Source organism: Phalacrocorax aristotelis, chromosome W (genome assembly GCF_949628215.1).
Source record: "Phalacrocorax aristotelis chromosome W, bGulAri2.1, whole genome shotgun sequence".
NCBI classification, from domain to species: Eukaryota; Metazoa; Chordata; class Aves; order Suliformes; family Phalacrocoracidae; genus Phalacrocorax; species Phalacrocorax aristotelis.
This window is the reverse complement of record NC_134310.1, coordinates 8,347,992-8,915,888: the sequence shown is the minus strand read 5'-3', so window position 1 is coordinate 8,915,888 and position 567,897 is coordinate 8,347,992. Positions and strand designations below refer to the sequence as shown.

The following is a 567,897-nucleotide window of genomic DNA, read 5'->3' as shown; positions in this document are numbered from 1 at the left end:
TGAGTCAGTCATTGACGGACAGACTACGGGACGGAGTCAGTCAGTCAGTCAGTAATGGACTGACTGCGGGACAGAGTCAGTCAGTCTGTCACTCAGTGACGGACTGACGGCGGGACGAAGTGAGTCAGTCCGTCAGTGACGGACTGACTACGGAACGGAGTCAGTCAGTCAGTCAGTGATGGACTGAATGCGGGAGGGAGTGAGTCAGTCATTCAGTGACGGACTGACTACGGGACGGAGTCAGTCAGTCAGTCAGTGACGAACTGACTGCAGGACGGAGTGAGTCAGTCAGTCTGTCAGTGATGGACTGACTGCGGGAGGGAGTGAGTAAGTCAGTCCGTCAGTGACGGACTGACTGCGGGACGGAGTCGGTCAGTCAGTCAGTCAGTGACGGACTGACTGCGGGACGGAGTCGGTCAGTCCGTCAGTCAGTGACGGACTGTCTGCGGGACGGAGTCAGTCAGTCAGTCAGTCTTTCAGTGAAGGACTGACTGCGGGATGGAGTCAGTCAGTCTGTCAGTCTGTCAGTGACGGACTGACTGCGGGATGGCGTGAGTCAGTCAGTGACGGACTCTCTGCGGGACGGAGTGAGTCAATCAGTCAGTGACGGACTGGCTGCGGGACGGAATGAGTCAGTCAGTGACGGACTGGCTGCGGGACCGCGTGAGTCAGTCAGCCTGTCAGTGATGGACTGACTACGGGACGGAGTCAATCAGTCAGTCAGTCAGTCATTGACGGACTGACTGCGGGACGGAGTCGGTCAGTCCGTCAGTCAGTGACGGACTGTCTGCGGGACGGAGTCAGTCAATCAGTCAGTCAGTCTGACGGACTGACTGCGGGACGGAGTCAGTGAATCAGTCAGTCAGTCTGACGGACTGACTGCGGGACGGAGTCAGTCAGTCAGTCAGTCAGTGAAGGACTGACTACGGGATGGAGTCAATCAGTCTGTCAGTCCGTCAGTGACGGACTGACTGCGGGACGGAGTGAGTCAGTCAGTCAGTGACGGACTCTCTGCGGGACGGAGTGAGTCAATCAGTCAGTGACGGACTGGCTGCGGGACGGAATGAGTCAGTCAGTGAGGGACTGGCTGCGGGACCGCGTGAGTCAGTCAGCCTGTCAGTGATGGACTGACTGCGGGACGGAGTCATTCAGTCAGTCAGTCAGTCAGTGACGGACTGACTACGAGATGGAGTCGGTCACTCATTCAGTCAGGGACGGACTGACTGCGGGACGGAGTCAGTCAATCAGTCAGTCAGTCAGTGATGGACTGACTGCGGGACGGAGTCGGTCAGTCAGTCAGCCAGTGACGGACTGACTGCGGGACGGAGTCGGTCAGTAAGTCAGCCAGGTACGGACTGACTGCGGGACGGAGTCGGTCAGTCCGTCAGTTAGTGACGGACTGGCTGCGGGACCGAGTCAGTCAATCAGTCATTGACGGACTGGCTGCGGGACCGAGTCAGTCAGTCAGTCAGTGATGGACTGACTGCGGGAAGGAGTAGGTCAGTCAGTCAGTCTGTCAATGACGGACTGACTGCGGGACGGAGTGGGTCAGTCAGTCAGCCAGTGACGGACTGACTGCGGGAAGGAGTCAGTCAGTCAGTGAGTCTGCCTGTGACGGACTGACTACGGGACGGAGTCAGTCAGTCAGTCATTCAGTCAGTGATGGACTGACTGCGGGACGGAGTCAGTCAGTCAGTCATTGACGGACTGACGGCGGGACCAAGTGAGTAGGTCAGTCAGTGACGGACTGACTGCGGGACAGACTCAGTCAGTCAGTCAGTGATGGGCTGACGGCGGGACGAAGCGAGTCAGTCAGTCAGTAATGGACTGACTGCGGGACGGAGTGAGTCAGTAAGTCAGTCAGTCATGGACTGACTGCGGGATGGAGTGAGTAAGTCAGTCAGTCAGTGACGGACTGACTGCAGGACAGAGTCAGTCAGTCAATCAGTCAGTCAGTGATGGACTGACTGCGGGAGGGAGTGAGTCAGTCAGTCTGTGTAGTGATGGACTGACTGAGGGATATAGTCGGTCAGTCAGTCCGTCACTGACGGAATGATTGCGGGAGGGAGTCAGTCAGTAAGTCCATCAATGACGGACTGAGTGCGGGACGTAGTCAGTCAGTCATTGACGGACTGGCTGCGGGACGGAGTCAGTCAGTCAGTCTGACAGTGACGGACTGACTGCGGGAGGGAGTCAGTCAGTCAGTCATTGACCGACTGACTGCGGGACAGAGTGAGTCAGTCCGTCAGTCAGTGACGGACTGACTGCGGGACGGAGTCAGTCAGTCAGTCATTGACGGAATGACTGCGGGACGGAGTCAGTCAGTCAGTCATTGACGGAATGACTGCGGGACGGCGTGAGTCAGTCAGTCAGTCAATGACGGACTGACTACGGGACGGAGTGAGTCAGTCAGTGACGGACAGACTACGGGACAGAGTCAGTCAGTCAGTCAGTGACGGACTGAATGCGGGAGGGAGTGAGTCAGTCATTCAGTGTCGGACTGTCTACGGGAGGGAGTGAGTCAGTCATTCAGTGACGGACTGACTGCGGGACGGAGTGAGTCAGTCAATCAGTCAGTCAGTGACGGACTGACTGCGGGACGGAGTCAGTCAGTCAGTCTGTCAGTGATGGACTGACTGCGGGAGGGAGTGAGTAAGTCAGTCAGTCAGTGACGGACTGACTGCGGGACGGAGCCAGTCAATCAGTCAGTTAGTCAGTGACGGACTGACTGCGGGAGGGATTGAGTCAGTCAGTCACTGACGGACTGACAACGGGACGGTGTCGGTCAGTCAGTCAGTCAGTGACGAACTGACAACAGGACGGAGTCAGTCAGTCAGTCATTCAGTCAGTGATGGACTGAATGCGGGACGGAGTCAGTCAGTCAGTCAATCAGTGATGGACTGACTGCGGGAGGGAGTGAGTCAGTCAGTCTGTCAGTGATGGACTGACTGCGGGATACAGTCAGTCAGTCAGCCCGTCAGTGACGGAATGTTTGCGGGAGGGAGTCAGTCAGTAAGTCCATCAATGACGGACTGAGTGCAGGACGTAGTCAGTCAGACATTGACGGACTGGCTGCGGGACGGAGTCAGTCAGTCAGTCAGTCAGTCAGTGACGGACTGACTGCAGGAAGGAGTCCGTCAGTCAGTCTGTCATTGACCGACTGACTGCGGGACGGAGTGAGTCAGTCAGTGACGGACAGACTACGGGAAGGAGTCAGTCAGTCCGTCAGTGACGGACTGACTGCGGGACAGAGTCACTCAGTCTGTCTATCAGTGAAGGACTGACGGCGGGACGAAGTGAGTCAGTCTGTCAGTAACGGACTGACTACGGAACGGAGTCAGTCAGTGAATCAGTTACGGACTGACTGCGGGACGGAGTCGGTCAGTCCGTCAGTCAGTGACGGACTGTCTGCGGGACGGAGTCAGTCAATCAGTCAGTTTGTCAGTGACGGACTGACTGCGGCATGGAGTACGTCAGTCAGTCAGTCAGTGAAGGACTGACTGCGGGATGGAGTCAGTCAGTCTGTCAGTCTGTCAGTGACGGACTGACTGCGCCACGGAGTCAGTCAGTCAGTCAGTCAGTCAGTGACGGACTGACTACGGGACGGAGTCGGTCAGTCAGCCAGCCAGTGACGGACTGACTGCGGGACAGAGTCGGTCAGTCCGTCAGTCAGTGACGGACTGTCTGCGGGACGGAGTCAGTCAGTCAGTCAGTCAGTCAGTGATGGACTGGCTGCGGGACGGAATGAGTCAGTCAGTCAGTGACGGACTCTCTGCGGGACGGAGTCAGTCAATCAGTCAGTCAGTCAGTGACGGACTGGCTGCGGGACGGAAAGAGTCAGTCAGTCAGTGACGGACTGGCTGCGGGACCGAGTCAGTCAGTCAGTCTGTCAGTGACGGACTGACTGCGCCACGGAGTCAGTCAGTCCATCAGTCAGTCAGTGACGGACTGACTACGGGACGGAGTCGGTCAGTCAGCCAGCCAGTGACGGACTGACTGCGGGACAGAGTCGGTCAGTCCGTCAGTCAGTGACGGACTGTCTGCGGGACGGAGTCAGTCAATCAGTCAGTCAGCCAGTGACGGACTGACTGCGGGACAGAGTCGGTCAGTCAGTCAGCCAGTGACGGACTGACTGCGGGACGGAGTCGGTCAGTCAGTCAGCCAGTGACGGACTGACTGCGGGACGGACTCGGTCAGTCAGTCAGCCAGTGACGGACTGACTGCGGGACGGAGTCGGTCAGTCAGTAAGCCAGTGACGGACTGACTGCGGGACGGGTGTCGGTCACTCATTCAGTCAGGGTCGGACTGACTGCGGGACATAGTCAGTCAATCAGTCAGTCAGTCAGTGATGGACTGACTGCGGGATGGAGTCAGTCAGTCAGTCAGTCAGTGACGGACTGACTGCCGGATGGAGTGAGTCAGTCAGTCAGTGACGGACTGACTGCCGGATGGAGTGAGTCAGTCAGTCCGTCAGTGACGGACTGACTGCGGGAAGGAGTCAGTCACTCAGTCTGTCAGTGACGGACTGACTGCGGGACGGACTCAGTCAGTTAGTCAGTCAGTAATGGACTGATTGCGGAATGGAGTGAGTAAGTCAGTCAGTCAGTGAAGGACTGACTGTGGGACGGAGTGAGTCAATCAGTCAGTTAGTCAGTGACGGACTGACTGCAGGAGGGAGTCAGTCCGTCAGTCATTCAATGACGGACTGACTACGGGACGGAGTGAGTCAGTCAGTCAGTGATGGACTGGCTGCGGGACAGAGTCAGTCAGTCAGTCAGTCATTGACGGACTAACTGCGGGAGGGAGTCAGTCATTCAGTGAAGGACAAACTACGGGACGGAGTCAGTCTGTCCGTCAGTGACGGACTGACTGCGGGACAGAGTCAGTCAGTCAGTCAGTCAGTGACGGACTGACTGCGGGATGGAGTGAGTATGTCTGTCAGCCAGTGACGGACTGACTGCGGGACGGAGTCAGGCAGCCAGTCAGCCAATGACGAACTGACTGCGGGACGGAGTGAATCAGTCAGTATGTCAGTGACGGACTTACTGCAAGACGGAGTCAGTCAGTCAGTCTTTCAGTGACGTACTGACTGCGGGAGGGAGTGAGTCCGTCAGTCAGTCAATGACGGACTGACTGCGGGACGGAGTCGGTCAGTCAGTGAATCAGTGACGGACTGACTGCGGGACAGACTGAGTAAGTCAGTCAGTCAGTGACGGACAACTGCGGGACGGAATGAGTCAGTCAATCAGTGACGGACTGGCTGCGGGACCGAGTGAGTCAGTCAGTCTGTCAGTCAGTGACGGACTGACTGCGGGATGGAGTCGGTCAGTCAGTCAGCCAGTGACGGACTGACTGTGGGACGGAGTCGTTCACTCAGTCCGTCAGTGACGGACTGACTGCAGGACGGAGTCAGTCAATCAGTCAGTCAGTCAGTGACGGACTGACAGCGGGACGGAGTCAGTCAATCAGTCAGTCAGTCAGTGATGGAATGACTACGGGACGGAGTCAGTCTGTCAGTCAGTGAGTGATGGACTGACTGCGGGACAGAATGAGTCAGTCAGCCAGTGACGGACTGACTGCAAGACGGAATCAGTCACTCAGTCTGTCAGTGACGGACTGACTGCAGGAAGGAGTCAGTCAATTAGTCAGTCAGTGACGGACTGACTGCGCGATGGAGTCAATCAGTCAGTCAGTCACTGATGGACTGATTGCGGGACGGAGTGAGTAAGTCAGTCAGTCAGTGACTGACTGACTGGGGGTCGGAGTCAGTCAGTGACTGACTGACTGCGGGTCGGAGTCAGTCAGTGACTGACTGACTGCGGGTCGGAGTCAGTCAGTCAGTGAGTCTGTCAGTGACGGACTGACTGCGGGACCGAGTGAGTCAATCAATCAGTCAGTCAGTGACAGACTGACTGCGGGACGCAGTCGGTCAGTCAGTGAGTCAGTGATGGAGTGACTGCGGGACAGGTTCGGTCAGTCAGTGAGTCAGTGACTGACTGACTGCGGGACAGAGTCAGTGAGTCAATGACGGACTGACTGCGGGACGGAGTGAGTAAGTCAGTCAGTCAGTGACGGACTGACTGCGTGACGGAGTTGGTCACTCAGTCAGTCAGTGACGGACTGACTGCGGGATGGAGTCGGTCAGTCTGTCAGTCAGTGATGGACTGACTGCGGGATGGAGTCAGTCAGTTAGTCGGTCAGTCAGTGACGGACTGCCTGCGGGACCGAGTGCGTCCATCAGTCCGTCATTGACGGACTTCCTGCAGGACGGAGTGAGTCAGTCCGTCGGTGACGGACTGAGGGCGGGACGGAGTGAGTCACTTAGTCAGTGACGGACTGACTGCGGCACGGAGCCGTTCAGTCAGTCAGCCAGTGACGGACTGACTGCGGGACGGAGTCGGTCACTCAGTCAGTCAGTGACGGACTGACTGCGGGACGGAGTCGGTCAGTCCGTCACTTTAGTGACAGACTGACTATGGGACGGAGTCAGTCAGTCCGTCAGTAGGTCAGTGAAGGTCTGACTGCGGGATGGAGTCAGTCAGTCTGTCAGTCAGTCAGTGACGGACTTGCTGCGGGACGGAGTGAGTCAGTCAGTCAGTGACAGACTGACTGCGGGATGGAGTCAGTCAGTCAGTCAGTCAGTCAGTGATGGACTGACTGCGGGACGGAGTCACTCAGTCAGTCAGTCAGTGACGGACTGACTGCGGGACGGAGTCACTCAGTCAGTCAGTCAGTGACGGACTGACTGCGGGACGAAGTCAGTCAGTCAGTCAGTGACGGACTGAATGTGGGACGGAGTGAGTCAGTCAGTAAGTCAGTGACGGACTGGCTGCGGGACGGAGTGAGTCAGTCCGTCAGAAAGTGACGGACTGACTGCGGGACGGACTGAGTGTGTCATTCAGTCAGTGACGGATTGACTGCGGGATAGAGTCAGTCAGTCTGTCTGTCAGTGACGGACTGACTGTGGGACGGAGTCAGTCAGTCAGTGACGGAATGACTACGGGACGTAGTCAGTCTGTCAGTCAGTCAGTGACGGACTGACTGGGGGACGGAGTGAGTAAATCAGTCAGTCAGTGACGGACTGACTGCGGGATGGAGTCAGTCACTCCGTCAGTCAGTGACGGACTGACTGCGGGACGGAGTCGGTCGCTCCGTCAGTCAGTGATGGACTGACTGCGGGATGGATTGAGTCAGTGAGTCAGTCAGTGACGGACTGACTGTGGGACGCATTCAGTCAGTCCGGCAGTCAGTGATGGACTGACTACGGGATGGAGTCGGTCAGTCAGTCAGTCAGTGATGGACTGAGTGCGGGAGGGAGTGAGTCAGTCAGTTCGTCAGTGATGGACTGAGTGCGGGACATAGTCAGTCAGTCAGTGACGGACTGGCTGCGGGACGGAGTGAGTCAGAAAGTCAGTGACGGACTGAATGTGGGACGGAGTCGGTCAGTCTGTCAGTCAGTGACGGACTGACTGCGGGATGGAGTCAGTCAGTCCGTCAGTCGGTCAGTGACGGACTGCCTGCGGGACCGAGTGAGTCAATCAGTCCGTCATTGACGGACTTCTTGCAGGACGGAGTGACTCAGTCAGACGGTGACGGATTGAGGGCGGGACGGAGTGAGTCACTTAGTCAGTGATGGACTGAGTGCGGGACGGAGTCGGTCACTCAGTCAGTCAGTGACGGACTGACTGCGGGACGGAGTCGGTCAGTCCGTCAGTCAGTGACGCACTGACTATGGGACGGAGTCAGTCAATCAGTCAGTCAGTGAAGGACTGACTGCGGGATGGAGTCCGTCAGTCTGTCAGTCAGTCAGTGACGGACTGACTGCGGGATGGAGTGAGTCACTCAGTGACGGACTCTCTGCAGGATGGAGTGAGTCAGTCCGTCATTCAGTGACGGACTGGCCGCAAGATGGAATGCGTCAATCAGTCAGTGACGGAATGACTGCGGGACGGAGTCAGTCAGTCAGTCAGTGACGGAATGACTGCAGGACGGAGTCAGTCAGTCAGTCAGTGACGGACTGACTATGGGACGGAGTGAGTCAGTCAGGCAGTGACGGACTGAATGCGGGACGGAGTCAGTCCGTCAGTCACTCAGTGACGGACTGACTGCGGGATACAGTCGGTCAGTCAGTAACGGACTGCCTGCGGGAGGGAGTGAGTCAGTCAGTCAGTCAGTGATGGACTGGCTACGGGACGGAGTGAGTCAGTCAGTCAGTCAGTGACGGACTGACTGCGGGACGGAGTCGGTCACTCAGTCAGTCAGTGACGGACTGACTGCGGGACGGAGTCGGTCAGTCCGTCAGTTTAGTGACAGACTGACTATGGGACGGAGTCAGTCAATCAGTCAGTCAGTCAGTGACGGACTGACTGCGGGACGGAGTCAGTCAGTCCGTCAGTAGGTCAGTGAAGGACTGACTGCGGGATGGAGTCAGTTAGTTTGTCAGTCAGTCAGTGACGGACTGACTGCGGGATGGAGTGAGTCAGTCAGTCAGTTAGTGATGGAATGACTGCGGGACGGAGTCTGTCAGTCCATCAGTCAGTCAGTGATGGACTGACTGCGGGAGGGAGTGGGTGAGTCAGTCAGTGACGGACTGACTAAGGGACGGATTCAGTCAGTCAGTCAGTGACGGACTTACTGCGGGACGGAGTGAGTCAGTCAGTCAGTGACGGACTGCCTGTGGGACGGAGTCAGTCAGTCAGTCAGTCAGTGACGGACTGATGGCGGGACGAAGTCAGTCAGTCCGTCAGTGACGGACTGACTGCGGGACGGAGTGAGTCAGTCAGTCAGTAACGGACTGCCTGCGGGACGGAGTGAGTCAGTCAGTCAGTCAGTGACGGACTGGCTGCGGGACGGAGTGAGTCAGTCAGTCAGCAAGAGACGGACTGACTGTGGGACGGGGTCTGTCAGTCTGTCAGTCAGTGACGGACTGACTGCGGGACGGAGTCAGTCAGTCAGTGATGGAATGACTACGGGACGGAGTCAGTCTGTCAGTCAGTCAGTGACGGACCGACTGGGGGACGGAGTGATTAAATCAGTCAGTCAGTGACGGACCGACTGGGGGACGGAGTGATTAAATCAGTCAGTCAGTGACGGACTGCCTGCGGGACGGAGTCAGTCACTCCATCAGTCAGTGACGGACTGAGTGCGGGACAGAGTCGGTCAGTCCGTCAGTCAGTAACGGACTGACTGCGGGACGGAGTCAGTCAATCAGTCAGTCAGTCAGTGATGGACTGACTGCGGGACGGAGTCTGTCCGTCAATCAGTTAGTCAATGATGGACTGACTGCGGGACGGATTGAGTCAGTGAGTCAGTCAGTGACGGACTGACTGTGGGACGCATTCATCATTCCGGCAGTCAGTGACGGACTGACTGCGGGTTAGAGTCATTCGGTCAGGCAGTCAATCAGTGACGGACTGACTGCGGGAGGGAGCGAGTCAGTCAGTCAGTCAGTGACGGACTGACTGTGGGAGGGAGTCCGTCAGTCGGTCAGTCAGTGACGGAGTGACTGCGGGACGGAGTCAGTCAGTCAGTGATGGAATGACTACGGGATGGAGTCAGTCTTTCAGTCAATCAGCCAGTGATGGACTGACTGCGGGATGAAATCAGTCAGTCAGTCAGTCATTGATGGACTGACTGCGGGAGGGAGTGAGTCACTCAGTCAGTGACGGACTGACTACGGGACGGAGTGAGTCCGTCAGTGATGGACTGACTGCAGGACGGAGTCAGTCAGTCAGTGATGGAATGACTGCGGGACGGAGTCAGTCAGTCAGTCACATAGAGAGGGAGTCAGTCACTCAGTCACAGAGAGAGGGAGTCAATCAGTCAGTCACAGAGAGGGGGAGTCAATCAGTCAGTCACAGAGAGGGGGAGTCAGTCAGTCAGTCACAGAGAGGGGGAGTCAGTCAGTCAGTCAGTCACAGAGAGAGGGAGTCAGTCAGTCACAGAGAGAGGGAGTCAGTCAGTCACAGAGAGAGGGAGTCACTCAGTCAGACACAGAGAGCGGGAGTCTCTCATTCATAGAGAGCGGGAGTCAGTCAGCCACAGACAGAGGGAGTCAGTCAGTCACAGAGTGAGGGAGTCAGTCAGTCACAGAGTGAGGGAGTCAGTCAGTCAGTGAGTCACAGAGAGCGGGAGTCAGTCACAGAGGGATGGAGTTAGTCAGTCAGTACGTCAGTCATAGAGAGCAGGAGTCAGTCACAGAGAGCGGGAGTCAGTCAGTCAGTCAGTCAGTCACAGAGAGAAGGAGTCAGTCAGGCAGTGAGACACAGAGAATGGGAGTCAGTTAGTCAGACACAGAGAGGGGGAGTCAGTCAGTCAGTCACAGAGATGGGGAGTCAGTCAGTCAGTCACAGAAGGAGGGAGTCAGTCACAGAGAGGGAGTCATTCAGTCAGTCACAGAGAGAGGGGGTCACTCAGTCATACACAGAGAGCGGGAGTCTCTCATTCAGAGAGAGCGGGAGTCAGTCAGCCACAGACAGAGTCAGTCAGTCACAGAGAGGGAGTCAGTCACTCATAGAGAGCGGGAGTCAGTCAGTCATAGAGAGAGGGAGTCCGTCAGTCAGTATGTCAATCACAGTGAGCGGGAGTCAGTCAGTCACAGAGAGAGGGAGTCAGTCAATCAGTCAGTCAGTCACAGAGAGCGGGAGTCAGTCAGTCAGTCAGTCACAGAGAGAGGGAGTCAGTCGGTCAGTCAGTCACAGAGAGAGGGAGTCAGTCAGTCAGTCACAGAGAGCGGGAGTCAGTGAGTCAGTCAGTCACAGAGAGAGGGAATCACTGTCAGAGAGAGAGGGAGTCAGTCAGTCAGTCACAGAGAGCGGGAGTCTCTCAGTCACAGAGAGAGGGAGTCAGTCAGTCAGTCACAGAGAGTGGGAATCAGTAAGTCAGTCATTCACAGAGAGTGGGAGTCAGTCAAACAGTCAGTCAGTCACAGAGAGCAGGATTCAGTCATTCACAGAGAGCGGGAGTCAGTCAGTCAGTCAGTGACAGAGAGAGGGAGTCAGTCAGTCAGTGACACAGAGAGGTAGTCAGTCAGTCAGTCACAGAGGGAGTAAGTCACAGAGAGGGAGTCAGTCAGTCAGTCACAGAGAGAGGGCGTCCGTCAGTCACAGAGAGGTGGAGTCAGTCAGTCACAGAGAGGGGGAGTCAGTCAGTCAGTCACAGAGAGCGGGAGTCACTCATTCAGAGAGAGCGGGAGTCAGTCAGTCACAGAGAGAGGGAGTCAGTCAGTCACAGAGAGGGAGTCAGTAACTCATAGAGAGCGTGAGTCAGTCATAGAGAGAGGGAGTCCGTCAGTCAGTATGTCAGTCACAGTGAGCGGGAGTCAGTCAGTCAGTCACAGAGAGAGGGAGTCAGTCAATCAATCACTCAGTCACAGAGAGTGGGAGTCAGTCGGTCAGTCAGTCACAGAGAGAGGGAGTCAGTCAGTCAGTCAGTCACGGAGAGTGGGAGTCAGTCAGTCAGTCAGTCACAGAGAGAGGTAGTGAGTCATTCAGTCACAGGGAGAGGGAATCACTCAGTCACAGAGAGAAGGAGTCAGTCAGTCAGTCACACAGAGCGGGAGTCAGTCAGTCACAGAGAGAGGGAGTCAGTCAGTCAGTCACAGAGAGAGGGAGTCAGTCAGTCAGTCACAGAGAGAAGGAGTCAGACAGTCAGTCACAGAGAGCGGGAGTCAGTCACAGAGAGAGGGAGTCAGTCAGTCAATCACAGAGAGAGGGAGTCGGTCAGTCAATCACAGAGAGAGGGAGTCAGTCAGTCAGTCACAGAGAGAAGGAGTCAGACAGTCAGTCACAGAGAGCGGGAGTCAGTCACAGAGAGAGGGAGTCACTCAGTCAATCACAGAGAGAGGGAGTCAGTCAGTCACAGAGAGAGGGAGTCGGTCAGTCACAGAGAGCGGGTGTCAGTCAGTCAGTGAGTCAGTCACAGAGACAGGGATTCAATCAGTCAGTCACAGAGAGGGGGAGTCAGTCAGTCACTCACAGAGAGGGGGATTCAGTCAGTCAGTGACAGAGAGAGGGAGTCAGTCAGTCACTCAGAGAGAGGGGGATTCAGTCAGTCAGTCACAGAGAGAGGGAGTCAGTCAGTCAGTCACTCACAGAGAGGGGGAGTCACTCAGTCAGTCAGTCACAGAGAGAGGGAGTCAGTCAGTCAGTCACAGAGAGCGGGAGCCAGTCAGTCAGTCACAGAGAGCGGGAGCCAGTCAGTCAGACACAGAGAGGGGGAGTCAGTCAGTCAGTCACAGAGAGCGGGAGTCAGTCACTCAGTCAGTCACAGAGAGGGGGAGTCACTCAGTCAGTCACAGAGAGGGAGTCAGTCAGTCACAGAGAGAGGGAGTCACTCAGTCAGACACAGAGAGGGAGTCAGCTAGTCAGTCACAGAGAGAGGGAGACAGTCAGTCAGTCACAGAGAGCAGGAGTCACTCATCCAGAGAGAGCGGGAGTCAGTCAGTCACAGAGAGAGGAAGTCACTCACTCAGTCACAGAGAGGGAGTCAGTCAGTCAGTCATAGAGAGCGGGTGTCAGTCAGTCAGTGAGTGTAGTCACAGAGACAGGGATTCAATCAGTCAGTCACAGAGAGAGAGAGTCAGTCAGTCACAGAGAGCTTCAGTCAGTCAGTCATTCACAGAGAGTGGGAGTCAGTCAAACAGTCAGTCAGTCACAGAGAGCAGGATTCAGTCATTCACAGAGAGCGGGAGTCAGTCAGTCAGTCAGTGACAGAGAGAGGGAGTCAGTCAGTCAGTCAGTCACAGAGGGAGTAAGTCACAGAGAGGGAGTCAGTCAGTCAGTCACAGAGAGGGGGAGTCAGTCAGTCAGTCACAGAGAGAGGGAGTCAGTCAGTCACAGAGAGGGGGAGTCAGTCAGTCAGTCACAGAGAGAGGGAGTCAGTCAGTCAATCACAGAGAGAGGGAGTCAGTCAGTCACAGAGAGAGGGAGTCGGTCAGTCACAGAGAGCGGGTGTCAGTCAGTCAGTGAGTCAGTCACAGAGACAGGGATTCAATCAGTCAGTCACAGAGAGGGGGAGTCAGTCAGTCAGTGACAGAGAGAGGGAGTCAGTCAGTCACTCACAGAGAGGGGGATTCAGTCAGTCATTCACAGAGAGAGGGAGTCAGTCAGTCAGTCACAGAGAGCGGGAGCCAGTCAGTCAGACACAGAGAGGGGGAGTCAGTCAGTCAGTCACAGAGAGTGGGAGTCAGTCAGTCAGTCACTCACAGAGAGGGGGAGTCACTCAGTCAGTCACAGAGAGGGAGTCAGTCAGTCAGTCACAGAGAGCAGGAGTCAGTCAGTCAGTCAGTCACAGAGAGAGGGAGACAGTCAGTCAGTCACAGAGAGCGGGAGTCACTCATTCAGAGAGAGCGGGAGTCAGTCAGTCACAGAGAGAGGAAGTCACTCAGTCACAGAGAGGGAGTCAGTCAGTCAGTCACAGAGAGCGGGAGTCAGTCAGTCACAGAGAGCGGGAGTCAGTCAGTCATAGAGAGCGGGTGTCAGTCAGTCAGTGAGTCAGTCACAGAGACAGGGATTCAATCAGTCAGTCACAGAGAGAGAGAGTCAGTCAGTCACAGAGAGCTTGAGTCAGTCAGTCATTCACAGAGAGTGGGAGTCAGTCAAACAGTCAGTCAGTCACAGAGAGCAGGAGTCAGTCATTCACAGAGAGTGGGAGTCAGTCAGTCAGTCAGTCAGTGACAGAGAGAGGGAGTCAGTCAGTCAGTCAGTCAAAGAGAGAGGGAGTCAGTCAGTCAGTCACAGAGAGGGGGAGTCAGTCAGTCAGTCAGTCACAGAGAGAGGGAGTGAGTCAGTCAGTCACGGAGAGTGGGAGTCAGTCAGTCAGTCACTCACAGAGAGAGGGAGTGAGTCAGTCAGTCAGTCACAGAGAGGGCGTCAGTCAGTCAGTCACAGACAGAGGGAGTCAGTCAGTCAGTCAGTCACAGTGAGAGAGTGGGAGTCAGCCAGTCACTCACTCACTCACAGATAGAGGGAGTCAGTCACTCACAGAGAGGGGGAGTCAGTGAGTCAGTCAGTCACAGAGAGGGGGAGTTAGTCATTCAGTCACAGAGGGTAGGAGTCTGAGAGTCTGGGAGGGAGTCCGGGACTCTGGGAGGGAGGGAGTCCTGGAGGGAGAGAGTCCCGGAGAGAGGGGGTCCAGGAGGGAGAGAGTCCCGGAGAGAGGGAGTCATTGAGTCCCAGAGAGAGTGAGTCAGTGAGTCAGTCAGTCACAGAGAGAGTGAGAGTGAGTCAGTCAGTCACAGACTCAATCAATCTGAGGAGTCTGGGAGGGAGTTTGATGTCGTCTGAGTCTGGGGTCTGGGAGGGAGTTTGAGGTCGTCTGAGTCTGGGAGGGAGTTTGAGGTCATCTGAGTCTGGGAGGGAGTTTGAGGTCGTCGGGGTCTGGGAGAGGGAGGGAGTGAGTTTGAGGTCTTCTGGGGTCTGGGAGAGGGAGGGAGGGAGTTTGAGGTCATCTGGGGTCTGGGAGAGGGAGGGAGGGAGGGAGTTTGAGGTCGTCTGGGAGAGGGAGTCTGAGTCTGGGGTCTGGGAGAGGGCAGGAGGGAGTCTGGGTCTGGGGTCTGGGTCAGGTAGTCAGTGAGGGAGGCACTCTAAGGGAGGGAGTCTGGGTCTGGGGTCTGGGTCAGGTAGTCAGTGAGGGAGGCACTCTAAGGGAGGGAGTCACTGAGAGAGTGAGTCAGTCAGTCACACAAAGAGTGAGTCAGTCAGAGTGAGAGTGTCACAGAGAGATTGAGAGAGTCAGTCTGAGGGAGGGACTCTGGGAGGGAGTCTCAGTGAGAGTCAGTGAGTGACGGAGTCTGAGCGGGAGGGAGGGAGGGAATCGGAGGGGGGCAGGGACGGAGTCGGACTAGGGCAGTGTAAAATGTGTTCATCTGATTCGTGTCAATATGGAACTGTTTGCGCTTGTGTAACCGAGGGCCGTTCAATTGACTTGTTAACTGTCTTAATGGTTGGAATGTTGATTGGCGATTTGTTGCTAACAGTGGAAGCATCCGGATACAAAGGAGAGTGCCAAGATGGGGGGGGCCACAGGTCGGCCAGTGGTGATGGCAGGGCACTTCTTGGCTCAGAAGGCGCTAAAGCATAAAAACTGGGGGAAAGGTAATTCCGGCAGGGGGAGATTGCGACCACTGACCCAATTCAGGACCAAAAAGACTTGCCCCCCACACGCCTGTAAAGAGCATGCGTGCTAATCTACATGGCAAGCGTGGCTAATTTAAATACGGCTGACCAACGGCAAGTGGGATGCTTATCACTGACCAATGAGTGTAAACTTAGGCGTGTTTTTACTAATTGTTATTAATTAAGTAACTGAATATAAACCCTGTAGTATTGTATGACGGTATGCACGTTAGGTGGAAGGATCCCCTGTGCATCCAGCACTGCTTGCTTGTCTCTATTCAATAAATTGTAAACTTTAATTGAAAATCCGTTTAAGGCTAAATTAATTATAACAATTGGGGGCTCGTCCGGGATGGTCTTGGTTCCTGAATTCTGACTTGATCTAGGAGTGGCGCCCCACCATTTGGTGGCTCCTGGTCAGGTTGGGTCAGGGCTAACGCCATCCTGAACCTGAACAGGGACAAGCAAGGAATTTAATTTTTATAAGCTCCCTTGCCGGCTGCAGCAGTTTGTTTTGCCCGTAATTCTGCGCGCAAAGATCCAAATGAAGACGACGGAGTCATAAGTATTTAGGCTGTATACCGTTTGGTTGGGTGGGATTCGGTTGCCTGTGTGTGTAAGAGTGTGACTGAGACAGAACCTAGTTCTGAAGTGATTGTGGAGGTCTTCTAACCGCGGTTCCAATCTCCCGCGAGGGACTTGGCCGGTGAAGGACCGAAGTGATTCCTATAGGATTCGTGGGTGGGTGATAGGTCCTAAACCCCCTGCAAGACACTCTTACCGGTAACCAAGGGCTGTAGGAATTGCCACAGTAAAATTCCTAGATGGGTCAGACAAATTCGAGGACCCAGGACCAGAACAAAGGGAGCAAATTACCAGACATACCATCAGAAAGTCCATTAGGAATAATGATTAGAAATTGGAATGAAAGGGGCCCCAGAAAAGGAAAAAGTAAATTAAAATTGGTTCAATATTGTATGGTTGAATGGCCGAAGAAACCTTTAAGACCACTTGTCTTTTGGCCTGTTTTTGGATCTTTTGAAGACTGGATTTGCCAGGTCTTGAATATATATGTTAATTCAAAGGAACCTTTTAGTCAGGAGGAAAGTGATTATGCAGAATTGTGGCTCAGGACTTCACGTCCTTTTCCAGCCTCAATACTTACATTAAAGAAAAGAGATGAAAACTTTGAGGAAGAAGAAGGAGATGAAGATGAAAAAGAAAGGGAAAAAGATGATAAATGGGAACCACTGGATAACCTGCCGCCCCCATATCTTATTAATCCACCTCCGGTAGCGGCTTCCCCTCCAGTGGCTGTAGTACCTCCACCAGTCCCATCGATATCCCTGCGTCCCCCACCAACAGCACCGGAATTAGATCAACCGCCGGCTGCATGTACGAGAAGTAGGACTGCTATATCTGAGAGGGCTTCTCTATATCCTTTACGAGAAGTACCCCTCGGAGGCAATCAGGGAGGCATCGGGTTTGTGGCAGTCCCATTAAATACCACAGATGTAAGGAACTTTAAGAAAGAAATGGGGACCCTATTGGATGATCCCCTCGGAGTAGCTGAAAAACTAGATCAATTCCTAGGCCCCAATACTTATACCTGGGAAGAAATACAGTCCATTTTAGGAATCTTATTTACTGCTGAAGAAAGGGGAATGATTAGACAAGCTGGAATAAGGATTTGGGAAAGACAGAATCAGGTAGGACCCCCGGGAGATCAGAAATGGCCAAATGTGGATCCCCACTGGGATCATCAACAACTCCACGGAAGACAGAATATGAGGGATTTGAGAACATTAATCATACAGGGAATAAGGGAAGCGGTTCCCCGAGGGCAAAACATTAATAAAGCATTTAATGAACAACAAGGGAAAGATGAATCTCCAACAGAATGGTTGGAGAGGTTGAGGAAAAGCTTACAAATGTATTCTGGAATTGATCCAAATACAGTGGCTGGGACCGCACTCCTTAGAACACAATTCGTAGCCAAATCTTGGGGGGATATAAGAAGGAAATTAGAAAAACTGGAAGACTGGCAAGAAAGAGGATTAGAGGAGTTACTTAGGGAAGCCCAGAAAGTCTATGTTAGGAGGGATGAAGAAAAGCAGAAAGCAAAAGCAAAAATTTTTGTAACAGCATTAAGAGAAAGTCAGAAAAATAAGACTCCATCTGGAGAGAAAGGAGAAAAAAGAATAGAGCAGACACCCCGGGGACAACCTTACCGAGAGAGATTCACAACTCCCGTCTGTTACTACTGTAACAAGAGGGGACATGTTCAGAAGAACTGCCGTAAACGGGAACAAGATGAGAGAATGTTTAAAGAAGAATAGGGGTGTCAGGGGCTATATCTTCTGGGGACTTCAACATCAACAGAGCCCTTGATAAAATTATTAATTGGTCCCCATAAAGAGGAAGTTTTATTTTTAGTAGATACAGGAGCTGAGAAATCAACCATTCAAAAACTTCCAAAAGGAATAGAAAAAGGGAAGAGCTATATGTCTGTAGTTGGGGCAAAAGGAGAACCTTTTAAAGTACCTATTTTGAAAGATGTAGAAGTAGAGACAGAAAAGAAAATTTGCCTTAATGATTTACTTTTGCTCCCTGATGCAGAGTACAATTTATTAGGAAGGGATTTGATTTTGAAGTTAAATTTGAACATTCAGAGTAAAGAAGATAAATTGCAGATTAAATTATACACTTTAACACAAAAAGACGAAGAAGCTATTAACCCCTCAGTGTGGTATAAAGAAGGGGAAATTGGAAAAATAGAAATGGACCCCATAAGTGTTCAAATGATAGACCCTTATCGCCCAATTAGAATCAAGCAATATCCTATACCCAGGGAGGGCCGAAAAGGATTAAAACCTGTAGTTGACAGACTTTTGGAAAAAGGAACTTTGGAACCATGTATGTTTACCCCATAATACACCCATCCTCCCTGTAAAGAAACCGAATGGGTCTTACAGGATGGTACAGGATTTAAGAGCTGTAAATCAGCGAACGATCACCAAGTTCCCTGTGGTGGCAAATCCTTACACTTTACTGAGTCATATTTCTCCTAGATATGCTTGGTATAGTGTAATAGATTTGAAGGATGCTTTTTGGGCCTGTCCTCTGGATGAGGAATCCAGAGATTATTTTGCCTTTGAGTGGGAGGACCCTGAAACAGGACGAAAACAACAATTAAGATGGACTGTACTACCACAGGGGTTTACAGAGTCACCAAATCTATTTGGACAAGCTTTAGAGAAAATCTTACAAGATTTTACATTACCCAAGGAGGTAAAATTATTACAATATGTGGATGATTTATTAATAGCAGGAGAAACTGAAGAGGGGACCCGAGAGGCCACCATTAAATTGTTAAATTTTCTGGGGGAGAAGGGATTGAAGGTGTCCCGATCAAAGCTACAGTTTGTAGAACAGGAAGTAAAATACTTAGGACATTGGCTGAGTAAAGGAAGGAAGAAGCTAGATCCTGATAGGATATCTGGGATTCTATCCTTGAGACCGCCACAAACCAAAAAGGAAATTCGACAAATATTGGGATTATTAGGATACTGTAGACCGTGGCTTGAAAATTATAGTGAAAAGGTAAAATTCCTATATGAGAAATTAACTAATAACCAACTCAAGTGGTTTATAGAAGATGACCAGAGATTCGAGGAAATAAAAAGGGCATTAATACAAGCACCTGTATTGAGCCTCCCAGATTTAGAAAAACCTTTCTATCTTTTTGTAAATACATCAAACCAGACAGCACATGGAGTTCTTACTCAAGAATGGGCAGGAATAAAAAAACCTGTAGGGTATTGCTCTAAGTTACTTGATCCAGTAAGCAGAGGATGGCCTGCGTGCCTCCAAGCTCTGGTTGCTACAGCCTTATTAATAGAGGAAGTTTGAAAAATCACTTTTAGTGCTCCTTTAAAGGTGTATACCCCACACAATGTCAGAAATGTTTTACAGCAGAAGGCAGAAAAATGGTTAACACACAGCCGGATCCTAAAGTATGAAGCAATACTAATAGACTCCCCTGACTTAGAATTGAGGGTGACTTCTGCCCAGAATCCAGCGCAATTTTTGTTTGGAGAGCCATCAGAGGAGGAATTACATCATAATTGTTTAGAGGTAATTGAAGCCCAGACTAAAGTGAGGCCAGATTTAAGGGATACTGAGTTGGAAGATGGGGAGGTGCTGTTTATAGATGGTTCCTCCCGAGTGGTGGAAGGGAAAAGAAAATCAGGATATGCAATAATTAATGAGGACCTAGAACTTGTAGAGTCAGGCCCTCTGAGTCCATCATGGTCAGCTCAAGCTTGTGAGCTGTAGGCCCTCTGTAGGGCCCTGGAATTATTAAAAGGCAAAAGTGGGACCATATTTACAGATTCTAAATATGCATATGGGGTGGTCCATACTTTTGGGAAAATTTGGGAAGAAAGAGGTTTAATTAATACTCAAGGGAGAAATCTAATACATCAAGAATTAATAGTAAAAATTTTAAAAGCATTAAGAGAACCAAAGGAAATAGCAGTGGTACATGTGAGAGGACACCAAAAGGGATTAGATTACCGAACTCGAGGGAATAATTTAGCAGATAAAGAGGCCCAGGAAGCAGCCCTGAGGACTCAAGTCGCTAAAATTAATGTAGTACAAACGCAGGAGGACATCAGCAAAAAAAACACAGGAGGAGAAAGAGAAGAAGTTTACCACTGAAGAAAAGATAAAATTAGAAAAAATAGGGGCTAAGTTAGAACAAGGAAAATGGACATTGCCCGACCAGCGAGAAATGCTGCCGAAAGCCTATGCCAGACAAATATTGGAGCGTTTGCATGCGCAAACTCATTGGGGTACAAAGGCGTTAAGTGATCATTTCCTTAAACAATTTGGCTGTATTGGGATTTTTGAAATAGCAAAGCAGATTACACAAGGATGCTTAACTTGTCAAAAGGTAAATAAGAAAGTGTTTCGACAAGTGGCAATAGGAGGGAGAAAAACAGTTTACAGACCTTTCGAGAAAGTACAAATAGATTTTACTGAACTGCCTAAAGTAGGGAGAATAAAATATTTATTAGTAGTAGTAGATCATTTAACACAATGGGTAGAAGCTTACCCTGTAGCACGGGCTACAGCACAGATGGTGGTAAAAATTTTATTGGAACATTTAATACCTAGATATGGGATAATCCAGTACATTGATTCTGACCAGGGCACACACTTTACTTCCAAAATACTAAAACTATTATGTCAATCATTGGGCATTCAGTGGGAATACCACACTCCATGGCACCCACAAAGTTCGGGGAAGGTAGAAAGAATGAATCAATAAAACAACAATTGGCTAAACTGATGATTGAGACACAAATGCCTTGGACAAAATGCTTACCATTGGCACTGTTAAATATGAGAACTAAACCATACAGTGAGACTGGATTATCACCATATGAGATGTTATATGGCATGCCCTACTTTCAAGGGATGCCTTTGGGGAATAGTGTAATTGAAGACCATAGTATCCAAAAATATATAATTACCATTGGAAAAAGATTAAAAGAGTTAAGGGAGATTGGGATGGTGGCCCAGACACCACCTTTAGGATTTGCAATTCATCAGTTAGAACCAGGAGATAAGGTTCTAATAAAAACATGGAAAGAAAGAAACCTATCTCCCCTTTGGGAAGGACCTTTCCTTGTTTTATTAACTACAGAAACAGCTGTGAGAACTGCTGAAAAAGGGTGGACACATGTGTCGCGAGTGAAAGGTCCAGTGAAGGCGTGGAGAGTCACATCTGAACCCGGAGAAACTAAGCTAACCATCAGACGAACCTGAAGAGGCCATCATCAAAGAACATAAGCTAAGTTGCTGTGGGAATTTTGATGTGATTACTCCTGTAGAATTTGTAAACGGAGAAGCTCCTAAATGAATACCTATTCGGGGAGACAATTAAATAGCAATAGGCTATCCATGGTATACACTGGATTTTTTTGAGACATAGCATATGAATTGGAAAAAGCCACTCCTTAAATACATTTAAATACTCAGGAAAGGACACTCCTTAAGATTAAGGAAGAGGGCAAGACCGGATAGGGAACCGGTGCTATGGTTTGAAAAGGTCTGCCAAGGGCTGCAACCCCTTTGGGCCGCGACCGCCAATCACTATGGCCCTTACCGGACCTCTTCTAGTCCTACTTGGGGTGAGTTCCTTAACCCTGGCTATGACAAACAACTGCAGTCAATGTGTAATATGACTGTAAAGGCCAGAAAATAGGAAGCTGCATTATGCTTTATGCAGAGAAGGTAACAGGACCGTATGCTATGATCCAAAAGAACTCACAAATTCGGAAGTAGGAAGACTAATTGGCAGCATAGACTGTTCATGAAATATAAACAGGAGTAGAATATGAAATTCCCACAGTTGCTAAATCGATTTGTAACCAATTGTTATGTTTGTGCATTGAATGTAACCAATTGTTATGTTTGTGGTAGAACAAACCAAGGTGAAAAGCAAACTTGGAATGGAATCAATCTAGGAACTGGCTTACTAAAATTGGAATAGCTGTACTGGGGATATGTGGAGGACTGTTAATAATTCCATGTTTAATACCCTGTTTTACTAGACTCATACACTCGGTTATACAAGGAATGCAGATAACTGCAATACCTGTTGATCCAGAAACAAGGGAAAAGAAAACTCATTCCTTGATGATAATAAAGACAAAAGAAGACCCAAAATTGATACCAATTCAGCAAGTATTGACTAGATTGGAAACAAAAACACGAATCAATGTCATAAAAAGAAAAGATGAGGGATTGTAAAATGTGTTCATCTGATTCGTGTCAATATGGAACAATGCTGGAGTCACACGGTGAAGTGTGACCCTCTAGCATTTGACCGTTCTGTTTGTGCTTGTGTAACCGAGGGCCGTTCAATTGACTTGTTAACTGTCTTAATGGGTTTGTGCTTGTGTAACCGAGGGCCGTTCAATTGACTTGTTAACTGTCTTAATGGTTGGAATGTTAATTGGCAATTTAAGTTAATTGTTAAGAAAGAATTTTAGTTAGGAGTAGAAACTAACACCTGAGAATTTTAACAAGATAATAAATAATGCTTAGGCCAGTCAAGAGGGCGTTAGCAATGAATGCTGCATTGACAAGAAGCCTCCTAAAAAGATACAATTCAGTAGAACTTCAAGGACTAACAGTGGAAACACCCTGCTACAAAGGAGAGTGACCAAAAAGACTTGCCCCCCCACACCCGTAAAGAGCATGCAGGCTAATCTACATGGCAAGCGTGGCTAATTTAACTACGGCTGACCAAGGGCAAGTGGGATGCTTATCACTGACCAATGAGTGTAAACTTAGGCGTGTGTTTACTAATTGTTATTAATTAAGTAACTGAATATAAACCCTGTAATTTTGTATGACGGTATGCACGTTAGGTGGAAGGATCCCCCGTGCATCCAGCACTGCTTGCTTGTCTCTATTCAATAAATTATAAACTTTGATTGAAATTCCGTTGAAGGCTAAATTAATTATAACAACTGGAAGACTGGCAAGAAAGAGGATTAGAGGAGTTACTTAGGGAAGCCCAGAAAGTCTATGTTAGGAGGGATGAAGAAAAGCAGAAAGCAAAAGCAAAAAATTTTGTAGCAGCAGTAAGAGAAAGTCAGAAAAATAAGACTCCATCTGGAGAGAAAAGGGAAAAAAGAATAGAGCAGACACCCTGGGGACAACCTTACCGAGAGAGATTCACAACTCCCGTCTGTTACTACTGTAACAAGAGAGGACGTGTTCAGAAGAACTGCCGTAAACGGGAACAAGATGAGAGAATGTTTAAAGAAGAATAGGGGTGTCAGGGGCTATATCTTCTGGGGACTTCAACATCAACAGAGCCCTTGATAAAATTATTAATTGGTCCCCATAAAGAGGAAGTTTTATTTTTAGTAGATACAGGAGCCGAGAAATCAACCATTCAAAAACTTCCAAAAGGAATAGAAAAAGGGAAGAGCTATATGTCTGTAGTTGGGGCAAAAGGAGAACCTTTTAAAGTACCTATTTTGAAAGATGTAGAAATAGAGACAGAAAAGAAAATTTGCCTTAATGATTTGCTTTTGCTCCCTGAAGCGGAGTACAATTTATTAGGAAGGGATTTGATTTTGAAGTTAAATTTGGGCATTCAGAGTAAAGGGGATAAATTGCAGACGAAAACAACAATTAAGATGGACTGTACTACCACAGGGGTTTACAGAGTCACCAAATCTATTTGGACAAACTTTAGAGAAAATGTTACACTTCGACACTAAAAGATGAAGAAGCTATTAACCCCTCAGTGTGGTATAAAGAAGGGGAAATTGGAAAAATAGAAATGGACCCCATAAGTGTTTATCGCCCAATTAGAATCAAGCAATATCCTATACCCAGGGAGGGCCGAAAAGGATTAAAACCTGTAGTTGACAGACTTTTGGAAAAAGGAACTTTGGAACCATGTATGTCACCCCATAATACACCCATCCTCCCTGTAAAGAAACCGGATGGGTCTTACAGGATGGTATAGGATTTAAGAGCTGTAAATCAGCGAACGATCACCAAGTTCCCTGTGGTGGCAAATCCTTACACTTTACCGAGTCATATTTCTCCTAGATATGCTTGGTATAGTGTAATAGATTTGAAGGATGCTTTTTGGGCCTGTCCTCTGGATGAGGAATCCAGAGATTATTTTGCCTTTGAGTGGGAGGACCCCGAAACAGGATTAGTAGCAGGAGAAACTGAAGAGGGGACCCGAGAGGCCACCATTAAATTGTTAAATTTTCTGGGGGAGAAGGGATTGAAGGTGTCCCGATCAAAGCTACAGTTTGTAGAACAGGAAGTAAAATACTTAGGACATTGGCTGAGTAAAGGAAGGAAGAAGCTAGATCCTGATAAGATATCTGGGATTCTATCCTTGAGACCCCCACAAACTAAAAAGGAAATTCAACAAATATTGGGATTATTAGGATACTGTAGACCGTGGCTTGAAAATTATAGTGAAAAGGTAAAATTCCTATATGAGAAATTAACTAATAACCAACTCAAGTGGTTCATAGAAGATGACCAGAGATTCGAGGAAATAAAAAAGGCATTAATACAAGCACCTGTATTGAGCCTCCCAGATTTAGAAAAACCTTTCTATCTTTTTGTAAATACATCAAACCAGACAGCATATGGAGTTCTTACTCAAGACTGGGCAGGAATAAAAAAACCTGTAGGGTATTGCTCTAAGTTACTTGATCCAGTAAGCAGAGGATGGCCTGCGTGCCTCCAAGCTCTGGTTGCTACAGCCTTATTAATAGAGGAAGTTTGAAAAATTACTTTTAGTGCTCCTTTAAAGGTGTATACCCCACACAATGTCAGAAATGTTTTACAGCAGAAGGCAGAAAAATGGTTAACACACAGCCGGATCCTAAAGTATGAAGACTCCCCTGACTTAGAATTGAGGGTGACTTCTGCCCAGAATCCAGCACAATTTTTGTTTGGAGAGCCATCAGAGGAGGAATTACAACATAATTGTTTAGAGGTAATTGAGGCCCAGACTAAGGTGAGGCCAGATTTAAGGGATACTGAGTTGGAAGATGGGAAGGTGCTGTTTGTAGATGGTTCCTCCTGAGTGGTGGAAGGGAAAAGAAAATCAGGATATGCAATAATTAATGAGGACCTAGAACTTGTGGAGTCAGGCCCTCTGAGTCCATCATGGTCAGCTCAAGCTTGTGAGCTGTAGGCCCTCTGTAGGGCCCTGGAATTATTAAAAGGCAAAAGTGGGACCATATTTACGGATTCTAAATACGCATATGGGGTGGTCCATACTTTTGGGAAAATTTGGGAAGAAAGAGGTTTAATTAATACTCAAGGGAGAAATCTAATACATCAAGAATTAATAGTAAAAATTTTAAAAGCATTAAGAGAACCAAAGGAAATAGCAGTGGTACATGTGAGAGGACACCAAAAGGGATTAGATTACTGAACTCGAGGGAATAATTTAGCAGATAAAGAGGCCCAGGAAGCAGCCCTGAGGACTCAGGTCGCTAAAATTAATGTAGTACAAACACAGGAGGACATCAGCAAAAAAACACAGGAGGAGAAAGAGAAGAAGTTTGCCCCTGAAGAAAAGATAAAATTGGAAAAAATAGGGGCTAAGTTAGAACAAGGAAAATGGACATTGCCCGACCAGCGAGAAATGCTGCCGAAAGCCTATGCCAGACAAATATTGGAGCGTTTGCATGCACAAACACATTGGGGTACAAAGGCGTTAAGTGATCATTTCCTTAAACAATTTGGCTGTATTGGGATTTTTGAAATAGCAAAGCAGATTACACAAGGATGCTTAACTTGTCAAAAGGTAAATAAGAAAGTGTTTCGACAAGTGGCAATAGGAGGGAGAAAAACAGCTTACAGACCTTTCGAGAAAGTACAAATAGATTTTACTGAACTGCCTAAAGTAGGGAGAATAAAATATTTATTGGTAATAGTAGATCATTTGACACAATGGGTAGAGGCTTACCCTGTAGCACGGGCTACAGCACAGATGGTGGTAAAAATTTTATTGGAACATTTGATACCTAGATACGGGATAATCCAGTACATTGATTCTGACCAGGGCACACACTTTACTTCCAAAATACTAAAACTATTATGTCAATCATTAGGCATTCAGTGGGAATACTACACTCCATGGCACCCACAAAGTTCGGGGAAAGTAGAAAGAATGAATCAATAAAACAACAATTGGCTAAATTAATGATTGAGACACAAATGCCTTGGACGAAATGCTTACCATTGGCACTGTTAAATATGAGAACTAAACCATACAGTGAGACTGGATTATCACCATATGAGATGTTATATGGCATGCCCTACTTTCAAGGGATGCCTTTGGGGAATAGTGTAATTGAAGACCATAGTATCCAAAAATATATAATTACCATTGGAAAAAGATTAAAAGAGTTAAGGGAGATTGGGATGGTGGCCCAGACACCACCTTTAGGATTTGCAATTCATCAGTTAGAACCAGGAGATAAGGTTCTAATAAAAACATGGAAAGAAAGAAACCTATCTCCCCTTTGGGAAGGACCTTTCCTTGTTTTATTAACTACAGAAACAGCTGTGAGAACTGCTGAAAAAGGGTGGACACATGTGTCGCGAGTGAAAGGTCCAGTGAAGGAGTGGAGAGTCACATCTGAACCCGGAGAAACTAAGCTAACCATCAGACGAACCTGAAGAGGCCATCATCAAAGAACATAAGCTAAGTTGCTGTGGGAATTTTATTGTGACTACTCCTGTAGAATTTGTAAACGGAGAAGCTCCTAAATGAATACCCATTAGGGAAGACAATTTGTCAATAACAAGGAAATATTGGTTCCTGGGAATAGCAATAGGCTATCCATGGTATACACTGGATTTTTTTTGAGACATAGCATATGAATTGGAAAAAGCCAATCCTTAAATACTCAGGAAAGGACACCCCTTAAGATTAAGGAAGAGGGCAAGACCGGATAGGGAACCGGTGCTATGGTTTGAAAAGGTCTGCCAAGGGCTGCAACCCCTTTGGGCCGCGACCGCCAATCACTATGGCCCTTACCGGACCTCTTCTAGTCCTACTTGGGGTGAGTTCCTTAACCCTGGCTATGACAAACAACTGCAGTCGATGTGTAATATGACTGTAAAGGCCAGAAAATAGGAAGCTGCATTATGCTTTATGCAGAGACGGTAACAGGACCGTATGCTATGATCCAAAAGAACTCACAAATTCGGAAGTAGGAAGACTAATTGGCAGCATAGACTGTTCATGAAATATTAACAGGAGTAAAATATGAAATTCCCACAGTTGCCAAAAATCTATTTGTAACCAATTGTTATGTTTGTGCATTGAATGTAACCAATTGTTATGTTTGTGGTGGAACAAACCAAGGTGAAAAGAAATTAAGAAAATAGCATACGTCCCAGTTCAAACTTGGAATGGAATCAATCTAGGAGAATTAAGGGGGAACTTTATGGATGGTCTGTATTGGGGATATGTGGAGGACTGTTAATAATGCCATGTTTAATACCCTGTTTTACTAGACTAATACACTCGGTTATACAAGGAATGCAGAAAACTGCAACAAAAGAAGCCAATTCCACAAGTATTGACTCGATTGGAAACAAAAACACGAATCAATGCCATAAAAAAAAAAGAAGATGAGGGATTGTAAAATGTGTTCATCTGATTCGTGTCAATATGGAACTGTTTGTGCTTGTGTAACTGAGGGCCATTCAATTGACTTGCTAACTTTCTTAATGATTGGAATGTTGATTGGCGATTTGTTGCTAACAGTGGAAGCATCCTGATACAAAGGAGAGTGCCAAGATGGGGGGGGGGGCACAGATCGGCCAGTGGTGATGGCAGGGCACTTCTTGGCTCAGAAGGCGCTAAAGCATAAAAACTGGGGGAAAGGTAATTCTGGCAGGGGGAGATTGCGACCACCGACCCAATTCAGGACCAAAAAGACTTGCCCCACACACACCTGTAAAGAGCATGCGTGCTAATCTACATGGCAAGCGTGGCTAATTTAACTACGGCTGACCAAGGGCAAGTGGGATGCTTATCACTGACCAATGAGTGTAAACTTAGGCGTGTTTTTACTAATTGTTATTAATTAAGTAACTGACTATAAACCCTGTAGTATTGTATGACGGTATGCACGTTAGGTGGAAGGATCCCCCGTGCATCCAGCGCTGCTTGCTTGTCTCTATTCAATAAATTGTAAACTTTAATTGAAATTCCGTTTAAGGCTAAATTAATTATAACAGGCAGGGACGGAGTCGGACGGAGTCCGAGGGGGGCAGGGACGGAGTCGGAGGGAGTCGGACGGGGGGGCAGGGACGGAGTCGGACGGAGTTGGAGGGGGGGCAGGGACGGACAGGGAGTGAGTCTGTCGTGGTTTAGCCGGCCGCTCAGCCCCACACAGTCACTCACTCCCCCACCAGTAGATGGGGGAGAGAATCAGAAGGGTAACGCTCGTGGGTTGGGATAAGAACAGTTTAATAATGAAAATTAAAAGAAACAACAACAGAAATGCAATGTAAAGGAGAACAACGAGAGGCGCAAAGCCCCGGGGGAGGGGGGAAGGGAGGGGAGAGGGGGAACGAACCGCTGAAACAAACCGCACAAGACGCAGCCGCCCGACGCCACGCCGCGCCACTCCCGAGCCACAACCGCCCCCCCTCAATATACTGGTCATGGTGTCACATGGTATGGCATGAACATGCCATTGGCCAGTCGGGGTCAGCCGCCCCCACCATGGCCCTACTCTCCCAGGCCCCTCCCCCCCCCAGCCACGAGGCAGAGCGTGGGAAGCTGGAAAGGTAGCCGACCCCCACAGTGAGGAGAATTAACCCCTTCTCAGCCAAAACCAGCACAGTGAGTCGGAGGGAGGGAGGGAGTCTGAGTGAGAGAGAGTCTGTGAGTGAGTCTGAGGGAGAGTGAGTCTGTGAGGGAGGGAGGGAGGGAGGGAAGGAGTCTGGAAGGGAGGGAGGGAGTGTGAGTGAGTGAGTCTGTGAGTAAGTGAGTCTGAGGGAGGGAGGGAGGGAGTCTGAGTGAGTCTGGGAGTGTGTGAGTCTGAGAGGGAGGGAGTGAGTCTGAGGGAGTGAGTGAGTTTGTGAGTCAGTCTGAGGGAGGGAGGGAGTCTCAGTGACTGAGTCTGAGAGAGTGAGGGATTGAGGTAGGGAGGGAGTCTGGAAGGGAGGGAGGGAGGGAGTGTCAGTGAGTGAGCGAGTCTGAGTGAAGGAGGGATTAAAGTAGGGAGGGAGTGAGTCTGAGTGAGGGAGGGATTGAAGTAGGGAGTGAGTGAGTCTGCAAGTGAGTGAGGGAGTGGGCCTGAGTGAGTAGGTCTGTGAGTCTGGGAGTGGGCCTGAGCGAGTAGGTCTGTGAGTCTGGGAGTGGGCCTGAGCGAGTAGGTCTGTGAGTCTGGGAGTGGGCCTGAGTGAGTAGGTCAGTGAGTCTGGGAGTGAGTCTGAGTCTGGGAGGGAGTCTGAGTGAGTGAGTGATTCTAAGTCTGTGAGGGAGGGGGTCTGTGTCTGAGGGAGTGCCTCAGGCAGACTGCTGTGAAGCCATCTGTGAGCCTGTCTGGCCTCTCCCTCAGGTCCTATCCAACCTCCCTGCTTCTAAGAGTCTGTCCAGCTCCTGGGGTTTTGCAGTGAGACCTGCGTTACTCTTTGTTCATTGCCAGATCCTCTGCTTTGTTCCTGTCACCTTCCTTGGTGTTGCTTCGGGCATCTTTTCTGTAGGAAAGACAGACAATTTAAATGAGCTGCAAAACCTATATCATGGTATATATTAGAGGGGACTAGGCCTGTCTTCGTTCAGAACACCGGTGTGTTAACCTGACAGCTAAAATAAAAATAACAGGTGTGATCATGTCCTTAAAGCTGGTGTTGCAATTGTCCCTGCATTGGGAGGTTGATTTAAACTGCTAGAGGTTGACTTTGTTATGGTTTCACCAAACTTTTGAATGCTTTTCTTTTTTTGTCACCCTAATAATGTTCTTGTAATATGACCTTCTGAAAATAATTACTATTTATTCTACATATAGTTATTCTGCATACTTTCCTGTGCAGTTTATTACTTCTGAAGCTCCAAAAGTCAACACACATTTATCCAGTGAGCATATTGACTAGTCTCATTTTGCAATCATCTACAAACTTGATGGGAGTATGCTCCATCATTTCCTCCAGAAATTTTTTTTTCTCATAATTCAGCTTCAACAGAGGGGTAGTTCAAGGTAAGCTGAAGGCATAACACCCACACTGATAGGGTTTTTTTTCTGGCCACAGATCCCCAAAGCCTTCACAAACCTACTCAGGGGCTATCAAGATGACATCTGCTTATGTTAGCAAGGCAGGCCAAGGAACTGGCATCTCTGATGACAAGGTTTCTTCCAATGCTACCTATACAAACTCTGGCATGCATCAGAAGCCTGTGGAATGCACCCAAATCTCCAAAGTGCAAATACACAGGGTGCTATCTACCAGGCTCACCTGACTGCTCCTTCCTTACTCCACTTTGGATGTACCAACAGGCTCATATTCTCCCAAACCACATACTGAGGAACTGTTAGGCAGTAATGAGAAAGGACCGTGGATGGCTCCTGTGTCACTAGGACACAGCTGTGAACTACAGGTGAGCTGCTGCTCTGAGCTCTGTGAGCAAAGGTATCCACATGACTCCCAACATGCAACTTAAGAAGCTGTTGGGCTGTTTGTAGGGCAGTCCCATTTCTCCCACCCCTACCCTGCAGGCACCCAGGAATCACCCCAGATCTCAGGGTCTCTCATGAGTAGTGGTGGCACAGAGGAGACAAAGATTTTTCATACTGCACCACAGAGGAGGATACCGAAGCTCATCTGGATGATTAGATGGGACCAGAAAATGTGTAACAACTGCAGGATCACCAGGAAAGTGTTTATCAGGCAGGTTATGAGGAACAACCGAAATTTTGTCACAAAGTAACAGTATGTGCTGTGGGAAGGAGAGAGGGAGAGACAAATCAGAAGACACCAGCCTAAAGCAGACCAAGTACCTTCACACTTACAAGGGTCAAATGTCTTTTTGGGCAACTACTTCACTCACGTGTCCCCAGGGCAGAGCTGAGCTGTGCCAGGACTGCACCATCAGGCATCATGCTCTGCCCAGCTCTTGCAAAGCAGGTCCCAGAGGACCTGTAGAAATTCTGTATTTAAATCACCACCAATGCGATAGTCTATGCAGAGAGGTTGGTTATTGGAAACCTGCAGTGCTTCCCAGAAGAAGCAAGAACTGGCAGCATTTCTCCTAAAATAAGTCTGGAGAAGTGCAATGGACAAAAATTAAACCATAAGGGGACCTGGCCACTGGCACTTAAATAAAGAGATTATACTATTTTTTGTTGTTGTTAATTGAAGTTAGGGGAGGATTGAGGGTACAGCTGAGCAGTTGGGGAAGGCATTATTTTTGGCAGAGGTCACGGAAACTCTGTATCATCAGTGACAGGGACAGAGAGGAGGAAAGCGCTGGTGTGGAAATGGAGAGCAGACAGAACAGAGCAGCTCAGTGCAGGAGGGAAATAAACGCTAGTATGTGTCTTCCTCTGCAAGTTGGCAAAGACATGAAATCTAAGACATACTGGAAGCTGAGAAACATTGTTGGATATATTGTGTATTTGCTCTGCTCTTTCCTCCCTAGACATTGGCTTCTTGCTGCTGATGGAGCCAGGTACTGATCTAGATGGACCCTTGGTCTGACAGGGGATATCTGTTACCATCTTTGTCCTTATGCTGTGGTACAGCAGGCTGAGCTATTGGGGCTTGACTTTTTGCAGTGGAGACAACTGGAGTCATCATTATTTTCCTTTCTTTCTCAGGAAAGTTGCCTCAAGCTTTTATTGCTTTTCTCTCTGATGGAGCCATTTCAGCACCAGAATCTGGGTCTTGTTATGCAAAGTCAGCCTCGCAGGCATCCGAACTAAATGGCAGCATGTAGCTGTACGCTTCTACGGGAGAACTTATCTTGGGCCGCATATCTCCGGGACACAGGGCTCTACCCACCCTGGGGACAGTGATGCACAGACATCAATATGATGGATACAAAATGTCCGTTTATTTAGCTGCGTCACACGCTTATATAGCTCTTGAGCTTCCTGTTCCTGCCACTCCTATGGGGAGGAGTCTATCTTTCCGTCACATCCCGTGATCTTCCGGTCGCCGATCCCTGTCTATTCCCCTACAGCAGCAGGACTGAAATACAAACATCTTCAGTACTGGTATGGAGCCAGGGCAGGACCAGAGGACAGCAATGCAGACTTGTCCCTGTGTGTGCATAACGTGTCCCATTTTAAAAATTCTGGGTGTAATAAATGAAATGTTTGGTTTTGAAAGAAAACAGAAACCTTACACTATAATGCAAGTGTTGTGGAATGGTTTTCTGGGAGGTTAACTGGGATCAGCTTTTCCAGGCAACTTGGCAGTGGGAAAGAAAGGGGAACAATTTCAGCATAGTTAAAGGCTGGGAGCATGGTCAGTTGTGTGTAGGCAAAAGCCATTCTCCAAGACTGGTGCCTGTGTGTGGCTTCTGGAGGTATCATTGCTGATACCCTTCCAACACGTCGAGTATCCTACCTCCTGAACCCTTGGCTCGTACTCATGAGTTTCTTGTTTTATTTCAAATAGATGGTGGCTCACCTTAAATTTCTACACCATTGTTTCTATATTAATTTTATCTTAATAGAGCTTTAGCAGACTAAGAAAGGCCTGCTTAAGAAATTCTTAGGAAGTTCTAACCAGTACAGTTTGTACCTTCTTTCTCTTGTAGGAACCAGTGTTTACAACAGAGGAAGCCACTTCCTACACAGTGTAAGAGTCACACCAGGTCTTGAGCAGGAGTAGAGGAGAAGGATTACCTGCAGACTGTGGTGGGGATGGCTTTAGGAGGATGGAGAAAGAGTCCCAAAACATTCCCAGTGCCACAACAGCTCATGAGAAGTCAGCTGCTGTGGCTGCACATAAGCATCTCATGGCAGCATGAGAAACAGCCCCAGGTGAGAGACAGTCCCTGCCTAGGGGCAACAGTGAGAGTGCGGGAATGGAAGGGCAGAGGCTGTGGCTCTAGACTAAGTACTATAGTTAATTAATATAGTGAAAACCTTGGGTTTTTTTCTTGGATTCCTCAGTTCCAGTTGGATTAGTCTTTGAGCTTACCTGTAGCATCCTGTTCCCTGCCTTTCCTCCCCTCCCATGGAGGATCATCTCTCCAAAAGATCCAATAGTGCCTAACACCCATGTTCAGAGAACATTAAAACATAACTCACATTAATGGGAAAATGAGAAGCCGGGAGACGATGAAAACCACAGTGAAAACAATAAAGACTGCTTTGCAGACCCGCTTCCATTTCATGTAATGGAGCATATTGGCAAGCTGTAGAAAGCCCAATTGCCATGTGTACTGTGTGCCTGTGTTCTCCTTCTAGGGGGCCGAGGGATTTATCATGTCCTGTAAGGGTTACCAGGCTTCTGATCCATAGACTCTACCCAAAGGGGGTGACGGCTGCCTCCTAACCAGAGCCAGCAGCTCTCACACTACTGCTGTATTTGATATGTAGCAGGTCAGGGGTGCCAGGATTGCAGCTATTGAACACATTAGAAGGTGCTGAAATATCTGCTTATGTATCTTCTTCCCTGGGAGGGTGGTTAGCAGTAACTGCCTTGCCTGTGAGGCTGGTTTGGTTGTGCTGGCGTATCTGAACAGAGAGGTGTTGCTTGCCTGGGCTCTCAGGACACTGGCACACAGGGGACACTCACCTCCTTTGGGGTTCTGCCCAGCAGAACATAGAAGCCTTCCAGTGTGGCATTGGGCTGAACTTTGGGCCTCCGCTTGTCACTCACACCCAACCTCCTGCCCAAGGGCAGAGCTACAGCTCTGCAAGAGGAAAGGGGGTTCAGCCAGGAGAGGGTGTGGGCGCCCACACTGTGAGCCAGTGTCAGCCAACAGCAAGATCCTGCCAGCACCATACCCTGTGCATGGATGCACTGCACCAGGGGTCCAGCACTGCCCTGGGTGCTCACACACCTAGCCCAAGGAATCCAGCACTACCCCAGCAATGCAAGCACAGCCCAAGGGACCCAGTACTGCTCCAGGAGCACACACAAAGTCCAGTGCCTCTGCCAGGTCAATGCTCTTTCTTGAGAGAGGTGCAATGGCACCAAAGCAAAGGTGAGGAATGCTGGATGTGCAGCAGAGACAGCAATAACAAAGTAAGCAATAATTAATTCTGCTGAGGACCTGAGATGCCTTGCATTTCTCTGTGTTGGAGTGCATGCTGGTCCCCTTTCAATGGTCCCAAGCAGTCCAGACCATGCGATGAAACCAGTCTGCAAGTGTCCAAGTGTCCCACGTGCTCTGTGCCCAAAGTACCTGACCACTGGCTGCAGCAAGAGCCAAGGACAGAGCGCATGGGGACATGCTGGAAACATGAGATTTGCAGCAAACCCCAGCAAGGCTCTAGTGGGAGGCACTGGTTTCTAAAATCTTGTTTCTGGGAAGCCATGCAACTGCAACATCTTTGAGGGAAGACCTGATGCCCCTGGAATGAATTCTGGCTTTTCCTATGGCCCCTGTCTGCCACAGCTTCTCATACGGCTGTGCACAGCAGGCAGGAGCCAGCACTCCCCCAGCTCCTCTGGGCCACAGGAGAAAGCCCATGTCCCAGCTGAGGGCAGGTTTGCTGAGCACAGCCTTGCTGCTTCATGCCCCCGGCCTAAAGTCCTGCTCTGCCTGGCAGGGAAGCATCTTAGTAGGTCTGCCCACACCAGCACACTGCCCTGCTTTAACTGATCAGCTCCCCGATTTCCTGTGCGTGAGGGTTGGTCTGTCTCTGTGTTCCTGGAGAAGGGGCCCAAAGCCCAGTCTGAATCCCTCTCCTGTACTGAGCCATGTGGACCTGCCTCATTTCCACACGTGAGTCCTGGGGAGATGCTGGTCGATCCTCAGGCTCCCCTGGGGAGTATCACTTCCCTCAGCCAAGTGAACGCCCACATTTAGGGCACTGGAGTACATTATCCCAGATTGAACTGGGGATCTCTGGTGCCGGGAAGAGAGAACAGGGCAGAGCTGAGCCAGGAGGAGTGGTATGAGCAAAGCAGTCCTGCAACAAGCTCCAGGAGCCACAGTCATCCTCTCCTTCTGGTCCTGAGCTGAGAGTGGGGGCTCACATAGCACCTTTGGGAGCATCCTCTAGGATCAGGCTGAACCCTGGCTCAGCTGGGGGCTCCCAACACTGATGTATCCAGCAATACCCTTATCTGCATTGCAAACTCCCACCTGGACTCTCTCCAGAGGGACCCCCACCCCCCAGTTGAGGAGTGCCTGAGTGGCTAACTTGTCTTTTTATGCCTGCTGGTACAGAAGAAAAAGAGGGCAAGGCAAAGAGCTGCCACACAAATATCACATGCCACAAAAAGCAGAACAATTCAGTGTTCTTGGGGACAATCCTGTCCACTTTGTAGTGATCAGGAAGCAGGTGAGGATTAGTCTGGAGCAACTGTACAAAACACTGGTAGCAACCAGCACAGGAGGAACCAGACTTGCTGCACTCACCTTTCAAAGATGCATCAGACAACGACCAAGAGCAGGGCACTGGCGGTGCAGAGCAGAGGTCCTGAGGCTGTAGGTAGTGTATGTCTGCAGACTCCTTCATGTCTTCCCAGGTAGCTCCAGGTGGCAGCCAGTATTCACGGTGCCAGAATCCCTCTGACAGTCCCATCCTGGTCAAGATGGTGGGCACAGAAAGCAGAAGCTCCAGGACTCAGCAAGCCAGTAGTAGCAAGGCATAAAACTCACTCCTGAATCAGGATTCCCAGCTTAACACCTTGTCATTCACACTCCCCACCTCTCAGTCAATCCCATAAGCATGACTTCAGACTAGTTGAAATAGCATCACTTGTTCTGACCTGCCCGTGAGCTTGGAGGTGGGGGTAGGATGTCCTAGTACAAGAAAGTAATTTAGTGGGTATCAAGGAGGTGGAAAATTTCAATGACACTCTACTGTACAGATGACCAAAGTCCCTGCCTGGTAACAATAACAAGGAGGGCTTCTCTCTTGCCCCATCTTTCTACCAGCCTTTTCCTTCCCAGGCTACAAAGCCCTCACCTAATAATTAACTCTGACACCTGGCAGAGGGTGTGGATGGAGGACCCAGGTGAGACTGGCCACAGCTATTAAGACCTTCTGGCACCCTTAGGGCCCCAACAGTCTCAGTTTTGGTTCCTCCCTCTTGCCTAGCAGCATTTCATATCCTATTTGCATTTTGAACCATCATATACTGAGCACTAAGTTGATAATACCACTCCCCAAAACTATTCTGAAGTGCCAACACTCAGCCCAGCACTTCAGGAGACTTTCTCCTGTGCACCACATTGCTCTCCTCCACATTCACTTTCCCTTGTGTTTTATCACTCAGTCCCTCAGTACTGTAAACCCTTCTGCAACTGCTTGCATCAGTCTGCATCCTCATCACCATGAGCATCTTTCATTATCAGCCAATTTTGCCACCTGCCTTTCCCTCCCCCTTTTTGGGGCACCTGCAACAATACATAGCTGCAAAAAAAAACCCTGTTGGGCTCTCATGGTCACCTTGGGTGGATTTCTTTAAGTCCGTGACAAGGGACCTTTCTGATTGCTTTTGCAAAGCTGAGTGGGTAGCAGGTTCTCTCCTCTGCATGTGCTCACTGACTCTTTGGGTTACCTCCAGCAGAGTGAGACAGAATTCCCTCATACACAGCCCATGGGGACTCTTTCCGATAATATTATGTTCATGTGTTTCCACAAATTCCATCATTTATTATACTTTCTACTGGTCTGACCGGTCTGGATGTCTGATGGCTGTAGCTCCTCACATTCCCACTTGGAACCTTCTTAAATTTTTCTGATAATGAGATGATTTGAAACGAAAACCGGCATTCCACAGCTGGTAGTGTAACTTCTAGTATGAGTTTCCTCTTAAAACTTGAGTGAACGCTACCCAGGTTTGAAGGTTTGCTATTATTCAGTCTGTTTGCTATGTAACATAGAATCATAGAATCATTAAGGTTGGAAAAGACCCTTAAGATCATCAAGTCCAACCACTAACCTATCACTGCCAAGTCCACCACTAAACCATATCCTCAAGCACCACATCTACCCTTCTTTTAAATACCTCCAGGGATGGAGACTCCACCACCTCCCTGGGCAGCCTGTTCCAATGCCTGACAACCCTTTCGGTGAAGAAGTTTTTCCTAATATCCAACCTAAACTTCCCCTGGCACAGCTTGAGGCCATTTCCTCTCGTCCTATCGCTTGTTACCAGGGAGAAGAGACTGACCCCCGCCTCGCTACAACCTCCTTTCAGGTAGTTGTAGAGAGCGATAAGGTCTCCCCTCAGCCTCCTCTTCTCCAGACTAAACAATCCCAGCTCCCTCAGCCGCTCCTCATAAGACTTGTTCTCTAGACCCTTCACCAATTTCATTGCCCTTCTTTGGACACGCTCCAGCACCTCGCTGTCCTTCTTGTAGTGAGGGGCCCAAAACTGCACACAGTACTTGAGGTGCGGCCTCACCAGGGGCACTATCACCTCCCTGGTCCTGCTGGCCACACTATTCCTGATACAAGCCAGGATGCCTTTGGCCTTCTTGGCTGCCTGAGCACACTGCCGGCTCATGTTCAGGGGGCTGTCAACCAACACCCCCAGGTCCTTTTCCTCCAGGCAGCTCTCCAGCCACTCCTCCCCAAGCCTGTAGCATTGCATGGGGTTGTTGTGACCCAAGCACAGGACCCGGCACTTAGCCTTGTTGAAGCTCAACATCTCCTCACCCATCACCTTGAGATGGATCCTCTTGGGATGTAGCCTCAGCAAGATGTCAGGTATCAGACCCTCTCTGAGCTTCTGAGCAGGTAAGTCATATGCAGACAGCTCACTGAATTTTTTGGCTCTAGCCTGGTCTTGTCTCAGTGCTCTTGCTGTATGCCTCATTATCTGTGACTCCTGCAATCTTTCCAATGTTTCAGAGATTGGTATTGCCTTTCAGGTTGTTTCTCAAGATACTTCTTGGCCTACTTTATTGAATATTCACATTAATCTGCCAAAGTTACAGGGCCTTTCCACTTTCTTTGTTTAGACATGACTTGAGCTTTTTGAACAATTCCTTACTGTTTCTTAGGGACGCCCTTACCTGCGGGCACTGTGGCTGTTGCACATGTGCAAATGAGAAAAGCAATGGATTTGAAGGAGCAGCCATCCAAGTAAAGGTTCCCTTGGGCGTACATGTCTAAATGAAAAAAATGTGGTAGATGCACAGCTCTGCTGTTTCCCGACTGTGAGCAGGGGGAAGGGAACAACTGGGCCAAACTGCTCTTAAAACAGGGTCCCAAACAGCACTAGATGTCCACGTCTACTGGAGTCAGCAGATTCACGTCAGCCATTGTTTTGGGCTAGGATGGCCAGATGCCAGCCTGGGGGCCATGCTTTGCCAGGCCTCGACTCACCCACCACCACACAGCAGCACGGGAGCACCAGTGCATGTTCTTTTTCTCATAGTTCACCTGGAGCTGGACACCTCATCTCCCACAGCTCATAGTGTCACTGAATCATGGAATGTCCTGAGTTGGAAAGGACCCACAAGGATCATTGAGTCCAACTCCTGTCCCTGCACAGGACAGCCCCAAATTGATACCATATCTCTGAGGGTGTTGTCCAAGTGCTTCTTGAATAGTGTCAGGATATCAGCTGCTTGATAACATTATTTGATGCATGCACTGTGCAATGCACACCTCCCATGCACAGGGGGTGGTAAAGATACAGGGGAAATAGATTGGGATTCTGCTGCGGTGCCCAGTGCTCCATCTGCTCTGGTGGGTTTTTCAGCAAAGTGCCAGTCTTGCTGCAGGTTTTCTACAACAGCTTCTCTGTGTTGGGGGGCTGCGATGCCCCTAGTAAGGAGGGGGTGGAGGGAGTTGATACACTGAATTCATAAATACTATCACAGCACTCACAAGCTTCCCAACACCGGAGCAGATGTAAAGAGAGAAGGTGGAGCAATGTGGGGAGGAAGCTGATTACACACAGAGCTTCTTTAAGCCTTAGCGAGTTGATGGCAAGAAAACAAAGTTGGCAGCTGATCTGCCCCATTGACTCACTACTGCCATGCTCGGCTCCTCAGCTAAAAGCAGCACTCAGTACCTCTTAATCAAGTCCAACAGCTCTCCTAAATCCTTGAGGTATCCTTTCACAAGAACCAGATTTGCCTCCTAATGAGCTTAGACTTCAGGGGGACAACAAAGCCCTGAGGACAAAATTCAGCAGGCATCAACATACGGCTGCACAGGCTCCACAGTGCATTGTTCAGTCTCTGGGAAGCATTCTGCTCCTCAGGTGAGAGGTGGTGTGATTTTACAACAGGGATCCTTCCTGGCCTTCTAAAACCTCATGAAAAAGAAGAATAGACATCCATTTATCTCCTCCTATCCTTGCAAGTCCAAAGCATCTCCCCAGTGCTGCAATCTTGGACTTGCTGCTGCCCTGGCAGTACCAAGGAACCTGGCCCGCCCCTAGGTCTAGTGTAGGGGTGCCCCAAAGTGTCCCTTGTTCCAGGACCAAACACAGCTTTACCAGTATGTCATGGTTTTAGCTGGGATAGAGTTAAATTTCTTCACTTTAGCTGGTATAGTGCTGGGCTTTGAACTTAGCACGGAAAAAAATGTTGAGATAACACACAGATGTTTTGGGCTGTTGCTGGGTAGCGCTTGTACCAGTCAAGGACATGTCTAGCTTCCCATGCTCTGCCAGGTGCACAAGAAGCCGGGAGGGGAGGGGGCACAGCTAAGAGAGCGGATTCAAACTGACCAAAGGGATATTCCATATCATGTAACATCATGCCCAGTATGTTAACTGGGAGGAGCTGGCCGGGGGAGGGAGGCAGCAATCGTGGCTCGGGGACCAGCAGCATCAGTCGGCGGGTGGTGAGCGGTTGTATCGTTCGTGTTTCTGTGGGGTTTTTTTTCCTTTTTTTTCTTTCCCTTCCTTTTCCATTTTATTATATTAACATTATTGTCATTATTATCATTATTATTATAATTATTTTATTGTAATTATTAAACTGTGCTTATCTCAACCCACAAGTTCTTTTGCTCTTCCAATGCTCTTCCCCATCCCACAGGGGTGGGGGGGAGTGAACGAGCGGCTGCGTGGTGTTCAGTTGCCAGCTGAGGCTGAACCACAACACAGTAGGAGACAAATCAGGCAGCTGCAGTTCTCTACTGGCACGGCCCAGTGTGGCTGCAGGTCCCAGGTTTGCAACATCACCTCCATGCATGCTGCATGTGTATCGACCTTGGCAATGGCACCCATACGTGTCTCCCTCATCCACCTATAATGCACAACTAGCCAGGTTACCTCCTGCTAGTTAAAGTAGAAGAAAAGAGCCCAGACAATCAAACCTTTCAAAAGTAATTTATAAAGAACATTTACATTCAGTAGTACAAAATGATATATAACCATCCCTCCTGAACACATCACCTGCAGAGGAGTGGCAAGGCTGTATACTCAGATTAAAGAAACATGGCAGTATCCAGAACATGTACTTTGGACTTCAAATTCACTCAAGGTTTCAGAGGCAAACTATCTTCAGCAAATACAAATTTAAATGGTGTTGCAGGAACAGATGCTCTCATTCCAGAGTATGTTACTGCCCTGGAATCACCTGCGATGGAACTACTTTTCCCCCTCCAAAATTATCCAATGTATTTTGACTGAAACCTAAGATGAGCACATACAAGCTTAGATCAAAGCCCTCTCAGTCACATCTCAGGTGAACTGGGTGGATTGTTGAAAACCCTCTTGTCCGTCTATGCTGTCACTCGCCTTTTAATTTTAACCATGTGCACCACCTCCTCAAATCAGGCATTTCCTTGGTCCATGTCCTCCCCCCAGTTAGCACTGGCCCTTTCTGGGCACATATAGGGAAGTGTCTGCATGGCCATGGCAGTCTAAGTCCCTGCGCTCATTACAGTGGATGTGTACTTTGGTTTCATAGATTAATTGATCTATAAAACAGAAAAACATGTCATAACTAATTTAACTCTTTTAAGGGATTACAGAATCCAAAGTCTAAGACTACCCAGGATATAAGATATAGGACATCTAACCAAACTGAAGCAGAACTGCATCATGACTTCATGGACTACTGCTCTAAACTTGCTATTCTTGATACATCTAGGCAAAGGCCCTAGAGTTAGAAGGCCATGTTAAAGCATTATTCCATAAGGTTCAGCAGATCTTCTCTGGATCCATTTTCCTCTGAGGATAGGGGAAATGTATTCCCTTCTTGCCACAAGCTGACTCTGTAAACATTTCCTGCGGCGAGCGAGGAAAGCAAGCAGCCAACTCAACGTGAGTGATAGAGCAAGCTTCAGTTTTATTTTTAAGTCACAGCGCTTTTATATGCTCTTGTAAACAAGCTTCAACAATTACTTCATACGGATTGCGACACCTCCTTAACGAACAGTCTATTTCTGTACTTCGTGCCTAAACTCCTTGTTGTTTGTCGGATGCTCTCAAGGCCGAGAGATATCCCTGCCTTTCTTCTTTGCTCTCAAGGCCGAGATATCTCTCGCCTTTCTTCCTCCTCCTGGTGACTTGCAGATTCTCTGTAATTTCCCATCATCGGGTCTGATCTCTGTAATTTTCCATCAGCGGGTCTGACGCCGGGTCTGTAGTCAAGCTAATTCCATCGCGTACCTATAATCCTCCAGCCCGCTTTCTATCTCAAACAACTTATCAGGGGACCCGCATGTGGATTCAAGCCTATAGTTTCCCACAATTTCCCATTGTGCCAATCACACTAGGTGAAAACAACACATCAGTGTTGTCTTCTAGATTATCTTGTTTCTTGTCACATCCCTTCTTCTGACTGCATTTCCTTCCAAACAGGTTTAAAGGATTACCTGAAAGTTGAGACACAGCTTCCTGGATTTTCCAGCTCTTCCAACTGATTCGGGTGGGTACTCTCCCTAATCTGGACTTTGGAGTTCCCACCTTTGTGGCAATAATGCTGACAACAGAAGGGACTGAGATCCATACCATTACAAAACTCATCATATGGCACACAGCAGAATTTCCTCTGAGCAGAAAATGTTTTCTCCTATGTCTTTTCAAAGCTTTCATTCCACTATGCTCAGTTTTAATTTTCTGAGTGTGTATGGGGCACCTGTCTTCCCAAAAGGGGTGTCCCCATATTAAGATTTAGAGTCTCACGCTTGTTAGCCATAATCATTAGTGGCAAGGGGCCAGGGCCTCCAGAGGCCGATCAAGGCTAAACAGATTCCTACCAAACAACATTCGGTGGTTAAGACTTGACATTGACAGAGTTTATCCACTTTTTTTAAAAAAAGTATTTTTGAAGATTAACACATTTAACAACAACTACGGTACAGTCTAATACAAGTCAACGCACTTTGATCCCTTTCTATCTGCTTCAACTTTAAGGCTACAACCTATAGTAAGCTTTTACTGAAGAAAGACCAAAAACTTCCTTCAAATATCACTGACTATAAACACTTCTGTTTATGGGAAGCAGGAATTCAACTATGATACTGCAATCACACTCCATTTTATCTATACGATGAGCAAAACTGTTTCTAAAGACGGTGGGCTGGATTTGTTAAGGACCAGATCAGAAGCACGTGAACAGTAGCTATCTTTCCTTGACATGGCCATTGGTGAGGTGGGTTCTGTTGCTCAGTGGCTCAGACCCATTCCTCTGGACATAATTGTTGCTTGTGACGTTGCTGAAATATGTGATCCTGTTTTTCTCCTTTACCCTTATCTTTTCTCTTTCTTCATCCTTGTCACTTTCTTCCGTGTCACTTCTCATGTCCTTCTCCATCTACAGAAAAATGTGAATGAGAAGCAATACAAACATAGAAGTCTGCACAAGAAGCAGTGCTGGCTGAGCCACAGGCTAAACATTCATCTGCTACTTCAGCCCCTTGCCTTTGGCACACACAGTTCTATCATGTCCTTTCAGCTTTTACATCACCTTTGGAAACAGATTCACTCTGACTCTTTGATTTCAGCCTCAGTGGAATCTTAGCTATGATCCCGATGATAAACTTTAGGAATCACTGTACAGGTTGAGAAGCAGCACCAAACCACGGATGCTCAGGACTGAGGACAACTGTGTGAGACTGAGGAAATACACATGGTGGCTTTGGGCATCATTGTGTGGAAGAAGGCTGGGGGGAGGCAGTTAATCAAGCTCTTTTACATTTTCCAAAAGGGACAAGGAGATAGCTTCTGACCACACATGGCTTGGGTGGTGGCAGGTTGAGCACACTGCTTTGGACATATGCTTTCAAGCAAACCAATAGCTCAACACAAAGCCACTCAACTCTGATTACATTCAGTTTTATGTTCAGGTTTTTTCCTCTTGCTATTGACTGAGAGATCTGTAATCCACTTCTGTAAATATTTAATTCATTGCTTTGAAAGGAAGACAAAGAAGAAACAATGTGATAAAATGACAGTTTAGAAAGGCAGCCTAGGACTTGCTGGCTTCCCAGGCTGTTTCTACTCTGCAATAAAAGATACCAGAATTGGGGACAAATTCATGCTGTCACACTTCTTGTTGGACAGAGTGCTCTGAGGGCAAGCAGCAAACCCCTTCTGCGACCTGAGCTCTGGGATCTGCCCAGGGGTGTGTCAGCTGCTGCATGGACACCCATAGTCTCCATTTACTCTGTTCTTCTGGGGATATCTCTTGGATCATATTAAGAAGTCTATTTGGTCTGATGCTCTTTCTAGAGATCTCTACACCCAAACACAGACAGGATTTGTAAGAAGCTAAACTTGCACTGAATGCAAACTGCCTCCAAGGACAATTCGGGTAGGAGATGCTATCTTCTGTGAACAACCTGGACCTCATGTCAATCTGGAATTGGCAGTTCAGGAATTGTGCAGGAGTCTTGATCTGCGGCATAAGGACAGATAGTAATCAATATTCCTAAGTTTATCCATTCATGGCCATAGAATGTGGCTGAGGCCTTAAACCTAGCAAGATTTGCAAAGGAACTGTACAGCTGCATGAATTACAATGTATATCTGAGGTTGCCTGTATGAGGGAATGAAACTCGTACTTCAGGATCTAGACTGAGTTCTAATTACTGGGGATTAGGGGACAGGATGTGAGAAAGTGGTGCAGATAATCCTGTAGCCAGAGAGGAAAACTGTGGAGATCAGCAAGGCCCATGAGAAGAATGTGAACTTCTGACTGGAGTGAGAATTTCATGGCTCTCAAAAAGGGAAGAATGTCCTGTATTTTTGCTGATATTACTTTGGGCTACTAAATATCATCCTTGAAACAGATATTTTAGGACAATTTGTCTTTGCTGTTCACTGCTCAATACAGAAAGCTCTCAAATATATTTTTGCATCAAATGTGGCAGATGATTTTTAGCTAAAATAGGAAAAATTCTGGATATGCTTCAGTATTTTTCTCCCTGATGGTTCATTCCTTTCTAATAAGGCTATTTATTACCTCATCATTTTACATTGTAATAACTGCAAAGGTAATTCAGTCCACACTAGAATTAGAAAAACAATAAAAGGGGGCCTTCAGTTGCGTCTTCATTTTCTGCCCTGTGTGAAGTTTCTGTTTCCTAATTTGCAAGTAATTCACTCTGTGCTACCTTAAGAGAAGGCAGATAAAGAAAATGGGGACAATATGGATGAAGAAGAGCCTTTAATGCTTGTTCTCAGTTCCCATAAGACAGAATTCCCCAGCTGGGTGCTAATAAAACAACTGATCCTGGGCTATGAAGTCAACTCCCACAAGGCACTGACTGAGTACTCTTGGACTGTGTCCTTGGCATGTGGCCAATCTAATGCCATTAGGTCATGTCTTTGGCTTTGGGAAGAATTCCATGCTGAGCAGCAGTTTGGTCTCACAGCAAATACCACAGGCTATGGTCAGAAACAGTGGGATGCATTTCACTGAAGTTTATACAGCTGCATCTAGGTTAGCGGTTGGACTCGATGATCTTAAGGGTCTTTTCCAACCTTAATGATTCTATGATTCTATGATCTCAGACATTCATCTAGGGGTGCTCTATGATAGGGATGAACAGCACTACCTGGGTACAATCTTGAATGAATTATGCTTTGGGCATGCCTGTTTACTGCTACAAAGAGAGTCCAGACAGCTCATTTAGACAGAAATAGCTACTCTGTAGACATCTACAGCACTGTAATACAATCCATACAAAACATGTATTAATTATCTGGATGATGGGGCAGACTGTACCCTAAGCAAGTTTGCTGAAGACACGAAGCTGGGAGGAGTGGCTGATATGCCAGAGGATCATGCTGCCATCCAGAGGGACCTTGACAGGCTGGAGAAATGGGCTGACGGGAATCTTGTGAAGTTCAACAGAGAGAAATGCAAAGCCCTGCACCTGGGGAGGAACAACCCCAGGCACAAGTACATGATGGGGGCTGACCAGCTTTTTTAAGAAAAACCTGGAGGTCCTGGCAGACACCAAGTTGAACATGAGCCAGCAATATGCCCTTGCCCTTCCTGGCCTGCATTACGAGTAGCGTTGCCAGCAGGTCGAGGGAGGTGATCCTTCCCTCTACTCAGCACTGGTGAGGCCACACCTGGACTGCTGTGTCCAGTTCTGGGCTCCTCAGTGCAAGAGAGACACGGACAGATGTACTGGAGGGAGCCCAGCAAAGGACTGCAAAGATAATGAAGGGACAGGAACACTTCACATATGAGGAAAGGCTGAGAGAGCTGGGACTTCAGCCTGGGGAAGGGAAGGCTCAGGGGGATGTTACCAATGTATATAAATACCTGAAGGGAGGGTGTAAAGAAGATGGAGCCAGACTCTTCTCAGTAGTGCCCAGTGACAGGACAAGAGGCAATGGGTACACACTGAAACACAGGAGGCTCTCTCAGAACATCAGGAAACACTTCTTTACTGAGAGGGTGATCAAGCACTGGCACAGGGTGCCCAGACAGGTTGTGGAGTCTCTGTCCTTGGAGACATTCAAAAGCTGCCTAGACATGGTCGTGGGCAACCTACTCTAGGTGGCCTTGCTTGAGCCAGGGAACATGGACAAGACTTCCAGAGGTTCCTTCCAACCTCAGCCATTCAGATTCTGTGATCTCAGTAACACTGTAATTAAAAATCCTGTACTATAAGGGAAGCACTTTTGCACTGGCCCCACCAATCACAATAGCTTTCCCTGCCTTGATTTCTTAGTTTTGTTACAAATGCTAATCATACTGGACCAAGTATTGGGATCCTTACTCAGATGTCACTGGCTTTGTTAATGGAAATCTCCCCTGGAGTCCAATACATACTTTTCTTGAATATAAGCATCAGAAGTGGACCCAACATTGTAGTGACTCATTAAAATTTCACTCTTTTTTTTGTCAACTTTCCCTAATAATACTGAGTGGTCCTTTCACTTCACTGTTAGGAATGTGCATGTATAATTTCACTAGGGCAAGAAGGAATCCATCCCAGATGAACCCCTGTGCTCCCACATGGTCTAGGTGGACCCTCCCTCCCCATGTGATGTACAGGGGACTACACACTGATCCATACCGTGCCCTGGAGGATGAACTTGTAGACTATGTGAATAATTAGGCAGGACCAGAAGACATGGAGCAGCTGCAGGGTTATCAGGAGAGCATTCATGAAGTAGTATCCAAAGAAGGGTTGGAATATCTCCATGGAGTAATAGTAGGTGTTATAGAGCACTCTGCAAGAGAGAGGGAACTGCAGTGAAGGGAAAGTGTGGTTTTAGTAGGGCTGTAATTAAGCCCCAGAAAACTCTAGTCACCGGGGAAGTTTCAGATCAGTCACCTCCTTCTTACATATAACACGTGAGCCAACTCTCAGTTCCCCACCAGAAATAATCAGAGTAGAGCCATAGGCCAAAGATGATGTACTCTGCAGTACATCTCAGGACTTTAAGACTACTCTATGAAGTCCAAGGCAGTCTCACTGGTCCAGTTGAGGAGGGGGGAGACAGAGCGGCTTGGTGGACACACGGTGGCCAGCCAGGGTCAGCCCACCCCAGTGTGCTGTTATGATGGCTTGGATTGTTTTTGAAAATGTACTCCAAATGTACGGAACAGGCCACAAGGACCTGAGCGATCCTTTTAGTCTTAAATTCCTATTCAAGTACCACCTGTTTGTATGGTTTGACTTCCACACTGAACTGATTTGTCCCTAAAATTTGTCCCTAAAATTTCTGCCTTTGAGCAACAGCAGATTGTTTGGAGACTGGGATTGAGAGATGCTACCTCATTCTTCACTCATTTGTTCTGTTATTTTTCCTGTGGCTCACACCGCTAAAATTGTGCATTACATTTCCCTTTATGAGTCTGCAACCTCGATGTACAGTCATGGGGGCTTGCTCTAACTTTGACTGCCAGACCAAAAAGCCCTGGAACATAGGCAGTCTTCACTTTATCTTGGTACTGGGATCAAGTTTCCTTCAGCCTCCTCTTCAATTAATGAAAGATTTTATTTCCTACCCAGGAAATTCTAGTACTGTAAAATCCTGTGCATGGGGGCTCCCTGCATGGTAATACAGGAGATTACTATCCTGCTAGAAACACTTACCAGCTGCTCTCATAGGACAGAGGAACCTCTTCCAAAGCTGGAATCAGATTTTTCACTTTAATGAAATTTGCCTCTCTTTACTATGTCTGCTCTGGCACCCACAGGTGTGATACAGGAAAGCTCCTGCTATAGAACAGGCAATAGTCATCTTCTCTAGAGAATTCAGAGTACAGAAAAACATAAGGGGAAATGCAGAGCAGGCAAGAGCTCCTGTGTTCAGTGGGCGAAGCCCCTTTCTAACTCTTTCAACTTCTCAAGTTATAGGAGTAGGAATAGCAAGGGAGGCAGCTGGGCAAAAAAGTACCTGGCTTTTGGTTGCTATCTTTGCTCCTTGTGTTGGTTAACAAGGACCAGATTTTGTGCCTAGCTGGAAATTTTCATTGAGGTTATTCTGGTCTGGGCTGATAAGAGATGTACGCTTTCCAACCCACTGGACAGCTTCTCACAGTGCTGTTGTGAAAAAAAAACACAGAATATACATTGTAAAACTGTAAGAGAGCATTCTCCAAACTTAACGGGAATGATGCTGTATCGCTACTGGCCATACGACCAGTTCTACTGGGAAATTAACTACTTGGGGAGCAGTGTGGGCATGATTCTTCAGTATAGCTGAAAGTAGATAGCACTGAGAGCATGTCCTCTGCTCTAGATACTGTCCACTGAAGTCTTCGCTTCTCCTCAGGCAACACATCCTTCTCTGGCCTCAGTCTCTTCTACAAACTAAACAGCCTTGGAGCATTCCCATTTTTCAGTTTCTTGGCTCACCTGGTCAGAACTCTCACTTTCCCTTTATTTGTGCAGTCTCCTCCTGCTTTCCTGACTCATTCTCTATCGTGTTTAGATTACACCAGATACAAAGATGTTCTCCCTTGACAAGGATCTGGCTTTGAATTCTTAAGGCTTGTGAGTCTGAATTTAATTCAGTGCCCTGTCTTTTGTCACTAATATACCTGATTTTCAAAAGATATCAAAAGACAATTCATGATTTATAACAGCAATTTTCCCTCTTGCACAACTCACCTGTTGTGGATATCCAGTCCAGCACTCTCTGTGGTCCCAAAACCAAGGCTTCTGGAAAGAAAATGCAACATGAATGTGAGAATGCCAGAGGAAATACTTTCTTATCAACTTTCCAACTCCTTTAGTTTGTTACGACTACAGACTTTGCTGTGTTATATTACAGGCAGAGCTGGTCACACTGTCTGGAATTCAGTTGCCAAGAGATTTCCACTACAAGAACTTGCAGTTGCTTGTGACATTGCCAATTTGTGGCTATTGCGCTGAAATTTCACATGCTGTTTAGCCCAGTTCCAAATAAAATAGCTCAAGGAAGATTTCTACCAACTTGTTGATGCCTTCTACAAGTTTGGGGGTGGTGGTTATGTTTTGAATGTATTAAAATATTCTTACAAGTATTTCGTTAAGCATCCCTTTGGTTTGGACAACACTTAAACGTGGTAAGAAGGCTGAAAACTTGTGTGTCAGGAACATGGTTTTTCCTCTAATGGTGAGGATCATGCTGCAGTCTTAAGTAATGAACCTCTGAAAAGATTGTACTTTGTTCACACTTCATATAACATCAGTAGTTTAGGACTTGGCAGCTTAGAAACTCTTAGAAACATGGCAACTAAAGTCCCCAAAAGTTCCTCTGGCATGAAGCATGCTGCCCCTTTGCTGTGCCCAGATTTGATCAGAGCAAGCATGTCCTAGAGCCTACAGTGATGGAACATAATCTATGCCACATCTCTAAGGGTGATTTTCAATAACAGTCCTGCAAGGCTCCAGGTATCAGAGCTAAGAGCAAGAAGGCAACACTTGTTCTCTCACTGAGCACCTACTGGTATGTGAGCAATATGGAAGGGAAGCAGTGGCATTTTTACAAGCAGTGGTAATTAAGAGCAGACACAGCCTCCTGCTGGCTGGGAGTAGGGTTGGGAGCCGGATTTACAGCAAATACAGGTACAAACCAGGAGAGATGTGTGATATAGAATCAGAGAGGACAAAGCAAAAACTCTGAAACACCTACGGCACACCACGTTACCTAAACTAGAAAGGAACCCCAGATCCCTGAATTTCATCATTCCTCTATTCTCAGCAAATAAGGCTGTTTTCTGGTGGCCTACTGTGAGACAACTTTCCATTGCTATGTGTGCTATTTCACTGACTCAGGGGGCAGAGGTTTTTGCCACCAGTCTAAAGCTACTAATACAGAATTTAAACATTTGGGTTTTTTTCTACAGAAATAAGGGTGTTTCACAAAAACAAATACATCTTAAAATACTACTCAGATTACAAAGTAAACATGCAAAAGTCAGGAAATGTCACATGCAAATACACCCTATCACTTTAATTCTTTATCCTTCTTTTTAATGTAGTCATTTTGGTACCATTTTAGATAACAGAATAACATGCTGTTTGCTCCAGGATCTAGACGCACTGTCCTTAGGACAGAGGCCTCCTTTTTTTTGGTGAAAATTGGAAGATATGTACTGAATAAAGAAAAGACTTTCACTACAAGTGAAGATGATCTTTCATTACCTGAAACTAGGTCGGATAACATGCAGAACAGGATCTTGCCCCTTCTGTTGCCACAGGGCTCTTGTACTATGCTAAGCAGGTTGCCCATACCAAACTTTCATACCTGGCCTCAAAGAATAGCCTTCTATTTTCATGTACAGATCCACAAAACACTGCAGTTGGGATTTAGATACCTTCACTCCTCTGCTAGCTCATCCTGTAATCCTTATGCTCCTAGAGTCCCTTAAATGCTGACTTGAAAGTCAGTGCAAGTTCAAAAGTTCTTCACTTGTTACAATAATGAGAAGTTACAAGCATAGTTTGTGCCTGCTGCCTTGGGATCTGCAGGTTTTCCATTACTTAACCCCTCAGAATGTCCTGGTGTAGAAGACTTTTGCAAAGCTCGCGTAAGGAACTGGATTCAGCAAAAGAGCCAGGGAAGCCTTTAAAACACAGCCAGAGGATGACCATAGTCCCAGCTTAGTGACCACAGCTCAGTGATTAGAGCATGTGCACGGCTTCTGTTGCCTCTTCTGCCTCTTGAAGCAGTTCAGTTTGTATCAAGAGAACTCATTATTTATTAAATCAGAGAAAAGGCAGAGGCATGAGCCTGAACCAATCACACCTTGGGTAAGGAAAAGAAAATTAATAAATAAAATTATTAAATTGCAGTCCATGCTCCAAAGGAAGCCTGAGTTTTTTACCTTAAACAGGTATGGGATACAGCACACAAACATGCCCTGCAGCTTCCATCTCAGGTAAGTGTTCCATCTCCTACCCCACAGAAATGTATTTTTACACAATCCCAATTGTCTTCTGCTTTGCCAGAAGAAGAGGAAACATCTTGGTTCTGAGCTGGAGTTTTTAAAATAAGCATGGTCCAATATGTTTGTGGTCTCTTAAGTGTGCTGTGCAGAGGATGCACACTAACCTGGTGGGAAAACCCCTATAAGAAGGTCTGAAAGGGCATGTTAGACAACAAAATCTGCCATTCTTGCAAGCACTGGCTAGGCAGAACAGCAGGTGGCACTGCTTGTGTACTCGTACTCATATCGTGCAGGACAGCAAGTCCAGTGAAGAAAGAAATGATGTAAAATGTAAACCTCCAGCTACAAACAAACAAAACAAAGTATGTTAGAATCCCATTCATTAACCACCAAGCTGCAATTCTGGGTATCAGTCACAGTCGTTCAAAGAATGACACTATTAAGGCAAAGACATACATTAATATGTTCAAGGTTTGCCCAGATTGTAACAGGAGTGGCTCTTTGCATGTCACTAGCACATTCAACAGACTACACAAAGAGCAATTCTTCTGCTTTAGAGACGGCAGAAAATAAAAGAATCCTGCTGACTAAAACCACCCAGATAATCATCCCAAACCTTCCCAGCCCTAGCAGATGCATGGATAAAAGTCAAACAATGCCAATCTCTCTTCTAGGCTTTTGGAGATTAGAGGTGCTAAATTCGTTATCATGTAAAGTAATTAATTACTGTCATGTTTGGTCTCAGTCGGGAGCTGATAATGATTTACCCGCATTAAACCCACACTGAAGTATATATGAACTGTTTGCCAGGTGCAGTGGACAGAGGCAGGTTACACTGAATATACACACATGTAGTAAGGAATGAGGGGAATTTCACCCCAAGAGAATAAACAAATTGTTAATAAACTAAACACAGGAAATCTTCAAAGGAGTAAAACTGTCTAAACCAGTCCTATAACTACACTTTGAGAGAGAGAGACTCCACCTGTCAATGAAACCCCCAGGAGCTTCAAGACAGACATAAACTGTACAAAGATGCTACATCACCTCAGAAAGACATTCTTTCTACAGACTGCAAATGGTGATAGAGGGCAGGTGGAAGGACACCATCCTCAGTGAGTTGAGTCAGAAAGTATTTACTGTTTACTGGTACTATTTACTGCAAGTCAGCTGAGTGCAGGGAGAACTTAGATTTCATCTTCATGGAAACAGATTAAGCATGCTTGCATTACAACTCCTTGTCCACAGATTTTTGTAAATATTTCTAACTGCAACTATCTGAAATATTATAAATAAATAATACACATCCTTTTTTTTTTCTTTTTCAATTAGGGTTTTTAGGCAGGGGTTTTGAATCAGAGGTTGAATGCTAAACAGAGCATGAGGTGACTACCTCAAAGTTGACTCCTACCCTATGAATACACACTTTTAGACAGATGAATAGCACTGCAGTTATTTAATGATTTCTTTCATTTCTGTGGCTTTCCTGGGAGAACCTCCCTCCTCCCATGAATAGCAGAGCAGCCACTCATAAGCAAGGTATTTAAACCAAGCTCAGGAGAATCCTCTTTTTCTGTGGAAAGCTTAGCCAAGACTAACATTCACAAAACCGGCTGACATGAGATTTATTTTGTGCCTCCACATAATAAGGAGGATTTCCACACTGCTGTTTCCAAGAATAGTTTTGCTCTTTGGAAAACACAAGCTTTCACATAGGCCTCTTTTTCTGCCACTATAAAAGGGTGCTGGTTTTTGACTTTCAGGATGCTGAAGTCAACTGACAGCAGATACAATCTAGCCCACTGCCTGTGACTTTTGAAAGCAACAGCATGCAGAACAGTTGCAGAAAAGATGCAGCAGAAGGAATCAGCTTGCAGTGAGGCAAAGGGAAGTCATGGGAAAAGCAAGAGAAAAGCTGTCTTTTTGGAGGCACTGAAACAGGAGCAAAGCAGCAAAAAGCAGTAAGATGCAAAACAGTAGGGAGTTTTTCAGGTACAATTGTGTTTCAAAGCAGAATGCCAGTCTTACAAATTCAGAAGCAGAAGCCTTATAAGGAATAAAGGTGAGACAGGAATAAAAGGGAGTGAAAATAAAGGGGAAAAGCAAGGAATGTTTCAGTAACAGAGAAGCAGCAGAGAGTTGCAGAAGAATTGGGTGGGACAGGGAAGACCCAGGATGCTCTCTGCATAGGGGCGGGGGTCAGGTGGGGAGGCAGTGAGCTGCCTGTGGAGCTCAGCTCCAACAAAAGGCCCCTGCTGCTCATGGCTTGTGCTCCTGCTCACCAGGCCTCGCAAAACTTCTTCGACAGGCTGGGTCGGTCTGTGTTCCTCCGGCACCGGAACCACCTCTCCACCTTCCTCACTGGCAGGTCGCACTGTTTGGCTAAAATGATCAGCTCACCCTGGAAAACAGGTGAGGCAGCAGGGTTCAGATCCAGGTTCAAAGGTGAGAAAGGGCAATGTGGGCATCTCGTCTGACCCACCACAGAGCCCAGCTGGAAGCTCCTGGCAAGCTCAAATCTGTTCAGGCTAAGGCATCTTTCAGAAAGCTGTTTGTTCTTAGTGTAAAGACCTCAAACAGTAGAAAATCTTTCCATTCCCCCTGTAAGCAACTGGTTATTAATGCTAAATGTTGAAACTTTACATTTTTTATGTGAACTTCTCCAGTTTCAACTTTCAAACTCCGGTCTCATCTCTTCACAGGAGTTTGTTGTTGAATCACTTCTTTACACTGTCTTCAGGGACCAAGTCCCTTAAATCTGTCACACCAAGAAAGATTTACTGCAGCTTAAATAATTTTTAAAGTTCTGCACTGAATCTTGTCATGCCTTTCAGCATTTCAGCAGTATCAGCCAATAACCTGACTGACGTCAACAGCAGAAGCAACACCATTTTCCTACCAGATATTTTCCCATTGTGGTAAACCTGTTAGGGATAATTTTTCAATAGATTACCCACAGAAATCCTGCAATTACCTTCCTTCTTGTCCTTAGGCTCTTCAGAGTTTGGCATGTGATGCAAAAAAAGTTTGTCATGTTTTATATTCCTTCTGGAAGCATCACCATGGACAGCCTTATTTTTTAAGTAAACCAATAGTTTTTCATGGAATGCAATGGTATCATTAATGGTATCACGTGAGAGTGACTTACATAGTCGGAGCATGTTGTACGAAAGTATGTTCATTACCCATTTTCAGATGTGCTTTTTTCCACTCTTAGTGACTTCTGTTCTTGTGGTGGAGACAAATGGAGACACTGATTTATGTTCTCCAACTGCTCCACAATGCGTAATTCCTCCCAAGGAGAAGGCTGCTGACAACAGCAAAATCTCAGCTTGTATTGGACAAGTAAAAGCTGACTCATAAACAGGTGTCTGAGAGCTCACGGAAGAGGGAGGAAGCTAGAAGACTGGCTGAGGTGTAACTGGTGAACAGAGAGAGCAAGGCAGCCGCCAGCTGCACTGTTCTTGCTCCATGTCATACTGCTGTCAGGATCTCATGGTGAGGATATGCTCCAGTATCACAGATTCTCTGGGATAAAAGTGCTGGCTTCAGTACAATGTGGGTGCAGGGAGAGCTGTGAGGAAATCCTGCTTGCAAAGCCAGGCCTTGGGTTAGATCTCTGCAACAGGAGTAGTTTCACTGAGAAATGTGTGGATTTCGCAGACAGGCAAGAGGAAGGTCAGAGACCATCATACTGGCAAGTGTTCCTGAGAACTCCTTCCCACTGCTGGGGAGAAAGGCTGGCTGTGCAACCCAGGTGAATGTCTGCATTTTTATTTTAGCCTCCATTCTTTTACTTTTAACCTGGCACTGAATGTCCTGGAGCTCCACCTGCCCCACTGCACTATGAACCATGCCACAACAGCCTGGTCGAGGCAGCAAAATGTTCACACTAGGACCACCCTTTGGGACTGGAACCCCAGTCCTGTGCTTATACATCCTTAGTAAGGGTAGTAAGCTATTGTCTCAAGGCCAAGAAAGCCTGCAAAAAGGAGCTGAAAGAAAATCTGATTCCTTTCCCTACCACAGGGGTCACATCCAGGGACTTCATTTACAAAGTTAAATCCTAATACTTCCTAACAAGTCACAATCCTGCCAATGCTTTTTCCCCTCAGCAGCTGCCACTGTAACTCTGGATTATCCTGCCAGGTTCTTCAAGATCACTCTTTTTATCTCTCATGGGAAAACTACCCACCATTTGTGTTTGCAGTTCTCTGACACTCCTTACAACCTCTGTGATGACAGCCAAGACTTCAGCTGGCTTCCTGAAAGGCTTTGTTGAGCTTCCAAATATGAGTGGCATTACCAAACTTCAGGATTCCAAATTTGATTTTATTTGGCTAAAGACACGAGGGCTAAATCTAGAGGAAAGCAAAGGAAGAAAGGACTCACCTCTTCAGGGTTCTTGCAGCATGTACTGTAGAACATTTCCAGCATGGGATTGGGCTGAGCTTTTGGTCTCTGCTTGTCTCTCACACCCAGCTCGCTACTGAGGGGCAGGGCTATGGCTCTGCAAAAGAAAAGATAAAGGTTCAGCCAAAAATAGAACAGTGATTTCTGATATTGCAGCACTGTTAAGACATGATATAGTATGTAACGGCTGCCTCCCACATTTTGAACCTAAGCACAAGTATCATGTCAAGCAGATAAGATAGATAAAGACACTGAAAAGAAAAAAAAACCCTTACAGCAAAAAGTTACAGCAGAAACAGTGGGACTTGTATTCTACTGTCCTCAGTTCTGTGCTATAATATCCAAAATTACCTGAGGTTCAGAAATGCTACATCCTGCTTTTCAGCTTCTCCGTCCACTGTGCTTAAGTGTCCAGGATTATGGCACAAAGCCCAGGCTTGCAGAGCGCCATGAGGCCTATCGTTGGTCTTGGGCTTGCCTGCAGCTTATGCAGAGTACCACATTGATGATAAGGCCTAAATGGTTTTCACCACTCGATCTAGAATACTGAAAATACATGGCATCCACTTGAACTAAGGAATTGGCTCAGGATCAAGAGGGAGGCTCTACCAGATGTGTGGTATTAATGCAGAAGCAATGTCCTGCTGAAACAGGAGGCCACTTGGTCTTTACTGGAGTAACTTACCTCCATTTTTCCTAATGCAAATCAATCATCGGTTGTAAAATAAGGACACAGCAACTAGAAGCCTAGTCACAAGGAATGGATGCTTACGCTAGCTGTGCATCTTCAGTCCTTCACAGTGAAACAATGCAAAGAAAAAATCTGCATAAATATAAAACACTTATCAAGGGATAACAAAACTGGGCACAGACCTGCTGTGCTCAACGATTCACCTCCTCCACTACAAACATTCTCCCTCGGCAGTAGGGAACAGCTCATCAATGGTGTGAAGTGAGGTCCTGCACCGACACTGCACAAACAGGAAACTTGGCAAATCAACATTTTTAAAAAAGGCCCAAATTAACTGCACCCTCCATGAATTTCTGAAGAATTAGTTGTTCCTTACTAATTGTTACCTTTTACATACTTCCACCGGCATCCAATTAGTCTCATTAGAGAAATGAGCAAACTGTCTGCCTAGAAGCACTTTTCAGCACTGTTGCTAAACACCGAACACGCAAAATCTCTGGAAAACCTTATCTCCATATTTTGGAGTAAAAGTCTTTTGCTTAAGGTGCTAACAGCTTCCCTGACAGTTATGGGGTTATCGACTGTAAATCGGTGTTGAGGCTGGTTATGAGCTGACAAATACCATGCAGAGGAAGTGAGTGCTGAGACCCAAGCCTGCTCTGCCTGGTCAGTCTTCATGCCTTCATGCTGTTCAGGCAGGTCCCCTGATTGGTTATCCCTAGTGATTCAGACACAGAACAAGATTTCTTTTTTTTTTTCTTTTTTTACTTTGCAGCAAAAAAAAGCTGCTGAAGCTACTTCACTGTGTAGGTGTTTAAAGATGTTTTACTTAAAAACAGTGTGGGATATATTTATGACTGTGATTATATGGTGTGGTTGCCTGTGGTCTCTTCTAGCCATACAGCCTATACACCATATGTGCATGTGCTTAGGGACTATTCTAGATCAAGCACCCTTCCAGAAGGGTCTTTTGGAAGTTTTCTTTTCAAGAACATGTTTCTTAATTTAATTAACAAGTATCAAAAGCAATTTTATAAAAAGACCACCTACCTACAGAATGTTGTAACTTCCATTACATTAAGGCATAAAACACAGCAGTTAAATATTCTGCTCACTCTGATTTCCACCTCTCTTTTGCACAGCCGGCCCACCGGCCTGTATATCAGTTGTTCTTTTTCATCATGTCTGGGAAATTCCTTTGGCATCACTGGCTACAGGCACAAAGATGTACCAAGGCCAATGAAAAAGATACGTTTCTACCATGAGAGAAGGGGTAAGTGTGCTTCCTAGCTACTTTCCAAGAAGGCACATAGTTATCACAAAAGCTATGTGTGAGAGTTGATTAGTTTCAGTGAAATTCAGCAACACCCTGGCATTGCTGCAGGCAGCAGACCGCTGGATGCCAGAGAAATATAGCCATCATTGGGAATTTTGGTTTTTAGCTCAGATTGCTGTTTAGAAATGTTTTAATTACATCTTATAATTTGTTTAATATCAAAAGGGTTAACAGTGACATAGGACCAACAGGTCCTGTGCTAAGAACAATGACACAGTATTTCAATGATATCTGTGACTATACTGAAATTGAGAAAACATTTACCTTAAGCTCTGCACTAGGTCTTGGTTCTTATATTAAGTGGTTCCTTGAAGTGGACCTGATCTTTCTTTTTTAAAGGCAAGTAATTCAATACAAGCTCCTGTGAAGAGGCAGATGTAATCAAGTTCTGTTGCTGAAGAACCACCTTACTGCAGCTTATCAGTCCACATTGGGAACTGAAAGGTCTGAAATTTTCCAGACACATTAAAAAAGGAAAGAGAAGGTTTCTGCCAGGTGTCAGGGCAGCTTGCCAACAAGTTTTTTACTGAAAAACTATTTAAATTATCCTGACTGATTTCCTAATGTAGTTTAAACCCTGTCCCTCTCTCTTTCCTGCTTGTTTGTTATGGTCATGGCATAAAATCTTACTATAACAGAAACAAGGCAGTTGCAGGATGAACACAGGGTGTAATTAACCAAAGTTGCAATTACTTTGTTGTTGAGGTTTTCAGTTTAACCATGAGTTATGGGACCAATCCTACTTTCATGAACACCATTGGGAAATCAAGGCCTGAAATTTTTCCTAAGGGACATCTGTACATGTTGGATGTATGCTCTGACTCAGTATTCAATGTTGTTCCAGGCACAACCCTAAGAGGATGGTGCTTGTACTGATTTCAACATCATAGATTCATCATCTCAGTTGCAGAGATGGTCTCATCATGGCAGTTTATCAGCTCTCTGGAAGACAGTAGGGGAAAGTCTGAGGACTAAACTGTACCACTCTCCACAGATAGGTAAGGCAAGACACAGTCAGTGAGATGATTTTCATCTCAAGCCTACTCCTTCATCAGTGAGATCTCTCACTTCATGGTTTACCCGTTGTCGAGGTTTAGCCGGCAGCTCAGTCTCACACAGTCGCTCGCTCACTCCCCCACTGGTAGATGGGGGAGAGAATCAGAAGGGTAATGCTCGTGGGTTGGGATAAGAACAGTTTAATAATTAAAATTAAAAGAAACAACAGTAGAAATGCAATGTAAAGGAGAACAACGAGAGGCGCAAAGCCCCGGGGAAGGGGGGAAGGGAAGGGGAACAAACCGCCGAAACAACCCGCACGCGACACAGCTGCTCACCACCCGCCGACCCGACACCGCGCCGCTCCCGAGCCACAAACTGCCCCCCCTCAATATACTGGTCATGGTGTCACATGGTATGGAATGAACCTGCCATTGGCCAGTCGGGGCCAGCCACCCCCACCATGGCCCTGACCCTCCCAGACCCCCCCCCGCCCTGTGGCAGAGCGCGGGAAGCTGGAAAGGTAGCCGACCCCCACAGTGAGGAGAATTAACCCCTTCTCAGCCAAAACCAGCACACCCATGAAAGTACACAGTAAGACATTTTATTCAGTAATTAACAAAGAACAAACTGTCTTGAGCAAAACCTGCTGAAGTTGAAACTAAATGGATGAATCATGAAGGGGCATAAACTGATACTCCCTCACCTTGCAAAAGAGGGCTACACACCTTCTGCAGAGGTGTTCAGTGTTAGCATGAGCTACAAGAAATAATTTAACTTTGGGGGCGTTTGGGGTTTTTTCCCTCCCACCGATGTTTTTTAATTTATAAGGGTGCCACTTGGGTGGTGCCGCTTAGCAAATATCTTCTAGTACTAAGAAATGCATAACCAGTGTGATAATTAATTTAGCCTTAAACGGATTTTCAATTAAAGTTTACAATTTATTGAATAGAGACAAGCAAGCAGCGCTGGATGCACGGGGGATCCTTCCGCCTAATGTGCATACCGTCATACAAAACTACAGGGTTTATATTCAGTTACTTAATTAATAACAATTTAGTATAAACATGCCTAAGTTTACACTCATTGGTCAGTGATAAGCATCCCACTTACCGTTGGTCAGCCGTATTTAAATTAGCCACACTTGCCATGTAGATTAGCACGCATGCTCTTTATGGGTGTGGGGGGGCAAGTCTTTTTGGTCCTGAATTGGGTCGGTGGTCGCAATCTCCCCCTGCCGGAATTACCTTTCCCCCAGTTTTCATGCTTCAGTGCCTTCTGAGCCAAGAAGTTCCCTGTTATCACTACTGGCTGATTTGTGGCCTTCCCTTATCTTGGCACTCTCCTTTGTAGCAGGATGTTTCCACTGTTAGTCCTTGAAGTTCTACTGAGTTGTATTCTTTTAGGAGGCTTCTTGTCAATGAAGCATTCATTGCTAATGCCCTCTTGTCTGGCCTAAGCATTATTTATTATCTTGTTAAAATTCTCAGGTGTTAGTTTCTACTCCTAACTAAAATTCTTTCTTAACAATTAACTTAACAAATCGCCAATCAACATTCCAACCATTAAGACAGTTAACAAGTCAACTGAACGGCCCTCGGTTACACAAGCACAAACAGAACGGTCAAATGTTAGAGGGTCACACTTCACTGTGTGGCCCTAGCATTGTTCCATATTGACACGAATCAGATGAACACATTTTACAACCAGTGACAGCAGCAAACAGAATTTCTCTTCTTTGAACTGCACAATCTCTTTTAGCCTCATGCTTTCCTTTGGCAGAGGGCTATCCCTGCGCTCCCAGAATGGTCTCTACCTTCTCTTGCTTACAGGAGAGTGCTTCACATCAAAGTGAAACTGTTCCGTTTGGTACAAGATCTGAAGTCACTACAGTGCTACTGTCCAATCTGAGTCAAGTCAGTTCACAGGTTTCAATTAAATACTCCAACGTGTCCCACATCTTTGCACAACAAACCTGCCCACAGGACCTAACAGGAAGCTGTTTTCAGATACTTCCTGATTATTGATCAACAACAAAAGTCTCTGTGCAAAATGATTTTCAGAAAGATACATTTCAAAATAAAATACTTGAAAAGAGTGTCCTCTTCTATCTTTCTTCTGGTTCTGAGTTCAAGTATCTGTTCCCTCCAGATCAACAGTATCCCTTTCTTTTAATGTACAACACGTGGCTCACGTACTGTCACAACTCTCCGAAGAGGAGACCTCATCTTTCTGACTAAAATCCTCCTCTACTGCAATTTGGGAACTATTTAGATTCAAATTCACTTACATTGGCTTTCAGTTCCCCAACATCCAAAAATCACTAGTCAAGTCCAAAAGCAGATTATTAAATTGGATGTAAATTCTGTTTTTTGGCTTTCTGCTTTACTGTCCCTCAAAGCACTTCAGTTTCCACATTTTCCTAACTGTACAGGCAAGAAACACTTTGTGATAGAAGCTGTGATTCCTTCACAATCATAGAACTCCAAGAATTTTATTTTTATGGAAAAGGGTCTCAAACATTACAGAACTAGAAGAGAAGCTGACATCCCTGCTTGCAGGCATATGTCAGGGGAAAAGTTCTGCTAAGGTATACAGGTGCTTAAAATCAGGCTCCAAGTTACGGGTGCAGGACATATCTCCTACTCACAAGCACAATCTGGAAACATCAAAGGAAGGGGAGAGGTTCCCAACTTCCAGGTCCTCTCTTTTGTCAGGACATCATTACCTACCTCCCCCAGCACCTGCTTCAGTATTGTGGCAAAGACTAGGAGCACTGCAGCAGTAACAAACTTTCTGCTCTCCAGCACTGAATGCCTCATTTTCCCACCTTCCTCAGAGCAAACTGGCTCCCAGAAGAGTTGCTTCACTGGAGTGTGAGCTGTTTCTTCTCCCCCAGGGCTGCACCCACAACCTCTTTAGCTCTCCCAGGCCCCACCCAGCTGCCACATGTCCTCTTCCCACAGCCACCACCTAATCCACAGAATAACTGGCTGTTAAAAGGATGTTGCTGTCTCAGTTTTTTCCAGTTCAGCCAGCAGGTGCCAAGGAGAGGAAAATACATGTTTGAGGAAGCGGGGCCTTTCCCAGGTTTAATCTCCAAACCAAGAAGATGGAACCATCGGCCAAGCATGGTGGCTGATGCAGTTGCTGAATGAGGGATTGCAGAAAATCCTCTGGGCTTCTCCTGCCTCTTAGTATTTTCCTGGAGTTCTGACACAGATAAATGACATGAACACATTACAGCACTTCTGAAATCCCAGAGCAGGCACCACCAGGAACACAGAGCACATCTAGAGAAAAAACTGCTTTGCACCCAATGCACAGCTGCAAGGTAGAATAAATTGCCAGAGACCAAGATAAAGCCACCAAACCCAAACTTGTACACTAGTTACAGACACTCATTTTGACCCACAGACCAGATATACAAAGCTACAAAGTCAAGGCCATCTACACAGAGAATGAGAGATAACACACACATACTTTCAGTCTGCAATTCTCAAACTTTGTACAAATTATTTTAAACAGGGCTAGTGCCTCTGTACATACAAGGTAACGGAGCAACAGAGGACTTGATTCATACCTCCCATTCACTAGGGGAAGCTTTCTTCTCCAGGATGAACTGAATGTGAAACAGTAATGATTGAGAATGGGAAAATGTCATGCTGAAATAAATGACTGCAGAGAATTAGGACAAACAAGAATATAGCTCAGAACAGTGGCTTGTAATTGGCATAGGTAATATAGTGGTATGGTTATAGGTTTCCTGGGCCTGTAAAATGGGCTTGTGATATTATCTTTTTTTAAGGGTGTAACGAGAAGATTTTATTTAATGAAGTTTGAGAATCAAAACAGCTTTAAAATTAATGAGTAGGACCAGCCCTGAGGAAACTCTCCCAGCTGAGGCAGCGCTTAGATGGGAAAGAAAAAAAAAATCTTTTTACCTGGCCATTAGCATCTTAAAGCAGATGGAAAAGCTATTTAGATTGACTAGGAGCGGTGTAGCAGGAGGAAAAGGAATAAAGGCACAGATTCACAGAACCGATGCTGAAAGGGACCTCTGGAGATCATCCAGCCCGCCTCTGCTGCTTAAGCAGGGTCAGCTACAGCAGGCTGTGGAGGGCTGTGCCCAGCTGCATTTCAAATACAGATGGAGACTCCACTCCCCCTCTGGGGAACCTGTTCCAATGTTTGACCACCCTCACAGTAAAAAAGCATTTTCTTATGTTCAGGAGGAATATCACACGTTTCCGTTTGTGCCCACTGCCTGTTGTCCTGTCACTGGGCACCACTGAGAAGAGTTTGGCTCCTTCTTCTTCCTGTTCATGTCTTATACCGGGGAGCCTAGAACTGGACAGTCCTAATCAACACAGGACATGAGGGCTAATCTCCAGCTTCACACTGCAAATGTGTCCAAGTCACCGACTGACAGTGCCTGGTAGGAGTGCTGCATCCAGCCATGTCTTGTAGATCAGCAAGAGAGTCACTTGTGTTTTAATGGTTACCCACAGCACCCTGGTTCCCACATCACTGGAGGTAACAGAGACACCTATGTCCACAGGAAAGTACAGGGTAAAATCCATGGAATTTATGAAATGCACACTAAATGTATTGTTTACAAAGAAGAGATTTGGATTCCGTTTTTGTATAAACATAAAATGATTATTTAAATAATCATTTATGCATTTGTGTTTATGTAAAAATACTGGCTATAATTTGTTGTTTATTTTTTTAAAAAAATTCTTACAGCAGAGCTCTGAATCATTTCAATTTCTAGAAACTCTTCCAAGCTGTCCTTATATCACACAGAATCTGGAGAAGAAACATCTTTCTAGCCTACAGAGGTCTGCTTCCATTTTCTTGTGCAGCCACTTTTTTTAAAGAGACAGATAACAAAAACATTTTAATTGTCTTTTTCCCCTCTTTCTAAGCCTAAAACCACTGTAGATTTGACTAGACAAAAGATTACCTCTTTGATCAGCAACTAGGAATAGGGATTTTTCAGTCCAACAAAGACCACTTTGAAGAGTATTCAAAATCACAAAAGGGGACTTACTCTGTAGTCTGGACAATGGTTGACACTATGGTGAATATCAGTTATCCACCAGCAAACCATGTGTTGCAGACCATGATGACTATTGACTAAACTGTACAGAGCAACAGCACCAGCTCAGGACCTTTATGAAACTCAGAGTCAATGAAGCCTGCAGGATTTCTAGCTATGCCCTTGCCATAAGCCCCAAATCATCTGTGCTGAAGAGTAATATGCAAAACACTCAAATGGCTCTGGCCAGAAAGAAGCAGCTACAAATGTCTCTATGTGCACTGCAGATGACACACTGGAAATGACACTCCTGAACCCAGAGTAGCCGTCAGTGAAATGCACACGTTCATGTGGCTATGCAGTGCTGATTCTGAGGTCAGATGACTCAGCCCAATCTAATGTATCTTATTCAGGCTTGCCTGTCAGGTGTGATACCCCAGATCCCCATTACCCAAGATAAAGGACACTTAACTGTATTTGGGTAGTCTAAACATGATTTCTGCCGCACTCGACCCAGAGACAGCAAGTAATGTGCAACAGAACACAAAACAGTATGTCTGCCTTCTAAAACACAAGCATAAACCTCATCTAGGGTCTACCTGTTTTAAGTGTAGGAAGTCACATCGCTTATAATTAGACCTTAAGAGTAGGGTTTGTGTTCTATATTCACCACACTTCTTTAGCCAGTACAGGGCTAAAGAAAGAGCTGAAAAATGTACCTCAGCAGACTTTATGACCTGGAGCTTCAGTCATGCACTGGCACAGACAATAAACCCAGCTTTTGGACCCAAACTGCCAGCATTATTCCTAAAAAACCCCAAACAGTACTAAATAACTTACCTTTCAAAGGCACATCGAATGACAACCAAGATTAATGCAAAAGAGATACTGAGCAAGAGATCACGAGGCTGAGGGTAATGGATGTCTTCGGACTCTTGCACGTCCTCCCAGGTGATTCCTGGGGGCAGCCAGAACTCATGCTGCCACAGCCACTCATTCAGAGAGCGTGCCATCCTGGAAAGAAGAGAGACCAGAATAAACTGAGGACAGCCTCTCACAGAGCAAACCTGTCAGCACAAGCCAGTGAAGCAGAGGAAGGATTACACCCTCACTGAGGTTGCATCTGGCTGTGAAAGCAGAAGAGGTGTGGAATGCATCAGCGCCCAAGGAACTGATAACCTGCTCGCAGATTTTTATCAGGTGCTCAGTGACTGCTGACTCCTGGCACAGTACCAAAAAATGGCTAAAATGGAGATAAGTGCATCAGAATTCAAAAGAATATTAGTGTCAATCTCATCAAGATGAATCGGAAAGTTTTAAGTTTAATACTGCAGCTTCTCAGGTTCATAGGTTCATTTCTACAGGACTGACAGCTTGGTATCACGAGGATGTGTCAAGTCTGCTCCAGGGCTGGCTACCAGCTGTCCTTTTATATGTACATATTCCTATTTTTTAGTCTTTGATCTTTTGTATTTATTTGTTTCTATTTACACATTGCAATCCCACTGTGTGCATGTGTGCGTATGTATGCATTATAATTAATATTACACTAACACTTCTCCTTTAAAAAAGAAAAAAGAAAAAAAAAATCTATCTTCTGCTTTAAATGATTAAAGAAAGTACTTCCAGATAAGAATTTTTGTGCTAGAGTGGTAAGCCAGATTCTTAATGTAATTTTAAAGACAATGCCTGAAGGTGGGATTTACATACATGATCAGAGAATTTATCAGCATAAAAACCAGTGGAATGGGTGTAACAAATCATTCAACACAAAAATACTGTTGCTAGATAATTCCACCTCATACACAAATATGAGCTGCACTGCCCTCCAATACAGGCTGCTCCTTCTAGTTGGTAACAAATACCCCAAACACAACTCTGTGCAGGCACAGAATGAGGAAAGGGGAAGTGTGGGAATGAGATGCCCATTGAGATCATCTGAACAGCACACAGGAAACGCCATGTTACGAAACCAAGGAAAAAAGCATATAATATAAGTGTCTGACCTGAGTATCACAAAGCATCTCACCCAGTGGATGAGATGGGTGAAATGGGCCCAAACTCTGGCCCATTGTCTGTAAGGAGAACTGCCCGAGAAAACAAAAATGAATCATACATTTGATTTTTAAGGTCTCTTTAATTCAGAAGTAGTTTCTTTGTTAGTTAAACTGAAGATCTGCCTTATTCCAGAATTCTGCAGAGTCTGAGGGATATCATCTGCATTGTAACGTCTTTTCTTGATTTGGACTTTATTATTCATCTCAATGTGTCTTTTGATCTGACTACAACAGGGAAGAACAGGACCTTATTTCTTCAAATTTGACTCTCATTTCTCCTGGAGCATGCACAGCCAATTTCAGTATGATGAGAAAGCCGATTAGAAACAGATGTGTAGTTGATAACAAGTAGATGCAAACTTTCTGACCATTTAAGATATAGAAAGCAGGAAATCCCTTTCCCCTTTTCCCCAAAGAAAAAGGAAAACCATCTTACTAAAAAATGCATTCTTCTCCTTCTCCCTGCATTCCCTGATTTCAGCTTTTGATACCAAAACCCACAACATAAAAATACCTCCTAAAAATCAAGAGCCTGATATACTGCAGAACTGCAACCAAAGGAAGAGGCAGTAAGGCTAATATCCAACTGCACTAGCAGTGAAAAGAACATCCAGGTCTTTTACCAGCTTTCAGTTTGACAATAATCACAGTATTTCCTTTCTGGTGCAGCTTCTAGGACTCGAAACTGCAGTTTTGCTCTCACTTCCAAGCTGTCCTCCAGTCCTCCTGCTAGTTCTCCTTCCAGTGTAAGGTCTGGACAAAAGTCACTGGCATATAAAATGAAAATAAACAGGGTTTATAGACTCTTCAAATTCTGTTCTAAGAGCCTGACAATCAAGATGCAACAGTTTTTAAGTTGTCTGCCAAATCTCAAGTCTCTACAACTCTCTGGAGCCTAGAGTTAAACCTAACTTCCCCCATCAAGGCTGTTTTAAGGTGGGAACACCTGCTACCCACAATCTGTCCCCTTTTCCTGTGGCCGGGCTGTAGAATCCTTTAGCGCTAGTTCCCTTTCCGCCTTGCCTTTGGTGATTCAGCAAAGTCACCCGAAGCCAGGACCATGGGAGAGGGGTGACAGGGCTTGTTAAAAAGAGAGAAGCTAGCTGAAGCGCACATACACATGTGCTAGAGAAAGCTTTTCAGACTAATCAATAAACATGCCATTAACCAGTACAGCTCCATTTGGGCGACACAGACATAAGCCCAAGGGACTGGCTGGCTACCGTGCTCAATCTCAGAGCCTCAGACACCCGTGTTTTCAGGATGTCCCTGAGTCTCCAGTAGACTGTGTGAACACAGGTATCTGCACAAAACATTAGTTATAGAGCAGAAAGTATCTATGTAGAAGCAAACTGTACGAGTATGGGCTTAGCCTGCAATGAATTCAACACACTGTCACTATGAAGCATGGTGACCGTGTTCCAAAACAGCTTGTGCACCTCAGATAGGTACCAGATACCAGAGTAGAAAAGTCAGATAACCTAAGCAAGGTGTCTGAATTACCAAGAGCTTTACAAGGCATGAAAGTCACCAACCTCAAAAGTGTTGATCAACTTTCTCAGCTGTTAAAAATCTCAGCTCTAGTCAGGAAAAGCATCAGGAATACCTAGGAGAACTACAGAGAGAAAGTACACTTCCTCCCTGCCTCAGCTCTTCAGAAGACATTTCTTCAGTACCACAGGGTTATCCCACAGCGCAGGCAGCAGGCATGCTAGGGAAAGCTGCCATAGTAGCTAGCTTTGCAATTACACAACCGAGGATTCTCCCTCCAGAACTCTATATATCTGGCAGCAACAGAAAAAGATGCAACATGTGCTCGGTAGACGACAGCAGCTGAACTCTGGGGAGTGCTAAGGAAGTAAACAGCCATTATCTAATCTACTCTCATGTACAAACTATATATAGTCAGGATCGCCTTCCTGGAAGATTTCTTTATCTCTGCAGCTATCTTTACACATCTGTGCTGGTTTTGGCTGAGAAGGGGTTAATTCTCCTCACTGTGGGGGTCTGCTACGTTTCCAGCTTCCCACGCTCTGCCGCTTGGCTGGGGGGGGGGCTGGGAGAGTAGGGCCATGGTGGAGGCGGCTGATCCCGACTGGCCAATGGCATGTTCATTCCATACCATGTGACACCACGACCAGTATATGAAGGGGGGGCAGTTTGCGGCTTGGGAGCGGCACGGCGTCGGGTGGTGAGCAGCTGTGGCGCGTGCAGTTTGTTCCGGCGGTTCGTTCCCCCCCCCTTCCCCCCCCCCCCGGGGCTTTGCGTCTCTCGTTGTTCTCCTTTACATTGCATTTCTGTTGTTGTTTCTTTTCATTTTCATTATTAAACTGTTCTTATCCCAACTCACGAGTGTTACCCTTCTGATTCTCTCCCCCATCTACTGGTGGGGGAGTGAGCGAGCGACTGTGTGGGGCTGAGCTGCCGGCTAAACCACGACAACATCGCAAAAATACAGAAAAGGGTACAGTATGATGCAACCTATTTATCTTTTGCAACTTACACAGGCTGTGGTAATGTCTGTGCTGCAGCAGGTATACCTCTGAAGGGGTTGTGGCCCAAGGGTAAGTCCAGACTGGAGAAGGTACACCCTGAAGTATTTGCGGCTGTGGGTAAGTCCATGCAGCAGCAGGTACACCTTGAAGCATCAGTGGCTATGCTGAAGCACCTCAAAGCATGTGGCCACAGATAAGCCTACAACAGAGCAGGTACACGCCTGGAGGGACTGAAGCCATGGGCAAGGCCATGTTGGAACAGGTTTACTTCTGAAAGGACTCTGGCTGTGGGTAAGGCCACGCTGGAGCAGGTCTATCTCTGAAGGCATTGTGGCCCATGGAGAGGCCACGCTGGAACAGGAGCACCTCAAAGTGACTGTGGATAAGTCTGTGTCACAGCAGATGTACCCCTGAAGAGACTGTGGCTCATAAATAAGGCTCTACCTGGAGCAGGTACACCCCTAAGGGACTGCAGTCTGTGGATAAGTCCAAGCTGGAGCAGGGGAAGGAGTTCATTGCAATGTTAAACCCAAAGGGACCGGGGTGGAGATTGTAATGGAAATACCTTTAAATTATTGTAGCCTGGGATTTGAGTTACATGTTATAAGAATTACTATAGCAGAAACCACCCGAACCAATGGAGGACAAGCCTTTCAAGAAGCAGTGCAAATGCAGCAGTGACCCCACCTGAGCTGGCTTTGGTGCCCAGTAACTCCATGCAACACACCACCTCTCCTGTCCTGAGTGACCACCAGAACAGACAGAGCCAAAAGTCATGGACTAAATTAACTCAGTGGACATTTGTGGACATTTTACAGACATTTTAGAGGGGTGGTCCATAGAATAAGGGAATGGTATCTGTGTATTATATCAAAGGATGGGAAGGGGAGTGGCAGTTAATGAGGATATTTTGGATAGTGTGGAACCTATTCAGCTTAGTTGCCGGCTGGGGTTAAACCACAACACTGGGTTTCACCACAAACAAGTTGTTCTTACTGCTTATAGAGCAATACTTGTCTTCCATAGTTCATTGCCTAGGCTAAACAAGTCTACTGTTTCTAATCCTCTCTATATTGATGTAGCTAATACAACTAAGGAGAAACGGAAAACCTTTCTTTGCACATTCCTCTGTTTCTGTCTAAATTCTGTTTCTAAACAGGATTTCTGAGAGGCATGTCTAGCATTAACATCCGCATTTTTTCATACAAATTTCTGCTGTTAGTCCCCAAATACACGACTCTGCATACCTCATTCGTCTTACTCTGGCTACGAAGGCCCTCCAGTTCTTGATTATACCAGAGAGGGTCCATTGTCTGCAGGTGGGTTATACAGGTTTGTGGGTGGACAATGCCACAGATGATACAAACATCCCCAAAGTGGCCCTGGGCCAAGCCATTTAGGTCTGCCAAGTCTTATTAGTTTAAGTGCAGCATCATGCTAATGACATCACTGCCAGAGACAGCACAGGTATTCCTGCAGAAGACTTCCTGGTATAGCCAGTTTTCCCAGGATTTAATTAACCACCAGCAGCACAGTACTGCCACAGTGAAAATTATTAGTTAATGTGGAAGCACACCACCATAAGGATGCACTTACATTGCTTCTCAATTCAAGTTGCTTTATTTTTGACATGGGGCTATGGCTGAAATAATTAAAACCAAAAAAGCCTCTTAAATCTTGATATGCTGGAGACCAAAATGAAGAGGCTTGTCCTGTCTTTCTGAGGAGCATCTGGGGATTGAGAGAGTCCTCTGTATATTTATGAAGGTTCCCTATTATTTCAAATTGGAAGAGCCACTGTATTCTAGTCCTACTCTGGTCCATACTTCCTGAATTTGGGTTGCCACTGCATATTATGCATTCCAACCTTTAACTAATTTTCCTAGGAAATCAATTCTTCAAGAATTCCATGGATAAATTATCTCCTGACAGCTCTTCTAGGCAGTTTCTTACCTATTTGATACTTCCCATAATGCTGATGTCTTCCACTTTAACCAAAATGACTTGTTACAGCTGCATAAGAGAAGTTACAAGTTCAGATATGAAGTTTACTGCACCTCTCTTATGCAGAAATAAATAATTTCAACAAAGAAAATGCAGATTAACAAGACACAGGCTTTTGAACACCCATATTATATTTAATCTCTTCACCTCAGTCTCCAGGGTTTTTTTGTCTTTTTTGGTGTTTTTGTTTTGGTTTGGGTTTTTTTGGTAAAACCTTCACACTAAAGATCACAATACTGGGATTATAGTTGCTGGGATAATTTTTTCTTTGTGTATTTTTCTAACATTTTTCATATATTTTTCCTAACATATACCAGGTATTACAGAATCACAGAATGGCAGGGGTTGGAAGGGACCTCTGGAGATCATCCCGTCCAAGCCCCTGCTCGAGCAGGCACACTCAGAGCAGGGGGCACAGGAATGCATTCAGGCAGGGTTTGAATGTCTCCAGGGAAGGGACTCCACAGCTTCTCTGGGCAGCCTGTGCCACGGCTCTGGCACCCGCACAGGGAAGGAGTTTTTCCCCATGTTTAAGTGGAACTTCCCGTGTTCCAACTTGTGCCCATTGCCCCTTGGCCTGTCATTGGGCACCACTGAAAAGAGTCCAGCCCCATCCTCCTGACACCCACCCTTCAGATATTTATAAGCATTGATGAGATCCCCCCTCAGCCTTCTCTTCTCCAGGCTGAACAAACCCAGGTCTCTCAGCCTTTCCCCATCAGGGAGATGCTCCAGTCCCCTGATCACCTTCATAGCTCTCCACTGGACTCTCTCCAGCAGTTCCCTGTCCTCCTTGAACTGGAGAGCCCAGAACTGGACACATCACTCCAGATGAGGCCTCACTAGGGCAGAGCAGAGGGGGAGGATAACCTCCCTCACCCTGCTGGCCACACTCCTCTTAATGCACCTCAGGACACCGTTGGCCTTCTTGGCACCAAGGGCACGGTGCTGGCTCAGGGTCACCTGCTGCCCACCAGCACTCCCAGGGCCTTCTCAGTGGAGCCGCTTTCCAGTAGGTCAAACCCCAACCTGTACTGGTGCGTGGGGTTGTTCATCCCCAGGGGCAGGACCTTACACTTGCTTTTGCTGAATTTCCTTCGGTTCCCCTCGGCCCAGCTCTCCAGCCTGTCCCTAAAGACCTGATAAAATTCATACATAAAAAAATCTTTGCTCCAAAATTTTTAATTACATGTAGCATTATTTTCAGCATGCTGAGACGAAGATTAGCTAGTTCCAGTCTCCTGCCTGAAGGGAATACATTAACCTTTTCAAATTTCACTTCAGCTTTGATATGTTAACTTCCATTTCCTCAGCCCTGTTAGCTATCCTGGTGTCATACCTGCTTTCTGATATTGCCTTATCTGTAATAACATTTCCTTTGCCTGAGATCCCTCTCTTTCCCTATCCCTCTTCACCATTTTCTTCACCATTTTAAGGCTTTTCTTATCATCGAGTGAATTTAACCACGGATGGGCAGTCTCCAAGGAACTCAGCTGAAATTCATCAATTAAGAAAAATGCCTCTCTTAGAATGTCCTCCTATGACAAAAATTAAAAATCAAAATCTTTCCTTATAGTTCCAGTCCATGAACCACCTATTGCCCTTCACTCTCCCGGCATGCCTTCTCCTCACTCACTCTGTCAAAGCAAATTTCCTACAAAATGCACCACCCTCTACACCTCCATTTCTTTGAACTTCTCTTGGAGATTATTATAAACCTGCTTGCTCCAGCCATAACTGATGCAGAATCTCCAACCACATGGATGGATTCTGATATGAATCTTGGGTACGAATCTCTTTTTACCTGCAGCTAATTTTGCTTTATATCTCCTCTGTTCCCCAGCTTTCTCATCTCTTTCTTTTGTGATTCTGAATGCCCTTGTCCCTTCCCTAAACCCACAACTTCTGGCAGAATCTCCACTTTGTTTTTGCATGAAATAAGACTTTCTTTCACTACTAGTCAGAATTGAAAAACACAAAACCACACTCTCCTTCCCTCTGTAATCTCTATGTTCTCCAGGCTTACTCTCCTCATCCAGACTTTGTTCTCCACATCCTCTTCTTTGGAAGCTGGCTGAAAATTTGAAATTATTTGTGCAGTCCTGTTTCTCCACCAATGACCAGTTATCCTCAACTTCCTGGCTTTCAGATCTACCAGCTGACATTTCCTATCAAATTATTTCATGCCTGCTGCCCACCCAAGAATAAATTAATTTTGCAATTCTTCAACTTTTTCAAGGAACTTCTCAGTATTTGTTTACTTCCACTATTTGTCCAACAGAAGCTTGATTCTTCACTCCTAACTTTAAAAGCAGAAATGCAAAATTTGCCTCCACAACCCCCTGACTAAGAAAACATCTTTTCAGCCCTGCCTTGGTTCCTAGACTTTCCAGCTTTTCACCAACATTAACCCTATCTCATACTTTGGTGCAGGCTGGTCACATGCTGCTCTGTTCAAAAGCAACAATTTTCATATACACACTCGCTTGGGAGACCTCTGTACCAGAAAAAGCATAAAATGCCCAATTGTTAGAAGCTGCAAATAAAAGTCCAGCAAGTAGACAAACTTGCTTACATAGATCTCCAGTGAACATCTTCCTTACCCAGCGTAAATCACTAATTTCCATACCTTGTGCTCTGCTTGCCAGCTCCTTTGTTGCTAGGCTGCTCTGACTGCCAAGTGTTTGGCTCCCAAGCAGACTGCCAGGTATGACCAAGAGCACGGGTTTCAGGCTGATGTCACTCATCCACGTCGGAATGCAAATCAGACAGCTCTTCCCACCGAACATCCCTCATCGAGGGGAATGAGTACAGCACCTTGGTTTTGCTCAGTAAAAAACAAGTACTGGTTTAACCAGTTAAAAACAAGGCCAGAAAAGGCACTGAGTACCTCTGGCTTCACCATATCTTTGGTAAGGAAGGACTCAGAGCAGCGGGCCCAAATTTTTCTTAGCCTCCTCTTGCTACCAATGTACTTACAGAAGCCCTTCTCATTGCCCTTCACATCGCTCACTCCAGCTGAGCTTTGGCTTTCCTATCTCCATTCTTGTATGCTCAGGCAATGCTTCTGTACTCCTCCTGGTCATCCATCCCCACTTCCACCTTCCTGATACTTCCATTCTCTGTTTGAGCTCAATCAACAGTTCCATCTTCATCCCTGCTGGCCTCCTACCATTTTTGTTTGCCATCTTGCATGTTGGGATGGACTACACTCATGCTTGGAGGAGGATGTCCTGGAAGATCAACCAGATGCCTGGGCACCTTTGCCTGCCAGGACAGTCTCCCATGAGATCCTGCCAAGCAGATCCCTGAACAAGCCAAATTCCATCCTCCTGAAATTGAAGGAAACCGCAAGAATTTACACACACATTTTGAAATACCATGGCTGTTTCTGCCATATTCTTTCTCCAGGAACCTGAAGATGCTTCCCTACTGAGGCTGAAGAAACCTGGGTTGAACTGCAGCACCCATTGTCAAACTAGTCTCAAAAATCATAGAATCATAGAACCATAGAATGGTTTGGGTTGGAAAAGACCTTAAAGATCATCTAGTTCCAACCCCACAGCCATGGGCAGGGACATCTTCCACTAGACCACATTGCTCAAAGATCCATCCAACCTGACCTTGAACACTTCCAGGGACTGGGCATCCACAACTACTCTGGGCAACCTGTTCCAGTGCCTCACTACCCTCACAAAGAAGAATTTCTTCCTTCTGTCTAATGTAATCTATCTTTTTTCAGTTTAAAGCCATTGCCCCTTGGCCTATCACTACATGCACTTGTAAAAAGTCCCTCTCCTGCTTTCTTGTAGTCCCCCTTCAGGTACTGGGAGGCTGCCATTAGGTCTCCCTGCAGCCTTCTGTTCTCCAGGCTGAACAACCCCAACTCTCTCAGCCTGTCCTCACAGGAGAGGTGTTCCAGCCCTCGGGTCATCTTTGTGGCCCTCTTCTGGACCAGTTCCATGTCTTTCTTATGCTGGGGTCCCCAGAGCTGAGCACAGCGCTCCCAGTAGGGTCTCATGAGAGAGGAGTAGAGGGGGAGAATCACCTCCCTCAACCTGCTGGTCACGCTTCTTTTGATGCAGCCCAGGACACGGTTGGCTTTCTGGGCTGCAAGCGCACATTGCCAGGTCATGCTGAGCTTCTTATCAACCAATACCCCCAAGTCCTTCTCTGCAAGGCTGCTCTCAATCCATTCCCAGCCCAGCTGCTAAGTGCTTGGGATTGCCCTGACCCATGTGCAGGACCTTGCACTTGGCCTTGTTGAACTTTATGAGGTTCGCACAGGCCCCTCTCAAGCCCGTCAAGGTCCCTCTGGATGGCATCCCTTCCCTCCAGCGTGTCGACCACACCACACAGCTTGGTGTCATCAGCAAATTTGCTGAGGGTGCGCTCAATACCACTGTCCATGTCGCCAACAAAGATGTTAAACAGTGCCGGTCTGTTGTGGTTTAGCGGCAGCTCAGCCCCACACAGTCGCTCGCTCACTCCCCCACCGGTAGATGGGGGAGAGAATCAGAAGGGTAACGCTCGTGGGTTGGGATAAGAACAGTTTAATAATGAAAATTAAAAGAAACAACAGTAGAAATGCAATGTAAAGGAGAACAACGAGAGGCGCAAAGCCCCGGGGGAGGGGGAAGGGAGGGGAGAGGGGGAACGAACCGCCGGAACAAACCGCACGCGCCGCAGCCGCTCGCCGCCCGCCGACCCGACGCCGCGCCGCCTCCGCGCTGCCACTGCCCCCCCTCAATATACTGGTCATGGTGTCACATGGTATGGAATGAACCTGCCATTGGCCAGGCGGGGTCAGCCGCCCCCACCATGGCCCTGCCCCTCCCAGCCCCCCCTGCCATGCCACACGGCAGAGCGCGGGAAGCTGGAAAGGTAGCTGACCCCCACAGTGAGGAGAATTAACCCCTTCTCAGCCAAAACCAGCACATTCTCCACCCCTTATTCCATACCATTTACACCATGCCCAGGTCCCATATGATGCAATACAACCGTACCAACCACCACCCCTCCCCTTCCCATCCTTTAACATAATACACAGACATCATTCCCTTAGTTCATGGATCTTCCCTGTAAAATGTCCATTAAAATGTCCATTGAGTTCACGCAGTCCATGACTCTGGGCTCCATCTGTTGTATCAGTCTTTCCGGGTGGGAGAGATGGTGTGTGGCGTTGGGTTGCTGCATACCGAGTCAGTCATCGTTCCATCACTGCTGCACGGCTTGTTTCATAGTTGATCTTCCATGGGTTGGGAGGCTCGTACTCTGATATCATTGATACAACACAGAGGTGACACACAATGTTATATAGCAGTTCACATTGTGCCATTCAGTTCATTGACTGTTTTCACCCAAAATCAAATCCCCTTGAGGCACACATCGGATTTCTCCATCCTCCCGCATCACCCACCAAGTGCACCCAGGTCCTCGAGCAAAAACAATCCCACGAATGGGTTTGCCTTTGCCAGAGGCAGGAAGAACCCAGACTGTTTTGCCCAGCATACTTTTTCTGTGCACTACAGGGACTCTATCCCCTTCCACAGCATGTAGGATTTCTGACTGGGCAGGGCCAGCTCGCCTGGCAGATCCCCTCGTGTTGACTAACCAGGTGGCTTTTGCTAAATGTGTATCCCAGTGCTTGAATGTCCCACCCCGCATTGCTCTCAGTGTGGTTTTTAACAGTCCATTGTACCTTTCAATTTTCCCAGAGGCTGGTGCGTGATAGGGGATGTGATACACCCACTCAATGCCATGCTCTTTGGCCCAGGTGTCTATGAGGCTATTTCGGAAATGAGTCCCATTGTCTGACTCAATCCTCTCTGGGGTGCCATGTCGCCACAGGACTTGTTTCTCAAGACCCAGGATAGTGTTCCGGGCAGTGGCGTGGGGGACAGGATATGTTTCCAGCCAGCCAGTCGTTGTTTCTACCATTGTAAGCACATGGCGCTTGCCTTGGCGGGTCTGTGGGAGTGTGATATAGTCAATTTGCCAGGCCTCCCCATATTTATATTTCAGCCATCGTCCCCCATACCACAGAGGCTTTACCCGCTTCGCTTGCTTGATTGCAGCGCATGTGTCACATTCGTGGATAACCTGTGCAATAATATCTATGGTCAAGTCCACCCCTCGATCACGAGCCCACCTGTATGTTGCATCTCTCCCTTGATGGCCTGAGGTGTCATGGGCCCACCGAGCTAGAAATAGTTCACCCTTATGCTGCCAGTCCAGATCCACCTCAGCCACTTCAATCTTGGCAGCCCGATCTACCTGCTGGTTGTTTCGATGTTCTTCAGTGGCCCGACTCTTGGGGACGTGAGCATCCACATGCCGTACCTTTACAACCAGTTTCTCTACCCGGGCAGCAATATCTTGCCACAATGTGGCAGCCCAGATGGGTTTGCCTCTGCGCTGCCAGTTGCTTTGCTTCCATTGCTGCAGCCAGCCCCACAGGGCATTTGCCACCATCCAGGAGTCAGTATAGAGATAGAGCACTGGCCACTTTTCCCGTTCAGCGATGTCTAAGGCCAGCTGGATGGCCTTTACCTCTGCAAACTGGCTCGATTCACCTTCTCCTTCAGCAGTTTCTGCTACTTGTCGTGTAGGACTCCATACAGCAGCCTTCCATCTCCGGTGCTTTCCCACAAGGCGACAGGACCCATCAGTGAACAGGGCATATTGCTTCTCATCTTCTGGCAGTTTGTTATACAGTGGGGCTTCTTCAGCACGTGTCACCTCCTCCTCTGGTGATAATCCAAAATCTTTGCCTTCTGGCCAGTCCATAATCACTTCCAAGATTCCTGGGCGACTGGGGTTTCCTACTCGAGCCCGCTGGGTGATCAGTGCAACCCATTTACTCCACGTAGCATCAGTTGCATGGTGTGTAGAGGGGATGTTTCCTTTGAACATCCAGCCCAGCACTGGCAGTCGGGGTGCCAGGAGCAACTGTGCTTCAGTACCAACCACTTCTGAAGCAGCTCGAACCCCTTCATATGCTGCCAATATCTCTTTTTCAGTTGTAGTATAGCGGGCTTCAGACCCTCTGTATCCCCGACTCCAAAACCCTAGGGGTCGACCCCGGGTCTCCCCAGGTGCTTTCTGCCAGAGGCTCCACGTAGGGCCATTCTCCCCGGCTGCAGTGTAGAGCACATTTTTTACATCTTGTCCTGCCCGGACTGGCCCAAGAGCTACTGCATGGACTATTTCTCGTTTAATCTGTTCAAAGGCTTGTCGTTGCTCAGGGCCCCATTTGAAATCATTCTTTTTCCGGGTCACTTGATAGAGAGGGCTCACGATCAGACTGTAATTTGGAATATGCATTCTCCAAAAACCCACAACGCCCAAGAAAGCTTGTGTTTCCTTTTTGCTAGTTGGTGGAGACATGGCTGCTATTTTGTTGATCACATCCATTGGAATCTGACGACGACCGTCTTGCCATTTAATTCCTAAGAACTGGATTTCTCATGCAGGTCCCTTCACCTTACTTTGTTTTATGGCAAAACCAGCTTTCAGAAGGATTTGGACTATTTTCTCACCTTTCTCAAAAACTTCTTCTGCTGTGCTGCCCCACACAATGATGTCATCAATGTATTGAAGGTGTTCTGGAGCTTCTCCCTGTTCCAGTACAGTCTGAATCAGTCCATGGCAAATGGTAGGACTGTGTTTCCACCCCTGGGGCAGTCGATTCCAGGTGTACTGGACGCCCCTCCATGTGAAAGCAAACTGTGGCCTGCACTCTGCTGCCAGAGGGATTGAGAAGAATGCATTAGCGATATCAGTTGTGGCATACCACTTGGCCGCCTTTGACTCCAGTTCGTATTGAAGTTCTAGCATGTCTGGCACAGCAGCACTCAACGGTGGAGTGACTTCATTCAGGCCACGATAGTCTACTGTTAGTCTCCACTCTCCATTAGACTTCCGGACTGGCCATATGGGACTGTTAAAGGGTGAGTGGGTCTTACTGATGACTCCTTGGCTCCTCAGTTGGTGAATGAGTTTATGGATGGGGATCAGAGAGTCTCTGTTGGTGCGATATTGCCGCCGGTGCACTGTTGTGGTGGCGATTGGCACCTGTTGTTCTTCGACCTTCAGCAACCCCACCACAGAAGGGTCCTTTGAGAGACCGGGCAAGGTAGACAGCTGTTCAGTTTCCTCCGTCTCCAAGGCAGCTACACCAAAAGCCCACTTGTAACCTTTTGGGTCCTTGAAATACCCTCTCCTGAGGTAGTCTATGCCAAGGATGCACAGAGCCTCTGGGCCAGTCACAATGGGGTGCTTCTGCCACTCATTGCCAGTTAGGCTCACTTCGGCCTCCAATACAGTTAGCTCTTGGGATCCCCCTGTCACTCCAGCAATGCTGATGGGTTCTGCCCCTATATAGTTTGATGGCATTAAGGTGCACTGTGCGCCGGTGTCCACTAAAGCTTTATACTCCTGTGGGTCACATGTGCCAGGCCATCGGATCCACACAGTCCAGTAAGCCCGGTTATCCCTTTCCTCCACCCGGCTGGAGGCAGGGCCCCTCTAGTCCTGATCATGGCAGTCACAACTCACTTCCTGTAAATGTGAATCAGGAGTCCCTCTATTACACTTAGAAATAAAATCTGCGCTTCTACTCCTCTGTCTGGGGACTTGCTCGCTGGAAACTGGAGCAGCAGCTTTCCTGGAAGAGCCTCCCTGAGTGACTGTTCTTCCTTGCAGTTCATGTACTCGTGCCTGTAGGGTCGAAGTAGGCTTGCCATCCCACCTCATCATGTCCTCTCCGTGGTCACGCAGGTAGAACCATAGGGTGGCCCGTGGTGTGTATCCCCTTCTTTGAGCCAAAGGACGCTTATTCCTAACAGCTGAGACACTGCTCTGTCGAGGTGGGGAGTAGGACAGATCTTCTTTGAGTTGCTGTACCTCTTGGGATAGTTTCTCCACAGCAGAGACAAGCGAGGAAGAGATATTTGTGTCATAATCCCGGAGTCTATCTATCACCTCTGCCACCGTTGGTGTCTCGTCATCTTTACAGGACATCACTGCCAATGAGTTTGCATGCGAAGATGGTGCGCTCCGTACAAACTTCTGCCACATGGGTCGTGTGCACTCGGCTTCATCTGGATCTTTGGATGACCGTTGATCGTCCAGGTCACCATAAATCACCTCAAACACAGCTAATTCCCTTAGATACTGGATGCCTTTCTCCATAGTTGTCCATTTTCCTGGGCGATATGTAACATCTTCTTTAAAGGGATACCTTTCCTTCACTCCAGACAGGAGTCGCCTCCAGAGGCTGAGGGCTTGTGGTTTTTTTCCAATTGCTTTGTCAACGCCCCCTTCCCCAGAAAGGGATCCCAATTGTTTGGCTTCTTTTCCCTCTAGTTCCAGGCTACTGGCCCCATTATCCCAGCATCGGAGCAGCCAGGTGACAATGTGCTCACCTGAACGACGGCTATAATCTTTTCGCATATCTCGCAACTCGCTTAAGGACAGGGATCGGGTGGTCTCTATGTCATTTATTACTTCTCCCTCCTCTCCCCGCGATGGCCCTGGTTCTTCATCATCCCGTTCTAAACGAGTTGATGTCCGCTTCCAATATTTCGTCTTGTGTATGGGGACAACTGATACTGGTACGGGTTTATTTTCTGAGCTAGCTCCGGTACTTGTTGTGGGGGTTTGAGTGGCTGCAGCGCCTGTCCTCAGGGCTGGAGTGACTACAGTGCCAGTCACTTTGCATTTCAATCCAGAGACATTCTCTTCCCCCTGGGGGCACTGAATACTGTTGAGCAGGGCTCGGTATGCATGGGCCAGACCCCAGCACGTTGCAGTGATCTGTGTCTCTCTGCAGTTCCCAGCGTAACAACATACTTTCTCCAAATATTCTACTAGTTTTTTAGGATTCTGCACTTGCTCGGGGGTGAAACTCCAAAACACTGGGGGTGCCCACTGCCCTAGGTATTTGCCCATGCTATCCCACATGCCCTGCCACTCGTAACTATCAAGCCTCGGGGCAGATTTCTGGGTGATATTCTTAAGTTGCTTAGTCAAAACCAAAACAACATGCCCAAAAACTAACAATAAGTGCACCTTAACCACCCAAGGATGTTCAAGATACAAAAACGTTGTTGTAACAAAGGCACAGACATCATAGAACAAAGTTGCAAAGGTATTATTCTGTATTTCCTCCATATAAAATCTCTCCGAGGAGGAGGTATAATTGCTAATTGCCTCAACAAGGTGGCATCCGAAGTACAGTAACGGTTTCAGCAAAAACCCCAAATACCAGATAAAGCTGAAAACGAGTGTTTGTATAACAAATCTTGTAGGCAAAACATTACTAATCACAGCAGAACACAGCAGACTCAAACAACCAACACCGATTTTTAACACCAACTGCAAAAAGGACAACATGGTGCTGGGACCAGCAGCTGTTGTTATCTCCAACCCTTGAGCCCCACGTTGGGCGCCAAAAAGACTGTTGTGGTTTAGCGGCAGCTCAGCCCCACACAGTCGCTCGCTCACTGCCCCACCGGTAGATGGGGGAGAGAATCAGAAGGGTAACGCTCGTGGGTTGGGATAAGAACAGTTTAATAATGAAAATTAAAAGAAACAACAGTAGAAATGCAATGTAAAGGAGAACAACGAGAGGCGCAAAGCCCCGGGGGAGGGGGAAGGGAGGGGAGAGGGGGAACGAACCGCCGGAACAAACCGCACGCGCCGCAGCCGCTCGCCGCTCGCCGCCCGCCGACCCGACGCCGCGCCGCCTCCGCGCTGCCACTGCCCCCCCTCAATATACTGGTCATGGTGTCACATGGTATGGAATGAACCTGCCATTGGCCAGTCGGGGTCAGCCGCCCCCACCATGGCCCTGCCCCTCCCAGCCCCCCCTGCCATGCCACGCGGCAGAGCGCGGGAAGCTGGAAAGGTAGCTGACCCCCACAGTGAGGAGAATTAACCCCTTCTCAGCCAAAACCAGCACACGGTCCCAATATGGATCCCTGAGGGATGCCATTCGTCACTGGTCTCCACTTGGACATCAAGCCATTGACCACAACAATTTGAGTGTGACCATCCAGCCATTTCCTTATCCACCGAGTGGTCCATCCATCAATTCTCCAATTCAGAGACAAGGATATCGTGCAGGACAGTGTCACATGCTTTGCACAAATCTAGGTAGATTATGTCAGTTGCTCTTCCCTTATCCACCATTGCTGTAACCCTGTCATAGAAGGCCACCAAATTTACCAGGCACGATTTACCCTTACTGAAGCCATGTTGGCTGACACCAATCACCTCGTTATCTTCCATGTGCCTTAGCATAACTTCCAGGAGGACCCGCTCCATGATCTTGCCAGGCACAGAGGTGAGACTGACTGGCCTATAGTTCCCTGGGTCTTCCTTTTTCCCTTTTTAAAAATGGGGGTTATGTTTCCCCTTTCCCAGTCAGCAGGAACTTCACCGGACCACCACAGATTCTCAAATATGATGAATAGTGGCTTAGCAGCTTCATCTGCCACTTCCCTCAGGACCCGCAGATGCATCTCATCAGGTGATAAAGTCCTGTGTTAAGTTACCAGTGTAAAAAGCAGCAGAGACAAAAGCTGAGGACCCTTGCAGGCTCTATCTGGCACTTACCCCATGGCTGTATTACTGAATGAAGTAACATTCCTTTATTACTTCCAGGACAGGATGAGGTAACATGAACCTCATTGTCCTGACACTTGGGAAGTATCAGTATTCTGCTACTGAACGCTAGCTCTACCAACAAAAAAGTTTTCAACAATAAAACACTGGAGACCCCATGCTGAATGTTTTGATAAGGCACAAGAACGCTATGCTATACCATCACTCTGTAACAAAATACAGACCATACTACATCTTAGTAAGAACATCAGACACGACTAGTGTCCCAGTAAGGCAACAGAGGCATTCAAAGTATCACCTAGAACTTCTCCACAAAATACAGACACATATTCCCAGATCTACGTGTGTTTCTTGAAAGTACAAATGTAAAATGCAAGGAGGAGGCACCTATAAAATCCAAACTAGCTACTCAGCAATTTCTTTGTATTTTTTCCTTCGTTCTTTCTCTTAAGGCCTGCTATTTCATCCAGCCTTGCTGTAGAAATAGCAGTCACTGGCTGACATCACTTGATAAAACTGAGGAAGAAAATCAAGTTAGTGGCCTCAGACCACAGTGAGCTAATGTGCTGGTTTTGGCTGAGAAGGGGTTAATTCTCCTCACTGTGGGGGTCGGCTGCCTTTCCAGCTTCCCGCGCTCTGCCGAGGGGCGGGGGGGGGGCTGGGAGGGGCGGGGCCATGGTGGGGGCGGCTGGCCCCGACTGGCCAATGGCAGGTTCATTCCATACCATGTGACACCATGACCAGTATATTGGGGGGGGGGGGGGGGGGGCAGTGGCAGCGCGGAGGCGGTGTGTGCAGTTTGTTTCAGCGGTTCGTTCCCCCCTCCCCCGGGGCTTTGCGCCTCTCGTTGTTCTCCTTTACATTGCATTTCTACTGTTGTTTCTTTTAATTTTCATTATTAAACTGTTCTTACCCCAACCCACGAGCGTTACCCTTCTGATTCTCTCCCCCATCTACCGGTGGGGGAGTGAGCGAGCGGCTGTGTGGGGCTGAGCTGCCGCTAAACCACAACAGTCTTTTTGGCGCCCAACGTGGGGCTCAAGGGTTGGAGATAACAACAGCTGCTGGTCCCAGCACCATGTTGTCCTTTTTGCAGTTGGTGTTAAAAATCGGTGTTGGTTGTTTGAGTCTGCTGTGTTCTGCTGTGATTAGTAATGTTTTGCCTACAAGATTTGTTATACAAACACTCGTTTTCAGCTTTATCTGGTATTTGGGGTTTTTGCTGAAACCGTTACTGTACTTCGGATGCCACCTTGTTGAGGCAATTAGCAATTATACCTCCTCCTCGGAGAGATTTTATATGGAGGAAATACAGAATAATACCTTTGCAACTTTGTTCTATGATGTCTGTGCCTTTGTTACAACAACGTTTTTGTATCTTGAACATCCTTGGGTGGTTAAGGTGCACTTATTGTTAGTTTTTGGGCATGTTGTTTTGGTTTTGACTAAGCAACTTAAGAATATCACCCAGAAATCTGCCCCAAGGCTTGATAGTTACGAGTGGCAGGGCATGTGGGATAGCATGGGCAAATACCTAGGGCAGTGGGCACCCCCAGTGTTTTGGAGTTTCACCCCTGAACAAGTGCAGAATCCTAAAAAACTAGTAGAATATTTGGAGAAAGTATGTTGTTACGCTGGGAACTCCAGAGAGACACAGATCACTGCAACATGCTGGGGCCTGGCCCATGCATACCGAGCCCTGCTCAACAGTATTCAGTGCCCCCAGGGGGAAGAGAATGTCTCTGGATTGAAATGCAAAGTGACTGGCACTGTAGACAATCCAGCCCTGAGGACAGGCACTGCAGCCACTCAAACCCCCACAACAAGTACCGGAGCTAGCTCAGAAAATAAACCCGTACCAGTATCAGTTGTCCCCATACACAAGATGAAATATTGGAAGCGGACATCAACTCGTTTAGAACGGGATGATGAAGAACCAGGGCCATCGCGGGGAGAGGAGGGAGAAGTAATAAATGAAATAGAGACCACCCGATCCCTGTCCTTAAGCGAGTTGCGAGATATGCGAAAAGATTATAGCCGTCGTTCAGGTGAGCACATTGTCACCTGGCTGCTCCGATGCTGGGATAATGGGGCCAGTAGCCTGGAACTAGAGGGAAAAGAAGCCAAACAACTGGGATCCCTTTCTGGGGAAGGGGGCGTTGACAAAGCAATTGGGAAAAAACCACAAGCCCTCAGCCTCTGGAGGCGACTCCTGTCCGGAGTGAAGGAAAGGTATCCCTTTAAAGAAGATGTTACATATTGCCCAGGAAAATGGACAACTATGGAGAAAGGCATCCAGTATCTAAGGGAATTAGCTGTGCTTGAGGTGATTTATGGTGACCTGGACGATCAACGGTCATCCAAAGATCCAGATGAAGCCGAGTGCACACGACCCATGTGGCAGAAGTTTGTACGGAGCGCACCATCTTCGCATGCAAACTCATTGGCAGTTATAAAATGTGTTCATCTGATTCGTGTCAATATGGAACTGTTTGTGCTTGTGTAACCAAGGGCCGTTCAATTGACTTGCTAAGTGTCTTAATGATTGGAATGTTGATTGGCGATTTGTTGCTAACAGTGGAAGCATCCTGATACAAAGGAGAGTGCCAAGATGGGGAAGGCCACAAATCAGCCAGTGGTGATAACAGGGAACTACTTGGCTCCGAAGGCACTGAAGCATGAAAACTGGGGGAAAGGTAATTCCGGCAGGGGGAGATTGCGACCACCGACCCAATTCAGGACCAAAAAGACTTGCCCCCCCACACCCGTAAAGAGCATGCGTGCTAATCTACATGGCAAGTGTGGCTAATTTAAATACGGCTGACCAACGGCAAGTGGGATGCTTATCACTGACCAATGAGTGTAAACTTAGGCGTGTTTTTACTAATTGTTATTAAGTAACTGAATATAAACCCTGTAGTATTGTATGACGGTATGCACGTTAGGTGGAAGGATCCCCCGTGCATCCAGCGCTGCTTGCTTGTCTCTATTCAATAAATTGTAAACTTTGATTGAAAATCTGTTTAAGGCTAAATTAATTATAACAATTGGGGGCTCGTCCGGGATGGTCTTGGTTCCTGAATTCTGACTTGATTTAGGAGTGGCGCCCCACCATTTGGTGGCTCCTGGTCAGGTTGGGTCAGGGCTAACGCCATTCTGAACCCGAATAGGGACAAGCAAGGAATTTAATTTTTATAAGCTCCCTTGCCGGCTGCAGTAGTTTGTTTTTCCCGTAATTCTGCGCACGAAGATCCAAACAAAGACGACGGAGTCATAAGTATTTAGGCTGTATACCGTTTGGTTGGGTGGGATTCGGTTGCCTGTGTGTGTAAGAGTGTGACTGAGACGGAACCTAGTTCTGAAGTGATTGTGGAGGTCTTCTAACCGCGGTTCCAATCTCCCGCGAGGGACTTGGCCGGTGAAGGACCGAAGTGATTCCTATAGGATTCGTGGGTGGGTGATAGGTCCTAAACCCCCTGCAAGACTCTTACCGGTAACCAAGGGCTGTAGGAATTGCCACAGTAAAATTCCTAGATGGGTCAGACAAATTCGAGGACCCAGGACCAGGAGAAAGGGAGCAAATTACCAGACATACCATCAGAAAGTCCATTAGGAATAATGATTAGAAATTGGAATAAAAGGGGCCCCAGAAAAGGAAAAAGTAAATTAAAATTGGTTCAATATTGTATGGTTGAATGGCCGAAGAAACCTTTAAGACCACTTGTCTTTTGGCCTGTTTTTTGGATCTTTTGAAGACTGGATTTGCCAGGTCTTGAATATATATGTTAATTCAAAGGAACCTTTTAGTCAGGAGGAAAGTGATTATGCAGGATTATGGATCAGGACTTCACGTCCTTTTCCAGCCTCAATACTTACATTAAAGAAAAGTGATGAAAACTTTGAGGAAGAAGAAGGAGATGAAGATGAAAAAGAAAGGGAAAAAGATGATAAATGGGAACCACTGTATAACCGGCTGCCCCCATATCCTAATAATCCACCTCCGGTAGCGGCTTCCCCTCCAGTGGCCGTAGTACCTCCACCAGTCCCACCGTTATCCCTGCGTCCCCCACCAACAGCACCGGAATTAGATCAACCGCCGGCTGCATGTACGAGAAGTAGGACTGCCATATCTGAGGGGGCTTCTCTATATTCCTTATGAGAGGTACCCCTCGGAGGCAATCAGGGAGGCATCGGGTTTGTGGCAGTCCCATTAAATACCACAGATGTAAGGAACTTTAAGAAAGAAATGGGGACCCTATTGGATGATCCCCTCGGAGTAGCTGAAAAACTAGATCAATTCCTAGGCCCCAATACTTATACCTGGGAAGAAATACAGTCCATTTTAGGAATCTTATTTACTGCTGAAGAAAGGGGAATGATTAGACAAGCTGGAATAAGGATTTGGGAAAGACAGAATCAGGTAGGACCCCCGGGAGATCAGAAATGGCCAAATGTGGATCCCCACTGGGATCATCAACAACTCCACGGAAGACAGAATATGAGGGATTTGAGAGCATTAATCATACAGGGAATAAGGGAAGCGGTTCCCCAAGGGCAAAACATTAAAGCATTTAATGAACAACAAGGGAAAGACGAATCTCCAACAGAATGGTTGGAGAGGTTGAGGAAAAGCTTACAAATGTATTCTGGAATTGATCCGAATACAGTGGCTGGGACCGCACTCCTTAGAACACAATTCGTAGCCAAATCTTGGGGGGATATAAGAAGGAAATTAGAAAAACTGGAAGACTGGCAAGAAAGAGGATTAGAGGAGTTACTTAGGGAAGCCCAGAAAGTCTATGTTAGGAGGGATGAAGAAAAGCAGAAAGCAAAAGCAAAAATTTTTGTAGCAGCAGTAAGAGAAAGTCAGAAAATAAGACTCCATCTGGAGAGAAAGGAGAAAAAAGAATAGAGCAGACACCCCGGGGACAACCTTACCGAGAGAGATTCACAACTCCCGTCTGTTACTACTGTAACAAGAGGGGACATGTTCAGAAGAACTGCCGTAAACGGGAACAAGATGAGAGAATGTTTAAAGAATAGGGGTGTCAGGGGCTATATCTTCTGGGGACTTCAACATCAACAGAGCCCTTGATAAAATTATTAATTGGTCCCCATAAAGAGGAAGTTTTATTTTTAGTAGATACAGGAGCTGAGAAATCAACCATTCAAAAACTTCCAAAAGGAATAGAAAAAGGGAAGAGTGTGGGAAACTATAGGCTTGAGTCCACATGTGGGTCCCCTGATAAGTTGTTTGAGATAGAAAGCGGGCTGGAGGATTATAGGTACGCGATGGAATTAGCTTGACTACAGACCCGGCGTCAGACCCGCTGATGGAAAATTACAGAGATCAGACCCGATGATGGGAAATTACAGAGAATCTGCAAGTCACCAGGAGGAGGAAGAAAGGCGAGAGATATCTCGGCCTTGAGAGCAAAGAAGAAAGGCAGGGATATCTCTCGGCCTTGAGAGCATCCGACAAACAACAAGGAGTTTAGGCACGAAGTACAGAAATAGACTGTTCGTTAAGGAGGTGTCGCAATCCGTATGAAGTAATTGTTGAAGCTTGTTTACAAGAGCATATAAAAGCGCTGTGACTTAAAAATAAAACTGAAGCTTGCTCTATCACTCACGTTGAGTTGGCTGCTTGCTTTCCTCGCTCGCCGCAACTGGCGCCCGAACAGGGACCTGAAAAGGACTATTTCTGATACGGCAGCGAGAGACGGAGACGCACTGGCAGACGGCGGCCAGGGGGCAAAAGAGGAGTCGATTTATGCATCATTTCTGATACGTTCCGACCCTCCGGCCTGGATCCAACCTCGGAATTCAAGAGGGGATCCGCTTTCCGCAGTTGAAGCTAACCCGGGAGCGAGAGCCGTACAAACGACGCTGATTTATCCTCACATCGGGCGATGGAGGTCGAGGTAGCTTTTGAATTATTAAAGTGCTTTTTAGAAAAGCGGGGAGTAAGTCGGTTAAAAGACTTGTCAAGGCTAGTTACAGTGGGCAAAGTGAAAGAGTTCTTTAAAGAACCGGAGTCGATTTTTGAAGTAGAGGAGTGGAGAGCTTATGGTGATTGTTTGTGGGACTTGGTGATAGATGACGATAAGACAGCGAAAAAGCTAATGAAACCTTGGCGGGAAGTGATTAACTGTATGAAAAAATATAAAACTGAAAAAAGATTAGCAACAGCCGCCTCTGATCGGCTAGACAATTGTGACCCCAATGCTGGAAAGATTGGAATTGGCTTAGGCAATCCTTCGCCTCCCTTCTCGGGGATCCCAGTTACCGTACCTCGAAAGCCCCTTATTCCTCCTCCTCCCCCTCCTCCTCCTCCTGGTGGATCTGTAGAAACTAGCGGAGAAGGAATAAGCTTGGGAAAGGGAGGTGAAGATATTGAAAATTTATGTGATGTAGTTTCTCCGGTGGAGGAAAATAAGCCGAGCACCCCGTCTAGTCACCGTTCTGTGCCTAGTGTGCGCAGCCGAGTTGACTGGCGGAAAATCGGGTTAGAGGCATTACAAAATGGGGACCTAGAGACCACCGACTTGTTGGCTCAGGCTTTCCCTGTCATCTATCAACCGGACCCTGCTAACAATCAAAATTTATTCGCACACCATACTCCTCTTGATTGGAAAATCTTGAACCAGCTGAGAAGTACGGTCAGCGAATCGGGTGTACACAGTGAGCCGACCAGACAGATGCTAAATTACATTTGGGGAAGTGGGCTGCTTTGTCCCGAGGATATTAAAAACATTATGAAGTTCATACTGACACAGTCGCAGCAGCTTTTATGGCAGGCTCACTGGCACGCCCTATGCGATAGATCGGCAAACACCCAACGCCAGCAAAACGATCCGCTAGCAGGAGTAATAGTAGAACAACTTATGGGAATAGGACCCTTCTCGTCCCTAGACATGCAAATGCAGACAGGCCCTGATGTATTAAGAGAATCAATGAGGCTAGCAAGGGATGCCTTACAGCGCGTCAAAACAGCACCAATCACCCCTTCTTACATGTCGATTAAGCAAGGGAGGGAAGAGCTTTTTGCCACGTTTGTGGATCGAGTTACAGAAGCGTTAGATCGTACCGACTTACCTGAGTTTACGAAGGGCCCATTGCTGCGTCAATGTGTTATGGAAAACTCCAACCAAGCTACTAAAAGTATTTTAATTACACTTCCCCTAGACGCAGGCATTGAGGTGATGCTTGAACGCATGAGTCGAGTACCTACCGGTCCTCAAGCTATGTTAGTTGAGGCACTGAGGGAAGTTGGGCAGGGAATGGTACAGGTTCAACAACAAGTTTGTGCCGCTCTCGCCCCATTGGGTCCAGCTAAAAACCCTAACAGAGGGCCAGCTACTTTTAGATGCTTCCGCTGCGGAAAAGCAGAACACATGAAGAGACAGTGCAGCGAAGCTAACTTATGGTGCAAACACTGCCAAGCTCAAAGCCACAATACAGCTGCCTGCCGGCGTTCGGGAAACGGGAAGCTGAGCGCCCGGGGTCGCAGCGCGCAGGCACCAATTGCGGCTCCAGTGACTTCTCAGCACTCCGTCACCACGCCACCAGTCGTGCCGAGCAGCTCCGGCCAGCTTCCAATTTGCAACCCGCCACCAGAGGAAGCCTCGGCTTGGACTTGGCAACAGCAGTAGATGTCACTTTGATGGACACTCGTCCACAGAAGATCAGCATGGCTCACAGAAGAGCCAGTATGGGTCGGGCAGTGGCCGCTCAAACGGGAAAGTCTACAGCAAGCCCACATATTAATAAAAGAACAATTAGATCAAGGACATCTCCGACCGTCGACAAGCCCCTGGAACACCCCTATTTTTGTTATCAAGAAAAAGTCAGGGAAATACAGGCTGTTACATGATTTACGGGCAGTAAATCAGCAAATGCAAGCGATGGGGGCTTTACAGCCTGGCCTTCCAAATCCAGCCATGTTACCAGCTGGTTGGCATTTGCTAATTATTGACTTAAAGGACTGCTTCTTTAATATAAAGCTGCATCCTCAGGATACCCAGCGATTTGCATTTACGTTACCAGCAATCAACAGAGAGGGTCCTGACTTACGTTTCGAATGGACAGTATTGCCACAAGGCATGAAGAATAGCCCTACTCTGTGTCAACTTTTCGTAGATGCTGCATTAAAAAATGTGCGGCAGCAATGGCCGGACACTATAATTTACCATTACATGGATGACATCTTGTTTGCGCAACAACAACCCTTCTCGGCACAGCAAGAATTATATTTACAGCAACAGCTCCAGCTACACGACCTAGTAATAGCAGCAGAGAAAGCTCAACGTTCGCCAGTATGGAAATGCCTCGGATGGCGCATCAGTGACTCTCAAGTCAGTCCACAGAAACTTACGTTACACGCGGCAATCAAAACCCTTAATGATGCTCGACGGCTGTTAGGAGACCTACAATGGCTACGGCCAGTAGCCAGAATCACTAATGATGACTTGGAGGTTCTTCGCCCTATGTTAAAGGGCACTGACCCTGCCACGCCGGTCCGACCGACTGCCGAACAAACCTCGATGATACAACGCCTCAGCTCCGAGATCGTTCAGAGAGCAGTAGACCGGCTGGACCCCGATCTCCCCATCGATCTCACCATACTCCATGGTTCTACTCACATTTTGGGTGCACTTACTCAGCGCAAAAAGAAAAAGGGGGAGAAGATAAGGGTGTTGGAATGGATATTTACAAGCCTACAGCCGAAGACAAGCCTGCCCTACCTGCAGCCATCACGGACCAGGCATAGGGCTAGGAGTTAATCCCAGAGGCCTTCAGGCCAGGGAAATATGGCAAATGGACGTTACGCATGTGTCAGAATTTGGGAAACTAAAATATGTTCACGTTACTATCGATACTTATAGCAAGTTTTTATGACCAACAGCACAGTCAGGGGAAAAGGCCGTCCATGTTATACGTCATTTAACAGTCTGTTTTGCTGTAATGGGAACTCCAACACAGATTAAGACAGACAATGGGTCAGCATACTGTAGTCAGAAGGTTAGGAAATTTTTACAGGCATGGGGGGGTACGCCATCTCACGGGCATTCCACATTCACCCACAGGGCAAGCAATAATTGAGAGGGCGCACCAGACTCTAAAACAATATCTAAACAAATTTCGAGACGTAAAAGATGTACAAGAACGGCTCGCAAAAGTTTTGTTTGTATTAAATCACTTGTGCATATTTGCAGAACACGATAACCCTCCTGCGTGGGTGCATGGGAATGACGGTAGGAAGGAGTCAAGACAAGCAGTAATGGTAAAGTATCGAGACCCTTCCACTGGTCTATGGCAAGGGCCCGTAGAAGTCAAATACTTTGGTCGAGGTTACATGTGTGTGCTTACCCCCACAGGTCCAAGGTGGATACCCAGTAGATGGGTAAAGGCTATGCCTAATGAACAGAAGAACGAAATCTGCGAAGTGACAGGAGACAGTGAAGACGTATGACTGCACCGGTAGAGGTAGCCAGGATACGGATAGAATGTCCCCAATGTAATAAGTGCCGACCCTGGGTACTAAGAGAGTGTCATAGCTGTCAACAGCGCGGGTGGGTAAGAACCCATCGAGCTAGGGGGTGGTGTGACAGTTGCTACTATCACCCATTACAGACACATAAGGTTTTAATTATCGCAGGCCACGAAATAGAGGGTTCTAGACGATATGAATTGTACACCCTTGACTGGATTAGACAAATCAATAGTACTCCCGTTAGTCATCGTAAGTATCGTGATAAGAATCACCGAGGGCATGTACATACCGCCCCAGCCAAAACAGAATGTATGGGTTACCCTGGCAAATCTAACAGGCCAAGATTTCATCTGCCTATCATTGTCATCGCCAGGAAATCCCCTCTCCACCTGTTTGGTTGGAGTGCCGGTTGATAATTGGACGCTAGTGATACCACAAAATACACCACACTTAGGGAGCCTTTGTGATACTCCCCAGAATTGTGTGAATAATTGGGACGGTTGGGCAGTCCATCGCCCTCAAACTAATCTCGAGCCACAAGAGCTTGAGCTATTGGGTTCTTTGTCAATGGATGCTTGTTTATACTTTAATTATACGGAACGAAACCAGTCTCTTTCTTGGCCTGTGAATGCCACCCTAAGTGTATATAAAAATGCCACTGCTTGGTGTAACTACACCTCTGCAAATATCTCACGCTCTAGCAATATGCCTATTGCGCTACCTGCAGGTTTGTTTTTAATTTGTGGAGACCGGGCTTGGCCTGGCATCCCGTCACATATAAAGGGAGGGCCTTGCTCTATAGGTCGCCTAACACTTCTTACTCCTAACACTTCAATGATTTATCAACATTATAGAAAGATGAGAAGCAAAAGGAGCACTCATAAGTTTGAGAACAGCTGTGACTCTACAGCTGAGTTTTGGAATCCGGCAAAGATCATAGCTGCTTCCTTCTTGGCTCCTGGAGTTGGTGTTGCTCGAAGCCTCACGACATTAAACAAGCTAGGGTGTTGGCTAGCTAAGCAAACAAATGCCACATCAAAGGCGTTATCTGACTTATTACTAGATGTAGGCTCTGTAAGACACGCTACGCTGCAAAACCGCGCAGCCATAGATTTTTTGCTTTTAGCCCAAGGACATGGGTGTGCTGAGTTTGAAGGGATGTGTTGCATGAATCTATCAGATCATTCGGAATCAATACATGCAAGTATTGAGAGCTTAAGAAGGAGGGTCTCAGAACTTAGGGAGGATGATCCATGGCATTGGTTTAACAGCTTGTTTAATGGATGGGGCATTGGCAATTCGATTAAGAGTATTTTGCAGATGGGACTAATGATATTTATACTGTTTATCATTGTATTAATGTGTGTTCCTTGTATATCGCAATGTATGCGACAAATGATGGAAAGAAGTATGAGTGCCGTGTTCCTTTCTCAAGGAACAAAAGAAAAAGGGGGAAATGTGGGAAACTATAGGCTTGAGTCCACATGTGGGTCCCCTGATAAGTTGTTTGAGATAGAAAGCGGGCTGGAGGATTATAGGTACGCGATGGAATTAGCTTGACTACAGACCCGGCGTCAGACCCGCTGATGGAAAATTACAGAGATCAGACCCGATGATGGGAAATTACAGAGAATCTGCAAGTCACCAGGAGGAGGAAGAAAGGCGAGAGATATCTCGGCCTTGAGAGCAAAGAAGAAAGGCAGGGATATCTCTCGGCCTTGAGAGCATCCGACAAACAACAAGGAGTTTAGGCACGAAGTACAGAAATAGACTGTTCGTTAAGGAGGTGTCGCAATCCGTATGAAGTAATTGTTGAAGCTTGTTTACAAGAGCATATAAAAGCGCTGTGACTTAAAAATAAAACTGAAGCTTGCTCTATCACTCACGTTGAGTTGGCTGCTTGCTTTCCTCGCTCGCCGCAGAAGAGCTATATGTCTGTAGTTGGGGCAAAAGGAGAACCTTTTAAAGTACCTATTTTGAAAGATGTAGAAATAGAGACAGAAAAGAAAATTTGCCTTAATGATTTACTTTTGCTCCCTGAAGCAGAGTACAATTTATTAGGAAGGGATTTGATTTTGAAGTTAAATTTGAACATTCATAGTAAAGAGGATAAATTGCAGATAAATTATAGACTTTAACACACAAAGACGAAGAAGCTATTAACCTCTCAGTGTGGTATAAAGAAGGGGAAATTGGAAAAATAGAAATGGACCCCATAAGTGTTTATCGCCCAATTAGAATCAAGCAATATCCTATACCCAGGGAGGGCCGAAAAGGATTAAAACCTGTAGTTGACAGACTTTTGGAAAAAGGAACTTTGGAACCATGTATGTTTACCCCATAATACACCCATCCTCCCTGTAAAGAAACCGGATGGGTCTTACAGGATGGTACAGGATTTAAGAGCTGTAAGTCAGCGAACGATCACCAAGTTCCCTGTGGTGGCAAATCCTTACGCTCTACTGAGTCATATTTCTCCTAGATATGCTTGGTATAGTGTAATAGATTTGAAGGATGCTTTTTGGGCCTGTCCTCTGGATGAGGAATCCAGAGATTATTTTGCCTTAGAGTGGGAGGACCCCGAAACAGGACGAAAACAACAATTAAGATGGACTGTACTACCACAGGGGTTTACAGAGTCACCAAATCTATTTGGACAAACTTTAGAGAAAATCTTATGTAGCTGTACGCTTCTACGGGAGAACTTATCTTGGGCCGCATATCTCCGGGACACAGGGCTCTACCCACCCTGGGGACAGTGATGCACAGACATCAATATGATGGATACAAAATGTCCGTTTATTTGGCTGCGTCACACGCTTATATAGCTCTTGCGCTTCCTGTTCCTGCCACTCCTATGGGGAGGAGTCTATCTTTCCGTCACATCCCGTGATCTTCCGGTCGCCGATCCTTGTCTATTCCCCTACATCTCCCCCTCCCCATGCTACTAAAAATTCTACAAAGCTACTTGCGTAAGCGGATACATATTGCGGTCAGGTCTATATTCATGTAACTCTTGCAGTCGCTCTTTGATTTGTCTTATAACACAGCATAACAATGGCAGCCCACAAGTAACCATGGTTACTACACACAACAAGATCCCCCCAATTATTACTATCCAATCCCAATTCATATCTCTCTTTTGCCGCCCTTTCCCAGTGTCGCTCTCGTTGCAATATTGCTTGCGATCTTGTCAAGGAGCTCATTTCTTTTCCCAATGGTACAGCTAGCATGGGGATCCATGTCAGCAGACCCTGCAAAGAGACAACTCAGAGAGGGATTATTCATTGTACATCCTTGCACAGTTCTGCTTTCACACACTTTGCAGGCACCCATTCTATGTGCCCTTCATTCTCAACCACGGCGTAGCCCCTTCCCAGGCATCTCAGTTTCCATCCTCTCTCCCGTTGCTCACTGCCTGGGAACCTTACTCGTACCTGCGGCTAGCGCTTGCCTGCTTGAGCTTTGCCAAAGTGCTTCTCCACTGCTGTAACTTGCTCCTGCCCGCGTATAAAATGATTAAGCGAATATAATGCACGCATTAAAATAGTTTGCTGAGCTGCTATGGGTATAGCTCCCTTATACCCCTCCCCCTCCCCAAGCTGTATTATTTTTGCTTTCAAGGTGCGATGAGCGCGTTCAACTATTTCCTGCCCCGTGCTATTGTAAGCAATGCCGTGTTTTAATACAATATTCCAAGCTTTACACCATTCTTGGGTACTTCGAGCCTGAAAGCATGGTCCATTATCTGTTTTTATCTCGGTGGGCTTTCCAAGCCACGCCATTACCGTGGTCCAATGCGCAGTCAAATGCGTTGCGGTCTGCTTCCGATGTTGAGTAGCCATGATGACTCCACTATATGTATCAATTGTAATTGCCAGGTGCCGTCCGGGGGCCAACTGTGGACATTCAGTAAAGTCAGTCTGCCAGATAGCATTTGCTTCCAGTCCTCGAGGGTTGACTCCTGCCTCCCACAATGGCGAGTGCTGACAGTAAGGACAGGTGGCTACTACTTCTCTTGCTGCTCTTATTGAGATGCCACACTCCTTTGCCAAGGCTTTAGCACCCAGGTGCAGTTGTTCATGCAGTTTCTTTGCCTCCGTCAATGTCCAGACTCCCGCGGCTGCCTCATCAGCCATGCGATTCCCCTCAATCAGTGGTCCAGGCCCCGTCTGATGACTGCGAATGTGAATTACTGTCACAGTTGCTCCTCGCTGCGATAAAGCAATCTCTAGCATCAAGGCAATTTCCGTGTGTGGTACACCCTCTCGTTTCATGGATGTGACTAATTTATACACGTATAAAGAGGCCGTGCACACATTTATATGCCGATCTATATCCTTTCGCAGGGCCATCTCTAGCGCTTTCGCTTCTAGCCACTGCACACTTTTACCCTGCTCCTCATACGTCTGGCGCATCCAACTATTCTCTTCTTTCCACACTACTGCCGCTCTGTTCGTCTTCGAGGAAGCGTCTGTGAAATATGTTGGTCCTGGGTGAGGGGTATCCAAAACTCTACTATCCACACTCAAATCCACCACTGTGGCTGTCTCGGCCCACCTCTGTACCGTGCCTGTGACGATTTTCCCTGGGTATGAGTATACTGCCAATTGTATATCCTCTTCACTCTCTACCACCTTCCGCCATTTCTCCCCATTCCACGGCACTGTCAGCTTATCTGGCTCCTTCCCAAAGATTCCCTTGCTTTCCCTTCGCAGACGCCAAATCATTCCCCCGGCTACCTTGACTTTTGTGGAGAATGCATCCTTGGGAACCTTCTGATATACCCATCGCAGTGGTTTTTCTTCCCCTGCCCGTATTTGATATAGCAATCCTAACCCTCCACTGGCGGTCAGAACCCAACCTGCAATTTATTCCTCCTGGGGGTCCCACCGCCATACTCCTTCCTTTTGCATTCGACGTTCTATCATCTGCAACTGCTGGACTGCTTCAGCGTCTAAAGTCCTGGGCTCCCATGGGTCGGTCCCTTTCAGCAACACATAGAAAGGTTGCATCTCCTCACCGGTGATGCGCACGAATGTCCGCAACCACTGCAGTGCTCCTACCAGCTTCTGTACATCGTGTAAATTTTTAACCCTAGGTGTAAGTTTAATAGGCTGAGCTTGTATGCAATCCCCTTGTAATCTAGCACCCAGAAATCCACACACTGGTCCTCGCTGTACCTTTGCCTCAGCTACCTTGAGGCCCTGTCCCGCAAGGCCCCTTTGGGTGTCTGAAAAGACTTGTTCACACAACGCCTTGGTGGGCGCAGCTATGAGGACGTCATCCATGTAGTGGATCATGTAGATTCTCTCCTGATACTGTCGCCTTACTTGCTGCAATGCAGAAGCCACATACCTCTGGCAGATCGCTGGAGAATTTTTCATCCCCTGCGGAAGTACTGTCCACTGCCATCTACTACCTGGTTCTGTGCGGTTCACCGCAGGCAGAGTAAAGGCAAATCTCTTTCTATCATCTGGATGTAGTGGAATGCTGAAGAAGCAGTCTTTGATATCTAAAACAATGACTCGCCATCCTTTTGGGACAGCACTCAGATCTGGTAGGCCAGGTTGGAGAGGCCCCATGTCCTCCATTTGCTGATTTACTGCTCTAAGGTCATGCAGCATCCTCCATTGGTTTTTATCTTTCTTTTTTATAGCAAATATAGGGGTGTTCCAGGGGCTCATCGAGGGTTCTAGGTGCCCTGCTTCGTGCTCTCATTTTACTATAGCTCTTACAGCCTCTGTTTTCTCTGTTGTCAGGGGCCACTGCTCCACCCAGACGGGCTGTTCGGTTTTCCACACTAACTTGTGGTGATAAAACCTCTCTGAGGCAGTGACCCTTATGCTAAATTTTTCAACCCGATCCCCATCTGGGCAAGGGCGTCTCGCCCCAACAAGGGGCTTGCTACCCCATCTGCTACTAGTATGGTCACTACGGCCGTGAGGAGCTTCCCTGCCTCCTCGTCCATGACTTCGAGTTTCACAGGGCAAGTACTAGTCCTCGTTTGTTGTTCTCCTCCTACCCCTATTATACGCTTTCCCATGGCAAGGGGCCAAGTTGGTGGCCACCGTTCGAGTGGCATCACTGTGACATCTGCCCCGCTATCCACTAACATTCCCAGGCATATCCGTGCCGGACAACTCAGCTCTTGCGGGGTAATCATCACTGCTGCCATGGGTCTCTCGTCACAGCCTATGACCAAGGCCACGCGGGGGCTGTAACCTGCAAATCTTGCTGGTTCTGCTCCCCTGCCTGAAGTTTCACTCCCCCTTGGCCCGCTATGGTGGGCCAAGCTCCTGGCACTGGCACCATGATGGGGGCCATTTGACTCACAGGAGGCGCGAATCCCCCTCGCTTCGCCCTCCTTTGGCCGTTTCCCGGCTTTGTGGCTGGACAATCTCTTGCCAGGTGTCCTGGCTTCCCACACACCCAGCACCTCCCTACTGGGCGCGCTCCTCCTCCATTACGTCCTCCCCTTTCCGCTAGCGGGCACCCAGCTTTAAAGTGCCCTTGCCGTCCACACAAGTGACATCTTGGCCCCACCCCGGCCGCTTGCACCAGCACCCTTTCTTCGCTTCCACAGTCAGGGTTCTGGCAGACGTGCGCTCCCGCACCGCCATGCTGATTCAACGCCTCCTGGCGCAAGACATGCCTAATGGTTTGACCCAACGGCGCCCCTACCGCCAGGGTGCGGAGGATATCTTGTGTTTGCGGATTTGCTTGATTTCGGAGGCAATCCATAAGGACTGCCTCCTTGGCTGCTGGTGGCAATTCTGATTCTATAATAGCCTTCTGCAACCTGTCACAAAATGTTGTAAATGGCTCTGCTAGTCCTTGCTGTATCTTTTGCCAAGGTTCTGCTTTTTTCTCATACCTGCCCACTTCGCTATACGCTTTGCAGGAACTCTCCGTTACCGCTTGCAGCTCCCTGCCCCTTAATTCTGCTGCTTGCAACTGCGGGGTTTCCAGTCCTTGACTTCTGCCAGTGAGCCGGTCAAGGGTAGTCCCTCTCAGCGGGTGGCCCGGAACTGCCGCCACTTGCTGTACGAGGGCATGGCAGGCACTGTGCATTGCCTCCTTCCAAAGTATGTACATTGTGGGAGCCAATATTGCTTTCGCCAACTGCTTAGCATCAGAGGGGGTCAACGGCGCTGCATGCGCAGCGTCCAGCAGCAATCCTACTCCTTCATCTTTCAGCCCCTTTTCTCTAATTTCTCGCCATAAACTTCGCACTAGCTTGGCATCTATCGGCGTCCACTCCACCCCTCCTCCTGGAGCTAGTCAGACAGGGAAGATCCCGGGCATCTCTATCCTTACTCCATCGAGGGTACAATCTCTGGCTATCAGCCGCCAGTTAGGTAACTCGACTGACTGTCGCTGGGGCGCACCCTTCGTTAAGAGTCCTGTCTGCCGCCGAGTTACTTCCCCTAGTGCGCGCATAACCTGCTGCAGCTGCCGCAGCATGTCCTCCGCGGACCCCTCCGGAGCTGCAGCGCTCCGGACCTCCCCTTTTGGCGGTCCCTCTCCTCCCTCCTTCCTTCTGATTGGTCCTCCGAGTCTCTGCTGCCTTATGCCTCTTTTTTGCGCGCTGCAGGCAAGCTGCTCCCTCTTCCCACATGTGGGCATCGGTTTCTCCCCCAACTTCTGATTCGCTGCTACTCGAGGTTGTTCTATACCCCCCCGTCCTCCCCTCCAGGCACTCCAATCCCCCTCCTCGTCCGACTCCCATCTCAAGGGTTGCCCCAGGAGCCAGTCTCGAGGGTCGGGCAGAGGGCGGCACCGCTGCCGGCGCTGCTTCCAGTGCTGATCATCTTTCTCCTTCCGCTCCGTCACTTCCGCTGCGTCCGCTGCCACGTCACCCTCCCCGCGCCTGTGCCAAATCGTACCAGGGGTATGCGGGGGGGGGGGGGCATTCCAAGGGTCCTGCTGGCTCAACAGGGAACACCGCCACTTCCCGATCCACCTCCCTGGGAGCCTCAGACTGAGTCGCTGGCCAGGCTACTCCGTCCGAACTCTCCCCTTCTTTCCCATCCCCCGCGATGCTTGCCCCTGTCTGCGTCCCCACTGCCCCTCCTGGGTCTATTTCCGGGCTACTGTCGCCTGTAGCTCCGTGCAGGCACCGCCGCGCCTGCCGCCACGTCTCCTGATCATCCTGAGCTTTCAATAGTAACCGGTGTATCTTTCCCCCGAGCTGTATGTACTGGGTTTTTCCCATCATAGCCCTTTCGGCTAACTCCTCTTTAATTCTCACCCACTTATCCTTATTAAATATGTCTGCGGGACTTCGTATGAGCCCCTGCGTAATCATCCATTGGATGGCCTTTGAGGTAGGCGACTTCGATATCGAAGTACCATATTCCTTCCCCAATCCCTTCAGTACCTTTACGACTGATTCCATGGCGCGCCCGACGACCTGCGGCTCCCCGTCCCGCCTCTGCGTGCCTCAAGCTATTTTTTCCCCCGGTGAACTTGCCATGCCGCCCCGCCGATCACGTCGGGGTCACCACTTGTAGCTGTACGCTTCTACGGGAGAACTTATCTTGGGCCGCATATCTCCGGGACACAGGGCTCTACCCACCCTGGGGACAGTGATGCACAGACATCAATATGATGGATACAAAATGTCCGTTTATTTGGCTGCGTCACACGCTTATATAGCTCTTGCGCTTCCTGTTCCTGCCACTCCTATGGGGAGGAGTCTATCTTTCCGTCACATCCCGTGATCTTCCGGTCGCCGATCCTTGTCTATTCCCCTACAATCCTACAAGATTTTACATTACCCAAGGAGGTAAAATTATTACAATATGTGGATGATTTATTAGTAGCAGGAGAAACTGAAGAGGGGACCCGAGAGGCCACCATTAAATTGTTAAATTTTCTGGGGGAGAAGGGATTGAAGGTGTCCCAATCAAAGCTACAGTTTGTAGAACAGGAAGTAAAATACTTAGGACATTGGTTGAGTAAAGGAAGGAAGAAGCTAGATCCTGATAGGATATCTGGGATTCTATCCTTGAGACCCCCACAAACTAAAAAGGAAATTCAACAAATATTGGGATTATTAGGATACTGTAGACTGTGGCTTGAAAATTATAGTGAAAAGGTAAAATTCCTATATGAGAAATTAACTAATAACCAACTCAAGTGGTTTATAGAAGATGACCAGAGATTCGAGGAAATAAAAAAGGCATTAATACAAGCACCTGTATTGAGCCTCCCAGATTTAGAAAAACCTTTCTATCTTTTTGTAAATACATCCAACCAGACAGCACATGGAGTTCTTACTCAAGAATGGGCAGGAATCAAAAAACCTGTAGGGTATTGCTCTAAGTTACTTGATCCAGTAAGCAGAGGATGGCCTGCGTGCCTCCAAGCTCTGGTTGCTACAGCCTTATTAATAGAGGAAGTTCGAAAAATCACTTTTAGTGCTCCTTTAAAGGTGTATACCCCACACAATGTCAGAAATGTTTTACAGCAGAAGGCAGAAAAATGGTTAACAGACAGCCGGATCCTAATGTATGAAGCAATACTAATAGACTCCCCTGACTTAGAATTGAGGGTGACTTCTGCCCAGAATCCAGCACAATTTTTGTTTGGAGAGCCATCAGAGGAGGAATTACATCATAATTGTTTAGAGGTAATTGAGGCCCAGACTAAAGTGAGGCCAGATTTAAGGGATACTGAGTTGGAAGATGGGGAGGTGCTGTTTATAGATGGTTCCTCCCGAGTGGTGGAAGGGAAAAGAAAATCAGGATATGCAATAATTAATGAGGACCTAGAACTTGTAGAGTCAGGCCCTCTGAGTCCATCATGGTCAGCTCAAGCTTGTGAGCTGTAGGCCCTCTGTAGGGCCCTGGAATTATTAAAAGGCAAAAGAGGGACTATATTTACGGAGTCTAAATACGCATATGGGGTGGTCCATACTTTTGGGAAAATTTGGGAAGAAAGAGGTTTAATTAATACTCAAGGGAGAAATCTAATACATCAAGAATTAATAGTAAAAATTTTAAAAGCATTAAGAGAACCAAAGGAAATAGCAGTGGTACATGTGAGAGGACACCAAAAGGGATTAGACTACCGAACTCGAGGGAATAATTTAGCGGATAAAGAGGCCCAGGAAGCAGCCCTGAGGACTCAAGTCGCTAAAATGAATGTAGTACAAACACAGGAGGACATCAGCAAAAAAAACACAGGAGGAGAAAGAGAAGAAATTTGCCCCTGAAGAAAAGATAAAATTGGAAAAAATAGGGGCTAAGTTAGAACAAGGAAAATGGACATTGCCCGACCGGCGAGAAATGCTGCCGAAAGCCTATGCCAGACAAATATTGGAGCGTTTGCATGTGCAAACACATTGGGGTACAAAGGCGTTAAGTGATCATTTCCTTAAACAATTTGGCTGTATTGGGATTTTTGAAATAGCAAAGCAGATTACACAAGGATGCTTAACTTGTCAAAAGGTAAATAAAAAGGTGTTTTGACAAGTGGCAATAGGAGGGAGAAAAACAGCTTACAGACCTTTAGAGAAAGTACAAATAGATTTTACTGAACTGCCTAAAGTAGGGAGAAACGGCTGTGAGAACTGCTGAAAAAGGGTGGACACATGTGTCGCGAGTGAAAGGTCCAGTGAAGGAGTGGAGAGTCACATCTGAACCCGGAGAAACTAAGCTAACCATCAGAAGAACCTGAAGAGGCCATCATCAAAGAACATAAGCTAAGTTGCTGTGGGAATTTTATTGTGACTACTCCTGTAGAATTTGTAAACTGAGAAGCTCCTAAATGAATACCCATTAGGGAAGACAATTTGTCAATAACAAGGAAATATTGGTTCCTGGGAATAGCAATAGGCTATCCATGGTATACACTGGATTTTTTTTGAGACATAGCATATGAATTGGAAAAAGCCAATCCTTAAATACTCAGGAAAGGACACCCCTTAAGATTAAGGAAGAGGGCAAGACCGGATAGGGAACCGGTGCTATGGTTTGAAAAGGTCTGCCAAGGGCTGCAACCCCTTTGGGCCACGACCGCCAATCACTATGGCCCTTACCGGACCTCTTCTAGTCCTACTTGGGGTGAGTTCCTTAACCCTGGCTATGACAAACAACTGCAGTCGATGTGTAATATGACTGTAAAGGCCAGAAAATAGGAAGCTGCATTATGCTTTATGCAGAGACGGTAACAGGACCGTATGCTATGATCCAAAAGAACTCACAAATTCGGAAGTAGGAAGACTAATTGGCAGCATAGACTGTTCATGAAATATTAACAGGAGTAAAATATGAAATTCCCACAGTTGCCAAAAATCTATTTGTAACCAATTGTTATGTTTGTGCATTGAATGTAACCAATTGTTATGTTTGTGGTGGAACAAACCAAGGTGAAAAGAAATTAAGAAAATAGCATACGTCCCAGTTCAAACTTGGAATGGAATCAATCTAGGCGAATTAGGGGGGAACTTTATGGACGGTCTCTATTGGGGATATGTGGAGGACTGTTAATAATTCCATGTTTAATACCCTGTTTTACTAGACTAATACACTCGGTTATACAAGGAATGCAGAAAACTGCAACAAAAGAAGCCAATTCCGCAAGTATTGACTCGATTGGAAACAAAAACACGAATCAATGCCATTAAAAAAAAAAAAAAAAAAAGATGACGGATTGTAAAATGTGTTCATCTGATTCGTGTCAATATGGAACTGTTTGTGCTTGTGTAACCAAGGGCCGTTCAATTGACTTGCTAAGTGTCTTAATGATTGGAATGTTGATTGGCGATTTGTTGCTAACAGTGGAAGCATCCTGATACAAAGGAGAGTGCCAAGATGGGGAAGGCCACAAATCAGCCAGTGGTGATAACAGGGAACTACTTGGCTCAGAAGGCACTGAAGCATGAAAACTGGGGGAAAGGTAATTCCGGCAGGGGGAGATTGCGACCACCGACCCAATTCAGGACCAAAAAGACTTGCCCCCCCCAACCTGTAAAGAGCATGCATGCTAATCTACATGGCAAGTGTGGCTAATTTAACTACGGCTGACCAACGGCAAGTGGGATGCTTATCACTGACCAATGAGTGTAAACTTAGGCGTGTTTTTACTAATTGTTATTAATTAAGTAACTGAATATAAACCCTGTAGTATTGTATGACGGTATGCACGTTAGGTGGAAGGATCCCCCGTGCATCCAGCGCTGCTTGCTTGTCTCTATTCAATAAATTGTAAACTTTAATTGAAAATCCGTTTAAGGCTAAATTAATTATAACAGCAGTGATGTCCTGTAAAGATGACGAGACACCAACGGTGGCAGAGGTGATAGATAGACTCCGGGATTACGACACAAATATCTCTTCCTCGCTCATCTCTGCTGTGGAGAAACTATCCCAAGAGGTACAGCAACTCAAAGAAGATCTGTCCTGCTCCCCACCTCGACAGAGCAGTGTCTCAGCTGTTAGGAATAAGCGTCCTTTGGCTCAAAGAAGGGGATACACACCACGGGCCACCCTATGGTTCTACCTGCGTGACCACGGAGAGGACATGAGGAGGTGGGATGGCAAGCCTACTTCGACCCTACAGGCACGAGTACATGAACTGCAAGGAAGAACAATCACTCAGGGAGGCTCTTCCAGGAAAGCTGCTGCTCCAGTTTCCAGTGAGCAGGTCCCCAGACAGAGGAGTAGAAGCGCAGATTTTATTTCTAAGTGTAATAGAGGGACTCCTGATTCACATTTACAGGAAGTGAGTTGTGACTGCCATGATCAGGACTAGAGGGGCCCTGCCTCCAGCCGGGTGGAGGAAAGGGATAACCGGGCTTACTGGACTGTGTGGATCCGATGGCCTGGCACATGTGACCCACAGGAGTATAAAGCTTTAGTGGACACCGGCGCACAGTGCACCTTAATGCCATCAAACTATATAGGGGCAGAACCCATCAGCATTGCTGGAGTGACAGGGGGATCCCAAGAGCTAACTGTATTGGAGGCCGAAGTGAGCCTAACCGGGAATGAGTGGCAGAAGCACCCCATTGTGACTGGCCCAGAGGCTCTGTGCATCCTTGGCATAGACTACCTCAGGAGAGGGTATTTCAAGGACCCAAAAGGTTACAAGTGGGCTTTTGGTGTAGCTGCCTTGGAGACGGAGGAAACTGAACAGCTGTCTACCTTGCCCGGTCTCTCAAAGGACCCTTCTGTGGTGGGGTTGCTGAAGGTCGAAGAACAACAGGTGCCAATCGCCACCACAACAGTGCACCGGCGGCAATATCGCACCAACAGAGACTCTCTGATCCCCATCCATAAACTCATTCACCAACTGAGGAGCCAAGGAGTCATCAGTAAGACCCACTCACCCTTTAACAGTCCCATATGGCCAGTCCGGAAGTCTAATGGAGAGTGGAGACTAACAGTAGACTATCGTGGCCTGAATGAAGTCACTCCACCGTTGAGTGCTGCTGTGCCAGACATGCTAGAACTTCAATACGAACTGGAGTCAAAGGCGGCCAAGCGGTATGCCACAACTGATATCGCTAATGCATTCTTCTCAGTCCCTCTGGCAGCAGAGTGCAGACCACAGTTTGCTTTCACATGGAGGGGCGTCCAGTACACCTGGAATCGACTGCCCCAGGGGTGGAAACACAGTCCTACCATTTGCCATGGACTGATTCAGACTGTACTGGAACAGGGAGAAGCTCCAGAACACCTTCAATACATTGATGACATCATCGTGTGGGGCAACACAGCAGAAGAAGTTTTTGAGAAAGGTGAGAAAATAGTCCAAATCCTTCTGAAAGCTGGTTTTGCCATAAAACAAAGTAAGGTGAAGGGACCTGCACGAGAAATCCAGTTCTTAGGAATCAAATGGCAAGATGGTCGTCGTCAGATTCCAATGGATGTGATCAACAAAATAGCAGCCATGTCTCCACCAACTAGCAAAAAGGAAACACAAGCTTTCTTGGGCATCGTGGGTTTTTGGAGAATGCATATTCCCAATTACAGTCTGATCGTGAGCCCTCTCTATCAAGTGACCCGGAAAAAGAATGATTTCAAATGGGGCCCTGAGCAACGACAAGCCTTTGAACAGATTAAACGAGAAATAGTTCATGCAGTAGCTCTTGGGCCAGTCCAGGCAGGACAAGATGTAAAACGTGCTCTACACTGCAGCCGGGGAGAATGGCCCTACCTGGAGCCTCTGGCAGAAAGCACATGGGGAGACCCGGGGTCGACCCCTAGGGTTTTGGAGTCGGGGATACAGAGGGTCTGAAGCCCGCTATACTCCAACTGAAGAAGAGATATTGGCAGCATATGAAGGAGTCCGAGCTGCTTCAGAAGTGGTTGGTACTGAAGCACAGTTGCTCCTGGCACCCCGACTGCCAGTGCTGGGCTGGATGTTCAAAGGAAACAACCCCTCTACACACCATGCAACTGATGCTACGTGGAGTAAATGGGTTGCACTGATCACCCAGCGGGCTCGAGTAGGAAACCCCAGTCGCCCAGGAATCTTGGAAGTGATTATGGACTGGCCAGAAGGCAAAGATTTTGGATTATCACCAGAGGAGGAGGTGACACGTGCTGAAGAAGCCCCACTGTATAACAAACTGCCAGAAGATGAGAAGCAATATGCCCTGTTCACTGATGGGTCCTGTTGCCTTGTGGAAAAACACCGGAGATGGAAGGCTGCTGTATGGAGTCCTACACGACAAGTAGCAGAAACTGCTGAAGGAGAAGGTGAATCGAGCCAGTTTGCAGAGGTAAAGGCCATCCAGCTGGCCTTAGACATCGCTGAACGGGAAGAGTGGCCAGTGCTCTATCTCTATACTGACTCCTGGATGGTGGCAAATGCTTTGTGGGGCTGGCTGCAGCAGTGGAAGCAAAGCAACTGGCAGCGCAGAGGCAAACCCATCTGGGCTGTCACATTGTGGCAAGATATTGCTGCCCGGGTAGAGAACCTCGTTGTAAAGGTACGGCATGTGGATGCTCACGTCCCCAAGAGTCGGGCCACTGAAGAACATCGGAACAACCAGCAGGTAGATCAGGCTGCCAAGATTGAAGTGGCTGAGGTGGATCTGGACTGGCAGCGTAAGGGTGAACTATTTCTAGCTCGGTGGGCCCATGACACCTCAGGCCATCAAGGGAGAGATGCAACATACAGGTGGGCTCGTGATCGAGGGGTGGACTTGACCATGGACGTTATTGCGCAGGTTATCCACGAATGTGAAACATGCGCTGCAATCAAGCAAGCGAAGCGGGTAAAGCCTCTGTGGTATGGGGGACTATGGCTGAAATATAAATATGGGGAGGCCTGGCAAATTGACTATATCACACTCCCACAGACCCGCCAAGGCAAGCGCCATGTGCTTACAATGGTAGAAACAACGACTGGCTGGCTGGAAACATATCCTGTCCCCCACGCCACTGCCCGGAACGCTATCCTGGGTCTTGAGAAACAAGTCCTGTGGCGACATGGCACCCCAGAGAGAATTGAGTCAGACAATGGGACTCATTTCCGAAATAGCCTCATAGACACCTGGGCCGAAGAGCATGGCATTGAGTGGGTGTATCGCATCCCCTATCACGCACCAGCCTCTGGGAAAATTGAATGGTACAATGGACTGTTAAAAACTACACTGAGAGCAATGGGGGGTGGGACATTCAAGCACTGGGATACACATTTAGCAAAAGCCACCGTGGTTAGTCAACACGAGGGGATCTGCCAGGCGAGCTGGCCCTGCCCAGTCAGAAATCCTACATACTGTGGAAGGGGATAGAGTCCCTGTAGTGCACGCAAAAAGTATGCTGGGCAAAACAGTCTGGGTTCTTCCTGCCTCCGGCAAAGGCAAACCCATTCGTGGGATGGCTTTTGCTCGAGGACCTGGGTGCACTTGGTGGGTGATGCGGGAGGATGGAGAAATCCGATGTGTGCCTCAAGGGGATTTGATTTTGGGCGAAAACAGTCAATGAACTGAATGGCACAATGCGAACTGCTATATAATACTGTGTGTCACCTCTGTGTTGTATCAATGATATCAGAGTACGAGCCTCCCAACCCATGGAAGATAGACTGTGAAACAAGCCGTGCAGCAGTGATGGAATGATGACTGACTCGGTATGCAGCAACCAAACGCCACACACCATCTCTCCCACCCGGAAAGACTGATACAACAGATGGAGCCCAGAGTCATGGACTGGGTGAACTCAATGGACATTTTAATGGACATTTTACAGGGAAGGTCCATGAACTAAGGGAATGATGTCTGTGTATTATGTTAAAGGATGGGAAGGGGAGGGGTGGTGGTTGGTACGGTTGTATTGCATCGTATGGGACCTGGGCATGGTGTAAATGGTATGGAATAAGGGGTGGAGAATGTGCTGGTTTTGGCTGAGAAGGGGTTAATTCTCCTCACTGTGGGGGTCGGCTACCTTTCCAGCTTCCCGCGCTCTGCCGCATGGCGGGGGGGGGCCTGGGAGGGGCAGGGCCATGGTGGGGGCGGCTGGCCCTGACTGGCCAATGGCAGGTTCATTCCATACCACGTGACACCATGACCAGTATATTGAGGGGGGGCAGTGTCAGCGCGGAGGCGGCGCGTCGGCGGGCGGCTGCGGCGTGTGCGGTTCGTTTCGGCGGTTCGTTCCCCCTCTCCCCTCCCTTCCCCCCTCCCCCGGGGCTTTGCGCCTCTCGTTGTTCTCCTTTACATTGCATTTCTACTGTTGTTTCTTTTAATTTTAATTATTAAACTGTTCTTATCCCAACCCACAAGCGTTACCCTTCTGATTCTCTCCCCCATCTACTGGTGGGGGAGTGAGCGAGCGACTGTGTGGGGCTGAGCTGCCGGCTAAACCATGACACTTGCTTACACATTTTAGTCCACATATTCCGTTCCAATCAAGCAATACAAAATCAAGCTCATGGCAGACTGATGGCTTGAAAACAGTTTCTGCTCCAGTCGTCAGGTTGCTATGAACAGATTAGTATCTGAGCAAATGTATCAGTGAATATATTTGCATGACATAGTAGGGCCCCGGAATTACAATCATGTCAGGAATCTCTGGCTGTATCATAGGCCCCTGGGGGGACCCCAGCGCTCCTACATGCAGGTAGTGGTCTGGCAGCTCATTGTGTGGCATCACTGAAACCAGCTTAAACCAGTGCTTGACCTGCAGTGTCTGTATTTATAAAGCCAGCTTTTCTGGGTCTGATCAATGAAAATAACCCACTGACTTCCAAAGGATTGGGCTGTCCATGAGCAAAAAATCTCATTTCAGCATGTGTGTGGAAAGTGAAACAAAAACATCTAAGACCGCTGGAGCAAAGGAAGGGACTGTGTTCAGGGTATTATTTGTATTTTTTTTCCTCAGGTTAGCTGTGACTCTCTCAGTGACAGAGGTGTAATATGAGTCCTGCCACTCAGGAGGCGCAGTCTCTGCGTAACCACCAGAGTCATGGCACAGACCTGCATCATCATCAAGGCACAACACAAACCTGCAAGGCTCTACACAGCCAAGCAACTCAGAACACAAAGCCTTGGTGAGAAGCCCTGACCTGGTGCATGGGGATATGACCCGTGCGTGCCTTGTCAGTTGTATAAATCATGGTGAATTTTGAACCATGACTACGAGTGCCAAACACTGCCCCTCACTCCCACTGTAGAGAGTGATCCCTTGAAGCTGTAAAAGTTACCTGTCTTTTTGGGATATATACCTCAAGACATCCAAAGGGGCTAGAAACACAAAGATGGACACACAGTCTCTAAATATCGGGCTTCTTCAAGTTGGTTCATGAAATAATTAGGGTTTGAGGAACTTAAAAATCACTTATCATTTTGGAACATAGGCTGCTGAACCCCTGATGAGTTTGTATTTATATTACAATATATTTATGAGTAAGAAAACCAGGTTTTTTAAAAGGTAATCATTTAGCCACCAGCTGCCCACTGTGAGCAGGACAATGTTGTGTTCAGATGTCAAACAAGTCCTCTAGTTATATACTTTGAAATAATCACCCTCTGAAATCCTGTTCAACAAGTCCAAATAAAGCTCTGACCGGGCCTGGTGGTCAGTTTGCCTGTGATCTGCCTGGTGCGATGCTAAGTTGTGATGTGCTCTACTGGAAAACCCGAAGCGTGGCCTTTGCCGATGTGGACAGCACCCTCGCGTGGAAAAGCGGAGTCCCTGCACACCCAGCCTGACTGGGTATAATCAAACTCCAAACATAACTGAGCACTGGTGAGTGTCCAGCTGGGCGTGCTCCAGGGTCGGTGGTGGCGAGGTGAGTGCTCCTGCGTGATGTGGCACACGGTGTTGGACAGAGCTGCCGGGGGCTGCAGCCTTACGAGTCCGTCTTCCCACCAACAACTCTCACCTTGGTTACATTGTGGAAAAGAGTTGGATTCTTACATGTAAGTTCAAGGCAATCTCATGACACCTCATCCCACCACCTTCTTCATGCACCTCTCAGTCCTAAGAATCCCAAAGTCGTCATAATTCAACACCAGGACACAGCATATCATGGGATTGGGTCATCTACTCCTGAAATATATCCTGTTTGTGAAGAAAGGGGGAGGCTGTCTTCAGTAGATAGTGCAGTTCCTCAGATCTTAAGAGAGGATGCTGTGAGACAGTGTCTAACTGGGACTGCATCAATAGTTCAGGGAAGAGCATGCCGTTATTTACACCTGAAACCTGACAAGATGCTGTTGCTAACATGACTATCCTTTTCAACATGCCTTTCTGATTAGCATGTCATGACTCTGTCAAAGCAGAGTAAGTTGGGAATGTGGAAGGAGTCATCAGTAGCAGACAAGTTCAGAAGTCTGCTTTCCTGAAGATTAGGGCTAGGCATGTTGTTGTGGTCAGGCAATGAGGGTGACAGTGGATAGATACCATGCTTCTCAAGAGAAGGCCTAACCATTAACTGCACCAAACTGCCTTTTCTTCTAGAAATGCTCTTGTTCTAAATTGGTGACACTACTCATGCCAATACTCCTAACCCTAACAGGCAAAGGAGTCTGAAGTCTTTATGTCATCAGCTAAGCTAGGTCATTAAAAATAAATCCTCATATGTCTTCACAGAAAACAGATAACTCTGTTCCAAGTCTGCTGGCCACCCCTTAGAGACTATGAATTCTAGCTCCACTCGGGTGCCTCCACATCTCCCTGCTCACTACACCTGACTCGACACAGTTTCAGCATTGGCTGGGGTCAATAGGGTAATGGGCATTTACACGATTAAGGTGTACCAGAAGGAGTCCAGCTCTATTTGCTGTTTGACAAAATATAACACAATAATATAACACACTGTACACATAAACATCTCACATCCTGTTTCTCTGAAGGCCGTTGAAGCCTGCATATTACAACAGCAAGAGCTTAGCTTTACTTACAGCACCTTTACAAATGACAACACACAGGTTGTTCTGACAGTGCAGTTGGTTTCACCAGCTACTGGATGTTCACCATGCTGTTTTACACTGGAAGCACTGACATATATCTAGAAAAATTAGATATTATCTAGATGTGGTGGTTTAGCCGGCAGCTCAGCCCCACACAGTCGCTCGCTCACTCCCCCACCGGTAGATGGGGGAGAGAATCAGAAGGGTAACGCTCGTGGGTTGGGATAAGAACAATTTAATAATTAAAATTAAAAGAAACAACAATAGAAATGCAATGTAAAGGAGAACAACGAGAGGTGCAAAGCCCCGGGGGAGGGGGGAAGGGAGGGTGTAGGGGAATAGACAGGGATCGGCGACCGGAAGATCACGGGATGTGATGGAAAGATAGACTCCTCCCCATAAGAGTGGCAGGAACAGGAAGCGCAAGAGCTATATAAGCGTGTGACGCAGCTAAATAAACGGACATTTTGTATCCATCATATTGATGTCTGTGCATCACTGTCCCCAGGGTGGGTAGAGCCCTGTGTCCCGGAGATATGCGGCCCAAGATAAGTTCTCCCGTAGAAGCGTACAGCAACAGGAGGGGAGAGGGGGAACAAACTGCCAAAACGAACCGCACGCGCCGCAGCCGCTCACCACCCGGCGCCGCGCCGCCTCCGCGCTGCCACTGCCCCCCCCCCCCCCCCCTCCCCCCATATACTGGTCACGGTGTCACGTGGTACGGAATGAACCTGCCATTGGCCAGTCGGGGTCAGCCGCCCCCACCATGGCCCCGCCCCTCCCAGCCCCCCCCCCGCCACGCGGCAGAGCGCGGGAAGCTGGAAAGGCAGCCGCCCCCCACAGTGAGGAGAATTAACCCCTTCTCAGCCAAAACCAGCACACTAGACAAACTGGAGAGCTGGGTGATCACCAACCGTATGGAGTTTAACAAGGGCAAGTGCCGGATTTTACACCTGGGGCATGGCAACCCTGGCTGTACAGACAGGCTGGGGAACAAGAGGCTGGAGAGCAGGTCTGCAGAGGGTCCTGGAGGTTCTAGTAGACAGCAAGTTGAACATGAGCTAACAGCGTGCCCTGGCAGCCAAGGGCCAACCGTGCCCTGGGGTGCATCAAGCCCTGCATTGCAGCCGGGCGAGGAAGGGGATTGCCCTGCTCTGCTCTGCGCTGGGGTGGCCTCACCTCGAGTGCTGGGTGCAGTGTTGGGCGCCACAGGACATTAAGGGTATGTCGTGGTTTAGCCCCAGTCAGCAACCAAGCACCACGCAGCCGCTCGCTCACTCCCCCCTGGTGGGATGGGGGAGAGAATCGGAAGAGTAAAAGTGAGGTGACTCATGGTGTGAGATAAAGACAGTTTAATAGGTAAAGCAAAAGCTGCACACAGAAGCAAAGCAAAACAAGGAATGCATTCACTACTTCCCATGGGCAGGCAGGTGTTCAGCCATCTCCAGGAAAGCAGGGCTCCATCACGTGTAGTGGTTACTTGGGAAGACAAACGCCATCACTCCCAATGTCCCCCCCTTCCTTCTTCTTCCCCAGCTTATATACTGAGCATGACGTCATATGGTATGGAATATCCTATTGGTCAGTTTGGGTCAGCTGTCCCAGCTGTGTCCCCTCCCATCTTCTTGTGCACCCGGCAGAGCACGGGGAGCTGAAAAAGTCCTTGACCAGTGTAAGCGCAACTTAGCAACAGCCAAAACATCTCCACATTATCACCACTGTTGCCAGCAAAAATCCAAAACATAGTCCCATACTAGCTACTACGAAGAAATTTAACTCTACCCCAGCTGAAACCAGGACAGGTATAAAGCTACTGGAGAGTGTCCAGAGGAGGGCCACGAAGTTGGGGAAGGGTTTAGAGGAGAAACCGTACGAGGAGCGGCTGAAGTCCCTTGGTTTGTTCAGCCTGGAGCAGAGGAGGCTGAGGGCAGCCCTCATGGCGCTCTGCAGCTCCCTCCCAAGGGGAAGAGGAGGGGCAGGCACTGATCTCTTCTTTCTGGTGACCAACAACAGGACCCAAGGGAATGGCAGGGAGATGTGCCAGGGGAGGGTTAGGTTGGGTATTAGGAAAAGGTTCTTCCCCCAGAGGGTGGTGGAGCCCTGGAACAGGCTCCCCAGGGAGGCATCACGGCACCAAGGCTGGCGATATTCCAGAAGCACTTGGACAAGGCCCTCAGAGACACAGTGTGAATTTGGGGTTGTCCTGTGCAGGGACAGGAGTTGGATCCTTGCGGGTCCCTTCCAACTCAGGACATTCGATGATTCTATATATAGCATGTGTTGTGGTTACATTGAAAAATATTTGATTCAGCAACTCATACCTAGATCCTTGACTTATTTTTCTATTCTCACAAAATATAATAAACAACATCAACACACCAAGAAAAACTCTTTCATATACCCTCCTAGACATAATGCACTCAGAGTGATTTGAGCAGGTCACTGCCATCTTTGTTACCCTGAAATGCAGAATCCCACTAGCTAGTGGGATTTTAAAAGTGTCTTGATTAGGAAGAGATTATATACATTTGCAAACCTTCTAGGTGCCTTTCTCTCTCCATCCACCAATGGCTATTCCTGTAAAAGCAGTGTCTTCTGTGAATTTCCTGGAATAACTGCTTGCCATTGAGGGTCAATACCATCCCAAGAGATTCCAGTACTACTGACCACACTCTTCCCTAGAAAGATAACATGCAGCTCCCTGTTACCACTGTTGTATAGGTGTTTTTGTTAATCTGCTTTCCTTTTTCCCCCTTAGATCATCCTCAACTCTTGGTGCCGTTCAATTTCTTCACTTGTTTCAAAACAGAACTTTTTATCTGGGGACATTGGGTCCCTCCCCCTTATCTGTCTCTCAGCAGCTATCTGCTACCTGGACTCTGCCCCAAATCCTGCAGGTGACAGATGATGGCCCATTGACACAGCTCCACTTCCTCTCTTTCCCACTGTGACCCCCGTCCCAGTCCTCTGACACAGGTGTCTGCCCTCACTGTGCCATTTGGTTTCTAAACTCTAGAGTGACAGAAGGCCCTCAGATGCACCATGCAGACAGCACATCCTGGTGCTCATTGCAGTCCACTTACCCACTTCTGCTGCTGGCATCCACTGCACTGCCTCACTCATGCATTTTTCTTGCCATGTGTCAGCCCAACCTGGTTGTCCTTGGGTATCCTTACAACCTCGGGTATCCAGAGAAGGTAACTTATTGCCTGGTGCCAAAGTTCGGAAGCTTGAGCTGAAGTTATGGCTTTGTGAGTGCAATAGAAAAAAGGGAGATGCAGGCACCACGAGCACTCTGGGATGCTGTGCATCCCCTCCCCCCAATCCCAGGCTCTGTGGGGAGGCACATGAGATCAGCTTTGTTCCTATTTTAAGTACAGACCAAAGTAGCCAAGAGCCAGTTTGTCTTCCCTGTGCAGCCTGGTAGGATTTGTGTTACAGACCTCAAAGGGCTGCTACTGAGTGTGCTGCTCCAGGGGATTACAGACAGGAAAGCTGTCCTGGGATCTCGGTCCTTCTTCAAAGGACTTCTAAAAAATATGATCTGTGGCTAATATTAGACACTGCAACTTCAGCAGGCAATCCAATGCCCTTTCTGTACTGCTTGGCTCTGCCCACCCGATGTGGTCTCAGCCTGCAGCACCATTTTCAGGGTGAATGTCAGGACCCAGGGACTCATGTCACTGGGCACTTGGCCCCCTGCTGAAGTCCCTGCTCCTTCAGTCCCCTGCTCTGCACATGTTAAAGAGAGGGAAGTGCCCTGAGAGAGGCCAGCAGAGTGTCAGAGCATCCCACCCTTGCACACCAAACCTCAGGGTAATATACCAAATAGGTGATTTTATTTTAAATAAAACTGATTTCATTCACTGGTTCTCTGATACATACAAGTACTGCAATGGATGTGTGCAGGTGGTTTGGCCAGGGTCTTCTGTGATAACACTGAGCGCAGGCAAGACATCTCTCAGTTCTTTATGGCCATTTTGCATACACCTTTCATACCCATCATTGTTGCTGTACGCTTCTGTGGGAGAACTTATCTTGGGCCGCATATCTCTGGGACACAGGGCTCTACCCACCCTGGGGACAGTGATGCACAGACATCAATATGATGGATACAAAATGTCCGTTTATTTAACTGCATCACATGCTTATATAGCTCTTGCGCTTCCTGTTCCTGCCACTCCTATGGGGAGGAGTCTACCTTTCCGTCACAGCCTGTGATCTTCCAGTTGACGATCCCTGTCTATTTCCCTACATCTCCCCCTCCCCATGCTGTTGAAAGTTCTACAAAGCTACTTGCATAAGCTCATACATATTGCGGTCAGGCCTATGTTCATGTAACTCTTGCAGGCGCTCTCTGATTTGTCTTATAACACAGCATAACAATGGCAGCCCACAAGTAACCATGGTTACTACACACAACAAGATCCCCCCAATTATTACTATCCAATCCCAGTTCATATCTCTCTTTTGCCGCCCTTTCCCAGTGTCGCTCTCGTTGCAATATTGCTTGCGATCTTGTCAAGGAGCTCATTTCTTTTCCCAATGGTACAGCTAGCATGGGGATCCATGTCAGCAGACCCTGCAAAGAGACAACTCAGAGAGGGATTATTCATTGTACATCCTTGCACAGTTCTGCTTTCACACACTTTGCAGGCACCCATTCTATGTGCCCTTCATTCTCAACCACGGCGTAGCCCCTTCCCAGGCATCTCAGTTTCCATCCTCTCTCCCGTTGCTCACTGCCTGGGAACCTTACTCGTACCTGCAGATAGCGCTTGCCTGCTTGAGCTTTGCCAAAGTGCTTCTCCACTGCTGTAACTTGCTCCTGCCCGCGTATAAAATGATTAAGCGAATATAGTGCACGCATTAAAATAGTTTGCTGAGCTGCTATGGGTATAGCTCCCTTATACCCCTCCCCCTCCCCAAGCTGCATTATCTTTGCTTTCAAGGTGCGATGAGCGCGTTCAACAATTGCCTGCCCCGTGCTATTGTAAGCAATGCCATGTTTTAATACAATATTCCAAGCTTTACACCATTCCTCGGTACTTCGAGCCCGAAAGCATGGTCCATTGTCTGTTTTTATTTCGGTGGGCTTTCCAAGCCACGCCATCACTGTGGTCCAATGCGCAGTCAAATGCGTTGCGGTCTGCTTCCGATGTTGAGTAGCCATGATGACTCCACTATATGTATCAATTGTAATTGCCAGGTGCCATCCGGGGGCCAACTGTGGACATTCAGTAAAGTCAGTCTGCCAGATAGCATTTGCTTCCAGTCCTCGAGGGTTGACTCCTGCCTCCCACAATGGCAAGTGCTGACAGTAAGGACAGGTGGCTACTACTTCTCTTGCTGCTCTTATTGAGATGCCACACTCCTTTGCCAAGGCTTTAGCACCCAGGTGCAGTTGTTCATGCAGTTTCTTTGCCTCTGTCAATGTCCAGACTCCCACGGCTGCCTCATCAGCCATGCGATTCCCCTCAATCAGTGGTCCAGGCCCCGTCTGATGACTGCGAATGTGAATTACTGTCACAGTTGCTCCTCGCTGCAATAAAGCAATCTCTAGCATCAAGGCAATTTCCGTGTGCGGTACACCCTCTCGTTTCATGGACGTGACTAATTTATACACGTATAAAGAGGCCGTGCACACATTTATATGCTGATCTCTATCCTTTCGCAGGGCCATCTCTAGTGCTTTCGCTTCTAGCCACTGCACACTTTTACCCTGCTCCTCATATGTCTGGCGCATCCAACTATTCTCTTCTTTCCACACTACCGCCGCTCTGTTCGTCTTCGAGGAAGCGTCTGTGAAATATGTTGTTCCTGGGTGAGGGGTATCCAAAACTCTACTATCCACACTCAAATCCACCACTTTGGCTGTCTCGGCCCACCTCTGTACCGTGCCTGTGACGATTTTTCCTGGGTACAAGAATAACGCCAATTGTATATCCTCTTCACTCTCTACCACCTTCCGCCATTTCTCCCCATTCCACGGCACTGTCAGCTTATCTGGCTCCTTCCCAAAGATTCCCTTGCTTTCCCTTCGCAGACGCCAAATCATTCCCCCGGCTACCTTGACTTTTGTGGAGAATGCATCCTTGGGAACCTTCTGATATACCCATCGCAGTGTTTTTTCTTCCCCCACCCGTATTTGATATAGTAATCCTAATCCTCCACCGGCGGTTAGAATCCAACCTGCGATTAATTCCTCCTGAGGGTCCCACCGCCATACTCCTTCCTTTTGCATTCAATGTTCTATCATCTGCAACTGCTGGACTGCTTCGGTGTCTAAACTCCTGGGCTCCCATGGGTCGGTCCCTTTCAGCAACGCATAGAAAGGTTGCATCTCCTCACCGGTGACGCGCACGAATGTCCGCAACCACTGCAGTGCTCCTACCAGCTTCTGTACATCGTGTAAATTTTTAACCTTAGGTGTAAGTTTAATGGGCTGAGCTTGTGTGCAATCCCCTTCTATTCTAGCACCCAGAAATCCACACACTGGTTCTCATTGTACCTTTGCCTCAGCTATCTTGAGGCCTTGTCCCTCAAGGCCCCTTTGGGTGTCTGAAAAGACTTGTTCACATAACCCCTCAGTGGGTGCAGCTATGAGGACGTCATCCATGTAGTGGATCATGTAGATTCTCTCCCGATACTGTTGCCTTACTTGCTGCAATGCAGAAGCCACATACCTCTGGCAGATCGCTGGAGAGTTTTTCATCCCCTGCGGAAGTACTGTCCACTGCCATCTACTACCTGGTTCTGCGTGGTTCACCGCGGGCAGAGTAAAGGCAAATCTCTTTCTATCATCTGGATGTAGTGGAATGCTGAAGAAGCAGTCTTTGATATCTAAAACAATGACTCGCCATCCTTTTGGGACAGCACTCAGATCTGGTAGGCCGGGTTGGAGAGGCCCCATGTCCTCCATTTGCTGATTTACTGCTCTAAGGTCATGCAGCATCCTCCATTGGTTTTTATCTTTCTTTTTTATAGCAAATATAGGGGTGTTCCAGGGGCTCATCGAGGGTTCTAGGTGCCCCGCTTTGTGCTCTCGTCTTACTATAGCTCTTACAGCCTCTGTTTTCTCTGTTGTCAGGGGCCACTGCTCCACCCAGACGGGCTGTTCGGTTTTCCACACTAACTTGTGCTGACGAAGCCCCTCTGAGGCAGTGGCCCCTATGCTAAATTTTTCAACCCGATCCCCATCTGGGCAAGAGCGTCCCACCCCAACAAGGGGCTTGCTACCGCATCTGCTACTAGTATGGTCACTACGGCCGTGAGGAGCTTCCCTGCCTCCTCGTCCAGGACTTCGAGTTTTACAGGGCAAGTACTAGTCCTCGTTTGTTGTTCTCCTCCCACCCCTATTATACGTTTTCCCATGGCGAGGGGCCAAGTTGGTGGCCACCGTTCAAGTGGCATCACTGTGACATCCGCCCCGGTATCCACTAACATTCCCAGGTATATCCGTGCCGGGCAACTCGGCTCTTGTGGGGTAATCATCACCGCCACCATGGGCCTCTCGTCACAGCCTATGACCAAGGCCACGCGGGGGCTGTAACCTGCAAGTCTTGCTGGTTCTGCTCCCCTGCCTGAAGGTTCACTCCCCCTTGGCCTGCTACGGTGGGCCAAGCTCCTGGCACTGGCACCATGATGGGGGCCATTTGACTCACAGGAGGCGCGAATCCCCCTCGCTTCGCCCTCCTTTGGCCATTTCCCGGCTTTGTGGCTGGACAATCTCTTGCCAGGTGTCCTGGCTTCCCACACGCCCAGCACCTCCCTACTGGGCGCACTCCTCCTCCATTACGTCCTCCCCTGTCACCTAGCGGGCACCCGACTTTAAAGTGCCCTAGCCGTCCACACAAATGACATCTCGGCCCCGCCCCCACCGCTTGCACCAGCATCCTTTCTTCGCTTCCACAGTCAGGGTTCTGGCAGATGTGCGCTCCCACACCTCCATGCTGATTCAACGCCTCCTGGCGCAAGACATGCCTGATGGTTTGACCCAATGATGCCCCCACCGCCAGGGTGCGGAGGACATCTTGTGTCTGTGGATTTGCTTGACTTCGGAGGCAATCCATAAGGACTGCCTCCTTGGCTGCTGGTGGCAATTCTGATTCTATAATAGCCTTCTGCAACCTGTCACAAAACGTTGTAAATGGCTCTGCTAGTCCTTGCTGTATCTTTTGCCAAGGTTCTGCTCTTTTTTTTTTTTTTTTTTTTTGATACTTGCCCACTTCGCTATACGCTCTACGGGAACTCTCCGTTACCGCTTGCAGCTCCCTGCCCCTCCTCCAGGAGCTATTCGGACAGGGAATATCCCGGGCATCTCTATCCTTACTCCATCGAGGGTACAATCTCTGGCTATCAGCCGCCAGTTAGGTAACTCGACTGACTGTCGCTGGGGCGCACCCTTCGTTAAGAGTCCTGTCTGCCGCCGAGTTACCTCCCCTAGTGCGCGCATAGCCTGCTGCAGCTGCCGCAGCACGTCCTCCACAGACCCCTCCGGAGCTGCAGCGCTCCGGACCTCCCCTTTTGGCAGTTTCTCTCTTCCCTCCTTCTGACTGGTCCTCCGAGTCCCTGCTGCCTTATGCCTCTTTTTTGCGCGCTGCAGGCAATCGGCCCCATTTTCCCACATGTGGACATCGGTTTCTCCCCCAACTTCTGATTCACTGCTACTCGAGCTTGATCTATACCCATCCTGTCCTCCCCTCCAGGCACCCCAATCCTCCTCCTCGTCCGACTCCCATCTCAAGGGGTGCCCCGGGAGCCAGTCTCGAGGGTCGGGCAGAGGGCGGCACCGCTGCCGGCGCTGATCATCCTTCTCCTTCCGCTCCGTCACTCCTGCTGCGTCCGCCGCCACGTCCCCCTCCCCGCGCGCAGGTACCCGCGCCTGTGCCAAATCGTCCCAGGGGTATGCGGGGGGGCGTTCCAAAGGTCCTGCTGGCTCAACAGGGAACACCGCCGCTTCCCGATCCACCTCTTCGGGAGCCTCAGACTGAGTCACTGGCCAGGCTACTCCGTCTGAACTCTCCGCTTCTTCCCCACCCCCTGCGATGCTTGCCCCTGTCTGTGTCCCCACTGCCCATCCTGGGTCTATTTCCGGGCTACTGTCGCCTGTAGCACCGTGCAGGCACAGCCGCGCCTGTCGCCACGTCTCCTGATCATCCCGAGCTTTCAATAGCAATCGGTGTATCTTTCCCCAGAGCTGTATGTACTGGGGTTTTCCCATCATAGCCCTTTCGGCTAACTGCTCTTTAATTCTCGCCCAATTATCTTTATTAAATATGTCTGCGGGACTCCGTATGAGCCCCTGCATAATCATCCATTGGATACCCTTTGAGGTAGGTGCCTTCGAAATCGAAGTTCCATATTCCTCCCCAATCCCTTTGGTACCTTTACGACTGTACCCATTGCGCGCCCGCCATCCTGCAGCTCACCGTCCCACCCTGATAGAACTAAACCCCTGACAGTCCTTGACTTAATCCTTATTGTAAGCATCCTTGGTCTCTTGTGGTTTCCTCCCTTGCAAAGATAGTTTCAAAGATTTGAAGAATGCAACTTGGTGCCAGATGGGATTAAAAAGATGGTGAGTAAGCTCGTAAATTCATTGATAACAGAGACTCAGGACATCAGTGCCAAGATAATGACAGGTTGGTGCCAATTATGGATCTATAATTATGGACTTCTGGTTAAACCTCTGTATGAACTGTTGAAAATAGCCTGACACAATTAATATGGACCGATGAAGCCAGGCGGGCATTCAAAGAACTGAAATTGGAACTAATGAGGGCTCCAGCTTTGGGCCTGCCCGATGTAACTAAGCCCTTTTGGCTGTTCTCATATGAAAGACAAGGAGTAGCTTTGGGAATTTTGGCCCAGAAATTGGGTCCTTATAAATGAGCTGTAGCATACTTCTCCAAACAATGGGATGAAGTAAGCAAAGGATGGCCAGGATGCCTTCGGGCAGTAGCTGCCGTGGTCTTGATTATCCAAGAAGCCCGAAAATTCACATTGGGACAGAAGATGATTGTGCACACTTCCCACACTGTAACCTCCGTTTTAGACCAAAAAGGGGGACACTGGCTCTCGCCATCAAGATTCTTGAAATATCAATCAGTTTTGATGGAACAGGATGATATAGAAATTGTCACATCTACTATTATCAATCCTGCTTCCTTTTTAACTGATAAACAGGAAATGGAGACTGTCGCGCATGAATGCATAGAAACCATTGAGACTGTGTATGCGAATAGACCCGACTTGAAGGAGGAGCCGCTGGAAGAAGCTGACCACACTTGGTATATTGATGGGAGCAGTTTTGTAAAGAATGGAGTTCGAATGGCAGGATATGCTGTGACCACCACAGACCAAGTAGTGGAAGCAAAGTCACTCCCTAAGGGCACATCTGCACAACGGGCCGAAATAATCGCTTTAATAAGAGCATTAGAGCTTGCTGAAGGTTTGCGAGTAAATATCTGGACAGACTCAAAATATGCCTTTGGTGTAGTTCATGCCCATGGGGCAATTTGGAAAGAGCGAGGACTTTTAACCGCTCAAGGGAAAGTCATAAAACATACTGATATAATTTTGCAACTTCTAGATGCTGTACAACTTCCGTCGGCAGTAGCGATTATGCACTGCAAAGGACATCAGAAAGGTAACACTGACAGGGAACTGGGAAATAAATTGGCTGATCATGAGGCGAGGCAAGCTGCGGAACAAGGTGAGGTATTGGGCCTAATTCCTGAAAAATCTTTGCCACTACCTGAGATAGTTGAATATGATGAAAAAGATCAGAAGTTAATTACCGATTTAAAGGCTGAAATTGGCCCGACAGGATGGGCAATGTTAAAAGATAACAAAATAGTAGTTCCCTTTAGAATATTATGGAAATTAATAAAAACAGAACATGACAAAACTCATTGGGGAACTGAAGCTTTGTACAATTCCCTCACCAAGCAAATGATAGCCAGAAACTTGTTTCAAATTATAAAAACTATAGTTGATAGATGTGAAATATGCTTAAAGAATAATCCAAAGGTAGAGAATCGGGTGAGATTTGGAAGTATTGGTAAAGGGAATGTTCCAGGCCAGAACTGGCAGATAGACTTCACGGAACTCCCTAGAAAAGGGGGGTACAGATATCTATTAGTATTAACTGATACCTTTTCCGGATGGCCTGAAGCTTTCCCCTGCAGAACAAATAAAGCCCGAGAAGTAACAAAAGTCCTATTGAGAGAAATTATTCCCAGATTTGGCGTGCCAGAAGTGATCTCCTCTGATAGGGGACCACACTTTGTGTCACAAGTAGTTCAACAAGTTAGTAAATTTTTAGAAAATAATTGGAAATTACATACAACTTATCGCCCGCAAGCAAGTGGGCAAGTAGAAAAAATGAATCATTTAATAAAGACACAATTGAGTAAAATCTGCCAGGAGACGAATTTAAGGTGGGATCAAGCCCTCCCTATTGCGTTACTAAGGCTCCGAGTCAAGTCAAGAACTAAGGAAAAACTGAGTCCTTTTGAAATTCTATATGGGAGACCCTTTCAAACTAGATATCAAGGACAAGATCCCACCCAGGTAGGAGAGATTAATCTACAACAATATCTGATTGCATTGGGAAAACAATTACAAGAAGTAAATGGATTAGTGATGTCTACCAGAGCATGGGGGTTAGATTCCCCAGTGCATTTGTTCAAACCTGGAGATTGGGTTTATGTTAAAAATATTTCAGGTGATCCTCTCGAAGAGAAGCGGAGCGGCCCTTTTCAAGTTCTGCTTACGACTTACACTGCGGTCAAGCTTGAGAGGCACGCTGCTTGGATCCACTATTCAAGAATTAAAAAGGCACCTGATGGACCATGGAAGTCCCAACCCGTAGGACCCACATCTATAAGGCTGACCCGAAACTAACATTAATATTGCTATGTTTTTGTCTTGAATTAATAAGTGCATTTACTCCCAGTTGGCCCCTGAGGAAAAAAAGCGAATCTGTTGATAGTCTCTGGTGGATTTGGGGAAATAACACCAATACATTAGCTCAGTTTGCTGAAAACTGCTCTTTGTGGGAACCCTATACCAGGAGTGATAAATTGACGGGATGGCATGGAATGACCTTTGTATTATGTTCCAATTTGACAAATGTCACCTTGATAACGAATGTTGCCTTAAAATGTTGTGCAATCAAAGGGATAGGGCCTCCACTGCAGATGAAGAAGTGCTTTCTTCAAAATGATACCCCCATAAATGAGACACATACTTGGAAAACTGGTAACTGGGATACACTAATGTGTACAAATGGAAGCATTAATAGAACTGCTGGGGTGGCGGCCTCCTTAACATTGTTGAATCCACGACCTGCAGTGAATCAGGACCTACTAATTAGATTACCATCCACTTGTAGGAATGTGGCAAAGATAAGGCAAAAGCATATGTTGTTCTTTAACATATCCTTTCCAGCCACCCCTCCCTGCAAAGTAAAACGAGCTTGGTACGACATTTTACTTGGAGGTGCAGGAACTGGGTTAGGACTGCTAAATTCAGTAGATCTAGAAACTTTAAGGAGTAAAGTTGGAACCGCAGGATTTGATGTAGCTCAAGCAATCAAGATTCAGGCTGAATGGATGCCAACCACCTTTAACCCTCAGATACAGAATTTAAAATATGATAAGGAGTCCTTATATCTCTTTAATAAGAGTATAATTGCCCAGATACAATCACTTAAGAATTTGACAAAATTTGTGGACTAGACTGTCTGTACCCTACAAGTCATGTGGCAATTGGAACAAAAGAATAAGGTGCAGTCCTACTTGATGAGTAATAATGAGTTTATGTGGAGAAAATTATTTGGACAATGGGTTTTACCTAGACACTGGATAAAAGCCTATTCACAATTTGTGCAGTGTTATGATAGATGGTGTGCAGGAAAATTAGTATACTATAATATAACTGACCCCGAAGTAATGTGTAAATATTTAATTCTGCCAACCCTCTTTTCGAGTCAAGGGAGCCCAGAATATTGGTTACCAGAATTCCAAGGGAAGTATATTGGGAACAATAACAAAACATACAATTTAGATCTTTGTGAAACCACCTCTGATGGAATCTTGTGTGGACAACAATCTCGAGTATATGAACCCTGCTTATTAGAACACTCTGTTAACAATTGTAAATGGATGATCCTGTCTCCTAATATGTTCGAAATGTTTGTAGAGGTTAATGCCAGATATGTGTGTTTAGTAACTAACAATCGATCAGTAGTTGAACAATACAATGTAACCACCCCATTCATAGGATGCCTCAAGAACATAACCCATTTAACTTGGCATGGACAAACATATTCATTTTTTGCATATACAGAAGAACAAGTAGCAATGTTTTGGCATTATGAGAGCTTAAATTTAAGTCATGCAAGTTTATCTCTGAAGAAATTAAATGAAATCTTGAATCAATCACAGAAACTTCAAGAACATTTAGGAAAACAAAACAAAACATTAGCTGAATCTATTATTAAAACAATAATAACTGGAGACAAGCTTGTCGGACTGTCTAGTCAAATTGGATCTGATACTGCCCATCATTGGTGGGATATCTTTTCGGGGTACTCACCCTCTGCAGAGAAAACGTTGAATATTTTAGTCCACCCGCTTTTGATATTGTTAGCATTTGTTATTATACTAACAGTCGTCAATTACTGTTTGTGGTATAAGCTAAAGAAATTGGCCATAAGAGTTTGGGCTTTGCCTAAGATAATGAAATATGAAAATTTAGAACCTTTGTAAAGGAATTTACAAAGCTTAAAGAAAAGGGGGGAATGATAGAACTAAACCCCTGACAGTCCTTGACTTAATCCTTATTGTAAGCATCCTTGGTCTCTTGTGGTTTCCTCCCTTGCAAAGATAGTTTCAAAGATTTGAAGAATGCAACTTGGTGCCAGATGGGATTAAAAAGATGGTGAATAAGCTCATAAATTCATTGATAACAGAGACTCAGGACATCAGTGCCGAGATAAACACTCGAGGAACTAGTTTAAATCAGCCCCTTGTGGCAGTCCAAGGCTAAAGGACCGAGGAGCTACTTCAATGACTATATATGGGCAAAGGAAACCCAAAGTTCAACCAGCGGATAGGTGAGGAAGACCATCAGAGACCACTGGAGGACGCCCAAAGACCACTAAAAAGACAACTATGCATGCAGCTTGAGCTTTTACATATGTTAATGAATCCTCGTGAATCTTATGAATATGTATGACTTTATAGTATATAATCTTTGGAAGTGTAAAATGTGTTCATCTGATTCGTGTCAATATGGAACAATGCTGGAGTCACACGGTGAGGTGTGACCCTCTAGCATTTGACCGTTCTGTTTGTGCTTGTGTAACCGAGGGCCGTTCAATTGACTTGCTAACTGTCTTAATGATTGGAATGTTGATTGGCGATTTGCTACTAACAGTGGAAACACCCTGCTACAAAGGAGAGTGACCAAAAAGACTTGCCCCCCCCAACCCATAAAGAGCATGCGTGCTAATCTACATGGCAAGCGTGGCTAATTTAACTACGGCTGACCAACGGCAAGTGGGATGCTTATCACCGACCAATGAGTGTAAACTTAGGTGTGTTTTTACTAATTGTTATTAATTAAGTAACTGAATATAAACCCTGTAATTTTGTATGACGGTATGCACGTTAGGCGGAAGGATCCCCCGTGCATCCAGCGCTGCTTGCTTGTCTCTATTCAATAAATTATAAACTTTGATTGAAATTCCGTTTAAGGCTAAATTAATTATAACAATTGGGGGCTCGTCCGGAATGGTCTTGGTTCCTGAATTCTGACTTGATCTAGGAGTGGCGCCCCACCATTTGGTGGCTCCTGGTCAGGTTGGGTCAGGGCTAACGCCATCCTGAACCTGAACAGGGACAAGCAAGGAATTTAATTTTTATAAGCTCCCTTGCCGGCTGCAGCAGTTTGTTTTGCCCGTAATTCTGCGCGCGAAGATCCAAACGAAGACGACGGAGTCGTAAGTATTTAGGCTGTATACCGTTTGGTTGGGTGGGATTCGGTTGCCTGTGTGTATAAGAGTGTGACTGAGACGGAACCTAGTTCTGAAGTGATTGTGGAGGTCTTCTAACCGCGGTTCCAATCTCCCGCGAGGGACTTGGCCGGTGAAGGACCGAAGTGATTCCTATAGGATTCGTGGGTGGGTGATAGGTCCTAAACCCCCTGCAAGACTCTTACCGGTAACCAAGGGCTGTAGGAATTGCCACAGTAAAATTCCTAGATGGGTCAGACAAATTCGAGGACCCAGGACCAGGAGAAAGGGAGCAAATTACCAGACATACCATCAGAAAGTCCATTAGGAATAATGATTAGAAATTGGAATAAAAGGGGCCCCAGAAAAGGAAAAAGTAAATTAAAATTGGTTCAATATTGTATGGTTGAATGGCCGAAGAAACCTTTAAGACCACTTGTCTTTTGGCCTGTTTTTTGGATCTTTTGAAGACTGGATTTGCCAGGCCTTGAATATATATGTTAATTCAAAGGAACCTTTTAGTCAGGAGGAAAGTGATTATGCAGGATTATGGATCAGGACTTCACGTCCTTTTCCAGCCTCAATACTTACATTAAAGAAAAGTGATGAAAACTTTGAGGAAGAAGAAGGAGATGAAGATGAAAAAGAAAGGGAAAAAGATGATAAATGGGAACCACTGGATAACCTGCCGCCCCCATATCTTAATAATCCACCTCCGGTAGCGGTTTCCCCTCCAGTGGCCGTAGTACCTCCACCAGTCCCATCGATATCCCTGCGTCCCCCACCAACAGCACCGGAATTAGATCAACCGCCGGCTGCATGTACGAGAAGTAGGACTGCCATATCTGAGGGGGCTTCTCTATATCCTTTACGAGAAGTACCCCTCGGAGGCAATCAGGGAAGCATCGGGTTTGTGGCAGTCCCATTAAATACCACAGATGTAAGGAACTTTAAGAAAGAAATGGGGACCCTATTGGATGATCCCCTCGGAGTAGCTGAAAAACTAGATCAATTCCTAGGCCCCAATACTTATACCTGGGAAGAAATACAGTCCATTTTAGGAATCTTATTTACTGCTGAAGAAAGGGGAATGATTAGACAAGCTGGAATAAGGATTTGGGAAAGACAGAATCAGGTAGGACCCCCGGGAGATCAGAAATGGCCAAATGTGGATCCCCACTGGGATCATCAACAACTCCACGGAAGACAGAATATGAGGGATTTGAGAGCATTAATCATACAGTGAATAAGGGAAGCGGTTCCCCAAGGGCAAAACATTAATAAAGCATTTAATGAACAACAAGGGAAAGACGAATCTCCAACAGAATGGTTGGAGAGGTTGAGGAAAAGCTTACAAATGTATTCTGGAATTGATCCGAATACAGTGGCTGGGACCGCACTCCTTAGAACACAATTCGTAGCCAAATCTTGGGGGGATATAAGAAGGAAATTAGAAAAACTGGAAGACTGGCAAGAAAGAGGATTAGAGGAGTTACTTAGGGAAGCCCAGAAAGTCTATGTTAGGAGGGATGAAGAAAAGCAGAAAGCAAAAGCAAAAATTTTTGTAGCAGCAGTAAGAGAAAGTCAGAAAATAAGACTCCATCTGGAGAGAAAGGAGAAAAAAGAATAGAGCAGACACCCCGGGGACAACCTCACCGAGAGAGATTCACAACTCCCGTCTGTTACTACTGTAACAAGAGGGGACATGTTCAGAAGAACTGCCGTAAACGGGAACAAGATGAGAGAATGTTTAAAGAAGAACAGGGGTGTCAGGGGCTATATCTTCTGGGGACTTCAACATCAACAGAGCCCTTGATAAAATTATTAATTGGTCCCCATAAAGAGGAAGTTTTATTTTTAGTAGATACAGGAGCTGAGAAATCAACCATTCAAAAACTTCCAAAAGGAATAGAAAAAGGGAAGAGCTATATGTCTGTAGTTGGGGCAAAAGGAGAACCTTTTAAAGTACCTATTTTGAAAGATGTAGAAGTAGAGACAGAAAAGAAAATTTGCCTTAATGATTTACTTTTGCTCCCTGAAGCAGAGTACAATTTATTAGGAAGGGATTTGATTTTGAAGTTAAATTTGAACATTCAGAGTAAAGGGGTTAAATTGCAGATTAAATTATACACTTTAACACACAAAGACGAAGAAGCTATTAACCCCTCAGTGTGGTATAAAGAAGGGGAAATTGGAAAAATAGAAATGGACCCCATAAGTGTTCAAATGATAGACCCTTATCGCCCAATTAGAATCAAGCAATATCCTATACCCAGGGAGGGCCGAAAAGGATTAAAACCTATAGTTGACAGACTTCTGGAAAAAGGAACTTTGGAACCATGTATGTCACCCCATAATACACCCATCCTCCCTGTAAAGAAACCGGATGGGTCTTACAGGATGGTACAGGATTTAAGAGCTGTAAGTCAGCGAACGATCACCAAGTTCCCTGTGGTGGCAAATCCTTACACTTTACTGAGTCATATTTCTACTAGATATGCTTGGCATAGTGTAATAGATTTGAAGGATGCTTTTTGGGCCTGTCCTCTGGATGAGGAATCCAGATATTATTTTGCCTTAGAGTGGGAGGACCCCGAAACAGGACGAAAACAACAATTAAGATGGACTGTACTACCACAGGGGTTTACAGAGTCACCAAATCTATTTGGACAAGCTTTAGAGAAAATCTTACAAGATTTTACATTACCCAAGGAGGTAAAATTATTACAATATGTGGATGATTTATTAGTAGCAGGAGAAACTGAAGAGGGGACCCAAGAGGCCACCATTAAATTGTTAAATTTTCTGGGGGAGAAGGGATTGAAGGTGTCCCGATCAAAGCTACAGTTTGTAGAACAGGAAGTAAAATACTTAGGACATTGGTTGAGTAAAGGAAGGAAGAAGCTAGATCCTGATAGGATATCTGGGATTCTATCCTTGAGACCGCCACAAACCAAAAAGGAAATTCGACAAATATTGGGATTATTAGGATACTGTAGACCGTGGCTTGAAAATTATACTGAAAAGGTAAAATTCCTATATGAGAAATTAACTAATAACCAACTCAAGTGGTTTATAGAAGATGACCAGAGATTCGAGGAAATAAAAAGGGCATTAATACAAGCACCTGTATTGAGCCTCCCAGATTTAGAAAAACCTTTCTATCTTTTTGTAAATACATCCAACCAGACAGCACATGGAGTTCTTACTCAAGAATGGGCAGGAATCAAAAAACCTGTAGGGTATTGCTCTAAGTTACTTGATCCAGTAAGCAGAGGATGGCCTGCGTGCCTCCAAGCTCTGGTTGCTACAGCCTTATTAATAGAGGAAGTTCGAAAAATCACTTTTAGTGCTCCTTTAAAGGTGTATACCCCACACAATGTCAGAAATGTTTTACAGCAGAAGGCAGAAAAATGGTTAACACACAGCCGGATCTTAAAGTATGAAGCAATACTAATAGACTCCCCTGACTTAGAATTGAGGGTGACTTCTGCCCAGAATCCAGCACAATTTTTGTTTGGAGAGCCATCAGAGGAGGAATTACATCATAATTGTTTAGAGGTAATTGAAGCCCAGACTAAAGTGAGGCCAGATTTAAGGGATACTGAGTTGGAAGATGGGAAGGTGCTGTTTATAGATGGTTCCTCCCGAGTGGTGGAAGGGAAAAGAAAATCAGGATATGCAATAATTAATGAGGACCTAGAACTTGTAGAGTCAGGCCCTCTGAGTCCATCATGGTCAGCTCAAGCTTGTGAGCTGTAGGCCCTCTGTAGGGCCCTGGAATTATTAAAAGGCAAAAGAGGGACTATATTTACGGATTCTAAATACGCGTATGGGGTGGTCCATACTTTTGGGAAAATTTGGGAAGAAAGAGGTTTAATTAATACTCAGGGGAGAAATCTAATACATCAAGAATTAATAGTAAAAATTTTAAAAGCATTAAGAGAACCAAAGGAAATAGCAGTGGTACATGTGAGAGGACACCAAAAGGGATTAGATTACCGAACTCGAGGGAATAATTTAGCGGATGAAGAGGCCCAGGAAGCAGCCCTGAGGACTCAAGTCGCTAAAATGAATGTAGTACACACACAGGAGGACATCAGCAAAAAAAACACAGGAGGAGAAAGAGAAGAAGTTTGCCCCTGAAGAAAAGATAAAATTGGAAAAAATAGGGGCTAAGTTAGAACAAGGAAAATGGACATTGCCCGACCAGCGAGAAATGCTGCCGAAAGCCTATGCCAGACAAATATTTGGAGCGTTTGCATGCACAAACACATTGGGGTACAAAGGCGTTAAGTGATCATTTCCTTAAACAATTTGGCTGTATTGGGACAGACCTTTCGAGAAAGTACAAATAGATTTTACTGAACTGCCTAAAGTAGGGAGAAACGGCTGTGAGAATTGCTGAAAAAGGGTGGACACATGTGTCGCGAGTGAAAGGTCCAGTGAAGGAGTGGAGAGTCACATCTGAACCCGGAGAAACTAAGCTAACCATCAGAAGAACCTGAAGAGGCCATCATCAAAGAACATAAGCTAAGTTGCTGTGGGAATTTTATTGTGACTACTCCTGTAGAATTTGTAAACGGAGAAGCTCCTAAATGAATACCCATTAGGGGAGACAATTAAATAGCAATAGGCTATCCATGGTATACACTGGATTTTTTTTGAGACATAGCATATGAATTGGAAAAAGCCAATCCTTAAATACTCAGGAAAGGACACCCCTTAAGATTAAGGAAGAGGGCAAGACCGGATAGGGAACCGGTGCTATGGTTTGAAAAGGTCTGCCAAGGGCTGCAACCCCTTTGGGCCACGACCGCCAATCACTATGGCCCTTACCGGACCTCTTCTAGTCCTACTTGGGGTGAGTTCCTTAACCCTGGCTATGACAAACAACTGCAGTCGATGTGTAATATGACTGTAAAGGCCAGGAAATAGGAAGCTGCATTATGCTTTATGCAGAGAAGGTAACAGGACCGTATGCTATGATCCAAAAGAACTCACAAATTCGGAAGTAGGAAGACTAATTGGCAGCATAGACTGTTCATGAAATATAAACAGGAGTAGAATATGAAATTCCCACAGTTGCTAAATCGATTTGTAACCAATTGTTATGTTTGTGCATTGAATGTAACCAATTGTTATGTTTGTGGTAGAACAAACCAAGGTGAAAAGCAAACTTGGAATGGAATCAATCTAGGAGAATTAGGGGAGGACTTTATGGGCGGTAACTGGCTTACTAAAATTGGAATAGCTGTACTGGGGATATGTGGAGGACTGTTAATAATTCCATGTTTAATACCCTGTTTTACTAGACTCATACACTCGGTTATACAAGGAATGCAGATAACTGCAATACCTGTTGATCCAGAAACAAGGGAAAAGAAAACTCATTCCTTGATGATAATAAAGACAAAAGAAGACCCAAAATTGATACCAATTCAGCAAGTATTGACTAGATTGGAAACAAAACCACGAATCAATGTCATAAAAAGAAAAGATGAGGGATTGTAAAATGTGTTCATCTGATTCGTGTCAATATGGAACAATGCTGGAGTCACACGGTGAGGTGTGACCCTCTAGCATTTGACCGTTCTGTTTGTGCTTGTGTAACCGAGGGCCGTTCAATTGACTTGTTAACTGTCTTAATGATTGGAATGTTGATTGGCGATTTGCTACTAACAGTGGAAACACCCTGCTACAAAGGAGAGTGACCAAAAAGACTTGCCCCCCCCCCAACCCATAAAGAGCATGCGGGCTAATCTACATGGCAAGCATGGCTAATTTAACTACGGCTGACCAACGGCAAGTGGGATGCTTATCACTGACCAATGAGTGTAAACTTAGGCATGTTTTTACTAATTGTTATATAAACCCTGTAATTTTGTATGACGGTATGCACGTTAGGCGGAAGGATCCCCCGTGCATCCAGCACTGCTTGCTTGTCTCTATTCAATAAATTGTAAACTTTGATTGAAATGCCGTTGAAGGCTAAATTAATTATATAACAGAAGTTTACTGAATCACTGGAGCACTTATGGTGGATCAATCCCCAGTGCTGCCCAGCGCTGTAATAAAGGATGCCTGCTTAATAGTAACTTTGTTGCTATTGAGTTTTATTTCGGGAACTTTCTGGATACTCTGCTTCCTCTTACGGGGAGGTTTGGACTTTGAAGGATAGTATCCGCGAATTTTTGTATCAACCCCTGCGTGCCTCAAGCTATCATTTCTCCCCGGCGAACTTGCCATGTCGCCCCGCCGATCACGTCGGGGTCACCACTTGTTGCTGTACGCTTCTATGGGAGAACTTATCTTGGGCCGCACATCTCCGGGACACAGGGCTCTACCCACCCTGGGGACAGTGATGCACAGACATCAATATGATGGATGCAAAATGTCCGTTTATTTAACTGCATCATACACTTATATAGCTCTTGCGCTTCCTGTTCCTGCCACTCCTATGGGGAGGAGTCTACCTTTCCATCACAGCCCGTGATCTTCCGGTCGCCGGTCCCTGTCTATTTCCCTACACATCACAAGGCTCTTCCTCTGGAAAGCACCAGTGTATCCACCAGGCTTTGCCATGGCCCAGGTGGGTCCCTGATGCCATCCAGAAAGTTCCTGGGCTTTTTCTGGGCATTGCCAGGGCAGTGCCCTGCTACTTCCCAGAGACCCTTAGGGCTTTCACTGGCCTTTGCTGAAGCCCCGGCAAGGCCATGCTGCCCAGGGGCTTTGGTGGGGATTACTGGGGCTGTCAAAGGTCCGTGCTGCCCTCAGGAGGGTTCCAGGGCTATTGCCAGGCTTTGCAGGGGCCCAGGCAGATTCATACTGCTCTCCAGAGAGCCACAGGACCTTTAGCAGGCTTTACCATGGCCTGAGGTAGGGGCCCCTGCTGCCTTCCAGAGAGGCCCAGGACCTAAATAGACTAGAATATTTCACTTGAAAGGGACCTACAATAATCACCTAGACCAACTCCCTGACCACTTCAGGGCTGGCCAACAGTTCAAGCACATTATTGAGGGCATTATCCAATATCCTTTTGAACATGGATGCATATAGACAAACTCTCGAAGAAGCCTGTTTGACCACTTTCTTAACTGCCTATAGGCTAACTCCTCACTGCTGGCATGCCAGCTGGGCCATCAGCAGCACACAGCCACTCCAACAGCTGCTTTGGCTGCTACCTGCCTAGTCCTCCCCCACAGCCTCCCAACCACATCACTGCTGACTAGAAGGGCTGCACCATCAGACCCCCCCTCCCTTACATCCAGGTCGGCACCTCCACCTCGTCTGCCCTGCCCACCCCACCTGAACAGCACATACCCCCCATCCCAGCACTCCAGGTGTGGGACTCATTCTACCAAGGCCCACAAATCCCAAGGAGCACCCAGCTCTGGGAAGGGACCAAAGGCTTCCAGACAAAGGCACTTGCACCCACAGACCCTGAGAGTCAATGAACCTGTAGGTTCTGCGGGCACCCCAGCCCCCCTTAACCCTTTCCCTCCCCAGGAGAAGCTGGGGAGGCTCTTGGGGCATGGCGGAACACAGACAGCCACCACATTCCGTCCCGGGAGACCCCAGAGAGTCCTTAGCGGCCAACAACCACAACGAACCATGGCGCGGCCACCACTGTGGCTCCCACCGTGCAGCCCCCCCCCAGCACCCTGGCTCCTCCAGACTTTTGTGCTCCCCAAAACCTTCTCTCCACCAGGTAGGGACTGAGCCCAGCCCTGCAGCCCAGGGACTGCTCTTGGGGGCAAGAGCAGAGCTCACTGCCAGCCATCACTCCTGTCTCTCTTTCAGGCTCAGCCAACCTGTGTCAACTGCCTGGGCAGGAGCAGCCCTTCCCCGCAGCCTGGGCACCCCCACTGGCGGTGGCACCCCATGCCCCACAGGCACCACCAGCAGGTATGGCACCCTTCTCTGCTCGGCCACCCCAACACCTTCAGCATCCCCACCACCACCCCCGGCAGATATGGCACAGGCCTTCAGCAAGGCTAGGCAAGCATCCCTACCTTTGTCTGGCTGACATGTGCCCACCAAATCCAATTTCCAGAGAATTTCCCAAACACTTGGTGCCATCACTCCCCTTTCACCTCCTAGAAGCCAGACTCTCCCCAGGTTTCCAACCCCATGCTGCCAGCACAGCAGATCACCCTGCGGTTGGGGAGTGCCACCCACCACAAGCTTGCCACATGCCTGGCACAGAGCTGGGGGATGTCGGCAATGGGGGCCAGCTCAGCGGGTGCCCCTGCAGGGTCCCCATGGCCCAACACAGCTCCCACAGGACTGCAGAGGGCTCCATGTGGCTGCTTCTTTGACCCACAGGCGTTCCACATACAGTGCACATCCACCAGCCTGCTTCCACCAGCCACCGCCACGCTTACCCACGGTGCTGCTTCTCTGCTGGGTGCTGGCCTCTGGGGCCCCAGGGGCTGTGGGACCCCCCTACCCTGGGCAGCCCCATGCACCCCCCAGGGCCAACCCCAACACCATGCACCCTACCAAGAGCAGAGGAGAGCGGTGGCCCCAGCCTCCCCAGTGCAGCCGACATCCAGCACTGGCCTCCAGCACGCTGAAGGCAAGTCTGCACCCTCAGGCAGCAACATCCCAACAGACACCAACATCCCCACCAGCTGCAGCGCTGCCACCCACAACCAAGGTCTTGGGGACCTCGGAGCTGACCTTGGGGTGTTTGACAAGGAGCTTCTTGAAGAGGCCCTAAGGCTCCTTGGTTGCTCCCTCGATGCAGTGGGGGTCAGCCAGGGAGGGCCCAGCAGCCGCCCCATGCCTGGGGACCCTGGTGGCACCAGCAGAGGCTGGAGTGGTGGCCCCAGCCTTCCTGATCTTGCCAACGTCCATCCCCGGCTATGAGCACATTGAGGGGCAGCCTGAACACACCAACATCTCTGGCAGTGACACCCCCGCGGGGGCACACCTGGGCAGCAACATCCCCCTGGGCACCCACGTCCACACCAGCCTCTCTGCTGCCCCCCACAACCAACCTCTGGGGGACCAGGCAGCTAACCTTGCGCTGCCCAATGAGGTGCCTCTCCAAGAGACCCTCAAGTTCTTTGGCTGCTCCATGGACGAGTCGGGGATCAGCCAGGAGGGTCCCAGCAGTGGCCCTATGCCTGGGGACACTGGTGTCACCAGCACAGGCATCCACCCCTGCGACTTCACCTTACTCGCTCTGCCTGAGGAGCTGCTCAGCCCCGACTACAGCATCCCCAAGACCACCAATGCCATCCTGAGCCTGGAAGAGTTCATCCAGAGCATCAGGCTGGAGCTGCAGGAGCCGTGGGGGAATGCGGGGATGGAGCTGCCAGGGCCCCAGCCTGCCATGGCAAGGGAGCAGGGCAAGAAGCGGGGGAAGAGCCCCTTGCCAAAAGCCCCCAGCAAGCACAGGGCTCTGGCAGGCAGCAGGGGGGGAATTAGAGGGGGTGGCATGGTGGGAATTAGATGCAGCATAGGGATGAGGTGGAGATCGGGGGAGTGGGGGTGGTGTTTGGGGGGGAGGGTAGGGAGGCTGGTGGAGGGTGGGGGGGTTAGAGTAGGTTTGATTGTACCTGTTCTCTTGTGGTTTTTTTCCATTAAAAGTTGTTTCTCCAGAACCACTCTGTGCCTGCATGGGAGGGGGAGGAAGCACAGGGGCCATTGGGAAATGACACCCAAGAGGTGCAAAAGCCCCGCTGAGCCCCAAATCACAGCCAGCAAGCCCCAAAGGGCACCACACCTCCCCCCAGGGACAAGTTACCACCAGTGGGGCAGGCAATGGTGGTGGGGGACTCCCCTGTCCCCTTCCCCAGGGGAAGCAGCCCTTCGGCAGGGGAGCCACGACAGTCAGGTCCCTACAGGACTCACAGACATGGCCCCACATGGAAAGCAGCACAGAGCCCCTGGGACAAGGATTCCATACTACATCGAGGGCTACAGCTTCATTTAGCCTCACTGGATAAAGAGGAGGAAGGAGGGGGTCCCCCTCAGCTCCTTGCATACCCCCAGAGCCTCTGTGACAAGGACAGAGCTCGGGGGCCAGGGAGGGCACACACACACCCCTCAACAAGGCCTGCAAGTCCTTTGTCTTGAGCATGACCAGTGACCCCTCCAGCAGGGACAGGGCTTGCTGCAAAGGCTAAGGCCTTCAAGACAATCACACCCTTCCTCAGATCCCACTGTGCTCAGCTCCAAAGCACAGATTTGCCTCACAGCTGCACCAAAAGATCCCCAAATGACACCAAGAATGGCGATGGAGGGAGCTGCAGGCCAGGCAGGGACCCTCCTCCCCTTCTCTGGCTCCACCACAGGCAGCTGCAACAACAGGAAGGAGGCAGGGCTGGGAGAGGGGGAAAGGGTAATAATAATAACAACACATGGCACTGGCCACAAAGTGCCTGGAAGCTTCATCCCTCTTTATTGCCCATTCCCCATCTGAGCTCCACAACCTGGGGCCAGTACAGCCAACAGCTACTTTGGGGAGCCGCCAGTTTTGCGGGTGGGGCTTGCAGAAGGTGCAGGGTGAGGTCCCATCAGAGCAGCCCCCCAGCACTGGCAGGCGCAGGGGATAAGCCCCTTCCTTCGGGCAGCCCCAGTGATGCCACTGGGGTGCCTGGAGCCCCTCTGGAGCCTGCACTGGTGCAGTCCCGGTGCCATCGGCATGGCACAGCTCCCAGGGATACGGCTGCTCAGTGTCTCATCTCGCACACTCACCCACCCCAAGCATCATCTTCACCCCAACACTCCTGTCCCCTGCACCAGCTGCACCGCCACTGCACACAATCTTTAGAATCAGTATCCCTCCAGTACAAAACAGGCACTCTCTCCTAGACCTAAACCTGCAGCTAGAGGCACTAACAAACTCTACACATGATAGCATAGGCCTCTTGATTGCAAGAAACCAGCAAGATGACTATTCAAAACTGAGCTGTGTTAGACTTAATCCTATTGAGGGAGAAAGAGGTATGTGGGAAGCTGAAGCTATCAGTAGACAACGGTTGCATCCACCTCCCACACGTTTCAGTGCCACTACAAGAACAAATGAATGAGGTGAAGAGAATGGCCAAAGACACCAGAGAAATCCCCACTGCACTAGGGACTAATTGGTTGGGGAAAGTTTTCAATGCGTTTGGGATTTCCCTGTCTAACTAGCTAACTAACTAGGCTAACTAGCCTCCTTCATTCTTTGATAATGATCATAATTGTAATTGTTGTAGTTTGTATTATTGTATTAAGAGCACTCTAATGAAATATGTGTCAACTATGAAGGACGCTCCCTTAAAAGCTGCCCCTGAGGCAGCTCCCCTAAATCCCACATGTGAAATGGCCATGCCCCCACTCTGGACCCATGCACTTGATATTCCCCCTTCAAACCCTATCCCTATGGTAGATGTCCCAACACAAGCCCAGGATGATGTTCGTATGTTTGCTCGTTGCTATTGTTAAGCACTGTTAGAATGTTGAATATTGTTGCAGGGTTGATAGCTCATTGCAGATTGACTGTTGACTGATTGCGAACGATAACAGCTGAAAGACACTTGAAGAATGACGATCTAAGTGAATATCAAACTCACTGATGCTTTGCCCCCTTTTAACTATTGGGAGCAAGAGGTGACTGTACCACCGCTCCAAAGAAACCAGTTGGATCATGACTGTGGTCACAGGGTGAGCTTGATGTTTGCTCTCTCATACCATCAGAGCATCCCCCCAGCAACGGGAGGCACAGGGGATAAGCCCCTTCCTTTGGGCAGTCCCAGTGACGCTGCTGGGGCACTGGGAGCCCCTCTGGAGCCTGCACAGGTGCTGTCCCGGTGTCATCAGCATGGCATGGTGCATGTGCTGGTTTTGGCTGAGAAGGGGTTAATTCTCCTCACCGTGGGGGGCGGCTGCCTTTCCAGCTTCCCGCGCTCTGCCGCGTGGCGGGGGGGGGGGGCTGGGAGGGGCGGGGCCATGGTGGGGGCGGCTGGCCCCGACTGGCCAATGGCAGGTTCATTCCGTACCACGTGACACCATGATCAGTATATGGGGGGTAGCGGCAGCACGGGAGCAGCGCGGCATCGGGCGGCTGCGGTTCGTTTCGGCGGTTCGTTCCCCCTCTCCCCTCCCTTCCCCCCTCCCCCGGGGCTTTGCGCCTCTCGTTGTTCTCCTTTACATTGCATTTCTGTTGTTGTTTCTTCTAATTTTCATTATTAAGCTGTTCTTATCCCAACCCACGAGCGTTACCCTTCTGATTCTCTCCCCCATCTACCGGTGGGGCAGTGAGCGAGCGGCTGCGTGGGGCTGAGCTGCCGCTAAACCACGACAGTGCAGCTCCCAGGGTTGCTGCTGCTCAGCATCTCACCTCACACGCTGACCCACCCTGAGCATCATCCTCACCCCAACGCTCCTACCCCCTGCAACAGTTGCACCGCCACCACCCGCAGCTCTCAGGGGCCACATAGCATTAGTCTGCTTGAGTGGAGGAGGAGGAAAACAGAAGAGATGAAAATGCCTACAACCCAAACTGCAGGGCTCACCAAAAGTTCAAGCATGTTCTTAAGGGCACTGGCCAAACCAACTCCTCTTGAGCCTGCTGCCAACCAGCACCCCCACAGCCCTTTCTGCCAGGCTGCTTGCCAGCCACTCCTCTCCCCAGGGAGACTTGTGCCCACTTGCAGGGGCACAATCCTGTGTTTGGAATTGTTCAGTTTCATCCCATCAATCACTGCCCAATGCCCCAATCTATCTCGATCCCTTGGCAAGGCCTCTTGTCCCTCCCAAGAGTCAACAGCACCTCCCAGCTTGGTATCATCAGCAAGCTTGCTAATGGGACATTCAACTGCAGCCTCCAGATCAGGGATCAAAATAGCAACCAGCACTGGCCCTAGGGCTGAGCCCTGAGGAACACCGCCGGTGACCAGTCGCCAGACCCATGGAGCCCCATTCGCTACAAGCCTTTGAGCCCTGCCATCCAGACCAGTCTTCACCCGACGCACTGTCAACGTGCTCATCCCACAGCTGGACACCTTGGCCAGAAGGATGCTGTGACAGACAGTGCCAAAATACTTACTAAAATCCACGACAACAACCTCCACCCCCCTTCCCTCCATCCACAGGGTATGGACCTAGATAGCCTAGAAGGATATCAAATTGCTTACAGAGGGCTTTCCATTTGTCAACCCATGTTGCCTATGCCTGATGATGCCATTATGCTTTAAAAGCCCAGTATCATCAACAGTGCCCAGTATCATCTTGTCCATAGTTTTCCCAGGAACTGAGCTGACACTCACAGCTCTGTAGTTGCCTGGATCTTCCCTCACGCCCTTCTTGTCCATCGGCATAACGTTGGCAGCTCCCAGCCCACGGGGACCTCCCCACACTCCCAAGACCTTGGCTCAAGAGGAGTCCTGCCTGTAACGTCCACCAGCTCCTCCAGTACTCTGGGCTGAATCCCACCAGGCCAGAGAACATTCACCTGGTACAGGTGGGCCCTGACAAGTTCAGTGTCCACTAATGGAACGTCCCTCTGTCTGCACTGCTGCTCCTCTGACTCAGGGGAACCAGCAGCCCAACAACTCTCACTCTTACTAAAGACTGAGGCAAAAAAAGCATTGCAGCATTGCCTCACTACCGCACCAAAAGAACCCCAAATCATAGAATCCTTATGGTTGGAAAAGACCTCTAGGTTCATCAAGTCCAACTGTCCACCCAACACCCCCATGTCTCCTAAACCATGTCCCCAAGTGCCATGTCTACACGCATTTTGAACACCCCCAGGGATGGTGACTCCCCCACCTCTCTGGGCAGCCTGTTCCAATGCCTGACCCTCTACTATTAAAGAAATTTTTCTTAATATCCAATCTAAACCTCCCCTGACGCAGCTTGAGACCATTTCCTGTCATCCTGTCACTAGTGACTTGGGGGGGGAGAGACCAACCCCCCCCTCACTACAGCCCCTCTCAGGCAGTTGCAGAGAGCAATAAAGTCTCCCCTCAGCCTCCTCTTCTCCAGGCTAAACCCCCCCAGCTCCCCCAGCCGCTCCCCAGTACACTTGTTCTCCAGACCCTTCCCCAGCTCCGTTGTCCTTCTCTGGACACGCTCCAGCACCTCAATGTCCTTCTTGTCCCGAGGGGCCCAAACCTGAGCCCAGCATTCAAGGTGCTGCCTCACCAGTGCCGAGCACAGGGGCACCATCCCTGCCCTGCTCCTGCTGGCCATACTATTGCTGACACAAGCCCAGATGCTGTTGGCCACCTTGGCCACCTGGGCACACTGCTGGCTCATGCTCACCCAGCTGTCGGCCCTTGGGGTACTGGTTTCTCCGCCATGCATCTTTCCAGCCACTCTTAGCCAAGCCTGGAGCATTGCGTGAGGTTGGTATGACCAAAGTGCACTTGGCCTTGTCAAACCTCACACAATTGGCCTCGGCCCATCAATACAGCCTGTCCATGTTCCTCTGCAGAGCCTTCCTACCCTCAATCAGATTAACACTCCCACCCAAATTGGTGTCATCTGCAAACTTACTGAGGGTGCACTCAATCCCCTCATGAAGATCCTTGATAAAGATATTAAACAAGACTGGCCCCAACACTGAGCCCTGGGGAACCCCGCTTGTGACCGGCTGCCAACTGGATTTAGCTCCGCTCACAACAGCTCTCTGGGCTTGGCCATGCAGACAGTTTTTTACCCAGCAAGGGGTCCACCTGTCCAAGCCATGAGCCTCCAGCTTCTCTAGGAGGATGCTGTGGGAGACAGTGTCAAAGGCTTTGCTAAAGTCCAGGTAGACAACATCCACAGCCTTTCCCTCATCCACTAAGCGGGTCACCAGGTCATACAAGGAGATCAGGGTGGTCAGGCAGAACCTGCTTTTCATGAAGCCATGCTGGCTGGGCCTGATCCCTTACTTGTCCTGCACTTGCCTAGTGGTGGTGCATCTTCAACAAGGATCACTCCAATATTTTCTTTAGACCTCTTCTTGCTATGAACGGCCTCAGAAAACTCATTTGTATCACCTGACACAGCACCAGCCACTTTCAGCTCTAATTGAGCTTTGGCCTTTCCTGTCTCCTCCCTGCAGATGGATGAACCACAACTCTAGAATCTTCCTGCCAAGCCTGACCTCACTTCCAGAGGTGGCCTTTGTCCTCTGGAGCTCCACGACGACTTCCCTATGCAGCCAAGCTGCTCTTCTGCCCCGCTCACTGGACTTCCCACATGGGGCAGTTGCCTGCTCCCCACCTTCTCAAAGGTGCCTCTTAAAAGCTGGCCAGCACTTGCCGACTGCTGAACCCTCAACAGCAGCTTCCCAGGGGACTCTAAGTACCTCCCTCAACAGCTTGACATTTGCTCTCTTGAAAGCCAGGGGAGCAACTCTGCTCTCCTTTCTCATTATACTGACCAACCATTTTCAACTCAACCATTTCACAATCACTGTGGCCAAGACCCACCAGCCCTCCTCCATTCACAGCTAGCAAGCAGAGGAGGGCATCTTTCCCAGGGGGAGTCCTGAGAACTTGACAAGGAGTTCTCTCCACAAACTGCAGTAATTTCAGAGACCTGCTCATCACAGCAGGATGGCATTCCCAGCTGATGCCTGGGAAGTTGAAATGCACCACAAAGAAGGGCTTCTGATCCAGAGATTTCTCTTAATTGCCTATGGACTAATTTAGTGCTTTGCCAGAGCCCATGCAGGACCCTGCTACCCATCAAAGAGTCCCAGAGTTCTCATATAGGCCCAGGTGCCCTTCTGGAGTGAACTGCAAGACTATAAACTTAGATTGGACTTAAGAGAAAATGTTTTACAATGAAGGTAGTAAGATTCTGGCAGTTTGCCCAGAGAACTTGTGGAATCCTATTTGTTGGAAAGCATTCAAAGTTATGTGGGATGGGGATTTTGACACCATTGTCTAGTGAAAGTTGTCCCTTCCCATTGCAGGGAGTTAGAACTAAACTTTTTTTTTTTTTAAAGATAGAGTCCTCTACAACCCAAACCATTCCATAATTCAGAAAGAGCCCCAGGAATGCCCTAGTGATAGTACTCGAGGCACCTCACACCACCCTGCAAACAGCACATCCCCCACTCACAGCCTCCAGCTCCAAAGTTATCTGCAAAGACTTTTATTAAGTTCAAGGGATTAAAGAGTGGCCAAAACCCTCAGTGCAGGACTACCAAGGGCTTTGGCTGTACCACAAGCAAGGCACCTGAGTTTCAATAAACAAACAACTTCCCAGAATAATGGCACACGCAAGTGCTGCACCCCTAGCCTTCATGGCCTTCCCACACGTCGGGGGGTCAGACACCCCTCAATGGGGCACTGGTAGTGGCCCAGGGACAGACCTGGGCTCAGGGGTGGACAAGGAAGGCCAAGTTGAGGGCATCAGGGATGCAGAGCTCATCCAGGTGCAGTGGGGAAGCGATGAAGGGCAGATGCACAGGGAAGAGGTGGCTGGTGTCCACCAGGAGCTGGCTGGGCCCCCCTCCATACTGGTCCTGCAGGTGCTTCTGTGGGGACAGAGTGCTCAGATCCAGGGCTGTCCCAGTGAGGGTCCCACGTGGGACAGCTGCCCCCCCGCCCCCAGCACTAGACCCCAGGTCCCGCTTACCTCAACACTGCTGATGAAGCTGGGGCTGATGTGCTCCTCTAGCCCAACAGCTGGGGTGTAAGCCCGGAGGATCTTCACAACCTGGAGGAGATGGTGAGGACCATGAACAGGGAAGGGAAGGGCTGGGCACATCCAGATGCTTCTGGGGATGGCGTGGTCCCCACCCCAATGCAAGTACATCCCTGGTGCACTCAGGGAGGTCAAGGAACCCCAGGATAGGATGAGTGCCCAGCAGGCAGCAAGCCCCAACCCCCCTAGTACCTGCTGGGGTGACAGCACCATGCACAGGCTGCAAAGAGCTCCAGCATCCTCCTCTATCACCTTCTTCACCTGCAGCAGCTGGGCAGCCTGGACCAGGGGCTCCAGCACCTCGTGGGCCCCACTCTGCTGCAGTCCCTCTGCCCACAGCCACTGCTCCAGCTGGCTGATGTTGTACCTGCCAGAGAGACCAGGTCAGAGGGAGGCACCAGCCATATGCCAGCTCCCCCAATACACCTGTCTGGCACAGGGACTGACCTGAGCTGGATGCCACAGCTCCAGGAGCACGTGTCCTTTCTCAGCAGCAGGTAGTTGAGGGTGGTGCCGCTGATGAGGAAGAGGAGCTGGCACAGGGCCTGGTGCCCCACACTGGGAGCCAGCCCATGGCAGTCCAGCACTGCACAGAAGGAGCCCAGCTGCTGCAGCAACTCAGGCAGGGTGTGTGCAGGGGCTGACAAGGACCGGCGGTGGCCAGGAGGGCAGGAAGAGGACAAGCCCTGTATGAGCTGGAACTAAAAGGTAGAAAAGGCTCATCATAATGAGACAGAGACCCTACATTGTGCCTGAAGCAGCCAGTACACTGCTCCTTGGCTGTGTCCCAGCTGGGGACACAGGGGCCGATGACACCTCCAGGATAGCTGGCCCAGGCTAGCCCAGGGGCTGTCCCTGTTCCAGAAGACTACAAAGCAGGGCATGGGGGAATAGATCTCCCCATGGATGCAGCCCAAGGTCCCCAGGGTACTGAGCCCACTTTAGCTCCCCAGCCACCTCCTCCAAGCCAGGAGGCTCAAGGAGCAGATGTTCCCTCATAGAAGGCAGACCCCAATTCACAGCCTACCTTCCCCTTTTGGGTACAGCCTCTGTAACACAGCAGGCAGTTCACAGAGCTGAGCACAGCACTCCCTCCCTGAACCAGTATCCCATGCAAACCCCACAAGCCCAGGCCATACCAATCATGGGTTTGAGGCACTTCTCAGCAGTGCGGATGAGCTGCTGGTAGAGCTGGACAGCCAGAGCACCCAGGCTGCAGCAGGAGCTCTGAGGGTCCACGTTCTGCAGGCGATGCTCATTCTGCCACGCCATGTTCCCCTGCCAGTAGCTCTGCAGGCACAAGCTGGGTCAGAGCAGCAGTACCAGGTGACACAGCTGGGTCCCTGAGCAAGTGCAGAGCAGTGTCAGCCCAGCACATGCCTGCCTACCTGGCTTGGGGGTAAAGAGGATGCAGCCCCAAGTGGGGACAAACCCTGTCCCCCTCTAAGCTCCTACCCTTCCCAAGGAGGTGGCAGACCCCCTGCAGCCCAGCCCTACCTCATCCTGGCTGTACTGGCACAGGCAGTTCAGGAACTGGCAGGTGTTGGCAAGCCAGAGCACCACCATGTCAAAGTCATCACTGTGCTTCTGCAGGAGGGAACAGAGAGCATTGGGGTCAGCAGGGCTCTGGCTGCAACAGCAGCAAGACTTCACAGCCCATGGTAGTTCTGTAAGCCACAGAGCTAGCTGCAACCTGATGAGGGCTGTGGGGGTGCAGAGCTGTGGGACCCTCTCACAGGAGCCCTGCAGTACCCAGGGACACCCTCACCCCAGGAGATGCTCAGGCTAGACACTCCAGTCAGGCACACACTGTGCCCTGGGGGCCAGGCTGCTGCCCCCAGGGCCACCCCCACCTTATCTAGTGAAGTTCCTGCTCCTCAGCACAACCCACAGCCCCAAGCCCAGCACCTTCATGACCCTTTTGATGGCATTGATGGCTGCATCCAGGAGCGAGGCGGCTCATCGCAGCAGTGGTCAGCATGCCGGAAGCACAGGAAAAGAATGTAGGCTGGCAGGTCTGGGAGGACCCCAGGGCTGCTCTGTGGTTTGTAGTCTGTAGGGGGAAAAAGCAGGACAGCTGGGATCCAGGCAGCTATGGCAAGCTGGTCCTGAGCCAGGCAGGATGCTGCCCCAGCAGCACTGAAAGGATGAGCTCACACAGCAGTTGGAAATAAACCCTAATAGGGGTAAAAAAACAAGCTGGCATAAGGAGTCACCATCTCTCCAAACCCTACCTGTGATGATGGCCTTGATAATGCACCCCTCATCCTCCTTCCTCCATGCTAGCGTAGCCTGGGACAGCCCAGCCAGGGATGGGACCATGGGGGACCAGGACAGGACCACAGTGGATGCTGCAAACTCCTGTGCTGGCCCAGTAGCCTCTCTTCACTGGGGGAGAGGAGCACAGGTCACATCCTGCTGTGTCCTGGGCTGTGGGACCCAGATGAGGTCCCCTCAGCTCAGACCAAGCAGATGCTCCCCAGCATCTCTGTTTGGAGGGTGCAGGGGGACATGGGACAACATGACTCTGCTCCCCATGCTGGGGCTCAGCAATCTCCAGCCTCAAACCAAGCTGGTAACCCTCCAGCCAGTCCCATGCCGATACTTGCCTGTGAGCTTCTGTATCTGCTTTGCATAGGCTCTCAGCTGCTTCTGGAACTTCAGCGTGGTCCTCTCCTGCTTCTCCAGCTTCTGGGCCAGTTCCTGGGTAGGAACAGCCACAGTAGGGCTCAGCCAGCCTCCCCCAACTGGACACCCCCACCAGCACACCGAGTGAAGCAGAGCTGGGGGGGGTGCAGCAGGGTCCCCCACACTGCTCCCTAAGGGGCTCCTACAGCTGGCAAGGGGGTGGAAGCCAGCCCCAAGCCCAGTCCTGCCTGCCCCCCACCCCATGCCTTACCCAGTTCTCTTCCTTGAGCAGCAGGACATGGTGTTGCAGCCCTTCCTGCCCCTGATGCCGCTGCAGGTCCTGGATCAGGGCTGCCTGCTGCTGGATCAGCTGCTTGAGTGAGCTGATGTTGAAATGCAGCCCTTCTACCTCCTCCTCATGCTGCTGCTTCTCCTCCCACAGCTGACTTGGCAGCAGCCTACACAAATGCACCCAGGGAAACTGAGGCACCAGCCTCCTTCAGCTGCCACACCCCATCCCCTGGGGAGGCTGCTGAGGAGGTATTTCTCCCCTGAAGCCTCAGAGCTGGGAACTCTCCCTCTGCCCAGGCAGCCTGGGGGCAGCACAGACCCATCCGTGCTAACAGAGCATCTCCCCTCCAGCTGCACTGAGCCTCAAGCACACACAGCACAGCCCAAGACCAGGCTGCACCAGCCCTGCCCTCTTAGGAGGCTCCTGTTGAGCCCAGGGCATCCAGTCTGCTCATGCAATGGGTGCAACTGTGCTCAGAGCAAGGTGGAATGCTCCAGCCCCCCAGGAACATGCAGCTGGGTACACTGGAAGGAAGGGAAGGAGAGCCAGGGCTACCCTACAGCCAGCTGGGCAGTGAGGGGCATGCTGCCCTTGCTCTCTCAGCCCAGCTGGGGCTACAGTGCTCATAGCATATGAGGAGGTGGCTGCTTCAAAGAGGATTTGCAGCTACCCAGCACCAGAGGCCAGGCAGGTGCAAACCAAGCCATGGTTGGCTAAAACACCAGGGAAAGCCCCACCAGCAGCATGGATCCATCAGCCCATTGTGGGGAACCCAGCCTCAGCTGGGGACCATCTCCCTGGGACCACACTCACCTGTTGGCACCCTGTACTGCATCATATGCATGCTTCAAGTCATCATCCACTGCCACCTTCTCCAGGCTCCTGCCCAACCCCAACATCTCAGTTATGTTCTACAGGGAGAGAAGAGCAGGGTGAGACCAGCCTGGATCTGGCCCTGCTCTCAGGGGCTCACCCTGTGCCTGAGAAAGTCCAATGGTTTCCTCTCCTCCGGCTCCACAGAGGTCTTTGACCTCCCGGGTCTGGGCCAGCTCCTTATTGACAGCATTGAGCTGCCCCAAGAGGAGAAGGTACGCCTTCTTAAAGTGACCCTGGCCCACACTACCATTCAGCAGCACCTCACCGCTGGGCTGTGGCCCCTCTGGCATCAGCAATGAGCACTCCTCCAGCCCCTGGGTGCAGAGACAGGGTTTAGCACAGTGCCAGTGCTGGGCACCAGCACCAGAACACCCACAGACGCCCCTCCCCAGTGGGACCAGCTTTCAGCCAGGAGCCCCAGGGCACAGCTGACCCATAGCCAGGGGAAGGGACAGTCCACTTGTCACCCCCACCCTGCTGTCCCTGCCAGTGTCACCACTAACCTCAGCTTGCTGGTCAGAGCCATCTCGTGAGGGAGCTGTGGACATGGAGGACAAGTAGCTGCTCTCAGAGGCCAAGAAGCTCTCTGACAAACGGGACCATCTCAAGGTGCTTTGCTGAGTGGGGAGAGAAGGACAGGTTTGCTCCCCTGTACCCCAAGCATCAGCTGGGGTAGAGCAACAGCCTCAGAGGATACCTTGGCTTGGGCATTCCCCAGCACATGAGCTGGGGAGCCCGCTTCTCCCACAGAGGGTGCCTGAGCCTCCCCATGTCCCTGCCAGCCCCTCACCCTGTGGAAGGCCACCTCATCGCACAGGTTCTCATAGCCCTGCTCCAGGCAGGTGTACTCCTGCACCAGGCTCTGATAGCATGCCCACTCCTCCTCCAGCTCCTGCAGCAGTCCCTGGCTTTCCCATGCCACACGCTGGTGCTGCTCTGTAGGGACGGACACAGCACGAGTGGGGACAGGCAAAGCCAGGGCCCCTCTGCAAGGGAATGCGCAGGAACACACTAAGCCTGCAGGACCAGCCCATACCCAGGGGAATGGGATGAGGGGATCAGAGGACCCCTTTTACCTTCCAGATGCTGTGACTGCTCCAACATGCACTGGATCAGGGCATCCTTCTCCTCCCACAGCTGCAGCTTCATGGCTTCCACCTCTACCAAGCACTGAAGGAAAGCAGAGGGGCAGGTACAGCCAGAGCCCTGCCCAGGACCAGCTCTGGCTGCCAGAGGTCTCCCCCAGGGACCCACACACACAGCAGAAAGCACAGCATGCTGTCAGGTCCCTGGAGAGTCCCATGGAGCCCCAGCAGAGCAAGAGCATCCCCCAGACAGACCTGCTTGAGCTCCTCAACCTCCTGGCCCAGGCAGCTCTTCATGCTCTGCCTCTCCAGCTCGGCCAGCTGCGCCTGCAGCTGCTGGACCTGGGTGTCACAGGCCACATCCTCCTGCAGCCGCTACATCTCGGCCTGCAGGCGCTGCACCTCCTCAGCATGGGCAGTGTTCAGCCCTGAGAGCTGCTCCATGAGCTGCTGCTTCTCCTGGGCCTCGGACCAATGGGCAGAACATATCAGGCAGGTGGCCGGGAACAAGGGCATATCCCTGCATGTCTCACATCAATGACAGCCCATGCATAATCAAGGCTGCCCTTCTGTAGCGATACCCCATTTACCACCACATAGAGCCACACATGAGCTTTGCCATGGATTTACAGTCCATTACGACCTCCTGGCCAGCCCCACTTTCCCCCAGAGACAGGATCACACCAGAGGAACCCTCTCTCCCCCCCTCCCCAGACACCCCCAGAAATGGAGTGGTGACAGCCGAAGCAGAGACACTCACCCAGCTGGCAACAGCAGATGCTGCTGGTAAGAGCATGGTAGGAAAACACACCATGCCAGAACTGTTCCCAGCACATGACACTGTGCTGCAAGGCTGCACCTGACCAAGCACCCAGAAGGGTGCCCAGCCCAGCCCCAGGGCCACCAGCCCCACATCCATAGGGAGCATTGAAAAACCCAGGAATGAGACCCAGATGCATGACTCCTGCCTGGGGACACATGTCAGGCAGGGTCAGCTCCTGCCCCACACCAGGAGAAGACTGAAGACAAGGGCAGGCATGGTTTTGGCTGCACAGAGACTGGTAAGAAGTGGTCAGCAAGAAGCAGCTGGGACCCACAAAGGGCTGAAGCCAGCACCCACCTGCTCATCCAGCCTGCACTGCAGCTGTATCACTTTGATCTCCATGCCCTTGTGCAGCTGCTTGTAGTGCTCGACAGAGCATGCCTCAACACGCAGCCGCTGCAGCTTCCTGGCATGCCCACGCCTGGCAGTAGCAGCACTGCAGGTGGATAACAGCCCCACGCAGGCAGGCATAGTGGATTCTGGCCAGCCAGCCCCTGACAGCAGCCTGGATCACCACGGCTTTCTGGTGCCACACCATCTGTGGAGGGAGAGATGGGGCAGTGGCACGGCCACCACAGGAGGGATCAGGACACCCACTACCCTGCCAGGCTCCTACCTGTTAGTAAAGACACTGGGCAAACATGCCCTGGGCAAAGGCTTGGATGGTGATGACAGCCTGGCGCATGCATAGGTAGGAGCGCCGGACCAAAACCATCCTCAGGGTCTTCTGCAGCATCACAGCGGCCCTGGTCCTTCGCAGCATCCTGGCAAGCCTGTAGGGAGGGCAGAGCACCAGGCAAGGGGTGGCAAAGCCAGCCCAGCCCATACCACAGGGTCACCCAGGTCAAAGCCCAGCCCAGAGGCAGTACAACTGCCGAGGCTGAGCTCTGTGTCAGCTCATCGCAGCTCCCTCCAAGCCCCAGCCCCCACCACTCACCTCCGGGCCAACATGCCCTGGGCATGGCGCTGCAGGCAGACTGCTGTGGCACATGCCCGTCCAAAGCACCTCCATGCCAGCCAGCCCTGCAGGTGCCTCTGCAGCAAGATGCAGGCTGCCCTCAGCCACCGGTACCGCAGCTCCTCCAGGTAAGCCACTTGGCCAGCCTGGAAAAACACCTTGCTCTTCCCACACTGGTACTTGCTGGGGTCCTGTGTGCAAAGGCGGAGTCAGTCCCAGGGACAAAACATATCCCAGCCAGACTCCCCCAAAAGTGACGCTCCTCATGCCATTGGTCTGCCCATCCAACCTCTCTGGAGGCTGAGTTCCTCCCCATCTCACCCATTTCTGTACACCACTGGGCACCCACACATGGGGAAAAGCATCCACAAGGGATACTCTGGTACTGCAGCTGCACCCCCCCAAGCAGAGCCCTTACTTGAAGCAGTCTCTCAAGGGCAAGGATGCAGATCTGCTTCTCATTGGTGCCCATCAACTCTTCTCTGCTCACCAGAGCCCTGTACCTCTCTAAGAGCTCCTGCTAGGTCCACCTGGGGTGGGGGTTAGAGGGGAGTCAGAGGTGCTGTGGCTGGAGAGAGTGGGAGCACCCAGGGTGCTGCTGAAGGGGGGGTACCTGGAGGGGTAGCCTGAGGCACTGATCCGGATGGTCTCCAGGACCCCACAGGCTCGTAGCTGCTCCACTGCTTGTCTGGAGTCAAACCTGGGGCAAAGAGGGGCTAATCTAGAATGGGTCCCAGCCAGCTTGGCATGCTCCAAGCTATGCAAGGCCGGGCAAGAGGGACAGCAGTGCCCCAGTGTCCCCAGCCCCATCCCCTCCAGCCTCCCTGGCCAGGAACTCACACAGAGGGCTGCCTGCCATCATTGGGTTTGATGTAGCGGATGTAGTGTGCTGTGGTGCTATTCAACATCTCCATCAGCTTGTTCAGGGAGGCTTTGAACTGCAGAGAACAAGGCAAGTGTGGTCAGGGGCAGCAGAAACATTCAGGGGCTGGTGGGGTTCCCCAGGCCAGGAGACACACTGGTTCCCTCGGGACTACCCCAGCCCCAGTTGTCCAAGGTCAGCACACATTTTGCCCCCCACCCCATACCTGGCTGGAGATAGACTTCTTGCTCTTTTGGCTACTAGGTAGCGATCTGCAGCTGGGGTGACCAGCTATCCTAGGAGCACTGGACCTGTGGGACTGCAGGGACATGGGGCCATCCCCTTCCTCCAGGAAGACCTCAGCGAGCAGGGCAGACTGCACAGAGCAGAGCTGTGAGAGCCAGACAGGCCTTGCAGCACGCATCACCCTATAACCAGAGGGCCATAACCACAAGGAGACACAACCCCAAAAGACCACAGGCTCCACAGAGGCCAGCCCAGTGCACAGTCCTCTGCCCTGCTACACCAGATACAGCTGTGGCCATGCCTGCTGCTTCCACCAGGAAAAAACCTAAACATAACCCACAGGCACCTTCCCAGGTGTGCTCAAGAGCCTTCCAGGATGTCCCTTACCTTCTGCCAGGGCCACGCAGGGTAGAAGGGAGAAACAGCAGCGTTACAGACCTAGAAGCAGCAGGACCCTCCAGCCCTCTCAGCTGAGAGATGGCCAAGGTGTCCCTCAAGATAGGGAAGCCCTAGGCAGGGCAACAGGGTGGGGAGCACCCACATCTCAGGGAACCCTGACTACGGCCAGCACTGCATGGGGCTGTGCCAGCAAGCAGGCAGGGATTCACCCTGCACAACTTATACCTCCTACACCATCAGTCCTTCCCAGCCCCACATGCCAGCCAGGCTCTGCCCTACACAGCCCCTGCTCAGGGCAGCTCTCACCTTGCTGGCCTGCAGCAGCCCCACCAGCTCCTCAGGGACAGCATCCCTATTCTTCTCCACAAACCCATCACACTGGTGTTCCACCTGGCAGGAGACAAGGCAAGCACCAGCATTAGCCTGCAGTTTCCCAGATGGGTTTGGTGGAAGGCTCCACTTGGACACAGTCCAAGGCTTTTGGAAGAAGTTCTTGCAGGCGTCAGAGCTGGTGGTGGCCACACTGCCTAGCTCCTGCCCTGCTGCAAGGCTACTGATGGGAACCATCGCAGCCAGAGTTTCCATTACACTTAGAGTTCCAGCCAGCACTTAGCAGCAGCAGACCCAGCAGGATCCCACCCTGGGAGGGGGCAGGCTGGGTGCCCACTGGTGTAGAGCCACCACTGAACCCTCCCCACCCAGGACTGTACTGCCAATAGCTTTCCTTACCTTGCCAGCAAAGTGGCAGACAACAAAAGCATCCGTGGGCCTCTTGGGCTTCTGGAAGTGGGAGCAGTTGAGATGGGTCTGGTAAAGCTTCTGGGCCCAGCTTCCATCACTGCCTTGGGGCATCTGAAAGGAAGACAGGTCAGAAGGGGCAGCAGGGGGGCTCTGGGTGGCCACGGCAGCCTGCTCCCAGCACCCCTTGCACGCCTCATTCAGCAGGTCCAGGATGCCAAGCCGGCCCTCAATGAGCTCAATGTATGGCTGGTTGTCACAGAAGTTAATGAAGACCCAAGGGATCTCCTCGGTCACATACTCCTGCTCCAGCCTGAAGACGTGCTGGAGAGAAGGGAGAACAGAGCAGGACTGAGCCAGGAGGGGACAAAGGTGGCCAGCCACTAGGCAGGCTGCAGGCAGTGGCTTGGTCTCCATAAGACACCTGAGCAGCCCTCCTCCTGGAACAGGAACACTTTTGGGGGGGGGGGAGAAGAGGGTACCATGCCTAGCTCCAACAGCCTCCCAGAGTCCCAGAGCCCTGTGTTTGCAGGGACTAGAGCACCATCCACATTCAAGACAGAGAGCACCAAAAGCAACAGCTCAGCGGGGTGTGCAGGGCCCACCCTCGCTAGCCCCCAGCAAGGACACACATCTGGGTGACACCCACTAGGTTGAAGAGCTGCTGCAGCTTCTCATTGGCATAGTTGATGCAGAACTGCTCAAAGCTGTTGAGCTCAAGCATCTCAAACCTGCGGGCAGCAGAGACCTGCCTGAGGCAGCTCCCAGGCAGAGCCACCCCAGCCAGCCATAAGCTCCAGGCACAGGCACCCCACTGGTCCCACTGCAGGGACCAGTACTGCCCCATGTCCCAGCTGGAGCAGTTGGTGGCTGCAGACACATGGCCACAGCTGATGCAGGAGCAGGACCATGCTCTTCCAGGCAGCCCAGGAGAGGGGAGCTGCTCTTACCCATAGATGTCCAGAATGCCAATGGAGGTACGGTGACCCTCCAGTGACCACAGGACACAGTTGACCCTGCTCACCATCCATCTGAAGACCTGCCCATACATGTGCTTGGCCAGGGCATCCCGGGAGTCAAGTGCCTGCTGCCTGGAGAGGGGCTTCAGGTAGGTCTCACCGGCAGTGACCAGCTTGCAGTGGCAGAGCCAGCATGTCACCTGCAATGCCTCAACACCCAGAAATGTGCAGAACAGCCCTAGGGCTTCATCGACAGGCTGCAAAGAGACAGACCCCGTCACCATGGTATTGCTGAGATGTGGCTCCTGCAGCCAGTACAGTTCAGGGGCCAGTTTGGGATGCAGGGTGCAGGCAGCAAGCTCTCACTCACCTCCACGAAGCAGCCATCCCCACAGTGGTCCCTCCCTCCGACCACAATGTTGCCCAGGTGAAGTATGGCAGCCAGGATGCTGAATAGCTCCAGCTGGTTGGCCTCGGGGACACCTGCAGGCACAGCACAGGCATGAGGGACCCCCCAGGCTGCCCCCACCCCATGCTGGTCTGAACCCCTGCATTGCACAAACCAGAGGGATCAGAACAGTCAGTAAATAGCCAGGCTCCCCAGCACTGGGGTGTCTGGCACCAGCACTCCTACTCCAGGATCAGGGTGAGGGCGGTGGGATAACCAGCCCTGGGGACCAGCCCTGCCCACCTCCTCCCCACCCACAACAGTACCCAGGAGCGAGAAGGCATGCTGCATGCTGTCCAGGTCGGCCGCATCATTGGTGCTCTGGGCAGCAGTGCACTGGCCCTGGCAGGTGTAGTGGAAGGACTCTGCCCCACCTGTGGCCGAGATGTGTCAGGCTGTGGACAAGTACAGCATGCCCCATGGGGCTCCCAACCACCCTTATCCCACCCCACAGTGCCCTCCCGGCACCCAGCTGGCGAGGACAGGAAGGCCTGGCACTGCCCAGTATGGGATGGGCTAGCAACAAGCTGTGCCATGGGGTTTGTGGGGGGATGTGGGAGCACTCATGGAGACCCAGGCCCTGGAGCTCATGCAGGGTGGCTGAGGCACAGAGCTGGTAGAATATGTGGTAGTTTCTCTCTGCTTTCGCCTGTAGATGACCAAGAAAATCACCAAGAAGCCAGGTCACCCTGGCCCACCCTGCTCGCCTGCAGCAGTGCTGTAGCCTGAGATTTGGGGACAAGGGACACCTTCCCATCTCCCAACTTGACTCAGCAGCGCTGAGGTTGCTGCCCTGGGGGATGCCCAAGAACACCCTCCCACTCCAAGGACTGGGGTGCCCTGCCCCCACACCACCCTAGGAACCCACCTGGAAGGTGACATGGGACTTCTCCAGCAGGTAGGTTTTGATGGTGGCCCCTGTGACATGCGCTTGGCTGAAGCCAATCTCAATGTACTTCCCAAAGCAGCTACTGTTGTCATTCCTGGTTGTCTTTGCGTTCCCAAAGGCCTGGCAGGGAAGAAGGGTAGGAGGGTTTAGCTGGCTCCAGATCTCCAGATGCTCTGCAGAAGTTCAGTCACCGCCACCCATTTTACAGTGTGGGGACAGACAGAGCATCACATCAGGGATACGGGCCATGAGTAGCACAGGGAGAGCCTGCAGGGACACCCCAGCTATCCCCATGCAGAGCCTGGGGACCCACCTCCATGATAGGGCTGGAGGCCAGCACCTTCTCCTCCATGCTAGAGTCACCCAGGCAGCCCCCAACAGTGGTGAAGTATCTCACGGCATACTTGGCTGATGCAGTCTTCCCTGCACCCGACTCACCACTGATGATGAGGGACTGTTTCTTCCCAAACCTGCCAGAGATGGACATGAGCTGGGGACAGCTTGTGACCCAACAGGACCCCTCTCCACAGACATGGTCCTGAGGGAGCTTCAGCCCTTCCCCACCGCAACCCCAGGGATGCTCCCATCTCACCATCTGCTTGTATGCCTCCTCTGCCAAAGCAAAGATGTGGGGATCCATGTCACCTATTTCACAGCCACTGTAGGCATAAATCACCTCTTCCTCATAGATGGGCAATGACTTGTAGGGGTTGATAGCAACAAGAATAATACCTGGAGGAAGAAGCCTGTGCAAGGGGCAGGGCAGGAGGGAAACCTGTCCCAGGGAGCAGCAGGGAAGGGGAACAGGTGCATGGGGCTCACCACAGCAGGTGTAGATGACATTGGCCTCCAGGAAGCACCAGTGGAGCAAGTGCAGCATAGCTGGCTCATGCAGGTAGCTCAGGGCCACCAGGTCATCGGCACCTGAGAGGCAGTCAGGGTTGCAGAGAGGCAGCAGCTGAAACTCGATGGGGTAGGCCAGTGCCTGTAGGGATGGAGATGGAACAGGACAAGTGTTGAACAGGATCAGCCAGGCCCCGCAAAGGCAGGATGGGTCTGTGGGCAGCAGCACAGCAGGAGGGATGCTGTCTGCAGGCTGTGCTTGGGCTGTTAGTCATCAGGAATCACAGCCCAGACAGCATGGTGAGCTGAGCTGGAGGCCTTTTGGGAAGTCAAGCAGGAGCTGGCAGAGAAAACCAGCTCACCAGGCAGTCAGGGGCCACAGAGCACAGCAAGCCAGGCACAGCCACAGTGGTCTGGGTTCCTGCTCAGACATGGCACATCCAGGCAATGTTTGAGCCTCTCCTCACCCTGCTGAGGAACCCAGGTTGGTTTGGGGGTACAGATCTGGGGATGCCCCACCATGTGGCAAGCACAGGAAGGACCTGCTGGGCTGCACAGCTCCAGCCTTACCGAGCCATCTTCCAGGTGGAGATGAAGAATGGCATCTCCTTCCTTGTAGCCTCTGGTTATTTCTGCCACCCTCCAGACTTTGACACAGTCAGGGATCCACACCCAGGCACCCTGCAGAGAGCCACAGCCAAGAGACAGGGAAAGCGCCAGGCCACCAGCCTCTGAACCAAGCATTGCAGCCCTCCCCACAGTTCTCACTTAGGGCAGTCAGCCCAGTGCTCAGCATCACAACAGCAGGACAATCCATGGCACCCAGCTAGGTGCCCCATGGCCCCTTGGCTCCTGCAGGCAGGGGTCCTACCCAGCTTCTCTCCAGATGTGTGGGAAGGTGCCTTTGCTGGAGCCCTGCTTCTCCCTGACACTGCTGCCCACCCCAGGAAGGTCAGACCTCTCCTGCCCTTGCCACGGGGGGCTGTCTCTGCCCCACCCCGAGGACACGATCACACCTGCTGCTGCAGGGAAGGTTTCTGGACACACAGAAGATACTTAGCACAGGCATTTCTGAACACCTGGCATGCTGGGGATGCAGCTACATGGTTTGGCTGGGCAGAGATACTGGGCTTGAAAGCAGACACGAGCAGTATGGATCCCTTGCTAACTACTGTGCAGATCCAGACACCATACCAGCTCTGCAGACCTACCTACAGGCCAGAGCACAGGGACAGCAATAAGAAAAATCACCCTGTGCCCTTTTTGCCCCCCAAATTTGCAGCTCCCTGAGGTCAGTTGCAGCAGGCAGCCTTGTACAAGAGACCAGCTGGCACCCATGGGACCGGTGCTCCCTGCCTCCAGCACCCTGCCTGCTGGAGGCTGCTGCCAGCCTCAGTTTCCCCTCTGCAGAGAGCAGGTGCTGATGAAGTGGGATTTCTGCAGCACGGTGAGCCCTGACTTCCCTCTGCACCCAGACTCAAGTGTTAACACCTCCCTCAAGCCTGTAAAAAGCCTCTTTGGAGCCATCCTGCAGGAAGCAGGATCCTACACTCAGCAGGAACGAAGCAGCACAACACCAGAGGTGTATAGAGATAAAAACTGGACCAAAAATAAAAACTCAAAACCCTGCTGCAGGCACTCCATCAACTGGCAAGAGCATGAATACCTGGTCCCAAGCTAGCACAGGGTGACCTGCTGTGCTCCAGGGCCAGGGAGCCACAGCTCCTGCTGCCCCTGCTCCTGGTACAGGTGCCCAGGGCCCCACTTGGTACCAAGTTGTCAGACACCGTCTCGGCAGCTTCTGCCAGACTATAGGGAACAGGGTCTGCTTCCAGGAGGCCGGTACCTCCTGCTGCTCCAAGCAGGCAGAGATGAGGCCATACTGCAAGCTTGAAAAGGTAGGTGGGAGAATCTAATGGTTGCAGCTTTGCTCGCAGGCTGAGATGGGAGTGTGTGTCTGTTTCCACAAACTCTGGGAGCTATTGCAGGGCAGTGACAGAGCTCTAACACATCACACTCCCACCCCAGTGGGCTGGGGCCAGCCTCTTGCTAGAAACCAGGGCCTTGAAAAACAATCCTGGTTTTGCTGATTTTGCGAATCCAGAGAACTTGGCTTGCAGCAAATGTCTGCAGTGTGCAAAGCACGTGTGTTAATGCATCATTAAAGTGGATCAAACAAGCACTGAATAGGCTGCAAGTCTGGGGAGGGGGAAGGAAGGGGCTGAACTTTGGGTTCGCATCCAAGGAGTCAGAAGGCTGAACGTCTTGCTTTGCAGCTGAAATAGAGAGGGCAGGAAAGAGATCAGGTTGCAGGGGCCGCTCGGCAGAGGAGCGGCGGCGACAGGAAGCCATTATCTTTTATGAGCAGCAGCCGCTGGGGGGAGCAAAAATTGCACGATGTACAGCATCCCGGCAAGACACTAACAGATTTTAGTCTGAAATCACAGCTGGACAAAAGAACATTCCTGTCAGCACGCCTGGTGTACCCCTCGGCCGCTCCCTAGCCCTCCTCCAAGGGAGTGCCAGGATAGTCCTGGAGTGGGCAGGGGCTGCAAAAGCTGGACAGTAATATCAGGGCTTCACGGGGCATTAGGTGCTTCGCTCCCAAAAAGGCTGGCTATTTGGGATGATGCAGCCCACAATGCTTTCTAAATGACAGTACCTGCTTTGCCATTAAAGTTTAAATAATGCCTCCATGCTTTGCCCAGGTTGGCACCTCAATCACACCACAATGATGGATGCTGCACCTCTAACTTCTACAGAAATATCAGAACCTTCCAGCCCCGCAGGCTGATGTTGTACAGGGTGAAAGGGCCATGTGTAGGGTCTGCCCTATAGCTGTAGCAGTAATTTTTTTATGCAAAGCCGCAAAACAGAGAAGCTAGAGCCCGTCCTACTACCTGCTTGCAGCAGAAACTGGCTCGATTCACCTTCTCCTTCAGCAGTTTCTGCTACTTGTCGTGTAGGACTCCATACAGCAGCCTTCCATCTCCGGTGCTTTCCCACAAGGCGACAGGACCCATCAGTGAACAGGGCATACTGCTTCTCATTTTCTGGCAGTTCGTTATACAGTGGGGCTTCTTCAGCACGTGTCACCTCCTCCTCTGGTGATAATCCAAAGTCTTTGCCTTCTGGCCAGTCCATGATCACTTCCAAGATTCCTGGGCGACTGGGGTTTCCTACTCGAGCCCGCTGGGTGATCAGTGCAACCCATTTACTCCACGTAGCATCAGTTGCATGGTGTGTAGAGGGGATGTTTCCTTTGAACATCCAGCCCAGCACTGGCAGTTGGGGTGCCAGGAGCAACTGTGCCTCAGTCCCAACCACTTCTGAAGCAGCTCGAACCCCTTCATATGCTGCCAATATCTCTTCTTCAGTTGGAGTATAGCGGGCTTCGGACCCTCTGTATCCAGGACTCCAAAACCCTAGGGGTCGACCTCGGGTCTCCCCATGTGCTTTCTGCCAGAGGCTCCAGGTAGGGCCATTCTCCCCGGCTGCGGTGTAGAGCACATTTTTTACATCTTGTCCTGCCCGGACTGGCCCAAGAGCTACTGCATGAACTATCTCCTGTTTAATCTGTTCAAAGGCTTGTCGTTGCTCAGGGCCCCATTTGAAATCATTCTTTTTCTGGGTCACTTGATAGAGAGGGCTCACGATCAGACTGTAATTGGGAATGTGCATTCTCCAAAAACCCACAACGCCCAAGAAAGCTTGTGTTTCCTTTTTGCTAGTTGGTGGAGACATGGCTGCTATTTTGTTGATCACATCCATTGCGATCTGACGACGACCATCTTGCCATTTGATTCCTAAGAACTGGATCTCTTGCGCGGGTCCCTTCACCTTACTTTGTTTTATGGCAAAACCAGCTTTCAGAAGGATTTGGACTATTTTCTCTCCTTTCTCAAAAACTTCTTCCGCTGTGTTGCCCCACACGATGATGTCATCAATGTATTGAAGGTGTTCGGGAGCTTCTCCCTGTTCCAGTACAGTCTGAATCAGTCCATGGCAAATGGTAGGGCTGTGTTTCCACCCCTGGGGCAGTCGATTCCAGGTGTACTGGACGCCCCTCCATGTGAAAGCAAACTGTGGCCTGCACTCTGCTGCCAGAGGGACTGAGAAGAATGCATTAGCGATATCAGTTGTGGCATACCGCTTGGCCGCCTTTGACTCCAGTTCGTACTGAAGTTCTAGCATGTCTGGCACAGCAGCACTCAACGGTGGAGTGACTTCATTCAGGCCACGATAGTCTACTGTTAGTCTCCACTCTCCATTAGACTTCCGGACTGGCCATATGGGACTGTTAAAGGGTGAGTGGGTCTTACTGATGACTCCTTGGCTCTTCAGTCAGTGAATGAGCTCATGGATGGGGATAAGAGAGTCTCGGTTGGCGCGATATTGCCGCCAGTGCACTGTTGTGGTGGCGATTGGCACCTGTTGTTCTTTAATCTTCAGCAACTCCACAACAGAAGGGTCCTTTGAGAGACCGGGCAAGGTAAGCAGCTGTTCAATTCTCTCCATCTCCAAGGCAGCTACACCAAAAGCCCACTTGTACCCTTTTGGGTCCTTGAAATACCCTCTCCTGAGGTAGTCTATGCCAAGGATGCACGGAGCCTCTGGGCCAGTCACAATGGGGTGCTTTTGCCACTCATTCCCGGTTAGGCTCACTTCGGCCTCCAATACAGTTAGCTCTTGAGATCCCCCTGTCAATCCAGCAATGCTAATGGGTTCTGCCCCTATATAGTTTGATGGCATTAAGGTGCACTGTGCGCCAGTGTCCACTAAAGCTTTATACTCCTGTGGGTCACATGTGCCAGGCCATCGGATCCACACAGTCCAGTAAGCCCGGTTATCCCTTTCCTCCACCCGGCTGGAGGCAGGGCCCCTCTAGTCCTGATCATGGCAGTCACAACTCACTTCCTGTAAATGTGAATCAGGAGTCCCTCTATTACGCTTAGAAATAAAATCTGCGCGTCTACTCCTCTGTCTGGGGACGTGCTCACTGGAAACTGGAGCAGCAGCTTTCCTGGAAGAGCCTCCCTGAGTGACTGTTCTTCCTTGCAGTTCATGTACTCGTGCCTGTAGGGTCGAGGTAGGCTTGCCATCCCACCTCATCATGTCCTCTCCGTGGTCACGCAGGTAGAACCATAGGGTGGCCCGTGGTGTGTATCCCCTTCTTTGAGCCAAAGGACGCTTATTCCTAACAGCTGAGACACTGCTCTGTCGAGGTGGGGAGTAGGACAGATCTTCTTTGAGTTGCTGGAACTCTTGGGATAGTTTCTCCACAGCAGAGATGAGCGAGGAAGAGATATTTGCTTCATAGTCTATCAATCACCTCCACCACCGTTGGTGTCTCATCATCTTTCCAGGACATCACTGCCAATAAGTTTGCATGCGAAGATGGTGCGCTCCGTACAAACTGCCGCCACATGGGTCGCGTGCACTCGGCTTCATCTGGATCTTTGGATGACCGTTGATCGTCCAGGTCACCATAAATCACCTCAAACACAGCTAATTCCCTTAGATACTGGATGCCTTTCTCCATAGTTGTCCATTTTCCTGGGCAATATGTAACATCTTCTTTGAAGGGATACCTTTCCTTCACTCCAGACAGGAGTCGCCTCCAGAGGCTGAGGGCTTGTGTTTTTTTTCCAATTGCTTTGTCAACGCCCCCTTCCCCAGAAAGGGATCCCAGTTGTTTGGCTTCTTTTCCCTCTAGTTCCAGGCTACTGGCCCCATTATCCCAGCATCGGAGCAGCCAGGTGACAATGTGCTCACCTGAACAACGGCTGAAATATTTTTGCATATCTCACAACTCGCTTAAGGACAGGGATCGGGTGGTCTCTATTTCATTTATGACTTCTCCCTCCTCTCCTCATGATGGCCCTGCTTTTTCATCATCCCGTTCTAAATGAGTTGACGTCCGCTTCCAATATTTCTTCTTCTGTATGGGGGCGACTGATACTGGCATGGATTGATTCTCTGAGCCAGCTCCGGTACTTGTTGTGGGGGTTTGAGTGGCTGCAGTGCCTGTCCTCAGGGCTGGAGTGACTACAGTGCCAGTCACTTTGCCTTTCAATCCAGAGACCTTCTCTTCCCCCTGGGGGCACTGAATACTGTTGAGCAGGGCTCGGTATGCATGGGCCAGGCCCCAGCACGTTGCAGTTATCTGTGTCTCTCTGGAGTTCCCAGCGTAACAACGTACTTTCTCCAAATATTCTACTAGTTTTTTAGGATTCTGCACTTGTTCGGGGGTGAAACTCCAAAACACTGGGGGTGCCCACTGCCCTAGGTATTTGCCCATGCTATCCCACATGCCCTGCCACTCGTAACTATCAAGCCTTGGGGCAGATTTCTGGGCGATATTCTTAAGTTGCTTAGTCAAAACCAAAACAACATGCCCAAAAACTAACAATAAGTGCACCTTAACAACCCAAGGATGTTCAAGATACAAAAAGGTTGTTGTAATAGATGTGGAGACATCATAGAAGAAAGTTGGAAAGATACTATTCTGTATTTCCTCCATATAAAATCTCTCAGAGGAGGAGGTATAATTGCTAATCGCCTCAACAAGGTGGTATCCAAAGTACAGTAACGGTTTCAGCAAAAACCCCAAATACCAGATAAAGCTGAAAACCAGTGTTTGCATAACAAAGCTCTTAGGCAAAATGTTACTAATCACAGCAGAACACAGCAGACTAAACAAACCAACACCAATCTTCAACACCAACTGCAAAAAGGACAACATTGTGCTGTGACCAGCAGCTGTTGTTATCTCCAACCCTTGAGCCCCACGTTGGGCACCAAAAAGACTGTCGTGGTTTAGCGGCAGCTCAGCCCCACACAGTCGCTCGCTCACTGCCCCACCGGTAGATGGGGGAGAGAATCAGAAGGGTAACGCTCGTGGGTTGGGATAAGAATAGTTTAATAATGAAAATTAAACAACAGAAATGCAATGTAAAGGAGAACAACGAGAGGCACAAAATGCGGGGGGGGGGGGAAGGGGGGGAAGGAGCGGGGAGGAGAATTAACCCCCAAAACAAACCACACAGGACGCAGCCGCTCACCACCCACCGACTCAACGCCGCGCACCCCCCGAGCTGCAAACTGCCCCCCCTTAATATACTGGTCATGGTATGGCATGAACATGCCATTGGCCAGTCGGGGTCAGCTGCACCACCGTTGCCCTGCCCCTCTCAGCCCCCCACCACTTGGCAGAGCGAGGGAAGCTGGAAAGGCAGCCGCCCCCCCCCGGGTGAGAATTAACCCCTTCTCAGCCAAAACCAGCACAGTGGCTCATTAACAAATCACGTAGGCGGGTTTGCGCCATGTGCAGCCTGTAGACACAGACCGGAGCTGCATTAATAGCCAAGCTTTCAAGCAGGGGGAAACCAGGCACCCAGGCAGCCTTTCGGTAGTTACCACTCCCCCCAAGGGGTCGATGGCACTTTCCAACAGCCACCTCGAAAGCCCCAGCATGGCCAGGGAGTGCTGCAGCATGGAGCGTGCAACAGCCCCGGCGCAGCAAGACACTGTGGCAAAACATGCTGCGGTCATCCTAATGGCACCCAAGGAAGCAGCAAGGCCTCAGGGTGCTCAAGGGGTGCATTTTCCCCATCACCCCATCCCATGTTGCACCCCGGGAAGTCACGGTTTGGCCACAGGGTTTGTAGGAGGGTCCGTGCCCCTGGCACGTAGGAAGCAGAGGGTAAACAGTGCCGAAAAGCAAACCACTGACAGATGTACAGACCAGCAGACATACAACCCAAAACCAGAGCAGGGTGGCCAGTCTTGAGGATGCCGGGATGGGCGCTGAGAGGCTGCAGGCAGTGAGACAACGTAGGTAGCATATGAATTCATATATAGTAAAAAGTCTTTATTAAGAAGGCTTTGAAGTCAAAAAATAAAACTCTTGATACAATTTTCATAACCGTCAAGTCAGCTCAGCAAATATATAATCAGTACTTTATCCATGTAAGGTTAAAGGTCCGTTATTTTCTTTTTAAAATAAAATATATTTTAGTTTTTAAAATTTATTCAATAAAGTACATATTTTCCTATAAATTCCCTACATATACATAAAGAGGTAAAAAATAAAAAAATAAAACTAAAAAAACAAAACAAAACAAAACAAAACCAACCACAAAATAAAAAGCAGATAGAAATCTGTCTGGTTTTTGCAACATGGTGTATTAACTATGCCCCCTCTGTCCCGCGAGCTCCTCCGCCCGGCCTGGCCCCTCCAGCCATGACCCCGACCTCGTCACACGTTTTTGGGCAGTTTTCACATTGGCAAAATAGAGATAGACTTGCATTACAAAAAAAAAAAAAAATAAATTTTATAGAACCATCAAGAGTCATCAAAAAAAAAAACTACATACAAAAAGAACGACAACAAAAAAAATTATAATAATAATAGAATGATTTAAAAAAAATAAAAGACAACCCTTGCATGTCCTAAAATAAAAAGTGCAACCGGACCTTTTCTTTCTGTTTATTTAACTTTGCAAACTGAATACTGTTATTTGGGAAGGACTGTTGAAGAACAGCTGGGCTTCCTCCTCCCAGCAGCCGGGTGAAGAGTTAAAGCTATTCTGTAAACATCAGAGTTTCCTCCTCTTTGCAGTTTCACACCCCTCTTCCTCCTTGTCTTTGTTATCGGCCCCTTCTTCCCCACCCCTCCCGACCCCCTGTATTTCAGCCACCCTCCCGCCCCGCCATCCTGCCCTCTCCGCCTCTGCAGCCAGCAAGCAGCAGCCTCTCCTTCCCCCCCCAACCCCGTGCACCTATTGGATCCATTATTAAATAAAAAGGTTGATTTAAACAGTTTAAAGTCCTTAAAAAGCTGTGTTGGGGTAGAGGGGAGGGCTGGCTGCCCCAGCGAGACGGACCCGGCTAGGAGAAGATGTGGATGGCTTGCGTGGCGGGAGCGTGGCAAGCGGGACACTCGGGCTCGGCTTTGCCGCAGATGCGCATGGCACACTCCATGCAGAAGAGGTTGTGGCCGCAGGGCACCAAGGCAGCGATCACCTCACTCTCAAAGCACACCATGCACTCGCGGGAGCTCTTGCGGTGCCCATCGGAGCTGCTGGAGTCGGTGGGCGAGCCTGAGGTGGTAGAAATGCTGCCAGGCAGGGAGGAGGAGGAGGAGGAGTAGCCGGTGCTGTTGGAGAAGGAGGACAGCGAGCCTTGGGTGGGCAGCCAGGACAAGGTGCTGACGGGGTCACTCTGGATGTGGCGTGCTAAGGGGTGGTCCAGGGCCATGCTGCTGCTCTCAGGGAGGGTGGGCGAGTGGCGCGGTGTGGCCGTGCCGCTGTTGCGTCTCTGCAAGCCGTTGATGGAGGAGCAGCTGCTGAAGGCTTGCAAGGGGTTGCCTGTGCGCTCAAAGGGCGACCAGATGGTGGTGGGTGTCATGAGGTCGAGGGCCAAGAAGTCAAAGCCAAAGTCGCACTCCTCCGAGCCCAGAGGGGCCGGGGGCTCGCTGAAGGTGAAGCCGCTGCTGGTGCTGTAGGGGCTGGTGGGGCTGGCATCTGCCACCCGCCCGCTGTAGTAGGACTCGGTGGGGGTGCTGCCCAGGGAGCTGAGGCTGTCATTGCACAGGGCGGTCGAGGGGCGGTGGGCAGGGTGGGGGGCCTTGGCCCACAGGCTGGCCGTGCTGCCCTGCAGGTCGAGGCAGACGTCGGTGCCGTTGGAGTGGAAGTCGTTGCCAGCATTGACATCGATGAAGGAGCCTGTCCGCATGGTGATATGTGCCTCGATCTCCTCCCTAGCCCGGTCCACATTCTCGGGCATGCCCGTCACCTCAAAGACGGGCTCCTTGTCCCGGCTGGGTGTCACGATGTAGGTGTGCGTCTGCTGCTGGATCCGCTTGATGGTAGCTCCCTTGGGCCCCACCACCAGCCCCACTACACGGTATGGGACCCTCACCTGGATGGTGGTCTGTCCCAGCAGGTTGGGGGGCCCCTGCATCGCTCCTGTCAGCCCGTTCACTTTGTTGCGCGTCGCTCGGATCATGGAGAAGTGTTCAGCGGCCGAGAGGATCTCCCTTTTTGCCATCTCCACGTCTTCCTTCCTCCCAGTCACGATAAAAACGGGCTCCTCGCCCCTGACCGGCGTCTTGATGTACGTGTTGGTCTTGGCACGTAGGGCTTTGATTTTGCAGCCTGCAGAGCAAGGAGAAGGGGGTAAAAATGACACGTCAAAGTTGAGACCTCGTGGGGTCCCCCTGCTCACACAGGATGGGGACATGCAGGACCAGCAGGTCCCTTTGGTTCTGCACCTGCAGCACAGACACCCTTGGAGGGGTCCCTCCCACCTCAAAGGTGGCCAGGGGCTTACAGCTCAATGCTGGGGGGCTGCGCCAGCTTGTCTGAGACACGCCAGGCTCCTGGCACCGGCCTGACCCTCTGCCACCACCTCCTCTGCACTGCAGTGGGGATCAAGGACCCGCAGGACGCAGCCTGGCTCCCGAGGGCTGGGACAATGCGTGGGCAGAGGTGGGCCAGGGCAGGCAGCCATGGGGGCACCTTCTGGGCTGTTGAGGGGATGGGAAGCCAGGTTTACTCGAAAGGTGTTTAAGGAGGTACAAGGTAAAAAAAAAAAAAGAAGAGACACTGAAGATGGAAGGAAAAGGCTTGTTTGGATCCTGCAGGTTTGTTGACACCTCTCAGCCAGCAGCTAAACCTAAGAAACAGCCCCAGCCGCACCCCAACGGCAGCAGCGATGGCCCCGGAGGGACAGGGGAGCCGGGGCTCCCGCAGCCGGGCAGCGCAGGCACCCACTGCCTCCCTCTCCTTGCCCCAGGGCAGAGAGGCTGTGCCCGCACTGGCTGGGGCAGGGGTGCTCACGGGGCACCCTGTTCTGGAAAGACATGCTTCCCCCACACAAGGAACATGATTCAGCAGGCAGAGCCCAGGCTGGAAGGCAGGAGAGCAGGGCTTTGCTGCCAGCTCTGCCTTTGCCTCGCACAACCCCGGGCAAGTCCCTGCCCCTTTCCTCCCGCGTGGACAGGCTGGGCTCTGGCTAGGAGTCCCTGCAATGCCTGTCCAGTGAAAGGCTTGTGGTCTGCTCTGGGACTGGTCACCACTGCTCTCACTGAGGCACTGCCTCGGGCCGCAAGCGCAGGACCGCTCCCTGCAACTCCAGCCCTGCTAATTGCATCTGCTCTACCTGCACGCACTTAATTAAATTCACGAGCCAGGCACACCTCAACGGGAGCTCAGCCAGGCTGGCCGCCCTCCGCTTTCGGCACACAAGGGCGAGTGACCCCGTCTCCCACCTCCCATGCATCCCCTGAGCTTTGCAGGCCACCCAAAGCAAAGCCAGGAGATCGCAAGGATGAAGGCTGCCCAGTCAGAGCCCCAGGACTGACCCTGTCCGCTGCAAATGCTGCTGCTGCAGATCCACAACGATAAATAGTTGCACACTGGTGGAGAGAGCTCATGTCCTCGCAGACACAGCCAAGGCAGCTGCAAGCGCCCGGCTGGCTCCTCTGGCTTGGGGCACTCCTCCGCCTCCTCCCAGATTCTCCCTGAGGAAGGGCAGGACTGCTCTTCCAGCTGAAAGGTGTGCTGGTTTTGGCCGAGAAGGGGTTAATTCTCCTCACCGAGGGGTGTCCGCTACCTTTCCAGCTTCCCGCGCTCTGCCGTGGGGCAGGCGGGGGGCTGGGAGGGGCAGGGCCATGGTGGGGGTGGCTGACCCTGACTGGCCAATGGCAGGTTCATTCCATACCATGTGACACCATGACCAGTATATTAAGGGGGGGAAGGTTGCGGCTCGGGAGCGGCGCGGCGTCGGGTCGGCGGGTGGTGAGCGGCTGTGTCGCGTGCGGTTCGTTCTCCTCCCTTCCGCCCTCCCCCTGGGGTTTTGCGCCTCTTGTTGTTCTCCTTTACATTGCATTTCTGTTGTTGTTTCTTTTAATTTAAATTATTAAACTGTTCTTATCCCAACCCACGAGCGTTACCCTTCTGATTCTCTCCCCCATCTACTGGTGGGGGAGTGAGCGAGCGACTGTGTGGGGCTGAGCTGCCGGCTAAACCACGACAGTCTTTTTGGCACCCAATGTGGGGCTCAAGGGTTGGAGATAACAACAGCTGCTGGTCACAGCACAATGTTGTCCTTTTTGCAGTTGGTGTTAAAGATCGGTGTTGGTTTGTTGACTCTGCTGTGTTCTGCTGTGATCATTAACGTTTTGCCTACGAGATTCGTTATACAAACACTCGTACCGAGCCCATCTCAACAGTATTCAGCATCGGAGATGGAAGGCTGCTGTATAGAGTCCTACACGACAAGTAGCAGAAACTGCTGAAGGAGAAGGTGAATCAAGCCAGTTTGCAGAGGTAAAGGCCATCCAGCTGGCCTTAGACATTGCTGAATGGGAAGAGTGGCCAGTGCTCTATCTCTATACTGACTCCTGGATAGTGGCAACTGCCCTGTGGGGCTGGCTACAGCACTGGAAGCAAACAACACAGGGCTTCCCCTTTCTCTAACCTTGTGTCGTGGTTTAGCTGGCAGCTCAGCCCCACACAGCCGCTCGCTCACTCCCCCACCGGTAGATGGGGGAGAGAATCAGAAGGGTAACGCTCGTGGGTTGGGATAAGAACAGTTTAATAATGAAAATTAAAAGAAACAACAACAGAAATGCAATGTAAAGGAGAACAACGAGAGGCGCAAAGCCCCGGGGGAGGGGGGTTGGGAATGAACCACCGAAACAAACTGCACATGACGCAGCTGCTCACCACCCAGACACTGCGCCTTCCCGAGCCGCAACTGCCCCCATTAATATACTGGTCATGGTGGCACATGGTATGGAATGAAGATGCCATTGGCCAGTCGGGGTCACCTGCCCCAGCCATGGCCCGGCCTTTCCCAGCCTCCTGCTGACATGGCAGAGCGCAGGAAGCTGGAAAGGTCCCCCCTGACCACCACAGGCACTAGAGTGAGGAGAATTTACCCCTTCTCAGCCAAAACCAGCACATTCCCCACCCCTTATTCCATACAATTTACACCATGCCCAGGTCCTATACCATCTAATACAACCGTACCAACCACCACCCCTCCCCTTCCCATCCTTTAACATAATACACAGACATCATTCCCTTAGTCTATGGACCACCCCTGTAAAATGTCCATTAAAACGTCCATTGAGTTCATCCACTCCAAGACTCTGGGCTCCATCTGCCGTATCAGGCTTTCAGGGTGGGAGAGATGGTGTGTGTGGCGTTGGGTTGCTGCATACCGAGTCAGTCATCATTCCATCACTGCTGCACTTTTTGCTTGTTTCATCAAAGTTCATCTTCCATGGGTTGGGAGGCTCGTACTCTGATATCATTGATACAACACAGAGGTGACACACAGTATTATATAGCAGTTCGCATTGTGCCATTCAGTTCATTGACTGTTTTCACCCAAAATCAAATCCCCTTGAGGCACACATCGGACTCCTCCATCCTCCCGCATCACCCACCAAGTGCACCCAGGTCCTCGAGCAAAAGCCATCCCACGAATGGGTTTGCCTTTGCCGGAGGCAGGAAGAACCCAGACTGTTTTGCCCAGCATACTTTTTGTGTGCACTACAGGGACTCTATCCCCTTCCACAGCATGTAGGATTTCTGACTGGGCAGGGCCAGCTCGCCTGGCAGATCCCCTCGTGTTGACTAACCAGGTGGCTTTTGCTAAATGTGTATCCCAGTGATTGAATGTCCCACCCCCCATTGCTCTCAGTGTAGTTTTTAACAGTCCATTGTACCGTTCAATTTTCCCAGAGGCTGGTGCGTGATAGGGGATGTGATACACCCACTCAGTGCCGTGCTCTTTGGCCCAGGTGTCTATGAGGCTATTTCGGAAATGAGTCCCATTGCCTGACTCAATTCTCTCTGGGGTGCCATGTCGCCACAGGACTTGTTTCTCAAGACCCAGGAGAGCGTTCCGGGCAGTGGCATGGGGGACAGGATATGTTTCCAGCCAGCCAGTCATTGTTTCTACCATTGTAAGCACATGGCGCTTGCCTTGGCGGGTCTGTGGGAGTGTGATATAGTCAATTTGCCAGGCCTCCCCATATTTATATTTCAGCCATCGTCCCCCATACCACAGAGGCTTTACCCGCTTCGCTTGCTTGATTGCAGCGCATGTGTCACATTCGTGGATAACCTGTGCAATAACATCCATGGTCAAGTCCACCCCTCGATCACGAGCCCACCTGTATGTTGCATCTCTCCCTTGATGGCCTGAGGTGTCATGGGCCCACCGAGCTAGAAATAGTTCACCCTTATGCTGCCAGTCCAGATCCACCTCAGCCACTTCAATCTTGGCAGCCTGATCCTACCTGCTGGTTGTTTCGATGTTTTTCAGTGACCCGACTCTTGGGGACGTGAGCATCCACATGACGTACCTTTACAACCAAGTTCTCTACCCGGGCAGCAATATCTTGCCACAGTGCGGCAGCCCAGATGGGTTTGCCTCTGCGCTGCCAGTTGCTTTGCTTCCACTGCTGCAGCCAGCCCCACAAGGCATTTGCCACCATCCAGGAGTCAGTATAAAGATAGAGCACTGGCCACTCTTCCCATTCAGCAATGTCTAAGGCCAGCTGGATGGCCTTTACCTCTGCAAACTGGCTCGATTCACCTTCTCCTTCAGCAGTTTCTGCTACTTGTCGTGTAGGGCTCCATACAGCAGCCTTCCATCTCCGGTGCTTTCCCACAAGGCGACAGGACCCATCAGTGAACAGGGCATATTGCTTTTCATCTTCTGGCAGTTTGTTATACAGTGGGGCTTCTTCAGCACGTGTCACCTCCCCCTCTGGTGATAATCCAAAATCTTTGCCTTCTGGCCAGTCCATAATCACTTCCAAGATTCCTGGGCGACTGGGGTTTCCTACTCGAGCCCGCTGGGTGATCAGTGCAACCCATTTACTCCACGTAGCATCAGTTGCATGGTGTGTAGAGGGGATGTTTCCTTTGAACATCCAGCCCAGCACTGGCAGTTGGGGTGCCAGGAGCAACTGTGCCTCAGTCCCAACCACTTCTGAAGCAGCTCGAACCCCTTCATATGCTGCCAATATCTCTTCTTCAGTTGGAGTATAGCGGGCTTCGGACCCTCTGTATCCAGGACTCCAAAACCCTAGGGGTCGACCTCGGGTCTCCCCATGTGCTTTCTGCCAGAGGCTCCAGGTAGGGCCATTCTCCCCGGCTGCGGTGTAGAGCACATTTTTTACATCTTGTCCTGCCCGGACTGGCCCAAGAGCTACTGCATGAACTATTTCTCGTTTAATCTGTTCAAAGGCTTGTCGTTGCTCAGGGCCCCATTTGAAATCATTCTTTTTCCGGGTCACTTGATAGAGAGGGCTTACGATCAGACTGTAATTGGGAATATGCATTCTCCAAAAACCCACAACGCCCAAGAAAGCTCGTGTTTCCTTTTTGCTAGTTGGTGGAGACATGGCTGCTATTTTGCTGATCACATCCATTGGGATCTGACGACGACCATCTTGCCATTTGATTCCTAAGAACTGGATCTCTTGCGCGGGTCCCTTCACCTTACTTTGTTTTATGGCAAAACCAGCTTTCAGAAGGATTTGGACTATTTTCTCTCCTTTCTCAAAAACTTCTCCCGCTGTGTTGCCTCACACGATGATGTCATCAATGTATTGAAGGTGTTCGGGAGCTTCTCCCTGTTCCAGTACAGTCTGAATCAGTCCATGGCAAATGGTAGGACTGTGTTTCCACCCCTGGGGCAGTCGATTCCAGGTGTACTGGACGCCCCTCCATGTGAAAGCAAACTGTGGCCTGCACTCTGCTGCCAGAGGGACTGAGAAGAATGCATTAGCGATATCAGTTGTGGCATACCGCTTGGCTGCCTTGGACTCCAGTTCATATTGAAGTTCTAGCATGTCTGGCACAGCAGCACTCAACGGTGGAGTGACTTCATTCGGGCCACGATAGTCTACTGTTAGTCTCCACTCTCCATTAGACTTCCGGACTGGCCATATGGGACTGTTAAAGGGTGAGTGGGTCTTACTGATGACTCCTTGACTCTTCAGTCAGTGAATGAGCTCATGGATGGGAATTAGGGAGTCTCGGTTGGTGCGATATTGCCGCTGGTGGCCGGTTGTGGTGGCGATTGGCACCTGTTCTTTGACTTTCAGCAATCCCACAACAGAAGGGTCTTTCGAGAAACCAGGCAAGGTAGACAGCTGTTCAATTTCCTCTGTCTCTGTCCTGGTTTCAGCTGGGATAGAGTTAAATTTCTTTGTAGTACCTAGTACGGGGCTAAGTTTTTGATTTTTGCTGGAAACAGTGGTGATAATGTGGAGATGTTTTAGTTGTTGCTAAGTAGCGCTTACACTGGTCAAGGACTTTTTCAGCTCCCCGTGCTCTACCAGGTGCACAAGAAGCTGGGAGGGGGCACAGCTGGGACAGCTGACCCCAACTGACCAACAGGATATTCCATACCATATGACGTCATGCTCAATATATAAAGCTGGGAGAAGAAGGAGGAAAGGTGGGACGTTTGTACTGATGATGTTTGTCTTTCCTAGTAACCGTTACACATGATAGAGCCCTGCTTTCCTGGAGATGGCTGAACACCTGCCTGCCCATGGGAAGTAGTGAATGAATTTCTTGTTTTGCTTTGCTTCCATGCGCACCTTTTGCTTTACCTATTAAACTGTCTTTATCTCAACTCATGAGTTGCCTCACTTTTACTCTTCCGATTCTCTCCCCCGTCCCACTGGGGGAAGTGAGCGAGCAGCTGCGTGGTGCTTGGTTGCTGACTGGGGCTAAACCACGACAGTCTCCAAGGCAGCTACACCAAAAGCCCACTTGTAACCTTTTGGGTCCTTGAAATACCCTCTCCTGAGGTAGTCTATGCCAAGGATGCACGGAGCCTCTGGGCCAGTCACAATGGGGTGCTTTTGCCACTCATTCCCGGTTAGGCTCACTTCGGCCTCCAATACAGTTAGCTCTTGGGATCCCCCTGTCACTCCAGCAATGCTGATGGGTTCTGCCCCTATATAGTTTGATGGCATTAAGGTGCACTGTGCGCCGGTGTCCACTAAAGCTTTATACTCCTGTGGGTCACATGTGCCAGGCCATCGGATCCACACAGTCCAGTAAGCCCGGTTATCCCTTTCCTCCACCCGGCTGGAGGCAGGGCCCCTCTAGTCCTGATCATGGCAGTCACAACTCACTTCCTGTAAATGTGAATCAAGAGTCCCTCTGTTATAATCAGAAAGAAAATCAGTGCTTCTGCTTCTCTGTCTGGGGACCTGCTCACTGGAAACTGGAGCAGCAGTTTTACTGGATGTCGTGGTTCAGCCTCAGCTGGCAACTGAACACCACGCAGCCGCTCGCTCACTCCCCCCCACCCCTGTGGGATGGGGAAGAGAATCGGACGAGCAAAAGAACTTGTGGGTTGAGATAAGCACAGTTTAATGATTACAATAAAATGATAATAATAGTAATAATGATTATGATAATAATGACAATAATGTTAACATAATAAAATGGAAAAGGAAGGGAAAGGGAAAACAAAGGGAAAAAAACCACGGAAACACAAACGATACAACTGCTCACCACCCGCCGACTGACGCTGCCCGTCCCCGAGCCGCGATTGCTTCCTCCCTCCCCCGGCCAGCCCCTCCCAGGTAACATACTGGGCATGACGTTACATGATATGGAATATTCCTTTGGTCAGTTTGAATCTGCTCTCTTAGCTGTGCCCCCTCCCAGCTTCTTGTGCACCCAGCAGAGCATGGGAAGCTAGACATGTCCTTGACTAGTACAAGCGCTACCCAGCAACAGCCCAAAACATCTGTGTGTTATCCCAACAGTTTTTTTTTCCAGGCTAATTTCAAAGCACAGCATTATACCAGCTAGAGTGAAGAAAATTAACTCTAACCCAGCTAAAGCCATGACACTGGAAGAACCTCCCTGAGTGATTGTTCTTCCTTGCAGTTCACATACTCGCGCCTGTAGGGTCAAGGTAGGCTTGCCATCCCACCTCATCATGTCCTCTCTGTGGACACGCAGGTAGAACCATAGGGTGGCCCGTGGTGTGTATCCCCTCCTTTGGGCCAAAGGACGCTTATTCCTGACAGCTGAGACACTGCTCTGTCGAGGTGGGGAGCAGGACGTATATTCTTTGAGTTGCTGGACATCTCGGGATAGTTTCTCCACAGCAGAGATGAGCGAGGAAGAGATATGTGCTTCATAGTCTATCTATCACCTCCACCACCGTTGGTGTCTCATCATCTTTCCAGGACATTACTGCCAATGAGTTTGCATGCGAAGATGGTGCGCTCCGTACAAACTGCCGCTACGTGGGTCGTGTGCACTCGGCTTCATCTGGATCTTTGGATGACCGTTGATCGTCCAGGTCACCATAAATCACCTCAAACACAGCTAATTCCCTTAGATACTGGATGCCTTTGTCCATAGTTGTCCATTTTCCTGGGTGATATGTAACATCTTCTTTGAAGGGATACCTTTCCTTCACGCCGGACAGGAGTCGCCTCCAGAGGCTGAGGGCTTGTGTTCTTTTTCCAATTGCTTTGTCAACGCCCCCTTCCCCAGAAAGGGATCCCAGTTGTTTGGCTTCTTTTCCCTCTAGTTCCAGGCTACTGGCCCCATTATCCCAGCATCGGAGCAGCCAGGTGACAATGTGCTCACCTGAACGACGGCTGAAATCTTTTTGCATATCTCACAACTCGCTCAAGGACAGGGATCGGGTGGTCCTTATTTCATTTATGACTTCTTCCTCCTCTCCTCGTGATGGCCCTGTTTTTTCATCATCCCGTTCTAAATGAGTTGACGTCCGCTTCCAATATTTCTTCTTCTGTATGGGGGCGACTGATACTGGCACAGGTTGACTCTCTGAGCCAGCTCCAGTTCTTGCCGTGGGGGTTTGAGTGGCCGCACTGCCTGCCAGTTTGTCTTTCAATCCAGAGACCTTCTCTTCCCCCTGGGGGCACTGAATACTGTTGAGCAGGGCTCGGTATGCATGGGCCAGGCCCCAACACGTTGCAGTTATCTCTGTCTCTCTGGAGTTCCCAGCATAACAATGTACTTTCTCCAAATATTCTACTAGTTTTTTAGGATTCTGCACTTGTTCAGGGGTGAAACTCCAAAACACTGGGGGTGCCCACTGCCCTAGGTATTTGCCCATGCTATCCCACATGCCCTGCCACTCCTAACTATCAAGCCTCGGGGCAGATTTCTGGGTGATATTCTTAAGTTGCTTAGTCAAAACCAAAACAACATGCCCAAAAACTAACAATAAGTGCACCTTAAACACCCAAGGATGTTCAAGATACAAAAAGGTTGTTGTAATAGATGTGGAGACATCATAGAAGAAAGTTGGAAAGATACTATTCTGTATTTCCTCCATATAAAATCTCTCAGAGGAGGAGGTATAATTGCTAATTGCCTCAACAAGGTGGTATCCAAAGTACAGTAACGGTTTCAGCAAAAACCCCAAATACCAGATAAAGCTGAAAACGAGTGTTTGTATAACAAATCTTGTAGGCAAAATGTTACTAATCACAGCAGAACACAGCAGAGTCAACAAACCAACACCAATCTTCAACACCAACTGCAAAAAGGACAACATGGTGCTGTGACCAGCAGCTGTTGTTATCTCCAACCCTTGAGCCCCACGTTGGGCACCAAAAAGACTGTCGTGGTGTAGCCGGCAACTCAGCCCCACACAGTCGCTCACTCACTCCCCCACCGGTAGATGGGGGAGAGAATCAGAAGGGTAACTTAAGGGGTAGCTACAAAGAAGATGGAGACTCCCTTTTTACAAGGAGTCACATGGAGGGGACAAGGGGGAATGGACACAAGTTGCTCTTGGGGAGATTCCGATTGGACACCAGAGGAAAATTTTTCACACTGAGGACAGTCACCATTGGAATAATCTCCCCAGGGAAGTGGTTGACTCGGCCACGTTGGGCACCTTCAAGAGTCGTCTGGACAGGGTGCTGGGCCATCTTGTCTAGGCTGCGCTCTTCCTAGAAACACTGGACTAGATGATCCCTGGGGTCCCTTCCAACCCATGATTCTGTGGTAACGCTCATGGGTTGAGATAAGAACAGTTTAATAATTAAAATTAAAAAAAAAAAATACAATGGAAAGGAAAACAACGGGAGGCGCGAAACCGGGGTGCGAGAGAAGGGAATGAACCACTGAAACAAACCGCACGTGACGCAGCTGCTCACTGCTCACCAACCCGACGCCGTGCGCCTTCCCATGTTGCAACTGCCCCCTTTAATATACTGGTCATGGTGGCACATGGTATGGAATGAATACCCCATTGGTCAGTCGGGGTCAGCCACCCCGGCCGTAGCCCCGTCCCTCCCAGCCTCCTGCTGACGAGACAGAGCGTGGGAAGCTGGAAAGGTCCCTGACCACCACCAGCACTACAGTGAAGAGAATTAACCCCTTCTCAGCCAAAACCAGCACACCCCAGAAGGCTGAAGGGACTCAGCCGGGGCTGGGGAGGCACAGGATGTCCAGGCAGGTCTGTCCCAAGCTGACAAATCAACCCACACCCACTAGCAGCAAGAGAGCAGAGCCCTAACAGGGGCTGTGCTACTCCTGGAGACTCAAGCACAGTGTATTTACCAGGGCATTAAGCATCACAAATAACAAGAATTTTTAAAAAACTGTCAAAATAAGCAAGCAGCAGCTCTCCTGGATGTCACAGCCTGGCTTTTCGGCAGCACTAACCCCTCCTATAGCCACATCCAGGGAGCCAACGGGTGATGACACTGGCCTCTCCAGACACTTCCTCAAAAAAACCCTCGAAAGCAGCTTGCACCAGCCCGCATGGCTCCTGCCCAGCTCCAGGCTGCCCTGGGGTGCTGGCAGCTCCACGTGTGCCCTACCTGCTGCCTGCAAAGGTCCCAGAATGGCGACAGGCAGGTTGGAGGGGAATCTGGGAGGGGAGCAGGCAGATAAGCAGCCAGATAGAGCTGGGGAGGCAGGAGACCTGCTGCGATCTCTCTCCTAAGGGAGGAAACCCTCTGGATTTCATACAAGCCAGGCTGAAAGCATTTGAAGGCCACCTCCAAGCACTTGTTGCAATCAAACAAATGTTCCTCCCACCTTGCATTGCCCCAGGGATTGGGGCAGCAGGACGAGCCCAAATCCAACCCTTCATGGGACCAGACAGGCTCAGCCAGGCAGAGGCAGGGCTGGGGACAGCACAGAGCTGCCCTGTTCCCCAGAGCCAGGGAAGCTGCTGAGCTGCTGCAGGGACATGCGGAGTAGGAATGTGGGTGGAGAAGGGTTTGTCCAGGCTTTTCCTAATTTAGGACAACAACTGGAAGGTGTATTTATGGCTGGGGGCATACGGTGGGGAAAGCAACGGCCTGGTCACTGGGGCAGAGCAGAACCAGCAACCATCAAAGGTGACTTTTTCTAAGCATGTGCCAGCTTCTGTGAGGCTGTCCGGAGCGAGGTGCCCGCAACACCCGCGTTCCCCTCTCTGATTTATTCTGGTACCTGCAATAAGCTCTCCCTGTGCTCCACAGCTTGGCAAACCAGGCCGAGCACAGTGGCAGCAGGCAAGGGCATCCAGGCTGGGAGCCACTGCAGGGCTTTGCCGGTGCCTCCCACCACCACCAGCCTCACGCCCAAGGTCCGAAATTTGCCCTTTGCAGCAGGAACTGGCAATTTCAAGACCCAAAGATATCGGCAGCTGCCAGGAGCTGCAAACAGGAGCTACTTGGGAGCCACATCCCATGGGGGGCACAGCACAGCACAGCAAGGCTCTTCCTCACCCCACTCCACTGCGCTGGCTGTACTGGTGTGACTGAACTGATGCTACAGCAGCACAAAATGGAGGAAGAGTTTATCCGGCTGCTCCTCACGAGCCTTTCCTAGGGGCAAAGCCAGAAACCTAGGTTAAAAATTAAAGGAGTGTCTGGCTTGCCCTGCTCCACCCTCCTCAAACAAGCAGGGCAGGAACAATGCACACGACCCGTGGCTGCCAGATGCTGCCGGGGCCACTGCGCCTGCAGCGCAGCAAAACACACCACAGGTCGGAGCTGGTTTTTCCAATCCTGGTGTAAAGAGGATGGTGGCAGGTCCGGGGCAGCGGGGGTGCTGGCTCACCTCCCTGCCCACCCATGGAGCTGCGTCAGGAAACACTGCAGAAAAGGAAGCATCAGCTGGGAAAGCCGCTTGCCTGAGGCCACATGCTGGCATCTGTACCAGGAACCACGCTTGCACAGCTCAGTGCGAGGAGCCTCCATCATCGCAACACACCAGTGACTACTCCCAGATGGGCACATCAGGGGTGTGGAAGCAGAGCTGGGACAACACCATGGTCCCACCCAGGGACCAACCTGTCCTGCCACTGCCCCCAGTCCCAAACTCTACCTATGTCGCCCCTCAGCTGCAGGGACCCCCAGGCAGCAGGTCCTAAAAGCCCTGACCATGAAAAGGATGGGCTGCCTCCCCAGCTGGGATTCAAGTGTTTAAACCCACATGGCAGGTCTGCAGCACCAGGATCTGGCGAAGAGACACGACCTCACAGAGGTACAACCCCCGTCCGCCATCACATCTGCACGCCAGAGAGGTGGCTGAGCCGAGGCTGCTCCTGCCCACACTCAGGGAGATGCTGACACCCCATGGTCAAGCCCCCCAAACCACCCCAAGAGCCAGATGTACTCGAACCGCACAATACAGGTGGTTTAACCAGCAACCTGCAACTGGGGGAATGATCCGCACCAGTATGAGATATTTCAGATGAGTCTCCACAAGCCCCCACCCAAGCACGCTGTGAAAACACCATCCTGGATGGCAGCATCCCCGTGAAGTCGGTGCAGCACAATCCTGCTGGAGCAGGGCCATGCCAGATGGGGGCTGTGGAGAGGACCAGGGGCCATCCAGCATTGCCACTGAGCCCCACTGCAGGCATGCCCTTGCCCCGGTGTTGCTGGATCAAGCGCCTTACCTCAACCAAGCGGCAGAGTTTGGCATTCCAATGTTTTACCTTGCCAAGGGCCAGCACGCAGCATTAGAGATGAGGGAGGAGGAAAACAAGGTGCCAGACTTTGCTACAAGTCTATAAACAAGGTGGTTTTAAAAGCACCTTTTCCAAAAGAAAACATCCCCAAAAACAGGGTTGGGGGCAGACCTAGGGGTGCTGCAGCCCCAACAGATCCTTTCTCAACACCAGAGCCCAGGAGTGACTCAGTCGCCACGTTACAGCTCTTTGGCAGAGCTCTGAGTCCCCACGGGCCCAAACTCTTCATGACAACCCATGACCATGCTCAGCCGCAAGCAAATACCCTCATTCTGGGGGTCTCAAGCACATGCAACCCTACCGAGTCACAGCCCCTCACACCACCTCTCGGCTCTGCCTGCAGACAGCACCAATGGAGGGGTGCAAGCCGGATGATCCTCTCAAACCCTCCAGACTCCACACCTGTCTCTTCCTCCCACTGTTGCCAGCTTCGAGCTGCTCTCTGCCCATCCTGCACGCTCCAATCTGCAAAGTTGCCCCGTGGAGCCACAGCGCCTTGGCTGGAGCCACCCCACCTGCCCTTGGGCTGAGAAGTCACTAGCTTCAGACAAGAAACAGAATCCCAGAGGACTCTCCCTGGGACAATGCAGTGACGGAGGCAGCACCCCAGGAAAGGTGGTTGCTCTCCCTGAACATCCTCTCTTGGCACCACCGAAGAGGACTTTGCCCTCTGCCAGGAGGCCCAGTCAGATGAGGGCTGCAACTATTGCAGGAGTCCATGACAACCAGGACAGCACAGGCTGGGGCAGCGGGCTGGGAAGTGCCTCTCCATCCTCTGCGCTCCTGCTGTCACCCAGGCGAAAGATCAGACACCCAGCACAGCTCATCCACTCGCTGATCCCCAGCAGGGCCCGGCCAGCACCTGCTTTGACATAAGGTGGCCTCCTCCACGTAAGGACAAAGCCAGCCGATCCCCTTGGCCAGACCACATCTCTATTTGCCCATGGAGCTTTGCGCTTGCAGTGCCCAGCTCTGAGCTATGAAAAGCCAAGAAAGGGCAAACAGAGCTTTTCTGGAAGAGCCTTTGATGGCATCAACCAGGAGGACTGTGTTCATCACAGCCTCCGCAGCCCAGGAGCCAGCTGATGCCTTGCACCCAGACCTCTGGAGCTTGCTACCTGCTGCAGAAAGACATTCCCCTTCCTCTTCCCCAGCTCTGCAGCATCTCCTGGCCTCAGATCCGGTGTTATGGTGCTTGTGGTCTCTTCGTTACAGGCGAATGGCACAGGATGCACCAGAACTGGGGCCAGACGTGGAGCAGAACACATTGCACCTCCATCGCATCTCATCTCCCCTCTTGCTGACCACTTCTTCCTGCCCCTCTGCAAACAGTAATTAATTCATCCTTGCAACCACGCTGCGGGAGGCAGGCACATCACACCTTTGTTTCTTTTCCAGACACTGGGAAAAGCAAGGCAGGGAGGCTGGGCTCCTCGCCTCCAGCTAGAGAGAAGGAAGCCGGTGCCAGAGCCAAGAGGTGCAGGCAGACACTTCAGTGATCAGATTAATCTGTGCAACCAACTTCAGGAGTTTCTGGCTCTGCTATGACCCAGAGAGGTGGGAGGAGGCAGCCAGGCCAGCCTCAAAAGACGTGGCATGATGGGCAGAGGACAGCAGAGAGCAGCAGCCCAGGGCTCAGAAATATGAGAGGATTCAGCACAGCCCCAGCAATCCAGTGCAAGTTTAGTTTACAAACGCTCGATCTGGCCCAGAAACCAAGGCCTGTGGTCTCCCTGTGCATCCTCCAAGTGCCGAAACACCCGCTGCGCTCTGACAGGGAGGAGAGCTGCCGCATTTCCCTGGATCACCCCTTCAAGCATCCCAGCGTCTTCTATAAACAGCAACTTTCCCAAATCCTTCACAAAGCTGCGAACAGTCCCTGCGTGTCACAGATGGGGAAATGGAGCCCGAGAGAGGAGCCGTGGCTGGCTCCGTCCCATGAGAGGCATGTGGCGTAGGAGGAGAGAGTAGAGCCCGGGGCTCTCAGCTGCACCGGCCTTGTTGGGGCAGAGGCTGCTGGAAATGCACCTTGAAAGCCAGGACACCAGGGAGCAACACCAGCACAGTGCTGACATGCAAGAGCCAGGGCAACTCTAACATCCAGCCTGCCCCACGCTCCCCATCTCCCTTTCCCTGGTGATTTCCATTATTACCACCACTCTTTCTGCTGCCTGGTGAGATGAGCCCACACCGCTGCAATCGATGCCCACAGCACTTTTTGGAGACAGTCCCTCCCACAGCAGGAGTCATGAATGGGCTTGCACACAAATGCACAGCCACGTAATCCCACCAGGCCGTGCTGCCTTTCAGTAGCCATGTGGGCAGGGAGAAGAAACACCGCAGATCCCGGGCGGCAGATGCCGCTCCACACCATCACCGATGCCAATCCGGATGAGGGGTCATGGTAACCCCCCCTCCAGCTCAGACAAGAAAACACAGATTTGCTTTACACAACAAAAGATTTACCTGCTGAGCTGCTGCCGCTCCCTTCTGGAAAGGGTTAAATTAGTGGATCTGGAAGAGAGAGATTGAAGAAAAAGGAGAAGTAGGAGAAATCGCATTCGACAGCCTCTGTCCTGCCTCAGCCCGTGTAGGACAGCCATGCGTTGGTCTGACGGGCAAAGCGCTGACCTGGCTGCTGGGACCTCCCAGCCACATCCCTGCTCAGCCCCACAGTGGTGAGGGGCTGCTGGGCTCTGGGGACAGCAGGACAGGTCCCAAAGTACCCCAGAGCTGCTCCTCAGCACACGGTGTACGGGGAGAGAAACCCAGCCTTGCCCCAACTCAAGACCCTTCCAGGGCACCCGATATCCATGTCTTCCCATGTTGCGAGCACGGCGGCACCACAAGCACCAGCTCCCCAGGTCACGGCCAGGCTGGGTAGCGCAGGAAAAACAAGAGCGACGGGGACACAGTCTGAGGGAGTCTGACCCAGCCCCGCAGCATCGCCAGCAGCACATCTCACCGCTGGAACAATGCCAGGCCCCATGAAACACCCCAAGGCTCAGCTCCACACGCTGCTGCACAGCCGGAGCCCCACTGCCATGGGGCTACCGAGGACCAAGGGAGACTCACATGGGGTGACCTGGGGACCAGAAGGACCCAGGAGCCAGCACGGGTGCAGGAGGATGAGGAGAGCAAGAAGGGCTCTGCTCATTTTTGAGCTCAGTGCGAGACCCAGCACGGTGGGCAGCTGCAAACGACCCTGGTATCACCCCTGCTCCGGCTGCACTGGCCTCGCACACCCCTGATTTAAAACAGCTGCCGGTGGCACCAGAGAGCAGCCAGAGCACAAAGACACTCTGCTGACAGCCCTGTCCCCTCGGATGCTGCCCAACCACACCCCCACCAACCAGAACTGGGGGTGCCAAACACCGAGCTGCCCCTTCACGCCAGAAACCCAGCACAACGGGGCCACGGCACAGCGTCCAAACAGGCCGGGAGCTGCAGAAAAGCTGAGACCAGGAGAGGGGCAGGAGACACATGGGGGGGAATCCCTGGGGAAGGCTGTTCCTGCCCATGGGCTGGGGCAGCAGCAGGTAGCTCCAGCCCACCACCAGCCCCAGGTCCCCTCCGAGCCCCCCAGCAGGACATGGTGCCCCCCCAGCACCCCTCCTCAAGCTGGTATAATAATTTATTTTGCAGCTCTTCCCCAGGAGCCCGTGGAGCTTAGCAAGCACCCAAACTCTGCATGAGGTGTTTGGGGCAGGCACCCAGCTGCACGTTTAACTCGTCGGGGTACCGGAGGCTTAGCCCTGGGAGCCTCAACGCAGCCGAAACACCCAACCACAGCCGCTGTGAGAAAGGGTGCCAACTGATGGCTCACCAGCCTGAAAGCAGCCGTTCTTCCAACCTCCAGGAACACGCAGAGCCAACGCGTTGCCCATGGGAGGCTGGACCCCGTTACGGGTTTGCTTTCCAAGTCGTCACACCCTGGGGGTCCTCAGAGCCCACTGGCAAGGCCACCAAATCCAGGTCCCCATCGAGCCAAGGGAGAAGGAGGATCTTCCCAAGCAGGGCGCGGCATGGTGCTCCTCTCCGCTGGCGACGTAGCAGGCTCTGCCACGCCACTCAGCTGCCCCGGCTGGGCTCAGCAGCCCAGTGGGACCCCACGGCCAGGGCGGTGGGACCGGTGAGGGTTGCGCGGAAAGTTGGGAGGCCAGGAAGCGGGGCCAGCTGGGAGGCAGCACAGGCCAATGGGAAGCACAGAGCATGATGTCACCACGCTCATCACAGCATGGCTCTAGCTAACAAAGAGAACAATGAGGCTGCCCAGCTCCCCGCTTCCCCCCAGGAAAAAAATGCCCCCCAGCTCCCCACTCTGCAGCCCCCTGTCCAGGAGGGATGGGAGCCGTGGGAGTGAGGGCCAGGCTGGGGTGCCAGAGCCCTGCGTGGCAAAAATATCCCAGAGGTCAGGCTCTCCCTGTGAGCCGAATTGCCCATCGCCACTGGGATTCCTGTGGGCAGCAGCTCCCTTCCTTTTTATTTCTTTTTTTTTTTTTTTTCTTATTTCCTCCTCCCTGGGTTGTTTGTTTGTTAATAAAAAAGGTGAAACTTTAGTTGAGGACTATTTCGGATTTCCTCGAGACAAAGCCCACGCTAGGCACACCCACCCATGGAGAGGCTGGGGCTGAGGCATGCCCGGGCATCCTTTTGTGACAGCTGAGTGTGAGCGGGGCTCCACGCCCCCCCCCCACCCACAGAGCCGCGCCTAATAAACGAGCGAATTAATTAGAGTTTATATATGAAGTCGGAAACACGGAGCATCATTTACACGCCCAGTCTGAGATATCGAGCTGGGGGACAGGACGGGAAAGAGGCACTCAACTACAATAAAATCACAGCTTTTCCCTGCGCTCCGTGTCCCGCCGGCTCCCACGGACTCGCGTGGCGCCCGGGAACTTTGCGGGTGCACAAGGCGTTTATCCCCCACCCCGTGCCGTTTTGCTGCCCTATAGAGTTCGGTGTTTGCAGTCGGGGAGAGGCACAAAGAGGAGCAGCTCGCTCCGGAGCCCACGGCGGAGGCGCGGCCGCGGGAGGAGTTTCAGGGCCGCAGAATTCGTCGCCGTTAAGTTTCCGCCTCCGCGTTGCGGGGACCGGAGACAAAAGCCCCAAAACTGACCCAAATAACGCGGGGCCGGCGCATCCCACGGGAGGCGGCGCCGCAGACCCAGGAGGCTCGGGGAGGGGGGGGGCGGACAAAGGGGGGGGTTCCCCGCGTGTCTGGGTGCTGCCCCCCACGCGGGGCGGGGGTTACCTTGCCGGCCCACGATCTCGGCGACGTGCTCGGAGCTGGGCACGGGCACGCACTCGGTCATGTTCACACTCTTCTTCCTGCTCCCCAGCGCGCCCAGCGGCTCGGCCAACAGCGCGGCAGGCGGCGCCAGCGCCGGGGCGAAGTTACCGAAGGCGGCCGGGGGGGAGGCGGCGCCGGCGGCCGGGGGGGAGCCACCGCCGCGCTCCCTCGCCTGCAGGCCGCCCGGCCCCACGCCTCCCGCCGCCGACTCCGGCTCCTCCGGCCCCGTGCCGCCCGCCTCCGCCACCCACAGCCCGCGCTCGCCCGCCTCCTCCAGCCCCAGCAGCGAGAGCTGGTCCAGGGCGAACCTCAGGACGGCGGCTTCGTCCTGCGCCGGCGGCCTCTCCCGCTCGGGCTCCGGCGGTGGGTCCTGCCCGGCGGGCGGTGGCGGGCTGAGCAGCGCCAGGCAGCGCGGCGGGCCGCGGGCGGGCTGCCCACCCTCAGGCTGATAGATGGAGCCGGGCATGGCGGCGGGCCGGGAGCGGAGCGGGGCCGGGGCGGTGCCGGTGCCCGCCGCCTCTATGCGCGCGTCCCCCCCACCCCGGGACGCGCCCCGCCGCGCGCATGCGCCCCGCCGCGACCACGCCCCCACGGGAGCCGCCCCGCCGCAGGAAGGGGGCGTGGTCAGCCCCCTCCCCGCCCACCCCCCGGAACACGCCCCGAGCTCCGCGCCGCGGGAAGGCGCGCGCTGCCCGCACCCGCCAAGCACCGGGTCCCGCAGGGGGATCCCGGGCGTGCGGCGGAGCCCCGGCCCCGCGCTCCGTCCTTACCGCTCCGGCACAGCCCCCGGCTGCAGAGACGCCCCAAAAACGCCGCCGAAAGCAGGGAGAGGCGGGGGCATGCCCCAGCGGCCCCATCTACAAACTTCCATCAGCAGAAGTAAGAGATGAGATGAGCCGGGTGCTGCTTTGCACAACCCCTTTATTGACAAGAGTCATGTTTCCCACCAAGGAGCAAAACCAGCACCCAGGCAGAGCATTCCCATGCACCCGTTCCACTCAGTTCATCAAGCACTCAAGGGTACAGAGCTACCGCACAGCTCTGCTTCGGGTACTGAAGGATGTTTCCTTCTTCCCGAGTTACAAAAGTTAAGAAAACAGTGTCTTCTGTCCTTTTCCCCCTCAGTTCCTTCATTCCTGTTTTGCAAGGGTTATTTGCCATTTATCACGCTCAGCAGCAAAGCAGTCATCTGTTTCTGCTTCAGATAGAACCACAACAACTTCGGCAGCCAGATGCCCCAAGACCACAGGGATCTCAACCACCTTCCCAAGGCTCCCTCACCTGAAAGCCACCCCAGCTGTGCTGGTCCCTCCCCCCCCAGAGGCAGCTGGCTCACTGCAGATCAATCACCTCCACATCACTGTTTCCCCTGGGCCATTGCTTTATGGGGACTTTCCATAGATGGAGCTTTAAGAAACCCTTCCTGCAGCGATGGCACCGCACATGAATTAATATCAAGACCAGTTATCAGCTCACCCCCTACCTCAAATACCCAGATGCTCAAATTCCACAGGTCCTACTCTCAAGCTTCCTTTTCTCCATTTTCACATAATTGTCTTTCCCAACCGCTGCCTTTGGGACTAATTCAACCATTTGGCTTGGGGTTGTTTTTAATTGCAAGAACCATCAGTGTCTGGTCTAGAAACCCCTGCTTCTCTGTTCACATTTCACAGATCCTGGGAAACATTAACTCCTGCTGGTCAGTGGCCCAAACATATGAGCCACGTCATCTGTCTTCGTGCTTCCAAGTTTTGCCCTTCAGCTGGTGACTCCTAAGGAGGACTTTCACCTTCTGATACTCCAAATGGGTCACCTTTAACTTCTATGGGATCTTTCCGGCAAGATACCAGCCACAAGGAACTGCCCCCTTACTTCTTTCCACTTCCCTTAGCTGCCAACTAAACCTAACACCTTCCAGCTGCTAAAAAGTTTCACAAAAACAGGTAACAAGCTTCCTCTCCTCCTGTTTTACCTTCAGGTCCTGGCAGTGAGCTCCCACCAGCTCTTTCTTTCTAGATGGCTAACGCAGAGGAAGACTGTAGCAACTTCTGTTTCCCCCCAAAGCGCTCACAGCTCAGCTTCATGGAGGATCTGTCCATATCCATCCAGACTCCTCGGTGCTCACATGGATGCATTGGCATGAGCGCAGCTCTGGCAATCCTTCCACTTCAGACTTGTCTATCCCATGCTGCGAAGCTGTTTGGAGAGCTGCCAGGCTCTGGGCACGTTACAGAGAGCTCGCGCCTACCACGGACTGAAGCTTCTCTTCCAGGGACAGACGCGGCAAAACCAGAAGATTTCAGCCGCACAGGCTGGCTGGGAGACATCTCCTGCTCTCACTTGCCAAAATATTTAACCTAGTAAGCTGAAACACCCCACTAAACTACTAAAAATAGCAGGGTTTCCATTACTTGAGACAGAACGGTACAAGCCCTCCATTCCCAGCTTCTCCCATTTCCAGAAAATGCAGAAAACTCTCATTAATGACCAACACTAACTTCTCTCGGCAACCTGCACCAAGGTAGCGGACTACACCTGTATCTCAACCTGTATGGCTCCTATGTCCTTGCCGCAACTCCAATACTGACCACGCTCCTTGCCACTGCAGGCCACCACCTCTCAAGCCCCATGAGAAGCGTCGTACACGGGCTTTCAAACTCACCCCAGAAACTGCAATGCTGCCTCCAAACACTGCCATTCTTACCTACTCTGTACTCAAGAGAGTCCTTTTGGGATACTACGTCGAGTCCAACAACATGCAGACAAACTGCCAGTTGCAGACAAACTGCCAGTTGTTAATTTAAGTGCTTTTGGCAAACTTGGTTTGTAGATGTTATGCCTCTAATCTGTTCCATTTTCAGCAGAACTAGTTAACACTTTTTTCTTAGATTCTTAATTTCACTCGCTGCACCAAGTTGCCTTTGTATTTTTTAACCTGAGTCATTAGCAGGTATTTGAGAGACTTGCGTTTCCTGTTAACAGAGAAAATGGGTTATACAAATTAAAGAAACTGAGCTGTGCTAAAGAACTACTCTGCTGAAACACAACCATACAGAAGATCCAACTTCCCTGAACACAAGAGAAGAGAGAAGACACTTGCCACTTCCAAGGCCACTCCCCAGGTGGTTTCCCCATTTCCGATTAGGGCTCATTCATAATTGCTTCTGCTGCCTCTTTGGGCTGCCTGTAACCACTCGGTCTCTGATCATCCACAGAGCAAAGATGTCCCCCAAAGTGACCAATACAATCCCCTGGGTATGTACAGGGAATTACAGAACACTTTACTAAAGCAAAGCAGGGGTGTAACAGCCTGTTAAGCTGTCTTCTGAATGGGGAAACAGAGTGATAACTACAGCAGAGGAGTTAGTACCACCACAGCTACGCAAGCCTAACTCCCCCAAGTACAACTCTGCAACGGCCACTCTTACTCCAGCTCAAGTGCGCAAAGGCAGAAGGTACAACACCCTAGCCAGACTGTCTGTTCTGCTATAAAGACCATCCTTCTGTGGATCAACCCCTAAAAAGGGCATTACTGAACACATAGGGGGGACACCCCACCCACCCCCACAAACCAAAAACCCCCACAGTTATCCACTTGCCTAAATCACAGCACATTAGCCAAATGCTCTAAATGGGATCCAAAGTTTAGGGACAAAAAATACTTTGAGAACTATTGTAGATGCTCCTCTCACTCTTTAGGAGATCAGACTCTCCTTTCTGCACTGTTCTTCAAGCACATGCCAACATCGTGCAAAAAAAATCCAGGCTTGGAGCACAGTGCAGAAGAGGTGGTACAGCTTGGAGAAGAATTATTTTAAAAGTCCTTACTTGTGTGTGGGAAGGCTTAAGGGGAATATTTCAGCACATCAGGAGCTGAATCACTGCATGTAGGTGGAGCCAGACAGATTGACAAGATCTGTAACTTGAAAAATTACCTAAGTCTGAGATCAATCATCTCACAAAGTAGCTGACTGAGGGAACACCATATGGAGACGGCTCAAGGTGACGAGGCTCAAAGTCAACATGACACGTAAAAACTGTGTTAGAGGCACATGCTACAACTGGCCAACTATTATATAACTCGAAACATGGACAACTGTGATCCTCCCAGCACTGACAGGCTGAGCGGCCGCTTTTCTGTTACCTCTTAGTACCACCACAACGTCATCTGAACGATTTCCCTACTATGGCAGCACCGAGAAAAGGCACTTTGGGGGAAGCCATTAGCAAACATCTCTTTCCTGCATTAGATTCATGAAGAATCTAGCTTTCAGCTAATGACTTCTGAGATGTTGTGGAGCAGCCACTTGCTGGAAAACTAACTGCAGATCAGATAAAAACATGGAAAACAAGAGATGGTACACCAAGCTTTGAAGTTTTACAGCCCTTCAGCTCACTAAACCCCATAAAACGTGCTTGATAGGCTAATCCAGGACATAGAGCTGGACTCAAATTACAAACAAAACCAAGTAGTAACTTTTTAGTATTCACCTCCTTCCAAAAGCTCAAACCTGAGGCTGTTTATCAGAAGACCTGTATTTTGTATATTCAAATGAAAGCAGGTTCCTACAGCTGAGCAGTTCCTGAATCTTGCCACTAAAGACAAACCATTTAAGAGGTCATTCATTGCCTTACTATTCCAAATCTGCATCATCTCAAACTACTTCCATTTGTAACTCTGCAAGGTAAGAAAAAAAATCCACTAAACGTTAAGAGATTTATTTAATGAATTAAATATTAACTTAAAGTACTCGGTATTATTTATTACTAGCAGTTAGTGTTATATCAGTACTTATCAATACTAAATTTGATTGCTGACCAATAACCCTGACAATTTCAAGTCCAATTTGGTGGGTCATTCTGAAGTTCAACATGTGTTTTCCTCCTCATTCTCATAAATGCTCTATCACTGTAAACATCATTTAGCAAATGCTGTTCTCTCACATACTCCAGCTAGTCATGGGGACAAACTGAAGGGTAACGGGTTCCCCTCATTAGTTCAAGGGAACAGAGTTGATCCCTGCTGGTCTGAGAACAAACCAAAGTTTGTAGCTCACTACATCCTACACAAGACATTATTTTCTGCGCTGCAGAATTAGTACACCACCTCCTCGTGTTTACCTGCACACTCGTTTAAAACAGGGAGCTGAAATATGCAACACTGGGAACCTCGACCAACTACAAAGGAAAAGCCTGGGATAAAGCAGTTCCCACGTGGGCAGAAATTTCTGTTCAGAGCAACAAAGCTAAGAATATGCATTTTCTTTGACAGGGAATAAGTGGTATCAACCAAAGATTTGCATGGGCGTCTGGACTCTTGGAGATTGTTCTTATGGATGTAATCCCAAATAAATAGGGTTGTCTGACTGGAGAGTTAATCCTGGAAAACTTACTGTTTCTTCATTAAACAAACATTCTCCCGCCCCCTCCCCCTTTAAAAATGTTATCCTACCTTCCTTTCGAGGACCAGGAGGGTCTAGATAGAATGGGCTCTCTTTAAAGCAAGACAAAAAGGACATGACTCAGAAGTGCTGAAAGACTAGTTATCCTTTCAGAGTCCTGCTCTACCTCCTGCATAGTCGTAAAGAGGAGGAGTGGAAAAAAAAGAACCCCAAGCAACAGGTGTAGAGTCAGGAGGAGGAGCCGAGCGTGTAGGTAGGTTATCAGACCCCAGGAACAGATCTGAAGAGAAGGTAGTGGGGAATCTGGGTGCAGATGACATGGCCACACTTTAAGTGCAAGACTTTGCATTTCAGGTCCCAGGGCCTCTTGCCATTTACAATGGCTGCTCCAAACCCATAAGTGCTGCCAGGGAGCCTGGCTGGAGCCACCGGCTTGAGCACACTGTTCTCTTTCATCTGGAGGAGCTACCAAGGGAGTAAGTTGCTAAAATACATTCCCAGATACAGAAGTGTTACAGTTGCCACCAAGGTAACATTCAATGGCAAAGAGGAGGGAAGAAAGGCAAGAATGTGTTTCATAACGATCTGAAAAGAACAATCAGAAGTTGATAAGCAGGAGCCAAGACAAAGTTAGAGAGGGATGAGTAAGTATTCAGTCAGGAAATTTAAGGACAGAAGATTAAATCCAACAACAGAAATAAGCCTGGAAAGAAAGCTTCAGGTGAACAGCTTATCTGTTTTGAAGGATAAAGTCTTAAACCAGGGAGATTACTCCTGTACAGCTACACAGTGTGTACTGCAGAGAGAGAGTGACCCGGCAGCTCTGTAGAAGGTACAGTAGCATCAGTGGACTTAAAGCCTTTTGAAAATATATAGATGCAGCCTTGAGCTGTGCAACTGGGTGCCTTTCATAGGACTGGCACAAATACTAATTTGAGACAACAAAACTTTTAACTAACAGGATAACCTGCTGTCCCTTCCCTCTATTCCTCAGATTACCACAGCCAGTTTGTACAAGATTCGTTTTCAGCCAGACAGCTGCAAAATACATGGAATTTTTTAAACCTTCACTCATACTCGCATTCAACATTTTCTTTCTTTAAAGAAAAGAGCAGTAGGACAGCCTCCTAGAGCTATAAAGAAGCAAAATTACCTCAACCAGTAGCTGATAAACCAGCACGGATGAAAAGCTTTCATTCAGCAGAATTTGCCTTGTACACAGAGCATACTTTCAGTTCCCACAGTAACTGAAATGTGTTTTACTGATGAAACTAATACGCTTCTGATTTGGAATGTTAATTTGGGCGAGCCTCCTTTCACATGGGAAGTAGAACAAGGGTATGTTTATCCATGAATCCTAACTTCAAAGATATTTTTCACGTAATATCACTAGAAAACAACTCTCAGCCATGACACCAAAGCCTCCATATGCAGGGTTTAACATGCCTACATTCCCAGAGTCCAGCCATGTCATTCGTGACTGTTTTCGCCTTCCTGACGTGCTCAGTTTATAAGCAAGAAAACTCCTCCCTTTTCTTGCTCAACAGCCAGTTCAGCAAGTTCAATTTCAGATATGAATCAAGCTAACTTTTCTTGGGCAGAACCACCTACAAAAGCTCTGCAGGGCAAATCCAGACTGTACCAATATCCATTCAAATTTGTTACTTTTCTTGATTGCCCAAGATTTCAGCCAACTAGAATTCAGTAAAAACAACACTGGTGATACAGAGATAACTGTATTCCCTTTCACTGTTAGTTTTGCAAAACAAAGAGGAGAAAATAAAATTGTGCCATCTTAATGGAACAGCCCCAGCACGCTTTGCGAAAGATAAAAATCAGAAGTTTTAAGTAACAAGGAGTCTCTCTTTACAAAGTTACCTTTGCAGAGTAAAACAGCATTTCGAGGGTTTTCATCCTATCTACCAACATCAACCAAACCAGCCCATCCCCCCATCTCCTCCAACCAGTGCCCTCTAGAATCAGACAGGCTGCCATTTCCAGATAAAACAAGAAAAACCTGATTGAGCATGACAGCATAAGAAATGGAGCTTTTATGAACTCAGGTGGTAAGTAGCCCAAATTATACTGTCTACAGAAAAAGATGCTAAAACTTAGCTGTACCAGATGAGATCCTACCCCTTAGTGAAGCCGCATAAGAATATGCTTATATATTACCTCCAAAGAGGATTAAACTATATCAGTACAACTATCCATCCACAGAGCTTGGTACTATTGTTTTAGTAGAAAATAATCAAAATAGTTTAGCACTGCAAACAGCGGGCAGGGCAAGCCTAACGCTATTTCACATTGCAGCTCTATTACATGCATTTATAATATCTGAGGGCAGCAGGAAGGCATCGCCACAGTTGACAGAGAGAATTACCAGTTTCCAAAGCATCCCCTCATAGTACTTCTCCAAGCAGATGAACTTGATCTCAGACAGAACAATGGACATATATTAATATGTTCTCATGTAACAACTGCTGTATAGTAATAAAAGGTAAGTTTTGCCCCAATTCCACTCAATTACTTTTCTTAAGTACGTTCTTTACTAATCATCTGCTTTACAAGATACACGTCAAGTAGCAACTGCTTTCTCCACCTCGGGGATACAGTGATGGCAGACCACTATATGCCCATCGGTCACGTCCATGGCAGTAGGCTGTGACAAGACAAACCAATCCAGTTGTTATTGCAGCAACATGAGAAAGACATCAGGGTCATTTAAAAGGAACATATTTATTTACTTACCTGTCTTGATCAGCAGGTAAAGTTAGTTAAGTTTCTTTGGATGTGATAGGAGTCCTGGGCCCCTTTTTGGTACTTTGATCAATCAACTCCTCCATACGAATGAGAACATTAATAAACTTTTTAAAGGACTGGATGAAAGAAAGAGCTGGACAGGGAAGGTAGAGTGGTGAAAAGAAAAGAGCTGGCACACAAGCTGGCAGCAATTTAAACTTGATATTCAGTGCATCAAAATATTAGCATCAACACCCCAATCACCTAAGTTCTGGTACTACATATGCTTACAATATATTTAAATTCAAATAAAAGTAAAGACATCACTAGATATTAAACAATTTTTTAAAAAGAAAATAGAAGAACAAGATTGCCATCATCAAAAGAACACCTGTAGTATGGGTGATAAACTGCTAGAGTCGCTATTCAAAGGACCGTATCAGCAACTTGCCCATTAGAAGGGACACCTTGGCAGCCTCTTACTTGGTGAGGACACAGGAAGACTCTGCAGCAAGATGAACTGGCTTTCCACAAGTTTCACTCTGTATTCCCCTCTGCATTCCCCTCTGCTGGGTCCCAAATACCAAGACCCAAATCTCAGAATGGAGCCCACAAGAAAAATGCAAGAGCATCTCCCCTGAAATAACTGGAAGGGGCGTAGCACAAAAACTCCAGGTAGGGACTTGGCGCAGACTAGAAGAATCTCTGCTTTGTGAGAAACATTTAATTCAACACAATGAATTACAAGAGGACAGATTTACATAACAACAACTGTAACAAACTGTTCAAAAAGGAAAATAATTTTCACTGGCTGCAATACCAGGTAAGGTTCCCCAAAGCAATACCTGGTAGAGCAGCAGCAAAGTACAATTCAGTCTTCTTGCAGTACTCCAAGTGAGCAATATCAGAGACTTTTGTATTTTCAAGTCTTTAACAAAAGAGTTAATATAGTATCAGTCACTTTGGCATGGGATTTTTTTCAAGAAGCTTAAACCTATTCAGACCACTAAGCTGAACTACTCCCAAAGGCTATTACTTTCCAGGTAACTCCCCTGGTCCCTTGTGGTCACCGCTAATCATTCTTATATGATAAAGGCTCTGGGAGCTACTTTCTTCCCCAAGTTTTGGGATACCAACAACTTGTACAATCGGCTAGCAGCACAATATTTAATCCACCACTTCATACTGTACTCTCAGCTGAGATGTCCACGCATGAATTATGCAATGGATACCCTAAGACTAAAGTAACTTTTGTAACCTAGTCAACACATTCTCCAAGCTATAAACTCTCATCTTCCTCCCCTCTCCCTCTTCTCCCTCCCCAGATAAACCCCTTTTTAGCCACAAGTTACCCCAATATGCTCACAGATGTACTAGAAGAGACTGAGGAATCAATCAAGGTACCCGTGGTGAAGCCAAATACTTATAAACACATTAAGGCAGGTTTCACATAATTTCCTTTTTGGACACAAAATGCTGGTCACTTCACTGCACATGCAAATAAGAAAGATTTAATACTTAATAAAAAGCTTTAAATTTGTTTTTAGATATCAATTATAGAAAAAATCAACCTTTTTTCCTTTCTTGTTTTAAAAGAGGTCAGAACATTACTGCACACGAAAGCAGATGTGTAGACACACCTATTGGAATGGATCCCCTTCCCTCCACACACACAGAAACAGAGGTCGGGGTTCTTGGCACCAGAAGAGAGAGGAGGAAGTTCTTCTCATTGTCAGTCAGAAATGAGTCATCCTTCCTTCTGACTGGACTTAAACCAAAGCAAAATATACCATAGAGTGGGTATATTTATCTTCGAAACTCTATTTGGCTATGCTTGGGCATATGCACAACTCCGTATCAAAAATGCGCACAGTTGTGCTGGAACTAACTAAGAAACCGATTGCTATTGTTGTAAGACCAATTCCTCAAGTGTAACTTCCCCTACTAATCAAAACATCATCTGGAAGAGGCACTGGCAGTTCATCTCTGAGACTACACTTCCAAGACCAATGTGGTCTTGCGAGGAAAAGGAAATTCAGTGACCCAAACTGACACATGGAATGACAATCCACAACATAAAATGACCTCCCTACAGTCTGGTACAAACAGGTAGCCTACAGCAGAGTAGCCAAGGAGTGAAACAGCATCTCTCTCGCTTTGTTAGAGAGAAAATTGTTTCTATGGGTCATTGTTAAAAGTACTTTGATAGAAAAGGTTAAAAATGTATCACCTATTGCTGACCCACAATAAAAAAAAAAAAAAAAAGACAGGAAATTTGGTTCCTAGTATTCTCCCTCCCACCATTTTTTATTCTGTTATTCCCTCCCACTTTTGCATTCCCCATTACCCTACCCCTTTAGAAAAAGGAAGGGAAGTAGAGTTTGGTCAAGTTCCATCTTCAAAACTACCCAGCAATTAATGAACCATCAGCTTTTCATCGTTTCCTGAAGTGTACGTCAAAATGCTCATAGGTACAGTTGGATTGTGGGCGCAATTTACTCGGCAGATGCTCTTGGCTTTGTTGAGCTGACCCTGCTGATAGGGTTTATACTGGGAATTCTTAGATGGAACTCCCTAGAAGACAGAGGGGAAAAAAGACTTTGTAAGTCAATAAGAACTTTTAATATCTTTATAGCAAGCTAGCCCTTAAAAGAATAAGGCCATTGCCATAACATATCTATTTCTTTGTCTCCTGTTTTTCCATCTTCAGCAGACAGTTTGCCCTGGTTCTTTGCTGTTGCCCAATCTTTGTAGTGGAGAGGAACATGAGATATTCACTGTCCAAATAAAGCTACCGTTAGTGATGTGGTGAAACAGGAAAATACAGAGAGCCCAGATATAAGATGGTATCTCCCAAAGGCCAAAGAGATTTGGGCCCAATGTTATTCAACATCTTTATAAGTGATCTGGATAACGGCATCAAGTGTAGCCTGATGAAGTTTGCAGATGACACCAAGTTGAGTGGGGAAGCAGACACTCCAGAAGGGAGAGCTGCTCTGCAGGGAGATCTGGATAGGCTGGAGGAGTGGGCCAGCAAAAACCTTATGAAGTTCAACAAGGACAAGTGTAAGGTCATGCACCTGGGAAAACATAATCCAGGAGTGCAGCACAGACTGGGATCCACCTGGCTGGAGAGCAGCTCTGTGGAAAGGGACCTGGGGGTCCTGGCGGACAGGAAGCTCAACATGAGCCAACAGTGTGCTGCTGCGGCCAAGAAGGCCAACAGGATGCTGGGTTGCATCAAAAAGGGCATCGCCAGCAGAGAGAAAGAAGTCATTATCCCGCTCTACTCAGCGCTTGTCAGGCCACACCTGGAGTGCTGTGTGCAGTTCTGGTCCCCCCTATACAAAAAGGATGTGGACAGGCTGGAAGGGGTCCAGAGAAGGGCCACCAAGATGATCAGAGGACTGGGAAGCTGCCATACAAGGATAGGCTGGGAGAACTGGGTTTGTTCAGCCTTGAGAAAAGGAGGCTCAGAGGGGATCTCATCACCATGTACCAGTACTTAAGGGGTAGCTACAAAGAAGGCAGAGACTCCCTTTTTACAAGGAGTCACATGGAGAAGACAAGGGGGAATGGACACAAGTTGCTCTTGGGGAGATTCCGATTGGACACCAGAGGGAAATTTTTCACACTGAGGACAGTCACCATTGGAATAATCTCCCCAGGGAAGTGGTTGACTCGGCCACGTTGGGCACCTTCAAGAGTCGTCTGGACAGGGTGCTGGGCCATCTTGTCTAGACTGTGCTCTTCCTAGAAATGCTGGACTAGATGATCCCTGGGGTCCCTTCCAACCTGTGTTTCTGTGATTTCATGTTATAATCGCCCTTCCAGCTTGAAGGATTGCTTAATATAAATCACTCTTCCTTCCACCTGAATTACAGCTGCCACTCCCTCCAAAGGGGCTTGTCTCTTCTGCTATTCATCCTAAAAATTCTTCTTTTTCACCTCCACATTCTTGATTTGCGCCTCACAGGCTCTGGAGTCTACATAATGACGCACCCAGGGTATCGGCTATCCTATTTCAGTGACAGAACACTAATTGCTCTTCTTAGGCTAAAGTTAAAACGATTCAAAAATTAAAATCAGTAAGTTCTGTTTTCACCTCACTGCACAAGCTCCACTGACGACACATACAGTGCTCCTGGCTAGGGTTACATCAAAGGAACACAGCAAGGAAAAACTCTGCTTCATAGCATGGCGCACTGTCCCTATCTAGTGCAACATAAAACATTTAAGGGAACTCCTGTGGGTGTGTCCTGACTTGACCTTATATATCTGCTTTTTTCTGCATTGCTACACAGTAGCGATTCATTATTCAGCACTTTAAAAACTTTCACTGCACAAGTGAAAGTCAGACATATACTCGAGAACAAGAAGCAAGCCCTCTGCGATACTTTTAAGGGATGCACAATGTAAAGGCACATTTCTGTGAATCCTCTAGTTACTGCTGTTACACCATCTTAAACTTTTCAGAAGTTTCCAGATTTTTAATATATACCTTCTTCCATTACTTTCAGTTTATAAATTCCCAGAGCATATAAAGCTTTTAGCAACCTCCCTCTTTTGACAGGCAGGTTGCCTTTTTCTAACTTTCTACAAATATTATTTTAAAAATTCCACAAATGTGCCCTCTAACATACCCTGCAAGAAAATGCGTACTAAATATGCAAAAGCAAGAGAAAAAGGCAGGCAGGGAGAGAAATTGAGTCCATACAATGGCAGCTGTCAGAGAACAGAATCATTAAGGTTGGTAAAGACCTCTAGGATCATCAAGTCCAACCATCAACCCAACACCACCATGCCCCCTCAACCATGGCCTGAGGTGTCATGTCTACACGTTTTTTTTGAACACCTCAAAAGGTCCTTTCTGCCCACAGTGTCCTCTTGCCTATCATAGGAAGTAATAAATAAGCAAGCAGGGGGAAAAAACCCTGACATGACAAGACAAACATTTTTGTAAGAACTGATCCATTTTCAAGACAGAATCCTTCAAGCGCTTACATACACGTTCTGGTTACACTCTTAGCCCATCTGACGCAGACATAAGGCCCAGAACATTCCATGACAACACAAGCACCCACCAGACATCACACACATCAAAATATTTGATTTTTTCCTGAAAGCATGGCTACTACACCTTTAAAAGTGCATGCTAAAAAGCAAAGATAGGTCAATATATACTAAGACCCCTTCTGAAAATGTTTCTGCCCTCAGTGAAGTACAATTGAAGGTGAGAAAGGATGCTGTCACATTACCTGGACTACACATTTTCCATCTCCTGGTCATGGTCCTGCTCCTCCTCCTCCTCCTCTTCTCCTCCTTCCTCACCTCCTCCTTTCTCTGAAGGAGCTTCCCCGTCTCTCGCTATTTCCTCTACATGGGCAAGCATGTCAGCCATCAGGGCTTCCTCCAGCCTCTTTCGCACCTGCTGCACCAGTTCCTCTTGCTTCCTAACCCAAATCAATGAACACTGACATCAATCCTCAAAGCTGTCCCTTTCAAAGGAAAGGAATCTTAAATCCCTCATGCACAAGGCTGGCAGACAAGCATGGCTTTGGAACAGCCTTCTGTAACAATTGCATTGTAAAAATATTGCCTGGCATTATACTGTAAATGAAGCAGAAAGAAACGCTTTAAAATGTTGTCCAATATTTCCTATTACAGGTCCTTAGAATTGATTGTACCATTTTTAATTCCAGCTGAAATTTTCCTAATCTAGCAGCTGACTCATGATTTTTCTTTTTATTTAAATTCCTAGTACTATTATTAATTTAAACAAGAAAGTCAGCCTACTCTGCTCAGATTTCCAAAAATGAGCCTAGAGAAAATGGAGTTTCTGACCATTTCGATCTTTTTGCTCATACTCCCTTTGAGTCACAACATTAAATTTTACAGCTCCTTTTCTGTCAAAGTCATAGTAAATTAATGATCAACAATCTGTGGCTCATGGGACTCCTATTTCATCCCAGCCACAGGAAATCATGAAGTTATAAGCAGACCATTTTTCCTGGACATTCATGTATAAGTCAAGCACAGAAAAAAGAGTCATCCTGTAATTCAAAAAGATTTATCAGTCGAACAGTCAAAACAATTACTACCTTTAAACACTGCTAATGAATGCAAAGTAGTGTGCTTTCAGGTTAGTGTCTTCGGTATATTCAGTTCTCTATCAAGTGCTTAAAGCTGAATTTCATCAGTCTTGATTTAGCAATCTAATTCATTACTGAAAACAAGCTACAGCTAAATAAATTGCACCCTTGTTTGCTGCCACTGCAGCAGTTAGTGCTTTCATTTGCTCTTGTGCTGACACAGAGTAAGGTGAAGAGAATCAAATCACACTTCAGGATTTCTCACATCCCTTCTTTGCTTAGAAGCGCCTTAATCAAGGTTACCCAAATTCAGACAACTTTTTCAATAAAAGGGGACATACTCTGACATGAAAAACAAATATGAACCTGAAACCTCAGAGTAACTGAGCATGGTCAAAATAAAAATAATAGGCTTTAGTACATGCCTGTATGAGAGCAGCGTCCCATAATTTTTTTTTACTCTACTGATAAAGAAGCATTCAAATTAATTCAGCAAGCAATAGTGCTCCATCAGACATTTAAACTTGCCATTGAAAAAGAAGAAAGAAAAAAAAAAAAAGGGGGGGGGAAGGGAGGAGGGTACCACAAGGAAACTTGTTCCAGGACAGTGATATTTCTGGTTAATACCTAATATCTTCATCTGTCACCATAAATGCTTTGCAAAGCGGCTGTGAGGTATTTAGCCAAACTCCGGGATTCTTCTCTACGGCCGCAGACAGCTGTCCGGTGATCGGCATAGTGCTGGTGTGCAGGGCACTAGCTATAGCAGAGAGAAGGGTTTCATCAGTGCAGCCAGGTCCAACCCCTGCAAGTGGGAGGAAAGGCGATAATCGACTTTGCACGAGACAAAGAACAGCAAATCAGGACAACAGGCATTATTTAAACTTTAATGGCAAAGCAGGTACTGTCATTTAGAAAGCTAACACAACATAAATCTTAGTCCTAAACACTTCCAACAGCACTTGTACAACTCTCTCCAAGGTTATTTAAACCTCATTCTGTCACACAAAAAAACCCAAATTGGGAATGGAAGCTGTTTCCATTCTGCTTCTGGAAAATGAACAAAAAAAAAAAAAAAAGCAGCTTTGCTTGGGTATCCCCTGAGGAGGGAGGGCACAGAGCCTCCCTGGCAGAGCACTAACAGTTCCTGCTGAAGCAGGAACTGCCACAGCACTGGACAACAGGGAGGTCAAACACAATAGCTTCAAATCACTGCTGATCAGTATCAAAATGCCACCCCTGGAGTTAAGGGCAGACCCTGATTACCTTGTAAACCTTTTGGAAGGTCCATTGTTTTCACCAGCTCCTCTGCAATGTCAAAAGCATTCAGTCCACTTAATTTCTTCTCCCAGAAGAGCTAACATCAAAGAAAGTGTTTATTGGCACAAAACAAATGGAATTGACAGCTACACAAAGCACCTGCTTACTACCAAATGAGGGAAGAACACTGCTGCAGACAATTTTGTATTGGATTTACTACAGAAGGGAGCTGCCGCGCAGGGAACAATCCTCATCGCCAGTCAGGCCCACAACTCTGTCCTGATTTGCTACCTTGAAAGAGACTTTGTTTTCTTGCAGGGTCTGGTACTTTCACTGCTTCTGAACTGGAACAGCAAGGCGAGGCTCGCTGGCTTTCATCGAAGCGCACATAGTGTGGGACAGCCTTTTTGACACTCCTATTCCCCTCTTGCTGTCTCACACATACCACAGAAGTTATGGAATGCAAGATGGTATCAAAGCTCTTCCCAAGGTAAAGCGTTATTTTATTCCTCTCTAGCAGTGTCTCACGAGAATAACCACATCCAGTCCTTTGCTGTATTTTGAATCACAGCTTCTCCTCAAGCTTAAGAGCATGTGAATGCATGGTTTGGTGGAAAGTCAGACACCATGCCTAGATACACCTTCAACTCTCACTCTATAAGGATGATCAATGAATAGCTGGAGTACCATCTGTCTTCCAAGAAAGCACTTTTACCTAGATTTTAGGAAACGAAGAATTTACCCCAAACAGTCCACACGTGTCCCCTCTTCATGCCTGCCCAAATATGAGTGCAACTGAACTCGCATTACTTTTCCAACCGCCAGTTCCCAGCAAGGGGAATAAGGACAGTCAGAGCTAAAACACAGAGGCTGGATATTCTCTAGCCTGTGACTTTCATGGTAGGACTCAGCACTGCTTTCAAATTTTGAAGAAACACCTGGAGTCTGCTGACCAGAGGTTAAAATATAAAATATTTTACTAGACTGTAGTGAAGTTATAATTTAACAGACTTGTAGACATATAATGCAGAGAAAGACACAAGAAAGAGCAGGTATGCCCTATCCCATGCTATATAACAGAAAAAGAAACATATAAACCAATATGTGTGTATATATCTTATACATACAGTATATATATTTTTTATATATACACACACATACATACCTAAGAACCTCTAAAGGACCTTCTCAGAAAACAGACGCCAATGTCATAAAAAGAAAAAGGATTATGTAAGGAAAGCACAAGCAGAGCCTAGGAAGCTGCATTACAATACATGGTAATGTGAGCAGAGAAACCGCACAGGCCAGATTACACCACCTCTGTGCGCTGGGGCTGCTCTCTGTTGTCTAACAGATTACACTCACACATCAGTCTGTGCTCACATATCAATCTCTTCCACAGCAGGGATACAAATCTCTATCCAGCCTAGTGTTTTGCATATCAGTGTCATATCTTTAGTGTCCTCTTTTACAGTCTTAACTAGCCAAGGGGTTTATAGGAATAGGAACAACACTATAAACACACATGCTCTACTTCCTTAGGAAACCATGCTAAAACCCCACCAACCTGTTAAAAAAAACAACCAAACAAACAAAAAAAAACACACAAAAACAAACACACACACCCAAACCAAACAACAAAAAAAACCAAAACACACCACCCAACTCCATTTCAAATAGAACCTCACTCACACTTCAGAAAGTGCTCGAGGGAGGATGTGGGTAACTATAGGCCCATCAGCCTTAGTTCAATCCCTGGGAAAGTTATGGAACGAATCCTCCTGGGGGCCCTCACAAGTCAATTGAAGTACGTGATTGGGAAAAGCCAACATGGCTTCACTAAAGGCAGATCGTGCTTGACAAACCTGGTGGCCTTCTATGACAAAGTGACTTGCCTGGTTGACGTGGGGCAGGCGGTGGACATTGTCTACCTGGACTTCTCCAAGGCCTTTGATACAGTCCCCCACAGTCTCCTCCTGGAGAAATTGATGTGTTATGGCCTAGAGAAGTGGTCTGTGCAGTGGGTGGGGAACTGGCTGACAGGCTGCACCCAAAGGGTGGTGGTAAATAGCTCCTCCTCAAACTGGCAACCTGTCACAAGTGGAGTCCCCCAGGGATCGATATTGGGCCCAATGTTATTCAACATCTTTATAAGTGATCTGGATAACGGCATCAAGTGTAGCCTGATGAAGTTTGCAGATGACACCAAGTTGAGTGGGGAAGCAGACACTCCAGAAGGAAGAGCTGCTCTGCAGGGAGATCTGGATAGGCTGGAGGAGTGGGCCAGCAAGAACCTTATGAAGTTCAACAAGGACAAGTGTAAGGTCATGCACCTGGGAAAACATAATCCGGGAGTGCAGCACAGACTGGGATCCACCTGGCTGGAGAGCAGCTCTGTGGAAAGGGACCTGGGGGTCCTGGCGGACAGGAAGCTCAACATGAGCCAACAGTGTGCTGCTGCGGCCAAGAAGGCCAACAGGATGCTGGGTTGCATCAAAAAGGGCATCGCCAGCAGAGAGAAAGAAGTCATTATCCCGCTCTACTCAGCGCTTGTCAGGCCACACCTGGAGTGCTGTGTCCAGTTCTGGTCCCCCCTATACAAAAAGGATGTGGACGGGCTGGAAGGGGTCCAGAGAAGGGCCACCAAGATGATCAGAGGACTGGGAAGCTGCCATACAAGGATAGGCTGGGAGAGCTGGGTTTGTTCAGCCTTGAGAAAAGGAGGCTCAGAGGGGATCTCATCACCATGTACCAGTACTTAAGGGGTAGCTACAAAGAAGATGGAGACTCCCTTTTTACAAGGAGTCACATGGAGAGGACAAGGGGGAATGGACACAAGTTGCTCTTGGGGAGATTCCGATTGGACACCAGAGGGAAATTTTTCACACTGAGGACAGTCACCATTGGAATAATCTCCCCAGGGAAGGGGTTGACTCGGCCACGTTGGACACCTTTGAGAGTCGTCTGGACAGGGTGCTGGGCCATCTTGTCTAGACTGTGCTCTTCCCAGAAAGGTTGGACTAGATGATCCCTGAGGTCCCTTCCAACCTGGGATTCTGTGATTCTGAGAAAGGTAGTTTTTAAATTTGCAGAAAAGGTTTTCAATGTGAGAGGTGGGTATGTTATAAGGTATTTTTAAAATTTTACTGAAATCACTTTCCCTCTTGGAATTAAAATATCATTCCACCAGACCTACAAGAGTTTAAAAGGTACTGATGTCAGCATCCGAACATCTAATGCAGCTGAACACCTAAGTTTCCAAAAGGTATAAAGATGGACTCACTACAGGAAAGGACTCTCAGAATCCCTGGTGTGAGCTCCGTGGAGACAAGAGGCTGTCAGCTCCAGGTAATATTAATGAAATGAGAATGCCTTCCAAAGGCTGCTTGGAACAGGTACATCTTATTTTACCAGTGCCCAACTTCGAACCACACTTGTCCTAAGCACCCTTTTTGCATCCTTTCACTAGATGAAATTAAGCTGAAAGATTTCCTTTAATTGTGGCATATTCTCTTGTTCACAAATACACAGTATGAAAAGAAACAAGCTTTGATTTTGTATTAATGACAACATTCCAAGTGAATTTATGACCTTATTCATACAGGTAGAGTTAACTAATAACGATCTAGGCATCTGAAAAACAGGCCCATGCAGGGGATACCCTTGCACAGTCCCTTGCACTACGTCACAAATACCACATTTTGTGGTCGGTACAGGAACAGGGATTTCTTGAAACACAGACTTCTTATACAACTGGAACATTTGACAGTGATTCTAATTACAATGCAAACGTCCCCTAAAGTGGTTGTGACACCTGTCTAAATTTGTAGATAATTTATAAAACACAGTGCAGACAGCATATTAACTATCTATTGGAAATGGCTTTTGTTCTGATTTTAAAGCTGGGAGCAGTGTAAATTATTGTTTCTGAAATATCAGAGACTTCAAATTGCCATGGACTACTTCTGCAGCATCACAAAATTAAAGCGGTTTATTTTGGGACCCTCCCAGCAGCAAAACGAGGAGTTTCTTTGTTCTGGAGAAGAAGCTACTAAGCTACAAGCCTTACCTGCCGTGGCTGGTCCACAGCTTTCTGAGGATCACTCTTCACCTTATTGCTGGGATGGTTTGTGATCTTTGTGACAGGTTGTTTGAATATGGAGGCTGTCTGCCTGACGGGCAGCGCTGTGTTCAAATCAGGCTTGCCCTAAAAATTTCAAAACAGAAGGAGTGGAAAAGCCCCCAAAATATTTTCAATTTACTAAAATGCTACTAACAGCCATAAACATGTACAGCAGGGAAAAGAAGAGTTCATGGACTTGAAAACTCATCTCAAGCTATGTGAGTTAAGACTGTTACAAATGCATAACTACATTCAAATCTTGCCTTAGACTTATCAAAACTAAACTAAGTTTTCCACTCTCACACTCAACATACTAGCCTCCTCTCATTCTAGTTTACACACATCGGTTTTATCCCAGTTGTGACAGAATTTAGGAGTTGGAACACTGAGTTTGCACTTTCACAAGCCTCCTGTAGATCACTCAAACAGAAAATTTCAACACAATATTTGTAATAATTAGAAAAAATTATGAAGTGGGATTTAGAGACCGTTTTGTGCCTCCAGAAACCATGCTAAACCGTTCTGTTTAAATCCAGTTGTTGACACCAGTAAACAAATCAATACAGCTGGAACCTTGGTCGCTTTTTTAACCTTCAATTCTTAACAGAATTCAGGTTTTAAATGGAGCTCGTAACAATCAAGTTTTCACTACAAGGCTGCATTTTATGTTAGTGGAAACATAGGAAGACCATTCCTCATTCCAGAGATCCAACATGCATGCAAGTCTTGAAATGGCTGTAGGACATACTTTGTTCCTGAGGATGTAGACACCACGTCTGCTTAACATATTTATTCATAAGATGTAGAAAAGAGGTATTCAGGACAAATATAATTCTGAATCTTCTGTGTGCTAATCCATTTATAAGCCAATGAGAACTATTCGTACATTATTGAAAGGTTTGGGCAGAATTCTTAGCCTATGAGATGTGTGTTAGCTGCTGGTCTCTGCAGCAAGGCATGTTTCTTTTAAAATATCACTACAGCACCTAGCATTGTAAGTACACGTTCCAGTCACTACGATGATGATTCTTGACTGGCTGACATACTTTGAAAATAAGCATTATACTATTTTCCTCACTTCATTTAAGTGCATAGACATAAGCTTTTGGGTTCTGAAAAAGCTTTTGGCATCTGATGAAGATATTTAAGAATGACTTGAGCCAATCTCTCCAGGCAGGCCGTATACCTATGTCACTGTAATCTTGACTAAACCTTAATCAAAATTACCAGGTGCCAAACACAGACCCTTTTACTGTGTTCTACAAATAGGCCTTGCCATCCTTTTGTCTCTTCAGCTTTTCGCCCAAAATGCATCCCCTCCTTAAATCAGTTCCAAAGCCAAGATCCCAGCACTGCCTACAGATAGCTCCAGGGAGTCGAGTTGCTCGTGGGAGGCTGTGTTACCTCCTCATCCCTGCTGCCCCACACCACTCTTCCCTCCTCCCCCAAACCGAATGCCAGAGCACAGCAGAGCTGCTGCACAGCCACAGGAGTCAGCTGGAGATTTGGGGCTCTGGAGGAGATTGTGCTGGAGAAGGGAGGGGAGGAGAAAAAGCTGCCAGCCCTCTCTCTAGCCCCTCTGATTTAGCAGTACTGCAATATTCTTCCATGGTATCAGTACCCTGGAAGAACCAGTGAATTGCAGTATTTCTCCAGCACCCCATAACAGAGGTGTTATCTCACACAACTCCAGTTTCACACATTAATTACATTTTCACACTATCACTGATGTTGTTCTGAGAGGCAGTCTGGTCAGTACAACAGCAGACAGAAAGGGGAAAACTGCCACTGCATCTTAGTCTTACTTTGGCTTGGTTGGAACAGTCATAGCGCATCCTCTGTCTGTTCTTGTTCATTTTATTCAACAACATTTTTCCTGTGCGGAAGTCAAAAGTGCTCAGGTCCATCGAGCTCCCAAGGTAGCGTGCCAGCTGGGGCTTGCTTCGGAACTTTTTACCACTTGGGCTGAAAAAAACACAGAGAAGAAACAAGGAGGGAAATTGAAATGCTCTGGACTTCAATACCAGCGCTCTCTGCAACTCAGGAGAAGCATTTTTTATTTCCTTCATGAAAAACAATGTGTGCTGAACTTCTAAGAATGAATCTCACATGAAACTCTTAAGTGGGTATGATTGCTTTCATATCGACTCCTCGTGATTACTGTGGAAGAGACATATTAAGTGCAGACCATGTTAAAGTGTTTTATACGTAAAGAGGAAGATTCAAACCAGGTACAAATGAACATTGCTTAACTCACACAATAACAACATGGAAGGTATCAGCACAGCTGTACTTACCACTTGGTTGTCTCAAACAATAAATGCCCATTTTCAAGCATAACTTTTTCCTCCCAGGAGCGTTAAGTTTGCCTAGCACCACAACCATCTCATCGGACTCCTTCCCCCCTCCCCCAGCCTTGAATAGCACATTCAAGTTGGATTACAAGTCTTTGGTAGCATTCTGAACACTTAAAGATTACACAGGAGCAAGGAGGAAGAACAGAAGGTAACTGCTGACAAGCTACAAAGCAAAGAATTACAAAGCTCAAGTGATGCAAAGATAAAGGTCAAACCTTAGAAAAGTTTCCATTAATGGCAAAAGGGAAGAAAGGTTATTTTTAAACACCTGGTTTCACATGAAAGACTACAACCTGGCGAGCAGGCACAAATTACTCCAGCTCCTCACTGTTGTTGGGCTGATTTGGATTTTTGTGTTTTGTTGGGTTTTTTTGGTGTTTTATTTTCCTGTTTGTTTTAAATATAACATCGCCTTTTGCACTACTACAAAAAGCACTGCTAGGTAAGCTCTTTAATTTTTTTATGCACAAAGCAAGAATATGTCTGTGTTATGACTGCAGTGTAGAACTATACAAAGTATTCTTCACATCCTCATTTAGCATCATAAAAACACCTCTTTATTCCCTTAGTTTCTCTCATTTCTGGTCTTCTGCGTCTTGCATATTCAATCTTAGTATCCATCTGGTAGAAGCTCACTCCACATACATATCTCATACTAAGCACAGGTTAGTTGGGTGAAAGGCATTTTAAGACCAAAAATGCCAGTTACCACCCCACCCCTATTTATCCATTTTCTTCTTTTAAAGAGCGGTTAGTAGTGTTAGAACATTTTTTTCAGCCATATCGCATGGAAGCGGGGTGGTCTCCTCCCTAGCCTACAAATACCCTCTGCTCTCGATGTACCAAGGATCTTGCTTAGAAGATGTAAGGTCACATTTACACTTCCACAAGTGAGACCTCACGAACAGGCTGTCCACTGTACACGGTGGTGGCACCTATGAGTTCAACAGCTCAATTCAAAGCAACTTTGCAACACCCAAGCATTGAACTTGACATGCCTAGGAGCAGTATCTACGTATTAGCATCTCTATTTTTCTACTGAGAGAAGTGCTCTCAATGCAACTTATACCTGGCAGAGACAAAACAACACCAATGAGGTTCAAATGCTTTGAGGACAGTTGGAGCTCTGTGATTAAGGTTACCGTCTGTTATTCCTGAAGCCAGAAACTCATGCTACTCATTGCAAGGTTTCTATTTGAAGGCCAAGAATAACTCGAAATAATAAAGTTGTCACGGGATGAGAGGAAAGAAGTATTACTATTTCAGCAGCATAGGCCCCGCTCTACCACAGTGGTGGTGTACACACTGGTAAGATACTAACAACCTCTCTAGGGTCTTCCCAAAGGAAAAAAGCTCCAAGGAAAAAGCCTCTTTTAAATACAGTATCTACTTCCTTGAAGCCTTTATTAGGGGAAAGATCTGAAAAAAATAGCATAAGCATAGAATTTCTAGTATGGGACAATGGCAAAGCAATTAGTTCAAGTCAGACTGTGTATTCAAAAAAATAGATTAAAAAAATCTGGAAAGAACCAAACTATTAAAAACTCTCCAAAAGCTGTGGGACAAGGTTAATATTAATTACACTAAAACTGAAATCTGAAACACACTCTTCAAAGGACTTACAACTGAAAGGTTATGGTCATCCCACACACAGCATCTGCTTAGGAAGCTCCTGGCCCCAACTGCTCCCAAGCTGCTTACCCTGCCCTGTATCTGCTCCCTGCTACCACCACTGCTCAGGCATGAAAGCATTCATGCAAATGCACAGTTAATCAGACGGGGAAAATAATCCATCTTTAGAGGGCAGGGAGAAGAGGAGGAAACACTTTATCACTGGTTATTCCTCAGCTGGATCAGTTCACTACTGAGCTGCACAAACACTCAGGCCAGAAGATGACATAGAAAGTAAGAATAAGCAGACAGGAACAGAGACTGGGTCCAGACTCAAATTTGAAACCACTTTTTAAAATATAAAGGGAGTTATATGACTCAATCCAGAAAGAGGAATAACCAACTACAGCAGCTTTTAGGCCAGAACCATCGCTGCCATCAGTGAAGCCAAGAGAAACTCCTACTACATGAAGAATATGACACTGCTTCCTCTTCCAAGATCTGCAGCTCAATTTACAGTTTAGTGCCTTAGTAATTTTAAAAATACGACAGTGACTTGTGTGCTTCAAAGAACAGCGTAACTTCCAGAACAACAGAGCCAGATACACTCAGAGACAGTATTTTAAATGAATATAGCCCTTCAGCTTTTTTGTTTAGTATGTGTTCTAGTAACTTTGCAATGGATCTGAAAATCTGCTTAAAGTCCACGTACATCTGAAAAACCCACCTGAAATGACTCAGAGTCCTGTCTCTTCCTGGGGAAGCTTGGCCCAAAGGAAAAGCACTGAAATGTTCAGAAGAACAACTCTTATTCTCATTATGTCTTGAAAAAGGCAATACCATAGCAAGCTTCTCTGGAACAATGGCAGACCAGGGAACAAAGCTACAACTCAAAGCTGACAGTAAACTTGCTCAGTAAACATAATCAGAAAGGAAGTGGCTGGTGTGCTCTGGAGCTCCTGGGGTCCCTCGGGCAGGAGCACGCTTGGTAGGACACAGCCACTGAGGGCACCTACAGACCCCTGAGAGGGTCAAAGGAGCGGGGGGGAAGGCAGCCAAAAAACCCACGAAACTTGAGCAGCGGGGCTGCTTGCTGTACGTCACAAGGCACAGAAACAGTAAACCAGCATTTATGAATTCCAAACATTGTTAAAATGCTTGTGCCCTTTAAATGTCACAAAAAAATGATATTTATCTCCTTCCACTCCAGTACAAAAGCTTTGCTCTGCACTCCTGTTTTTGATATACAAAGACTTTGAAGAGACCCAGAAGAGAAACATCTTGGTACAAAGCTGCAAAAATCAACCTCTTCTAAACAATACTGCAGGCACCGATCCTGTGAGTGCACTGTACTCGGTTCCTGAGTTAAGGTCCTTCACACTTCATGTTACAAAAAGCAAGGCGACTGCAAAGTTGCAAACGATTTTACATGCTCGTCCATCAAAAGCTCCAACGCGTTATCTGCTTGCGCAGCCTGCCTTGGCACTAACAAAACGAACCCGAGGAAGACCGAGGGGTGGTATGACCAAACCCAAGCCACCCTCCTTTATTATTCAGACTTTTTGGGCGCGGATTAAGCTGAATGCATGGCAGCCTATTGAAGGGCCAGGTGCTGCCAGGTGCCCGCTGCTCTCCATGTGCAGCTCACCCTTTGTTTCCTGCCTTATATTCTTAAGGAAAGACCAACTGCGAGCCCAGACCCTCTCCCCTCCTCCCTCATTACCCAGTCTCCTCCCCTCCGCTCTCCCTATTTAGCCTACGCAGGATCTGCACAACTTGGAAAGCAAGGGACAAAAGACAAAAAACCCGAACAAACCCAGGCATCGCCTGCCTTTTAAAGCAATAGAGACAGGAATAACCTAGGTAAAAAGGGCGATCGATAGCATAAGCCCAAAGCCTCATTCCCTCGGTGGGGGGTGATGGCTATAATACAAAATGTTTTTCCTTCTCCATTTTAATCGTGCTCCCTCCTGCGCGGAGCTGGGGAGTCACAGCCCACCCCAGCCTCCCTCGGCTGCACTTGCTCTCCCCAGCTCCGCTCCAGGCCAAGGCCAGCGCCAGGGTCCTTTAGGTGCTGTACGCCCCCCGACACTGCTTCCTCGGGAGAGGTACATACCCTGGGACACCTCACATGCTGTTGCCCTTAGCCCCCCCCCCCCCCCCCGCTCGCAGCATCCGCACGTTGTCCCTGAGTGCAGCATCTGCACCAAGTCCTGCCTCAGTGGTCCCGCACTCCAACAACTCAGTTATCCCGGGACAGGCTAGCACAGACACACTCGCAGCTTTCACCAGCACACATAAAAAGCACCGGTGCAAATGCACAAGACCAGGTGAGACTCCTCCAGCTGCCATAACTCACCCCACATCTTCACACATCCACACGGCAGCATCTCCCCATCTCTCCACAAACGGGTACCCTCGGCTCTGCACAGAGCAGCCTCCAGGGAGCACACGGAGGCCCCGCGCTGCTGCCCGCAGTGGCCTGTGAAGGGATGCTCCCTGCCCCGCAGGGCAACGGGGTTGTCTTTTTTCATTAACTGGGGCTCCGACCACAAAAAATAAAAAATAAAAATCCAAACACTCCAAAAAACCACTCCAAAACCCAACTTGGATACACACAATATTTCAAATTTCCAAAAGCACCCCACCCCTAAACAAGCAGCTGAGCAGCAGTCCCGTAACACAGGAATGAGCACGAATATAACCAGCTATTTTTATAAGGCTCCTCTCAAGCACCATGAGAGCTTCCCTGGGGGAGCTGTGGGTAAAACAGAACAGCCAAGAACAAGCAAAGTACGGTCTCAGTAAAAGCATTCTCCTCCACAATTTTTTTTTTTTTTTTGGGGGGGGGAGTGGGGAGTATACAGACCAAAATATACTTGGGGGGGTGGGTGGGGGTGAGTTAAAAACGTTTTCTTCAACTTTTTACATAGGTGCTGCACAGGTAAGAAATTCATAACAAAATAAGCTCCACCCAAGGGATGTGTTAAGTTTTCCTGAACAGCGATGTCAACAACTCCTTGAAGCAGAGACGAGCAGCGATCCCAAACTTCTCAGACCCTTGGTCATCAAACCTCCAGCAGAAAAACACTATGAAGAAAAGCCACGCAAAGCAGCACTAAATTCTCCTTCCCCTAGGTGAGAACACCGAGTTTAAGGAGAGCCTTTGTAGCCAAAACTCTCTCAAATACAACTTTTCAAAGCTTTTCCCAAAGACAAGCTTTTTCACAAAAACCCCGATACGCTTCCCCTCCTGAAATCCTGCATCCCTGCACCTTCCCCGCTCGCTCTGATGTTGGCCCACAAGCCCCACTGCATCAGCCAGACACCCATGTGGGGTTCCCAACTCTTAAGCCACAGGCAGACGAGAGAATGCACTCCAGTTAGAAAATTCCTGCACAATCAACAGCTGGTGAGCGCGAGGTTATAGGACTGCTCCTAAAAATCCGCTCAGGGACTTACACCTCAAGGTGGGTTTATTTTCCAGCCAGTGAGCGGCTTGCAGACACTCACATCTCAACAGGCTGAACATACTCGGTACAACCCATTCATCTTGTTGCCCAAAGCAGAACTCGTATTCGACAGAAACCTTCGCGCACAAAGCACGTGCTGCCAGTGCTCAGGGTTACAAAAGGAAACCTCCAAATCGAAAGTGCCCTAAACAACGGTTCGGAAAAGCAGGAACTGCCACCCCGTCACTGATCACCTCGGCTCAGCGTTAATTCCTGAGGCTGGTGGTTGCACACGAGAGCACTCGTTTCCAAACCATGCATGCAATTTTACCTACAAACACTTACTACACCTGTGCGTTCAGGGTAGCCGGCCAAAAAATCATCCAGGTAAACAACAGGTAGAAATAGCAGAGGTATTAATAAATTGCTACACACACATTTTCCACTCTGAGGTAATGCAAAATGCAACAGTAACCAAAAATTAGTGCAGCAGGGCCCTATTATACCTTTGATGTCCATCCAAACTAATATAAAGGGAAAATCCATTATAATTTAGGAATAAAAACACGCTACTTATCCTCTCTCCCCCTCTTTTCTAAGTTCAGCTCTGAGACTGCAACTTTACAAATAAAATAACTTATTGGAAAAACAGGGATCTTTTAAGCTTTCAGTGGCACCTCCTCTAGCTGCTGCCGGTGGTCTTCTCCCCGCAGACTCCAAGCCACAGCGGTGGAGCCGGCACTTCCAGCTTTAGGCTCTCGAGGATATTTGCTGGTTCTCTCACTGCCCAGCACGGCACACTTTCCTCAGAACCATAACCTGATTTAAAAAAAAAAAACCTAACACATGCAGAAGTTGATGGCATACATTTTGCCAACTGGAAAGGCAAGATAAGGACACCTGGATAACTTCTGCTATGTTCCTCCAGCTCCCGATGGACCTAAGTTTTGCACATCAGCTCACGGGTGTGCTCAGGCTGGGAAGGATCCATATGGCCCACCTACAGCCATAGGAAACGTACATCGATATCAAGAGGAATCCTTCAGGCAGAGCCGGCAGCTCCGCAGCCATACACTTCTCCCAGGAGCAGCACCCCCGGGATAAGACACCCCGAGCCCAGCCCCTGGACTCTCACCCACAGCAATAGCCCGCGGGCGGGCAAAGGCTTCTTTCTTCACCCGACCCCTTCGTGTTCTTTAATATATAGAAAACGCAGCAGATAGAGCCTCAGAAGGCCGGCAGCCACTCTCACCGATACCCTGGCTACCTCACAAACACCGCGTTTATTTGACATTCCAAAAAAATAGCTGTATTTGCCAGGCGTGAGCCACCCTGCGCGGAAGAGCGGGGCCCCCCGGAGGCGGGGGGGCGGCACCGCCACCTGTAGCGGCCTCCCCCCGGTACCCCCCGCCTCAGGGAAGCGCGGCCCAAGCCCACCCGTCTCCCCCCCAGCCCCCTCCGGGCCCAAGGCAGCGGTGCCACCACCCCCCGAGCGCTCCCACCTCTTCCGCTCCATCGCGGCCCGGCCCGGCCCGCCGCCGCCGCCTCCTCCCGCCGGCGGATGGTTCGCGCTCCCCCCCGCCCCGGGAGGGCCCCGCTCCCGCCTGCGGCCTCCGCCGGGCCCTGCCACCACCCCGCGCTGCTACCGCCGCGCTTCTTCACGCCGAAGGCAGCCGCTCCGGCTCGGCTCCGCCCACTCCCACGGCTCCACTCTCAGCCCCTCCTACCTCCGCACATGGATCCCTCCGCCCGCCTACGCCGTGGGGATATAGTCCCTCCCGGCCCACCCCCCTCGGCGGGGAGCTACACACACACACAGCGCCCCAGTGTCGTGGCACTGCCCCTTTGGGCATCTTCCCCCGCGATCCCGCCCCGGCCCCACAGCACAGCGGGAACGCAGACCCCGCCAGGACGCGGGGCATGGATGGGCCACACACCCCCACCAGAACAGGGGTGTCTCTGCATCCGTGTGCGCGCTGCCGTACCCCAGAAGCGAGGCGTCCACTCCCGCTCCTCAGAAACCCGAGGTACAATGGGGCACCTGCATTCTGGCAGCTGGGTGTTCCTCACCATTACACTACCCACGTGCTGAAAAACACCGAGTGCCATGAGGCAGCCTGCCTCCCAAAGCAGATAAATCAAAAAATCACCCAAATCAGCTGTCATCAGCCATGGAAACAAGCAGAATGTCAGGATACCTTGACAGAAAAAACTCTTTCATCTAGCCTGGCAGGTAACTCCAGTTCAAAGCTTTCTGCTCTGCAGCCAAATATCCCAGACCCAACAGAGGAGCTTATTTCAGAGCAGGAGGCACCCGGGAACTCCCAACCCACCGGCCCCCACAGCAGGGCAGAGCCTGAGGTCGGTCCAGGAGACGACCACAGAAGAGACCAACAAGGGCTGAATGTCACAGACTCATGGCACTGGGGTGGGTGCAAGGACTCCCTGTCCCGTCTCCACTTACGCCTTTCATGATGAAAGGGAAGCGGCGGGACCAGCGTGGCCAACTGCTTCGGAGGGGCCGGCAGGGATGCAAGCCTGCCTTCTCCCAAGGGCAGTTCTGAACTTACATCCTCAAACCAGAGCTGAAGGTGCTTTTTGATTTCTGTAAATCCAAAGCCCCGTGAGCCTGGCCACCGCTGTGCCCTCTAGTGGAACTCTCCAGGTTTTGAAGGAGAAGTTTCTCCTCTGTCCGGTCATTGTCTTTTAACTAATTTGTTCGTATAATGTATGTGACAGTTGGTTAGCTCATTCTGAAAAATAATGAGCTGTTAGAGAAGAGGCAATGCTAGAATGTTAAAAATTAGCAAGATCATTCATGACACTTGAACAGTGATTACTTGAATTTTAACAGAAGTTTGCCCAAGAATGGAGAAGATATTTCTAATAGAGTATTTCTGAAGAGTGCTTGCTCTCGTGGAAGGAGAAATACCAGAAATTAAATCAGTTATACACTAACTCTAGTGTTAATGAGAGGCAAAGCCATCATCTGAAATGCTGCAGAAAACAGCAGCAGCTAAACAATCACCAAAGGGCAAACAAATCCAAAGTCCGTACATTTCTTGCAGTGCCTGCCAATGCAGGCAGTTAGCACTTTGAATATGTTTTTCTCCTTTAAATATCTTCTAATCTCACCTGCAGTGCACAGTGCTATCACCAGGGCTTTGCTAAAGGTAAATTTCATTGATGGGAGCTGCAGACTGAGAGCAGGCTCCTTAGAGGGGGCACCACAGACAGACCCTCAGGCCTCAAGTGGCCTTCTGAAGAAAGAACTCTCTGAGCCATGGGAGCAGAGTCTCACCCACCCACAGGAACAAGCCAAAACTAGGTCATTTCTGAAGTCAGCAGCAGCGTATTCTGCCCATCCCATCTAGATGTGTTAAATAGGCAAATACGAGCAGAGACTCCAACTGTTCAAATCTGAGCTTACAATCCTGATGACGTGTGAGTACAGGCTAACATAATGTCCACTTCCAAGGTGTGCTCTGGATGAAAATGGATCAATATCAATACCCCCATGTATAACATAGGGCTGTTGAGGTCAAACCTGCATTCTCAGTATTTCAAGTCACAGCAGCTTTGGCCTTTCCGGAGTCAGCCATCAGTTCAGGAGCACCACGGAGTGTGACTGACTGAGGAAATCACATGGTTATCCCATAATGCCATGAGCTCCTGTGCCGCCCTATTGGAGGTAGCAGGGCAGCAAAGAGGGTTTTTCATGCAAAAATGCTATTCCCCGCCCCACCAGTTAATTATCAGCGATGCTGCCGAAGCAATGTCAAAGCAATTAGCCTGTTAAGTAGTTCAAGCGTCCTGCACAGCACTGCCATTTAGGCAAGTTTTACAACAGTTCTCCATAGAAACAGCGCTCGGAAGCCTTCAGCCCTGAAGGTGACACCCAAGCAGCACAGCTACTACAGCAGAGATTTTTCCCTAAAGAGATTCGAACCTTTCATTACAGCCAGAAATTATAATGAGGTGAAACCTGGCACTAAACAGAGAGAAAAGAGTAATCCTGTTCTCACCCAGAGATAAGTTTGTTTGCAAATTCTGGTTGTTGCGGAAAGGGGTGAACTTCCCCTCTGAGTCGTCTGCTGTGGCTTAGTGGCTGAGACCAGATCAAGAATAATCCTTGTACTTCCTTTATCTAACAGCTAAACACCTTTTCATCTAAAGGGCTCTGCTAGTGGGTTGTTTCATCACCAATTCATGTTGACAAATATAACTATACCTATGAAGAATAGATACATATTCCTTTCCTACTCAAAACCCACATTAAGAAAGTAATTGAGCAGCTCTCAACTGCTGGTTTTCACCCTGGTACACAGAAAGCCTCCCAGGGTTTGCAGACTGCCTTTCCTGAGCCCCTAAATTAAGCCAGAAATGCTAGCCTGTTTTCAGGCAGCACACACTGCTTTAAAATGGCATGTGCCCAACCAGACAGTTTAAGGGGTCCACAAAATGGTGTTAAAAAGAAACAAAACCTTGCTTTAAACTAAATGCCAGGAATTTGTGTTACCACAAAACCCTGCAATATTGGCTATGAAACATTAACTGCACACAAGAGCCCACAGTTGCTACTGACCTAGGATAGATTAGTTTAAAATCCACACATCACTAAGAATAGTTCAAGAACTACATCGGTATTAAGAGTGATTAGCAACAACTACTCAGGGACAAACAAAAGGCTCATCAAGCACTCCATCAGCCACCAGCTGACACCTGAAGAACCTGCACAGGAAGGGAGGCGAACACGCAGCAGGCACTCCTTAGTTCAAACAAGCTGAAGACGTAACCCAAACCCAAAGCAGGAGTTTAGTCTAAAGAATACAGACTAAGAAGGTAACACAAAAGCCCAAAAATACCATTCACCTGGTTTATTTTGTACATCAGGTTTATAATTTACTGCCATTAGGATAAGACCTGCTGTGAAAGTGATCAGAGGAAGAGTACTAAGCAGGCTGGTCGGTGAAGTTAAATTTGTTCCCAACCAAGCGGTCACAACTGTTCACAGGAGAAAGGGACACCACGACCTGTTGCAATGTATTGGGCATTTCAAGTTCACCTCAAAGCAGGGTCTCAGAGGACAGATGGCTCCAAAACACTATCCAGCAATAAATTTCCTACAATAAACACAAAGCAGTCATTAAGCAGTGCTTCCTGCAAAGTGCTACAGCAGCCAGCACTAGAGACAGATTTCAGAAGCCTCCAGTATCCAGGCAAGAAGTTTACGTTACAGAAGCCAATGCAGGCACGGCAGAACACAGGCGTGCGGGCCTACGGCCTCTTTGGAAGGAGTCCCAGGCCACCACAGAAACATCCTTTTGCTCTATTCCTGTAGAGGAATATGCTCTTTCCGTATGGTTTATGCACAATGACACATTAAATCTCTTGCTTCAAAACGAAGATGTGCTGGTTTTGGCTGAGAAGGGGTTAATTCTCCTCACCGGGAGGGGGTCGGCTACCTTTCCAGCTTCCCGCGCTCTGCCGCGGGGCGGGGGGGGCTGGGAGGGGCGGGGCCATGGTGGGGGCGGCTGGCCCCGACTGGCCAATGGCAGGTTCATTCCATACCACGTGACACCGTGACCAGTATATTAAGGGGGGGGCAGTTTGCGGCTCGGGAGCAGCGCAGCGTCGGGTCGGCGGGCGGTTAGCGGCTGTGGCGCGTGCGGGTTGTTTCAGCGGTTCCTTCCCCCCTCCCCCGGGGCTTTGCACCTCTCGTTGTTCTCCTTTACATTGCATTTCTGTTGTTGTTTCTTCTAATTTTCATTATTAAACTGTTCTTATCCCAACCCACGAGCGTTACCCTTCTGATTCTCTCCCCCATCTACCGGTGGGGCAGTGAGCGAGCGGCTGTGTGGGGCCGAGCTGCCGGCTAAACTGCGACAGAAGAACATACACCGTGGTCTCAGGCACATATCCATGTTCCTGCTACTGGCTAAGAGTTTTTAAGTAAAGATAGCCTTTAATAGGTACTTTAATTGCCTCTGCATGACTTGAGAGCTTTTCCACTGACTTATCCATAAATATGGTCACCCGAGATGCTACAAGTGCAGCTGACTTCATGAAAAGTTTCTTCTGGCCTTAGGTTACACGAAGGATCTGTGCAAAATGTATTTTGAAAAAGGGGAAGACGCAGTAAGTTGTTTGAACTACAACAAATATCTCTGGAGAGACTTACAAAACTACTAATGATTTGCTCTGTGTCTTCCAGGCTCACTGATCTTCCTATAAAATGTGTATCTTGAAGACAAGTATCTTACTTTCATTTAGCAACATTTAAGTGTAACTGTTCTGACTGGAAGAAACAACCATCAAGATGTCTATAGTTTCCTCTGGACCTTTTCCCATCAGCATCCTTTAAGGCAAGGCAAAAAAGTCTTCCTTACTCCCTTCTATCTGCAGCAAGGAATAAAAAAAGCTCTCAGCCTGCCTCCTACATAAACACGTGTTGAGAGGCCTAACAGAAGGTATTATCTAACTGCTGCTTTAGCTTTACAGATGGCCAGTCTTACAGAATATTCAGCACATTTCATATGCAATTAAACAAGGGGAAAAAAAAACTCGAGAAAGCCAGTTTTCCAATGGATTTGTGGTACAAGTAACCAGCTCTGAACATTCAACTTACTTTTAGTAACAGTTACAAGCAACAGAAAGGCATGTGAATTTGCCCAGCAACAAAATTAGTCAGGAGCTGGAAGCCATTCTACCTAGGATTAGAAGTAAACAGGCCTGTCAAAAGTTCCAAATTACCAGAGAACACTTGATTTGACTTCTCAAGAACCACATTAGGTTGTGAAAAATCAACTGCTTGCAAAATAATCACTTGAAAAACACCCTTATTAATATTTCATCCTTCTGGCACTCTGTGAAGCCCCATATTAAAAAAGAAAAAGCCCTGAACAATCGAACCAAGGAGTTCTGTTTTGCACCAACAATACAATTGTGCCCTGGACAAAGAGGACACGACTGTCACCTCAACACAACACGACTACTTAAGCCAAGAGATGCACAAACAAAAAACTTACCATTAGAGGGAAGCTTAGTCTTCAGTTTTAAACTTGCCACTGATGTAGGGAACATACTGAAGGACAAGCTTCCAGTCTGTGAACCATATTAAACCAGTACCATCTACACCACCCCACGTAACGAGGGTGGGAGTCCTAAAGGAGACACACACACACAGTTAAACAACGTTAATTCTCCACTGTGGAAGGTCTGGCAAATGCTCATCGCTAAGGCACCTGGAAAGTAATTTCAATCAAGAAAAAAAGCTTGGCAGAAACCTTGAAAGAATCTCACAGACACAGACAAGTATTAGTCCCCAGGGCAGTGAAAGTGTTTTACAGCTTCATGTTGACGTGCTTTTACTTAAAAAGGGCATACCAAGTTAAGAAAAGACACACTTATTTGTTTAACTATTCTACTGCTACAGGTCGCGTTCCCGTTACTCTGGCCCGCAGGCTGCTTCAGTCTCCCGCACGCAACACTGCAAAGCGGCACCCGCTGGCACCGCGACAAACACCTACAACTCTGAAACGCTCTGAAGGCGGCCAGAGCAACCCAGAGGACAAAGCCGCCTCAGCCAAACCCCCGCCAGGCAGACACGCACACACAACCCCCCACCCCGCCCCTCCCAGCCCCTCCAACCCAGCTCCAGCGCCGCTCCGCACCCCCGGGGCCAGCCCAGCGGGGTTAGCGGGCCTCACACGGACACGGACCCGCGGAACACAGTGCGGGGGAACGAAGAGCGCTCGGGAGGACCGCCAAGGCCCTCAGGTGCGCGGGGGGCGCCGCGGCCGGCCCCAAGGCCCAGGACGAAGGGCACGGAGCAGGCCACACACCACCCGCCGTGCATCCCGGGACCACCGGCAGCCCACCCCACGCCGCTGTGAAGGAGCCCCGGGGCGACGGGGCAGCCCGGGCCAGGCCTCACCAGTTCTGCAGGAGCTGGACATAGCGCGGCCCCAACAGCCCGCTCAGCATTGCGCCGCCCTCAAAGTCACCCCCACGGTGCATGCGCGGGCACGACGCCGACACACAAAAGCCCTCGCGACACGCATGTGCGCATTGAACGGGGCTGCTCGCAGTGCTGCCTGAGTCAAGAGCGGCGTTGTCATGGCAACGCGCCCTCCTGCGGTCGTTGTCCCTCATGGCCCCGCGGGTCTGTGTCCAGGCTCCGGTCGGAGGGGGGACATGGACCCCCCAGGGGATGGGCCTGTCCCCACGCAGGAGAGGGGACATGGAGCCCCGAGGGGCTGGGATTCTCATCGCATTTAGCTGGGCCCGCTTCTCACCCTCCGTGCTGGAGGAAGGCGGCCCCTTTCCACAGCAGTTTCCCCAGGCCCATCAGTGCCTCTGCAAATCCTCCTCATCGCTGCGGCTCAGCCTCTCTGTTACCGAAATCGGGAATAAACCTCGTAACACCAATGTAGTGTCAAAAGGCAGGCATTCTTTATTCACGGTGCCGGATGCACGGGGGATCGCACCTCCTAGCGTGTGTACCTCAAAACTCATTGGCAGGACTAAAATACATATACTAATACATAATCATGAAGGGGATATACATATGTAGAGTAAAAGGTGGAGACTTCCGAGAACTTATTAACATACAGTCCCTCCTCTTTGTGCAGACTCTGTTGATCCTGGGGGTCTTCTCTGGTAGTCGAGGGAAGGAAGGCCAATAGTCCTCCTCACCTCAACTTTTCACCTTTTTCTTCTTGTAAATGTGCCAAACCACAGTACTGGTCTTATCTAGCTTGGTTGTTGTTCGCTTTCCCATCTTCCATATGTCGGATAATCTTTGGCCTTAGAAATACTAATTTAGTGGTAACAACCCTCCTCTTATCTCTTTGTCTTCATCCTTAGTTCCTTGTCGTCCTTGAGCCCATGTCTGTTCTTTATGTCACGTTCCTTGTAGGTCACCTTGCTCCAACCTAAGATACATACTTATCTTGCACTGAAACAATGAAACATTTCACTGCTACCAATTATTCTAAACTACAAATGAACCTACAGGATAATACTGGGTAAAAATAAAAGCATATATCATCTCCTCCAACAGGAGAGAGTTTAAGCAGACTCTTCCAGCAGAGGGTCCTAAATCCACCATCAATTCCATAATGTTCCCCAGGCTCCGCTCCAACTCCAAGCCAGCTCAGCCTCTTGTGAACCTGCAGAAAGTCCTGGAGGACGTTGGAGCCCAAAGCAGTCATCTGCCTGAGACCTGTGGCTGGCCTGCCAAAGCTCAGGGCTGCAAATGCTCCCCGAGCTCCCCTGCACAAATCCACAGTAACGGTGTCCTCCAGCGATGCCAGCAGCCGTCGTCTTTCCTCACGCCCAGTGCTGGTTGCCGAGAGCCGAGATTCACAGAGCGGAACCTGTTGCAAAAATCCAGCTCCTGCTTTTTCCTCACCAGGACGCGGAACAACTATTTTATCAGTCCTTTGCGTGACTGACTCAACACCACGTTTCATACTGATGGTTCGAGTGTTTCTCTGCTGAGGTGCCAGCAGGGTGACACGGGTTACTGAACCATGCAGACTTTTGGGTTCATTTTGGCAAGCTGTTTCCCCACTGCCCACGCACCAGCTGGTGCACGAGGAAGTCAGACGGGAGCTTCGTGGCGTGTGTTCCTGCAGGAAACCAGTGCCTTTGCCACAGCCACAGCGTTACCAAGGGGTACGGTGGGGGAAGCGAGCCTGGTGGACAGGCTCCGCACAGGTTTGGCATTTTTAATGTCTGTTTAGCTCCGTGGAGTCATGCACACAACAGGAGAGTCTCAGCTTTCACTTTGCATTGAAAGTTTCCTAGATGCCAAAAATAAAATATTAATAAACAAAGACAAAATAACTTAAAACTCAAAAGGCAATGAGAAGCAGCTCAATATTTATCTTCAGAAAAGCCTTAGGGGACTGAAGGCAGTTTGGGGGGTGGGGAACATATCCTATTGCTTTTCCCCAGTCAAGGCAGACAAGGAAGCATCCAGTAATACTACCAATTTCCTGGTTAAAACAAAACAACAGCAATATTAGCAACTCATCCTTTCAATATATTTTGCTGTCATCTACAGTTCAAGCACTGTGCAAAGGGATTTGCAGTCTGCTCTGGACTCCATGCTGCAATACCATGCTTGCTCCTTCCCTGTGGAAACTCCTTTTAGCTACTGGGACAATGTTCACAGCGTAACAGGGACAGCTACACCTCCAGAGCCTGACTGAAGGTGAGCTGCCACTGATGGTGAGGGTCACTTTTGTCTCTTGGTGACTTCTGTGGCACAGGTGTCATTTTAGATCCTGAAGCAAAAAGGAAAGGGCAGTGAGCCTGGTTGCCCAGAGCTGCCCTAGGGACACCACGATAAAGCACAAAGCCATGTTCAACCATTAAAACAAGCGATCTGCATCTCTCAGGCCACCAGAGCAAGTGGGGATGTCTCCGTTGATGCCTTGCATCAACAAAAATCGCTCCCGTTTAAAGCAGTGAGGTGGAGTTTTCTGCTCCAAGAGAGCAGATGGCTCTGCGATAGCTTGTCCTTGCTTTAAGGACAGTTCATGGCCATGCCTGGCAGTACCAGCATGACATGACATTTGCCCACAGGATCTGATAGTCTCATCCCACCTCTTGACTCACCTCCAGGGAGAAAATGCTTCTGAGTGTTCACCCAGGAACCTCCGGCTCCACACCAGTTGGTGGCCACTGCTTGGGTCGTGGGCAAACTATTTGCTCTCAGCCACTCACCAGCAGCTCCGGTGTTGCTCCTTGTTCCTGCCCTCACCTGATCTCCCGGCCCATGCCTGCTCTGGCCACCAGGGCTCGCCTGCTTTACCGTCAGCCTTGTGCACCCCCAAGCATCCATCTTCCAAACCGCAGCCTTGCTCCCCAGCACGCATTTCTCCCTTGCCCGGATCTGGTACAACCTTGGTTTCTTGGTCCTCTACCCTTCCTTGACCTGACGGGTAGATGGCTCCCTTCCTCACTCCAAGGATGCCCCTCACTCCCTGGCCTGGCAGCTCACATCTCAAATTTCTCAATAACCAAGGTGTTTGGTGTCTGTAAAGAGTTTGGTTTATCAGGGCCTGCCCTGGCTTTTAGCCAGCTCAAGGGAGAAGAGCAAACAGGCCCAGCACGGGCTCAGGTCACACGGCAACACAACCCCCAAGGCTGAATTAGCTCTTCTACGGGAGAGCAAGCAGGAAATAACCCCTGGGAGGAGGGAGTGAAGGCAAAGAGGATGAGGAGAGGCACATCAGCCCGGACAAGGAGACACAGAATTAAAAGGACCATCATTCAATGCACTCGGCACAGCTCTGGAAGGGCAGTGCACTACCTCGGTTTGCTCGCTGCTGAGAGAAGGGCAGCCAGGGCTCAGTGAGATTTAACTAACTACTGCAGGAGCCACTGCTCAGTTAATTTGGGCTGTTTTCCCTGCTTGGCCCTATGTGGACAAGCCCCAAGCTGGAGCAGAACAGCAGAAACACAGGCAGCAAACCTGAGAAAGGAGGGCTGCTTTCAGGCAGCATCTCCTCTTCAGACCCAGGGTCTTGGGGACTGTCTGTGAGGGCTCAGGGCAGCTGCCTCAATTCTGATTCTCCCAAAACATAATCACTAATGTGCAGAGCAAGCTGTGGCAGAGGGCTAACCCAACCAGTGAAACCACGAGGGTTGAAGCTTTGATGTTATGGGGAAATACCTGCTGATCAGAGGGGCAACGCATTGGGGACCTCTAGCAAAGCCTGGAGGCTGAGGGCAGGGAGAGCCCAGCTGGGCAGTGCAGCAGTGGGTTTCAAGATGCTGCAGCTGGGGCTGGGCCCTTGGCAGAGGGTGACAGAGACCGATCCCACTATTCAGCCTGGCCAGGGCATAGCCTCACCCACGGACAAGGCTGGGCTGTCTCCCGGTACTGGATCCAGCCCATTCTTGCAGGATTTAAGCCCTCTTAAATGCTCTGCCACATTGTCTCCTCCATTACCAATCTATGCTGGCTCCCAGCGTGGGCTGGGTGCATTTGACCTGACTTCCAGCTCGCACCCTGCCTGTACCACCCTCACTGGATGCTCCCCAGGGCAGGGCAGAGGTGAGGAGGCAACAGCCATGCTGCGACATCCCCTCCTTCCAGCCAGGCAGGGGCTGCACTCCCAACACAAATCTTCCCAGCAGTAAAAATGACGAGATCCTGACCACGTGTAATCCGAGCTAAAACACACACGCCGCCCCACGAGAACAGCAGCCTGGAGGGGTGGCGGAGGAGCCTGTCAACTGCAGCAGGGCCACAGGAGAAGCCGTGCTGTGACAGGGAGACCCCAGCGCCCACATGTCTGCTGAGGCGTTTCTGCCGGCGGCTGGGGAAGGTGCCCAGATCCCTCCCGTGGCGATGGGCAGCGCTGGAAACCTTCCCCGGAGGCCGCATGCAGGGAGTCAGAAGCACTCGCAGTTTGAGGCTGCGCCACAGTGCTGATACGGGTGGGTCAGACCCGTGCCCAGAGCACAGAGACAGAGAGTGAGGGGACAGCGTCTGAAAACCTGTCTTGTCTTGTCTTTTTCTTTCGTTTGGTTTTTTTTTTTAGTACAAGGTAAAACCTTTATTACAAATTTTCATTCATAAGTATACAACATCTGAAAGACAGATATGGGGAAAAAAGTAATATTGTTATAAAATGTCACATTTATTGCTACATTACTGTTATATACAGGACAGTTCTCAAAATCTACTTTAAAAAAGTTAGGATTATTTAAAAAATTCCAAATAATCCAGCCAGCTGTTGACACTTGTATAAAATTATTTAAAAAAATGAAAACAATTCATATTTTGAGGCACTCGGAAACACAATTTTATCCCCCAGTTGTGATTCATTTCAAAGAACAACACTTTTTCCCACCCCCAAATACCTTTTTTTTTTTGCTGGGTTAGGCATATATATATTTTTACTATATATATAGTTCAAAACTATAATGTGTATCTGATTTAAGAACAAGGATTTCAGCCACTTAAGTACATCTGGATTTACAGGTAGGCAGCATAAACATCAAAAGCAAGGACCATTTTTTTTTAAAGGCCAAAAACCCAAACCAAAAACAACCCAAAACTTTCTACGGGGTTAAAAATAAACAACTTCTGTAGGCATCTCCCATCTGCTCTCCCACCCTCCCACCTGCCCCATCCTACAAAAATATATAGAAAGAGCAACCCAGTAACGCTGCGTTTTCCCAACGAGCTGGAGGCCTCCAGAGAAAACTGGTCATTTCCTGCAGCCCGCGAGGTCCAAGCGCATGGTTGGGGTCATCCCTGCTCCGCTTCACCAGGTGCCTCTTTCTCCTCTCCTGGCAAATCAACCACTGCTGGCAGGAGGGCGCACAGCTTCCCACGGCTCCTTCCCTCCCCAAGAGGCCCTGTGTTACAAGGTTTGCTCAAAAGCTGGTGGGTTTCAAGTGATTTGGGAAGACGTGGCACCAGGAAGGGGGAACCGCACCGTCCCCAGCTCACGGCCATGGGAGCTGCCGCAGGGAGCTCCGTGGCTCCCCAGGATACAGCCCAGGGAGGCTGGGCATAGGGACGCTCTTCGGCAGAAGGCCTCAGTACCCAGGACACCCCATTTTAAAGCACAAACCCCTTTGCTCTCGTGTACTGGTGCCCGCAGCTCTGCTGTGCCAAGATGTAATGGTGCAAATTTTATTCACTCTCCTTCCAACGGGGCAGGTGCTTGGCTGGACCAGAGTGGGTATTGCAAGGCCTGAGGAGCAAGAGGCATACAAAAGCAGAGGAACAGAAATACTGATGTGGAGACCCATGGCAGGGCTGTCTCTTGCCCCCTGAGGGTGGGATGCAAGACAAACACAGAAGTTTTGGCAGAACGGACTCCTACAGCCTGCACCACCCTCTAACCAGAGACCACCTCCACGCTCACCTCACACAGGAGTCCATAGGCAAAGGCACTGCAGCTGCCGGCTCTCCAGAAAGGGTGAATTGCCCTGAAGATCAAACCTCTGCACAGAGCACCGGGTCTCTCCACACCCGCCTGAGGGTGGCAGGGCAGGGAGAGGCAGCCGTGCCACGGGATCGACCTGCAGCACCCACCTCCCAAACCCTCCCGCCTCCATCCCAGCGGACGGGCAGCTGGTGGCATGGTTCTGCCCCACTGCCAAAAACCCACAGTGGCTGTGCATGAAGGGAAACTGCTCGGAGGTGCTGGCTGGAGAGATTGGGGAGCACAGGAGAAAGGAAGACACACCTTCACACTTGAGGTGGTTGAAGGAAGACCAGCCAAGTCAAGCCTAAGGCTCAGGCATTAACAGAGCAGCCTGTAGAGATGGGCAGCAGCGAGGTGGGACACAGCTCCTCCACTGAGGGGTACTGGGGGAGATGGTGCGAGATGAAGGGTACCAGCAGTGAGCCACCAAGCACCAAGCAGAAGGTGCAGGAGTGAAGGGTGCATGAAGGAGCCCTAGGACCAGACCTTGCCCCCTCCAGTTCAGTGCTCATCTCTGGCAGCATGAGTTGGAAGGGGTGTTCCTGTGGTCTCACCCCTCGTCTACCCACCCCTGGCTCCAGGGCGTGGGTCTTGAAATGCTTTTGAAGCTGCTAGAAACGAAGCTGGACCCTGAGAGCAGCAGGGAGTGGGAACTCAGCAGTCATGGACAAGAGAGAACAGGCTGGGATGGGATCTAGAGAGCCCCGGGGGAGAGGAGAGGGGGTTGCATAGGATTTAAGAGGGCAAAGACCTTGTGCAAGCTTCTGGTACAGAAAACAGGTCTTGCTATTGCTGGTGTCAAGCAGGAACGGGGGAATCCAGTGGCCACAGCTTGCTCCAGGTTAGCCAGCACTGCACTTCAGGGACTGATGGCTCATCCTGGCCCAACTCCAGTACTAGCTTTGCTTCACCTCCCCATTCTCAGCTCTTTTCTAAAACCCCAGGGAAGGGGCTTGGTGACACTGGCCCAGAGTCACCAGCTCAGCACACAGCAGGGCCTGCAAGAGGACCGTGGGCTCCACTGCCACTGGAGTTGGCAGCCTCCCCATGGGAGCAAAGCTCAAGGATGCAGGGGATTGGGGGTTTCAAAAGCCTCCTGCTTCTCAAGGCCCCCCCCACCGGCTGAGGGGGAGGATGTGCTGAATCACCCAGCAAGGGCCCAGGGCCCAAAGGCTGTGCTGGCTTCAGTGGGTACATGCGTGAGACACAAAGGACCTTTGCGAGCTGCTTCTGCACTGAACCTGAAATTGCAGACTCCTGGGGAAACCCCAGACTGATTCTGTCCTTCCTGTTCAATCACTACCGGGCAGCGAGTGCAAAACCTCTAGGAAACCGGCTCATCACTGACACGCAGGCTAGAGGAAAAAGCTGTTCACTGAAGTCACAGCTGGGGAGGTTTCACATCACACTTCTGCATTTCTCCACTAGAGAGGGCAAAAACCCCAACTGCAAAGCAGCCGGACCCTGGTCCCAGAGTGGTGGCACACAGGGAGGGGGCAGCACGGTGACCCCACTGTCTGGGGATGGCACGGACATGCTCCCAACAGCCAGATGCAGGATCTTGGGGTGCCCAGCTAATCCGATTGCCCTGATTCCTGCTAACCGTCTGCCCAGGCACTGCTGCACCCCTTGCTCCCAGGCTGGAGCTCAGTGCAGACAGAAGGGGCACAGACTGGGATCCAGATGTCCCATGTCCTGTCCTGCTAACACACCTCCACAGGGTACCAGCGCAAGCTGTAAAAGCAGGGGAGCAGAGAGCCCAAGGAGATGCTGGCAAAGAGCTGGAGCTGAACTCAAGCCAGGCAGTTGCTTGGCTGTGAGTAGGTCTGACTGGCGGGTCACAGGCAGGGGAGCGACTGCCAAACCAGGGGTTAGCTAGGATTTTGCTCCCCAGGGTGCGCTGGCAGTGGCCACGGGGTTGTGAGCAGGAGCAGGCAGACTGCCACCACCTCCCGTTGATGCCGAGTGCAGGTGGTACAAGACCATAAAGATGCAGTCTCGGGGAGGCTGCAGCTGTTTTGCCCTGGGGCGAAGGCAGGTGAAGAGGGAGAAAGAACAAAAACCTGCAATTTTTACTGTTAATAAACTGGATTCCAGACACTCCCCAGCACCTGATGACATGCACAGCTCTCAGGCACAACATGCAGGGAGGCAGGGGGCTGGTTGAGGGGGAGGAAAGAGGGGGTCCCTTGGGCTAGGGACCCGAGGAGTGCAGCTCGGCGGCTGGCCCTGCCACACAAGAAGCATCCCACGGCAGCTGTACGCCAGGGACCTCAGTTGTTGCTGTTTGACCGTGACACAGCTCAGCCGCTGCCGTCGGGGAAAAGAGAAACTAGAAAATGCACGCAGGGGAAGACGGCCTCTCCCCCAATTCCCTATCCGAAGAAGGAAGCTTTGTGGGGGCTCTGTGGCCCCCAATGCTGAGGGGCATGCAGCCTAGGAGAACCCATGCATGCAGGGCTGAGAGGAAGCAGAAAACCAAATGTCACCCTGCAGCACGTCACCCATCCATGCCCCTCTGTGCAGGACCACTGGCGCAGGCAGGTGGAGAAGCAAGTTTGGGGAGAAAAGTGATCCATAAGACAGCACAGTTGAAAGCCAGCAGAGCTGCGGGCTGGGGAGGGTGCAGACCCCGGCCCTCTCTGACCATGACATCTAAAGACAAGAGTTTCATTGCAACAGACTGATGTTTCAGGGCTGGCCTGGTGGTATTTTGGGGTCAGCACCTGACAGTGCTTGTTTTTAGAAAAGCCACTTTCCCTGGCAGGTTACAGGCACCATATTCACACCGAGCCCAACACACTGGCAAGCCAAAGTAATTTTCCCTTGCTGTATTCTGCAGTTGCTCCCGACACACCTGGAGAGCAGAGATGCCGCTGAGGCTGCGCTGGGCTGGCGCAGGCAGCAAGCGCAAGTGCACACAAACCACCCTGCACCATCAAGGCAGCTGCCAGGCGCAGCACTACCAGCCCCTGACATCGTGCTTTCCTGCTGGAGGAACTGAGATCTCCTCCAAACCCTGGCACCAGGGGTTTATGCTCAAGGACCTTCATCCAAGCCCTGCCAAGGAAGTTAGCTGGTTTTGCTGTTGAGAAAAGAGCATCTAAGCCACCTAAATGCAGATGAAAAGCCCCATCTCTGTTGCAATGCCTGGTGGTTTGGGGATGATGGGAAAGGCTCTGTCTCATCAGGAGCCCCCCTGGCCTGCAGAGGATCAGACAGGACTCAAAGGGGATGAAGGAGGTCAGCAGAATTTTGAAGAAATCATAAATCTTATCAGATTTCCAATTTTTGTTGAGTTTTCTGGATTTTTCTTGAGTACAATCTTTTCTTTAAATCCAGTTGTATGACGGCCACCTCAAATTCTTGTTGCAATATCAAAGTGTTAGGGAAGCACTTTTTAATTATTTTGTACAGTTTCAAGCTCGCCAGGGCTGGGACATTGCTCCGTCCCTCCCTGCTCCTGGGGCAGCAGCACTGAGCCAGCAGAAAACCCCAAGCAAGTGCCCTGCTGACCCCAGCACCATCCTGCCAACAGGGCAGAAATGCTTGTGGGAAGGGGCAGCCAATGAGTCCCCAATTCCTACCTGAGAGCACAAATCAGGGTTGTCTGTGCATCCAGACCCGGCTGGTGGGCTACGGAGGGGCACTACCCCCTCCCCGCATGTTTCACCATCCCCATGTTGAACTTGCTCCAGCACCTGAAGCACAACCCAACCTGTCAGGAGGCTTCAGGAAGACATGGCTTTTGCTACAAGGGAGCTGCTCCACAGGGGCAAGGCTGTCACACACTGAGGAAAACCTCATCCATCTCACACTGCCCAGTGCTTAAGCAGGCAGGAGAACCCAAGGGAGGGAAGAGTGTCATAACCTGACGAGCTAATTAGGCTGAAACACGTCTGTTGACACAAGTGAGAAGAACGCATGTTCTGGCCTGCAGGGACCATGGCCACTGACCTTTCCTGGCCTCCTGGGCACAGAACTGGAGGCTGCTGTGGTCTCAGGTCTCACCACACAGAAGCGATGTGGGAGCAGCAGGCTGTGGGCAGGGAAAGCCAGGAGCACCCGAAAGCCTCAGAGCTATGGTTGGACCTTGCAGAGTCCCAGGATGGTGCCGGTGCCAGGGGCAGCAGGGAGAGACAGTCCTGTACTGCTCCGGCACTTGTAAGTGGCTCCTCTCTGAGATGATACAGAGGCTGAGCCCATGGTACCTGGGTGTAGGTGGGAGATGAGCAATGTCCTGAGCATTTCCAGTAAGCTTTGCTGGAGGACAAAGCATAGCTATGAGCACAGAGGAGCACCAGGTTATGCCAAAGCCTGGGGCTGCTAGGAAGTGCCACAGGACTAAATCCTGCTCGCCAGTCCTTCCCCCTTTCCCGGTGCCAAAGCAATGCATCTTCCCCAGGAGCACAGGCCAGAGGAGCAGAGGGGAGAGATGGACCTTGCTGCTGGGGGTCCTACTGTACTCGCTGTCCCCACGTCCCCCCAAGGCCAGCACCCCTGCCCCGTCAACTATCCTGCCCGATTGGGCTCTGCCAGGCAGATCTGGGCAGCAGATCCAAGAGCATTAGACACTGGTGAGATGGGATTTAACATCCCCCTGGGGAGCTGACCCCATCTGCCTGCAGAGCTGGGAAGAACCAGGCAAACTGCTTCAGGAGAGGGAATAAACAAGAATAAATTCTCACTGGACGCTTTTCTATTGCCAACTCCAGAACGGCTGCTGCATCTCAAGCACCACTGAGCAGCTCTTTGTTTGCTCCCGCGCCTCTGGGGCACCCTGCCACACGGTGGGGCTGCCGGGGGTCTTCCTCCCACTGAGCACACCAGAGCGGTCTAGAGGGACACTGGGAAGCTCTTGGAGCAAAGGGATTGGATCGTTGGCCCAGCTCATTTGCTGGAGCATCTCACATAGGACGGGTGCTTGCTGCTCCCCTCCTTTCCAGCACAGAGAGAGGAGCCCATGTGCAGGCAACAGCAGCCACTCTGCATCCCCATGGAAGCCGGGCAGTGTGCTAAGCTGAGTTTGCCTCCAAGGATGCTTTGGAGATACGACAGCGGGTGAAGGCAGGGTGTGAAACCAACCCCTCTCCCCAAGCCTTCAGCATTTTGCACTGCCGATGGTGGTGGCTCCAGCATGGGGAGAAGCTGTGCCGAGACAGAGATCCTGCTGCCAGTCGCAGCTTGCTGAGAGCTAGAGCGAGCGCACACACCGGTAGCTGCCCCCCTTCCTGCCACCTTGGGCTCCGCTGCCTGCCGCTAGCGTCCACAGGACTGTCTGCTGCAAGGTCACTGAGCACGGTGTCCCGCTGCTGCCTTTGCTCCATCGCCTCTGCCTCTTCTCATTCCTCCAGCTTTGTTCAGCGCTGTCCCTGGAAGCACCTCCTCCGACAGTGGGCAAGAGGCGCTTTCCTCCACCCTGGGCTTCCTCTTGCATCTGCGTTGCTTCTTTGCTTACCTTGAAAGCGTCCCAGTTCCTCGGTTCTCTTCCACCCACCAAAGCTCACCCTCCTCATCATGATGCTCCGGCACAGCCACGGGGCACCTCCTCTCCCAGGCAGAACCACGGCCTCTGGGATCATCCAGGTGTAAAGCAAATCTTTAAGAGACCCTTGATGGACCTTGGTCACCTCCTGGGAGGACCAGGAGCACTGTTGAGGGACGCTGCTGCAACTTGCTTTGCTGTTTAACTTCCTTTTCCCAAATCAGAAGTGGCCAAAGCAAAGAGATGGTGAATTCAGCACATGAGGGTTTTTTTTTATAATGGAAAGTACAAGCCAGGCAAGGAAGAACATCCCCTCGCTGTGGCTACATTCGCTTTTAGTGGCTTTCAGAGCCGAATCTGAGAATTCCTCTCTTTATATACAGTCTCTATTAATACAATTTTAATATTCTGGTTGATCCTAAAGATGCAACGTTAACTACAGAAACAGCAGCAGAAAAGCGTGGGGTACAAGACAGTTTTTTTTTATATATATATATATAAAAAAAATTGTTTTCATTGCTTACAAAACATATGCAAAAGAAGCTAGAAAAACGAAAAGGCATTGCTATTTGTTCTACATAAAAAAACTCTCATAACTAATGTTCTTTTTTTAAAAAAAGAAATATCAAGCTTAGGCACAATTTTGCTGCTGGCTGCTTGTGAACAAGCCAAGAGAACACGCCGCCCCCTCCTAACTGAGTGATATGTATTGACTGTTCCACACTTTATACTTAAGGCAATTTTTTTTCTTTCGTTTTGTTTTTGACAGTGTTTTTTCCACCCCTTACGTCATGCCAGGATCCGTCCGTGTGTGTCAGTATTAGCAGTACTAAAGTTTATGGTTCAAGAAGGTTGCACGTCACACCAAGGGTTTTCTTCCTACAGATCTCTCTATCCAGAGGAACAAAAAGATCTACAAATAAAAAAAACCCGAAAGCCTCAAGTGAGAGAAACCCAAATGAGAACAAAACTGCTCCTCAAGGCGGGGGTGCCGCAAGGCCCCCTGCCGCAGCCTCATCTCCGCAGGAGAAGTCAGCCCCGAGGGCTCGATGTGGCTGCAGCAGAGCCGAGACACAGGATCGCTATTCTGCCAAGACACCGCTTTGCCTTTTTCTTTTCCAGGGCAGCCCCAGGCACTCCCCGGCACAGGGGACGTCAGGGACCACAGCCCCCCATGCGCTCTGGGGCGTGTGGGTGCTACGGGCCGCAGCGCAGGGAAGCCTTGGCGCTGCTGAGCCACCACTCCCTCATCTGCTCAATCCCCCGCCGACATCCCTGCACTGCTCGGGCCAAACAGGCTCAGCTGCTCCGGGCCAAGCACAGGGTTCCCTTAAAAACAGGGACAGCCCAGCAGAGCCTGCACCCGCCACGGTCTTGCTGGGGGAATTTCACCTTCTGTGTCTTTCCTGGCATTTCTGGGACCTGCCCATTCCCTCCCATAGGGCCACCGGGTAAAGGAGTTGCTGGTTTCCAGTAGCCAACTGGGGCAGGGCTGGGAGGTGCACAGCAGAGCTGAGCTCGCTCAGGGTGGTGAGAGCACCAAAACCCTCTGTCCCGGCTACGGGGCTGTACCTCTCCTGCAGGGCAGAGGCTTTTGAGTGTCCACGGACAAGCAAATGACATGCACGTGCAAGTCATTTACTTAAGGCCAATTAAGGACATTGGCTGGTGCCGACCGAGCGGGGCTGAGCAGAGCAGCACGCGTCAGCAGGGGGTTGGACCCGCAGCAGGGTGCTGAGATCACGAGGATGATACCTTTACATGTGTCCAACAGGGTTGTGACCATCTCCTAGACCAGGATGTGAAGCTGAAAGTGTCATCTGGGGATCTCCTACTACTCCAGACACTTTCTCCTCTTCCCGACGCTTCAAGCAGGCTGCTTTAGGGTTCAGATTGCGCTCTATGCCAAAAACAGCAAGGGAGGGAGGGAAGCGACCTCAGTTTGGGCAACAGCATCACACACGGGAACAGCATCCAAAAGAGAAAGTGAGGACAGAGTCCCAGGACAGATACATGGGACATTGCGAGGAAGCAACCTCAGTGCAAGCTGCTCTTTGCCTGCCACTCCTTGCAGTGGCTGCAGTAACTTGGCCAGACCCCTGCTAGAGCAAAACCCCATGCCTGGCTCAAACATCATGCCAATTTAAACATGTGCTTGCTTACAGAAAACCCCAAGTGCCACAGCCAGCCAGAGTTGAGGACTGAGTTTTCCAAAGCTGCTTAATGGGATCCAGGTGCCAGATTCCCATTAAACCTGAGGGGAGATGGACCGAGTGGCCTCAAATCCACCCACCCCAGGCCGGGGCTTTGGAAAGCTCAGCCTGCTGCACAGTGCACCCAAGGGTGCCGCTGGCAATGCAAACACACAACCTCGCACCGAAAGCAGGAATCACAACAGAGATGCACGCACACGCAGAGATGTGGGGGGAGAGAAAGGCCCCGAAATGCACCTGCCAGCTGTTACCATACCTCGTACTTGCTGCTCCAGGCCCAGAATGACCTGCACCGCTTGCTGTAGGATGATCAGTTTGGTCTGTGCTTTGTCCGTTTTTAAGTGCATCTGACACATGCGTCCCAGTTCTTTAAAGGCCTCGTTAATGTCCCGCACACGCACCCTTTCCCTGGCGTTATTGGCCATTCTCCTCTCCCGGTCCCTCAGATCTTTGTCCTCCAGTGACAAGGCCTCGTCTGTACTGCTGGGTTCATAGCACCACAGGGATTAGTCAGGGGGGTGGTACCAAGGAGGGGGGGCTATATGTTGCCGTGCTGGTAGTGCTTCTGGTGTCCACTGGAAATGGCTCAAACAGCCAATTCATCTCAGGTGCTTCCTGGAGCAGCCTGGGCTATTCGGGCCGTGCCTCACCTCTGCGAGCCATGTGAAGGTGCTGCCAGCACAGGGCTGGGCTCCCATGGGGCTGGAGGGTGCTGCCGGGGGAGAGTGTGGGCAGTGGATGCAGTATCGGCACTGACACCTTCTCCCCTCTGCAATATGTTGCCTTCCTGCTCGTTTTCAGCTGAAAACTAAAAGTCCAGGGAGGGTCCCAGCCAAAAACAACAGGTTCATCCCCCAAGGAAAGACTTTTTGGCAGAAAGCAAACCCCTCTTTGTAAGATTTCCTTCAAAAATCCCATCTGCAGCAAAATCCTCCCAGTGAAGGTGCTTCGGGCAGCCGTGCCACAGCAGCGTGAGGCAGCTTGGCCCAGCACCCTCTTATGGGTGGGGGGCAGCACTGGGGGCAGGAGCCAAGTGCCCCATCTGCTGCTGAGGGTCGGTTTTGGGTGCAGGTCTTTCAACACAGCCAAAATCACTCTGGAAGGGGGTGATTTTCTTTTCCAGGCACAGTCGGGAGCTTTGGGAGAGCCTCCACCGCTGGCAGCACCCCAGGGATGCCCGAAACAGGCAGGGACAGGAGAGAAGGCAGAGTTGTGCTGGCAGCATCTTAAACCATGGCCTCGCCCACAGCCCATCCCCTCCAAACCCCCAATTTACTGTACAGACGACCTTCTCCCCCAGAGCAAAAATTCTTGCAGGAAAGACACCTATCTGAGGCGGGTCCTTGGGTGAGACCTGGCACTGGGACAGACTGTGACCTTCAGCTCCAGGGGAGCCACGTGGGGATAAGCCTTCACCAAAGAGAGTCCACAGAGTCAGAGCCTTCCTGGGTGCACTGGGGGGGCTGGAGAGCCTCCAGACAGTGCCCGACCGCATGGAGGGTGAGCAAGGGCTCCCTGGGCAAGTGTTTGCCTGCGTGGGACAGAGGGTTGCCCGCTGTCCCTACCTGCATCCTCTCCTCACTGCCTTGTCCCTGCCCGTGTCTCCTCCTCACTGCCTCAGTGCCCCAGCTGGCACTGCCACCTTCTCTCCAGCATGGCCAGGGGGAGCAGAACCACCAGCTGCCCCAGCACCCAAGCCCACCCAGAAACCCAGCTCGTTCCTCCAAACACACACCGGCAGCTGCGGTTCCTGGCTGGTGGCTCCCCCCAGCAGGGGCACAGCTCCAGCAGCGCCTTGCACGGCACAGCCGGGTGGGATGGAGCCATCTCCCTGCCACCGGCAAGTGCTGCTGGCGGTTTGCACGGCCATGCGGGGTCCTCCGGGCTGTAAGGATGTGTGGTGCCTTGGCAACCTTGTGCCTCGCTCAAAGGGAGCGCTGACCTGCCTGCCTAGCCCCCTGCGATGTCCCCCAGTCTTCTCCTTTCCTTTCCTGCCCCGTTAGCTAGGAGGATCCTGGCAGCCCTGGCTGGGCACATGGGGACCCGATGGCCCCACTCCCACAGCAGCCCTGCAGGAGGGGACACGGGGGCTGGCTTCTCTCCTGCAAAGCAGCCTGAAGGCCAAACCCAGCAGAGAAGGGACGCCCTAGCTGCCTGTGCTAACGCCTGCTGACAGCAGCATGCGGGGCTTGGCTCGCTTCCCCGGCTGCATCCAAGAAGGGTTTAAAAAGGGACAAGCATGGGAGACCAAAGTGAACATGGTGCCAACTCTGCCTAGCCCATGCCCCCCACCACCCCTCGGCTCCTGCCTCGATCCGCAAGCAGCAAGTACAAGGTAGAGAGTGGGACCACCGAGAGGTCACGGCTGGGGACTGTCTGTAGGAGATTGGAAAGAACAGAACCAAAAAATAAAAACTCAAAAAATAAAAAGAATGGGGAAATTAAAAAAGAGACAGGAAAATATATACATGTTATGAAAGGCAAAAAATTACGAACTGAAGAGAGGCACAAAGGACTCCAACATCAATGCAACAGCAGAGGCCAGCAGAGAGGAGCACAGTCAGGCACAAGCCACCGATGTGTGTTACAACAGCCTCTGCAGAAAGAAAGGGGGTTAACCTGCCATGGCACCCTATGCAGTGGGGCCGGGGAGCGGGAGCATGCAGTGCAGGATGCAGGAACAAAGCAGCAAAGTCATCCGGAGTGGGAAGCCAAGCCCTCCGCTTCCCCTCCCACCGGGACACGGCACCCGGGGCGAGCACGGGCAGCCAAGACAGGCGTGCACGTGTGCAGGAAGGGAGCGAGCATGCCCTGGTGAGGGGCAGAGCCTGTGTGCACCCGCCTACAGCTCCAGGCTCTGCTAGGGATGTGCGGCGATCCCAGATTGCATCGGAGACTGGTTTGTACAGGCAACGAGGGCTGCCCAACCCTGGGCTCAGCGTCTCTGCCCCACTGCCCCTCGCACGGCTCCAGTGATCCCCACGGGTTTGCTGGGTGCCTGCAAACCCAGGGGCGCAGGGGTGGGGATGGGAGTGCAGAGCCCTGTGCCAAGCGGGCAGGGAGGATGGGCCATCGCTCATGGCTGCTGTGCCTGCAGGCAGAGATGGGCTTTGTGCTTGGAGCAACCCTCAGAGAGATGTCAGGTCTGCGCCCCCTCTGGGAGATTTGCTGGTTTTGGGGGGTTTGTTTCATTTTGCTGGCCAAGCAGCTGAGCGAAACAACTGGCTGCAGGAAAGCGAGGTCAGCGCAGGTGCCCCCTCAGGCCCAGGCATGCAGCACATGCAGTGGCAGTGGGGAACAAAGAGAGAACAGCAGGGATGCAAAAAAGGAGGAAAAAAATAAAAAAGGAAAAAATATTAAAGGACATCAACAGCCTTGGGAACCCAAAGCCACAGGGGAGAGAGACAGTGCGATGCACCAAGCACATGTCACAGGAGACAGACAGACAGACAGCCCCGTGCCGATCAGATACGTAAAATATCACCACTCCGGGACCCTCACTGACCTCTAACTTGTTGCTCCAGGTTCAGTATGACTGATACGGCCTGGTGTAGGATTAGCAGTTTGGTCTGCGGTTTTTCGCTGTTTAGGTGGAGTTGGCACATGCGTCCGAGCTCTTTAAAGGCCTCGTTGATGTCACGGACCCGCAGGCGCTCACGGGCATTATTGGCGACCCTCCTTTCTCTCTCTCTCTCGGCTTTTTGCTCTGGGGGAAGAAGATCGTCCTCCTCATCCTCATCTTGACTAATGGTTTAAAATAAGAACGAGACAGGGACATTCCTTGTGTGCACTCTCAGCACTAGTCAACTCACAGAAAAGAAACACATGTCGAGGCACCGAGACGCCAGCCCCACACGTGGCCCTGCGAGCCGGGGTGCTGCGCCCTGCGTGCCCCTGCTGGGATGTGCTGACCCAGTGCCCCGTGCTCAGACACGGGGACATGCAGTGACTTCGGAGAGAAGCAATTAAGGCTCTTATTATTATTATTTTTGTTTGTTTTTTAAACAACAAAGAAAGAAACCACAACAATGCAATTAAGGCCTGAGCTTGTTGCCAGGAGGTTGCAGGGTGGCCCAGAGAAGGTGTGGGGGCCAACACTGGTGTCCCAAGCTGGCGTTTTGGGAAGACCCAGCCCTCTGCCTCCAGGGCAGGAGGTGGCTGCAGTCTGGCAGGAGTGGGGCTGGTGCTGCCCCTCTGGGCAGCATCACCCTGGCAAGATCTCCAAGCTGACGGTGAGGTCGCAGACAAGCCAGCACGCTGGAAGGACTCTACCTGATCCCGCTGCCACATGTCTGGCTGGATGTGACAGAGGATACAGGAGCCCAAATCAGACAGTGGAGACGACTCAAGGCAGGGAGGAGGTCAAAACCTTCCCCACCCCTGGCCGAGGGGAGCTGAGCGCTCAGTCCTTCCTGCACATGGCCACAAACAACGCTCCGCGTGACCACATAGGTGGGTGCAGCTTGTGTGGACATGGCGTGATCCCTCTGCTTTAGGAGCAGGAGGAAGCCCTGTGGCCACGGGGACAGGAGGCAGCAGGAGAGGGCGGCAGGGACCCTTCCCCAGCATGGCCCAAAGCGGCCGGCCATGGGGAAGCAGCAGGAGCCCAGGCTGTGCTGCCTCTGTGTGAGGACGGACAAGGCTCCTGCGCTGGGCAGGGGCTGGTGGGTCTGCGCTGCAGGACGACCTCCAGCCTCACCAGGCCAAGCCCAGTGCCCAGTGGATCACTGCAGCCGTACTCCAGCCCAATCGCCCCCAGCCTGGTAACAGAGTAAGTGAAGGGAGAGACCTGTTCAAAGAGCACCTTGTTCTGTTCCGGGAGGGTTTCAGCTCCTTCTTTTCCTCTTCTGAGTTATCTGCCACTGACGTGTTCTCCTCATCCTCCTTCTCTTCCCTCTTTATTTCGCTGGTTCCTGAGGAGATGCTGCTTCGCCCCAGTGCCCCTGACAAGCCTGCTGAGGAAGCAGAGCCACACATGGAGGTTGGAAGGGCCTGACCTGCACAGAGGGCTGGGGGTACCCAGGCACTGCTCCTGCTGCACTGCATCGGCAGCGTGCAGCATCCCGGACTCACCCTGCGTCACCGGTCTGCAACCAGAGGAGCTGGAGGGGTGCTGGCTACCACCACTCCCCGTTCTTCTCCCCCCACCTCCCAGGCCCTCCAGAGTCAGAGCCCAACCTCCCCCAGCAGAGCAGGGCCCGGGGCATTGTGCACCCACAGCTTGCAGAAGGGACAGGAACATGTAGGTCAAACCTCTGGAAAAGGCTCAAGGTAGAAACTGCCCTGCGGATGCTGCAAGGAAGTACCAGCCTTGCAAGAGTGCCCATCTCCCCCCAGGCTGCTGCTGCACAGGGCTGGACCTAACGGGTGACACGAATCATCCCTGTGCAGACAAGCCTCAAGCATGCACATGTGCAGAGCTGCCTTACCGCTGTACGTGTCTTGCTGCCTGTTGAGGTCAGGGAGTGAGCTGGGCTGTGATGGAAGTGTGACATGGTTGTGGAGCATGCTGGGGTTGCTGGACAACTCATCTTCGGGGTGACCTCCTCCCACCTACAGCAGAACAAGCAGAGCAAGCCTTGAAGGGGGGAAGTGTCACGGCCAGCGGGCATGGGCACAGTCACCCCAAGCACAGCTGCAGGGCTCTGCAGACCCAGCTGAGCTGCAGCCGCCTGCCCTCCTCGCACACTCCCACCACCCAGAGTGCAGGCATGCAGGAGGGAAGAGCCAGACTGCTCCAGCACCAGCTCTCCTCAGGGGACCGTGGCGGGGACACTGCTGAAAGCAGCTCTGTGCCCCGCACATCAGCTGGACCAAGCAGAAAGCCCCCATCAGCGCTGTCTCTCCCCACCGTGGAAAAGCCTCTCTGCCTGGATGCAAGGCTGGCACACTGGAGAGGACACCCTGCCTGGGTTGCACATCTCCTGTCTCCATCAGGCACCAACGTTTCTGCCACCTCCCTAGTGCCACCAGAGCAGGGGGCATCCCAGCGCCGTGAACTTCGCTCAGAAGGGCCTGGATGCAAAGGGCGAAGGCCAGGCAGCCATTCTGAGCCCACACCACCCAAGGCTGCACTACTTGGATTACCAGGGACCAGCAGGACAGAGCCAGCACTGCTGCAAACACACTCATTTCTGCAGCTGGCAGCAGTTTGCAACAGAGGACACATATATGATTCATTGCTTAGTAGCAGAGCCTAGGGAGCTCAAAAGGAAGCACATCTGGTTCTCTAGGGAGACTGGAGACGCGTTACTGTTTGCTGCAGCAGGCAACCAGCTCTGCCAAAAACATGCTCCTGCGGTCACCAGCCTCTAGACAAGGGGGGACCCTGGTGACCCAGCATGGGACCCCAGCATCCATGTGCTCAGGGGCCCGGGACCCGTTGTGCTCCCTGGAGCCTGAGCAAGCCATCCCACATCAGCACAGCTGACGTGCATGGAAGGATGCGGTGCCTGCCCAAACGGATTGGAGCAGAGAAGTCCTGGTGATACCTGGCTCTCTATACCCATTGGTCCTGCCCTGCACCAGATCCCTCTCCTCCTTCTCCCTGCATCCCTAGGGATGGCTTGAAGCTGTTTTGAGGGATTTCCATCCATGTTGCAAGGAAAGAAGATCTTTCACCACCTCTGCCTGCCCTGAGAAGGGGCACGAGCAAACTGCATGCAGGGCTTGTGCCCAAGAGCCACCACTGAGCTGAGCGCAGATTCAACCCCCGCTGCACGAAGACAGCAAGCCACTGCACTTCTGTGCATGTCACCTGTTCAAAGCTGTCAACAGCTGACCCAAGCTGGACCACACTGAGCTTTTCTCACACCAAAGGCAACATATCCCTCTGGATGCCAGGGAATCCCGTGACGTGGGTCCCCAGCACATCCCTGCCAGCTGCCGTGATGCTTCCCCACTTACCAGACTCGGGTGCCTGTTCCCCAGGGACATGACTGAGGCAGGGAAGGCCTGGCCCAGGCTGCCCACGGTGACACTGTGGGCCGGCACCGAGCCCAGGAGCCCATGCATGTCCCCGTGGTTGCTCGGCATAGCGGCCGTCTGGCCCACAGCGTGATTCCTCAGCACATGGATGGCTTCGTCCAACCTGTCTTCCATTTTGTTTTGCTTGAAGGACAGGACAGAGAAATGGGTCTGCATTAACGCCTGTAAAGCCAGCAGCCCGCGGCAGCTCTCTACGCTAAAGAATGGCTGGCAGCAATCACGCACTCAGCTACCGCAATGCAGGTACAGGGAGAAAATAACCCCCCGGCCCTGTCAGTGCCATCCCCAAAAGGCACAAGGGGTCACACAAGCAGAACCGCTCAGGAAAGGGAGGCAGAAACCAGACAGAAATCTGTTCAGCTGGGCCAGACCCACTGGGATGTGAATGGACCCTAAACAGGGGGAGGGTGCAAGGCTGCGCCTCTTCCAGCCAGGCTCTGGGCTCGGGGAAGCAGGTGCCCAACTCTGCTCAGCTGCTTCCAACCCAATGTCCATCTATCCCCTAACCATCTTCCTTCAGGCCCCAGATGTTTGGGGGAGAGGACTTTACCCAAAAGCCCGTTACTGCCAGGTGCACAAGGGATGGAAGAGACAAGGAGAAGACAGATCTTTCAGCGACACTTACTAAAGCGTGGAGGCTCCCTTCGTAGCTGGGAGATAAGGCACCCTGTCCGCTCGCTCGTGACCACTGGGATGTGCCTGTGAATAAACAGGGAGAGGCTGGGACCGGGCACGGCTGCCGCTAGATGGGGCTGGAAGCTGGGCCACCATGCCACGCACTGCACTGCCTGGCTGCCCGGCGCTGCACAGGGACAGGGACGCTCACGCCGCACCTACAAAGCCAGCCACGCTGTGCACGGGCACAGGTTTTTCCCCTGCTCCCCGTCACGGCTCTGTGAGGCAGGGGGGCACCCGCAGAGGTGTTTCATCCCAGAGCAGGTGCCCGCCTTATCTTGCAGCGATGCTGTGAGGGGTCATGGTCTGATCCCACACGCCTCCCACAGAAATCTCTGTTCAGCCCCTGCTGCGGGCTCGCCTCTGCTCTGCCTCAGCAGGAAACCGAGCTCAGGCCTTCAGACCTCGAGAGGTTTTTAAATTGATATCATCTCAGTGAGCGGGAAGGCAGCACACACACTGTGCTCGCTCTGACCCCAGGGGAGCAGCAGGCTAGCACATGTACATTGCTCTGCACCCCGGGCACTGAGGAACCTCTGCGCCAGCTCTGCTGGGCAGAAACAAGACCTCTCCCACCAGATGAGAGCAGAGGCAAGCTTTCACTGGGCACCCAAATGGTTTTTAACTAGTTGGCTGCTTCCCAGTTCCCACTACGCTCCTCCCACAGGAGACAAAACCAGGGACAAACACTCCCAGCCTCCCCAAGACAGGACGCTCAGGGTCAGTGTCTGTCTGAACGGCAGGAGTGGGTCCCAGGGGGTGGCAGCGACCCTTTAACCCAAGCACGTGGCGGTGCTACCATGTGGGCCAGGCTCATGCCTCTGGCAGAGCCGCCTGCTAAAGCTCCTCTGCAGGGGCAAAGCCAGGTGTGGGCAGAGCCATCGCCCTCACGCACACAGTGTTCGCTGCACCCGGGCCCTGCTCGGCTCCAAACGGGGGAAAAGCTACAACTGATTAAAGCAGATGGACATGCAACTTCACAGGAGATATTTAAAAAGTTATCTTCAAGTTTGCCTGTCCTTCCTCTTCACTCTCCTGCTTTTAAAAATAAATGGGATTTGGCGAGATTGCCAGAAGTGTCTTTAATGAGGGTTTGGGGCTGATCTGGGAGGTCCACTGCCTTCAACCTCCTGAAAGCAAACCTGACATCCCCCTTTACACAAAGAGCAACGTTTTTCACCTACCTGCAAGCCCCTGAGGGGAGCCGACTGGTGTGGAGGGGTTTGACGAGAAGTTATTGCTAGAGTGATCAGGTGAATAAATCTGGAGCGAGAGAAGCAGGGCAGAATCAGCAGTGCCCACACCTGTGACAGCTCTCCCCCTCCCCAGCAGTGCTTCCAAGCCCAGGCACAGCAAGGACCACCCGATGGGACCACCCAACGGCACCTCCCTTCCCATAACCACACCAGCTCCCAGCCGGTGCAATGGCCCAGCCCGCTAGTCCCCCCGCAGCTCCCCCATTAGGGCTGGGGTCTCTCTCTGTCCCCACTGCCACCACCCCTGCAGCTACAGCCTCTGTCTTCAGGTCCCATCTCGGAGGGAAGCGAGAGTCCCAAGAAATTATTGCAGGGTGCAGTGCTGGCACCCCTCTGCCACCATGCAGAAGCAAAGGTCCCTGTACTGAACGAGACAGAGGCAACTCCAAGCTGATAGCCCAACGGGACCAGTACCCTCCAGTTTGAACCAGCACATGCAGGGCCAGTACTAGGACCTGCAAGCCCTGCTGCAAGGGCTGCATATGGTTGTCTTGCCAGACCAGTCCAGGCCACCATAACATCCAGTGCCTCAGTTTGCCCATCTGCCAAAAGGCACTTTTGCACAGTGCCAGGACTCGGGATGGCAGCACACAGAGGGGGGAAAACCCTCCCCTCAGAGGCTGCTATGGGTTTGGGGTGCATTCACCCACACCATGTGTCCATCTTCCCTGCTGCCTACAGGGTCCCTGTTATAGAGGGGAGGTCCAATGCAGCAACAGGACAGGGACAGGGTCAAGGATCTGCAGAAACTCTTACTGAAGCTAGTGCCTTCCCGAGTGCGTCTCCTGAGCTCCCAGCTGTGGTTCCTCTGTTACCTGCTGAGAGAGGACAGAGACATCACTTCCAGGGCACCAGAAACCCAGCTGGACGAGGCTACCATACAAGACCTTCTCTGGGGTCACCTGCTCTGAGATTGAAATTTCTCACTCTTACTGCTTTGCTTGAAAATTAAATGGATGCCCAGCTCAGAGCAGCCCAGACAAGGGCACACATGCCCCAGCAGCTTTCATGGGGCTGCAAAAACCTCTATAAAACATTGGATCAAAGGTGCCATGTCATCAACAGCGATCAAATGTCTCTGCTGCAGCATGGCCCATTTTCATGAGGTATCCTAAGCCTCTACAATCCCAAACTTGCTTTCCTTCCTCTAAACAAGGGGTTTTCTATGAATCAAGGTCAGGATCCTCATTTCCTGGGGAACATGAGTTTGTTTCAGTAACAGGTTCAGCAGGGTTAGAAATTAAAGAACTCGGAGGTTTAACGTGGTACCCAAATGCAGTGCAAACATTCCTGTTCTGGATTTAGCTAAACAGCTTCACACGTACCCCCCGCCTTCCCGCAATGCAGGTGCGAATCATTCCCGCAACTCATTTAAGCCACGGCACCTCCGATAGACAATGCCACAGATCCTGGTCTTCTCCCAGATCCACCAAGCGAGGTGCAAACCCCCAAGCCAGGACCCTGTTCCCCTGCTACAGCCTGCCCAGGTATCTAGCAGCAATAACCTCACTGTGCCTCTTCCTCACGCAGTAACTCCATGTGCGGGTGACACACAAGGGATAAAAAGCGTCTGCGTACATCGGGCGCAGATATCACAGCCTTGGGGATCAGAGGTTTGCACAAGACACTGATTTTCCAGTTAAGCCCCTGCGTGGCAGTGGAGCAAGGGGGGTCATGCTGGGGACCACCATGCGCCCAGGGGCTGTACGTACCCATCATGCTGTCCGTCCCGCTAATCGGGGGTGTGTGACTGGAGACACCGTATGGCGTGGAGGCAGAGGAAAAGCCAGAGACAGAGGGCAGTCCACCATTAACCTCTCCTGAATGAAGCTGGTAGTTCTAGCAGAGAGGGGGAGAGGGGTGAGAGGTGCCCTCGGAAGGCTGCCAGGCTTCGGCATCCGGGCCAGGACCCAGGCCCTCCCTGTCGGCAGCTCTCCCAAGCAGACAGCTACAGGCCGAGCGGAGCCCCCCAGCCCGCCCACGGGGCAGCACGGGGACGTGTTACCATGCGTTCGTGCTGATGTAAACTGTTGAAGCCGCTGGACTGCGGGAGCGGGGAGGAGGAGCTGCCCAGCATGGCACCGTAACTCGACTGGCTCATGGCACCCGGTGAACTCCACAGGTCTGGCGAGTTATGGAGCCCATCTGGAAGGAAAACCAGAGGTGAGCGGGGCACAGATGCCAGCATGCATCCCACAGCCGACAGAGAGGGAAGTCAGCCCGGGCTGAGGGGCTGTGTCTGCCCCCACTGCGTCCTGCCTACGCCGAGCATCACCCGCCGAGCAAATCGGAGCTGTTTCAGGGCTACTTCGTGTCTCATGCACTCCTGCCCTGAGCTCCCTCCATCTTGTGTGCTGTGCAATTCCTCCCGTGATCTGTAACAGGCCAGGCAGCCCCTGCTCTGGCCGGCTTGCAGGATACTGGGATTAATAACTCACCTGCCATATAAAAGGCTCCAGGATACACAGTGCTGGGAGGTTTTGAGGGAGCATAGCCAGCTGGATCCCTGCTGTAGTCGTCACCTGAGTTAGATGGATACACCTGTGGGGCAGGAAAGGGGTTGAAGAGAAGTGCTTGGCCACCCCATAGCCCCACATCCTCCCCACGGGTCACCCCACCACATGCAGCTTCGCTTTTATTCATCGCAGCAGATGACAGAGCAAAGCCCGAGTGGGAACCGAAGCAGCTCAGTTGAAGTCACTGTGTCGATACCGAGCAGCACAGCTCTGCTGGGGCCGGGGCTGTCACACAGACATGTCCCGTCTGCCTTCCCATAACGGCGCGGATCCCTGCAGCCCCCTCCTGCACCAGACGCCAGCACCAGCAGAAGTTTCAACTCTCTACTCTAGTTCCTTATTCTGCAGTTAACTTTTTATGGGTAACCACAAAAGCCATCGTTTCTGCATGCTAACCCTGCACCCAAGGGTGTGGGCTGGGCGGTGGTAGCGGGGACTGGCGAGGCTTTGGGTCCTGCTCACCCCTGCGCTGACCCGGCTGTATGCTGGGCTGCAGCATCACACCGGGAGCAGCCACTCCTGAGCACAGCCTCTGCTCAAACCCCTCATGGAAATCAACCCATCCCGCCCAAGGGGAAACTGAGGCACAGGGGAAGCTGAGGGCTGAGCAGCCTGTCAAAAGGGATGTCACATGGCAGGGGATGACTCTTGGACATCTTTTGGCCAGATTTCTGCAGCGCTGTTCAGCTATGCTATTTAACAGCATATTAAGCAAAAGAAAAGGTTTTTTAATTTTCCTTCTAAATTGACCAAACCCATCCTAGAAAGCCCTTACCAAAAATCATCTTGTGCCAGGGCAAAACCATACTTTTTTTTTTTTTTAAGCAGAAATTCAACATGCAAAGAAACTGAAATGCCACTCAAAATTACATGAGAACTTTTGTTACAGCTTATTTTCATCCCCATTGATTCATTCTGAAACTGCTAATGATTTTTTTTTTTAAATACACACAAAAGCAGAGGCAGGTGCAGGGGCTGGCCAGGCACGCTCAGCCAGCTCTGCCTGGAAGACACAGCTCTCTTTGGAAAGGAAACCTGCCCTCAGTTTCTCATTCCCTGTACCTCTGACCCCTTGCCTTCACCCAGCAAGAAGGGGCAAAACTGTTCTCTGTTTCTGTAACTGCCCAGAACACCAAGAGTTTCTTCTTTTTTTTTTTTTTTGTGTGGGGGGGTTTAATAGAAAATAGGGGTCTTTTTGTTAGAAAAAAAAGCTTGCTCTGAAAAACACCAGCAATTGCACTTAAATATATTGCTTAGTTTTCCCCTGGCAGCCCACATTCCTGCTTCTCAAAGCTGGAGGCATTCAGAGCCCCGGGGGCAGCCCCGGCCCCTCGCGCCCATCAGCTCTTGGGCAGCAGGCAGCCGGACCCTGTGAGGCAACGGGGAGCAGAAAGCAACTTGTGGGCATTGCTGCTACAGACCGAGACTGGGGAACTTGTAAAACAAAGGGGAAAAAAGAAATAAAGATAAAATAAAGAGGGGGGGAAGGGAAAAACCTGACAGATGCTGGCAGCTGCCCTTCGCCCCTCGCTCAAAAAAGAAAATTCACAGGGGTGGCGTGGCAGGAGAGCGCCGGGGCGAAGCGGGCATGTGGAGCTACACGTGGGCAGCGTGTGCGGCTGGGGAGAGCAGGGGAATGGAGAAGACTGCAAAGAACGAGAATCCAGTAAATTGACTTTTCCTATAATTTGATTAAATAGCGGGAGCTGAGACAGGGAATCGAATGAAGCACGTCTAATAGCCCCGCGCCATCTGCCAGGGGCTGGCACCTGGACAGCGCGCGAGGCAGCTGTGCGGCAGTGGAGCAGGCGTGGGGGGGCTGCAGCGAGCTGCAACATCCATTTAATAAATCCAGAGAAAAAATAAGAATAAAATAGCAGGGATGATCAGAGCAGGGCTGCAAAGAAAGGGGAAGTTTGCCTTGCTGTGTATCTGCCCCACTCCACCATCCCCGACTCCCCTGTCTCCTGATGGATCTAGGGGTACCAGGTTTCACCCCAGGAGCAGCCCTGACCCCTCCAAATCATTCATTTCCCTGCTCAGCGCAGGGGAGGCTGTGAAAAGCCATCTCTGCTCTTCCCCGCACCGGCCAAGCGAGGAGCATCCCAGCCCCACCACGTGCCGGGGCGCTGGCTGCCAAGCGCCGCAGGAAATGGTAAATCAGCGCCAGGTCCCTGCTCCCCACCCCTTGCCTCAGCAGCTCCGCGGTGGCCTCAGGGACCTCTAGGTGAAGTCATTTCCTCCGGTTAAAATTGCCAGCATGGCGAGAGAGCCGCTTGAAAAGCCCCAGCGCTGGGATTCGCAGGGCTTGGTGGTGTTGAGTTTTGTTTCCCCTCCCTGTTTTTCTTGCTTAAATGCATGAACTGGGGTGGGATTTCAGGCAGACTAAAGCTAAACAGAGCAGTGACCAGACTGTGAATTCACAGGCTGAAATGGCTCCCAGCCACCACACTCGCTGCAGCAACAAAATCCTGCAGGAACCGACTTGCACAAAATCCCTCCCCAGCTTCCTCTGGCCAAGCCAGCCGACACGCAGCAGGGGCTCGGGGACCTCATCCAGCCCTGGGTCCTGTGCCTGGACACGCCAGCCCGCGGGGAAGCGTGGCCACAAGCACTAACCTCGCTTTCCAGCTCCATGTCACAGGGAGGCTCAGAAGGGCTCCGTGCCCCAGGGGCAGCCCCAGCACGCACCACTGTGCCCCCCAGGCCAGCACCTATTTCACAAGAACTAACCCCAAAGGGCTGTGGGTTACAAGCACAGGTACTTCTGCACCCATCCGCAGTCAGAGTCGCTCAGTCCCTGCCCAGCATCACCCTTCACATCCCTCTTTAACCAGCTCACACACTTTATTTTAATGAAGTGCTGACTGACCTATTTATTTTGCACAGGGTCTGGCGATAACATGGGGTGGGCTCCTGTGCAGGCGAGTCAGACAAGAAAGACCCTTTGATCCGCTGCCTTTGAGGCCGGCAACTCCTTTTGCTCCACACTTCTCTTGCCGCCTCGGTGTTGATTTCTCTCCCCAGGTGTGGAAGTTCAAAAACAAACCAAGAAGGCAGAGGTCACAGCAAAGAGAGGGCGGCGGAAAGGGGCAGCACCGGCCCATACAGCAAAAGCTGGAGCGTTGCGGTCAAGGGACAGCCGAGGCGAGAGACAGCGCTTTCTGGGCTGGAAAAGCCCGTGTGCAGGTGTTGGCTCAGACACAGAGAAGGGGCTGAGTTTTGGCAGAAGCTGAGCGGCTCTTCCTGTGGGAATCAGGGCCCTTTAGGGCACTGCCAGCACGACGGGCAGCAAGCCCGTCACCTTTGAAATCTGAGGCCAATAAAGGGCCATTTGTCAGGAGCGATGTTTTCCCCACATGTTGACCAGGGTTTAAAAGCTCTGAATTTCACACAGAAACTCGATGCAGCGATACGGATTCTGCTTCGAGCAGGTCTTCCCTGTTAAAAGCACAGACTCCTGCAACAACTCAGCACAGCTGACTGGAGCTGGTTTCTGCACGATGTGGGTCCGCAGGGACCCTCCAACACCCTCCAGCCTGCAAGGCCAACCCAGCAAGCCCTCAGTGCTTGCCTTCTCCCTCCATCCTCCCACCTCAGGGTCCATTTCCAAAGGCAGAACCCGTGGTGGAGGTTATGGACCAAGCTTTGTGCTAGCCTGGTGAATGAATGCCACAGCGCGAGACTCCCCCCACAGGAGGACACACACCGGTATTCCCCGGGGAATGGGGGAGCAGGCACCCACTTCCCACCGCATCGGCATCAGCTCTGGCAGCGAGTGGCACGGCCCACTCAGTCGCAGCCCCAGCCTGGGCTCCAGCTCGCCTGCAGGACAGAGCCCGCCCGTCCCCCTGCAAGCACACAAACGCTCCAGCGAGGAATGCAGCCTCGGCCGCTGCGCAGCCAGACAGCTCCCATATTCCTGCAGGAACCCTCCAGCCCGCTCCAATTAGCTTTCCTGGAGATCCCATTACTTCTAGCCACAAAGACATTGTTCAGTTTATTCCCCTGTAACAGCCGCAGAAGCATGGCTAACATATTCCTACAGGCTGCTCGGCTTTCTTATAAAAGAGCCCAGGCAGCGCACATACCTGGAGCAGCCCCAGCTGCCTGCCCACATTACAACTGGTTTGGTTTCCCTTCTGGAGTGAAATCCGATCACACCAAATATTACATTTCACTCAGGCACTCGTGACATAACGTCAAACAGACGAGAGCCAGCGAGGGCAGGAGGCAACGGGTCCAGGCTCTGGCTGGGGAGGTGCTGCCGGCGGCTGCTCCTTCTCTCCGATTAGGGCTCCAGCACTGCAGTCTCACAGCACTTCCCCATTTCTCCTACACAGGAGGCTGTAAGCTGGGAAAACCCTTCCTCGTCCTGCTAAAATCCAAGCCCTCGATGGCTGGGATGGCTGGAGCCGTAGGGCCAGCAGCTCTCGCAGCAGAGGGAACAGAGCTCAGGGGATGGAGGAACAGGGAGGGGATACCTGCAGGGACAACGCTCCTGCCACTTACCGAAGAGGGGAGTCCAGGAGGCACCTTCCGAACCTTTTTGGGCTGTCCATCTGGTTTAAAGAAAAGAAGAGAGGATCTAATGGTTGAAGGGGGTTAGCAGGAGGAAAAACAACAAGCTACAGCTAAAAAGTCTCCACAGATGGACAATGGAGGCACAAATAGGACTTGGATCCCAAATGCCCCATAGTCAGAAGTGTCGATAGTGAAAATGTCTGAGGATGAACCTCTCCTCCTCGCCTCATCTGCGCCCTTTGAGGGCAGGTGTCACCCAGAGACAGAGTTCACAGGGCAGTCTCTCTTCTGAAACACTGTGATAAGAAGCACTCACCACGCAGAGAAGGGCTGCGCTCGCTCTTTGGAAGAGATTGAGCCCATAAATAACCCCTCGTTGTGTTTTGGGTTTTTGGTTTTTTGTGGGTTTTTTTGGAAACAATTTAACTTGAACTGGGGTTGCAGAGAAAGGAAGCAGAAAGAGAACAAATGCAGAGATGGGGTTGTATTTTCATTTGCTCCTTATACAGTAATATACTTGAGAAGGCTTCACCGCTGCAGGAAGGCATGGAGGGTGCTTGCCCCTGGCTGGTCCCCCCTCTGAAGGGGGGAGTACGCAGTGTGTCCTGGGGGAAGGGAGACAACTCAGGGAGGTGGTGGGGTAACATCCTGAGAAGTGCCTCAAGGGGAAGCACTGGTTAAAAATTTTGGTTTGTTTGGGGTTTTTTTTTAAGTTCATAATTAAGGAAAGCCCCAGCTTCGGGAGTGCAGGATGCTAATACAGCTAATCTGCCAAGCCAGGGACTCTGGCTAGGTTTTAGCTCAGGAGGAAAAATTCATCCCACATAATGACCTGAAGAATCATTTTCCAGGCTGACAACATAAACCAGCATAATTTTAAAGTGACAATACCAAAGTGGATACCTTTTTCTGAAAAGCACTGGAAAAAAATCTATGTAACACTGGGTCACTTCTGGTTTCATTTGTTGGGGGAAGCCCAAAATAGCAGCGAGAAAGTTACTTTGGAGGGTGTGGGGAAGAACTATGACAAGAAACACAAGTTCTGGAGAACTGGGGCTTGTCTTCACTCGAAAGTTAAATTCACGCCCGACCTTAGCCTTCATTAAAAGCAAAATTACTTATTCCCAGGTAGATCCAGGCGTGGGTAACTGCTGCTCTGGAACATCGAAGCAGGCAGGTGGGCAGGGAAAGGTCCCGGAGCAAACACCACCTGCATCCCAGGGGACAGCTCCCGTGCCCCAGCAGAGCACCCAGACCTCACACCGCTTCCTAATGAGTTGTTCCTGGCAGTCCCATTTGCTTGCGGCAGAACAGGGGCTCCGAGGAGGGCCATCGGCCATAAAAACAGCCTCGAAGGCAGCCTAAGGTTTTCCAGGAACAACTACTGATGTGCAGTGTGGCTGGAGGCATTTTTAGAACCTCAAGCCATTTGCTGCTTTCACCTAATCTGACATTTTCGAGAAAAAAGGAAATTCTACATGACTCTGAGCCCAAACTCCCTTTTTAAAAAATTATATATATATATACACACACACATATATATATTCCCCCATCAGTGCTTTCATTCCCAAAGGCAGACCCGGCGCAGGCGCCCACCCAGTCGACAGCCCCTGCAGTCGCTCAACCAAGCTGCAGGGCAAACCGGAGCAGCAGCACCCGAGGGTCACACGAAGCGACTTACCTATGTTGCTCTCAGCACCTCTCCTGCGAGGATTGTTGGGGTAAGAAAAATACTGAGACCCCCCTTTCACCCCGGTGGGGGAAAGCGTGCTTGGACTGGCGATTCCCATTTCGCTGGGCAGGAAACTAGTCTGCAAACAAGGAGACAGAAAAACCCTTCCATGTCATTACGCTGGAAAACCACTGCACTCGCTGGGAGAGAACAGAGCCGCCTTGAGCTACCGTCGCACAAATTCAGTCCGGGCCGGGGAAGACAAGCCAAAGGGCCAGAAGGAAAAAACAAATACGTAAATATGGGGGTAGCTATGGGGGAAAATATGTGCAATACGAAAAGGGTCTTTCAAGCTGTGTTTTCTCACTGAATCCCAGCAAGGAAGCTCTCTACAAACCAAGGGTGCAGACTAGCGGGTGCCATCGCAGGGAGCATCGCGGTCCCACGCTCACCTCGCTGCCCACAAGGGCAGGATGAGACCCTACTGACAGCTTTATTGGCCTGGCCTGCTGAAGGCAAAGAGGAAGCAATGGTCAGGCTGAGGGGCTTGTTAGGCAGCGCTGCCTGCCTGCCTTGCCAGCCTGCCCGCAAAGCCAAGGGATCAGAAGCATCTGCTGGAGGCAGCGAGCTCTGCCCACACAGGGGCAAACAGACTGACTTGGGAAACAACTCTTCCCTCACCGCCTCTGAGGTTTTGCGGCAAGGGATCACAGTTCCTGATGTGATCAGTGCTTTGGTGCCTGCAAGGGACACACCTGATGGGCACAGCGTGTCCACCCATCCTCAAAAGGCACATCTGACCCAACAGCCCCACACTGCCCCTCGCCCCCACAACACCGTCGGGGACCCGGCTGGGTCAGAGGACACATACAGCGCTCACCCATCAGCAAACCAGGGGACCCCAGGCTGCCACATCTCTCCACCATGCCTAAACCGACCTCAATACACAGGAGAGGTTACAGAGCCAGCGGCCCATCTGTCTGTGCCTCTCCCAGTTCCCCTGGCCATAAACCCAGCCCAGGGTGCCAGCACTGACAGTTTCTCTCCCATCCCCAGTGCCGTACAGCCGGACCCATCATGGGTGAAGCAATTGAGCTGCAATGCCTCTGCTGGGGGTGGTTTTCCCTTGCATTTTTTCAGGGAAAAGTCAAATCCCTCTTTCTAAAAAGAGGAAACTTCTCCCTCGTGTTTATCCCAGCTGACCCTGGACACGCTGGGAAGCAGCGCGAAGCCAGAGCCCAGGGCGCTCGCTGGTCCCGGGACAGAGCAAGCGTGCCTTTGCCCCAGGAGCACGCCCGGCATTGCCCCTTTCACTTCACGAGAAAGTTAAATGTATTTACATGGATTTTAAGAGGGCTGGCAAAGGGCCTTTAAGTAACAAAAGCTTAGCTTTGACCCATCTTCTGAGGGCAACGCTTTGAAATAAAGGAGGATTTCGGGCTTTTGAGAAACTGGAAAGAAAAACCCACTCCTTTAAAACTCCGTCTCCTCCAGAAATGGGTCTGTGAGGGAGAGGAGCTCATGTATTCACAGCTGGTGAAATTCCTGCAATCTGTTCCACTGGTCATATTACCTTTGCACTGAAACCATTATGCGCCACGGAGCAGCGTGGCCAAGAAAAGCAAGCGGCACATCATCCTGGAGGACTGAGTCGCTGCTGCCTGGCTCCTCCAGTGGTTACCTCCAGAGAGGCACTGAAATTTTAAGGCCATTTCCCAGAGAAAGGGATTTTCTTCCCCTTCCCACTCCCTGGGGGTGCCTCCAGATGTGGTTAAATGAGGTGGGAGCGGCAGCTCTGCCCTGGAGGAGGGTGTTTTGGGGAGGAACGTGCTCCCCATCCAGGTCAACCCCCCACCCCCCCCAAACCTGGAGCCAGAAGCAACAACTGTTCTGGGGGCCACAGCGAGAGTGCAGACGGCCCTGCTCACCTCCCGCTGCCCCGCACAAGAGGGGTTTTGTCTCCTCTCCACATCAAACAGACTCCGTCTCCCACTCTGCCACCCGATCCGGACCTGCACACCCGCGCCAGGACCTCTCCCGGCCCACAGCACCATTTGCCCACCCCATTTCTGTTACCTTATATCTCCCCCTCCTCTATGAAACCCCAGCAAAACCATAACATTAAAAAGCAAGGCTTGGCATCTGTCCCGTTTTTATTTTAGCAGCTTCAGTGGTAAATTAAATCCACTCTGGCACAGACAGCCAGCACAGCTGTTTCAGCAAAGGAAACATCCTCAGTTCAGAAAAGAGGAAATTATAACAAATTTGTGTAAAATTAAAACATGTAATATGTGTGTGTGTACATGTGTAAAATAAAAAGCTGTCCAGCCAAAAGCTGCTCCCTTGAATAAAATGGTGGGACTGTTTCCCCGGGGCCATGCTTGGGCACTGACAGGGCAGTTGCAGCAATACATCAAAGCGGAGGTGCTCGCTCCTTCCAGAAAAACTATTTCTGGATGCTGGTGGCAGCAGGCTAGATTATCTCAGGGCTGGTCGACTGCATTCCCGGACTCTGATTTACACCTGCGGTATTCCCCACAGGAAGCAAGTTTTTCCCCATGGCACAGCCCTGGTCCTCCCACTGGGGTTCACATGGGGTGACCCAACAGGGCAGGGTTGTTGCTGCAAGAGGCAGCTCTCCCATGCCACGTCCCTCCCTGTCTGTGGAGATGAGCATCTGGTGCAGGTTCTGCATTGACAGAACCTCTGTAAAACCAAAACGCCACCCAACATCCACCAAAATGATGCTACAACAGCACAGAAAACATCTCGCAGACTCTCCCTCCCCTTAACTGGTGAGTGGGGGGACACGGGGATGCTGGCTGGGCCATGGGGGGATGCTGGCCGGGGAGGGAGAGCACGCAGCACCAAGCCGGGGCTTGGAAGCAAAGCGAGAGCCCCGAGGCAGGCAGCCGGAGGAGGAAGGTGCCTCTCGGAGCACTCCCCTGCCCATGGCCACCCTGTCACAAGGAAAGGTGTTGCTTGGATCCAGCTCACTGAAACTCCCTCTGAAGGCAGAGTTGGCTAGGTCATATCTGATTAAATACAAATCAGCTAGAAACAGGATTAATGATAATAAGTGAGTCTGAAGAGGTTTTGAAAAGAACTGAGAAGCTGCTACAACCCCACTTTCTAAACTCTGACAACTATTCTGAGCCAGCAACACACACCCATATAAACCCCCGACACTCAACAGATGTTCCTGAGCAGAGCAGAGGCTTTCCAGGACCTCGTGCAGAGAGGCAAGACGCAAACCACCAGGTTCCTTTTCATTCCCAGGCTCTCACTCCTAAGAAGCTTAGCCAGTAAATGAAGAAAAAATCTCAATGTATTTTATCGTTACCTGGTTTAGTCCAGGCATCCCTGTGTCTCTTCCGAATGTGGAGTACGAGGCTCTTTCACTGCTCTTCCCTACAGTGGAAAAAAAAGACAAGGTTTTGGGTAAGAGGGAAGGGGAGGTTTTGCACATACCCCTGCGCACCCACCCTCGGGGTATCCCGCCGAGGCACGAAGCCCCTTCTCGTCACGCAGCTTCCTCCACCCACCTGCAGAGGTGACTGCCTCCCGGAATAGCTTGTTACTAAAACAGGAGCTCTTTTAAGTTCACGGACAGGAGGGTTCAGCTGGTCCGTAAACTGCAAAACCCCAAAACTGCAGCAATGGAGGGAAGTGCTTGTGGCCATGGAAAGTGGCAGCGTCAGACCAGAGGAGAAAAATCCCTCCAGACATATTTAAAAAGCCAGCTGAATTTGGCAGAGACAGTGATGGAGCAAACCAAAAGCCAGGCACGAGTGACCAGACTCTGCAAGCACTTTCCATAAAACGGGAAACACAATTACAGCGTGTGCTGAGCAGCAGCGTGCAGAGCTGCGCCCCTGCGCCTTATGCCACTGGGACTACCTTCTGCTTTCCTGCTGGAGAATCAACTTTCTAAAAACCCACCCAGATCTAAAGAGCAGCCATTCAATAGAAAAGCGTTTCCTTCCTTTTCAAGCCCCCTTCGTTAGGTCCCACCGGCCAGGCTCCTCCCGGACTGCGGGGCTCCCGGCAGCCAGAGCATCCCTGCCGACCGGGATGCTGCATGGGAGCAGCCCCACGGGAGCCGAGCCCACATGCCCCAGTGCTGCCGAGTGAACTTTAGCACCCAGTGAAGGCTTTTATCGAACGTGCCCAACCTCACCCTGCCCACACACTGCTGAAAATAGTGTTTTCAAGGGTGGGGGAGGGGTGGTAATGCAACACACATGGTGAAATGTTTCCATTCTGAAATGTCCGTGCAGTCTCTTCCCTCATGGCCACTGCCCTGGAGCACACCGTGGCCCCCGGCAAGCAGCACCCATGGGTGCCAGGGCAGCATCGCAGCCCTGGAGAAGGACCCCAGGCCAGGAGGGGAAAGGGAATAGCTCTACACTCTGCCTGGGGCAGCCAGCAGCACAACAGTCTGCTTTGGGGCTTCCCCCCAACCCAAAGCAAAATTAGACATTTTTCTAGTGGGGAACATGCACTTTCACATTAAAAAAAAAAGAAAAACTGGACTGAAAATATATGAGGAGTTTTCCCCTGCTCTTAATAACAGCCTGTTAACAGTGCCACCAGGGAAAAGGGGGATGGAGGAGGGAAATGGGAGATGATGATCAAAAAGGCTTTGAACCCAGGGCAGGGCAGCCCCGCTCTGGCAGCTGCCCCATGCCGGCGCAGCAGACTGCCCACGATGCGGCTGGGAGGCACTGGGCTCTGCCAGCCACCCCCCCGAGGAAAAGCCCATCCCCAAAAAGGGGCGATCACATCCTGCCTCCAGTCTGGCTTAGTAAGCAAAATTGGGAGGGGGAGGATTTTGCCAATCTGCTTAACCTAAAGCCATCACCGAAGCCTGCTAAGATGCAGGTTAATGCACCAGGGCGACGTTTGGGCTGGCTGGCAGCTCCACACATGGTTAAGAGGTTTTGGGGAGCAGATGAAGGGGGGGGGAGCAAATTTCCCCAAAACAGCCCTCCTAAAGCACTGGGCAGAGAGAGGCTGCTCGGTTTTGCAACCTTAACATGGGGCCCTTGAACTCAAGCCAGAATTTCAGAGTGGGTTCCCACACTACAACCCCCAAACCTGAGACCCCGCCCCGTTCCCGTCAGTGCCGGGTGTCCCAGCATGGCATGCTGGCATCCCACTGCCCCTCACCTCCAGTGACAGACGGACACACCAGGCGCCACTGCCATTTCGTTTCAGAGGCTTAAACATTAAGTAAATAAAGGTCAAAATGTCAGAGGACGGATCTCCTAAATGACCTAATTTTTAAAAGAGCTTAGCAGATCATCTTGCAGCAGCGCCAGCAGCGTTACACAAATAACTCAACAGGTTGTGCCATCGGGCAGATCATGATTACTCTTAAACCAGAAGAAAACCAGGGTCACGCCACACTAGTTTATCTGGTCAGCAACAGCCAGGCCCCCCATCTGATAATACACTGCCACTTCCACGCGTGGCTCGAGTGGCGAAGCGCCGAGCCAAACACCTCTGCCATCACCGGATAACCTCAGAGGCTGAACCACAGGGCTCTTGGCGCGTGTGCGGGAAGACGAAGGACTGCAACGCAGTGCCAGCGTGGCACTGTACGGCTCCAAAACCCGCTGCCTTCACCTGACGGTCTGTCATGCCTCGCTCAGCTCACGTGGGACAGCAAGCGTGCCTGGTACCAGCAATCTGCTGCACGCCTGGGTCAGCAGGAAACTGGGGGGGGAAACTGGGAAACGGAGGGCAGACCCCTGGCCTGGGCCCCACGCCCTCCTTTGTCATCACATAAAAAGGGGAAAAAGCAGCAAAAATCTCAGCAGTAGAAATTCTACATTTAATTGTCTAAGAAAACAAGGCAGAAGGAACGACGGCAAACTTTTCTGCATCGGAGTGTATCTAGCTACCCACTGAAATAAAAAAAGTCCACAAAATGGGCAAGAAAAAGCTGAGCTTGCCAGCAGAAGGTGCTGTTTCTGCTGCTGTGGAGATGCCAGCTGGCACGTGCAGAGTCACACCTTCACAGCCACAGCCCAGGGGCACCGACCAGAAAAGGTGGTGAAACCCCACAACCACAGCAAGGACCAGGACAGAGGCAGGTCTTGGTAGGAAGGAATCTCCCCAAATGCCATCTCACTCCTGACCCAATTACTGCAGGCAGGTGTTAAGGGATCTTGCAGGGTAAAAAAAAAATAAACCCCAGAAGACGCTGGGAACAAATCCCTTGAATAGGAAAGGGGTTTCCCCTGGAAATCCTATCTGTTGGATTTACCTCTGCAATTTTCAGCATGCAAAGGTGAAGCACAGTGGAGGGCACCTTGAGCAAGGTGCATGCAGGAACTGGAGGGGAGCATTTAGTATCTCCAGCTCTTCATGGCATGGCTTCGCTGTGAGTCCTGGCATCTCCCTCCTGCCTTTTCCACCCAGCCAGCTCTTTCCCCTGCCCCTCACCTGCCCACGCTGCCTTCAACCCTGCTTGATAAGCGATTTCCCAACCTCTCTCCTCTCCCCAGCATGTTCTCTCTTGCAGGACCCGCCTGTGCCGGGCTCAGCCAAAGCCGCTTCAGGGCCTGCCTTCACCCAGGGCTTTTGCAGAGAAACCCCCATGCACCGCTTGCGCTCTCTCCTCCCAAAGGCAGATTTGCTCCCGGGCTTGGAAACAAGGTGGCAGAATAAAAACTCCTCTTTCCCAAGGCTGCCGCCAGCTCTGGCAGCAGCAGGGTTTGGCCTCGGCGCCCGGGACCGTGGCAGCAACTCACCTCCACCGGAACAAACCACGCTTTTAAGTAAACTTGTGGTTTTGCCATTTCTCTCCCCAAGACAAGCCCCATTCACAGATGTGTACAAATAAGCCAAGAAAAGGTGATTCAATGCTGCCTACGGGTTTTGCCAGCGTCTGCCGGGAGGAAGGGAGGTCCTTTGCTGAGGTGCAGTGCCCTGCACTCCTGCCAGCCCGCGGGGAGTTCCCACCAGTGCCCCTGCATCACCCAGTACCCACGCTCCAAAATGGAGCCCCGGTGCAGCCCCCAGCACCCACCACCCTGGCCATGGCACAGACACCCACCGCACGCCTCCCCCCAGCCCCGCACCTGTGATTCCATTAGAGTTACGGCCTGGGGATAAAGGGGAGGAAAAACACAGCCAGGGATTAAAAAGGAAGAGAAAAAAAATGTTATAAAACCAGAAGCAGCGACAAACTCTGTCCGTGGGCAGATTAAAACCACTGTCCGGGAAGAACCCAACCCACAACAGCTCACAATACACACAAGATTACAAACAATCCTCTGAAAAGAAGCTAATTAGTAGAAATAATTACTAGAAAGAAATCTGTTATGGCTTATCAGTTTCCCTGCTGTTTAAGCAATCCCTCCCCACACGCCCCCGCTGAAGATGAATGGTAAAAGGGTGGCAGATTTTGAAGATTGGTCATTCAAAACAAACAGAAAAGCCCTCCTCGCCCTCTGGGACGAGCTGGTTCATCACCGCACTGTGCCCTGGCACCACCCTGGGCAGCCAGGGATGGTCCCTGTCACCTCTCCCCATTGGGGAGGGATGCTCAGACCTTGCCAGGATGTCATCCGTCCTTCTGGGAACAGCACCAAGGGCTCAGAGCTTGTAAACTTGGAAAAGGGAGTGATGGAGCTTGCAGGCATTGCTACCGCACCCTGCTCATGGGGTTCGCTGACCCCCGCCTGGCAGCCTCAGGTGAGTTTTATTCAGTGCACCGTCGGTATTTCCATTCAGGAACTCACTGACTTTTTGTTCTGTTTTGTTGTTTTCTAATGTAGGTTATCCCATCCAGTGAAACACAGGCCAGAGCTCCCCACCCAGTTAGTTCTGTAGACAGCTCCAGTTTATCCCATCACCTTGTGGAGCTGAAGCTGTGGGACAGAGGGAACCTGGGCTTCGAGAAGCATCCGACTGAAGATTGCCCTCACACCGTCCCCTTCAAAAAGTGCATGAGCAGCATCAACCACGGCTCTTGGGGAGCCCTGAGGGCAGGGGACAGCCAGCTCTGGGAGCAGCATCCGCAGGTCCCGCTGGCAGCGCAGCCCCACTGCTGTTCTGCGCTCAGGGTGCCTCCAGAACCAAGCTCGCTCCCATCGTGCCAGATGCTGTATGTTCATCTAAAGAATATCCCTAAGCTCCCAAATATCACATCTGTGTGTCACAGCTAAATAGAAATCAGTACTTTTCCTTTCAAAGCATGCTACATGAATTCAAACTGGGTTTGGACTAGGCGTGCATCCTGCTACCCGCAGGGCCATCATCCTGAATGGGGGCTGGACTGGGGCTGCCAGCAGATGAGCAGGCAGGCAAGCGTCCCTCCAGCCACCAGTGCCAGTGTCTCCTGCTGCCGGACTGCTGCCTGCTTGCAGGAAACAACAGGCACACTGTCCTTCTGGGATTAAATCTGTCCAGCACTTTGCACCAGATCTTTGTGCTCCCCCAGCATGGGCTGTGAAGCATCTTCCTCCTCCCCAGGAGCTGAGCAGCCCCCACTTGGGAGGCGGACCCTGGGCGGGGGACGAGGGCGTGGGCTGCGGTGATGGCACCAGGGACCTGCCTGGACAAGCAGGCAGGAACAAGAGGCAGGGATTCAGCCTTGCAGGGGTTTTGGGGATGTGCTGGCAGTGCCCTGCTCCCCCCAAACTCAGACCTGCTTTCCTTCCCTCCTGGGCCACACAAATCCTTCCAGCTCTGCTCTTCTCATGGAGTTTGCTGCCCCGGCACTGCTCTCAGTTCTCCCCCTCCCTAATTAAATATACCTGAAGCCAATTCTCTGCACTGCTTCCACATGCAATCACCGCTGCTCGCAAGCCAGACCCACCTGCAGCCAGAGCTTCCCTGGCCAGCCCTGCAAAGCCAGCTCCCAGCACAGGGACACACTGGGAAGAAATTTGGATGAACAAGCTTGCACGTTCCACCGCTCCTTTATCCAAACTACACCCTGCAGTTCCCAGATCTCTCTCCTCGCACCCCTGCTCACGTCAGATCAGGTTTGTGAGTGGCGAAATGGCTCATGCGGGAAGGGGAGCACCCAACTGCACCCCTGCTCCTCCTCCTGCACACCACGGCCCCAGGACACCGTCAGTCTTCAGGGGCAGGTGGAGCCTCCACCCTCAAAAGGATGCAACCACTGCTTCGAAGCTCAGGCTGGCAGGAGTCCCCCAGCCCACCAAAGGCTGGTGAGAGCGGAGCCTCCTTTCCAGATGTATGTGGAAAATAAGAGGCAAAAAAAAAAAATCAGTTTAGCTCCATTTCTCCAACAAGCACTGCCTGGCCAGCAGCATCCCTTAGCTGTCCCTAACATGCATTGTTAGAGGATGGCTGGCTGGAGGCTGCCTCTGGGACACTGCACGGACTCAGGACATACCAAAGCCGGAGGAGGCCAGCACTCAGAGCCCGCACCAACAGGGGATGCCAACACGTGCACGTTTTCTTTGTGGGGCCCTTTCAGCTCAGCCTCCCTCTCTAGCTGGCCAAGCCCATCATTTCCAACACAGATCCTCTTCCTGAAATGTTCCTTCCAGCAGTTTCTGATCCTCCTTGAAGAAATAGAGGTTGAGTGGGAAAGAGATACAAATTCTGGTTTTGGAGAAGGGCTTAGAGGATAGTCTCATGCACCTTTTGTCCACCCAGTGCCACTAGACATGTCCATCCTAATCTGCTCCTTCCATCTCCTCACATTTTAAAATCCATCAGTTCCAACTCAGTTGCCCCACTAGCACGAGCTTGCCCATCCTGCTGCCCCCAGGGGGGACCTTGCTGGAAACCGGGGACTGGCAGCTTAAGTGACATCTTCAAAACTCACCTTCCCCTCCCACTTTGCCACTGCTTTTACACTATTATATGCAAAACCATTTTTTTTTCTGCTCCCCTTTCTCTCCCCTTCCACTTACCATTTTGCCACTTGAAAAGTTTTCAGAAGCCATTTGGCAAAGAGGAAGAGAAAACGAACCCCGTGGTCTTCCCTCCAGTCCACCCTTCTCAGCACATGAACGCAGAGCAAAACTTATGTATTTTGGAACCTGCTCCAGGAATGGATGTTTTCTACTTTAACCACATTCAATTTTAGGAACAAAAGCAACTTTGAAATGTGAGGAGCCCCCTACCCCTCCTGGCTGCTCTCTCCCGGCCTCCCCAGCTCCTGTTTTGGTGGTGGAGCTCCTGGTGCTGCAGCCGACCACCCAGCCCAGCAGCCGAGACCTTCTGCCAGGACAGAGCGATGCAGCCCTGGCAGGCACTCAAGCCTTGGGCACAATGCGTGGCTGCTGTCCCGCTGGCCACAAGGCTGCAGCTTGCCCTCCACTGTGGAGGCAGCCGGTGGAAATCACCCGCCAGGGCAGCAGAGGCTCTGGCTCCACATGCTGGGGACCGGTTGGGCTTGCAGCCTTGTCGGGGAGTGCTGGGGCGCTTGCCAAAGACTGGGAGCCCTGTCTTTGAGAGGAAGCCAAACGCGTCTTCCCTGCACATATCAAAGGGGAAACCTCCATGTTCCTCCCCAGGCAGCTCCTTCTCGGCTGGAAACTCTCAAGGCTGCCTTGGCCCCAGGCATGGGATGGGTTGGGATGGGTCCCACACACACACCCCCCCAAGAAACCCTGCTGAACTGCATCAAGGCTCCCCTGTCTTATTAAGAAACATCTCTTCTGCTTTGCTTACATCCTCCTGGGGCAGAAAATGAGAAGGAATAGCCACCCTTGCAGAGGGACGGGGGGAGGCTGCTTGGAAACACTCTTCCACACCTGCGCAGGACCCCCATGGGGCAATTAAACATCATCCCCCCAACAGCAAGAGGAGCGAAAGGAGGGAACAGAGCTGAGGGTGAGCCCCTCGCCCCAGACACGAGCCAGCAGAGGCAAACATGTGGCTGCTCACTTCCCAGCATGACCCCAACTCCTCTCTTCCCCTTTCTGACCAGCTCCGCAGGCGGAACCTCCTATCGTGGTAGGGATTTTCTGTTTCAAATACAATTCCCTCTTCTAACCCCACCCTTCAAACCATGAGCTGCAGGGTTTAGCAGGGTGAGCAAACACCTGCCCCGACACCACTCCTTCCACACACGCTGGAAGGTTTTAACCACCACTGCGTGGGCAAAGGTGGGGAGGACTAACCCCAATTCCTGACCTAATGTCATTACAGCTCTCTAAGACCTTCAGGGTGGATATTTTCTGCTCTTAATCTCTCCTCCCACCCCCAAGCTGGGAGAGGTAACTGGGTAAATTGTCTCATGCATCCGGTCACGCACGATCACCATCTCCAAGCACAGCAGGCAGGGCCGGGGCTGCACGGCACTCACTGATCCCCACGAGCTCCTCATGCTGCCCAGTTGCGGAAGGGGATGGAGGAGCCAGATGGGGATGCCGGAGCCTTGCAGGACACAAGAAGAGGCTCTCCAAACCCTACTGCAGCAAGGGGGAGCACCTCCAGCTCCCTGCGGAGATTGCACTGCCCTGGGGCTCCAAAGCTGGAAAGCAAAGTAGCCACAAGCCTGTTGCAAGACCTTAACGATGAGATGTATCTTTTCTCCCCCTCTCTCCTGGTGCTTTTCCACCCCTGATTACCAGCTCTCAAGAGCAAACTCAGCTCATCCTGTGCCAGCACAGCAGGCACCAATCTCCACTATTGCCACTGGGTGCTACTGTAAAGCAGAGAAAAGTAATCACGCACATAAAATACGGCAGCTGTCATGCACGTCAGGCACTGATGAGACCCTCTGGACACCAGCTCCTCTAACAACAGCTTTAAGAACACCTCCTGGAGCGTGTCCAACATGAGGAACAGCAATGCTGGCCAGCGCAAAGGCTCCCACCCCCGCATGCCATTCTGCGTTAAGATTTCCCCAGCCTTGACCACACACCCGCCCTGCAGCTGAAGGGCACTTACCCACTAGTCCAGCTCCCAGGAATGGTGATGAAGATATGCCGTTGTGAGAGGGCAGGTCTCTGTGCTCGCCGTAGTGGGGGCCTTCGCCATAGCTCTGCTGAAGCAACACGGGAGAGTTACCGCCAGGCATGTGGGAACACTGAGCCAAATGCCAAAACGCAAGGCCATCGGAGCTCAGTCTCTCCCGTAACAGAAGGGTCAAAGCCAACGGCTCCTCGTAAAAAGGGCACAGAAATTATCTTACCCTCATGGCAAGGGAAAGCAGGGCAGTGCAGCCATGAGGCTGTGGCACTGGGAGGGGACATGGCACCGAAGCAGGGACATACGAGGGGTTTGCCCCGTACTGGCAGCTCTCAGGCAGTTTCTGCCTTCACCCAGCAGCTCAGCACCCACTGGGTGAGAGCCAGGCAGCCCCCTCCCCAAGCCAGGGGGGCAAAGGGGCGAGGAGAAGTCCTATAAAAAATGAGAAATGATACCACAGCGCCTGCTCTGCCACTGACCTAAGGGAAGGAAAAGGTGCCACTGCAAAAACGAATCACACAAACCCATTAAAACGAGCATCTGTCAAAATAATACCATTTCAATTAAGTTAATGTCTTTTCTCTCTTCCCCTCCTCAGGCCCCAGTTATGCACTGTCGCAGCCTCGACTCCTTCCCTGCTAAACCCTCCCTGTGCTCTCCATCCCCACCGAGGGCACCTCAGCCAGCTGACGCGGTAGATTCCCCCCAAAACAAGTGCCAGTCGGCCCCTTGGGCACCCAAAGCCGTGCATGGTGAGCACCCAGCAAGCTCTGCTGAAGACACAGCCCATCAGGTGAGATCCCTCCACCTGCTCAGCTGCGACCCTATTTTGGGGGGGGGCTCTCGCACCCCACGGCCAGGAGTCCCCCTCTCCCCACACCAAGGCCAAGCGCAGGGAGCGGAGAGGCCTGAGCAGCCGTAGGGAGCCCACAAGGGGTGCAGGCCTAGGGGAGGTTTTTGGAGGAGAAGCCTTCTCCAGAGGGACCTCAAGGCAGCAAAGCCTGGGGAGATGGGAACGGGGTCCCTTCTCCCCACTGTCACCCCCACAGGGTTAACAGAACCAATGTCCAAAATGGGACAAGAAAAGCTGTTCCAGGGTTAGACCCAACCTGGGCACAAATGCACGCGCTGAGAAGCCATGGTAAAGCCCCCGTTTATTTTGGTTGGAGCTTGATGTTTGTGCTTCGTCCTTACCCTTCCTTGGTCAAATGTGGAGCTGTTTTGATCTCCTGTCCCCCAGGAACCTGATCCCGGTCTTTCATCCAAACCTACCAAAAAACAGGAAGAACAAAGGTTACTCTTGCTTTATCAGTAAAGCCTCAAAGGTGTTCTCACAAAATTAACTCTTCCTTCTACAAACAAAACAATATTTTCATTAATCACTTCCACTTGGCGTGACCGATCCTCCCCTCTCCCTCCTCAACTTCCCACTCCAGCTGGGAGTTTATTCCACAAGCTTCAAAGCAAATCCCACCACAGCCTGGAAACACTCAAAACATGGGACAGTAGGAAGAGAAGAAACGAGTATTTTAACTCGCTTTATTCCAGAGAGCATCTATGAAGCTCTTCTCCCCAGAGACCGATAGCAAAGAGGATTGTGAATTAAAAACTCATCGCACCCATCCCAATGCTCTAGTGGGACCTGACTTTTGCCCATGGTGCTGCGAGCTCACAGGCCAAACTCTATTCTTTGCACCCAAGCACATTAAAAGAGCGCCCAGACCTGAAAGAGCCTCAGATGGGAATTGCTGGTGGTACGTTGTACCCTGTGGCTTAGTCACACTTGTTCAAGGGTGTTTGTTATTTAAGCCCCCTCGTGCTCCCGCAGAGGAAGGTGCACTGTCAACACAGGGCTGACCAGAGCATGCTCCCGTCCGGCTCCTTTTCAGCCCTCCCAAGCGTATCCTTGGCAAAGGGGAGCTGACCCAAAATGGCAAGGGACCAAATGGGAGGGTTTTGCAATGTGCCTGCTCACAGACTGTGGTAGGAAATCATCTCCTTTCATCATCTGCCAGGTCCACCCAGGCTGCGCCTCTTGGGCTACCAGCATACCAGACACCCAAGGGAGACGGCAAACATCCACCAGGACAAAAAAAGCCTGGGGAGTCACTCCAGCAAAGCTCTCCCAGTTCAAGCTGGCACCATGACTGCATGGAAGAAACCTTTCCTGGCAGCCAAGCCTCGGCTTGACTTGGCAGAAGGATTTCCAACTATGCTGGTCCGTCTCCTCCACACCAGTGGGCGACCAGGGTCGGTGAGCAGCAGCCGGTGTCCCCCCATTCAAAGGCTCATGGGGGTGAGGCTGGGGATTGGAGAGGGGGCCAGGCAGGGCAGAGGCATCGTCTACCCTGCGGCCAGGCTTTGGAGATGTTACACAGACACTGCGAGCTCAGACGGGGTGGAAGGGAGAAATCCCAGATCTGCAAGAGGCCGAGCGACACGGATGGCACCGGCCAGAGCCATCTCCCTTCCTCATCCCATGGAAACCCCAACCCCACTGCAGGGGGTATTTGTCCACACTTGCCATGGGGCAGCACGAGAAACCTCCTGCAGCGGCTCCCAGCTGCATCCAGCATCACCCTGTGCCACCCCCAGCACCAAGGGCCCCGGGGGCTCTCTGGGGACCCCCTCCACACCAGCTCTTCCAACAACAGTAAAGCACCAACAGCCAAGGTGCCGGCAGGGCCGTACAGGGGCAGAGTCCCACTCACAGCAGCGGTGACCACAGAGGCACAGGACGGTGGCAGGAAGGGGTTGCATGCGGGAGCAAGGACACGGTGGGGCAGGGTTGCAGGGTGCACTCCCAATTTCGGTTTAGCAAAGCTGATTATTATGGCAAACGCACCATGTATTTGTCTCCTCCGCTCCCCTTACTGTTCATTTAACCAGAAACTTCTTTCAAATTACATCCTTCTATTTCTGTGCCTTTGTGTTAATAATTTCCCCAGAGAACTGGTGTTTAATTGATGTCTAATTTGCATAATCATACATATTAATCTCTACACCTAATGAATATTCATAATTCTCATTTAGATTTTGTTTTCTAATCAAAAATTTCCAATGTGATTACTGTGCAGAGCAGGGATAAGCCTCTAATAATACCTTGGATACTAGGGAGAATTACTGCCAATTCTCCCACCTCCTACTTCCTAGAATAAACTTTTGCTTTACTAATGTGTTTTTCTAAAGCAATTCATCTGCATACCCTGCAAACACCAAAGGAGATCAGGAGCAGAAATGCTCCTTCTATTCATTTTACTTTCATGGGTATTTTTAAAGCTCCCCAATGGTCAGGGTGAAGACACGAGCAAGAACTGTAGCCTCAGCCATCCTTGGCAAACTTGCCCCTTTGTGCTGGAAGGATGAGGGCTGCGGCACCGACCAGGTTTGGCTGTGGCCAGTGTCCCCCCCGAGGCACCTCGGCAGCCCCAGAGCCAGCAGGGAAGCTGAGGCATGGGGGGGCGTCTCAACTCCCACACCCACCCCTGCACTGTGCAGGACAGGTGTTCGCAGGTCCCGGGTCACCCTGCCCTCCCGCAGAGCCACTCCGGCCTGTCTCTAACCCACCCGATGGCAGAGGAGCGTCCCCAGGACAGGATGCGTGGGGAGAGGATGCTCAGTGGGGCATACAGGGGGGAGCTCAGCTGCCTGGAAGCCCAGGATGAATTTTTTGCCAAAATTCCTGGGAGAGTGGGGGATGGAAATCACTGCCAGGCCTCCCCAGGGAAGGCGGGAAGAGGCGGCGGCAGGTGGTACAGGTGACAAAAGCTGAGCCCAAGAGGCTAACGTGAACCCTAGACATGGGGAAACCATCTGCACGAGCTACTTCCACGCTGCAGCACCACCAGCGCACCCCAAAGAGGGGTCAAAACCGCACCAGGCGCCCCGATGGCACGCACATGCTGCGGCAGGCTGTGGAAGGCGAACCACTCTCCCAGAGTACATGCGAGCCCCAGTGTGCTGGTTTTGGCTGAGAAGGGGTTAATTCTCCTCACTGTGGGGGGCGGCTGCCTTTCCAGCTTCCCGCGCTCTGCCGCGGGGCGGGGGGGGCTGGGAGGGGCGGGGCCATGGTGGGGGCGGCTGGCCCCGACTGGCCAATGGCAGGTTCAATCCATACCACGTGACACCGTGACCAGTATATTGAGGGGGGGCAGCAGCAGCGCGGAGGCGGCGCGGCGCCGGGTCGGCGGGCGGCTGCGGTTTGTTTCGGCGGTTCGTTCCTCCCCTCCCCTCCCCTCCCCTCCCCTCCCCTCCCCTCCCCTCCCCTCCCCTCCCCTCCCCTCCCCTCCCCTCCCCTCCCCTCCCCTCCCTTCCCCCTCCCCCGGGGCTTTGCGCCTCTCGTTCTTCTCCTTTACATTGCATTTCTACTGTTGTTTCTTTTAATTTTAATGATTAAACTGTTCTTATCCCAACCCACGAGCGTTACCCTTCTGATTCTCTCCCCCATCTACCGGTGGGGCAGTGAGCGAGCGGCTGTGTGGGGCTGAGCTGCCGCTAAACCACGACAGTCTTTTTGGCGCCCAACGTGGGGCTCAAGGGTTGGAGATAACAACAGCTGCTGGTCACAGCACCATGTTGTCCTTTTTGCAGTTGGTGTTAAAAATCGGTGTTGGTTTGTTGAGTCTGCTGTGTTCTGCTGTGATTAGTAATGTTTTGCCTACAAGATTTGTTACACAAACATTCGTTTTCAGCTTTATCTGGTATTTGGGGTTTTTGCTGAAACTGTTACTGTACTTTGGATACCACCTTGTTGAGGCAATTAGCAATTATACCTCCTCCTCAGAGAGATTTTATATGGAGGAAATACAGAATGGTACCTTTGCAACTTTGTTCTATGATGTCTGTGCCTTTGTTACAACAACCTTTTTGTATCTTGAACATCCTTGGGTGGTTAAGGTGCACTTATTGTTAGTTTTTGGGCATGTTGTTTTGGTTTTGACTAAGCAACTTAAGAATATCGCCCAGAAATCTGCCCCGAGGCTTGATAGTTAGGAGTGGCAGGGCATGTGGGATAGCATGGGCAAATACCTAGGGCAGTGGGCACCCCCAGTGTTTTGGAGTTTCACCCCCGAACAAGTGCAGAATCCTGAAAAACTAGTAGAATATTTGGAGAAAGTATGTTGTTACGCTGGGAACTCCAGAGAGACACAGATCACTGCAACGTGCTGGGGCCTGGCCCATGCATACCGAGCCCTGCTCAACAGTATTCAGTGCCCCCAGGGGGAAGAGAATGTCTCTGGATTGAAATGCAAAGTGACTGGCACTGTAGTCACTCCAGCCCTGAGGACAGGCACTGCAGCCACTCAAATCCCCACAACAAGTACCGGAGCTGGCTCAGAAAATAAACCCGTACCAGTATCAGTTGCCCCCATACACAAGATGAAATATTGGAAGTGGACATCAACTCGTTTAGAACGGGATGATGAAGAACCAGGGCCATCGCGGGGAGAGGAGGGAGAAGTCATAAATGACATAGAGACCACCCGATCCCTGTCCTTAAGCGAGTTGTGAGATATGCAAAAAGATTATAGCCGCAGGTGAGCACATTGTCACCTGGCTGCTCCGATGCTGGGATGATGGGGCCAGTAGCCTGGAACTAGAGGGAAAAGAAGCCAAACAACTGGGATCCCTTTCTGGGGAAGGGGGCGTTGACAAAGCAATTGGAAAAAAACCACAAGCCCTCAGCCTCTGGAGGCGACTCCTGTCTGGGGTGAAGGAAAGGTATCCCTTTAAAGAAGATGTTACATATTGCCCAGGAAAATGGACAACTATGGAGAAAGGCATCCAGTATCTAAGGGAATTAGCTGTGTTTGAGGTGATTTATGGTGACCTGGACGATCAACGGTCATCCAAAGATCCAGATGAAGCCGAGTGCACGCGACCCATGTGGCGGCAGTTTGTACGGAGCGCACCATCTTCGCATGCAAACTCATTGGCAGTGATGTCCTGGAAAGATGACGAGACACCAACGGTGGTGGAGGTGGTTGATAGACTCTGGGATTACGACACAAATATCTCTTCCTCGCTCGTCTCTGCTGTGGAGAAACTATCCCAAGAGGTCCAGCAACTCAAAGAAGATCTGTCTTACTCCCCACCTCGACAGAGCAGTGTCTCAGCTGTCAGGAATAAGCGTCCTTTGGCCCAAAGGAGGGGATACACACCACGGGCCACCCTATGGTTCTACCTGCGTGACCACGGAGAGGACATGAGGAGGTGGGATGGCAAGCCTACTTCGACCCTACAGGCACGAGTGCATGAACTGAAAGGAAGAACAGTCACTCAGGGAGGCTCTTCCAGGAAAGCTGCTGCTCCAGTTTCCAGTGAGCAGGTCCCCAGACAGAGGAGTAGAAGCGCAGATTTTATTTCTAAGTGTAATAGAGGGACTCCTGATTCACATTTACAGGAAGTGAGTTGTGACTGCCATGATCAGGACTAGAGGGGCCCTGCCTCCAGCCGGGTGGAGGAAAGGGATAACCGGGCTTACTGGACTGTGTGGATCCGATGGCCTGGCACATCCGACCCACAGGAGTATAAAGCTTTAGTGGACACCGGCGCACAGTGCACCTTAATGCCATCAAACTATATAGGGGCAGAACCCATCAGCATTGCTGGAGTGACAGGGGGATCCCAAGAGCTAACTGTATTGGAGGCTGAAGTGAGCCTAACTGGCAATGAGTGGCAAAAGCACCCCATTGTGACTGGCCCAGAGGCTCCGTGCATCCTTGGCATAGACTGCCTCAGGAGAGGGTATTTCAAGGACCCAAAAGGTTACAAGTGGGCTTTTGGTGTAGCTGCCTTGGAGACGGAGGAAACTGAACAGCTGTCTACCTTGCCCGGTCTCTCAAAGGACCCTTCTGTGGTGGGGTTGATGAAGGTCAAAGAACAACAGGTGCCAATCGCCACCACAACAGTGCACCAGCGGCAATATCGCACCAGCAGAGACTCTCTGATCCCCATCCATAAACTCATTCACCAACTGAGGAGCCAAGGAGTCATCAGTAAGACCCACTCACCCTTTAACAGTCCCATATGGCCAGTCCGGAAGTCTAATGGAGAGTGGAGACTAACAGTAGATTATCGTGGCCCGAATGAAGTCACTCCACCGTTGAGTGCTGCTGTGCCAGACATGCTAGAACTTCAATACGAACTGGAGTCCAAGGCAGCCAAGCGGTATGCCACAACTGATATCGCTAATGCATTCTTCTCAATCCCTCTGGCAGCAGAGTGCAGGCCACAGTTTGCTTTCACATGGAGGGGCGTCCAGTACACCTGGAATCGACTGCCCCAGGGGTGGAAACACAGCCCTACCATTTGCCATGGACTGATTCAGACTGTACTGGAACAGGGAGAAGCTCCCGAACACCTTCAATACATTGATGACATCATTGTGTGGGGCAACACAGCGGGAGAAGTTTTTGAGAAAGGTGAGAAAATAGTCCAAATCCTTCTGAAAGCTGGTTTTGCCATAAAACAAAGTAAGGTGAAGGGACCCGCGCAAGAGATCCAGTTCTTAGGAATCAAATGGCAAGATGGTCGTCGTCAGATCCCAATGGATGTGATCAACAAAATAGCAGCCATGTCTCCACCAACTAGCAAAAAGGAACCACAAGCTTTCCTGAGCGTTGTGGGTTTTTGGAGAATGCATATTCCCAATTACAGTCTGATCGTAAGCCCTCTCTATCAAGTGACCCGGAAGAAGAATGATTTCAAATGGGGCCCTGAGCAATGACAAGCCTTTGAACAGATTAAACAGGAGATAGTTCATGCAGTAGCTCTTGGGCCAGTCCGGGCAGGACAAGATGTAAAAAATGTGCTCTACACTGCAGCCGGGGAGAATGGCCCTACCTGGAGCCTCTGGCAGAAAGCACATGGGGAGACCCGAGGTCGACCCCTAGGGTTTTGGAGTCGGGGATACAGAGGCTCTGAAGCCCGCTATACTCCAACTGAAGAAGAGATATTGGCAGCATATGAAGGGGTTCGAGCTGCTTCAGAAGTGGTTGGGACTGAGGCACAGTTGCTCCTGGCACCCCGACTGCCAGTGCTGGGCTGGATGTTCAAAGGAAACATCCCCTCTACACACCATGCAACTGATGCTACGTGGAGTAAATGGGTTGCACTGATCAACCAGCGGGCTCGAGTAGGAAACCCCAGTCGCCCAGGAATCTTGGAAGTGATTATGGACTGTCCAGAAGGCAAAGACTTTGGATTATCACCAGAGGAGGAGGTGACACGTGCTGAAGAAGCCCCACTGTATAACAAACTGCCAGAAGATGAGAAGCAATATGCCCTGTTCACTGATGGGTCCTGTCGCCTTGTGGGAAAGCACCGGAGATGGAAGGCTGCTGTATGGAGCCCTACACGACAAGTAGCAGAAACTGCTGAAGGAGAAGGTGAATCGAGCCAGTTTGCAGAGGTAAAGGCCATCCAGCTGGCCTTAGACATTGCTGAACGGGAAAAGTGGCCAGTGCTCTATCTCTATACTGACTCCTGGGTGGTGGCAAATGCCCTGTGGGGCTGGCTGCAGCAGTGGAAGCAAAGCAACTGGCAGCGCAGAGGCAAACCCATCTGGGCTGCCACATTGTGGCAAGATATTGCTGCCTGGGTAGAGAACTTGGTTGTAAAGGTACGTCATGTGGATGCTCACGTCCCCAAGAGTCGGGCCACTGAAGAACATCGGAACAACCAGCAGGTGGATCAGGCTGCCAAGATTGAAGTGGCTGAGGTGGATCTGGACTGGCAGCATAAGGATGAACTATTTCTAGCTCGGTGGGCCCATGACACCTCAGGCCATCAAGGGAGAGATGCAACATACAGGTGGGCTCGTGATCAAGGGGTGGACTTGACCTTGGATGTTATTGCACAGGTTATCCACGAATGTGACACATGTGCTGCAATCAAGCAAGCGAAGCGGGTAAAGCCTCTGTGGTATGGGGGACGATGGCTGAAATCTGAATATGGGGAGGCCTGGCAAATTGACTATATCACACTCCCACAGACCCGCCAAGGCAAGCACCATGTGCTTACAATGGTAGAAACAACGACTGGCTGGCTGGAAACATATCCTGTCCCCCACGCCACTGCCCGGAACGCTCTCCTGGGTCTTGAGAAACAAGTCCTGTGGCGACATGGCACCCCAGAGAGGATTGAGTCAGACAAAGGGACTCATTTCCGAAATAGCCTCATAGACACCTGGGCCAAAGAGCACGGCATTGAGTGGGTGTATCACATCCCCTATCACGCACCAGCCTCTGGGAAAATTGAACGGTACAATGGACTGTTAAAAACTACACTGAGAGCAATGGGGGGTGGGACATTCAAGCACTGGGATACACATTTAGCAAAAGCCACGTGGTTAGTCAACACGAGGGGATCTGCCAGGCGAGCTGGCCCTGCCCAGTCAGAAATCCTACATGCTGTGGAAGGGGATAGAGTCCCTGTAGTGCACGCAAAAAGTATGCTGGGCAAAACAGTCTGGGTTCTTCCTGCCTCCGGCAAAGGCAAACCCATTCGTGGGATGGCTTTTGCTCGAGGACCTGGGTGCACTTGGTGGGTGATGCGGGAGGATGGAGAAATCCGATGTGTGCCTCAAGGGGATTTGATTTTGGGTGAAAACAGTCAATGAACTGAATGGCACAATGCGAACTGCTATATAACATTGTGTGTCACCTCTGTGTTGTATCAATGATATCAGAGGACGAGCCTCCCAACCCATGGAAGATCAGCTATGAAACAAGCCGTGCGGCAGTGATGGAATGATGACTGACTCGGTATGCAGCAACCAAACGCCACACACCATCTCTCCCACCCTGAAAGACTGATACAACAGATGGAGCCCAGAGTCATGGACTGGGTGAACTCAATGGACATTTTAATGGACATTTTACAGGGAAGGGCCATGAACTAAGGGAATGATGTCTGTGTCTTATGTTAAAGGATGGGAAGGGGAGGGGTGGTGGTTGGTACGATTGTATTGCATCATATGGGACCTGGGCATGGTGCAAATGGTATGGAATAAGGGGTGGAGAATGTGCTGGTTTTGGCTGAGAAGGGGTTAATTCTCCTCACTGTGGGGGGCGGCTGCCTTTCCAGCTTCCCGCGCTCTGCCGCGGGGCGGGGGGGGGGCTGGGAGGGGCGGGGCCATGGTGGGGGCGGCTGACCCCGACTGGCCAATGGCAGGTTCATTCCATACCATGTGACACCACGACCAGTATATTGAGGGGGGGCAGTGGCAGCGCGGAGGCAGCGCGGCGTCGGGTCAGCGGGCGGCTGCGGCGAGCGCGGTTTGTTTCGGCGGTCCGTTCCCCCTCTCCCCTCCCTTCCCCCCTCCCCCGGGGCTTTGCGCCTCTCGTTTTTCTCCTTTACATTGCATTTCTGTTGTTGTTTCTTTTAATTTTAATTATTAAACTGTTCTTATCCCAACCCATGAGCGTTACCCTTCTGATTCTCTCCCCCATCTACCGGTGGGGAGTGAGCGAGCGACTGTGTGGGGCTGAGCTGCCGCTAAACCACGACACCCAGGCACCCCTCTTTCCTGCTCTTGGGGAGATGCAGAGTCAGGGGCAAGCAGCTCCCCACCGTCTTCCCCGCACCAGCCCAGCAGAAGCCAGGAGGAAAACGCTAACCTCCTCCCATCGGCTCTGCAGCACACGGCCAGGCTGCAGCCACAGCAGTGGCCCGATCCTGCAACAGCAAACCAACCCCCAGGGAAACCCAAAAGGCCTTTTTTCCCCCTCCAGGGGCTGGTGTTCACGTGGTCATGCGGCTGCCAAAGTGAAGCGAGGTTATCGCTCTCCCGCCCAAGTGGCAAAGAAAGCGGCACATGGCTCTGGAAGCAGCCCCAGAGGTGCAGCTGCTTGCGAACATGCCTGTGTCGGCGTGCCGCTGTGGAGCCAGCCCCCTGCCCAATACCTGCTGGAAAAAAAGGACTCACGCCTTCCCCAAGATAGTGTCACCTGCATGAAAGGTGCTAGTAAAAATCTCCCATTTTCAGCCCACAGGTGTTTTAAGGATTCAGGGATTTCTGGGATGAAGCCAGGAGAAAAGAGACTGCCCTCTTTCAACTTCTGGCATCTGTCCTACATTCAATGCCAGCCTGCTCTTCCCTCCTTTTGTATCATAGTATGGATCTAAAATTTGGCAACAAATACCTTCTGTCAACCCTGTGAAAACCCAAAGTTTGGCCAAAAAAAAAAAAAGGTCCCATCAGCAGGGTTTTGCTCCACTCACGCCATACAATCCTCAAAGACGGTGCCACCACCAAACACGGTCCCGCAGCACACGGCACTCACTGGCAGTGCCCTCAAGCCCAGCCTTCACATGGGCACCACCTGGCACCGAGCAGACTGCTTTGACCTGAACAGAGGAAGGGGAAGGAGAAGACGACAGGGAAGCCTGGGGTGAGAAGGACGCCGCTCCAGCAGCCCCGGGGCTCTCCCCAAATGCTCGCCCAAGGATCCCACCCAGACCCTTTTGTCCCAACAGCTCGGGAGGCAAAGCCAGGCACCCAGGGGATGGTCAGAACCACCTCGGGGCACCTGGCAATGTGTTTCCCACCTACAGGCATTGCTCACGCGCTGCCAGGCTCCCCTGGGTGAGATGGAGATCCCACAGACATCTCCCTCGCCCTCGCCCCCCCCCCAACTCCGCCTCACCCCCAGGCACAGGTTTCCTGCCTTAAAGCGCACAGTCCTGGGCAAAAAAAACCTCATAAATCCAAGTCACCAACCAAGATTGTGTCAAAATTCACGTGGCACCGAGCTGAATTACGTTTGCACAAGTAAGCTGGCATATCCCAGCTTCTGAGTGCTTGGCTTTGCAATGTTTACAATGCTCCTCCAGCGCAGGGCGTGTGTGCAGTTCTAGTGACGCCCACATGTGCATGCAGCTGTCAGGAGCCAACTTTATTTTAAAATAAACCCATTTTCCAACTAACCAAGTTAAGGCACACTTTCCAATTCAGAAAAGACAAAAATAGGAGCTACCTCCTCTCTCCATTAATACAGTTATTAAAAAGCATACAGATTAATTGTGTATTTTAATAACCCTGATCATGAATATTCATAACACATTTCTTGCTCATGTTCTAATTAAAACACACTAATAGAATAAGATGTAGCTGTCAGACAGTCATTTTTTCCCTTACGATTTTTGTGCCACAGCTAAGGCGAGGGGAAAGACAAGAACCATCCTAAGCTCTCAGCATGGATAAAAATAATGCCCACATTTAGTCTCAGCAAAAAAGCCCTTCACCCGATAACGAGCCATAGCAAAAGGCTATGCACAAGTGACCGGTGACACAGGGCCCCAGGAGCCGTTCCCCACCCAGGAGGAACAAAATCACTTTAAAAACACAACTCTCAAACAAGAAAAGGCATTAAGGTGGGTGTAGGGTTTTCTGCCCCATCCCCACATCCACTGATGGTCCCTCCTGCTCAGTTCCTGGTCTGTGACTTCCAGCCCTCAACCCACGGGGTCCCCAGAGCCGAAAATGCCGCACCAAGAGATACTGCTCTGCTTTCAATAACCCGATCCTTGAAAGCTACCTGGGCACACATGCCAGCCCTCGAGCCAGCATGAACCCTGAGGTGTTCTGTAGCTCCAAAACCCCCGGATCTGAGCGCGGCTTGGGAGGGAACATGGCTTCGGTGCCAGCCCCTGCTCTAGAAGGACACCCCAGCGTGTGGCCCTTGCATTCAGGCCAAGGTCTTTCAAAACAAGCTCAATCCCCAACGATTCCTTTGCGAGCAAAGCTCAAGGGGTGGGCAGCCATCCCTCTGGACCCAGAGGACATGCAGGGATGCTGAGCAGGACATTTTGCTCCTGAGCCCTCTCGGACACCATTTGTGCAGCAAGTTTTCGCTCTTAAATCCTGCACCAAGGGATACCCAGAGGAGAACACGCACTGCTGCAAAGCTGTGTTCCAGCAGGCTCGAATGACTCGAAGGCGCCTAGTGTTCGGTGTCAGGAGGAGGATGCAGTGAGGGGACTGTCACTCCGGCCCCACAGGTGACAGTGGGGGACACTACCGGGGATGCCGCGCTGCTCGAGCTGCGGCTGAGCAGGGCTGAGCACTCCCCTCCCCAAGGCTGCCCCTGCCTCTGCAATCTGCCAGCAAAGCACCCTCCCTAATCTGATTCCCATCAGAACGACTAGGCTAGGCTTTTCTTTTATTTAAAAAAAGTCTATTAAAAATATTAAAAATATTTAGGCCAAGCCCTTCATATGGCTGGACAAGGTTCAGGAGCAGCTGCAGCTGCCATGAAGATGGCATCTTCCATCTTCAAGGGTCTACCGACCACAAGGTGCCCGCAGCGAGGCTTTGAAAGCCGGGCGGCAAATTCAGCTCTGCAGCCGGAGCAGTGCCCACAGGCTGGAGCAGGACAGAGATGTGGTGGTAGCTGGGAATAAGAACCCCGCAGCCAGCAGCCCACCATGCTTATGGCAGGACTCCATTTAACCTCTGTTAGCCCCTAAGCTGCCCTGGGAGAAGCGTGGGGGACCCTGCTCCCCACCTGCCTCTGTCGGAGGTGGGATGGCACAAGCCACCACGATTAGAGACACTGGTGCCACCGTAATTTGATTTGAAACAGAGGTGACAGAAGGCTGCTTGATAAACACTTCCAAATTAAGCGGCTTTGTGTCCTAATCGCTCTGGCGATCAGCCTCACAGCAAAATCTCTGCTAAAAGGGATTTGAAATCAATAAAATTAGTTGACTAGTAATTAGCTTTAGTCCCAGTCAAACTAGCAAAGTTGTTTTTCCTGGCGAGAGGTGGCTCCCCAGACCTACGCACCGCCGCTTAGCAAGGAAAAACCCACCAATGCATCTCAGCACCCAGGCGTCCCCTGGGAAAGGGCCCTGGGTGCAGGCAGAGCCCCTGCAAGGGGAAAAGCAGGTGCTGGGAGCGGCTGCCAGCTCCGCCTGTTTATTTACCAGTCCTGTCTACCCCCGAATAGGAAAAAACAGCTGTGAATGGAAGGCAGCCGGTAGCTGTTTACAGGACGTCGATTGTGGATGAGACTATACAATTTGCTCACTTCCTTTTCCCAGCACACGACAAAATTAAAAAAAAAAAAAAAAAAGGGGGGGGGGAATCCCCCCAAAGCAAGCAGTGCCAAACACCTGGAGGGGTACCCAGCATTGCCACCTCGGTGGCCCCAGCTCCTGTGGCAGACTGGGAGTCCTCACCCCAGGTAGGGGAGCTCTGTTTCATCCCCTCCACTGCCTCGAAATTTGAGGTTGGACCAAATCTGGCTGGCCGAGACAGCAGGGCTCAGCTTTTCTGCTGCCTGGGGAGAAAGAATTTCAGTGGCTCTTGCTCGAGAGTGGGTGGTTTTATGCCTTGACCGCACAGTCCATGCTGCGCTGCTGGTAGCCACAGCCCGGCCAGGCCTGGGGGAGGGATATGGCATGGCTGGACGCAGGATGGGATGGCTCGAATGAAGGCAGCCACTTGCCGGGCTGTGCTCCCCCAATCCCACAATTGGAGGGGCATAGGGGTGACCCCTGAGAGCGAGGTGCCAGCCCTGACCAGAGTGACCCCAAGTGCCATGTCATGCGCAAGGAGGGGATGGAGTCACAGTGCCCAAGAAGCTCACAGCTCCCCAGGATCCAGTGCAGTTGTGTCCCCAGCCCCTCCGTGCTGCTGATTCCTGAGCCGTCCAGGAGGAGCAAGCAGGCCAGGCGGCACAAGCAGATGCTCTGGACCATGACAGCTCAGTGAAGTGGAGGGCAGCAATGCTGTCCTCCAGATCAGGCACCTGAAGCAGGGACGTGGACAACTGCACCAACACGTTAAACAAACAGGTCATCTCAGAGCCCACTAACACGGATCCCTGCAAGATTTATGGGGCAGACTCTGCCCATTTATCTTTGTGATGATGAATGTACCGAGAAGTCAAAGCCAAGACACGCACATCCACCCCACATGGGTCCCTGCACCCCTGTCCCCAGGGAAGCACCCTCTGCTGCCCCCCACCCCAAACGCACACTCAGGGATAATTTTTTACTTAAAAAAAGCTGATGCCACCACTTTGGTGATCATTAATTCCTCCACTTAGCATCTGCTCTGGCATCTCCTGCGCCATATTCTGGTTCAGCAGTTTCTGCACAGTCCACACTCGGAGCTGGGTTTTAGGAAATGTTGGGGATGGGGAAAGATGGGAGTGGTACCAGGCAGAGAGTGGGGAAAAATGATCCATTCCCCATTAGCTTTGGATGAGGGATGAGTATAGAGGAATTAAATTTACAGCCAACACCCAAAAAAAAAAAAAAAAAAAAAAGCCAGAAAAGGGGGGGGAAGAGCCAAAGTAGTACTTTAGGTACTCCTGGTCTTTTGGAAGATGGCCTGGGAGATGATGCACACGGTGTTGCAAACCAAAGCTGCATTAACAGCTTCTGCTGTGGGTCAGGACACCACTTCGCTCAAATGTCACAGCCCTGGGCAGCTGCAACTGCTCTCAAAGGATGGCACAGGCTCCAGGAACCAACAAAAACCCAAACCAACCAAACCAAAACCCAACAAGCCCAACAAGAAAATTCAACCACCTTTCACTTTGAAAACAAGTGTTATTTGCAGACCCTACAGGAAGGTCCCCACTACATTTTGGGGGGGTGGTGTTAATGAGACTTTGCCTGCTTAAAGTCATAATTAAGGAAATAAATCACCTGGACCAGCCCAAATGTCATCAAGCCCTTGTGCCAGTGGTGGGACAAGGCTGCACCATGGCATGGCCACCACCATCAGCAGCCGCAGCATGGCCAAGGATGGGACCCAGAGTCCCCTGGTTCATGCTGGTGCCGAATTGCTGGGCTACCCTCTCCCTGGAAAACAGGCCAAACTGGACAGAATTTATTAAACTAACAAAAAGCCAGTGAGACCAAGTGAAGGCAGCAAGGCCATCAGGCCTCCCGAGCATGGGGAAGAAGACCACTCCCTCCAGCAGAAAGGCATGGAGAACAGAGACGGTCCTACCTCCCAGCCCCTAGGAAAGGCAGCAAGATGCCACAGGGAGAAAGAAAAGAAACCCGTGACAACCAGAGGGAGGAAAATAAACTTTAAAGCTCAAAACACTTCCCCCAGCTGTAAAAACAAAGGCACAGCAATGACCAAACAAGAGCACAAAGGAGCAGCATGAAAAGGGGACGAAGGATAACACAGGGCTCAGCCAGTCAGTGCTTTCAAAAAGGTCAGCAGCCTGCAGGACAAACCTACCCATGTCCCTTGTCCCCAGCCTCCACCCAAGCCCAACAGGCCATCCATGACCTGCAAGAAGGGGGATATCAAGGAGGGTCTAAGGGACAAAAGCACAGGGAAGCGGGCCAAGAATAACACTGGCCTGAGTCAGAGCAGTAACAGGTGTCAGAGAACTCGCTTTTTCTTTGCTAGCACCTTGGGTCAGTCAACACATATTTCAGAGGAGCAGCTCTGCTACCCTCCTCGCAGATGGAAACAGAGACCCAACGCGAGGCAACAGCGAGAACCCCGCTGCCACCAGCCAGCCAGCCCTGCGGACCCATTGCACCATGATATGGACTGCGGAGGGTGGGAGAAGCAAGAGAGGCTGCTCCACGCCCTGGGGATGACCCCACGTCTGGAGAGGAGCCACCCACAGCTGCTGGTAGAAGCTCATGATAAAACCAACCCTGCAGAAGAGCAAGGAGGTGGCTCAGAGCTGACCCCACAGAACCCCCTCACCAGGAAGGTGCCACAAAGCACCTCAGCCCTCCCCAAACTGCTTTTCAACAGGAGGCTGGGGAAACACCCACACACTGAGAATGGGCTCTGACTCAGGGCTGCTAAATCCCAGCATAAAGAAACACAGCACTGGATGTCAGCGGTGCCACCCCATCACCTCCCCAGCAGCCCTTCAACCCAAGCTTACTGGACACTGCTAACATGCTGCTCCTCACTATTTCCAGGCAGGCAAACGTGAAAATGTTTAATTCTATTAATTAAATATTAAAATCCATGGAGCTACGAGGAGTTACATCCTTGGCCTGAAGACCAGACCCGTGCCCCTCAGGAGCCCCCAGCTCGAAGGCTGTACGTGTGTCTATGCGAGGGCTCCGGGGAACTGCAATCCTGCAAGCAAACTGAAACACGAAGAGATCCCTGCAGAGAGCTTTTACTCGTGTTCTGCATCACATGCATTCAACAACATCAACATGTTTGCTACCACAAAACAATTTAAATTTAGTAGATACAGGCTTATTCACAAAGCAAGGGGTTATATTCCATTAAACAGAAAGCTTTGGGGAGAAGAGCGAGAGTAAATCCACATCCTGTTTTTTCCAGCTCATTTACTTTACCACAAAGTTGCACATTCATGAAAGATGCAGACACTCGACACTAATGCACGTATTGTTATCCAAAGAAAGAATTCATTTTGCTGAGCGCGCACAGCGGCCCGATGCCAGCGAGGAATGAAATACAACGGCTGCGGGTCCCAAGACGCTACGTATTGACCTTTCCTATTTTGCAGGCAATTGTGTATTTTGCACGTACATGCAGACACACAGAATAGGCACATACACCCCCGCTAGTTTACTTAGAAGTATATACCTCTGTTTCCACTCTGATTTGCATATTTCCAAGTGTTATTTAATTTGCTATGTAAAATAAAATTATGGTATCAGAGATGCAACCAGGACACTGTCCTTTTTCTGGGGAATAGAAACCTTTTCCCACTTGGTTTCCATTACTCACCAAGCAAGAAATTAAGGGACAAAAGCCTGTTAACTTAGACCTGGCCAAAAAAACCCAAAAGTTTGCAAGAGAGACATTTCAGATCAAACAAAAAGGCTTTCCTTGGCGGCTTCCCCAGGCCACATCCATTGAGCAGTGCCAGCCACGCGTACGTGAGCCCTCCCAGCCCACCACCACACTCTGGAGCCAGCAGGTAGGGAGACCAGAGGCAGTTAAAAATTAGACAAATTAAAGACTGTTTCCAAATAATGTGGAAATTACGTGGGGAAACGGCCAAACGCACGTACACACAATCACAGTGGCCTTAGTAGTTCATCTGTAAGTCTTCTCTTACCGGGAGAGGGATAGTGGTTAATGACTTGTATGCTCGCCAGCACTTACTCTGCAAACTTCCCTGGAGCAAGGGGAAGAAACAGAACCCTAGGGGGAGAGGAAGGCTGAAGCAAATGCGCATCCAGGAGTGTTTATTCTAATCCAAAACGCAGGGGCTGCAATCCTGCGGGGTGCTGGGCAGCCCAGCCCCCTCCGGCTCTGCAGGATGCCCCACACCGCACAGGATGCGGCCGCAGAGCTGGCTAGGATAGCTAACGTGTTCCCCGAGATGATGATTCAGCCCACAGGAAGGATCACCTAAGAAGAATTGTTCAACACAATGAGAAAAACTCTCCCAAACAAAGTGTTCTCAACACCACCTGCCTGCCTCCCTCCACGGGGCTGGGGCAAGCCCTCAACACCAGCTTTTGTTTGCGTATAACCTCAAGACTATGGTCACCACAACAAAGGTTAGTCTTTTTGCCGCCTCCTTTCCCAAGGAGAGCATCGCTGAGCGCACAGCGGGCTCACGGCTGCCATCCTGTCCCCTGAGAGCGAGCTGGTGGCAACACAGACGCTACCAAAACCTGTCACCGAAACTCCCAGCCTGGCTCAGTTACAGTGCTGTAACTGCAGGGTTGCAAACCTCAATAGCTGAATATGCCTGAAATATACAATTCAGGCTTACTAAGGCATCCCTAAAGCAAAGCCAAGTGCCAGTAGTATACAAGGTACAGAGTTTTGGGGATAACTGTATGTACAGCCAAGGAATTTTCCCTCCCAGGCACCATTTCTTACAGAATTTGGTCAACATGACACAGCACAGCGAGATATTTACCTTAAGAACAGTTTAAGGACAGATGTAACCTATTTAAGAGCTCTGCCAAATATTTCTGTAATTGAATATACCATCAATTATTTAAATTGCATTAAAAAGGGCTGTATTCGATCTACTTGCTACTAAGAAGCACAATTTCCAAGAACCACAGCTCTTTTTTTTCCCCTCTTTAAACACTTCAAGATGTTCACTTGTCCCTTCCCCTGTGAAGAATCGACGTCTTTGCATAACCGTACTCCATGTCCCAACTTCCCCTTGAACCCCTAAAGCCAAAAGGACAACCCACAGGAAAAATACCGGGGGGGGACGGGGGACGGACGGATGACACGACACGGGACGGGGACAGACAGGGACAGGACAAAAAAAACAAAACACCCAAAACCATCAGCTTTGTTTTAAAGTCTACAGAGGCTTATGGTGTAGACAGATAGCATAGAGCCCATCAGGCAAGGTCTCAGTCAGGCTCTTGGCCTCAGCAGAAATCAATGATGCATTGCACTGCGGGTTTAGGCTGTCAGTCAGCCTCTGAAACCCTGCTTCTAATCACACGTTGGCCGGGGGACACCAAAAAGTTGCTCCAGCCCCTTGTGTCCTGGTTCCCCTTGTCTGTAAAAACCAGCTCACGACACCCGTCTCCAAGCAGCGCGTTAGCCCAAACACTGGCAAAGGGATTAAGGGACTGAGCTGGTGGTGGTGGGTTGGTTTTTTGAAAAATCTAGATCTGTCACCTCGTGTTTCAGTACGTAGACAAGTGTCTGGGCCAGCTCAAGGGAGAGGACAGCAATGGAGGGCGGCACGACTTCTGCCAACAGTGGCGTGGATGCATCCCGTGTTAAACTGGACATGGAGGTATGGTATGAAGCATCCAGCTCAGGCTGGGATGTGTCAGCCTCAGCAGATACCTACTTCTGGGCTTCTTCTGCACTGGGTGGGACTACAACTTGCTTGGACGACGAGGACATCGCCGAACGAGCGGAGGGGAAGGCCATCCTCACTGCCCCTTTGTCAGCAGGCTGGGCACACTGAGCATCCCTCTGTGAGCCCCACAGTGGGTCCTGTGTTGCTCACCTTCGCGACAGCTCTCCCTGTCCCCCAGCAAACATGTCAATACCATGAATGACATGCCAGTAGATGGCACTCAACATGTAGCACAGCTCCCCTGTTTTCTAGGACTAACCAAAATTTTTCTCCTGTATGTGCATTTCAAACCATTTCCTGGGTGCAACTTCAGCATCACCCGGCAGGAGCTGGTCCTCCTTGGTCTGATCCCTCATGCTGAATGACAAAAAAAAGCCCTAGGAAAAACCCACCACACAGTTCTGAGGAAGCCCCACAAAGATCTCACGTGAGCAGGTTTTGTTCTTCTGTCTATCACAACACTAAGGAGCAACACTTCAGCTAATTTACATCTTTCACATTACCCTGGGCACACACTGACCCATCATTCGGGTTGCAGACGGGTGATGCAGCACTGCTGGGAAGGGGGGGAGTCGTTTTTCTCCCCCTGCTCTGCAGCCAGCGTGGTGAACCCACGTGAGCATCCAGCCTGGCTTCATGCATTGCATCGGAGCCCTTTAAATGCTCTTCACATCAGTGCTGTCTGCTATTCAGAGGAACAAGTTGGAGACAAAAAGAGACTTATTAGATTATCTTGTCTGTGTCTCCTCTACATGATGTTTCATTTTCTAGTGCCTTTGTCTAGACAAGCAGTAACACCTTATCAGGAATGCCAATGTAACTGTCTAGCAAAATTGACCATTAAGAAGTTTCTCTGATATTTTGCTTAAAGCTTGCTTTCTCTTAACTACAAGAAGCTCTAATGAATTTTTTCCTCCATGAACAAAAAGAGCTGCATCAGTGCCCAACCTGCAAGTGGAGAAGCTCTGGTTGTCTGAAGAGGGTTAAAAACATGGAGCTCCCTTGTTTGTTGGGATGGTGAGAGCTGAGCCACACGGCTCCCGGCAGGCCTGGGTGAAATGCTGCGTGTGCTCAGGATGAGAAGCCGCTGCCCTGCAGAGAAGTGGCTGCATTTTCAAATGTAATTTTGGAAAGAATATATATGTATAAAAAGGGGGGGAAGCCACTCCCAGCCTCAGTGCTGCAAGGAAAGCGTGAAGGACCAAAGTCATCACCGAACGACTGGACTGCCTCCGGCATGCGAGCTCTGCCGGCAGCTCCCACCTTAGCTCCTGGGGAGACCCTGGGCCACCCTGGCCATGGACCAAGCTCCCTCCAGTTCCTCACTGCGCTGGGTTCACGAGGCAGTTCAAGGCTTTGCAGCACTCGCTGCTCTGAAAGGAAAGGGCCCTTCTCGCCCCACATTTATCTCAAGCAAGTTCTGGGGCTCACCAGACTTTCCAGGGGCTGCTGAATGTGCAAGAGAGCAGGAAACCCAACGAAAATCAGTTCCCCATTTGGAGCACAACATGCCCCAGAAGCCCCCAAGACGGGGCAGGACGGACGGGAAGAGGAAGACCTCAGCCGACAGCAAGCGACCATCAGCTCAGCTGTTTGCAAAACCACAGCTCCATACCTCTCGCCTTTGGGCAACACAAGAACCCCATTTGCTTCTGCAACTGCGGCAGAGGGAGCAGGTCAGAGGCTGGAGGGGACAACTGCCTCTGTGCAAGCTGCCTCAGCTGCTCCCCTGGACCCCCTCAACCCCAAGCAGGATCGAGGGGAAAACAAACCAGTTGTAAACCTCTCTGGTGCCCAGGATCCATCACACTCGAGAGTTTGGCTGTCCAGCTCCTGCCAATGCTGTTCTGATCAGGACAAGGAGCACACATCCACCTCGGGTGACCTCTAGCACAGAGGTTTAACTCTCTCATGGGAAGCTAATTCTGAGCTCGCACAGTTCTGTCCATCCTGCCCATTCCCCCGATCTCAGCAGCACCCCAAAGCCTCAGTTGCTCCCCAGCATCCCAGGGGGAACCCTGACTAATACAAAGCACAGAGCATACTGCCTCACTCAAACACCAGCCCACGTTTATTGAAAACTAAGGTGTACATTTCCCAAGCAGAGAAAGAGCCCCTGTAGCCCACCTCATTCCAAAGCAGGCACCGTTTGTGGTGATTCAGATAAACTGGTTTCTCTCAAGTTAAAACTAGATATGCACAAGCCACTCGAATTAAAGCAAGACCATCTCCAGAGAGCTGGGTATCGGTTCGATTCGTTTCTAAAACCAAGTGAAATGAAAAACATCCCACAAGGCCCTTGTAGGGGAAGGAAACCCTGCAACCAGGTCGCATTACCCACCTGGCTGTGGCAGTTAGCCATGCCAGCTCCCAGCATGGGGACCACGGGTCACCACCTCACTCAGGAACCCCTCGGCTGGCAATTAATTTCGCTGTGTGCTGGAGCCAGCCTCCAGCTGCGTACCCTTCTCCTCTTCTTGCCATGCCACTTTGCAGCTTGCTTTAATAGCTTTTAAGGGACTTACATATACGTTATGGGGGAAGGCAAGGAAGCAGCAGAAAGAGATGAGCTGTTCTTGCAGATCCAGGCATCTTGCTCCTGAAACAGGATCGCGTGTCCTCAAGCAGCATTAATACCCTCCGCTCCTGCCCAAAAGCGGAATGGTACTGAAAGACAGGTACTCAGAGTGTGGGGAGGAGGAGAGAAGGATCCCTGAAGACTTCCAGCCTGACACTCCAGCCCACCTGCCTCCAAATCCCTCAAGAGCAGAATTCCCAAGTGATCCACTAAAAATTATTCCTTCACACTCCATCCCCCCACCCTCTGCCAAAAAATCCCAGCGTCACCAGATGTCTGGCAGGAAGACCTACCCCAAAACAGCTTGTTCTGGGATGCCATGTCCACTGAGTAGCTGGCAGCCGAGGAGCCCAGCACCCCTGTGTCAAACGGTCCGAGCCCCAGCGCGCTCCTCCCACCTGCCCGGGAGTGCCGGGGAGGAGCGTGGCTCCCAGTTCCTCTGTCCCTGCCCACTCCTGCCTGCCTTTGTTTGGGGACTATAAAGGAGTTCACTCTGAGGACAGGCAAAGGCAGTTAAAAGAAAGTTAATGAGGTTTATGGAGTGGATTAAGTTTACCAAGGGATTTTATGATGCACTGTCTGGAGAGCAAAGAGCAACTCAACAGCATCTCTTCCAGCCTAGGTTCGCTCCCAGCGAGCCCTTGGGCAGCCCGAGATCACCCCAGGGCAATGGGAAGTGCAGGGAAAAACTCACCTACACGTCTCAGTCATGCTCTTATCCACAGATGTTATCTCCTTAACACAAGCCCTCTAAAGACCAGGGTCAGTGCTTAGCTGCACCACTCCTGCTAGCAGGGCTCCCAACTGAGTCCGCAACAGCGGCTTCTGGAGTGGTTGTTTGCCCACTAACAAAAGCCATCTCCACCCAAATCCTGCGTGGCCCTGTGGTGGTGATATAGGGTATTTCTTTGGCACAGCCCTGGTTGTTGTTTATTGTCTTGCTTTCCTTTATCTGCAGATCTCAAAGCATTTTATAAATGTTAAACCTCAAAGCCTCTCTAGGGAACAAAACTGTTTCTAGCTATTGTATGTATGGAGAGACTTGCCCAAAAATTAGGGCAGAGCTGGAAACGCAGCAGCAGAGACCAGAGCTGAGACAGCCTCTTTTTGCACAATATAAAGCGACACAGATTATCCCTTAAATACCTGCGTGGACAGACACACCTCCAGCTATTAACCCACATGTTGCTGAGCCACCTCTTGGAACAAGCACTTGCGCTCATCAGGTCTGAAAGCCTTGCACGCTGGAGCACGCAAAAATCTTGACAACTGGCAATCCAAACCACAATGTCTCACTAATCTTTCCATTTTCTTCTTGGGGTAAAAAAGCACCAGTCCTACAGTTTCAACTTTTTAGAAAATTATTTAAAGAAAACAGAACAAAAAAAACCCACAATGCTTTTAAAAATACAAAGCGAGCTGGGGGAGAAGTGCTGTTCTCTATTTTTGAGCTGACCCAGAAGGGCTGGAAGAGGCAGCGTGCCATAGGAGGTGCTCGTGCCTGGCTCTCCTTGCCATGTGGTGCATCTCCTGCTGTCAGAGGTCCTAAGCTGCAGCGGTTTCACAGTGGGGAGCGTAAGTTGCAGCTCTCCATCTTTTTACTCGGCTTTATTTTCCATGCACTTCAGGTGAAAGGAACATGAGGAGTGGCAGGAAGCAGGAATTCAGTGCCATCCAGGCTCAGCTTTTCCCACCACCCCAGGGAAATGCTGCGGTGAGCCAGATGGTACGGGAACCATTGCAGCGCTTTACTTGGGAGGTCACTGCCTGTGGACTCCAGATAGGGGAGAAAACCAAAATAACCGAGCGTCTGGGATGGGAAGGAGCCAGCACAAGGGTGCCCTAGCTAGGGGAACAGCAGCTTGAAAACCTCACAGGAACGAGAACAAGCAGCAATGGGAGGCAGCCTAGCAGCCAGCACAAACATCCTCTTGGATGCACGAGCTCCTGCACGACCTGACACCGCTCCGCTTGGGCTCTAATGGCTTTGGGACCAGCTCTTACCAAGAGGTGAGTTCAGTGCCTGGCCCAAAGGACCTCCAATTTTGACTGCAACAAGCAATCCAGAGAAGACCCGAGAAGTTTGCTGTGAGCTCCAGACATCGATTCCCTAAGATGCCTCAATTCCCAGGCCCTTCTCGGAACATCCTTTTTTCCCCAAGCCTGGGATTCTCATGTAACACTCCTCTGGTTTCTGACCCATACCTAGTGCTCTGCACCACGAGTAACCTGGAAAAGCAAAACCGGCTACAAAGAGTATGTAAAAACCCCACAGGACAGAATTCCAGACTCGTTTTTCACACTGAGCTGCTCACATCCGAGTGGCATTTCCAGAGTGGCAGAGCTCCATTTGGATCAACTTCACGCTTCCCTGCGGAGCCGGGCAGTTCCTGGAAAGTCAGCGCAGGGAGAGCAACACCTCTGTGCCACTATCCCTGAAAAGGGGGAGAACTGGAGACAGGCTGGGCGATGGTCAGCCCCTTCCACTGCTTCCCCACAGCCCCGCTTGGGAAGGGTCCAGAGCCAGGGTGGCCAGGAGACAGCTTTTACCAACGGGGAGGGGACAAGCAAGGGCTTGCAGGCACCTCGGCTAGAAACAGCAACTTAAAAATAAATGAGCACTAAGTTTTGAGTTCTGAACTAACAGAAACTGAGAGAGCTTCTGCAGGATCTCCGCTGACCACAAGGCAGCAAAGACTCCTTCCTCTTCAGCTGTTTCACCCCCAGTCGCTTTTGCAGGTCGTGGCTGCAGCTGCTTTAACCTCAGAGGCTGCTCGTTATATCATGGAGAAGAAGCTAATGAAGGAAACACAGCCAGGACAGGCACCACCAAGGCTCCATCTCAGAGCATCCCACTCAGCCAGAAGAATTCGACTAAACCAAACCCAAAGGAGAAGTCTTATGCCCCAATTTCAAGCAAGAAGATCCAAAGCGGACCTGGGCTTTTGGGCAAGAAGGACTGGCGCACAGCAGCTGTTGGGGCCCTGGGTGTTGCTCCCCAAGGAAGTTCAACTTGCAGCTCCCTCCCAAAGGTTCAGATCAGCAGAGTTCACCAAACCACCCACCCTGCCCCTTCTCTCCATTTTGCACACCTTTACTATCCAATGATTTCCAGGGAAGGGCTTAATTAAAACCATGATGACTGCTGGGCCTTGCAATAACAGTGAATAAACTGCAGACAGATGGACAAAGAGGAGGGCAAGAACCAGGAGAGCTCCAGGATTCAGGGCTAACACTGCCCAGATGGGACCACTGCCACAGGGCGAGTGGTCATGTGCGCAAGGACAGGAGCTCAGGACCACGCCCACCACTGCCACATCCCTGTGGCTGGATGCAGCGCTTCTGCCAGCATGGAAATGGCTTTTGCCCTGTGCAGCCCCAGGCTCAGGTGAGACCTTTGGATTGCCCCAGTTGACACCTTCAGAGGTGCAGCAACTAAAAAGCTGAACCAGAGCACAAAGGTGCAATCCTGTGCTGGCGACCTGGACCAGACCAACCCCGCACAGCATCCCGAGGCGTCCATGGCACAAGATAACTCCTGCAAGCGCACAGGCACTCGCCCTCCCGTTAACGGCACTGCCGGAGCCTTGTGCCTCAGCACCTACGAGGCTGGCTCCAGGCCCGGTGAGAGCCACTCATGCCATTCAAAGGTGCCCCAGCCCGCCCAGAGCACAGACCCTGGCTTTTCCTGGGAGAGTTTTTAGAGTTAAAGCAAACACCGGTAGTAGGATTGTCAGCAGCACAAATGCACAATCAATAGGGGAAGATGTGGGAGGAAAGCATCCAACTGACGAATATAATACTTGGAAGGAAAAGCAGATTTAAAAAAAAATTAAAAATGAGGGGGTGGTAAAAAAAAATCTCAGGAAGTCATCTAGTCATTCCTGCTCTTTGCTGAAACAATAGACTCGGGATGCTGGCTAAGTTATAAATAATCCTGCTGGCTACACAACACAAATACAAGACAGGAGCAGGGTAACTATCGGCTCGATGGAAAGTGACTCACTACCTTCTTACAGCATACCCAAAGAAGGGCAAACGCCACGGCCCCGCTCCCGCTCGGTGGGGCTGCGCCAGTGCGGGGGCTCCGCCGGCCGGTACCTCTTGTCCTGGGAAGGGAGGAGCAGCTCAGTGCTTCAGGAAGCCAAAGCCTGCACAGCTCCGAGACACAGGCGCCCTGCGCCATGGTGTGCTTCTGCAGTGGCAAGGCTGTCTCCAAACCAAAGCAGACCGCACAGCCTGACACTGAGGGACCGATGGCAACAAAGCACTCAAATTGGGGAAAATAATGGGAAGCCACTAACCCCGCAACATCCTTCTCTTTTTAGAAGGGAAGTTGACATTGCGAGATGATTTGGCTGAGCTGTTTTCCAGATCACTCCTCTGAAATCTGAGAGTGAGCACAGAGATGAGCAAAGCCAACACACCTCGAGATGCTGGTGAAACTGCCCCAGGGAAGAACATGCATGCAAGGGTCTCTGCCCCAAACGCGGCACTGGGGAACGTACATGGCCCCTTTGGCCTAGCAGCTCTATGGGGAAGGGAAGAGACATCTTTTTGGGCACCCAGGACAACCTCATGGTTGCTCCAAGTCCGTTGCTGACCACAACACAGAGCAAGAAGTGCAGCAGCCCTCACGCCAGGACTGGGGTGCCATGCACATGGCCACGGTAGCAAGGAACCCTCGTGCCAAGAGTAACTGAGAAAGGGAAAGATCTTCCCAACTGGAGACTTGGATAATTTGGAACTGACATAAATTCTCCTTTTTTTTGGAGAGAAAAAAAAAAAAAAAGGAAAAAAAAAGTGCTTCCTGACTTGTTATTCCATTACCTAAATCTGGAAATGTAATCATATTAGTTCAGCTGCATTAACACAACAAAAAGCCCCAACAAAAACTGTCTTAAAGATTGAACTGATCTCCAAGGGGCCAAGAGAAAGGAGAACAAAAGTCAGAAACCTGTGGCAACCAGCTCCCCCTGCGAGCACCACAGCCAGCCCAGCACCCAAGCGATCCTCCGAAGACAGATTTGCAGAGGCAGAGGATGTAAAATAATCAGGATATGAACTGATTTTTAAGGTTTTTTTTTTTTGCCAGGTAGGTGAGGTAAAAGGTCACTAGGAGCCATGTGAGCACGCCCAGGCTCAGCAACATAACGCTGAGCTTGTTAGAGCTTAACTCAGTTTAAATGTACCTCAGATGGGGAGAAAAACCCAGCCTCCAACCAAGTGGAAAGCTCAGGCAGCTCTAGGAGACTGTGGGAATGAAGTGCCATGGACCCAGCCACCATATGGCTCCTAAAACAGCTCTTCCAGCAGTCCAAGCCCCAGTGAGATGTCACCGCTCCTGTTTTATGCAGACGGGGAACGCTGCCCTGCACTGCCAGAGAAGCACCGACCACAGACAAACCATGGCCCTGTCTGGGAAGGGGCTTGGAGCTGCCACCACTGCCAACAAACTAAAAATAAAAAGCCAAAAAGCTTCAGCCCCCGGCTAGGAAGCTGTGGCTGATGCACTTCTAGCAAAGCCCTGCATGCCAAGAGACGAGGTGCACGTGCACAGACCCCATCCAACGGCAGGCTGGGAAAACGGAGCAAAGAACCCTCACCACACTCCTGCCGCAGAGGCAAAGGCCACTTGGGGCCTGCATGGCCAGGCTGTCAACTCACCTTTGGAAAGAAAAGGCGTCTATTGATACCAAAGTCTTTTTTAATTCAGCAAAGGAGACAACAAACCTATGAGGATGGAGCAGCCACGGCTGAAACTCAGAAGTGTGGGGAGGCTCAGCAGAAGGCTTATCTCCTCAGCCATGAGCGGAGCTGCCACTGAAAATGTGTTGCTTAAGAGTATATCTAATCCCTCTCCTTCGGGGGGCTGGAGCCTCTGTGCTTCCAAGGATGCAGGAATGACCACCCAGCCAAGCAAGTTCACTTAAGGTTTTAGAGGAAAGGTGCAAACAGTTTGAACCATGGTACAAGAAATAAAATAACCTTGCTTTAAATTTTTTTCTTTAAAAAGGAAGAAAAAAAAACCCCAAGCCAAAAAAACAGCCACATGCGATAGGGAGGCATATCCACCTTCCCACAGCCTCTCAGGCCATTCATCATTTGGATAAAAATCCAGTTTCACATTGAAATTCAGCTGGACTTTCAAATGCAAATACAGGGAGAAGAGCAACATATGGTAGAGGTTAGTACTTATTTTTCCTAATTAAATGGCATACTGCTTTGTATAACAATGTTAATGGGGCATTAAGAAGCCTTTGGAAGAGAGATCACCTCACTTTAAAAAAACAAAAAAACGCCCCAGAAAGCAGAAGGGGCCCAGGGCCTCCCCGCTCTCCGAGCAGTGGTCACACACCCACCACCGCAAAGATGGCAAGATGGCTTTCGTCACTTGTCACAACCAAGCCTCCTGTCCCCCCTGGTCGTGCAGGACAAGGCAGAAGGGTAAGAGAGGTAACACTAGTGTCCTACGAGGCTTGTCCTGCAGGAATTTGGCTGCGTCTTCTCCCAGGCCAGGGCCACAGCGGGTTGTCCCCTGGGGCACTCCTGGATGCCACCACGTCTGCAACCACAGAGCACCACGACAGAGAGCCAGGAGGGCTTTTGGAGGGGGAAAAACCTCGCTGATTCCTCCTCCCCAGGGGCCAGGGATAATGGATGGACAGAAGAGGCTTCAAAACTCTTTGAGGAAAGGGACAGCTCTGCCTCAAGTGGTGGCCAGCAAGCTCTGGGCACCCACCACCACATCTGCTGCCCACCGGTTCCCAGGAGAGGCAAGTGCTGGCACCAAAGGACACCCCACGGCTCGTTGGCAGTGCCCAGCACCCTGCAGGCAGGACATGGGGAGCATCGCCCACTTTCCTGGAAGGTTCTTCCCATTGAGGACAGGCCAAGGGTTGGTAGACAACTGTCCTTTGCCCCATGTGGTATGAAAAAACCCCACCTCCACACACATACCAGGCTGCTGCAGGCTGCCCTTCCTCCCAGCCTCATCCCCAGAAGCTCTGAAACGAGGCCCGTTTATTTATTTTCAGTCCCTGTCTAACCATGAAGACTCTCCTGCTAGAAAAAGCTTATGCCACATTAACTTTACCTCCCTCTCGCTCGTGATGCAATCTCCAGCTAAATTTAGAGGGAGATGTTGCCTTAGGTCACTTGGGAGGTGGGGATGTGCTTCTCAGGGTTAACAGGCAGTTGGACAGTATTTTTAAAAAATTTTTCTCCCCGCTGGTTTTGGAGCTGGGCTACCTGGAGAGTTAACTGAAAAATTCAAGATAAAAAATAAAGGGGGCAGGTGTCCTGGACTGCCTCTTTCCCTCCTTTAGTGGGGGAGGAGCAAGATGCTGTGAAGACATCCTCCTTCCAGAAATATTAATCACGGCAGCGAGAAGAGCATCAAAACAGCTGCTACAAAGATTCTCAAAAGCTGAAATAAGAAATCTTCACTCACAGTTCAGATTTTTCCCTCTTCTGATGTTTCTTCATACCTATTTCCACCCCGCAAGGCCACCCAGGACAGATAAACCCAGAATCTCTATAACCGGATGGCAAAACTCCCCATCCTACCCCAAACCCTGGTCGAATCGGTTTCAAGACAGCAAAGACACAAAGACCACAGCGGCTGCTCCTGCCACGTCCCGGAGAGAACAGACCCCAGGGAGACGGAGGTGCGAGCCATGTCCGACTGTTTGGCTCCAGTGGTTGGATCCTCCAGCGAAAAAGCAGCGAGAAACCCTTGGGCACCACAACAGTGTCCTTGGACACTGCTTCCACTTTGGGCAGGGAGGTTGGCCCCATCCTAACTCCCTTGGGGAGCGCTGCTGGGGCACACGTCCCCCCAAATCAGCCTGGCTGTGCCACAAGAGCTCTGTGCCCCAGCTTGCCTCAGGTGATCTCCTATGCTCAGCACTCGCTGTGCTCCCAGTCCCTGTACAATTACACATTCAGCACCACAATATATTTCACACTGTATTTCATGCCTCATTTGGCAACAAAATTAATTAAACTTTAAGTCAACACTGAAGGAGTGCAGTACCTTTCTTCCCTCCGCGGCATATATAACTCAATTTGTTTACGCTAACATGCTAATCAAGACTTGCAAAGTTTTTGGGAACCTTTTGGCAGAAGGGCCTCCGAAGCACGCAGCGAGACGCTCTCCACTCAGACATTCAGCGGGGCACAAGCATCAACCCACTGACAACAGGCTGTCTGCAGCCACCCTGTGGAAAAGCCCCACTTTCTTAAAATGCACTCGCTCCCCCACCAGCGCCGGTCACCAGCAGGTACCTGCATTCAGGCCACCACATCATTTCAGGGTTTTTTGCAGCCTCCAAGCTGCCTGCTAGCTGGGAAGTGTGACACCAAGCAGGTCACTGCCCATCCTTGCCTCCCAAGTTGATTAGCTTCAGGCACCTGCATGTATCCAGCGGGGCTGGTGGCCTGGAGATGTGCCAGGGAAACCCAGTGCTGCCCAGGTCCCTTGTCCTTGCCACGCCGGACAAGCGGGCGAGCCGGTGCTCCTCCTCGGAGCCTGCGGTCTGCCACCCCCTTGCCGTGCTGCAGGGATTTCTCAGCTATTTGGAGGCGCTGGGAGAGGGCAGGATAATCCCAACCCACGCGGCTGGGAATCCAAGAGGCAGATGCAGGCAAACTTTTTGGCATAACTGAGATAGCTGCGTTGGCTGCACGTCCACCACTGGCCCACCGCTCAGCAGCCCTCCACGTGACGGAGAGGGCACTGGGCAGCCGCCAGCACGCAGGCAGGCGAACCCTTCCGCTCCTGTGCCCAGAGCAGGTAAAACAGGCTGAGCAGAAGCAGCAAGGGCCTGGCTGGGGAGCCGAGCGCCAAGACAAAAGAGAAACAACAGCCAGCAATCAGCAACCCGGGGTTTACCTGCACCACGATCCCAGCACCACATGGGAGAGGGACCAAACCCGCTCCCAGGAGCACAGCGTGTTTTTCAGGTACTGCCTGGCTCACGCCGCTCCTGGGGCACGTTTCCAGCTGATGCAGCCAAATCACCCCTGCTCCCAGTCAGCTAATCGTGCCGCGCTGCTGCCACGTTGGGCAGATCGGCCCAGCTTAGAGAATCATCTCACATCAGCCTCACCTATGAGGGGACGTGGTGTTTCCCGAGAGGGCTTCACCTGCCCTCCACCTAAACCGTCGAGTTTAGTCAATGGACTCTTCTCGTGCTCTTGGGTCTGCGGCTCAAAGCACTCAGGAAACAGAGATGCTCACGACTTCACTCCAACGACCACAGGGAGGCTTGTGTCAACATTTCCCTCTTCCAGCGAAAGTGGTAGGTCACCGTCATCTTCCTAGTTGTGAAAACGCTGCTTGCGAATAACATAGTTATCTGGTTGGGTTCAGAGTCTGCTCTTGTGTTAGAAGAGCATTGAAAATATCACCTTTACCAGCTATTTTGGGAACCAGTGAGCAGAAGATGCATTTATGGCATCCTTCAGCCACGTTAACACTGGAGAACATAGTGCCAGGTTAGATGAGGCCATCCAGAGTAACAAAATAGCACTATGCATTAAATCCATCCCCTTAAGACAACCATTTGCTGTCTCAAACTAAAAAAAAAATAAATAATAATAATTCCAATTTGAGTTTCACTGCATATAAACATTAACAATGGAGATGCAATAGGCAGAGTAACTGGTCACATGTGGGACACGTGCTGGAATAGGGCACCCTACAGAGCATGCCGAATTTGAAATTAGCAGCAGCGAGGTCGAGCAGAAACGCTTGCCAGACCTGCTGGGCCCCTTCCAAAGCCACCTCTCTCCTTTGGAAAGGGCACAACAAGTGTGCAAGGCCTCGAGCTGGGATGCTGAGCCAAAGGCTCAGCCCCGCACCACCGCATGCCGCTAGGGAAGTCCTGTGTGAGCAGGATTTGAGGTGGGCTGAGGCAGAGCTGCTACGTCCCAGCGCCAAACCCCAAGTGTGCTGCCCTCCAGAAGACCATTTCTAATGAGACCCTGGCCCTTGCGACTGAGAAGACAGCAGTGTGAACAAGGCAACGGCATTAGGTATGCGATTAATACGGAACCAGCTCCTCTTATTAGAAGGAAAGCAGGTGCTTGAGCTTGTACATGTTCTTTTGAAACACAGGTTCGCTTCTAGCCCAGCTTCACATCAGCCTGAATCCAGGCAAGGCACATGATTTTTACATAAGATACACTCATCATAACCCCTCGAGCAGGCACAGTTACACTAGTACTGAATTGCCTCATCTAGGGTAGAAAAAAGCTCTGCCAGCAGGAGATGGCTGTACTGTTTTAGCTCTTCTGGCAAAGTTAAAACTGTGTGCTTAAACAAGGTCTGCATCAAATTTGCAGTTTCTAAACAAAAGTTGTCAATTATCTCAGTACAGCTTTGGCTCTCTGGCACTCCCAACATTCTCTGTGCTCTCTCCTAGTTCAAAATCTCAAATCCAGCCAGGACAACTACTCCTTGGGGTCGGAGAAGAGGAAAAAACACCCCTCCTCTGAAAATATGCACCCTTCCACCCCCTGAAGTTAAACACACACCAAGACAGGCAATAAGTGAGAGTTCTCCACCATAACTACAGAGCCACCGGCATGACCGGGTTATATTTGCCTCTCCCAAACTGCTGGAGAAGCACTGAGCTGCTGTCGGAGCATCCCCACTGCCCCAACAGCATGGGCACCCTTTCCCACTCGTCCTAGGCTCGCTCCTCACATGCCTGTTAGAAATGGGCTGCGCCTCTGGCAGGACACCCTTGCGCTCAGCCTCTCCTGAAAATTCGAGGGGAAAAATATATAAATTTGAAGAGAGGTAACAGACAGAGAGAGAGACGGAGGAAGGCCTCCATGTTTCAACCTCACTGCAAAGGCGCAGGAGAAACCAGCTGCCCAGGTGGAGAAGCCCTGGGAGCAGGAACGCGCCCCCCAGGACACAAGGATCAGAGATGCAACTGGGCTGTGATGCTGAATTAAGGGAGACAGGCGTGAAGATCTTCCCCTGCCATTTGTTCCCCCACGCTTGCTACTTCCTGCTGACCTGCGTTCCCTGCTCCCAGCTTTCAGGCCTTTTCTTCCAAACCTGGCTTTCTGTATCCTGGTCAACAGGACCCACCCCACGGGAAAAACAGGGAGCAGAAAGGGGAGAGGAAGAAGAGGAGCTTCCCGAAAGCAGAGACAAAAACAAAGCAGAGAGGCATTTAACGCACCTGACTAGCACATGGGAGATGAACTCTGCTGAAAGTCCTCCAGGCTTTGTTACTGGAAAGGTTGGGACTGCGGCACCCTGGGTGTTTCCCTGCAATACCCTCAGCACGCCGGCAGCATCCTCCTACACCTGCGAGCGGGCTGGGCTGGCGGCAGGAGTGGAACCGCTCCAGGGGTGCAGAGAGCGGCAAAGGGCTGCAGGGACTGTCTCTTTCCAGGCCAGCAAGACTTCACAGCTTTGCAAGCTTGACTTGTCCATGGCAATGCTTCCCCCCCCCTTTGATAATGGCTAAAAAGTCATTTTTACTTTGAAAGGAACAGTCACGCCAATAATCAGGCAAGTAAATTTTTCTGCTTTTTTGTTGTGGTGGCTTTGTGCTTAGCGACAGTTTTGCAAGCCTGCACGGGCACGCACGCAACTGCAACATAAACAAGCAGCCTGAAGTACATACTTCAATGGAAAGTGCCAGTTTTAAATACCAAGTCACATATTGCGCACCTCATGTCTGCCTTTCATCATCTATCAAAATAGCAAGCAAAGTCCCATCACTCCCACTTCAGCATAAGCAAAACGTGGGACCTAGAGGCAGTTAGTAGGAAAACGTGATATATCCCTACCAATAAAAGCTCCTGTTTTCCTCGCTATGGTAAATAGTTGCGAATGCTATTCTGCAGCCTGAAACCCAAATGTTGACAGCGTGGCAACAGAAACGCCGCGTTTAGCTCTTCACAACTCTCTACCTCAGATGCTTTTACTGCAAAACTACCCAGCAAGCGAAGCGGAGCCCAGAGCCGCTCCTGCGTCTGCTGAGCGGCCAGGGCAGGCACCGCGCTCCCAGCCGGTACACTGGACCCAACCCTCCCCACCTTGGAGCTTCCTAACACAGGGCTGCATGTACACACAAAATAATTAAATCTTCAAACAGCTCACCCATAGCACCAATTAAAGCGACAACCTCATCTTTCATGGAATTTATTACTTTCAGTGCTGTTGCCACAGGTATCCAAGTCTGAACATTGTTTAAAGCAGGCTACCTCCAGGGAGAACGCATTTACTTTGTTCAGTAGATTATAACTTAAAATTTTTTACATGCACCAGCTTGTAACTCTTTGAAAAACTCCCCGGTTAGCCAGCTTCAAATGTATTCTATGAACTTGCCCTGATCAAAGCAATTCCCTAAACAATAAGCCTCATCTCACTAGCAAAAAAGCACCGAACAAATTTTAGGGGTGGAAATCACGGCACAGACTGGGAGGGGACTCTCCCTTCCAAACCCACCTAAGAGATCCCAAGCAAGGGAGCTCCCTTCAGCACAAAGCAAGAAGGAAAAGACATTTAATGGTGAATTCACCCACTCAAAAGGGAAAGGGGGGGAAGCTATTTTTTTAGACAGCTTTTACTTGTTGCGAGCAGAATCATCTGTCAGCAGGAGACCGCCTGCGCTCCCGTTTCAGCAGGGCACAAACGTGGCCTCGCACACCTTTTCCGATGCAAAGGGGAGATGGTTGCACACTCTCCGTATTAACCACAGATGGAAAGCGCTGCGCAGGAGCTGTTCCAGGAGATGCGTTGCCTCGCACAACCGTTTGCCTCAGCGTTATTTCCCTGCTCCGCAGAGCCCAACTTGCTGAAGCAAAGGCACAGCTGGCGTGCACTGACACTGCTGAAAACCCAGCAGCCACGAGGCGACAGCCCCGGCATGGCCCCACGCCGTGACGGCAACGCCGTGGCCCAGGCTGGGAAGAGACAATGAAACTTCTTTGCCTCCTGCCACTCCTACTGTCTTAGTGTCAATTAAAAATGGTTATTTCCATGCGAAATTTAGCATGCGCCGTTTCCTGCTAGAGGTGCAGTTTAATTAAGTGCGCTGGGAGGGAGCTTGTTTCTGATCAGATTAGTCATTTATGAACTATGACATGAGGGGGGACGGAGGACATGGTTTTAGATGTTTTGCTACTGTAAATAATAAACAAACAGTTTGGAGAGGGGATGACAAAACCGCAGCCTACCAGGACAATAGGCATATACTGAGCGTCCCAGCTAAAATAAAATACCAGCAGCAAATGACACAGCTTAAGCTGGAAAACACTAGTTGCAGCTCAAAGCCCCAGGAAGACCAACTTCCCCGCGGTGACGTATATGTGCTATAAATGCTGCAGACACGGTCTGCATGATGTAAGCTCCATCCTAGTGGCAATTGCTGGGTTTCGTCTTGCCAAGAAAACGCAAAGTGGAGGTGCTGAATTGTCTATGCAGCGGGGTAGCTAAACCAGTTCCTCCCTGGTGCATTTAAGGACAGAAATGAGGGAAACAGTGGCAGAGCTTAAAATAACACCAGGAGACAAATATAAAAGCAAAGCGACTGCAAAGCTCAAGGGCTTGCATTAAGACTTTGAATTTTTCTGTCCTGGGAGAGAGAAACAGGTGCTTCTTCACAAAGGGGCCACCCGCATGAGTGCCAGCAGCTTGGCCCGGGCAATTCTTAATTGGTATTTGAAAAGGATTTTAATTTGGGGCAATTCTATCACTGTCATTTTTTTAGTAGTGCTGTTTCAAATGACTGCACTATCTTCTTTACCAGCTGGACTTTGGAAGCAAGAATCTCATCTTGGCAAGTGGGGCATTTTGGCCAGGAGTCAGAGTCACTGCCTTGCTCCCTTAACTCCCAACTTTTCCTGGGGAGGAAAGAGCCTCAAGTTAATAGCTCCTCTGGAGGGGAAAAAAAATAAAAGCTACATACAGCCCCAGGATTTCCCCAAGGAGGAGGGAGATTAAAAGTAGGAGACCACAAATTCACATGTCCAAGGGTGGGCAGAAGCATGAATTGGGTAGAAGCCCAATTTCTCTGGCACATAAGATGGCACCAGTATATTACCTTGGAGTTACTACAATAACCCCAAATAATGAGATACTGGCACTATGGTGCACATTACTCAGCTAAGACTTAAGCGAATTGGTGTTTGCTTCTCCTTCCAGGCAGAAGGACAGCAGCGGAGGGGAAACGCTGCGCTATCTTTATCTTTATATTTAGGGGTACGAGATATCGACTGAACAGGAGTGTTTGAAAAAAAGATAAAGCCTAGGCCTTCCTGCAAGGCAAGAAGATTTAGGGAGCTAATCTCCAGGTCCAGATTATGGCGTGGCTGCAAGGCACTCTGCTCCCTCAGCAAGTCCGGGTCCCCAAATCCAAGGACCATCTGCTCTTCACCCTCTGACAACATCACAGGGTTGGTGACGATTCGATTTCAGATCAAATTTTGAGCCGGATGGCTGGCTATGCCTTTGTAGATGAACTAGTATCTGTTTGTACCTTTCTGTCAATCAATTAAGCTAAACCAGCATCAACAAAACTATGAAAATAGCCATTCGCCGCTATCTGGGACCTAGTTTAGACACCTTGGATCCTTCTAACAGAAGTGGTGCACCCCTGCGCAAGGCACATCTCATTAATGTCTTACTGCAGTTTTCACCCCACCAGCAAAAATCAATCATCAAATACTCCAGGCCAGAGAGGAGGCACAAAGCTGACACGCAAATGAAACATGCCCCCCGCTCTCCAAAGGTGGGGCCGAGGATGACTGGCTGAGGGGTAACTCCGCTGCTGGAGCAAAAGGCTTTCCCTAAACCAAGCCCCGAACTGCGTTTCAAACCTGGGATGCCCACAACAGGATGAAAGAGCCGCTGCAGAGCCCTGAGACTGGGACAGCAGTGATTGTGCAACTGCCTCCAGTGCAGTTGTATAACATCAGTCCTCTATTTTTATGAACTGCTCACAGCCAGACGCAAGAAGCAGCAGCCCAGAGGAAGGGTGGTGTCAACATTACCTTTCACTCACCCAAAAGAAGGGGGGGGGGAATAGAAGATTTTGTGTTATTTCAGCTGCTGCACGGCCAAGCGGAGGGGGGTTCTAGTCGCTGCACCGGCTGCACCAGAGCCCTGCTCACAGCTTCTCCTCGCTGGCCAGCACCATAAACCCAGCAGCCAAGCCAGCCTCCAAGAAGGAAATGAATTAATGTGAGCTTGCTCCATTACTATTTTCTCACTAGTGCGTAGTGCATCTTTTGTGGATCATTTTAACGGCAAAAGTCATGCACAGGAACACTTGCTAGAGAGATCAGCTTCCATCTGGGTTAACCCAAAAGTTTTCTCCCCTCGAATTTCCTCCAGCGCCACTCAACAGCTTCCTTCCCTGGAAAAATGTTTGCTCAAAACCATCTTGACATGCAGCTAAACAGCCCAATCTGAGCACATCAAGTTTCCCTGGCCAAAAAGGGCAGGAGCAGGGCAGAGCTCACCCCTCCCACCCTGCTTCTGCAGGTCTCCCCAAGAGCTGCCCCACAGCACACTGCGGCATCAAAGCCGCTATCCAGAAATCTCACCCTGGTCTCCCCGATGCCTCCTGATGTCAGGGCACGGCCATTCCATGTGGCCAGGAGTTTGCCTGGACAGCTTGAGTTGGCCCAAGGTAGAGAAGGTCAAGTTTTAACCATCCACAAAGCGTCAGCATGTTTCAGCAAGAAGGGCAAATTAACTGAACTTCCTACATACCAGGGGCTGCAGCGAGCCCTGCACACAGCAGCTTCCCCAGGCATCAAAAGCCTGGCACAGCACCACACCGTCCACCTGGCCACAGAATTCTCCACCTGAGCCTCAAATTAACCAGCGCCGCATATCCCTATCAGACATCTAAAGCTAGGCGCCCTTCAGAGGGTCTATCACAGCCGATCGCCAGCCCACTCCTCCCCGCAGATGCCCTGCTCCCAAAGCCCCTTGACGTTGGCACCCCGGCCCCCCCTCGACAGCCGGGCCAGCAGAGAGGTGGCCACTCAGTGCTTCTGGGGAACGGGGCCAGCTCCTGGCTTCAGGGGCACTGTGGCAAGGCAGACTGGCAAGACTCTGCTCAATAGCACCCCAAAACAGCAGCAGGGTCCAGCTTGGAGGCTGGTGAAATGGCTCCAGCCACCCTTGCTGCCCGCCTCCCCGGGGGTGGCTGAGCTGCCTTGGAGGCATCTGGCCGGGAGTGCTTTGCAAAGGTCCCTTTGGGAATGCTGAGATCCCACCCAACAGCAGGGAGCTGCTGGAGGGACTGAACGGAGCAGACACCCAAACTGCACCAGTCTCCCTTTGGGCAGCTGAGCCCCAGGAATTCACCACCACCACCACCGTGCCTTCTCAGTGACATACAGCAGAAGTCTTCCAGGGTGTACGTCCGCAGACACGCGTTCGCCTAAGCAGCTTAAGAGAACAGCATCGACTGTCTGCTCTCAGGCTGCTTCAATTGCAGCAGCAAGACAACAACCTTCAGCTCAGATAGTGACTTCTTAATTGGAGACAGATCAGCAAGAGCAGCTTTGACTGCCCAGAGACATGTGGAGCAACAAGAAAATCAGCCAGAGAAATAGTAGCAGACCACCAGAAAAAAATACATAACACAAAACTACAGAAACCTGTCCTTTTGGGTCTCTAGAAGCAAACACAAATTTATTGCAAGAAACGTTACAGTGTTAAGAAAAAAAAATTAAGATGACAGTACCTGATCCTCCAAACTGAGTGCTCGCTAGGGTCGTGGGTCTGTTTTTTCCATTAGCCACTGGCAGGGGAAACATCTAGAAAAACAAGATGAGAGAGAAGGGAAGAGAAAAGAGATTTCAGTATGTTAGTTTTACTGTGCTGCTGCAAAGGGGGTCAGATTGGGCAGGCGGGGAGGAGGAAAGGGGGAGGAGAAGCACTTTATTGATGCAAAAAACTTTCCTCTCCTTGTGTCCCTGCTACATAGATCAGCTGCAGGAGGGACAGGAGAGCAGAGCAGCTGTGTGCGAATATACACACACATTCCTACGTGCATAAACTTCTCCTGTGTACACAGCGTGTCTGGTTCCTTAGGTGCAACTGAAACCCATCCAAGAAGCATCATTGCTGTGGTCAAAACCAACAGTTTCTTCCTTAACTTATTCACCAAGGCCCAGACGAGAGGAGGCCATGGAGAAAGGCTGACTCCATTCATAAAAAGCTAGCAGGAAAAGGACAGCACCCCACTGAGAGCACAGCACCCAGCAAAGCTCGTTTTATCCCTCAACACCCCAGCACCTGCAGTGGTCCAGGTCTCATTCCGCGTCTCCTGCGCTCCCAGGTCCATCCCCAACAACGCTCAGTGCCTGGGGAGGACACAGGCCACCCGTGGGCAGAGATGACGAAGCCACGCTCTCCAGCGATACTTGACCTCAGTGCAGGAATCCTCTCACCAGCTCTCAGAGGGACGAACCCTCCAGCCTCAAGGAGCAGCTCCCACCCCTCGTCCTTTGGGGGCTTCAGCAGTGCCGTGAACTAACACAGCCCTGGGGTCCGGTGGGAGAAGCTGCGCCAGGGGCAAAGGTATTTAACTCACAATCAGAAACCTTAACGTATTGTACGGTATCAGTCACTGCGGCTACTTGTTTGCTATACTGCAGCTTCGGTATCACAGCTAATCTTCTCCTGCCAGGGAGCTTCCTCAAAAATACTGCATACCTCATCAGCCAACCTGTATAAATATTTTTAATATAAGTTAGGAGGCTTTCAGAAGCTGTTATTTAAAAATTTATATGCACCTGTGTGCAGCAGAAAACATTCTTCTCCACACAAGTGGCGCTCCAGCCAAAAAAACAACTGGTGGGAAAATGCTTAGTGAATTAACATTTTAATATCCTTTTACTACTCAACTCAAGATACTTTCACCACCAAGTCATTTGAATTTTTATTATTTTTACCTTTGCAATGTCTCAGTAACTCAAAAGTTTGATGCTTTGAAGATTAAACAATGTAATGGCACAAGAGCCTACAGAAATGCAGCATTTCATGCCCTGACATAGCTGACGTCTGGCTGTGGTCAGAAACATTCCTTTGTACAAAATCGTCTGCCCAGCTTTGTTTTTACAAATGCTGGGGAGGGGGAAAAAAAAAAAAAAAAAAGAGAAAAAACCTCCACAGTTAAATGTGGTAGAGATGCAAACAGAGCAGTTAAAAAACCAACTGCCATTCAAAAAAAGCACACAAATTTGGGATCATATATATGTATGCATGCATGCATCATCTATATGTTTTATATATGTATTTAAATAAAGGTAAAAACAGCGTTTAAGTATGCAGCCTGCGTGCGGACAACCATTCCCACCAGCAGCCAGCCTGCAGACACCTGCCTTCCTACGGCTTCACCCCCGGCCATAATCCTGCTACCCCCCCTACACCCTCCTCCAGAGCCGCTGGATGTGCACCGCTGGGGGGGCTCCCGCTGCAACCCCCCAGGTGAGGGCTGCCCACCCGGGGTGGTCTGGCAGCCCCACCATCGAATACGCCTTGTTTCCTCAGGAAGTCAGGCTAGAAAACAAAAACAAACCCTGATGACACCAAAGACTTGCAGCCTACCTTCCTCTGCAATGCTACAGGTTTTTCCTGCCCCCCTCCCCTTGCAGGGCAGTGTTGTTTTCTGCAAAGATCTCCAAAATGATTAAAAATGGTATTTACGTGGCTGATCCCACCCAGCCTGTGCTCACTCCCTCCTCTTAAGGTAGGGAAGAAGATTAAGTGGTTAGAAACCCCCCTTTCCAAGTGGCAAGAGGCAGTTCTGCATGTGCAAGCAAGGGGGGGGGATGGGATCCACGAATATAATGGTACTGAGCAGCAAAGAGCAACAAAAAAAAAAACCCAACACTAAAAAAACCACACTGCTGGCTGTTTTCCACAAGCATTTCTGCTTAATACTCACTGATGCTGAAAAACCCAAGGTTTGAACAGCAAACACGAGTGGAGAAAATGAACAGCCTTGTTCCATTGTGCAACAAGCGCTTTCTACTTCTGCAAAGGAAGTGGGGTGTCCCATCCTTGCCCCCCCAGCCCGGCACCACACTCGGCAATCCCCAGCACGCCCCCACACCCGGCCCCACCGGGGGATGCCCCCCCCACCGCTCCCCACCGAGAGAGGTATTTCAAGACTGATGCAACACCTTCCTGCTCCCCATGGCATTGGGGAGTCACAGGCCCCCTTCCACACTGAGGCAAGCGGGGATGCTAAAGCAGGGCGATGCTGGAGAGCTGGGGCAGGGAACCCCGGGTTACCCCTCGCCTCAATACAGGCTCCAAAGACACTTATCACTTGCCGACTCCAGGAAGTGTTCTGGGTTTTTTTTTTTCTTGCTGCCAGCTTGTTTTTCCACCATGGTGTGGGCTGAAGCCGACCGGGTACGCTGCCTCGAGGAGCCCGGCACAAGTCATACATGAAGTGCCAGCTGCCTTCGCTGCCGAATGTCACTCATAGGCAAAGTTCACCCACCCACTGCAAATTTCCTTTCTGCTTTTAAATACTGCTTTAAAAATAAACGGGGGGGGGGGGGGGGGGGGAAGAGATGAACCAGAGCTGGCACATACCGGAGGGAGCCAGGCATGGAGGACAGACCTGGGCACGAGCAGCTGAGAAACTGTAATTGGGTCATTACTTGGCCTTTGTTGGATTCGAATAATGTAGATTTAAACGGTTATATAAAATCCCCCATCTTAAGTCGCTGCATTTGGTTTCTCAGCTCCTATCTCCAAGTCTCCCTGACAGCTGACAACAACTTCTGCCTACCCTCGTAGCTCAATTTCCACCCCTCCCAAAGAATTTATTCTCCCTCTGTTTCTCCCAGGTTAAGAGGTGCAAATCTGGCGCACAGAGAGATCCAAACGCCCACACCCACCGCCGGGGAGGTTACAGCTAAGGGACCTCACGCGCTCAACAGAGACCACCTGAGCAAGAACGGGAATTTGCCAGATACAAGTAACAATATCCAGCAGCATTTCATTTATTGTGTACTTCTACCACTGCACCAGTGTTTTCAAATTAAATTGCTGTTTTCACTTCTTCCGCTCTTCCACCTCATGAACCCCAGGCTGAACCAACCTCAGGCCTGAACTCAAAACCTGAAATCTATTTTGCAGCATGGAAAGTATCCAGCTGTTAATTCAGGGAGAAGAGGGAATTCGACTCAATAAACATTGCCAGCAGGATATTTTATACGTGTTCATTTAAGTCAGACCTTCCTGACTACAGCCCCAAGCGTCCACTGTGGCATAAAGTCAAACTTTATGACTGCTTCACTCTGAAGAAAAGTGAGAGTTTTATCATGGAAATGCAGGCACTACACCTTGGCCGGAGCAGGGTGCAGGGCATGGCTTCGGCATTCTCCAGCATGTCAGAAGCGGCAAGGGCAGAAGGAGCTTGTTTGAGCCCTGCTTGCTAGCAACAGTTTGGCTTTCACCCCCAGTTCGATGGCTGGAGCCAGGAGGGCTGGCACACAGTGAGAGCGGAGAAATCAGACAGCACGTCCTATGTGACTGCTCAAGCCCCTGCCCACCCTGCAACATCTCATCGAGCTAGAAACCCACCCTGACAACTAGCATCCCCGCAGCATATGGTTAATACTCTGCTAATAATCATGGCTGTTAACAGCATTTCACTTCTGCCAGAGACCTAGGCTGGCACGCAGCCACCTGCCTCTATCTAGCTTGGCAGGCGTGCTCTGTGGCACAGACAGGCCCCCAACCCCATCTGCACACCTGCCTGGGCTGCTCGGTCCTGGCTCCCGCCGTGCCGTGGGGTGCCCCTGCCCTCTGAGCACCCCAGCTGGGCTGGGATACCCGCCCACACCCTCCCACAACGCACCAACGCTGGCAGCACGGCACGGCGGGATAACCACGGCGAGTCCTCATGGCCGAGCATCTCCTGACAGCGCAGACCGAGGGCAGAGCTCCTGTCGAACACAGCCCGTGCCTGTCAGGCCAAGCTGCAAAGCCTGGCAACCACAGTCCAAAAGACAACACACCAAAACCCAAGCCTAATAAATAGGTTAAGCCTTGAATCTATGGGCAGGATGCTTTCTCGAAAGCTCTCCTCCAGATTTGCAAGCCCGTCCTGGACTACTGCCAGGGAGTGGTGGTGAAAGAAAGCTTGCAAATTACCTGTACTTTGGGGCAATTATAGGAGGCAATTTGTTTGGAGGTAGAGGTAAGCATGCTGCCGCGCACAGCCCAAAGCGGCAATCAGGCTGCACAGCTGGGTGTTTGGCTCCAGCTCGCTCAGATGCACATTACAGATTCTTTCGATTTTCGCCCTTATTGGCAAATTACACTGGCACAAAGCTTTGGGCAAGCACTTTGCCGCCCAATAACTACCGGATGTATTTATTTATTAAAGAAGGCACAAGTCTTTCTTTTCAGGGCTCTAAGCCCCGTTTGCAGCATCTTGTACAACCCTGCCATTTACTGACCCCACAAACTCACATCTGACCACACAACCCCGCTAGGGATGGACCTTCCCATTCACCCGCTGCGCAGCAAAACACAGCAGAGCTGGACCACAGACTACTGGGGTTGAACACATTTTCCCTAGAAAAACAGGAACTGAAATACTGATCTGAAGCAAATGCTTCCAGCTGCTCTGAATCTCTCTCTAGTCTTCCCACCCATGTCCTCTCCTGGAAAAGATTAGCAAATCGATGCCCCACTCCCCCTTATATATTCGAAGGAAAAATATAAATATACTTAAAGAGGGAGCTTTGTGGTCAAAAAGCCTGCAACCCAACAACACAGGGAGAGCAACCCTCGGAGCAGCCCCCTCAACAGACCCACACCAGGCACAACAAGCTCGCAATGCCAGGGTGAAGACTCTCTACCAGAGAGGAAGCTTTCTGTTTTAGCTACTCATACTTCAGGAGAGATGTTAATATTCCCTTTATGCAAACTCAGGAGAAGGGTGCGCATGTGCGGAGATGAGGGTTTGTGAAACAGATCTGGCTCAAATCCAGACTGCGTCGGAGCCCATCAGCCAACTTATCCTGGAGGGAATGTCTTTGAATCGTTTGCTGGCAAATGACATTTGCAGGCCCTGATCCTGCAAGCAGCCACCCCCCGGGTGCCACTGCGGAACACAAAAGCCTTACAGGAACACAGAACGACTTCTGGTCATGGCCAGGTTTACACCAGTGTAAGAGCGTTGGAAATGAACCCAAATCCAACCGTTAGGTGTAGATTAATCTCCAAGGACAGAAATGTCCATGTACAGAGGGAACAGGTCAGGACCCCTCCAGAGAACACAGCTCCGAGCATGCAAATGAGGATGGTTCGCTCAATTTGAAAATTAGGCCTTGGGTTTTGAGAAAAAGCAAAGTGGGAGCCAGTGCAGTTCAGAATGTGACACTCTCCAGCGTGGGAGGCTGAAGACTCCAGGGCTCCTGCCAACCCCCCAGGACCTCTGAGATGAGAGGGACAAATAACCACGCACTGCTCCCCCGCAAGCCCTGAACGTATTCCTGTTTTTAAACGCATACCATCGCTGCGGTCCCCCTACCAACTGTGAAACATGCTGCCGTAAAAATACATCGCTGGTAATTTAATGGAACCAGCCTCCCAACAGGACCATGAAACTGGGAGAACTGAGTCTCTCCTCCTGCAGGAAGATTGCTCTTTGGGGGAGCGAGAGACTTCACCACTGACCCCGCTATGGCACGGAGCCCTGTCTGGGCAAGTACAAGCCCCAGCTGTAGGAGTTTTATTTCCCATTGCTAAAACTCAGCGCTCAAGTGCAGAAAAGCAGCAGAGCCGCCATACTTCCCACAGGTGTAACAGGTACCAGGACAGCAGGTGCCCCAAGTTCTGCCACCACTTTTCTCCCCCTTTACTCCCTTCAAGAAAATCAGCCCAGCAGAGCCACGGGCTGGGTGACCCCACACAGCCCAGAGCCACAGTAGCGACACTCATGGTTATTCCTCCTCAAGGAGCTGGTTTTTTTCTATCTTGACAGCACATTTGCTTATCTAAAAAGCAATACACACGCTCTGAGTGCCATGAGAGTGCAGCACACAACAGAAGAACCCAACAGAAAGTTATTTTCTTTTGAACATGAGCTCTCCCCTTCTCAAGTCACCTGCCAATGACAGCCAGCGTGGCAAGCGCACAGCCTGCACTGCACAGCGCGTCACCGACCCTGGACAGCAGCACAGATGGATGTGCCAGGGACTAACCCTCTCTCTGCTACAACTAGAAGGGACTTCTCCCTCTGAGCTGCACACAACACCCTTCTGGGGGAACTCTTACGTCCTGTTTCTTTGCAAATAAACAGCTCCTAAATGCAGCTAAAGGTTTCCAGGGTACAGTAGAGCAGAGCGTGGGGAACAAGCGTCCAACTCCTGCAAAAATAACGCGCTGGAGAGCTTGGACAAGCTTCAAACTGTGACAAAATAACCTGTAGGAGCAAAAGTTTAATAGTCTGGATCTGGGGAGAGGAGAAAAGCCTGATTAATCGGCTACTGAAGTTACATCTTTGCACGGCTTCAGAAACAGCCACCCGGGCCATTTCACAGTGAACATTTAAACAGAGAACACACAACTGCTACATTTCCCCAGAATTTCCCATCAAAACAAAAACCCAACCCACCTCTCTGTGCTCCCTACAAGGAAACAATACATGGGGAAGGGGCTTTGCTTTAACTTTAAAATAAACAAGCTGCAGGCACATGTGCATGCACACAAACATGGCACATCTGAAACCCATCACGTCCAATTTACAGGCTCACATTTCCTCCCTTCTGCAGCTCCAAAACACTGCACACAGGCAAAGCCCTGGGGCCTTTAAAGCCCCCCAGCCGCGCTCGCTTACCATACTGAAGTCCAGCAGGTCACTGAGCTCTTTGTCTGTCCCAACTGCAGCCATTCTCTGCTGCTGCTGATTCATACTCCCACAGACTCAACAGTGGCAGTCCTAGAGAAAGTGAGGGAGAGGGGAAAGAGATATTTTAATGACTAGAACAAACTACCCACCCCATTGATGAATATTTTAAAAAGACAGAGAGAAAGGGGCAAGAAAAATCCTTTGCGCGTCTCCAGCATCCAAATCCTCTGCCGAGAACACAGTCGGAGTCCTCATGTAGCACCCAGAGGCAGAAACAAGCAGTCTATTGACCAGGCACACTTGTATGTTAGTCTTTTGCTGCCATTTCCACTAGTTCAGGCCAATTCTGTTCCTGGTGTGTGGCAAATGGGGGGGGGAAATAGAGTCAACACATTTATCAAAGGATTCAGGCAAGTTATCACTCAGGTACTTGTCTGGCTCGACTCACCCCCTCTCATTCCCCCATGCTCACTCGTCCTTGCCTAGTTTTGTCTTAAAATAAAAAAAACTTCTAAAAGGCGGGGGTCTGATCTTATGCCTCTTTCTGTCGGGTCGCTGAGCACCTGCAGCTGCTTTTTTTCAGGGGCTGAAATCTGGGGGTGCCCAGCCAGGCCATACCGGGTGAGAAGTGAACCTCTTGGATCTCAAAAGGGACTGGAAAAAAAAAAATTTTGTTTTTGGAGAATTTTGCAAAAATAAAGCCCTCCAGGCAACCTTGCAAGATAGGTAAATACTATTCTTCCTAATTTTACAGATTTTTTATTTTAAAGGGAGATTGATCTTTTTGGCCAGCTCACTATGATGGAAAAATATTTCTTTGGGAGGGAGGAAGAGAGGCCTGGGATGACAGAAAAGATTCCTTTTTTAGTTTGGTTTTGTTTTGTTGTTTTTTTTTTAGGAACTCATTCATGGTTACAAAGGGCAACTGGCCAATAAATTTAACTCATTAATTATAAGGGGTTTTTTTTTTTTAAAAAAGAAAACTCCATGCAATCCAAAGCGTTTGTAGGCTGTGCCGGCTCAGCCACCACATTTCAATGAAGTTTTATTTCAAACGTGTAAAAACCCTTCGCCACTATTAAAAAAAAAAACAGCCAAGGGATTTTTTTTCTTTAAGTGTCATCAATGCATCTGGGCAGGATTTTTAAAGCAACTTTACCAACCCGGTGCCGTCGGAGGGGGGGGGAAAGCTTGTCCCGTCAGACCCCGGAGGAACCCCCCGTGCCCCCGGGGAAGGGGTAACAGACGCACCACTTAAGCAGCCCCCCCAAACCCCACACCCACCGGCGGCGACCGGCAGCTCTCGCCAAGCCCGCGGGCAGCTTGGACAATACACTCAATTCAGGATGGGATTTTGGTTTTTTTATATATATGTATATGCCCCCACCTCCCACTTGCACCCCCCCAGCCCCCGGGAAGCCGGCGCCCGGCCCCGGGAAAGGCTTTACCCGGCCCGGCCCCACAAAGGCCAAACACAGTGCGGCCGGAGGCCCCGCCGGTGCGGGCTAACGCGCAGCAGATGGCCGCCCTGCCCCGGCCCAGCAGCACCCCCTCGCCCGGACAAAGGCTCGGCTCCTCCGTCTCACTCAACTCCAGGCGCGGCCTGTGCAGTCCCGGCTGCTCCGGGACAGGCGCGGGCCCAGCTAGGCCGACCCGGGCCTCGCTCGCCCCGTGCCAGGCCGGGGGTCCCGCCGTGGGGGGCAGGGTAGGAGCGGGCTGCTCCCCCACACACCGCATAGAGGGGGGCGGCGGGGCTCACTGCCCTCCCCCCGCGTCCCCCGTGCCGTGGGGCGGGGGTCGCTGAGGGAGGGGGACGGAGCGGGGCCCTCCCTGCCGTGGGGGGAGCCCCCCACGCCGCAGGGTCGGCCGAAGGAGCCCCTTCCCGTTAGGTCCTCAATTTTGGCAGCGCCCCGAGCCGGAGCCGTGCCCGGGCAGGGATCCCGGGGAGGAGCGGGTGGTGCCTGGCTCAAGTCCACAGCAAGACGGGGGTCCGGCCCCCTTCCCCCCCCAGCGGGGATGGGGGACCCTTCCCCCTTCCAGATACCCCCGCACACGTGGGGACCCCCCTAACGCACCCCCCCCTCCGCTGCCCGCCCCCCCTTCCCCGCGCCCCAGCAAACTTCGCTGAGAACCGGCGGCACCGGGGACAACAGAGCCGAGCCGAGCCCCGTCCTGTCCCACCGCAGGGAAGGAAGGAGGGGGCCGGCACCCCAAGCCTCGCAGCGGCTGCGCGAGGGGTACGGGCTGGACCGGGACCTCCAGCACCGGGGAAAACGCGTGCATATTTTATAATTTTATTTGGTTTTTTATTTTTACCTGTTCCGGGGCAGGCGCGCACCCCCCCGTGCGTGCGCGGGGTAGGGGAAACGCATGAAGGTCCGGCGGGGCGCGGCGGGCTGGGGCCGCGGCGCCCAGGGCCGGCGGGCGGCGGCTATTGTTCTCGCGCCGCCGGCGGATACAATGTAACGAAGCGGCGCGATCGCCCCGCCCCTCAGCCCCGGGTCCTGACGCTGCTGCTACCGCCGCCGCTCCACCTCCCGCTGCTGCTGCTGCGCCCACCGGCCCCGCTGCTCCGCATGGTCCCCCCGCGGCGGCGCCCCCCTCTTCCCGCACCCACCCCCCGCCTCCCCGCCCCGCCCCCGTGGTGCCTCCCCCTCCCTGCCGTATCCCTCCGCCTCCCGCACGGGCAGCAGGTGATGACGGGAGCACCGCCCCCCCTCCCCCCCCCCCCACGCACGCACGCACGCACGCACGCACCCCGTGCTGCCGTGGGGGCAATGGGGGCGGCGCCTCTCGCGGCCCCGGAGTCAGCGCGGGAGGGGGGGGCGCCTCCGCTCCGCCTCCCCCCGCAACGGGGAACTATGTTTTCTGGCGGAGGAGGACGAGAGGACCGTGACGACACGAAAGCTTCCGAAGATGGACTGATAAAGCCTCGGGGCGCCGTCCAACAGGAGGGAGCCGCCGCTCCGAGTGGCAGACGGCGCGGCCAATCAGAGTGCGCCATGCCCCGGTTCCCCCCCGCCGCTGTATACGGAGCGCGGGGGGGGCGAGGCGGGGCGTGGTGGGAGCTGGGGGGCGGGGCGTGGTGGGAGCTGGGGGCGGGGGCCGGTGGTTCACGTTGCCGCCCGCGGCTCTGCGGTGGGGTCGGGCGAGCGGGGCCGCCCCGGGGGAGGGTTTCGGGGTGGAGGTCCTGCCGCGGAGCCGTGGCGATACGGGACCCCCGTCCGGCAGCAGCCACTGCCTTTCGCTTAGGCACTCCCTCGGCTCTCTGCCGCGGGGCATCTTCGCCCGGGGCAGCCCTACGCGTGGGGCTGGAGGGGCCCGGCGGGCAGCCTCCGCCGGCCCGGGGACGTCGGGTGCCCCACCGCGGAGCAGCACCACTGCCCTCGGGCCGGGCCCACCAGCGTGGAGTCACGGGAGCATGGTGAGGCCTGCCCGCACTCCTGTCCACGCTACCCACAATCCTGTCCACACTCCTGCCTGCGCTGCCCACAATCCTGCTCATGCTCCTGCCTGCGCTTCCCACACTCCTGCCCGTGCTGGCTGCACTCCCGGCCGCACTCCTGCCTGCCAGCAATCTCAGCCCATCCCCAGCAGCGCAGCGGACATTGTGATGTAAAGTCCATATTTTATATCCACATCTTTACATCTTCCCGCCTGGTTTAACTCCGCGGCTGGGTGCCAGCACTTAGAAGCCAGTCAGTGGGTGCTTTGTATCAAAGGTGCTGCCAGGCCGGCACCAGCACCCTGTGTAACATGCCGTGTGTCCGCCTGGGTCACCAGGGGTGAGGGAGGCTGCTGCCTGGCGGGATCTTTCCCCGGTGCCCAGGGAGTTCCCTGCCCCATGAGGGCTGCTCGCTTTTTAAAAGGCCACCTGGGGAGAAGGCAGGCAGGTTCGGGGGAGCGGGGGCTCTGCTTAGCCCGATGTCACTTCCTGCTCCGGTCACACTGCGGTGGTGAGCGCTTTACCCCCAGTTCAATCCAACCAGGCAGGTGCAAAAGCAGAGGCAGAAGCATGTGGCTGCTGCAGGTGCGGGCAGGGGGGTTACTGCATCTCATCAAGCCCCCACCGGCACCTAACGGAGGAATCGAGGAGGAGCTGGGCTACTGCCCGCCCTGGAGCGGTTGCTCTGCATGGCAAAGGCCACCTGTTCCGGCCCTGCCTAGTCGGCCTCAAAGCCGTAGGTCAGCAGGGTTGTTTTGTTTTTGTTTTGCCTGACCCCCTTCTGCAGCTGGGGTCCTGGGCCAGCTGTCACCTGGACCTTCGGACCATTTGGCTTTTTTAAACCGGAAAGAATTGCCTGCATTTAAATGGGGTCAGTGACCAAAGTCATCTCCTGTCATCGGGGATGGATCTGCCCAGGGGTGAGAATGGCCCCCATCCCAATTCGGCAGGGATGGGGATGTATCTGGGCTGGCAGCGAGGTGCTGGTCGCAGCGGGGGTCCGAGGCGCATGAAGGGGGAACCGCCAGCCGCTGCGCTCGCATGCAGCCATCAGCGCCCCTCCAAGAGGAGCGTTCTCCCCTGGGAGGTAGGATTCAGCTGCCCCAGGCGCATCCCGCACAGGTCCCACACGGTAGCCTGAGCGTTGCCTTGGGCCCTGCTGCTCCCCCACAGGCAGCCAGCCCTGGACAAAGAGTCCAGCTGGGCAAACGCAGCCTGGACTCGGGGTGGAAAGGTGAGCAGAGCACGGACGGGGCTGGCCGTGGCATGCGACTGCTTTTGGGAATCAGCATGGGGCTGAGCCCTGGGCTAACAAGGTGGCAGAGGTACGACCCCCTGCCCACTCCCCCTGCTCCCAAAGGAAGGGGAGCGCTGCCTTGTGTGTGGCCACTCTAAAAGGAGACCATTCGCCTTTTCTCCGTGCCCAATGGCCCCTCAGGCTGCTGTTGCCCTACAGCACCCTGAGCCTGGCTGCTCTCCCCCGCTGCGAGGCACAGGGCCAGCGCCTCCTGCTAGCATCGCTCCTCTTCCTCCTCTCCCCCTCTGCCTTCCGCTCTTGGGCATGACAAGGAAAAGATGAAACATTTCCCTTACACAATTATGTTCTAATTTTGCGCGTGTGGCCATAATTTCCCTGTCAACAATTGTAATTAAACCTCAGAGCCTAGCTATCCTGCCGCTGGTGGCTGTGCAAAGATGGAGAGCGGGCAGGAGTCAGCATGAGCCTTGCCAGCTTTCCCTGGGCATCCGCTGCCAGGACACGGTGGGGTGAGAGCAGTGGGGAGGTTTTCTTGATCCGAGCTGTTCTGGTCACTGTGCGTCTTTGCATATGTTGAAAATAGAATTTGCCTTTGAAGGCTCCTCTTTCCTGGTGGCAGCATCATAGCAAGAAGCGTGTCCCCAGGCCTGCCCGTGGGGAACTGGGGAGGCTTAAAATTCCACCGGCATTGTGGTTTTTTTTTCTTGAAGCTGAGAAGTTCCCCCTTCCAGTTCACGGCGCGGCCCCCTCAGTTTCCTATTTCAAGCTATTTTGGCGTAGGGCAGGAGGAAGCAGAAGGGATGGGGGGGGCACGCAAAGGGGTACCACAGGGACGCCATGCAGATGCCTCCACCTAGGACACTGGAGGGGCTCCAGTGACATTCCCTGCCTGGAGATGCGCTGGAGCCTGCGGGCTCAGGAGCAAACTTGACATCCCCTGAGCGCCTCGTGATGTGAGATACAGGCCGCCCCCAGCCCCTCACCCCTGCGTAACGGCATAAAACACAGCAGCGTTGCGTGGGCAACACCTCAAGTTCTTCTTATTTCCATCCCCCGAACCTTTGGGGTGGGGATAGCAGTTTTCATCATCTTCACAACTGTTAGTGCTAGTAACGTACAGCTAATAAGTAAATGGAGCTGAGATTGTATCATAGTCCTACAACACCAAGAGCTGTGGCTTAAATAAAAGTTTCACAATGACTCTTGCAATACTCAGAGCTGGCAATGCCAGGGGAAAAAACCATTGTGTAGCAGAGGCTCCAGGGCAGGTGCTGGCCGAAGGAGGGCTCGGAGACCTTCCCCCATGGGCAGGTTACCCCCTGGGGCTCAGCTCCTGACTGAGCCTCACTGGGAAGAGAAGAGCCCATTCATGCAATGCTCCCTCTTTGGAGGAACAGCGGCTGCTGTTGCAAAAGCATTTGCAACCTTTGAGAAGGGCTTTGCAGCCCTGGAAGCCTGTGGTGAACCCAGCAGTGCTGGCGGGGCCAGGGCAGCCCAGCCACTCTCCAGTCATCCAGCACAGACCCCTGGCAAAGAGCCTCCAGCTCTACCCACGCTGAGTTTGCCATCATCCCACCAGCTCCTGTGGAAGTGGGTCCCTTGGTTGCTGCATATAATGCAGCCGATGTCCCTGAGCTTTGATTCCAGGGCTGCTGGCTGTCCCCTTCCCAGCATCCCTTCCCATCCCCTGGCTGTGACCCCCAGCAGCTCCAGGCCCGGGTCCCTGCAGCGTGGTACCTGCTGGCTGTAACACAGGGCAGGGCACCGACAGCCCTGGAAAGCGCAGGTGGATCAATAGTTCTGTAGGAATCAAACAAATCCCACTGGAGCCAAACGCAGGTTCCTCAATTGCCTCCCCCCAGCACAACGCTGTGTTTGCAGCGCTGTGTTGGGAGAAACAAAAAGCAATAAAATGTCAATAAGCAACAGTGCTGCCAGCAGCTGGAGGGGGTGGTGGAGTGGCAGTGCCCTTGCCAGCCTGCACAGCGCTGGCTTTTCTGTTTCCCGCTCTGGGGATTTCCCCATGTCAAAAGTTTTCCAGAGAAACAACATGCCTTCATAGCCCTTGACTGAGGTCCAGGGGCTCCGGCCACCTCTGGAGCTCCAGCCATGACAAACTCCCTGCCCTGGGTCTTGCTCCCCACGTGCAAAGCGGAGCTGTTGTGGCGGCCGGCCACAGGTGTGCAGCTCCCAGTGCAGCCACCTCCTCCTTGCTGCTGAGGCCTGGGCAGTTTGTTACATGCAATAAGGCAGAAAGTAGATGGAGGCCACGAGCTCCAACAGCCGGCAGAGCCACGCACCGGCTCTGCAAGAAGACGAGCAGTTGCTCTGGTTGAGTCTTTATCTGAGGCCCCGGTCTCCATGCCTCAGTTTCCCCTCCATAAGATGGTGGCAGGGACAAACCCTGCCCATGTGGGACCCTCAGTGATCTTCGCAGGTGCTATTGGGGATACAGCAGCCTGCACCAGCATCCCTGGGCAGGGGAGCCCTGGACCTTGCGGCAGAAACCTGCCCGAGGCAGAGGGGCTGTCGTGTGTCCTGGCCTCATCCCCAGAGCCAAAAACCACCTCAGCCATTTAATTTCTCGCCAAGGAGGTGCAGGACCCATTGCTGGCTGCAGGGAAAGGGCTGCTGGCGCAGAAGAAAAGACTGAAGGATGAAGTGGGATGGATGGAGACTTGCTCAAATGCGACTTTGGGGAAGGTTGTTCTGCCTCTGAGTCCCCACCCTGGCCTGTCACTGTCCCCACGTCCCTCCCGGCAGTTCAGGAGGGTCTGGGAAAGTCTTGCTGTGGTCCTTGGCCAGGAGAGTCTGGGAGTGCTGGGCTGGTCCAGCCCAAGTATTGCGGCAATGTCGGGGGAGGCTCCAACCCAGGTGGGGGCTGTGGAACGGCAGCTGCTGTCGCTTCCCTTGGAGCCTCCCACCCACCCCCTACAAAACTGAAAATGAATGAAAGTTCAGGTCTGTGCTGGGCAAAAAAACAGACTTAAAAAAAAAGATACTGGATCAAAATCCCCATTTCCCTGCAATTTCCTTTGAGCAGAGCTGTTTTTCCAGGGTGTGAGGTGATTCCCAGGGTACAGCGCTGCTTGCTGGGACCTGCCCCCTATTTGGGACCCAGACTCTTGCCCCATCTATTACTGGCTGGGGACACTGCATGACAGCCACCCGCACTGCGAGGGATCTGGCGTCTGGCGCAGAGGAGATGGATGGGCTGGGACCACCCAGCAAGGCCAGTGGCTGCAGGAAGTCCCTGCACGAAGCCCCCCTGCCCCTAAAAATCAGGGCAGCCCAAGGAGGTCCCCTCAGCGTGGGGGACAGCAAGGGGCAGGACCAGGCAAACATCTCCCACCTGGAGCTGGGGTCTGGCGGTGCCATCCTGCCCCCTGGGCTCCCACTTCATTCCAGTTTCAGGGAGGTAAAACAGACTGGGAGGTGCGGAGCATTGCTCATCACTGCCACCATGGAGGATGCTCCTGCAGGTGCCCATCCCCGGAGCCACCGAGACTTGGGCCACCTTGCCAGGAGCCCCAGGGTGAGGGAGGCGGTGGGAGCTTTGGGCTTCGTGCTGGATCCCGGTGACTTTAAGGAGCAAGTTGGAGTTCATATTTGCATTTAGTCACAGTGTGAGTCAGACATTCCAGCCCCGGCTGCCGAAATGCCTCAGCTCTGACTTCTGATTTCCCACTGCAACCTCGGGGTTTTTTTTTTTCTTCTCTCTCTCCCCCCCCCTTTTCCCTTTCTCCTCTTTTTCTTCCCTTTCTTGCCTGTCCTTTCCGGCCAGCCCTGTTCCGAAGGCAGGTCAGGCTCCCACAGGACTGGAGTCAGCTCTGGGCATGGGACAGTCATGATGTTGTGGGGGGACGGGGCAGAGGGACTGCTGTGGGCATCCTGGAGAGTTTATTTTTCCCTTTAGCACTTGGGAGCCAAGGGGGATTAAACCCCACCAGACAGTCCAGCCATGGAGGGGGTTGAGCGAGGGAGCCCCCCACATCCTTCCTGCAATGGTGAGGGGGGCGTGGGGGTGGCAGGATCCCTACTGAAGCCACCGGCAGCTTTTGGCTACCCCAGCCATCGCAGTGAGGCCCCAGGGCAGGGCAAAACTGGGGGGGGGGAGAGGGGGAGAAAATGGGGGAACCCCCCAGGAAAAGCCCACCAGACGATCCATTCCGTGGCAGGGTATGTGCCAGTCTTGTGCAGGTTTATTTGCCCTCAGCAAAGCACCAGTACTTGATTTGTAATGTTTTTAATTAAAAAAAGACCTGGAGCTCAGCCAGCACGGAGCAGGGTGCTACCTCCCCCCATGCCCCCCCAGCTGCCCCTTGCTGTCCTCCTGCAAGCACCGGGCACCCAGAGCTGGGTCCCCGGGGAGCGTCGGGGATGCCCAGCCCAGACCTGGGAGCTGCTGGACCCCCTGAGCCAGGGGCTGGGGGAAGGAGATATGCTGAGTATTTGGACAGAGGCAGTTTTGTTTTTGGTTTCCTGAATGATGCATTCCACATGGCATTGCATCACGCACAGCTGTTACATCACTTTAGCCAGGAAATTTAAAACAAGTGGCCTCAGCTGGAAATGGTGGTTTAATTATTATTTATGGACAACAACAACAGGGAGTGAGAAGAAAGGCCTGAAAACGCTTTTTTCCTTTTTTTAAAACCTGCCCACCTCTCACATTACAGCGACTTTGTCCCCAGCTCCCTCCCAGCCTGTGTGATGGTGCAGCAGCTGGGCTGCCACAGGGATGGGCTCTCGGTGAGGGCAGGCTTTAAGCTTGGCTTGTGCTCTCCTGGCAGTTTGGCCAGCAGTTCCAGACCCTTTGGCCACACCATCCCCCTCTCCTCCAAGGGTGCTCGCTCCTTGCTGGCTACCCCTGCAGCACTTGCAGTAGAGTGGAGCATCCTCTGGCTCCCGGCCGCCCCACAGGGATGCTGCTCGTCCCTGTGCATGGGTGCTCCCTCTGCCAAAGGGTCAGCACGTGCCACCGGCAGCTCCCCAAAAGCATTGTTATCTTCACTCACTGTCTTCCCCTCGGGTGCCGTCCGTTATCAGTGACAGCCCCTGGCAGCCCCTGCGAGGCGCACTGCTCTTATAGCTCTATCAGCTGAGTTACGACGGTGAATATCTCCCACAGGACAGTCTGGAGTCACATGATAGATCCAAGTCCATCCCTGCCTGCTGGGGCTGCCCATCAGTGTGGCCTGCCCACGTGCCTCACGGGGACCAGCCCTTGGCACAGCCATGGGGGACATTGGCGACGGTGACAAGTCCCCTTCTTCAACCTATTTTGCTCCTTTTCTTCCAGCTGTGTGGACAGAAGTGATGCAGAGAGCGTGATCGTCCTCCCTGCCTTCACGTGGGGGCACCAGGTGCCCTCTTCTTCCTCTCTTCCTTCACACTCTCTTTCAAGGACAGCATGGAGCAGGGACATCAGTGGCCCTGACCACCCCCCCTCCAGCTGCCAGCACCCCAGGGGTCCCCACTGCCAGCGCTGTGGGGAGGACACCCCCTCCGCTGGGCTCCGCTCCTGGCTGGGTGCGAGTGATGGCTGCGTGTGGCCAGTTGGGGAGGGGGCCCGTGCCAGGGCCATGTGTGTACCCAGGAAGCCATGGGCAGGCAGAGCCCTGCCATGACCTGCCTGGCTGCTCCTCCAGACCCCAGCGCAGGGGCCCCATTTGCAGGTGGGGAAACTGGAGTAAAGGAAAGGGCGGTGGGATTTCTGCTGGAGCACAGACCTCAACAGTGTGGGGTGGCCATCGAACAACTCCACAGGCACCTGCTGGGCAGGGCCACATTCCCATCAAAGCAGCAGCAGGATGGAGGGGAGGCAGCGATGCTGGGATGAGGTGCTAGAGAGAACATGGCATGGCACAGACCTTGCTCGGGACCACTGGAGAGCATGGCTGTAGCACCCACCTCCACTCACCTCCCAGCCCAGGCAGAGCTGGGATGGAAACTTCTCAACCACATGTTGAAAAGCTTCAGGGCAGCTCATTGGAAAATTCAGGGGGAATTCTTCTTGTGCACAAAACCCCTCACTTTGTGCAAGTGTTGAAAAATGCAAAAATGCTCCATTAAAATGTTGCCCCGGTGCATTGGCAATGACAAATGCTCCGGCTGCCTCCTGCCACTGCCATGCCACTTCTTCCCCTAATTACGCCCGGAATAACATTTTCCAGCCCATTGTCCGCAGACCACTGGGTGCTGGTGGGACCCCTGGGAAACGCGAGGTCGTGCTACAATGCAGCGTGCCCCGGCCCCACGGGCTCTCCCGGGGCCCAGGGGAAAGTGGTCCCCAAATGGTAATGTTTGAATGAGTCAGTTGTAAAGAAATCCCACCCTGGGCACCCCCGACTCCTTTAATCCCCCTGGCAGCAGGACACAGTCCCTGCGGCACAGCAGAGCCTAGGGATGCTTGTGTCTACCTGGGGGGTGCGATCCCACCCGGGGGCTTGGAAAAGCTGCCTTAAAATCCACCAAAAATAAACCCAGGGTCATGAGAGAACCTTCAGCACGGTGTGCCGGAGGAGGCAATGCGGTGTCCCCGGCCCCAGGTGGAGTCCCCCCACCCTGCGCTGCTGCAGCTGCGGCCCAGGATAGCATCCGCCTACGAACAGGAAACCCTCTGTACGTGTTTGCTGGGGTGGGGGGCCCCGGGAATCTCCTCTGAATGGAAAGAAAAAGCACCCCCACACTCAGAGACCGTCTCAGCGCCTCCTCCGAGGTAGGAGGGGATCTCCGGGGGTGCCCTTGTTGGGGTGCCCTGGGGGGTCAGCAGGGACCGTCTGCCCCTGCCAGGATGCAGGGGCGAAGGTTGCTGCTGGCTAAGACAGCTCGTGGGTGGGAGAAGGTTAATGTGTGTGGAGGGGGGTCCTGCTGGGAGAAGGCTGAAGGGAGCCTGGTCCCTGGCCCTGCAGGCAGCCCCAGCTTGGGCAGAGGCGCAGGCAGAAGGCTCTGGGGAAGGGGGATGGGGACAGGGGGCGGGAGAGGAGGGAAGGAGCAAGGAAAGGAAGAGATGGATGAAAGGAAATAGGTGTCATGGGAGTTGGGTGCAGAGCAGGGGACAGGGGCAGAAACCTTTCCTGTGGGTGCTGGCTGGGAGACAAATGCCCCTTCCAGCACCTCTTCATGGTGAAAACAGCAGGATCTGAAGGAAGGTGTCAAAACTGAGGGTAAATATTCCCAATGAACAAGGAAGGTGGCAGCACCCGTCTAAAGGACTGCCAGTATACCCCCTGCCAGCTGGAAAAGTCCCCTCCACTGACCCCAAAAGTCCCAGTGAAGAAGGGGCAGGAGGAGGTGGCAGGTTTTTGCCTGGGTCTGGGGGTTTGAATGCCGCTGAGATGTAAACGTCATGAACAGGGCACCTTTCCAGCTTCTTCAAGTTAAACAGCAAAATAAATGCATCATCGCAGTGGGTGAGGCTCAGAAAGTTTCAATTTGCAAATGTGCCCCAAAGTGGAGCTGCTCCAAGCACCAGGACGCCAGGGACAGGGTGGCCCCTGTGCCTTTGCTGTGGGGGAAGGAGAGCACATGGGCGGTGCCTCTTTGGGACCGGCTGGGGGTTTTCCCTTCCCTACCCAGATTTCTTACTTTAGCCGGTTTCATGATATAATGTCAAGTTTCAGCATCATTTGGGGAGTAATAGAAACTGCCCCAGTGAGGTGAGTCCTGTTCCAGGCTCCTTCCCCCGTGTGGGGCACGGCCATGGGAGAGGATGGCCAGATCCTGGCAATAGCTCTCGCTGCAAAATGAGTGGGCTCCAGCCTCCTGTCCAGCAAAGTCAGGGTTTGCAGCAGGTCCCATCCCAGCCCCATTTTCCATCCTTCCTCCTTGCAGTCTCAGCCCAGGGGGCGCTTTGGGCATCCTCTCCCTCCCCAGCTGCCTCTCCACTGCCAGGTCCAGCCCTGCTGGCATGGGTAAGATCCAGTTTGGCTCCATCCTCTTCCAGTCACAGAATCACAGAATCACAGACTGGTGGGGGCTGGAAGGGACCTCTGGAGATCATCCTGTCCCACCCCCTGCTGGAGCAGGCACACCCAGAGCAGGGGCACAGGGCCGCGTCCAGGCGGGGTGTGAATGTCTCCAGGGAAGGGACCCCACAGCCTCTCTGGGCAGCCTGTGCCCCTGCTCTGGCACCCGCACAGGGAAGGGGGTTTTCCTCATATTCAGGTGGAACTTCCCATGTTCCAGCTTGTGCCCATTGACCCTTGGCCTGTCGCTGGGCACCACTGAAAAGAGCCCGGCCCCATCCTCCTGACACCCGCCCTTCAGATATTTATAAGCATTGATGAGATCCCCCCTCAGTCTTCTCTTCTCCAGGCTGAACAAACCCAGGTCTCTCAGCCTGTCCTCATAAGGGAGATGCTCCAGGCCCCTGATCACCTTTGTAGCTCTCCACTGGACTTGCTCCAGTAGTTCCCTGTCTGTCTTGAACTGGTGGGCCCAGAACTGGATGCAGCACTCCAGATGCAGCCTCACTAGGGCAGGGTAGAGGGGGGAGGATAACCTCCCTCGCCCTGCTGGCCGCACTCCTTTTAATGCACCCCAGGACACCGCTGGCCTCCTTGGGCACAAGGGCACATTGTTGGCTCAGGGTCACCTGCTGCCCCCCAGCACTGCCAGGGCCTTCTCAGCAGAGCCATTCTCCAGCAGGTCACCCCCATCCTGTACTGGTGCGGGGGGTTGTTCCTCCCCAGGGGCAGGACCTTGCACTTGCTCTTGTTGAATTCCATGAGGTTCCCCTGGGCCCAGCTCTCCAGCCTGTCCAGGTCTCGCTGGACGGCAGCACAGCCTGCTGGCGCATCAGCCACTCCTCCCAGCTTGGTATCGTCAGCGAACTTGCTGAGGGGACGCTCTGTCCCTTCGTCCAGCTCATTGATGTATATATTGAACAGGACTGGCCCCAGCACAGACCCCTGGGGAACACCGTGAGCTACGGGCCTCCAACCAGACTCTGTGCTGTTGATCACGACCCTCTGAGTTCTGCCGTTCAGCCAGTTCTCTGTCCACCTCACTGTCCTCTCATCCAACCCACACTGCCTAAGCTCACCTGTGAGGGTGTTATGGGAGACAGTGTCAAAAGCCTTGCTGAAGGTAAACAACATCCACAGCTCTCCCTTCATCCACCCAACAAGTCATGCCATCATAGAAGGCTACCAGATTGGTCAAGCACGATCTCCCCTTGGTGAATCCACGCTGACTACTTCTGATAACCTTCTTTGCCTCTACGTGCCTGGGGATGACCTCCAGGATGAACTGTTCCATCACCCTTCCAGGGATGGAGGTGAGGCTGACTGGCCTATAGTTTCCCAGGTCCTCCTTCTTGCCCTTTTTGTTGACTGGAGTGACACTGGCTACCCTCCAGCCCTTGGGCACCTCTCCTGTCCTCCATGACCTTTCAAAGATGATGGAGAAAGGCTTAGCGACAGCATCCGCCAGCTCCCTCAGCACTCGTGGGCCATCGGGGCCCATGGATTTGTGAGGATCCAGTTTGCCTAGGTGATCTCTGACCCAATCCTCCTCAAGCAAGGGGAAGTGCTCCTTTCTCCAGATTTTCTCTCTCTCCTCCAGGGGCTGGGATGCCTGAGGGCCAGCCTTAGCAGTGAAGACTGAAGCAAAGAAGGCATTCAGTAACTCTGCCTTCTCTGCACCCTGCATCACCAGGGCACCCACCTCATTCAGCAGCAGGCCCACGCTTTCCCCAGTCTTCCTTTTACTACTGATGTATTTGAAGAAGCCCTTATTGTTATCCTGGACATCCCTTGCCAGCTTTAGTTCCAAGTGGGCCTTGGTCTTCCTCATTGCATCTCTGCAGAGCCTGACAGCGTTCCCATATTCCTCCCAAGCAGCCAGTCCCTTTTTCCACATACTGTAAACCTCCCTCTTCCATTTGAGTTTTTCTAAAAGCTCTTTGTTCATCCATGCAGGTCTCCTGGCTCCTCTGCCTGACTTCTTCCTCACAGGGATGCACCAATCTTGAGCTTGGAGGAAGTGGTCCTTGAATATTGACCAGCTCTCTTGGACCCCTCTACCTTCTAGAGCCCCGACCCATGGGATGCCTCCAAGCAGGTCTTTGAAGAGGCCACCGTTAGCTCTCCTGAAGTTCAGGGCTGTAATCCTGCTTGTTGCCCTGCTTCTACTGCACAGGATCCTGAACTCCACCATCTCATGGTCACTGCAGCCAAGGCTGCCCCCAACCCTCACATCCTCAACCAGCCCTTCCTTGTTTGTTAGTATAAGGTCCAGCAGCACATCTTGGCTCCTCCACCAATATGTCAAAAAGTTTTCCTCGACACTCTGCAGGAACCTTCTGGATTGCACGCGCCTCGACGTGTTGCTTTTCCAGCAAGTATCAGGGTGGTTGAAGTCCCCCGTGAGAACCAGGGCCTGCGATTGCGACCTCTGTGTCTGCACCGTGTCCTCGTCCCACTGCACGTGGCTCTGACATGTGCAGAAGATGCTGAAAACTCCCCCAAAACTTGGGCTTGGGCACAGGAGCCTGATCATGACCAACCTGACCATGAGCAGGCACCTAAAAACTGACCTGGTGCCCCAGAGAAACTGGCCCTGAGTGACCTAAATTTATAGATCGGCTCCCCAGCAAGGCGCTGAGATCTGGATGTGCTTCTCCTGGAAGGACACATGAGCCCAGATCGCCTTGTCCCAGAGGGTGCTGGGGGCCAAAGACAACTGACACCCCCCAAATCCAGCCCTCTCGCCTGGAAAGGGCCGGGTGTGGAGATGCCATAGCTCTGCCGGCTTTTGCTCATCCTTTGCCACGGCCGCAGGTGCGTCTCCGCTGTGTCCTCCCACCCGGCCTGGCCCACGGCACCACTTCTCTTTCGCTTCCCCGGGCCGACGCGGTGCGTGGGTGGGGGAGCCAACCACACCGGCACAGTGATATAATTAGATGCCAGCAACCCCGGGAGCTCACGTCACTTCAGCTGAGAGGAAGGAGAAACAGAAACTCCCGGGAGGGCTGAGCCACCGGTGGGGGGTCCAGGGGGACCACACTTCAGTGGCCTGGGGATGTGGCAAAGGGCAGCCGACGGGAGCAGCGCATCCTTCCCTGTGCTGTGCCCTGTCCCCGCCTGTATGGCTGGGGCAGAAACTGCTGCTGGGGGGGCATCACCGGGCAACGTCCCCATGTGGGGAGCAGCCAAAAATCCTGCAGCCCAGCTGTGGGTGCCTCTTGTGCAGCTGAAGCCGTTGGGTCCCTCCTTGGTGTTTTGCAGGGTGCTCCCCCTCCCCAACACCCCCAGTTCTGCAGGGTCTTTGGGGGGCAGTGGTGTGCAGAGGGGAGAAAGGACGAAATCCAAAGGCGGGTTAAGGGAGCCTGGAGGAGGAGGAGGCCAAAGAGGTGTTCAGCCCTGGGCATGTGAAAGGGCACGCTAGCAAAACCCATCTCCCCCTGACTGTGGCCAGCAGGCTGCAGAGGGGTTTTCCAGCATGGGTGACGAGAGGGGACATGGGCACCCTGGGGCTGGCTTTCAGGCCGTGCCCAAGTGGCAGGGGTCACTTAGGACAGAGTGGCGTGCTGTGGCTCTGGCCGTGGGCTGGTGGGTTCCCAGCAGCCCTGCCAAGGGCTGGGGACACCTAATGATCCCTGCTGTGCCATGGTCCCTACACCATGTCCCCACAGAGCCCCGCCACCCCCTGTCCTGGCAGTGGGGAACCCAGGTGCAGCCCCAAGCCACGGAAGGGTGGGCTGGTGGGGGGAGGGCGCAGGAAGCCAGATTAATGGCAGCCAGTCATGAAATCTAGGGCAGACCCATCTGTCAGGCATCTCCCATTCGAATCTGGCTGCGATGCCTCCCCCCGCATCACCCCCACCTCCTGCAACCCCTCCCCACCCTGCTCCCTGCAAACCCGCATCTGGGGGGCTGCGGGGAGTGTCCTTGGCGGGGAGAGTGGAGGCCTTGGGGTGGCAAAGGGGCTTTTTACCCTTATTAAACTCTGCATGTGCCTTTTGTTCCCACGGGCAGCCCCTGGCCTGGGCTCCTGTCTCTCCTTCAACCCAGTTTTCAGACACCCAGGGGCTTTCTCTTCTTTTGAGGTCTCCAGAAAGCTCCAGGTCAGGGAGTCAGGGGGGATTCATGAGAGTTTTGTTTAAAATCAGGAGCTTCAGAGGGAAAAAAAAGCACATTTGGAGAGGGGAGAGGAAAGGGCAGAAAGGTGGTTCTGGCTGTGCCAAAGGCTCCAAACCACCCACGCACACAGCCAAGCTCTGGCTCTGCAGTTCCTGGACAGCCGGGCTTTTGAAGCTGCTTTTGAAGCTGCTTTCAAAGCTTTCAGTGACTGGCGGTGTTGGAGCTGCCCCAGGAGCCCCCAAGAAGGGGGCGCAGGGTGCCAGCTTTACCAGCCACAGGAGGTGCCAGGGATGCTGCCGCAGGACTCACGGGGAAACCGGGGCAGCAAGAGGAGACCAGGAGCTGGCAGCATTGTGCCCTGACAGCCAAGCCCCGCATTCATGCCAGGCGGGGAAGCCCCCGACACCTTGCTTGAACTGCGAGACAGGAAAAACCTGGCTGCCCAAGAAGCTGCCCCTCTCCCACAGAGCGTCATGCTCAGATTCTGAGCAAAGCCAGGCAAAAAGTGGCTTGGAAGCCCCCAGCCCTGCCATCAGCTCTGCTTGACACTTGGTGCTGTGTGAAACGGTGGCTTTTTATCCAACTGGGCAGGGAGAGCTGGGTGGAAGGAGGCGAATCTGCCTGAAATGAAAATATACATCTGGATGCCTGTGTATGTAACCTGGGTCTGCGGGGGCACGTTCACCCGCCTGGGTTTGCAGTGACCTCAGTTTAACTTGGCAGCCATCAGATGCCTTATCTTATCTGCATCTCACTGCACTCTCACAGCTAAACAAGTGTCAAGTGCCTTGGCTTCCCCTGCCTGCTGGGGCACCCACATTGTGCAGGCACAGCACCCATGTGCTCATCACTGGGGGGACTGGCTGCTCCAGCATGGTGCTTGGAGCTGGCACTGCAGCTTTCCCCCAGGTTAATTCAGGGCATCGAGGAGTGGTCCCATCCCCACAGCCCTCTTCCATCACGCAGCACCCCTGGAAGGGGAGTTTGAGATTTCAGGTATCATCCTTGTCTCTATATCCATTCGTGGTGAAGCTAAACCTGGCTGCACGCTAGGTCCAGAAGTGCCCAGAGCATGCAGGTACGTGGTGTGGGCAGCTGGGATGCTCGAGGCTGGGTGATGGGCTGTGGGGCAGAGCCCTGTGAAAGCACCGATGCAAAAGGCTTTACCTGCTCCAACCTGCTGCTCAGCAAGGAGGAAGTCACCCTCATTTATAGCTTGCTGATTTCCTTTCCTGGTAGCTTATAAACCCAAATATTGGTAGTTTTTTTCCCAGAATAGGGGAAGGAGACAGGGATGGGGAGCTCAGGAAAAAAACCTGCAAGCTCCTTGCCCCACAGTGTGCCCCCCACAAGCTGTGCAAGGAGGATGGGGGGTCATTGGACTTGGCTCATCTTTGGTGTAGATAGTTGCTAGTTTTTGGGTGCAGCCAGAGCTGGACAGGGGGACATCCCCCCCCCCCCGCCAACCCTGCCTCTGCTGTCTCTGTGGTTTCCCTACCTGCTCCAGGGGGCCCCCGGGCCAGGGTGACAGCGAGACACAGAAGGCAGGATGTCACCTCAAACCTCAAGAGGAGCTGCCACCAAGGGGGAGGGTGGCTGGGATGCCAAGGCAGGGTGGGGGGTGAGGGGGGTTGCAAGGCACTGTATGTAAACATGGGTGCTCCTTTCCCAACTGTCTTCTTCCACAGCCTCCCAGCCTTGCCGGGGGCCATGCGGTTCTCGTGTTCCCCCAGGGATGGGGAATGGCCTCTGTGCACCCTGAGCTCCTGGGAGAGTAGGGACACAGCCCTTTGCTGGGGCCGTATTGGGACCCCGCCATGACAATGACTGAAGAAAATGCCCTGATGCCCTCAGGGGTCCTTCTCAGGGCGGTGGCACGAGGGTGTCCCCTTCTTTCAGGGTCAGCATAGCAACCTGACCCCCTGACCCCTGCCACCCGCCATGGGGTGGATTTGGTAGCTTTGGGGCAATGGTTGGGGACCCTGAGACCCCCCAAGCTCATGGGGGAGGGGGGATCTGTTCTCAGGGCCGGGGGGGTAAACCTGGCACTCTGCTCTCAGCCCACTCCATTTCTGGGCTCTGCAAGAGCTGGTTTGATTTCAGCTTGTCAGCCATCACCACTGCAAGCCCCTTTTGCTCATCCATCATCCACGTAACACTCTGAATCCCCCCACAGCCCTCCTGGGGCACAAAAAGCCAGGAAACCCAGGACCCCCAACCACATCAGGCTCTGCGAGCCTGGACGTGGGGCTGGGACACTGCAAGGAGGGGGCTCCACATCGTTCCTAAAACAACCCGCGCTGCCCAGAGCGTTGCTGGCACCCACCGGCCCTAATGGGGCTCAGGAGGGCGCAGGGGAGGGGGACACCCAGGTATGGCAGTGCCCACCCCAGCCCCACAACGCCGATGCTGTGGAGATGTCGCGCGGGGAGAGCACCCATGTGTGCTCGCACCCACAGAGCACCCAAAGCACCCGCCTGTGCGTGCACCCACAAAGCACCCACAGCACCCACGAGTGCAGGGACCCACGAGGTGCCCCCCCCCCCAGGGATGGGGCATTGGGGCTATGAGCCTCCCCTGGGAGAAGGCAGAGATTTCCCAGCTGTCCGATGGTGCGAGGGTGAGCACGGGGAGGGGAGAAATGGAGGCAACTCTCCCCCTGCACCCCCTCCCCGGCCCCCCCGCGCCCCAGCTCTGGGCTCCACCGGGGAGATGAAGGTTTCCAGCTTTGCAGGTGCATGGTGGGGCTGAGCGCGGCGGCGGGGAGGCCGGGGGGCTGCGGCAGGTGGGGGCCGGGGGGGACCGCGGGGTTGTGTCTGCCAGCTCAGCATGGCTGTTAGGCACCCATGTGCCACCCTGAGCACGGGCAGGGGCACCCAGCCCTCGGCTGTGCTGGTGAGGGTAGTCCTGCTGGGGACAGTGGGTGTCCCCTGCCAGCTCTGAACCCCACGGTCCCCCGGGCAGGGAGGACCCTTCCTTCTGGGTGAGCCAAAGGGATGCCCTGGGATGGGGACAAGCTCAGCACCTGCTCCCTTGGCCCTCGGAAGGCAAGTGTGGCTTGAACCTGTGGCCACCCGCCACCCGGCCACCCTTGCCACTGCAGTGTGGGGCAGGAGGGGCCTCCCCGCGCCCACAGGCAGGAGGGGCTGCGGGAGGGGGCTCCCGAACCTGAGAGCAAGAACTTCTGTGGCTTTGAAAGAAAGAAAAAAGCCCCACATCTCCGGGGACCAGCTGCTCCTGTTTGCCCATCTCCTTTCCTGTTTTTATTTTTTTCTTTTTTTTTTTAATCATCATCTTCTCCCGCCTCGACCACAGCGACGCTAAGATGGAGCCGGTTCCCTCCCATCTAACCCATAACCGACTCCCTCCGCCTCCCACAACCTACCACCTCCACCGCAAGGATGACAATGACAGCTGCAGGGGTTGTGGGCATCCCTTCCCCCTCCTTCGCACCCCTTCCCATCCCCATCCCTGTCCTCATCCCCCTCCTCATCCCCAGCACCCCTCCTCCCGCTGCCCCAGTGTCGAGCCCCCTGAGCTGGGCTGCCTGGCGGCCCTGCAGCCTTTTGCCTTGACATTTGAAAAATGCCAGGCTGAGCCGGGAGACAGCAGCTTCAGGGTGGCACACGGCCAACTATTTCATTTTGGGTGTGTTTCAGTTTGTTTTCTGTGGCGGACATCACTGGCGGGAATGAAAAGGGAAGGCTGCACCCCAGCTTTCACCCTCCAAGTTTGGGGGCTGTGGTGGGGGCTGCAGGGAGGATGTGGCACCCACCGGGCAGGTCAGTGGTGGGGTTTGATCCAGCTGACGGGGACTGACCCCGTGCCCAAGGGCTGGTGCCCCTCCAGCTGGTGCTTCACTCTCACAGCTCAGCGGTCCGGCTGCCCCCATCACCCCAAACCCCAGGGATACCCACATGTCACACCCCCAGTTTGTGGTCCCTGCCATCCTGGTGTCCGAGGGTCCCTGCATGCGCCCCAGTGCCAGCCTCAGCTGGGTCCTGGCCCCTGGCACACTCACGGGGTGGGAAGACACGACGGACAAAGTGTTATTCAGCATCCAGCTCTCCTGGGAGTTCGGCCAGGAGCGGGATGGGGGAATTGTGATGGGTTCAGACACTGGGTCTCCATGGTGCCCCTGGGGGAGCCCAACCATGCAGGACCATGCGAAGAAGAGTCAGCCCCTTGCTTGAGTGTCCTCGGTCCCTCTTTGGCCCCTGGGGAGATGGAGAGCCAGCAAAGCCCCGGCTCGGTGCCAGTGGGCACCACAGGGGACGGCACCAATGCGCTGCCAACTGGTTGGGGGTTTGCCGGGGATGTGGCACAGAGAGAGGGCGAAAGGAGAGGCTATTTTTCTTTCCCCATCATTGCAGGTACCCAAGTCCCCTGGCTGCCACCTTGCCTTGGCGATGGGCAGCACCAGCAGGGCTGGTGCAAGGGCCGGGGCCGGTGTGCCCTCTGCCCTCCTCTGTCTGGGGCAGGGGACTGCAGCAGGCAAGGACAGCTCTTTGGTACTCATATTTTATATTCATGTAAGCAACATAAATCTGCCTGGCTGCTCTTTCCCTGACAATGGAATTCATTATGATGGAAATATCCTCCAGAGGACTGCAGCTTAATTACCTCCTGATTTGCATTTTTGCATATTAATGACTGCAGAGCTGCTAATTTTGCTGTATTATTTTAAAGACAAAGCAACCCCGTTCCTGTTGTCTCGTCTGCCATTTTCTTCTCCCCTTGCTTTCTCCCCGTTAGGGTTGGAGCTCATCGGTTGCCTCTTTGGTCCTGACCCCAGCACAATAGCGCAGCTTTGTCCCAGTGCCACCCTCAGAAACATCAGGCCATCATTATTGGCATGGTGCCCTCGTCAGCCACGTGGGCCACCCCATGCCGTGGAACGCCCCAGGCTGGGTGTCCTTGTGGGGTGTCCCAGGGATGCGCCTGGCTCCTTGGTGAGCGTTGGCGGCAGCTTTTTGGGCAGTGGTGTCACCACATGTTACTTCCACTCCACGGCTCCAACCGCAACAGGCTGGGGAGGAGTAGGGGGGCTCACCCCCCTTAGTCCCCTCCAGCCTCGGCCGCTCGCCAGCCCTGCGCACCCCTCCTCCCACTGGCACCCCAGGACAGGGCACGGCACCAGCCTGGGTATAGAGGTGCCACCTCCTGAAATAACCAAGGGGAAGAGGAGGGATGCAGGGGATGGGAGGGATGGCTGAGCCCCCCTCTTCTGCCTCCTTGCCACCCCGCAGGCAGCGCAGCCCTGGGGTATCAGGCAGGGCTGGGCACTGCCCGCCTGCTGCCAGGTTGGAGGTGCTTTGCCCCTGGTCCAGTTTCTCTGGTGGCAGCGAACTCCACCCTGTGTGTCACTGTCCCAGGATGGTGTTGAGGGCTGCCAGGATGCAGCCAAAGCCCAAGCAAGTCCCACTGCCTGGTCCCCAAATGTGCCCTGAGTCCAGTCTGGGGTTGGTCTCTGTTCCCTTTCCACCTCTCACCCCACGCCAGAGGAGCAAAAGCAGAACCGAGGGCTTCCCGTCCCCCAGCCAAAGCCCGTGGGGTGCCTCCGTGTCCCTGAGGGCAGGCTGGCCCAGGTGCCACCAACCCGCGGCTGCCCAGGGTGACTCAGCCTGCGGGATGCCACCAAGGGCTGGGCGCGGGGAGAGCCTGGGGGTGTCACACACCTGCGGGATGCTGAGCATCGCCCCAGCATGAGGCGGGGGGGTGGGCAGGGCAGGGGGACAGGGATGGGGATGGGGACAGGGCCGGGGCGGGGGCGGGCTCCTGGCGCCACCTGGCGGCCGGCAGCCGCACTGCCGGGGCGGTGGGACCCCTTGGGTGCCAAGGGGGGACTCGGGGGGGGGGTGGGGGTGGGGGGGGTGGGAGGGAGCATTGGGACCCGCTGGGTGCAGGGAAGGGGACCCTGGGAGGAGAAGGGGGGGCAGTGGGACTCTAGGCTGTGGCCCCTGGGTGCGTGGGGCAGGACCCCGGTGGGTGCCCCCCGCGCCCCCTGGGACGGCTCCGACGGGAGCGGGGCCCCCCCGGAGGCTCCCCCCGAAGGCGGGTTGGGTGGTTTTAACCCCAGGCTCCACCCGCAGCTCCTGCCCCCCCCCCCCCCCACGTCCCCTTCACCCCGGGGACGTGTCCCCGACGTGTGTCCCGTCGTCCCCCCCGGGAAGGGGGGGGGAGGGGGTGTGTGTGTGGGTGACAGGGGCCCCACGCGAGACCCACCGCCGCCCCGCGGGGTGCGGGGGTGCCTGGGCCGGCCCCCATCCCCCCCGCGCCTCGCTCCTCCCCTCGGGTGGCTGCGCCACGACCCGCGGGACCCCCTGTCCCGCCACGCGTCCCCTGGGCTGCGACACACCCCCCCTCCCCCGGCAGGCGGGACCCCCCCCACGGCGGCAGCGGGACGGGACGCGGGGCCAGCGCGGTGCCCTGGGCGGGGGGGCGGGAGGGGCCGGACATACCCGCTAGAGGGCAACGGGAGCCTAGGAATTGGGGTCCCCGGGAGGGACCCACATCCTGCACCCCTCCATCCACCACCCGGCCCTGCACACCCCCATCCTTCATCCTGCACCCCCCCATCCTTCATCCTGCACCCCTCCGTCCACCACCCTGCCCTGCACCACTCCACCCTCCATCCTGCCCTGCACCCTTCCATCCTGCACCCCTCACACCTGTCCACCCAAACCTCCCACACACACCTCCCCCCCCTTCCCCTTCCACCCCTTACCCACTCCCCGCCTCCCAGGTTCTTGCTATGCCACCCAGGCATCCCTCCGTGCCTCAGTTTCCCCAGGGAACACACCCCACCAACCCTCACAGGTGACTTCTGGCACCCCCTGGCACCCCCTGTCCTGCTCCCCTTGGAAGGGATCTGCCCTTCGGGGTGCCACCCGGGTCGGGAATTTAACCCTTGCCCTCCCCAAACCAGTAGCATCCCACTAACACAGCAGCCTTGACACACTGACCTGCCCCTGCACCCCCCTGCATCCCGGAGCCTCCCGTCCATCCGTGGGGACCACTGGTGTCACCGTGGCAACCAGTGATGGTCAGCAGCCAGTGACCTGGGCGCCCTGGAGGGTGCCCTGGCCCTGGCCGGGGTCACCGGGGTCAATCAATCTCATTGCTATGCACAGAGCCCTTCATTACCGCCAACGCTGGTAACGAGTGCCAGGGCTGGCAAAGCACAGGAGAGGGAGAGAAAAAGGGACAAAACAGGGGGGGAAAATTATATAAAAGCAACTCTAAGAATTTTGTTTCAAAAGCCTGCCCCAGTCTCCCCCCAGCTCCTGCCCCATTAGGGGACCCCTGAGATGGGTTCCTCCAGAGCTCTGCAGGGACCTTGGGGCAGAGGGGCTGCGGGGGTCTTGGGGCCGGGCAGGGACGTGCCTGGGTGGGTGTCCCTGGGCAGGGTTGGGGCCTGGGTGCCCAGGGTCAGGCCGAGGTGGTGGGGCAGCCATGCTGCCTAGTACACCGGCGTCTGGGGGCTGCCAGTTCCTGAAACCCCCTGCCCACGTGGGTGAGCCCACTCCCACTGGCGTTACCGCATCCTGCCAGAGAGCGTCAGCAGGCAGCTGCGGGAAGGGGCAGGAGAGAGCGGGGGCTTTGCTGCACCCCACCAGCCTCCTCCTGCCCCATCTCAGAGGGGGAGGGGGGCAGGCAGCCGTGTGCCCCCCAGTAATGGAGCAACCACCCTCACAAGGGCTCAGGGGTCCCTGCTTGCTGAAGGGGCAAGCTGATGGCAGCCTTTCTCCACTCCCCCGTTGCTCTGAGCCATCCTCATCTTCCTGGCATTCAGGTCCAGCCCTGGGCCAGGAGCCATGGCTGCGAGGCCTCCTGGCCTGGCTGAGGCCCAGCAGACTCATTTCCCCCGTGGGATCCCTCCTGCCTGCCCTGCCCGGGCACTCGGCCGGGTTCGATCGGCTGTGCTGGCTGGCCCCAGCTCCCGGCTGTGCCAGGATGAGTCTGGGCAGCAGAGCCCTCTCCCAGGCCGGGGGATGGGGATGGGGCACCAAAATCTTCCCCAAAATGGGGTCCTGCTCCTCAGGAGCTCCCCAGCCTGGCTGAGCAGACGGGGGCGTCCCTGAAGGCTTTCAGGGAGGGCAACCGGGTGGGAACCCCGACTTCTTGTGCAGCCTCCCCTCCCGAGAGGCTCCATGGTGCAGGGATGCAGCTGCCCCTGGACGAGGTCTCAGCCAAAAAAGCCACCAGGTCCCAGCAGAGGCTGCTCAGAGCAGCCGGGCCCTGTACTGCCACCTCCTGACCCCCAAACTGAACCCCCAAGGGACAGGTCAGAGCCTGGGCGGGGGGAAGGTGGCTTTGGGGAGGGGGCAATGGCCATCCTCGGAGCTTTGTTGCTGCCCACTGTGCCCCTGCCCAGCTCCCTGCTGCTCTGAGCTGGGGCTGGAGCCTGCGGAGGACAGACATGGCGTCTTCAGCACACAACCATACTCACCTCGGAGAGGGGGGCTGCTGGGAAAAGGCTCCCCCCGCCTCTGCCAGGTTGCCCGCAGGCAGGGGTATTGCCAGGATTTACTGGTACTGGGCTGACAGCACTGTCTCGGGGCCTTCCCAGTTCCTCTGGGGCCCCCCCAGGGAGGCAGCGGGTCTGAACCCATTGGGGGTTCCGTGCCCTAGGTGCAGTGACATCCCTGTAACTTCATGCCCCTGGGGGCCCCTCTGTCCCTCCGCCCAGGCATGATGGACCAGCAGGGTGAGAGCTGGGTGCCAGCGGTTGCTTCTTCCCTCCTTAACATTGCCCCAAGTTCCCAGTTTGGCTCCAGCCCCAATGGGGACTCTGGGGACCTCCCTTGGGGTCGGTGGTGCCAGGATGCTCCTGTGCCTGCTCCCTCCCCCGGCCCAGCATCCCACCTGGAGCCGCACGTGAATGGCAATGAAGGCAGATTGTAGCTGATGGCTGGAAGATGGATTTATTGCAATGATGCAAAAATTAGTTTATAGAACATATATAAATAAAAATTTCCTTCCTTGATGGGCGAACTCAGCACAGTAGCAGCTCTTCTGGCAGGATTTATTAATCACCCTGGTGCACTGCTTGTGCAGCAGCAACTATTTCCCTGGGTGAATAGGGCTGGCGGTGCCCTGAGAAGGGGCAAAAAATCCTGAATCTTAGCTCTCTCCTCAGCCCAGTACCATTCATTGCTGTTGTGAACAGGGCTGGCCACAAACCAGGTCAGCTTGGCAGAGCAGGGCCTCCCCTAACCCTGAAATCGCTGCGAGAGAGGCATTCCCCTAGTTAAACATGGGGAAACTGAGGTACAGGTGCAGTGTGACTTCTCTGAAGCCAAAGAGAACCAAAGGGAGGATGTGGGAGCCTGTGCTGGCTGGAGTCTAAAAGGGGGATGTGCTTTCTCTTAGATTTGGGAGGAGGAGGTGGGTGTCCTGGTAGGGACCCCCCCCACATGCCAGACCTCCTGCTCCTACCCAAGGAGACACACTGCCTCCCAGTCCCCCTGCTTTGTTGGAAAAAGGGGAACCCCCCTCCAGAACAGCTGCACCCAGCTCCAGAGCACCATTACCCCATCCCACAGGGGACCAGGGCACCGAGGGGCTGCGGCGGGGGTGGCAGCGGGGGCCGCCGGGTCCCTTGGCCGCCCTGCAGGGCGCTGGGTGCAGGCGGGGTGCAGGCTGCTGCTCTCTGTGTCTCCTTGTTGTGCGGTCGATCCCCAGACAGACTCCTCGCCTTGCTGCATGTGCTCTTTCGAGCCCATTGATTTCCCTGAGTAAGTGAGTTTGTATGGATCATGCAGCATGCAGCCCAGGCTGCCCAATGGTGCAGCAGCCGGCAGGGGGGAGGGCGTGCAAGGGAGGGGGAGCTGGGGAGAGAGCAGAGCCGATCAATATGGACAGTGTGAAGTGAATTAATGGAAGACATAGAGGCCGGGCTGCCCTTCGGGGGCTGCTTGAAGGCAGCTGGTGATGCCCCGAGGGGTCCCTGGGGACCCAGGCTCTGATACTGCCTGGGGGCTGGGGGACACCAGTGGGGCAGGGAACGGATGTGGGGACCTTGTGGCTTCAGAGCTTCTCCCTGACAAGAGATTTGGGACCCTCCGGTTCCTGACATGGCCCCGTGCACCTGAGCCCCAGCTCTGCCAGCGCAGCACCGTGCCAGGGGCACCGTAGGGTGCCCAGCTCTGCAAGAGCATCTGTAGCCAGGCTTCTTAGGTTTTTTAAAAAATTATATCGTGGCAAAGAAAAAGCTTTCAGGGAGGTTGTTTGGTCAGGGTTTTCAAGAAAACATTTGGTGGGGCGTGCAGAAAATAAAAGCAGGAGAGAAAAATCCTCAGCTTCTGATTAAAATCTGTTGTCTTTTCTTTCAAGAGGGCTCCCCATACCCAGAGTAGCCAGGTGTAACCAGGACCCTGCCCCAAACCAGCCTGGAGCAAGCACAACAGTTTCCGACATCTCATTTGCCTTTGCAGAGCATTTGGTGGTGAGCTCAAAAAAAAAAGCCAAGCCTCAAAAATCCCCCCCGCCACTAAAACGCTTCCCTTGGCACCGAGGGGCCAGGAGCAGCAGCAGCTGCTAGTGCCAGCATTTCTCTTTCATAGGTCTTGGGTGCAGGTGGGTGATTTCTGTTACTGGTGGTGGAAGTTAAACAGAACCACAGGCCGAGCACATGGTTAGTGCAGAAATCTCCCAAACTCCACCCAAGATGAGACAATATGCAGCCCCTGCCACTGGCTGAGGCTTGTTGGGGGTCTTAGAGCACAATTACTCTTCCTCTTTCTGGCAAGTCTTTGCTGGGATTGAGATACAGAGGAGGCAACCTTGGCTGGCATCATTAGGTTTCAGTGTTAACGCACTTAGGGAGTGGAAGAATTCCCACCAATACAGACTCAGGTAGGGGTTGTCTGGCTCATTTTGCTCAGGCTGTGCAGCGAGGGGCTTGGGGAGGTACCACAGCCACCTGGGAAAGTGGCTCCAGGTCCTGCCACTTCCTTTTCCCTTTTATAACAGGAGCAAAGTGGACGAGTTGGGCTCAGGGGAGCATCAGCAGGGCCTGTGTGTAAACTTGCTCTGGCTGGGACCATGGGTGCTTGAGGAAAGGGACGGTGCCTTGAGAGCATGGCATTGAGTCTGGTAAGTCACGAAGCAGGATGGGATTTGTTACGGCGATGCCCGCATGTGCAGTCCTGGGCAAGGCTGGTCTCGGGAGGCTTTTCCCCAGGGAGGGGATTGAAGCCAGTGAGGGCTGCGGGGAGGAAATTGCCATCTCCGGGGCTTTTAGAGCTTCCCTCCCTTAGTGCTGAGGCAGGAGGAAAAGCTAGCGCTAGCGACGCTTTGGGAGCTGGACTGGAAACGCACCCTGGGGCTTTCTGTGGCACCTGGGGGTCCCGGGTGCTTTGGCACAGGAGGGGCAGCTCCCCAGGGGGCTGCTGAAGGCTGGCAGGGTGCTGAGGTCCCCCCACACCTGTCCCCAAGCTCATGGTGACAGTGTGGGGAGCCTCTGGGCGGGGGCTGGAGCGGCTGCAGGTGCTGCCTGGTCCTGTGCTCCAGTTGCAGCCCGGACACCGTCAACTCCCAGGAACGGAAAATCCTGGTGAGGGGGTGGGTCGACAGAGCAGGACCTGCTTTTTACATGCTTTGCCCCCCCGCTGGCGTGAGCGTGTGTGCGCACATGGGGAGGCCGCCCTCGGGGATGCGAGGGTCGTGTTGAGGAGGGGAAAGCTGTGTCCATGGTGGAGCTGCAGAGCAGGGAAGATGCTGCTGAGCAGCGAAGGCAGAAGCCGTGGCCTGGAGGTGAGCGCCCACATGTCCATCACAAGCTACGCAACAAGGACGCAGCACAAAGATGGGCGTGATGGGTGAAGAAGGGTGTCACCACCAGCCCAGCTTTGTGTCCTGCATGGCAACACCTGGTGCACAAGACCTGAGGGCAAGCAGCTCCTCCAGGCCCTGCACTGGCGACCTCGAGGCAGTTGGACCAGGGGAGGGGGAGGAAGAGGTGTGATGGCCCTTTAAGAGAATAATTTCGGAGCTGGCCTACTGAGTTATTGATTGGCACTATGGTAACGTATATTAGATTATGTATGGCTGGAAATGTGTTGTGGACTGGGAGGCTTGTTTGGGAAGCCAGCACTCTTCTTGTAAACCAGCTCCCTGCAGAGGGTTTGGGTTGTGAAGGGTCTGCAGCGCATCAGCTCAATCGGAGCTGAGGACAGGCAGCGCTCGATGCACGTGTGAGACTGTGGGATCCGGTGCTCTGGGGCATGGCTGGGGGCATCTTTGGGTCAAAGGGATGGATGCTGAAGGGTTTGTGTCCCAAAGGGAGTTATCAGATGGATGGGAATACCTGTGGCATTGGTCAAAAGTGGGAAAACCCCGCAGCCGGCCCCTCTCCTTCCAAACCAGCTGCCAGCTACTCCCACCTCCCATCTTCCTTGGAAAAGATGAAACGCCTGGGGAAGGACCCAGCCCCGCTGAAACTGTCCGGGTAAAACGTCTGGGTTCACCCTGGCCCATCTGCCAGGGCTTTGGCTTTGGTTTATTTGCATGAGATGGCAAAACACAATTTTTTTCCTATTGCCGTGGCACTGAGGGGGCAAGTGGGCTTGGAGGGAGGCGGGTTTACAAAAAATCCTCCTTTGCTGTTTGCAGTCCGGGTCACTCCGAGCCCTGCAGCTCCATGTCTGAGATGTGCTCTTAGCTTGCAGGGGAGGCTCCTTCCAGGCCCACCCCATGAGTTTGGGCAAACCCAAATACGAGGGGCTGAGGTTCAACCCATGCCCCTCCCCTGGGTGTGCCGAGAAGGAGCAGCTCCTGTTTGGGCAGATAAAGCTCCCAAATCCCAGCAAAAGCCCTCATGTCCATTCCTTTGCTGGCAAGTTGGTCAGACAGGACACGGATTATCCTGCTCCTGCTGGATGGTTCTCTCCAGGAGGAGAGCCCGGAGGTGTGAGGACCCCGATGCACATTGGGGCTGGGAGATGGAGGTGCCATATTGATCCCGGCCTCTCGCCGTCACCTTTCAGTGCTGGCCGCGGCCAGCCGTGGGGCAGCTTGGGGAGGCAACGGACCGTGCCGCTGTGCTTAGAGCACAGTCGGGGGTATTGTGCCGGAGTAATTGGGCTTAGAAAATGAGAGTCTTTGCAATCGTTTAAAAGCAGGGAGGGAGGGGAAGGCAATGGGGAGAGGCAGCTGCTGGAGGAGCCGAGGGAAGGAGGGATCAGCCCAGGGGAGGGTCACAAGAGCTGCCAGGGGGTAGGATGTACTTCAGGGTGCCCCTGCAGCAGCCTTGGTTCTTAGGTGGGAACTATGCCTGCTCCCTTCTTTTTCCATCCTACCTGCCCTGGAGACACCCGTGTGCCCTGGGGCCACTCCAACTGCCGGACCCAGGGTAGGAGCAGCCCCATGAGGGGACCTGCCAGCATAGGGGTCCCTGACCACCCCCACCACCATTCTGTGACCAACAGATGCTGTGTCTGGGGTCAGGCCAGCAAACCCAGGCAGGGTCAGGGGTGCAATGGGGACAGTGGGCAAAGAGAAGGGGGCAGGACCCTCAGGGCAGGAGGTGGTGTTCGTGCCTGGTGCTGGGGTAGTGGGAGACTGGCTAGAGATGGGGCAAGGGAATTTGGAGTGGGGAAACAAGGCTATTTCTTGCATCTTGCAGGGCTGCCTTTTGAATCTGACACCAGTGCTCAGAGCTGGCGATTCAGCGGTGAGACGGGGATGTCTGGGTCCAGCAGCCACCAGGTATTGAGATGTTTCACTCCAGGCAATTATCAGCAACTGCTCCAGTGTTAAATACACCATCTTCTCCTCCCTCACCTTCCTTTTATTTTTTTCCTTTTCCTCCCAGTGTAACATAAAAACCTATCAATCACTCAGCCGGCCGCTCTGAGCGTGCGTGCGATGGGAGGGGATGGATCCAGCCATGGAGCTGCCTGAAACGCCAGCAGCTGAAGCACCCGCGTTGCCTCCATCCTGCGCACCCAACGGCATCTCCCAGCTCTCTGCGGGACAGGCGGGGATGGGATTGCCAACTCGGGCTTGAGTCAGACCCACCAAGCCTGGAATGTTGGCCCTGCAACCACAGGGCTGGCTCGGGAGCTGCTGGTCTTCAAGCTCCAGGCTGGTGCCGAGGTTGTGGGGAGTTGAGCTGCTTTGGAAGGTGAAGTTGCTTGGAAAGAGTTTGCCTATGGCCAGGTTGGGGTTTAGTTTATAAAGCCTCAGGTCCTGCATTTTGGGAGGGTTTTAAGTGCATTTCTGGCTTTCCCATGCACAGGGAGTTGAGCAAGTAGTTGCCTGAAGGGCTGGAAACCCTGGGCAAGCCCCTCCATGGGTTTTGTGAGCTCAGAGAGCTGGGGTGGGGGTCCTGGGTACAAGAACCACAGCAGTGCCAGGGTGTGTGAAACCCCCAGTTCCCAGTTCCTGCTCCTTACTGGGCTGGTGGCTCCGAAGGCTCTGGGTGAGTCTCTCTGAACTCCAAACACTTGTACGAAGTGGTGATCCCTGCTTGTCCCCCTTTTTTTTCCTTTTATTTTTTTCTCTTTTCTTTCTTTTTATTCTTCCTTTTTATTCTTCCTTGTTTTAATTCACATTCCTGCATCCCGGCCAGCTCTGAGGGCTGGATGAGAATTAAAACAAACTAAAAAGTGAAACACAATGAGAAAAAACCTACCCGTTTCCCTTGGATAATATGCAAACATCTGTGGGTGCACGCAGATGCTCTGTCACAAATCCTCACGGGTCCTGGGAAATGCTGTGTGGTTTGGGTTTTTTGGTTTTGTTGTTTTTTTTCCCCTTCCAGCTGGCTTGAGGTGCCGCAGGGAAGGGTGCCCAGTGCCAGAGCCAGGAGAGGGCCTGGCAGTTCCAGATCTCCTCTGTGGGCAGCAGGTATTGCTTGGGCTGGGGGAGAGGAGAGGACCGTGCCGGGGTGATGGATGGAGGAAGGCGATAGTGCTTGGCTCCCCGGCACATCTCCGATATTCAGCTTGGAGCACTTGCCAATCAATTAAGGCAACACGCTCAGACTCCTTCAGATCTACTTAAAGAGTCTGGCTGCCTGGCCCTGAAAGGGAGAAGCTGCTAATAACCCCCCTCCACTCCCCTGCCCCTCGCTCCCCCTCTCCTGGGAGTTACCAGTGGAGTGGGGGGGAGGGCTCCCCACCGGGGTCAGCCCCCCTTCCCTCTGCCATGGGAATGTGCCAGCCTTTCCCTGATGTCCCCAGGGGCGCAGCCCTGCTTGATCCCTCCTGGGCCAGTGACAACTGCCACGTCGTCCTTTAGCCCCAGTCCCCAAACACCAGGAGAGTATCGCTGCTCGGGTGCCCTGTGGGCATGGAGTTGCTGCTGAGGGTTGGTCCAGCCCGGCTGCCATGTGCTTGCCACGGTTGCAGCTCTGAGAGCGGGGAGGACCCACTTTGGCTGATGGGACCCACTGGTAGGGACAGATGGGGTCCTTCTGGTGATCCTCTCCATGGGAGAGGTGGCCAAGACCTGATACCCACTGGGGTTAATCCTGCCTGAGGGTCTTCTGGAAGGGAGAGGAGCCTGGGGGCAGCCAGCAATGACTGCCAGGGCACAGACATAGACCCCACTTTGTCCAGTGGTGCAACGAATGCAGTGGTCTCAGGGATGGTGGTGGCGAGGGGCAGCTCTGGATCTGGCCCCGGCTGGGCAGCGGGTGCAGGCAGACAAGGAGGCTCCAAAAACACCTGGCTTCAGGGATTTCTGGAAAAGCTGCCTCTCTTTTTCTTTTTTATTTTTTTATTTTTCCTTTTTTATCCTGTTGAGAGGAGCTAGCAGCTCCAGACCCAGAGGGGTGTTAGGGGAAACAAACGGGCCAGAGTGAAGAGGGAGAAGCCCTGCTCAGGCTGCATTTGTCAAGATCCATATTGGCATGTGGCCCATTCCTCAGCAGCCCATTAGACCTGGGAACAGAAACAGATGAATGCCAGCAGGGGGGAGAGGGAGTGGGGAAGAGGAGGGGGAAGGAGAGGTAAGGGTTGCTCAGGGGCATCCCCTGTGGCATCAGTGCAGGGCTGAGCTGCCTGCAAGGAGGGCACGATCTGTCCCCTGTGGAGGTAGAATCATGTGCCAGGGGGTCTCAAGGACACCCCCTTGCTCACCAAACCCAGCAGTGCCACCACACTGGAGCAGCCTCTGTCCATTCGTCCCATGTCTCAAAGGGCCGCTGAGACACAAGGACCGACACAGGCCCTGGCTAGGGACCTTCTGGGCTGAGGAGGTTTGAAGTGAGAGCGTTCCTGCAGTGATGGTGCACAGGATGCAGCCCCAGCCCAGGAAGGCAGCATTTCCCCCCCACCCCAGCACCCAGAGCTGGAGGCACCAGCACTGGAGGTGCTGATGCCGGGAGGCAGCTGGGGAACCCACAGCGGCCCCAGCTGGGCTGTGTCCCCGGTGCCAGGACAGGAGGGAGGTGACGGTCCTCCCAGCTCCCCACAGCAGCGCATGGAGCAGTGCTGAGGCCACCATCGAGCTGACCTTGGTGGCATAAATGGGAAGGGACTGGGAGGAGGGAGGTGAAGTGGGGGTGCAGGGGTGCCCCGGTAGTGTTTGTATGGGTTTTCAGCCTGGGAGCAGTTGGAGAGGAGGAGGATGGGGGAGGAGGCGGGGTGATGCCTGTTGACTGTGCTGGGCACCCAACGTTCCCCAGGAGCAGGGTGCTCTGTCCCAGGGTCTCCTTTCTCACTTGCCCACCCTGGGGAGAGGGGTACAACCCTTAACCTCCCGGGGAGAAGGGCCAGCGAGGCCTCTCACCTGACACTCAATGGTTTGAGGACAGATGCAGCTGGGGGGAAAATAGCAAAAGGGGCTTTAAATGCTCCATTTTGGCTGCGGGGCAGAGGCGTCCTGGGGGGTCACTCATGGCCTCGTGGATTCAGTGTTCCCAGGCTGGGGGGCTGAGACCTGCACCCAGCAGCCTTCAGGGAGCTCCATCCTCCCGTCACGCTCCTCGGCACCACACTCCAGCTCTGCTCTGCTGATCCCCTCATTAGCTGCAACACAGAGAGTGTTTTGAAACCTTTGCAGAGGGGTCTCTGCCCACCCCCCCACCATACCCCCCCTCCGGCCTCGGCCACTTTTCCCGTCACGCTCATTAGAGCCCTGAGTATCAATCAGGCGGAGATGAAAGCCAGCTGGGGATACATTACAACACCTTGGAAAGGGATGAAAGGGCCTCTTTAGTCCTAACAAACCTCTAGAAGCTGAAATGCATATGGACGTGAGCCTCGCGCTCACTGACTTTCATCTCAATTTTCGCTTTTTGGGGTCTTTGGCTCTTTGCTCCCGCAGCGGGGCACAGCCATCCCAGTGACACCACGTGTGTGACTAGCGCGGTGGCCTCAGGTCCCTGGGGATGGGTGGCACAGTATGCCGGACACGCTGGAAAGATATTAGGAGATTTTATGGTTTTGGCTTTGCCCATCTGTCCCCACCAATATCTGAGGACTGAGAGGTCAACCCAAAATGTCACCAGCCAGAAGGAGCCTCCGTGGACACCTCTGGGTGCAGCATCGGTCCCGCCTCGGCTCCAGGAGTGGCTCCCACTGAGGGAGGGTGGCAGGATCAGGCCCTCGCTGGGTTGCGCTGTGCAATGGATTTTAAATTTAGAAATTGTTCAGATTTGTACTTTGAAAAAAATCCATCGGGCATTAAATATTTACAGAAAATCAGCAGCTGTGTAAATAATAGAAAAATCCATTATTCTGCAAGTGGACTGGTTTTCAATAAATTTGAAATTTTATGATATTGTTATTATTATTTATTGCCTATTTTATTTGTCAGTGTTTCTTTTCACAGGCTGCATGGATCTGGGTGTTTGACCACCTCGTGCCAACCAAGTGTCCGAACTTTCCCTGCCAAGAGCCGTCGGCTGTGCCCCGGTGGCACCTCTGCCTGCTGAGACCTGGCCCACACGCTGCACTGATGGGCCATGCCCTGGAGTGGGAGTCAGGGCGAGGTTTCCCCTGCCATGCCCTGCCCCACCAGGCCGTCTGGTGCCTGGTCTGGCCCGGTGGCAGTGGGATGCGGTAGCTCTGGGAGGTCCCGACAGGGCCGAGGGTGTAGCAGGAGCCCTGTGGGGGTGGCGGGCTGCGGAGGGTGATGGCGACGTAGCACCTACTCTAATGGGATCCTCTCCACAAGTAATTAAGCCTCAGCTAATGCTAACCGTAATGTGATGTATGTATGCCTTTAACTAATCATTTATTAGCCTCGTTGATGGTTTGTCAATATTAATTCATTTATTTAAACAACTCCGAGCTGTAATGAAGATGTTTGCTTTAAGGGGGGAAAAAAGAGATGGAGCTGCCAGGAGATTTTTTTGTTGACTCGATGGATGTCGCCCTGCCCTGGGTGATGGGGCTGCGGTGGGATGAGGAGCTGCTGCCACCTCTCATCCCCAGGGCCGGTGGCCTATCCTGCAGCCCTGGGGTGTGAGGGGAGCTGCCGTGGTGAATGCGGGTGTAACTGGGGACAAGAGGGAGCTCAGAGCTCAGAGTTCCCTGCACCACCCAGGGGAGCAGGATCAGGCCCCTGGGGTGATGGGAGCACCCCGGGGGGATGCCGGGCTCCAGCATAGCCTGCTGCGCCAGCTCACACTGGAGCAGCTCCAATGACAAGTGGCTCCAGCTCTGCCACCGGAGCAACTTTGTTCAGAAGAATTTCTTTTGGTTTGACCCTAAAATGTTCAAGCCATGCCTCAAAGCCTGAAATCAAACCCAAACATGCTGCCCAACCCAGAACACTTGGTTTTTGCTTGACTTTCGATTTACTAATGATTTTGAACTGGTTTTCATTTCAAATCGAATTACTTCTATTTAATTTTTTTGAGGCGGGGAATGGGAAATTGCCAATAAACTGAAAAAAAAATATTTTTGGTCCTGTTTGATAAGCCAAGGTTGGATCAGATTTGGTCCTTCTTCTGTACCCTTTGGGTGTTAAAGCAGGTGGGATGCACAAGAGGGGGATGGCCTCTTCCAGGGAGCATCCCCGGGGCAGCCGCGTCCTGCCCTGGGGCCATGCTGAGCAGATCCTGAAACAGGGCCTTTGGCTGGACATTGGATCAGCTGCTTCCAGCTCTCCTTGGTAGCTTCTTAATATCAACTAGATCATGGTATTAAAGTTAACTTTCTCTTAAACAGACTTAATTAGCATCCTTCAGACAAACATAAATTAATCCTGGGTTGCTCTGGAGGATGCAGAGTTTCCCCTTGATCAATTGCCAGCCCTGGCTCCAGATAAACTCCTCGGAAAGTCACGTCTCACTTTTGGTCACCCGTGATGTTGCACCCAGGAGCTGGTGAGCTCATGTCCTTGGCGGTCGGCCCTGCTCCAGGCTGTGGGCACAGAGATGTGGCTCTGGATGCCACCACAGCCATGTATGACCATGCATGGCCATTCACCACCATCCATGACCACACATGACCATGCATGACCATGTACAACCATATATTACTGTGCACAACCGTGGCTGACCACACATGACCGCTCACCACCCTGCATGACCATGCACAACCATGGAAGACCATGCATGACTGTATATGACCACATATGACCATGCGTGGCTGTGAAATGACCACACATGACCACACGAGAGCACCACACATGCAGCCACCCTGCCCCAGCTATCCCCTCACCCCCCCCCGCTGCAGAGATTCCCTTGTTGGGTTGGTGTCTTGGCCATGCATAGTTGTGGATGGTTTGCTTCCCATGAATGTTCTTCTTGGCCCTGACCACCCTTCCAGTGCCTACAGCATCTTGCCACTGCAGGGTGATGTATCAGTGGAGAAGGACCTTCTTCTGCATGGTTTGATCCTGCTACCCACTCTTTTGCTTTGATGCCCTTCATTCTATATGAGAAGAGCCAGAAAGAGGCCATTCCCTTGTCTCCTTCTCCAGGGGAAAACAGGGAAAAAAAGGATGAAGATTTGGTGGGAGGTCAATGAAACCTGGGGGTGAAAGTCACTGTCTTTTGGGAAGCTGCTGAAGGGCTTCCAGCACAGCAGGAACCCACACGGATCCCCCAGGAAACAGGGATGGAAGAAAACAGATTAATTGAGCTTGAATTGGTGGAGGTATTTGCCCGTTTTGATAAAAGCAATACCCAGAGCTGCTTGAGCCTTAGTCTTCAGTTGCCTCTAGTGTGGAAACCTGCAGGAAAAGGAAGGGGGGAAGATGCTCACTTTTCAGGCATAGAAACCAAGGCACGGAGTATTTGATGGCCTTTTCGGGGTGCAGCACCCATCCCAGCCACCAAAGTCCTTGAGCAAGAAGCTGAGAGTCTTGAAAGTCACTCAGACCGGAGCAGCATTTCCCTTTGGGATTCACCCAGCGCTGTGCATAGAGCAGCTCCGAGGCCATATCCCGCTCAGCATCACCCGGTGAAGCAGCGAGGGGGAGGCGATGGGAGGCTAAAGGGCCCATGGCCATGGGAGGACACGGTGCCTGGGTCCCCATAGGGTGTCAGGCAGGGAGCGAGGGACCCTATCCCAGCTGCAGATGGAGGGAAGAGCCAGAGAGCAGGCAGGAGGAAGCACGGGGCAGCTGGAGGTGGGGGGGCTGCCCAGCCTGACACCGGGTCACGGAGCCGGGAGCGTTGCGAGGTGCCGAAGGGATCAATAGCAATTCTAATATCATACGAGTCAATTTTGACCTGTCATGGGCAGCTTGGCAGGCTGACTCCAGAGCTGCAGGACCTGATAAATGGGCACTCAAAACCATATTTATAGCAAGAAAAAGCTCATAAAATTGAAACAAGGGCAGAGCGCGGGAAGGAGGCTGCAGCCCAGCCGTGACGCTGACCACAGGAAGGGGAAAGGCAGGATGGACAGTGTGAAGGTGGTGGAAGCTGCCCACCCTGAGGGGCTGTTTAGGGGCTCAGATTTGGTGCTGGATGGGTTGCAGGACAGAGAGGCACCCCACGGGGCAGGGAAGCACCAAATGATGTCCTGGCTGGGGGCCAGGGGTGAGCATGGGGGGACATGGCTGTGCATGGGGGAGCTTTGGGTGCTAACTTCAGCAGAATTCTGCCCCCTCCCCCGGCCCTTTGCAAGCCCCCATTGGCCACGTGTGCCCCAGACACAGCTGCTGCAGGGGGTCAGAATGCTCTGGGTCCAGCCCAAGCATCACAGTGAGTTTCTGGCCTATTTCTGGGGGACAGACACGGGGAAGGTGCCTTTCCCCCCTTATTGCTCCCGGGGAAGGGGGACCTGCAGCTGCTGTCCCTGCTCCCCTCTCAGGGCGGCTGCCAGGAAGGCAGCCTCCCTGTCCTGTCCCTCCTGCCTCTCTGGCCCCCAACGGGAAACCCTGCCCAGCATTTCTAGGAGCTGTAATTTTCCTCCAGACCTTGCTGTGGAAAGATATTTATGAGAAGAATTAGGGAAAAAAAAGAGGGGGGAGATGGGCCTGTGCAGGGGCAAGGAGTAGAAGAAGTCCCTGTCCTGCCTGCCAGCACCCAGACAGGCAAAGTGATGCTGGCTCCTCTGTGCCCCAAAACCTTGCGTCCACCTTCCCCTTTCCCAGCCAGAAGGACACCCCGGGGTGGCCCCTCTCACGGGGACATGGCCAGGAGAGACGTGAAGGTCCATGGTCCCCATGGGGTTCCCCTGCACTGATTTGCTTATTCATCCCTCTCCCCCTTTCTCATCTGCCTTCCCTGTTTCAAACCCCACATGGAGCCAGGGCATCTTTCCCTTCTCCACCTCTTTTGGCACTTTCCCTGCTGCAAATCCTCCCCCATTTATCACTCCCAATCAGTCAGGGAGATTTATCCCTCCCAAATAGCCCTCCCAGGAGGGCTGAGCCTTGCTCAGCACCCCTGGGGCTGGGCAGGGTGGAGCAGGAGGAGGCGAACACCCCTCCATCCTCCCTGCAGCTCCCTGGCCCCTGCGGAAGCCCGTGGGCACTCAAGGAAAACCAAACGGCCCCGGACACAGGGCATCCCAATGGTTTATTCCTGCTGCTCGTGCAGCATTATCCAGCTGTTGGCCAAGCGCGGTGGCTTCATTGAGTCTGGAGCTCGCCATGCCCACATGTAACAGATGTGATGATTTGGCTGGTCTCAGCTTGAGTCCTCCAGGAAGGGTCTGTGGGGGACAGTTTGGGAGGAGGAGAGAAGGTGCTGAGGGAGGGCATGAACATGAATGGGGTTTGAATTTGGGGCCCTAGGTACCCCTGTAGCTGGGACTGATGCCTCTCAGCTGTGCTCTTTGCCCCAGGTCCTCTGCATGCCTTGTGGTTGGCATTTTCAGGATGCTCAAGGCTGGCACTGGGGTGGGTCTGCCAGGAAGGGCGGGGGGGGTGGGGGCTGGGGTTTTGCCTCCCTCTAGAGCGACAGAAGGGACAGGAAAACACCCACCCACAGATTTCCCCTCTTCTTGCTATTTTCTTCCCCCCTCCCCGAGCTCTTCTGCACTCTCCTGCACAGCAAATACAGTGTCCCGCTAACACTGGGATCGATGCAACCCTAGCCGGTCACCTCGGGGACCCTGCTGGAAACCCATGCTGGAAACCTGCCACTTGTCCCTCCTCTTCCTCCTCCTCCCAGCAGCCTCACGCTCCCCTCCTGATCCCTCCTGTGGGGCTTGGTGACAGCCTGGGGTGGCTTTATCCCCCGTTGCCAGCTCTGGTTGTGCGACAGAGCAGTGACTGCCTGAGCTGCTGTTGCATGAACTGAGTCTGCTGGGTCTCAGCTCCAACTGCTGTGTGCAGGTGGGCCATGAGGAGTGGGTGCACCCCCAGGCTGGTGTCATGGTTTTGTGAATCCTGGGGAGCTGCTTTCCTGCTCCATGCCTCGGTTTCCCTTATGGCCCAGGAGGACAACATGCTTTCTTCCCTTATAGCTTGCATTGGGAGCAAGGTGGGACTCTGCTGTGCAGGGACAAAATCCTCCCAGGAATATTCCCAGGGGATTCCTGGGCTGTTGCCTGTGAGTCAAAGTGCTTCAGCGGGGGCTGGCCAGGACGGCTGCAGTGAAGTCTGGGCAGGTTTTATACATGTCAGGAGCCAGCCCCAAGCAGGTTGAGTCCAGAATGAAAAAATAATACAAAAGTCAGAGGCTTTTATGGGCAAGATGGTGATCGCCTCACCGCTGCCGCCTCGCTAGCCTGCTCCTGCCCATGAGGAGGTCTGAGAGCTCATGTGAGCAGCAGTGAGTGTGGGAAAGGAATCAACTGTTTTCTTCCAAAGTGGGAAATTTTCTGCTTGAAATAGGAGAGGAGAAAGGGAAGAGCAGTATGTTGGAACAGACAATTTCAGTCCTGTCTTCCTCCCTTCCTTCCTAGCAAATCCACTGGTTTCTTTAAGAATTAGACTCCAAAAGACCTTTGTGCATCTGAGGTATTTTAAGTTTAAAAATGCAACATTCCCCCCAAAAGCTTTGTATATGGATTTTTTTTTAATAATCCTCTATGGAAAAAATTGGCTTTGACACCTCATTTCTCATCATGTGAGTGAGTTTATCAAGCAGGTCAGCCGGCAGGGATCTCAGCAGGGGTCTTTGCAACACCCTTGTCCCAGTGCCAGCACTTCCCGGGAGACACGTATGAGTCTGAACACAGCCCAGGTCTGCACGAACGCGTTTCTGCCTGCAAACACTGCACCAGCAAGGAGGTCACTCCACTGCCTGCCTGTCTCAGAGGGGAAAAGATGATGGAGGGCTTTGGAGCTGGCTTGAATGCTGCTCTGATTGACCAGTGAAGGCTACAAAGAAGAAACAACAGGGCAAGGAGAGATGTTTTTCCCAAGCTCTCTGCTCGTAACCTCCAGGGAAAGGGGTTTCCAAAAGTCAGACGTGAACTGGGCAGCATTTTGGGTGAAGCAATGTGGGGAGCAGGTTGTAGGACTGGCCAGGAGTGTTTGGTCTTGCTCAGGGTGTTTATTGCATTGCAAAAGCCCTCTCCAGTCCTGGCTTGGTGAGACCTGGATGCACAAGAGAAAAAATGTCCCATGGGGCTCAAATGCTATGCTCCCTTTTGCAGAGGGAGCACTGGAGCTCTGGTTTTCCCCTCTGGTGAGGATTTCAGGAAAGCATCTGAGCAAAGGTTGGCCATCAGGACCTGGCTTCCCCCCTCTCCACTTGGTGGGTCCCATGAGGACCTGAGAGAGGCTGCCTGGCTGGGTGGGATATGTAGGATGGCCACCCCTCTGCCATTGGGCATCAAGAGCCTCACACAGAAACCTGAGTCCCCCAAGAGCTGCCAACGTGCAGGTACCAGCACCCTGCCTTGTCCTGCCATCTTCCCCTCCATATTGCTACTGCAGACACAACCCAAAGGCTCTCAGCAACACTCGCCCCAGTCCCATCTTCATCATGCCCCATGTGCTTTCCAGATGTAAGGGAGGTTATTTCTAGATGGGACAGAAATAAGGCAGGAAGTACCAGTTTGGAGCTGGTATCTGGAGAGCCACCACTATGGTGGGAGATGAACTAATGACCAGCATCTCCTGGTCCTGAATGGAGCAGAACAGCTTCTGGGTGTCCCTTATTGCTGTGCTCATAGGGACTTTTGAGCATTTGCGTGGTGGTGGTGGGCAGCTCTCCATCACTGGTGACACTGTGTCCAGAACCAGCTGCAACACCTCTTGCTTAAAAGGTCTTCACCAGCAGAAGCCTGGTACCAACACCCCAAGGACTCAGCACCACAGCAGCAGCTCCTGTCCCCAAGGATGGACACAAAAAGCCCCAGGCAGACAAAGGCCAGGAAGAAACAGTTTCCTGCAGTGATGAGAAGCTGAGTCCAAGCTCCTGAGATATGGTGCTCCCACCACTGGGCTGTGGCACATTCCCTTGCGGATGGAGAGAGACGTGTCCCAGAGGTTCTGCTCCATCTCTTCTGCTCCTTGGCCACCTGGGAGAGCATCTCCTTCAGTACAGACAAGCGCTTAAGCTTGGCCTGTTGGAGACGACCCAACCACTGACACCCCAGGCCTACATCCTCCATGTAGACCCACTGTCCAGGTCTCCATTACCTCCATCATTCATTACCTTTGGGTCCTACTATGCCAATGTACCTCTGGAGAAATGGGGACAGTTGCATGGAGAACCCATGCATGGCAAACAATGATGAGCACTGGGAGAGGATGCATCCACAGCTATCTTCTCTGCCAGCCCTTATCTGGGGGAGGCACATCCGGAGGAAACAAGGAAGAGCTAAAGAGGACATCTGGCTGCTCGAACCCTTGGCCCCCATCTCCACGTACCAGGTGAAGATCCTGGCGTCCTCTTGACTGAAGCTAGGCAGAACGGCTGCGTCTCCGGCCTTCCTATCTACTTGCAAAGCATGGCAGTTCCTGAATTGCCCGGCCGCAGCAGGCCCTAATGGCCCAGAGCTGATGTTTTATTGTCGTGTTTAAAAGTGTAATTAGTTCAAGTGTAAACAAAAAAACCTTGCTTAATTAAGAATTTTTAAACAGGGCAGAGAGAGATTCCGGAAACATTAATGAACCCCAGGCAAGCACCATAAAATTGATCGAGGGAAGAGAGACAGCGGGGGACGGGGGAGGGCTGGGATGGGGATGTGTGATGAGAGGGTACTACCACAGAAATAATCTTCAGTTTACTTTGGCTGCTTAATGCTGGCGTGCATTTGGAAGCCTGTGTTTATGGTGATGGGTCTCCATAGAAATACCTAATGATTTTTTATGCATTAATGGGAACTATGGACAGTGGTAATATATTGTTTAAGGAGACGAAGAGGATCCTTTTAAGGCTGACATTATAGATCAAGAGTGATGGGACGGGCCCTGGGTTGAAGTTCCCCATGCCATGGCCTGCTGGGCCCCATGCCTTAACAAGGATCAAATGCCAGCCTGTACCTTTAAGAGTCCATAAAGAGAACAAATAAAATCAAAGTGCTGTTTTCCCACCACCCCATCCCTCTCTTCAATGCTCTTTTTGGATGGTGCCAAGAGAAGCTAAATATATCTGCCTTTCCCATCTGCAGGTGATCAGCTGTGTGGATGGGAAGAAGGTCTGAGTGCTTCCCATCCAGACAGTTCCCAAGACCGAACGGCAGATGTGTGTCTCCAGGTTGATACGTTCTCTTTAGGTTGAACACTCTGGAGCAGGGAAGGTGCCTTGAAGGTCCTTCTTCTTCCTGTTGACTGAGAAGCAGCCAAAGGCTCTGTTGGGCTCTGCTCAAGGCCAGCTGGCCTCTCCCCACCCAGTTGGGTTGTTTGCATGAGCTCCTGGCAAAGGTTGGCAGAAGGAAGAGCCTAGAAGGCTTTCTGTGCATGGGTGTCTCTTGAAGGTCATAGGTGAGAGAGCTGGAAGGGCTCAGATTAAAATGAAAGAGAAAGAAAAGTGAACTTCTAGCTTGGGAAAGGTCATCCCTTTTATTCTACAAACAGGGGCGAAGAGCCCTCTGCTCAAGAAAGGATTCCTGCTGTCTCTCTATAGGGCCAAGACCCCAGGTCAGCTCAGAGTAAAGAGCATCCCATGCTGTTGGCGGCTAAAGGGCTTTGAAGGTCAAGGCATGTTTTGGCTTTTCCCTTCCAGGTGCAGGAAGAAGCCCCAGGAGTGTCTTGCCCAGTCCCCTGGAGCAGCCAAGTCCCGGAGAAGTTCAGCAATTTTCTGTCCTTCTGGTGAAAGTTCCCTTTGCCAGACCTCCATACAACAGGCAGTGCCTCTTGGAGTTCTGCAGGAATATCCACCTTGTTCTCCCCCAGAGCTCTGTAACAACCATTTGGTGCCACCACTGGCCACCAAAATCCTCAGAGAGAAATTGGCTCCAGTCTGGGAGCCCACCATCACAGAACCATTAAGGTTGTGAAAGACCTCTAAGATCATCAAGTCCAACTGTCAACCCAACAGTTGGGTTGACACAACCCAACAAACCCAACAGTTTCTCCTGTCCTCCCCTCAACAGAGACAGAGAACAAATCAGCCAGTGTCGCTGCCCTCCCAGGCTTAGCTGCTGATGTCTTCTCCCTTCTGGAGTACATGAACTCACTGCCTTCTACTCATCCTAAAAGGTCACATCTTCCATACATCTTATTCTTGTTCCTTCCCTCCATGTCTCTCCATTTTGTCTACATTTTCCTTGTAAATCTGGCACCCAGCCCAAGTGAGCTGCTCCAGCAGGGACCTCGCTAGAGCCAAGTCAAGCAAGAGCGTGACTGCCAGGTCTGGCACCTGACCTGGCCCCTGCCCACTCGGGGCTTTTCCCCAAAAAGCAGGGCATTGCAGGCTTCATGGAGCACTCAGGACTAGTGCCTCATCTCGAGGGACGGGAATGACCAAGGCCACCGGGTGACACATCGGTCCTTAGTGAGACCCGACCCTGTGAGTTGTGCTTGTCCCTGTCATTGCCACCATCTGTACTTGAATTTGCCTCCACAGCAGGGAGTTACTGGGCAGAGAGAGGACCCAGATGACCAATGTGAGAGAAAACAAGTCCTCATAAGACGAGCCTTGCTCAAATTTACTCATTTTCCCAACAGCTCTGGGAGGTATTATCTAGAGGGAGGAAAACTGAGGTTTGGGGAGTTTAGACCCTACCTACTGCTTACGTGGATACACCACCAGCCATGTGGGACAGGCTGTGCTGCTATGGGAGGGAAGGCTCCTGCAGCAGGAGGTGGAGTTACACCACGAGGTGGTGGAAGAGAAGATCTAAGGTCAGCAGATTATTTCCTGCCTGCTCTTGGGTCTTGTTGGGGCATTTTTGACAGCAGAGCAATGTTCATTACTTTGCATGCTCCTGGCCACAGTGAGCAAGGAGGGACTATTTAGCAGCGCTTGGTCCAGGGCATTTTGCTGTTGCTGTGGTGCCGAGAGTGCACACACACATGCAGCAGTGATGGAGACCACACCTTGCATTCAGAAGAGGATTTAGATATTCGCATAGGCACCAGGAGGCCTCTGCCACGCCGTCGCCTCACCTGTCCCGTCAGACCTTGTGGCACACAAGGCTTCCGGGGCCACATGCCGGCACAGCACCCACCCACAGAGCTCCCACTGGGCAAGCTGGGCTCCACGGGGCTTTGTCCTTCCACCTCCCCTTCCGTCCTCTCATCTTTGCCTCTTCCTTCATTATTTCTCTGCTCCTCCCACCCTCTCCCTGCCTCTCCTCCCTTCCCCTGGCTTTTGTTCCTTCTCTCCTCTTCCCCTCCCTCCTCCCAGAAACCTTCCCCTATCTCCAATCCCTGCTCCGGCTGCCCAGCCTGTGTCAATTAAGTATCGATCCCCTGTTCTCTATCAGTGGTCAGCTGAGCTAACCAGTCCTGCTAGGTGCTTTTCACAGTGATGAATAATAACAATAATAATAAAGGGGTAGGGGGGGAGGCAGCTGCACTTCGTGCCTACAGCCCTTCACCTCTCCCTACCCCGCGCGCGCCCACTCTCGCCTCCTCCGCAGCTACAGGCAAAATCGATAGCGCACGGAGTCAGGAATGGAATATTTTTATCCTCTAATTGGGAAATGTGCTTTGACAAAGCCCAAGGAGCAGGGAGGGGGCCGGGAGATACTGTACCAAGAGCCAGGGAAGGCAGCAGAGCCCAGCCAAAGCGGGGGCGCCAGGGATTTTCTGCTGCAGCTGGCGACAGCTGGGAGGAGGCGACAGTGGTGGGGACCTTGTCTGGGTCCAGAACATGGCTCTGGAGGACTGGGGTGGTATTGGTCCCATGGAGGGGCCAGTCTTGACCCAGGGGATGTCAGTGCAAGGATAAAAAGAGGACAAAAAAGCCCATTCCCCTCCCCCCAACTCCCTGTCACTTTGCTATTGCAGTTGCAAGGAAGAATGTGGGCGCGCTACTCCCTGCTGGCACCTGGGGCCCCACATCCCATGGCATGATGTGCCACACGTGCTTGCCCAGGCCTGGTGGTGCTGAGAACATGGGACAGTTGTGCACGGGACACCATAGCGAGGTGTCCCAGGAAGGCACCGGCCCTCCCTGGGTTATCCTTGGGAAGATCCTTGTCCTGCAGCACCCAAGGCAGATGGTAGTGACGTGCCTGCAGAGATGTAGGATGAACTCAATCTTAAAGGTCTTTTCCAACCTAAATGATTCCATTATTTTAAAAGGTTCTATGCCCACATGGGTGGCAATCCTACAATGAGCCTCATGATGCAGCTCCAACTTTGTCACGGCTAGAAACACCTTCCTGTCTCCAACTGTGTGGACCAGGTGAGTTACACTGTCTTTAAAATGTCCCCCGCCTCCAGTCAAACCAGCTACTGATGGGTTCTCAGGAACCACTGGGTCTCCAGGCACCACAAGCCACATCCTGGTCCAAGACACAAGGGTGTTGTTCCCCTGAGGCCAGCACAGGGGATGCCAGGGAAGGGCTACAGCCCCCTATAGAGGAGGGTGGCCGGGATGTATGGTTGAGCCCTGGGGAGATGGCTGGAGACCCTGAGGATTCTCAGCATGGCTACAGAGACCAGACAAGGCCATGGAGGGACACCAGGGCACAAGACCCAATCCCAGGTCAGCCTCCCTCTATCAGACCCAGGCACTGGCCTCCCCCACCAACCCCATGCTGCTGTTTGGCTCCAGCCTGAGGAGGAGGAGGAGGAGGAGGAATGTTTTCAGGGCTCTGCTGAGCCTATTTTGGGACAAGTAAAAATCAATTCTTCCCCAGGAGCCATGAGGCACCAGCCTCCCTTTAGAGATCTTCCTCTTTTGTTAAAAAAGATGAATTCTGTTTCTAGTGCTTCCTCTTTCTGAGCCTCCCATAACCTGGCCCAGCCAGCCCAAGGGGGTCTGCAGCCAGCAGGGCTGCGGGGCACCAGTGAATCCCAGCGCAGTGCAGAGCCCTCAAAATCCCCCTCCTCCAAAAGCAAGGGATCCCAGAGCTGCTACCGGCCTGAATATCGGGGCTGCACTGGGCAAATTCTGGAGATCAAGGAGATTTGAGTCCTGGCTCTGCAATTCAGCCCTGATCCCTTCCTCAGGCTGCAGAGTTTGGGGTGTTGCCTCTGAATTAGGTTGTTGCTTCTAAATTAGTCTCCAGTCCTCAAATTTGGAGCATGTGGCATTCTGCTTGGCTCTTAATTAGAGCCTCAGTGCTTAAGCAATATCAGGGCCCAGGGTGAGAGGCTGAGGAGGAACCCAGCTGGGGAACTGTGCCAGGCATACAGGACCTCGTGCTTCAAATAGCTAGCGAGGCAGGAGCCTGGCTGCTCTGTTTGAGAAAAGCTGATGTGAAAATCAAAGAAAAGATGAGCAGAAATTACTTGGGAACCTGTGCAGTGGTGACGACTCCGTCAAACAAATACAAGGAATGGTGTTGACTTCAGCTGAATGAAGTGTACAGGGAAAAGCTCCAGAAGGAAATGCGATTTAAAAGCTGAAATTAAATACTTTGACCTGCCAACACAGGATGTTTCAAGTGGTACTTAATTTCCATGTTTAAAATGCCTATAATGTTTCTAAGTAAGTTTAGAAGTTATTAGATTTTAGTCTAACTGTATCTTCCCCACTTTTATTTCATATGAGATGTTGAAAAGTTCTAGTTTTGGAAGAAAAATCTAAAGGCTGAAGATTCAGCCTTTATGCAGAATGAAGTCCCAGTTGTTGAAGAGGTGGCAGTCACCAACCTGCTTCTTCACCTGGATGTTCACAAGTCCATGGGGCCGGATGGGATCCACCCGAGGATACTGAGGGAGCTGGCAGAGGAGCTCGCCAAGCCACTCTCCATCATTTATCAGCAGTCCTGGTCAACCGGGGAGGTCCCAGATGACTGGAAACCAGCAAATGTGACACCCCTCTACAAGAAGGGTCGGAAGGAGGATCCGGGGAACTACAGTCCTGTCAGCCTGACCTTGGTGCCAGGAAAGGTCATGGAGCACATCATCTTGAATGCCATTACGCAGCACATGCAAGACACCCAGGGGATCGGGCTCAGCCAGCATGGGTTTATGAAAGGGAGGTCCTGCCTCACTAACCTGGTCTCCTTCTATGATAAGGTGACCTGCTTAGTGGATGAGAGGAAGGCTGTGGACGTTGTCTACTTGGACTTTAGTAAGGCCTTTGACGCTGTCTCCCACAGCATTCTCCTGGAGAAGCTGGCTGCTCACGGCTTGGACAAGTGCACTCTGCGCTGGGTTAAAAACTGGCTGGACGGCTGAGCCCAGAGAGTGGTGGTGAATGGAGTCAAATCCAGTTGGCAGCCAGTCACGAGTGGTGTTCCCCAGGGCTCAGTGTTGGGGCCAGTCCTGTTCAATATCTTCATTGATGATCTGGATGAGGGGATTGAGTGCGCCCTCAGTAAGTTTGCAGATGACACCAAGCTGGGTGGAAGTGTCGATCTGCTGGAGGGCAGGAAGGCCCTACAGAGGGACCTGGACAGGCTGGATCATTGGGCTGGAGCCAACAGTATGAGATTCAACAAGGCCAAGTGCCAGGTCCTGCACTTGGGTCACAACAACCCCATGCAACGCTACAGGCTTGGGGAGGAGTGGCTGGAGAGCTGCCTGGAGGAAAAGGACCTGGGGGTGTTGGTTGACAGCTGGCTGAATATGAGCCAGCAGTGAGCCCAGGTGGCCAAGAAGGCCAAAGGCATCCTAGCTTGTATCAGGAATAGTGTGGCCAGCAGGAGCAGGGAGGTGATCGTGCCCCTGTACTCGGCCCTGGTGAGGCCACAACTCGAGTACTGTGTGCAGTTTTGGGCCCCTCACTACAAGAAGGACAGCGAGGCGCTGGAGCATGTCCAGAGAAGGGCAACAAAGTTGGTGAAGGGTCTAGAGAACAAGTCTTATGAGGAGCAGCTGAGGGAATTGGGGTTGTTTAGTCTGGAGAGGAGGAGGCTGAGGGGAGACCTTATCGCTCTCTACAACTACCTGAAAGGAGGTTGTAGTGAGGCGGGGGTTGGTCTCTTCTCCCTAGTAACAAGCGATAGGATGAGAGGAAATGGCCTCAAGCTGCGCCAGGGGAAGTTTAGGCTGGATATTAGGAAAAACTTCTTCACCGAAAGGGTTGTCAGGCATTGGAACGGGCTGCCCAGGGAGGTGGTGGCGTCTCCATCCCTGGAGGTATTTAAAAGAAGGGTAGACGTGGTGCTTGAGGATATGGTTTAGTGGTGGACTTGGCAGTGATAGGTTAGTGGTTGGACTCGATCTTAAGGGTCTTTTCCAACCTTAACAATTCTATGATTCTATGATTATTTTTCTCATTACTCTGGGCCAGGCCTATGGAGGTTTGGTGCTCCCGCTCAGCCCTGCTGTTCTGGGCTGGTGACTCTGGTCCTCAGCAGAAGGGTTGAACCTTGCTTGTCTGCTCCAAAGAATCCTAATGGAAGCAGAGTGTCACCCAAAAATGTGGCATACCTTGGGGCAGATCTTAAAACCTACTGAAATTATGTCTTCAGCAATAAATGACAGGTTGGAAAAAGCCAACAGAGTCCTCAAGCGCAGGTGCTACTTTGCAGAGGTATTTCAGATAACCTCAAAAGGAAGGAGTTTGGGTAAAAGTCCATGATGATCCAGGGCATCCATGGCTTGAAACCCACAAACAGCACCAACAAAACTTCCTTATCCAGTTCTGGGAGGGAGCTTGTGAGAGAGGTCTGAGCTCCCCCAGGGGCTGGGGCTGGGGCTGGCCAAGGACCCAAGGGGGTGATGACTGCATGCGTGCCAGGCAGGGTGACTGGGCAGACCAAATCCCACCCATTTCATTTACTTAGGTCTCAACCAATGATCTCCTTGAGGAGGCTGAAGTGTTCTGGAGAAACCTGGGGTGTTTTTGCACCATGCGGTGGCTGTCTTTTTGACCCGGTTTTAGGTTTGCCTTCAAACACCTCATCTACTTGCATCCAGCCCATGCCTTCACATCAAGAGCACTCCTTGTCTGCCTTTGGTTTATTTTCAGGCACGCAGGGATCTCTGTCTTGTTGTGACCATGCACATGAGGCCTTTGCAGGGACAGAGGGGGAGACCCAGCACCGAAACCACAACTCTGTGCCTTTCCACCCAGCTCCAAAAGCTTGTTGCCACTAGATTTGACTTGCTTCTGGCTGCCCCTTGCCCTGCCAGTGGTGCCCAGGGCTTGCTGTGCTGCCCATGGATGAGATGCCAGTTTGCCCACCCAAGGAGAGACTGCCTCAGTACATGCCTTGGGCTGGGGTCGAGCCAATCTTCTTGGAAATAAAGACAAATCAGCAGCTCTGCCTCCTTCATCAGGGCAGGAAGTGATTGCAGTTGCCATAGTAGTGGGCACAGTCCTCTCCCTCCAGCCTTCCCTGGCAGCCTGGTTTATTTTTGTCTATTATTTTCCAAGCTGTTTTGAATGAAACCAAGAATGAGTTTGAGGAAGAAACAAAGCAAAGCGCTCCGAGCTGGATTCCCCTGCTCCCCATGACAAGGGGCACACAGGGAGCTGTATGGCAAAGGTTACTGGGCAAAATGGTATGGCTGTGGGGGCTGCTGCATCCTTCAGGATGCGGCGTGCCTGAAAGCCATGGGGAGGTGATGCAGCATCTCCATGACTTGGTCAGGAGTGGAGATTAAATGGGATGCCTTCATTCATGGGATGAGTGAGTAGGGGTACAAATCCCGGTCTTCTCCTCTTTATATAGACCCTGTGAGACCAGTCGGATCCCACTTTGGGGAAAAGATGCCTGGATTAGGATTTGCCTACAAAACACAGGCCTGGCTATTCCATGCTGCTGTTACAAACCTCCAAGTAGCAAGGAGAGGATGAAGACTTGTGCCAGGGAAGATGGGGTGGGTCACAGATGAAAGGGCAGCTCTCAATCCCCTGCCCAAGGAGAGCCTGTCTCTGAGAAGCACCTTTGCTGGAGTTGGTGCCCTACGCTGTTCCCTGGCTGACCCAGTCCCCTGGGTCTGGGCTTCGTTTCCTCCGCATGCTCCTGGATATCACCAGAGTCAAGGGCCCTGCAGACACCCCAGGAGAAAATCCTGCTCTGCAGGCTCCCAGGCCAGAGTTGCTCATGTGGGATCCTAGCCTGGGGAATGGATGAACTGGATAGACAGACCTCAGGGCGGACATGCCCATGCAGGACAGCAACTAGGGCTTGAAAATGACACCTACATGGGCCTTGTGCCTGGGTGATGGACCTTCCACAACGTTCCTGATTATCTTATGGGATCTGCTGCTGCTCACTTCCATGTTCTCCAAAATTAGCTCCCTTCTTATGCAGTGTCCCTGGCCTGAAATGGATTTGCTTCTCCTGGAGAACCTGGAACCAAAAATGTGGCCAGGAGGAGCCTGGATATCATTTCTTCAGCCTGAGAGTGACTCCCATGGAGGAATTCCATGTAGGGTCCACAGGGATCAGTGCTGGGACCCACTCTGATCCACACGCTCTTAAATAATCTGGGAAAAAGCAGAAAATAAAGCCATAAGGCTTGGTGGGGAAGCAGAAATTTTCAGGGTAGTTGACACAAAGACTGACCAGGAAAGTTTGCTCTAAGGACATGAGGAGACTGGGCAATAAAAGGGTAGATAAAATACAATGTTGATAAATGCAAAGTCATGCACATGAGGAAAACAACCCTAACTTCCTATATACCACGATGGGCTCCAAATTAGCTATTACTGCTCAGGGAAGAGCTCTTGGAGTTAATGTGGGTAGTTCTCTGGAAATGTCAGCTCGATGTTCAGCTGCAGTCAAAAAGGCAAATTGGATGTTAGCAATGATTAAGAGAGGAACAGAGGAGAAATCAGAACACATCATTATAGTCCTGTGTCAATCCATATTCGATACTCCTGTCCCCCCCTGCTCTGGGAGCTGAGGAAGGAGAGGCACTGAGGGTGGGATGGGCTGGTATGTGCGTGCAGGGACATTAAGGGGTGTTTGAGGAGCCCTAAAGATTGTGAGCAACCTGGAGAAGAAGGGAAATGGTTATTTTCTTGTTTCCCTAACAGAAGAATGAGGCAAACACTCAAGCCTCTCTGATAAGCAGGCTGAGAGCAAACCAAAGGGAATCCTCTTCCCTCTGTGTTTCCTTGTGTTTAGGAACTCCCCATCTCCGGGCTGCCAAGACCCAAAGCGTAAATGTGTTTGGAGGGGCTGGAATAATCCCTTGAGGGCAGTTACATGGGATGGCCAGTGAAGCCTCAGCTAAATAAGTTGTTAAGCTGAAGATAAGAAGTGGTTCAGCATGAGAAGTGTCACCTTATTTCTTACCAACTTTCCCCTAGCATCTGTCCCTGGGGATAGGGATGTGCTGAGGGTCCCAAAGGCCTCCTGGATTTCAGGGGAGGGAAGAGTAAATCTGTGGGGCAGGAGGAGGGTGGCAGAAGGAAAAAATCTCTCCCCATGAGACACTCGTGGAAGCCCATCGCTGCTCCGGGCTAATCTCAGTGCTGGGCTGGGAGCAAGAGCTGGGTTTGGTCTGCACTGCCCCAAGTGAACTCTGAACCCAGGAGCTCTAGTCCTCTGTTCCCCAGTATAGTTGCCCCCTTCCTGATGCTGAGCAGACACTGGGCTTGAAAACTAGGAAATCAGCTGTGAAAATCCTACATTTCTCTTCCATGCCTCCCTCCCTCCCGCAGGAGCAACAAGGTCCCCCTTGCAGCCAAAACCAGAAAGCTTTAATGCAGAAGGAACGTCTGAGCAGGGGCCCGAGGAGCATCCCTCCTTTCCCAGCTGTTTGGAACATCATTTAACGTCTCTCCTCTCCTCAGTTTACCCATTTGCTTGGCAAGGAAGACCACAGGATGCAGGGTAAAAACCAGAGGAGAAACACAGCAGGCTCTTCAGGAGAAGTGGTCTTTGTGGAGGGGGGTGTTTGCGCTACTACTCCTGCTGTTAGCACTTCGGTTAATGCCTCCACACTACCTTGTCTTTCAGTGGCAAATGATAAAGCTCAAGGTGAGCATCACCTCTGCCCTATCTCTTAGATTCACCCCTCTCCTGTCCATCCATCACACGCTTGCTCTCCTGCAGCTGATTGCAGCCAACCTGCATCAGCTATTGATTTATTGACAGAGGCTGGGTCTGGAAGATTCAGGGAAGCAGCTCCCCACAGAAACGCTTTTCAGAAGTAGAGATTTGATTTTTTTATTTATTCTTCTCTTCAATGTATGGATTTAACAAGCTCTAGGCAACAAAGAACTTACTCCTCCAGCACGCAGGCTCTCATACTCCCTCCATCTCCTCCCCCTCTCTGGAGGTAAAGTCATCTTTAAGGGCTTACTCTTTAAGGGCAAAACGCAGCCCTGTGGATAGAGGCAGCCCACGGCGTCCCCGGGGCTCAGATGCTCCATAACCTCTGTGCTGACCTCTTTCAAAGGGGTAAATGTCTCGCTTGGTCTCCATGTTTGTTATGTGCACGTGGCAGTGTCAACATGAGACCAAAATTCCCTTTTTTTTCTATATCGAGATGATGAACTTCCAGCCCAAACAGGTGCCAGGGACCAGAGGCATCCATGGGTGTGACCAACAAGGAGGCAGGGCACAGCTGGCAACATCTGCACCTTCCCCTTTCCTGTGACTGCGGCGGGGGTTGCTTCATGGTTTGGTTTTCTTTACCCCCTCTTTCCCAGAAGCTGGCTGGCCAGGAGTTTGGAGAGAACAAAACCAGGAGAAAAGACCCTTTTCCCCTCTGTTTGCTTTTTCCAGCTCCAAAACACCAGCCTGTCACCCCGTCATTGAGCCTGAGCGATCCTCCTGCTGCACCAGTGGGTCATTGCTACAGGCTTTGCTTCTCCCAGGACATCCCCCACGTGTCCCCAGCCCCACATATCCCTTCCTCTGCCTGTGCCTTGCAGCTGCAGGACGAGGTGAGGGGTGGGCAGGGGGCTGTAATGAAGAGGAGGTGATGCTGCCTTGCTAGCGTGGTGCTTGTGGCCAGCCCTGAGGTGAGGGACCAGCAGCATTTACAGGGCCAGGGAGACGCCACTTTAGCAACGTCTGCAGGGCCATTCCCCAGGGACCCAGCAGGGCCAGGCACCTGCTGTGGGGTCTGAGACCCGGCCTCGCTGACCCCTCATCCTTCCCAAACAAGTATTTTTTGAGTGGTATCTCTGCTTTTGCTCCAAACACACCAGCTGGGCTTTGGCTCATCAAAGCCATCCCCCTCCACGTGCTTTTCAGGCTGATGAAAACCTTGCGCTCAGAACGCGACTCTTGGTGCTCCTGGGTGGCCCTGGTGCCCCGTTCTCCATCACCAACCCATAGCCCTAAACAGATGGAGCCCAAAGCCATGGACTAAATGATATCTGTGTATTTTATCAAAGGATGGGAAGGGGGGGTGGACATTAATGAGGTTGTATTGGATAGTGTGGAACCTGAGCATGATGTAAATGGTATGGAATAAGGGGTGGGTACTGTCCTGGTTTCAGCTGGGATAGAGTTCAACTTCTTCGTAGAAGCTAGTATGGGGCTGTGTTTTGGATTTTTGCTGGAAACAGTGGTGATAACGTGGAGATGTTTTGGCTCTTGCTAAGTCGCGCTTACACTGGTCAAGGACTTTTTCAGCTCCCCGTGCTCTGCCAGGTGCACAAGAAGATGGGAGGGGACACAGCTGGGACAGCTGACCCCAACTGACCAATAGGATATTCCATACCATATGACGTCATGCTCAGTATATAAAGCTGGGGGAAGAAGGAGGAAGGGGGGGATGTTCAGAGTGATGGCGTTTGTCTTCCCAAGTAACCGCTACGCGTGATGGAGCCCTGCTTTCCTGGAGATGGCTGAACACCTGCCTGCCCATGGGAAGTGGTGAATGAATTCCTTGTTTTGCTTTGCTTCTGGGCGCAGCCTTTCCCTTACCTATTAAACTGTCTTTATCTCAAACCATAAGTTGCCTCACTTTTACCCTTCCGATTCTCTCCCCCATCCTACCAGGGGGGAGTGAGCGAGCGGCTGCGTGGGGCTTGGTTGCTGACTGGGGCTAAACCACCACAAGAGGTGACTCCAGCCCCTCTCCAGCTCTTCCTGCACTCACTCCAGGGGGGATTTATTGGGCTGATCCTTTACAGACCTCTTGGTTTGAATAGTTAATGATGGGTGATTTCATTTGCGGCTGCATTAACCATCTGATTACTCTCCTGTGGAAGACTACTTTGAAGACAATGGAGACAGATGCTTCCCAAACTATCAGCCAAAAGGCCTAATTCCTGCACAGCCAACTTTTTTAATTTACCTCATGGCTGATTAAAAGAAAAATGTTTTAAGCAATAGCAGGGACCAAGCTGGTGCTAAGGCAAACCCTGCCAGCGACACTTCAAAGCCAGCTCTGCCCGCAAGCTGCCAGCAACCAGGGCAGCCACTTCAGATGGCAGCTCTGGCAGGTCCAAATGTGGGATTTACCCTCATGGAGGACAACGGCTCGACTTCAGGGATGGATTGGTGATGCTTAGGAGCTGCTTTCCAGGCTCTTGTCCAGTTGTGATCCCATGTGCTTCTGGCCTGCCCCTCTCCAGACCAGCTCCTCCCTGCCTTACCACCACCACCCCGTGCCTGTTCCTCACTGCAGGAGGGACATGACTGCTTCAAGCACAAGTTGGCCACAGTTGCCACCACAAGCCCTTTGACTCCTTGCAAGGAGACCCATCTTGCAGTGATTGCTCATCCCCAAATTCGGAGGAGGTCGGGAGGCAGCCGCCGGCACCCGGCACAGCTGCGCTGTTCTGCCTCACCAAGGTCAGCCGCTTTCTGCAAGGACATTTGCAGCAGTATCTCACTCGCTGTCTCCCCCAGCTCCACACAAGCTGCATTGCTTGTAAGGGCTTAATGATTACCCTTAGATAACTTTATTGGCTGAGAAGTATTGGCTGGCTTTGCTGCAAAGACAGCCTCCTGCCTCTCTGCGTGGCCAGCCACAGGTGAAGCCCAGCGTGAAGAGTGGGCAAGAAAACCCCAGGAGCCTGTGGACTGGGCAAGCCCCAAAGGGGTGGTTTGGAGGGCTTTTGTAGGATAAGTGGCCCCAGGTGTCTTTGCTTGCATGGAAACAAAGCAGAGGATGTCCACCCTTGGCTGGGCAATCTCTGGCTCCATTAAGGTTTCTGTCCACTTTTCTCAAGTGCTTCTCATTTCCAAAGCACTTTAAAGACATGATCATCTTAATTCCTCTGAGCCCCTGGGGAAGGAGGCAGGGAGGGAGCTGGACCAGGGGATCCTGCATGGGCACACAGCCCATTAGGAGCCACGATTTCAGCTGTGGCCTGTTGGAAAGAGGAAAAACGGGATGAGGATTTTCTCTGCTGCTGGCCGTACTGTGGTGACACCCCACATCCCATCATCTGAGAGGCCTCATCCAGCCTGCGGGCAGAGCCGACGGGGCGGGGGGTTTGACCCCCCCATCACTGTGGCCATGAGGGCAGCTGGACCCCTGTCACCCCTCGGTGAAGAGCCTGGCGGGACAGTTGCTTCGCCTTGGGGTGCTGAGCGGGGTCCCCAGAATCACTGCAGAGGACAGGGTGGTGGGAGAGCAGCCCATCACCATGGAAACGGTACATCCTGTGGCGATGCGCATCCTGGCAGGGGTGGGTTTTGGGTTTTTTTTCCCCCTTCCTTCCTCTCCTTCTGTGAGACCTCAGCATTGATCCGGGAACGTGCTCTTCGCATGTATGATCCATGCAAACACCGTGTTCCTATTGATCAGACTCCTTTGCTGCTTGGGGTCCATGCTGGCAGCAGAAACAAAGGCTGGAGGAAGGAGGGGAGAAAATTACCCGGCACTGCACCAAGCAAATAGCATTGGCAGCGTCTACGGGGTCTCTCCAGAGCCGCCTCCTCATCCCTTCCCATTCCTCCCATCTGCCCTCAGTTTTCCCCTCATTTGTCCCTTCTCCATCTTCCCCTCTGCCATCCCTCTCTTGCTTCTGTCCACTGAAAATGGCCAAAACCTCCCCTCTTTGCACTGATGGTGACTTCTTGGGGGCTGTTTCCAAGAACCAAGGCACTAACATGTCCCTGCACGGCAGGGGGCCTGATGTCGCTGCCGTCCCCCTCCCAGCCCCGTCTGGCACTGGGGGGACACGTTGGGGGGGACGACCCCCAAACCTGCCCTCCTTTGCCAGCCGAGCTCTGTGTGAGCCTTAATAATTACAGTGACAAGTCAATAACAATTAGGCCTAACAGCCACTCAGCAGAATTGACGCAAATTATTTTAATTTTACATTTTTATCGATGAACTTTTCCAGGTTGGCACCTTCTCCCTCATTCCCATGCCTCCTGCCCCCCATCTCCTCAGGGACACCCCGCTGCCTGTGTCCTGGCTTGGGCAGTTGCTGGTGGGGGACATGGTAGAGCTCTGCCAGCCCCTTCTCGCATCCTTGCTCCAAAAAGCCGCATCCAAAGGCGGAGCTGCCTGCAGGAGAGGGTGTTTGTGCATGGGCAGGTTCCTCCACTTAGGAAGAAAACCTCTGCTTTTCCCGAGAAGGTGATTCCCAGTCAGAGCTGCTCATCAGGCACAGCTGGAGGGAAGGGGCTGGCTTCAGGCTTGGTTTGCTGGGGAACAGGTACCAGGCTTTACTTCATGGAGCTGAGTGCAATCTTCTACAATATGGCTTTTGTGATATTTTACACACACATCTTCTCGTTCATGGTGGGGTACATCATGTCAGGTTTTGCTGGTATTCAGTTGTGTTTATCTCTCATGCCATTCTATACAATTGACCCACTTAATATGTTTATATCACATAGAAATTATAATTAATTAATCAAACCAATGCCTCAAAAGCAATCATTTTCATGATCCCACATCCAAAGCTGTCTGAAATGGCCTTGTACAGGAAACACAGTCTCGTTCCCACTACCCAGAGGCTGCAGCTCATCCCGCAGGTTCAGGCTTTGCGTCTGGGGGTTTGCAGCACCTCTGGCCCTTCCAGCAGCCCAAGAAACCTGCCAGCATGGGATGTGTACCCCTGTGAGCAGCTATTCACTGAAAGCAGAAAAAAAAGTGTAGATAAATATTTTTTTTTATGCTGGTTGATGATCAGTGAATGATCCCTCGGATATTTTTTCCTTCCTATTTACGGGACTGAGCAGCTAATGGCATGGCCTGCTCCATGTCCCTGGGAGCTGCAGAGCTCCGCAGACCAAGGGGTGGCCAAGCTGTGGTCATCAAGTCACCCGCCCATCCCACGAGGGACCCCTGGGAAGGCTTCTTGTGGCTCCTTTCCTCCTTCTGCCTCTTCAGGTGGTTTTTTTCTGCCCCTCTCAGAGCTGGGAGCTGGCACTGCAAAGCTGTAAATCGCCAGCATCCCCATCACTGCTGACCTGCATCTTTTCTCTGCTCCTGTCATTAGGGCGATGCAGCTTATTCAGTGGGTGACAGGTGCTCAATTGCTCTTAAGTGGCTCCCAGATAATTGGGGAGGTCTTTAGCTACTTGTAACTTCCAATAATAAAAAATAGAAGGGGGAAAAATATCCACACACAGCACTTAACCGATAGCCTCGCTGTCAAAACTGCATTAGGGCTCTTCTCCTTCCCGCAGGCCAGCCCCAGGCCATCGCTTGCATGACACCATGCCACCTTGACAAGCGAGAGCTGCCTTCTTGCCATCACTTTGAGGTGGGGGATGATGAATGATGAGACCCTGGGTTCAGCCCCACTGCTGCTGGGTGTTGGGAGCTGGGGGGGGCTGCACAGGGGCTTGGGGGGTGGGGGTTTGTAAAGCCCTCCTGGATTTTTTAGGGTGGAGGGGATGCAGGTCCAAATCTCAGATCCAAAAGCCAAGTCTTACATCTCAGGAAATGTTGCTGAAGGAAAAGCTGGTCTGAAATCCCCCGTCTTCAGTGCAGTTTGCAGGTGGCTGAGTCCACTTCCAGATCTTTTCTTTAAATTTAAACCCAGGGTGTTGCTTCTGCCAGCTCTGAGCCATCCACAGTCACTCGGCTTGCAAGGTTCTTCTGCTCTGAACAAGGCTCTTCCTGTCCCAAAAGGGGCTGAGAAAAGACCTTTTCCCAAAGCTCCTTGGTGGCTCTGCAAGGAGATGTGCCCAGGAAGCTTTCACAGAGCTAGCCCAGAAAGCTGCTGGTGAGGTCCTTGGTGGGGGAGAAAACAGAAAGGAAGGATGAACCCCTTCAAAATTGCCCAGCTCAGTGTGCAGCTATGTTAAAACTGCAATTCCCGCAAAAGAAGCTCTCGGAAACACATCTCCAGTTCATCAGCTGGTATAAATTGGCCCTAGGAGTCAATGGAGAGCTGCTATTTCAGCTAGGATTTGACCTCTGTGTTACGCAGGCCAGGCAAAGGGCAGGTATGGACCCATGCAATGTGAACCCCGCTGGGCAAAAAACATCCCCTGCCCTTCAGAAAAACTCCCTTCAAGAGCAGGAAGCTCAGAGAGCTGCAGGGTTGGGATTTATCAGCAGGTGCCAGAGCTGGAAAACACACCCTGCTCTCCCATGCCTCCTGCTGCCCCCTTAGTCAGCCGGGATTTTGTCTGCGTTTGTGCCACAGCTCCATTTTCTAATTAAGATCCGACTCTCGGGAATCACGCTCATTCACTCTGGCGTGGCCGCCCTCCTCGTGTCCCCCTCCCGCAACCTGGGGGTGGACCTGGGCTGGGGGTGCCGGGTGTGGGGTGCAAAGGGCCAGGATGTGATGCGGTAGGATGCGGGGCTCCACGCAGCATTAAATACCCGCATGGAGGCAGGAAAGAGATTTCCCTCCGCCCCACTCTGGGCTGAGGGAAATGCAAGCTGAGACCTCAGGGCCAGCGGCAGAGCTGGGAAAACGGTCCAGGTCTTCTCCCAGGAGCTTCCTTGGACTCCTGAGCACCGGAATAGCTGCACAGTGTATGGAGCTTTCCCGGGAGCATCATTCTGCTTTAAATTCCTCTAGAAGAGCTTTCTCACAAAGTTAAGCCCCTGCTTCAGGCTGGCAACCCCAACTTCCTAACTAAGCCAGCAAGGATGTGAGGAGACATCTCTGAGCACGTTGGGCTCTGATATGTGACCTCGGAGCATATGTGTTCGTAAATGTCCCCATACACAGGGTACTCCTGCCGGCTGTTCAGGTGTTGCTGGGGGGGTCTGAAGCCATCCCTCCCACCATGGAACATCCTCCCCTTCTGCTTCTGTGTCACCCCCAGGCAAGGCCAGGCTTGACTTTGGCAAACAGCGAGTGAAATTCTTGTGGCTGTGCCTGGGGTGAGGAGCTCTGTGCTCTGAGGCCCAGGGAGAGGGTGGCGAATACCCCAGTTTTTGCAAATGCTGTGCTGTCCACATGGCCAATGGTCCCCCAATAGCGGGGACCCTCTACCATAAATCACCATTGATTCACCAAGAGAAGAAAAGAGCAACAAATATTATTCTCAATGAATAATTCAAGCAGCTCTAAGCCATGTGTTGCATGTTCATTAGCCTCCACGAGGACCTGGGGGATACAGCTTGAAAGGCCCTATAAAAGGAAACAGGAGAAGATTTATTTTTAAGGTTGGTCAAATTCCAATAACCCACCATAGGAGGGGTCGCACCTTGTGCCAGTGCAGGGTTTGCTCGGAGGCCATCGTGCTGCTTATCCTGCACTCCCATCCTCCCACCTCACTGATGCTTTGTTAAAAAAATAAAGCACTTACGGTGCTGTTGGGGGATCAGTCCATTCGCCTTTCTTCCCCGCTGAAGCTTTCAGGGATGAAAGCACTCTAAAGTGCTGGCTTTGGTGTTTGGCGCTGAGTAGTGAATAATCCCCCTCCTTCATCCCCCTACCTGCACGGAAGGCAGTGGCAGGGTCACAGCACTCACACCAGCCTTTGTGGCACAAGCCGGGGGCGAATCTTCACTCCTCAAAACATTGGAGACGGGGTGGGGTGCGGGTTGGTGTTGAGCCCACTGGGGTGGTGTGACTTACCTGGTGCCACCAAGAATTGGGTACCAAGATGGAGAACACAGATGCATGAGCATCCTTCTGCCTACCCTATCTTGGGACAGCAATTTCCATCACATCCCACTGCCAGGGACAGGCGTCCATCATGCATGCTGCTGTGGGACACGGCTTCATGGTGCTGCCTTTTCTGCACAACCCCTTTAATCACCCTTAAACCCCCTCCCCGTGGAAGCCAGGACACCTGGAAGTTTGATTTTTCTGAAACCACACAGAAAGGGAGGTACTTTTCCTCAAAAAGTTGTCTTTTCCCTTGCAGGAAAGGTACAGGAGTTTGCTTTTTTATTTTAAGAAAGGTAGATAAAAAGGCAGGATTGTATGATTTTGATGCAAGCCTGATGCTGCTGAGATTTGGAGTCAGGCATCAGCTCTGCCCATGCTGCTGAGCTCCTCGGAGCAAGGCCTGACTCTCCCTGGGTATAACCTCCCTCTCAGGATGCTCCTGTAACAGAAATAACAGCTTCTGGTGACTCCAGTTACCTGCTTGTTCAAACAAGCAGCACCATTTCACTGCAGCTGGTCTTGCCATGCCCAGAGGGACTGCCTGGGCTGGGATGCTTTTGCTTCCCTGACCTGTACCTCCCACTCTCTGCTCTGTTTTCTCTGCCAATAAAACCTGCTTCTGAGATTGAGTCCTTGATCAATGATGGCAGGATCCATCTCCCATCACCTGAGTGGGATGAGAGCGAGGTGGCCAGGGTGGCTGGATGGGGAGACTCGGCCTCCTCGAGAGGACAATTCATCCTGGCTATCAGACACCAGCCGTCTGAAGGGACAAATGGCTCTCTGGAGGTGGCGATCCTTCTCTGCCAGCCAGCAATGTGATGTGGGTGACCAGTCTGGATTTAACACCTTACTTTTGGGCAGCCAAAGCCCAAGGCTCAGCTGGGGAAAGCCACTGCTGACCTGACCTAGTGGAGATCCCCTTTGCCACCACTCCCATGATTTGAGGCGACAAGTGCCACCCAAAGGCTCAACTCATTGGGTTTTCAGTCCTGACCTTCCTGGACCAGGAGTAGGGCTCTGCCACCCTCCTCCATGTCTAACTGACACCTTTGATGTGTTTCACTAAGGCAGCAGATATCTTTGGTTACTCACATGTGGTTTGACCCATCATCTGTTGAAGCCAAGGGGGGGTTTCCTATTGCTCCCCAGGCTCAGGGGTGGGAAGGCCACGAGCACCATCGCAAGGGACCACTGCATGTCCACCTCTCTCTCGAGCCATAATTTCTGTCCGAGTCAGGGCAGACTCAGCAGGAAGGTGCCCAGTGGCGACTCAGAGTCCAAGTGATGGAGAACCCATCTCTAGTGCTAGATAACTGGTGATGATTAATTACCCATGCTATTAAGAGCATCTGCCCCGTTCCCAGCTTGGGTCCCAGCAGCACAAGCGTCTCATTAGGTCTTTATCACAGAGACCCCATGTCAGTATTTGCAGAACAAACCCATCTTTTAACCTTCTCATTGACCTGTGAAATAGCCTCAGCCTCATGGCGTGGACACCAGCCTTTGCCAAACGATGGTCCAGTGGTGTCAAACCCCAGTCCCAGACAGAAGAAGAGGGGATGTGGCATTGGAGGAGCCACAGATCAGCTGGGAGAGGCACAGCAGGAGAATGGCCCTGTGCCGTATGCGTGCACAAGGGGGGCTTTGCCATGGCACAGGGATGGAGGCTCAGCAGGGGGGACGGGGACCTAATGGGGCTGCTGGTGCCAAAGCTGTCATCCACAAAGCAAACCCAGGCTCCTGCCCCCTCCCAAATCCAGGCACCGCACTCCATGGGATGCTCCTCAGGCCTGGACTCCATCACTGCTCCCCTTGAAACAGCACGGTATGGACAGACCCATCAAGTGAAAGGTGGAAAAAGATAATTAATCTACAGAGAAAAAAGTGTTAATACCTCTAAGACACCGGGGACACTGGCTGTCAGCTTCCACCAATTAGTCACCTAAAACCCTGCCTGTATGATCTCTGTGGTACAGCTGAGTTGATTACTCTAATTAATTTTGCATTGATCTGCATGGATCTGCAGCACCAGGGCCTATCATGGGCAAAGGAGGAGATGGATGCGTGAGCCCTGCTGAAGTGTGGAGGAGGGAGCATGTCCCAGGCACGCTGCTCCTGTTTCCTCAGCCCGGCTTTGACGGCTCCTCCTGGTCCCCCCGTCCCAGGGCTTCCACAGCTGGAGGTGACAGATCTGTCCTCGAAGCGGGGTCATTTTGGTAGCACCCTGCCAGGGGTGGGACATTCCAGCAGGTCTTGTCCCACCCTCTTCCCCCGCCGTGGCTGTCCCTACACACATTCCTGCACCCTTTGCTATTTTCCTCATCTTCTAAGTGGTACCTTGAGGGTTTTTTGGAGCATGGGTGCCCTTTGCCATCTCACATCCAGCAAACACCATGGGGCACAGGTCCCCACCCGTACAGCCCTGGTGCTGGGGGCTGCTGCCTTTCCCCCACCTTGCCTGGGTGAATCCCACCCCTCCTGCCAACAGAGTCCAGCTGGTTCCCTCTTTGCATCCTGCCCAAATGCTGAGGTTTATTCCATCTCAGACAGGCTCAGCCTCACCTTTTTGGGGACCTTTCTCCCTGTGTTTATTTTGGAGGATGTTTTGCGGTGGTGGAAAGCCACACATTTGGCATTTTCTAATTTTTTTTCCTCGCACACATTTTTCCCTCCCTCCCTGGCTAAAATTTGACCCAAATTCACAAACCTGCTCTGAACATCCCACAAACCCCAGACTCCTCCACGCTTCCCTGGGTGGCCAGCACTGGCAGGACCTGCACACAGCAGGGTTGGGCTCATGCTCAGCGGAGGCTCTCCTCCTATTTAGGAATTATTTTCTCCCCTCCCCAGCCCTCTCTTAAAGCCTTGCAGTAGCGGGGATTGCTGACTGCAGTGCTGGAGGTTTCACAGCTTATTTTTCCATCTCCCGGGGCTCCGTTCATCCCTGCTCCGGCTGGCCCTGGGTACCAGTGCTCACCCTGCCCCGACAGCACGGCCGATGGGCTGCATGGTTTGCTGGAGGAACAAATCCTGGAAGCCAGGATGAGCAGGTCCGCAGCTGTCTTGTCCCGGAGCAGCTCGCAGTGTCCCAGGAACCTCTTGCTGCCTTTGATGTGATTTTTGCCAGGGAGGCAGCAGCGGGTTTGCAGGAATGCTGCTGCTCTCGGCAGCTCTTTGATCTGCTCTTAACACTTAACACTTCAGGTGTGCCGAAGGCCGCGGCCATCTCCCCACCGTATGTAGGCTGGCACAGAGATGCACAGAGCCACGGACCAACAGCCAGCATGAAACCTCTCCTGGAGCAAACCCACCCTTGGGCCGAGGTCCTGCAGGACCCCCCAGCAGCCCCCTGAGCCCCCTGCTCCCACCACTCACCCCCAACCATCTCCTTGGCTTTCCATTAAAGGTTCGGTGCTCATGGAAGCTCCTCGCTCAGTGCCTTAACCAGTGCCACTTTCAACTCAGAATTTATTCATCTTGAAGAAGGAAAGCTGAGGCATGGAGAGATTTAAACCACCCAAGGACAGGATGAGGCGAGCAAGCAGAGCAACCTCCTTGCAGAGCCCTAGCACACAAAGGGTTAGCCACTGCCTTCATAAACATAGTTTCCTGGGATTAATATTAAAAATGTTTCTAATGGCTCCCACTTGTTTACTAAATAGCCAGCATGGAGATAAGTTATCAACTGCGGCTATAATTCGCTATTAATCAAATATTTAAATCAGTACTGCAGTTGGCCACAACGGGACACACACATAATTCTCCAGCTCTGGTAATAATTAATCTTTTTCCCCCCTTTTCTTCCCTTCACTTTGGACTCTTGCAAATATCTTTTGGTGTTAAGAGGTCCCCAGAGAGACCTGCCTCTAAATGAGGTGTAAAAATCTAAGCCACACAAAAAATAGCATGCGGCTGGAATCAATATTCTCTTCACAGCTACATCGATTAACAACAATATTCTTCATTTATTAATTATGAAGGGGAATTTTCCATCCTTGCATCTCTTTCTGTGCTTGTTGCTTGGGTGGGTTGGCAGGGCCCCGGCATGCCCTCCCATCCCTCCCCACGTGTCCTCTGGGTACCAGCCAGGCAAAAGAGGAGATGGCAGCTCTCAGAGGATGGACTGGGCTTGATGGGTGCATGGGAGAGGGAGAAGAGTTTGTTTGCCTGGGAGGTCCAGGCAGCTCAAGGCAGCCCTGCTCGGTGGGCTGAGACCTTGCATCACAAGTTGATGCACAGGAGAGGAGCTGATGCAGAAGGAGGAGGGGAGGATGAGGGAAGGGGGACACTCCAGAGCAGCTTGTGTGCTTGGGGAGGGCAATACAGCCCTGCCAAAAGCCCAGTTGCTGTCTCAGATCTGTGTAGCCCTGGCGTTGCAGGGTGGGTGTCTGATAGCCGCCCTCTCCCTGCCTCTTCCTGGGTGCTCTGCTCCTGCAGAGGCTGCCTCTAGCAAAGCTTCCAGTTCCTGCAAGGGCTTTTGCTGGGCTGCGACGAGAGCGTGCACAGCCCCTGGCAGAGCTCGGCTGTTGCCATGTGTATTACTTGGATGCTGCAAGCTCCCTGGCCAGACGGGGAGATCCTGGCTGGGTAGATGATGCTCCAAGCGAGAGGATTACCTCAGCCAATCCCCTGGACAATGCCCCCATGGAGCATCCTGGCAGCTCCCCTGGGAAAACCCACTCTTCAGCAGAGGGCTTTGTCAGGGACAGAACACTGCAGACCCAGCCCGGCTTGTCCAGGGTGCACAACAGTGACTCTTGGGACATGCTTTGGGGTCAGGGAGATGGGAAATGGCAGGGGCAGAGAGCAGGAGAGGGCAGGGGAGATGCAAGGAGGTGGGCAGCAGGCTGAGAAACCTCAGGGGCTGAGCCGCTTTCATCTCACATCATTTTTTTCTCAGGGTGCTCCAGGGAGCCCTTCGGCTCTGCCTGGGAGGTGCTGCATCAGAGATGCTCCTTTAGCAACAACCCTTTGCAAGCAGCGATGGAGCTTATGTCACCAGCTCTGCTAAGAGCTGCGTCAGGCCTGGCATCGGCACTTCCAAAGAAAAAGTTTGCCCCAAACCCCTTCTTCTAAATGTAAAAAGGACTGACATAACAGGTGCAAATAGGAATTGCACTTGTGGAGCACAGAGCACTATCACTTGGGTCCTGCCCTGAGTGAAGAGAGCAGCTGGGGACTGCTCCTCGCCGCTGGCAGGGGTACTCGGTCCGCAGCCCAGGCACACCTTGTACTTCAAAGTGCATAACTGTTATTTAAAGTGAAAATTACCACCGAGCTCTATTAGACTTTAAAATAAAAATTAGAGATTTTAAAAATAGATTTTCAAAATAGATTTTCCCTAACGAGGAGCGTGACGGATGAGTGTATTGGAGACCGTGTGAGCAGAGTGCTGCTAAGTGAAATGAAATGGCATTAGGTAGCATCCCTCACCCTTCCCAGTGCTCTCCTCCCTCGAAAATCCATACTGGCACCATCCTCCCAGAGTGTCATTGGGATGGGGGCCAGGACACATCCTTCCCTCCAGGTTAAAGTGAACAAAGACATTTCCTTCCTCTCCAGATACATTTCCTTTCTCCTAAATCAAAGGCAGTGTTAGAGAGGCAAACGGTCCATCCCTTCCCCTCTAAATGCATTTACAGCTCCTGGAGCAGCACGTGTCCCCAGGCACAGGGAAGCAGCCCCAGCTGGTCTCCCACCCACTCCAACATTCATTCCCAAACACCCTCAATTTTGGAGCAGAATCCTGTTTACATGGTGAATTTCTATTAAAAATTCAGCAGGGTTAAAATACAGTATTTTTTTTTCCTAGGTGACCAAAATCTAAAAACTTGAGCTGTGTGAGAACGATAAAGGTCAAACCTGGGGGTAAGGAACAACATTTGGGTTTTGTTTGGTCTCTGCTGTTTTTCTTGCTTAAAGCATGTTTTGCAGATCAACATGTAGGACTTTCATATCTGTTCCAACGCCAAAGCATTTTTCATGGGGAACGTGGAAATGAGGTCTCTGCAATTCCAACAAAATACAATTGATGCTTTTTCCAGCTTCATTAAATGTGCTATTTTTACCTTGCAAGGTGCTCTTAACATGAAGTTCTGTTTAATTTCTGCGTTATCTTTCCAAGCACCTTATCAGCTGCTCTGGGCTATCTGCCTTCCCAATCCCTCCCCTCATGGGCTGTCAGCGAGCTGGAGGTTGCTAAATGCAAAGATCCTTTTCCATCAAAACCTCAGCACAGACGATGTTGATCCAGCCCTCAGCCAGCCCAGCTGAGCCAGGAGTACATCTCATGGGTTTCTCCTGGGAGATGCAGCCCAGGAACACTCAGCCAGGGCTGAGAACCTCCAGAGGTCCCTTCTGGATCTCCTGCAATGCCACCAAGTGCAGGGTAGGTCACCGCTCATCCTGCCCTTTCCATCCGAGCACTGCTGGGAAGGATGGGCTGCTGGAAGGTTCCCCACTCCCACCGTTGCCTTTGGTTCAGCCCCATGATCTGCAAAGGTTGTCCTCAGCCCTCCTCTTCCCACCATCATGATGACCCTAGATGGGATATCCCCATCCCAGGGAATCGCACAGCTCAGAAGCACCTCTCTAACCGTCTCTGAACCCCACAAGTTTCCCCAGAGCAAGGCAGTCCCCAAGACTGCAGTATGAACCCACTGTGAAGAAACGCCCCCAGGAGCTGCTAACTCTCCCTCCAGCTGAAAGCGCCACCAGTGGCTTGAGCCTGCAAGGTCTCTGCTTCCTCCTAGGAGCAGGCTGGTTGCCCCTGCCAGCATGGAGCAGGTGCCCAGGATGTGTGCTGGGAAGGGGGCATCACAGCTGGTGTTGGGGGGGGTGGCGCTGGTGGAGAGGAGGTAGCTCGGGGCTCTGGCGTGAGGTTAGCACTGAATCTGCAAAAATCACTGTACCTTGAAAAGTGCTCAATACGCCTATTGATCAGTCCTTTCGCCTTGATCAGTTTGCTGGTGTGTGCTGCCGCAGTGCTGCTTTCGGGAAGGGAGGGAGAGACAGAGGAGGGGGTGGGGAGGCGAGAGCATGCCTGCGCCAGAGATGCTCCAACTTCCCAAGGCCAACTTTGCGTTCTCCTGCTGGCCTCAGGGCCATCTTGCTTTCTGCAGGAGGCAGGCTGAGCTCTGGCTCGCACATTGGTGTTTTCGAGGCAGGAGGGTGGAAGAGTAGTCCAAAAAGGCGCCTCTCTCCTGTCCAGCAGCTGTCTTGCCAAAGCCTCCTTAGATGCCTAAAACCGGGCACCTACCCAATGCCAAGAGCAGAAGCCAAGAGCCAAAGGAGGGACACATAGGTGTGGTCTCCATCCTGCCTTCGAGCCCACTGAGGGCACCCAAGTGAGTGTGGGGAGCTGTGGGGCACCAATTCCTGCTCCCTGGAGGGCCCGTGTCTCTCTATAGGACAGATATGGGGTTGGGGTGTCCTATCCTGCCCAAGAACCTGTGCGTGGCAGGATTAAGGGGCAGTCAGATACCCAGAGCCATCCAGAAAGGTGTGGGGGAATGGAGCAGAGCAGGGAAGGTGGGTTGGCATCAGAGAGACCCTTTGGGTTCAGCCATAGGGGTATGTGAATGCACACCCACAGGGCCAGGACAGCTTTGGATGTCCAAATAGCCTGGGCCGGTGTGCCTGCCTCGTACGCCATCCCAGTCATCCGAACACCCTCAGCAGCCTTAGGGATGTCTGCCAGGAGCTTGTTCGCAGGAGCAGCCCTGTTTCTGCTGAGAAGAGTGGTAAAACGCACTGGGCTCAAGAGTGGAGGGAGGCAGGGAGGTAAAAACCCACCCCCAAAGGTCACGGAGTTAATTTCCAGCTCATGTCCCCCTCACACCTCGCTGATTAATAATTGAAGAAAATTTATTTCTTTTTTGCCTTGGCATAAATCAAAAATAAACACAGCATCCATATTCTGCCCCAGGGAGAGAGCAGGCATGTGGGCTGGACGATGCCGAGCCAGCTCTGCAGCAAGGTCCCCCTGGGCCCTCTGAGCTGCCTTGGAACAGAGGGAGGATGGGATGGCAGTGGAGGATCTTTGGAAGAGGCTGGCATTGGCTTTGAGTTTCTCCCATTGAAATTGGCACTAAAATACTTCTTGGGATAAGATCTGAAAGGGGCCAGTGGAGCTGGGCTGTGAGCCCATTGCTGTAGGGAAAAGCTGAGGTGTTTCCAGTGCCAGAGTCCTCCATCCCTCCTGCTCCCCAGTCCTCCATCCCTCCTACTCCCAGGTCTTCCATCCCTCCTGCTCCCCAGTCCTCCATCCCTCCTGCTCCCAGGTCCTCCATCCCTCCTGCTCCCAGATCCTCCATCCCTCCCTGCCCCCAGCTGTGACTTGCCTGAGCTACTGGCAGCCTCTGGGCAGACATTTTTGGGTTGCTGGAATAGAGCTGGTGTGTCAGTTCCTGTCACCTGCACAGTCCAGGGAAACCTGGAAAGGAAGGAGGAGGAGGAAGGGTAAGGGCACTGCCCTTCCTCTGCCAGGGCCACCTGCCTGAGCAGGCCTTGAGCACCAGCCATCCCTCCTTGCCACTGGCTCCTTCTCCCATCTCTTGGGATTTCTGTCCAAGAGGGTTTTGCCTGTAGCACGGCCATACCAAAGCACTTGCTTTCTCCATCTGCGCTCCCAGGGGTGACCCCATTCCCGCTGTTTCTCTCTGTATTCCCCTCCTCTGCCTGTACTGGCTGCCTGCTGCCCATCCCCTGGGCTGCCCACAGGAGCTGGCCCCCAACATTTCGGATCGCCATAGCATCAATTTGCTATGAGCCTATTGAAGTACTCCCCCCGCCACACACAGGCAGCCTGGGGGCCTCGGCGGCATGCACATGGACAGAGCTTTAAATATAAAAGGACGATTATGTCTTCTTTCATCTGAGGGCCACAGTCAACAGGGCCACGGTCTAGGGAAGCTTAAAAATGTGATTGGGAGAGAGGGGTGCAGAGGATAAATCAGGATCTCTTATGGCCCAGCTGGATGGGGCCACACAGGTGCTGGGGCTGCCTGCTGCCATGATGGATGCTCGAGGAACACCCAAGCAAGACGCAGGCATCCTCAGCCGGATCCAGCTCCTCCATATTCATCTTCCAGTTGTCGTGGGTGCGTACGTGTTGCCTGTAACCTCACATCTGGGGGGTGGGTGTGCAGTGCTTACACATGCACACACAATTATGCAGATCCCCGTTAAGGTGGAGCTTAATTTTGCCCTTCCAGCAGTGGTTGAAGCCTTTTGTTCAGAATATGGAGTTGTGCAGGTACAGGATAAGGTGGAGAGAGACCTCGAGGTAGAAGAGCTGCTGGAGAGCTGGGTGCTGTCACCGACACCAGCAACACCCTCCCATCAGGGCTGAGGGCTGTGGGTGTGTGGGTGCGCCTGCATTCCCCAAAATACCCTGGAGAGCCTGTCCGCTGCTCCCTGCAGCTGGGAGGGATCCAGAGGATGCAGCTGTGCCCAGGCAGACCCTGGGGGCTGGGTCGCTCTGATTTCTGGCAGCTGCTTGCTGGCTCCCTCCCCTTTTGGTTAAATAAAGCTTTGGGCTGTGATGAAGCCCATTAAAGTCAGAGGCAAAGGTGTGGGATTGAAATGTAGGACAGCAGCCGCTGCGGAATGTGGTTGCATGGGATCGATGGGAAATCAATACCTGGCTCTGCTTCATGGGTTCCCGCCAGGCCCTGCTGCCACTGTGCTCCCTGGGCACTCCCCAAACTCCTGCACCCCACAGGACGGCCCCTGGAGAGACCCCCTGGCCGGGCACCTGCTGCATAGTCCCTCGGAAGGGAGGATGGAGGAGGAATTTTGGCATCCTGGTGAGAAGCTCCACCAAACTGCTAGCACCAGGCTAAGGGCAGAGGTCTGCACAGGAGTGGGGAGCCCTGTGCTTTCTGGGGGATTTGGATGGGGCTGAGCCATACCCTGAATCCCCAGTGGGACCGGAGGGACCAGACTCACAGACAAGCTGAGCCCCAGCTACTGCATTTCCCCAGCTGATTCAGGAGGGTGCTGAGGAAGCAGCCCTGACTTGCAAAGGGGGTCAGGGTTTGGAGCTGGTGCCAGCTCCAGCGTGGGGTTCCTGCTCCCCAGATGGGCAGAAAGCAAAGACCATCCAGCAGCTCAGGGAGCGGGATGCTCCCACTGCTGCAGCCACGGGCAGGGATCACCAAGCAGGACAGCCGCGAGATGCAGGAGAAATGCCCCAGCAGCACAGCTGTCTGCTTCCCCATCGCCCCTGTCTGCACCTCGGGATGAAACTACAGGTGGTCCCTGGGGCTCATCCTCTTCCAGGCTCCTGAGCATGGCAGCCAGTCTACAAGGCATGAGCCATGAAGGGAACTCCACATCCCTCCAATGCACCATGCTCACAGCCAGCGTCAATACAGCTGCAGCAGAAGGGAGCACCCTCCAAGCCATCGCCCTCAGCTGGAGCAGCCCGGAGGGGAGACACAAAGGGATCTATCAGAAATGATAGTTTAATTGGAAGGAGGTGAGCACAGCACTATTTAACCACTGCTGCACATTGATGGATTGATCCAAGTCTAGTTACACTCTGTGTGTGACATTCAGAGGGCTCCCAGCCAGCGTCTGCTGGCTCCAGTGATTTCGGCTGGACGGAGACCTGCACAGCGGGGGGCTGCTCCTGGGAGCCACAAGTTGGGGAAGGGGCTGCTGACCCCCCCCAGTGCTGCCTGTGGCACCCAGTGGTGACACCCACCCAATGGGTGTCATCCTCATGCCCTCTGTCATGGCAAGGGTGCCCACCCAAAGCGCTGCTATCACCCACCCTGGGCACAAACACCCAGCAACTGCTTGCTCCCGGCAGACCCAGCCCCCCCAAGGCCCCACCATGCTGTCCCCCTCCCCAGATGGCTCCTTGGGTCTCCTGGGGAGTCACCTCTGTCCCTCCTGCAGGAGTGGGGACAGCCCTAGGGAGGGCTGGGAGCAGGAAGGGATCTCCAAAAGTGTCATTAAACAGTCAGTTTTATCATCCCAGCTCATGTGACAAGACAAAACCATGACATGATCAATCAGGGCTGAACATTAATTATGATTACACCCTGGGATCTTGATTGCAATTGATTAATTGATTCCTGGGCCCCTTGCAGCAGCAGCACCTCTATAGGAATTGCACAGTGGTGAGATGGCCGGGCTCCTGTAGGTGAGATTTGGGGATGGGGGCTGAGGGGATGCTTGAGAGGAGAGAGGGGTCGTTGCTTTCAAGGAGAGAGGGAAAAGCCAACGTCACCTCTCCCGCTGTGCCCGAGTGCTAACACCATGGCCCTGGATGTGTAACATCACCTTCTCTGTGCAGCCACCCACGGCAGAGAGCGAACGCAGTGCCGGGGACCCTGGGCACCGCACAGCAGCTGAGGACACTGATGAGATCGCAGGGTCTGCACACACACCCCATGCCTCCTCGCTGCTGATTTCCATTGACCTGCTATCGAAATCAATGCTGTCTGTACCAAGCCCTGCTCCAGCAGGGAGGAGGGATGGGGGCTGCAGCACCTAATAGGTATTTTTCCATCATTAGGCTCCTGAAGGATATGCCTCTGGGCCTCACATGCTTGGTACATCCAGCAGCGCTTCCCAGCCTGGCTTGATTAGCGAGGGCAAGAGAACAAAGCCACCGCCAGTGCCCCAACTGGGTCCACACTGGGGATGCTGGGATGTGAGACTCTCCTCCAGGCATTGAGGGGATGTGCCTGCAGGGCTGTGGTCCAGCATCCTCCTCCACGCCTCAGCTTTAGGGCCATCCTTCCAGCTTGGCATCCCATCAAACCATCCAAAACAGCAGTTTGTCAGCTCCAAGCTGCTCCGGGCTGGCGCTTAGCAGGGCTGCAATCTGCTCCCAAAGCAGTATCAGCCCTGGATAAAGCATGGACATGGGTGGAAAGAGCAAAGTTGCAAGCAAATGCTTGCTGAGCTCACACGTGTGCTCCTCAAGCCACTCTATAGGCTGTCCCTGGCCCTCACCATAGCCTCAGGCTCTGGGTACCAGCTTCCAACAAATTGCTGCCAAACGATGTCCAGGGAGCTGCCGGCCCTGGGGCTCCAGTGCCGAGCTGAGCTGAGCTGATAGCTTCTGGGGGCAGCCAAGCTGCCCAAGCAGTGGGAAAATAAATGATTTCAAATAAACTGGTATTAATAGAATATTGATAAACAGAGCAGGGCAGTACTGAGGGGAAACAAGCAAAGAAATAGCTTCCTAGTGAATCTCCAGGGAATATTTTTCCAAAGGTTAAAAATAAAAGGAGAAGAAAAAAAAACCAAAAACACTGGACAATTAATTTATTTTGATGGTAATTTTTCTGGCTGCCATTTAAGGGAGACACTTGGGAAATGCTGGGGTTATCAACATATAGACCAAGGAGATGGCAGGACCCCCATCCCCCTGCCCCTCTGCAGCAGGCTGTAAGTGGAGGACCTGTGATTTATTTAGTATCCATGAATACTGAGTGAAATCAGAATAATGGGGCACTTAGCCGTGTTACTGAGAAATCACTATTGTGATGCAATTTACTTCAATTAATTAAGCCTTTTTTTGTTACCATTATTCCTTATTTTACATTTTGTTTTAAATTTCAAAAGATTGGGCACATCGTGGTGGGAACCTGATAGCTTTGGTCAGAGCCGTGCAGCGAGAGGCCATAAACAACCCCTGCAATGTTTGCCTGACGGCGCAGCCCTGTGCAGCCCCTGCCCCACGTGCCACCATGCCCGATAGTCCCACCGTCCTCCCCAAAGCTCAGCAAATGCAACTTATCCCCAGCCCACAGCTCCCCTGGCTGTGCCTCGTTTGATGCTCCACTGGATTTACCCTTATGGTGATGCATCCTCAGGAGGGCTTGCTCAGGGATGCGAAGTCCCTGAGGCTTTTCTAAACTTGGCTTGTGCAGGAAAGCCTGAGCTTTGGGTGGCCCAAGTGAAAAGGAGACTTTTTCTCCCAGTGTGAACAGGGAGATACTGGCTCTGGCAATGTGGAAGGAAGGCTGCGTCCCTCCCCTGTGGCTGCAGAAGTAGCTTTTTCCAGGGTAGGAAGGCAAGTTGCATTGTGTGACCTTGACATTTCCACACTGCTCCTCCCCAGACAACCTTGACCAAAGCCAGAGAACTCGGGGAGGAGAAGCCCACAGTGGAGCAGCCACCAACAGGGCCTGTGGAGTCGGGTTGGTCCCTGGAGGGTCAACATCTCCCCACGCTGTTGCTGAAGGGCAATAACCTGCAGCAGAGGAGCAAGACGAGAGCTGGGACCACGCTGGCCTCCACGGCCAGCCATGCACACAGGCCACCTCTGCCTATGCCAGGAGAGGAGACCCAGTCCCGTGGGACACCGGGGGCTCAACGCACCTGCCAGTGGGTGATGAAGCAAAGCTTCAGCTGGTTTTAGTGTGCAGATGAACTGCTGTGTTTATGTTTTCCTCTCCTGGTGTGTCTGGGGCTGAGTCACAGGCCTGAGGACATGGCTCTGGTGGGCTGGACATGAGCACTGAGCAGTTGAAGACTTCCCTGCTTGGCCGTGCTGAGCCCTGGATGCAGGGTGGGAACCTCAGAGTGAAGGGTTTAATGTTAAACTTGACCAGGATCTCCCCAGAACAGTGCATCCCACTGCCTTCAGCCTGGATCTGTTGTCGGGATGAGTCCCTTCTGCAGTTATCAATCCCCCACAAAGGGAGCTGAGGGTCAGCTATGGAGCACCCAGCTTAGGTGAGTCCTGGCACCACAGGGATCACAGGTATTTTGGTCCTCCCACATCTCCAGCTCAGCAGCCGTGGGACCTGCTCAGCATCCCAGCACCTCTTCCCTGCGTCATCCCTGCTCCTCTCCCTGCATCCCCAGCCACCAGCATCACACAGAGCCAAGGGATGCGGGAAGCCATTGGCAAATAAAAGAAGTCGTTTACTACAGCCACAAGTTTTCCTTCCAGCCCTCCAGGTGATATCGTTTAACCTCCCATGATTTTTATCCCCCATGTCATCATACCCACTGCCACAGCATAACTCCTGGGCCAAACACATGAGGGGCCTCTGCATTGTGCTATCCTTTTAACAGAGGGGAGAGAAAATATTGGTGCCTCAGACCCCCCCGGGAATAAGTTCATACTGCCGTATCGATTTGATTTTTTTTTTCCTTTTGCCTGATTCCTACAGCCTTCTGGGTAACGAAGATTAAGCTTCAAGCCCTTCTGATATTACTTTGAAATGCAGAAACCTTCAGAAAAAGAGACTGCAAATATCTTTGGGGATGGGCCAGGGCCTGTCTATTTTCTTCCCGCCTCCAGAGCAACGGAGACACATGTGTACACGCTTACAGATACGTGCAAATGCGCCCGTATGTGTGTGCATCTGCCCAGAGGTGCTTGTCTCCCTTTTGCTCCCTCTCACTGTGGCTCACGTTAAACGTTCAAGGACTCACTTGATTTAACTGGTGTTAAACTGCAGCAGGGAGCTCGGGTGAGCGTGAGAGCCAGCCACCTTAATATCAGATCAATTAATCATCAGCCCTGTTATGACAAAGGCTGCTGAAATGTGGGTTGAGAGAGCTCAGAGTGCAAGCAAAGAGCTCTCACTTCCCCAGTCCCGTAATCACTGGAGGCAGACCTGGCCTGTGATCTTGGTTACTTGGGCATAAATCTGGAGCAGCTCCAGTTATTTAATTGGGAATTGCCGGCGATGCAACGGAGAGCAGCATCCAGCCCTTTGGAGGGGAGCCTTGTCCTTCCTGACGGCAATTTAACCACACTGACCACAGCAATTATTCAGTTGGGTGATGGCAGTGGCTGAGGATTCACTGTGCACAGAGCTGGAGGTAGAAATTTAGGACATTTAGGAATTTAGGAGAGAATAGGTAAAGCTGAGACACAGGGAGCAATAGCTGGAGGGCCCTGAGCCCATGGGGCTCCTCACTGCAGGGAGGTGAAGGCTGGGGAAGGAGGTGAGGAAGAGGGGATGGAGGTGCTGCAGGAGGAGGTGTGAGATGGAGTGGGAGTGAAGCAGCCACGCACAGAGGGGTGGAGAGGGGACAGGGGCAGGGACAGGAACGGGGCAGGGACAGGAACAGGGGCAATGCAGAGGGTTTTGATATGGCCATGGGGTGTTTGTTTTCCAGGCTCCTGACCTGCAGTGCGCTGGTCGCTGAAGTCCCCTAGTAAAGGGCAGCTGGAAAACACCAAGCAATGGAGGGTTTTGCACAAGCCTGGCCCCAGCTGAGCGTCTGGAACCCACCAAGTCAAGTCATCATCAGCTGAGCATATTTGGGCTCTTCCTTGGTCTCAGCCACACAGTTCCCACAAAAGCAGGTCCTTCAAGCTTGGTCATGTCCCCCCAAAAGCTGCGCTGTGTCCCTTTCTTTGACATTAGAGTCCTGAATCAGACCAGATTTTGCCTTGCCTAGTTCTGCTCTCAGCCTTGGCATCTTGCAGCAAACAAGGCCTCTCTCATAACCAAGGCCAAGTCTGCTCCCTTCCTCTTCCTGAGCATCCTGCAGCTCTGGGCATGTCCTTCAGGCTCTGCAGCATTCAGACCCAGCTTTGCTGCCTGCTCTGGCATCTAAAAAGGGGGAATTTTGCTGCTTCCATCCCCTTCCCGGGTTTTGTTTCCCTGCAGGGAGTTTTAACTTCCCCTTCCAAAGCCTGGAGATCTGGAGGGGACTCATCACCTGACCCCAGATTCCTGAATGTGCCCACCTCCACATCTGCTTCAAATGGGCAGCTCTGAACACCTGCACTCCCTCATGAGCCCATCCCTGGCAAAACTCATTTTGAAGGACTTTGTCACTGAGTCTTGGACATGCCCAGGGAAGCTCAGGAAAGCTGGGAGCCACGTTCACCACATGTTTCCATGAGTCACCACTCTGCAAAGCCAACCTGGATTTTTGAGGCAGGGGTTTTTCCTCTCCAAACCCTCCCAGGCTGCGAACGAAGTGATATTCTGAGTCTTTATTTTTCTATTAATAAACTTTATTGTCCATTTCTTGCAAACCCTTCAGCAATTAAAAAAAAAAAAGAAGAAGAAGAGGAGGAAGACGACGACAAAGGGAGTTGATGTTTGACTGCTGGGCTATCACTTAAGTCCTTGTTCCTGTTTACTCAGGACTTATTAGAGCTCATTCAATGCCTATAGCATGGCTGGATCAATACCTGCTGGGAGCAAGAGAGATTCCGCTTGGCCACTGTAGCCCATGTTGCAGAATTGATCTGCTTGGCTGCTGCAATCTGAAAATCCATCTTTTTGCGCTCTCTGCCTCTCTCTCTGCAGTGGGTTGCTAAGCAACGGGGGCTCCTTTGGGCGGCCATTGGTCAGCGCCGCGGCCGGGCGCCGTGGTCCTCCCTGGTCACTTGGCCACTTTGGGCTGCAATTCCTCCTCCAAGGATGGCTCTGGGCCGCAGGGAGGTGGGGAAAGGGCAGGGAGGGGGGGAAGGGGCTAGGGGTGGTGAGAGGAGGGACAGGGAGAAAAGGGAAATCGATATCACCTCACATTTAACCTTCCTTTAAAAAAAATCTTTGAGAAAACTATATTGACCCATTCCTTATCACTTTGCGCCACTGCAGCCTGCTCAAACAGGGGCTTCGCTGCCTGCACATGTACTTCATAAACACTTCTTCTGCGCCTCTTTTTAGGGTAGATCACGCTGCCTTCTTCCCTTCTCCCTCCCTCTCTCACCTTGGCCGGGCACAAAGTTATGCCAATTTAGCTAAAGGTGTGTTTTTAAACTGATTTCATTAAACTGGGGCAAAACCTTTGTGCGGATGTACTGAAATCAATGTAAACCCCATTTGCATCGATTTCACTTCGCTTTGGTAAAGGAATCGAATTATACAAACCAATACCAAACTGCTTTAAAATTATTTAAGAGTGTCTACGCAAGACCAATTTTGGCTTGCAATTTTGTGTGTAGACAAGGTCCATCCCTCCTCTCCAAATAGCCGTTCATTAGGCAAATCTCACTGCCACAAAAGCCTCTGAGCTCTCACTCCCATGGCCTCCCCAACGGCATCGCCTTTGCAGTCTCCAACGGCTCGTCCTAGAAGTGGTGCCCAGGCTTTTCTTCTCTTCCATCAGATGAAGACTGGGGTGGGGTGGTTGTTTCCCAGGTGCTGCAGAGTATTTACTGTACAGATATTGATCCTGCTCTCAATCCATCCCACTGCAGATACATGCATCTCGTGTGTGTGTGTGTGAATCTTCGAATGATGCCTTTTGCTACGGTCCCTAGAGGATGTCATGTCTAGATCCCAAAGTCTTTGTACAAGAGCTTTACAGTCCTTATTTTGTGATTATCTTCACGCGCCAAAGGACAGAGGGGTTAATACTAGAGCACAAGTGCTCACAAGCAGATGCTTTCCCTTGTAAAGTGGCCTCATTTCCACAAGTGCAGATCAGCTCCCTGAAAAGCGGGGAAAAGCCACATTTCTCCAGGGTCATCAAAGCCACCCACCTTTATTAGCAACCACAAGAGGTAATTCACATGCAAAAATGCTTCCCAAACATAAAACATGAGACTGAGGGTTGCTCAGCAAAGATGAACCTCTGATCCCAACCCTCACCCCTCGGCACCGCCTGCTTGACCCCACTTCATCTCAAGGTCCCCCACACTTGTGTCTCCATATGATCGCCAGGTCAGGTGTTCTTTGGGTCACCTCTTGCTTAATTTTTGGGTTCAACACACAACTCTGGAGCTCTCTGTCTTAACAGTTCAGGGTCAACCTGCATTGGAGAAGATCACTAAGCCATTCCTGATGGAAAGGTAAGTCAATGAGTACCTGCACGGCATCTGAGTAGACCACGGCTCACCAACGGATGGGACTTTGATCTGGCCCCGCCAGATGCTGTGTGCAGGTTGATAAACCCTTATTGGGCCTTGCATCCTTCAGCCAAAGGACAAAGCATCGGAGGACACGTATGTTATTATCCTATTTTAAAGATATATTATTATCTTTAAAGATATATTATTATCTTACTGTAAATTAAAAATCCCAATAGTTTCATCTCAGATGGAAGAGCTGAACATAACTCAGCCCATGGCAGGGTTATGATCTCTCATTCAGGGTTTACGCACAGGCATCCAGGTAGGGCTGGATTTCGGCTGTGAGCCCCACCCTACCACAGGGTGGTGAAAGGAGCCAAGTCCTTTGCCATAAAGAGTCGTCCTGACTCTGCGCTACAATTTTCTCCTCCTCTGCAGTTCCCTCCTTGAATTTTCTTGCCCTACTCTAATTTTCCACCTGGAGGAAGGCGGGACACAAACCTTGGAGGAGAGGAACGACAGCTTGAGAATCAGCGTAGGGCTCCATGCCTGGGAGCATCTAGAGCCCTTCCCCATTGAGTGGAGATCAAGGATACTCCAAAAGTTTTGAAAATCAGAAAAATGCTGCTTCATCAAATCAAATGCTTTTCCCAAAGAAACCAGCTGTTTCATTAAATCTCCCTTTTTAAACATTTCATTGGCCACATGAAAAGAGTGGGAGTCATCAAATTGCCCCATTTCAACATTTTCCAAAAGAATAATTTTCCTCTTCCAGGCCTGCGTGATTTTATTTTTGTTTTAAAATCATGATTAATTTACACTAAAAGGAAATTTGAAAAACGGCCCAAACTTAAATTTAGGTACAACTTTAAAGCTTGTCAAAACCACCTCCTTTGATTGACAATGCCTCTAATGGCTTTAATTTTTTTTTTTCAATTTCTTGCTTTTTTTCCTACTTGAAGAAAGTAAAATTCACATAAATTCTCACAGAAGGAGGAACCCATCTTCTGTCGAGTCCCAAAATTCTCCTCCAAATTCCCAGGGGGGTTTAAGCGGGTACTTATGGGCTCTGATGAATAGCACCGCTTCCTTGAATGGGGCAGTGCTTTCCTCTTCCCACTGGGATTTTTCAGATATTTTGTTTTATACACATGTTAATGGGTGCTGAATGTCCACTTTACGAAGCAACGCATCAACCCCTCACAAATCATCTGCCCCAGGTTCTGTGAGGACTCCCCATGCCAAGACAACGGCTCTGGAAGACCATTAACTGATTTTTGCTTTCACTTAGAGCTTGCAACATTGACATGCCTGCTCAATATTTGACAAGCTCTCCACTGGCCCCAAGAGCTGAGCAGCATCTTGGGAAAATATTCCAGGTCTTCACCACCACAGAAACCTTTGAGTTTGATCCTGAGCCACAGCATCTTGGCAGGGCGGCTGCTCCCCTGCTCTCCCAACCAGCTCCCCTGCTCTCCTTGGATCTCTGGGTCCACTAGCCTCCAAACAAGAGCCACTGGATGCCGGAGCGATAGGGAGTGGGTTGGAGCCCCAGCTCAAGCCCCTCGTGGTGTCCCCACAGTGGGCAGGACTGCGGCCATCCCTGCCCCAGCCTCCCGGGCACCACGCTGGCAGCGGGGGCATTTCATAACCGGCTGAAGTTAAGCACATGCACAAGTGCTGGTAAATAGGGATCCTTGCCAGCATCTCTGTTGGCTGCTCGGGGAGCCCTAAGGAAGGCCCCACAAGGGCTCCAGGCGCTGCCTCCAGCCAGGCCAGGTTTCATGGGGCAGGTTCTGAGGGTCTCCCTGGGCTCAGGCACCTGCCACTGGGTTTGAGGTTGGGGCAGGGGTTCAGCAGGAAGAGGAGGAGGTAGCACCTCAGGAAGGACTTACCCCAGTCCCCTCCAGCAAGACCGCTCGGGGGTGCATCATTTATCTAACTGCTTGGCTTTAAGGTGGAGATCAAATGCAAACATCAGATTCAGCATCTCACACACCTGGGCACTTGGCCCTTGCAGGCATCTGGCTGAGTCTCATCAGAGCACACAGGCCAAGCCCCCAAATCCTGTCGGCAATTACCCCATCTCTTCCAGCTACCTCCTTCGGACTGCCCTGAGGTTGCGCAGGGACACCCTCCTGGGGAATTCTGGCCATGCACTTTGCCTAAACGCAGCGTTGCACTGCCTGAAGATGCATGACTGAACCAGAGCCAGGAGGCGGCCAGCACCCGGCAGGGAGGGCTCCCCTTCTCTGCAGAGGTTGTGTGGCTGGGAGATGAACCCTGAGAGGCCGTTAAAAAAGCTCAAGTCTGGAATTGCTGAGGATTAACTGGCTTTTTTTTATTCTCTGCTTGCTTTCCATTGAACATCTTATGCAGCCAAGGAGAGGGAGGAAGAGGAAGGGAGGCGAGCGGGAGGGAGGGGAGGCGGGAGGGAGAGAGAGTCCATTGACAAAGTGAGGTTATTAATTTTTCAGAAAAGAAAAAGCATGCTACATTTTGAGGAGAAATATTGATACGTGCTTTAATGCCCTTTTATTTCTTTCGCTCTCTCTTCTTTCTCGCTGCATTTTTTGTTCTGTGGGTCCGGTGTTTCCATAAGCCCCTGGCCCCTTGCAAGCCCCAAACACCTGAAAGCCTCTTTTCAAATTTGCTTTGAAGCTGCAATTATTTGGGGGAGGAAGCAGAAGCTGGCCCTTCCCAACACACTTAAATTTGTTGTATTATTAACATGAGACCAGTGTTGAGAGCAGAGCCCACAGCAAGAGATCTCCCCCTCCCCAGAGACCTCAGAGCCAGCCTGAGCAGGCGATGGACACATGAAGGGGATGATAACATTGAGGTTTGCTCCCCAGGTTGTGGTCAAGCCACCCGTGTAGGGATGAGGGGGACACTGGGTACCAGCCAGCGCCTGCTCAGGCAGCTGGTCCCTGTGGTTCTATATTGCCTTTGCTGTGCTGGGGCTGCGTGGGGGCTACAGGTCTCCACCAGAAGGTCTCCAGGCTGGTTGGAGCTGGCATCAGCCTCCCTCCCTTTTCCTGCTTAGGTCCCTGTGGACATTGTAGCTGTTGCTCCAGGTCTGCAATGCTTTTCCAGCCTCTTTTTGCTCTTCACTCTTTTCTGCATCTTTTTTTTCAGCTCCCTCCATCTGCTCCACTCCTCTTTCCCTCCATGTCATTTATCTCACAAACCCTGGGGGGTTTTCACCCACCACCATCGGCTCCACTGGCCCAAAGCCTCCCTGAAATGCCACATCAGGGACTCCAGCACCCAGGGGAAGAGGAAGAGCTATGAAATAATCTCCATGGCTGGGTGAAACAGGGTCTGTTTGTGCACCAGCTGGATAAATCAGCCAGAAGACTCAGTGTCCGGAGCACACGTGTGTGCATATGCCCTTTATATGCTACATAAATGAAGGGCAGGAAACAAAAACTTCATCCATTAACGTAATGACAGGTATTTCCCTGTTCTTAGGCCTGGCCTAGTCGAGCAAAACACTTAAGTACATGATTAATTTGAAGTCTAAGAGACTTAAGCACATGCTTAAGTGTTCTGCAGCTCCGGACCTAACAACAGAGGTTTCTACAGAGCAATCCGTGCTGATGACATGTTACAGAGGTGCTTAGATGTATGGATTAAGGGTGCCATAAACAGTTGAGATATTCTGTTTAAACAATCATTTGTTGACAAGACTATGCTAAGCCCATCGAATCCCTAAGTGATAGATATATGTTGTCTTTCCGAGTCTCATGCTGTATCAGCCATTGATTTTTTTCAGCCTGGATGCTAAGGTAACCTTTACCTGAGAGCTTAAGCAGAAAGCGATGAGTGTATGCTCACCGTACCAGCCACTGTTTGCATTGCTGGAGCCAGGACAAAGCGAAGGCTCAGCTTTGCATCCACCTGCATAGCATGAGGCTGCCCTGGACCACTCCAAGAGCTGGGGATGAAGGAGCATGTCTGGCCAGTATTGCTCGGTGCTACAGCATGGGGGCGGCTGGGGACACTGGCCCAGGGATGCTTCCTCCTTCCCCAGAGGCACGAGCCTTTGCCAGGGTCTTGCTCCAGCCTAAATCACGTCTCAGGGTGGTTTCTCATCCCTGACCCACCACAGGTCACCCTAGGGAGGAGCAGTGTTGTCCTGCCACCCATCTCCCCACTCACTCAGCACCCACTTCAAGAGACATTTGTCTCCAGAGACCCCCGGGCTCCATCCCTATGTGGGCACTGTGTCAGGACACCCTTCTTTGAGATCTGTTTTAATCACATTTATACAGTGTTACCAGGGGAAGGAATCTATTGACAGCCTGTCTTCACATTTCTGTCAATTCTTCAGGAGACATCATTAAATCCAAGAGTGGATCTTAATTTAACGTGTTATCTAACAGGTTATTTAATTAGTTTTCAATACCCCCAAAAAAAAAGTGGGGGAGGGTGGGGAAATGGGCTAAATATTGAGGGGAGGAAAAAAAAAAAAAGAGAGCAAGATGATGAACACATCCAGGTTTCCCGGATCTACAGAGAAATCAGCTCCTCGGCCCCTTCGCCCCTTCTCTTTCACGAGAAAGAGCCCTGTTGCGTTTCCCCTTCTCCCCACTGTGTTCAATAATAAATGAAAATGGTAAAAAGCAATTCATACACAGGCTAAGCGTCTGGATTTATTATCAAGACAATTACACCAGGGAGAATTCCTGGAAAATTACTCTTCGAAGTCTCTCTCTGCCACCCCCTCCTAGTTTGGATAAATACAGCAGCAATTACTGCTGCGGGAGAGAGGAGGGCACGGGGAAAGGGGTGCCACCGCCACCGCCTTGTGCCCCAGCTGGGCTGGCTCCCGGGGTGGCCTCTGCCACGGGGGTGGCTCTATGCCCGGGGCAGCAGTGAGTTTGGGGGGAAGGGGTGGGTTTGGGGGGCAGTGATGCACATGTTTCCCTTGGACAGGTCTGTGCGTTGAGTATTGGCTACGGCCAGCCAGTGGTCTCTGTGTGTGTGTCTGTGTGTCTGCAGGTGTCTGTGTGTCCGAGTCTCCGTGTGTGTCTGTGTGTCTGTGTCCAGGTGTCTGTGTGTAACAGCCCTGTGTGGATATGAGCCACTTTAGATTATTTTAATGCCAAGCCCAGCATCACACAAGCAAGCCGGGGTGGGCGAGGGACAGGCCTGGGTGCCCCATCCTGCGGGGACCCGCTGCCCGTCCCCGCTGAGCCTGGGGCAGCTGCTGTGTCTGGCAGGTCCCTGCCTCGTCCCTGCTTCATCCCCCGGCCCTGCCTCAGTACCTGCTCTACCTCATCCCCGCCCCTGCCTTGTCCCCATCCCTGCCTCATCCTCACCCTCATCCTTGCCCCTGCCTGTCCCCTTCCCTGCTTTGTCTTCATCCCTGCTTCATCCTCATCCCTACCTATTTCCATCCCTACCTATTTCTACCCCTGCCTTGTCCCCATCACAGCCTCATCTTTGTACTGTCCCTGCCTTGTCCCCTTCCCTGCCTCATGTCGCATTTTCCCTCACCCCCATCCCTACCTCATCCTTGCCCCTGTCCCACCGCTGCCTCCCCCGCATCTCCCCGCAGGACGCGCCGGCTCCCCGCAGCAAAATCTCCCAAATCGGGATCTTTTCAAAAAAGCAGAGACGCTTCCCGAGCCGGCAGAAGGAGCCTTGCGGCGACAGGAAAATACCTGCGGGAAACACAGAGAAACAGGGAAAATATATATAGCACATATATAAAAACATGTATAGGGTCTCTTCCTATGCATAGAGCCTTATATAAATATTACGTATAAAATAACCCTATTGACTTCGCGTGCTCGCGGGGCAGGGCGTGATGCAGGAACGCGGCTGCAGCGGCGGGAAGAGCCCGGTTCGTCTCGTTTCCCCGCTGTTTCACAACTCACCGGCACCGGCTCCTCCCCCGACCCCCCCGGGGGAGCCCCCGGGGAGCCTTTGGGGTGCTCAGAGACTCGGGCTTGGGGGGTCCCCGAAATGAATAAGGAGCGAAAAGTGGAAGAGGGTAGATGCGGGGGGAGAAGGGAGCGACGGGCGTTTCGGGGGTCTGGGGGACAGGCCCCCCCTCCCCGCCGAGCACCCACAAACTCGTTGCATGACTCACGTTGTAGTTTATAAATCCCCCCGCACCCCGGCTCGGGGACGGCCGGGCCCGACCGCGGAAAGACGGAGAGGGGACGGGAGGGAGGGGGGGAAACGGGAGGGGGGGAAATTATGTATATCCCACCTCGGAGCTGAGCGAAATCTCAGCGATTTTCACCGCTTTTCCCCCGCAAGCCCCGGCGGGGCCGAGCCCTCCCCGCTCCGCTGTCAGGGTGTAAAGTTCAGGGCTGCTTCGCCAGGAAATTTTGAAAACAAATTGCGAATGAAAGAGGCTCCCGGAGGCCCCCATTGGTGCTCCCGGAGCTGGGGGCAGCGGGGGGCGCCCGGCCCGGCCCCTGGTCGCGGGTGGGTGCGGAGCCTCGGGGCCGCACGGTCCCGGCCCGGGCTGAGCCGGAGCTCGGCGGGGCCGCTTCGTTCGGTGGAAACCTGCAGGGGTTACATCGAAAAGACCAACAACCCGTCCTCAAACTGCCCCCCTCCGGGGCGAAAATGGATAGGAAACCCCGCCCCGGCCCCGCTCCCCGCCGTTCCCCGCCGCTCCCGGGCACCGAGTTTCAGGGCGGCCCAAAGTTTCGAGGTAAACGAGAAAAGTCTCCGGAAAGACCGTGGAGGGGTCTGTTTTCCTTCCCGCCCCTCCCCGCACCCCCAACGCTTGATTTCCCCCCGTTGCTGCCGCTTTTTCCCCGCTCCCAGCCCGGCCCCGGCCCGACCTACCGCGCCCGGGGGAAGGCGAGCGGCAGAGCCGGGCGGGGGGGGCAGCCCCCGGCGGGTGCCCCGGGGTGTCCCTCTCCCTAAACGCCTCCGGGGCCGATTCTGCGGGGAGAGGGACATTTTTCACCAATGGGAAAATTAAAAAAATATATATCTATTATATCCCGCAAAAGGGAAAGGAAAAGAAGCCGGGAGCGGCGGGGAAAGGGCCTGATCTTGCAGCTAAAAATGTCTTTAAATTAAAAAAAAAAAAAGCCGCCGAGGGCTCAGAGCGGCGGAAGGGGGGGGCGGGGGTCGCAAGGTTTTTAGCAGAGGAAAAGGTTGGTGGGGAAAGGGCCGGGGTTTTTCCCGGCCGGAGGATTCCTGCCCGAAGCGCCACGACCCCCGCGGGGCACCGGGGGGACCCGGGAAAGGGCAAAGCGCACCCCAAAACGCGGGAGAGGCTGGGGGGGGGAGCGGGAGGTGCGGGGCTGGGGCAGCCCCGCCGCCCCCCCCCTCCCCCGGGGTGCGCGGAGCCCCACGGAGCAGCGCGGAGCCCCGCGGCGGGGGCGCGCAACGGGACCGGCTGGGATCGGGGCTTCGGTGCCGCCGCTGCGTCCCCCCCAAAGCGGGTATCCCCAAATCCCGCTTTAATAAACCCAAATCCGGGAGGAACTTTTCCGGCGTCGCTGTTTTTTCCTGCCTTGTTTTGTTTTGGAAGCGAAAGCGTTTTGAATCCCCTTCAAGAACCGGTATCAAAGTCTCTTTTTTTAAAAGCTATTGATTGCAAAAGTCTTATTTAAACCAACACATTTTAGTTTCTCACATTTTAAAACATCATCTGGGGCCCATTGTATGGAAAATCGATTAGCAGAAATTGCCACGCTCTTTGCCTCCCGCTTGATTGTTGTAAAATCGAGACATCCATAGGCAAAGGCTGGGCTGGGGAAGATTTGGAACCGAAATGAAAGGGTTTGCAAGGAATCTATAGGCACTAAATAATTCACCTGCCAGGCGACGGTGCTGTTATTTTGAAGCCTTAAAAAACTTTAAGGAACTTGGGCTCCCACAGGGGCAGCGCTATGGCGGGGTGCGCGGAAGCCGCAGCCCCGGCTCCTTCCCCTTCCCTGCCCGGTGAAACCGAACAGTTTATGCCCGGCCCGGTCCCGGCTCGCCGGCTGCAGGAAATACCGCCCGTGTGGTGTGTGTGGGTTCCTGGCCGTGTGCTTTGGGCTTTCGAGCTGTTCCCGGGGCGGGAGAGGGGGGGAATAAATCAAAATAAAATCGGTGGGAGCGCAAAGCGGCCCCGGCAGACGGGGGTGCGGGAAGCAGTGCGTGTCCTGCCCCCGCACACCTTCTTACCCACACCCCCCGCTGCGGGCTGCGTGGCTGCCCGCCCCCGCCCCGCCGGGCCGGCCGGTTGCGGGACTGCCTCACCGATGCGGGAAGCCCTGAGAGCCCCGTTCCATTCCGGGAGGGGTCAGCGGGGGGCGGCCGGGGGGACTGAGCGGGGCTTTGCGAGGGCAGGAGGGTTGGGGGGGGTGGAATTTGGGGGGGGTGGGGGGTTACTGGGTCCGCCCGGCTCTGTCCCCGCTCGTCCCGCCGGTCGCTCCCGGGGCTGCGGGGAGGGCCGGGCCGGGGGTGGGGGGGCTACCCTGGGCCCGCCGTCCCCCTCCGCACTTACCCCTCTGCGCCCCGGCACTGCTCGGGAGGCTGCGGAGGAGCAGAGGGATGGGAATTAAATAGGGAGCTCGGGAAGAAAAGAGGAGGCGAGGGAAGGGATCAATAACATCCAGCTGGCGAATGAAGACCGGGCCTCTCCCCTGCGCCGCGCCCCGGCCCACCACCGGAGCCTCTGGGCGCTCCGAGAGGCTTCCCCGGGGCTGGGGCCGTCAACCCAGCCGGGCTCCCGCATCCCGCAGCGGCTCGTCCCGGGGAGCTCCCGCTCTCGCCCCCGCCCCCGCGTGTCTCGGTGCCTCTCGCCTAATGATATTGCATCGATCGGGGGGTGTGGGGGGAGCGGGCGGGGGGCGCGGGGCGGCCGCATTACTCAATTATGTCGCACTAATTACTAAAAAGTCTCTTTCTTTTTTGTTGTTTGCTCGGTGCAAAGCTCGGCCGAGGGCAGAGTCCAGCGCCTGCCCCGGGGGGGGGGGCGGCGGTGCCGTGCGGGGGGGAGTGTGCGGTGAGCCGGGCCCGGGGACGCTGTGCGGGACAGCGGGAGCGCGGGGCAGCTGCGGGGATGGATCTATCAATGGGCGGTCGATGCACTATCGCCATTATTACACTCGATGAAACCCTTCCAGACGCGGCTATTTCATCCCTGGGTTGTTGCCCACCTCCTCCTCGCTGCGCACCTCGACATCCCCCCACCCCCAGCATCCTCTGGTGCCCCCAGCATCCTCTGGTGCTGCCCGGCTCCGGGCCCCCTCTGCCCACCCCTGCCCGGCTCTGGGCCCCCCCCGCCCACCCCGGCCTGGCTCCGTGTCCCGTTCCCTGCCTGGAAGCCCCCCCGCCGCCCACCTGGGTACCGGGCACTCTGCGCCCCACGCCAGAGCCCCCGGGACGCGGTTTCGGGGTCCTGCTCACGGTCCCCCCGGGCGAGGGGGGGAGCTGGGAGCGGGACACGGCCCGGGCGGGCCAGATTCCTCCCACATCCCAGCCGGGCCGGGCCGGGCCCGTGAGGGGGGGCAGGCGGTGAGGGGGGACCCCCCAGCTCCCCCCGGGTCATCCCCTGCCCACGGGTGACCGCCCTGCGCCCGCGTCCCGCCAGCTCGCGGGGCTGTCTTTTATTACATTGAGCTTTTAAGTGTCTTGGCGGCGGTGGGATGGGAGGGGATGGGATGGGATGGGGTGGGATGGATGGGTTGGGATGGGTGGGAAGGGGGGGGGTTAAAAGGCACTGAGTTCGGAAGGGATGTTAGTTTTTGCTGAATTTCTCGCTGCGAGGCCGGCTGGCGGCTCGGCCCTGAGCGGGGCCGTGGCTCCCGTCCCGCGGGGAACCGGGACGCACGACACACACCACACACACACCCCCCGCTGCTGCCCCACGCCGGAGCTCCCGGGCCGCCCGGGCGACCCTCGGCCGAGGGAGCCCGGCAGTGACCGGGGACAAAGCAGCCCCCGCGGGACCGGCGGGGCCCACCCACGGAAAACTAGGGATTTTATCTTTTATTTTCTCGGTATGTTCAATAAAGCTGGCGGAACCCGCACGTCCCGGCCCGGAGCCCTGGGCATGGCGGGAACCGCCCGCCGCCCCTCGGCTCGGGGCAGCGGGGCCGGGGCTGCTGGAAACGTGCGTGGGAAGGACACCGAGTCCAGCCCGGCCGGTGGCCTAAACCCGGCTCAAGTCGTCTCTTCACCCCATCTTCCTCCCTTTCCATTTTCCATTTCCATTTTCCCTTTCCCTTTCTCTTTCTTTCTTCCCTTTTCCCCAGTTCCCCTCCCCACGGCTACCCAGGGCCCCGGGGCGCAGCGCCATGTGCCGCCCCACGCGTGTCCCTGTCACCCCGTGCCAAGGCAACCCCCCACCTCCCGGTAGCCTCCACTGCCCAGGAACGGGGACAGGCGCGGTGGGGGTAGATGAGGGCAGCTAGGCCCTTGGGGGGGGACGGGGCGGGAGGGCAGCGGGGGGACGGGGCGGGGGGCGCTGGGGACAGGCGCATCCAGGGGTGGGGGCAGCCAGATGTGTGCAGGGGAGGAGGGGGTCAGCCAGATGTGCGGGGGAGCAGGTGGGCACAGTGGTGCAGCGCCGGGTGCGGGGGTTATCACTCCGGGCGGGGTGGGGGAGGGCAGCCGGTACGGGGAGGGTCACGCCGGTGCGGGGGTCACTCCGGTGCGGGGGGTGGCCATGCGTGGGGGGGGTCACCCCGGCGGGGCTGGGGGTGCGGGCGCGGTGCGGTTCCGCCGTGTACCGGGCGCCGCCGGCTGCGCTCCGCGCCCCCCCACCCCGCACCTGTGTCCGCCCCCCCCCGCACCGGGAGAGGTTGGGGGGGGTGGTGCGGCTCGGTTCGGCGGGGGGGCGGGGCGGCGCTGACGTCACGCCGCGGCCCAGAACGAGGCTGCCGGGAGCCGGCGGCCGAGGGGCGCCGCAGCCGCCCCGAGCGCACGCACAGCCCCGCACCGTGTTCCCCACCGCAGCGCACCGAGGCGGGCTGGGGCGGGCGGGAGCGGCGCATCATGCTGGCCTGACCGCGGAGCGCGGGAGATCGATCCCCCGAGTCTGAATTAATCCGGGCAGCGGGGGCGGCGGCGGTGGCGGTGGCGGTGGCGGTGGAGGAGGAGGAGGAGGAGGAAGAGGAGGAGGAGGCGGCGGAGGCGGGGGGGGTGGGGGAGGAGGAAGGCAGCGAGCAAGCGGGCGAGGCAGCGGCAGAGCCCGGCGGCCACCATGGAGCTAGCGATGGAGAACCTGGGCAGCCTGCACGGAGTCCCGCACTCGCAGCCCGCCGAGCTGCTGAGCCCGGCGCACGGGCGGCAGGGCTCCCACCGCAACCTGGTACCGCACGGCCGGCCCGCCATGGTCTCGGGCATGGCCTCCATCCTGGAGGGGGGCGATTACCGCACCGAGCACAGCCTGGCCGCCCCGCTGCACCCCGCCATGAGCATGTCCTGCGAGTCACCCTCCGGCATGAGCCTGAGCAGCACCTACACCACGCTGACCCCTCTGCAGCACCTGCCGCCCATCTCCACCGTCTCGGAGAAGTTCCACCACCCGCACCACCACCACCACCACCCGCACCAGCGCCTGGCCGGTAACGTGAGCGGTAGCTTCACCCTCATGCGCGACGAGCGGAGCCTGGCCTCCATGGGCAACCTCTACAGCCACTACCCCAAGGACATGCCGGCCATGGGGCAGCCCCTCTCGCCGCTGCCCAACGGGCTGGGCAGCCTGCACAACGCCCAGCAGCCGCTGGCCCCCTACGCCCCCGGGGGCCACTTGCCCAACGAGAAGATGTTGTCGCCCAACGGCTTCGATTCGCACGCCGCGATGCTGTCCCGGGGCGAGGAGCACCTGGCGCGGGGTTTGGCGGCTCCCAGCTCGGCCATGATGCCGCCGCTCAACGGGATGCACCCGCACGGGCACCCGCACGCCCAGCCCGGCGCTTCCCTCCTGGGCGAACGGGAACGCCAGGCCTCGGCCACCGGATCCCAAGGCGGTGGTTCTGGGCAGGTGGAGGAGATCAACACCAAGGAGGTGGCTCAGAGGATCACGGCCGAGCTGAAGCGTTACAGCATCCCGCAAGCGATCTTCGCGCAGAGGATCTTGTGCCGTTCCCAGGGGACCCTTTCGGACCTGCTGCGGAACCCCAAGCCCTGGAGTAAGCTCAAGTCGGGCCGGGAGACTTTCCGGAGGATGTGGAAATGGTTGCAAGAGCCGGAATTTCAGAGGATGTCGGCGCTCAGGCTGGCAGGTAGGGGCACGGCGCGGGTTTGCTGCCACGCACGGCCGCCCGACCGTGCACGGCCGCCCGCAAACACGCGCGGGGACCCCCTCGCTCGCGGGGAGCCATGGCGGGGCCGGCTCTTCCTGACCTGGGTTTGAAGCCTTTAGAAGAAAGGGAAGGAAATTATATTTAAGGCGAATTCCCCCTCCCCGGGCCTGCTCCTGCCAGGGGGAAACGAGGGGTCCCCGGGTCGGGGTAGCCCCCCGCCTCCCCACCGGTGATTCCCGCCCGCCGAACCGGCCCCTTGTTCCCTCGGGCGGATGCCCGAGAGCCGCCGGCAGGCCCCGGCCCACGCTCCCCGCCGCCCGTGGGTGCGGGCTGGAGCCGCGGCCGTTCGTGGAGCTCCTTCGCCGTCCGTTGGGCACCGGCGCTCGGTACCGGAGAAGGGCTCTGGGCCAGCCCCGCCGGGAACCGGGCCGGGGGAAGGCGGGCAACGACGGGGCCGCCCTCCGCTCCCTCCGGGGCACCGGGTGCCGCGGAGAGCCCCCGCCGCCGTACCCCCGGTTCCCACCGGGACACACACACACACACCGGCTGCTGTCCCGCAGCACCGCGGGTGCGGAGCGCAGTCCCCGTTCCCCGCCGCCGCCGCCCCCGGTGGGGCCGGTCCGGCCTCGGGCCGGGGCTTTGCTGGAAAAAATCGGGTGTTCTCTCCACGACCGCGCTGTGGCTGCGGGGGGGAGTGGGGGGGTGGGTGTCGGGGGGTCCTCCGCTGGGGAAAGGCCCGGCTCTGGGTGCCCCGCACCCCCCGCCACCCCCCTGGCACCCCCCGGCCCCCGGAGCCGCTCCAGCCCTTCCTCCCCCGGGGAGCTCCGATGGGCTGAAACGGGATGACCGTGGGGTAAAAAACGCGCGTGTATTGGGTTTTTTATTATTATTATTTGTTTGTTTTAAAGAAAGCCGAGCTCCCCGTGGGGCGGGCAGAGGCCCCGCGCGGCGAGGAGCCCACCGTTATTTATGGAGGAGAGCAGCGTTCATATGTATTTAGTGTAATTCAGTTGCTCTTTAATTAGGGCAGGGTAGTGGCATCTTTTAGTTCCAGTCGATGCCCTATTGAAAAGCAGTTAATAGAATGCAAATTGTTCCCAGCTTTACAAGGTTCTGGTAAATAAAGATTTAAACACTGCCGCGATCGGCCGTTTAATGCCCCCGTTGTTCGGGCTAATTGAGCGGCGGGTGGTTGGGTTTCGAGTCGCCAAGAATTGAAATAATAACTACGATGATGAGGATAAAGCTGGGACCGAGGCGGGGTTGGTCCCTGCCCGCCGGCCAGGCTCGGGCTCTGGCCCCGCAGCCATCGCCCCGCTCCTCCCGCCGCCTCGGGAGAGGTTTATTCTCCCCAAAAATGGTTTTTATTCCCCAGCGCCGAGTTTTTCTCGGTCCAGGAGCGCCTTGGAGGCGTTATGATGGAAATTAAACCACACACACACACACCCCCTCCCCGATTTCCTGGGGACAGAGGGGAATTTTTTGCTTTCTGCGAAGACAAGGAAAAAAAAAAGAAAAAAAAACACAACCCACCACCAAATCAACCACCCCGCCATGAATCCGCCTGCCTCGAACCCCGGGTCCCCACGCGGGACCGGGCCCCGAGCGGCCCCAGCCCTTTCTAGGAGGGGGGTGTTCCCCGCCCTCCCCGCGGCCTCTCCCGGCCCGGCCGCTTGTTCCCGGCCCCCGGCCCCGCTGCCGCCCCGCTCGGCCCCGCTTTCGTTTCGCTCCTCCCGCCGTTTCGTCCACCCGAGCCCGTCCGTGGGGCAGTTTAAGCCACTCGGGCTCAGCCCCCGGCCCGGCTGCCTGGAGAGGTGGGTTATATGGGAGGGGGTCGCCCTGGGGGGGGGTCCGTGCCCGGCCTCCCCGATCGGTGCAGGCCAATCCCCCCCGTGACCCGATCCACTCGGGGCCACCGGCCGAGCCCGCTCGTCCTTCCCCGGCCGCCCCAGCTGGGAAACTGGAGGAGGGCGGGGGGGCGGGCCGGACGGCTGCAACTCCCCCCTCCGGCAAGCAGGGAAGGGTCCCCTTTCTCCCTGGGGAGCGATCGGCTTTTTTCCCTCTCAGTGAAAGCAGGAAAAAAATTAAAGCAAAAATATTGTTAAACAGAGGGCATGCCCGGGGCGAGGGCTGGTCCCCTGTCCTGGGCCTGGTCCTGGTCTCGGTCCCGGTCCCGCCCGGCTGCCTGAGTCTATCTGATGGATTAGCCCGAGTCAGTAAATCGCGGATCAATAAACACGCCGGGCCCCTATAAATGGCAATTGCTGCTTTTCTCCTTTTTCCACTCCAGTTCCTCCCCCCCACCCCGCCGCCTCGTCCGCAGATGAACCATTAATTATTCAGCCGGGACCCGGGCTCCCCCCGTGGGCTCAGCAAAATAGGGGGATCCCACGGGGAAACATCTGGGTAGCAGCTGGCGGTGCCCGGCCCGGCCCCTCGAGGCCATCCATCTCCGTGACTCGCTGTCACGGACGCAGCACCCCCCCTCCCCCCCCCCGAGGTCTACAAGCTCTACAAACTTCGTGACACCCCCCCCCGAGGTGTGCGAGGACCCGTGGGTAGTGGGGAGCTCCCACCGCCGCACCTTTGGGGGGGTCCCTGTGCGGCGGAGCCGGACTCTGAGTTCCCACCCGCGATTCCCTCACCCGCCATCCCACTCCCTCGATGCCCGGAGCGGGGGCGAAAAAGGCATCGGCTTCGTTCTCGTGGGGTGACGTGGGAAAGGGGTGCGTCCCTGCGCGCCCATCCCCGCGTGTCCGCGGAGGGCGGTGGGTGCCCTCCCACCACGCGTGTCTGTGGGTGCGCTCGCATCCTGCCGGACCCCCAGCTGGTGGAAACCCCCTCCCGCCACTGATTTATTCCGACACTCAGGGCTAGGAAATTCGCTCGTGTTTATTACTCGGAAGGTGACAACGTCGTTGTGTCCCTTTCGCGACACGGTGGCTCCCCGCGTCCCTTCATCCTCAGCCCGAACGAGGCTGCTCTGTCCTCCTGTGTTTTTCCCCGAGACGCGTGTCTCTGCGGGAAATTCCTCCCCCTCCTTGCGTGAAGCCTTTGAGCCGCGGGTGGGTGTTAAGCCCGGCCGGAGGAGCCGGCCCCGCCGCGACCTGGTCGCTGCCCGCGCCCCCGGCGGCAGCGCGGTCCCCGCGTGGGCTCCGCGGCTGCCGGGGTCGGCTGGTTCTGCCCCAAAGCGCTTCTCGGGGCGCGGGGGCCGGGGGGAACCGGGGGGGTGTGTGCCAAGCTGCACCCCCTGAGACCCGGCCGTTCCGTCTTCTTCGGCATTTTCTTGCCCCTTTCCCCGCCCGTCGTTCTCTTTCTTTTCCCTTTAGCCCCCCCCGCCCCCCCCCCGGTTTTCGTTCTCCTCTTTTTTGTTTTCGTTTTCTTGTTGTGTTTTATTTATTTTCTTGTCGTGTTTTTTTTTTGTGTGTGTTTTATTTATTTTCTTGTTTTATTTTCTTTTCGTGTTTTATTTTCTTTTCGCCTTTCCTTTCCTTTCCTTTCCTCCTTTCTTGCTTCTTTTCTTTTCTTTCTTTTCTTTTCTTTTCTCTTTTCTTTTCTTCTTTTCTTTTCTTTTCTTTTCTTTTCTTTTCTTTTCTTTTCTTTTCTTTTCTTTTCTTTTCTTTTCTTTTCTTTTCTTTTCTTTTCTTTTCTTTTCTTTTCTTTTCTTTTCTTTTTCCCTCTCCTCCCCGGGCTTTCTCCTCCGAGCAAATCTCCACCGCACCACGAACAGCCGTTATTCAAAATCAAAATGAAAAACCAATCACCAAACTCACCCCAAAACTGCGAGCACGATCGCCGCACCGGGCCAAGGCAAATACCCCAGAGCTCTGGCAACGCCAATAATTAATGCCGGTAATTAATCCTGCGAACTAAGGCACAGAATTACCAGGGAGGAGAAATCAGGGACGAGATCGCGCAGCGTAAGACCACGGGAAGTGTATATAATTTTTTTTCACGAGTTTTTTTCTCAATTTCAGCCTCTTTCAAACGACTTCGGCCCGAGGACGGGGCCCTCCCCGCCGCGGCTGCGGCTCGGCGCTGCGGGCGGCTCCGGCGGGCAATCGCGGCCGGTTTCGCTGCTTTCGTGGCCGAGGCGGTGTCTATGCGAGCGGGAGCCGAGCCTTTCCCCGTCGTAAAGTGGGGAAAACGAGAGTTTGGGGCTGCGGGCGGCACCTCCCCCCGCGCGGAGAGTCGCCCCCGCGGGAAAACGGAGAAAGAAAACGAGAGAGGCGAGGAACCCCTTTTCCCCGTTGGGGAAAAAAAATTGTTTTTTCCTTAAATTTTTCTTAATTTTTTTTTATTATTGGGTTTGGGTTTTTTTTCTTTTTTTAAGCACGTTAATAACAGGCAACTTCTTCCGCCAGCGCGGGGCAGCCACCGCCGGCACCGCACCCCGCACCGCTTAACCCCGCACGGCGCCGAGCCCCGCACGGCCCCGCATCGCCAACCCGCACCGCGCCCCGCACGGTCCCGCATCACCACCCCACACTGCGCCCCGCACGGCGCCCTTATCAGCGCGGCGGGGCCGCCTCGCTCCGCCCCCGGCTGTTTCCCCGTTCGCTCCTAATCTGCACCACCGAAGGGGCCAATAAACCTCCCGTCGGTTAAATATTAAATCGGGGCCCCCCGTCCCCCCCACCCCAGGAGGAACTAACGTCCCCTCCCTGCGGGGTGGCAGCTCCAGGAACACCCCATGCATGTCTGTGGTGTCCCGCTTCCCCAATCCCCCCCTCCCAGGGCTCATTGCCATCCCGGGGGGACCCCCCAGCCCCATGGCAGAGCAGGCACCCGGTGACCAACGCGGGGCCTTTCCTGCCGCCTCCCCAGGTTGGAGCGCATGGTTTGGGCAGGGGTTTTGTCGGGTTTTTTTCCCCTTTTTCTGGGTGTCCAACACCGGGGTGATATATTTTTTTTTCTCTCCATCCTGTCAATCACCACTGAAACCATAAGGGAGAGATAACAGAGAAGAGAAAACTCTCAGAGTGACCTTTGAATCAATTTGAAAAACCTCATTTAACTGATAAGTCTTGAAAGGCCCAGAACTAATTTGAAAATACATCTATTAGAATCTCATTGCTGCTGCCTGGGAGCTGCTGGGAAGGTGTGCAAGGCGACTTCCTGGGGTCGGGGGAGCCGGGAGAGCAGGTTTAAGCCCTGGTCAACAAAGAGATTGCAGAGCTGCCTGCAAAACGATGGGGCTTAAACCAGGAAAGAAAATAAGAATATTAAAAGAAAATTGGTCCTTCTTCCCCAGCTGGTGGGGAAAGGGGAGATTACAGCATTTTCCTGCCATAACCAGGCACAGAGTCTGGGATTGCAGACAGAATATTGGATTTTTTTTTTTTTTCCTTAGTCCTCCAGAAAGCAAATCCAATATTTTCTCATTCTGCTCAGATGCGGTTGCAGGGCCAGGCAGCCTGCACCTCTGTGAGAGGGCAGCCAAGTCCCAGGAGGGGCCGCGGGGGGAGGCTCTGCCTGCACTCCCCTCGCAGGGGGTCCTGCCCAGCTTCCTCGGTGCCATCGAGCAAATGCCAAAAGTGGGGATGAACGTGGGGTCTGCCAAAGCGGAGGAAGGGGAGGAATGGTGAAAGGCAGAGGAAGACCAGAGACAGGGCCCGGGCACCTGTTTCGTGCCCTGGGAACACCCCACCATGCCCTGGGCAGGGCACCTTGCCTCCCCCCAGCACCCCTCTGGCATCGCCGGGGTGTAGAGGACCCAGACATCCCGGGCACACGGGGCTCCACAGGCGAAGCCTTCGCAGGGCTCATGGCAGGGCGGTGATGGCCAACATGCACCACCAATTAAAAAAAAAAAAAAAAGAGGAAAAATTTAAAAAAATAAACCCCACCAGAGCCTGGCTCAGAAGGGTCTGTGGTTCTGTGCCTGGGATTTGAAGACCCAAACTGTCCTCCCACTCAGGACCCTGGGGTGCTGTGCCTTAGGACGGGCTGTGTTTCCAGTAGGAATCACTGCCTCCCTGGGTGCGGTGGAAGCCGGACCCGTCACCTCCCAGCCCCAGCACCCAACTTTTCCCCAGCTGCAGGGGAAGTTTCTCCCTTGCCAACTGATTCCCTGAGGTTTCTCAGAAGGGCTGGGGGAGCCTGGCACCCCAATACTGAGGGAGACATTAGGCAGCTTCGATCTGCCCTACCCACCGCACCCGCACGGCTCTGCCCTAGCTCCTTTTCAGAGCTGAGCTGCCCCGAGGAGCACAAATCCTACAGCTCAGCATGGAGCTGAGGCTGCCCCATGCTTTGATCAGCACAGGATGTGTCCCATCCACCTGGGATGCGCTCTTGGCCGTCGCCCTCCACCCACAGTGGGTCTGGGGTCAGCCCCTGGCTCTGAAAACTGGTGAAAAAGGGAAGTTGGAGCCAAAAATTTTCTCCTCCAGCCCACCCATCTGCAGCCAAAAGCGATGCTGGGTGGGTGCAGCGGGAGCGATGCAGGTCTGTGCCAGGGCATTGAGGGGCCGGCGAGCAGCCAGCAGCAGGTTTTGGCAGCCGAGTGCTTATAACCGGCTCCGCTCAAGACAGTGGCCATCAAGTGGCAAGATTTTGCTGATTAAAGAGAAATTTAAAAATCTCATTAACACCTCAAATGATATAGAGCATCTCCAGCAGGATTAAAACCAAGGCGGGGTTGGACAGGCAAAACGGATGATGGATTTTTAAAACATTGGGGTTGTTAAAAAATAGCAAAACAAAAAGGCAACCTGGATTCTCTGTTGCTGCAAGGAGGGGCCAGGACATTAAAAAATAAAGACCCAATATTAAAAGCAAGAAATATTTGCACAAACATGGTTAGGATTTCAAGAATGACCTTAATAACTCTTGTCTTAACATATATATATCTATTCCGTTAGGGATGTGCTCCGTCACTCTAAGTCCGGGTGGTTTCTGCAGCACAAGGCGAGGAGGTGCAGAAATTATTTAAAAGGAATTCAATCAGGTTCAAGGTGTTTCTCGGGTGGGGCCTGGAGAAGACAATGCTTCACGGGAGCAAAAGTGGGGCTGGAGGTGCCTCATGGTGAGAGGACGGGCACCCACGGTGGGCGGGGTGCCGGCAGAGGTGATGGGCTGAGACTGGCAGGGCTGCAGTGAGGGTGTTCCAATTCCCTGGCCCCATCCTGCTGTGGGTTCTGACTTTTTGCCCCCTCATTGGGGATCAGTGACGGTCCTTTCCTTCACCTTCCCATCCCCAGGGTTTTGCCCCCAAGCTCTGCACTGGAGGACCTGGTCCCTCCAACCAAACCATGCCCTGATTTTGACTTGGTGTCACCGTGAGCTGAGTTGGGGGAGCTGGAGGTGGAATTTTCTGCCTGGCCTTTAACCAGATGCCACCACCGCTGCCCTGCATTGGACAATGTCCCCGCTGGGAGACCTGGACCCGCCATCCTGCCTTGGTTCTGCACCTCTGTGATTGTCCCTCTTCTTTTTCTGATCCCAAACCCAAGGTATTGAAATCACCAAGAGGGAGTGACCCCTTCGGGGACTGGGAAGCCTCGTCGCCCCGGGCAGGCTGGGGACGGCTTGGCTCTGCCGGCTTGGGAAAAGGAGCCCAAAAACCCCCGTGCAGGAGCCTGCTGAGGGGAAAGCAGGGGCTGGTTGTGGGAAGGTATTTGCTGGCACTGGCCGTCATCTCCTTGCTTGCAGAGCAGCGAGGGAAAACCCTGGCATCTTATAAAAAAAAAAAAAGAAAAAAGGAAAAGCAAATTGCAGCTTTTTCTGCTGATGGTGGTGGTGCCAGCAGCTGAGCCCAGGCCTTGGCAGGAGGAGGCAGCAAAGGGAGCAGGGGGTTGTGGCTCTCCCATCCAGGGCAGAGGAGAACCAAGGTCTCTTGCTGTTGGCATGAATCCAGGGAGCCCTAAATATCAGGGGCTGGTGGGCTCGGAGCGTGCTGGAGGGGCTTGGTGTGTGGCATGGCTCTGCAGGGCACAGCTGGGAACCCAATGCATCAGGTTTGGCTGTCAGGGACCCTAAAAAACCCGAAGGGGACCAAAATCAGGGGAAGTACCTCGTGCCAAAGTGGTTTTCAAAGGACTGTGAAGGTGATGGTCTCCCCAAGGAGCCTCTGCAGTGGTGCCCAGCATGGGGAGGGCCCAGCCCTGGGAAGCCGAGAGCCACAGCAAGACTGGCTCTGGCCACCGGGAATGTCCCAAAGCCTCGTCCCCCCTCCCCACACCAAGCGCCACCACGCAGCTGAAGGGACATGAGCCATGACTTGGTCGTGGGTTGACAAGATTGAGCATCAGCAAACCCTGCCATGCTTCAGTTTCCCCACATATGAGCATGGGGATGGCAGTGCTTTTACAGAATGTAGGAAGACACCAGTGCCAGGTAATTAAAGCCGAGGAGGTCAGTGATGCCATGTAAAAGGCCAAACCTTTAGGCTGGAAGATGAGCTCCGGAGAGCAATGCCCCTTCGTGGGAGCTGTGCTACCCTCGGCCAATGAAAAGCAGGTAATGAGCAAGCTCTCTCCATTAGGGATGAAATTGCAAATGTATTGGGAGCTGCTGACGGGCGATGGTATCAGGGGCTGACAGAGATATCAGCAGCTCTGCTTTGCTGCTGGCAAAAGCTGCTCCCACTGCAGAGCATCACAGACCCCGGCACCCGGCGCCTGTCACAGGGCTGGGGAGCGCAGCAGCACGTGGCAATGCCAGTGATGCCTGCAAGCAGCACACCATCCCTTGCAATTTCTCCAGAGATCTGGCCCTACTCTGTATTCTTCCCCCATCTTTTGAGCGTCCCTTGTCTGCCCTGGACCTGCCACCCCCCCAGATAAATTACAACCCGGGATGAGGGATGGATCCCGGCTGGATTTTGCTCAATGGATGGACCAGCGTCTGGCTCAGTTTGGCTCAAATATGATGCTCAAAAAAGCACTGGGGTTGGTGCTGTGATGGTTTGTGCTTCCAAATCCCCCCCAAGATGGGGGGGTCCCTTCCCCATCTGCCTCCCAACTCGCTGGGGCTGAGGAGGAGGAGAGAGGGTGGGAGAGTGGCACTGCACTGCCAGGCTGTGAAGTCACCCAGAGGGACCCAAGGCTTTAACAACAGGCTTCTGGAAATGGATCCGTGGATCAGTGTCTGCCTTTAGTTCTCTTTTTGGGGCCAAACCTCTGGATTTTTATGACATTTCTCATGCTGAAGGCAGTGAACCCCTACCCTGATATTCCCAGGGGGGCTCCTGCTGGACCCCCCCAAAGCCACTGACCTGCCTGCCTGCAAACACACGCAGCCAGAAGCGGGACCCATGCTTGATTTAGGGCATTTAATTTGCTTTCTGTCGCGTGTTTTTGGTGAGGTGGGTGTTTGCACATGCACCCGCGTTGCAGCTGGTTTCAGTTTGGCTGGGTCAGAAACAGGGTGACAAGAGGCGAGTTGAAGATGCAGCGAAGGGTGCAGGTATTGTGGGGTGCTTTGTGTGCCGAGAGAAGAAGAGTAATTGAAAAATAAGTCGTCCAAATCAGGGCATTTATTCAAAATGATGCTGATTTCAAACTAACTTTCTTTTCCCAGGGTCAAAAAACATCTCCCCAAAACTGAAACATCCTCTTGTGCCCCAAATTGATGATACCCAGCCACCCCTCTGACTTCAACGCCTCCAAGAAAAACCCCAATTATTTATTGGCTTTGATTTTTGGCACCATCGCAAGGTGGATGCCCGGGGATGGAGGAGGATCGGCCCCGCTCTCCGCATGAGGAGATGCGGCTTAATTGATACAGGCAGAGCCAGGATCTTCATCCCCAGGGTGCCCTTACGGCCCTGTCATCTCCCCCAAGGGGGACCTTGGGAGGATATTGGTGCATCAAGGGCCTCAGACGTTCCCCTTGGGCTCCTGCTTGGGAGCTTTTCTAGTGGAGTTCATGGGGGGTGATGATGATTTCATTCCAGCTGGCTCCTCTCACCCGTTGCTCTGATGCTCCTGGAGGTGCTGGAGCCCAGCCCGGGTACCCGGGGGATGCGGGCGGTGGGAGGGGGTGGCCCCCCGGCAGCGCCCCCATCACCCAGCAGTGAGAGACCCCCCCCTTGGCTGTCTCCTGCGGTGCAGAAATGGGAGAAAACAGACAGGGGGGGAAAGAGGGAAGGGAAGGTGGGGAAAACAAAGGGGCTAGTGGCAGCTGGGCATTGGGCTTGGACAGAGCTGTGACACCTGGCTTGGATCCACTCGCTCCTCTCCTTCCATCCCTTTTCTCTTTCTTCTCATTTTCTTTTTCTCTTTTTCTTTTTTTAATCTTTTCTTCTTTTCCTTATTTTCCTTTTTCTTTCTTTTCTTATTTTTTCTTTTTTATTTTCCTTTTTCTCTTCTATTTCTATTTCTATTTCTATTTCTATTTCTATTTCTATTTCTATTTTTATTTCTATTTTTATTAATTTTTCTTTTTATTTATTTTTATTTTTATTTTCCTTTCTTCTTCTTCTCCTCCTTTTTATTCTTCTTTTTTCTTTCTTCTCCTTTTCCTTTTCATTTCCTTTTCCTTCTTTTACTTTTCCTCTTCCTTTTATCTTTTCTTGCTTTTTTTCTTCTTTTTTTCCCCCCTTCTCTCCTCCTTTCTCCCTTGGCCCATTTTTCCCCCCCGCAGCTCCTTTCACACCCAGCAATGAGACCTGGCCAAGACAAACCATTCCCTTTAACCACCCCCCCAAACACTTCTCCCCAAGCCGTGCCATTACCTTTTGCTCTCCCACCTTTGGGCAGGAGCCCCCGGGGACAGTCAGCTCGAAGGAATGGCATCAGGGTTCGTCCCCCCTCCTCCAGCAGCCCCTTCTCCTTCGCCTCCTGCCCTGCAAACCTGCCCGCGAGCTCCCCACTGGTCACGTAGCCATCAAACTGATGTGCCAGCAATATCCAACACACAGTTAAAGCCACTCGTGGGCGTTTCAATAAAATCGACTGGGCAGGATCAATGGGCTGTGCCGGCCCCAGGCCCGTCCCTGCACATGGAGGGGGCAGGGGGCAGGAAAAATACGCAGGGCTGTGAAATGGGGGCGGTGGGAGCAGGGGAACTGATTAGAAATCCATCCCATACTTGCTGTGATTAATTGCTGCTTTACCAGAAGGAACAGCTCTGCGTGGGGGTCATTTTTAAAGGTAACGTTGGGAGGGGGGGAAGTTTCTCTGCCGTGTTCGGATGGGAGGAAGCAAAAGCCCTTTTTCTGCAGGAGTTTCTCTCCTGGCGGGATGGGGTTGGAGAGGGGTGGGGAGCAGGACCCGGGGGGCAGCGCCGGCGGGCACAGCCTGGGCTGGATGTTTCCCCCCATCCCCAGCAGTGACTTGAGAGTTGGGAAGGGCTGGGAAGGGCCGGGAAGGGCCCTCTCCAGCCGCTCGGGAGCATCCCCAGCTGCTTGCATCACACGGGGGGATGCCGAACCGCAGCCAGCCGGGATTGCCGGTGTCCCAGTGCCAGGAGCCTGTCGTGGAGCTGGCCAAGCTCCCAGCCAGGGAATCGCTTGACACTCCATCACTCAGCAGGGTCCAGGTTTCTGGCAGCTCCTCACCCTAAAACCCCTCCCAGGCGCTGCTGCCTGTACCCGGGCAGCCCCTTCATCCCACACCAGCGGTGAGGGTGCCCAGCCGGGCTCGTGTGTCCTCTCCCGGCGCTTGGGGGGGGTCTCGGTCTGTGGCCTGCTCTCCCCAGACATGCCCAGCTCAAATTAAAACATCATCCATCGTTACAGCAGCAGCACGTAATCCTTGGCAGATCAGTGCAATTACTCTGGGAAATACCTTGGGAGCTGAACTAATAACGCCGGAGTGGTGTATTAAGAGTCACTGGCTTAGTGCCGGCCGCGGCAGCCCCACATGTGTGGGGAGATGGGCTGAGCTGCCCCAGGGGGCAGTGAGTTCCCAGGGGGTGGGTGGTTGTGTGGGGAGAGGATGATGGCCTGTAGGGCAGCCGTGGGGTTGTTTGTGGGGCAGTGGTGGGGTGGTGATGGGGTAGCATGTGGGGCAGCAATGGGGCAGTGTGTGGGGCAATTGTTGGGCAGTGATGGGCTACTATAGGGGGTGATAATAGGACTGCCGTGGGCAGTGATGGGGCAGTGATCATGGGCAGCCGGGGGCAGTGGTGGGGCAGGCGGAGGTTCCCGCCCTGCAGCCGGGCCGGGAGGTGCCATTCCCGGGACCGCCTGGCCCCGCCCCCCCCGGGAAGCGGATGGACCGCTCCAGCCCGGCACGCCCCGCGTGTTCGGGACGGCTGGAACGGCCCATCGCGCTGAGCGGGGGGGGTCGGGAACGGCCCATCTCCCTCGTGGAGGGGGCGGCTGCACCGCGCCATTGGGCAGCGGCGGGGGGGCGGGGCGAGCCGTACCACTGCCACCGCCCCCCGGGGGATATGAACCCGTCCATCCGCCTGGGGGCGCCAGCGCGGCGGGGACGGCCCATCGTGGCTGCGGGGGGGAGCGGAACAAGCCATTCCCCCGCGCGGGGGGGCACCGGGCGGGCCCAGCGCTCCAAAATGGCGGCGGGGCGAGCTTCGGGGGGCGGGGGCGGCCCCGGGGGTCCCCGCGGCTCACCCTCGGCCCCGCCGCCCTCATGGCCCGGCCCGTTGCCCAGAGCAGGGGTGAGGGAGGGCTGGCGCTGCCGGAGAGTGTCCCCTCAGGGGAGCTGAGCAGCCGCCCTGTGCCGCCCCCCGGCCCCTCAGCAGCCCCTCAGCGCAGGAGTCACAGAGCCACAGAATGGCGGGGGCTGGAAGGGACCTCTGGAGCTCATCCCGTCCCACCCCTGCTGGAGCAGGCACACCCAGAGCAGGGGCACAGGGCCGCGTCCAGGCGGGGGGTGAATGTCTCCAGGGAAGGGACCCCACAGCCTCTCTGGGCAGCCTGTGCCCCTGCTCTGGCACCCGCACAGGGAAGGGGTTTGTCCTCATGTTCAGGTGGAACTTCCCGTGTTCCAGCTTGTGCCCCTTGGCCTGTCATTGGGCACCTCTGAAAGAGTCCGGCCCCATCCTCCTGACACCTGCCCTTCAGATATTTATAAGCATTGATGAGATCCCCCCTCAGCCTTCTCTTCTCCAGGCTGAACAAACCCAGGTCTCTCAGCCTGTCCTCATAAGGGAGATGTTCCATGGACAAGGCCATGGACCTGTTGGAGCGGGTCCAGAGGAGGCCACAAAAGTGACCCAAGGGCTGGAGCACCTCTGCTACGGGGTGGTTCAGCCTGGAGAAGAGAAGGCTGTGGGGAGACCTTATTGCGGCCTTTCAGTACTTAAAGGGGACTTATAACATGGAGACAGACTTTTTAGTAGGGCCTGTCACAATGGGACAAGGGGTGTTGGCTTTAAACTAAAGGAGGGTAGATTTAGACTGGATATAAGGAAAAAATTTTTTACAATGAGGGTGGTGAAACATTGACCCAGGTTGCCCAGAGAGGTGGTAGATACCCCCATCTGTGGAAATATTCCAGGTCAGGCTGGACAGGGCTCTGAGCAACCTGGTCTACTTGAAGATGTCACTGCTTGCTGCAAGGGGGGTTGGACGAGGTGACCTCTAAAGGTCCCTTCCAACCCAAACCATTCCATGATTCTATGATTCCCCCTGAGCAGCAAAACCGGGCGCTGGGCCCCACCATTGTCCCTGGACCCCTCCTCGGTGTGCGGTGACCAGCCTGGGCACGTGGCACCCACGCTGGCTGCTGCAGTGCGCATGGACGGCTTCGTGCCAGGTGTGAATAGCCGGGTAATTTGGTTATGCTCGGAGCCGGGCCGTGGCACCCATCAAGGTCAGGCTGGAAATTGCCTTCAGAGTGCCAAGGCCTGCTGGAGTGGGGGTTGGCAGCAGGGAAGGGCTCAAATCTGGAAGCTCTCTCCTGTGATGTGCTGCTGGAGCTATGGGATAACCTGAGATCAACCGGTGTCCCTGCTCAGGCCCCCCCCACCTGCTTTCAGAGGGTCCCAAACCCTGGCAAAGCAAACCTCGAACACCCAAACCTGGAGGATTACAGATTTTCCTATTTTTCACAGCACCACAGAGCAAGAAAACCAGCAGCCGTCCAAGAATTGACTCAGCCAAACCCTAAGGGATCTTCCCATCTCACACCCGATAAATCCACCTGAGACCAGATTTAATCAGGAAATGCAGAAAACTGTTGTTTTTTCCCCCCACTGCTTTTCCGCTCTCTCCAGCAAATGGTCCTTGGCTGATAGCAGCATTGGGCCCTCTCTGGACACCATCTCCACCAAGAGCGGCTCTGATGAAATATGCTTCATTGATTGTTGAATTTGTTTATTGTCCCTGCTCCGAGAGCCAACTCTGGGAGCTGCTGAAGGCAGTGGGATTTTGGCAGGAGGAGCCTGACAGGAACAGGCTGATGAAAGTCACTCAGCAGTGGCCTGCGTTGATGCCAAAGGGAGATCCTTTCTTGTGCGAAGGAGCGAGGATGGAGGTGGACTGCACGGGACCCACAGCTGCCTGGGTCACAGGGGTGTCCCTTGCCCCGAATTCCCAGTGGGAGGCTCCTTGTCCGGTGTTACTTGGTTCCCCCTGTCATTGTGGCATGAATTGAACCCCAAACTCCCTTTTTTCCCCTGGGACCGGACCAGCTCTTGCACCAAAGCTGAACATGAGCAAGTATCGCCGACTCCAAACCACCCCTGCATCCTCCCTCTCTCCCAGAAGGCAACAACCTTCCCCTGCCACTGCCATCCCTCGCTGCGCTGCTGGCTTCTGCCTGCTGTGCTGCCTGACTCCAGCACTTCATTAGCACCAATTTGCTCTTGTCACACTAAGTGGCAATGACTCGGGAGAGGAGTAAGGAGAGCAGAGCAGCCAGGAGGACTCCCAGGGCAGCTCTGCCCAGACCTGCCTCACACCAGGCAGCTGCTCTGGTCCTGGGCCGTGCTGGCAGCACAAGCACTGAGCAGCTTGTGACGGCAGTGCTCTTCACTGGGACAATAAGAAGCAGCTGACCCTGGTCCAAAAAAAGGCTGAGAAAGGGAGGAAATGGGACAAATGGGGGGAGCGACTTTGCCAGCACTTGTGATGGCAGAGCCGGGGCTCAAGCCCGGTTCGCCCGGGTGCTGGTGAGAGTGGAGCAGGGCACCAGGTCTCCCTTTACGAAAGTCTCCAGAAAAACGAGTGAAAAAAATCAAACCTCTGCAGAAAGGAAATGCTTTCAACAACAAACCCACATTTTAAAGTGTCATGGTTTAGCGGCAGCTCAGCCCCACACAGCCGCTCGCTCACTGCCCCACCGGTAGATGGGGGAGAGAATCAGAAGGGTAACGCTCGTGGGTTGGGATAAGAACAGTTTAATAATTAAAATTAAAAGAAACAACAACAGAAATGCAATGTAAAGGAGAACGACGAGAGGCGCAAAGCCCCGGGGGAGGGGGGAAGGGAGGGGAGAGGGGGAACGAACCGCCGAAAAGAACCGCACGCGCCGCAGCCGCCCGCCGACCCGACACCGTGCCGCCTCCGCGCTGCCACTGGACCCTCCGCCCGCCCCCCCCCCCCCAATATACTGGTCACGGTGTCACGTGGTATGGCACGAACCTGCCATTGGCCAGTCGGGGCCAGCCGCCCCCACCATGGCCCCGCCCCTCCCAGCCCCCCCCCGCCCCGCGGCAGAGCGCGGGAAGCTGGAAAGGCAGCCGCCCCCCCACGGTGAGGAGAATTAACCCCTTCTCAGCCAAAACCAGCACATTCCCCACCCCTTATTCCATACCATTTACACCATGCCCAGGTCCCATACGATGCAATACAACTGTACCAACCACCACCCCTCCCCTTCCCATCCTTTAACATAAGACACAGACATCATTCCCTTAGTTCATGGACCTTCCCCGTAAAATGTCCATTAAAATGTCCATTGAGTTCACCCAGTCCATGACTCTGGGCTCCATCTGCCGTATCAGGCTTTCCGGGTGGGAGAGATGGTGTGTGGCGTTGGGTTGCTGCATACCGAGTCAGTCATCGTTCCATCCCTGCTGCACGGCTTGTTTCACAGTCTGTCTTCCATGGGTTGGGAGGCTCGTACTCTGATATCATTGATACAACACAGAGGTGACACACAATGTTATATAGCAGTTCGCATTGTGCCATTCAGTTCATTGGCTGTTTTCGCCCAAAATCAAATCCCCTTGAGGCACACATCGGATTTCTCCATCCTCCCGCATCACCCACCAAGTGCACCCAGGTCCTCGAGCAAAAGCCATCCCACGAATGGGTTTGCCTTTGCCGGAGGCAGGAAGAACCCAGACTGTTTTGCCCAGCGTACTTTTTGCGTGCACTACAGGGACTCTATCCCCTTCCACAGCATGTAGGATTTCTGACTGGGCAGGGCCAGCTCGCCTGGCAGATCCCCTCGTGTTGACTAACCAGGTGGCTTTTGCTAAATGTGTATCCCGGTGCTTGAATGTCCCACCCCCCGTTGCTCTCAGTGTAGTTTTTAACAGTCCATTGTACCGTTCAATTTTCCCAGAGGCTGGTGTGTGATAGGGGATGTGATACACCCACTCAGTGCCGTGCTCTTTGGCCCAGGTGTCTATGAGGCTATTTCGGAAATGAGTCCCATTGCCTGACTCAATTCTCTCTGGGGTGCCATGTCGCCACACTACTTGTTTCTCAAGACCCAGGATAGCGTTCCGGGCAGTGGCGTGGGGGACAGGATATGTTTCCAGCCAGCCAGTCGTTGTTTCTACCCTTGTAAGCACATGGCGCTTGCCTTGGCGGGTCTGTGGGAGTGTGATATAGTCAATTTGCCAGGCCTCCCCATATTCAGATTTCAGCCATCGTCCCCCATACCACAGAGGCTTTACCCGCTTCACTTGCTTGATTGCAGCCCATGTGTCACATTCGTGGATAACCTGTGCAATAACATCCATGGTCAAGTCCACCCCTCGATCACGAGCCCACCTGTATGTTGCATCTCTCCCTTGATGGCCTGAGGTGTCATGGGCCCACCGAGCTAGAAATAGTTCACCCTTATGCTGCCAGTCCAGATCCACCTCAGCCACTTCAGTCTTGGCAGCCTGATCCACCTGCTGGTTGTTCCGATGTTCTTCAGTGGCCCGACTCTTGGGGACGTGAGCATCCACATGCCGTACCTTTACAACGAGGTTCTCTACCCGGGCAGCAATATCTTGCCACAATGTGACAGCCCAGATGGGTTTGCCTCTGCGCTGCCAGTTGCTTTGCTTCCACTGCTGCAGCCAGCCCCACAGGGCATTTGCCACCACCCAGGAGTCAGTATAGAGATAGAGCACTGGCCACTCTTCCCGTTCAGCGATGTCTAAGGCCAGCTGGATGGCCTTTACCCTCTGCAAACTGGCTCGATTCACCTTCTCCTTCAGCAGTTTCTGCTACTTGTCGTGTAGGACTCCATACAGCAGCCTTCCATCTCCGGTGCTTTCCCACAAGGCGACAGGACCCATCAGTGAACAGGGCATATTGCTTCTCATCTTCTGGCAGTTTGTTATACAGTGGGGCTTCTTCAGCACGTGTCACCTCCCCCTCTGGTGATAATCCAAAATCTTTGCCTTCTGGCCAGTCCATAATCACTTCCAAGATTCCTGGGCGACTGGGGTTTCCTACTCGAGCCCGCTGGTTGATCAGTGCAACCCATTTACTCCACGTAGCATCAGTTGCATGGTGTGTAGAAGGGATGTTTCCTTTGAACATCCAGCCCAGCACTGGCAGTCGGGGTGCCAGGAGCAACTGTGCCTCAGTCCCAACCACTTCTGAAGCAGCTCGAACCCCTTCATATGCTGCCAATATCTCTTCTTCAGTTGGAGTATAGCGGGCTTCGGACCCTCTGTATCCCCGACTCCAAAACCCTAGGGGTCGACCTCGGGTCTCCCCATGTGCTTTCTGCCAGAGGCTCCAGGTAGGGCCATTCTCCCCGGCTGCAGTGTAGAGCACATTTTTTACATCTTGTCCTGCCCGGACTGGCCCAAGAGCTACTGCATGAACTATTTCCTGTTTAATCTGTTCAAAGGCTTGTCATTGCTCAGGGCCCCATTTGAAATCATTCTTCTTCCGGGTCACTTGATAGAGAGGGCTTACGATCAGACTGTAATTGGGAATGTGCATTCTCCAAAAACCCACAACGCTCAGGAAAGCTTGTGTTTCCTTTTTGCTAGTTGGTGGAGACATGGCTGCTATTTTGTTGATCACATCCATTGGGATCTGACGACGACCATCTTGCCATTTGATTCCTAAGAACTGGATCTCTTGCGCGGGTCCCTTCACCTTACTTTGTTTTATGGCAAAACCAGCCTTCAGAAGGATTTGGACTGTTTTCTCTCCTTTCTCAAAAACTTCTCCCGCTGTGTTGCCCCACACGATGATGTCATCAATGTATTGAAGGTGTTCGGGAGCTTCTCCCTGTTCCAGTACAGTCTGAATCAGTCCATGGCAAATGGTAGGACTGTGTTTCCACCCCTGGGGCAGTCGATTCCAGGTGTACTGGACGCCCCTCCATGTGAAAGCAAACTGTGGCCTGCACTCTGCTGCCAGAGGGATTGAGAAGAATGCATTAGCGATATCAGTTGTGGCATACCGCTTGGCTGCCTTGGACTCCAGTTCGTATTGAAGTTCTAGCATGTCTGGCACAGCAGCACTCAACGGTGGAGTGACTTCGTTCAGGCCACGGTAGTCTACTGTTAGCCTCCCCTCTCCATTAGACTTCCGCACTGGCCATATGGGACTGTTAAAGGGCGAGTGGGTCTTACTGATGACTCCTTGGCTCCTCAGTTGGTGAATGAGCCCATGGATGGGGATCAGAGAGTCTCTGTTGGTGCGATATTGCCGCTGGTGCACTGTTGTGGTGGCGATTGGCACCTGTTGTTCTTTGACCCTCAGCAACCCCACAACAGAAGGGTCCTTCAAGAGGCCAGGCAAGGTAGACAGCTGTTTAATTTCCTCTGTCTCCAAGGCAGCTACACCAAAAGCCCACTTGTAACCTTTTGGGTCTTTGAAATACCCTCTCCTGAGGCAGTCTATGCCAAGGATGCACGGAGCCTCTGGGCCAGTCACAATGGGGTGCTTCTGCCACTCATTCCCGGTTAGGCTCACTTCGGCCTCCAATACAGTTAGCTCTTGGGATCCCCCTGTCACTCCAGCAATGCTGATGGGTTCTGCCCCTATATAGTTTGATGGCATTAAGGTGCACTGTGCGCCGGTGTCCACTAAAGCTTTATACTCCTGTGGGTCGGACGTGCCAGGCCATCGGATCCACACAGTCCAGTAAGCCCGGTTATCCCTTTCCTCCACCCGGCTGGAGGCAGGGCCCCCCTAGTCCTGATCATGGCAGTCACAACTCACTTCCTGTAAATGTGAATCAGGAGTCCCTCTATTACACTTAGAAATAAAATCTGCGCTTCTACTCCTCTGTCTGGGGACCTGCTCACTGGAAACCGGAGCAGCAGCTTTCCTGGAAGAGCCTCCCCGAGTGACTGTTCTTCCTTGCAGTTCATGTAGTCGTGCCTGTAGGGTCGAGGTAGGCTTGCCATCCCACCTCATCATGTCCTCTCCGTGGTCACGCAGGTAGAACCATAGGGTGGCCCGTGGTGTGTATCCCCTCCTTTGAGCCAAAGGACGCTTATTCCTAACAGCTGAGACACTGCTCTGTCGAGGTGGGGAGCAGGACATATCTTCTTTGAGTTGCTGGACCTCTTGGGATAGTTTCTCCACAGCAGAGATGAGCGAGGAAGAGATATTTGTGTCGTAATCCCGGAGTCTATCAATCACCTCTGCCACCGTTGGTGTCTCATCATCTTTCCAGGACATCACTGCCAATGAGTTTGCATGCGAAGATGGTGCACTCCGTACAAACTGCCGCCACATGGGTCGTGTGCACTCGGCTTCATCTGGATCTTTGGATGACCGTTGATCGTCCAGGTCACCATAAATCACCTCAAGCACAGCTAATTCCCTTAGATACTGGATGCCTTTCTCCATAGTTGTCCATTTTCCTGGGCAATATGTAACATCTTCTTTAAAGGGATACCTTTCCTTCACTCCAGACAGGAGTCGCCTCCAGAGGCTGAGGGCTTGTGGTTTTTTTCCAATTGCTTTGTCAACGCCCCCTTCCCCAGAAAGGGATCCCAGTTGTTTGGCTTCTTTTCCCTCTAGTTCCAGGCTACTGGCCCCATTATCCCAGCATCGGAGCAGCCAGGTGACAATGTGCTCACCTGAACAACGGCTACAATCTTATCACATATCTCGCAACTCACTTAAGGACAGGGATCGGGTGGTCTCTATTTCATTTATTACTTCTCCCTCCTCTCCCCGCGATGGCCCTGGTTCTTCATCATCCCGTTCTAAACGAGTTGATGTCCGCTTCCAATATTTCATCTTGTGTATGGGGGCAACTGATACTGGTACGGGTTTATTTTCTGAGCCAGCTCCGGTACTTGTTGTGGGGGTTTGAGTGGCTGCAGTGCCTGTCCTCAGGGCTGGAGTGACTACAGTGCCAGTCACTTTGCATTTCAATCCAGAGACCTTCTCTTCCCCCTGGGGGCACTGAATACTGTTGAGCAGGGCTCGGTATGCATGGGCCAGACCCCAGCATGTTGCAGTTATCTGTGTCTCTCTGGAGTTCCCAGGGTAACAACATACTTTCTCCAAATATTCTACTAGTTTTTCAGGATTCTGCACTTGTTCGGGGGTGAAACTCCAAAACACTGGGGGTGCCCACTGCCCTAGGTATTTGCCCATGCTATCCCACATGCCCTGCCACTCATAACTATCAAGCCTCGGGGCAGATTTCTGGGTGATATTCTTAAGTTGCTTAGTCAAAACCAAAACAACATGCCCAAAAGCTAACAATAAGTGCACCTTAACCACCCAAGGATGTTCAAGATACAAAAACGTTGTTGTAACAAAGGCACAGACATCATAGAACAAAGTTGCAAAGGTACTATTCTGTATTTCCTCCATATAAAATCTCTCCGAGGAGGAGGTATAATTGCTAATTGCCTCAACAAGGTGGCATCCAAAGTACAGTAACAGTTTCAGAAAAAACCCCAAATACCAGATAAAGCTGAAAGCCAGTGTTTGTATAACAAATCTTGTAGGCAAAGCGTTACTAATCACAGCAGAACACAGCAGAGTCAACAAACCAACACCAATCTTCAACACCAACTGCAAAAAGGACAACATGGTGCTGTGACCAGCAGCTGTTGTTATCTCCAACCCTTGAGCCCCACGTTGGGCACCAAAAAGACTGTCGCGGTTTAGCGGCAGCTCAGCCCCACACAGCCGCTCGCTCACTGCCCCACCGGTAGATGGGGGAGAGAATCAGAAGGGTAACGCTCGTGGGTTGGGATAAGAACAGTTTAATCATTAAAATTAAAAGAAACAACAACAGAAATGCAATGTAAAGGAGAACAACGAGAGGCGCAAAGCCCCGAGGGAGGAGGAACGAACCGCCGAAACAAACCGCACGCGACACAGCCGCTCACCACCCGCCGACCCGACGCCGCGCCGCCTCCGAGCTGCTACGGCCCCTCCGCCCCCCCCCCCCCCCCCCCCCATATACTGGTCACGGTGTCACGTGGTATGGCACGAACCTGCCATTGGCCAGTCGGGGCCAGCCGCCCCCACCATGGCCCCGCCCCTCCCAGCCCCCCCCGCCCCACGGCAGAGCGCGGGAAGCTGGAAAGGCAGCCGCCCCCCTCCCGGTGAGGAGAATTAACCCCTTCTCAGCCAAAACCAGCACATAAAGTCAGCTGAAACTTTCTTTCTGTGTCCATGAGAGGGGTCTGATGCAGCCAACTCAGCCCAGGGCTGTCTCTGGCGGGGCGGTAGCAGCTTACAGGACAAGAATAAAAATAGGGCAAATGTGGAGGGATGGAGCCAAGCACACCTGCAGCTGCCACGGCTTCTTTGTGTCCCTTCACCCACCCTCAGACCAAACTCACTGGCTTCCGGACTGGAAAAGCTGAAAATGCCACACCATGAAAAAACAGACAAAGCTTGAGAAGTGCAGGAGGGGCAAAACAAGGCATCCCACGGGACTGGCATCGCTGCTCTGCTGTACGTTTGGGTGGCTCTGCTGGTCTCCAGCCTCTGCTGGTCCCAGCCAAACCCCTGTCTTGGGAGGGACCATCATCACCCAAGCAGGGGACCAAGGCCTCGTCCTTTCCCTTGTCCCTTCCCTCCTCCTGCCAACCTGTGCTGCTCTGAAAGCCCCCGGGCTGTGGGGGAGTGGGCCGGGGACATCACTGATGCCTCACAGCCCCAAATGGATGGATTGGAGGTGCTCGCTGGAACAAGTCACCGAAACCCTTTGCAAGGGAAGGAAAATGCACCGAGCAACGCCAAGGGGGGTGGTTTGTCTCATCTCATCTCATTTGCAGCATTCAGAGGAAGATTTGATTTGCTGGGCTTGGGGAAGTGTCTCACCCTGCAGCATGCCGGCTGCATACCAATGACCAGGGGCTCTCCCCAGGCCTCTGGGACTCATCCTCCGGCAGCTCCCAGGGACACTGGCCTGAGGCAGGGCCATGTGGCACAGGCGCATGCACGAGGACGGGAGCTCTGGCCAGACTGTGTCACTCTGACCCAGTGCCATGGGGCTGCGGCTCTGCAGACACATCGCAACTCCTAACCGCATCTCACGGGCTCCGGTTGGTCTCTGACGTGCAGTTTTCCAAACCTGCGGGTTTCTAGAGTGGGACAGTTTTTACTACAGCGTGGCTCAAAGCTTTCAGATGCTGCAGGACCACGGTGGTCAAAATTGCCACAGGTTTTGGTGCCCAGAAGTTTTTTTTTTCCCTTATTGTGCGCTGCTGAAATCTGGGAGATCACAGCGTTGCAGGGCTTTGCAGGAATGGGCAGTGTGGGGCAGGCTCTGCCCCCTTGGTTGTGTGGTTGACACTGCATCCCCTTTGCCTGTGTCTTCACTAGTTTTTGGAATCAAATGGGGTTTCAGCAAAAAAAAAAAGGCTAAAAGAAAGTTGGGGTTTGGTTTTTGAGCACGTTTTCTTCCTGCGTTGAACACTGCAGACTCTCCCATTAGCACTGAGTCTTCCCAGTGTGAGAAGACCCGAATTTGCCCTGGAGAAGCCTATTTTTGACAACTCTCTTTGGGCTCTTTTCCTCCAATGTAAAGAAAAGTCAAACAAACCTCTCACAGTTACTGAGTTGCCCCAGTTCTGAGCATCCCGGCCAGTCCAACCGTGGACTGGAAGATTTCTGTCTTGCAGATGAAGCCCCCTGATCTCTGGACCAGACTCTGCTCTATCTTTGGGGGAGCCGATGCCATGAGGTTAATTCACCTCAGGCTCAGACACCGCTCTGCTGTGGGAAGCACTGGGTTCATCTCAGTTTGCTCAGGGTCTGAACCAGTAACACCCATCACACAACCCTACACCCAGCCCCTCCTTCTGTGTGAAGGAGGTTGAGATCCCTCTGCCCCTTCAAGGAGAGGGGGAAACTGGGGCAGCCAAGGGGCTGGACCTGTCTTGAAGGCACAGAGAAGCCAGCTTTGCTCAGGGCCATTTCCCACCAGGTGCCCACCAGCGAAAAGAGCCCATCCCACCTCTGCACAGATGAAATCCATCCCGACCTGCCAACCACGTCTGGGTACCCCCTCTCCTTCCCTTCCTCCACCTCCCTTTGAGCCCCTAAATGCTGCTTGGTCCCCTTGCACCCCTGCGAGCTGCTTTGACAGGGAGAAAAAGAGAAAAGCTAGTCAGGTTTTTTTCCCCCTAACCTTGCTTACAGCCAGCATGCTGGCTCTGAAAGCCCCTGACTGTCTTTTGTGATTTCAACAAATCACCAGCACTTAAGCAAAGTGGGCAGAAAATTACAGGTTGTATTGCAAGTGAATGGAGAGGGAGAGCACGCTGGGGCTGAGAAAACAGAGGTTTGCGGGTATAATAGAGAAACCAGTGTCTGGCAGGATGTGGAAGCCTTCAAAGCCATCAGGTATTAGTTAAATGCTTCGCGGAGTTCACGCTGCAAGGCATAATCGCAGCTTCTGAACAGCAGCCATTTGATTGTCTCTATTATGTCCCTTTAGAAATTATTTGGGAGATATTTTGCTTTGAGTTGTCAAGGTTAAGTCAAGGAAAACGCTCTATCTCTGACATAAGTCTCCAGGGAGGCAGAAACCTTCAGCAGAAATCTTCCGGGGGAAGCGGGTGGGATGCCTCTGCTTTCAGGGAACCCCGAGGTTCCTCCTTGCCTTTTTTCCCCAGTGGTTTTTCCGCAGCAAGGTCAGCCACCTTAGGGATGAAATACCACTAGGGTTGCACACCTGCTGTCCAGGAGGAAGGGGCTCCGTGTGATCACCCCATCCCACTGCTTCTGTCATTCCCTCCTTGTCACTCCTGCACTTGTCAGCTGGTTTCAGCCAAGCCTGGCTGAGCTGTGGAGGTCTCAGAGGTGCAGGTGGTGTGAAATGAGCTGGGGAGAGATGGAGGGAGGAGAGAAAGACCTCCATTGTGGGTGAGCTCAACCCCTTACTGGCCATTGGAGCAACCCCCCTCACCACAGGGGACCCAGGTCCTTCTCTCCCACTGTTGGTCCTGGTACTGCCAAGGTCTCCTGTGCCCCAGGAGGAGTAGGGAGCAGGATAAGCCAGGGAATAAATCCCGTGCTGTGGGCATTTGCTGGGGAGATGACACAGAGGCAGAGGTGGGAGCGCCCTAAAGCATGTCCCCATCCCCACTGAATGCGACTGCGGCCTGGTCCAGAGACCCTGGGGGGACATGACCGAGGACAAGCATTAAGTCAAGGACGAGTCGTTTGGACCTTGGAACTTGCAAAAAAAAGGGATTCTGAAGCACAAAGGAAAACCCTCACCCTGTGCAGACCGTGCCCCTGGCTGCCCCCCATCCCCAGCTCCCACCGCCTGCGGGGACACAGGGACGGCCACCGCCAGCCTGCCTGGGAAAGCAGCGCCTGGGGGATGGGGAACAGGGAAAAGATCCTCTGTTGGGGGCTTGATGGCCACTGTAAATAGATCTGACCAGCGTCACTACTGATTTCTGTTGTGCAGAGCTGTAATTAGATTGAACTGGGGAAGAGGGGTGTTGGGCTGCGTCAGCAGAAAAATAAATTAATAAATAAACAAACGAGCACAGGAAATGTGGGATGCGTCCGCCGCCGGCATCGCAGGCCAAAAATAACAGGGGTATCCAGGGGTGCAGAGCAGGGTGTCCCCTCTGCCTAAGCATACTCTAGTTTAAATGTTGGATCACAGTTTTACCAGCAAGACCCTGAGGGTTAGCGTTTGCTTTGGAGCTCTGCGTTATTAATGGGCTCTTTGGAGGTCTGAGTTATTAATTATTTGTAATAATTACTCCTAAAAATTGAAGGGGGGGTGGGAACGTGAGGTTGAAAAGCTGCAATGCTGGGTCTCAGGCTGGCTGTTCACCACCGCCGGTGGGAGTGGGTGCTGGCAGGCAGGGGAGCAAGAGGACAGCGTGGATCCCGGTGGCTTTGCTAGGGTTAGCGCTGGGTCAGCACATCACCCCGCAAGTCCCGTGGGGGTATGGATGTATTTACACATACCTGCACACATCTGTGTGTACCTGGTGTGTATGTGGTAGCCATATATAGTATAAGAGCTACCCACGCAGAGCAAAAAGCCATGCTCGCAGGGAGCATGCGAGGTACCCACCGTCGACACAAGGTCCCACCCGCGCCACTGGCACGGGCCCAGAGCTGAGCATGCCGGGGGGACGCTGGGAGGGCACGTGGCGGGTGGGCGGGAGAGGGGTCCGCCAGAGTGAAGATGCGCTCCTCTGAATGTGCACGTACGGGGGGTGTGTGGGGGCTTTTTCTGTTTTCTGTTTGGTTTGGGGGATGTCTTTTTTTTTTTTTAATTCATGTCTGGTAAAAAGTCAAATTTTCTATAAAGGCTTTTTTTTTTGTTCTTTTTGCAAGCATCTGATGGTCATAGGGTAGGTTTCCACTAAACTGTTCTCTGCTGGATGTTTGAGTAAGGTACCCCTGGGACAGGGTCCCCCAGCATCACCAGGGCTCAGACCATCCCTTGTCCCTAAGGATGGTGGCTTGCAGCCAAACCTGCCTGGGCAGGAGAAGGGGAGGGGAAAGCTCTCCACTAACCATCTTTACCAGGAATGGCTGATTTTGACTGAGTGTGGTTAGTCATGCCAAACTTGGTGCCCCGAGCCTCAGCAGGAGCAGAACTGATGGCTCCTGCCACCCACACAGGGACGGGGCGAGGACTGAGCCCAGCAGCTGGGAAAACAAGGCTATATTTATTGGATAAATTATCTGCTTCACTGAGCTGTAGATCTCCCCAGCTTCGGGTGGAAGGGGTGGATATCATCCTTCTCTGTTAATTCAAGGTGAGGTAAAGAGGACTCGTAGTGCAGGCCAGCTGAAGAAAAATCAGAGGAAGACCTTCCTTCTTCTCTAGTGAGGAAGAAGTGACTTTGAACACTCTCCCATTACTCCTAGGCTACATGGCTGCCTACCCTTTTACTTAGCCTGGCCATGGAGGTGTGTTTTGTACAGCAGGCAGGTAGTTAGCCTGAGGGGATTGCCTGTCCCATGGACCCAGGATGCTGTCCCGTCATGGTGGCAGCAGCTTTCAGCCTTGGCCTCTGGCCCCTCCGAGGTTGAAGAGGGTCCTGGAAGTGCCTGAGAGAAGCAAGTTGAAATCTGTCATCCAGCAATGTTCTGACAGCGAATGTCTCAAAGGACCTGTGCCCTCCCTGCAAAATCTTTTGGAAGATCCGAACCAAGAAACCCCAAAGGCTGAAAACTTGCTGCTGCCTGGGGGAAGAGTGGGGCTTTCCTTGGAAAGTCTTTAGCCCACAGTTTCCTGACTGTTTTCTGAGCTTTCCAGGTGGAAACAGTGTGTCCCCAGCCTTGGAGGGCCAGAGCTATGCCCTGCCTTGCCCACGGGCATCTCGTGCTCTGGCAGTGCCTGCGCATGTCTGGCCAAGTCCTGACCCAGCAAAGTCCCTGAGCACACTGATCTAACCTCAACAGCTTTGAGGTCATCCCTGCTTTGGGTAGGAACTGGACCAGCAACCTCCATCAACCTCAGTTATTCAATGATTTTCTAGAAAAATATCATAGCAAAGGGCTCCTTTTCTCACCCCTTCCACCAACAGCACGCTTAATATTCCTGCAATTAAAACCCATATATTTACCAAAAGATGCATGCTCGCCTCCCTCCCTCCCTTGCATGCAGCGTGGTGGTGTCAGGGGGGCTTTCCTGGCTCCATCAGCCTGTCCCCATGTGACAGCACCTCTGTTGTGACCCACCACTCAAGCCAAATCTGTAGGCAAGGCTTTTAATTCGGTGCTAGCTCAACCTGACACACATGCCAAAGAATCCGGTAGGAAAGGCATGCAAGGGAGGCTGAATTTCCTGGAGCTTCAGGTAGCTCAGGCTGTTCTCCAGCCTCCGGAGGCAGGAAAACCCCTTCCCAGAGCAGGTGGAACCACAAATGGTCCCTCCAGGCTGTCTGCTGTGGGACGTGGTGGCTGCAGACCAGCCATTTCACAATGTCCCTGTCCCCGGCTCTTCCCTGCATTTCCGAGGTGGCAGCTGGATGTGATGGCCAAGACTCACCAGTTCCCTGAGTCCTCCAGTGAGATCCACAGAGGTGATGAGGAGGCGAGGGAGACCGTGCCAGAGTGCAGCAAGGGAGGGAGGCTGGTGGATGACCCTGAAATTTAGGGATGGAGCAGGCCCCAGCAGCCAGGCTGTGGGAGCAGAGTCAGCCCAGGAGTTTCCTCGGTCTCTAGTCCCAGGGCCAGCTGGAGATGCCGAGACTTGGGCTTTTCCCAGGCATCTGGACAGGTGATGGGCTTCACCCAGGCTTTGCTCACACTGAAGTGGCAAGAGGCAGATGCTCAGGAGGCACAGGGAGGAAGAGGAGGGAGGTAGCCTAGGGAGTGGTGGGCAACAAGCCAGCAGGTTTGCTAGAGGGAAGGGCCTGGTTTCTGGGAGGCGGCCAGGCAACCTGCAAGTGGGCCAGGGTGGTGAGCACCAATTAATGGCCCTATTCTCTCTTTTGAACATCTAGCTTGCAAACGCAAAGAGCAAGAGCAGCAGAAAGACAGGAGCCTGCAGCCCAAGAAGCAGCGGCTGGTCTTCACAGACCTCCAGCGCCGCACCCTGATCGCCATCTTCAAGGAGAACAAGCGCCCATCCAAGGAGATGCAGATGACCATCTCGCAGCAGCTGGGCTTGGAGCTCAACACTGTCAGCAACTTCTTCATGAATGCCCGCCGGCGGTGTATGAACCGCTGGCAGGAGGAGCCAGGCACCAACCCTGGAGTCCCCTCTTCTTCTACAAGCACTTTCTCCAAAGCATGATGTCCCCCAGCCCTCCCTGCCCCTTCCTGGACATCCTCCTCATGACAAAGCCAACCCCAGACTCACATGTGTGCCCCGAGCCAACTGGGGTGGGTGCTTTTGGATGCTGCGGGTCCATCAGCCTCCCAAACCCTCAGCCGGGTGTCACCCCTGGATGTGGGCCTCGTGCCACATCCTGCTGCCATGTCCTCCCAGCTCGTGGGGTAGGGAAGGGGTTTGCAACCAGGTCAGCTCCGTCCCCGGGAGGGCTCGGAGGAAACCCCTGTGGAGTGAGGGATGATGTGGGCTGGAGGGCAAGGGTGAGGTGCTGTTTGGAAGCATCCTTGGTCCTCGGGGACCACAGAACCTTGTCTTCACCTGCCCACCAGGGTCTTTGGGGAGACCCGCCCTGCAACCTCGATCTCTGCCACAGCCACCCTTACAGATCCCACGGTGGGGGGTAAAGGTGGGGGAGATACAAGAAGTGGAGACATGGGGCTGGGCTCTGGCACAACCCCACCGAACCAGGGCCAAACCCCACCATGGTTTAAAGACCAGGGAAAATGCTCCCCGTGTGCCTGGAGGGTGACCCTGGGGTCTGTCAGGTCTCTGGCTGCTGATGCTTTTCCCCCCCGAGGTGCAGCAGGGTTCCCCAAGGCAGCCAGACCCTCTCTGCCATTGACACACGGGCATTTCTCTCCCTTAGGTTTTGAGAACCTGGTCAAGGGCATTCCTGCAGCCCCAGTCTCCTCCATGGGCATCTTCCTCTGACACCCCCTGCTCCGGCACACCCCAAGAGCACCCACATCCCCCAGCCCCCCTCCCCCTGCACCCTGACCCACAAGAGCACCCATCCCTGGATCGCTCCCAGAGGAACTCCACAGCAAAGAAGACACCTCACCGTGGTCTCTGCCTCCGCGCGCCTGAGCATCCCCCAGCGCTGCAGCTGGAGCGGGACGGCGGCTGCACCGCGTTGCCTGGTGCCCAAGCAGGTCAAAGAAGCACATTTTAGCTATAGAAATCGGGTATTTAAAAATAATAATTGTTTGAAAGGAGACGGGAGGAGAGACTTGGAACGAAGGATCTGATCTTTCCTGGTGACTGGCTCCACCATTCACCGCTGGATTTCTGGTTCACTTTTCAGTTGAGGAACGGACTCAGACAAAGCAGATTTGTTGGCTTTGTGTCTTGCCCCATCCACCCCTCGACACACACTATTGCCCCCTCCCATCCCCCCTCTTCATCTCTGTTACCAAAGAAATTGCAAAACAAAAAAAACCCAACAACAAAAAAATTCCCTCCTGGGACCCAACGTCAGTGTATGGTGGGAAAAGAAAAATCCGAGGGATCTGGTGGCGAAATCCAGCCCTGGGTGTGAGAAGGAGGAAAACTCCCCAATGAGATCGAAAGGGAAAAAAACAACCTAAAAAAAGGAATAACAACAGAAACCACAACCAAATAAGCTCAATGAAAAGACCGGCAACTTACCAAAAAGACGCCAGACTTTTTTTTGTGTGTGTGCCAATTAACAACCTGCCTTAAAACACGAATTTCTGGAGCAATGGTACTAGCTTCAAAACGATCGTTTCCTCCGAGCTCTTGATGGTGACTTGTGCCATATAAAAAAGCAATCACGAGGCCAAACCCTTACAATCAGCCCTCATCCCAGCCGCCCTGCGGGCTCCTTGCGAGCCTGGGGTGTCCTCGGGAGGAGCAGGAGGTGCCGCCGGGGACAGGGAAGGGCTGGGAGAGGCTTGGGGATGGAGGGGAGGCAGGGGCCCCTGCTTCCCCCACCACTTGAGGAAAAGAAAATAAATCCTCCAAGACCAACCATCAATGAAAAAAAAAGGGACACTATTGAATTAATGCGGGTAAAATAGTACCATCTGTGTTCTAGCGCTATGGTTTCTTCAATTCACTTTACTTTGAGAGCGATCTGCTGTGTAACAGGAAGGCATCTTGTTGAAAAGAAGGAAAAAAGGAAAAAAAGTGTATGTGTTCATCAAAATACCCCCAAAAAAACACCCCAAAAAAGAGGAAAGAAAGGACAAAAGAATGAAAGAAAGGAAGGAAAAAAACCCCTGCACACGAAGCCCTGACCAGCCGCGGTCACCGGCAGGGTTAGAGGACGTCTTTAACCAAAGAGCTCCTGGGGTAGGTGGGTGGTGGAGGGGTTGGGGGTGTCAGACTGGACACAGTCACACCAAACTAAACCAATTCATTGCTGGAAAAAGAGGGCAGGAGAGAGGGAGGGAGAGAGGGAGGGAGCAGGAAGGGGGCAGGTGCCTCAGTGTATTTTGCCAATCACAACCCAAAAACTAACGGCAAAGCGAATCTCATCCCCCCAGGACCCCGCTCCCCGCCACTGATATTTTCCCCTAACGTTGTTTCTTCTTGTCTTGTCGTGACGTGGTGATGATGGTGGTGGATTCCTGAACCCCATCAAGTAGTATTCAAGGGCTGAAAAGCCAGGAAGGGGGCCTTGGTTTGGGAAGGAAAAAACACACAGAAAAAAACAAAATGGGAAAAAAAGGAAAAGAAAGAAAAAGAAAAAGAAAAAAAAAAGAAAAGAAAAAAAGGAGTAAATGCCACAGGCCCTCAAGGATGCAAAGACATTTCTAGTGAGAACCCAAGAATAAAGGCTACCTCACTTGAGTTTTCAATTTTTGTGATTTGAAAATCACATCTGATACCAAAGATTTTGTTGCCTTGTCTGGTCTGTGCTGGAAACGCCACTTTCCCTGCTCCCCGCGGACGGGCCGGCCGAGAGGCCCCCACCCTGGCCGAAAGCCCCCCGCCACCCCCAGACACCCCCCCCAGCCCCGTCGAGTCCTCAGAGAGTGAGGGAGAAGGCGAGCGAGTGACCCCGGGATGGCAGCGTGGTAGATGAGTGCCTTTTTCTTGTACCAAAGGTGTGTGGCCATTTCTGTGCTCCTCTGCTTTGATCCTAAAGACTCACTATTACCTCAGCTCTCCCAAGGGATGGATTGTGGCAACTCTTGTAGTCTTTGGGTGTTGGGATGAAGGAAAGAAACCCAACCCTTGTCCTAATTGAAGAGAAAGCATCCCCCTTGCCGCCTGCTGCGGGAAAGGTGCTGGTTCCCCGGCGTGTCGCCCCTCCTGGATGTCCCTGTGTCCCCCAGCCTGGCATGGTCCCCAGGGTCCTTCCATCCAGCCCCTCTTGCCCCAGGAGCACTGACCTGGTGTCCAGGTCCCTTGTTGCAGGGCATCGCTCCCAGGAAAAGGCTTTGCTCCATGTCCTTCGCCAGCCCAGCTTGACTCTGGGACCCTACAGAAGCCCACGAGATGAAAATATGGGTTTCATCACCGGTTGTTTCTTCCTCGCTCAGCTCAGACTTGGGCTTCAGTTTCACTTTTTGGGAGTGCAGGGAGGGTTTGTGGCATTCCTGTCTGGAAAGCCTCACCCTAGGCTTTCTCCAAACCCCTCCTTTAGGGAACCATTTGGAATATGAAACCTTTCAGCAGGAACCGTTTCCAAGTCCCCATTTTTGGCTCGCTGGGGGAGATGGGCGCAGCCGGGTCCACTCCACTCCACCACTTGGCTTTGGCAAAAGGCAACGGCAGGACCCGCTGGAGAAAATGCTCTTCCACAGCAATCTCCTGAATGTCTAGTTTAGGGAAAGCTTGGGTTGAATCATACCTCCTTGGTTCAGGCTCCGGCCGAGGTGGCTCCTTTTGAGTTGGACCAAACTTGCCCAGGGCCAACCCGCTGGTGATGGCAAGCCCGCCCGGGACCCCCGCAGGGCAACCTGACAGAGCAGGTCAGAGCATCCCCGACCCCATCACCTCCCTGCCCCCCCCTCCACACTATTGCCTTGGCCAGATCTTGCCCGACCCCGTGGTCGCACCACCCCGCTTCTGCCTGATACCCACATGGCTTGTGATACCAAAGACATTCTCTATGCAGGAGAAAGCCTTCTTTTCCACCCAGCACAGACCTTACAAGCCTTTGACAATGTTCTCTGAAATACCTCAAAATATTTAATGTATAGTTTATGTGATATAAAAAAAATTACTTAGCTAGTTTTTGGAATTTGTGACTTGAAGCTTTATACTGTTAAATTATAATTTTTCAGAAGACGGCATGTTCTTATTTCTTTGACGTGTTCAGTGGGAGACATATTGAATGTTAAGGAAATGAAAGCTGGATAATTTCACGATTAAAAAAAAAGAGAGAAAGAGAGAGAGAGAGAAAGATTAAAAAAAAGGACCCTTGGAGTTTACAGATTTCATATTTAAACAAGTCCTTTAAAAAAAAGAAAAAAAAAGAAAAACTAATGATGATGATGATACCTTTGCGTTCAGATGTGTTACTTTTCTCTGAGTCATGTCGTACAAGAGTATTTATTATATGTGTTCTGTGTTCAAATGTAATTTAAAGAAGACAAAAAAAAGAAAAAAAAAGACAAGATGAGAATTTGATTTATGCATGAAAAGAATATACTATTTCTTGAAGTAATGTAATAATTATTCGGGGAGGGGTGGTCGGGTGGGAGCAGGATGGGACAAACTGTGCTTTTTTTGTCCATGAGTTTTTGGTTGATGAGGACTCTCTGCATGGATCACGTTTCTTTTTTTTCCAACTCATGCAACCACGGGAGAGTTGTTGTTTATCCCCTCAGTTTTTTCCTTTGCCTCTTTTCTTCCTTTCCTCACCCTGAAAATTGCGTGGCAGCGGCACGGGGAGGCAGGGGGCTGCTCGGAGGATCCCCGGGGAGGACAGGGCACACGGTGTGGCCCCGTGCCTGGCAAACAGGGTAAGGGTATATGGGGCACGGGACCCCGGCGTGCGTGGGGGGTCTGGCTCCTCGCTGTGCTTTGGGTTTGTTTTTTTTTGTGCTTTATCCAGCTCTGTGGGTCAAATGCCAAGTACAGACGAGAGAAGGAGACAATCAGCCACCACAACCTGAGACGGCAAAGCCGCAGGGCTCCTCATGTGCTCTGAGACAAGGGAAACGGCCCCCCAGGCACCCCAAACCTCCCCCTGGGGCTGAGACCTCTCCAGATGATGCTCTCCAGTCCCCGTCCCTTGGGGTGACCTCACAGACCTGCTTCTGCCCTTGCCCGGCATGGAAAGAGGCTCTGAAGGTGGTGCTTCATCAACATCCAACCGGGCCCAGGAATGGACTGGAGTGGCCCATTTCTGAGGTTTTTCTCCCCAAGGATGTGGTTTGGGTCAGAGGCACACAGTGTCTTTCCCATGACACCGGCCCAGCTCCCGCTCTGGTTGAAGGGTCAAGAAGAAGAAGAGTCCATCCAGTGGCAGAGGTTGTGGAGTACCCCACCCCACCGGCGTGTCTCAGGGGACTTTGGAAGGTCTCTCTGCCTGCCCTAGACAGCCAGGGAGCCTTCCGCTAATGTCCAGAGAGCCCTCCCTGAACAGGGCCGCATCCCCTGCTCCTTCTTTCCCTTATTCCTCCTCCTCCTCGCCTTGCTTAAAAACAGGAGAACAGCAGTCAGGAGTCAGGTCTTTGGTGGTCAGGAAGGTGACGGGGCCTGGAAGAGGCAGTGGTACCTACTTCTTTCTGCTTCCCCACTATTACCAGAGCATTTACCTTGGAATGCTGATTCCTCAGCCCGTTCCAGCCTCTTCATCACTCCATTCTTTGCCTCTGTCACTAGAGGTGACCCCAGAGCTCAGCCCACTGCGAGGAGAGATCTCAGCTTCTTCGGACCCCACAGAAGTGGCTCTGAAAAACAAAGTAGGGTTTTTTTTTAATTTGCATCTCTTGTCTAATGCAGTGTCCCTGCAGCCCTCGCCTTCGTCATGGCCAGCACCAAGATGCTCAGTACCAGGCGGTGGTGGGAGACATGGGACCCACTGACTGAGGACCTGGTCAGGAAGAGATTATGTTTATTCCAGCAGCACCATTCATCTACTAACCAACTCTCCTGTCCTCCGGGGAGCTCTGCATACCCCATGTCCTATCTCCTCCTACGAGACCTTTTATAGCATGAGAAGCTTTGGTGTTTGGAGGCCACAACCTTGTTTCCAACCACAAGAAGGTCTCACCAGGCTTGGATATAACTGACAGTCATGAGTTCTTGGACTTTACAGAGACCAGCTGGTTTCCATCACGGGGCATGAACCGAGTGGCTTGGGAAACCCTGGAGAAGCCAAGAGTCGAGCGCTGTCCCCGTCCTTTAGCCCAGCAGGACTCGCTGGATGAGCCCTGCCCCGTGCCGGATCTGGCCGTGCCTGCTGCCCACATCAACCAAAACGCCTTGAGGAGCAACTTGCCACGATACCAAAGATTTTTTTTTCCCTGCAGGTAATGACAATCCGAGCTCTGTCCTAAAGACAATTCTCTCAATCAGAGTTGCCCCTGAAGGGTGTTTTTGTGCTGCGGGAGCAGGAGCAAAACTGAGGGCACCTCTGAGGGTGATGGAGAGCGGTCGGTCAGAGGGTGAAGAAGAGGAGGGGACCTGGGATCTCCCACTGAGACCTGCTGGTTCAGCCCAGCCACTGTGTCGTACTCCAATTATGGAAGTTTTCAGGGATTTGGGTCTTTTCATTACCCATGATGCCCCCCAGGCACTCCGGTTCTACCTTGGGTGGAAGTTTTCTACCGATGGCTTTTGTGCTTTGAAAACTCACCGGTGGCAGCAGGGCAGCACTGTCCCCGTCCTGCCAGGCGAGCAGGAGGAGCGCGGGCTCCCAGGGATGCCCAGCTGGGTTTTAGCTGTGGTAACCCCATTATGGCACAGCCAGAGCTGAGCTTTTCCTGCTCTAACAACTGCTCCGCTGATGGGACATCAGCACAGAGTGGGGCAGGAGCTGGCGTTTCTCTATGCCAAGAAATGGCTTTGCAAAGATATCACCACTTGTCCCTTTTTCTGAGCATCCGAAGGCTGGGTGGGGAAGATGACTGGCTCCTCCTTACCGCTCTCCCCAGCCCACTCTGGGCACCGTGAAGATGCCACCGGGCTGGGTTGGCCCCCGGCACCGCACCGGGCAACCACCCTCATCACCGCCGTGCATCCCCAAGCGTTAAACCAGCTCCTTTTCCCTTGTCTCAGAGGACACCTGCAGCTGAGGCAGCGCCGGCAGCCAGCAATGGGGCTGGACCTGCAGATGCTGCCGCGCAGAATCCAGTTCCTCTTGCGTCTTTCTTTGTTTGGGGTTTTTAAAGAGGTGAAATTAAAAATGCAAAGAACAAAATTCAGGTGTTTGGCTTTTTTTGTTTTGTTTGTTTGTTCAGGTTTTTTTGTTGTTGATTAGTTTCTATTTCCTCTTAAATGTCTAAAGGAAAAAAAGAAGTCAGACAGAATTAATCCTGGCCAGGGAGAACCTGCAGCCTTGGGTTTGCCAGTCCATCCACCTCCAGAAAACATAGCTCATTTTTCTGTATAGCAATAGGCAAAACGCCCTCATCCTGCACGGTCCAAGCGCTGCATCTCTGAATTTTAAAATGACTTTTCCCTCCTAATTAAATTGATTTTTTTCCCCCTGCTGCTTCATTGTTCCTCTCACGGGATAGGTTTTACTCTACAGCGAAATGCAATTGTTACTCCTCTGTGTCTTGCAACTATATTTGTTTAAGCTATTTACAAAAGATAAAAAAGAAAAAAATCTTAAAAAAAAAAAAAGAGTCTTATGTGTCAGGCACTTTATCCAAACTGTGCTGTGTGCTCTGGAGTTTGTTTCTTGTTCTTTGCAATGACTCATGCAGGGGAAGTTATCAGGAAACTTAACTCCAGCCTGTCAACAGGTTTTAAAAGAGAAAAAAAAGTTACTCTCTATTTGTTCATCCTCTACTGGTCATGACTGTGTTGTATTTCTGCAGCTTTCTGTTTCTTCAATAAATTATTTTATAGTCATTCACCCTGGTCTGTGCATGTGTCCCGTGGTGATGCTCATGGGTCAGTCTCTCCTAATGCTGTTGGGGCAGGAGCAGGGCTGCTCCTTTAACCATCCCAGCTCCCCTTCCTCGGCCTGGCCTGAGAGCATCGGGGGTAGATTTGGGGATTGTGCCCAGGCAGCTGGGAAAGGTTTCCCACCCCACTTTTCCACCTGGGAGTTGCAGGGGCGAGAGCTTTCCCAGAGGAAGCCTCAGATAGTTTTATTTCTTGGCGCTGGTCAGCACCCTTCTGGCCAGAGCCCAAAGAAAACACTTGGTGCAGATGAGGCCAAAGCACTTGTTAAACAAATGCATCAAGTCGTCTGTGCTGTGGGCAGGTCCAAGCCCTTGTGGCTGATATAATCATTCATCTTTTTACCTGCATAGCTTATCCTACTGTGCATTTTGCCATGGCACAAGTGCTGGCAGGTGGCAAAGAGCTGGTGGCACACACCGAGGGACCACAGGACCTTTCCGTGCAGGTTTCTCCCTTGGGGGCATGGCAGAGATTTACAGGAGAGGAAAGAAAACCTAAAGTCTCTTTAATTAAAAAATAAAAACAAGACAAAGGGTGATCCAGTCACCAGTCAATTGTTCACTTGTGACTTCTCAGCAGCTGCTGCTGAGGTCCCCAAAATGCGGCTCTGCAGGACATGTGCTCCCGCGCCCGCTGGGCAGAGCTGATGCACGTCACCCCAGTGCTTCGCCCACCTCCCCCATAAGTACTTTTCAGGGCTTGGTAGCAAAGAGCCTGTGGCCACAAGCTGTCCCCAAAGATGGGGACATCAGTCCTGGGGGAGTGGGACACGGCTGCTGTGGAGACAGGGCATGGCACGTAGCAGACACCACCGCCGTGTGCACCTCATGCAGGGATGACAAAGATGAGGTGGAGATGGCAGGGAGCAATGAGGAGAGGCTGCGAGAAGCCAGGCTGGCTTGGCTGGAGAAGAAAAACCTGCAGGTCATCAATCATACATAGCTCCTCCTCCAGAAAATAGGGGGCATTTAAAAATTACACAGCTCAAGTCTGATCTGTTGAGTCGATGCATATGAAAGCCATGGGTGCCAGATCCAGCCCTGCATGGACAGCATGGGCGGCTCTGCCCTGCACTCCCTTGCAGCCACAGGAAAACAAGACGAGAGTCTTCGTGCAGCTGCTGCAGCTCAGCCCCTGGCATGGGAGGGAGCCAGAGGGGCTGCACCCACCCCCCACCCCTACTGCTGATCTTGCATCAGGGCATTTTGTTAACTCAGAGCCAGAATAACGAGCCTAGAGCAGCAGAGTTGCTGTTGGTGGGTCCAGCCTGGAGCAGGATCAGCCTTGGGCAGGAGAAAGCCCCGGCTCCAAGGGGGCTCAGCAGAGGGAAGGGGGCTGGGGTCCCAGTCAGGGAGGTGCAGGGTGAGGGGCCGAGCATGGCGGCAGAGGTTTGCGGTTTTCACAGCTTTACATGCTCCTGCCAAGCCTGTGCACACACCTCGTCAGGGAGATGGAGCTGCTGGCGGGACGCGTCCCAGGGCTCAGCACCAGGAACGACAGCCCCCCAGGCTGAGCCAGCCCTCCGCAGCCACGGGGGCTGCCCACGCTTCAAAACCATCCAAATAAGATTAATAAAATGCCCATAAAAGGAGGGAGCCAGCCAGTTCTGCGCCTTGATAGCACGTCCCCTGACCCAGCATAGTGGGAGGTTGATGCTGGCCAGGGCACCTACGCCGAGGGGCTGGGGAGGGAGGACAAAGCCAGGGTCATCTCCCGGTGCAGGAGACCCGGGGCAGCGCTGCGGGTGCCCCTGGTGCGCAGGCTTTCCCCGCGGGTGATGAGGCCGGCGTAGCCCTCCTGGTGGGAGAAGGCGTAGATGGAGCAGCAGTAGAAGGAGCCGCGAGGGGCATGGGCATGCAGCTCCACCGAGGGCTCCTTCCAGCAGATCTTCTGTAAGGAGACGGGGAAATCAGGGCTGTGGCCACCTCCCAGGCAAGGCCCAAGGGGAGACATGCAGGGAGAGCAGGGATGCCCTCCACTGAGACACAGTTTGGCTCTCAGCTCCACCATGACCTGAGCTGATGTGCTGGAATGTGTAACATGGAGACCTTCATGGGGGTCTTCAAAGCTCTCAGAGCTCTCATCTGGGCCCTCTTTGTACCACTGGCAAGGTATGACCCACAACCCAGATGGGGCTGAGCTCTACCAAAGCTGGGGGTGGTATCAAAACCCACACCAGACCCCGGTGCCTCCTAAGCCGCAGCTCCTTATGGCAGCCAAAAGCAGACCCTCTCCAAGGGCTGGAGCAGGTCTCTTGCCTCAGGGGCTCCTGCTGGGCCATGAACCAATTTGGGGAGAGGGCCCTGGAGCCAGACCTGGACACCAACGGCATGAGAGACCACCACCAGCTGAGTGGTGCCACCAAGGAGAGGTGATGTCCCATCGCTACAGCCCAGGGTTCCCTCCCCATCACCAGCAGCACCCTGGCCATCCCCGGACACCGATGCCGGCAGGAGGCAGACCCCTCCCCATGCCAGCCCCCATGCAGCCTTCACCTGCCAGATGGAGGTTTTGCCCATGATGGTGCGGTACAAGTGGATGGTGAGCAAGGGGATGGTGTTCATCACCAGGGACAGCAGAACCACGAGCAGGATGTAGGGGTCAGTCAGGGTGTTCTGGCTGGCATCTGTCAACACAATAAGTCAGTGGGTGATGTAGGGAAGGTGGAGAGAACAGAGGGAACAAGTGTCAGGGGACAGGCCCCCACCCACAAAGGTGTTGAGGGGCCTAAAGGGAGATGGCACCTAAACTGGGGTAAAAAAATCAAGACAAAGATTGAGAAGTGGCAACGAAGAGATGATCTGCAAGGTGGGAAACAGCTTGTAGCACCAAGCCCAGGTTGGGCTCCCCTGGTTGAGGGAAGGACTATGGGGTTCCCCTGGGCATCTCACCTGGGAAGCAGAAGACAGCAGGGGCTATCCTGAAGGTACCAATGCTTTGGGTCAGGAAGGAGAAGAGGCAGAAGAGCAGCAGGCTGGCTGTGACCATCAGGAAGGACACTGTCCAGAACTTGGTGTCCAGGATGATCTGCAGGGGCAAGGGGAGAGTACACAGAGGCTGTGGGGACCCTCTTCCATACAGCCACTTGTCCCTAGTTCCTCCCCTGCCTCAAGGGAGGTCATCGCCCAGCCATGATGCTGCTGCAGATCACATCAGAGAGCCCAGGGCTGAGCCTAGCTGTGGTCCCTGAACATCTGCCTCAGGGCCAGGATGGGGAAGGGAAGACTGGTGCTCACCTCCATAAGGGCCGACAGCAACGCTGACGTGGCCACAGTGATGGCAAAAGACTCATAGTCACCAACAGCCTTGCTACCAACATGGTCCTCGAAGGCCCAATCACATAGAGCTCAGGGAACTCCAGGCTCTTCTTAGCACTCATGTCCTGCTGGGAGGGGGCTAAGCATCACCCTCCCCACCCAGACTGGGGAGCAGGATTGGGCCACCCCACCCAACTCACCCTTCAGGAGAGCTGCAGTGAGTCCCTTCACCCGCTTGCCCTGGGGTGATGGGGAACAGAGGCACCCCAGGCCTGGTGGTGACCTACAGATGCCCATCAAGCTGCTTGGTGCCATGTCCCAGCACAAAGAGCCACACAGATGGGGTGCAATGACTGCCAGGCTGATTCATACCTGCCAAGGATACAGCCTCCAGGCACAGGGGCTGGATGCAGCCTGGTGAACCCATACCTGCTCCAGAAGGCCTACAGACAGCACAGAGTAGGTGGTGTAGAAAATGTAGAGTGCAAGGAACCAGCCATCATACAGAGACTAGAAGGGAGAAGAAAGCAGCTGTGAGCTCAGTGGTGCTTTGGAAAGACTCAGAAAGGGTGCCCAGGCACCAGGGGTGAGTCCAAGAGCCACCCAAACTCTGGGGAAATCCCCAAGGACTTGCCCCAGGCTCTGCATCAGCCCCACATTATCTGCAGTGATTGGTGGTCAAGTCACACTAATGGCCCTTGGGATAGAAGCTCCCATTTTGGAGAAAACCAGCTTAATGCATGTGGGGTCTTTCCCTGCATCTGTCCAAGATAGAGCCACAGCTCACAAGGACATCCTCAATCTCCCCAGGGTGCTTTTCCCAATCCAGCCAGGTAAAAAGCAGATAACCAGTTGCAGCTCAGCCAGGCAGTCCCAAAAAATTGGACAGCCCAATACCAGGGCAAGGGAGAAAGGACACCAGGGCAGAGATGTGGACACATGCCCATCAGGCAGTACCAGGCACAAGACTTGCATGGGGTCCTCAGCAGGGGGGTTGCAACACTGGTGTGTGTGCTGGTTTTGGCTGAGGAGGGGTTAATTCTCCTCACTGTGGGGGGCGGCTGCCTTTCCAGCTTCCCGCGCTCTGCCGCGGGGCGGGGGGGGGGGCTGGGAGGGGCGGGGCCATGGTGGGGGCGGCTGACCCCGACTGGCCAATGGCAGGTTCATTCCGTACCACGTGACACCGTGACCAGTATATTGAGGGGGGGCAGTGGCAGCGCGGAGGCGGCGCGGCGTCGGGCGGTTGTGTCGCGTGCGGTTTGTTCCGGCGGTTCGTTCCCCCTCTCCCCTCCCTTTCCCCCGGGGCTTTGCGCCTCTCGTTGTTCTCCTTTACATTGCATTTCTACTGTTGTTTCTTTTAATTTTCATTATTAAACTGTTCTTACCCCAACCCACGAGCGTTACCCTTCTGATTCTCTCCCCCATCTACCGGTGGGGCAGTGAGCGAGCGGCTGTGTGGGGCTGAGCTGCCGCTAAACCACGACAGTGTGCAAATCTCCATGGGATTGATATAACCCCTACTAACAGCAGCATCCCTCATCTGAGCCATGAATCCACTGTGGAAAGCAAACCAGACCTGGGCCATGAGGCCAGCAAAGGTCTTGTAGAAGAAGTAGCGCAGGAACTTGCAGATGTGTAGATATGCCCAGCGGCTGTGGATGAGCAGGAGGCAATGGAGGTAAGAGAACTGCTCCAGGGCATAGTTGCTGCACTGCATGGCTTGCATGCCCTCCAGCCCGCTGATGCCCACCCCAATGTCAGCAGCTTCAGAGGACAGGGGTGTGTGAAATGCAGGTGGGGAGGTTTTTGGGGAGCTGGGTGCCTGATTTCCCTGTGGATTGCCCCCAGGGCAGAGGGTGAATCTAGGAGTGATGAACAAAGGGAAGAAGCCCCCTCCATCACATTCCATGGCTATGGGAGTGATATGCCAGGTGTGGATGGGCGTGCGAAGAGCACAGCCCCATGTCAGGGCTGCTGGAGAGGGGCAGGCTTGTCTCTGACAGCTGCCCAGATTGGGGCTTGAAGTTTCATCAAGGTTCATCCCTGCTGCCAAGCAAGTGATCCACCCTGCTCTTGTCCCAGGCTGGTCCTGGTCCTGTGCCTCTCACTCCCCTCCCAGCACAGCAATGTGGAGAACTGGTTTGGGGGCTCCCCTCCTAGCTCCCTACCTCAAAGGTGGCAGATGGGGCACCACCACTCCCCACGAGCGGGATGCACCTGCCAAAACCCATGCTCCCCCCTGTGCCAAGCCTCACTTTTGATCATGTTGACATCATTGGCCCCATCCCCAATGGCCAGCGTGATGGCCTTCTTGTGCTTCTTCACCAGCTGCACGATGAGGGGTTTCTGCTTGGGGGTCACCCTGCAGCAGATCACCGCCTGGCGGCTGGTGGCCAAGTCCACGAAGGCCTTCTCCACCAGACTGCCCTGTTCCTGCGAGCCCGTAGCCCTGCAGCAAGCCAGCTGCCGCCACAGCCACCCCTTCTCCTTCAGCACCTCTCCCACGTGGAGGATTTTGTCCTTAGGGGAGAGCACATGCGGTTGGGACCTCACCCATAGCCTTCTGTGCTGGTTTTGGCTGAGAAGGGGTTAATTCTCCCCACCGTGGGGGGCGGCTGCCTTTCCAGCTTCCCGCGCTCTGCCGCGGGGCGGGGGGGGGCTGGGAGGGGCGGGGCCATGGTGGGGGCGGCTGGCCCCGACTGGCCAATGGCAGGTTCGTGCCATACCACGTGACACCGTGACCAGTATATTGAGGGGGGCAGTGGCGGCGCGGCGTCGGGTCGGCGGGCGGCTGCGGCGCGGGCAGTTTGTTTCGGCGGTTCGTTCCCCCTCTCCCCTCCCTCCCCCGGGGCTTTGCGCCTCTCGTTGTTCTCCTTTACATTGCATTTCTGTTGTTGTTTCTTTTAATTTTAATTATTAAACTGTTCTTATCCCGCCCCACGAGTGTTACCCTTCTGATTCTCTCCCCCATCTACCGGTGGGGCAGTGAGCGAGCGGCTGTGTGGGGCTGAGCTGCCGCTAAACCACAACAGTCTTTTTGGCGCCCAACGTGGGGCTCAAGGGTTGGAGATAACAACAGCTGCTGGTCACAGCACCATGTTGTCCTTTTTGCAGTTGGTGTTAAAGATCGGTGTTGGTTTGTTGACTCTGCTGTGTTCTGCTGTGATTAGTAATGTGTTGCCTACAAGATTTGTTATACAAACATTCGTTTTCAGCTTTATCTGGTATTTGGGGTTTTTTCTGAAACTGTTACTGTACTTCGGATACCACCTTGTTGAGGCAATTAGCAATTATACCTCCTCCTCTGAGAGATTTTATATGGAGGAAATACAGAATAGTACCTTTGCGACTTTGTTCCATGATGTCTCTGCCTCTATTACAACAACCTTTTTGTATCTTGAACATCCTTGGGTGGTTAAGGTGCACTTATTGTTAGCTTTTGGGCATGTTGTTTTGGTTTTGACTAAGCAACTTAAGAATATCGCCCAGAAATCTGCCCCGAGGCTTGATAGTTACGAGTGGCAGGGCATGTGGGATAGCATGGGCAAATACCTAGGGCAGTGGGCACCCCCAGTGTTTTGGAGTTTCACCCCCGAACAAGTGCAGAATCCTAAAAAACTAGTAGAATATTTGGAGAAAGTATGTTGTTACGCTGGGAACTCCAGAGAGACACAGATAACTGCAACGTGCTGGGGCCTGGCCCATGCATACCGAGCCCTGCTCAACAGTATTCAGTGCCCCCAGGGGGAAGAGAATGTCTCTGGATTGAAATGCAAAGTGACTGGCACTGTAGTCACTCCAGCCCTGAGGACAGGCACTGCAGCCACTCAAACCCCCACAACAAGTACCAGAGCTGGCTCAGAAAATAAACCCGTACCAGTATCAGTTGCCCCCATACACAAGACGAAATATTGGAAGCGGACATCAACTTGTTTAGAATGGGATGATGAAGAACCAGGGCCATCGTGGGGAGAGGAGGGAGAAGTAATAAATGAAATAGAGACAACCTGATCCCTGTCCTTAAGCGAGTTGCGAGATATGCGAAAAGATTATAGCCGTTGTTCAGGTGAGCACATTGTCACCTGGCTGCTCCGATGCTGGGATAATGGGGCCAGTAGCCTGGAACTAGAGGGAAAAGAAGCCAAACAACTGGGATCCCTTTCTGGGGAAGGGGGCGTTGACAAAGCAATTGGGAAAAAACCACAAGCCCTCAGCCTCTGGAGGCGACTCCTGTCTGGAGTGAAGGAAAGGTATCCCTTTAAAGAAGATGTCACATATCGCCCAGGAAAATGGACAACTATGGAGAAAGGCATCCAGTATCTAAGGGAATTAGCTGTGCTTGAGGTGATTTATGGTGACCCGGATGATCAACGGTCATCCAAAGATCCAGATGAAGCCGAGTGCACACGACCCATGTGGCAGAAGTTTGTATGGAGCGCACCATCTTCGCATGCAAACTCATTGGCAGTGATGTCCTGGAAAGATGACGAGACACCAACGGTGGCAGAGGTGATTGATAGGCTCCGGGATTACGAAACAAATCTCTCTTCCTCGCTTGTCTCTGCTGTGGAGAAACTATCCCAAGAGGTCCAGCAGCTCAAAGAAGATCTGTCCTGCTCCCCACCTCGACAGAGCAGTGTCTCAGCTGTTAGGAATAAGCGTCCTTTGGCTCAAAGGAGGGGATACACACCACGGGCCACCCTATGGTTCTACCTGCGTGACCACGGAGAGGACATGATGAGGTGGGATGGCAAGCCTACCTCGACCCTACAGGCACGACTACATGAACTGCAAGGAAGAACAGTCACTCAGGGAGGCTCTTCCAGGAAAGCTGCTGCTCCAGTTTCCAGTGAGCAGGTCCCCAGACAGAGGAGTAGAAGCGCAGATTTTATTTCTAAGTGTAATAGAGGGACTCCTGATTCACATTTACAGGAAGTGAGTTGTGACTGCCATGATCAGGACTAGGGGGGCCCTGCCTCCAGCCGGGTGGAGGAAAGGGATAACCGGGCTTACTGGACTGTGTGGATCCGATGGCCTGGCACGTCCGACCCACAGGAGTATAAAGCTTTAGTGGACACCGGCGCACAGTGCACCTTAATGCCATCAAACTATATAGGGGCAGAACCTATCAGCATTGCTGGAGTGACAGGGGGATCCCAAGAGCTAACTGTATTGGAGGCCAAAGTGAGCCTAACTGGCAATGAGTGGCAGAAGCACCCCATTGTGACTGGCCCAGAGGCTCTGTGCATCCTTGGCATAGACTACCTCAGGAGAGGGTATTTCAAGGACCCAAAAGGTTACAAGTGGGCTTTTGGTGTAGCTGCCTTGGAGACAGAGGAAATTAAACAGCTGTCTACCTTGCCCGGTCTCTCGAAGGACCCTTCTGTTGTGGGGTTGCTGAAGGTCGAAGAACAACAGGTGCCAATCGCCACCACAATAGTGCACCGGCGGCAATATCGCACCAACAGAGACTCTCTGATCCCCATCCATGGGCTCATTCACCAACTGAGGAGCCAAGGAGTCATCAGTAAGACCCACTCACCCTTTAACAGTCCCATATGGCCAGTCCAGAAGTCTAATGGAGAGTGGAGACTAACAGTAGATTATCGTGGCCTGAATGAAGTCACTCCACCGTTGAGTGCTGCTGTGCCAGACATGCTAGAACTTCAATACGAACTGGAGTCCAAGGCAGCCAAGCGGTATGCCACAACTGATATCGCTAATGCATTCTTCTCAGTCCCTCTGGCAGCAGAGTGCAGGCCACAGTGTGCTTTAACATTGGGGGCGTCCAGTACACCTGGAATCGACTGCCCCAGGGGTGGAAACACAGCCCTACCATTTGCCATGGACTGATTCAGACTGTACTGGAACAGGGAGAAGCTCCCGAACACCTTCAATACATTGATGACATCATCGTGTGGGGCAACACAGCGGGAGAAGTTTTTGAGAAAGGAGAGAAAACAGTCCAAATCCTTCTGAAAGCTGGTTTTGCCATAAAACAAAGTAAGGTGAAGGGACCTGCACGAGAAATCCAGTTCTTAGGAATCAAATGGCAAGATGGTCGTCGTCAGATCCCAATGGATGTGATCAACAAAATAGCAGCCATGTCTCCACCAACTAGCAAAAAGGAAACACAAGCTTTCCTGAGCGTTGTGGGTTTTTGGAGAATGCATATTCCCAATTACAGTCTGATCGTAAGCCCTCTCTATCAAGTGACCCGGAAGAAGAATGGTTTCAAATGGGGCCCTGAGCAACGACAAGCCTTTGAACAGATTAAACGAGAAATAGTTCATGCAGTAGCTCTTGGGCCAGTCCGGGCAGGACAAGATGTAAAAAAATGTGCTCTACACCGCAGCCGGGGAGAATGGCCCTACCTGGAGCCTCTGGCAGAAAGCACATGGGGAGACCCGAGGTCGACCCCTAGGGTTTTGGAGTCGGGGATACAGAGGGTCTGAAGCCCACTATACTCCAACTGAAGAAGAGATATTGGCAGCATATGAAGGGGTTCGAGCTGCTTCAGAAGTGGTTGGTACTGAGGCACAGTCGCTCCTGGCACCCCGACTGCCAGTGCTGGGCTGGATGTTCAAAGGAAAGGTCCCCTCTACACACCATGCAACTGATGCTACGTGGAGTAAATGGGTTGCACTGATCAACCAGCGGGCTCGAGTAGGAAACCCCAGTCGCCCAGGAATCTTGGAAGTGATTATGGACTGGCCAGAAGGCAAAGACTTTGGATTATCACCAGAGGAGGAGGTGACACGTGCTGAAGAAGCCCCACCCTATAACAAACTGCCAGAAAATGAGAAGCAATACGCCCTGTTCACTGATGGGTCCTGTCGCCTTGTGGGAAAGCACCGGAGATGGAAGGCGGCTGTATGGAGTCCTACACGACAAGTAGCAGAAACTGCTGAAGGAGAAGGTGAATCGAGCCAGTTTGCAGAGGTAAAGGCCATCCAGCTGGCCTTAGACATTGCTGAACGGGAAAAGCGGCCAGTGCTCTGTCTCTATACTGACTCCTGGGTGGTGGCAAATGCCCTGTGGGGCTGGCTGCAGCAGTGGAAGCAAAGCAACTGGCAGCGCAGAGGCAAACCCATCTGGGCTGCCACATTGTGGCAAGATATTGCTGCCCGGGTAGAGAACCTGGTTGTAAAGGTACGTCATGTGGATGCTCACGTCCCCAAGAGTCGGGCCACTGAAGAACATCGGAACAACCAGCAGGTAGATCAGGCTGCCAAGATTGAAGTGGCTGAGGTGGATCTGGACTGGCAGCATAAGGGTGAACTATTTCTAGCTCGGTGGGCCCATGACACCTCAGGCCATCAAGGGAGAGATGCAACATACAGGTGGGCTCGTGATCGAGGGGTGGACTTGACCATGGATGTTATTGCACAGGTTATCCACGAATGTGACACATGCGCTGCAATCAAGCAAGCGAAGCGGGTAAAGCCTCTGTGGTATGGGGGACGATGGCTGAAATCTAAATATGGGGAGGCCTGGCAAATTGACTATATCACACTCCCACAGACCCGCCAAGGCAAGCACCATGTGCTTACAAGGGTAGAAACAACGACTGGCTGGCTGGAAACATATCCTGTCCCCCACGCCACTGCCCGGAACGCTCTCCTGGGTCTTGAGAAACAAGTCCTGTGGCGACATGGCACCCCAGAGAGAATTGAGTCAGACAAAGGGACTCATTTCCGAAATAGCCTCATAGACACCTGGGCCAAAGAGCACGGCATTGAGTGGGTGTATCACATCCCCTATCACGCACCAGCCTCTGGGAAGATTGAACGGTACAATGGACTGTTAAAAACTACACTGAGAGCAACGGGGGGTGGGACATTCAAGCACTGGGATACACATTTAGCAAAAGCCACCTGGTTAGTCAACACGAGGGGATCTGCCAACCGAGCTGGCCCTGCCCAGTCAGAAATCCTACATACTGTGGAAGGGGATAGAGTCCCTGTAGTGCACACAAAAAGTATGCTGGGCAAAACAGTCTGGGTTCTTCCTGCCTCCGGCAAAGGCAAACCCATTCGTGGGATGGCTTTTGCTCGAGGACCTGGGTGCACTTGGTGGGTGATGCGGGAGGATGGAGAAATCCGATGTGTGCCTCAAGGGGATTTGATTTTGGGCGAAAACAGCCAATGAACTGAATGGCACAATGCGAACTGCTATATAACATTGTGTGTCACCTCTGTGTTGTATCAATGATATCAGAGTACGAGCCTCCCAACCCATGGAAGACAGACTGTGAAACAAGCCGTGCAGCAGGGATGGAACGATGACTGACTCGGTATGCAGCAACCCAACGCCACACACACCATCTCTCCCACCCGGAAAGCCTGATACGGCAGATGGAGCCCAGAGTCATGGACTGGGTGAACTCAATGGACGTTTTAATGGACATTTTACAGGGAAGGTCCATGAACTAAGGGAATGATGTCTATTATGTTAAAGGATGGGAAGGGGAGCGGTGGTGGTTGGTACGGTTGTATTGCATCGTATGGGACCTGGGCATGGTGCAAATGGTATGGAATAAGGGGTGGGGAATGTGCTGGTTTTGGCTGAGGAGGGGTTAATTCTCCTCACTGTGGGGGGCGGCTGCCTTTCCAGCTTCCCGCGCTCTGCCGCGTGGCGGGGGGGGCTGGGAGGGGCGGGGCCATGGTGGGGGCGGCTGACCCTGACTGGCCAATGGCAGGTTCATTCCGTACCACGTGACACCGTGACCTGTATATTGGGGGGGGGGGGCAGTGGCAGCGCGTAGGCGGCGCGGCGTCGGGTCAGCGGGCGGCGAGCGTGGTTTGTTTCGGCGGCTCGTTCCCCCTCTCCCCTCCCTTCCCCCTCCCCCAGGGCTTTGCGCCTCTCGTTGTTCTCCTTTACGTTGCATTTCTACTGTTGTTTCTTTTAATTTTCATTATTAAACTGTTCTTATCCCAACCCACGAGCGTTACCCTTCTGATTCTCTCCCCCATCTACCGGTGGGGCAGTGAGTGAGCGGCTGTGTGGGGCTGAGCTGCCGCTAAACCACGACACCTTCATAGCATGAGAGCCCCCAGCTCCTCAACAATGCTCTTAAATCTTGTAGATGCTACAAAAAAGTGACTCCAGTTCTCTCCAAGTTCAGCAGGCGCTGGGACTGTGAGACCAGTTTGTCCCAGTATGACCAGAAGAGCATGTGATTACCCACTAGCCTGCATCATCCCAGAAGACTGGTCGGGCAGGTGTGGTTGAAGCCCCCCAACACCAAATGATCAGTGCAAGGTTGTCCCCCTCTCCACTCTTCATTCCCCAGCCCAAAATGGGCTTTTCCCACCCCTTGGGCAGGAGGGGCATCACATCTGTCTGCTGGTGCCACCCAGGACTTTGACAGCACCAGGGCAGAAAGAGCGATCTGCCAGCACAGGCGGGGAGCAGAGAAGAGCATCCAAGTGCCACCTTACCAGGAAGTCCCCACTGATGACGATGGCTCTCTTATTGTGGCGCGAAGCCTCTGGGCGCTGCTGGGAGAGGCGCTCACTGCACAGGGCTTCCCTGCTGCCACTGAGGTTGCTGTTGCTCCCCAAGTAAGCCTCGAGGATCTCACTGTGTAAGGAGGGGGTGGTTGGAGCTGGACTGAGGACACTGGACACGCTGCCTGGCTTCGATTGAGATCTGCAGTTGGCCTTTGCCATCTCAAAGCCAGCTCCAGGGAGATGGGGCTGGTACCCAGTGGTGGGAACAGGGCGGGGACAGAGAGGGGGCCCCAAGGGCTCACTGGCATCAGAAATCAGCCTCCATCCCTGTGGTTTAGAGGCTGGAGAGACAGCTTAAGTACTTTCTGGTCAAAGCCTGCCAAGGAAGAGAACACTGTAGGGGCAGAAACAGGTGGGGAGGCCTGGAAAAGCATCAGCAGATAAGGGCCATGGTCATCCAGGCTGGGACAGGGAAGGAGACGCATCTCTGGCAGTTGAGCTCTGCCCACCCTGCACGGGTTCCTGTGCCCTCGGGTGTCTTCAGTGGGGCCAGTGCCCTGAACCAGGAGGTCACGATTCCTCACCTGATCTCCTTCTCCTCCAGGATCTCCATGTCATCCGTGAGGAGCTTGCACGCGTAGCCAATGTTCATTGCGGTCTCTGCAACATGCAGGTGTCAACAGCCAATGGTGCTGCCCCCCCCATCCCAGGGCAGCCCCCAGCCCTCGGGTCCAACAGCCCTTGGTGGGCAGCAGTCACTGGGGGCTCTGCTCCAGCCCTGTGCCATCGCACAGATGGCTTCCCTTGCCTCAGTTTCCCTAAGGGTGATATGATCTGTGGGATGTGCTGCTGTTGTATATTAAAGGGAACAGCAGAACCTGATTGCTGCCCACTCCCAGGGTCTTATCTCTTCTCTGGTCCTGGTTAGGGGAGAAGCTGAAATCTCATGGTGGGGTCTGGGGTTGCCTTCACTGAACTGACCTTGTTTGTCTCCCATCAGCACCCACACTTTAATGTTGCCCAGTTTCAGCAGCTGGATGGTCTCAGGGACTCCATCCTGCAACTTGTCCTTGATGGCCTTGGCCCCAAGCAGCTGGAAGGATAGTGAAGGGGTATCACGACATGGGGCAGGACAAGATACCGAGGTGGGAATTGCCCCAGGATCCAGCCAGGAGTCCTTGCCCATGGGTGGACACAACCTGACAGATATCTATCCCAGAGTCTATTGGCATGTCACAAAGTCACCCAGGGGATGGGTGTTGGGTTGGACACTTCACCCCCTCATCCTGGAGAGCCAAACCCCACACTCCTGCCCTTTGTGGGACCAGCCAATTCCTCCTAAATCCCAGCCTCATCCCACCTGCAGGTTCTGCTCCATCTCTTCGTACAGCTTGTCCAGCTCCTGCGCATGGCCCTGCAGCAGGACGCTGGCCTCCTGGTGCCTCCTGCTCCACTCGCTGTACTCAACCTCGCTCACCTCCTTGCTGGCCAGGCATAAAGTCCTCAGTGTCTCCTCTGCAAAGCACTGCAGAGATGAGACATCAGGGCTCCCCTTCCCTCAACCAGGATGACTCTCATGGTAGACCAGGGCATCAGGCCAGCCAGCCACGATGCTCCCATGGGCAGAGCCAGAGAAACCCCAGGATCTGAGGGTCTCCCTCTGGGCTCTGACTCCCTCACCCCCTCCTACAGCATCCCCCAGAGCATCCTTGCAATGCAATTGGTCCATGCAGAACACCGGAGGTGGGTTTGATGCCCTCTTAACCCCTGTCCCACATACAGGTGAGGCTTCTAGAGCAGAAGGAAGAAAGAAGGACCAAAATCCCAAAGCCAGAGGGAGACAGAACAGCAGAGGGCTCCAGGACACACAGCCCAAAGCCAGCAGCAGGGAGACCAACTCTTCCACCCCAGGCATGGGACTCACATCCAGTGCCATCTCAGTGAAGGTCTCATTGGGCCCTCGCATCTGCAATCTCTCCAGAATGACTGTGTCAGCCCCTTGGTGTAGAGCCGGATCGTGCCCTGGGGGTCTCGCACTGGGAGGGAGGGGAAGGACAGCTTAGGTACCCAGAGAGATGGTTCCCTCTCGTCGCTGTCCCCATGCAATGGCCATGCTGCAGAAGGCACCGCAGGGGACACTGGTGCTTTTCTGCCTGTGGTTGTAGGAAGCACAGGAATTTCCCCAGATCTACACCACCATGAGGCAGGATCAGGCCTCAAGGACTGTCGGTTCCTTGCACAGGTCCTCTGAGCCCCTGATTTACTTGCTCTCTCTTGGCTGCTCCAACCCTTCTTGGCTGCCTTCGCCAAGGTATCAGGGTGAGCAAAACTGCAAGGATGGCCAGGACGATCCTTAGGAGCCCGTGTTCCAGTTGGGGTCAATCGCAGCCATCCCAGTGCCATGCCATGTAGGGCTGAGTACAGAAGGGACCCTCCGTGTTCCTGGAGGGGCCCCCTGAGACACACTGTCCCACTCACCCAGGACAGACATCCTCTTGCGATCGCTGTTGAAGTCCAGCATGGCCAGCACTTTGTACGTCCTTCCCCAGCTCACTGATGGTGATGGTGTCTTGCATTCAGGCCAGAAAGATGTACCCCAAGTTCCTGGCTGCCAACACCAGCGCTTCTTCATCTGGTGAAGCTGCCTGATAAACCAGCTGGTCTGCAGAAGAGGAGTAGGGGTTAGACAAGGAGACCCCCCAGCCAACAGCTCTTGGCCATCTGAAACACCCTGTTCTTGCTCAGCACCAACATTATCTATAGACACCCTAAAGTCCAAGCCACTAGGCTAGGGAAACTCAGTTCTAGTTGTCTCATTGCTCTTGCTCGCTGCCCCATGAAGGACAAGTGCCTAGACTGGGTTAGCCAACTAGTTAGCTTTAAAACAAACCCAAATGTACACATCCATGATGCAAAGACAGTGGCACAAAGCATCCCTGGGCTCTCACGCCACCAGCTCCCAGCACGGTGGAGCTTTGCTGGGCAATGGGCGATTGTGGCCTCAACGCTTTAAACGACAGCTCAACACCGCTCTGAGCATGTCAACCATCGAGGCCAACCCACCGCCCTTCTCCTCCACCATGACAGTGTGGCAGAGGGCCAGCAGCCTCAGGAACTCCCTCAGCACAGGGTCGCTGTCCCACCGGGTGGCTTCCAGCAGCTTCACGTTGCAGAAGTCCAACTTCTTCTCCCCGTGGTGGCTCCAGGTCAACTGCAACCCCTGCAAGAGGCACAGGCAGGCTGCAGGCGCCCAAGAGAGAGATTGAGCACGGGGCTCTGCACTGGGGATCCTGCTGGGTTGCAATACAGCAACCCTGTGCTGGCACAGTCCTGTCCAGATTGGAGTCTGTAAGCTTTGCATTGCCTACACCAAGGGGGTGAGTATAAAAAGGTTGGGAATAAAAAAAAATAATCAGAATTGCATTATTTTATAAGCCCAGTTCCCCTGTCCTTAACTGACAGCTGAGGACTGCCCAAGGAAACACATTGCACTCCCTTACAGCATGGGACCCCTTTGTAAGCAAGCTGGGCCTCAAAACAAAAGGCTGGGACTGCTGCTGGTGTAAGCAATAACTGCTATGACTTTGGCCCTGAGGAGGGGCAGCATCTGGCCCCGTGTGCAGCATCTGACACCGGTGGCTGTTTGTTCTCATGGCCTGTGCCTGTACCTGCCAAAATAAAAATAATTCAATTAACAGAGAGCTGGCAGGGAGCATCACTAGCAGGGGCTTCAAGCAGTTTCTCTAGAAGGGACTGCTGCTTTTGCTGGCAAAAAGGGGCAGGTTTTCAGCACCTGCTTAGTGTCGGTCATAAGCCAGGCTCTGTTAGGATATCCAGGTTTGACTTATTTGGCTCTTGGACTGTTCAGACTTTCAACACGTTTTTATTGTTAAAAATGCAGGTCTAGCTTTCACCTGCATTTCCTGGAAGACTCTATAGTTGGCCAGGGACTGGCAGGATTACCGTGATGCTGCTATCACAGAGATGCAACACAATACATCAGGCAGGGGAAAATTGGTTTTATTCCTGCTTAAGATGTTTGCTAGATTTTTTCCCTTCCTCTTTGCTTTTATCACTGTCTATTTGTCTCAAGTGCCTGATACTTACCTCAGGAAAAAGGAGCTCCGTGCTAAAGCTCTGGCCCACCCCACCAGCTAAATTTCACTAATTAGGCACTGAGACAGCTCCCAGAAGCCAGCCGAGAGCTCAAGTAAGTATAGCAATAAGAATAAGGACTTGGCAATTCTCGGGTTTCTAAGGGGAAAGACAAGCAGATCATAAAAAAACAGCAAAGAGCAATTACTTGCATTCACTGTAAAGAAACAACATAAGGGGAACGATACTTTCTTTGCCTCCTCCATAGGTCACCTGAAAGCCTCAGAGTGCCCAGATTTGGAAATCAAGCTGGAGATTCACCAGAAAATGATGCAAAAAAAGAAAAGCAAAACCTTATTTTTCTCTCCAAGACCTTCATAGAAAATAAAAATCCATGGGCTTCACTGGCCCATCGCCCTGTGGCTCCTCTGCCTGCCCTGGCCTGGCCCCCTGGGCCAGTATCAGCTAATTATTCCAGGTGGGATCCACCTCACTAAGCCTATGTGTTTGCCATTTGGCTGTGCTGGGCTCCTAACCCCAGGGTCCCTCTTTTATCAGGGAAAACCTAGGTGATCTCAGCTGAGTTCAGGGCATGATACATCTCCTGAAAGGTAGGCACCCATTTTAGGAGGGTAGAATTGTGCCCTGACCCCGTGCACTGGGAACATGAGACAAGTGTGACCACAGGCGTGGTGGCCCTTGCAAAGCACCCATAACATGGGAGATGAGAACAAGCTGAATTCCTACAGCATCTTCTGTCTATGCACTGGACCACCAAGATCAATCCACATGCCCCAAGCTTCCTAGCAAGCCAGGAGGGGTGGAAAGAACCAAATCAAGGTTTACCTAACTCATGAGTCCCTACAAACTTGCTTCCACCAAAAGTTACCATAGATGGTCCCGTTGATACAGCATTTCTTGAAGCTCATAATGTTTTGTGTCAAGGTGCCAGTCTTGTCCGAGAAGATATATTCGATCTGGCCAAGCTGATCATTGAGGCTGGTGCTTCTGGCTTTTGCTGGAATATCCTTGACAGTGTAATACATTTCCAGATCCCAGTTGATATAAAAGCTGTTCACCAGATAGATGAATTCAAACCTGTGGAGTCAGGGAGAAGAAAACTTACGCTGGGGAAGGAGATTGCATTACTCACATCCCGGGGGCCCTTGGGGAGCTGGCACAGGAAGAAAGGGCAGGGAGGAACTCTCTACCTGGGCCCTATTGCACTGAGCTCGGAGGAAACAAGAGGGTTTTCACTGTTCGTGGCCAGGTTTCCAGAAGGCTCATCACACCAGACTGAGAGCCCGCTGGGCCCCAGGCAACTGGGCTCCCCTCTGGAAATCTGGCCCTTGATGACAAAATTCATAGATCTGGAGATTCAGTGAAGGGCCAAAAAGTTTGGAAACTGCTTCTTCCAGCACAGATTGTGACTATTGCTGACAATGGCCGTGCCCTTCTCTTCCCCACCCTGCTGCTGCTCAGTGGGGAAACACCACCTTCATCAGTCTCATCCTCAGCCTGTCCGCAATTTCCAACATCAGACCATGTCTTTGCACCTCTTTTCTAGCTTTCCTCTGAGGTCTCAAAGCACATCAATGTTTGTAAGATACACACCCCACCCATCCTTACTCTTTTACAGCTACAGGAACATATGGGAATGACTTGCGCAGGGTCACAGCTGGATCTTTTGTGTGGCCCCATTTTGTGGCTGCAAACCAAGGTGCCAGATGATGGACAAGGGCAGGGAGCAGGGTACTGATCTCTGATCACTTGCAAGCTCTGTTGTTCTTACATTATATACATGGACATAGGGATGATGATGCTCAGGAGGATCATGAAGCCCCAGAAGTTGAAGAAAGCCTGCTGGGCAGGGGTTGCGTGCTTGTAGAGAACAGAGAGGTAGATGTGCTTCTCCTGGAACTTCCTGGCCCAGAACCCAGAGGCAATGGTGAGGCACAGCGATGTGACCAACAGCACCAGGAAGATCTGAGATGGGAAGCCAGGATGAGAATGTCCCATCACACAGAGCCCACCAGACTCTTTTCTAGGACCAACTGTTGCCCCGTCCAGGCTGTTTGTCTCATTTAGCTGTAAACCTTCAGAAAGGTGTCCTTGTGCCTGAAGCTGGTTCTCAGACTTCATCCTGGGCGGAGATGAAGGACCACAGCACGTATTTAGCTTGACACATCCGCAACACCCCCCCCCCCCGCAAACTCCAACTTTCCCACCCTCCTAACGGAGTCAGACACGATCTCCCTGGACAAGGGGTGTTCTGCAGCCTTCCTGCTGAAGTTACCAGCAAACAGAGGAATGCTAGTGGCCAGTCAGAGACATGATGACACTCAACCACCAGGAATGGGAATAAGAGCCATCCAATTCATTGTTATGACTGTGCTGCTTTGCTTCCCACAGGGGAAAGGCTCCTTCCCCTGTCCTCCATCTACTCTGCTGAGCCACAGCCTGCAGGTCCCTCAGCACAAACCTCCTCGGACCTGCATGGTTATGGATGAGTAAAGCAGGCCAGGAGGGGTTGGAGATCCTGAATACTCCAGCTCCCTGGTCCAAGGAGCTGCTCTACAGCTGAGGACTCAGAGCTGCCAGGGTCCAGGGTTTAAGCAACACAGCCACCACACAGACTGCTCCAGACCCAGCAACTGCCACTTCCTGGGAACACCACTTGGTATTTGCCCGTGACATGTTACACCCGAGAGATTTTGTGCAAAATATTGCAGGCTTAAGAAAATCAGCATCACCCAAGCAAGCAGCCTCTCATGAGAAGACTTGTGAGCAACCCCAGGAGGCCAGTGGACCAGAGCAGGAGGTGTTTGCGCCACACTCACTATGATCACCAGCCGATCCATTGCGTGGTCCAGCTTGGTTTTCTTCCGCTTGATCTTTCCACAGTTCCTCATAATTTTGGAATCAAATCCTGGACGAGAAACATTTTAGTAGTAAAAATGCAAGTCCACAGCCCACAGAAGGCTGACTTGCAGCTAAGTAATGCTGGTTTCCTCCATAACAACATCTCCCCACCTCTGAAGACTGCAGAGGACCGCATCCCTTGATCAGTGGTTAATCAAACTGTGGCTGCACACGTGTAGGAGTGCTGCTTACACCAGATCATACCCCACCCCTCTACCCACAGCTGCTCATGGCCAATCCCAGCTGCACTGAGCCATCCGTGCAGGAGGCCACAAAGTGAAATGGATCCAGAACATGGTGCAGCTGAAATATAACTTGAGCTAAGCGGGTGTTTGGTACCACCACATCATCTCCCTGCCAGCGAGCCCAACACCAGCAAAGCTTGGGACAAACTTCTGGGGCTTGGTTACAGCAGCAGGTCTTCCCACTTTGTATCAGCTGAGAATGGGACCCACTGATGCTAGAAGTGCTTGGGCAGCTTAAAACCCCTGGGGACCTGGGTGTTGTTTTCTCTTTCCTGACCTGGGCACCTACCTGCATAGATAACCAGGCCATAGCAAACGTTGGTGTTGTGAAGCTTGCAGCCTCGCAGCAAGATCCTTTCGTTGTCGAGTGAGTAGGTCTCGCCCCTCCACTCCAGCGTGCTGGTGAAGCTGTGCATGTGGCTGTTGGGCTCCTCACAGGTCACCCTCCCTTGAGCAGAGGCACGATTCAGGTAATGGCTCTGGGGGAAATGAGAGGTCTGTCCTCTCCCCCCTGCCACATTTTCCCCCTCCAAAGAGGGGTGCCAGGGGCTTTTCAGGGGAGATTCAGATTTTGCCAGGGCATCTCCAGATGCAGCTGGGATATGGATGGCTCAGATTAAGGTCAGGCTAAGCTGGAGGGCCACCCTGCAGTGCTGGTAGGGTGCTCAGTCCAGGAATCACACTGGGCTATAAAATTGGACAAGGTACAACACAACCCCCTTCATCCCCAAAGCCTCTGAGAGGGGACTCTACATCCTATGGAGGACCAAAGGGGAAGAAATCCAGGGTTTGGGAGCCAAGCACTTGATTCCAGTGGGAAAATCAAGATCCGGGGCAGAGTGCACAACCCGAAAGGACCCATCACAGAGCCACTCTGCTGGGGAAGGGCCTCCACGCAAGGTGTTTTGGCCTGAACCACCCCCCCGCCGTGCAGGCAGGAGCAAGTGCAGCCTCCAGTTAGGCTGATGGCACTTGGTGCCTGAAGGGACAGAGGCTTCCCGAGGCTGGACCGATTCCATCCCAGTGGGACGGCTGCATCCTTGCCCAGCCGAGAGACTCACCATCAAAGGTGGCCATGGTCTCCTCACTCACCAGCTCCTGGTGGGTGACCAGAAGGGCTTGTCTGAACTTCAGGATTGTTTCCCTGTGATCAAGAGCCAGGGAGGGAAAAAAATAAAACAACCTTGCAGGGTGACAGAGCTGTTAATTCTGCTGTTGGATCCATGCGGCAGAGACAGCCATTAATTATCAGGTGATTACATGAGTGTTGGCAATAAAAAGCAAGACAGGGACCTATCATGCCAGACATCGAGCACTCATGCAGGGAGGAAGCTCTGGCTCGGAGGCGCTGCCATTAAATCATGCTGCAGACAGGGACAGGCAGCCGCTGTCCTTGGCATGGCTGGCAGGGAGCTGAGAGATGGAGAGAGATGCCAGAGTTCACCAGCTGCTCTGTAGAAGCCTCAAAAGTGGTTTTGGCTTCCCATTTTAAAAATTTGGGGCTCAAATCCTATTTCTGGGGTGTCTGTAGGTTTAGCTTTTGGTCAATCCCCCATATCCCATGGTTTCTGCAGGACCTGCAGCCCTCCCAGCATGCCTGACCCCTCGATGCCAGGGGGTCCCCAAGACTGGAGGCTTCAGCCACTGGCTGCGATGTCTCTGCCCCTCTCCCCCCATGGCAATAGTGGTCCCCTGCCCCTCTCCTCACCCATCGATGTCGGCAGTCTCCACGTAGCACAGGCTGCTGGGTTCCAAGCTGTGCAGCAAGAGCATGTCAGCCTTGAAGAGCAAAAATGGGGAGAGAGCCCCTGGCTGAGCCCCTCCTCACCAAAACTCCCCCCTGCTGCCCCTGGCACGCAGCCAGCTCCAGGTCTGCTCACCGGGATGAAGCTCTCCTTATGCAGGCGGACAATGACCCCAACGCAGATGTCACGCCATTTCTGCCAGCGGAAGCTGCAGGAGAATTAGGAGGGAAATTTTTATCCTTGCAGAGCAGTAGAAATGGGAGCTGTGGCTGTTTCTCTCCTCCAGACCAGTGTGTGCCTGTCCCAGCTTCTTGCATGAATGGGGTCTCCACATTGTAGGTTCCTCTGCCACCATGGTACCGTCGGCATGACCGAAGGATGGCTGAGCACCAAGGATGGCACAGGACCCGTTTGTCATATCCATATCCATATCCATCCCCGCACCCCACCCCCAATTTCAGCTCCCTGGCCACAGGTGGGAAATGTTGGTCCTTCCCTGGACTAGTGCTTAGCAGGAATATGACTCACTGGGTTAGATATGAAGACTTGGAGGAACTTCTGTGGCCAGGAAACCCTCCTCCCAGCTTATCACAGTAAATGAGGGCTTTTTTAGACCTGTTGTCTGTGACTGGGGTATGATTATTCCTACAGGGGAACAGCTGGACCTGCAGCAGATTTTGGGAGGTGACGGGTATTTGCAGAGCCAGGGACATTCCCACCAAAACCCATCTCAGCTCTTATGCTCAAAGATGCTCAGCACTTCAGATGATCTGTCATTCCACACAGGCCTGGAAAACAGGGGTACAACTTCCCAAAGCCCCTCACCTCTTCCCAGACAGGATTTCACATGGTCTTCTGGTGATGTTTCTGTCACTTTGATGACGAACCTGCATGGAGGAGAGAAAAAAAAGAGGCCAAAAGAAAGGGATGGGCCATGCCAGACTTCCTTGTCCCATGAAAACAACCCTCTTATTGCCACAAACTGCCTCCTCAGCTCCAGGGCAAGATCTGCTTCCTGAAGCTATCAGAAGATGTATTCTGATGAATAAAGCGGCAAAATTCCCGAGGTATTTCTGGGGACTGCCCTGGGAATATAACCATCAGTTAAGATATTAAAGATGGCAGAGATGGGGGTCTAGACCCCAAGGAAAACAACCAGCCAGTCACATCCTTCCCAAGGGAAAATACAGAGTTTTGGACATGGTAGAGTTGATGGTACCTCAGGAGCGATGAAGGACTGCAACTCCCAAGCTTTTCAGTTCACCTCACAGTAAAAGGGCCCTTTCTGCTGACCATCCCCCACAGGACCTACGCCCAGCCCTCACAGCCTTTTGCTCCAACCCATACTCACAATGTCATTGATCAGGTCTCGTAGACCCTGGATGATGAGAAGGCAGCTCAGGGGGAACAGCAGAGTGTACCAGGGCAGCGTGGCAATCTCAGGGAAGGTCTAGAGAAGGAGAATTTTACACCAGTGACAAAACTTTCATCCCATCTCGGGACACTTTAGGTGATGGAATAACTCCCCCTCACTCCCAGCTCCTCTCCCCAGCCAGCACCTGAGGATGGCAGGAACCCATCTAAGACGAATCAGATCAACATCTCTCTCTACATGGAACTGTTTTGTTGAATTTCCACCTCTTTTTAAACTGGATGCACAAAATGCATGTGGATCACTGAATTTGGAGGGTAGGATTTCTGTTCAGACATGGTCTACATGAGCTTAGCTTATTTCCCAACCCAATCAGTTTAAAGTAACCAAATTAACGTAGGCTAAACCTCTCAGAGTTCACGGAAGACAATGAAGAGCACTGAAAAGCAGCATCCTTGACACCATTTTAGACTGGATTTCCCTACTCTAAACGCCAGACAACCCTCCTTTGCTAGAAAGTCTTGCACCCACTTGTTCTTACCTTGGCGTCCATCTCACCTGTAAGAGGATGACAAAGACAAAGTAGATGTTGGCCATTCAGTGGAACTGCTCATAGAGGTTCAGCGGCAGGAAGGTGATGATGTTGTACTTGGCTGTCTTAATGGCATCGCCCTGCAGAAGAAAGGCAGGTTGAAGCCACAGTGGTGGTTCAGCCACATGAAGTCAAGGATGTGTTTTGAAAATGCAAAAAATATTCTGGTATTTTTAGGACTTCTCAACTTTTTATGGCATAAAAGATGCCGTTAAAAATTTACAAAAGCCATAAGGAAAAAGATTTATTTGAGCAAAGGGCCATATGACTTAGAATTGAAACAAAATATTTTGCTTCTGATCATCTAAAGCATACCCAACTGAGCCCCAACAAGATGGTCATTATTTAGCTGGGAAAAAAAATATCTGGTTTTGTTCAATCAAAAGTTTTTCAAAAATCTTTCTTTTGATTTGACCATCTGACTAAAAATTATCCTTCATACAGTTCTGCTCTTTGTCTGACAGCTTCAGAGCACATCTGGAGCACCAGGCAGGGAGCAGCCCCTTCCTCTTCCTTGAGGATTGTATATGTGACTCTCCATCCTACTGGAGGTCACTCTGCAGCATCTCTGTCATGTCACCCCCAACCACCACCAGCTCAGGAATTGGGGCCTGAGTGAAAAATGGCCCAGGACTGGCTCAGGCTGACTTACCGCATACTACTTTCTTGGTCAGACAGAAGGCAAATTTCTTCTTGAACTGCATGTGGTAGTTTCAGTTGTTGGCCTTCACCTTCCAGGTGAAAGCTGGAAAAGCAAGTGGATATCCACCAGCTCTCATCAGAGCCAGGCCCTGGTTGTCGGCCTCTGGCCTCCAAGAACACAAGGACCAGTGATGGTGCCACTGGGCTCATGATGACCCACTGCTGGCATGATGGGCTTTCCATAGTGCACCTATGCCTTGAGAGGAGCTGGAGGTACAACGGGGACAGAGCTGGACCTTTGGGGTCAGCTGGATCACAGACTGGACAGAGGAGGCAGGAGGCCAGAAGCTTCCAGAGATGTAGGACTGCAGCGCACACTTCCCCTCTGAGCCTGAGGCTAACCATTTGGGCTCAGGATTTGGTTTAACAGTATAATGAGGCCAGGTGAAGGACATTTCCTCCAAGCATAGTCTTTGCTATTCCGAAGGCTGGTCATTCCTCTCCTAATTTCATTTTTGCTATCCCAGTGCAGACACCACCAAGCAAGGGACACCCCAGCCACGTTCCCCAACTCCTGCACCCCAGGTGACAGTCAATCCTTCCAGACCATTTCACCCCAAATATGCTTCTTCCCCCATCTCACAACCCTGTTCCACATTCAACTTTCTCATAAACTGTCTAAAAAAAACCCAAAGCACACTCATTGCACACTGATCTGGCAGCTGCTTCTTTCCATGCAGGCAGCCTGAGGCTGGGTCTTGCGCAGCCATGCTGGCACCGCTACCAGGATCTAGGAACAAGGACAACAAAAGAGATTTGCAATGCTGAGCAATGACAGCGTGATCCCACTGGGATGCTCCAACATCCCAAAGCTGGGCCTTCCACTTCTCCAGGGCAGGACACCATGCAGAAGGGACACTCTTGTGAGTACAGCTGGGGTGAGTGTCTTTCCTGGAGCTGTAAACTAACTTAGACCTTTTTACTACCCTGGACGCTTAAACCCCCACATTGACACACAGTCCTCTGTAGCCAACTGAATGTCACAGTGACATCAGGCTGAATATTTGTCATCAGAAAATGTCTTTCTCCCTTTGATGCCTGATGTTCTTTACCCTGCCTTTTGCAGGACCAGCCACAGCTCAGATCTGAATTGAAATCCACTTCACCCTAGCAATTTTTCCCCAACAGCCACAGATTTGCCCTTCACAGGTGCCTTACATTTACTCAAGCCTTGCATGGGCATTGGCACTGGGGCTGCCTGGGTAGACCCCTGCCTTCTCAGTGTCCTCAGAGATGCTCAACAGCTTTGGTGTGGGTCATCTGTCAGACCCACCTCTGCCCAGTCCAAGCTGCCCATGACAACTCAAAGATATTTTATCTCTCTGATGAAGTTATGGGAAATCATTTGAAGTCTTCAGTGAAGAAGCGATACTCTCCTCATCCTGCCTTCACACCCGAGCATCTGTCATGCCTAGAGAGCAACTACCTTCATCAATGACAAGATTTCCCTTACACTCAGTAGCTCAGTGACCTTCCCTGCAGGGATGTTAGGGAAGATTAATTAATGTTTGTGAAGCGCTTTGTGATTCTTACATGAAAGGAATCAGTGCGGTATAGAGCATTAATTACCTTATTATTAAATAATCCCACACAGAAGTCTGTCCCTGCCATTATTTTTTATCTCACCCCTTTGATCACTTCTTTTTTCCATTCTTCCACCAAAGTGTCCACTTCTCTCTCTATTACTCCTTGTGGCACAAGGCACATTTGTTATTGGTTTGTCCTGACACGCGACGCTGCCCCGAGACGCTCTCAGATGCCCCCAGTTGGGCCAGAGCTCTCACCTTGTCCCAGGTCGAGAGACTCGCAACAGCAACATGGGCAGCATCTCAGCCCCTGCGTCCAAGAGCTTGCCCCAAAAAAAAAGCTTTGATCCACAACGTCATCCTTCTTTACCACTAAGGACTTGACATTTTTCACTGTATTTGGATCCTAAATGACACCCAAGGACTCAGTGCATTTCAGGCCCATCTGTATTTTCACAGCATGGCTGAGAAGGAAGGAAGGGTTGCAGGGAACTCCTGTGCCTGGTGGGACACTCGTGCTACATCTCACGGCTCCAACTACCATTTATCCCACAGATAAGAGGGAGTGGGAGGAGCAGGGATACCTGGAGGGAACGAGATTCTTTCATACCCAGCTGCGCAGAAGCCTGTTGGTGCCCAGACTGGCTGTTCCAACTTTGTTTGGACAAAATAAGGTGACACAGAGAAATGCAAATCACCCATCTTCTTCCCTGCTATGATCCCACTCGTGTCCTTGGCCCAGTGAAGCTGCCAGCTTGGGGCATCTTTCCCTGCAGACAGCCAGTTCTGGGCTGTGTCTGGTTGCAGAGGGACAAGGAGGGGACACCAAACTGCCCTCCTGCTCCTGGCAGGCACCCTTCCCTGCCTCCTCCTAACAGAGGGGTGGGCTCCCCCGACCACGCAGGGGTACCTCCTCCTCAAGGACCATAAACAGGCCAAGGGCTATGGGCTAAATGGCGGTACCTGCACCACAGGGAACATCCAACAGAAGACAAGATGAACCTCAGGGTATCCAAAATGGGGAAAACTGAGCCACCTGCCCACACCTCTCTAAACCAGCCAGTGCCCCTTGGCTTATGCTGGTGAAGGTAACCATCCCTGCCATGACTCCATCCCCAGCACCGGGCCAGGGCACAGCAAGGTCCTCACCAGCCCATCTGTCCTGCAGCCCCCATCGTGGGCACACAGGGCAGATCCAGGGATGGCAACCAGGCTCAGTCCCAAGCTCAGATCTCCAGTCAACCTTGTGATGATGAGGTGGGTCCAGAATCAAGTCAGGAAGCCAATGCACAGGTCAGGATCAGCTCTGGTGACAAAGGCCAAGATGAGACATAACCCAGTGGTTGTTGGGCAGGTCCATTGGGACAAGCTAGCTCCAAGGCCAAACCTGAAAGTCAGTCCGTGGATAGAGGGCTGGGTCCATGGCCAGGCACAGGCATATGGCCAAGCTGGAGACAGACCCACCTACAATAAAGCTTAGGCTAGGACTGAACCCCGGGGCTGAGCTTAAATAGAGCCCTGTTCCCCTGGGTGGGTGTGGGAGAGGTCCCAGGTGAGGCTGCTGTTGGGGCCTTGACCCATTGCTCAAATCATCTTCTGATCTTGCTCCTTCGTCCAGGGCATTAATATTAAAGCTGAGGCCGGCAGCACTGTGTGCCAAGACATTTGCTTGAGCTTGCTGCTTCCATACCAGCAAATGGTGCAATCACTTTAATCAAAGGGTATAAACCTGCCTTGCCCTGAGTCTCCCTGAGATACACTGGAAGACCTTAGTTTTGTCTGTGGCCAACCTTTCAGAAGGTCCCTCTTGTGCTCAGGATCTGGCCTGAAGTTCAATATCCCTCATGTCCCCGCTGTGCTTGGCAGCTCTGAGCCCCACTGTACCTGCTAGCAATCACCACTACCCTCTCCGCATGCCACTCATCTGCTCCAAAGCACCCCTGTTCCTGGGCGATGCCGGACAGAAGTACAGCTGATTGAGCACCTGCAGTTGGCAGACATGGGACCCTCCGTGGAGCTGAGCACTGTGCAAAGGCAGCTAGGAAAACAGCCCCTTGCCAGAGCCCAGGAGCAGAGGGGATGGGGAAATAGCAGGGAGAGAAAAAAAAAAAAAAAAAGTCATTCAAAGATTCAAAGCACTGGAGCAATACTTCCAAGGAGGTATCCAATAAATCTCAGTTCCAAGAAACCTCACTCATCGCCTCAATAATTAGAAATTAAAACTGCACTTTGGGTAGGTAGGAACAGGCTGAAAGCAGGTGCCAGGGTGCCCTGCCAGCCCCAGCCGCATGGGCGGGTGGCCAAACCCCGCACCGGCCCCAGGCCAGAGCTTCCCAGGGCCAGAAAGGGCCAGCGATGGCCAAAGGCACAAGACCTCCTCTGCCCACTGCTCCACACCTCACCTAGACCAGCAGTGATTTATTAACCTACAGGATGTTCCTCCAGCTCAATGCCTGGGATGCATCGACCCGGCAGGGAACGTCCCGTCCCACTGGTCCCTGAGGTCTCTGGCTGTAAAGCAGGGACACGGTGCTGCTGGGTGACCCAAAGTGGGACTTTCTCACCCAAAATATGTAGTTTCTAGGCTAGCGGAAGTTTGCATGGCTGAACAAAAACAAATCAGTTTTAAGCAGGAACGGGCACAGTGCCACAGGGGTTTGGCTTGGGTTAGGAAACACGTGGAGATTTATGGCACTTGCTGATCCGACCCGCTGCTACAGGGATTTTGTGACGGTTTTGTTTCTGAGATCTCCGGATAAATGTAGAGTTGCTGCTCAATACAGGAATTAGTGAGAGATGTGTTGGGCTTCCTGGGAGCGCCCGGCAGACCCAGCACAGCCAGTGCTCGTGGTTTCTGGTCGCCTTTCTGCCCCTCCTGTTCCCTGCCAGACAGAAAAACAACAGGGGGAGACAGGACCAGCCTGACCCCCCCGTCCCCTGCCCGGGGCTGGTGGGTGCTGCCGTTACCAGCCTTGTGAGTGCTGCTGTTGTTCATCTGATCGCAGCATCCCCATGGGACCCCAGCCAGTGCCCCACCACCCCAGGGACCCCACCACCACCACCTACCCCCGGTTGCCGCAGCTCCAGCATCACCCCGGGCTTGGCCCCATTGCGACAGCCGTCGGTGACACCAGCCCGAGGTCAGGCGATGAGCAGGTGGGTGGGTCCGTGCGGCAGCAGCAGCTCATGCCTCTTCCTGCCCTTGTCAGTCCAGAAACACCCCCGCGCTCTGGCCGGGTGGATCATGGCTCATTAAAGCCTCTTGGGGGTTTTTCCCCAGCTCTGAAGACATGCCCGGGCCATGAGTTTTCCTCTGCTCACCCTATTTTTCCACCTGTTTTGATGTGACTCCAGGTGAAAAGGCAGCTCCCCCATCCCAAAATGCTCCTCCGTGCCCAGGATCCAACAGCAGCATTGTTAGAGGGGGGGCTGCTCTGGGCTCCCCCCTTCTCCCCGGCATCCGCAGGGAGAGGTGCAGCTCCCAGGAGACCCCCAAAGGACCTGCTGGCAATGAGCCCCCCACTGCACCCACAGCCTGCTCGGTGCCCCAAAGTGAGGAGGAGGAGGATGGCAGTTCTCAGGAGCTGCTGCCCTGAGAGGAGGGCGCTGCTGTGCCACGCTCCCCCCGGGTTCCCGTACCTGCACCGATCCTGCCCACAGCCCCGGGCGGCTGCCACCGCAGCGCTGAGCAGGACTTCTGCCACCCGTCCTGCCCCACGCAGGGACTGTGGGGACAGCCCATGCCACACCTCCTGCCCTGGCCTCCACGGGGACCTGCCTGCCCTGCCTGCCTCCCATCCGGCTGCCAGGGCAGCCTCGCTGGGCACCCCCCAGGGCTCCCCCTCCTTGCTGGCAGCCAGGCATGGCTCAAAACCTGCCCTGATTTATCGTCGGTGCAGCTTTGCTCAAAACAACCTGGAGCTGCTGCTGCGGGAGCTGTTCCCATGGGATCTGCCAGGTGATGGGGACAGTGTCACAGCTGGTGCATCCTTGCCACCCTCCTGGCAGAAAGATGGGTGGTCCCGAACTGGGTCCGAGGGCAATGGGTGGGCATGAGTGTCTCCAGGGCAGTGTTCAAGCAGAGAACAGGCAGATGTGGGCAGCAGGGGCACTGGGCTGCACCGAGGCTGATCTGGTTCACTGGGGAGCGCTCAGTCCGTCCTAAAGCCCTGGGGTCTGGCAGCAGCTCAGTGGGGCTCAGGCAGTGCCTTGAAGAACAAGGAAGGTGTGAGCAAGAGCCAGCTGAGGAAGAGGAGGCCGAAGGCACAAATGAACTGCACTGCCTCCGAGCAGCCCTGAGGTGACAGCACCGGGACTGCAAACCCAGCTGGGGACAGAGGCCGCCTCATTAGTGACAGCAGCTAATGAGAAGAGAGCCAGCTCAGTGTCTCCCTGCTCTCCATCCCGCCCCGCACGGATCCTGCATGCCTGCAGAGAGGCCCCACCGCAGTGGTCCTGCGTTAGCCGTCATTAGATTAATTTCTTGCTGCAATTAACCACAGAAACCTGGAGGCAATTAACCAAGCGCTGGCCCGACAGTCCATAAAGTATTTACTGCACAGTCATTAATAACTCGTTCAAGGTACATAAATGGTTGCACCATGTCCCTGTGTCCCCATATCCCCATGCCCCCACAGGGCGCTGGGTGATACCAGCCAGCACCCAACCTGCCACACTGGGAGCTGATTTGGGTGCATTCCCACCCCAGGGCTGCTCCTCACCTCCTGAAAAGGGAGGGGAAAACCTCACCCAAGCCTTGCCCAAGGGGCTAGTGCTGTGAGATAAGCCGAATTAATGAGTTATTGTTAATTCTCAGGCAAAGTTGGTAAGTAGCAGCACATGCCATTTTGAAATAAAGTGTGGGAGAGGTCTGGGTCAGGATGGGACGTTTTGGTTAAATGGTCTGAGCAAACGTTAGTGGTGAGAGCGGGCACAGGAGTGGGGCCAGGGCTGGGGAGTCTCTGTCCTTGACCGCAGTGGGGTCCGGCCCTGCTGGGAGCAGTTTTCTGCATTTTCGCAGCCCCAGATAATGACCACTGATGTTAACACAACCCCTGTCTCCAAATACAAGTGGAGATTTTCCCTTCACTTGCCCTGAGCCCATCACCTGCCTGACAGGGGTTGTTTCTCAGCCTGGGAGCAGCCCCACACGCAGCCCCTGGCCTCAAGTCGGCACCTCCCCAGGCTCCCGTCAATGTCCCAAACTTGGGTCCTGGCTCGGCCACCAGCAGACGCAGCCGAGGGGGCCGTCGTGGCACAATAGACGGGCAGCGCAATCTCCGGGCACAGCTGCTGCCTCCCATGAGCACCTGGGCCAGAGCTGCTGCACGTGGAGGTGGTAGAAGGAGTGAGCGATGCCCTCGGCACCCAGCACCCATCTCCACCACTCAAAAACTCACCCCCTGCTCAAAGCCTGCACAACCATCTGGCTGCTGCCCTCCTTCCTGCTCACCAACTGCACCCACACCCTCCTCTTCCTCCTCCTCTGCTCCCAGCCACCCTGCGGCCCTCTCAGGCCAGGGGACAGGGCTGGTCACTGGTGGTGACCCTGTTTCATGCCCACCACCAGACCCTGCTCCCCAGTCTGGCCAGTTCTCCTCTTGCCAATGGCTGGAGGCTGCAGGAGGACCCTGTGGTGACACTGGTGTCACCCACCTCGTCCTGCTGCAGGTTTAGGGCAGGGAACAAGGACCCCTGTGTCTGGGGAGCCCCGCAGCCCCCCTGCACAGCAGGGCACTTCAGGGGTCCAGGGCCATGGCAGGGACACGGGCATCCCATGCTGCTGCCCCAAGGGAAACCAAGGCACGGAGCAGAGCAGCCAAGGTGCTGGGACTTGGGGCACCGACCCTGGGTCTGGCCAAGCAAAAGGCTGCAGCAAGGAAGAGTTTGGAGAGAGCGGCTGCGGTGGGGTGCTGCTGTGAGGTCCCCGTCCCCATTGACCGTGGCTGAAAGGGCCTCACCGCACTGATGGCACCACATAAGGAGCTTTCCTGCCTGCACACACAAGCCACGGGACCCCCTGACTCATGATGGATACTTGCCCCCCCCCTTGGCCCCAGCCCTCACCCTCCTGGAGGCTCTGGACAAACCATGGTAAAAGGCTTTTTAAAGAGAGGATGGATGACCGGGGTCACCTCTGACCCACGCCAGGCAGCTGGGTGGCAGGGGGTGACACGCAGATGCCCCACGGATGCCCCTCAATGGGGGATGATGCTGCAGGATGACACTGGCCCTGCTGCAAACCCTGGTAGCACCTGCAAACACAGGGTTGCATGTGATGAGCTGCCCAGTCTCAGCTGCAGCTACAGAAGAGAGACCCCATATGCCCAAACAGCCCCCTGGGCTGCCCAAAACCTCTCCCTCCCTTGCAAGGGGGCAGGAGGCTGCTTCAATTTGGGTTTGGAAATTCCCTCCTTGCTTGGGAAAGCGAAGCCATGGGCAGGGCAGGGAGCAGCCATGTAAAGCCAAGCAGCAACCAGGGCAGCAGAGGCAGGAGCAGGGCAGGGACCCTCCTCCCAGGGCTGAAACAAGCTCTGAGAGTGCCATCAGGGACCCAGCAGGTCACTGTATCCACCACCACTCCAAGGACACAGCCAGCCCAGTGGCACCAATTCACTGATAAAAAGCTTAGACTGGGATGGGGGCCAGAAGCTGCTTCCGCAGATTGATACTGGCACAGTGTGCGGGGCCAGGGGCTGGACCCCGGCGAGGGGGAACAAAGCAGGGGGATTTGTAACACGCCAGCACCTCTGAGCTGGGGTGGAAATTGAACCTTTTTTCCCAGCAAGCTACTTAGCGTCACCTCTCCACATCTCAGCTTGCCCTGAAGGAGCTGGCTGTGCTGCTCTGGCCTCCCAGAGGGGGTTTTGGGAGGCGAGGAACTGGGGTTATGGCTCAGGGGGTCTCTCTGCTTGTTCCCTTTCCCTGATTCAGCTCCAGCATCCAAAAGCTGAGCCAGGGGCAAGGGGACAGGCAGCACCAAACGCAGAGACTACGCTTCAAGGGGGAGGTGAAGGACCCCAAAGGGGTAAAGGTTTCAGAGAGCAAGAAAGCCCCTCGCTGCCGTTTCTGTTGACGATGCCGCAGCTCCAGCAGTGCCCCCAGGAGACAACATTTTCCAGGGAAAAAGCCAAGCCTCAGACCACCTGCAGCGCTGGGTCTGTCTGCCCATCCACGTGTCCATCTGTACACCCGAGGCTGAGTGAGCGGTGCTCACTTGGGACCAGGGCTTTCACAACCCTAAAAGCCCTGCCTGCCTCGCAGCAGGTGACCCACCGGAGGGGGGTTGCAGGAGGAGAGGGGAAGGGACAGCACTGAGGGCGGTTAAGGCCAGAACTCGGTCACCCAGCACCCCAAAGGCCCATAAAGGTGGCTGAGAACACAGGTCAGTCATGACTTTTATAGCATCCTAAGTAACCGCTGCCATCGCCAAGCCATCACCAGCACGTTAAATAAAACACATTGCCAGTGAGGTCATCTAATAGCCTATTATTTTTTTATTTTAACTTTTTACCTTCACCTCTTCCTTTGTGCCAAATCAGCTCCTCCACTTAGCACTTTGAGATTGATATGGGCTCTCCTGGGGAGCCTGGGCAGGCAATGGGAGGACACCAGCGCTCCTGGGCTTTTGCCCCAGCACCAGGACAGAGGCAAGGAGCCAGGAGCTGCCCCACAGCTCAGGGTACTGGGTGGGAGGCGAGAAGGGTTTGCACAGAGCAAGGGTACAGCCTGCACCACCCCAGGCACCGTATGCATCGCCTCATCTCACAGTCCCAGGGGCTTAGGCTGGACTTTTACAGCCACTGAGCAGCACTGGTTTTGCCCCCTTTCCTCCACTCGCCCTAGCAGGCTGGTGTGTTGCGGGGAGAAACAGACCATGTAGAGCTGTGAAGCTGGTAACAAGTGCTGGGGGAAGGCTGGGCTCCGCTGCAGAGCCACTTTGTGAGCACACGGAGGAAATAACAGCAGCTGCAAGATGGAGTGCCCAGGCCTTCCCCACCTCCGGGATGGCTCCAGCACCTGTCCTCCCCGATCCGGCCACAGGAGGGTGCAACTAGTCAACACCCTTTTATTAAAAACAATTACAAAAAAGTTATGGGTTACAATAGTTTACATACAACCCAAAATCCTCTTGCCAACCACAAACCTCTGGTTTTGCAGTGTTAGGGTGCCTGGGGATGGAGGCGGTGACAGCCTGTGGTCCAATGCTTGCTCTGACCCACAACAACAGCGTGTGTGGAAGAGGTCTGCTTTCCCACTAACACCCCACAAGCCAGGCAACCTCCCCCCACCACATAACCCACTCCAAAAGCCTCATTTTAGGCGGTCCCACCTGAACCATGAGGAAAGGAAGGGGAAATGACTGAGGTCCCCTGGCCTGGCAGGACTCATGCCTGGAGGAATGCACCCTGTAGCAATATTCTGCCTTCCCCAAGCCCAGGCAGAGGGGTTAAGCCAAGCAACTGGCTCCCCAAGCAGGACACCAGCACACCAGGTCCATGTTAGAAATGTGCCAGCTTTTCCAGGGAAGGAAAAGCAGCTGCTGTGGGAGAGGGTCGGGGGCTGGGGCTGCCTGTCAAGTAACAGGGGAACCTCAAGGCAAGAGCTGGCTTTGAAATCTAATGCAGCTGGCACAGTAGATTGGCAGGCTGCTCCAGGTACACTCCATTACTGCAGCCAGGGGTGAAGATAAATGGGGGGATAAACAAGGGAAAGAGGCAGAAGCAGGAATAAACCTTCCCTCCCCTGTTAGGGAGCACTGAACTTTCTATCTCTCCCACAGCCTGGGCAGGAACAGCATCGCTGCCTGCAGGCGATGGGAGAGGGGGACAAGACAAGGTATGCCGAAGATGCTTCAACGTGGAAGCTCCACAGCAGTGAAGGAAGCAGCTGCAACACTTGGCAAGGGTGGGTTGTGAGGAAAGCTGGGTGCAATGTGCCCTACAGAGAGCTGGGAAAGTGGCAGGGAGCTGCACAGCCCAAAATGTGGGGTAACGAACAGGCTGGAAGCCCACAGCACTGCCTGCCAGAGGAAACACAGAAGGGCTCAGCAATAACAGGAGCCTTTACAGTCCCCACTTCTCCTGGTGGCTTCAGGAGAGCCTGGCAGCAGTCAGGCCCTGGCAGCCACATCCTCACCTCGGAGGACAGCAGTGGGACAGGGAGAGCCTCCCAGGGCTTGCACACGTACCAGCACCCTCCAGCCCACACAGAGGGCCCGGAGCAGGACACCCCTGCCCATGGCACGCAGCCCAGCCCCGTGCTCCTCCCCACCCCCATGCTCCTCCCCACCCCCATGCTGGGCACAGAGGTGAGACACATCAGCAGGATGTGCTGGGGGACATACAGTGTGGCCCCAAACCCTGAGCCCAGCACTGCCAGAGGGGCTACAAAGGAGCGAGCCAGACCCAGCTCTGACAGGAACCAAACACCCAGGAGCTCCGCTGCCCCACTGCCACCGGAGCAACAGCCAGCCTGTGCCAGGGCTGCAGGGGCCAGCACCACACCAGCCACCACTGGGAAGCAATGCCAGTCCTGCCTGGGAGGGGCAAGGCCATCACTGCTCTAATAATGGGGCTAAGCCACTGCCTGGGCCTCAGCTAAATGACCTCAACTATCAGGGGCCATTTCAATCAGCTGTTGTTCCCCGGCAGCAGCAGAGCCTGGGCAGAGAGAGACAGCTCAGGCCATCCAGTCTGCCTGTGCTCCTGCCCCAGTCACTGCAAGTACAGAGACACGCTCTTGACTGTTGTTTTTGTCCAGGGGGCCAGACAGACAGTAACTGGGTCTTTTGCTCTTAAAACACCCAACATGTAAACTAGTTTAAGAGAATAATTTTTACCTATTGCTTTTGCTCTTGCCTGCATCAAGCCCCTGCTATCAGGGACAGACTGGTGGGGCCACCCTTAGGTGCAATCTTAGCTACACCCAGGTCCCCCCAAAAACCTTCAACCCTGCATACGAGCTCACTGGAGACATGTTGGAACCTCAGGGTTGGGACAGCATGTCCTAACCCGCAAAGACACAATGCCTGCTCTTACCACTGTCCTCCCCAACATGGCTTCTCCCCTGGAAGGCTGCAAGTTGCTGCTTGGCCTTGGGAGCCCAATTTGCCCCGCTGTCTGTTGCCTCGCTACTACACATGCAGCTCCCTGAGGTCTGGGCAAGGTCTGACACTTGTGGTTTCCCCCTTTTGCAGCAACTGCAGAACCAGGATGCCAGCCCTCACTGACAAGATCACCTAGATCACCTGGGTCACAGCAGGCAGTAATTCCCCTGACACCATCTCAGTCCTCTCCGACCTGCTGCTCCCACCACACACTCTGAGAGACATCTTCCCTCTCTCGCAGCTCTGGCTTTCTCCTCCACAGTGGGACTGCACTAGGATCTCCTCCCAGATGGCTTGATCCTTGGCTCTCATCACGCCTTGCTACACGATCCACTCACTTTACAGCTTCCTGCCCAGCTTTCTTCCATTTCCCCCCATCTCCAAACACTGCGGGAAGCTCCCTGCTTTGGAGTACAGAAGTTATGGGGGGGGGGGAGAGAGAGAAGAAAAGATCTACCTTTAGCTGAACCAGAAAGATCCTTCTGCACATATGCAACCTAACTCTAAAAGCTTCTCCTAGGAACCAAGAAGTTCCCTCTGGTTGTGCTACTCAAAACCACCTTGCCATGCCTACAAGGCAATTATTATACCACAGAGTATCCCTCAGGTGGAGTTGGAGTAAAGAGGATCTGAGCACCACTATCTGGACACAGGGACCTGCAAGCAGTGAGCTGGTGCCATTCAGCTGTGCCAGCAGCAGTCTAAGTCCCATAGATACCTGTGAGTGCATGGGGAGCCTGGGGTAGCATGCTGCTACATACAGGTGGACAGTGTTACTCTGAACATTTATTGCATTGCTTCAAAAAGGTGAAGGAGGAACAGGACAGAGAGAATGGGCAAGTTATCGTTTCACTTTAGAATCTTCTTTGATCTTCCAGACCATCAGCTCCATGCAAGCTCTGGCGTCCTCACTGGAGTCGTGCCCTTCCACTGGGGACAGAAAGACAAGGATGGCGGTTACCACCTCGGCCCAGGCCGCTGCTCTGCTGCACAGGGGCTGCCTGCTCACAGCACAAAGGCTTCCTGAGACAAGGTCCTGCCTGACACTGCTGGCCCAGCTGCTCACAGCCCTCTGCCACAGCACCCACAGGTGCAGCTGTGATCACCGTGACCCACAGTGATGGATTTAAAAATAGAAGAATTGCCACTAAACACATTTTTTTGCAGGACTTGAGCCTGACATCATTCCCTTGTTTAAATTAAGGGCTGAAGTCCTGCTAGTCTGTAGGCCCTCAGGCTATGGAGTAGCTTGTCAGAGAGGCCTCAATTTCCCAGTATGTTTATAATGTGCTCAAGGAAGATGGAAAGGAACATGCCATGCTTCAAACAGAAAGGTCAATCTCAATTTGCCAGAGAGAAGGGAGGGCATGACATGGCCTTGACAGAGCTACCTCTGGCCTTCTCACACCACTTCTCTGGTCCCCACTTAGCACAGAGAGGGAAGAAGCAAGTGCTGCTGGCCCTCAGAACAGGGTTCAAACTGAAACTGTGGCAAAGACTTCATACGCTGGTCCATTCACAGCTACTGCCAGACACTATGCAGGAAAAGAGATTAGGAGCAAGAGGACGGGGCTTGGGGAAAGCAGAGGAAGGCAGGTCCAAGGAGCCCGCATCCAGGTGGGGACGGGACACGAGACCCTCGCTCTCAGCTCCTCCTCCTCCTCAGTCTCACCATTGTCCTGGATGATGCGCTTGAGGTAGTCTGCCATCAGCGTCCGGAGAGCCCGTTTGTAAGGCAAACCCAGTCGGTGAGGAAAGACAATCGCAGTATCCACCACTGTGCCATGGATAAGCTGAAGGAAGGGAGCAGGAAACATACATGCTTATTTTCCCTCTCCCACAGGGACAGACACTCCTTAGGATTAACCATGCTAAAGCAATCTTACAGTCAGCCTCTCAGGCTCTATGTAATGCTATCGCCAAGCTCCAACCCAACCAATCCTGCAAGAGGCTCTGGCTGAATCAAAGATGACTCCCCCTTGAAGGGTACATGTACTCAGGCTTCCCAGCACTCTGCCAACCAACATACCTGCCTCAAAGCCCTGCCTAACTGCATGTTCAGAGCAGCAGAAATTCAGGGCTGATTCAGTTTGTCTAACTCAAACAACAGGACAGGTCAATCCTTAATACCCTGGCCTGAAGGAGCTAGCATACCTCAGAGTGTCTTTTACAATGAAAAACTAAGCCAAGGAACCAGTTGACCCCACAAAGCTTGTAACAGCCTTTCAACTGCTTCTCAAGATGTGGACAGAAGTGGGACAGATGTGCAAGTCAAAACTGTACCTAACCCATTGTACATCACACTGCTTCTACAGAAAAGGCCTAACCTTCAAGGTGCTAACCAACCTGAAAACCTCCAGTCGTCAGCAGTGAGTCAACAGGAAGTTTTTAACCAGTACCGGCTCAGCAAGAATGAAATGGGATAAGGAGATCTTGTACTTCTGGGCATAAGGAACTACACAGTGGAGGGGAGGGAGGCCCTGGCTGGTCCCATGTCCAGGTCAAAGTGCCTGGGCACACAGGAGAGGCAAGAGGTTTGCTGTCCTCTAAGTATGAAGTGCCACCATGCTGGAGGAACTGAGGATGCTGAAGAGGTCAGCATGCTACCCACCCTGCACCAAGGGGTCCTGCGGAGGGCCAAAAGGCCACATCCGACAAAGTCCATAAACACAGGATAAGCTGGCTTTTCTGAAATACTAATTTCTCACTCTCAGGGCAAGACAAGATTAATCCTCTGTTGCCAAGAATATGTGTCAGTGAGAGCTAAAGGAACATGGATGAAGGCAGTCCCATATCCTGAGTACAGGAGTAAAATGCACAGTCTAGGAGATAAACCTCTAAGCCTGGCCAAAAGATGGCTCTGCAAGTCTCGGCACAGGATGACTCAGACAGGACCCTGATAATCTAGTCCCTTCATCTGCCTCAACTCTTCCTAGGCACCAGCTAATGTTCTGTGACAACCCATAACTTCGTCATTAATAGTTTCATAGCCCAGCTCCATAAATGCCTGAGAACAGCTGCAGTTTAACAGAAACAACCTGCTACGCACTTTGAAGTATAAAACTGCCAACATTATAGATAATCTCCCCTAGACTGCAGTCAAGTTTAGCACCCACCCAGGCACAATGATAATTACTTATGTAGATCAGGAAGACTGAGGAAACAGGATAATATAGCTTTAAATAAAAATTTAAATGCTATCACCATTTGGAGCTTGCCATAGCCATTAGCGAGATGTTGACTTTACTGCCACAGCCTTCAGACATTACGAATTGACATGCCACTGCCTGTCACGCTCTGCTGTATTACTCTTGGGTTCGTTCTCTTGGCAGTGTCTGCGATGCTAAGAGAAAATCATGTCTCTAAGAGGCCAACGCTGTCATCTTGTACTGATAAAACTGTAAATAATTTTTTGATGATGATGATGAACTCAGAGGCTGGGATAAAGGGTGCCATAGAGAGGTAAAGCGCTTTACAGGCATTAAAACCTCCTGCTTCCAAACCATCACTGTGAGTTGGCAGCCACAGCTGCTTCATCAAAGCAGCTGCACAATAAAGAATGGCCAGAGGAAGTTCTGACTTGTAGGCATAGACTAAAGACTCAGCTCCTGTCTGCCACATGCTTTCTTGGTGACCCCAGACAAGCTCCTGGGGATCTGTGTTCAGAGCGGAAGGGGAGAGAACAGCCCTCCCTCACAGGACAGCAGAGGTGGTTGAGAGATGTGCAGGCTAGACTGACAAGGGACAGGCAGGAAACGAGGCAGATAAAAGGTCAAAATAGCTCGATCAAAGTAACACCACAAATCACAGCAAAGCAGGCAGAGAACCTCACTCAGAAAACAGATGTTTTAACATTGGAAGAGAAACCACAGGAATTATCTCCAGTGGCAAAGAGGCTTGTCCTGTTTCTAAAGTAGTTACTGTGGATATCCAGAGGGCACAGGGGACTCCAGAGCCTCCCCTGTTCCTGGCTGAGCACATCTTCAAGCCAAAGGATGCTGACACCAATGGAGGATTCTTGACTATATGGCAGGGGGGAAAGGCAAATGATTCAAGATCAGTCCTTCCAACCAGCCCTGCTCTACTCACCCTCCCCAGTCACCTCTAGAGAGGTCTGTCACTAAAAGCTGGGGTGACACCACGAGTGACACACAACTCACTCCCTTGCTCTTCCACCACAGGCAGCTTCCCACTGGCTCAGAGACAAGACAGATTTACTGTGTCCTCCTGGTTCTCAGAAATAAACAATTCCTAAATTTAAAGGAGACATAACACACCAGAGTGGGAAAGAACCGGAGGGAGATGTACACGCAAGACATGCAAGTTACCTTTAGTGCAAATAAGTCACTTTCCAAGCTGTGCCCTATCAATATGGTATCTGCATTGAACATGTTCAGTAGGACAGCTTGGACATCCCGCAGGGTGATACTAGTGTTCTCCAGGTCCTCTTCTGTCACACCTGAGAATCTGCAGAGCAAGGGCAGAAAGGAGAGCTTCCTTCACTAAAGGAACACCTTGAGGCCCAAAGCATCTCAGCCATTAGGAAGTGGTGGTCAGTGGAGTTTCAACAAGTGCTCCCAGCCTTTCCCTCCAAGTTCCTGATTCTGAGCACAAACCTCTGACCCAAGGAAGACCATCCTTACCTGGTGTTATAGTCCACCACCTTGGTGTCCGGTTTGACGAACGTGTCATATACCACTTTCAGGTCAGAGTTGATCACAGTTACTCTTGTCAGCTCCAGCCCTTGTTTAGTGTAGCACTGCAAGCAACAGAGCAGACGTGAAGACAAGTGTGTGCCAGCCACAGCACGGTATCAATGGAGCCATTCATTGAATTGCTGCACCTCCCAAAATGCAGCACACCTAGTGCAGCGAGGCCAGCCTGCAAACGCTGCTCAATATCAGCCAGCTAGTTACAGCTTTTCAAGGGTACACACGGTCCTCAGATGAAACACACATTGCTAAAAGTAATTAACAAGAGCTAATTTAAATGTACAGGACCAATATGATTGAGAGTCCACAGCAGAAAGGAAAGAAGATAAGGAATCAGAGCTTTCCTTCAGCCACTTGTATCATACCATCGGCCTTCCCCAAAAAGCTTTATTTTGCTTGTGCATTGCCCCTGTCATTAGGGACCCACCATTTCACAGTCTAACGCATAGATTCCAGGGTAGCCATCAGTCGTAGGCAACTTCTCAAAAGTCTTCACAAAGCCATCAAGGCTCTCCTTTCGGCCATCGTGGACATGTTGCTTAAAGAAAAAAAAAGGGACACACACGCACAATTGTTGACAGTAGGAACAAGAATCCAAAGTCCACTTCAACAGAACCTCCCACTTAAACAAAAAGGGTTTTTTATATGATTTCTAAAGGTTAATGAGAAATAAGTTCTGCCTACCAGTCGGTCTGAGAAGTTCACCACAACAGCAAACATAGCCATGTGCAACCCTGATTCCAAAGCCAGATCAGGGCTAGTGGCATCACACTGAGAGCTCACGTAGGAGCAAGACATCACCCATCCAAAGACAAGTAGCTTTCAACTTTCAAGTCTGAGTAGAATTACTCAGAAAGGGTCACGCTGAGGTCTTACACTGATCTAAGTCAGCTACTGGTTCCTGGTTTAGCTTGCGGCTGAGACATGCCCAGGTGCAGGATTCTAAGTCCAGGCATCCCTGTTTGAGCATGAGCATCAGGTGTATCACAGCCCACAGACAGCATGAAAAACCGGTGTAATGAAGTACCAGAAAATTGTCAGTGTGTGCATACAAATAAAAGCCACTGTATTCCAAAAACTAGACAGTTCACAGACAAAGAGGAGCTACTGCCTACCAGCATCTGAGGCAATAAATAGAGAGTATTTCCAACCACTCTTCATTATCCTCAGCTAAAGCTCTAGGGTCAACAAGATCCAGCACAGAAGAGCTCCCCAAGCAAGCAGGAAAACTCAGGGAGTGATTTCACAAGTGGCTTAAGCCAATGTAAGGCTAAGCCGCTGTTGCAACAGGCACTCTCTCTCCTCCGCTGCCACGGATCCCACCCTACTTGGTCAGCCTGAAAGCCTTAATTGCAGGGGAGTTTTAAACTGGATGATTGCACTAATCTGGTTACCTGCACCACTGGGGAAGCAGGAACATGTAATCAAGGGCAAGGCAGCAGTTGTGACTGCCCTTTTACACACTAACATGGTTTTAGGTAAAATTAAGCTGCTGCACTACACCCCGAGGTGATGCGCTCTCTCATTTCCCAGTGGGGTTTTTTTTGTTAAGTTTTGTGTATCCTTAAATCGCAAGGTATTTGGGCACAATCACAGCAGCCTGCGTACAGCCTCCTTCATTGTTCTTCTCACAGATCTCACCCTACAAAGAATCAAACTGTACTTGTTTGTCTCAGGATAGGAAGGGCTGGAGAGATGAGGAACTGAGGCACTGAAGCCTGCAGGCAGAGGGGTAACCAAAGCAAGGATTTGTGTATTTTCCTGCACAGGTTATTACTGCAGGAGCAGCCAGAGTACAGAGAACTGCATCATTTGAAGTTAACAAGGCAGCTGAGCCAACACTGAGCCCAATCTCTCCCCGTATCCAAAGCCAGCAATGCTCAGAGGCTGCATGGTTTCTTGCTTCACAGGAACAAGAGGCCACACTTGTCCATTCTGCATCTATACCCATGAATCTGACTGTTTTCCTAAAGAAACGGATAGAGCAGATTACCAGGCCAACAGATAGTAAAAGTTTCTCTCCCTTGCAGCTTGATTTCTTCTGTCCCTCTGTAATACAATATAACTGGGCAGCAAAGGAAAGAAAAAAAAATTAGGTGTTTTTCTGCACTAGTTGATGTTCTGCAACTGCCCAATTCTTCCTTGCTGAGAGGAGGGCAGAAAAGTTGCTTCTGCTTTCCAGAGCAGAGAAGGAAACAGACTCAGTTCTCACAAAGAGCAGCTCCAGACTCCTCCGCTCCTGGGGAGCGGTAGGTACGAGCACAGCTCCACCCTGCCACCTCCTGCCACACTGGCTAACTGCAGCGTAATCCGGACAGGCATGTCTCAAATGTATTTGGAAGGGAAAGACGCAGACTTACTTTTCTAACCAGCTGTCGCGGTTTAGCGGCAGCTCAGCCCCACACAGCCGCTCGCTCACTGCCCCACCGGTAGATGGGGGAGAGAATCAGAAGGGTAACGCTCGTGGGTTGGGATAAGAACAGTTTAATAATTAAAATTAAAAGAAACAACAACAGAAATGGAACGTAAAGGAGAACAACGAGAGGCGCAAAGCCCCGGGGGAGGGGGGAAGGGTGGGGGGAGGGGGAACGAACCGCCGGAACAAACCGCACGCGCCGCAGCCGCCCCCGAGCCGCAAACTGCCCCCCCTTAACGTACTGGTCATGGTGTCACGTGGTACGGAATGAACCTGCCATTGGCCAGTCGGGGCCAGCCGCCCCCACCATGGCCCCGCCCCTCCCAGCCCCCCCCCCCCCGCCACGCGGCAGAGCGCGGGAAGCTGGAAAGGCAGCCGCCCCCCCACAGTGAGGAGAATTAACCCCTTCTCAGCCAAAACCAGCACACCAGCTACGGATCTAGTTACTTAGAACAGTTTCTTATTACAGGTATTTGCTGTTTTCAATGCCCTCCTTCCAAGCGGAAAGATTCCATACTCCCCAGTAGCCCAAACGTCCCAATATCTCATTGCATACTCTCATCCTGAGCAGGATCACAGTCTGTGGACTCCAACCTTAAATCTACCAAAGGATGCTGTGAAACTTGCTTATTCAGATAAGAAAACCAAGAAAGCCAGACCATAGTGTTCTGTAGCAGCACAACAACTAGGAGGCAGATGCAAAAGGATGCCTGAGCCCTGGAGCAGTGGCGGCATGCTTCATTGAGTAAGAGGCTATTAGAGAGATTGTATGTTTCTTAAAAGGCCACGAGGTTTTATGGTCTACAACAGCCACACAAAAACATGCAGAGAAGTCATGTTTTTATAGCCCCATCAATTTCTCCCGACTTCCCTGCTGGATGTTTTTTTGAACGCTGATTAAAAAAGAGATCCTAATTTCACATGAAAAAGAAATACAAGTATACAAAAGAAATACAAGGCAAGCCTGCCTGATCCCATCCACACTTCAGCAGGGCAGGCTTTTAGGGTGCCCATACAGACAAGTCTTCCTATTTTAACAAGCTTTGAATCTTGCCCCAGAAGTCACTTCCTAGCTCTACCTTTTGGCCAGAAAAAGAAGGGCACACACCTCAGCAAAACCTACAGCCAACCTTGCTGGCCCTGCATCACTTGAGGTCTTTCAAACAGTGGGACAGAAGATGCTTCAGAACAGATATGCTCTGGGAGCCCCTTCCACTGGACATGACCCTTCTAGATCCCCTCTCACTTGGTTCTGCATCATGCTCCTCTCGCCTGCATGGCAGCTGCCAAATATAAAAATGCCACTGAAACAAGTGACGAGGAGCATCCCCCGAGACCCGAGGGAGAGGCAAAACACAGATCATTCCCTTCAGTCAATGGTTTGAGGGCCGATGATGCCAGGCTGGGAAACCAACTCTCCCCGTTGCCTAAGGAAATAAAAAGAACACCTGTGCAAAGGTATCCCAGACAGTGCTCAGCTCTAGCAAAGGGCCAAAACTCTACTACTGAGCAGCTTTTTCATCTGCTTTCTAGTGCTGGGATCCCTTCCCACACCTCCCTCCTCAAGAGGAGAAATATTTATCAGTTAACACAGGCTCCTTGGGAAGGTTCCTCCCCTTCATACAACAAAGGACAGGCAGTAAATGGAAAACAAAGGTTTGGCCTACAGCAGAAAGTTACTTTAGCGTGGGTACTTGGGAAAGGAAAACATGGGAAATGTTTTGGAACACTGTTGTCAAGGCCCCGAGACTGCTCTTTAAAAAGGAAACATTGAGAAAGTGAGAAATAAGGAATTTCCCTAAAGAAGTCTAATCTGAGCTTTTGCTGAGCAGCTTAATCCACTGGCATTTGCTTAAAACAAATGAAGCCACCTCACTCCAGAGAGCAGATTCTCCTCCTTCCTGCCAAACACTGATTTTTCTTACCTTTGCATAGCAAAAGATATTTAAGAAGTACTTGGTTTCCCCCCTTAAGGGAAGCCACCATTCTTCTAAAGCCTTAAGCACTGATTACACAGCCTTCACCAGTGTAAGCAGAGGACAAATGTCATTGAGAATAAAAAGGTGTTGCTCAATAACTTACTTTAGCAACCTGGCAGCCTGGTGAACCCACAGCTCCTGAGCAGCAGCTGTAATGAGTTTCCCATCCACCTAGCACTGAAAGAGCAAGACATAAGAGTCAAAGAGAGGAGTCCTGTTAACAAGAGACCTAAACTTTAGCTCTCACATGCAAAGATATGCTGGATACGCACAGCAACAATAATGTGTCAAAGGGGAAAATTAAGTATGGATTAACTCGCAACAACCTAAAGAGTTTAAGTCCCTCACACTCAGCCAAACTCCAGAAGCCACATGGATGCTCTGACAGAAAACCACAGCAGAGCTCAAACTAGGTTAGTGTCTTGCTGCAAATGAATTCAACCAAGACCAGGAAACTGTCCTGGGCAGTGACAGACATCTAGTGCTCCCAAATCAGCCTCCTAAAAAGACTGTTTTTTTTCAAAAGGTTCAGGAAGGTTTTTTTCTTTTGCTTTTTTTTTTAAACTGAAAGATGAACAACCTCTGCTCCAGCCCCATTACTTCCCAGCAGCTCTTTGCAAGGCTATTTCAGCAGCAGCAGGGCCACCCAGTGACAAAACTAGGAACTGTCACAACCTGTGAGCATGACAAGCCCCAAAAGCCACAAAATGTTCCAGAGCAACTCAAACCTGAGGCAGATTCTGAGCTGGGAGCTAGAGCACAGCTAGCACATGACTAAGCCCTCTTTGAAGAGATATACCTCTCTGCTTGCGTAGCCTTCCCCAGTGATGGACACACTCCTCTTTCCGAATGCAGTTTCCAGAGGGTGAGACCATGTACTTGGTGCCACAGCGACAACAGATCCTGCAGGAGGCTTTAAGAGAAGAGACAAGCAAGAGTCAGGTCACTAGAAATCCTTCACCTGTTAAATTTGTCCAAAGTAGAAGTAAATCAGAACCACTCAAGCCCCAGACACCAGTGGAACAACTTCTGTTAAAAGGGATTCCAAATATTGTTTTGAACTCCCATAAAGACATAGAAATCCCTCTGAAAATGCAGTCCCATAGCATTTGCCCCGCAAACACTTCTCAGAGGCAAACATAAGACTCCCTAGTGTTTCTGGTGTGCAACATCAGCTCCACCACAGTTCACATCAGCATTTGCTGTGTTGTTTCTCCATCCACAGTAAATTACATTGTACTTTAACACAGTTATTTTAAGAAACAGGATAAATAAGTCATTCTTTGAACATCAGAGCTAATGAAGCCTGGTTTCCAGGGGATCTGTGCCTTATCACTTCTAAATGACATTTGAGTTCTTCCTGGGCACAGCTTTTATGTAAGGATTCTCCAGCATCTAAAAACAGGAGTGCTTACAACACAGCCTGGCCTACCGAGGGGGCAGTTACAGACTTCTCCCTCCCAGCACCTGTGGTTATACTGCTCACAATTCAGAGGAGGGAGATGCACAAAGCCACAGTGAAGGAGTTTACTGTCATGCTTCTGATGTTCTAGCGTAGGCATTTAAGCTGCTAGCACATTCCCAGCTCTGCACAACACCAGTCCAGACCATTTTTGTGCACTGACCATGGTCACAGCATTAACTGAAGCTATTGCTAGTCTGTTCAGTAAGAACAAATTCAAAGATCCTGCAACATCTACAGGAAACTAGAACCAGGAACATAACCTCAGAATCCTATAAAACAGCTGGCTGGTTAACTAGAGAAATGGGCTCTAACAAATACAGTACTTGACAGCGTTAATGCAGGAGAGCTTTCGTACAGGTTGCTTCAGCAACCCCTGGACAAATGTAGACACAAGGTGTTAACATGGATGAGCACTTAACACACTTTAGTGAGCTCTCTCCAAAGAGATGCTCAGAGGAGTGTGGCAAGGCACCTCACGGTATATCCTAAGTACGTGTTTCATCCCTGCTGCATCACAGCTTGCTCTAATCAGCGTTTGAGAAGCTTAAATGCTGCTACAGGAGTTCAGAAAATTCAGGCAGAAGAGGATACCACCCTGTCCTGAGAAAACCCTGGTGATTGTTTTGTCCAGTTACAAAAAGGGCTTTTGGGAACCTCTTGGCCCAGCGCTGCCATGAGACAAGCAGAAAACCGTGTAATCCAAACCAGCAAGGCATGACCCACTGCAAAAAGCAGCCTCTCTCCTCTGCGACCGGCTGGCCTGCAGAGGCAGAGGTCACAGCCAAGGAGACACATCACAACAGGAGCAAATGGCTCCACACTGAGACCAAGAACATCTTTATGCAAAAAGACCATTTGCAAGCAGGACAGGCGTCTCTAGTCCTGTGTCTAGCAAACCTTGCAGAATGAAAGAGCCAGCAGAGCTTACAGTCAATTGTTTTCTTCTCCTCTGCCGTGAAGAGGACAGCGCGACCGGGCTTCTCTGGGTGAGGCATTGGGTAACCATTTTCCTTTAGCTGCTCCTCAGTCATCAGATACTCCTTTAGTCGCCGGTATAAGGCGGCTCCTGCACACAAAGGCAATGCTGAAGCCAAATCACTTAAGTAGGGACCGTTTCTCTTACTGTTTTTTGCTTTGTCAAGCCTTCTGGCAGGGACTCCCACTATTTTAAACTTGTTTCCACTGCCTTTGTTCAGGACTGACAGAGAAATAAGCACCAGGGCTGTTTTAAAAATCTGGTCATTGGTGCACAAGCTGATTTAACCTCTTCAACAACCAGCATTAAGTCTGGAAAACACAGGCTTATTCTGGAAACAGAATTCCTCCAAAAGGCCCATCTTCAGGCCTTTTTTGTTACCAATGTGAGACTTCTCCCATTTTAACGTTTTAAATGCTTTAACCGGTAATTTGTAACACAGCCCAAAGAATACCCCTCAAAGGCCACCCACAGCTAGCTAAAAAACTCATTATTGGAAGCTTTCTTCCTGCTGTTGATTTCAGGCTGCTCATTTCATTTCACAGAATAATTATAACTTGCACTCTGCTCAATATCTCCTCTTTTGCCACTGCGTTAAACCCTTCCAATATTGCTGCGTACCCTTTGATGTTGCTTAGCTGACCTATACAGGCCCTTTTAGGCTTTCTCCATGTCAATCCCTTCTGCTCCATGGCCTCCCTGTCTCTCCTCTGATCTCCTCAACAATTTGCCTACATCTCTTGGCAACCAAAATACCCATAACCAATTTGAGCCAACATGAATAATGCTTCTGGCACAATCCTTTGGCTACAATCTGACCTTATTATGCCATTTCTAAACATGAAAATGAGCCCTGCAGAGCAGATGGAGATATTTGTAAGTTTACCTTTTAAACCCACAGGCACATTGTAAAGTACCGCTTCAGGGCAAGAAATTTAAAGTAAAATCCAGGCAGAAATAAAAGCCCAAAAGTCAGTAATACCCAAAACACAAGAGGCAGCTCGGAACAGTTACTGATGCTACATCAAAGCCACACGACTACATCAGTGAACTTGTAGCCCAAAGCAGGGAAGTAAGGAAGGTGCTGATCAGAGTGGCGTGCCATTAACCGAGCCACTCTGTAGCACTGTACTGCAGTTAGGTAATAACTCATAACTCTGGCCCACAGATAAATCGCAGCACTTCATGCATCAGCAAGATCCTGCTCTCCCCCGTCACAGCGTTATACCTCCAGCTATAATTTGCAGGTTACAGCCTCACAGGAGCAGGGTCTTACCTGTTAAATCCTCTGCTCTCAAGCTCCCTGACCGGTTTAGAGTAAAGCTTGTCTTAGCAGCAAGCTTCCCTCCCAGAACAGCTTCATGGGACACCACTTTCTTGTTACTTGTCTCTGCAGCGAGAAGAGGGAAGAAAAAACAGGACACAGATCAGGTACCCAGCCGAGCAAGAGTAAGCAACTTCAGTTCTAGAGTTTGGGGCACTACGCATCAGCAAAAGGACTGCATTTATCCTCTTGAATTCTTACTCTGCTCCAGAAATCAGTACGTGTAAGGTGGTGGCCTAGCATTTTCATTCCAGCACTACGGGGAGCTTTCTGTTTGCACTGTCAGCCCACAGCAACTTTAAGGGTAGCATTTTTACAGTTCCCTTGGAAACTCTGGTAGCTCTACCTGCTTACTCGGCACAGCAAGCCTTCCTCCTGACCAAAAGCAAGAGAGGACTAAGCGCAGAAGCAACTCGACCCAGTCATGTTCTGCATGGTGGCATCACCCACCCACAGCAAGCAGCTTTGTTGTTAGGTCTCTGCAGACCAGACTCCCACACTGAATCTTTCAACTTCCTTTAGAAAGGAGCTTCAGAGCTCTAGAATATGCTCAGCACATCAGATAATGGCAGATCGGTGCTTTTTACTAATCATTAACTGGCAGCCCTCTCCTAAAGGCCAGCCTCCCAAGTTCAGCCGCTCTGACTAATGGCCATGAAGGTAATGAAGACAGAGGGGAGAAAAGGGAAGAGACCAGGGAAAAAAATTCAGAACAGCACAAATTGATTGTTTAATGTACCCTCTCGAGAGCCAATAATGAAATGTCTTAACCCTCTTGGCTCCTCTCTTGAAGCTTAATGTGTGTAACATTTCTGTGGTGATGGACGCGTCATTCACTTTGAAGGCATCATGTGAAAGTTACTCCATTAGCAGGGCTTTTCATTTTAAAGAACTTGTGCTAAAAAAAAAAATCCATGTGGCATTATCTCCATTTAGGTTCAGACAGCCAACAAAGCATTGCAGGACTTGCCTCTTGAAGGCCCATTAAAGCTTGCCAGACTAAAAAGCTAACTGGAGTTGTTTGCCTTTCAGCATAATGCTTCTGAGAAATGGGTCTGTCTTTTCAACAAGTTTCTCTCCATGGCTTCTAATCCAAGCAGGGCTCCGATTATTAAACCACAAATGTGGTACGTACTGTTCATACTGGTCGGGGAATTGGGCGCTAGGCTTCGGAGCTTCTTTAAGGTGTTCACTGCCACATTCAGGTAGATGTTGCGACTGGTGCTACGTTCATAAGCCACCTTCTCTTCTGACAGAGCCTGCAAACAATGCAATTCATTACTACATACTCTTTCCACTACTGCTTTTGGAGGAAAAAAATGTTTGGCTCTTAAAATACAGAATCCAGGTATGATCGCAAAAAAAATTTGCCTGTCAAGGAATCAAGTAATAAAGTGAAACATGGCAAATATATACTGGTTCTGGGGCCTGCCTTAGGTGAGTAACAGGAAAAAAAATAATTGTATTTAAAACAAAGTGCTGGAAGAAGCATTTTCATGTGAAACCTTTGCTGACAGATTAACAAAGCAGTTCTAGAACTGCCTGGGAAAAGGTATTTTCCCCGCTTCGGTGGCAGTGTAAGATTAACTGGCAAGAAAAGGAATTTGGGTCCAAGAAGTGACCGTTTGCCAAACAGGAGCATTCCCCCTAGGGAGCTGTGAAGGTGAAACCCCACAAACAAAATCCTCATGGCACCTGCTTTGGTTACAACACACCACACAATGTCCCATATTTACCCAACTAACATTAATGACTAAAGTTTTCCAATAAAGCGCATTACATTCTCAACTCTGCTTTTGGAAATCCTACTCTATTATTCCCTACTGCTAGAAGGCTCCTTAAAAGCCTCACAAGTGCATAAGCAGCAAGTTTTACCAATTACATCTACCTTAGACACTTACCTCTGCTGAACACTTAGATTCCAGGTGGTGTTTGCTGCTGTACCAGAGAAAAAGGCCTTTCTGTACAGCTTGACCATAACACACATTCCCCTACGTCCCTCTTCTGGGGTTATTAAAAAGATCACTCATGCTTTGCGAATGAAGGGAAAGATGGGATTTCCTACTGGAAACCCCCACTGGAATTACACTTGCTGTTGCCCAGTTTGGAATTATTTAATGCCAGTCTCCTCTACAGGGTTGTATGTGGATAGGAGAGTTTTCTGGGCTTGCTGCAATTTTAGGTTTTAGCCAAGGTAGAGGATGTTATTCTCTGCTGCAGACTTTATTCATAAGCAGCAAGCATCAGTACAGACCTTGTCAAATGCTTCCTGGGAGGAGGAGCAGAATTTCAGGCACTCATCAATGAAGAGATTGAGATATCTTTGACGAATGTTTGTTGGGACTTTAGCACCAAATTCTGTGGGAATAACAGGCCTCTGTAAGCTGGCACTCTAGAGGTGAGACAGAGAGAAAGAGGCTATTCAGGGTTTAAGTAGTATGTTGCCTTGAGAATCTCACATTTCTGCTATGTTAGTGGCATGACTTCCTTTCTGAAAATCTGCCCAAAGCTAAATATAACGTGCATCGTTTTTAGTACTAAAAACACCACTTGAAGCTTTTGTGCCACTTTTAATATTTGTACTTCAAAACACAACCATGTTTCATTATGCAACTCATCCAGCAGCCAAGGACTCCCAGTGGCATTAGTCACAACAGCACGTTTACACATACAAGCATTCCAGACCATGAAAATAATGACATTTACATTAGGAGATTCAAGATTAGCATGATACCAAGCCCCACGCTTGGACTTGGAGCTGTGAACACATGACACCAGTTATGTGCATGACAGACATGGTTTTCTCTTCAGCACTCTGGTGTGAAGAGAGAACAGGAGGCCCACCCCTGCCAGGCTGGCAGCCAGCTAAATCATCACACTTTCTGTGGGATTCCTGTAACTTTACTGCATTGAGGTTTTTTTTCTTCCTTTTCTAATGCCAATCATGATGCTCCTGAAAGGATTTCCCCCTTAAATTGAATGACACCTTCATGCATAAAAACTACATGTTGGACCAACCGAGTTACGATCTACCACTGCAGTTTTCCATTTAACACCAGTTTATTCACCAAATCAACAAAATTTGCCTCTTTTTTGGAGAGGAAACCGTTTGTTCACCTCTAAAGCACCCAACTGTTTTGTCAGTCCTTCTCCATCCCACCCAAGAGATATCCATAAACCAAACCATCTAATGCAATTTGTAATAAAAAGACCTCTATAGAAGATATGAGCGCATTCGAAGGGGAGCAACTAGTCCTATTTCAATGGAAAGAATGCTCATGAGATTGCCACTTTGATGCCCTGTTCAAGGGGCATTTTCATTATTTCATTCATCATTTTCATATTTTTTCTTATGTGATAATATGATATGTATTTTCTAACTTCTAATATGATACCCTTAAGCACCTCTGTAACACTGGTAAATATTTTATCCCTTCAGTGGTTCTTTTATTTTTGATCAGCTTCAAATAATGTTACTATGGTGGCTTTTTGGGTGGGGAAGGAAGAAAATGACTTTTCACTCCTACAGAAGTAATCAGAGCATGTTATGATATATCTTGATACACAATATCATCAGTAAAGAAAGATATCTTTAATCAAGTCCTGGCACTAACCACATTCCTTGCCATCCACTCCAGCAAACAGCTTCTTATGCCATCCACACGCTGCTACACGAGGAACTCTGTTCTGAACTGTCTCAGCGAGTAACATGTTCCCCAGTGCTCATGGGGAAAAGGAGGGACTTGTTTGCTAAGGAACTCATCCCAAAAGTCCCCAAAGGCTGGGCAGGTATCCTGGGGCAGGGGCTGGGAAGAGAGTTTTTCCCTCAAATATTAACAGCAGCATTAAGTTTAAATGATCCCATTTTAACTACTAGGCTCTTTTCATTAGTGCCCAACAACAGGCCAAGGGGCAACGGGCACAAGCTGGAACACGGGAAGTTCCACCTGAACATGAGGACAAACCCCTTTGCTGTGCGGGTGCCAGAGCAGGGGCACAGGCTGCCCAGAGAGGCTGTGGAGTCCCTTCCCTGGAGACATTCACACCCCGCCTGGACGCGGCCCTGTGCCCCTGCTCTGGGTGTGCCTGCTCACGCAGGGGGTTGGACGGGATGAGCTCCAGAGGCCCCTTCCAACCTCCACCATTCTGTGATTCTGTGATATAGGTCACTGTGGGACATTATTCATAACCACCCTCCTCAGCATAGCCCACAAAGCCCAGAAGGACATTAATCCAGCCATGCCTTTTGAACACGAGAGGCTCCAAGTCCCTGAGAAAAAACAGCTACACACCTAGCCAGACAGCACAACAGAAGACTCAAACTGAAGATGAGTGATCAATATTCAAAGAGATCAGAGTAGCACTTAAGTATTTCTATCTTTTTTAAGCTCCTACCCCTCAAGTGTTTAATTTTTTATACAATGCTATCGAAGAAAACCACAGGAAAAAACAAACCCATTTAATCAACCTAATCAAAACACCGCTCTTCAGAGAGTGCTAAGTTCAGAGCAGCACAGTTAAACATATCACCCTCAATGGGGAATGACCAGAAAGACTTCAAATTTCTCTTACCTGTAATGAGGGGACATGTGCTATCCTTTTGGGCACAATGGTGCTGGTGGTCTTTGAAGCCATCCCAGCTAAGGTGCAAGCCTTCAGAGAAAGGGTGGATGCTTCAGAGTCATTGGAAGGTGTGACACTCCTGCCAGCCACAGTCATCTTACCACTCATGAGGCCTGCAAGAAACAGAAAACACATTTAGGTAGAAATCCTATCACTGGGCTTCGAGTTGCCAGAATGAGCTTAGTATAAAAAGCCCATGCTGCAAGCTGTGACTTTTTCAAATGGAAGTCTCCAAAGGGATACAAGTCAGGTAATTTTACCACCTTCCAGGCAAGGATGAAGGAACCTTCCAGCAGGAAACGTGCCTTGTTTCTGTTTGTTTAGGGGTAACTGAGTCAGCAGAGTTTAAAGAGGTAACCCTGTCAGCTATAGTGCCCTAACTGCCCATCACGTCAGCTCTGAGTGCTTCCAACTACAAAAGGATACCAAGGAGCGTTAATTACTACTTCCCTCCTGCCTGTGCCGCCTCCAAAGGTTTGGCTGGAAGAGCGAATGAGGAGCAAACACACTCCAAGGAAGAAAAGAAAAAGAACAGGCTGAAGCGAGGGAGGCTGCGTGAGACAGACAGGGGAACGGGGGTATACATCTAATCTGTTGCTTTTCAGAACAGGATGGAATTTCTCAGGAGAAAGACCTTCCACCGGTCACTATCAGAAAAGTCATGGCCAATGCTACACGTCTCCTGATAGCTTCACATCTGCTCAGAAGTTTAAACAGATGCCAGCATGTTTCAACATGGGGGAGGACAGGACATCACAAACAACACTGCTGGCTTACTTTGTTTGGCTGCTGTGGAAAGGGCTGCATTTGGCATGTGAGCAATCCTCTTTTCTCCTGGCAAGAAGAGAGAGGCCTTTTGAACGGCCGCAGCCAGCTGTGCTGCCTGCTGCTGAGCCAGCTGGATCCTCTGGTAACAGACCTCTTGAGCGGTGGGGGGACGGTATGGCCGGACTACAGGCTTGCTCAGGACCTCCACCTGCACAGACAAAAAGTTTTAGAGCCAGCATGCTTGCCTGCTCAATCCCCACCCTCTGGCTTCCATTCACCTAAGAAAAGTCTCTTTTCCTCAACCCCTCTCTGTTAGCAAATCCAGGGTTTTGAGAGAAGATCCCAATCGTCTTCCAGAACAAAATATTTAGTCACCCACTAAAAAACATGACATTAATGACTCACCCTCAGGCAAGGCCTTCCAGCACTCCGGCATGTTCCTAAATTGGTAGGTGGTATTTGAACTGCGTGTTTAATGGCATGATGTTCCCCATCACTGCGCCTAACCCACTTCTGGACTCTGTCAATACTCTCAGCTCTACAGTCTTGTGCTAGAAAATTAATCTACCCCCATGCTGCCTACTGCATGCTTCTTTAGTTTATATTGCAATGAAAAAAAACCAACCAACTATTCTCCATTCCCCTTTGCCACATGATGCTGAGTTTTACAGCTCTCTCCCTGTCTTTCCCATGCTGAAGAACAACCAGTGCCATCTACCCTTGCAGCAGCTCCCCACCTCTCAGCAGCCTCGTTTCAGGTCTCTAGTTCCTGTAGCTACTTAAAAGTCTCACATATATTTATGGAATTAGAGCATTACATAAACTGAGCACTGAATTTTAAACAGGCTCTGCCCCTGCCCACTTCTGGAGGCATTTCACTGCTTCAGCCGTTACTAGCACAAACAAGTTACACATGCATTTCCTTTGATGTCCAAATTTAGGTTGCAGGAAAGGTGCCAGAAATTATGCCAGCAAAGAGAGAAGTTTTCTAGCAGCAGAAGTACAAGAGAAGCAGCAGGAGTACAAACTTCTCCACACTACTTAATAACCTTTAAAATGTGAGAAACAGGCCTTCCCTCCTGAAATTTCTTCAGAGAAGGCTGCGCTCACGCAGCCCATGTGTAACGTGGCATTTCTGAGACCGCAAATTGGGGGCAAGCTGGCACCTCCTGCATTACTGGTCTCTGATGCTGACACCAGCTTCTGGATACCAAACTGAGTGCAGTCAGCCATTAAATCATAATTACAGACTTCCGAGCAGGACAGAACACTCATTTTCTGCCTCACCTTCAATTCCTTTGGCCCACCATTTCCCCAGCAACTAAACTAGAACTCAGCTCCCTCCCCTTCTGCTTGCTCAGTCCTTAAGTTATAAATCACAAGGAAGACCGAGCAAATATTTGATTTGAAGGGACATGGCAAAGCACGAGCCTCAACACTGCGCATAAAAGCAGCAGTTCAGGTCTTATAGCACCTCCTGAACAGACTTGGCAGCAGCGCCAAGCTGAGATATCCCAGGGGACGCACGTCCCGTTGCACCCTCACAGAGGCTGCTGATGAGCGCACCAGATCAGCTCTGCCCCAATGGCTGTGCTGGGGCTCACATCTTTGGAAAGCATTTTGGGATCAGCTGTCACATTAAGAAAATGCATTTAAAAGATTTGTACGTGCCTAAAAGGCACCTATTTACAATAAATATTTGAGTTAATGAATTTCCAACCCATTTGCTTCAGTCTTTTATCTCTTCACTTTGGAAGAAAGGGCCCTTATCAAAATGCATGAACTGGCTGAAGATATGTAGTTAAATAAAAACACATGGTATTGACCTCAGGGCTTCAAATTATTAAAAGCAAAGAAACCTTTTCTAGGCAGAGAGGAAAGGAAGAACAATTAATTTGGACTACCCAGCTCAAATCAGTGCATAAGCCTCCACTCTTATCCTGCTGGAACATAAAACTGACTAATCTGTGCTGAGCACCTGGAGGGAAACACATTAAACCCTCAGAGAAAACATGAATTAAAATCCCAGTGAGAAAGAAATTTTAAAAAATCAGAGTTGTCTTCCTTGCCTTTTTTTTTAATCTTCTCCTCTGTACTTAAAGTATTTTCACAACTGTGAAAGAAGAATATCAAACAAGATATTGTTGATATCTTGGCTGATTCAGAACAGATACGAGGTAATGGTTTTAAACATCTGAGAATTCCTACAGCTATCTTTTAGGCCCACGAGACAAAGAAAAGTACCGTCAGACACAGACTGACCTTGTGTCTGGCTAATTTTTATCTAAGTGATTGAATGAAGCTATACTGTAGAAAAATGAACACCTTAATTTATCCCAATGTGTTACAAGGTACAGAATCCATTTACTCTTCCAAAGCTCACCCTTGGTTTTATGAAAGTTTATTAGAGTTTTGCTGCCATTTGTAACAGATGCCTAACCATGTTTTTCAAAAATCAGAAAGGAGATGAAAGAAATCTGACATAGACGGATTCCAGTGCAAACGACACATATGCTACTGCCTGAACCTGGGACTGCATCATTTTCCAGTGTTGTAACAGGACAGAAAATCCTCACTTTAAAGAATCTAAACTTTTGCTTCTAAAAGCTGCACTTACATTTCCTTGTTTGACAAGATGAGAGATCCTTCTTTTTTGGCCAGGAAACAAGGTAGTTAAATTATCTTCTGTCTTTTCTTCATTCCCTTCCTCTCTGGATAGCTGAAACACAAAAGAACAAACTTCCAAAACTGAATGGACTTGAAGATCCCTCTCAATGAGGAAACCTGAAAAGTCTCCTTTTGGCTTAACAGAAAGTCCTCGCAGGTGGCAGGTGAGAACAACATGTACTCAGCTGCCAAACTTCTAAAACAAACCTCGACTGGAACCCAAGAGCCACCAGTGAAGCCAGCAAACAGCAGCGTGACAGTTCCCACCCAAGCAGTCGCTCCACAAGCTGTGCACTAGGCAGCACTGGCATGATTCAGGACAGCCCCCACCTGACACAAGAGCCTTGAGCACCCTTCTCCTGCCAGCTGCTCACACACCTCGCCTTTCATGGCATTCTTAAAATCCAGGGGGGTTTGGTTTTTTTGGTGGTGGGGTTTTTTTTGTTTGGTTTGTTCCCCCCCCAAGAACTTAGGAGCTGACTCGTTTCTGCCCTTGTGTAACATGCTGCCAGAGCAGGTCCCACAAACCTGCTTGACACCAAACCACGGTGCCCCTACTCCATGTTTAGGGAAACACTTCTCTGCAGTTTTACCCACAGCCATATCTGCAGAAAGGCTGCGGTGACAAATCCCCAGGTCACACACTTGTACGGCCAGAAACCCAGGAAGAAGTAACAGCACCTCTCCAGCTAAAGCTACTTCTGAGCTAACATCTCGGACTTGCTGCTGGGGGAAACCACTTTAAAGCCTTCTTTGAATTTGACTTGGCTGTTCTTTTATACAAAACACGCTTCGCAAGTTTATTTTGCAAAACTCTAGCTGCTCTCCAGTCAATCTTGCTTTCAGTTTTCCAACACAACCCCTGGCAAAGCTCTGAGCAGAGGCAAAGTTGACAATCTCTTAGAAATTCAGCGCCAGAGCTGAAGGCTGGATTTGGGGATGAGCTCAGGCTCCACTTGGGCTGTGCTTGTGTTCGTCACCACAAGGGCATTCTGGATGAGCACTTCACACTGAATCACTTCGCTCTCTAGGAACTCGGTAAGTCTGTTAATTCAGTTACATGCCCAATAAACTCTCTCACAAAGCAATCCTTCACAGTGGAAAAGTACCACACTGCCCACATGTATCTCTTCCCTTGGGACTAGGACATTACTGAGACCAAATGACGTGGGCTCCATCTATGAAGTTATTCCTCAAACAAAAAAATTCCCCATGACCAATCCTACATGCCAGAAATGCAGCAGGGAAGCAGGTACCTACTTACAAACACCTACCTCGCAAAGGACCCCTCTGCTGCAATGCTCTTGTTCCTCCCTTTCCAAAACAGGGGGAAATTAAAATTTCAGTTCAGGGATATAAGGTAAAGCACGTGAAAAGGAAACACACGTGGCTGCTGACAGCTGAACATTGCCACTCTGCTGGAATTAACTGTTTGCAGTGAGTGGCAGCCCCTGGTTCAGCACTTTTTGAATTCAGTCCATTTTGAACCATCGTATTTTGAGAGCTCTAAATGGATTAGTATTTCCCACTATAGGTTGCGTGCCCTTATAGTACTTTCACTTAAACCAGGCAATTTGAAGAAACAAAGCCAAAAATAAAGAGCTCATTCTTAGCTTGGAATTACACTAAACACTGAAAAAAGCAAGCTGAATTTTAAACAAGCAAAATCAAGTAATGCTTAATAGTTCAGAAGGAAATCATTATACACAACTGCTTTATACAGTTTCTTCTACCGAGGTATTTCATAGAAGTGTAAAAAAGGTCTTTACTTGTCAGGAACACAGACTTCTCTCAGAACAGATCGGGGACATTATTCCAACATGGAGTTCAGCAAAACATTTTAATAGTCCAGCTATTCTTTTCAAAAGATGAGCTCTCCTCCCCACACTGCTCGCTTTGCCCTCCACATACAGTCATGAATGGAAGAATTTTGTTCACGGCCACTTCACCCACCCAACTAACAAAAGCCTGAAAACCAGCACCAATTCCTGATGCCATCTTTAGAACAAAAGTCAATAAACAACCACACCAGGAGAAATTGGCTTTCCACCATGCAGTCGCCTGGTTCCTGCTGCACTCACCCTGCCCCTCCTTCAGATCAATAACCCCAAAGGGAGCCTCACTGTGTCTGAAGGGGTCTAAACTGGAACGCACTAGAAGCCCTGACAGAGTCCCAGTACCTCCATTATCTTTGGGACACAGGATAGCTGCAGCTGAAGCCACTCTAACTCCTTGGACAGGCGCACTTGGCCTTTGGCCCTCCCGTTCCCCTGCACACAGAAGGCACCTGATTTTGTCCCCTTGCCCCACTAAGCCTCCCAGGTAATACAGCTGACTCAGCCACCCTGATATCTCCTCACAGCAGTCACATGTACCAGACAGATAACCTTACAGACTGGTTTGGGGTATTTTCTCAATGTTGCCAAATTTGTCACCTTATTCTTTTATTTAAAGTGCTCTCCAATCCAATTCCCTGAACACCTGCTCTGTACACAAGCAAAACCATCCCAACCAGAAAACCTGGGCGTGCTGGGTTGGACAGCAAGTCAAACAATCCCGCCCATGCACAGGCAGCTGATCCCGGGATCCGGGCTTTGCTCTTGCTGCCCAGTTGAACTCAGATGTCAGAACATGAAGGATGAGTTTTGTCTGCTCCTACTTCCCTGCCTCAGAGGCTGTTGGGATCACTGCCAGCAGCCGCTTTCTTTTACAGCAGCCTTTTACACTTGCTCCATTCTGTTTTAATCTTGGAAAATGAGGGTCTTGCATCCTCTAAGGACCACCTCACAGTCACTGGCAGAAGCCTTTTTATGTAAATGCTGTCTTTTTACCTCCTTATTCTGAAACCCCTTGTACCTTTTGAAGAAATTTTGCCCTCCATTTATTTGCACCACCTACAAGGTATCCAGAGATCCTCACAAAATATCTGCAGTACGCATTTAAAATAGGAAGCAGTAATTTGGGAAGTCTCCAGTGTCCAGTGCCAACTACGACTTACTTGCACCAACACATTATCCTGGTTCTACCAGCTGCTACATTCCTTAAACTACACTGCAACAAGAAGGGATCATCCAGATTAGCAAACTTGAATTAGCTTTGGAACACCCACAACGTACTCCCTGGAGCCTCTCCTCCAGCCATCCAGGCCACCATGGTTCTTAGGCCAGGTGGAGACAGAAGTAACCGATAAACCTGGAAGCTAAAGGCCTTCCACACAAAAGGTAATCAAACCCTTACATTTCACAGCAGCTTTTAATCCAGCAGGTAAATTCAGGTACAAACTCTTCAAAGCACTCTGTCATCACAAGGATGACATTCTTCAAACACATGGAGGCTCCCTCTGTAGCCCTCTTCAGCTACTTGAAATAAGCAACACCACTAAACTAAACATTTAGATGTGAGGGAACCAACCAACCCAAACCAGCATTACCTGTTTCCCCAGCCTTCCCTTGTCTTCAGTTTTCACATCTGTAGATTCATTAAAAATCCTGAGACACTCTTCCATTGTATCTGACTCAAAGTCCACATCTTTCTCAAGGATGGAATAATCAATGTCATCAGATGTTGAGGAAGACGATGATGACTTTGACAACTTAGAGTGCTTCACTTTCTTTGTCCCTTCATTTTCACTCTCAGAGTCTGAACCACAGTCATCACCATCCAAGTCCGAGCTCACATCAAGTAGTGTGGGTGGCAAAGGCTGGCCTTTGTCATCATCATCTCCACTCTCATCGCCAAACAGGTCAACATGACTCAAGCTCTGCTGCTTCCAACCCTTCTTTGGATCTCCTTTTTCTGTAGAACTGACCTTTTCTTTCTTTTGCTCTAGTGCTGGAGTCTTGGTCCCTTTCTCTTTGTTTTTACGATCACAGGTTTCTTTACCATTTTTCATATCAGCTGTTTTCAGCTTGGAATCTTTCTTGCTGCTCCCCAGCTTCTCTGTACTAGAACATTTGACAACACCCTCGCTCTTGTTTTTCCCTGAACTACTGCTGGTGGACTTAGATTTTTCTTTCTTAAGCCCATCTACTTTTTCTGACTTTTGTTTTTCAGGTTTCTTTAAATTCCCATCAGTTTTCACTTTGACACTTTTATCTTTGCAGTTTTCCTCTTCGTTCTTGGTTTTTAATTTTTCTTCTTTCTTGAGCATTTTGTCTTTCTCTGTATTTTTACTTTTCTCCTTCTTACCAACCTCACTGAGGCCAGGTGTTTTACTGACATCTGATTTCTTCCTTTTTGTTTTGTCTTTTGAGTCTTTGTTTCTATTTTCAATTTCCTGGTCATTCCTACCAGAACATGATTTTGCTGCTTTTGCATTCTTGTCTGATAAGTTTTTGGCAAGATTTTTCTGTGGGCTTGGAAGGTCTTCCACGTCATATTGTGGTGCCGCTTCTTTGCTATCCTGGGAAGCAAAGTCATCCAGTTTAGTGCTCTGCTCTTTGTTGGATAACCCGTCATTTGATTCACTTTCAGAACCAGCTTTTGATTGTGAACTAACAGAAGTTGGCTTATGTTCCACATCAGCCTCATCTTCAGAGGAAGAGAACCTGGCACACACTCCATAGTCATCAGCTACTTCACAGAGCTTCTTTCGCAATGGAGAATAGGATTCCTCATAACTAGACACCCTACCCCTTTTAGACCCCTTTGGCTCCTTTGTTGTAGCTTTGCTCAAAAGCCTGGCTGAGTAATTTGAAAGTGGGTCATACTCCAAGTCTGTAGAAGGCTTAGAGTCATCGATCACATATTTATTGCTAGTGACAGTGATACTATATTTTTTATTCTGTACTACAGCCTTGGGAACATATTCCAATGAGCTACCTTTAGATCGGGAAGTACCCAAAGTGTATTTACTTGACCAGCTAGCAGCAGCGAGAGGCATAGGGTTGTAGTCTGAGTTATTATTAAAGTTGTAACTACCCAGATTATATTCTAAGGAGGTAAATGAATCATTTTGTGTCCCAGCAGCTGACACAGGTGTATTTGAAATGAGCGAGGAGGCCTCTGAAACACTGAAGTCCTTCGTCGTTTCTAGCAGCTCCTCATACTTTTTCTGCTCTCTCTCAACTTCATTTTTGACTGCCTCAATTGCTTTGTTGACCAGCTCCAGCTCCAGAATACCAGGTGCCACATCTGTAATGTCAGCCAGAGCGCCATCCTCTGCCTCCAGCGAGGGCCTTGGAAGCTCTGGATTGTAGGGATCATACCCTCGTTCTGTAAAAGAGAAGGAAAAAATAATTTACTGCCAGCAATTTAGGTAAAATCTTCTTTGGAGTAAAATTTAAAAAATGTCTTTTTAAGGTCTGTTCTTATCAAAACCCAATACTGAAAGACACCACCAAAAGCCATGCTCTCATCACCACAGAACAGATGTTGGATACCAAAAGCCACTAGTGACATTCTCTGGCCAGTGGCAGGTCTGTGGCTAGACTAGATTTTACAAACTATTCCTGCACCTTAAGGACTAAAAATCTCTTAACAGAGTGCTTTTATTTCTCATGGAAAAGCTCCATAAATTAAATTTTCTTTGGGGCACCAAAGAATAATCACTGTATTAGGACCAAGAGGAACTGACTATACACAGAATTATCTGCTTAATCCAACAAAGCAACCAAAGGAGGAAAGAGGATTCCAGTAGAAACACTGTGGATTAGGTTCTCCTTTATCGATGCCAATGAAAGCCTCCAACACTCCTCACAGCTCAGTATTTCTCATGGCAGCTGCAGGAAAACCCATCTTATTTGAACTGACAAACTGAGTGCTGCCAACATGAAAAAACTACAGGTCCAAAGGCAACACAACTCAGCCATGCAGAACAACCACCAAGTCAGGAACATTAAACACCCAGAACACCTCATCCTTCAGACATTTGTCTTTTCAGACAAGTCCTTTAGGTGGCCTCTCTTTCACAGGCATTTCTAGGACTACAAACAGAGGATACGCTGTGACCATGCTGCACAACTCTTCCAACCACAGCTCTACAGGAGAGCTTTTGGTGACTCATGGTCCACCCTATGGAACAATATGGAAATGCTAAAGCAACCCATCCAAGGGACAATGTACAACTGGAGAGTCCGTTAAAGCTCATCTTGTAACGTTCATCTTGAAAAGGACATGGGAGCAGTTGTCACAAGCATAAACGCTCTCTACTTTCTGCCATGGTGTTCCAATCTCTCCCACCTACCTTTCCAACTCATGGTGAAAGGAAGGGACAAGGACATCATTCATGTGTGTGTGCAGAGTGACAGGCACCCTGCTTGCCAAAGATCAGGCAGGAAAATAACTTCTCCTTGAAAAAGTAGACTAGTAATGGGGGAACCCAGCAATCAAGTTGATAACTGCATTTAGCAGGCTAACAGAAGCTACAGGTAAGTTAAGGGCTGCTTTTTCACCTTGAACAGTTTTCAATCCTCATTTTATCATAGTGTCTGGATGCTGCTATTCCAGAGAAACTTCTTTCCTAGGATAGTAGTAAAACTGGCTTGCCACCATGAATATGTAGAAGGATAAAACAATAAGCAGAGAAAAAAGGGGAAAAAAAACAACCTCTCAGGTCTATCAGGGATGAAAGAATTTCTTCTAACAGCCAGAAACCACCAGTGTTTACAGGATTCATTTCTACCATTCTCACAAGACTGAATTTTTTCTTACTTTTTTTTTTTTTTTGAGAGGATCCATGAATGCATGGCTCCCTTTGGTAATAAGAAAAGAACCTGCCTAGCAGTTGGCAGAACTGGCCTCCAAGCAAGCAGAATAATGGAGACTGGGTTAAAATAAAGGCAGTGGTTTCATAAAACACTTTTTACCCCCTTGGGTCTGCAAAGGCTTTTTTCCAAACCAATTAGCTCCTGATTGAGCAGGGACTCCAGGTGATCAGAGCGTGATGTCACCATCTTCCAAAGAACAGTCTGAGCTGTGGTCAGGATCAGAAATGTGGGGGAAAAGGAACAAGGTGATATATTTCTATAACTAACTCCCCCTCCACCTATTACAAAGTGCTTTACAACTAAGACACAACAAGCATTTCCAGAACAAGCATCTGTGCTTCCCCATTAAAATGCCCAAGCACAGCTCACACCCTGGGGAAGAGAGGGAGGGTGAAGGCGGCAAACGAGAGCATCTCAGCAGATAGTGTACATTGGACAGACCAATATCCAGAGCCTCATTAGAAAAAGAAACCATGAAGAAATGCAGGTGACTAGGGAAAAACATCTAGGAACAAACCTAGATGCAAAGAGCATCATCGTCAAGGCTAGTATATATAAACAGATTATCAAAATAATTAGGTATGAAGACTAGCCTAACAGCTGACAAAGAACAGAGAGCCCTCCACACCCACCACCTCATTTCTCACCACTTTGTGAAACATCAGCTCCACAGTGGTAGAGAAGACCAGTGCAGTGAAGTCTGGAGGAGTCAGCTATCACCCCCTAACTCAGGAACAGAGACCTAAAATTTAGCACAAGCATTTTTAAGGGAACAGCTGTAAGGCTGGTAGTTTGTGCAGAGGTAAGCATTAGGTGGCCTATAAACAGAGGTGAGAACACAGAGTCTGGATCTAAAGACTTGCCAAAATAAAATAAACCCAAATATACTACCACACACAAAACACCAAACCCCAAACTACACAAAAGACATCTTGTCCATGCAGAAAAACAAACTGTTCTAAACATATCAGGATACAGAGAAAGAAGACGACAACCTAAGCACAGACCTGGTGTCTGATTCTCTGCTATCCATCTACAGCATAAAACTAATTTGCAGATTTTCTTTCAATGGAATGAGCAGATGTAAAAAATACATTATAATCTCTGAGAATGCCAGCAGGCTTTGAGATATCATCATGAAAGAGCTCTTTTGTAGGCATGTAGAAGGCCTGATAGATTACCCAAGTGCCACTGATCAAAGGCTACCTTTTCCATGAAAGACACTTGTGTAAGTGGGCTCCATGACACTAATCAGGACTGGCACCTTTGGCCATGATGCATTTGCAGATAATGTAGTGGAAACACAAGCAGAAGGGGATTTTATTTATATATTTAAACACACACACACACGCATACATATGGAGAGCCATATACACACAAGTCCCCAAAGTCAGAGAAATTAAATATGCTACCTGAAATCAGGCCACCTTTTCAGACGCCAGACTATACTCCTAGGAACCTCGGAGAAGAAAGGACCTCTGGGAAATTGAGCCCAGTCCCACGCAGGCAGGCACCCACCTACACCCACACCCCCCTTCTTACAACCTGGATACAAGATCCAAAGGAATCTTCTTCAGCTCTTGCCATTTATTCCTCTCCACTTCCAACACTAATATGAACACCCATGGCATAAAGAAAGACTACAAGATGAACTACACTGGTTTTGCTATTTCAATATACAAGATGCCTGCAGTATTTCTGCAGAAGCAGAACGAGTGAGAGGCACCACATCATGAAGTAACTCTTTTTGGATGGATGTAAAATCAAGAGACTACACTGTATTTTGAGAATCACGAGATAATGAGACTTGAAATAACTCCTTATAGGATTGTGAACTCAACTGCTATCAGAACACTCTCGAAAATACATTAATTTGTTAAAATGGTTTGCACCTCAGACGTGAAATAGTCCTTCTGAGATACAAAAAGGTGAAGTTAACATCAACGCTATAAAAAACAAGTTATTAATAATTTACCTAGGACCTCAGCAAACAATTTATTTAACCTAGAACTACTTTGGAATATACCAAAACAAACTGCACTTAAATCAGTCATTTCAGCACGGAGTATACAGAAGTGTAAAACAAGATTATTCCAAAAAAACAAGGTTGATTGTTTTTCTCCTGGTTACAGTCATGTTGGTTCTGGGAAATGAGGCTTCAGTCCTGAGGTGGAGCTGTTTTATTACAGAGCTTCTACAAGCTAGCGACTCCTTGCTGTACACTGGCCTTTCTAGTTTGTGCAACAGAAGGCGGCAGTAAACAAAGGCTGACATTAAATGAATAATGGAAGTACAAGGTCACCTGTTTGATGTTAAAACTTATTTTACAGTGAATCATTCTGGAAAAAAGATGTCTTGTTTGTTTTTTTCTCCCCAAGCACCAGATCAGAACACATACTTCAGATGCTTTAAATACAGAAAAACCCAAATGTATGACGGGTAGTGAGTGGTCATTGTGAAGCTGGGGGTTTTGGAAGGGCAGTCAAGCTCTTGCACGCATGTGGGCATAGATGACAACTATGTTCCTTCAGGATGTAACACAGAGCTGCTAAGCAGCAGCAGCTGCTGCTAAACAGAAGGGAGACAAAAACTAGAAGCTTTCAGATTTACAGCAATTTGGATCTCAGAACGGAAGGGTTTGCTGGCCAAGCTGCAGAGGGGCCAGTGCGGGCCGAAAGGCAGCAAACATCTTCAAGACCCGCTGCTGCTGAAGTCGCCCATTTTCCCGGGTCACCCAGCACTGGCAACAAAAGGTGCATTCATCAGAAGGTGGGGAAGGTGAAAGCTGTTGGGAGAACTCTTTGGAGCGGGGGGGAGGCATTTTTATTTTAACATCATCAGAAAAACTATGTTGGCTTAACAGCTTCCCGGTGTTTACAGTGCCAGTACTTAGCAAATGGACAACCTTTGCGATTACAGAAAAGTTATCACCATTGGAAAATTATTTTAAGCTTTTCATTTAATGCTTCACAGAAGAGACAGTGGTTTCTCAAGAACAAAACGTTTCAAAAAGGCTTTACCAGCAGGCTGAGTTTTGCTACTCTTCAGAATTAAACAGCACAAAAGAAAAGGCAGTTTTTGGTGCAGAACTTATTCGCAAGTACCCAAAGCAAATTTCCAACAATTAATTTAACAGTAATATCCAACCACTTGGAAATAATTAACACTGAGATTTAAAATAGTACATTTCAAATAATTATCCAGAGTAAATGGGTTAGGAGGGCAGGTAAGAGGAACTAAGAGAAATGTTTCCTCCACTTTAAATATAACCCTAGTCCTAATGATTTTTTTTCTCCTTCTTTCTCTTTTTAAATACTAAACTTAATTATTAAAATTAAGTTTTAAAAGCCTAGATTAACCTTGTGCTGGTCTAAGAACATAAGGGAAGCAAGGTTTGAGAGGTATCACAGCCAGTCTAGTCCAAGCTGGCCTCTCCCCATGCACCCCACTCCTTCCGTTTGTTACTCCATTGGAGGTATTCGATGCCACGGCATCAAAGCACATCATGAACCAACAAGGTCATTTCTTTAGTGGAAAAAAAGGAAGCAAATACGAGAAAAGAAAGTCTTATATTAGCAAGGCCAAAAAAAGTTTGAACAGTCATCCATCACCCTGTGGTATTTTAAACCTGCTGTGACAAAGCCTGTTGAAGTTCAGGGTATGGTTTTACCAGATGTTGTCGGCCAACCTAAGCGCTCAGTGCCACCGAAGGACAGTTTGGTGTTGAACTGGTTGGCCAGGGTGTTCACTGGAGGGGGTCACAACCAGCAGAAGGAGGGGTGGATCAGGCCAAGGGACAAGAGCAGCCAGACATCATCCTTGTACGAGCCATAAGCTGTTTTCTCAGCTCAGCTGCCCAAGACTGCTGACATGCTGTGGCTGGAGAGGAGACACGGACCTGCCCAAGTGGGTTCAATCCAGCAAGGGAGCAGCTCCAACATGGGCCATGTCGCTCCCGAGCGGGCGGCATTATCAGGGAATGACTCACTCAGGTAGGAAACTCACTTTGACAGGAGGACATTAGGGCACACCCCTCAAAGCAGCTCAGACAGCAACATAAAGGGAAACAGTACACACCTAATTTTATCCAAGAAAATGTAATTTTGCCTCTGGTGCAACAGAAGATGCATCTAAAAGGTCCTCAAGCCTACTAAATACGGTAGCTTCACCCTCTTGATAGCCTCACAGACAGTCCTGGAGGACTGCTGGGACCACCACTGCTTCAGACAGCAACACTAGTTAAATCTAAGGATGCAAGAGCCAGAATGAGCTGGTCTGGCCCATGCAAAAGCCATCATTTACATTCCCCTATTGCCAGTGATTTACAGTCCCATCCGCTCCAGTGCTAAAACAACAGTGGCAGGCAAAGAGCATCAAAGGCACGCCAAGATCTGTGATAAATGTAATGTTTTCCTAAGGCAAAAATCACACCATCAGTACATTTCTCCCATCACTTAGGAAGGAATGGGAGAAACCAGTGCATTTGCCAGGAGAGGAGCAGAAAGCAAAGGCTGGCACCCCAGATATCACAACTGCTCCCCAGGCTGCTGCCCCGACCCCACAGCCTGTCATCACACAGGCTAGAAAGCATCTCACCATTTTAAAATCGATGATACATTAATCTGGATATCCAATGTTTGGATTCTTTGGAGATCCTTCCATTCCCCCTCTCATTTTAGCTTTAAAGTTATTCCTCAATATACAAGAAAAGTTGAAATGCTGTTGGGGGGGGGGGGGGGGGGGAAGAAGAGACTAATTTTTTCTGTTTCCAAGAAAAAGACCAGAAAACATTTCCACATCTCCTGTATGAGTGCAAGGTAAAACTATGCATCTACTCCAAACTTAATAGGCCAAGTCTTCTTTTCAAAGAAGCAGAAGAAAAAGAAGAAATGCTTCAAGTATTCTGGTGTCTTTTTTTTCCTCTATTCAAATCCAGCTTGAAAACTTACTTTGACCAGCATGGTCAAAAGCCATAACACCACTCCTCACCCACCAGTCCCTTAATTTTCCAGCCTTTCTCTGGCTTGCTCAAGATAAGACAGGTGTTGAGAAGATAACTTATTTCTTTAACTATTGTAGGTGAAGAATTCCCAATTAAGAACAAAACCCAACAGTATTTCAATACAGCCACAACTGGAGACTTTGAAAAAGTTCAAAACTAAAGAAAAGCACCCTTCAAGCTATATTACATTTTAAAACTTCAGCTGTGACTTATGAAGGACTAAACCCAAAACTTAAAATGGTTTTGAAACCTGTCCGGCTTTAGTTAACTCAAAAGCTGGAATTAATACTTTGCAGCTCCTTTACAACTCAGACACCTGCAGCTCCACAGACTCTTAACCAGCAAACCCAACACACACCCCCAGTTCTCAGCAGGGATCCTCTCTTTAATAAAAAGGCTAGATCTCACAGAGAAATGAAAATCCTTGTGCAACTAAACCCTCCAAAGCAGAGCTGGGTTTTCTGCCTAGTCCATATATTTCAGAGGCAGATGCAACCCTGAGGACCTAAGTCTCATGTTAAATGAACGGCTAACACGTGAAAGCCTCTCTGGAGAAGGCACTTCTCACAGCTGCTTCTTCACATACTGCAACCCACACAAAAACACAAGTCTACTTCACAGTAAGTCAAAAACTTCAAAGAATTACCTGAGCTCCCCGCAGTTAATAAATATTGCAGATATTTGTTCATGCTGTACTTGAGGTTTTTAATACCTGCTTGGCACTGCTAAGACACTCCAGCAAGGGCTTATGGCACAATACCACTGACCATGTGCTGACACAGCACTTTGTCCTGCAGAGATAATTAGGGCAGGACTTACCAACCCAAAGTCCCGCCTTCACCCTCATTTACTCCCAAGTCAGACTGGGTTTTACTCGAGTGTCTGCAGGGGCTTTTTTACTGTCATCTTCTTTCCTAGCGCTACTACAATCATCTTGGGGAATTTTTTTACATCATACTTTCCCCATTCCCCAACTGGACACGTTGCTTTTTAGTTGATTTGAGCAACACAGGTTGGCAAGCCCAGCGGTTTCACAAACAGCGATCCCCTCGTCCCATCGGGCCCCTCAACAGCACACTCCCCAGCTGGAGCCCAATGCCACCCCACAGCCCACACTCAGTCCCAGTGGGGAAGGCGGCTGCAGGCAGGGCAGGGAGACAGCCTGGCCCTGCCTGCGGGCATGTGCCTGTCTGCAGCCCAGCACCGCTGCCTCTCTGGTACTACGTGAGCCGACACACCGCCCCCAACCCACCTTGCCCAGCACAGGGCAGCCCAGGGAAAGTGGTTTGGGAAACCCTGGACTTTCCACTTCTCCAGTGCTAATGCAGCACTGTCATGCTTGACTGGGGGGGGGGAAATCAGAAGTGAGAGAGAAATCCTGTAAGAGCAGGTAAAGGACTCCTGTGGCAGGCAGAGCGGAGCCCGGGAAGTTCAAACACGCCAGCGCAAGGCTAGTGCCTCTGATCCAAGCAGGTTGCTGCACCTTTAGCCTTCAAAATCCTCCCAGCTTGACAAAGAAGATTTGTTCCCACCTCCTGCTTTTCACAGGTCTGTAACTGGAGCAAGGAAGAGCTGCGTGCAAGCTCAGGGCCGAGTCTCCCCACAGCCACACTACCACTCACAGACAGACCAAAAGTTGGAAGTGCCCTGCCAGCCCGCACTGAAATCCCGACACAGAGCAGCTGCACCTGCCCAGCCACAGGAAACCTGCCATAACTGACAATTTAGTTAAGTGACAAGAAATCCCTAACCGCTGGAAGACCATGACATTGATCTACATGAAAAGACTCCTCCTGACGTTACCCTCCAGTGGGTTTTCTATTCTTCATTTCAAAACTCAGTTTAAAAAAAAAAAACCATCCACTGGTGACATTTGGTAGTTACTGTCCTAAACACACATGTGGGGGGGGGGGGGGGGGGGAAGCAGTCTTAGCAATGTCCCCCACGTGCAGTTTATGGACTGGAGCACCCGACACCAAACCACCCAATTTCCTCTCTTGGTGAAGAAACACTGAAGGCAGTTCATAAGTTTCCGTTTCTACTCACTCAATTTCCCTGTAGTAAATACAATAATAAAAGCTCTTTCCTACAAGAAGCTGATCTTGCACAATATCAACTACAGGAAGGAAAACACATCTATTAAAGGACTTTTTTCATCCTTTCTACACATGGTGTGAACCTGCACTGCAATATAAGCAATACAGAGGCAATCCCAGGCAGCGCAGGGAGGCTGCTCCCACCACACACCGCTGAGTTTAATGTGCAGCCCCTCAGCACTCTGCTGACAGGTGAAGATGACATTGGCCTTGATCCTATGGTGATGCATGGGCTGAGGATGATTAAAGTTGGGTTTTAACACTTAAAGAGCCACTTTAGGTTTTACCAAGTATCATTTTGCACAGCATTTTTATATAAAAGTCACAGCCATCGCACGTGGCTGCTTTTTGGCTGAGGACTTTGAAGAAGGGAGAGGTGAAGTGCCTTCCTGCATCAGTGACAGGATCAACGGAGTTAATGCTGGGGAGATAAACCCAAGGATTTCTCCACATCTGACCTGGGCAAACAGGCACCAAACAGTGTTACAGCAGCTTACTCGTGTGCTGGGTAGCGTAAAGTTTTTTTTACACAGAGATAAAAAACTCAGTGACTGGATGGTACCACATAAACCCACCCAGTCACCTTTCAAAGATGCAAACTAGACCTAATCTGCCAAGGCTTGCCTATCCAAACAGAAAATCCACACAGCAAGAAAACTGCTCCACAAGTTTTGGACCATACCAGAAAACTGCCAAGCAACTGTCAGCACGCACCACTCTAGAATAAAGTATTTCAAGGCAGGGTGCTGAAAGCCTTGCTCTTCCCATCTCACGCTAACACAAGGATCAGAGCGGGCAAAGAAGAACTCAGGCCTCCAGACCTGGACACAGCTTTCTGCTCTGGGTGCAAAAAAACCATCCACCTCTTAAGCATCTCCTGACAGCTACTATCAAACCCAGCAAACCAAAGAGATGGATTCCTTAAGATATTTATGAAGAGATGTATTATGCTTCTTTTATGTCTTTCGACATACTCAGGACCTAGACTTTAAAGAGACCTATTTTTCTCCTCTACAGTTCTTGAAGAGATGCTTTTAGGACTGAAGGCAGTTCTTCCCTCCTACTTACACAGCTTGCTTTCAAAGCACTTCACACATTCAATAATCTTTTCATCCTGCTCTGAAGCAGGTGGGGTTTAGTCATTCTGTAGATAGAAAAAGCACTTCAGCCAAGTCAGGATTAGAATTTGCAATCTCCAGATTCTCAGTCCTGCACAGGCCCACATCCCATTTCTCAGCCCACCAGCACTGCCGTGGAAATACTATATTGGTGCATGCTACTGCCCCAGCACCTTCCTCAGCTTTCAGCCAGCCCTGAATTTCCACAAACCTCCAGGTAGCCACTCTTTTACGACACAGGCAGATACTTGCAGTAAAGACACTGAAATAGATTTCCCATGTGAATACCATATGTTTCAGAACCCAGTTCAAATGTGCCCTATGGACCAGACACATCACACTGGTTCCTTCCTCACCCGACAAGTTTGTATTTACTGAGCTGCTTTCAGAGGAGAAGAAAAGGGAACGACTGCCACATGCAACAGCAGCAGACGGGGGAAAACTCAGTCCTCCTGCTGCTGCTGATCTAACAGGCACGGAGGCCTCTTCACCCGTTTCCCAGTGGCTGGGACCATACGAGCACTGTATGAAAAATAAGGATCATCTGTTATGAACATCTGAAGACTCCACTCCTCAGAAAGTTTGGAACAGTGCAAAGGAAAAAGGGGAACAGTGCTATGTCCTACTAATTCCTCTTTTCACCTTCTCTCTGCTCCATCTGGCATGTGTCCACAGTCGCCTCCCACCACAGCCTGGCAAGGCCAGCTCTACTCCTCGGTTTTCAAAAGCTACTTTCAAGGCTACAGAAGGTCTACTAAGAGTTTTGGGGTTACTGCCAGTCCTACAGTAGTCCTCAAAAAGTCAACATCAGCCTCGAATCAATATGCTTAGCAGGCTGGTTCTTTAGATGTTATCCTTTTTTCTAGGCACTATCCCAGAAAACACAGATCTGGACCATAGCTCTTGGTGTAGGTACCCACCTGCTTTGGCAAAAATAGTGTGCTTTTATAGCTTATTTATCGAGTGATGTGATTAAATAGGTCACGTATGCTCCAGTGCACTGTTATAAGGCTACTTTAAAACAAGACAGGCCGTTTCACTGACAGGGAGCAACTTACATTGGATCAAGAACCTGCTTTCAAGAAGATGGTTGCCTGGTTGCTAAACTACTACACCCTCTAGTGTAAGTCTTAAATACATCCTTCCAAGCTGGATGAGCTTCAGACAGAGAAAGAGACAGGAGTACTTCAACCTGCACCCTTCAGACAAAGCTAATCCATAGCACTGCTTCAAAAATAACTGCAAAAGCATCTTCTGCTCCTATAAAAATGAGGCACCTTACAAAATGCTGCCAAAGTCCTTTCTAGAAGACAGTGCTTTGCAGTGGGTTCATCACTTATTTTCCATTCCTCAATCACAATCAACATAGAAAACATGGCTGAAGTCCAATGCTAAGCTGAGGCAGAATTTACAGATCCTTGGTTATGACAGCCGTGCCATGCGTTAGATGCCAAGAGTTTGGGAAAGAGGGCAGGAGCACATGCTAACGCTGGCTGAGGGGAGTGGGAGGCAGTGGGCTGAAGTTAAGCGTCAGGATCCTGCTTCTTTCACAATCGGCGGACACTTCACCTAGGAAAACTAGACCCACGCTTATAGCTTCTGTTTTACAAAAGCCAGAGCTTCTCTAAGAGTACAGCAAGTAAACCACTCTCACTCCCCAAAACACAAGCTTTCCTTCCTGGGTCACTAACACAGCCAAGCCAGGCCTAACAAGATTAGCACTGGGATAATTTCTTGTCGCTCACACTCAGCTCTTACATTAACACTTTTCAGCCAGTATTAGAAGCTGCACGCACTTTCCAGGTGCGCCAGGAAGTTTTACTAAAAACCAACCTTCACTTCCCTATTCTGAAAATCAAAACCAGCACCAGCAATTCTTTAGTACAGGAGCATCTGTTTCAGGTGGCAGACCAAAATGAGCAAATTTAGTTCCAAAACTGACACTCTACAGATATTTAAAGACAAACAGGAATAGTACACTAAAAGGTAATTATAATATCAATAATCTAGAGGACCATCCGAAAGGGTTCAAAAGAACACTGAAAGAGGCAAAAGCTTTTGTCTTTCTAATATGGCACCTGTCCACCTATGATAGCTCTGAGTATGCTTCCTTTATTTTAAGCTAAACCATAGCCATGGTAAGTTGACCTGGTAACCAGGAGACAAAAAAATTAACCGCCTTCCAAACACATGAATAACCCAAACTTAAGTAAGCACAGAAAAAACATGACAAGTTGTGCTTCATTTTGACAACTTCTGCTTCAGGTTATTAGAGCCCATACATATTAGGAAGCATACCTGACTGAAATAACAAAGCTTTAACAAAAAGAAAGCATGCGGCATTCTGCTAGGGAGAAGAATGAAGGCTTTTCTCTCCAAATAAAATGAGATCAGCAAATAATGCAAGTAAAACGATGAGAGTTGCTAGAAGAATGGAGGAGAACAATAGCTCACTATTTCTTTTGTAGCCAAGCTTCGTTTGAGAAGCCTGGCAGCACTCCATGCCTTACTGAGGTCCCTCATCGGGAGGGGGCCCAGCTCACTGCAGCCCCCCACGACACCCTGCCAGCAGGACCTGCCTTGCAGCACTGGACTAGAGAACACATCACCTCCAGCTCCCAAAACCCATGCACCTCCTGAAGGGTTGTGACCGCACTGCAACTCTTAGCAGAGGTTTGAAAGACTGCCCCGACACCTCACTGCCGCGTGAGCCGGGATGCCTGGAGGGACAAAGACAGGGATCACAACAGAGCTGCCCTTCTGCAGCCTCCACCCTGGTGACCAGAGACAGGCTGTCCTCCGGCAATCAGACATTTTGAGAAGCTGCTCCCCACCACCCCACCGTCAGACAGCAACTGTGGGATCCGACCGACGGGGAGGAGGAGACGACGACACCCACCTCCCTCTCACCCAGTGGGGGAGAACAAGCCTTTCAGACCCTCCTTCAGAGGCAACAAGAAGTGACAGCCACGGGCCCAGAGAGCCGGCAGGGCTGAGAACAAGCAGATACAAGAGCTCAGGAGCGATGGGGACCCGCCTGGCCGGTGGTGACAGGTCCCCGTAGGGACACCCCACTCGAGAGTGAGGAACACCCGAGCCCCGGGAGCACGTGGGATTTAGAGGAGCCAGAGGCAGATTCAGGCCCTGAATTGCGGGCGGGCGGGCGTGAGGAGGAGGAAGGGCAGGGGCCTGTCCTTGCCGGGGGAGGCCATGCTGTTGCTGGGGTGCAGGGCCGGGAACAGCCACACCCCGGGGCGGGAGAGAGACCGGGGAAGGGGAGGGAGGTACCGCGACCCGCCGGGCCGGACCGAGGCCGTACCTGCGCCGGGGCCGCCGAAGGCTCCGCACCGCGCCGCCGCCGCCACTGGGGGATGCCGAAAGTGGCAGTAGGGCCGGCGACAGGGCAAGCCCCCGCCCGGCCCCGACCTCCCGGCGCTGAGGAAGGGGCAGTCGATACCGCGGAAGTAGCCGGTGGACCTCAGCATCCCACCGGCCGCGGGGCGGGGAGCAGAACCGGGGAGGGGAAGCGGAGGCACGGGCAGCAGCGACAACGCGCTCCCGCCTCACACCACCTGCACCAGCCCCGCCGCCATCTTGAAACCACCAGGCTCTGGCAGCGAGGCCCCCGCGACGCCGCTGCCCGCACAGGGCTGCCCGCGGCGCGCCTGAGCGCAGCGAGGGGCGGGGCGGGGCGGGCCGGGGCTGAGGGGGGAGCGGCGGGAGCCTCAGGGAAATGGCGGCCGGAGGGAGGCGCACGCGCTGAGTCGAGCCTGGCCCGGCGGCCACCGCCCCTCTCCTCCGCTCCCCTCAGTGCTTCCCCGGCCTCACCCGCCTGCGAGCTCGGGTCTTGCCCCTCAGAAAGGAGCCTGGGGCCGTCCTGGGCCCCCACGGCCGCAGGGGGCAAACCCCGGGCGGGGAGGTCAGTCGCCCATCACCTTCCCGGAGCCACAACTGGCGTGTGATCGGTGTGTAGGAGATGCCGTGGAGACAATCTCCAAGTTCAGCTGTTTTGGGTACGCTGCTGGACCAGCTCCCCCCAGAACCCCGCAGAGCCACGGAGAGAGGCTGGGGAAGGAGGGCATAGGCCCTGGTGCTGCGGCTGCCCCACACTGGGCTGGGACACCTCTGCTGCACCCCAGCACTGCCACATCGCTCCTGCTGCGGCCGGAGGGACGGCCCCAGGCTCCATGGCTCCATGTGCTATGGCCCACTGACCCCAGCACAGCCCCAGCCTTCTGGAAAGCAGCAGAACGCCAGCCAGGTTTTAGCAGAGGGATCTGAGGCAGAAATAGCTCACCTGAGGCCATGTAGAGGAGCAAACTCACCCCGTGCTGCCCCCCACCATGAAGACCCAGCTTGTGTCAGCAATAGCATGGCCAGCAGGAGCAGGGCAGGGATGGTGCCCCTGTACTAGGCACTGGTGAGGCCGCACATTGAATCCTGGGGTCAGGTTTGGGCCCCTCGGGACAAGAAGGCCCTGGAGGGGCTGGAGCGTGTCCAGAGAAGGGCAGCGGGGCTGGGGCAGGGTCTGGAGCACAAGTGTGCTGGGGGGCGGCTGGGGGAGCTGGGGGGGTTTAGCCTGGAGAAGAGGGGGCTGAGGGGAGCCCTTCTCGCTCTCTGCAGCTGCCTGAGAGGGGCTGGAGTGAGGGGGGGGTTGGTCTCTGCTCCCAAGTCACCAGTGACAGGACGAGAGGAAACGGCCTCAAGCTGCATCAGGGGAGGTTTAAGTTGGATATTAGGGAAAATGTCTTTACTGCAAGAGTGGTCAGGCATTGGAAGAGGCTGCCCAGAGAGGTGGGGGGTGTTCAGAAAGCGTGTAGACATGGCACTTTGGGACATGGTTTAGGAGACATGGGGGTGTTGGGTTGATGGTTGGACTTGATGATCCTAGAGGTCTTTTCCAACCTTAATGATTATGTGATTCTGTGTTCTCCTTTCCCTCCTTTCCCCAGGCAGTCGTCACACCCGTGTTAACCAGTAGGGAACCTGAGGCACATGGTAACAGCCATTTGTCTGCCAAGTCGGTGCCGGAGTAGGGACTCGGGACTGGCCCTGGGGGAGCTCAAGCAGGCGAGAAGCATCCGCAGCTCCTCTGGGAATCACCCAGTGTTGCCCCTACCTTGAGTTTTTGGATGAGGGAGTCTTCACCTTCAGCAAGTGAGGCTGTTTTGGGATGACAGCAGGCGACCAAGGCCTTCGATGAGAAATCCCATTAAGGGTAGCCAGATGCCCCAGCCCAGAGAGGAGGGATGATCCAGGAAAGCCTCATCTCGTGAAAGGAGAGATGTGAGAGAAGGTGGAAAGCGCTGAGGCAGTGCAGGGAGCCAGCTAGATGATGCAGAGAAAGGTGCACAAGGAGGAGTCATCTTGGCCCCAAGGAAGGACAAGGGAAAGATCACAAATAGTCTTCAAAAAAACCAAAACCACTTTATTGTCAAATACAGTGCCACAACAGTGCCATGATCCTGCCTCCTCCCCTCCCATTGCTCCCCCATGGTGTCCCTGCAGAGCAAGTCCAGGAGCTGAGACTGTTGGGAGAGGAGCCCACCCCCATGCCTGGCCAATGCGAAGGGGGACGAGCAGGAGACTGATGCCCTGGCGCTGCCGAGGCTTGGGGGCTGAGCAGCTGCCGGCCCCGGGAAACCTGAATAATTGATACAAAGCTTTAAAAAAGCAGGAAACACCAGGAGGTGAACAGCTTTCCCTCCAGCAGAAACATGCCACCAATGCAAGGTGCTTTAAAAGGTACGCAGGGAGGGCTCACACTGAATATCCCCACCCACGCTCCTGCCAGCCAGCTCCCCGCTTCCCACCAGTGCTAGAAAAGCAAGTTGTTTTTTCCCCCAAAAAAAGGAAAGCATTTTTTATTTTTATGATATAGATAAATCTATTTTATATAACTTCAGCTGTAATAGAGAGGACTCCATAGACATGCGTGCAGATACGCTGAATAGTGTTATTTCCCTTCCTTATAATTCTCCCCCCAACTCACAAGCTTGTGGGGGATGAATTTGCAACTATCTCAGCACTGTTTGACACGTCCTTGAACTGAAGCAATGCAGCAGTAAAAAACAGAGACAGGAACGTGGGAATGCCAAGGAAGATTTAAGTAAGCCAAAACAAATGAAGTAGTGCAAATAGAACAGCCTATTAGAATGTAGCATAAGGCGCGTGCTTAGAGCTAGCTGACGAATAACAAATTGATTGTGCGCGTGATCATGTGAGGAATGTGTCGAAAAGATATATAAGCAGTGAAAAGCTGACAATAAAGGTCTTCTGCAGAACATCTGTCAGGAGTCCGTGACATTCATCCCTGCACAAGCTGGCAAAATAATATAAAAGAAACCATTCATGTCTGTCTAGACATGGAGGACCCCACATGGAAAAACTGCCCAGGATCGATTCAGGCTGGCCTTGGCTATGCTTCTGGTTCCCCACATGGAAAGGGTTAGCTCTCAGTTATCAGGTTAACAGCTCGGTTAACTGGGATGCCCAAGTTAGCAGCACTGGGAGAGGTCCCAAGGGTCCTGGCACACACTGAGGCAGCCCCTCTCTGAGAACATGGACCCCCAAATTCACCTGTCCTGGTGGATCCAACCCTGCCAAGGACCTGAACCTCCCACCACAGCCTCCCAGATCAACTAATGGATCCCCAAGATGGACCTCATCCCCCCAAAAAAAGCTTCTGACCCCTCTGCAGAGAAATGAGGGGATTTCCCCAGCTGCCTGTCCCCGGGACACCTGGCTGATGCTTGCTCTGCCTCCTGGCACAGCTTGCACCCAACAGTCAAATGTCCCAATTTAAGTTAAGGAGGAAAACAACCTCAGGACAGGTTTCGGGCATGCGGCAAGGTTGTCAGCGCACCTTGGGATAAGGTGCAGTGCAGAGGGACCTCGGGATGCCCTCGGGAGTGAGGGCTGTGCTGGCGCATATCCCTCTGTGGTTTTACCTCTCTCCTCCCTGGGGAGAGGCAGGCAGAGGGATGCCACCACATCTGGGCCAAATTCATCCCCACCACGGCCCGTGATTGCTGCTGGGTGACAGTGGGGACCCGCTCCCTGTGTCAGGGAGACTGCACACTGTGCTGGGCTTCCCCGACACAGCAGGGACCGAACAGAGGATGTGACCCAGCAACGTGGCTCTGGACCTGCCACAGGGGATGCTCCCGGTTTGCTCCCCAGGGCAGGAGGCTGGATCCACCGCTGGGGCTCGGAGGTGACCAGGGGAAGGGGGTGTCCCCACAAACTCACCCCCCAGCAAAGCATCTCCTGTGGGGCATGGGGCTCTGCCTCCGATCCCCACCCCATGATAAGCCCACAGCCAGGTGAATTGGGTTGAGTTTTTTTGGGGAAAAGAGCCAAAATAAAGGAAACCAGCCAGAGATGCTCATGTGGTAGGAGCCTCCTGCCTTGCAGACCTCTGCTCCCTGCTTGTTATTTTGCATCACTGTATAAAAGCTTCTCCTGGGGCAAGTTTCTGCTCTGCATGGTGAGGGTTACAGATTTTTTCTGCATCCACATGGGAAGTTTCCCAGCAGGGCTCCGGCACAAGGCACCAGCCAGGAATTTGTGAAGTTGGAGAAAGAAACGGGGCAGCGGGAGAAGAGGGGCTTCCCCAGAGCTGCTAAAATGTCCTTGCGTGGAGTCATCTCCTTGCAGGGATGGACTGTTCAGTGCATGGGGTGATACCTGTCCCTGTACCCCATCCTGGTACCACCCCACACATATCCCGCCACAGTCCACATCCCCCATGGGAGCCCCTCCCTGGCTCTGCGGCACTGTCCCGCTCACCCCACAGCCCTGCCACAGCCCAGGGCGCTCTGTGACACCCCATAACCCCATCCACATCCTGGGACGCTGGCCAGGCCGCTGCGTCCCACACTGCCCAGCCCCAGCCTACCAGGTATCAGCCAGCCCAGGGAGGATGCTCCAGTCCCAAAAGGGTGCTCCCGACCACCCAGGGTGCTCCTGGCCCCCCGAGGGGATGCTCCAGCCCCCCCAGGGTGCTCCCAGCCCCCCGAAGGTGTTCCCAGTCCCCCCAGGACTTGGGTCCTGGGTGCGCAGTCCCACACGAGCCGTCCAGGCGTTGGTGTGGCAGCAGGGCTGTGGCAGCCCGTGGGCCTCCCTTCACCATCCCAGCCTCCAGGCATCACTCAGGCATAGGATGACAAAGGGAAGCTCACAGGGGGCAGGGGGCCGAGGCCCCGCACTCCTCCTGCTGCCAAGGGCTCCTGTGGACAGAGGAGAGACGCGAGTCCGAGGGAGCTGGGGGGTCCCCAGCCTGCGCCACATCTGAAGGGGGTGAAAACCAGCCCATGGATCTTGATGATCTTAGAGGTCTTTTCCAAGCTTAACGATTCCATTATCTCCCCGGTACGACCCGCAGGCCCTGGTGCTGCTTCTCCCCCTCCCCAGGGACAGTTTGGGACATGGCGGATGCGAGCAGGGCTGCGCGCTTGGGCAGTGCTGCCTTTTGCAGGGGGGTTTGTAGGCGAATGTGTGGGTTTGTGTGCGCAGGGCCGAGGGGGTGAGGAGTGCGGCACCAAAAAGGCAGCGCAGGCGTGCGCGCACATCCACACGTGTGTGTGTGCGTGCCCAGCTGTGGCAGGGTGTGCGTGCACGGCTGTGCGTATACACACGTGTGGGTGTGAATGCGTGTGCGAGGCTGGGTGGGTGTGTGCAGGTCACTGGGTGCTCGGGTGTCTGTGTGCAGGTGTCTGCAGTCACACGTGTGTGTGCATGTACACACGTGTGTGGGTGCGTGCACATGTATGTGTGTGCATGCACATGTATGTGCACAGCGCAGAGCTGGGTGGGCCTGTCCCACGGCCCCACTCACAGAGTCCAGGACCCAGCCTGGCACAGGGGGACCCCGGGGACCCCTGTCCCCCCCAGCCGGCAGCGCAGGGTGTGGGTGCCCCTGCTGCAACCCGCGCTCCCTCTGCCCGTGATGTGATGCCACACTCGCCATCTCTCACCAGGGAAGTACCAGCCGGCGCCTGGGTGCAGCCTCGGGCACACCAGGGTGCTCACAGCGTCTGTGCCGCCTGGGGAGCAGGGGCAGGCGGGCTCTGCTCCCCCAGACCCGCCGCTGTCCCTGTCCCCAGCTGCCCCCCGCTGGCCCCAGGTCGCTGCCTCACTCACCTGGCAGGGCAGGGCCAGGGGCTGCTGCCAGCACAGCCTCTCCGCTCCTCATCCATCCCCTTCACTCCACCTTAGCCAGCGCCGTGCAGAGCCCCTCACGCTGACATCCCTCCTCTGGCGCCCTCCCCTCTCCCCAGCCTGAGCACGGATGCGATCCTTCCCCTCTGCCCTTTTATACCATCTTTGTTCATATGACAAGCATGTGAAAAACCAGAGCAGAGCTCGGAAAAAAGCTCCTTAAGATGCTTTAATTCAGTTTCCTGGATCCCATGACTGAGCTTGGCCTGTGAATGGGGTCTCATGACCGTGGCACGCAGGCCCTGGCCATCAAAAGCCTCATTTATGCCCCAGAAGGGACTTAAACCCCTCTTGGCCGGTCACCGGATGAGCCCAACATCCCCCATGCCTGCCTCTGCCGCAGCCCCGTCCACACCAGCATTGCGCCTCTGCCGAGGGCCCATTGCAGCGGGTGTCCCGTCCTTTCCCCTGCGAGATCCCTGAGACATGCAGTATGTCAACCCCGTTCACAGCCATGACACGTGGGCACACGCAGACACACACAGACCCATGCAAACACCCCCCAGACCAGCCAGGTGCCTGCGACTGCAGTGATGGGGGCAGGAGCCGCCTGTGCCCCAGCTCTTCTGGCTGGGGACTTCAGAACGACCCGGGGGGGTGGAGACGCCTGCCCTGTCCCCTCTCTGCTGTGGCTGCAGAGGGGCTTTGTGGGGCCTTTCCCCTCTCCCATGCGCCGCTGAGGCTATGATTTCAGCAGAAAACCCCCCCTCCAGGCACCGAACCCGGTCCAGCCACAACCCAGTCCCTTCCCTTCCCCAGCACCTCCTGGTGCTCCAAAGCAGCCGTGGGGACACAAGTGCATCCCAGTGGCTTGTGGCCCTGCTTGGCCCTGCTGGTGGGGGATGCTGCACCCAGGGCACCTCAGGCAGGTCTGGCTCATGCCTTGTGGGGACCCTGCAGCTTGTGTATGAATTAGAGCCTCTCCCTCCCTCCTTGCTCCAGCTGCTCGTGCCTGGGCGAGGATAGAGCCTGACCCTCTCAGGCCAGGAGCAGTGAAGGATCCAGACATAAAAAGCCCTGACCCCTAACAACGGCGGATCACAGCCATGGCTCCCCATCATGGAGGTGGCAGCCAGCAATGTCAGGCTCACCAGGATCCCATAAACCCAAGCTGGGTCTAAATTTTGGGGATCAGGATGAACTTTTCTGTCCTTTTGCCTTTTTTCTTTTTTTTTTTTAAACTGAGACACAGTAAATACAAACTCAAGCCATCCCAAATACCCCCCGAACCCAACCACTGGCTCTGAGACATCCTGCCGGTGATGCAGAGCCACTCTAAAGCATCCGCAGCTCAACAGGAAACAGGCAGTAGTAAGAGGATAAAAATACCCTTGGTGCAAACAAAATGTCTCTATGTCAGGATTAGGGCACCATGGGCTGCTCCAGCCCTGCTAATCAGGGCCGGGGGAAGACAGGCTGGGCGACCGCAGTGGCTTTGGCTTCGGTTTCCAGCATACGTATGAGCTCAAGGCTCTAAAATCGCCCGGCAGGTGTGCGCGGTGAGCTGGGGAAGGGAGGGGAGGGCTGGGGGGATGCTCAGACATCCCAGCTCCTGGACCCCAAAATCCCCCTGGAAAAGGGGGGAAGACCACCCAAGAGCCCCAACATCGCAATCCTCTTCTAAGTCCTGCAGAGCCCCAGCACCAAGGAAGGGTTCCCCCTCCTCCACGGAGCACCCTGCCTTGGTCCCAAGGGGAGGTGAAGGATGTGTTGGGAGCAAGGGGTCCTGTATCCCCCTCCTCGGCCCCAAACAATAGGTGCATTTCAGCACTCCAAGCGTGGGGCTGCAGCGAGGCCCCACCACAAGGCCCCCGAGCCCCTCTAAGAGCTGCCTAAGGAGATTATCGCTCCTCACATGAGCCTGCCAGGCCCTGCGGCCTCACACAGGGGAAGAGGGGACATGAGGGTGACAGGGACAAGGGAGCCAGTGCCTGGGAGCCCCGTGAGGGACCCTGTGGGCACAGGAAGGAGTAGAGAGGTGCTTTGCTGTTTGTGTTTTCCTGCCCCCGGGGCATCCCTCGCCCCAACCCACGGACACTTTGAGCTGCAGTTCCTGGGGCAATTTCAGAACAGGCGCCGACCCAAAAAGCACAAACCTGAGCACTCTGCTTTTTCATGGGGCAAAACACCCTGTCTTCTGGTGGGAGGGCACAGCGGGACACCCCCGGTGCCTGGCTCCATGGCCAGTACTCGCCCGGACTCACAGAGCTCCCCGTGCAGCCAGGGCCATAGAGCAGATAAGAAAAAATATTTGCTCCCTGAGGGCCACCATCAGGACGATGCTGCACCCCTCACCATGCTAGCAGGCTGGGGGGATGTCCCCCTTCCCCTGCAGCACATCCCAGGCCCCCATGTCATGGCTCCCAGGAGACTGAGACCATCCTCCACCTCTGCCCCCACAATCCCATGGGACCCCCTAATGAAACAGGCCAGGGACTGGTGGGGGGGACGTGCCCCTGTTGTCCCCACGGCCCGATTCAAAGAGACAGACCTTTGCAGCCCCATCCTGTGGGGCCAATGGCTCCTTCCCTTGGGGCTGCCCCATCCCCAGCAGAGGGTGACAAGCACTGGGGATCTAGCCAAGTGCCATTTGGCAGCAGCCAGCAGGGAAAGCCGAAGGGCCGGACCCCACAGGGGCTGGGGCTGGCCCCCCCCAGGCCGGGTCACAGGGAGGCAGCCCCAGGCGTACCCAGGGAAAGGGTGCATACAGGTAAAACGTTAAACCTTTGCTCTTTATTCAGTACCTGGTTTCCTCACCCCATTTGCCGAGCGCACCATGAGCGAGTGGTATGGAGGAGGTTTTCCAGGGGTGACCTGAAGACAGGGAGTGCTCTGAGAAGGCAGAGTGGAGGGGGTGCAGGGCAAGCACCTCCTCCACGTGTCCCTAAACTACCCGTGGGGACGTAGCTCTGCCCTGGCTGTGGGGCGACACCAGGCACCCCGCCACCACCAGCACTGATCCCAGGAACGTTCCATCAAGAGCAGGAACTGCTACTTCCTCTGTCCCACCCCGCAGCAGCGCCAGGGAGTGGGCCGGGCCCCCAGCCCCTCTCCAACTCGCCTTATTGCTATAGTCAGAGCAGCAGAGAAGCCAGGAGGAGCTCAGGAGTTCACTGTTTTAGGAGAGGGGATGAGGACATGTCCGAAGCCAAGGATACGCCATCAAGAGGGTGGGCTCTCATCTTTCTGGGGAAGGGGGAAGGAGGGAGCTGCCATCTCTTGCTAGCCCAGCTGGTGGTGCCAGCAGCACTGGGGCTGACACCAGGAGGGGAGGACAGTTGTGCTCACGTCCAAGAGGAAACACACCGTCTGCTCCAGGGCCTCCTGCCCTCTCTTGAGCCCAGAGCTGAGGCTGTACAAACTCATTGCACCTCCAGCAGCAGGGACTGGGGAGGGACACTGGGAGAACTGGAGAAATGGGCAGGGGGTTTCTGCCTGTCCCCCCGCCCCGCAGCTAGTTGTGTTGGCTGGTCAGCTCCTGGGAGATGAATTTCCGAAGGCGCTCGAGGTACTGACTGTAGAGTTCAATGTCATTGTGCCCGGCCCCATCCACCCACAGCGGCTCCACAGCCTTGGGGCAGCGTTCAAAGAGTGCCAGGCCGTGGGAGAAGTCGATGACTTCGTCCTCCGTGCCATGGATGATGAGGACTGGAGAGGTGATTTTGGCGATCTTCTCAATGCTGCCAAGAAGGTGGGTGGGGAAGAGATGAGAGGGGGCTAAGTACAGGGATCAAGGCACTCCCATTCCTCCTGCCCCGCAAAACACATCCCCTTGGGGAGAGGGACGGGAAATGCTCTTTGATCACAGCAGAGCACAGGGACACAGAGCTCCTGCCAAGGATGAGCTCCTGGACCCCGGAGCAACAAATGAGGACCAGACAGTGGTGACAACAGCCCCACAGGCCCCAGGCAGGGCTGACAGAAACCACTGCAGGATGGCATGAGCCCAGGTCCTCCCTGCACCAGGATCAGCCGTACCAGGCTCTGAGGAGCAGAAGCATGGCTGTTCTCAGCCTGGCCCCAAAGGCCACGTGAAGCCATCAGGATGCAGAGCATGGGCTGGTGGCTCCCAGCCACAGCTTCTGGCTCAGGGACCGTCCCTCAGGCCCCACTGGCCTGGCTGCAAGGGAGAGGCAAAGCAGGAGCTTCTCCCACCTCAGCGCTGCCTTTCTGTGCCCCCACCCCTGCCCTCTGCAGAGGAGGGAAACAGCCCAAGGAAGTCACGCTGGGGGAGAGATGGGTCCCAGGGACCCTCGGGGCATGTGGTACCTGACAAGGGGCTGGTGGGACAGCCCCAAAGCTGACGGGCAAAGACACTGGGACAGGACAGCTGGGAGGCAATTCCACTGGAGGACATGGGGTACACACATGGCATGGCCCTCAGGAGGGGGCACGGTGACCCCAGGGAGGGTTAGAATCCCCTGCCAGGGTCTGCAAGCAAGGCAGGAGGATCACGATGGGCATGGTTTAGCCTATCGTGGGAAACAGGCCCACAGTTCTCACCACAAGCCCTCTTTGTGGCCAGGGCTGGCATCCAGGCCAGAGCCAGTCTAGGCGCTGCCCCCCCAGAGCTGAGCTCTGTCCCCCGTCCCATCTCCTCAGGCCACTCACTTGGGGAAGGCATCAAACCAGTAGGTCTTCTTGGTCTCAGGGAAGGCAACTCTCATGCCAGAGGTGAGCGGGGAATGGAGCACAATGGCAGCGCACTCGTAGCGGGAGGCCAGATCAACCGTGGGCACTGTGCCAATGCTTTGTCCATATAAAATAATGTTCTCCGGGCTGATGCCATACCTGGGAGAGGAGAGGGCAGGTCAGCATCCAAGCACCAGCCAGCAGAGTCACATCGCAGGAAGCTGCAGCTCAGGGGGTCACTGCACTGGCCACAGCACCCCACAAGGCTTCCTGGGATGGTGTGGAATGGGCTCTATCCACGGAACACCCAGGAGCAGCCAGGGCTGAGCTGCCTGATGAGCCGTGGGGGGTGTCAAGGCTCACCCTCACCAGGAGCAAGGCGAAGCATTCACAGACCCTGGATCGCAGCCACATGGGACAGCCCCCAGTTCCTGGGGCGCGCTGTGAGCCAGGCCTGGCTGCAAGCAGGGCAGAGGAGGCAGAGCCCGTCACAGGGTTGTACCTTGAGCCCAGCTGGGGAACAGGGGCTGAGCACAGCCAGGGGAGAGGCTGGGAGCAGCAAGGTGGGGAGCACAACTGGTGCCAGCGCCCCTGAGCGAGGTCCTATCCCCACAACATCCCTGCCCCTCCAGGTCCCCTGGCCTGCTCCCCCTGCAGCTGCTTTCCAGCCACCCCTTCCCATTATGACTGGCCCGGGTTCCCTCTCTGGGAGACTTCCTGTTTTCCAGACTGCTGGCCTGCAGGGTTTTCCTGGACATCCTCCCTTCCCCCTGCCTAGCTCCCCACTCACCGCGTCCGCAGCGCCTGCCACGCAGCATCGATGTCGGAGTAGAGGTTCCTCTCCGAGGGCTTGCCCGTGCTCACGCCGTAACCCGAGTAGTCGTAGGAGAAGATGTTGCAGTTAATGCGGGTGCCCAGCCCAACGTAGAAGCTGCTCATCTGCCCCAGGTCCACAGCGTTGCCGTGCGAGAAGAGCACCGTGTACCTGCATCACCGGGGAGAGACAGGCACAGTGGGTTAACCAGGAACTCCGCTGTGGTGCCGCTGCACTGCCCGGCCCTGCCAGCAGCTCGGGGACAGACATGCCTGGGCAGCACCAGCCAGGACGTCTGCTTTGGAGGCCGAAAGCCCAAACCCCAGGACACGAAGGGCCAACACCCCTCCAGCCACCAAGGAAGGTCCTCGCGTCACCTCCGGTCCACCCCAGAAATACCCAGACCCTCCTTGCTGCCCAGGGTCAGGGGCTCGCTCCCAGCAGAAATGAGCAGCCCAAAAGCAGGATGATTCTGTTCAAGTTTTTGAGTGTATTTCTTAGTAAAAAGCTCAGGATTTGGGGCCGTTTGCCCAGTGGGGATTTTAAATAAGAATTCTGTCAGTGGTTTTTTTTTTTCTCCCCTGAGTCTGGCAAGACACCAGACGCTTGGAGAGAAGTGAATTGTGGGAGTGACAAGGCACAAGAAATTTCCACCATAAGGGAAAAAACAATGTTCATCATAAAAATCAACACTAATAATGCATCGATAGAAGCTTGGCTCCCTTCTGCCAGAGGGAGGGAGCAGGACCTGCTCCCTGCTGAGCCCCCACAGTTGGTCCAAGGGGTCTGTGGCCAGCTTGAGCCTCTGTGTCACAGCCCGGGTGCCCTAGAGAGCCCCAGCAGGAAGATGGTGGCATAACAAGCTGCGGGGAGGACAGACGAGCTGCGGGGAGGAGATGGAGACCCAATGCACCAGGGGGTTTGGGAGGGTGGGAACCCCCCAGCCCGGGCTCTTCCCTCCAGCCCCACAGCCTGTACTGATCCAGCAGGCCGGCTGGAAGCGGGACCAGCACCAAGCCTTGCCATGGCAGGGTGCGGGCAGGCGGACATGCAGGCAGAGCAATCCCACCACCAGTTTCTTCTCTCCGGGGACCTGCATGCAGGGACAGAGCGGACGTCCCCACCAGACAGCCTGCAGAGGCCTCCTGTAACACAGCTTTCCAACCCCGCCACGAGAGCCATCCCCCTCACCCCAAACTCACCCAGTTGGTTCAAAGCCCTTGGTGGGCCGAGGGCAGATCCAGGCTGTGGCCCCCTGTACAGAGGTCTCTGCAGACACCGTTCCTCGGAGGGCACATTGCTCCCGGGGCAATACCAGTGCGTGGGGTCAGCCAGGGTGCTGCAGGCTTTGGGACCTGACCTCCCTCCACACCTGAATCCCCACGCCGTGCCACCAGCTCAGGGAGCAGCTGCTGAGTCCCCTCCTGTCCCCACACCATCCCCTCATCCACCGGCTCTCCATCCTGCACCCCGGGCTGCCCCTCTCCAGCTTCCCACTTTACGGACCTGTGGGAGTGACCAGTAGCAGGTTGTGCCTAAATCCCTCCTGGCTCCTGCTCCTATCCCTCTTTTTGAGGAATCAAATGCACCAGTGAAAGACTAAACATGCAGAGCCGGCTCACTGCAGGCATCTCCTGGCTGGCACAGCCTCTCATGCATCCATGTGGTCACCGTGGGGCTGGGGACAGCGGGCGAACAGCTGGCACAGACCCTGCTGGCGCTCACCGAGAGCCTCGCACAGATGCTTGCTCACTACTGGAGCATTACATCACTGGCGTGACATCAGGGGAGATGTGCCGTACAGCCTAGGGAATCCCTACACCCCTACGGCCTCCAGCTTTGCCTCCACTCCATGTTTAACCCCATTCCCAGCTGCAGCCACAAGCCAGACCGGTCCTGGGAGCCGAGCTCACCCGCCCCACCAGATGCCTCCGAACCCCCGTGGCGGGGCCAGCTCCTTCAGCAAGGCGCCGGCTCAGGCTGGGTCAAGGAGGTGGCATTCGGCTGAAGGAGAGGAGGGGGGCAGGATGGCACCGTGCCCACCAGCACCACACCAGCCCGATGTTGAGCGGGCCAGGGTCAAAGCACCATCTGCGGTGACGGGCCAGCATGTCCATGGGTGACTCACCTGGCACCTGGCACACAGCGGACGTACATGCAGCCAACACGGTTCCCTCGGCTGCTCTTGGTGAAGAACACCTCAATGTTGTCCAGCTCCCGCTGGGAATACTGGAAATCCGCCCGGTCCTTCAGGTGGAGCTTCCACCGCCCCACAGCGCCGCCACGCAGGGAGCCAGTGCTGGTGCTGCCCACAGGCTCCGGCTCGGGGACCACGGCGTAGGTGGGCTCCGGGGGCAGGAAGGCCAGTTTGGCAGCGATGCGGCTGGGGCAGGGAGGGCAGCAGAAGAGGCAGCAGAGTTGGCTGATCGACAGCCCATTCATGACGGTGGCGAGGCAAAAGGCAGCCGCGCCCAGAGTGAAGGAGGATCCAAATCGGAGAGAGGCCGGGAACGCCAATGGCCTGGAGAGGCCCTGTCCTCAGCCAGCCCTTGGCACGGCTGCCACCGGCAGTCCGCCACGGGCCAGGGCACTGGTTGGGGCTGGGGCAGCTGCCATCTGTCCGTCTGCAGGCAGCAGCGGCCTGCAGGCAGGTCAGGCAGCAGTGAGGGCTCTGCAATGGGTGCCCCCCAGACACACGTGACCCATGGCCGGGGACAAACACACACCTCCCCAGCACACACTAGTGAACACCGCAACCCCCCCTGGAGCCGAGGAGCGCACTGTCTCCCCCCAACACACACACACAGAGCACACACCTGCTACTCACAGTTCCCATGCTCACACTGAACCCACGCAAGCCCCCAAAACTGAGCCTCCTTCAACACTTCCCAGCCCACACACCCCCATGCTATGTACTGCAGCCCCCACACGCAAGCCCATGCTGGGGAGGCAAGGACAGCAGGTGCGGGATTGGAGACATACACACACACACTCTCCACAACAGCCGCACGGACAGTGGTACAAAGGCCACAGCCCCTCCAGGACCCTCCCAGACACCGGCACAGGCCTGGCCACACAGGTGTGTGTCAGGAATACCAAGCTCCTGAGGAAAAAAGGGGAGAAATGGGGAGAAAAAAAAAAAGCAACTATTTTCTGCAAGTTTGGGCACAGACTTGTGCTGAGGAATGTCAAACCAGCCCACACCCCAAGGAATGCGCTCCATCTGCTTCTGAAGGGTTGGGAAGGGGGACGAAAGGGTGGAGGGCAGAGGCCTCCCGCCCAGCCGGGAGGGGAAGGCACACAGTGCCTAAATATGCCCAAATATTCCAAGTGAAGGGATGCCCCAGCCCCGCCACAGGCCCTGGGGCTGAATTCGGGTCCCTCTCGGGCCAGTGGCCACCCACAGCGGTGCCAGGGCCGGCGTCACAGCTGGCACCCCTGGGTTTGGCAACCCATGTGCCAGCGGGAACACACGCACCCATGGTGGACAAGGGTGTCCGGCGGCCGCACACCTGCACGGGCACGTCGGGGCATGGGTCCATGCAGGCAGGGGCAGGCAGCTGCCGCTGGGGCCGTGTGTCACGCTCACGCTGGGCCAAACCCCGGCACCGGCGGGGGACATGCACCCCTGCGGGCAGGCAGCATGGGGGGCAAATCCACACCACACACCCCCCGACTCCAAACCCACTCACCCCATGCCTGGCGTGGGGGCTGGATCCATGCCACGGACACACACTGACACCCCCCCCAACACACACAAACACTCACCCCACAGCCAGAGTGGGGGGATCCACACTGCACCCACTTGCTGACCTGAGTGGGACACGCACTGACACGGGTGGGACCCTTCCAGACACACACTGACATGGGTGGGCCCCCCCCTCCCCGACTGGTGGGGGCCCCCCCCTCCCCGACTGGTGGGGGCCCCCACACACACTGACCAGCGTGGACCTCCACCCCCACTGGCTGGTGGGGAGGGGGGTCCCACACACACTGACCCGCGTGCCTCCCCCCTCCCCGACTGCTGCGGGCCTCCCTCCATGCACAGACTGCTGTTGGACCCCCAGACACACACTGACCCGGGTGGGACCCCCCAACACTGACTGGTGGGTGCCCCCCGCGCTGACCAGCGTAGGCCTCCCCCCGCCACTGACAGGCACAGGACCCCCCCACACACACTGACCGCTGTGGACTTCACTCCCCGCACTGACCGATGTGGGGCTGTGGGACCCACCCCCCCACACCAGTGGGGCCTCCCACGATCACTGTGGGCCCCCTCCCCGCCCCAAACCGGCGTTCACCGCCCCCCGCGCCGTGGGGCCCGTCCCCCGCCGCCCCCCGGACCCCCCAGCACCCACCAATGTTCCCCTCCCGTACCTGGCCATGCCGGGCCAGGCCCCCCCACACTCGGGGTTGCCGAAGGGACGGGCGGCCGCCGCAGACCTCCGAGGCGGGGGCGGCGCTGCACAACGGCCCGTCTGGCCCCGCCCTCACCTCTCCCGGAAGTGGCGCCATCCCCCCTTCCCCACCCCGGTTGCCATGGGAACGGCGCGGCCTTCGCTCCCCTCTTGGCCGCCCGACCCAGGGGCGGCGCGGCGGGACGAGCCCACGTCCACACCACCACCACCCCCCGCAATCCACATGCCAAACCCAGCCCAGCTGCGGCGTTTTGGCCCAGGTGGGACCTAGGGAATACTCCCTTTCCCCCCAGGACGTCCATCTGGCAAGGCCGATTCTGATACTCACGCAGTCCGACACTCCCTCGCCCATCCCTGACACCAGACATAAGTTGAAGAGTTCCATTAACTGGGTGCCCTGAGGATCGATCTCGATAAGATCCCTCAAACTGAACCCATCTGGTCCTGGTGTTGCGTTCTTACTCATTTTGATATCCTGAAGAAAAAGGAATTTTTCACTAAGCCATAACAATGAACCATGTGAACTTGGCAAAACAGAATTTGATGGCCAGAGATGGGAACTGAGAGATAGGGAAGCACTTGTTTTACAGCTATATCCTTGAGGAGCGCTGAGAGACTGAACAAAGCAAACATCCCACCTCAGAAGAGGCTGAGGACGGGGTGATAAACTGTATAGTCAAGGAGAACAGCTAACTGGGATGTGAGAAGAACTAAAACAAAGCGTCCTTTAGGTGAACAATCCTCATTATAATACTAAAAATCACACCCATAGGCCAGGAACCCACCCCCCTCAAATAAGCCCCTCACTCTCTGAGCATGCGTGGTAAATTTAGAGGGAGCTGTACTTTTAAGTTGAAATGAGAAAGAAACTACCCAATTATTAGCTGAGGGGTGTGAATATTAGCTGCAACTGACACATTTAACTGTATAAATGCCTTGTGGTGTCTCAGTGTGGGATGCAGCTTTGTGGGTTACCACCTAGCACCCATCTTTGGGCAAAAATGAATTAAATAAAATACCTCCACTCTGTGTGGAGTCTGGCATTTTGCATGCCAGGTGAATGAACCCGCTTTTCGTAACAATCTCTCTGATATTTTTTGAGATTTCTTTTGCCGTGATCACGGCTTCGGATGCCAAGTTGTCTGCATGACCAACAGTCCTGAAAGCACCAAGGCCCTTGAATGTTCCCGGCGACTCCCATCTAGAGCTGATCACCTTGTGCACTTCACCTAGCAGCACCTCAGGGATTCCACATCATCCAGGATAATACCAGCAAGTTTCCCTCTATCCAGGTAAAACAATGGCTAGAATCATAGGAATCACCCCCACTTCTTGGCCCTCCTCTTCATCCACTCCTTTGGCAGTTCCAAAAGAGTAGCCCTACGGCCGACTGGTGCTTCTGTACCTGTCTTGCTTTCACCTCGGTGGACTTTGTGAACAGGCATGAATAGTAGTCTTCCACTGCTTCAGCGATCAACACTGACAGATCTTCCTTCCCTTCGAGCACCTTTTCAAAACTCCCCTGAAGAACGGGCAGTTTTTCAGATGCTAACCAGTCAGAAATCGCTTTCCGATAGTGGGACCTCAGTCCTCCCTCCACACGCAACCCAATGTCTGCAAGATGTTCTCCTTTTTCTAGATGTTCTCTCAATTCCTGGTCTTTTTCCCTTCTTTTCACTGGACTCTTATGGAAACCTCTTCTTTTATCACTTATCTGCTTCGCAGTTTTTGACAGAGTATGTTCTGCAATCAAATTATTGATGTTCTTACTCCCCTCGTACTGCTCATCCAATCTCCACAACGGCTCCACCTCCTCCTCCGTCCAGCACTGCCGCTGTACCCCTCTGTCAGTACACTCCTTTGGGCAGGAGGCAACAATCCGCTCCAAGTTTCTGACAACTGACTGGGCCAGGTGTTGCGTGTTGCCCCAGGCCGATTTTTGATTGGAATATTCTTCCACATTCCCCACAGACTAAGCCCTCCACCTGGGGTGGAGGTCCCACTCAGGTCCTAGGCCTGGGCCAAACCCCCCCACCCCATATCACAAGCACCATGTGGTCCCACCCCAGCCCTACGAACACAGGTGGAGAAAGCAATTCCCCCACCAAAGGGGAATCCGGTCCCCCAGGGTGTAGAGCTGCTAGGTATGGCCACAGGACACAGCCTAAGTACTGGGGCTGGGGGAAGAGAAACCTAACCCCCAACCCCTGCCAGCACCAGGCTCTGTTCATTATTATCCATGGGGAAATTGAGGCACAGAGCCCCACAGCCACCCCAGAAGAGCCCAGAGTTGAGCCAGCGCTTGACATATCCACGCCCGTAACAAACCATCCACAGCATCCAAGCAAACTAGACTGTTTTAATATTTACACATATGAAGAAGAAAGAAACAAAAGGGAAAAGGTAGGTGGTGGTGAAGTGGGCGGCTGCCCTTTTGCCATGTGGGTTTTCCCGGTGCATCCACAGGAACTGTTTCCCCTCCCCAGGAGCTGCCGGCCTTCATGCGAACACAAGGCAAGGGGTGGTTGCAACTTCTCACAGCTTCCCCCCACCCCGAGAGTGATGGCTTGTTCTCAGCCAAAAACCTCAACGGTGAAACCCAGCCTCGCCATGCACCGCTGGCACCGTGCTTACGGCCCAGGTGCGTCCTGGCACTAAAACATGCTGCCACTCATGCGCTCCAGATGTGACGCCCATGTTACCCAGAAGCAAAAACCTGAGGAAAAGGCATTTGCACCATTTTTGGAGGTCCGAATCCTGGCAGCGCTGTACAATGGTAGCTGCCGCAGGGCACACACTGCTTTGGCTGAAATCATATAGGAAAAACAAAACCTTCGGAATGTTTCCCCCACAAACCCCAGGGCAGAATTGCCATAAATAGGGGAAGAAGCTGACGCTTGGAAGGAGCTGCCATGATTTCCCCTAGCCGCCAATTCAGCCCCTGCAGCTCCACTCTCTGATGCCCTTGTATGAGCTGATGCTGCAGAAAAACGTTTCCAAAGCGTGGGATGGCCAGAAGTGGGGCAGAGGCTGCCGCTTTTTCCCTGGGACCATCTGGGTTTCTCTGCTTGTGAGACCGCTAGGAGCCCCATGGCTGCAGCCCTGCTCCCAGCATTCCCAGAGGTGGCTTTGAGCTCACCCCAGGAGCCTCCACCTGTCTCACTGCATACCCAAGCCCCACATTTTCCTTTCTAACACCCCCAGAGCCCTCCACATTTTTTCTGGAGTGCTACTGAGCCCAGCATTCAGCACCCCAGAGCCCTCCACGTGTATCTGTGAGCATTGATGCGCCCCAGAGCCTTACAGGTACCTTTTGGGGTGCTCAAGTCCTCTGAGCATGTTCAGTGTACCCCAAAGCTCTGCTTTTGCCTTCCCTTGCACCCCAGAGCCCTCCCTGAGTCTTCCAGCACCCCCAAGAACTCTACAAGTCTTTCTGTGGGCCCAGAGCCCTCCAAGTGCCTCTCCCTGCTCCCCAGGGCTCCCCATGAGCTTTTCTGAAAGCCTCTGCCTGTGCTTCTGGGCACCCCAGGACCCTCCTTGTGACTTTTCACGTGCCCTGCAGCCCTCCACGTGCCTTTCCCTGTGCCCCAGATCCCTCTGTGTGGCTTCTAGAGCATCTCCTGGGGATCTGGCCCTGCCTCCCATCCCATGGGGACAAGTAGTGGGGCGGGAGAGCAGGGAGGGGTGGGTGGGCTTGCTGAGCCAACATGCTCTCAGGGGAGAAAGGCTCTCACCGAGTATTGGCAAGGACTGTGGGGAAGGAGGGGGCCCTGCCATCCACCTGCGTGCAGAGACAGGAAAGGAAGCAGAAGTTTGGTGATCTGAGCTTTGTACACAACCCTGATGAGAAAGAATGGCGTAAGGCAGAAAGCAGGGAGCAGAGGGGAGAAGAGAGGCGCAGGCACTGCTGTTACAACAAACCTCACTTGGGAAGTGGCCAACAGTTATTCAGGGGGCGTTGAAGCACGAGAGGCTGGTGCAAGGGCGTCCCTCAGCCCAGCCGCGTCCCTGGACGCAGCAAGCCTAGCAGGCTGGCTCCCTCCCCGTGGTGAGGGGCACGAGGCAGCGAGCAGTGTGGAACAAGTGAATGCCACAAAGCAGTACTTTCCTAAAGGTCCTGACCTGTGGCTGGAGCGTGTCTACATTGCTTCAAGCCACAAAATAACTTCACTGTGCCGGTACTCTGCTGCTTAACCACCCCAGTGCTTCAACAACAGTGTCTCAAAGGGAGGGGAGGGGTATTTGGGGTGTTAAAACTACAGAATCCTTTTCTGCATCTGAGAACAAACACCTCTAGGGGAGCAGAAGGCAGCCTTGCTGCCAGGATTCCCCAGCTCCCGGTTTTACATCTGCCACAAAGAGATGGCGGTACAGAGGGAACAAAGTCCAGCGGCAGCTCCCGGGCCCCAGCCGCGAGTCCCAGGTGGTTCGCAGGACTCGGAGTTGCCAGCTGAAGGGCAAGGCTGGCTGGCAGAGCCCTGCTGCCCAGGCCGTGCAAACCGCCCCAGCGGAACCAAGTCCGAAGGTCTCGGCACTGGAGCAGTGGGGCGGGATGGTCCCTTTTCCCTTGGGAAGCTGGTCGAGAAGGGATCAGCTGAGCTGTGGCTGTCATACGGGTAATGGAGGGAGAGGAGGAACGGCAGCCTTCTGCCAAAGAGGAGGTGCGAGGAGTCTCCGTATCCGGGTGCTGGTTCACGTGTGCTGCTGGAGTCCCTATCGCACCACTGATGGGGCTGGGAGGAAGGGGAGGAGCACCAGGCCACCTGGCTGCAGTTGGAGCTGCTCAGCCCCCTTCACAACTTCTGGATCTTCTCAGCAATAACGATGGGGTTCTCCTTACGGATCTTCTCAGCAGCTTCTGCCTTGTAGTCGTAGGGGCAGGCATGCACATCAGAGTACCGGTGAATGGCACAGAACAGGTTCCCGCAGCGGCAGTCGAAGCCTGAAGGGAGAAAGAGCAGAGAGACAAAGCCGCGTTAGATGCCATCCAGCCGGACAGGAAGGCGGCAGGGCCCCTGCTCTTTCCTGCCAGGCCAGGAAACTCCACTAATGCAGAAAGAAGGTCAGATGAGGGAGGGGGGCCACTGTCCCCAACAGGCAAACAGGAGTCTCAGTGTGGGGGAAGACCACGGGTTGCTCTTCCATTTCCCCTGGCTTAGCCGCTCCTGTGAATGCACGCACACTCTGGGCAGCCCCAGCTGTCGTGGCGGTGGGAAACGCTCCCAGAGCGGCTGCTCTCCACGTTCCCCAGGGTCAGGGGACATGCCGGGGACTGCACAGTACCAGATTGCTAATCCAGACCAGGCTCCCCAGGCTGCAAGGAGGCAGCCTGAGCTGGAGCCGAGCCCTCGAGCCAGCTTGGCTCCCCAGGCATCACACAGCAGCATCTGGACTGACCAGCAGCAAGCCTGCAAGCAGCAAAACCTGTACCTCGTTAGGATCACTTTTGAGCTATTTAGGCTTCAAAATTCATAATTTAGTCATTTTACTTGGAGATAATGCTGTTCTGAAGTGCTGCCATTATCACAGCACACACAGAAACTGAGGCACAGAGCAGGAAGGGGGTTTGCTACAGGACAGCAGATCAGCTCCCCGTCACGCTGGCAGTGACTGACGCTCTTTCCTTTCACGTCTTTCCAACTACAGGCTGTAACGACCACAGACACCTTGCTACAAGGTGCCAGTTTACTCCCATTTGGGAAAATTCATTTTATCCTAAATGCTCTGCATTCACAGGACTTCTCTGCATGTTGATTCCTAAAGGAGACAAAACTTCTCACACTTTGAAGCTCTAAAGGAAACCAATCCTCCCTGCAGATCTGAATCATAGAATCACAGAATGTCCTGAGCTGGAAGGGACCCACAAGGATCATCGAGCCCAACTCCTGTCCCTGCACAGGACAGCCCCAAATTCACACCATGGCTCTGAGGGCCTTGTCCAAGTGCTTCTGGAATATCACCAGCCTTGGTGCCGTGATGCCTCCCTGGGGAGCCTGTTCCAGGGCTCCACCACCCTCTGGGGGAAGAACCTTCTCCTAATACCCAGCCTAACCCTCCCCTGGCACATCTCCCTGCCATTCCCTCGGGTCCTGTCGTTGGTCACCAGAGAAGAGACCAGCCCTGCCCCTCCTCCTCCCCTCGGGAGGGAGCTGCAGAGCGCCATGAGGGCTGCCCTCAGCCTCCTCTGCTCCAGGCTGAACAAACCAAGGGACTTCAGCCGCTCCTCGTACAGTTTCCCCTCTAAACCCTTCCCCAACTCCGTGGCCCTCCTCTGGACACTCTCCAGTAGCTTTATACCCTTAATGTCCTGTGGCGCCCAACACTGCCCACAGCACTTGAGGTGAGGCCGCCCCAGCGCAGAGCAGAGCAGGAAAGGCTGGGCACAGAGTACCCTGCTCAGTCCTAGGCTTATAAACCCATGTTTATTCAATGACAGTGCCCTCAAACATCCAGGCAAGCTCGGGTTCCACAGTGTCAGGCGCTGGGCAAACCTCCCAGGCCAGACCATACCAAAGCAGCTTACAATGGATGAAATATGAAGTGTGTGTGCAGTCCCTGGTTGCTGAACGCACCGAGGAGGCTAAAGAGGAGAGCGCTCTGCTAGAACAGCAAGACCTGCATGGCTCTAGAGTTAACTTTTTTCCAGGGAAATGCTAAATGCCAGAGTCAATTTACAGGAATGATGTTTTTATTAACAAACCACAACCAAGCTAATTGCTTCATGAATTGCCTTTCCAGGGGCAGTTTCCCCATTGATACCAGTCAGCTGACACCATCTCAGCACTTCTCTCCAGCTTTACAGGCTGAACACTGAGAGCCATCTTGCTCTCAGGAAGCTAACAGTGGAAGTCAAGCAATGTTAACTTTAAATGGGATGAGTCTTAGAGTGGGATTTTCGGTTTGGATCTATCTTAGTTTACATCACTATTGTGAAAGCTTTACCACCGACTTGAATAGGAGCAGAATTAGACCCACAGCGAGCACTGCCTTTGCTTCTACAAGCAGCTTTGGCCAAGTTGCAGAGATAACCTGAGAGGCACGGCTCCACCCTGTTCCACAACCCTGCATCCACAGGCTCGCAGGGACCCCGACAGCAAGCGGCAGATTCCCCAGGCTACCTCCACCCACCAACCCACGCCAACCCTCTGAACCCAGGCATTATCGCAGCACAGGAGATCTGTTCACAGGGCTATGAAACCAGACTAGTCAGGCCACAGGCAAGTTTTCCCCACAGCCAGGGACTTACCAGTTAGCCCTATCTTCTTCCGGCAAGTAAAGCAGCGATTCTTCTTCTGTTTTGGCTTTTCTGAAGCTGTCTTGTTCTCAGCTGTGTTCTGGGATATTTCAAGCAGGGTACCTGAAACAGAGGCCAGAGTTTTGCTACCCTTCTTGATAAACCAAGCATCACATTCATTTTATTACAGGAGCTGCCTGAGGCCCTACTGATTCTGGGTCTGTGCCAGACACCTCTGTGTACACATTGCCCCAGCCAACATACCCCAAACTGTGATATTTGTCTTGTTCCACAGAGATCTACACCTCACACAGCCTCATGTTTTCTCTCTGTTTCAAATTCCTTAAGTCCAAGGCTCAGAAACACCAAGGAGGTATTCCGGTTTAGCTAAGGCAGAGGTAAGGTAATGTGATGCTGTTTAGCTCCTGCCAAGGAAAGGTACTACTGAGTAGAATTACCCAGTGCTTGCCACAGGTTAAGCATGTGTCTGGATAGTACATCAGCTAAGCTGTAGTGACAAAACAGTTGCACAGCTGAGCCTACAGTTAATCTTTGCAAGGGGGAAAAAAGTTAACCCCTTGTAAGTACTACTAATTATTTTTGCTGACTCTTATGTAAGTGTTCCTCGTATGTAGGTCTCAGAATGCTTTACCCAGATACTCATCACTGTCTCTAATCTACCAAAAGGAAAACTGAGCTCTGAAAGCCAGATTGTTAAAGGTCACTGATGCTTAGCAGGATTTCCTACAGTACCTAAGCAGGTTAGAGAAGTCGACAGGAGGGAGGAGCTCCAACTGCTAGCAGATACACACCTGCAGCGCACACTGCTCTGAAAATCAGGCTAAGGAGACAGAGGCAGAGATAGCTTTGTGGATATGACCCTAAACAACTCCCTAACAATCCCACAGTCAGAAGAAAGGGGCAGGCTCTTCCAAGCCTCCCTTTCACCAAATACTCTCTCACCTGCCTGTTGTAAATTGTCCCCATGGCTTACGGGCCAGAGATTACCAAATCCAAAATGCAGAGTTATATGCGGTGACTAGAGCCTGTTTTTTTAGCAACCAACAACTCGTGGGGTTTTTTTTAGCTTTGAATGCAAGCAAACTGTCAGTTGAACTAAAGGAGGGTGTCTCCAATGCAGTGTTACTTGGTTACGGCTCGGCTACAACACAACAGCTCACCCTGTAATTCATTGACTGGAGGACATACGCTGCTGGGCAACGACACCTGTGCTCCTCTACCACTTCAAGGTACGCACTTTGCAAAGCGACAGTGTTGGCGCTCCCCTCCGAGGGGCAGGCATGCCGCCCATCACACAGGATGACACCAACCAGGCCAGCTGCTGCCCCTGGGCACCACCGCAAACACTTCTCCTTCCCTCCCTCGAGAGACAGCAGGGAACTGCAGCCAACAACAGCCGTGCAGCAGGCCGTGGGATGCTCCGGGCTTTCTGCCATTCACTAGGATAGGCATCATGGAAGATTATCCTCCTGCCAGCGAGTCAAGGGCTGGCAGCTACTCAGCCCTCAACCCACAAAGCAATCTCTATCGGCCTGCCCTCAGGCACAGCATTTTCTCTCCTCCCTGTTTCAGAAACAAACTGTTTTCTCCTTAGCTCTTTTGCTAGGTGATCCCTTCCTGCCAGGAGGTAACAACTGGCCCCTGGAGTTAGCGGCCAGTATTGTACTTGCTGCTCAAACCGACTTGCGAGATTGGTGTAATTCAGACTTGTGCAAAGGCCAAACCATCTACCTGATGAGGAAGATGCTGATGAGGCTTCTTCTGTCTTGATCAGTTCTTCTGGCTCACTGCTGTTTTCTTCTCTGGATATGCTCATGGCCGTCATCTGATGGGTCACAGGAGTTTGAGCACTGGAAGCATTTGCAACAAACAAACAAACCATAGAGAGAACACAAGTATTTTCTCTTGATGAACAGTTATGTGGGAGAGCTCTTCAGCCCATAAAGTTAATTTCATGATACTCAGAGGTAGCTCAGGACTACAGCAGGCCAATTCCCCTTGAGATTTGGGATCAAAGTTCTTCACAGACACAAATGGAATGAATCTGTGATGATTTCAGTTCCCTTTTCCACCCAATTATATCTCAAAGCCAAGGAAAAAGCCCATCCAAACAAGTCCAGGGACAGGGAAACTGAGTTATGAGCCAGGACTGTAACACAATGGTAGAGCTCAACGCGGTACTACCTTCCTTCCTATCAAACATGACTGAGGTCCCTAATCCTGCTGTTGCAGCTTCCAGACTGGATCATCGCCAGGTGCTGTCACTTAGGACTGAGTTGAATCTGAACAGTTTAACACAGCCAGTGACAGACAAGGTACGCTGGCTCTAAGAGAACCAGGACGCCATTTAGTTTACTACAGGTTTTAATTTACTACCAATCCTCTGGTACCTGACTGTATGCATCAGTCATCATTGACAGGGACATCTGTGTCTTCCAGATAAACCAAGAACAGTGATCCAGCCCACTTTACGGATCCCCTTGGCCATGTGAAGGATGAGAGACAACCCCTTGTGTCCCAGGGCTGATTTTTAGCACAGCTGCAGATCCCCCCACCCTGTAGGCTATGCCCCTACCTGGCTTTCACATCCTCAGGCATGGAGTCCCCCTCTGCACGCTGCCCTGCAACTGAATCTGAAGCCATGGGGCTGCTGTTGGGACCACTGGGTGCTACAAGACAAGATCACAGTCTTGGTAAACTCTTTAAAATGTCAGCAAGTTCCTTGGGTGCTTGACAGCCCAGGAGAAAGCAGGACAGGCACTTTCAGCAGGCTTTAACCTCCTGCTCCCTACCAAGAGCTAGGAGGGCGCACCCTGGTTGGGATCACTCCCAGATCCCCTATTCTTATAATCTCCCCTCTGAATTTGGGCACAGGTCTCTGTGGGGACAACACATCAGTGCTGGACAGACCTCACTGTGACCCAGTGCAGCTATTCTTACACTAGATCAGGAATGACTCCTTGTATCAGGATCCCTCTGGAATTAGCTGCTCATCTTCCTGAGGACTGCAGGCCTCATTTATGGAGATCTGCTTAGCTCCTCGGGATCTGTGAACTCCCTTTTGAGGGATGCCAGTTTATTTGCAGGAGTTACATGCTGAATGCCTGCCATTACTGTGTTTTGTAACATCTGCTAAAACCTGACTTCAGTCACCCATGTCATTCTTTGACTCGCCTTCTTTTCCACAACACTGCAAGGCAAACTCCACATCAGCATCAACATTCTCCTATCAGCATAAATTAAAGTGCTGCAGGTACCAACATACCTCAAACCCCACGTTACTTTGCAACTTCTCCAAGGCATAAGAACCAGATCCTCATCTGCTGAAAGGAAACGGCTTTGACAGAAGCACGTTGGTTTATGTCAGCCGAGGATCTACGTCAGGGTCTTTAGGGAAACCCTTTGTCAGGAAGAGCTGTGTTCCCAATATAAATTTTGGGTGGGTAATTCAAGGAAAGCCATTATTACACTCAGGAATAAAACTTCAGAAGATCTCTGGAAGGCGTTTCTCACCAGTATTGCAAAGCCTGTACGTGGGGCATCTGCACAAACTCTCAGCAAAAGAAAATCCTGCTAATGATGGAAAGAGCATCCTTTCTGTGCACCCAGCTGCCTCCCAGCTTGGTGCTCTGTCAGCTCTGTTCAGCTGCAAGAAACAAACCTTTTATTTCATTGCTTTTGATTGTCAACCCTGTTAAGATAAGAAAGTTATGCAAATACAAACTGGCCAAATTCTTCCCAAATAAAAAGTCATTTCAGGGGTCTGTTGTGACTCCCAGCAGTCAGCATGTAACTCAGACAGCAGGTAATAGCTAAAAATCTGGGCCACTGTTAGTGCCAGTGAAGTTTTGCGGTTTACTGGAAGGTGCTGACTGGGACGGGCTTCACAAACAGCTGGGACAGGGAAGAAAAGAACTGACCCCCTTCCAGGGAACAGAAGTGTTCAAAGGCTCAGGTCTTTGATTTAGAGGCTCAGGTCTACAGGAAAAGACACAAGTTTTCCAGGAGGGAATAAATCTGCTGGCAGCCAGTACCAGTACCACACACTATCCCAGTCACTTAACACAGTCTGCATCCAGGCACCCATTTAAGACAGATTTCTCAGCCAAAAAACCTCTACCTGGGGGGCTTATCCGGTCACTGCTCTGCTGCCTCTGCAGAAACTCCTTATAGCAAATGGAGCACATCCCGTTAGTCCGGGGGCTGCCATAAAATCCACAGCCTGTGGTGCACAACAGAGGCACCTGGGTCTGGTTCGTCTCCTGAGCCATCCTCTCTCCTCCAAGGCACCAAGCTACAAACAGGAATAAAAATGAGACACTGTTAGGGCTGGAGCATTCATTCGTTGTACACCGCAGCTGATCAGGAAGGAGCACAAAGGATCCCGAGAGAATCTGGTTCCTGCACATGCACGACACAATCCGAGTCCCCTGAGCACAGGGTACACAAGGCTCGTAAGCAGCCACAGGACACAAGTCCTGGGGCCTTGAGCCACCCAGAGCTCAGCTGCAGGAGCCTGCCCAGAGCCGGGCTGAACAGCCGACAGGAACCAGCTCCCGGTACTCCCTCCCCACACCACAAGGCTCCCAAAACTCCCAGTAGAGGGACACACATGTAAGACCTGAACAATCTGCTCTCCAACAGTAATGAGAAGTGCCATCGCAGCATGACTGGCTCCTGCAAACACTGACACAAAGAATGCCACTCAAAAGGCCAGCGTCCAGCCTAAGTAGTTACACTTTGCACTTAGTGGCGCTTGTTTTCATTTCAAGCCTGTTTTACTTCTTTAGCTCTCAGGAAGGTGATATAAGTGAGGCAAAAAGAACTCGTTGACTCTCAGTTTTGACATGCTCATGTATTTTCTGACCCATGCTGGCATACGTAGGCTGGAAATAAGGATAAGGTTTCTTCCCAGTAGTAAGATGTGATTCTAGAACACCTTCCTGGGGAAGAGAGCAGACACGGTGAAACCTACTTTTAAAATTAATCATAATAATTTCTCCCTAGATCACCTGCAGTTGCCTCCAGACCTGGGAACTGGCCCCTTCCAGCCACACATGGTATAGCATTTACACGGCCAAACTGCACTGCATCCTTTTAAACCAGAACCATGAGCAATAACACCCAGCAACAACAAACACCAATTCAGACATGTGTTAACGACATGGCTGTGTCCAGTAGAGCTTCAGTGGGGGACAAGGGGAGAGGATGTTTGCAGGGCCGTGGCGGCACAGGTGGCTTCAGCTCGGGTGCAAAGACACTGTGTTGCTACTGGGAGTCCCCAGCAGCAATCCCCTTCTCCCAGCACAGCAGATGCACAAAGTATCCACCGCTTCACAGGTAACTCTGCTGCTTGCTTTCACACTCCTACAAAACTTGTTCCACCGAGGGAATAAAACAACAGGAACATGAAATAATTACCCTCCCAAGAGCGCTCCCGTGGGATGGAAGTGGATCAGCTCCGGTTTAGTCCTCCTTGTCCTCAGCTGGGTGATACGAATTTCTGCTGTGCACTCGGGGCTCCCCTTGCAGAGCTCAGACCAGCATTCACATTACCAGACCAGGAGTCCTTCCCGGCTCAGACCGACCTCTCCTTCAGCCCCAGCAGCCAAGAGAGCCTCCTCCACACCAAAGCCTCTGGGAGCAGACCTAGCAAGCTGAACAGACAAATTTTCAGGAGTTTCTTCTGATTTTGAGTGCCCCTGGAGAGAGAAGGGAACGACTGCTGTGACTTTGGGCAGAGTTCAGCTCAGCTCTCCCTTAGCCAGCAGCCCAGGGGAGAGCTGCAGCAGGAGCCGAGCGGCACAGGGCTCTACCGCAAAACCAGCTGAAATTAAGAACCACTCCCCCTCCGGCTGCTCTGCCCCTGCCCCCGAGCCGAGCCGGGTAACCCGCCGCAGGCTCGGGACCGCCGCCGCCGCCCCGTCACCCTCCGGCCGAGCCGCCCCAGCCGCTGCCCGGTCGAAAGCCGGCGCTGCCCCTGGGGGGACGAGATGCCTTCCCGCGCCTCCCCGCCCGCCGCGGCTGGGCCCCGCACCCCGCTCCCCGCCCGCGGTGGAAATCGAGGCCGAGGCTTTGGGGCCTGCGCGGCGGCGGGCGGGTCCGGGCCGGGGCACCGGGCCGCGCCGGGTCCCACTCACCGGCGGCGGAGGCGGGCGGCCGCCGGGCCGGGCCGGGTAGGGCCGGCCGCCGGCAGGCTCAGGCGGGCGGCGGGCAGAGTGGGCTGCCGGGAAACATGGCGGGCGCTGCCGCGGGACCGCGGCCCCCGAGCGCCCTCCCCCGGGGAGGGCCGGGCCGGGGCGGGGCGGGGCGACGACCGGGGAGGGCTGGTAGTAGGGGCGCGGGTATAGGTGTGCCCTGGCTATAGGGGAGGGGGCTGTGATCTCCCTAGCTATATGAGCAGTGATATAGGTGTACCCCATTTATAGTTAAGGAGGTTGAGAACCCCCTATGGGTATAAGGGGGGGGGGGGGGAAGATAGCCAGACCTCACTATAGAGGGGGGATTTGGGATCCCCTGCTATAGGGACTGGGTCACAGTCAGACCCAGGCTATAGGAGAGGGGTGAGACCCCTGTTCCCCCATGCTATAGGGGCTGGGACATCAGCTGGACCCCAGCTATAGCTGCTGGAGGAGAGGGTGGGCAACATTCTTCCCCCCCCCCCCAGCTATATGGGCCAGTTATATAGGGCAAGATGCAGCTGGCTCTGGACCTGGATACCCTGGCTCCAGGAGAGGGGCTGGGAACACCCGCCCAGCTCCTGGGGCCATACCCCATCTATATGGGCTGAGCCGGGAGGCACTGGTACCCCTTGTGTGTTTCTGCTGCCGTACAGCATTGACTGCCCTGAGCACACACGCCTTCTCCGCCTCACCCCAGGCTGTTTCCCCGCAGCCCAAAGACCCCCAGGGTGTCACTGCTGACCCCCTGGGTCACCCTTCCCATCGAGGCAGAAAGGGAGGGTAGGAGGCTCAGGGGATCTCCGGCTGGAAGGGCTTCCCAGCTCCAAACCATTCCTGCTGCTATTCAAGCCCTGGTTTGGGGTTGGGTTTTTTTAATTCAAGCTTTGCTCAGGTGTGTTGTGACCTGGCTCGTCACAGAGCTGGTTCGCCTCCGGGCCTGTGTGCCTGTGCCCAGGGTTGGTGATCAGAGGGTGCCCGGGGCAGATCGATCACCTCAAGAGAAAGCGCCTGTTGCCTGGCCATGTTGGGGTTCAGGAAACACCCAGGAGCAAAACCCCTGGGAATCCACCACCAAGCTCTGCTCAGGTCTCTCCCCATCTTCTTCCTGGCCCAGGGGGCTACAAAAAACTCTGTGCGTTAGTCCTAAGCCCCGGGCAGGCTGCCGGAGCGGGGTTTCTGCTCATCTTTGGTTTGCGGCAGAGGCACAGACGGGACTCTGCTCTCGGGGTGCCTTTCAGGCTGGCTCTGGCTGCACAAAGGTGTCTGTTGGTGCAGCTTGATTTACTTGCGCTGGCCGGCATGGGGAATAAATGCAGCTGAGGGGCTGGGCAGGTCGCTGCCCCAGTACCCTCGGCCCTGCCCTAGCACCCCCAGCACAGTTCTCGTGGGGCCAGCACCGGCGAGAACCCCCCACTCGGGGCCGTGGCCACGGCCGTATGGCCACCAGGCGGCACCAGGCTCCCACGGGAAGGTGGGCACCCGTGTACCCACGCACCCCCTCACCCACGTACCTGTGCACCCCCGCCCTCTCCACGTCCCCTTTGCCTCCCCGGGCACCCCTCGCTCGCTGCCAGTCCACACTCCAGCCAGCCCTGCCCAGCAGAGTGGGTTCCCCTCTGGCTCTGGAGCCCCACTTGGCTACTGAGGGTCCCTTGGCTAATGCAGACCAGGGGTCCTGGGACCACCAGCACCAGTCCAGGGTGCCCCTGGCCCCCCAGGGGTCTCCACACCCTCCATCACCACCATCCTGCTCCCCAGGCCCAGTGGGGCAGGAGCGGGGGGTCAGGGTGGCTTTTCGAGGGGCAGACCCCCCCAGCAGCCCTGGACAGGTGGGTGAAGCACAGGGGCTGCTCTGCGAGGGCGGTTGCAAGGAGACCAGGAGCTACCTGACTTCACAGGCTCCAAGATCCTGCCTGTGGCTGGGGGAACGCGGTGGGAGCAGGGGTCACCTTGCCCGTGGGACAAGGGCATGGGACGAGGGCGATGGTGGGGCTTGGAGAGCAGGGCAGGCTGAGCTGCCGGGCTATTAATATACATTTTCCCGTGATGCTCTGGCACAGTTTTCAGAGCCAAAGCTGGAGGGAGCTCCCAGCCGAGGCAGCCTGGGTTTGTCCCTTCCCTTGCTCCACTCTCATCCCCAGAACTGCTGCGGTTACCCACCGTGCTCACTCCCACAGCACCACGCACTGCCGGAGCATCGTCTCCATCTGCCCTTGAGCCGTGGCAGCAGAGAGGAGCTGCCTCCATCTCTGCCTGCCGACTGGCTGCATCAGCCCCCTCCTCAGCAGCTCTCCGCCTGGGTTATCTAATGACCCAGCGGAGCATTTAACTGTCACTCTGCTGAAGGGAGCAAGGCGACGGGAGGACTGGGGGAGACAGGATGGGAGAAGCAGGAGCGAAACAGTATCGATTTCTAGCCAATTATCACTGTTATCAAAGCAACACAATTAAAGGATGAGGACACATTTCCAATACCCTGCCTGCCTCTCCAAAGCCAGACACTGGTTCTTCAGCTTGGCTGAACACACATGTCTGCATTCACGCAAGTGCTTAACATCTGCACATGCGTGCCCACAGACGCTGTGGCACATGCATGTGCATGCAAATGCACACGCGCAGCCACACAGGCATCCTCGGCTCGGCAGTGTCTGCTGAGCTTGTTTTCCCCGTGGAGTTAATCTCCCCAGCCCGCTTTGCTGCCTTGTTTTTCTGCGCAGCCAAGATGTGCCTCCATCTGGCTCTCACTGAGCCCAGGGAGGGCGGAGGGCTCTGGGGAAGGCTGGTAAAGCCCTGCCTGGGGCTCTTGCCCAAAGAGGCGCTGGAGCTGTGGGAACTTGGCCTGTTTCTCATCCTCAGGGTCCTCTGTAAAATGTTTTCTCTCCACACGCCCATCCCTCCTCCTCGCTGCTGCCCCAGCACGCAGGCGTTGGCTCCAACCCTGCTGCACCCCAGGGCCCTCCCGGGCTGCCAGCTGGGTGCTTGTCCTACAGATATTTGGGTTCTTATGCTCTTGCAGGATGAGCGTCAGGGTCACGCAGCTCTGAATTACACTATTTACATCCCGTCAGTGGCAGGTGGCATTTGGGAGCACCGCAGATGCCAGCAGGGACCAGAACCCCAGCTCAAAATGTGCGCCAGGGCCCGATGTGGTAATGTGAGTTATGCACAGAGGATCCCTGCAGCGCAGGCCTTCAGAATTGGCAGGGGGTTTGCATGTGGTTTCCAGCATCAGGAGGGTCGGATGCCTCCACCCCGAGGCAAACCCAAAGCCAGGATCAACCCCTGGTTGAGCAGAGCCCAAATCACCCCCAACCCAGCCGTGCCCAAGGGGGCTGTGCTACCCGCTGTCTGGTGGCACGGCTCGAGAGCAGCATCTCCAGCAGCTGCCCCAGGAGATGCTCCCGGAGCGGCGGGGAAGGAAGGAGAGCATCTGGGCTCGGGTCGTATTGCCTGGGAGGGAGGTTAAATGGAAAAACACAGAGGCTGACAATGGCAGGAGCCCTGTACTCCCCACCCAGGCAGCCACCCTCCTCCCGCAGCTTGGGAGCCCTGTGCCGGCTCTCACTGCTGCCCCTTCCCCAAGGGATGAGCAGAACCTGAGCCCCGACACCCTGCCCCAGCCGCTGGCCATCACTGTTTCCATCTCCCCCAGTGCCTGGCCCCCGCTCTGGTCCAACCTTGCACAGCTAACACATTAACCTAGTGCTGCACCAGCCCCTGGCAGCAGCGCCCCGCGCTCCCTGCCTGCGTGATACACATCTGGGGAAGAAGAGAGGTGTAGGGGGGGCATAAAATCCTTTTAACAGGCTCAGTGGGTTAGAAACCCCCTTGCAATTACCACCTTCTCCTTGTCCAGCGCACACAAAGGACTCTCTGGGGTGCTGGGCATGTTCCTGACAAACCCAATGTGGCCGCGGGAGCAGGGAGGAAAGAACAGATGCGGGAGCCCTTTCAGATGCTGCTATTTGGTTGCAAACTGCTTAATTTCCTGAACAAAATTATATTTTTGTTGTTGTTTTCTTGGAAGGATGGCACTTTTTTGGCATGGTACAATCCCAGGGCTATTCATCCATCACCACAGCAACGAGCTCCATCAATGGCCATCCAAGATTGCAGATGATTAGAGACAACATGTAAAGGTGGAAAATGCTGGGCACCTCGCAAACCTCATCTTCCCAAATGACTTGAATTATCTTCATTATTTCTCCCCAGCCAATTCTCTCCTCAGTCCGTGGGAGACGTCACTGTTATATAAACACAGGAAGAGCCGAGTTATGAGAGTGGGCAGAGGAGAAGGGAATGGTCTCTTTTGGTGAGGGACTGACCTGGAAAGCTCATGACATGGAGGATGAAACCCTCCGACATGCTCAGGGAGCTGCAAACGTCTTCCCCTGCCTGAGGCGGGCATCGCTCAGGGCCGCGGAGGAGCGAGGCTGTGCTGCTGTCGGGGCGGCAGGAAGCATGGCTGAGCTTTGGGGTGGGGTGGCCATGACCCCTGCTTGTCCCTGGTCCTGCAGGACCTTGCACCCTCCCGCAGCTTTGCCTTGAGCTGTGCCGCTCCTTCCTGGGGACATGGCAGGGAGCTTCGAGTCAGTTTGCTTTTGGAGTGGTTCAGGGACCCAGCCCATCACCACCACCCGTTTTGGGGGTACACCAGAGGGAAACAGGTTGCTGGAGCCTGGCAAAAGCGTGACATGTCCTGGCAGAGGGGCTTCCCTTGGTAACGGTATCCGCGGGGCTGCGGTGAATTGTGGCAGCCGTGAAACTTTAATGCCCGTCTGCAATATTCATGGTGCTTTCAAAGGCGAGGTGGGAATCGCGCTGAATGGCCTGAATATTTCATGGGTGGCCCCGCACTGGGATTTTGGGGAGGGTTTCCTCCGCTGCTGCCGCATGCCCACCTTGCCGCTAAGTCTGAGCTGTTGGGTGCAGAAAAAGGGTGATGACACCCCCATTTGCAGCCAGAGAGTCCCCAAAAAATAATCCAGGGGCATTTTGGCCACTGCCCAGGGTGGGAGGAGATGCCTGGGCATCTCTCTTCTCTGGAGGGGAATGGGAGACCCCAGGTGCAGGGCTGGGGGTCTCCAGTGTGACCTCCCAAACTGTCTTCGGTGGATGCCCCCCACTCTGTGTCCCAAAGCAGAGTGTGGGTGGTGTGGAGTGCCCACCCTGGGCTGGGCTGTCCTGGGGCCACCGTGAGGGATGGGGACAGCAGCCGTCTGCAGCCCTATCCTCCCTGGCCATCACAGGGCTGCCCCCCATGCTGGAAGTCCCTCTCACAGGGACATGTGGTGGCACTGGAGGTGATGGCCACTGGGGTGGCTGGGATCCAGGTCAGCTCTCCATCAGCGCATCCCTGCCGTGAGCCAGGGCACTCACAGCTGGCATTACTCAGGATCCTGATCCGAATCAAGTCAGCCCGAGTGGGCACCAGATCCCCAGACCCCACAGCCGTCCCATGACGGGGAGGTGATGGCGAGGACATGCTACTCCGGCACAGCCCCCTCTCCTCCAGCCCCCTTGGCCAGAAACCTTCCCCGAGCAGCTCCTGCCTGCTTTCCTGCAGCTTTGGGGGGCTGCTGGGGGTCTGGCTGCCTCTGAAGCCCCCTTAGGTGGAGACCTGGAGGGCAGCTGAGCCCCTGGGTCCCACAGCAGGGACAGGGATGCTGCAGCCTGATGGGGCTCAAGCACCCGCGTGGCTTGGATGATGCCCCAGAGCTCCGTCCCTGCCTGGGCAGACCCCAGCATCCCTGCCTCACTCCATTCCTCAGTTTCCCCACTGTACTTGGGGGATGAGCCATTCCTCCAGGCATTTTGTAGGGAGTTGTGGCCACCCTCCAGGGCCACGGGCAGGAGAACAGGATACGGGTGGGATCCTGACCTCCACCAAGGGACAGACCCCAGCCCCACGCACGCAGCCAGGAGGGGCGGCTGAGGGACATATTCACCCATCATTTTCTCCGTCAAATGGAGAGGCAGGAGGAGGCTGGGTGCAGGTGCCACCCCCGGGCTCAGCACCCCAGGGGCCAGCACCAGGCAGGATCAGCTTTGCCTCCCTGCTCTGGAAGGATGCTGGGGCCTGTCCTCAGAGCCGGGGAGCGAGGACCACTGTCACCTCCCCCAACAGCTCCAGGGGAGCAGAGACACAAGGGGCAGCTCTGCCCCTGTCCTTGGGGCAGGGGGTGGCCCTGGAGGGTGGACCCTGCACTGCATTTTGACCCCATGCTCATCTGCTACTGGAGCTGGCTGCTGCTGCAGAGCCAGAGCCACCATCCCCCTGCCACAGCGTCATATTGGATGTGAGACACTGACACCTACAGGCTGGGATATTTGTGCCCTTGGGGGAGCACGTGCCGGCTCCTAGCCAGGGCTCATCCCCCTGCCATTGATCCCCACCACGTCCCAGGTCCCCCCGCTTGGGGAGCAAACCCCCATTGGGATGCACACCCCAAACCCCCACCCGCCCCTGGCTCCTCGAGCTCCCCCTTTGGGTCCCATCCACTCGCCAGCAGCCCCAGTGCCCTGTGGGGAGGATGGCCAAAACTGAGACAGGCCCTTTGCAGGGAGCCATGGCTCTCATCAGGCTAAATTAGAGCCACTAATTAACAGCAGGAGAGGACATCAATAAGGGAAGAGGCTGGCACTGCAGCTGAGGCTGGGGCTGACTGGGCTGAGGCCCCTCCTGCTGCTCAGGGTGCCCTGAGGAGCCCCGCTCCAGCACCCTCCAGCACAGCAATGCTGGGTCTCTGCTCTCATCCCGCATCCTCAGAGGAGGAGGAGGATGGGAGATGCATGTGCAAGGGCAGAGTTGGGTCCCACGGGGAGCCCATCACCAGGCTGGGGGTGATGACGAGAGGAACCCACCCACACCCATCCCATGGACCCCAGGCCATGTGCATGATGGAGACAGAGCCAACACACCAGGTCGGGGAGCTCCGGGGTGGGAGAAGAAGTTAATTCCTACACTGAAAAGCTCTTTGCTGGCATCTCGTCTCTAATGGAAGAGTCATGTTGGATTAGCGGGTGGCTGCGCGAGACACCGAGCGAGCACCCTGCCTGCTGGTGCCCGGCCCCGGGGAGAGCCGGGGAAGCCATGCGGAATGGCAGATCTGGGCCACTGTGCCAGCGCCAGTGGGGGACGCGGCACGGAGGGGACTGTGGCCGAGGACAGGCACGAGGAGCCTGCCGCAGCAAGCTTTCACATGAGCTTTTGTCTCCATCACAGTGTCTCGGAATCCAGCCCGGGGATACTTTTCCTCTGTTTCCAACCAGCCTGGAGAAAATTGGGTTCAGAAGCAAGGACACCCCAACCCCTTGTGGCGTGGTGGCTCCAGCAAGCAGCAGGGCATTCCTGGCCATGCTCCCTGCGCCTCCGCCACTGCAATCCAATAGCTGAGGGTGAACGATGCCCAGGCAGTGGAAAAGTGGGTCAGGCACATTTGATACCATGTGCTTCACTTCCCCTTTCACACTCCTTATCGCAGCCCTGATGGTAAATAAACCAGCCTGTCTCCCCAGCAACCCAGCCGGCTGCTGGGCCGTGCTGGGAGCGGAGTCCAAGGTGAGCCGTGGTGCTGGCAATGGGGGCCAGCCTAGCCAGCTGGGTGCCAGAGGATGAGCAATAACCCACAGCCCATTGGCATGGCATGGCATGGGTCTGCCTGGCAGCCGGGAAGAACCGTCCTGGGCACCGGTGTCGTGGGTGGGGTGGGAGAGGTGGGTAAGGCCCATTTCTCGGTGTGATGCTGCCTCTGCGAAGGGCACTGAGTTCCCTGAAGCCACTCACTTCTGGCAGATCCCAAGGTGGGAAAACTCTGGAAAATGGGAGTATTTGCCATGAAAAAGCACAGCAAGGTGTGTGTGGCACCTTTAGGGTGAGCGTGTCTCTGAGCCAGGCTCCCTCCGGTCCCTGGGAGCAGGAGCAATGGCTGAAAGCAACACAGAATCACAGAATCCCAGGTTGGAAGGGACCTCAGGGATCATCTAGTCCAACCTTTCTGGGAAAAACACAGTCTAGACAAGATGGCCCAGCACCTTGTCCAGATGACTCTTGAAGGTGTCCAACGTGACCGAGTCAACCACTTCCCTGGGGAGATTATTCCAATGGTGACTGTCCTCAGTGTGAAAAATTTCCCCCTGGTGTCCAATCGGAATCTCCCCAGGAGCAACTTGTGTCCATTCCCCCTTGTCCTCTCCGTGTGACTCCGTGTAAAAAGGGAGTCTCCATCTTCTTTGTAGCTACCCCTTAAGTACTGGTACATGGTGATGAGATCCCCTCTGAGCCTCCTTTTCTCAAGGCTGAACAAACCCAGCTCTCCCAGCCTATCCTCATATGGCAGCTTCCCAGTCCTCTGATCATCCTGGTGGCCCTTCTCTGGACCCCTTCCAGCCTGTCCACATCCTTTTTGTAATAGAGGGGACCAGAACTGCACACAGCACTCCAGGTGTGGCCTGACAAGCGCTGAGTAGAGCGGGATAATGACTTCTTTCTCTCTGCTGGCGATGCCCTTTTTGATGCAACCCAGCATCCTGTTGGCCTTCTTGGCCGCAGCAGCACACTGCTCGCTCATGTTGAGCTTCCTGTCCGCCAGGACCCCCAGGTCCCTTTCCACAGAGCTGCTCTCCAGCCAGGTGGATCCCAGTCTGTGCTGCACTCCCGGATTATGTTTTCCCAGGTGCATGACCTTACACTTGTCCTTGTTGAACTTCATAAGGTTCTTGCTGGCCCACTCCTCCAGCCTATCCAGATCTCCCTGCAGAGCAGCTCTCCCTTCTGGAGTGTCTGCTTCCCCACTCAACTTGGTGTCGTCAGCAAACTTCATCAGGCTACACTTGATGCCCTTATCCAGATCACTTATAAAGATGTTGAATAACATTGGGCCCAATATTGATCCCTGGGGGACTCCACTTGTGACAGGTTGCCACTTGGAAAAGGAGCTATTTACCACCACCCTTTGGGTGCAGCCTGTCAGCCAGTTCCCCACCCACTGCACAGACCACTTCTCTAGGCCATAACACATCAATTTCTCCAGGAGGAGACTGTGGGGGACCATATCAAAGGCCTTGGAGAAGTCCAGGTACACAATGTCCACTGCCTGCCCCATGTCAACCAGGCAAGTCACTTTGTCATAGAAGGCCACCAGGTTTGTCAAGCACGATCTGCCCTTAGTGAAGCCATGTTGGCTTTTCCCAATCACGTGCTTCATTTGACTTGTGAGGGCCCCCAGGAGGATTCGTTCCATAACTTTCCCAGGGATTGAAGTAAGGCTGATGGGCCTATAGTTACCCAGATCCTCCCTCAAGCCTTTCTTGTAGATAGGGGTAACATTTGCCTTCCTCCAGTCCTCTGGGACGTCCCCTGTTCTCCATGACTTCTCGGAGATTATGGAGAGCGGCCTTGCGATGACGTCAGCCAGCTCTCTCAACACCCTCGGGTGGATGGCATCAGGGCCCATTGATTTGTAGGGGTCAAGCTCCTGTAATAATTCACGTACTAACTCTTCCTTCACCGATGGTGGGTCGGTGTTTGGATCAATTGGCAATTTTGTTCCCAAAGCCTGGGACCCTACAGTGCTGGTAAAGACAGAGGTGAAGAAGGTGTTGAGGACCTCTGCCTTTTCTGCATCATTGGTGATTGACTCTCCTTTTCCATTTAACAGTGGGCCTATGTTTTCCTTCTTTTTCTGCTTATGGTTGACATGTCTGAAGAACCCTTTCTTGTTATTTTTTATGTCTACAGCCAGTTTCAATTCAAATTGGGCTTTTGCTTTTCTAACTGCATCTCTGCACACTCTGGCTATGCCCTTGTAGTTCTCGGCGGATAATCCTCCACTTCTCCATCTCTGGTGTGCTTCCCTTTTGGATTTGAGTAGACCCAGGAGGTCATGGTTGAGCCATGGGGGCCTCTTGCTCTGCTTACTTCCCTTTCCTTTGTAGGGGATAAATTGTCTTTGTGCTTCCAGTAGGGAGTTCTTGAAGAATTCCCAGCACTCACTAGCTCCTTTGTATTCCATGGAAGCTTCCCATCGAATCCCTCCCAACTGAGCCCTGAGTGCACTGAAGTTTGCTCTTCTGAAATCCAGAATCCTTGTCTTAGAGGTGACCTTCAGCGCACTCAGCAGGATCCCGAACTCCACAGAGCATCCCTGACCCACTGACTCATAAAAACGAGGCATCCCAGAGGGGCTGTACCCTGTGTCATCTGGCCGAGCATCCCCCTCCACAGGTAACCCCAGCAGCTCCCCCTGGGGAGGGCTGGACCACCCTGACCCCCCTCCCCCAGCTGCTTAAAACAAGCAGAGCCCTTTGTTTTGTGCTTTCATATTATTTAATTCTCCTCTCCTCACTTGCACTGCAGGGGCAACATCTAAGCCTGGGGTTTTGCTAAGCCGAGATCATATTAAAAGAACACAGAGGAAGAGAGTTTCTGGTGCTAAGCTGCTTGTGGCAACAGAGATGGATTTAAGGAAATTGCTCCCATAGTGATATTATTGCCCAAAAGCAGCTGGCCTGGGGAAAGGCAGCCGGTGATGCAGGGAAAGGCCTCAGGCTGGTCCTTGGTGGGATGCACCAGCACAGCAGGGCTTGGGGGTCTTGCCTGGGGCCACCCAGCGAAGCCCTGTGGGGCTGGGACCTGCAGCTGGAGCTGGGACCAGCCCATTTGGTGCCAGTGGGCGGTGCAGGCAGTGGTGGGTGGCTCACCTGGGCTTTGGCTGTATTAAAAGAGAAGTCCTCCGGCACAGCTTTTTCCAGAGCGACAGCCAAAAAGGTGCTTACGGGGCCAAGGCGGGAGCTTGCTAAGCCCTAATTAGAGACGCTCAGCAGTGCAGCATGCTAATACGCAACCTTTTGCCTCTGGAGGCTGGGATTTAAACCGCAGTGAAATTGTCTTAGGGACACGAGCACTGGGTTTGGGTTGTTTGGGAGAGAGGGGAAAAACCTCCCTTCCCTCCCCAAACTGCGGCAGACCAGGAGCTGCTGAGGCTCCCTGGCCCATCACTGAGCACCATCCCCAAAACTGCTCCCTGGTGTGATGCAGGGTGACCTGAGCTGGAATGGGGGGAGAAGCCAGAGCAGATCTCTCGGAGCTTTCTTCTCCCCTGCTCTTTCTCTTGCCCTCTCTCCACATTAACGTGTTAACTTTGGCCAAGAGCTTTTCCCACTGACCTACTGATCTTTCCTTTTTCAGTCCCTGGAATTAAGGGATTGCTGGGATTAACTTGTGCTAAAGCCTCCAGATCAGCTCTGGAGCGGGATGCCCAGGTACGGGTGCAGCAGGCAGCCAGGGGCATTGACCATCAGGACAAGGAAGCCAAGCAGTGGCTGATGGCTCGAGCATGGGCCGGTGGGTGCAGCACCCCATGCTCAAGCAACTCGGGTGCTCTTGGCTCCTGCTTCTCCCCTCCCCAGGGTTTTGGACCCACTGCGGTGTGCTGGTTTTGGCTGAGAAGGGGTTAATTCTCCTCACTGTGGGGGGCGGCTGCCTTTCCAGCTTCCCGCGCTCTGCCGCGGGGCGGGGGGGGGGGGGGGGGGCTGGGAGGGGCGGGGCCATGGTGGGGGCGGCTGACCCCGACTGGCCAATGGCAGGTTCATTCCGTACCACGTGACACCGTGACCAGTATATGGGGGGGGGAGGGGGGGAGGGGGGGAAGCGGCGGCAGTTTGCAGCTCGGGAGCGGTGTGGTGTTGGGTGGTGAGAGGTTTCTTTCGGTGGTTCCTTTCCCTCCCCCTCGGCTTTGCGCCTCTCGTTGTTCTCCTTTACATTGCATTTCTGTTGTTGTTTCTTTTAACTTTAATTATTAAACTGTTCTTATCCCGCCCCACGAGTGTTACCCTTCTGATTCTCTCCCCCATCTACCGGTGGGGCAGTGAGCGAGCGGCTGTGTGGGGCTGAGCTGCCGCTAAACCGCGACAGTCTTTTTGGCGCCCAACGTGGGGCTCAAGGGTTGGAGATAACAACAGCTGCTGGTCACAGCACCATGTTGTCCTTTTTGCAGTTGGTGTTGAAGATTGGTGTTGGTTTGTTTAGTCTGCTGTGTTCTGCTGTGATTAGTAACCTTTTGCCTACAAGATTTGTTATACAAACACTCGTTTTCAGCTTTATCTGGTATTTGGGGTTTTTTCTGAAACTGTTACTGTACTTTGGATACCACCTTGTTGAGGCAATTAGCAATTATACCTCCTCCTCTGAGAGATTTTATATGGAGGAAATACAGAATAGTACCTTTGCAACTTTGTTCTATGATGTCTGTGCCTTTGTTACAACAACCTTTTTGTATCTTGAACATCCTTGGGTGGTTAAGGTGCACTTATTGTTAGTTTCTGGGCATGTTGTTTTGGTTTTGACTAAGCAACTTAAGAATATCACCCAGAAATCTGCCCCGAGGCTTGATAGTTACGAGTGGCAGGGCATGTGGGATAGCATGGGCAAATACCTAGGGCAGTGGGCACCCCCAGTGTTTTGGAGTTTCACCCCTGAACAAGTGCAGAATCCTGAAAAACTAGTAGAATATTTGGAGAAAGTATGTTGTTACCCTGGGAACCCCAGAGAGACACAGATCACTGCAACATGCTGGGGCCTGGCCCATGCATACCGAGCCCTGCTCAACAGTATTCAGTGCCCCCAGGGGGAAGAGAATGTCTCTGGATTGAAATGCAAAGTGACTGGCACTGTAGTCACTCCAGCCCTGAGGACAGGCACTGCAGCCACTCAAACCCCCACAACAAGTACCAGAGCTGGCTCAGAAAATAAACCCGTACCAGTATCAGTTGCCCCCATACACAAGACGAAATATTGGAAGTGGACATCAACTCGTTTAGAACGAGATGATGAAAAAGCCGGGCCATCATGGGGAGAGGAGGAAGAAGTCATAAATGACGTAGAGACCACCCGATCCCTGTCCTTGAGTGAGTTGCGAGATATGCGAAAAGATTTCAGCTGTCCTTCAGGTGAGCACATTGTCACCTGGCTGCTCCGATGCTGGGATAATGGGGCCAGTAGCCTGGAACTAGAGGGAAAAGAAGCCAAACAATTGGGATCCCTTTCTGGGGAAGGGGGCGTTGACAAAGCAATTGGGAAAGGAACACAAGCCCTCAGCCTCTGGAGGCGACTCCTGTCTGGAGTGAAGGAAAGGTATCCCTTTAAAGAAGATGTTACATATCGCCCGGGAAAATGGACAACTATGGAGAAAGGCATCCAGTATCTAAGGGAATTAGCTGTGCTTGAGGTCATTTATGGTGACCTGGTTGATCAATGGTCATCCAAAGATCCAGATGAAGCCGAGTGCACACGACCCATGTGGCGGCAGTTTGTACGGAGCGCACCATCTTCGCATGCAAACTCATTGGCAGTGATGTCCTGGAAAGATGACGAGACACCAACGGTGGTGGAGGTGGTTGATAGACTCCGGGATTACGAAACAAATCTCTCTTCTTCGCTCGTCTCTGCTGTGGAGAAACTATCCCAAGAGGTCCAGCAACTCAAAGAAGATCTGTCCTGCTCCCCACCTCGACAGAGCAGTGTCTCAGCTGTTAGGAATAAGCGTCCTTTGGCTCGAAGGAGGGGATACACACCACGGGCCACCCTATGGTTCTACCTGCGTGACCACGGAGAGGACATGAGGAGGTGGGATGGCAAGCCTACCTCGACCCTACAGGCACGACTACATGAACTGCAAGGAAGAACAGTCACTCAGGGAGGCTCTTCCAGGAAAGCTGCTGCTCCAGTTTCCAGTGAGCAGGTCCCCAGACAGAGGAGTAGAAGCGCAGATTTTATTTCTGAGCGTAATAGAGGGACTCCTGATTCACATTTACAGGAAGTGAGTTGTGACTGCCATGATCAGGACTAGAGGGGCCCTGCCTCCAGCCGGGCGGAGGAAAGGGATAACCGGGCTTACTGGACTGTGTGGATCCGATGGCCTGGCACGTCCGACCCACAGGAGTATAAAGCTTTAGTGGACACCGGCGCACAGTGCACCTTAATGCCATCAAACTATAAAGGGGCAGCACCCATCAGCATTGCTGGAGTGACAGGGGGATCCCAAGAGCTAACTGTATTGGAGGCCAAAGTGAGCCTAACTGGCAATGAGTGGCAGAAGCACCCTATTGTGACTGGCCCAGAGGTTCCGTGCATCCTTGGCATAGACTACCTCAGGAGAGGGTATTTCAAGGACCCAAAAGGGTACAAGTGGGCTTTTGGTGTAGCTGCCTTGGAGACGGAGGAAACTAAACAGCTGTCTACCTTGCCTGGCCTCTCGAAGGACCCTTCTGTTGTGGGGTTGCTGAAGGTCGAAGGACAACAGGTGCCAATCACCACCACAACAGTGCACCGGCGGCAATATTGCACCAACAGAGACTCTCTGATCCCCATCCATGGGCTCATTCACCAACTGAGGAGCCAAGGAGTCATCAGTAAGACCCACTCACCCTTTAACAGTCCCATATGGCCAGTCTGGAAGTCTAATGGAGAGTGGAGACTAACAGTAGACTATCGTGGCCTGAATGAAGTCACTGCACCGTTGAGTGTTGCTGTGCCAGACATGCTAGAACTTCAGTACGAACTGGAGTCCAAGGCAGCCAAGCGGTATGCCACCACTGATATCGCTAATGCATTCTTCTCAGTCCCTCTGGCAGCAGAGTGCAGGCCACAGTTTGCTTTCACATGGAGGGGCGTCCAGTACACCTGGAATCGACTGCCCCAGGGGTGGAAACACAGTCCTACCATTTGCCATGGACTGATTCAGACTGTACTGGAACAGGGAGAAGCTCCCGAACACCTTCAATACATTGATGACGTCATCGTGTGGGGCAACACAGCGGGAGAAGTTTTTGAGAAAGGAGATAAAATAGTCCAAATCCCTCTGAAAGCTGGTTTTGCCATAAAACAAAGTAAGGTGAAGGGACCCGCGCAAGAGATCCAGTTCTTAGGAATCAAATGGCAAGATGGTCGTCGTCAGATCCCAATGGATGTGATCAGCAAAATAGCAGCCATGTCTCCACCAACTAGCAAAAAGGAAACACAAGCTTTCTTGGGCGTTGTGGGTTTTTGGAGAATGCATATTCCCAATTACAGTCTGATCGTAAGCCCTCTCTATCAAGTGACCCGGAAGAAGAATGATTTCAAATGGGGCCCTGAGCAACGACAAGCCTTTGAACAGATTAAATGAGAAATAGTTTATGCAGTAGCTCTTGGGCCAGTCCGGGCAGGACAAGATGTAAAATATGTGCTCTACACTGCAGCCGGGGAGAATGGCCCTACCTGGAGCCTCTGGCAGAAAGCACATGGGGAGACCCGGGGTCGACCCCTAGGGTTTTGGAGTCGGGGATACAGAGGGTCCAAAGCCCGCTATACTCCAACTGAAGAAGAGATATTGGCAGCATATGAAGGGGTTCGAGCTGCTTCAGAAGTGGTTGGTACTGAGGCACAGTTGCTCCTGGCACCCCGACTGCCAGTGCTGGGCTGGATGTTCAAAGGAAAGGTCCCCTCTACACACCATGCAACTGATGCTACGTGGAGTAAATGGGTTGCACTGATCACCCAGTGGGCTTGAGTAGGAAACCCCAGTCGCCCAGGAATCTTGGAAGTGATTATGGACTGGCCAGAAGGCAAAGACTTTGGATTATCACCAGAAGAGGAGGTGACACGTGCTGAAGAAGCCCCACTCCATAACAAACTGTCAGAAGATGAAAAGCAGTATGCCCTGTTCACTGATGGGTCCTGTCGCCTTGTGGGAAAGCACCGGAGATGGAAGGCTGCTGTATGGAGTCCTACACGACAAGTAGCAGAAACTGCTGAAGGAGAAGGTGAATCGAGCCAGTTTGCAGAGGTAAAGGCCATCCAGCTGGCCTTAGACATTGCTGAACGGGAAGAGTGGCCAGTGCTCTATCTCTATACTGACTCCTGGATGGTGGCAAATGCCCTGTGGGGCTGGCTGCAGCAGTGGAAGCAAAGCAACTGGCAGCGCAGAGGCAAACCCATCTGGGCTGCCACATTGTGGCAAGATATTGCTGCCCGGGTAGAGAACCTGGTTGTAAAGGTACGTCATGTGGATGCTCACGTCCCCAAGAGTCGGGCCACTGAAGAACATCGGAACAACCAGCAGGTAGATCAGGCTGCCAAGACTGAAGTGGCTGAGGTGGATCTGGACTGGCACCACAAGGGTGAACTATTTCTAGCTCGGTGGGCCCATGACACCTCAGGCCATCAAGGGAGAGATGCAACATACAGGTGGGCTCGTGATCGAGGGGTGGACTTGACCATGGATGTTATTGCACAGGTTATCCACGAATGTGACACATGGGCTGCAATCAAGCAAGCGAAGCGGGTAAAGCCTCTGTGGTATGGGGGACGATGGCTGAAATCTAAATATGGGGAGGCCTGGCAAATTGACTATATCACACTCCCACAGACCCGCCAAGGCAAGCACCATGTGCTTACAATGGTAGAAACAACGACTGGCTGGCTGGAAACACATCCTGTCCCCCACGCCACTGCCCGGAACGCTCTCCTGGGTCTTGAGAAACAAGTCCTGTGGCGACATGGCACCCCAGAGAGGATTGAGTCAGACAAAGGGACTCATTTCCGAAATAGCCTCATAGACACCTGGGCCAAAGAGCACGGCATTGAGTGGGTGTATCACATCCCCTATCACGCACCAGCCTCTGGGAAGATTGAACGGTACAACGGACTGTTAAAAACTACACTGAGAGCAACGGGGGGTGGGACATTCAAGCACTGGGATACACATTTAGCAAAAGCCACCTGGTTAGTCAACACGAGGGGATCTGCCAACCGAGCTGGCCCTGCCCAGTCAGAAATCCTACATACTGTGGAAGGGGATAGAGTCCCTGTAGTGCACGCAAAAAGTATGCTGGGCAAAACAGTCTGGGTTCTTCCTGCCTCCGGCAAAGGCAAACCCATTCGTGGGATGGCTTTTGCTTGAGGACCTGGGTGCGCTTGGTGGGTGATGCGGGAGGATGGAGGAGTCCGATGTGTGCCTCAAGGGGATTTGATTTTGGGCAAAAACAGCCAATGAACTGAATGGCACAATGCGAACTGCTATATAACATTGTGTGTCACCTCTGTGTTGTATCAATGATATCAGAGTACGAGCCTCCCAACCCATGGAAGATCAACTGTGAAACAAGCAAAGTGCAGCAGTGATGGAATGATGACTGACTCGGTATGCAGCAACCCAACGCCACACACACCATCTCTCCCACCCTGAAAGCCTGATACGGCAGATGGAGCCCAGAGTCATGGACTGGGTGAACTCAATGGATGTTTTAATGGACATTTTACAGGGAAGGTCCATGAACTAAGGGAATGATGTCTGTGTCTTATGTTAAAGGATGGGAAGGGGAGGGGTGGTGGTTGGTACGGTTGTATTGCATCATATGGGACCTGGGCATGGTGCAAATGGTATGGAATAAGGGGTGGGGAATGTGCTGGTTTTGGCTGAGAAGGGGTTAATTCTCCTCACTGTGGGGGGCGGCTGCCTTTCCAGCTTCCCGCGCTCTGCCGCGGGGCGGGGGGGGCTGGGAGGGGCGGGGCCATGGTGGGGGCGGCTGGCCCCGACTGGCCAATGGCAGGTTCATTCCATACCATGTGACACCACGACCAGTATATTGAGGGGGGGCAGTGGCAGCGCGGGGGCGGCGCGGCGTCGGGTCGGCGGGCGGCTGCGGCGCGTGCGGTTTGTTCCGGCGGTTCGTTCCCCCTCTCCCCTCCCTTCCCCCCTCCCCCGGGGCTTTGCGCCTCTCGTTGTTCTCCTTTACATTGCATTTCTGTTGTTCTTTCTTCTAATTTTAATTATTAAACTGTTCTTACCCCAACCCACGAGCGTTACCCTTCTGATTCTCTCCCCCATCTACCGGTGGGGCAGTGAGCGAGCGGCTGTGTGGGGCTGAGCTGCCGCTAAACTGCGACATATGCGGTCAGGGCTGAGCACCCGCCCAGGTGATGAGGAGGGTTACGATGCCCAGTAGTCTCGCAGGGATGGATGGGTGCTTTGAGGACCACCTTGCACCCAGCCTGTCCGGTGCTGTCCCAGCAGCAGGGATGCGATCAAGGGTCTGGAGCCAGCTGGAGCTGTGCAAGTCTGCAAATACGGCTGCCATGGCTGCCAAGCCTCTTCCTCGGGAAGCAGCTGGTTCCCACAGCAGAACCCTGAGTGGGCAGCACCGTCCCCCTTCCACCAGCCCCGGCCCCAGGGTCCTACAGCCGTCCCCAGTCAAGCAGCGGTGGGGGGATGCTCCCGGCACCTGCACAGCTGCTCCGCTCCCAGCTCAGCCCCTGCAGACTTGCCGGGCAGCTGCCTGCACCCTGGCTTTTCTGTCTGTCCCTGGGGTAATGCCCCACTGTCACCAGTCCCCAGAGCCCTCACTGCCTGGGGAGGGGCCTGGTCACCACCTTGGTTGAGCCAAGGGCTATATTTTTTGCAATATTTTGACAATATTCTAGTTTGGGGTGAAAAAAAAAACAACAAAATATCCCCTTTCCACCCCAGTTTGGAAACTCCCCCCAAAGGCAGTCTGCTTTTCTGCCTGGAGGGAGACCCCCGGGAGTCCCCATCCCGTGTTCCCCTGCTGTGTGCCCATGTCTGCCCTGGGTCCCCCATTGCTTGCTGTTGGGTGCAAGAGAAGCAGCATCACATGAAACTCAGCAATTTTGTGGCTGGGAAGTTCAAAAAGATGGAGGCGAAGAGGGGGGACGGGGAGGGGAGCAGGAACAACCCAGCTTTGAAGGTGCCTGGAGATTAACTCAAGGCCACGGTGAAGGCTCAGAGACTTTTACAGCAAAACCTCATTAATGCAGGAGCGGGGGGTGGGTGGGGGGGGCAGGGAAATCTTCTAAGCAGGAGGAAAAGTGTTTGATTCAGCAGAAACAAGTGGGGAAAAAAGCCCCCTCATGTCCCCCCACTCTGCTTTTATCTGTCTCAGAGGGATCAGGGTGGAATATGAAATCTGCCCCTTTCCTCTTTCCTGTTTATCTCCTAATTATTATACTGGAGATTTGGCAGCGCCGTGCGGCGCCTGAGCCAATGCCAAGTGGAGGCAGCGCTGCCTGAGCCAGGGGTGAGTGTGGGGGTGAGCCGCCGGGGAGCCCTTCTGTACCCCCACACCACTGGGCTGAGGCTCCTGGGGCAGTGGGGAGAGAGGGGGGTGCAGGGGGGGCCAGGACCCTCCTTCAGGTGCCATTATCCAGGCATCATTTGTACAATGAGGTGTACCAGGGCTCAGCAACCCAGCCCTGGGGGGGATGACACCTTCGTCCCCTCCCCAGGGACCCTGGAGCCCGGTGGGGTGAGTGGGGCGATGGGCTCAACAGAGGGCGAGGGCGGCAGGGGGGCGGAGGCCAAGCTCCCCATGAGCAAACCCCCCTGGACAGATGCTGCGGCAGCCCGCGGTCGCCCAGCACCTCGGCCCACTGACCTACTTTGAGCATCACTGTGCTGTGGGTGTGCAGGGATGGGGATGGGGACAGGGATGGGGATGCCACACTCCACCTAAGGTGATGCTCCATCCCACCCCATGGGCACCCACAGCTGCTGCCCAGTGGGGTCCAGCCTGGCCATTCCCTCCCCACAGCCCCTAACAAAGGCTCAGCAAACACTGATTGCTTGGGACCCCCCTCAGGGTTCAGGGTGAGACCGAATCCCCCTTCCCCGGCAGCTCTGCTGGCCACAGCTCCAATTAGCCTCCTTATCCTGCGTCACCCGCTGCTTAAGGGCCGGGTAATTGCTGTGGCGTTGGATGTCCCTTGTAGCCGCGTGGCAGCAGCTATTGCATAAGTGCCTGGCAGGCGTTACGTGAGTGCGTCAGGCCAGCCCTGGGGCTCCAGTTACACCTGGACCTGCTGCTCCCCGGCCCCACACATGCCCTGGCCACGGGTGGGGAAAGGGACAGCCTTGAACGGGCTGCAGGACTTGGGGACACACCCCGCTGCTGCCTTGGTTTCCCCCTTCTCCATGCTCTGCTTTGCACCCACCACCAGCCCTGGTGTGCCCGAGCAGCACCCACCCAGTGCCACGGCCCCATGCCATAGCCCCACGCCACAGCCCCACACCACAGCCCGTGCCAGCCTTTGCATAATGAGCACCATGGGGCAGTGACTCACGCTGCTTCGGCAGGGCCACATGCCCAACGCCATGCCAGACCCAGCCGGCTGCTGGCCATTGGCGCAGGCGGCAAAGCCATGTCTCGTCCCCCTGATCTGAGGGCACCGGCTCCATCCGACACAGTGGGGGGACCCTTGTCCTGCACCACCAGAGTGCTTCGGCCATGGGGTTAGGAGGAAGGGTGACACTGATGCCATGGAGAGGACAAAGCAGTGGGGCCTGGTCCCTGAGCCTGGTTCTCTGTGGTGTTAACCCCGCAGCGGGGGGGCCATGTTAAGGCTTGGTGGTTGCAAGTGCCACAGCTCCCCTGCTGCCCCCCAGTTCCCACTGCCTGTACCCACCCCCTAGCCTGGCACTTGGGGACAGGACCCCCGCCCAGCCCTGGGGCTGGGGGCTGCCACGGAGCACGCCCCCGTGCCAGCACCCAAGGATGAGGTTTGAGGGCACCAACGTTGTGGCCCCCGTCAGTGGGTTCACCCCATGACCTGCTCCCCGCCAGGCAGGTCAGCTGTTCCCAATGGGAAACTGAGTCATGGCGAGGCGAAGCAACCTGGCAGTGCCCACGGTGGGGAGCCCAGTGGTCTCTGAGGAAGGGTGAAGGGCTGTGGGTGCAGGATGGGGTGATGCTGGCTGGGCGGGTAGAGAGGTTCCCCTCTCGCTGGGTGGGGTGTGAGCAAGAGCAAACAGTGATTAAGGTGCAGTGGTGTCATCCCGAATTCCTGCTCACCTCCAGGCCAGCCAGGGGCTGACTGAGCCGACCCTGGCAGGAGAGCTGTGCCAGCAGTTGCTGCTTTAACATGGCCACGGGCTGGGAGCACCCCGGCCAGCATCTGTCCTGGCCCTGACCACAAAGATTTGGCAGCGAGGCTGGGCCGGGGAGGAGGGGAAGGAGAAGGGCTGGATGGTGGCAGGGTGGCAGAGTTTTTGCTTCTTATCCTTTCCTGGTGGCTGTCTCCTCCTCGTGCTGCTGATGCTCAGGGCTGCTGGAGCCACCTGCAATGGGCTGGATCCAGCCACACTGGACATGTCCCCTGGCATCGCCCAGGTGGGTGCAGCTCCCGGACACTGAGCCCGGTTCTGGCAGTACCCAGGCACGGGGCGGCAGCTCTGGCCCCTCTGGCTCCACTGTTCCCCCATCGCTGGGAACGGCACTGGTCGATGCCAGTGTCAGCTCCTCAGCTCTGGAGCAGCACCAGGCTCCGCATCACAGCATGTGGAGGGGGAGGCAGTTTTTATGGGAGGTTCAGTGACCTCCAGTGCTGCCACATCCAAAACAGCCCTGGGCAAGGGGAGGGGAGGCACCTCCTCTCTCAGGAGCAAATGTTACGCCAGGGGCTCAACCAGCTCCAGTGAACTGGCTCCACCTTGGTTCTGGCTTTGCTGGCACCAGGACCCCAATTTAAATCTGGCCAAGTCCACAGGGTGAGGCCCTGGTCAAGATAAAAGGGAGTCCTGCTCTGGCATAACCTCTTCACCTCTACCCCTGTGGCCCCAAAATCATGGGGCTGAGTCCCAGACCTGCAACACACCTGGCACCTGCTGCCCCACGGGCTGTCCCCACTCAGGTGGCCCCGCAGCATTTCCTTCTCCCCCAGGACTTTCCCTGGGCTGCGCCAATGCCTGTCGGCGTTGGAGGTCGGGTGTTGCACACAAAGGGTTAAGGAGCCGGTGGCAGGGAGTGGGTGCGTGGGTCCGGCATTGCTCACAGCAGGCGTGGTGCCGCTTATGTAACCTCATACTTTTGGGTTGCGCTGGGGCACTCGGGGAGTATTTTTGCTCTCACTCTGATGCGATTCAGCCACGACTGTCCCAACAGCGACAATCGGGGCTATGCCAGTGACCGCCTTTCAGGAGGGGCGAGTTCACTGGGGCCAGACCCTGTGTGCCCCAAAGAGTCACTGCGTTGCTCCCAGTCTCAGTTTCCCCATCTGTGAAATGGGGATAATGAGGCTGACCTCCTTCAGGCAGCACCTGTGACCTCCGGGAACGGGCAGTGGCCTCACGCTGTGTGTGCTGCTGGCACAGGGGCTGCCCCTACCCGGGGCCGGTCAGGATGTGTGCAGGGGTGGGATTTCACTGGCCATCCAGGGCTGTGCTTGCAGAAATCCCGCTGGAAGTGGAGCCTGTAAAGACCAAGGCGACACATCGCCCCGTCCCATCTGCGTGCCCATCCATGCGGAGTGCAGTGGGGAGGAGGGAGGAAAGCCAGGAGGAAAGAGCAAATCCGAATGGCAAGAGCAGTGAACCCGTTCCCAATCGCCATCAGCAAATTCATGTCAGACAGCAGCACTGGAGCGTGGCGGCAGCTCGGCCCCTTCCACTCCCCGCACCCCTCCGCCCCCCGCCCAGCTGCTGGTGCCCCCCACCCCGGCCGCTGCCACTCCTACACCGGAGTGGAGCAAGGCTGTAACTCAGCACATGGGCAGGAGCACAAAAAGTGCCACCATGGCTCAGCTCCACCATCCATCTGCTGCTGCCGCCCGCCCACACAGCTGCGGGGGGTCAGTGCCAAGAGCAGAGGGGAGATCCCCTCTGCCACTGGCCCAGCGGTGTCCCTGTGCCCACGGCTCAGCCCCAGGCGTTGGGTTGGATGTGGGTTGAAATCATCCCCTTCAGCCATGCTTAGATGGTTTAATTTAAGGGTTTGGGGGCCATGGTGACCCCTAAAACCCCCAACCACGAGGGCAGGGGGGAGTCCAGGGAGGAGGCAGCAACGTCATGTGTGTGATGGTGGCGGCAGCTGCAGCTGTGCCCATGGTGGATGCCGCATGCCCATGGCAAATGTGGTGTCCATGCCCACAGCCATGACTGCTGCCGCGCTTGTGCCCATGGCAGATGCCACATCCATGCCTGCGGTGGATGCTGCGTCCATGGAGGATGCCATCGCCATGTCTGTGGAGGATGCTGTGCTTGTGCCAATGGTAGATGCCGTCTCCACACACAGCAGGTGCCCAGCCCAGCGCCACCATCCCCAGGGCCCAGGCACATCCCTTCGTGCTGCTGAGCACCGCATCCCGCGCACTCGGAGCCCTGGACCGGCCATGACACAGACTAGCCGCCTCCACCCCTGTGACGTGGCACCACGGGGACTCTGGTGGTATGGTGCAAGAGTCACCCTGCAAACCTCAGCCACAGGGCTTTGTCCTGTGCCGACACCTCTGGCACTGCACCACAAGGTCTCGTTGTGTGGTCCAGAGCCAGCATTTCTTTGCATTTATTATGGGACCATGTTGGAGTACCCTGTTACCCAGAGTACGACCCCGGGCCCCAAAGCCCTCTGCGTGCAACGCAGCGCAAAGGACAGGGTGGGAATGGCTCACTGCCACCTCCAAAGCTCCCTGCTGCGTCCACCATGCACTTTCTGAAGCACAGGTCTGCTAGCCAGGACGTCCCCTCCGACCTCAGCGTCTGCACCCTGCTGTGGGGACGTGTTGGGGCTGCTCAGGGGTCCCCATGCTTCCCACATCCCCCCAGCACTGGGTGTCTGCGCCTTCTCCAGGGTCCCCCCACCCTGTCCTGCAGGGAGGTGAGCATCCCTGTGCCAGGTGGGGCACCCTGGGGGGGGACAGCGGAGCCGTACGGGGGGGGGGCGGGGTGAAGCAAGGCGGTTCAGTGATTCAGCGGGACACCCAGCCGGCTCCATGCCTGGGCGAGCCGGGACAGGCCGGGCACCGGCACGGCCCTCCCAGGGGCGGGCAGCACCCGGGGGGTGCAGCGCCGAGCACCCCGCTGCCAGAGCAGCCTGTCCCCGGCCATGGGGCGGGGGTGGAGGTGGTTGTCGGGCAGCCCACGGGGCAGCGCCCGTGTGCAGCGCCGAGCACCGGCGCGGCGGGAGCGATGGAGATGGAGACGGAGGAGGAGGAGGAGGAAGGGCAGGAGGTGGGGCTGGAAGTGAAACCGATTTGAGGGGGCGGGGCGGGCTCGTCATGTGAACGGCCGCATGTTCGGGCAGAAGTGGGTCAGCGGCGCCGCGGAGGAGCAGGTGCTAGAGCCGCCCGGTGCCGCCGCTCCCGCACGGACTCCGCACGGACCCCCGCGCCGCCCCATGCGCCCCCCGGCGTGCCCCTGAGCGCCGCCGGCCACGATGCGAGGTGAGCCCCGGGTTGGGGGGGGTGGGTCTGGGGGTACCGGGGGGGGACCGCCCAGCTGCGGAGCGGCAACAGCAAAAGTTGTCCCCGGAGGGGAACGGGGAGGACACCGCATCAGCCCCGCTGGGGACACGGGGGGACCCTCACCAGCCCCGCGGGGGGATCCGGGGGGACGCGGCATCCCCGCCGCCCGGGTCGGTCCGGCGCCTTCAGCTGCCCCTTTCATTAGGAAAAAAATTCTTGTTTATTTTGCTTCGCTTTCCGACGCCGGCTTAGACCCGATCTTAAGCTTTTCCTCGTATTAAACACCTTAACCTTCTCTTCAATATGTTGCTCCCACCAGGGTTGGATTTATTGAGGGGGGGGGTTGTCCCTTTTCCCTCTCCCCGGGGCTTTGGGGGGCGGTTTGGGACCGGGCCGGTGCGGCCGGAGCGAGGCTCCTGCGGGGACGGGCGAGGGACCGGCCGCAATTTCGGATGCCCCTTATGCAGGGGAAGGGCCAGTTCCTGCCTGATTTCATCCGTTATTAAAGGCGATTCCTACTTTTCACCCCTCCGCTTTGCAAAGTAGGCGGTTGGGAGGAGGAGGATGGAGGGAGGAAGGCTCCGGCGGGACGATCCACCGGGGCCCGGTGGTGGTGACGCAGCGGTGGCCGGACCCAGCTCTCCCCGAGCCATTTCCCGACTGAGCTGCTGGGAGCACGGCAGGGACCTGACGCTATGGGGTGGGATTTTTATCCCCCTTTAAAGCAGTTTTCCCTCATTGCCTGCCGTGCCCGAGCCCTTCACCCCCGCCAGGACTTGCTTGTGCACGTCTTTAGGTGTGTGTTTTGGGTGTGTGTATTTAGGTTTATTTTTGGATACGATATTTAGGTGCATTTTTGGGTGTATGTATGGGGATGTACATCTTTAAGCTCCTCAAATGGGTTTTTCTCCCTCCCCAGCGCAGCTGTGGGTGCTGCGGCTCCACTACCTGCCATGCTCTGGTGTAATGGTGGGGCGAGGGTGAGACAAGCCCCCTGCATCCCCTTCCTGCCCCACGCCATCCTGGTATTTCACCTTTATTAGTATGGAGGGAAGCATTAATGCCTGCCTAATTAATAACACTGCCTGGCTCTTATGTAGCGCTTGCACAGCTGGCCCCGGGCTTAATAAGCAGCTGGGTGAACTTTTCCTTTCTTTAAAAATTCCCCCCCCCCGTTACTCTGCGTTGGCCGCAATTAATGGCCAAGACCCCCCAATATCACATCATTTTCCCCATCGGTCATTTTTCCTGTAGTCCTGCCTGGTGGAGGGTCCCTATCTCTCACTGAAGCCTAAGTGCTGCATGGTGATGCTGAATCAATTAAATCTTTGTTTTCTTCCCCAAAACTGCCTCCACTCTGCCCATTTCCCCAGGGGCCACAGCAGCTCCTTGCTCCTGTCCTTCCCTGCACCAGGGCTGGACGAGAGGCTTTGCCTTGTATAATCCTATGGGGTTTCCAGCCCTCCTGCTCACTTGTTTTGCAAGCAGCGTGGCAAGGAGCGTGCAGTGGCTCAGCAGTCTTTCCGACTTGTCCTAGTGACCTAGATCTGTCATTGGAAAAAACAGAGAGGGTGGAGGAGGAGCTTCCCTGCCTGTTTAGGCAGCGTGCGCATGCTAGTGCGGGCGAGGACAACTGGCACCCATCGACCCTTCCACACGATGGCTGAGCCCTGACCCCAGGTGCTATGGAATGGGGATGGATGTCTGTGCCCTTCGCCTCCTGAAAATAAAGTTGGAGGAGAAAGGTGGCTGCTGGCAATGTGGGGTCCCAAGGGTTCCAGCCAGGATTTGGGATCCTCAACCCCCATAACCCCAAGGAGCATCAGCACCTGGAGGGGGAAAGTGAAGTATGGGGAGACGTTGGTCCCTGCCCCCGTGGGTGGCAGCGGGTTAACCCCGCAGCCCAGCCTGTGCTGGCAGCATCCCCTGCCTATCCTGCCCGTCCCTCCTCCCTGTCGCATTTAACTTTGAACTCCACAGTGGCTATTTAAAGAGCTGCTAATGTCTAAATCACACTGGGTTTATTGGATGTGGTGAGCAGAGCCGCTCTCACTGCCTTTATTTAGCCCCACGGAGATAATTCCCCCCCCCCCCGATTTATCTGCAGGGCTGGGGGGGGATCTCCCACCCCAGCCCGGTTTCTCCCCACCCTGAGCTCGTGGCAGGTCCCCCTCCCTGCCGCCACACCTTTGCCACCCTCCTGCACCAGCCAAAGTGCAAAGGGCTGTGTCCCGTGCCGGCAGTGCTGGCCTTGGAGTGGTGCTGCGCAGTGTGGGAGCTGGTGAACTGCAGGAGCTGGGTGGCCTTGGGGGAGCCTCATCGCCCACCCACCGCTGCTTGTGGGTGAACTGCTTACTATGATTTTCAAGCCAGGGACACGCACTGCACCACAGGACAGGGAAAAAACAGCACCTTACCAGGGATTGGGGTGGCTACAAAGCCACCAGCCACATGGCCATGAGCAAAGGTGCCTGGGGGTCACCGTGGGGCAGGGGGAGAGCTGCTGAGCCCTGTTCTGGCCCAAAGGTTCCAGGAAATCTCTGCTAATCAATTAAGAAACTGGTTCCCACCTTCAGTATCACAGCCTGGCACAGGGCCAGAGTTGTGTAATTTAAATTTTCCTTACTGCCTGCATGGCCCCAGTCCCGGTGCCCCTGCGGCCTGGAGCCCGTGCTGTGAACATTACACCGGGGCCGTGCCAGCTGCATGCTGCAAACTGCCCTGGCCTCACGCAGCCCCAGCTTGTTTGGCGTCACCCACGGGGTGCATGGATGGGGATGGGATTTGCTGGCGGTGATAGCCAAAATGTTGGGATGCTGGGGGTCCCGGGGCGCTGCAGCACGGGACCCTGTTTAAAAGCAAAACCAACAGCAGATTTAAAGGGGTGATTGTTCCTTTTATTTACTTATTTATTCCTCCTCTGCCACCCCTAGCCCATGGCCACCTTGCCAAAATACAATGGCAGCTAATTGCTGTGTGGAAGTGTTGTGACTCCCAGTGCTGGGATCGGAGGTTGTGGGAGGGAACGAGGGAGTGGAGCCGGGTTTTGGGGCAGCAATGGGGAGGTGGGATGTTATTGTAAGTCCCTGTGTATCCCCATGCAGCCTGGACCCATCCTTCTCCTGCTGCCCTGGGTGTACCAGGGGGATGCTGAGCCCGGTGAGGGGCTGTGCCCACACCCCTGCTTCACCGGAGGGGAGAGGACAGTGGTGGCAGAGCATTGGAGTGTCCCGGTTCCCCGGGCTGGGGTGGTGAGGGAGGGCGGCAGGGCTGCTGCTAATTACCAGAGGCGCCTGTCCTGCGGCATCGATCGCAGCAGCAGGATGGGGCACAGACCTACTTTCCCAGCAGGTTCACTGAGTAATGAGCCATGGCACTGGGGAAGCCGCCTGCCCCGGCTCTCATCCCGGCAGCTGGGGGGGTATTTGGGGTAGGGACAGCCATGGGGGCATGGAACCACCTCCAAAACACCTGGAGCTGGGCTGCTCCCCCCAGCCCTGGCAAGGGGCACCTGGGCCCCAGGGGAGGCTTTGTTCCTTTGGCCTCGTGTGGCCCACCCAGGGGAGGGGGTGGCCATATCCTGACCCCAGCCCCACGGTTGAAGGGTGCGTGGGCTCACCCTGGGGGGTGTCTGTGCTGAGGGCTTTGCAGGGACCAGCTGGTGCTCCCCAGAATGCCCCCCCAGGGGTCCTCACCCCTTGGTGGGGGGCACCCAGCCCCATCAAGCTGGCTGGAGGGGGGGCAGCTCCAAAAAGCCTCTGGCAGCAGCAGAATCACAGCACGTCCCAGGGCTCAGTGGGATGCTGAGAGTTTTGGGGTGATCCCCCCTGCCTGAGGAGTGAGAAAATATGGCCAAGGGGAGGGATGGGGATGAGGAGGAGGATGGGGCCACCCATGGTCCCTGCACCACAGAGGGAGGGTCCAGACTCCTGTGGCTGGATCCTATGGGGCCTGCCTTGATTTGGGGTGCAAGAAGGATGCCTGCCCTCAGAGCAGAGGCGATGGAGAGGAGGGTGTGCTGGTGCGGGAGGAAGGCCAAGTCTTGCTCTGGGGAGGGCAGCTCTGGCTCTGCCAAAACCACCGGAGCTGCCTGCCCAGTTTGGGGCAAGAGGTGGTGGGCTGGAGGGGACAGGGGATACACAGCCAGGTCTGGGGGGGTGACAGGGAATGTGGGGATTGCGCAGGGACGGACCTGCAGCCCCCACAGAGAGCTGCAGCTTGGGGCAGCAAACAGGTGTCCCCAGCTTCAGGTATCACCCCTAAAGGCCCTATCCCCAGCGGCAGGAGGCCGGGGTGCAGCTGCAGTTCTGTCCTGGTGCGGCCACGGCCGCGGGAAGGGTTAACAGCCATGGTGTTACACAAGCATGTGGGGCCACGGGCAGAAAGTGTGTCAGTGGGACAGGATGGCTTCAGCCACGGGGCCACATGCAGCCACCGGACCAGGGGCCAGTTGCCGCCAGCACAGCTGAGCCCCATGGCTGGACGGTGCCGTGGTGCCACTTACATAAGGACCGGCTGGTGGCAGCAGGCCGGGAGTTGGGCAAGAAGTATTTACAGTGGGAGGAGAGCAAATGCCACATCCAGGACATTTTAATTGCCAGCTGGAGGTTTTTTTTTTAACCCCTTTTTTTTTTTTTTTTTCTTTCCCCTGTTTTAGCCCTGCTGGCCCCAGGGAGGAGTTTCGCTGCCTCCCCACCCTGGGCAGGGGGACAGGGTTTGCCTCCACCTAAATAAACCCCCCGGGTTGCACAGCATGGCTGATGCTTACAGAGTTGTGGTGGAGGACGGAGGAGCCCAGTGCTCCAATGGGGAAACTGAGGCACAGCTGGGGGGGCCATGCCCGGGGTGTAGGGTCTGCTGTGATGTTTCCCCCCAGTCGTGGTGAGAACTGGGGGATGCGGCGTGCTGCTGCAGACACCCCACCAGCACCCATACCCCTCCCCATTCTACTAGGTTTGCCCCAGGGGGTATCTAGCCCCCATGGGGGTCCCGGGGGAGACATGGCCATGGCACGAGGGGATGTTGAGGGAGCTGGCGCGGTGATTCAGCTGGGGCTTACAGAGCCGCAATTAAATGCGTTTCTGGGCTGTAATTGCCATTGTGCTGGGGTTATGGCCATATCTCCATGTCAGTTATTTGGGGCAAACCTCTTAGGAGTGGGTCAGGTGCTGGCTGTGGGCATGGCCGTGTAATTAGCAAGATGATAATTAGAGTCCCAAGAGGCTGCAGGCACACGGCAAGCGGTCAGGGCTTCTCCTTCACAGCATCCAGGGGTGATGCTCAGCTCTGGAGGAGCCAGCACAGCATCATCCCCACATACCCTTAACTCTGCCCACATGGCTACAGGGGTCTTTTGGGGGGCTCTCCTCTGCCTGGGCCTGGGGGTGCGGGGGCAGGATTTGGCCACTGGCATCACACGAAGCCATCGCCATTGTTGGGAGGCAGTGAACAGCTTTCAGGGCCCTGTGGGGCAAGCGGAGCGGCACCCTCAGGCTCTGCTCGGTGGGTGCCGGCGGGTGCGAGGGCCCTGCTCAGCCCGGCTGTTTTGTCAGGCGCGCGGCGCTGGTAATTGCGGGGGGCCAGGAGTATCGGCTGCAGGCATGAGGGTACGGCGCACCAGTGATGCATCACCCCAGCGCTCCCGGCGGCTGCAATTACATTGCATAACAAACCGATGCTGCTTCCTGCCGGGGGTGGCATCACCTCCCTGTGTCCCCCATGGTGCCACCACCTCCATTCCATCCCTGCGCTCCTCCCCAGGCAACAGGGACAGGGTGCCGGGGCGGGGAGGGGTCCCCACGGTTTGCAGGTTGCACCCCTCACCAGCGGCACGGGCGAAGGTGGCGGTGGGAAATGGGGAATTGGGGGGTGTCTTGGTTGTCAGAGCTTGCGGGTGACATGGGGGCACTGGCACATTGCCCTGCCCATGCCTCTGTCCCCCTGCCAAAGGGGTGACCCCAGGGCTGT

General features: G+C 52.3%; 12 protein-coding genes, 1 long non-coding RNA gene and 1 pseudogene across 47 annotated transcripts in view; 2 read left to right on the top strand and 12 right to left on the bottom strand.

Moving 5' to 3' along the window:
• Positions 1–29,341: 29,341 nt before the first annotated feature.
• Positions 29,342–35,425, bottom strand: LOC142049738 (uncharacterized; annotated as a pseudogene).
• A 4,704-nt stretch (positions 35,426–40,129) lies between these two features.
• On the bottom strand, positions 40,130–64,108 carry LOC142049737 (ceramide synthase 4-like). Its single transcript, XM_075077670.1, has 9 exons — positions 63,934–64,108; positions 55,006–55,123; positions 52,896–53,014; positions 50,898–50,955; positions 48,350–48,400; positions 46,304–46,477; positions 41,513–42,579; positions 40,510–41,048; positions 40,130–40,471 (listed from the first exon to the last, which is right to left on the bottom strand). Exons 1-7 carry the CDS (start codon positions 64,104–64,106, stop codon positions 42,388–42,390), a joined length of 885 nt encoding a protein of 294 aa, XP_074933771.1. The 5' UTR covers positions 64,107–64,108; the 3' UTR covers positions 40,130–40,471; positions 40,510–41,048; positions 41,513–42,387.
• Positions 64,109–141,252: 77,144 nt separating this feature from the next.
• Positions 141,253–161,366, bottom strand: LOC142049736 (unconventional myosin-Vb-like). Its single transcript, XM_075077669.1, is given in 35 exon segments — positions 141,253–141,653; positions 141,755–141,835; positions 142,016–142,190; positions 142,271–142,524; positions 142,943–143,113; positions 143,321–143,410; positions 144,392–144,526; positions 144,723–144,909; positions 145,557–145,654; positions 145,775–145,933; positions 146,123–146,236; positions 146,410–146,555; positions 146,696–146,789; positions 146,960–147,169; positions 147,825–147,938; positions 147,940–148,065; positions 148,144–148,300; positions 148,465–148,676; positions 148,904–149,015; positions 149,099–149,185; positions 149,326–149,423; positions 149,574–149,738; positions 150,299–150,382; positions 150,722–151,054; positions 151,380–151,461; positions 151,681–151,946; positions 152,060–152,172; positions 152,404–152,511; positions 152,711–152,786; positions 153,006–153,146; positions 153,340–153,496; positions 153,608–153,758; positions 153,849–154,011; positions 154,440–154,550; positions 161,289–161,366. Coding segments are annotated over 35 exon segments (5,007 nt in total). The 3' UTR covers positions 141,253–141,494.
• A 361-nt stretch (positions 161,367–161,727) lies between these two features.
• Positions 161,728–182,736, bottom strand: MEX3D (mex-3 RNA binding family member D). Its single transcript, XM_075076906.1, has 2 exons — positions 182,152–182,736; positions 161,728–164,029 (listed from the first exon to the last, which is right to left on the bottom strand). Exons 1-2 carry the CDS (start codon positions 182,654–182,656, stop codon positions 162,762–162,764), a joined length of 1,773 nt encoding a protein of 590 aa, XP_074933007.1. The 5' UTR covers positions 182,657–182,736; the 3' UTR covers positions 161,728–162,761.
• An 8,304-nt stretch (positions 182,737–191,040) lies between these two features.
• UQCR11 (ubiquinol-cytochrome c reductase, complex III subunit XI) lies at positions 191,041–217,286 on the bottom strand. Of its 3 annotated transcripts, XR_012657677.1 has the most exons (7): positions 217,166–217,286; positions 216,258–216,392; positions 203,615–203,774; positions 197,693–197,783; positions 197,054–197,231; positions 195,593–195,787; positions 191,041–192,908 (listed from the first exon to the last, which is right to left on the bottom strand). XR_012657677.1 is itself a non-coding variant. In XM_075076914.1 (3 exons), the coding sequence occupies exons 1-2, from the start codon at positions 217,246–217,248 to the stop codon at positions 216,272–216,274; spliced, it is 204 nt and encodes a 67-aa protein (XP_074933015.1). In that variant the 5' UTR covers positions 217,249–217,286; the 3' UTR covers positions 214,092–214,333; positions 216,247–216,271. The 3 variants fall into 3 exon arrangements, 2 of the variants coding, with proteins under 2 accessions (XP_074933015.1, XP_074933016.1); XM_075076914.1 differs by lacking the exons at positions 191,041–192,908; positions 195,593–195,787; positions 197,054–197,231; positions 197,693–197,783; positions 203,615–203,774 and adding an exon at positions 214,092–214,333 and having other exon boundaries at positions 216,247–216,392; XM_075076915.1 differs by lacking the exons at positions 191,041–192,908; positions 195,593–195,787; positions 197,054–197,231; positions 197,693–197,783; positions 203,615–203,774 and adding an exon at positions 214,092–214,352.
• On the bottom strand, positions 191,041–391,580 carry MBD3 (methyl-CpG binding domain protein 3). Of its 5 annotated transcripts, none has more exons than XM_075076910.1 (9): positions 391,576–391,580; positions 210,732–210,759; positions 206,505–206,561; positions 203,615–203,774; positions 201,756–201,893; positions 197,693–197,783; positions 197,054–197,231; positions 195,593–195,787; positions 191,041–192,908 (listed from the first exon to the last, which is right to left on the bottom strand). In XM_075076910.1, the coding sequence occupies exons 2-8, from the start codon at positions 210,743–210,745 to the stop codon at positions 195,598–195,600; spliced, it is 828 nt and encodes a 275-aa protein (XP_074933011.1). In that variant the 5' UTR covers positions 210,746–210,759; positions 391,576–391,580; the 3' UTR covers positions 191,041–192,908; positions 195,593–195,597. The 5 variants fall into 5 exon arrangements, with proteins under 5 accessions (XP_074933011.1, XP_074933010.1, XP_074933014.1 ...); XM_075076909.1 differs by lacking the exon at positions 391,576–391,580 and adding an exon at positions 309,189–309,192; XM_075076913.1 differs by lacking the exon at positions 206,505–206,561.
• Positions 221,871–309,261, bottom strand: TCF3 (transcription factor 3). 24 transcript variants are annotated; one of them, XM_075076880.1, is made up of 20 exons: positions 308,983–309,261; positions 306,655–306,756; positions 299,524–299,596; positions 261,629–261,702; positions 260,414–260,510; positions 251,865–251,932; positions 248,531–248,660; positions 246,838–246,887; positions 242,248–242,350; positions 241,815–241,954; positions 241,522–241,648; positions 240,566–240,627; positions 239,738–239,816; positions 238,504–238,577; positions 237,798–238,001; positions 236,321–236,444; positions 235,681–235,843; positions 234,397–234,635; positions 230,434–230,578; positions 221,871–229,591 (listed from the first exon to the last, which is right to left on the bottom strand). In XM_075076880.1, exons 2-19 carry the CDS (start codon positions 306,727–306,729, stop codon positions 230,436–230,438), a joined length of 2,025 nt encoding a protein of 674 aa, XP_074932981.1. In that variant the 5' UTR covers positions 306,730–306,756; positions 308,983–309,261; the 3' UTR covers positions 221,871–229,591; positions 230,434–230,435. The 24 variants fall into 24 exon arrangements, with proteins under 24 accessions (XP_074932981.1, XP_074932984.1, XP_074932987.1 ...); XM_075076883.1 differs by lacking the exon at positions 234,397–234,635 and adding an exon at positions 231,148–231,374; XM_075076886.1 differs by lacking the exon at positions 234,397–234,635 and adding an exon at positions 231,148–231,371.
• On the top strand, positions 391,147–428,106 carry ONECUT3 (one cut homeobox 3). 3 transcript variants are annotated; one of them, XR_012657676.1, is made up of 2 exons: positions 391,147–391,621; positions 411,135–412,468. XR_012657676.1 is itself a non-coding variant. In XM_075076907.1 (2 exons), the coding sequence occupies exons 1-2, from the start codon at positions 396,122–396,124 to the stop codon at positions 425,426–425,428; spliced, it is 1,317 nt and encodes a 438-aa protein (XP_074933008.1). In that variant the 5' UTR covers positions 396,062–396,121; the 3' UTR covers positions 425,429–428,106. The 3 variants fall into 3 exon arrangements, 2 of the variants coding, with proteins under 2 accessions (XP_074933008.1, XP_074933009.1); XM_075076907.1 differs by lacking the exons at positions 391,147–391,621; positions 411,135–412,468 and adding exons at positions 396,062–397,145; positions 425,136–428,106; XM_075076908.1 differs by lacking the exon at positions 391,147–391,621 and adding an exon at positions 396,062–397,145.
• Positions 428,107–434,974: 6,868 nt separating this feature from the next.
• On the bottom strand, positions 434,975–469,637 carry ATP8B3 (ATPase phospholipid transporting 8B3). Its single transcript, XM_075077668.1, is given in 32 exon segments — positions 434,975–435,196; positions 435,802–435,932; positions 436,198–436,333; positions 436,543–436,643; positions 436,646–436,688; positions 436,993–437,073; positions 438,089–438,327; positions 438,819–439,083; positions 446,007–446,148; positions 446,603–446,678; positions 447,000–447,111; positions 447,379–447,543; positions 447,943–448,013; positions 448,016–448,054; positions 448,497–448,561; positions 448,563–448,680; positions 449,082–449,238; positions 449,652–449,686; positions 450,170–450,172; positions 451,003–451,211; positions 451,906–452,099; positions 452,954–453,042; positions 453,570–453,728; positions 454,342–454,424; positions 454,989–455,059; positions 455,161–455,233; positions 455,851–455,912; positions 456,377–456,475; positions 456,956–457,069; positions 457,649–457,734; positions 458,341–458,625; positions 469,532–469,637. Coding segments are annotated over 32 exon segments (3,831 nt in total).
• Positions 467,271–508,791, bottom strand: REXO1 (RNA exonuclease 1 homolog). 2 transcript variants are annotated; one of them, XM_075077940.1, is made up of 16 exons: positions 508,498–508,791; positions 493,686–495,469; positions 490,206–490,307; positions 487,598–487,796; positions 486,770–486,933; positions 484,452–484,589; positions 483,333–483,456; positions 482,150–482,263; positions 480,826–480,963; positions 479,232–479,345; positions 478,536–478,609; positions 474,465–474,575; positions 473,969–474,084; positions 473,654–473,792; positions 470,998–471,118; positions 467,271–470,255 (listed from the first exon to the last, which is right to left on the bottom strand). In XM_075077940.1, the coding sequence occupies exons 1-16, from the start codon at positions 508,661–508,663 to the stop codon at positions 470,167–470,169; spliced, it is 3,693 nt and encodes a 1,230-aa protein (XP_074934041.1). In that variant the 5' UTR covers positions 508,664–508,791; the 3' UTR covers positions 467,271–470,166. The 2 variants fall into 2 exon arrangements, with proteins under 2 accessions (XP_074934041.1, XP_074934042.1); XM_075077941.1 differs by lacking the exon at positions 484,452–484,589.
• A 1,789-nt stretch (positions 508,792–510,580) lies between these two features.
• On the bottom strand, positions 510,581–513,183 carry LOC142049501 (uncharacterized). The gene is made up of 2 exons (XR_012657744.1): positions 511,484–513,183; positions 510,581–511,155 (listed from the first exon to the last, which is right to left on the bottom strand). It is a non-coding gene; the product is annotated as an uncharacterized LOC142049501 (long non-coding RNA).
• Positions 513,184–517,113: 3,930 nt separating this feature from the next.
• ABHD17A (abhydrolase domain containing 17A, depalmitoylase) lies at positions 517,114–524,332 on the bottom strand. 2 transcript variants are annotated; one of them, XM_075077972.1, is made up of 5 exons: positions 524,224–524,332; positions 521,975–522,487; positions 519,823–520,017; positions 519,012–519,191; positions 517,114–518,080 (listed from the first exon to the last, which is right to left on the bottom strand). In XM_075077972.1, the coding sequence occupies exons 2-5, from the start codon at positions 522,286–522,288 to the stop codon at positions 517,855–517,857; spliced, it is 915 nt and encodes a 304-aa protein (XP_074934073.1). In that variant the 5' UTR covers positions 522,289–522,487; positions 524,224–524,332; the 3' UTR covers positions 517,114–517,854. The 2 variants fall into 2 exon arrangements, with proteins under 2 accessions (XP_074934073.1, XP_074934072.1); XM_075077971.1 differs by having other exon boundaries at positions 521,975–522,517; positions 524,224–524,309.
• Positions 524,333–526,603: 2,271 nt separating this feature from the next.
• LOC142049860 (AN1-type zinc finger protein 5-like) lies at positions 526,604–537,796 on the bottom strand. Of its 2 annotated transcripts, none has more exons than XM_075077973.1 (7): positions 537,660–537,796; positions 536,941–537,176; positions 535,640–535,813; positions 534,095–534,188; positions 533,251–533,369; positions 531,511–531,621; positions 526,604–529,206 (listed from the first exon to the last, which is right to left on the bottom strand). In XM_075077973.1, the coding sequence occupies exons 3-7, from the start codon at positions 535,788–535,790 to the stop codon at positions 529,058–529,060; spliced, it is 624 nt and encodes a 207-aa protein (XP_074934074.1). In that variant the 5' UTR covers positions 535,791–535,813; positions 536,941–537,176; positions 537,660–537,796; the 3' UTR covers positions 526,604–529,057. The 2 variants fall into 2 exon arrangements, with proteins under 2 accessions (XP_074934074.1, XP_074934075.1); XM_075077974.1 differs by having other exon boundaries at positions 537,108–537,221; positions 537,660–537,774.
• A 23,978-nt stretch (positions 537,797–561,774) lies between these two features.
• Positions 561,775–567,897, top strand: part of LOC142049385 (nuclear receptor ROR-beta-like) — a 12,792-nt gene continuing 6,669 nt past the window's right edge. Inside the window, exon 1 of the mRNA XM_075077066.1 lies at positions 561,775–561,909. Coding sequence (XP_074933167.1) covers positions 561,903–561,909 — 7 coding nt within the window. The 5' untranslated portion in view covers positions 561,775–561,902. The remainder of the gene's footprint in view (positions 561,910–567,897) is intronic.

Bases quoted from the DNA above. Each gene is read 5' to 3' on its own strand.
- UQCR11 (XM_075076914.1), bottom strand. From the start codon at position 217,248: ATGCACCGTGGGGGTGACTTTGAGGGCGGCGCAATGCTGAGCGGGCTG. The intron at 216,393-217,165 runs GTGAGGCCTGGC...TGTCTCCTTTAG, and splicing joins GTCCAGCTCCTGCAGAACTG to GACTCCCACCCTCGTTACGT.
- REXO1 (XM_075077940.1), bottom strand. From the start codon at position 508,663: ATGCTGAGGTCCACCGGCTACTTCCGCGGTATCGACTGCCCCTTCCTC. The intron at 486,934-487,597 runs GTAAGCCAGCAG...TGTTTCTTGCAG, and splicing joins TTCCACAGCAGCCAAACAAA to GCCTCATGAGTGGTAAGATG. The intron at 473,793-473,968 runs GTAAGGATGGTC...CTTGCTCTGCAG, and splicing joins GTGGTGGACTATAACACCAG to ATTCTCAGGTGTGACAGAAG.
- LOC142049860 (XM_075077973.1), bottom strand. From the start codon at position 535,790: ATGGCTCAGGAGACGAACCAGACCCAGGTGCCTCTGTTGTGCACCACA. The intron at 533,370-534,094 runs GTAGGGGCATAG...AAATGCTTCCAG, and splicing joins CCTGAGGATGTGAAAGCCAG to TGCTCAAACTCCTGTGACCC. The intron at 531,622-533,250 runs GTAGATGGTTTG...CCTCTGTTTCAG, and splicing joins ATCAGCATCTTCCTCATCAG to GTACCCTGCTTGAAATATCC.
- MBD3 (XM_075076910.1), bottom strand. The intron at 201,894-203,614 runs GTAAGACTAAGA...TGAAATTTTTAG, and splicing joins ACTGTTCCAACCAAGCCAAA to GGCAAGCCTGATTTGAACAC. The intron at 197,232-197,692 runs GTAATCAGGGTC...TCCCACTTGCAG, and splicing joins CCTTCCAAAAGGTTTACAAG to GGGTTGGACCTGGCTGCACT.
- TCF3 (XM_075076880.1), bottom strand. From the start codon at position 306,729: ATGAATCAGCAGCAGCAGAGAATGGCTGCAGTTGGGACAGACAAAGAG. The intron at 242,351-246,837 runs GTAAGTGGCAGG...CCTGCCCCACAG, and splicing joins CTCCTGGACTCCCCTCTTCG to GTGTATCCATCTAACTCAGG. The intron at 238,578-239,737 runs GTAGGTGAAAAA...GTTTATTCACAG, and splicing joins CTCCCCTCAGGGGCTTGCAG to GCACATCCCAGTGGTCACGA.
- ONECUT3 (XM_075076907.1), top strand. From the start codon at position 396,122: ATGGAGCTAGCGATGGAGAACCTGGGCAGCCTGCACGGAGTCCCGCAC. The intron at 397,146-425,135 runs GTAGGGGCACGG...TTGAACATCTAG, and splicing joins GTCGGCGCTCAGGCTGGCAG to CTTGCAAACGCAAAGAGCAA.
- LOC142049737 (XM_075077670.1), bottom strand. From the start codon at position 64,106: ATGGCACGCTCTCTGAATGAGTGGCTGTGGCAGCATGAGTTCTGGCTG. The intron at 55,124-63,933 runs GTAAGTTATTTA...TTTCTTTTGCAG, and splicing joins ATTCGATGTGCCTTTGAAAG to AGCCATAGCCCTGCCCCTCA. The intron at 48,401-50,897 runs ATGAGTACGAGT...TTTTCTTTCCAG, and splicing joins GACTTGCTGTCCTGCACGAT to AAGCCTTGGTTTTGGGACCA.
- MEX3D (XM_075076906.1), bottom strand. From the start codon at position 182,656: ATGCCCGGCTCCATCTATCAGCCTGAGGGTGGGCAGCCCGCCCGCGGC. The intron at 164,030-182,151 runs GTAACCCCCGCC...CTTGCTCTGCAG, and splicing joins CGAGATCGTGGGCCGGCAAG to GCTGCAAAATCAAAGCCCTA.
- ABHD17A (XM_075077972.1), bottom strand. From the start codon at position 522,288: ATGAATGGGCTGTCGATCAGCCAACTCTGCTGCCTCTTCTGCTGCCCT. The intron at 520,018-521,974 runs GTGAGTCACCCA...CCGGTGATGCAG, and splicing joins CGCTGTGTGCCAGGTGCCAG to GTACACGGTGCTCTTCTCGC. The intron at 518,081-519,011 runs GTGAGTGGCCTG...CCTTCTTGGCAG, and splicing joins TGGTTTGATGCCTTCCCCAA to CATTGAGAAGATCGCCAAAA.